A 576,716-nucleotide genomic window follows, 5' to 3' on the forward strand; every position below is an offset into this window, starting at 1 on the left:
TTCTCCCTCTGAAGACTCAAGATAGCTGCCAGCATGCTGTTGCTACTCTTGGAGCAGAATATTCTGCAAGCACCTGGGCTGTGAAGGCCATGCTCTGATAGCAAAGGACTATGGGAAAATGCCAATATTGCATGTTCCAGTTTTGTAATGGAACAGGTGATCTGCTTCACAGGGTGGTAGATTTCCCTAAAATAGCGAAGTGATTCAGAAGTTGATTGGCTAAGAACAATAACAAGGTTCAGTTTCTTCTGCAACTTCGAATGATGACATAGAAAGATGTTTTATTGAAGATGTAAGTTATCTTCTTCCAAAAGGATGTCAAAATTGGATATATATACATATATCCTTTCACATGTACATATAGAGGTATAATATATAATGGTGGATAAAATATATATTTTTTACTTAAATGATGCTAATGGTGGCTAACATGTACTGAACGATAGCTATTTATCTGTGTGTCAAATACCATTTTAAAACACACTTACATGAATTAATTCATTTAATGCCAACCACTATTTGAGACAGATACTAACATTATCATTGTCATTTCTTCCGAGGAAATAAAGTTACAAAGGTTAAGTAAATATTTAACTATCGAAGTTTTCAGAGTGGGTAAGTGATGGAACCAGGATGAGAGGATGGTGGTGGTAGTAGCGATTTATTGTGGCAGTGCTCTGAGCTACATCGCTAGTCTTTTTATTTTTTATTTTAAAATTTTTTAAATTTTGAGACAGATTCTTGCTAACTTGCTAAACTGTCTAGATAGGGCTTGAATTTGAGATCCTCCTGCCTCAGCATCTTAGAGTACTAAGAATACAGGCATGTGCCACCATGCCTGGCTTGGAACTGAGATTATTAAGTACAGCCTATGCTCCTTAAACACAGTGAGACAACCCTTACTGGATCATTTGAACATCCATAATGTCTATTGTTCCATTATTTTCTTCATTCATTTAATAGTGGTTGTTTAGATGAACATATCAGAGCTAATCTAAACATTCTCATATTGATCACTATTTAGCTTGTTAAATTTTCCTTACTCAAAATAATATATCCTCTTAGATAAATCTTTCTGCATATATGTATTTCCAAGAGTCCTCGTAGTGCAGTTGCTGGCTCAAATGGTAATGCTATAGGCAGCTGAGTTAGTTAGAAATATTGTAATATTGTAGGCAGTGAGACAGAGCTAGGTCCTTAAAGGAGCCGGGGCAGAAGCCCCGATACCTTGCAACTATGGGGAGACAAACACCTGCTGTGGGCCAGGCCTCAAGACAAAAGATTAAACAAATTCAACCATATCTTTTTTTTTCTTTTTTGTCTTTTACCAGTACCGGGGATCAAACTCACGACTGCCTGCTTGGAAAGCAGGCACTTTTGCTGCTGAGCTAAAACCCCAGCCCCTAATTGAACTATGTCTTAAGGACTGATATTCTAAATAGTTCTTTATCTCCTGAGAAGAAGTCAGGAGTCAGCATCCCAACCCCTACTGGAAGAATCACTGCTCCTTAAGAATGCTGCTTTCTACATGACTGGCTTCCTCATTTGTTCCTGACTTCATCAATTTTTCCTGAACTACTAATCTTATTGGCTAACTATAGTTATGTCCCACCTTATGGATCTGCCTTGTGAGTTTCCAGTTTTCCCCACTTTGAACCTGTCTCACCCCATGATTTTACTCTATAAAAGTCCCTAAAAGACAAAAGTCTCAGACAGCAGCTTTCTTTCTCTCAATAAGTATATTCTGCTTTTAACCTCCATTGTTCCTAAAATTCATTCTTTGATTTTAAAGAACACCAGCTTGTACCAGACATATAGTAGTAGGTCGGGAGTTTCATCCAGTATTCAGTAAAGTAACCTAAATTTTATGTATATTACTAAATTATCTCCTAAAAATTTCTGTATCAGTTTATATTCTACCTTTCTATAAGTACATATGTGCTAAAGTGTATGAGCATTTCCTTCTTTCATCAGTCTGTACATTTATAACAATTTAATGGGGGAAAACATTTCATTGTGATTGTAATTTATAGCTCCTTGATCTTCAGTCTACTAGTTCAGCTTTGTTTCATGTTTTCACTGGCAATTCATATTTTTCCTTCTATGAATTGCCCATTTGTATTTGTATTTTTTTATTTTAAAAGTAATAAAACTCAACAAAACAAAACAGAATAAAGCCAATCAAAACAAAGCAGTGAAATCAGTACAGAACTTCAAAGCAGGATAATAGGAAATCAACAGTGGCTACCATAGTGTATGTTGCTATCTTCACTATCGTTGTCCATTCCGTTAGACACAGCATAATCAAACCAAACACAACAGAATAAAACCAGTCAAAACAGAACACTGAATAAAGCAAACCAGTAGGAACAAATCAAAGCAGTGAGAATTATACTGGATTTCAAAATCAAGATAGAGAGAAGTTCCCCATATTTGCTATATTACATACTATCATCCTCCCAACAGATGCTCAGAACACCAGCCCCAGGCGGGCAAAGTCAACCAAACAATGCAAACATCCAGCTGTTTTTTGTACCTCAGTTGCTATCAACTCAGCCTGTGCTCCAACCCAGCCAGTTGCCTGCAATGGGGGTGGGGGGAGTGGGAGAGAGTTCTTGATTCTCAGTGAGTGTAGGTTCATGGAAGATGCTGGCTGCTGGCTTCTCTCTTCCTGGGCCCCACCCGCATGGTTTGTGAGGCTTACCAGAAGAACTAAATGGCCCTATTTGTATTTTTAAATCCATTTTCTCCACTGGTAATTTTTCTTTCTTTTTTCCTTTTATGATGCTGGAGATTGAACCCAGGGTCTTCACACTGAGATATGAAGATAAGGTCTTCAGGTATTGAGACAGGGACTCCCTAAATTGTTAAATTCCCCAAGCTAGGCTTGAACTTTCTTTATTCCTTTTTTTTTTTTTACGATCCAGTGCTTGTCAGGCAGGCACTTGTGCCGGCTAAGCTAAACCCCAGCCCCAAGGCTTGAACTTTCAGTCCTCCTGCCTCAGCCTCCCAGAGTGTTGGGACAACAGGTGTGTGCCATCATACCTAGCTTACTTAACAGTACAGGTTGGCTTTCCTTGGATTTATGATATATGACTTTTGTAATTAATTTTGAAATTAGAAATGAGAGGGAAAAGCATGGTTGTGGTATTCAATCACTTTGTGTTCATCTTTTCAGAAAGATCTTCAGTAGCAACATGAAGTGATGGTAAAGGAATAGCTTGAAACTGGAAACAAGATACAAACTATGTCTGTTTACCAAGGTTAGAGAGATAAGGAAGGACCTGAGCAGTGCAGGCTGGGAATCGTGCGGAGATGATGAAATACTAGAAAGGACCATTGTACAGCTCTGACGACTGATTGGGCCCAGTGGATTAAGAAAGATAGAATAATTTATACAAACTCTCAGGTTTCTTGCTTGGGAACCTGGGTCCTGGATAGTGCCTTTTAGTGAGGCAACAGGCTGGTCATTCTCCATTTGACCCTCCCTGCCCACTCTCTATTCTTTACTCTTTACCTCACTGCTCTCTGCCCCAGGCAGCTGATCTCTATGCAGTGACTCACTGGGTTCCTTTGGTCTTTAGCTTCAGGTTGGGCTTGGCTAATAGGTGCTATCAGCTATGGAGGAGGGCCAGTCTAGTCATGGCTGTGGTCACATGTTGATTTTTTTTTTTTTGGTACCAGGAATCGAACTCAGGACTTTGTGCTTGCCAGGCAGACTCTTGTGCCACTAAGCTACATCTCAGGCCCTGTGGTCATATCTTCTGTCACTAGCAAGTCCTTGACTCCTGTGGGCTTTCCCTCTGTTGTTTGTTTCTCTGTTGCTAGACAACCTTTATCGGATTATTTGGAATATTTCTGAAACTGAATGTTCATCAGTGACTCCTTGACTGTGTTCTCTGTTTCCTGCCAGGATCTCGATCCATGTGGGTGATGAATACAGGTCAAGAGAGGTTTGAGGAAAGAGGAGGATGACAAATATACTTTAAGAACTGATAAGTTCAGCAGGACATGTGTTCACATGCCTAAAATCCAAGCTATGGGGAAGGGTGAGACAGGAGAACATTAAATTTGAAGTTGGCAACTTAGTAATTTAGCCAGACTCTGTGTCAAAATAAAAAGAAAAGGTTTGAGGATTTGGCACAGTCGTTTTTAGGTCTAATCCTAAGTACAAGAGGAATGACTACGTCAACTTGAGAAGTTAAAGAGAAATTTAACTAAATTGGCTCAGCAAAGCCACACCTGAGGGGGGTGTAGAAGATTCACCCTAAGGGGCCCCTCACCTGGACGATAAAAAGGGGAAATGAGGAAGGACAGATCTGTTTGTTTCTTCAGAGGAGCTCCAAGCCTTTGCCTTCACGTTAGACGTCACCTCCTGGCTGCCAGTGCAAGCTCTTCAGCTTCTGGCACAGACCCACTGGCCTCCTGATGCAGACTTGCACATGACACTGCAGTGAGCTCCAGACCTTAGCCTGAATCCTTCCGTCTCAGTGCGCAGGCTGACCCTCTGCACCCTTCCTCACTCAACTCTGGCTGGCCAGGGTAAGCTGATCTTGTAAATTCTTATACATTTGTTTATCTTGTTTTATCTGTTTCTCTAGTAAAACACTAATATATGCTGATATCAGGAAGAAAGACTGGCTGGAGATACAGAACTGGTAGTTATTACAAGAAGAATATTCATTATTCAAAATGCTTGGGACCAGAAGTATCTCAGATTTTGGAAGATTTTAGATTTTGGGATATATACATACACACAATAGGATATCTTGGGGGTGGGATCTAGTTCTAAATATGAAATTAATTTATGTTCATATACACCTTAATCACATAGCCTAAGGGTAAAAATAACTTTTTTTTTTTTTTGAGACAGTGTCTCAGTACACAGTTCAAGCTGGCCTTGAACTCACTTTGTAGCCCAGGCGGGCCTCAAACTCAAAGCAATTCTCCTACCTCAGCCTCCCAAGTGCTAGGATTACAGGTGTGGGCCACCATGCCCAGCATCATAGAGGGTAATTTTATACAACTTTTTTTTGTGTGTGTGTTTTTTGAGACGGGGTCTCACTATGCAGTTCAGGCTGGCCTTGAGCTCACTTTGTAGCCCGGGCTGGTCTCAAATTCGCAATGATCCTCCCACCTCAGCCTCCCAAGTGCTGGGATTACAGGCATGAGCTACCACGCCTGGCTACACAGCATTTTTAATATACCTGTTTTTTTGGCTGAGATCAAGTGTGGAATTTTTCCATTTGTGGTGCCATATGATTACTCAAAGATTTTAGATTTTGGAACTTTGGATTAGGGATGCTATAATAAAATTATGTATTAGTATATGTGGCAGTTGAATATATATAATAATAATAATGATAGAGAATATTTTAAAGCTAAACGAACTATATGCTGGGCTCTGAGGAAGATTGATAAGTTTTTCTTTCTTTCTTTTTTTTTTTTTTTTTTTTGGCGATAGAGTCTCACTGTATAGTTCAGGGTGGCTTCAAACTCACAGGGATTTCTCTTTAACTTCTCAAGTTGACGTAGTCATTCCTCTTGTACTTAGGATTAGACCTAAAAACGACTGTGCCAAATCCTCAAACCTTTTCTTTTTATTTTGACACAGAGTCTGGCTAAGTTACTAAGTTGCCAGCTTCAAATTTAATGTTCTCCTGCCTCACCCTTCCCCATAGCTTGCATTTTAGGCATGTGAACACATGTCCTGCTGAACCTATCAGTTCTTAACGTAAATTTGTCATCCTCCCCTTCCCTCAAACCTCTCTTGACCTGCATTCATCACCCACATGGATCGAGATCCTGGCAGGAAACAGAGAACACAGTCAAAGAGTCACTGATGAACATTCAGTTTCAGTCCTGCCTCAGACTCCCGAGTTCTGGGATTACAGACGTACACCACCACACACCCCCAGAAGTTTAGAGAATAACTACGAAATGAGAAAACTGTAGCGGAAATTGAATACTGTTCAAGGAAATAAAAGAGGGAGCAGGATAGAACTGTGGCATGGAGGTCAGGTGGGAAATTTTTAAAAAGGAAGGAATAGATAATTGCATAAATAGTATCAACCTTTTGATCGAAGTTTGTGGGGTCAGTTTTAGGATCTGAAAACTAGGTTGGGAAATATGAAGCTTACGATGACTCTTTGAGGGTAACTATGAAGGACTGGTGGAGGTTGAGCACATTGCATACAGTCTGAAAAAGTGGGATGGCAAGGTAATGAATGTATACAGCAATACAATTCAAGTTGTCAGCTTGAGTTGACAGCTCAAGCCTGTGAAGAAATTTACATATTGTGTTTTACCATTTATAACTATTTTGAGAACCTCAGTTCTAGCTTTTTCGCAGGATTTTGGAACAATTTTCAGTAATGAAGATGGGGGTAGAGATATTTGGAGACCCAGGAAAGCTGGGCAGTGTGTGGTGCTATCCACATAGACATACTCTCCCACACTCTCCAGCCAAGATAAATTTATTTCTAGAGTTCTGGGGGGGTGAGGAGGATGTGGCATGTCTCCATCCATCTATTTACCTCTGCCTCTGGCTTCTGAAGCCATATTTTCTATAGTCTTCATCTTCTCATTTTAGAGCTGAGATCATGGCAATTAAAGCTAGATTTTCCTTCCATGTTCCTTCCCCAAGACAAGAAGACTGCTGGTGTATAGGAGCAAGAGTTGGGAGGACTGGGAAAGCAGCAAGGTTTAAAAGGAGAAAATAGCATGAGAAAAGTAGGTTAATATACCAAATACATTATCATGACACACAGGTTGGTCTTTGAAGTCCAGTTAGGAAAAGAGTAAGAATCGGATGCCTGTTGGAAGAGAATCAGGGGTAAAAGGAGTTCTCTTGCTACAACAATACCTGTCAAAGCATGTCAAAAGTTCTTTGCTTAAAGAAATCCTCCCACTGGCAATGGAACCCTGGCCTGACACACGCATTGCTTCATGATGGTCAACCTTGTTTCGAGATTCATCATACTTGAATTTGGTTCTTCAGAGCCAGAGATTACGGTGGAGAATCAGTTTCTTTTTTTCCCTGGATAGGATTGCCTGGTAGAATAGGGACTGTTAAATCTAGGAAAAGGTACCTGAAGGAAAAGGATGAGCATAAAGCATGAAAAGATTTAAGAAAGAAATTTTTGGGGTTTTTTTTTTATGGCTTGTTTTAGAACTTGCTATACCGTACTAAATAACCTCAAAAGTCAATTGTCACAATTAACAAAGTATGTTATAAATCACCTACAGATGCTCAGGGTAAGTACTTAGTAATAATTTTTTTCTCTCTCTCTCTTGGTATAGCTATAGTTTCTTCTGGGGCTAAAGGCATTTCTTTCATCTATTAAATCTTATTGGTAAATGCAATAAATCATCATTCACTGCCTTCTACAACTTAAACTTATGTTACTGAAGAAATTCTAGCTTCCATGCATCATAATTAACATCAAATAGCAGTACAACAAAGGGCTGTGTAACTCTAGCTTGTCTAAACTCAACTCACTGGCTTTAAGGAGAATAAAGGAAAATAAGACAGGTTCTACCTCTGTTGCTAAAGGAAGTATTTGTGTTACATTTGGGTTCAATCAGTATAGAAAATCTACACAGCAATTTTTTTTTTTTTTTTTTTGGTACCAGAAATTGAACTCAGGACCTTGCCCTTGCCAGGCCGGTGCTTGTGCTGCTGAGCTATATCCCTGCCCCCTACACAGGGATTTGAACAGAGAAGCTTTAATATAAAAAATTAACTATAACAGGCGGAGGCTACTAGGAGTAAAGGGAATTCTAAAAATATAAAAATGGCAGACATAAAGAACAAACACTATTCCAGAGATGAGTCAGAGTGCCCCTCAAGGGCACCTCCCAGAGCTGAGATGTAATGGTTGGAGAAAGCTTGGCTGAGATCAGGGTGGTGTCACTGAATGAAGAAGTATCACAGATAAATCCAACAGAAAACCCCTCATGTCATTCAACTGATGAGCTGGCCAGAAACTCACCATCTAGAATGGCCTGACATCCACCATCTGGATCTTGCTGGAAATCTGCCTGCTGCATCTTGCTGGAAATAGACCTCCTGGAACTTGCTGGAAATATGCCCTCCAGAGTTCTGGGGAAAATTGTTCACAGACAATGTCTCACTGGGCACATTCCACCATGTTAACTGCTCAGAACAGAATGTGGGTTGCTCTGTGATTTATTTTCCAGTAATTCTTTGAATAAGTCTGAAATCCCTTCTTTGCTAGTCCAAAAAAGCACTGAAATGCCAATGTTTTCTTAACATGTGGTGACTAAAACTTACCCTGATTTGGGTGCTTGGTAGCACTTGTGCATTATAGGAATTATTAACCAAAGATGTAGTGATGTAATAGATGGACACTAGAGAAGCCACATGTACTGTAGGAGTCTGTTGCATGAGTATACAGGAACCAGAAGCAGAATCCTTTCCTCTCAGATTGCTTCTTCAATGCGGTCCACTGACAGAAGCTTACCATTGTACCAGGTGGCAAGTGGGAAATATTGAAAGGGCTCAAGTTCATAGAGCAAGCAAAAAGGATGGACTTACACAATGGATACCCTACATTGATAATGGGCATGAAAAGTCTCTTCAAATTCTCTCCCCTCCTCCAATTTTTAGGACCCTCAAAAATGTTTTATGAACTAAGTTTATTAATTAGGTGACCAATCAAATTCCTCTTCAAGTGATTCCTTCAGTTTTACAACAATCATGAAATATGGTCAGATTCCAGGTTAGCATTCACAGAAGTACATGAATATTAAAGTGGACTTGTCTGCCTAGAGCATATTTTGACCTTAATGTAACCTGTTTGGGTTAGATGAAGGTAGCATACAGAATGAAGTGGGAAATTGATATAAGGGAAGAAATTCCCAGCCTATGAGATGTCCAGAATGAATTCGTGTTCTCTAAAAATTGAAGAATGAATTTTAGGAACAATGGTGGTAAAGAACAGAACATATTTGTTGAGATAAAGAAAGCTTCCGTCCAAGAGACAGAGAGAAGGGGACCTGAGTGGGTTGCTGAGGATCTTGCCTTTTCCAGGGATTTTTGTAGACCAAAATCTTGAGATCAGATGGGTCCATGGTGGGGAAATGAGGTGGGACAAAACTATGGTCAACCAATAAGATTACAAGTATAATTGCTCAGGTAAAATTGATTGAATCTAGATCAAATGGGGAGGTGAGTCATTGTAGCAAGTGTGCGTGAATACAGCATAGGGTCTTTGCTCTGAAGGGGTTGAGTTAATGACTCCTGGCTTCCTCAAGGTGATTGACACCTATTTAGACTATCAATCTCTGATGTTTACACTTGGATGTGGTTGCATTTGTTTTGCGTTTTGTCTTGAGATGTGGCCTTAGCAAGGTATCTGTCTCCTCCAAGGATGGGGGGGGGGGATGCAAGTTATCTGGTCTTCTGCACTGGCTCCTTCAAGGGTCTAACCCTTGTCTGACTGCCTCTCATATTTCCATCTAACTTGGCTGCTTATAATAAAATAATGGAGTACAATATAGACAATTTCTTTTTCTTTCTTTTTTTTTTTTTTTTCTCGAGACAGGGTCTCTATGCAGTTCAGGCTGGCCTTGAGCTCACTTTGTAGCCCACGCTAGTCTCGAACTTGCAACGACCCTCCTGCCTCAGCCTCCCGAGTGCTGGGATTACAAGTGTGAGCCACCACTCCTGGCTTGACAATCTATTTTTCTAGAAGTTTGTGACAGTGAAAACAAAGGCTACTGCTAGCTGAGGAAGTTTTAAAAGCTCAGTGAAAGAGACTTGAGCACTTTTAAAAGAAGATTCAGTGGAGATGGAGGGCTTGAAAAGAAAGAAAAAGAAGGAGCAGGAGGAGGCAGGAAAAAAACATTGTGAAACAGTTCTGAGGAGGTGGGAGGGGTTGGGATCCATGGAAAGAAAAAAGCTTTGATACAGATTTGATATTATTTTACTAACATTTTCTTAAAATAACTTACTAGTTTTAAATACCATTGATGTGCAAGTGATAAAGTGAAAGTATTCAGTAAGAAACAAGGAAAAGGAAGAAACTTGTTGACCTAAGTACTTTAAGAATGTCAGCAAGGTGAGCTGGGCCAGTGGCTCATGCCTGTAATCTCAGCACTTGGAGGCTTTGAGAACAGCCAGGGCCATCTAGTGAGTTCAGTGCCAGCCTGAATGAAGGTCAGACTTTGCCTCAACAGAACAAAACATGGCAGGGAAGTATCATAACTCCCAACCTGCCAGATGCCTGAAACAGCTGAGTTATGTTCTCTAAAACAGAGGAACGAATTCTAGGAATAATGGAGGTAAAACGTAGGAAGAATTTACTGAAAGAAATTTCGCAAGCTTCTGAATAAGAAACAGCAGGGGGACATGGAAAGTTGGTTGCCCACAGACCCCATTTCTCAAAGGTGTTTTATGAGGCAGGTTTAAAATAGGAGAGAACTACTAACAGGCATTAAGATTACAAGTATACTCAGATAATACTGATCCAGTGGGAAATCACAGGGTGGCTGTGAGGTAGGACAAAACTGTGGTGAATGAATAAGGTTACAAGTCTAGTCTTAGGTAATACAGATCAAATGGAGATCAAACTGGGAAGCAAGTCATGTAGCAAACTCACAAGGGATGGACAAGGACTTTTCCTGGAAGAGTGGGTTAAGGTGCTTTCCATGGCAACCCAAGGAGATTGATGTCTATTTAGAATATCAATCACAGCTGTTCATCTGTAGGGACGCATATGGGTGAGTAGTTTCTTGAATCCTAGCCTTCAGTGAATATTACCTTTTAAGGGCCCCACCCTATCTGAATGCCTACAATATTTCTAAATAATTTAGCTATGTATAATACAAGGAACAAGGAACACTGTTAGAGGTGAGTAGGGCAAAGGTCTGTTTATACTTAAATATATAAACTTTGGTAGGCTGTTTCTTTTTCTTTTCTTTTCTTTTTTTTTTAAGACGGGGTCTCGCTATACAGTTCAGCTGGCCTTGAGCTCACTTTGTAGCCCAGGCTGGTCTCAAACTCCCAACGATCCTCACACCTCAGCATCCCCAGTGCTGGGATTATAGGCATGGGCCACCATGCCCAGCTATCTTCTGTAGGCTGTTTCTTAATTGTAAATGAATTTCTGATAGTGTAAGAAACTTCCCAAGACATTCAATTTTTTTTTTTTTTTATACCAGTACCGGGGATCGAACTCACGACTACCTGCTCACAAGGCAGGTACTTAAGCCGCTGAGCTAAATCCCCCGCCCCTGACATTCAATTTTTTGGTCTTTTTTTTTGAGATAGTGTTTTGCTATGCTGGTTTTGTTCCCCTACATCACTAGCAACCTACTGTTCAGATTGTCTTGGGGTTAGGTGTTCTTCGGGTTGAAGCAGGTATTTACATGGCTTGCCCCAGGTGCTGTCTGTTCTTGGGATGGTCCTACATTTGTGGTCAATTTCTAGCTTCAAAGACTCCCAACAAAGAGCAGAATATATTTATTGAGAGAAAGAAAGTTTCTGTCTCACAAGGCGTCCCAAATGGGTTGCCCAAGACTATCTTTTTTAGGGACTTTATTTATAGAGTAAAACCATGAGGTGATGATACAGGGGAATGAAACTCCCGACCTACTGTATATCCAGAATGAATTTATGTTCTCTAAAATCGAAGAATGAATTTTAGGAACAATGGAGGTTAAAAGCAGAAATATTGATTGAAAGAAATCTTCTGTCTGAGATACAGACAAAAGGGGTCCCGAGTGGGTTGCCAAAGATTCTGTGTTTTCTAGGGTTTTTTATAGAGTAAAACCATGAGGTGAAGCTGGTCTTGTAGCCATTACATGGCTACGTTGACGGTGGAATACTCCGCCGGTTCGTAATGGCTACAGTCTAAAGTGGGGGAAAACTCAAAACTAGTGAGGTAGATGGGCATGAGGTGGGACAGAGATTTGGTCAACCAGTAAGTTTAATTGTTCAGGTAAAATTGATCAAATTAGGGACAAATAGGGAATCCAGTCACATAGCAAGCAAGCACGCTTTATGGATCAGTGACTCTTCCTATAGGGGGTTGAGATGGTGACTCTTGGTTTCCCAAGGTGATAATCCCTAAGGATTATACTTAGGGTGTGGTTGCATTTGTTTTGCCTTCCATTCTGAGATCCAGCCCACAGCAAGAGGTGTGTTCTACAAGATCACCACATATTTGGTTCTCTGTGCCAGTTTCTTTGAGGGCCTACTCCTGTCTGACTACCTATAATATTTCTAACTAGCTCAGCTATCTATAACACAAGGACAACAGGTGTCATATGACATTAAGTTGCTAAAAGGTATAAATATTTCCAACTAGCTCAGCTGCCTGTAACTGTAAGATGGGTCTTAGGTGGGGAAAAATGGGAACTCGTAAGATGGGCATAAGGTAGGACAGAACTGTGATCAACCAATAAGATTAATTACTCAGGTAAAGTTTGATAGAATTTTGGTGCGGCTGAAAAGATAAGTATGAAATATAAACGACCTTTATTTTAAGAATGTGAGGAGGGATCCCCCCGACCCCCTGGGGTCTGGCATTGTCTCCAGGGTCTGGCATTCTCTCTGTCAGACACGTGGAGTGGGGGCACACATGTAGCTTAGGTTTGGGGTGGTGCCTAATGGGCATTAGTGATGCACAGGTAGCCCATTGGTATTCATTTCATGCCACAGGTAAATTCCTAGGGGCGGGGAAGATAGAGCCCCTTGGTTCCACCTCCAAGGCTTTACCGGCGACAGTGTCCTCCTCTGGGCCCAAATCCTTTCAAAGTTGACTAAACCAGGCACAAAATGTGGAAGTGAGTCACATAGCAAGTGGGCATGCTTAAAGAACAGTGATTCTAAACTGGACGTGGTGGTGCACACTTATTGATTAATAAGATTATAGTGCGTCCAAAAGATGAGAAGTATAAAACAAAAGAGGCCTTTATTCTGAGAACACAGAGAGAGAACCCCCCCCCCCTCCAAGTCTGGCTTTCTCTCTGGCAAACACTTGGCGTGGGGGCATATATGTAGCTTAGGTTGGGGGTGGTGCCTGAGGGGCATTAGGGATGTGCAGGTAGCCCATTGGTATTCTTTTGGTGCCATAGGTAAATTCCTAGGGGTTGGGGAGATGGAGCTCCTTGGTTCTGCCTGAGGCTTTACTGGCTACAGTGTCCTGTCTGGGCCAAAACTCTTTTACACACCTGTAATCCTAGTACTCAGGAGGCCAAGGCAGAAGGATCATAGCGAGTTTGAGACCAGTCTGGGCTACAAAGTGAGTTCAAGGCCAGCCTGACCTGCATGGTAAGACTGTCTCAAAAGACAAAAAAAACCCCACCCCAACCCAAAACAGTGACTCTACAGTGTTGATTCCTGGCTTCCTCAAGGTGATCCATACCTACTTAGAATATCAGTCCCTGATATTTATAAGTATAAATACTTGGCGTGTGGTTGCATTTGTTTTGGCTTTTATCTTGAAATCTAGCCCACAGCAGGAGGTACCTGTCTCCTCCAAGGCTACAAGGTATCTGGTCTTCAGCAGGGTTCTTTTGAGGGCTCAGTTCCCTCTGACTGGCTATGCTATTTCTAACTAACTCAGCTGCCTTTAACAACTGTACTTGTAATCTTGTTAATTGATTAGCGTTTTTCTCAATTTAGACCTGTCTCATCTTGTGGTTTTGCAGTACAAAATTCCCTTAAGAAACAGGATCCTTGCAATCTACTCTGGATCTTTCTACCTCTCTTACTCGGAAGCTTTCTTCCCCTCAATAAACACATTGTTATTAATCTGTTTCTAGAATAATTGGATTTTAAAGAACACAAACTCTGTGTACGTTTCCCTTATATTGTTTGGCAGTCATTTATCACCTCTATACCTTATGTCCTATATCATTAGAATGTTTGATTTTGAGGTTATGAATAGGTCCAAGGTACAATCACATAAATAGGTAATTGAAGTGGAAGATTATTAGAGAAAAAAGATTCAAGAAATCAAAAAAGCCAGAATGGTGTTCTCTTAATTTTAATCCTATCCCAAGTAGAAAATGAAAGGGCTTAGAATGGAGAGGAAGACTATACTAGGTGTGCAGGAAGTCAGGACTTCTGCCTAGATATTAATTACAATTAATTACTTTAGAAAAATTGTGAGTTTCTTAGTGGTTTACTTTCCAGTAATTCTTTAAATAGTTTTGCAATCCCTTCTTTGCTGTTTTGAAATCCAAAAAGCACTGAAAGCAATGTTTTTTCTAAAATCTCAGTGTTGAGAAAGCAATGTTTTAATGTTTGGCGGCAAAAACCTGGCCTGATTTGGCTTATTGATCATTAAAACTCAATTTCACCTGAATCCTTGGTAGTAAAGAGGTAAAATCTGATCTGAAAGATGTTATGAACTGAAGTGAGGCCACTTACATACTTCAATGATCTCACTTAGGGTGCTATTCATAATTTTTCCTGAAAAAAAGTTGTTGAACTGATCACAGGGTTCCAGACCTTTTGGCATATCACCTAACAGGAAGCACAGGTCTCTAAGGTTTGAAAAAAAATTTTTTTTTGGTACCGGGGATGGAACTCATGATCTCACACAAGGCAGGTGCTTGCGCTGGTGGGCTAAACCCCTGCCTGGTTTGAAATATGTTGAATTCTGAAAGTCGTCCTGCAGAGAGTTTTCATATAGGGAATTATAAATTCACGTTTCACTGCCATAATAAAGTAAGCTAATACTCTAAAACACAGATCAGTTGGGCGTGGTGGAGCGTGCCTGTAATTGTAGCACTCGGTTAGGCTGAAGTAGGAAGACTAACGGGATTTTGAGGCTAGCCTGGGCTACTAGTAAATTCAAGGCCAGTCTTAACTACTTAGTGAGACCCTATCTCAAAAAGACAAAACTCAAAACCCAAAATCTCCAAAAACAAAACCAAAAGGCCTTTGAGGAAAACGATGTCTCAAAATTCAAGAAATTAAAGTCAAACGTGGTGTACATGTTTAATCCCAGTACTTGGGTACAGGAGAATACAGAGTCCAAAACCAGCCCAGGCTACATACATGGCAAGACTTTGTCTCAAAAAAGAAAAAAAAAAAAAAAAAAAAAAAAAAGAAAGAAAAGAAAAAGCTGAGTGTAGTGATATATGCTTGTGATTCCAGCACTAAGGAGGTCGAGGCAGGCCAGCTTGTGCTACAAAGGGAGTTCCAGGACAGCCTGACTAAAGTGAGGTCCTGTCAGGAGGCAAACCCAAGAAAAAACAAAGAAATCCATAAAAATTTCTTTCAGTTATGGCTTGTATTAGGCATATTTCTTTTCTGATTTTATACATACATATGATGGTAATTTATAGCAGTAAATACCCATATCAGGAAAACAGAAGCAAGCATATATAAACAACTTAATGGTGAACCTCAAACTTGAGCCAATGACCTCCTAGATCAAAACCCAAAACTCGAATGAGGGAGGAAATTTTAAAGATCAGAGCAGAAATTAACACTGGAGACACACTAAGCCACCCTGTCTTTGACAAAGGTGCCAAACATTCACTGGAAGACAGCTTCTTTAATAAGTGGTGCTGGAAAAACTGGCTTTACACATGCCGAAGATTAAAACTGCACCCATATCTTTCAGCATGTACTAAGCTAAAATCAGAATGGGTCAAAGATCTTAACCTGAAAGCAGAAACATTAAATCTACAGGAAGATAGAGTAGGTAAAACTCTTGAAGACAATGGTGTAGGCAAAGACTTTATGAACAAAACCCAGATGGCACAGGAAGTATCCCAAAGAATCAACAATTAGGATCTTATGCTATTGAAGAGCTTTTGTGTAGCAAGAGAAGCCACCAACAGAATAAAGAGACAACTCACAACGTGGGAGAATTTTGTTTGCCAGCTGTACCTCACATAAAGGATTACTATGGAGAACATATAAGGAACTCAAAAAAACCAGTCCTCCCAGATTTAAAGGTCCAATCCAAAAATGGGCACCTGAGATGAATACATACTTCTCAGATGAAGAAATACAAACAACAAATAAATATGTGAAAAAATGTTTATCACTGGTCATTGGAAAGATGCAATTAAAACAACACTACGATTCCACCTCACCCAGGAAAGAATGACCACTATCAAGAAATCAAGCAGTAACAAATCTGAAGAGGCTGTGGGGGGGGGGGGGAAGAAACCCTTCTGTATTATTGGTGACTTGTACAACCACTGTGGAGATAAGCGTGGAAATCCCTCAAAAAACTAGGACTAGAAGTCCCATTTGACCCAGCTATTCCCCTTCTGGGTATCTTCCCAAAAGAATTAAAAACATTATACCACAGTGATGTATGTGCACCCGTTTATAGCAGCATAACTTGTAATAGCCAGATCTTGAAAAAACCTAAATGCCCATTGACTGAGGAATGGATAAAAAAAGATGTGGTATTTTTGTACAATGGACTATTACTCAGCCATAAGACTTTTATAGGATGCAATTTGAGACCATACTCTTAAGTAAAATAAATCTGACATGCATCTGTAAACATGTAGTGTCTCATTAGTGTGAGATGAAAGAAACAACATATGGTTATATATGTATATAAAAAAGTTAAAATTGTTACACTACTCATTTTTCTGAGTTCATTAAAGAGGAAGATTTGTGTTGGTATTGTTTTGATAACTGAATAGATATTTTGTGCTCTGGGTGAATAATTTGGGGATGACAATGCGAAGATTTCAGTACATAGGAAGCAAAGCAGTAATTATTGAGAACTTATTTTATGGAAACTAATGTTTTGAAAATGTAGAAGATGAAAAGTACATTAAAGAGGATTTTGTGTTTTCTTAGGTGTTTCAAGGTTAATGTGATTTACTTGTCTTTTCTTCACTAGTGAGATTGTAAATTTTATAGGGGTTCTCATGGCACTAAAAGAATATGAATTCGAATAGAACACACTTGCTTTCTTGGAATTGTAACTGAATGCCTAATATTAAGTACATGTGTAACAGTCAAGTGATTTAGAAATAATTTAACAGAAGCACAGAACAAGACTCACGCTCACAAAATACAGATAAAATAATTAAAACTCACAGAAATGCAGGTTAGAGACGCCATTCATTCTTGGAGCGTGAGCATAGAATAACAAAGCATTAGAACTCAAAAGCTCCAACCAGAAACAGGTTTTTCACAGCCAAGACCTCCTAGATCAAAAAAGCAAAGAGCGGACCAGGGACTGGGAGAGCCCTGGAGTTGGGGGAGGGTCACTGCTCAACCGTGTGGTCGCTGCCCACATTCCTCTGGTTCTCTTTTTCCTTACCTATGAAACAATTCATTCAGAACACACACGTCCCAGGGACACACTTTTCACCTAGCTGCTAAGTTAGGGATCCTATTTTGTTACAATCGCGAAGCTGGGCGAAAACACCAAGACCACGCACAAGAGAGGAGCACCCAGGCAAAAGGAAAAGGCCGCCGCGACCGCGGCAGATCGCTCCTGTAGCTCCCGAGAGCGCAGTAGCGGACGCTGCCAACCGAGGCTGCGCGTCGGTAGCGGCGGCGGCGGCGGAAGGGACCGTCCCCTGGCCGGAAGTGACGTAGCTCCGGCTCTCACTTCGGGAGGGAGGTGTAGCCGGTTGGTGGAGGGAGGCGTAGGCCAAGCGGTGGCGGAAGAGGTTCGGCGGCTGATGGCGTCTCAGGCTTGGAGACTTGTCTAACGTTCCCCGAGGCCCGGGAGCCCTTCACTGGGTAAGGTCCCTTTCCGGCCCGCTCCACCGGCTCGCGCGCGGCGGACCCAGGTGGAGTGGGGCTCGCGCTCTGCCCCTGACCTCCTGGAATCCGGGGCCCAGGCTGATCTGGGGAATGGTCTCCTTGGTGACGCTGCTGCCAAATGACGTTGCTTGCTTTCCCAAGGGTGAACCTTTCGTTCTGCGCAGCTGTAGTGACGGTACGGAACGTGGGCGACTCCGGCCAGCAGAGGAGTTGGGAAAAAGACCGGGGGCTCCTCCACAGTGCGGGGAGGCCTGCGGGACCGGCCTTTTGCTTTAGAGGAGGCGTACGTGACGGGACTCCTTTGGCTGGGGGCGACCTTCGGGGTGTTCGAAATCTGCGGTGACCTTTTTTCCGAGACTAGAGATTGAATCCAGGGCCTCTGGAGACATTGAGGTACGTCCCCAAGCCTTTTAAAAATGTTTTTGAGACGGGGTTTCTCATACTAAGTCACTAAGTTGGCCAGGCTGGGCTCGAATTGTCTTTGGCTTTAAGTTCCCAGAGTGCTGGGATCCAGGCGTGGCTGTTTGGAGGTCAAAGTGTGTGTTTCTTGCGTTATTGGTAAGCTGGGAAAACAGGACGAGTCGGGGAAGGGCGCTCAGGCTGGTCTCCGAGGGCAAAGCTCGGCTGTTTTGGTTTGAGTTGCCTGCAGCGGAGGAGGAGGGGACTCCGCGCGCCGCCTACTTTTCAGGGGGCGGGGTAGTGGTGACTGAGCAGGTCCGATTTTCTACTTTTGGGCTATGGGATTAAAGTTAGTTCTTCACCTACTTGTAAAGTTCTCTCTCCCTGGCGCTGGAAGTCTTTAGAGAAATGTTCCGAGAACTGTCACGTCACTCTGCCTACTCAACTTTTCTGTATTGCAAAACTCTCCTTTTCCCCTGTTTCACCCCTTTCAAATAACAGCCGGTCCGCAGGTGGTGGACAAGTCCCGACGGGCGCTCATTGCTCTGGAAGTGTTAGCACTTGGTCTGTGTTTATTTTCGTATTAAGAAATACATATTACAGTTTATAAAAGTTTTGTTGAAAATGTGGCATTTGGCTTTATACATATATTAAATTTTGGGTTTTGTAGTTTGGGAAAAATCTTATCAATTCTACATTCTGCGTATGGTTGGATTTCTATGAATTGTGCGCGAATTCCTATTATAAATTTGGTACTTAATTCCAGAAGCATTTCAGACACTAAAATGGATTCATTGCCCTCAAAGTGGTTTTCTAATATAGTGGAGGCGCTCGGGCTGAGTTGTTTTGTGTTGTTGTCAAGGGTAAACACTCATAGCTTGATAGTGGTGAAAATCCTCAGATTTTATTTATTTTTTTTTGTTTGTATGCTTTTGTGTTTTTTGAGATAGCTTCTCACTATGCAGTTCAAGCAGGCCTTGAGTTCATTTTATAGCCCATGCTGATGTCAAATTTGCAGTGACTCTCCTGCCTCAGTCTCCCAAATGCTGGAACTACAGGCATGCGCCAACGTGCCTGTCTCTTCGGATTTTGTTCTTGACTCATTGTGTTCTTTGAGGGGTGGGTACCGGGGATGGAATTTACAACCTTGCACTTGGCGGGCAGGTGCTGATCTAAATCCCGGACCTTCTTGACTCTGTGATTTGGAAGATTTTGTTCGGGTACTTAGCAATGTTGATTTCATACCCTTTCCAGACAAAACAGTTTGTTACTTTTCATTTTTTTGATACTCATTGTGCCTCCTGGAACCAATTAATGACAGTACTGCTGAACTCGAGTTTTTAAATGATTACTCCAGAAATGATGTGTTATTAAGCCTATTAGTTATTTTTGCAGTCCGATAAATTTATTTATTTTTAATTTTTTAATTGTTTTTGGGTACAGGGAATCGAACTTAGGAACTTGAGCTTGCCGGGCAAGCGCTATACCACTAAGCTATATCCATGGCCAGTTTATTTATTTATTTTTTTGCCAATGTATTTTTAAATTTATATTTTATTTTTTATTTTTTGGTAATGGGAATTGAACCCAGGACCTTGTGCTTGCCAGGCAGGTGCTTGTGCTACTGAGCTATATCCCTGGCCCCGCTCTTTTAAATTTAAAAGAACATTTTACTGTAATTTTTTTCTAGATTTTATTATTATTATTATTTGCCTGTACTTGGTACTTGCGGTACCAGGATCTTTGTACTGAGCTACATCTCTACTACTTTGTCCCTCTGTCTGTCTTTCTCTTTCTTTTTTGACACAGTCTTGCTTTGCAGTTCAGGCTGGCCTTGAGCTCACTTTGTTGCCCAGGCTGGTCTCGAACTCACAATGATCCTCCTGCCTTATCCTCCTGCCTTAGCCTCCCGAGTGCTGGGATTACAGGCGTGAGCCACCACATCTGGCTTTATTGGAGTCTGTTCTTTTTTGTGTGTGCCAGTGTTCAAACTCACCACCTCGAGCTTGCTAAGCAGGTGCTTATGTGGCTAACCTAAATCCCTAGCCTTGGAGTTTATTCTTTTGGAATGGATATTACTATGTAAATTTGGGCTTTATGGATTTACAGCTTTTTTTTTTTTTTTTAAGACAGAGTCTCACAATGTAATTCAAGTTGGACTTGAGTTTACTGTGTAGCCCAGGCTGGCCTCAATTCAGTTATCCTCCTGCCTTGAGTTTCCTGAGTGCTGGGATTACAAGGTGTATACCACCACACCTGGCGGATGTATGGCTTTTTAAAGTTTATTTTGTTCCAAATCTTTAGATAAAGAGAAAGCATTTTTTTTTTCTCCCTCAGTATTTATCAGCCAGGATCATAGCATTTTAGAAGCCAACTTTTTTTTTTTTAAGTCGATAAAGTAAAAGTGCTGTGGGTGACTTCTGGGCAGAACATAGGGACTCTTAGCTCTGAGGAATTCCAGAGCTAGGAGTATCTGTAAGAGTACAGATTACCTGTTGGGGGCTGGGAGGTTTGCTTTTGTTGGAAGATTACTGATTTATAATAAGCCAGTTAAGTCTTTTGTTTAAGTACACTATGAGTAATTGGAAACTATTGAATCTTCAATTTTATTTTTTTCCTTCAGATGTTTGTGTGTTCTATAGAACTGAATTTTGGAGATAATTTTCAAAGATTGATTTTTTTTTTCCTCCGTGATGTTTAAAACTTTGCTTAACGCTTGTCATCCTTTACCAGAACTATGGCTCTTCATAGTAAAAGATGTGGTGCATTTCTTTTGCAGCAGTTGATGCATGAAGTTTTTTTTTTTTTTTACTAGAACACTTCTTTATTTGCTTTGGTTTCACTAACTTTAATTTCAAAAGGAGAATAAACAGTAAAATGAGCTAAGTTTTTGCCAGTCTGGTTTCATTGTCCTCCTAACTCATTTGTTCTTTCCCTTCGAGTTTAAAAGCCAGTTCTAGAAATTAAGGTATTTCACATATAATTAGCTTAGTCTGTGTGTGTGTGTGTGTGTGTGTGTGTGTGTGTGTGTTTGAGACAGGGTCTTGCTATGCAGTTCAGGCTGGCCTTGAACTTAATTTGTAGGCCAGGCTGGTCTCAAACTCCCAATGAACCTTCTTCCTCAGCTTCCCGAGTGCTGGGATTACAGATGTGTGCCCGCACACCCAGCTAGCTTAGTATTTCTAAGTCTCCCCACTGTATGTATGGATGTATGTATTTTATACCGGGAATTGAACTCAGGACCTTATGTTTACCAGGGAGGTGCTGGGCTGCTCAGCAACTCATGACTTAGGGCTTGCCAGGCAGGCGCTTAATGCCACTGAGCTAAATCCCTAGCCCTGAAATCTACTTTCTAATATGCTGACAAAAGCTTACATTTTTTAGTTAAGTAACAGCATCAGGAGCTGGTGGAAAGAGATACCACAACAGGCGGATCTGTTTTGGGTTTGTAAAAGTCCAACAGGAGAAAGTACAGATAACTTTCTTACCTTATTGACAACCCCCTCCCCCCATTTATTTTGGCAATGTAGTTGAGTATCCACTACATATTATTTATCTATAGATATTCCCAAATAACAAAATTGATCAAAGACTTTTGCATTGGTAGTATGGCACACATGAAAAATTTCTAGAGGAATTAGAATTTTGGGGAATGTGGGAAACTTGAAAGAGGAAAAGATAACCCAGCATGTAAATGCATTTCAGACGTTACTTCCCAGCGAAATGTGTCTGGCCCTTTAATTGTTCACTGCAAAATTTGACTTGTCCTTGATGTGCCATCTTACTATGTACCTGCTTCTGGGGATATACTTTAGAGTGGGAAGTACTTTGGCAGTGCCCTGTCTGTATAGGGGCTGTATTTCTCCTTTCTAACAGAGATAAGGTTTTCTCAGGATGTTAGTGAAGCTACACTTCCTATTATTTACCACAAGGTGATGCAGTGACTTTGTATATTCCTCATTAGGCGGTGGCAGGTGCAGCTTGCCTGCGTGCTTGCTTCCTTGGAAGAGAGTGTGTGTGTGTGTGTGTGTGTGTGTGTGTTTTGGCATAATTTGAATGTCAGCATTTTTATGAGCTATTTTATAACTTTACCTGTGGGAGGAGTGAACCCGAGGAACTGTGTGAGAATTATAATTTTTTGAGACTACTTTAAAAGGAGATTCATGATATGATTATTTTCAGAATACATTTGTCCATGCTAACTTTTTTTTTTTTTTTTTTTAACGGTACTTTTTTTAACAGTACTAGGGATTGAACTCATGACCTCATGCTTGCCAGGCAGGCACTTATGCCACTGAGCTAAATCCCCAGCCCTACTTTTTTTATAACTATAGGATGTATTGTAATTTAGAAGTTAAGAATAGTAAGGAATGGTGCAGTGACCCTTGTAAAATAGCTTTACAGTTATAGCATAGATACTTTTTTTTTTTTTTTTTTGTCTTTTTGAGATAGGGTTTCTCTATGCAGTTCAGGCTGGCCTTGAGCTCTCACTTTGTACCCCAGGCTGGTCTCGAACTTGCAGTGATCCTCCTGCCTCAGCCTCCCAAGCGCTGGGATTACAGGCATGAGCCACCATGCCCGGCTAGCATAGATACTTTTCAAATACAGTAGTTGAAGTGTTAGAGATTGATGTAGGCTTTTTAAGTAGAATGGTTGCAAGTTTTCTTACCCCTCATAAGCATCACAAATACTTAAAGTGTAGTGTTAGTGCCTTCTGTTAAACACTTTGAACTTGAGGGGGGAGGGCTCAAAAATAAGATTTTATGTTAGTATGTTTTTAAAAAACTATACATTTACAGAAATTAAAACAACAGAGTTTAAAGTTCTTGTTCATACAAGTCCTTCATCAATACAGACTATGATATGTATGCTATTTGAATCCTTTTTGATGCATGTAATAAGGTTTGCATGTTTGTATTCAAACGTGCATCTGTCCCTACTTATATTTTATACTTAAAAAATTTCAACAGAATAAAACTGTAAAATTGGATATTGGATTTTGAAAATAATTGGAATAACAGGTTAAATGAAGCTTGAACTTCTTTGCTTTGTTGTGTAAGAAAATAGGTATAACCATTTATTTATTGTATTTATTTATTTATTATTTAAAAATAAATTTTAAAATATTTGTTTTAGGAAACAGCATTAAATTTTAAAGTTTCATCACTAAACATTTAATTAAAAAGGGGAAACTATTCTAAGCCATTTCTTTTTTACTACCTTAAAGAAACCTAAATACAAACTTTTTTCATAGAAAAATATTGCAGATTCCCTTAACTCCATTTTGATATAAGAGGTTAGTTTAATTGATTTAGCTATAGTTTCTCTTATTGGTGTCTCATAACTTTATTTTTTGTATATGTTTTTGAAGTACTGGGATTGAACTCAGGGTCTCATACATGCTAGACAAGTGCTCTACCACTGTGTGTCCCCCACCAATTTATTTATTTGAGACAAAATCCGGCTGAATTGCCCACACTGGCTTTGAACTTGTGATCCTTCTGCCTCAGCCAGCACATCCAGGTATCAATATTTTTAAACAGAAACTGAATTTTTTTTTTTCCTTTTTGTGAAATTGCTGACTTAAAGAGACTGTTAGTGACTTTATTAGTATGGTGACCTCTCTGTGAACTTAGATTAGTTCAGACAACTCAAAGAAACAAAATAGAAGTCTGTACATGTTTTAGACAGATTTTCCTAGTGTTTTTAAGTGCTACCTTTTTGTTTTCATGAAAGCTTTAATGTTTATCAAGTGGAGAATATTCACAGCTACTTCCAGTGCTAACAGCCATTTTGCTAATGCTGAGGCAAAACATTGTTACACATCAGGATTATAGACAACTACCCGGTTTGTTCTAATAAATAGCTTCATGATTGTTAGTTACTTTGTGGGTTGGTTGTTCAGTGTGCTCTTCAGTAAAACAGTGAATTGACCATTACAGAAGCAGAGGTGATGCCAGAAGAGTTGATATATTCTAACGTGCTAATTATTTTAAACTTTAAAGATTTGCACCTGAGTATGATAGTGCATGCTTATCTTACTAGTTGGAAGGCTGAGGCAGGAAGATTGCAAGTTTAGAGTGTGGGGCAATTTAGAGACTAAAAACGAGAGTCCAAAAAAAGACTGGTGAAGTAGAGTGCTTGCCCAGCATGTACATGGCCCTGGGTCCAAATACCAGTATTGCAAAAAAGAAGCCTTAGTATTTCTTTTCTTTTTTGTACCAGGGATTGAACTCATGACCTCACGCTTGCCAGGCAGGCGCTTAAGCCACTGAGCTAAATCCCTGGCCTAAGTATTTCAAACAGGTCTACAAAAGAAAAGAAACAGTTGTCTAAGCAAACTACCTTACTCTTAGTGACAAGGCTTAATAATTGCTAAGACGTTGAGTACTCCTGTGCTTACTTTGTAGAATCTTGAGTTATGAAGTAAATTAATTTGATTAGCAGTATCTTGCTCTAGGTTTCCCCCTTATTACAGGAATTCCTGATAATGACTCAGAAGTAAGTGACATAAAGTCAGAGTCATAGGTTCACATAGTTATACACAGTGTACTATAGAATTGATTGTGTCAGGAGACTGAAGCAGGAGGATCACTGTGAATTGGAAGCCAGCTTGGGCTACATAGTGGGTTCAAGGCCAGCCTGAACTACATAGCAAGACTGAAAAAACAAACAAAAAAAGACATTGAACCTAAGAAGAGGAGCGATATGGGATGGGCTGGATTTGGGAGAAAAGTGGTAAAATTCAAGAGTTGTACATTGAAAGGAAAAGTTGCTTGACCAGTAGTCAGTAAAATAGTGACTTAAAACTGTACTTATTTCTGTTTGAGGCTGGTGGCTTATGTTGGCAGCATGTACAGTGGAACACATGCTTCATTTGCTTTTGTTTGGAATAGAATTAGAGGGTTGATCTGGGCTTGGTGATGAATACTTTGTAATCCCATCTATAAGGGAAGCTGAGGCAGGAGGACAAATTGGAGGACAGCCCACGCAATTTAGCAAGATCCAGCCTAGAGGGCTTGACTTTCCAGGAGAGTTAAGAGTTTTTGTTTTAATCCCTGAATAATTTTCTGAAGCCGTACTGACTGTAGTTGTTTCTCAATTTTTTTGAGTTTTGGAACCCAGGACCTTCAGACTGAGCTATATTCTCAACCCTTTTAAAAATTATTTTGAGACAGTATCTGAGTCACTTAAGTTTAGTTTGTATTTATATCTTTAACCATATTTTAAGGAAAAATTCCAATATTTAAAAGTATTTATTGTCTCAATATTTATGACATGTAAAGATCCATGAAATTTGCATTAAAATTTACATATTTTGAAAGTAAGAGTTTATTCTTAACTGCTATTATTTAACTTGTATGAATTACTTGTTTCAGATTCATAATGACATCCTTTCAAGAAGTCCCACTGCAGACTTCCAATTTTGCCCACGTCATCTTTCAGAATGTGGCCAAGAGTTACCTTCCTAATGCACACTTGGAATGTCATTATACTTTAACCCCGTATATTCATCCACATCCAAAAGACTGGGTTGGTATATTCAAGGTAAGAAAGCTTTCTGAATGTGTCTTTCATGTAGGTACTTTTTATTTTGTTGTTTAGTAGCTTATAAGTAGCTTATATTACTCATATACAATATGAACTCTGCATTATGGTTCAGTTTTGTAAACATCACTGTGAAATAATTTAGTAATGCATGATAGTAAAAAAATAAATGTTGGGAACTTCATTTCACTAGATTTCTTCTCTGTGATCAAGGGTTAAACTTAGCTAAGCTTTTGTGAGAAAGTTTTTCAGAATCCTTTTGTCCATGTTCTCCATTTCGTACTATAAAATTCTTTTCCTAGGCTGGGGATTTAGCTCAGTAGCGTAAGCGCTTGCCTGGTGGGCATTAGGTTGTGAACTTGAGTGTTTGATCCCCGGTACAAAAAAAAATTCTTGTCACTTAGTTGCATTAATCATTACTGTTTTGTCCCAGTCGTTTATGACTAATTTTCTATAGCTCAATAGCCATGTTATCTCTTCTGTTGTTTCTTTTTCTTTCTTTGTCGTTTTTAAGACAGAGCCTGGTGGGCATTAGGTTGTGAACTTGAGAGTTTGATCCCCGGTACAAAAAAAAATTCTTGTCACTTAGTTGCATTAATCATTACTGTTTTGTCCCAGTCCTTTATGACTAATTTTCTATAGCTCAATAGCCATATTATCTCTTCTGTTGTTTCTTTTTTTTTTTTTCTTTTTCTTTCTTTGTCGTTTTTAAGACAGAGTTTCATTATGAAATTCATGCTGGCCTTGAACTATGTATCCCAGGATGGCCTCAAACTCTCCTCAGCCTCATGCTCTCCTGAGTGCTGGGATTTCCAGAGTGTGCCACCGTGCCTGGCCTTCTTCTTTTGTTTTTAATTGCTGACATTGCTCGTATTGTATTATATTACTTTAGGAGCATATTCTGTTTTATGTGGCAAATAGTAAACCCTTTGATGGCAGGAGTCTCAGTCATATTTTATCAATCATTTTTTTATAATACTTACTTGAAAATTATGTTGAAATGGACATTGTAATGGTAGGTACCCCGCTGTACTGGTGGTTTTCTAGCAATTTTAGCCTATCAGAATATAGTAGGGAACCAAAACGTTACTGTCCTCTGAGTAGTAAGAATAAAGTCATGAATGTCCAAACACAGATACGATTTTTAATAGGCTTGAATTGTTCATTACCCAGTCTGCATGAGTTTAAGCAGAAAAGCAGAAGAAAAGTATACATCACATTTGTTTTTAGCCATTTATCCCTTGATTGATATCTAGATTGCCTCTGCTACCTGTCCATTGTGAATTATGCTGCAGTGAGCATGAATGTCCAGATCTTTCTTAAAGATCCTCTTTTAAATTCTTGCCTGTATACCCCGAAGTAGCATTGCTGGCTCATAGGTAATTGTCTTAAATTTTTTGTGGAATCTCCACACTTGTTTTCCGTAACAGCTGCACCACGTTACGTTCCTTTTAACAGCATAAGCCTCTCAGTCCCTCCCCATTCTCCCTAACTCTTGTTTTGTCATAATGACCAGCCTAACAGGTGTGAGATGATAATTCATTGTGAATTTAGTTTTGATTTGCACTTTTATTACGATTATTGAGGAAACATCACATGCTGTGGGTCACTTATATGCCTTTTTTTTTGTTTTCTTTTGGTGCTGGGGTTCAAATCAAGGGCTGCGTACAACCTATGTATATACTCTCAACCATTGGACTATATCCCTAGTCCTCTACTTGTATATTTTCTGTGAAAAAATATTTATTTAATTCCTTTACCCACTTGTAAGTTAGATTTTTTTTTGTTGTTGTTGAGTTGTGGGAATTTAGCTAGGTGACATAAGTGCCTGCCTGGCAAGCTCAAGGTCATGAATTTGATCCCCCCATATGTAAAAACAAACAAACAAACAAACACAGTAGGAAAGAAACTGGCTCTGCAGAATGAGTTTGGGCCTAGTAAAGATAAAAAGAGCGTAAAAGTAAAAATAAAAGTACCTAGTGCTGCTGGGGGACATAGTGTGAACTATTTGTGGAAAGCTGTAATAGCCTCCAGTAACATTTTTCTTTTTCTGGATTATTTTGGCTATTTGGAGTTCTTCAATTACTTATGGATTTTAGGATTTTTTTCTATTTCTGCAGAAAATGACATTGAGACTTTGATAAGGAATAATACTTTGGATAATACAGACATTTTAACATTATTATCATCTAAATCCATGAACTTACATTTCTGTTTTTTAGTATCCTTTATAATTTGTTTTAGGGGCTGGGGATTTAGCTCAGCGGCATACACGCCTGCCTTGCAAGTGCCTGGTCGTGAGTTCGATCCCTGGTACCGATTTAAAAAAAAAAAAAATTTTGTTTTAGCAGTGTTTTATAGTTGTTAGTATACAAGTCTTTTACCTCCTTAAGTCTGTACCTCAATATTTCTTTTTAATGATATTATAAATCAAATTATTTTCTTTCCTTTTAGATGGTTCATTGATACTATAGAAATGGAGCTGATTTTTATGTTAATTTTGTGTCCTGCAATTTTGCTGTCTTAATTTCTTTGTATGTGTGATCTAGAATTTTCTATATATGAGATCATGTTATCTGTGAACACATAATTTTATTTCATTTCCAGTTTGTGTGTACTTTATTTATTTTGTTTAAATTCTCTGGCAGTGACTGTCAGTACTATGCTAAATAGAAGTAGTGAAAAGGGCATCCTTGCCTTGTTTTTGATCTTAGCGGGAAAACTGATGTTAGCTGTGTGAATTTTGCTTTGGCTTTTCTTACATTGAGATTATTTTCTTCCAGTCCTAGGTTGATACTTTTAAATCATCATGAAAAGGTATTGAATTTTGTTGAGTGCCTCTTTTACATTGATATGATCATGTGTGTCCTTTCATTTTCTTCTGTTAAGATGTCATATTTATTGATTTTTATATGCGGAACCATCCTTTTGAGAATAAATGCCACTTTGTCATGATGTGTAATCATTTTAATGTGTTGTTAAGTTTAGTTTGTTAATATTTTTTGTTTACTTGAGAAAGAGTCACTATGTTGGCTAGACACAGTCCTGCTTCAGTTTTCCTACTGCGGGCATCACCTCACTCAGCTAATTTGCTAGTATTTTGCTGAGGATTTTTGAATATTCATCAGATTGTTTTCTGCAGTATTCTTGCATTTTTGTGTCATTTTGGTATGAGAGTAAAGGTCTCATAAAATGAATTTGGAAATGTTTTCACCTCTGTACTTTTTTTTTTTTTTTTTTTTTGGAAATCAAGTAGGATTTGTGTTAATACTTTAAATGTTCAGTAGAATTTTCCAGTGAAGCCATCTGTCTGGTTCTGTGCTTTTGTATTGAGAGGTTTTTGATTACCAGTTAGTTATCTTATTGGTTTTAGGTCTGTTAGCTTTTTTTCTTCATGGTTGATAGGCTTTATATAAGATTCTAAAAATTTACTCATTTCTTCTGTGTTACCCAGTTTGGTTGTGTGGAATTATTTATAGTAGCCTGTCACGATCTGTTTTTTTTTTTGAGACAGAGTCTTGGTATGTAGTTCAGAGTGCCCTAGAACTCACTGTATAGTCCAGGCTGGCCTTGATTTTTGCAGTAATCCTCTTGCCTCAGCCTCTTAAATGCTGGGATTACAGCTATACATCATTGCCACACTCAGCTGTTTTGATCCTTATTTTTTTGGCATCAATTGAATTCTCTTTCATACTTTCTTTATTTTTGTAGGTTTTCTCCTTAGTCATTTGGGTAAGGATTTGTCTATTTTGTTGATCTTTTCAAAAAGCTAACTCTTATTTCTGATTTTTTCTTTTAATTTTCTGTTCTATTTTATTCATCTCTGTTGTAATCTTTATTCTTTTGTTCCTTAGGCTAAGTTTGGTTTTAATTTTTATTTCTAGTTTCTTGTGATGTAGATGTAGGTGGTTGATTTGAGATCTTAAGGTAGGTGTTTACTGTTACAAACTCTTGTAGTACTGCTTTTGTTAGTGTGACCTATTTGGTTTTTTTGTTTGTTTTCTTTTTGACTTAGAGGCTCAATATGCAGTTGGCCTTGAACTCACTTTGTAACCAAGGCTGGCCTCAAACTTGCAAGGATCCTCCTAGTTTTAGATTTTGGTTTTGGTTTGGTTTGTAGTAATGGAGATTGAATCCAGGGCCTTTTCCCTGAATTACATCCTTAGCTCTTTTGTAATTTCTTGAGACAGAGTCTTGTTTCTCAATGCTGGGCTCAAACTTAAAATCCTCTGCCACAAGAGAGTGCTGGGGTTAAGTATATAGATGGGTACCACCATGCTCAGCTGTATGTTGTATTATTTTCATCTTTCTAGATATTTTGAAATTTTTCTTATAATTTGTTATGTGATCTGTGGTGATTAAAAAAAAAACTATTTGATTTTCTATATATTGATGAATTTTCTGTTTGTTTTTTCCCCTCAGCACTGCATAGTATACCCAGGGTCTTGTGCATGTTAGGCAAGCTGTGTACCACTGAGCTGCAGCCCAGCCCATATTGACTTGCTTTGTGGCCTTATGTAGTCTATCCTAATGAATGTTTCAGTAGTGTTATTCAGTAGTGTTGTATATATCGATGAAGTCCAATTAATTGGTCTGTAGGCTTCAAGTCCTCTGGTTTTTTTTTGTTTGGTTGAGCTCATGGTTATTAAAGCTAAGGTATTTATAGGCAAAGAGAAAATATAAAAAAAAATAAAGCTAAGGTATTAAAATCTATTACTGTGTTTTTATTGCTGTTTAAGTTTTGTCAATGTTTACTTCATAAATTTGAGTGATCTGCCATTAGGTGCATATATATTTACAGTTGTTATAGCTTCTTTTTTGTCATTGTATAATATCATTCCAGTTGACTCTTAACGACATTTTTTGAGTTAAAAGTATCAGGTGATTTCAAAATATGTGCTGAATGTTTAAATAAATGTGTTACTGTAAAAGGCACATTGTCATTAATTCTCCTTAAAATACCCCTTTTGTTTCAAGCACACGTACAGCATGATTGTTTCTTTTCTCTTTTTTTTTTTTGAGACAGTCTCACTGTGTAGTTCTGGGCTGCCCTTGAACTGACTGTAAAGCCAGGTGGCCTTGAACTTGCAGTGATCTTCCTTGCCTCAGTCTCCTGAGTGCTGGGATTATAGGCGTGTACCACCACACCTGGTTTTATCTCATCATTCTTGACACTTTCTGAAGCAGTATTGTGTCTATATGAGATATGATAAAAAATATGGTGAATGCTAGCCGTCAGAAAGGCAAGTTTATAAAACTATTTTTTCCTCACCTGCCATATTCAGTGAATCAAGCACCATGCAACATTTCACTTTTCTATTTTTTTCTTGGTACTGGGGATCAAACTCATGACAGTGCACTTACAGGTAGATGCTTAAGCTACTGAGCTAAATTCCCAGCCCCTAACATCTCACTTTTCCCTGAAGTCCAAAAAATGATTATGAAATGGAAGTGTTTGAATTTATTCAAGACATTGAGGCAGGAAAAGAAAAAAAGACTTTGAGGCAGAAATGACAATGCAACTAGATAGTCATGAGAAAAATGTCTAAAACTATTTTAGAAAGTGGCAAGACGAATGGAATAAGTGTGTTTAAAACATGGAAAGTATTTTGAAGGGAATGTGGCAGAGTGTGAATCTTTTACTATAAATTAAAAAACAGCAGTCCTTTACAGTCACTGTATTATTTTTTGTCTTTTTGAGACAGGGTCTTACTATGCAGTTCAGGCAGGCCATGAGCTCACTTTGTAGCTCAGGTTGGTTTCAAACTTGTAACAATCTTCCTGCCTCAGCCTCCGGAGTGCTGGGAGTCGCTGTATTTTTTAATCACACCTCACATATTTGTGAATATGATAACCACCCCATTCTTTTTGGTTGATCCTTACAATTAGTGTATTTTACCTCTTTCACTTTCAGGTTTTGTCTAAAGGCATCTCTTAAAGATAGAATATAGTTAGATTTTTAAAAAGAAAACCTCAGTTACTCTACCTTTGATTGAGTTTCACATTGAAAGTCATTACTAGTAGAAAACTTAACGCTGCTACTTTTATTGTTTTCTGTGTATCTATCTATTTTATTTATTTATTTTTGGTACCAGAGATGGAACTCATGACCTGGTGCTTGCCTGGCAAGTGCTTATGCACTGAGCTAAATCCCCAGCCTTTCTTTTTAGTTATTTTGTAACTGTTTTCCATACTTGGTGCTTTTTGTATTTTGATGATTTTTAAAATAGTGACATGCCTAGATTCTCTTGTTATTTGCATGTTCCCCATTCCCCGCTCCCCACTCCCCACTCCCCGCTCCCTTTCCATTTCCCTTTCCCTTTCCCTTTCCCTTTGTGTTGCCCTTTCCTTGCACCCTCCCTTTTTTCCCTTTTTTTCTTTATGGTATTGTGCTACTTCCCTCTGAGCTACATCTCCAGCCCCCCCCCCCCTTTTGGGAGCAGAGTTTCATTAAGTCGGTAAGTTACCCAAGCTGGGCTCAAAGTTGGCATTTTCTTGTCTCAGTCTTTAGAAGTCCTGGGATGATAGGCATGTACCACCATTCCTGGTTTCCTGTTCATTTTCTTTGGTGGTTCTTCTATAGGTTGTTTTTTATGTGGTTATGCAGGGATTATATAAAATATAATGGAACACTTTAACCACTTGCCTGTCCGGTTATTTAAGTATAGGATACCAAAAATTACATGCTTTTCATTAATTTTATAAGATAACAGGAAAAATAAAAATGACAATTTTATCAAATTTATTCTATGCTAGAATTAACTGGTTGAAATGACACCCGCCCAAGCAGTGCTTGGGACAGTACATAAGTAAACGTGCTGCCTGCTCAGGGTAAACTGTTGGTTACGCTGATAAGTTCAGTTGCATGCAAAAACTGTACTATTTGCATCTTTCCTCTTTTATGTTGTTAAAAATTGTACATAGTTTTATCATTATTTTTGTGCTTTCATTAAGCATTAAGTTCTGTAAGCACCACTGGTACAGTATTGCAGGATTTCCTTCTAGTATTCTGCTAGGAAATCTTCAGGTAATCTTATAGAAGCTCCTATGTGAGTTACTTTTCTCTTGTTTGTCTCAAATTTTCTTTGGCTTTGATAATTTAATAGTATATCTTAGTGTGACCCTCTGGATTTATCAAATTTCTTGAGTTTTGTTATCCATTTCTTTTTTCAGATTTCAGAAGGTTTCAGTTATTATTTTTACAAATAAATGCTTTGCTATTTTCTCTTTATTTTGGTAATACTCATAAATATATTGTCTGCTTGACAGTTTCCCATAAGTTTAAGCTTTGTTTTTTCTTCATTCATTATTTTGTGTTCATTGCACTAAGTGATTTCAAATGACTTGAGTTTACTGATTTTTTAATCTGTGTAAACCAACTGTTGGAATCCTCTTGGGAATTAATTCAGTTATCGTATATTTTAGCTCCAGTATTTCTATTCAGTTGTTTTTATTTTTTATTACTTTTAGTAGTCTCATTCATGTTTTTGTGAATTTTCTTTAGTTATTTATTTGTGATTAATGGTGCATTGAGCTTTTTAAAGATAGTTATTTTGACTTGTCAGATAATTCATTACTGTTTCTTCAGGGTTACTTTGTCCAGGTTTATTTTGTTTTTTTGGGTCGCCTGTTTCTTCATTTGCCTTGTTATTGTTTGATATTTGTGCATTTGATAAGACATTCATCTCTTTCAGCTTTTCCAGACTTGCACCAGCTTGTGTAGAGATATTCTGGGGTCCCTTAAGCTTTTTATTAGGAGATACCGTCTTTGACTTTTTTCATGTGATTTCTCAAGTAGGAAGATTTGTGATTCTTTTTTCAGGAGTTTGTACTCTCCCTCTGGTGTGTGTCTGTGGTATTGCAGTTTGTTGTGCTTCGAATGGCTGCATGGAACAGTCTTTTGTTCTCCACATTGCTTAGGAAACTGAAATGTGTTGGTTCTCTCATAGCCCCAGCTCAGCCAGGATAGAAACCTGCACACCCCACTGAAAAGTCAGATTTTAGATGCATGTTCCCACTCTTTCTTTCCCAAGGGAAATTGACTCTGCTCTTCCTGCTGATCTGTGCCAGTTAAGGCAGAGGGCTTTTGTGGTTATCACTGTGCTCTTCCACTTTTCAGTGCAGCTGCTCTTTGACTTTGCCTTTGCTTGAGATGCTGTCACCATTTAATTGGCTTTTGGAGTTCTCACAAAGGCTATTTTGGACTGTTAATTGGTGTCTCTGTGGGAGCAAGGTCTAGGCTACCCAGTCTGCCATCTTGGTAATGAGTTCCCTTTTGTGTCTCTTATTTGATTAAAGATCTCATTTCTCTCCTTTGTGTTTTTCTTCCCATGGAAGACAACAGCTAGAAAGAGAGCTTTCCATTATTTTTTAAAAATAATGGCTCACTTTGTTGCTTAACTAGACTCCTGGACTGAAGTAATATTCCCACCCCAACTTCCCAAGTAGCTGGGACTACAACCGTGCATTTCCTGCCTACGTTTCTGTCCTTTGTCAGTTGTACTTGTTTTAGGAATTGCATAGGCAGAGCATCAGCCAGGTGTGTGGAGACTCATGCTTGTAATCCCAGCACTCTGGAAGCCGAGTCAGGAAGATTGCTATGAGTTTGAGTTTGGACTAATATAATGAGACCCGGTCTCAAAAAACGAGAACAAACAAACATGTATAGTTAGAGCATCAGTGTTGGAAAAAAGAAAGTGGAATTTCATTTCAGAGAAGTATGAAAAGTATTTTCTCTCTAGCCAGGAGAGGAATTTTGATGGTTAAGACCTTGGTTGACTGCCATTTACTTATTTTTCAGTTTGTAACCTGAAGATAATAACAATAAGCCAAAACAAACATTTTGTAAACTGTATCTTTTACTGCTGTGTCTGGTGCTCTTGAATCAGGTATCACTCATTACTGAAGTTAACAGTTTTACACGTTCTCACAAAGAAATGGCGCACTCAGGTTCAATATTCGTGTTTTGTGTAATTTTTTTTTTTTTTTTTTCTTTTTGAGACAAGGTTTTGTTATGGCAGTTCAGGCTGGCCTTGGGCTCACTTTTTACCCTACGCTGGTCTTGAATTTGCAAACGATTCTCCTGCCTCAGCTTCCTAAGTGCTGGGATTACAGGAATGTGCCATTACACCCAGCTGTTTTTTGTAATCTTAATGCCAGTCAGAATCAGAATTTGTATATCTAACTCTGGTGGCTGATACTTCTTTGGGTAGTATTACCAGCAAAGGACTATCTAGTACCTGTTTTAATTTTTTTATTTTAAAGAGAATAAACCCAAACAGGATAAAGCCAATCTAAACAAAACAATGAAAGCAATAACAGAATTTCAAAACAAGACAATAGGAAATCAACAATGACTATCATAATATGTCTTGTTATCTTCAAAATAACTGCCATACCATCACACGTAATAAAAATCAAACAAAAACAGAGTAAGACTCAACAAAACAATGTGATACAGGACTTCAAATCAAGATAATAGGACATTAATAATGGCTACCATAATGCCTCTTGTTATCTTCAAAATAGCTGTCTAGACTTGATACCTGTTTTTAAACATCTCTGATAGTCACACAGTAGTCTATATGGACAATGCAGATTAAGTTTTTTTTTTTTTACTAAATTTATGAATTGCCTATAGGCAAGATTTGCCAGAGTTGAGGGATTAGCAAATTTAGTTAATAAGTTTAAGGAAGAAGAGGCTGCTAAGTACAGTAAAATAAAAACCTTAAATTTTAGATAAAATTTAAAAATCTGTTTAATGATATCAAATTTTAGACAAAACAGGTTTTAATTTCTTCATGTGCGTATGTAGATTATACCTGAAAATTTGGATGGTATACAGTAGAGCTTATTAAATTTATGTAGATTTTTATAGCATTATGTTATAGCTTAATAAAAATTACAATTGGACATGCTTGTTAATACTCATGACTTGTGCACATATTAAACATGTTTTAACTTTAGGATATAATAAGATATAGTAAAAAATATATGCTGTGAGATATATCTGGCTAATGTTAAACTATTTATTTGTGTTCTCGTTTTTGTTTTTCCTTAGGTTGGATGGAGTACTGCTCGTGATTATTATACCTTTTTATGGTCCCCTATGCCTGAAAATTATGTCGAAGGATCAACAGTCAATTGTGTATTAGCATTTCAAGGTATAAGACTATAAATTGCAGAACCTCACAATACTAGATATCTTACTGATGTTAATATATGTATGCCATTATAATTTCCCTTTGAGTCATATCCAAAGTTAAATTTATTAGTGTCTTTGTTGAACAAAAATCACAAGAATGTAAATATCAAGTGTAGGCCATGTGATATTTTAATGATATTTAAGTAACACTTAGTAGTGTTTTGGCTTTTTATCTTAGGTTTCATTGAGGAGAGTAGGTTTCTTTGCAGATCTTTACTTTTGGTGATTTTTATTTTCCTGGGAGAAAACAGTACAATTGGCTAAGATCAGGAAGGCATGGGAAAAGATTAAGGTTGATCAGTGTAACCACAAAATACAAAAAAGAGACTACTTCTTTGGAGAAGCATTTCAGGGTAAAGACTGTGAATTGCAGAACCTCACAATACTAGATGTCTTATTGATGTTAATATGTGTATGCCATTATAATTTCCCATTGAATCATATCCAAAGGTAAACTTATTAGTGTCTTTGTTGAGCAAAAATAGAACAAAATGTGCAGAGTTTCTTTACAAGTCTTTGCCCCACCCTTCTCTGGTTTTTCTGAATTTTAGCACTTGGAGTTTAGTTTAGTTTGTGTTTGGTATGGACACTAATTGTCAGTATGACTGAATAGAGTGTGTGGGTATGTTTCCTTATGTTCTATTTCAAAGAAAGAAACATTCAGAAGATAAAATTTGTAGTAATATATACAGATTTAGGTTCTTATGTTAAGGATTGGTGATACAGTTCAGCATGTGCTTCCCCTCTCCTTTCCTTTTTGGGACAGTGTCTTGCTATGCAGTTCAGGCTGGCCTTGAGCACACTTTGTATTCAGGAATGGTCTCACAATAATCCTCCTGCCTCAGCCTCCTGAGTGCTGGGATTACAGGCTATGCCACCGTACCTAGCAGCGAGTATTTATTATGTATAAGGCCTTGTGTTCAATACCTAGTATCTGCAAGAAACTACTGTCTTGTATGTAGTTTATTGTTAAACACATGGCCTTTTAAAAGATAATTGATATGAATATGTGCTTTAAAACAGATTTTATTGTGTTTAAAGTTTTTTTTTTTTTTTTTTTAAAGTATGGGTTTACTCCTAGCCTTTTTTGGTGTGGTTGGTTTTACTTTTAAAAATAAGGTTACCAGGGGCTGGGGATTTAGCTCAGTGGCATAAGCGTCTGCCTTGCAAGTGCATGGTTGTGAGTTCGATCCACAGTACCAAAAAAAAAAAAAAGGTTACTGAAATTGTTGTAGTGACTTAGTGAAAAGTCTAAAAGTGTAAGAAAAAGGAGAGAGAAGTGTTTAGCCTATTTCTGTTTATACCTTTAAAAATGTATTTATGAGCTGCAGGTCATAGTGCATGCTTATAATCCCAGCACTTTGTCTGGGAGGCTGAGGTAGGAGGATCGGAGTTCTAGTCCAGCCCAGGCAGTTTAGGGACTTAGAGAGATCCTGCCTCAAAATAAAAAATAAGAAAGTGCTGAAGGTATAGCTCTGTGGGAAGTCCCTGGACTCAGTCTCTAGTCACTAATAGCAACAGTGAAGAAGATAGCTAAGCATAAATGCAGTTTTTTTTTTTCTTTAAATTTCAGTAATGATTGGTTTTTATTTTAAGTTTTGAAGTTCTACTTAGAACTTTATTGTTATTTGTTTGTTACAGAGAGAAGTCAGGATAGACTCTTGGAAAAACTGTCATATGAAATGTTAGAAGGATGGGGCTGGGGATTTAGCTCAGCAGCATAAGCGCCTGCCTTGCAAGCAGGCAGTCATGAGTTCGATCCCTGGTACCGGTAAAACCGAAAAAGACAAAAAAAAAAAATGTTAGAAGGACTTATTTATTTATTGTCTTTTTGAGACAAGGCTTTGCAATTCAAGCTGGCTTGAGTTCACTTTGTAGCACAAATTGGTCTTGAATTTACAACAGTTCTCCTGCCTCAGCCTCCTGAGTGCTGGGATTACAGGCATGTGCCACCACCTCCGGCTCTAGAAAGATTTTTTTTTTAAAATTTATTCATTTATTTTTATTTATTTATTTTTATCAGTACCAGGGATCGAACTCTTAATTTTTTTTTTTTTTTTTGTCTTTTTGTTTTTTATCGGTACCGGGGATCGAACTCACGACTGCCTGCTTGTAAGGCAGGTACTTATGCCACTGAGCTAAATCCCCAGCCCCTGAGGGATCAAACTCTTGACTGCACCCTTGCAAGGCAGGCGCTTATGCTGCTGAGCTAAATCCCCAGCCCTAGAAGGGTTTTCAAAAGCACAATCCAAATCACTATTCTGATTTTGTGGGTAGGACTCACCTGAAAGGCAAAACTCCGAATAACTAACAAAAATATCAACATGTGATTTTTTGTTTTTGTTAAATGGATCCTTGTTCGTTTATTAAAATATTAACAGTGCTACAAAGTTTATAAAATTTGACTCAATATTTGGTTTGTGTGTTTTCTGGTTTTATTTTCAGTGTTACTTATCTGACAACAAATTTTTCAGACAAGTAGATATAAATTGCAGTTCTAAATAATTACCCCCCCCCATTCTGTTTTTGAAGGTATTAGGGATTGAATGTAGAGCATCTCTATTGCCCTCCCTTCTTTATTTCGAGACAGTGCCTCCCTAAATTGCCTAGGCTGGCCTTGAACTTGAGATTCTTTTACCTCAGTCCCTCAAGTAGTTGTAATTTCAGGCCTGTACTATGTGCTACATGGATATCAAATGGTATTGTACCGTAACTTTTTAGTTATCTTATTTTAGTGAGTTTTTTTTAACCCCTTGTTATTGGGGATTGAACCAAGGCCCTTTCCACTGAACTACATCCTAGCCCTTTTTAATTTTGAGACAAGGTCTGCCTAAGTTGTTAAATTGTCCAGGATAGGCTGAACTACATAAAATTCTCCTGTCTCAGCCTCTCAGATGGTGAAATTACAGGTGTTCACCACCAGGTTTGGCAGAGCCTTTTGTTTTTTTAAAGTCTTAGACCTTTGAATATTATTTGTAGAAGTTCTAAAAGTCATGATATCAGAGCTAATTAATCAGATTGTCTACCATGTAGGCTTTTAAAATAAGTAGTGGTTATTTGGAAATCTAGTTTGCTATGGATTAATGGATAGATTTAACAGTAGATTTTAGGAGAGGATAATTTTTTTTTGTCTTTTTGAGACAGGGTCTCGTTATACAGTTCAGGATGGCCTTGACCACACTTTGTAGCCCAGCCTGGTCTCATGATCCTCCTGCCTCAGCCTCCCAAGTGTTGGGATTACAGGCGTGAGCCACCATGCCCAGCTACAAGAGGATGAATTTTTAAGACATTTTGCTAGCTGAATATGATGGTACATACCTGTAATCGAGCATTTGGAGAGGCTGAGCCATGAATATCATCAGTTCCAGCTCAGTTTGGGGAACTGAGTGACTTAGCTGGACACTGTTTCAAAATAATAAATAAAAAGGACTGGTTACATAGCTCATTGTGAAGGTCTGATATTAATAATCTTCATTACACACACAAGTCAAAACAAAACAAAACATGCAATGCTAGATACTTTATATTCACAACTATTGGATAAATAAATATATATATTTTTGGTCTTTTTGAGGTGGAGTCTCATTATGCAGTTACGGCTGGCCTTGAACTCACTTTGTGGCCCAGGCTGGCCCAGAATTCTCTGTGATCCTCCTAGCTCAGCATCCAGAGTACTGGGATCACAGGTGTGTGATGCCATGCCCAGCTGGATATAATTTTAGATGCAGAAACTTTTGCAAAAATAATTAAAAGAATTTTTTCCTCTGTTCAGCTTCTTCTAGTTTTTTTTTGTCTTTTTCCTTTTTATCGGTACCGGGGATCGAACTCAAGACTGCCTGCTTGCAAGGCAGGTGCTTATGCTGCTGAGCTAAATCCCCAGCCCCTATTAAATATACGCCTTTCCTTTTTTTTCTTTTTCATTTTTATGGGTACCAGGGATCGAACTCACGACTGCCTGCTTGCAAGGCAGGTGCTTATGCCGCTGAGCTAAATCCCCAGCCCCGCTTCTTCTAGTGTTAACATCTGGCATGGCCATAATACATTTATTTTATTCCTATTTTCTTATTATTTTGAAGGTAGTAAAATACAACAGAACAAGACAGAACAAAGCCAAATGAAACAGTGCAGTTAAATTGGTACAGAATGTCACAGCAGGTTACTGGGATAACAGTAATACGTACCATAGTATATCTTGTTATCTTCACAGTAGTTGTCCTTTCAGTCAGGTAGAGCAAAATCAAACCAAATACAGAACATTATCAAAATAGAATATTGAATAGAGCAATACAGTTAATCAGAACAAAGCAAAACAGTTATAACAATATTTGCCTTGAAAGAGATGGTAGAAAGAAATCTCCCCTATTTGCTATATTGCATATGGTCAACCTCCCAAGAGATGCTCAGACCTTTGGCTCCCATTTGCTAATGGGGATGTGTGTGTGTGTGTGTGTGTGTGTGTGTGTGTGTGTGTCTGTGTGTATAGGATGGAATGTTTGATTCTCAGCCCGAGCTGGTAGGCTCATGGCTGCTTACCAGGGAGGCAAGCAGGTTGCTTTCTTTTCCAGTGCCCTAAGTGCCAACATGGTGGGATCTCTGGAGACACTGGCTGATTCTGTCCCTGGGGTGCCCACTTGAGCCACGGCTACTTAACCAGAGGCGAGTGGGTTGCTTCCTTTCCCAGCGCTCTTAAGTTCCAGCATCAATACATTTATTTTAAATATGAGTAGTTTAGCAGTGGCATAATATTCTTGGCTAAATTATAAAACATATTTGAAATATAATATTCTTTTTCTGTTCTTGAGTCTAAACCCTGATCCTGTGTTGCATGTAGTTGTTCTATCGCTTCCTTTGGGTTTGTTTGCCTTTTATTTTTTTTGGAGAGATGCTTTTGCTTTGTAGTTCAGGCTGGCCTTGAACTCACTATGTAGGTCAGAATGATTTTGAACTCACAGCAGTTCTGCCTCAGCCTGCCAGCTTGTTTGCTATTTTTGTACGGTTAGATTAGATTAAGGTTATGTACTGTTTTGGGAAGAGTGTCACAGAAGAAACAGACCTTTCTCAGTATTGGGGAGTACTTGATATTTACGTACATTATCTTGATTGGTTAAGGTAGTGTCATGTGAGTTTCTCAATTGGAATATTTTCTTTTTTGTAGTAATAAACATTATGGGTGGGCTAACATGAGACTATGAAGGTATCTTACATCTTTTTTAACCACTAGTTTTATTATCTGTCAGTTAATCTGGCCTACAACAGTTAATGCTGTGGTGTAGAATGTTCATTACCTCTGAATTTATTAGCTGGTATTGTTATGTGAGGAAGTATTGTCATTTTCTCTGAATTCATTTATATAAAGCTTAATATAAGAAAAGCCTAAAGGAAAGCAGAGGAAATAGGTATAATAGGCTAAAAATTTTAAGACATGAAAGAGTAGTAGGAATAATGATTAGATATTTAGGTAGATAATAATTAGGTAAATATATTCATCTCTTGTGTATTCACATTTAATTAGGTAAATATATTCATCTCTTGTGTATTCACATTTAATAAATGTTTCCTTTTTATAAGTCATTGTAGGTGATTCCAGAACTTACTTATGTAACATAATTATACACATACAAATAAATATGCATATGCTCTTAGATTGTGTGTGGGTCTATGTCTATATTTGCCTTTAGTGTTTTTGAGATGTGATGTATGCTGTAAAGTATGTACATAGTAGTAATGCTGATAATACTATTGTTTTTTTTTTTTTTTTTAGTTAAAAGTACTGTGAAATTTGGAGAGATGGTAAAAGGTTAGTTTAGAATTAGAACACATCTAGCAAAATTTAAAAGGTAGCTTAGCAGTTAAATAAAGAGGGGAACAAATATTCAATGTTTTTTGTCAGATAGTGGCTAAATATAAATACATTCTCTGCACATACTTTCAAGGTCAGAGATAGACACATGACTTTATCTTTTTTTCTTAAAACCCCTGTGCTCAAAGAGTTTAAGTAAATAGTGGTGGAGCTGGAAATCCTGAATAGATCTGTGTGGTTCCAAAGCTTATTTTTGTTGTAACATACTAGTAGACTACATCTTTGTTATGTGTAGTGTAGTCCTTAGTTAATGTCTCCTTTTACATGTAAATTAAATCAAAGGGAAACTTTCTTTAAATGATGTGCTCCCATCCCCACTTCTGTCTTGCTTAGATTTTTATTCTGGGTCTTCCCTTGTTCCTCCTGCAGCCCTTTTCCCTCATGAAGTATATACTTTCCTCTCCCACATAAATTAGTTTATATTGTATAAATTTAGACTGCAGAAATGAAGATTTTAAATGTGTTTGAGGGGAAAGGAAGAGACTAGTTTCCACAGATACATTTGCAGATGATAGGAGGAAAAACATATAATTAAGTGCCAGGAATAAGAGATGACAGGTGTTGTTAAATTTAAAAATAAAAAAGTTTTGTTTGTTAACTTATCTCTTAGGATATTACCTTCCAAATGATGATGGAGAATTTTATCAGTTCTGTTACGTCACCCATAAGGGTGAAATTCGTGGAGCAAGTACACCTTTCCAGTTTCGAGCTTCTTCTCCAGTTGAAGAGTTGCTTACTATGGAAGATGAAGGAAGTTCTGATATGTTGGTGGTGACCACAAAAGCTGGCCTTCTTGAGGTTGGTATTGGCAGTCAGAACAGAAGTCATGTTGCCTGACATTTTGAGAATTTTCAGGTTATAGAAGAGTGTCTACAAAAATCAAAAGCTTTAGCTAGGCACAGTGACACATACCTGTGACCTCAGATATTTCAGAGGCTGATAGGAGGATCACCTGTTCAAGATCTCCCTGAGCAGCTTAGTGAAACCCTGTCTCAAAATATTAAAAAACACAAAGGGCTAAGGATGTAAACTGGTAAGAGTTCCTCCATGTTCAGTCCCCAGTAATGCTAAGAAAAAATTAAAAAAAAAAAAAAAAAAAAACCCAAAAAAGTTTTTAAAAAGATTAATAATACACTTACAGTGTATTTTTAAAAATGCTTTTGAATCTTTAGTTATAATTCTTTCATTCATTTATTTTTACACTCATTATTTATATTTTGAGTCTTTCTCAGTGTAGTCTAGGCTGGCCTTGAACTCATTGTGTATCCCAGGCTGGCCTCAACTACAGCGATTCTCTACCTCAACCCTCCATGTGCTGGGATTACAGGCGTGTGTCACCATACCTGGCTTCTGTAACTCTTGTCTTGGTTCCATAGTGGTGGGGGCTGTTCTCCGGTCTGATGGTGTTTTGTATACAGTAGGCAATGCAGTAAATCTTTATTGAGAGAATTTAGACATAAAATTTTCCTTATGTTATCTTGCCCAAAGTTTCTTTCATGGTGACCCAATTCATTGATTGTTGAATAGTACCAGTTTGGGGGGTAAAGCTGATTGAAAGAATGGCATAAATTAGTAAATCTAACTAATGAATGTGAGCTTTGTTTTCCTGCACTGTGCACATGCTTTTTCTCAAGGATAGCAGTGAGTCAGGGAGGCAGGCCTTCCAGTCTCTTGATTTAGTTTAAGCATTTTTAAGTGATTCTTTTCCTTGTTCATCTGATCAAATGAATAAGCATAGATTATAAAAGTAAAGATGAAAAGTTTTTTTTTTTTTAACTCTTTTTAAAGTAGAATATTGTTAAGTTATGACACAGTACTGCTGGATGCCTAAATTTTTAGTAGTTTTGAAAGTGAAAATAAGATGACATTCTTATTTTATGGTCATATTTTTCAGCATCTTTATCTTATACCTAAAAATTAAGAGTGCTACATTTGAGTTGTTGTGATTAATTGTATTCAGTGCCTTTTATTGTAATAAAAATGAAATTCACTTTTTAGATTTTTTTGAAAATCATTTTTTAGATTGGTCACTATTTTTTTAAAATTTATTTTTGAATTTCATCTATTACAGGCCATTATTTTTTCTTTATAATTAGATGGATCCAATTAAACATGTAAATATTTGATGCCTTTGACTTATTTACCTCAAAGAATTGAAACTAGAAGAAAAAACCCAAGAGGTTATAATACTTTTATTAGACAGTCAAACTAGAAGTTTAGAAGGAATTAATCACTTTTATTGTGAATTCTTTCATATCTTGCTTTCCCTGTTCCAGAAATTCCTCTCTTATCTTAAATAAAGATATGTAATTTTTATAGGGTGACTAAAACATTTGTGGTGACAACTGCCTGGTGATCTAGGTTTTTAGCCTGGTATTTGAATGCTACTCAAAGATACTGAAATAAGCCTAGCTCCTGAGAAGAATGCAGTTAGCATTTATATTGCAATTTTTTGAATACTTGTTAGACCACCCTGATTTCAGATGCTCTTAACAGAAAATGGTAAGCATCTTGGTATCCACATCTTCCTTGTACTTTTTCTACAAGTAAATTGGGATATAGTATAAACTTATTTCTCTTCTTCCTTCTCTACAAAAGGTATTATGAACAATTTAGATTGCTGTCTCTTAAGTAAATATATCTGAGATAAAATGTTTTTGTTTTCTGATCCTTTTCTTTTGACAAATCTTAAATTTCCACATTTGTTAAAGTCTTCAATGATTTTATTTACTATTGTACAAAACTAATATACTCCTGAAACATTATCTGTGTTGCCCTTGATGTTAAAAATGATTAATGAGACAATTCTACACCTAGATTAGATAATGCACTAAAAAAGACATTTTAGGGATAGTAAGGATGTTTGACTATAGCTTACTTATTGGATGATACAAAATTATTTTTATTTATTTACTCTTCTGTGATACTGGGGATTGACCCAAGGAGTGCTGAGCTGCACGCTCAGCCCTTTCTTAATATTTTGAGGTAAGTCTTACCAAATTGACCAGGCTGGCCTAAAACTTTTTATCCTGTTGTCTTAGCCTTCTGAGTATCTAGGATTATAGGCATGCATCCCCTACACCCAGCTATACAAAATTATTTTTAGTTTTGTTGCTGTGATAATAACAGTGATTGAAAAACTGTCCTTATTAGGAGATACTTATTGCTGAAATATTTGTGAGTGGAGCATTTTCAATTTGTTTCACATGATTTAGCAACAGAAAAGGAAAGAAATTGTATAAATAAGCTTAAGTGAAGTATATAAAGGGAGAGAAAAGAAATATACAGCAAAGTATCAGGAGTGAAATAGAGAATTGAGGTAAATATATATTCTTCATAAAATCTTTACTATTTTGTGTTCTTGAAATATTTAAAAACATAAATTAGGGGCAGAAAAATATATATACACATACACATTTATCTGAATTTAAAAATATTTGTATTTAAGCTTTAGTAAGCTCTTTATAATGTATATATGAATATTTATTTATTTTTTTGTCTTTTTTGAGACGGGGTCTCGCTCTGCAGTTCAAACTGGCCTTAAGCTCACTTTGTAGCCCAGGCTGGCCTCGAACTCAACAATAATCCTCCCACCTCAGCTTCCCGAGTACTGGGATTTACAGTGAGCCACCATGCCCAGCAAAGAATATATGAATTAAATCACTGGGAAGAAGTGGTTTTCTAGTAATGTTTCTTTTTTTTTGGCATGTCAGTACATATTTTCATTTTTCGATCTGCCAACACATTTTGAACCAGGTTTAATAGCACTAAATTAGTAATACTATTGATCTTTATGATTAGTATATTTGGCCCTAATTTTCTGTTGATTTTATTGCACGTCATTTGTTGTAATCTACTGCAGATCATTTTTAAAAATAAAGTGTAAAAGAAATTTGATGATTAAATATACTTTTCCCTATTGACTTTCTCCTGGCTTTTTGATTTAGTTGGTAACAAGCTCATTCTAAAGTTTTTAGCTATTCAAACCAATTTAGAGTTTAAACACTTTGATTCTATGATCCTATGACCTTAAAAAAACTTAGAGTATATTAAAGAAAAGTACTTTATTTTACCCATGATATCTCCTTTGCAAAGTCTGTCCTCTGAGACTCCATTATTCCTTGGTTAGAAGCAAAGGCTTGTGATAAGAGGAATATTAACCATTTTATTTGCATTATTTTAGATACCTTTAATTTAGTAAAAATGGTTTTACAGTATTGGAATTCAGATTTTTCAGACCTGAAAAACTTAGTATTTCCATTAAGAATCACTTATACTTTCAATGTATGTTAAGTCTAAATTTTTGTGGTAAAACTTCTATTTTTAACATCATTTTAGTGTCACCTAACAGAAGCCATTATATACTTAGAAACTATGTGTTCTTCAGTACCTAGAATTTTTTCCTCCTTTTGTTGCCAGAGATCAAACTCGTGACCTTGCGCTTACCAGGTAAGTGCTTGAGCTGCTGAGCTAAATCCCTGGCCCCAGTACCTTCTTTAAAGAGCAAGGTAATAGTAATCCAATAGATGAAGGCCTTATGTGTCATACAGGGAAGTTCTTAATAGATTAAAAAGATTTCTTGCAGGAGCTGGGGATTTAGCTCAGTGGCATAAGCGCCTGCCTTGCAAGCAGGCAGTCGTGAGTTCGATCCCTGAGACCGATAAAAAAAAGGGGAAAAAAAAAAAAAGATTTTTTTGAAGATTTGCATTCAAGAAGTACACATTTTCTTCCTGTTGTTATTTGATTAGACTGACTAAAAAAGCCTAATAATGAATTCACTGACAAATTTTAATATGCTTTATTTTCAGTATGGGTTTGAAAGTAGATTAGCAAGCAGTCTCCTTATAAATTTCACACATTTTATTCCTTCTTTTACTATTTCTTTGCCCTATCAAAATAAAGTTCAAATTTATGATTCACATTAATTGGCTGATTGATATGAAGTAGGTTGAAAATAAACATTATTTCTGTGACTAGCTACATTATTTTTTTGATATTAAAAACTAAGTTTGTAGATGTGTTTTAGGATTAAGAAACAATTTACTGCCTGATTTGGTGGCCCACGCCTGTAATCCTATCACTCAGGAGGTGGAGGCAGAAGGATTGCTGTGAGTTCAAGGCCAGCCTGGGCGCATAGTGAGGCCTTATCTCAAAAAGACCAAAAAGGAAAGAAAGAAAGAAAGAAAGAAAACATTTACTTGGGATTTTTGTTTTACAGTTGAAAATTGAGAAAACTATGAAAGAAAAAGAAGAGTTGTTGAAGTTAATTTCTGTTCTGGAAAAAGAAACAGCACAACTTCGAGAACAAGTTGGGAGAATGGAAAGAGAACTTAACCAAGAGAAAGAAAGGTGTGAACACCTGCAAACAGAACAAAAGGTTAGTTGTGTCCTATGTAACTGATTGGAGTTCATGTCATGTTGCCTAAAACCCACACCTTCCAAGAACTGAACCGATTAAAGTGAGTGAAAAAGAGATAATGCATTTGAAGAAATGTTTATATAATAGTCAGTTCCTATTAACCTTTACCTTTGTCTTTTATTTTAAGAGGGTTAAAATACTTTTAGACTTTGGTAGTGAGAGTCTTGATAAGGTAGGCCTTGACAACTATTTCCAAATATTTTATATTCAATTCTGGAATACTTGATAGAATCATTTTTGGAGATGTGAAGAGATAGTGGAGGTATAATTAAAATCAATAAAGGAGCGATAGATAAATTTAAATTAGTTCCTAAAGAATTTAGTGAAATTTAAGATGTAGTAATAGAAAAAATTGTCAAAATCTTAATTTAAGAAATGCTGTAGTTTATCCTTATAAGTAGCACCTAGTTTGAATTGACTCTGTCCTGTTTTTTTTTTTTTTTTTTTTTGGGGGGGGGAGGGGGAGCAGAGTCTTGCTGTGTAGTTCATGCTGGCCTTGAACTCACTGTGTAGTCGAGACTGAGATTGCCCTTCAACTCACAGCAATTCTCCTGGCTCAGCCTTCCTAGTGCTGAGATTATAGCCGTGTGCCCCCCAAATCCCACCTGAATTGACACTTCCTTGAGCAAAGAAAAAGCATCTACAGAAAATAGTGTGACTTCATTAGATACACAGTTGAATTTGAGTAGAAGCAAAAATCAATGAAATAATAAAACAGTTGCTCGGTCATTGTTTAATACTTTCATAAGAAAAATAAGTTGTTTTGAAAAATCTTACATAGATTGTAGTTTTGTGGATGATAGTCTCACTTAAAGCTAATTGGATATCCTTTGTTCCTTTGACAGGATTAAACTTTTATTTCTGGAGAGATGGGTCTGTTCCATTATTCTTTTTTCAACAAATCCTAGAATAATTGCTTACTAATTGTTAATTGAACCACTGTAGTGATTCTTACTTTTATATTCTAGCGAAGTGGTTAAATTTTATTGCATACCTGAGCAGAGGTGATGTTCAAATAGGTAAATTCTGAAAAGATTTCTCTTAGTTTGTTCCATTTATTTGAGAATCACTTTTTGAATTAGATGGGAAGCATACTATCAAGTAATATGTGAACTTATAAATTTCTTCACGAATGTCTATAAAATCTTTCCCTCTGTCTCCATTACCATTATCCCTTTTAGTTCAAAAGGTATTCTCTCAGTTTTACTCTTGAAAATTCAAGAACACTTTATATCCTGCAGTAGAATTGGGATTTGTATTTGGTTAAGGAACATTTCTTTCATTTGAACTTTTAAAACAGGTATGGTAAATATTAAAATACAGTAAAATCACATAATATGTGCCCACCTTAATATTAGGACACAGTTAAATTTCTTAACTCATTTCTTGTAACTCCTTTGTCTCTTAGTCTATATACTTAGCACTTTTTTCTTATTCTTTATATACAGTATTTCCCTGGATAGTTGTACTTAGATTTGGCAGTTTTCCAAACTGGAATACTAATCTTTTTTCTTTCATACTGATACAAGCCTGAGAGATAGAGGTGAGATAGAAAATGAATCTTGCTGTGTCTTAAGTCCATGAGACTAAGAATACTGTGATACATACATAACCTTTGAAGTTTCAACTCTGATCAGGTTGAAATTTTAGGATGATTAAGAAAATAGGGAAGGCAGAATGATAGACTTTCATTTGTGTAAATTTACTTGCATATATCAGGCCATACCACTAGTTCAGCTGTGTACAGTATATATGAGATTTAAATGGTTCTGTTTATTCAGGTGATATCAGATCACAAGCATTACATGCAGGACTAAAGCTTATTCTAATAGACTGCGAAAATGGTAGACTGAAGTCAGAGGACTTGTGAAGCAAAACTTGCAGGAAATTGTGGCTTTGGTGCCCAAAGAAGGTCTTGAGCACAAGTTTTATAGGGCAACTTCTAGATCTTAATGACCATCATCTTGGAGATTTTTTTCCTTGCTGGTATTCTTGTATTGGAACATATACCCTGAGAAGTATTTGTTTTGTTTTGTTCTTTTGATGGATGTTTAGGTTGTTTCTAGGATCTGATTATTACGAACTGTGTTGCTACAAACATGGGTGCACACACAGTGCATACACTGTGGTTTGATGTTTTTAATTCTTTTGAGAGGATACCCAGAAGGGGAATAACTGGGTTGAATGGGACCTCTAATCTTAGTTTTTTAAAGGAATGTCCACACTGATCTCCACTGTGGCTGTATCAGTTTGCATTCCCACAAACAGTGGAAAAGGGTGTGTTTTTCCCCATACCCCCTCGGGCATTCACTATTGCTCGATTTCTTGATAGTAGCCATTCTTTCTGGGGTAAGGTGGCTTCTCAGTGCTGTTTTAATTTGCCTTTCCTGAATGACAGGTGATGCTGAACATTTTTTCACACATTTATTTGTTTTGCTCTTTGTATTTTTTCATATGAGAAGTATGTATTCATCTGAGCTGCCCAGTTTTGGATTGGGTCTTTAAATCTGGGAGGGCTTTTTTTTTGAGTTCTTTGAGGAACAGATGGCAAACATCTCCCATATTGTGGGTTGTCTCTTCATTCTGTTAGTGGTTTCTCTTGCTATGCAAAAGCTTTTCAGTAGAGTGAGATCCTAGTTGTTTGTTCTTTGTGATAGTTCTTGTGCAATCTGAATTTTGTTGATAAAGTCTTTGCTTATGCCAATGTCTTTAAGAGTTTTACCTATTCCATCTTCCTTCAGATTTAATGTTTCTGTTTTAATATTAAGATCTTTGATCCATTCTGACACCAGCTCAGTAACATGGTGAAAGATACAAATCCAGTTTTAATCTTTAGCATATAGAGCCAGTTTTTCCAGCATCATTTATGAAAGAGGCTGTCTTTCTTTCAGTGAATGTGTTTGGCACCATTGTCAAAGATAAGGTGGCTTAGTGTATCTGGGAGTTGTTTCTACATCTTCTAGTCTATTTCATTGATCCCTGAGTCTGTTTTTTGTGTCAATACCACACCGTTTCGTTTCGTTTCTTTTTTTTTTTTAATTTAAGGAGAAAAAGAAAAAAACAGAAAAAGGGTACAAGTTATGCAGAATTTAAAAAAAAAACAGTAGGAAATCACTAGTTAATAGATTACATATTGGCATCTTAGAAATAGTTGTTCAAGTTATAAAATAAAAGCATATAAAGTGGACATTCAAACAGTGAGACTGCAACAGTTCTGTTCAATGATCCAACAAAAACTTAAGTAATATGGTTATCTTATACACTTAAATATACATGCAGTTACATCCTTTAGAGCACTTTCTTTTCCTCTCTTTTTTACAATAACAGTTACACATTTTGGGTTTTATTACTCCCACAGTTCTTATTACTTTTTTTTTTTTTGAAGAGAATAAAACCAAATGTGACATAATAAAACAGTCAGTCAAATCAAAAATCAAAAGGATGGACATAGTACATAATGTAAAAACAGAATACAAGGTGATCAACAATGGTTACCATAATGCCTCTTGCTATCTTAAAGAGAATTGCCTATATCATCAATTACAATAAAATTGAACAAAACAGTAAGAACAAAATCAATAAAACCAAAACATTCGAGACATTACAGGACTTCAAAAGAAGATAATAGTCAAACCAGAATGGGCATCATAGTGAATCTTACTGTCTTCACAGTTGTTGCCTATACTCTCAAACTTGGTACTATCAAGCAAAACAGAAGAGAGTAAAATCAGTCAAAACAAGATGGTGAGAACAATACAGGGCTTCAAATCAAGTTAATAGGAAATCAAAGTGGGTTACTATAATATATCCTGCTATTTTTTATTTTTCCCTTAATTAAAAAGCTAAAAATAAAAAAATAAATAATAAAAAAAGGAGAATGAGATAAAGGAGGACATAACAACAAAACAGCACAGGTCAAAACGTAACCATTTAAGCAAAATGGTGTTTCACCACAAGATATCCTGACATAAAAGTAGTTACCATAGTGTCTCTTTCCTTGAAATCTTTGAGTATAACTTTGTATACTGTAGCATCAAACATATCAAGACAATGTAAAACCATTCAAGAGAATGACAGTATTTCAGGGTATTTAGAACCAACTAACAGAAAATGAACAATAGTTTCTGTATTGTCTCCTTGTCTATAAAAGTTTTTGTTTATATTATCACATATAATAAAATCCAATAAGATACAGCATGGTAAGACCGATGGAGACAGAAGCACAAAAGCTTGATGGGACTTCAAAACAAGATGATATTAAATCAGTACTATCTATTATGATGTCTTGTTTTCTCCAAAATAGCTGTTCCTACCATCCAACCTTCTCTGCCTCATTTCTGTTGAGCTCTTATTTTGTCATTAGTTGTCAGTTTGTCTTCTTCATTTCGCTTTCTGCTCCATTCATTGTGGCCTCTCTGCCACTGTTTCTGGAATCTTGGTATTTTTCTCTTGTAGAATGTCCTGCAGTATTCTCTGTAGAGTTGAACTGGTGGTTGTAAATTCCCCTAGTTCCTCTTTATCCTGGAAGCACCTTGTTTTTCCATTAATTTGTAGGGACAGTTGTGCAGGATATATCAATTTTGGCTGCAGGTTATTGTCTTTCAAAGCTTGAATTATTTAGCCCCCAGCTCTTTGTGATTTGATGGTTTGTGCCGAGAAGTCTGCTATAATCCTGATAGGTGTTCCCTTATAAGTGATCTGTTTCTTGTCTCTGATGGCTTTTAATATTCTGTTCTTATATTGGATTTCTGGAATTTTGATTATTATATGCCTGGATGTAGTTTTGTTTGGGTTTTAGGTGGCTGGGGTCCTGTATGTCTTATAGATCTGAGTATCTTTACCTTTTCCTATATTAGGGAAGTTCTCCTTGATTATTTCTGTGAATAGTCTTTTTAGTTCATTTGTTTGTATCCCGGCTTCTTCCTTTACATTCTTAATTCTTAAGTTATAGCTCCTCTTATCATCTTCTAGCCTTTGTATTGTTACTGCTTGTTTCCTTGTTATTTTTAAGAAGTTTTTTCTTTCATGCTCGCACATTACAAATCTGTCCTCCAGTTCAGATAATCTATCTTTAGTTTTTTTTAAGCTGTTATGCCAGCTTTCAATAGAGTTTTTAGTTTTCTGGTAATCTCTTTGAACCTGCTTCATGTATTCTACGTTTTCTCTGTTTTCTCCATCAAACATTTCTCCCCTTCTTTTCTGTTCTTCCATTCCACCATCTGTTTTTTCTTGGGGGTGCTTAGCATTTCTTTAACTATTCTACTTATATCTTGCTTTACTTGGTTAAATACTTCACTTTTGAACTCGTCTATGAGGTCCCAGAGATAATGCTTTATGTCTATTGGTGCCGTGCCTGATATTGCATGTTTTCTGTCCTCATTCTCCTTTGCATTTACCTTTCCTGGATCAGTGTTCTCAGGATTGGGGACTGAGGACCCTTTCTTGTTGCTCCCTCTTCCCATACTTTTTGTTCCTTCCATATAAGTGTATATAGGAGACCCAGTTTCTTTCTTTGTTGGTTACAGTTTGTTTGAATTGTGCCCACTAGGTGTTTCTGCCCACTGCAGTGTACTAGGGAGACACAGACCTGGGCAGCCTCTGGGGGGCCCACCCCCTCCAGGTCAGTCAACCTGCTGAAGGCTTCACTGCATTAGGATGCACTGCCAGGCGCAGGGACCTGGTTTGGGCTAGCCTGCTGGATCTTAGTCCGTGGCGTCACTCACGTCAAGCGCTCCCCACCAATCCCGCTTGAGAGGGCACTGTGTGATTGAAGTCGCTGTGGTGTCCTGTTCTGGCTAGTCTGCGTGGTCCCTGAATGTCCTCTGTTGGAGCCTCCTAGTCTATGGAAGGGTCCCCGTTCCTGTCACTCACTGCAGGTGGATGCGGGGCTCCCCGCCAGCTCTGCTCTCAATTCGGTTCGCTGATTCCCGCTCTCAGAGCTTTCGCGTCTCTATCCCTGCTCTGCTGATTCAGATGCAACAGCTGCAGCAGGAAATTCAAGCCACGGTTTCCAGAGGTGTGGGTTCCAGCTTCAGCACTGAGACTTTAGCTGTTCCAGTCATAGCACCGGGATTGCATTTCCAGTTGATTTCTCTCAGCTTAGTTCATTTCTGGGTTGACAAGGTATATCTTCCCCCTGCTTAGGACTCTCCACACCGCACCATTCTTGGAATCTAAGCTGGCTATTTCAGAGAGCCTCCATAGCTGCTGTTATCTATCCGCCATGTTCTCCTTTAGGCTCTGCTACTTACTTTTTTGCCCTCTGAGTTGGTTGTTTGAATATGCTAGGATGTTTACTCTAGCTTCTAAGTTTCTACTTTTTAAAACTTTATTCGTAGTTGCTGCATTTTCTGTTCATGAATCGATACTTGAAGTAATTTAAAATAGTAGTTGAATTCAGGTATAATCAGTGGCATATTTTGTACCTTACCTTATTAATTACATAGCGAATACTTTTTTTTTCTGAATGACAAAGTTTACTTAAATATTAGTCAGGATTAATAGTGAATTAAAGTGAAGAAAAAATCCCAGCAGTATAAAATAAAAGCCTTTTTTTTAAAAAAAAGAAAAAAAGTAATAATCCTGTGTGGTGAGAATGTCTGTGGCATATTTGCTGCTTTTCATGATTATTTACGGGCCCAGCCTCCTTTCATATCATTCTCCTGCCTCCACTTACACTTTTAGAGACTTTACATGTTTAGGATTGAAATTTGTTACTGTTATATCCGGTAGGTTGAAAGAGGAAGGGGGTCTTACACAAGGCAAGTTCAATAATCAGAGTTACAGATGTGGAAGTAATATGTATCATGTTGTTTATATTCTGCAGAGAATTTAGATGATTATATTATCAGAAACTAGTACTAGTTAGGCAGCTGTAGGTGTTGGTATGGTCAAAAGGTTGTAATTTGGCACAGCCCGCAATACAAATGGAATATTCTTTGAATTTACTAATTTTTGAATGATATATTGGAAATAACTGCTAGTATCTTAAAAACAAAATTTTATTTTTAATACCAGTATTTTATAAAGGTTATATCTAGATTAGGTAAAAATCAAATAACAACAATAAAAATGAATTTACAAAAATTTTAATACTTTGATTTTTTTATACTTAAATGTTCCTTTACTGTTGTAGAAAACTTTTTGTTTCAGGATGTTGTAAAGTCACAGTTGTTCTGAGTTCTAGCATCTATTAGTTGCATAACTTGGTAAACTTCTGTGGCTTAGTCTTCTTAAATGCACATAAACATTATAAATGTTCCTAAATTTTAGGGCATATGCAGATCAAATGAAAATTCACATAAACCATAGGGTAGCATTCGTTTGTCTCTCAAGAAAGGTATTGTTACTGCGCTTGTTATTCAGTTGGACAGTGGTAGTTTAGGGTATGTGATATTTATTATAGGCTGAGTATCCCTATTGCAAAATACCAAATTAGAAGTGCTTCAAAATTGGGTACATTTTGGGTACTAACATGATGCTATAGTGGATAATTTCCATACCTGACCTCATATAATGAGCTGTACTCAAAATGTACAAAAGTATTGAAAGTCATAAAGCTATCATCAGGCTGTATGTCTAAAGTCTATATGAAAGATGCAGATTTCATGTTTGGACTTGGGATGCACCCCCAGTATACCATATTACTTGTAGGCAGGTACTTCAGAGCTTGAAAGAAATTTGAAATTCAAAACACTTGGGTTCTTTGGCATTTTGGCTAAGTAATGTTCAACCTGTGTATTGCTGAAAATCAGTTTTGAATTTCTGTTTGTCCCTTACCAGTTGTCATTGAGAAAAGAAGACGCAAGGGTTTACGCATATGAATAACTATAATTTATATGTGTCCTAGTGATGAATTCTTTAAAGCCAATAGATAGTTTCTGCTTTACTATTAATAGTTTTAGAAGAATTCTAACATCGTTTTCTAAAATATATTTATTTTTGAACTGAGACATAATTTTTGTATGACTATTGAACTGTAAAGTTGAAGCCTTTTTGTTTGTAAGACTGTAACAAAGATATATTGCTCTACATTTTCCTACTTGTTCCTTGACTCCTTAAAAGTACATAGGAAGGGCAGGCTTGGTGGCACACACTTGTAATCCCAGTGCTCAGCAGGCTGAGGCAGAGTGATCACTGAGGATTCAAGGCCAGCCTGGGCTACAAAGTGAGTTCAAGGCCAGTCTCAACTGTATAGGAAAACTTTGTTACACACACAAAAACCCTCCACTCCAGAAAAAAAACCCATGTGAAACCCAGTGCTGAAAATTGCTTTTCTGTGAAATAGGTTAATGTTCAGGAAATAATTTAGAACTTAGATCTGTTTGGAGCCCATTTTTTCCTCTTTACTACTTCACCCAAAAAATTTTAATGCTTTGGTTGTATTATTTACTTCTAGAAGTAGATTTTAAATGTATTCATTCATAAAAGATTTTTTGGCAGTTAATGAGTGGAAAGTAGCCTTCATTACATTTTATAAACTTTGCTGTCCTGAAATATGGCTGAGAGTCATTCTTTGTGACTACTTTTCTTGATGAATTTTTTACTATTACCCCCTCCCTCCCATGTCCCACTCCCTGCTCCACACTGGTGATTGAACCAGGGCCTTCATTCTGAGGTACATTCCCAGCCCCTTTAACCTTTTTCCCCTTCGTTTTGAAACAGTGTCTTGCTAAATCAAATTGCCTAGAGTGCTGGAATTATAGGCACGCATCTCTATACTCAGCTGTTACTGTTTGATTGAATAAATGTATAAGATTTTCTAAAGATAAATTTGAAGCTTGTAAGTATAAAGAGATTGTAATATTTTATCTTTTAAAGATCTTTACATTCAGAGATTTTGGATAACAACTAAATTACAATTTTAGTCATGTTATTTTAAAGATACAAAGAGACAGTAGAAATAAGACAAAAACCTGAAAGCAATTTAAACATTTCATACTTGTGGGGGAAACGTTAAGAAAATTACTGGCTTACTGATTCTTAATTATTTAGCGTATTACTGTAATGCCATGAAGAATTTATTCTATACTGTCAGTTATATTTTTATCTGGTAGATTTCTGGAGCCAGAGAAGATACATTTGTATTTTATATAACTGTATATAGAGTGTGGTATTTTTGTTGGTTTAAGGAGCAAGATGTTTGAGAAAAGTTATTTTAAGTCAAGTGAGTAAAATATAATTTAAAATTTGACTAGCAATTTCTGTAGATGACAATTCTTTTGCCAACAATTTGTTATTTAAAGTATTCTGGTTATGATTTACTAATTCTTCCCATTTACATTATGAATCCAGAATACTGTAATTGTTTTTAAGATAATTGTAGTGATATATCTTGTTTACTTCATATGTATTATAGCTGTTTATAAACAAAATATTGTCATTTTTAAACATGAATTGTGCTCTTATTTTGAATACTTGTAGTTTGTGTTTGGCACATAAATAAGTGGTCCACAATCTTTTAATCTGATTACTCATGCCTGAGAGTAGAGGATTATGACTTGGAGGAATTCGTAATCATGGCTTCTGGGAACAATAATGTTTTAATTTAGGAGAACGCTAGAAATCCCTTTCAAGAGTTTAAAATGTCCAAATCTCTTTATCTCCCTTTGCCCTAATTTTTGTGACTTTTTTTAAAACCTCAGTGTACAGTGTAACAGACTTGATTATCTGTTGATAATTTTTGTCTTTTAATATTGAAATTGATATCCTTCGGCATGAGTTACAAGTTATAGCCAAATGAATATTTATCACAAGTTTCAGTTGTTATTTAGCAGCTATTACAGATTTTATTCTTTTATTTTTTCTTTTAAAATTTTATTTAAAGAAAGAAAATTAAAAATAGAAAAAAGAAAGGTTGAATAATACAGAAATAAAAAAATTAACAAAATCACTAATTAGTACATTGCATACTGTCATCTTAAAAATAGTTGTTAAAGTTACGAAATCAAAGCATAAAAGTGGCTAGACACTCAAACATTGACAGTGCAAAGTCTTCTGTTCAGTGATCTAACGGAAATTTAGTCATCTGGGCATCTGTCTCCCACAATATGTATACCGTTATGTCGTTTAGAGTATTTTCCTTCTCTTTCACTTTAACAGAATCTATTATAGTTTTTGAATCTTATTACTGTTAGTTTTTATTATTTTTTACATTAGAGAGACAATGTGATATTTACTAATGTGAGTGTTACTTATTTCACTAATGAGGATATTTTCAAATTGCCTCCATTTACCTATAACGGACTCAAGATCATCATCCTTTTTTATAGCCGAGTAGTATTCCATTGTATAAAAATACCACGTCTTTTGTTATCCACTCTGTGGTTGATGGGCATTTTGGTTGTTTCCAAGATTTAGTTATTACAAACTGTGCTGTGTGAACATGGGTGCACATATATCATTGTGACATGGCCTTTGCAAATTTTCTGGGCAAATACCCAGGAGGGGAGATTTTATTCTTTTAAAGCTTTTTTTCCTTAAAAACAAGCAAGTATGATTCTTAGTTGTTTGAAAATTTCATACTAAGAAAGACTTAACTACATTGGAGATACTTATGCTTTGCTCAGGAATGAAAACTACAAGCCCAAACAACACCATATCATTTTCATGCCTTTTGAGAATAAGCTGATATCTGCCAACAGGTGCCTTTGTTTATGAGGGCCAGAGAAAAAGTCTGAGACATTAAAGTGCAGTGAAACCTAGTTTGTGATTCACTATGAAGTTAACTGACTTCTAGCAAAGTCATTGGCTGGTTTTGTATGGAATTGCTCATGAATTTTTAAAAACATTCTTTCTCTACATTTTTTTTTTTGAATGCTGTTTACCCAGTATAAATCTTCATTATTTACTGAATCAGTTTACTCTTTGCTTTTGGGCAAACTAGCCTTTGTCCTAGGGAGAAGTACTTGGAATGTCAAAAGAACATTTAGTAACCCTAAAAAGAAAAAATGTGAGAAGCTTTTCAAAAACCTCTGGCTCTTCATAACTCAATAAATTAAATACTGAAAATGTGTCAAATATTTACAAGAATTGTTTATGTTGACTAACATATGGCAGAAGGAATAAATGTTATTTTGTTTCTTTAGATTGGAACCAGAAAAACATTTAATTTTGGTTGTTGTTACAAATTTAGTGAGGCCCTGAGAAAAAAATTTTTTGAGGCTCTGGAAAATTCAATTTGCTCTAAACAAAACCAAAACCAATAGCGTGTCATCTGGTCACAAATGTGTTTACAAAATTTGACTGGATCACTTTATGCAAAGTAAATGGGTTTGATTTTTCATATTGGTAGAGTAGTATATTTTAGATGTGTTTTAATTTATCTTGTTTTAGGTAGGTATTATATATTGTTTTGGAGGAAATATTAAAAATTTTTATTTTTGCAGAACTGGGTATTGTCTGATCCTCAAACAGCTGTGCGACATCCCCAGACTTTCAAATTTTTTTTAATAAAAATAATTTGACCTAATTTTCAGTTCTCTTCATGTATACTTTAAATAACAGTATGTCCATACATATTGTTATACTTGAAGCTTACAATTTAATAAGCCAGCTAGAAGAGACAGTGTAACAGAGGGTTAGCGAAGAGTTTAATGTAATTCTTATCACTGTGTTTTTTGAACTGATCTAATAAAACAGTTTGAAGTCTAAGCCTGGTGGTGCACACCCGTAATCCAAGCAGTGTGGCATGCCGAGGCAGAAAGATCTTGAGTTTAAGTACGGACTGGCAATCTCACAGAATAAAAAGGGCTTGACATGTGGCTCAGTGCAGAAGGCTTGGGTACAGTCCCCTATACTTGGGAAAAAAAAGTTCTTTTAAGCTTTTAAATTATCTGTTTGAAAGCAGAATATTTTATTTTAATTCTATTCTATTATTGTGTTTGAGTATTTGTTTAAGCTTCCAAGATACACTGGCAAGACATTACAACATCGCTTTATACATTTATTGTAATGCTTTGATAGCACTTAGTGATGTATACCAGCAGTAGGTGTTAACCTTACTAGTGTCAAATGCCAGGCAAAAGTGACTAAGTTTTTAAAATTTCTTGTCTCATTTTGTTGCCTGTCACTACTAGAGACATTAGTGAAATTGACAGACACGGTGCATGGAAAGTTTGTGGGGCAGGGAAATACATAAATATAGATAAAGGTACAGAAATAGATTTATAGATATGTAGTATAGCATAAAAAATATAAGTGTATGCAAACAGTTTTCAGTGTAGTTTATAGTCTTGGCTTATATATTTTGGAGGGACAAATGTTTAGATTAAGATTATAAGACTAGAAGCTGAGATATAGTCAGCAGTGCAGTGCCTGCCTGGCAAGCTCCAAATTCGATTTCTGGTAACCCAAAAAAATAAATAAAAAAGATGTTAAGACTGCAAAGCATTATGATGTGGTGGTGCAGGCCTGTAATTCCAGCTGCTCAGGAGGCAAAGGCAAGAGCCAGGCAGTGCAACTTACCTAGTTGATTGTTTGAACTGATGTGAGGAAAAGTGTAACAGCTTGTGTGAAAACACAAAAATAGGTTGAGATGGGACTCACTGCCCTCTAGCTTAGTACCACGAAAAACAAAGACGTTGAGGTTTGCTGAAAATAGACAAAGATGCTTTACTGATCTTTCCTCACATACCTTGTTTCTAAGGGTCTTATTGAAGTGTCACAAAATTTAAAAATGGAAAATGAAGAGTTTAAGAAGCGATACAGTGATGCTACGTCTAAAGCTCTCCAGCTTGAGGAAGATATTGTATCAGTGACACATAAAGCAATTGAAAAAGAAACTGAATTAGACAGGTATTTATGATGCTTTTGAAAAATAATTTAACCTTGTTTTAATAAGATTTTTTTGATTTATCTGTACATTGACTCAGTTTGATTTATCTATATCTTGACTCAGTTTAAAGGACAAACTCAGAAAGGCAGAGTATGAAAGAGAACAACTTGAATGTCAGTTGAAGACTGAAAAGGACGAGAAGGAACTTTATAAGGTAAGGAAGGTGTTCTTTTCCTTTCTCTTGGTTACCTTTGTTTTGTGTAGATCGCTCATTAGGGTGGTGAGCCAGGAGTTTGAGCTGTGGGTTCTAGTTCCTAGGGGTGCTTGACCTGGAGGCTTGCTTTCGTGATGACTCACCAACAGCGTTTATAGCTCTTGTACAAGGCCTCTCCGTGGGCTGCTTGCGTGTCTTCTTCACGTATAGTCAGCTTCCCTGAGCAGCCCCAGGAAGGTGGGAGCTCCGAGAAAGTCTCAAGTCACGGTGTATATTGCCTTAAAAGTTGGTTTTTAGGAAGTTAAATAGTTGGAAGTTTAGATACTTAGGTACTGTAAGTTACCGTAGTTTAGTAACAACAAGATATTTGTTTATTAGAATTTACATGACCAAACACTTTTACCTTTTTAAGAACATATTTTAAAGCATCAGCATGCCTGTAATCCCAGCCCTTGGGAGGCCGAGGCCAGGAGATTGCTGCAAATTAAAAGTCCAGCCTGAGCTACAAAGTGATTTTAAGGCCAGCCTAAACTGCAGTGAGACTCTGTCTCAAAAAGAAAAAAAAAGAAAAAAAAAAGAGGAGGAGAAGGAGACATTTTGCCTTAGGGAGAGGGTAATAGTTTATTTAATCGATGGGATCCTGTTTTAGAGAAATCCTCAGAGGTTGTCATTTTACAGAGGTGTCCTTGTTGCTAGTGAATCTTCGCCTTTTGAAGTTTTTCTTTTTTTAAGTATACCTACAGTAAAGTTGGCTTAAGAGTATCATGTTGTGGGTGCAAATTGAGACTTTCTGAAGTTGCTAATAAACATTTCCTGAAGAAAGTTCCATATGAGAACATTCTTAGTTGTCAGGTTCACTTTACATGTTGATGAGCTGATTGCATAAAACTTGGGGAGTTTAAAAAGTGGTGCTGGAAAGATGCTGATGCTGACATCTTCAGAGAACCACAAGTTACAGTCTATCATTGTGATGGAAGTTAGCCTTTCAAGTTTCCTGTACATATAAAGAATGAAGTATAAGCTGAGTATGGTGATGGAAGGCCAAGGCAAGATGATTACAAGTTCAAGCCCAGCTTGGGCAAATCATGGTCTTGGCGAGACCCTGTCATGAACTCAAAATAGGAAGAACTGGGATTGTAGCCTCATTAGGAAGATCCTGGGTTCAATACCTAACAAATCCCCCATCCTAACTGAAGTGCACCCTTAATGAGTAACAGTATCTCTCTAGTACTCTTAACAAAAACAAGATACCCTTGCTAGTGGATCCCGGGTATCTGTATTCTTTATGTTTCCAGTTGTTGAATTTGATTTGTGTATCTGTTACAAGCAAATCAGCAGCAGCCAGAATTCATGGGAAAATCAGTGGGGTTAGGGCAATTAAAAAAGTTTTTAGGCAGATGAGAGTAACTGAAAGTACTGATTGCATTGCTTCTTGTCTTACTTACTTTTTACTCATCACTGAGACAAAATACCTGATTACCAAAGTTGGGAAAAGAAAGGTTTATTTCTTACAGTTTTTGGAGGTTTCAGTCCACACTCAGTTGTCTCCAAGGCAGGATAGCATAGCAGGGCCGCAGTTCATGGTGGAGGAAACCAGCAAGAGAGCAAGACACACCTTTTTCCTGCCATTACATTACATCCTGGTTCCATCCCTAGGCCAGTGTAGCACTCACACCCCCAATATCCAAGCACTAGACAATGAACCAGTTACAAATGCACAGTGCAAATGCATGAGACCTGGGGACCACCAACATAAATCATGACACTTCTGATAATGTTTTTTAAGTTGTTTCTTCTAGTTTTCTAGAATTTGGTTATTATGCCTTTTGTTTGAATATTCTTTAACTTGTTTCCCCAAAGCAACAATTGGGTCACGTTTTTTTTTTGGTCTTTTTAGGACAGGGTCTTGCTATGCATCCAGGCTGGCCTTGAGCTCATTTTGTAACCCAGGCTGGTCTCAACTCTCTCAGTGATCTCCTGCCTCAGTCTCCCCTGGAATTACAGGAATGCACCACCACACCCAGCTTCTATTGACATTTTAAAAGAGAATCTAAAATCATTAAATCAAAGGAGCAATGTTTTGAGATCAGAAAAAATACATAGAAATTGTGAGGAGTGGGGAGGCTTAGAAAAGCTCTTTTCTCCTGTGTGCAGAATTTGGATCTGACTCCTAGGCCCTCCATTGATCATTTTTGAATTAGAGATAAATAATGGTATTTAAGATTTTGAGTAGTCTGACTTAGGTCATGGAACCAGAAGTAATATTCTTGATATTTTCTACTACTGTTACAGGTGCATTTGAAGAATACAGAAATAGAAAATACTAAACTTGTGTCAGAGGTCCAGACTTTAAAGAATTTAGATGGAAACAAAGAAAGCATGATTGTTCATTTCAAAGAAGAGATTGGTAGACTTCAGTTGTGCTTGGCTGAGAAGGAAAACATGCAAAGGGCTTTCCTGCTTACAACTTCAAATAAGGTAAGTACTTTTGCAATCATATTTGAAGATTTAAAAAATCTTTGTTAAATGTGTGCAGTGATTGTTTTTATTATTTTTAATTCTCCCACTATTTCTTTTGAAAAAATTTTGAGCCAAAAAAGTTGGAAGAACAGGAGAATGAATAACTACTCTGAAGTATTTTGCCATTCTTTCTTGTATCTTTATTTTTTGTGCTATTTGAAGGTTAGTTGCAGGATTTGTGGTAATTCTCCCTAAAAGATGTACTTATCACTCCTAAAACTTTAATAGCGATCAGGATAATATTAATTCATTGAGTCTCATGTATTAAGTTTTCTGTATTCCAGTTCTAAATGTAATCTTACATAACAATTTTTTTTGCTTCAGTGGTGGCCAGATTCAACATTAATTTAACTGATGAGTTTAAGTCTGTTTTAATGTAGGATATTATTCGTATACCTTTTATGGTACAGATACAGACTGATAAAAAATGTGTGCATGTGTAAATTTTAAATATTACATTAAAAGACGCATTGCCATTAATCCCCCCTCAGAACACTTCCTCTCGCATCAAATACAATTATCCCATCATTCTTGCCATTTCTGAAGTTGTTATGGAAGCACACATTCGTGAAGATCTTTACAAGTTACGATAAAAAAATAATGTCATTCGCTGCTGAATGCTATGCAACAGAAAGGCAGGCTTATGAAAACATAATTTGAATTCCTTCTTCCCTCCCTTCCTCCCTCCCTTTATCTTCCTCTACCTTTCTTTCTTTTCTTTCTTTCTTTCTTTTTTTTTTTTTTTTTTTGAGACAGAGTATCTGTGCAGTTCAGGCAGGCCTTGAGCTCGCTTTGTAGCCCAGGCTGGTCTCGAGCTCGCAATGATCCTCCTGCCTCAGCCTCCCTAGTGCTGGGATTACAGGCGTGAGCCACCATGCCCGGCTTCCCTCACTCCCTTCCTCCCTCCCTGGCTTCCTTCCTTTCTCTTTCTGTCTGTCTCTCTCTGTTTGTCTCTCTGTCTCTCTCTCATTCATTCTTTCTACCAGGGTTTGAACCCATGGCCTTACACTTGCTAGGCAGGCACTTGTGCCACTGAGCTAAACCTCCAGCCTGTCTCTTATTGCAGAATGGCTGGACATTTTTGGCAAGAACAGGTACAGTTGATTGCAGCCATATCAAAAGTCATATAATGTCGTTTCATTCTTGATGATGTTAACTTTGGTAATTTGTTTAAAGTTATATTTTCATGTTATAGAGATACCTTTTTTTCCCTCTTTTTGATTGTTAAGCAATCTGTAGGATAGTACTTTGAGATCTTTTGATTATACTGTTCTCAATATAGACTGATAACCTGGTGGTTTTAATATTATTCATGATCCTCACCTGCATTAACTATTATATTAATGGTTGCAAAGTAATGAATTGTCATTTTTATATTTATTAGGAATTTAAAATGAAGTTCCTATTGCTCCTCCCCTTTAAAAATACCAGTAGATATCTGTGTAGGCCTTTTTGTTCAGTGTATTCATTTTATATTATCATGACTATTCTTTTTCATTCCCCAGTTTAGCTCGAGGATCTTTTTAAATCTTGCTTTTGATATGTCTCTGTAGTGCTTTGAACATTTTCTTTATGGCACAGTTGTATGTTTTGGCTTTTGGGCCTTGAGCATGCTAGGCAAGCACTCTATTCCGGAGCTGTATCTCCAGTCCAGGAATGGAAGTCTGAACCAAAAAGAACTGGATTCTGTTGCCACTCTAATGGGGCATTCTTTGCATTTCCAGGGTTTTTTTTTTTTTTTCTAAGCCTTTATGATGTTATCATCATCTCTCTTCTAGTCAGTGTCTTAAGATTCTTCTTCACTTTTTTGCATTACGTATTTATGTTTTCCCACCATGAGAATGTTTTGTTTCCAAACATTGTTCATGAGTTCTGTTCAGTTAAACATACATACCAGCGATATCAGAATTACTATGTCAATATTACTTCCAACAATAAATCTATTAAAGAAAATTAAGGTCTTTTTTGAGCTTTTTTTTTCTTTCAATGTAGTTCTCTAAGGACATGGAACACCATGTTTATAAGTTACTTGAATTAATTTTTTTATGTATTTATAAATTTGTAATGCAGTGAGATTTGTTTTTCTCTTTTTTGATTTAATTGTATTTTTTGAATGTGGAAAGCAGTTGCATATTTTAGAAGTCAAAATGATTTTAAAAATTTACTCAAGACATCACAATCCCTTCTGTATTTTTCTTTTTTTTGGTACCTTGCATTTACATAAACATTTTCATTCCTTTTTGGTTTATTTTTGTGTGTGTCTTTTTTAAAAATAAGATTTTATGTGCACATGTGCATCATGCATTTCTTTTTTTTAAATCAGTACCGGGAATCAAACTCGTGATCGCGCACTTGCAAGGCAGGTGCTTATGCCGCTGAGCTAAAATCCGCAGCCCTCTTCATCTTTCTTTAAAAAAAGAAAAGCATCTTTCTTTAAAAAAAGAAAGCTGTCTGTACTCTTCTGCCTTTCTTTTTATTGGACGATATAAATTGTCATTCATGTCAGTTAATAGAAATACTTATTTTTTCTGTGTCTGTATAATACTCCATTGTGCAGATTTACTTTGATTTATCTAATTCTTTTTGTGGTCTTTTGTACTGGGAATTGAACTCACAACTTGCCAGGCAACGGGCACTTTGCCGTCGAGCTATATATCCAAGACCTTTTTTTTTTTTTTTTAGTCTTTTTGAGACGAGGTCTCACTATGCAGTTCAGGCTGGCCTTAGTTCATTTTGTAGCCCAGACAGGCCTTGAACTCCCAGGAATCTTCCTTCCTTCCTCAGCCTCCAGGGTCCTGGGCTTCCAGGCATGTGCCACCATGTCTGTATTGTTCTTTATCTTTTATGGATGAGTAGTAGGTTGTTCTCAGTGTTTTACTATGAAATATACTCAGAGGTAGGTGGTTTAACACTGAAGTTAGAAGTATAGGATATTGAGAAATACTCATTAAGACCCAGGATGTTTTTTTAATCTAGCAGGTTGCAAATGCAAATGTGAGAAGTGTATTTGATGATTTATTACTTAATAAGATGTTAAAATATCTCTAAGCATCGTTTTGCTGTTTAAATCTTGTATTGGGGATTGAACTCATGACCTCGTGCTTACCAAGCACGCGCTTATGCTGCTGAGCTAAATCCCCAGCCGCTATATCATATTTTTGTAAAAAAAAATGTAATTATGTACCTAGGGAAAATACTAATTGCTAAAACTTCTTTAGATTATTAAAACAATGTGAGTTCATTATTATAAAACAATTTAAACAGTACATGAAGATATAAAGTAAAAGGAAAGTTCTCCTTTCCTGAATATGACATTGTAGGACTTTTTATTTTTCTAGAAACCTTCAGTGAATATATATATATATTTAACTCAAATGAGAATATATGATATGTAGTATTCCAAAGCTATGTTTTAAAAAAAACTTAAGAGTGCCTAGATGTCTAGTATGAATACATACATACATCTTTCTCATTCATGATAACCACTACATATTATTTCTTATTTTTGTTGTAACAGCTGTGTAGTATGTAATTGTCTTTAGTTATTAGCTATCTTTAGCTCTGACATGCATTCTGCAGTAAACATCTTTGTACAGCTATCTAGACATATGTCTAAATCTGTAGAATAAATTCCTTCAAGTGGAATTCCTAGGTCAGTGGATATTTAACTTTTGACAGTTTTTAAATTGCCTTTCAAAAGATAATGTGTTGATTTTTATTCCTAATAATAGGGTATGAGATCCTACATTTGTAATGACTTTCATTATGTGGCAGTAGTGTGTTATAATTTTTGAATAATACATTTTAATCTTATTAGACATTTTAGACACTTATGAAGATAATTGCTAGATCAAAAGCCAAGAGAACTTTTAAGGTATTGAGTGTTCAAAAAAATTTGCTGAGAAAGATTATGCCAGTTATAGTTCGGATAAACCATATTGTGAGTGCCAGTTTCTGTAGGTCCACCTAAGTATTGATGTGACTTTTTAATCTTTGTCAGTTTGAAAGACGGTATGTGGTATTTATTTTAACCTTTTATTTGATTGTTGAAGAGTTGCATTTTTATGTGTAATAACCATTTCCTTTGTTTAATATTTTTTCATCTATTTTTGATGTGGAGATTTTTCCTTATTGATTGGAAAAGTTGCTTATATCAGATAGTACTATACTTTTTTGTATATATTGCAAATAATTTTGCCCTCATTTGACAAAAGTTGACAGTATTAAAACTACTAGTGTTATGCCTACAAAGATTTTTATCTACCTCAGCATCACACAAATAATCATTTACATTTTTTCTTTTTAAATTTTTAAAAGCCAACATTGGGTTGCATCATTTTCTGATTTTACAATTTTTTTTAGTACAGAGATAAAAACAGGAAACTTGGAATACATTACATTTATTGTGGCCATAATATCTAATTCATATTAAAGGAAATGGCTTTATCATGACAGTTTTTAATAATAATTTTAGGTTTGATAAGAGTTACTAATTTTTATTTTCCCAGTGCCTCATCTTTACAATCTAAGTAACAAAATTTTGGTTTCAAAACTAAGTTTTAAACTTATTCTGTGTTTTAATAATGATAGGTTAAATAGTTCATTACTATGTTTCTTAGATTAAAAAATAAGAAGCATCTTTTAATCAGCATTTGTGGTGTTACAAAACACTTTTTGGTGCTGTTTTTATTGTAATCATTAAGAACAAAGATCAGTAGTTTCAGCTGGAGAGATTCCAGGAATCATTTATCTGTGTCTCAGAGGCTTTCACTTGAATCTTAGCCAGGATTTCAAGTACTAGGTGTGTCACTTGACTTCCTTCTGTTTCATCATGTATGAAGTAGTAACGGTGTGGTACCTAGTAGAGGATTGTTATATGGGGAATCCACAACACAGTCACATCCTCAGTTTTTTATAGATACTACACGTACTTCATGTAAGTTATGAGTAGAGATGTAATACTGTATTTACTTTGAAAATTTGGATCTTTTGAAATATGTATAAAAATCTTTTTGCTTATTTAACTTGGTTTAATTTATGTAACTGTCTTTCTTCAGGAAGATATATTCTTGTATAAAGAGCAACTTCGTAAGGCAGAGGAACAAGTTCAGGCAACTCGTCAAGAAGTTGTCTTTCTGGCTAAAGAGCTTAGTGATGCTGTGAACGTTCGAGATAAAACAATGGCAGATTTACATACTGCGCGCTTGGAAAATGAGAAAGTGAAAAAGCAGTTAGCTGATGCACTGGCAGAACTTAAACTAAGTGCTGTGAAAAAAGATCAGGTAAGCAAGTTAATTTTGCATTTCTGCATTGATTCAAAACTATTGTAAGCTAATGAAAGAATAAGTTATATTAAAATTAAGTCAAGCCAGATTCCTGATGAAAGGATTTAAAAATCCCATTCAATTTTTGGTCATTGTAACTTTCCTGTTGAAATGAATGTAATCTTCAAGAAAAACTTCTGTAAGCATAATTCCTAATTGGTTAATGAAAAGCAGTTCTGTTACTAATTATTTTTGATGTCAGGTATATATTACTTGGTTTGGAATTTCTAGCTTATGAGTTACATAAAAATATTATGGTTGTTTAAGGGAGTAATAATTACTCCTCAGGAGGGGAATTATTTTTCTCTAGTTTTTAAAATGAACCTTACTCTCAGAATAGAAAACTGCATTTATTAGGGGAGTTACTATGGCTCTGTAGCCCAAACTCCCAAACTAATAAAAATTAAAAGCCAGAAAAAAGTGAAAATGAAATGGAGATTTTATTATTGCATTATGAGGTACCAAATTTTTATCTTAGAGCAAGTAATTTGTTTTTCTTAGGAAAAGACTGATACACTAGAACATGAACTTAGAAGAGAAGTCGAAGATCTGAAACTCCGCCTTCAGATGGCTGCAGATCACTATAAAGAAAAATTTAAAGAATGCCAGAGGCTCCAAAAACAGATAAACAAGCTTGCAGACCAATCAGTAAGTAGAGATGAGTTCAGATTTCCCTTGTTAACATTTTTGTTTATGAATGAGATTTATGATCTGCTGAATATCAACCTTTTGAATATAATCATTTCCTCTTGATTTCAAATGATTGATCTCATAGTGGTAAGTTTTTTTCTTTAAATCTGGAGTTTTATTTGAGAATCAACAAAGGAAGCAAGGGCAGCAGCAAGAAGAAACGAAGCCTTTTTAAAGACCATTTCTAAGTTCTTGGTGAATAGCTTTGTCAGTTATAATTGATACATATTACTTAATCTCATTGTGACAAAGATACCTTTTCTCATTGGTGTTCACCATAGATTTATCCCTACAGTTTCACATGTCCTTGCTTTCTCAGTTGCCATTGGTGGGTTCTTCCATCCCATGCATATCTACAAGATGAGGAAGAGTTAAAAAATGTTAGCAAATTCTTTGGTATTTTATTAGAGGGTGGAGGAGTGATAGGTAGTAAAGCAGAGGGGTGTGTGTTTGTGTGTTAATATGGGTCCTTAAATTATACTTAAATACAAGGCTTGGTATATGAAAGAATTTGAAATATAGAAGAAACATATTTGAAATCTGGAAGTACAAGTGGAACCACAGTTGGCTTTATACTATTTGATACAGGTATCATTTTCCTAGTCTTCCCTTTTTGAAATCTGAAAGGAGACAAAAGAGCAAGAAAGGTACGTGGTAGAGTAGGGAGACGTCCTTGAGAAAATATTACAACTTAAATGTGACTCACATGCACGGATTTTGTTTTGTGGTCTTTTAAGTATATTTGACTTCATGGTAGAAAATTTGTGAGTTTTTTTTTTTTTTGTTTGTTTGTTTGAGACTTCTGTGAAAGACAATAAAAAGTATTTTTCTTTCGCAGCATTTAGATCAATCAATTACGATGTATGTAACTTTCATTTTTGTTGGCTTTTAAAATAGTAGCTAGGACTTTGAGAATTTCTTTTTATGATTATTTTATGTATTTACTGAAGGAAGGAAATACAACTTGGATAGATTCATTTAACCATTTATTGTTAATATTTTGAACAGGCCAATAATAATAGTGTCTTCACAAAGAAGGTTGGGAATCAACAGAAAGTGAATGATGCTTCAATAAACACAGACTCATCTGCTTCCACCTCTGCTTTAGAGATAAAGCCACCAATACCTTCTGCAGGTAAAAATCTTTTAGATGTTAGGATGTCCTGCTTTGAAAATTTGCTTGCATAGATTTATACTGCCTTCTTCTGTGGAGTAAGAATTTTCAAGTGCTTGTAAAAATCCTGTTATGAGTGAGGGATTTAAGGTAAAGGTGAAAATAAGGGTGTAAATGTAAGGTGAAGTTAGCTGTGTAGTGAGTATATAAAATGTGAGTGTCAATTAGTATTTATCAAAATATTTGCAAATGTTAAAAATGACTTGGTGTTTGGGTAGTTATTTAGATTTCATGGGACAAAAAGTGGCCCATATCTTGAAACTGAAAAATTAATTTCTGTTGCCAAAAATTGAATTTTTATACTTTATATTCTTCTAAATGTATAGAGTTTTGAAAAAAGTGTTTATTGGGTCAATTTAAGTATATAAAATGATTATATTCATTCTAGGGAATTTGTACCTGCACATAATACACCTTGATTTGTCTTATTATCCCTCTCATTCTGCTTCTGTTTCCCCTGCTTATTGCAAAACTGTTTCAATTTTGTCCTTCTTTTCTCATTTTTTCTTTTCCCTTACTTCCTTTCCCGTGCCCTCCTCTATAGAATTTTGAAGCCCTTTATCTGTTGTCTTTTTTTTTCATCTTTTCTTTTTTTTTTTTTTTTCCGTACCGGGGATCGAACTCATGACCACCTGCTTGCAAGACAGGTGCTTATGCCACTGAGCTAAATCTCCAGCCCCTGTCTGTTGTCTTTCAACTTTATGATTCTAGAGGGGAAAAAATATTACCTGGTCTCATGTTTTGTCTCTTTTTTGTTCTTATATTTTGTTTTGGCAGCTTAGATTATTAGGTTGCTGCTCTCATTAGTATATCTGTTGGTTGATGAGTTAAATTTTTATTGATTCATTTATTATAGAATAGATTAATGACACATAATGAATATAAAAAATTTGAATTAACTGTTATTACCTGCTCTCTGACTTTTTTCCACTTTTATGTAGATCCAAGATTTAATAGTAATGAAATTCAGAATTAGAGAAAATTGTTTCATGTTTAGTGTAATTGACATGTTAAAATTTTAAAAAATTTAAATATCTTGGCCTGTTAAATATTTAACTAGGTTCATCCCCCATAGGACAGGATCCAGTCTCCCATTTCTGTGTGTCCTCTGTTTAGGTTGAGTATCTTAAGTGCTTGGGAATGTAAGTGTTTTGGGTTTTGGAATGTTTGCATAGATTTTATTGGTTTATTATGCCTTACTGTAAAATTCCAAAATCTGAAGTGCCTCAAAATCTGAGACTCTGCATGCTGCGTCAGTACTCAGAAGGTCTCAGATTTCATTCAGAGCATTTTGAATTTCAGATTTTAGGATTAGTGATACTCAGCCTGTACCTTGCATGGCATCAGAACTTTTACTCTAATAAACACTTATTAAATGTAATGAAGGACTGGAAGGATGATTTTAGATCTATTCTCAGGAGAATAGCTTTTTTTTAAAATCTTGTCCTGCTATATAAGACGAACAGATTTTAATGCTATTTTGAAACCGTCCTTAGCAAAATATATAACAAAATAAAAGACCTTTCAGTATTAAATGAATGTGGTTGTGGATAAAACTTACATTTAAAACTTTTCACATGGTTTGTATATTTTCCTTTGTTTATGTAGGATATAAAATATATATTTCTTTCCTCAGTATTCTGATTTTTATATTTCACAATATACTAACTGAAATTTTCCTGAACAGGAATATAAAGTAAGGGGCACAATACTTTTATTTGTTGGTCTTTTTGAGTCAGAGTCTCACTCAGGCTGGCCTTGAGCTCACTTTGTAGTCCAGGCTGGTCTTGAACTTATAACAATCCTCCTGCCTCAGCCTCCTGAGTGCTGGAAATACAGGTGTGTGCCACCATGCTCAGCTGGGACAAAATACTTTTTTAACAGTCTTGTTTTCTGCCTTGTTAAAGCAGAGACAGATATTGATATGCTGACAAAAGGTCAAGTCTATGAAATGACCAAAGAAATTGCTGACAAAACAGAAAAATACAATAAATATAAACAACTCTTACAGGTAAGTTAGCTCCTTTTTCAACGAAATATATATTTATCACATATAAGTGATATAAGTGTCTTTTATCTTTACTTTTATTGGTTTATATCTGGAAGTTTGTTTTCTCTCCTTAGTTACTGGTATTAACTTTCACTTTTGCCTTGGGATTGTGGAGTTTGATTTATGTACCTGTTCATAGAGATCTGTGTGTAAAATCATGATCCTAAAACCTGGTCATGAGCTAAATATCCTTGTTTGCATAATAAGCAATTAATTAGTTGAAGTTAGAAATTGACTTCTGTCTTATTATAAAGGTATATGGAAAGTATTTGAACTTTATAATAAAAGAGACGTCCTTTTACAATTTACTGTAATAAAAGCAGATAGTCTTAGTATAGCTTAATGTTATGTTTGCACAATAAAAAGAAGGAGCGTTGACTAATGAGTCCTTTGTATCTTACGATGTTATTTTTAACAGCCTCACTCAAACTTTCCACTTTGGCAACCTTCTTGGTAGTATTCACTGCTGGCATATTTTATGGATAAGGGAAAATGTTCATTTATGTGTTTTTTAAAGTACAAAGGAAATGTGCCTTGTGTTTATATATGTGATTTTTTTTCCTGTTTACATATTCTGAGCTACAGAACTAAATCAGAGTAAAGTTTACAGATGAGCTCAATAGTAAGATCTAATCAAATTATCCCCCTGTTGAAGGGCTGATTGTAACGTAATGAATGTAGCTTATTACTTAGGTTTGTGGTGAGGCTGGCGTAAGGAAACTTGTACTGCCAGTTGTATAAAAGTGTGGGCACATCCAGCTGTACACAGTACCTACTTAAAATAAATGACTTATTGGTACTTGTTATATTATCATTTTAGGGTTTAGTCCTTCCACTTAAAAACACCACAGTGTGAAAATATATTCCTTATGGCCTCCTATCGTGTGTTTTTTTTTTTTTTTTTTTTTTTTTGGTGCCAGGGATCAATCTCATGACCTCTCTCTTATTTGCCAAGCAGGCACTTATGCCGCTGAGCTAAACCCTGGCCCTTAGCCTCCTATCTTTTGTGTCACCACATCTCTTGATTGCATTATATTATCTCATGTTTGTTTTAATTTTATGTTTTTTTAAATCAAGGATCCTAAATGTACAGAATTCACTGCATATTACCAATTAGAGGCAATATGTTGAAACAAATAGAAGTAATTAAAAATGCCGAGTAAGTAAAAAAATCAGTAATCATTATTCACAGGCACAGTTATGATTGTGCCTCCTGGGAGGCACATCCCATCCCATCATAGCTGTGATCTTAGAAAAGAACAAGGTGACAGAAGCTACCAAAGGATGTGTTTCATTGAGAGCGATGAGACTAGCAAAATTCATTAAAAGTTGTATGTTAAGTTGGAGAAACACCTTGTTTTTCTTGTTCCTGCTTCTTTCTTTTCCTTTTCTTTGTCCTCTCCTTTCTTCTTTCCCCAGTCTTCTTACTTCTCTTTTCTTCCCTCTTCCTTTTTGTATAGTGCCAGGGATAAAACCCTGGGGCCTGCTGCGTGTAAAGCAGGAGCTTTACCACTGAGCATTACCTCAGCCTAAGAAACTTCTAATTCCTTGAAAACCAAACACAAAAACATTATGGCCAATGCAGTGTTTTAAGAAAAGGTTGAATGCAGCTGTAAAATTGAATTTACTGCTAACTAGGTGAATCGCTCATTGTATAATGTGAAAGGGGTGATTCTGCAAGTGCTTATGTGAAGACAGCTAAAGAAATTTTGGAAACTAGAGGTAAAGCTGATTGTGGAGGAAAATTATTTCCAGAACAAATATTCAGTGCAGATGAACTTTGTTCACACAGGCACAAAATCACCTGATGACACACTTCTCAGAACACAACTCTCTTAAGTAATATGTAACTGTAATTATTTATAAGGGATTAGATTATACTTCATTAAGGATAAAATGATTTTGAATGAATATTTTTAAAAATTTTATTATATACTATTAAAGCAAGATACAGTAGTGTTCTTCTGAGCAAAAGACTTCCTTATGGTTCATTTTTTTTTTGCAACTGTGTTGAAGTACAACTGGAATTTCATAAGTTGCACTTTTTTTTTTATCGGTACCCGGGGTTGAACGCACGACTGCCTGCTCGCGAGGCAGGTGCTTGTGCCGCTGAGCTAAATCCCCACCCCCAGGTGCACATATTTGAAGTGTGCCTTTTGATAATATGATATACAGTCTTGAAACGTCACTCTACGAATTTTTTGTTTTTTGATGCCCATTTGCAGCTTTCCTATTCTGTCCTCTCCAGGAAACCATTCATTAATCTGCTTTCTCCCACTATTACTTAGCCTGCTTTTTGTAGTTCTATAAAAAGTTATTTTGATGTGTACCCTTTTCCCCATCTTCTTTCAGCGTATTATTCATATTATTGGTTATGTTATTCACTGCCTTTTATTGCCGAGGTAGTAACCAGTGTATGGATAGATCTTAGTGTGTTTATCAGTGAGTAGAACTATTTGAGGTTGTTTTGGTTGGTGCAAATAAAGTTGCTGTGAATATCTGTATACAAGTCTTGTGTGAACATTCGGCCTTTTGTTTCTCCTGGGTAAATACCTAGGAGTAAAGTGACTAGGTAGGTGAATGTCTATGAGAAATTAGCAAGTTATTTGCATAGTACTCTATGTTTTGAGACAAAGTTTTATATGTGGTTAAGGCTGGCCTTTAACTCACTTTGTAGCCCAGTCTGCCTTGAACTCACCTCCTACCTCAGCCACCCCAGTGTTGGGATTACAGGTTTGTGCCACCATACCCAGCTAGTTTGCATAGTACTTTGTATGTTTTTACATAGCCAGTCTTTTTTTTTTTTTTTTTTTTTTGGTACTGGGGATCAAATTTGTGACTGTGTACTTAGCAGGTAAGTGCTTGAGGCACTGAGCCAAATCCTCGGCCCTCTGCATAGCCAGTCTAATGAGAACGTGTCTTGGTTACTTCTCGTTGTTGAGTCAAAATACCTGATGCCCAAAATGCAGGAAGGGAAAGATTCATTTGCTTATAATTTTTGGCAGTGTCAGTCAGTACTCAGCTGGCTCCAAGGCAGGGTGGCCTTCATGGTGGCCTTGAGCACCAAGAGTGACAGGGCTTCCTTCCTTCCTTGTATTGTATGTCAGATACCCACCCCTGGGTAGGTGTAGCACTCACACCACCAATCCCAGCACTAGACAACAAACAAATCATAAATGCTAGACTCAGCCACTTCTATGACTGCATGAGGCTTTGGCGGGGATACCCAGACACAAACCATAGTAGAATATAATGGTAATATCATCTTGATTTTAAAGTTTGTACATCTGTAATAATTCAGTGCTGAGCTGCCTTTCTTATGCTGTTGGCCATTTATCTTTTTTTGTGAATGTTCAGATTTTTTTCTGTTTTAAAAATTCATAGCTGGGTGCAGTGGAACATGCCAACAGTCTCAGCGGTTTGGGAGCTGAGGCAGGAGGGAAATTCAAGTTTTGCCTGGGCAGTTGAGCAAGACTTCTTTCAAAAAAGTGTGTGTTGGGGTGTGGAGGCTCATTAATAGTACTCATGGATTGCATGTCCAGTACTGATAAAAAAGAAATTTGGGTAGTGTTACTCATCTTGTGATTGTTCTTTGTTCTAGATACAACTCTTTTCTCTGATATACATGTGTTTCATATTCCCTAAACTATTTCCTTAAATTTTGATATAGTTATTTTGTTGTTTTATGTTTTGTACTTTTCTCTGTTTAAAAATATTATCTAATCCAAGGTGGTAAAGATTTTTCTCCTGTATTGGAAGTTTTTGCTTTGTTTTTACAGTAGCCTTGCACATTCTAGGGAAGACTTAAATGACCCAGTCATCTAAAAATTTTATAGTTATATCAGTAGCCCATTTTGAGTTCATTTTTATGACATGAAGTATAGAATGAATGACTCTAAAAAAAGTTTATCTTGATTATTTGTTTAAAGGCATTCCTCCATTAAATCGAAATACTTCAAAATTTCACTTTTAAACAAAAACATTTAAAATGAAATTGGGGGGCTGGGGATTTAGCTCAGCGGCATAAGCACCTGCCTTGCAAGCAGGCGGTCGTGAGTTCGATGCCCGGTACCGATAAAAATGAAAAAGACAAAAAAAAAAAAAAAAAAAAAAAAAAAAAAAATAAATAAATAAAATAAAATGAAATTGGCCTATTTATTTTTTGTTGTGATTTGTAATTCATTTAATTTGATGTGTGTGCTGTTTTCAATTAATGTAACTTGACATTTGTCTTTCTCAGGTTATTCATTTACTTTATTCTTTTAAGTGAGTGTATACTGTTACACAGTGAATATAATGTGATTTATAACCAGTAATGCTGCTCCTTTTGGGGGCTGATGCATGGGTGTAACATATCTTGATCGTTTTCAGTCTTTTTATCCTTCTCTCCCATTCCTCTGCTTTCTCAGATTTAAAATCTTTTGGTGATTATATTGTTTCATTTAGGATGAGAAAACTAAATGTAATAAATATGCTGATGAACTTGCAAAAATGGAGCTGAAATGGAAAGAACAAGTGAAAATTTCTGAAAATGTGAAACTCGAATTAGCTGAAATGGAGGACAATTACAAAGTAAGTTTAGACTCATTGAATGCAAACTTGAAGCATAGTATCTGCTATACCTAATGCTTTAAAGAATCTGTCATGTACATTTTATAATTATTTTCTCAGTATAAAACTATATATATTTAGATACATTGATCCCTATTTAACATACTATGAATTTTACTTTGTTTAGTGTCCATTTTCTTCTGTTTTTTTTTTTTTTTTGGAGGGGGTGGGGGCGGTCTTTTTGAGACAGGGTCTCACTATGCATTTCAGGCTGGCCTTGAACTCACTTTGTAGGCCAGATTGGTCTTGAATTTGTAATAATCCCTCCTGCCTCAGCCTCCTGAGTGCTGGGTTACAGGTGTGTGCCACCATACCCAGCTATCCTCTCTCTTGATTGATGAATTTTAAGTACCCTTAGGGTTGTTTTCTGTTAGTTTAAAAAAAAAAATCAGGAAAAGGAAAACTCATATAAATATTTTAATAGTAGATTTATTGATATCTCTGGTGAGATACAGAGGCTACTTTTGGCCTCTGCACTTCCAGGAGGTGCTCAAGATGGTGGACGTTAGCTTCAGAAGTTAGTACAGTGAACTACTGAAGTGTGCACACATATTTTTGGCTCACACATTATAGACGAGGAACACATTGTAGACGAACTAGACTTTTAGAGACCAAACTGGAGGACAGTAGAAATAGAGCTAGGCAAAGGAAGAAGTAACGTTCTAAGCAGGTGGGAAGTGTTAATGCATGTTTCAAGGTCAGAAGTAAAGAACAACACCAGTTCTGAGGAATAGCGCCTTGACGTCGGTGTTGGGGTAGATTAGACTTGAATGATAGTTTGGAGCCAGATTTTGGAAAACCTAAAATGGAATTTGGGTATTAGTTGCTGTTTAGAATTTAGAATGAGTCTTTTTGAAAAGAATTTTGTAGCACTGAAGAGGATTTAGAGGTGGGAAGGGTTTGGTGAAAAACCAAGTATACGTGTTACACTGAACTGATAAAAGCTACCTTCTTTTGGATACAAAAGGGCAATGTGTCTAGACTGGAAAGCTTTGAAATACATCTTTAGGGAAGAACCATAGAAGAATGGTTTTATTTCCATTTGTACCCATAATGCTTACACTGTAACAGGTGATTAGCAGATGGTTACTAAATGAATGATGATGTAGAGACTGAAAACCTTAAGGAGTAGAGGAAAAGAAGTAGTATTCTAACATACTTGGTAAGCTTCAGTCGCAGTGTGCTCTTGATTCTCATGATCTGTTAACAAGTGTAAAAGGTAAGTTTGGACCATTTTGCCCTTCACAGTACAGAAAAGACGGCAGTGAAATCATGTGTTGCTATCAGTTTAAAAGCCAGATTTGGAACCTGAGAAAGACAAAAAGTAGTATATAAGTTAGTGTTTGTGGTTTTATTGTCACGGCGCTGATAGTAGTGGAAGGTGTGGAAGAAACCAAGTTTTCAGAGAAAAGAAAAAAAGCCAGGAAGAAGTAGACACCCACATGACAAAACCCCAAAAAAGCAAACAGACAACATGGAGGCTAACTATCGATACAGTTTCACAAAAGTCAAAAGAATGCTTTTTAAGAATAAGGGAAATTGGTCGATAGTGACAAGTAGTAATTTGGAGAAGCCAAAGACTAAAAACTGATGAAAATATATGGATTGTGTAATAGGAATTATTTCAATAAAGTTGTTTAAAGATAATTAAATAATGATAATTTCTTTCTTCAGCTTCGATTGGCAGAGAAAGACAAAGAAATACATATTTTGACTTCACAGTTGGAAAACCTCTCCAGGGAGAAGGTATTCAGCAATGTATTTTAAAAAATATATAATGTGCTACTGAATGATATATAGCTTTTAAATATTTACAATATGAGTAAAATGTTTAATATTGACCATTATAGTCTTTGTTACATATTTAGTATTTAATAAATTTTAAAGCACTCAAATTTAGAAAATCTGCAGTCATCCCCCATATTATATACTTTTGTGTTTCTTTTGAAAAATAATCCAGCTGCATGTTTCTTTTCTCCTGAAAGTTTACCTATTACATATTTTTTACCTAGTATATTCTTCAAGCACTATAGTATATGAAGTTCATAAATTGTGAGTTTTCTAAATTTTTTGCAGCTGTGTAGTACTTTATTATTTGTACATACTATAATTTATTTAACCAAACCTCTGTATTTGGGCCTGTAGGTGGTTTATATTACATGTAATACTTTAATGAATAGTTTTATGCATCTGTAGTTTGCTATTGTTTGGAGGGGTTCTGACTCCAGGATAAATTCTTAAAAGTGTGATTGCAGGTCTGATGGTTAAATGCATGTGGCAGCTTTGTTAGATAAAGCCAGATTCCACTGAGCAATGTATGAGAAGCGGACCTATATTCCTGTAGAATGTGTAATTAGGATGGATTGTTTTTGCATATATGATAGATGAGGAATGGTATGTACCAAATTTGTATGTTCTAATACAGATGATCTTAACTTTGATCATTTGGTTAAAGTAGTGTCCACCAGATCTTACTAATAAAAATTTATTTTTTGGAGAGAAGTTCTTACTATGTACTCCAAGGTGGCCTTAAATTCACTTTGTAGTCCAGCCTGGCCTGTACTCACGGCAGTCCTCTCCCTCAGTGTCCTAAGTGCTGACATTACCGGCCAGCGCCACCAAGCCTAGCTTTTCCATTCAGCTTTCAATATTGACTAGTTAGGATTTTTTTTTTCTGTAGGAAGAGCTATCTTTTTCTTTTCCCACATTTATTTCTTTGCTCATTAATTCTTGTCTGTGTAGACTCATGTGTCTGTGTTTTATACAGCTTTCCTGCTGAGCCACATCCCAGACTGGTTTTTCCTTTTGATACCGGGGATCCATCTCACAACCTCATGTTTGCTAGGCAGGTGCTGTGCCATTTTATATCCCCAGCCCTTGGGTTTTCTTTTTAAAGGGACTTTTAAATTTTATTATGTGTAAGTAGTAAGAGATTCAATTTGCCCTATTCTTTCAATAATAAGAGTACTTTTTGGCACAAAGAAATTTGAAGGTACATTCATTGGGCCTTACCTTGCTTTCTGGCTTTGTTAAATGTGGGTAAGAGTATTATGAGAAGTTGAGGGCCAACCTTTCCAAATGCATACCTGAAGCACAATAGGGAAATATTTTATTGTTTTGCTTTAGCTAAATGTTTAATGCTCTTTTTATAAAGTACATGATTGCTTTGCTTATTCATCTTTATTTTTCTCCATTGTAGGAACTTAAAAGGGTAGAAAACCAAACAGAACGGAAAAGGGAAGGTCATAGTCTTCAGCATGTCTCCCAGGGTCTCAACGCATGCTCGGAGCAAAATGGGCGTACTTTGGTGCTGTCCGGTGCACAGCCAGCTCTACAGTATGGGAACCCTTATGCGATACAGGAAACAAGAGGTTATTATTTTTGGTTTGGTTAGCTGAATCTGAAGGGATTTTGCTTATATTTTCATAGTGGTAACGTAACTACTATTATAATCTCAGCTCTAATAGAAACATTTTATTTGTTGGTTTTTGATTTGCTGCTATATTAATTTTTTTAAAGAGAAAAATCAAAAGTGATTCAGAATTTTGTAACAGAATAATAGATTAACAATAGTTAATATGTTGCACATTGTTATCCTCAAAGTAGTTGCTAAAATTGCAAAATATATATATTTTTTTCTTCTCCCTTCCTTCTTTTCCTCTTTTCTCCATCCCAATTTTTCTTTCCTTTTGAACAATTTGAGACCATATTCATAAGTGAAGTAAATCAGACTCGCATGTGCGAACGTCACATTGTCTCCTTAGTACAAAGAACTGCTAAGTAAATAAGATGCAAGATCTATAGTAGATACTATGAAAGGGAAAAGAACATTTTATTTATGTAATTTGTAGTTTTAATGTTTTAACACTGTTACTGAGCTCATCACTATCAGTGACGCACCATGAATGAATAATCTGCTTAAAATAAAAAGTCTTTTCTGGTGTATCAGTCTCTCTATATTCTGATGTACTAATATCTTTATATCCTGTTCATCATATCTATGCATAGAGATGTTAATTTTAGTAACTGATTTTCCCCTACTCCTCTCTCCCAATATTTATCTTCCTAAATTTTTATTGCAGATGGAGCAGATGGTGCTTTTTACCCAGATGAAATCCAAAGGCCACCTATGAGAGTCCCCTCGTGGGAAGACAGTGTTGTCTGCAGCCAGCCTGCTCGAAACCTTAGCCGGCCTGATGGTTTAGAGGACCCTGAAGATAATAAAGTAAGTTGACTTTTCATTGTCTGAACCTGTCCCGTTTATTTTTAGAATTACATGGAGAGTTAAGGGCACGTGCTTTGTGGAAAGACTATGTGCTTGTTTTTGCACCATGTTTGTGGACTTGATTTTTAGAAAAAGTTACTTGTTAAATTTGAAAAATCAATAAATGTGCTTTGGATGTACACTCAGGATGTTATACTTAAGTACGAGATAAAGTTCAGCAAATGATTTCAGAATAGTATAGTTATCACATAGCTTAATTATCATTCAGTAAGTATCACTTTCTTTTGCTTATGGATATATTTAGGCTGGAAGAAATGAAATGTTAAGATGCATAGTGAAGCATAATTTTGTGAGTTTTAGTTTAGTGTTTATATTCTTCTATAAATTTTAAGGTGGGACTCTATGATTTTTAGCCACAAAACGAGAAGTATATATATCACGTAGTTTTTTTTTTTCAGAGAAATACTCAGTTTATGATGTTGAAGCATTTCTTAATTCTGTGGCAGCAACATGAGCATAATAATTGAATTCATTTATGTAGCATCTCATTTAAAAATTTTTTTAGTTAAAGGCTTTTTTTCAGTGTTTAATAGGTTTCTTAGAGTAACTCTTTTTGGAAATTAGGTTCATTTTTTCATAGCAGCTCATTTTAGATTTCCTGTGCATTTAGATAGACTTAAAAGAAACGCTCTTCTGTGCTCTTTGCAAGTACAGTGGTATCATGACCTGTTTCTCATTTAATCTAGTTTGCTGCATTTAATTGCTATTAACCTTTGCAGAAACTGATCAGTGTTCAGACAGGCATGATTTTAGCCCTGGTGCTCAACACTCATAATGGAGAAAAATGTATTTCTCCCTCCTGCCTTTTGGCCTGCTATGTCCATTAGTGGGAATAATTAGGAAAACTGTCAGAACTTTTGTAGCTTATTTAAGGTCTAGACTATCATCATACTGCTTTTGCACACCTTTACTTCACATTTTGCATATTTAATCTGACCATTCTTGGCATAGATGTTACATGTGACAAGCCCTTCTCCTCTATAGTCATCTGCTTTGGTTTAATTAGCAGAATGTTCTTTTTGATCTGTGTGCTTTGCCCTTCTGCAAACCCAAGAGAAGCAGTGTTAGACTCTTGTGCTCATTTGCTGACATGCTTAGATTTGGTAATGAGACAGAGGAACTCAGTATGCACACCTGAACTAAATTGTATTTTACCATCAGATTTTTTTCCCCCGTGAGTTAGAAAGCAATTTTTATGTATACTCAAAACTTTAAATTGCTACCATTACAATGAAAATAACTTCAAATGAAGGTTTTTTAGTAAATGATTTAAGTAAGAATATGGAAGACACATTTGAGTTACCCTGTTGTTATTCTCTATTTCTGTGCTCTGGGAGAGATTAACAGTCATAGCACCCGTGAACACCAATGAGTCATGGTTGGGCCTACGCTGTCACCTGCACTTGCCATAATCTCCCTTCTGTGCCAGAAGCTGTGATTATTTCTCAGATAGAAACCTTCTGTGACTTTCATTTACCCAGTAATTGCAATAGCTAATATCACAGTTATGGTGATGGTGATGGCTGTAAACATGTCTGTAGCTGTTTGCCAGGTAACTCATAGTAACTCATTTGTTCTTCATCATATTCCTGAGAGAGGTGGGAGCTATCACTATCACTATTTTACATAAAAAGGAACTGAGAGACAGATGAAATAGCTAGTCCCACACAGCTGATAGAGGCAGGGTTTGAACCGCGTCAGCTTTACTAAGAAGCTGTGTTCTTACCGACCTGTCAGATAGGACTATAATGTAGGTTCCCATGCTTTCAGCTTATGGTACGCCTAGCGTCTTGGTAATTTTCCCCCCATAGCAACTCCTGGGCCAAAAGAAATGTTAAGAAGTATTTGTCTCCTAACAAATTCAGTAAGCTATTTGAAAAATAGAATACCTCAATTAAAGGAAAATTAATTAATATTTTTATTATTTCTTTCTCAAATAGCCAGTTATTAATGGGATGTGCATGTGTGACTGCTGGCCTCTGTAAAGCTTTTCAAGCGTTGGAATCATATTGCACAAGTCACCCTCATTTCCTCTGTCACCTTGTGTTTCGCATGGCCCTCGCTTTCTATCACCACAGCTGCTGGGGGCCCAGCTTCTCAAAGCTATGATGCTGGTGAAAGGTAGCACTATGTGAGTTGAAACTAAGTGGTCTCAAACTGGTTGTTCACATGATGGAAATTAAAATGATGTCACAGAATCTGATGAATGTCTCTGAAGTTTCAGTGGTGCCCTAGGTACCTTCATACCCAGTTTTTAGAACCATGACTAAATTCCTTGCTACTCAAAAAAATGTGGTCTATACCAGCTATTATGGTATCTCCTAGAAGTTTGCTAATACACAGAATCTCATACCCTACTTTGAGGTATCGAGAATCATACTGCATTTAACAAAATCCTTTCATGATCATAAGCTTGGTAAAGTTTGGCATGCACCCATCTAAACTACCTAACCCCATTATTCAAAGCTAGAAAATCATGATGTGTGGTTTGTTTGCAGCTTTCTACATTAGTCCTTCACAGTGAAGGGCAGTTTTATTTACAGATGTGTTTTTCATGATGCATTTTTAGCATTCTCAGAAGTGTCTGTGGTTAGTAAATGTCTGTGGTTATTAAGGCTTAAGTGACTCCGTAATTGCAAATTGCAGCTTGAAACAATGAAGACCTGCTTGTTATTTGTTGTGTTGCGTTGTTCTGAGTTTTGTGCTTTTCCAGTTTTGCCATTTTTTATGTTGTCTTATTTTTAAAATTTTCATATTGTGTTTATAAACATGGTGTGTAGTTAGAGTCAGTTGAGAGTGTCATAACAGTTCAATGGGAGAAGAAGAATCTTTGCAACAAGTGGTGGTGGAAAATTGTCTTCCTTTCTCACGTCATGTACAAAGATTAACTCAAGACAGGAGGGCTAAAACTCAAAGATTACTGTATTTTCCTTTACCTTGGATTAGATAGTGGTTTCTTAGATAAAAAGTGTAAGTAAGGTAAGAAAAAAATAGGTAATTGGACATGATAAATAAACGAATTGTATGCTATTCCTTACAATTTAATCAATATGATAATTCCATTTTTAAGTTTTTAAAGAATTCCTATACAGTGTACCCTAAACCTTAAAAATTATATAAGCCTAAAAAATTATTCAAGAAGTCATTAACACTGTTTCCAAGTGTCCAAGCTACAAAAAAAAAAAAAAAAATGCAGAGTATAGAGTATGTTTTGGGGCAGGCATATAATGAGGAGTTTTTGAGTTTCAAACAGTGCTCCAATTTATCATAGTCTGTTTTCTCTGCTTAAAAGCCAGTTTGCAATAAAAACAAAACGACGATGGGGGCTAAAGGCAGATGAATACTACATAAGGGAGTTTAGATATTTGTAGGGATTAAATCACTAATAATTATTATTAATTTAATAACTTGTAATTATTCAAAAATAGTTTTCAGCATAGCATTCTTAATAAAATTTGGTTCTAAGACTATTTGAGCAGTTAAGCTAAAATACCACTGATACTTTAAATCTAGTATATCCTTCCAGGTTTATGATTATGTGCTGAAATTGATAGCCTTTGGTGGAAGTCTTTCTAAATTAGAATTATACATGGTTTTTTGCCCTCATAAAGACTGTCTAATAAAACCATGATGACTCATTACTGTAAAAATTAACAATAAATGTCACCTTCTTTTAAGCTACATATTAAAGCTTTGTGGTCTGATGCGGACACCACTGATATTTTGAGTTCTTGTCCGGCTCTGTTGCCCTCATGGAGCTGTTTTGTGTTGCTTACAGTAGACCTGCCTTCTCACTTCCCAGGCTCATTTGCTATTTTTAATCTACCTGGTTTTGGAGATGAATTGACCATGCTTGATAAGTAAAGTAGAGTAAAGGTATTCTCAAGGGAAGATTTGATTGATCATTCTATGTTATTGGTATCACAAGAGTATATGATGCGACTATTTTAAGAACTTATGTATTCATTCTGGTTTTGAGCTGTCCTTCACATAGACAATTTTTTTATTTTATGAGAAATTGATATTTCTCATAATATTTTTATGGACCTAATAAAAGTCCCACTAATTCCTTTTTATTAGGTTAATAGGTAGTAAAAGTTAACAAAATAATAGGGTTATCATTACCAAGTTATATATGGCTTAGAAAGTATAAATTGCTTTTATGTTTTACCAAGTATTTACCACGTTTGATAGTTTGCCTGAGTGCGGAAATGCGCTCTGCTGTTGGGTGACTCATGGCGGCACAGAAGTGATGTAAACTGTTGGATGTTTAGGGCAGTGAGGTGCTCTAAGAGTTTTGGCTTCATGCTTTGGCCCCTAGAAAGTTACATTCTATTTTAAATATTTGCTGTTAAAAATACTAATAGTTGTAATATCAAAATTCATGTATTTTATTTTCTCATTACTTTTAACTTTTCAAAATTTTGAGCAATTTTCTTTTTAAAAGATGAATGAGCAGCTTTTGTTCACTATCATTGTTATGTTAGTTATTTAAGCAGATGCAGAATTCAAATATTGGTGCAAGGCCTAAACTTGGGAGCTACAGTAATCTAGTGTAGAATCAAAATTTTACTGAAGCTGCCTGTATTTTATTAATCTGAACACTTAATTTTTGAAGTGTATAAAATAATTGTATTTTATCCCCTATTTTCTCAGTCCCTGTTAGACTATCTTCTTTTCCTTTTGTGCAGATATATCTGCTTGGAATCATTTATATAAACAAATCATTTTCTCATGTGATGAACATGAAGGGAGGGGAAAAGCTTCTCATGTACCTTTCAAAAAGGGAGCATGGTCAGAAGAAGGCCAGGTCCCCCCGAGATACTCAGATTTGTTCTTCGTTTATTCTCATTGCATTTTTGCACGGCCTGTGTTTCTCAGGTGCCTTTTCCCATGACCCACTTGACTGCAGCCATGGCCAGCAGCTCTGTGGTGAGTGTGACCGCCCAGGGTGTAGAGGACGTCCATCAGTCCTGCTCTAGCTGCTTATGTGTGTTAGGCACAACAAGGAGCAGCTACGCGCTGCAGGAGAAGGAAAGTCAACAGGCAGTTTCAGGGATGTGGCTGGTTTTGGTTATTAAATCAGATCCTGTGTTTGGCTAGCGATGTAGCATCTACAGATTCCTAAAACCCACTGGAATATAGGGGTGGGAATCCACATTAGTGCTTTTCTTATGACTAAAACTAAGATTTACTACTTTTAGAAGTTCAAATATTGAATTTGTTCAACAGTTTTAAAGGCTTTTGTTTTGTTGCATTGTTGCACGTGATTGCCAGTTTGATTTGCCATCACGTACATCCAGGAATATACACAAATGCACATGTATTTTATTAATTTTATTGTATTTACTATTTCTGTATATTGTGCAGTTGATGTATGTATGCATCCTGGTAAAAATATTTTCTTAACCAAATGTGGTGCGCACCTGTAACTCCTGCAATCAGCAGGTTGATGCAGGGAGATTGCGGTGAGCTCGAGGCCAGCCTGGCTACCTAGAAGATCCTGTCTTTAAAAAAGTTTTTTTTCTTTATAAGTTAACAGTTAGTAAGTAACTAGTTAAGAAGTAGTCGTTAAGTCCGTGGATTAGTATCAAGTTAGTAAAATTACCTGAGTAAAGAGATTTGAAAAGCTCTACTGGTGTCCGCTTCATTTATGTACATAGCTATGAAATGTTTCCATGTTATTCCTTCTTTTATAGTACTACCCACTTTACCACTGATTTTTGTTTTTGTGGTTACATTATATATAGTCAGTAGTGGTCTGAAAATATTAAGTGGAAATTTTTATAAATTACATTTTAAGTTACATGTCATTCTGTGCATTGAAATGTCATACAGGGACATGAATCAACCCCCTTGTCCATTTTGTCTGTCATATATATACATATATATGCACACACATATGTATGTACATACATATATGTGTGTGTGTATGTATGTATATATATGCATGCTACTCACTTAATAGCTCTATTTTAAGCTCTTAATTTTCAAATCACTGCCAAAATATGTTTAGCAGCAAGTTATTAATAGTGCTTCTATTAAGTAGCCCTATTTTACTTAATAGTGGGTCCAAAGCCTTGGAGAAGGGATTTGGGCAGTTTGGAAATGCCAAAGAGAAAGCTGTAAAGTTCTTCCTATAAGGGAAAAGGTGGAAATACATCAAGATACATTGAGAGGAACAGAGAAACTTCATTCATGTAACCTTTGTCCTAGTACATTGTTTTGTTTCACTGTATCATTCCTGTTAGCCTCTTAACATACCTGACTTCCGTTAAACTTTATTGTAGGTCTGTCGGTAGGGCAAGGAGCGTAGTGATGTGATACACAGGTGGGTGTTAGCATGCAGTGTGCAGCTTAAGATGTGTGTCCTGTGGACAGGGGCAGGACTGCATTTCAAGAAGGCCAGACTATTATGCCACAGTAACATTACTTAAATTTAAGTCTAATCTTATTTCCTGTATACTGTCAGTATAGGCTTCATTTATTTTACTTGTGAGGTGGCTGAGGATTTAGCTCAGTGCTATAAGCGCCTGCTTGGTTGTGAGTTCGATCCCTAGTACCCTTCCCCTTCTGCCCAAAAAAGAATTTATTGTTCGGTTTCACTTACTCAAAGTATTATCTTTTTTCTCCTCCTAGGAAGACGAGAATGTGCCCACTGCCCCTGATCCCCCAAGCCAGCACTTACGTGGCCATGGAGCAGGCTTTTGCTTTGACTCCAGGTAATTTTCTTTGTCTGGTAGAATTACATAGGGTTATGTAAAGCTAATGGTTCTCAAAGTATAGTCCCTGGGACTCGCCGGGAATATAGCTGCCCAGGGCCTGAACAGCTCCAGGCACAGGGCCCAGCAGTCCTGCTTCAAACTGCTCTTGGGATGGTTCCAAGGTGTGCAGTCCTTGAGAATGAGTGCTGAAGAAACTCCTAGCCCTTAAAGCAAATTAGCAATATTGGTTCGTATTCATCCTTTTAGTTTTACAAGGGTTTTTTTTCTTTTAGTTAAAGTTGAATTTTTGGCATTAGGCCTCATTATGCATAATGTGATTAGATTTTGGTAGATTTTAATGAAAAAGGTTTTCTTTGCTGGTTTAACTGTAAAACTAAATGTAAGAGGTTATTGGAAAAGCTATCTGTTATACACAATTCTCTACAGCAAGAAAGAAAAAGATTTTGGAGTAACTGAAGACTTTGAAAATAGGCTGGTATAAATATCAGCTAATTTGATAAATGTAACTTTGTATATACTGACAATTACTGCTGTTAAAAGTTTATTAGAAAATACGTAATTCTTTTATTTTCTTCTTTAAGCTTTGATGTTCACAAGAAGTGTCCTCTGTGTGAATTAATGTTCCCTCCCAACTACGATCAGAGCAAGTTTGAGGAGCACGTGGAGAGTCACTGGAAGGTGTGCCCGATGTGCAGTGAGCAGTTCCCGCCTGATTATGACCAGCAGGGCTTTGAAAGGCATGTTCAGACCCATTTTGATCAGAATGTTCTAAACTTTGACTAATTATTTTTATTAAGAGGTAATACGTATCAGTAGTTTAGAAGATACCACCTTGGACCACTAAAGAGACCATAAATTGTCATGTACCCACTATGGCACTTTTCAGACTAAGAGCTACTTTGATTTTGGTGTTTCTAGTGTCAGGATCAGTCTTTGGCTTATCAATAAATATAATTTTAGCCTCTGTTAATCTTACTTGCTTTAAGAAAAGTTCGTGTGTGTTTATATCTTTTATTTATTCCCTGGTTTGCAGAACTGTATGAATAAAGGATAAAGGAATTATTTCAATGTTACTACACTGAAAAAATGTGATAGTATGCTAGATTACTTAGCAGAGTATTTACAAGTTTCTGTTGACCTTGTTGATTGAGCATGACTACTAAATATTATGTAATAAAAAGCATTGATCATTAACAGTTTTGTGAATTAATTCTTTGAATCAGAAAGGTCCGTAGTTGAGTCCATGGTAGCTTTTAAATGTTCTTTAGAAATGGAACTGCATGTAGAATAATAATACATGCTTGAAAATATTTTTTTTATATAAGAAATGTTGGCTCTAGAAATAGAAGGTATATTTTGCTAATTTTGACAAAAATTTTTAGAGTAACTTGAATATTTTTAAACTACATTTAATTTGTATTTAAAATGAATGGGAAAATGGAAAGATAAGTTAGTACAATTTGTTTTATACAAAATGACCTCATAATGTGGCACAGAAATCACAGAATATGTATCAGGACCCTTTTCACGTTTCCCTAATGTGAGTATAAATTTGAAGTACTGTTCTCAGTAAGTACTTAACAATGTAATGTATAAGCCCAAATCAAAGTAATATGTATCTTTAGTTATGTCTTTGTTGTGCAGTATTCATCAACATTAAAGAGGATACGTTTTTGGAGGTCTGTAGTTTGATTGTCAAGTTTATTTGCAGTAGTTTTTCATTAACCTAGAATCCTCACTTTTTTTGTGTGTGTGCCTTGGGCCATTAAAGGCTTTTTGTATTTCTTTTTTATAATACTGTGAATGTCAAGAATTGTAGAAGACCATGTGGACAGCTCCCCTTAAATGCAGAACAGTCATCTCTGCATTAGTTAAACCAAACCCTGTCTCCAGGTACTGATGCGTTCAGAGCTGGTTAAGCAGTTGCCTTTTCCCTTCAGGTAGCTCTAAGCAATGCCGAAGCCAGCTGAGGTACTGACCTGTAACCCTTAAATCCAGACCGGCTTCCTGTTTCTTGGCATTGTGTTCTTTAAAAACGATTGAGCAGAGCAGATGGCAGAGCCATATAGCTCCAAATACGTCAACTGGGTTGAGTCTCAAGATAAGAGGCCATGACTTCCCAGGCACAAAAGTTTACATATCACAAACTAAAGGACTAGCCTCCTAAATCATTCAAATGCTACCCCAACTGAGATGAGCAGATTGGTCCTTCTACATGCCTTCTGCCTGCATATTGCAGAGGTGCTTTCTCACCAACTGGCCAGCTCAGCTCACGTTACTCATGTAATTCCCACCGCCACTCCCTGTATTATCTCTTCTTGGATAATAAATTGGGCAGGGCCTCGCATCAAGAGCTTTGTTCTGTGTATCCTCACTTGGAACGGACTGGGGTTCCTTGGCTGCCTGTAATTATAAGTGTTAAGTGTCTTTATTCTCACTGTGGGTTGCACCAGAGGTGCTAGATTGAAATTAACTTGCCAGAATTCCAATAGTGTTTCCATGTGGTTACAAATGTAACTGCAGACTGAGAGGAAAACAAATCACCATATTTGGATTACATTATTATTTAAGGGATTGCAATTGGGATTACAATAAAGAATTGTAAATACTAACATTTGATTTGCCATTTTGGTACCTGTCAAAAATTTTAAGGCTTGTTCTGACCAAACTAGTTAAGATGTTAATCTAATTATATTAATATAATCTAATATTTAGACTCTGGCACTCTGTGAAGGACATACATACCCAGTCACTTGTATTTATGGGAGCAGAAGTTGTGTTTTGTTGGACTCCTCTGAAAAAGGTTTTGCGTCTAGGGAAAACCAGTGTTAGATGGTTTCTAATGGTTAGGGAAAATCATTAGATGCCAGCTGTCAGGTTGCAGAAGCTGGGAGAGGCAGTGGCCATTGAAGTTACTTAGGAAATGTGTTTCAGTTTCTCGGTAAATTACTCGACAGGGAAAATATGTTCAACACTGAGCCCTTTTTGCAGTTAATAATTATGGACCATGTAATCTCCAAACACCTTTGCACACTGCAGTATTCCATTGGTCAAATGAGAATAGTCACCTTACTGGCTTTTAAATTTTAAGTTAGTATTTGGTTCCAAGTTGATGATTTGTTGCTGATAGACAACTAATGCAGTATCATAATTGTGTGATCTGAATTTGGCAAAATAACAGGCTGCCTAAAGTGAAACAAGCCCTGAGCCAGATATATTAGCTACCGTAGTTAACGCTTACCATTTTCCTGGAGTGGACACTCATGAAAATAAAGAGCCATATTTATTTTGGGTCAGAGACAGTTTATTTTAAGTGTGATTTCATTTACATTTATAAGCAGCTTTTTTTGACAGGAATTTTGATTAAATTGCCTTCAGTTCTAAAACCTCAGTCACTTTCAAACTTAATGTGCTCTGTCCCCAACAAAACATACGAAAATATAATTTAAAGCACAGTTTTCACAGACACGGTACAATACATTCACTATACACGGTATAACAAAATAACCCCATCCTTACCTGTGTAGTAATACTGTCACAATGAATAGTAAGTAAGTAGAAACTGGAATTTGTTTTATCATTGAAAGAAAGTTAACATGCACAATGACTATTTTATGACTGTTTAGCTATTGAACTACTGATCCAGCCTATATTTTCTTGCACTAGAAGGAGCAAAGCTAAACAATAATTGCTGGCCTAAAATTTTTTTGGTCAACTGTAGGTAGATATGAAATAGCCAAGTAGGGCCTTCTTATGCACCAACTAGTTGATTCTCATGTCTGGATCACCCTTTCAGATGTATAGGATAACACTGTATATTCAGGACCAAGACCACTCTTCAGAGAGCTGAGATTTTTAGTGGGCAGTGTCTTTATAGGTACTTTAAAATCTCTCATTATGAGGGATTCATAACTTACGAATATAGAAGCTTACCCCATCTGTTGAACAGAATTGTCATCTTTTCAAAATGTCTGAAAACTTGAGGAGGGACCCCTGTTTCCCAGCCATGTGTAAGACTTTTTTCATCAAATGGGGACATGGGAAGAAACGTGCAAGGAACTGGAGTTTTTTTAACCGGTGTGTACTGTGGGCAGTTAGCTGTCTCAAAGCAATTGTTATTGCATAATTAGGCAATTGGTAAACTTGTGTTAAGGAATAGCACTTGGGAGAAAACACTCAAGGCATGGTACTGTCGGTGAGAAAAACTTCAGGAATGGTCCACATGTAGGTCACACTAACGGGTCATCGCACTCTTCTTTGACCACCTGCTGCAAGAAGCACTTAATTGTCAATAAGGCTCATTTTCATATTTCAGCACTATGTTTTATAAAGCTAAACAGACATTGCCAATGATTATGCAGACATCTACAATGTGATGGGAAAAGTGCTTTTAAAGTAAGTCTCAGAACACAATGAACATGAAAAAGAGGCAACTAGGGCCTTTACAGAGATGTTCCTCTGAAACATGCTTAGAATTTTAATTCTGATTTGCAACCCACAGGTTTGTTAGGGCAGTGGCTGCAAGAATTGGCAACACATAAACATGAAATTGTTGGCAATAGAGAACTACAAAGTGCTCGAAAACTCCATCTGAAGACGGAAGCCACAACTAAGTTTCACACACACAAAATCTGCACTGGTTTCCAAAGAGATTTCAGGGAAAAAGTATTTCACTAAATTGTTATCTTGGTCCTCAAATAATATGTATAAATTGAATTCCTTACACCCAGCAGGCACTCAACACGTGTTAATGAGTGAACTGAATAGAATGCTTTGTACAAAATGCCACTTGTAACACTAAAATGATTGGTAAGTCAGATGGCAAGATTCTCAGCTTTTTAAAGGGCAGAAGGGTTCGCGAGATAATATAAAACACAGAAAGCACACCTTTTATGCATGTTATTTAAATATGAAAATATTTTTAGCATATTATGTTACACATTCTTTTTTATTTATAGTTCTATTACCTAATGTCTTTCTACTCACAAATACTAACTCCATTATGTAAGGCATGGTAACCAGTTCAATAATGAAGGTATTATTTTGGTTTTGAACATAGGCGAGTCGATGTGTTGAAACTTCAGTCACATTACAATCTTGAAGACAAATCTCAAGTGCCAGCCCCTCCTCCCCCCAATTAATATCACTGCAATACAACTAAACAATATGCAACATGCCCTCAATTTTATTTTGTTTTGGGGGAAATGTGCTGAAGAACCTAGAGCTTTTTTTTTTCTTTTTTTAATTTAGCACCTTATATCAAAGAATGAAAATGGGTATGATGATTACATGTGCAAATGTACAAAATCATTAACTCTACAAAGATACATCATTCCAAAATTACAGAAAAAATTTAAAGCATGCATTTAATTCTTTTTCTTTTAAGGGTTGCTGAATGCTTCCCCTGAAAAAAGGTGGCTGTTTTCAAAATCAGCAACTGCTGGTGAGGATTTCTTGGCACAGTTATGACCAGCATATTATTGCTGCATCTTCCTGATAATCTCAGCCGACACCGGGGGGTGGAAGTTGATTGTGTGGTGCCGCAGGCCCTGAGCTGTCTTGTAACTCTTCCCACACCGACATTTGAATGGCTTGCGGACACGGATCTGTGTTCTGTGACCATTCTTAGCATGGTACTTTATGCCGTTCACATTCTGTGGGGAAGACAAAAGTTTGCTTATTAGTTGGAGTCACATCTGTCAGGAAAACCTCAGTCTGGGTGCAGATTGTAAAATGAAGTGTGTTCTGGATGGCACCTGTTTATAGACAGAAAGCTTCAAGAACAGCCTGGTGGTGTTAGCCATAGGCCGTTAAGAACTGTCACACACAGACAGCAGTAACAAGATTTCAAACCTGCTTCAATTGCTCTGAAAAGTGCTGGTGTCTGGGAATTTTACATACAGTATAGATCTGGACTCATACGGTGTAAAGGAAATTAAGTTGGAGCAGTTTCCTCTGCCTGGAACTTTGTTTCTTTCTGAACCATGTTTTCATTCTGAAGAGAGTTAACAATAGACAGTCCTATAAAAATCCTCAGGACGACCAATAAAATACCTCCTAAAGAAAAACGAAAGAGGCTAGAGAAAGCCTTGGAGTTTAACACTTGTGTAACTTTTTGGGTGGGAAGCTCAGTTGTCTTGCTTCCAGACAACTAGTACAACAGCCCCACAGCACACCAAGTCACACCCTCGCTAAGCAAAGGACTCCCGCACAGTGTTCTGCTTTCCATTGGAGCCCCTGAGTGAGCTGCCAGAATTCGGGGACACTGCTGCTTTTCCTGGATAGCACAGTGCTGACGCGTGCTAGACACCCAGCAATTATTTGCGAGTAAATTTGTTAGAACAGCAGCTCCCAACACTTGACTCATGTTTGGGAAGAAATAGGGTTGCTACTAAAAACCATAAAGTACTGTGTGCTGGTCAGCTTTGCCATTGCTGGACACTGCCCAGTGCTCGCAACTTGAGAGGTTTCACTTGGCTCATGGTTTGGGGCCAGTGTGGCCCCTCGGCAGCTGCCCCAGGCGAGTGTGGTGGCTCCCAGCAGAGAGCAGAGCCGGGGAAGCTCGCCAGAGAGGAATGGGGAGGGACTCCATGGTACCGAGGCATGGATACCAGACCCCTGACACACAACCTGACACACAACCTGCGGCGCGCTGCTTCATCCGGTCAAGCTGATGTATCAGGCTGAGTGGTCATACAGTACTTTCCTCTTAGAGATTTGCAGTGCGTGCTAATGTTTCTTTTTGAAAGCCCTGTGGTAGAGAACCCTGCTTGACTTTGAAGAGGGAAGTGGTGGAAACCAAGCAGCCACCAGACGAGAGATGTTGACTGTCTCAGGGTTGCCCAGTAAACTGAAAGCAGGACCATCAGCCTCTTCCCAGGAGAGCTGGCTCTGGGCCTTCTGCACCTTCCCTTTCTCTTGTCCTGATGGCGTCACCCTCTCACAGTGAGGATGCGCTGTATCGGTCTTGCCAGGAAGTGCGCACAGGCTGCGTGTGTGCGGCGGGGGATCAGAGCTCGGGCTGGGAGAGGGGATGGCAGATCAGCCGGACCCACTAAGGCTGTAGGGTGGGTTCCTGGGCCTCACTGCTCAGCGGCCCCACAGAGGCACAGCTACATGAATGAAGAGGGCGCCTCATGTGTCTGGCTCGGTTTATAGCCTTCAGACGACTCCAGCCACAGCCGCAGTAACTGCACCTGGCAAGACCCGCTGAGCCGCACCAGTCGGTGCACAGGCTGTATTTTAAGCTGTGTGTTTTGGGAGGGAGAAAATAATAGTTTTATAACCATTAGAAAAAGACCTGTTATCCCAGCCCTAGGGAGGCTGAGGCATGAGGACTGCCATGAGTGGAAGGCCAGTGTGGGCTACACAGTGAGTTCAAGGCCAACCTGAATTACATAGTGAGACTCTATCTCAAAAAGCCAACAGGAACAGAGAGTTCCAAATTTTAACACACAGAAAGTCATCTTCACAAAGCTGGACATGGGCATCTGCTTGCTTTCTAACATCCTGTTTACTAGCTCAGTGCATACTCACCGAGCAGCCAATAGGATCCTTCTCCATGGCCGAGGCATTTCATGTCTTTAGTTCCAAGGGATTTGCTACAGGGTGGATCATAAAAATCCCACTACCTCTCTGCCCTCTACCACTCACATCCTGTCACAAAATTAGAGACCGAAAGGAAAAGCACAGCAACTGGGATGGCATCCGGGCTTGGGCACCTCCTCCCAGGCCTGCGTTTTATAACTAACTAGCTTAGGGATGGTACAAAAACTTACTGAAGCCAATCCAATGTTCCAGAGTTCACAAGGGGTAAGACAAGCCAGAGTCCAGGGGATTCTAGCAGGTTCTGTGGCCTTTCCGCCCTTGAATATAAATTCGTGTGTGCCTGGATGTGAGACCATGAGGAGGAAAACTCAGCCACCCAATCTATCAGCTTTACTAGTGTGAAAAATTAGGAGCCAGCTACACACTTGGAAACATGAGTGACGCCAGGGTTGGCCACAGAGTCTACCTTTCTCTCTGTTACTGTGCTTAACATGTTCACAACCGTCCACACTTCTACAAGGTCAAATCAGACTCCAGATATTTCCTTCATCCCACGTAGGCAGTGGGAAGAAAAGAGGATCTAAGGGTCATGCAAGACACTGCATCACTCCTGAAGTGAGTTTGAACTTTCAAAAATATTGACTGGCAGGCAACTTAAAACACTCAAAGCCCGTAGTCTTTCAAAAGAAAGAAAATTAAGCTTTGCTGGGGATGTAGCTCAGAGCTTAAGAGCCTGCCTGGCAAGCATGCGGTTGTGAGTTCAATCCCTGGTACAAAAAAAAAAAAAAAAAAAAAAAAAAAAAAAAAAAAAAAATCAAGCCTTAAGAGTAAGGGAGGTTGCTAATATTTATGCTGGGTATTAATGTCGACTGATTAAATCCTCCATTTTAGGTGAGGAAATCAGCACTAGGAAGGATCACACAACTTAGCGACAGGCCTGGAGGTCCCTGGGGTGGCCAACTCTGGAGCCCGCACTTCCTCACAGAGCTCCCCAAGAGCGAGGCGCTGAGCAGAACACACCGCTGTGATCCCCGAGAGGTCTCATGGGCTGACGGACAGCGCGGGCGCCGCACGGGGCAGGTGTGCGAGAGCCGAGGCGGTCGGCGGCTGAAGGAGCCAGCACACAGCGTCTGCGCTCAGGAGTGACCTGTCCCTGCTATGGAATTAAACCATCAGTGGGCAGCATCGCAGCAGTTTAGAGGCTTTTCCAAAAATTCCACTTCAAGTCATGGAACCTGAAGTCCAGAAGTCACAGGAGCTGAGTTGGGTTCGGTCTTGGTAGCCGGCACTCGGGCTCAAACCTGGGCAGTACAAGCTTTGTCCGAGATAAGACTCCCGAGGGCTGCGGTGTTCTGCAGGTAAAGGAGATGTTGGCGTCGCTCGGGGATTTGGTGAGGAAGGGAAGAGAGGGAGCAGCAGCTGGGAGGGTGACGGTACAGCTGAAGGCCCTCCCAGCCGCCGGCCCCGGACCCAGCCCTGCTGAGGCCTGCCCTGGCCGTGCTGCAGGGTGGCGGGAGAACCGGGCCCCTCCTCCGCAGGGTGCTCAGTGTGAAGTTACAGAAGCTTAGCAAACACTGACGACTGAACGCTTCTCGCATCTGAGATTTTCTGTGTTTTCAGGGTATGATATATATGTACAGATACATAGCAAATGTAAGACAACTGTTTTTCCTACTTAATTTTACTTTGCAAGCATTCCCTCCTTAAATGTTTCTTAAAAACAGAATTTTGGTGGCTGACTTCCATTCTCCTACTGTTAGAAGTTTAGAAATCCCAAATTTGTGCTGATTATAAGTTGTACATCAATCTTTGCTTGTGATATGCTTAAGATAATTTTCTTTTTCTTTTTTTTATTTCCCATGCTGGGGATACAACCTAGGGCCTCGTATATGTTAGGCAAGTGCATTACCACTGAGCTACACCCTCAGCCTGGAGTAAATTTCTACAGAATCAACGAGCTGATGAATACATTTTCAAAGCTCTAATTCTTAGTGTCAAATTGCTGTCTATCGAGGTCATGCCAGGGACACTCCAAGCAGAGCCGGTGCAGGCGGGAAGAGAGGCTGCGGCCCCTCCCTGGGAAAACCTGACTCCAGAGCTGCTTGGCGGCAAGAGCTGATCCGATCTGTCTGTCTGTCCTGCAAGGACAGCCTCTCCAGCCAGCAGAGGACTCACAGAGGAAACTTGCGCAGGGCTTGTTCTGTGTCACATTTCTTAAAGTTATGAAATATTTCATCTTTACCCACTAGAACAGAAAGAAGTGTCTGAAGGGCTCGGCCTGAGCAGGCTTTGCCGAGTGGCTGCAGCGGCTGGCGGCTTACTTGAGACACAGCCTCCCCCGTCTTCTCACGTCTCTAAAACATCACTGTTCTTTGTTGAAGATGGTCCCGGAGCTGGAATTCAAACCCATCTGTCTGAGGACTAGTTACTCAGTCCCTGAGTAGTTTCTGGAGTGATAAAAAATACACTGAAAGTTTAAATAAGAAAAAACCAGTAAGAGACACATTGCCAAGAATGATGGGAAAGCGTGTTCGGGCTGAGCGTGGGCACCGGGCGGGTGTAACGGCCGCGTGTCACTCACCGCAGTGAATTCTCTAACCTTCCCATTACTTTTTGCTCACAGTGTACACACGAAGCATACACGTTAATAAACTTCTGTTTGCTTTTCTCTTGTTAACCTGTTTTGTTACTAGGATTTGTATAACTAAGAGCTTATAAGGGTTGCAGAAAAAGTGTGTTTTCTCTTACAAGGGAAGGAAGGGGCCGTGGAGGCCAAGGCATTAACATGGGGAAATGTGATGTGCGGGCCTCCTGCTGCCTCTCCTGATTCTCACCCGATCTTCTTTCCGCTGTGTCAGTGCTAATGAAGTGGTGACAAAAGCTGACTCTGAGTCTGGCCAGAGACTCCTGGCCAACAGGAGTAGGGAAGAAAAAAATTATAGCTAAGTAGATGTTGCAGTTTGTAATCCCAGCTGCTCAGGAGGCTGAGGCAGGAGAATACCAAGTTTGAAATCAACCTAGATAACTCAACAGGAGACCATGTCTCAAAAAAGAACGGTTGCATATGTAGCTCAGTGACAGAGCACTTGTCTAGCATGGGCAAGGACCTGGGTTTGACCCCCAACACATGAAAAAAGTTCAACTTGCTATGGAAATAAACCAGATGGTGGCACTTTGGATTCTGCCTGCCTGTAGTACCCTATCTCATCACCACCGCCAAAGCCAACAATCACACAGCAAATCAGAGGAAATAATGAATACTTAGTTTATAGGCCAGCACTGCCTACAGCCAGTAGTGCCCAGTGAAGCCTCCGACTGAACCTCGAGGGCATAGGGTCACTGTGATGCTCATCTTGGGCACGTGGTCAGCAGGAGGGTCCCGTGTGTGCTCTTGTCCCTTGTACGGGATCATTACTTGCTATTCTGGTCCAGAAAGAAGCTTACACTTCCCCCGTGGGACTCAGGATCACGAATCGCCACCCAGGTCATCTTCAGATACCAAAGCCAGCAGCCTTCACAGCTGGAGGTTCCCCAAATCTCTTGGCCTTAAAGGGAGAGAGAACCCTCAAGCCTCGGTCAGCCCAGACAGACACCTGGCAGAGGGAATCGCTAGAAACTCAAGCAAAGTACCAGTGAAAGAATGACACGGTAAGAAATGGACGTGACGAGGGAGAGGGATGCAGAGCTGCAGAGCTGCAGAGCGTGCCTGGCCCTCTCAGCGGGCAGGCTGCAGCCTCTGTCCACTCCGCACAGACGGTCACTCTGCGCCCTCTTCTGAGACGTCGTCGCTTCAGGCAGCGAGATGAGGGGAGTGAGGGGGATGGGCTCGTGGGGAGAACGGGCACCAGAGCGCAGGTACAAGTAGCCCCGTCTCTCCACTGTGAGACAGAGAAGGGGAGACCTGCGGAGCAGCCTGCCCGCCGGAAGGAGCTGCCTTTGGCAGCTGGCATCTGGGGTAACTGTCCTCTCCTGCCACCACGCCTCTGACACGAGTGACCCGAGACTTGTGCTGCCCTGAACTCGGCAGCCTTCAGGATCCGACAGGATTTGCTCGTGTGCATCCTGGGGTTTGTGTTCGAGTTTAAGTAGCGCTCATCTGGACTTTGCCTGGTAAAATCTATCAGCACACAGCGTGAGAGCTCGAACCATTTACCTCTGCGGGGTGTGTGTGTGCATGTGCGTGTGAGTGTGTGCGTGGTGTGCCACTATCTGTGGCAGGTATAAAAAGTGCTAAAATCAAGTTTTTAATGGTTCAGAGACACATATTTAAGGACGAGTGTAAGCAGTCCTCATTTTTCAAACCTTTATAAAAATAGCAGAGCCACAGCTATGTTCACACGTCTTCAACTGTCCGGGGACGTTTCTGAGTTTTACACTTCTGTCTCACAAGTGGCTTTTAAAAAGCTAGTAGCACCTTTCAGGAAAGTCTGTAATTTTAAAAAATGCCTTCTGGACCCACACTTGAATACTGTGGGTGTTTCTTTCCTCACTGTTTGGTCTCTAGGATATTAGTTAGCAGAAAACCCTCACGGTGCACAGCACCGTGCGTCAGGCCTGTGGGAACACAAGGCAGAGTGCAGGCTGATGCTGGATGGTTTGATGATGGAAAAAACATCAGAGCACTTTTTTGTCCCCGCACTCCCCATGCCAGTAGGGAGAAGAAAGCAAGCCCGCCCCAGCTGGAGGGGAATGTCCTGGCACATTATCTAAAAGGGCTCTATGGAAAGCCGTCTGTGGTGTTTGTGACTTCAAAGTGGCCTTCTGTGAGCCACCTGGAGAGCCCAAGTTGTTCTGCCAGTCAAGAGCCAGCGTGTTGGAGAATCTGGCTCGGTGGTGCCTGGTGCCGGGGACAGAGCCCAGGGCCCCCTGCCTGCTGCTGCTGGGTTCGGCTCCACCTCAGGCCTTGTGTTTGATGGCTGCACGGGTCCCTGATAGGACACGAACTTGAAGAATATCAAAGACGGTCCCCTTACAAGGTCTCTGACCTCTGGCTCCTACGCAGGCCACACAGGGGCACCCAAACCCAGCAGCTGTCTCCCGGGTGGCCCGGGCCGATGCCGCAGCAGCGGCTGTGTCCGCCCTGCCTGAGACGCCTGTTGCTTGAGGAGGAGCAGCTGTCTCACAGGTTTGCCCAGCCAAGGGGCTTCTCTCTTACCTTGTATCTCTTTTTGCACCCAGGAACAGGGCAGGCAAAAGGCTTCTCGTCCCCTCCATTCATGCACATGGAGCTGAGGATGGCTTCGGAGCTGATGGCGCTCTCCGTGGTCCAGGACTCGTCGCTGTCGGACTCCTCGTAGTCCACCTCCTCCTCGTCATACTCGCTGCCTGTGGGGCAGAGGGAAAGTGCAGGGACTGTCAGCAGTGGTCACCTCCCCCCACGTCCGCGCCTTCGGCTGCCAGGACAGGACGACGGGGCAGCCACGACTGCCTGTGGCAGGGCATGGCAGCCCCAGGGGGACTGCACTCGGTCACCGGGCCACCCTGCTGACAGTGTCGCAGGGTTTCATGGCCAGGAACGGGCTGAGCAAGAACGTCAGCTTGATCCGCGATGGCCAGGCCCTGGCTACAAAGGCTCTGCTGCGAAGGCGCTGAGCCCCTGCAAAACAACCAACAACTTAGACAGACATGCAGCCCTGTCTCCAAAGAATAAGGAGGGGATGTAGCCCTGGGTTCCACCCCAAGTACTGCAGCAAAACAAAACACAGCACAAACAAAACCCCAGCATTGGCAGAGCCCTCTGGACAGAATGAGCTGCTGCCCGACATCCCATCGGGCGGGCCTCTGCCCGCAGCTTCAGGCTTTCCTAGCTGACCAAATGGGAAGAGGAAGTGATACTGTGTCCTTTCCAATATCACAACTCTGGTGTGTAGGTTTGCCCTAAGAGGACTATGGGGGTATTCTGGAGCTGAAAGGGGGTTACTTGAACTAGGGAGCAAAGGGGACAGAATTGCAGGAGCTGGGGGATCAGGAGGCAGCTGCAGAGTGGGGGGCTGGCTCCTGGATGACAAAGCCATTCCCTGCACCCTTTTCTCCCGTTCTTCTTTGAGCTACACAAGTTCCCGGCACACAGGAAGAGGGGGTTCTCTTAGCTCCGTAAAGGTGAGCGGCTCTGCCAGGAGTTAAGTCTCCTGACCTGGGTCCAGCACGGGTGGCCGGGGTGGGGGCCACTTCAACGAGCAGCCGCTTTCTGCTCGCTTTTCATGAGGCCCAAAGCCCCTTATTTTGTGCTTTTGCACAATACAACCCTGAAGGACATAATTCTACAGATCATAAAGAGTGTAAAATAATATGTTGACAAGTCTTAATGCATTTACAAGTCCCGTGGAATAAATAGGAATTATAGCACAACATTAATAAGAATTATATGGTAGCAATTACAGTTGTGAAATTCATCCCCCAGGTGTGAGGCTAAATTGCACCAGGGGCCTGCCTGGGCGCTTCACGGCTCACTCTGCTACATCAATTATTTCAACACCAAATATTGGCACTTTTATTGGGTTTCATTTTAATAGGCATTAATAAGATTGTTTGAAGAGCAGTTGAGCCAGGACATGGATGCCGGCATCCGAGATTAAAAGTTGAAAGGGTCCAGGAAGGAAGGAAGGGACCTCGTGTTTATTGAGTGCCTATTGCATTTCAGGCATGTTATATGCATTATCTCATTTAATCCTGCAGTGCCTCATGAGGCAGAGATTACTGGCATGCACACTGGGAAACCGAGCACCCCCAGGTTAAAGAGCTTTTCTGCTCTCGATTAGCCATTAAGGGTGTCACTTTTTCCCAGTTGCTCCCTGCCCCTTATGCTAGCAGCCCTTAAGGTAGCTTCAACTTCCTCCAAGTTGCTACCACTCATGATGGAAATAAGCCTTTTTCCAAGCCTGAAAGAAACTGTAGGTGAAGCCGTGGGGAAGTGCTGCAGAAAAAACATTTGGTAAAATCGCGCCTTTAGAACGCACCGCAGGTTTCAGTCTAACCCTGCATTCCAGACTACAGCCCCAAATGGGAGCCCGTCCTGGAACACACAGGCGCTGCAGGCACCGCCCTTGAGCAATCTCTGAGGCTAAGCAGGGCGTTGTTAAAGGCGCTTTCACCCAAACAAATGCCACATGCTGGTGTCCTTTAAACTGCTTGTTAGAAAACTATAAATGCTGTTTCTCAAAGCTCTTCCAGTGGGACTTCAGAAAGTCAGAATGACTAATTTGCCCCTGTGATCAGCTAATTTGTTAACCTGAACACCAAGAAGGTCCAGCATTTACAGCTGGGGGTGGGGGCGGGAACTGGTGCCTGACCAGTGCTTAATGAAGCCCAGTGCAGATAAAACTTCAAAACCTGGGATCAAACGGGACAGACCAGGAGGGCTAGAGCTGCAGACAAGTCGCCTGGGGACCACATGGCCTCCAGCTCCAAGCCGAGGGCCAAGCGGCAGGGCCAGGGCCGGCAGGCACGGAGAAGCAGGCGCACCCCTGGCCTCCCTGTGGGCTCAGGATGGCCCGCAGTGCTGCTCCCTCAGAGCAAGGTTCCAGGGTTGGCTCTCGAAGGCCCAGAATCAGGCTGCTTGGCTTTTATTTTCTCTTGCATGAGACGGTGTGCACCTCTCTGCAACCTAATTTAAAGATCAGGATTCAAGGGGCTGGGATTTAGCTTAAATGGCTTCAGCGCCTACCTGGCAAGTGTGAGGTCATGAGTGCAATCCCCGGTACCAACAAAAAATGAAAGATCAGGATTCAAGGCTATGGAACATCCAGCAGGAAGGCTGCCGCGTGGTAAGCGCTCCGATGTGAGGAAATCACTTCTGTGATAATAGTATACACTACTAAGAAAACAATTTTAGAAAAGCCTCTTTGAAACTAAATAGAAATAGTTCTGAAAGAGTTCGGAACCCTGCCACACAAAATGTAGGAGGCTTCCTGTGCAGTCGGTCCCATCTGCTGGGACTCAACACAAGTGGAGCAGAGAATGTGCCCCCATCTCCTCCCCTGTGGGCCTGGTGCTGCCACCCCACAGGCTGTGTGAGCCCAGGCAAGTGACACAACCTCTCTGAGCCTTAGACCCATCTGTGGAGTGGACTCACAGTAATTGCCCAGTGAGGCTGTTGCAGAGAATGACTGAGCTTCTGTTCTCCGAAGTGCTTACAACAGTGCCTGGCGGAGGCACTGACAGAATATTTGGTAAAGAAACACACAAACCACCCCCCTCCCCCGCCAGCAGTCCAAGGCATCCCCTGTCCCCTGGCTCTTGGGAGCACAGCTGCAGCTTTAAACCAGAAGAGCACAGGGGCTGTCCCCCCCTACTTGTCCTATTGTGCCCTGAATGCCACCTTTTATCAAACAGAACTGTCAGTGGCCTGACACTCTGTCCCCTCCTGGTGGCGGGAGGGCCACCGCAGGCAGCAAAGTCCAGTCCACACAGCTCCTAAGCTGCCGCACTAGGATGCTGGTGTCCACTCGGTGTCCCCATCTGGGTCCCCTGACACCACAGTACCCCTGCAGTGTACTGCAGACAAGCTCTGAGGCTACAGGTGGACCTGCTCTGTGTCCCTTCAAACATCTCCCGCCTAGAGAGAGCCAACCTCAGGCCAGCCACGCGCAGAGTCACGGGATGCCCGGCCAGCGCCTCTCCTTCGCTTTAACCTCCTTAGGTCTTTCCAAGGAGAACGCTAAGCCGCAGCCTGGCTCATCTTCAATTTCTGCTTCACCCTCCGCCTCCATGACAGCCCTGGAAGGAAGCTGCCCCAGCAGCCCCCAGGGGCCCCTCCAGTCCAGAGGGGTGTGGCCCCAGCTCCCATCCTACACCCCAAGCAATGCAACTCCTGAGACTCCAAAAATGAGCGTGGGAGAATATTTTTAGGACAAATGCCACACGTATGCACTTATCTACTGCCACAGACTACACATGCAAAATAAAGAGAATAAAATAAATACAAGATACTGTATCTTAATTTATGCATTAATCATTTAAATACATATTTAACAAGGGAGTATAAAGATTCAGTGTTTCTTTCCTTGACTTAGCTTTGAGCTCACAGCGCAGGCCGGCTCCAGGGCCAATGGGGCCACACTATGGTCAGTTTAACCCACCTGGGTTAAAATGAGGCTGGGTGGAAAGCGGCTATTTAGCGGAGCATTCACTTTTTAGGGGGATGCTGATGATTTCTGCTCCGATTACAAAGTTCCCTGTTTTTGAGGGTCTGGTCCAGCTACATTCTCCTAGTTTTTAGTATACAAATGGGCTGGATGTGTATACAGTGTGTCAGACAAAATGCCTACTTGTTGATTTGGATTCCTGTTGTTTTTAAGCCGTTTGCTCCTCAAATTCCTATAAATTTAACCCTACCTGTGCTACTTTTTTTTTTTAAATAAAAATTGTAGCTTCCCAAGAATGAGCAAATTTTGCTTTACTCAGGCATCTGTGGAAACAGAAGACCTTGAGAGATGCCTTTTCCCTTAGATCTGGGGCGTCCTGTGGAGCTGATAGAGGGGAGGATGCTTCTGGCCAGTGGCCTCTGTCTCCCCCATTTAACAGAGGGCAGGGTCAGGGATGTGCCAAAGGTCACTTGCTGGGCAAAGGCCCAACTGAGGCTGGAAGCTGGGGACAGGAAATGAGCACCGTGCAGGGGGACAGTCAAGCCCATCTTCGGCCTACTGCAGGAGCCTGTGGGAAGCAGCGGGCTACACCTCGTGACACGGGGACCTGGTGACACTGACACCCTGCCATCCAGGAGACGGCAGTCGGCCTCTCAAAGGAGCGCGTCGGGAGGTTTCGGGTTTGATCTGGGTTGTTTTCCTTCCATTCGGGGGACTGAGCTGGCTTCATTCACACTACACTACACCCTCCCTGTTCCTCTTTTTCTATTCTGGGTGCAGACTCACGATCCTCAGGCTTCAGCCTCCCACAGTGCTGGCACGACAGGTGTGTGCCACCAGGAGTTACTGTTTAAACACCTTCCTTTGTCTTGTAGGTGAGTAATCAGTTTTACAATGACATTCAGTAATGTTACGAGTTTCTGCAAGAAAACATGACATGACTCAACGTTTTGTAAAAGCTGGCTGTCACTCATCTTTCTTGGGCTGCATGTTCCACTTTCATACGACAGTTTCATAGTCCCGGCTACCCCGGCAGCTGACAGACAGACGGACGGACGGACATGAAGCCCCAGTACTTGTTTCGGTTTGGAAAATGAGTAAAACCAGCAGATGGAACTCTGGTAAGACAATTGTGTCTGCAGGACAACTGAGAAACATCTACTGGCCGCTGCAAAGGGGTGAAAAATCATCACTTTTGCTAATCACACGAAAGCACAAGGTGACTGCCCCCACGGGCACCCTGTGCGCGGCTGCACTGCAGACGGCCGTGCCCCCTCGGCCTGCGGTTCGGGTCTGCTGGGCAGGGCCCAGGTCCAGTCTCAGCCTTCTCCCCTCCCCTCGGCGAACGCGTCCCTCTTCGCAGCCCTACAGGTCGCCTTCGGTGTTCGCATTTTCCACAGTCCCAAACATGGCAGTGACTACAGATAAAAATACAACAACCTTTCCCAGGACTTAGTATGCCAGATTTTTCTTATAATGCAGTTCATTAATATTCATGCAAAAGCATTAACTGCAGTGATAGCAAATTAAAACTCTCGTGGGGTGTCAAATTCTGACAAATACATTAACAGAGTTACCTGTCTGCCTTACAGATTTATCTTATAAATTAGTTTTATTAGTACTGACCCACTTTATCTGAGCTGAAGCAACCACAGTGTAAATGAATCGGCAAAGCGTATTTGAAAGACACATTTATGGCTCTGGGGGCCACGCGCTATGCCTGGAAAACTCTTCCCTTCCTTGTATCTGGGTCTCAATTCATTCTTGGGTTCAAATGATCCTCCTGCTTCAGCTTCCTGAGTGGCTGGGACTACAGCCAGGTGTGTACCACTGCGTCTGGCTTTCAGGAGCTTTTTTTTTTTTGGCACTAGGTATCAAACTCACGACCTCGAGTTTGCCAGGCAGGAGCTTACATCACTGAGCTAAATCCCCAGCCTGCAGTTCATTCTTGGAATGTTACCCTCCTCCACTTCCTTAATTATGGGGTGGGCGCTAGTTCTGCAGAAGTAATGCTTCCACAGGACTTTATACTTTCTAATAACTGCAGGATCCTTGGTTGGTTTCCTTCTTAGTATTTGGAAACTTTTCATCATTATCTTTAATTCGGTCACAGTGCCCAATGGCCATGTGTCTGCTGAATGAATGAATGAGTGAATCTTTTTGAGTTGGAAGGGGACCCATGAGTACAGTGTCTACTCTTGACTCCCTACCCACAAACTTTGTAAAAAAATTTTAATTGGGCATAGTGGCACATGTCTAATCCCAGGCACTTGAGAAGCTGAGGTAGAAGGATCAAAAATTTAAGACCAGCCTGGCAACTTAGGGAGACCCTGTCTTAAAATTTAACTCAATGCATGAGAGGCTGAGGTAGGAGGATTGCTGTAAATTCTAGGCCAGCCTGGGATATGCAGTGAGTTCAAGTCCAGCCTGGATTATACAGTCAGAGGCTGCCTTAAAAGACCAAAAAGTTGGCCTATAAGCCCTGGGTGTAATCAGCTGGTGTAAGTGCCTGTTTGGCAAATGTGAGGTCATGAGTTCAATCCCTGACACCAAAAAAAAAAAAAAAAGCAAAGCAGACAAGCTCACCATGACTGTAAAACCCATACTTATTACAGATGTTGGTTCTAAATCTGAGGCTTGTGTTTCCACGACTCCTCACTTCACTTGGCATTGGCATTGGCATTCTTGGGACTCCAAGAGTTGGACGGGACCTGAAAGCGAGCTGAGGTGGCTGCAGGCCAGCAGGAGGCAGAGGCCTTGGTCAGAACCCAGGGGCAAGGGGAACTGCTTACTTCCTGAGCTGGGCTCGGGGGTTGTCGCTTTTGCTGCTCTCAGCTCCAGACTTTTATAGCCCATGTCTCTCCTGTCACTTTGATGCCTTCCAGAATTAAGGGGTCGCTGGAGAGGCCACTTCCCAGGCGAGGTAGCCTTCGGCACTGCCACAGCCCCTCAGCCCCTGAGATTTCTTTCTGCAGGGCTCAAAGTTGGCTGCTCCTTCCAGCCTCGTCCCCACTCCTACACTCTCTGGAACTCGGGGTTCACTCCGACACCTAGCCTGCTGGCTAAGGGAAAAGAATGCCTTTGCTTCATAAATAGAAACCTGCTTTGCAGAACGCAAGTCCTCTCGTGCCAGTACTCCCCCCCACACACCCCGCGCGGTTTCCTCCTTCTTACCCGCGGCTCTTTCCGCTCGCTTTTTTCTTTCCTTCCCATGTCAAGTGTCATTCTGGACTCACTGGTCTTCAGAGATCCCTGACCAGCAAGTTGCCGGTCATTACGGACTCTGCGGCCCACACTGTCCCAGGGTGGCTGGGGCAGCCCCTGCAGGCACCCTCCAGAGAACCTCTCAGTTGTATGCAGTAAGCATCATTTGATTAACGAAGCTTCTGAAGAGAGGAATCCCCGACCTTCCACCTCCTGTGCTGACCTCTCCTGTCTTCAGCCCTGTATTTACCTTCCATTTCTACATAATATGCCTGTTTTTATTGTTGTTGCCGTTTGCTTGTCTGGCTAGAGATTGAGCCGGGGTGCTCTCCCACTGAGCTACGTCCCCTGCCCTTAGTTTTCATTTTGAGATCAGGTCTTCTTAAGTTGCTCAGGCTGAACTCCAATTTGCAATCCTCCTGCCTCAACCTCTGAGGTAGCTGGGATTAGAGGCCTGTGCCATCTACTGCTGTTTTTTGAGGTTTGGTTCTGGATCTCTAATGATTTTGTATAATGTAAGAGAGACATTTTTTAACCTTTTAAATCCTCTCCTCCTACTAGAGTTCCATTACAGTATTTGGTGTCATTAGCACTCAGTGTTTACATTATTATCATTATTGTTATTATTGTGTTTTTGAGACAGGGTTTCACCATGCAGTTCAGGCTGGTGTTGAACTCACTTTGTAACCTAGGCTGGCCTCAAACTCGCAGCAAACCTCCTGCCTCAGTCTCCTGAGTGCTAGGATTACAGGCGTGCACCACCACAATCAGCTCTGTTTTTATTTTTCTTTAGTTATAAACACATGTGGCTGGTGGTGTTGCTTCTCATCTTTATCTTCCGCCTGCAGGGGAGCACTCACCTCCTCCCCAGGTGTCCAAACCCATCAGATGGCTGCCACCCTCCCCACCTTGCTTCTCTCCTCTTCCCTCACCGCGTCTTCCCCTTGAAGGTCATTCTTGGTCAGGTAGGCATCCTCCACGTGTGCTCCAGTCTCCTAAGGCTCCATGTCTTCCTCGTGCCCAGCACAAGACAGCGCAACTGCATGTTGGCTGTCACACCTCTCATGCTTGCCTGGGCAGCACCCCACTCTCTGGTTGAGTCCTGGCTGTCCGTCTGGCTTCCGGAGGCTGCTAAGAGTGGCAGGCCACATGCGGCTCCCTGTCCTTCCTATGGCTGTGCACGGGACTCACGCACCTGTGACTCCACCCCCCAGCTCTGGGAACTGACGGGCCCAGTGAAGACACAGGGAGGGAAGTCAGACTTGGGAGCTCCAGGTTCCGCCTCTGCATGGCGAGTGCGATGCAGGATCTCACTCCTTGCCCTCTGCCCCTCATCACTTCTTGGCGAAGAAGTAAATATCGTGAATTCCTGAGATGCCACTGTCCCTTCCTGCTTGTCCACAGACAGGGAAGCAGTAGCCGAAGGCTGAGGACACCAGCCCACTGGAACTGGCTCTGGAAGGAGCTCAGCCAGGAGAGCACAGCTCTAAGGTGCCTGGCTGCTGGGATGTGCCTGTCGTCATGTAGGGGCTAACGCTGCAGCGAAGAGGCTGGCACTTCTCTCTTTCATCCTTCATCAGGGAGGTGCAGTGATGTCGCCCTGTGTCCGTGGTCCAAGAGACTTAATCTGAGGTCAAGATCAAGACTATTCAACATCTTCTCAAAAGTAGAAATCCAGATTTTAAAGAAATTCCACAAAGAAATAGTAAGAAAATCTGTTTTAAATAGGCACGCTCTCAAAAAAGCTGAAAAGAAATCAGTATGTAAATAAAACTGGTGCCTTTCTCGCGGGGCCTTATTACTGAGCTTCTCCAGACTTCAGAGCAGCCCTCTGCTCCATCCTCTCACCTGCTCTGTGTACGCTGTGGCTGGAGCTGCCAGGGGACGAGTGTGGTTTCATTACTGTGCCCCTAGTAAAGGTCCTCGCACAGTGGGGCTCCAACCCAGCATACTTCTCTCGGAGTCTGATTTCCCAGCTCTCCATTCCATTTAGAGAAGTCATTTCCCAAGATGCACAGGTGCATACCATCACTTTTACTGTTTCCATATGGTTTCATGTTCCCTATGTATAACAAAACCTCATTTTTAGGAAAAAAAAAAAAAAGGAACATCAACAAATGACAATGTCTCTGCAGGACAGCAGAGATCACAGATACCCTCCCCACCCATCTCCCGGTTGTAAGTCCCACAATATCCCTGCTGGGAAGATCAGCATGATTTGGTTTTTCTAACTGCTGCTGGGGACTATCAGGCTTTCCTGCAACAGGTCACTCATAGGACCTACTTCCCAGCAGAGCCCAGGGCAGTGTCTTCAACGTGTGGCTCAAGACCCAGAAGTGGGTCACAAAATCCATTTAGTGGGTGTGCCTGGCATTTGAAAAGTAGAATGAGAGGGCAGGATGGAATAAAAAGTATCAGAGTATAAGAGGTGCTTGGGAAACTTTTTTTTCAAATGTGTGTGTGCGTGTGTGTGTGCATCCATGTTTGTGTGTACGCATACGTGTGATGTCTGCTGTGTCTCAATGTAAAATGCCATTCTTATAATGTGAAACATGGAAGTCTTTTTGATCATCAGCATCTCAACTCACATAACATCTTTTTAAAGGCATGAGGATTTCATCCAGAGAAATACTTCCGAACAGTTGTATGCATCCTTAAATACTGGCTATAAACAAGGTAAGAGAGAAGGGAGGTAGTCTTGGGTGACGAGGTACGGTGAGAGCCAGCAGGAGCGTGGTCAGTGCCACCCTCACCCCCTCCCCCACCAGAAAGCTGCAGCCTGCTGGGAAGATGAGGTACTGCCAGTCTGACTTTGGCAGCCTCCGGAGGGCACACATAGGAGGGAGCCAACGATGATGCTGACAGGTGCGTGTAACAGGTGGGAAAGATGGAGGAGGTTCTTGCTGATTTGGTATCCTTTTGGACCCAGGTTGCACTGTGTGTGAATGTTCTCAACTGTCTTTGTTTTCCAAGTGGCCAATCAGTTCTAGGGAATGGACACGGTCATCCAGAGCTGTTCTGCTGAATTAAGAGTGATCCTGCAGGGCACTGGCTCTATGCTCCGTCTGTCATCAGGTCGCTGAGCAGTTTTGAATATTGGGTGAGGGATGGCTGGTGCCCATTAGGGGAGAGAGGCCATCTTGGAGCCAGTGCCCAGGTCAGACCCATAGAGCTGCAGCTGCCTATGTGGCAAAGGAACTGGCGCCTCAGCAGGGGAAGGCTTGTGTGAGTTCAAAGGTGGCTGGCTGGTTCCTCTCTCAGCCTCCGATGTTCACAGGGAAGTTCCATGGCAAGATCATGTTCTTGTGTCCCAGTGCCCAGCACAGTGCCTGGCCTGAGCAGGTGCTGGGCTCAGCTTTGTGGAGGAAGGGAAGTCCTGGCACAGCCTGCAGTCCCAGGAAGATGGTGTGTGCTACTATATGGTGCATGCAGGTATTCATATGCAACATATACTACTCATGCTTATTTAGTAGGTACGGCAGTCCTACAAATTGTATATGATTAAATCAAAGGAACTACACTGATATTAGGAATTCCACTCTGCCAAGCTATACACACACACTAGCTTTTTCCTTTCATGAAACCTGGTCAGCATAACTGCAAAAGTGAAACCAAACTCTTCATCAACCACAAGGTAAGGAGCTGGTTAAGCGCTCAGGGGTGTCTAGCATGCATGAGGACCTGGGTTCCATACTCTATACACCCTCAAGGGCAGCAGGGTGGGGGAGAGAAAGAATGAACAGCAAAGAAATAATCTAGTTAGAAGTATTTGCCTAAAGTGAATGGAATAAAATAGTTTACAATTCTAATACACTAGATTAGGAATATGATGCTATTTTAGGGTTATATTGGCCAACATATCTTCATGAATTCATTCACAGTATTGGAGACCTGGGGATGAACAAGACAAACCATCTGTCCAGCCCGGTGGGGTGCAGTTCAGGAGCTGGGGCCCATGGAGTTCGTGACCGCACTGAAGAGGCGTGCAAGGTGGGAGCTGGCTGAGGCAGGAGGAGAGTGCTTACCTCAAATGCAAGGAGCCTGAGCTCACTGCAAGCAGAGCTCACACTACCTTTGTTAAGTTCTGTGTTTTCTCACCAGTGCTCCGCACAGGCTGCGGGGCTTGTTTTTGGTATGGTGTTTCCCTTCCTAATCACAGGACAAAACATGCTATGTTAGAGGGCACACCTACAGACAGCGTAGATATTCTTATGCCAAGCCAATGCTCAGCTGGAAAGGACGGGTGGGAAGGGCAGGGTGATGGATATCGAGAAAGAATTGCAGTGACCAAGATGAGAAATAATTAGACTCTGCCAGCAAAATCCAGCTTCTACACTGGAGTAATTGTCTCCTCCCAGACGCAGCACATGACATGAAAATGCGCACGACAGAAAATAAGCTGCTCCTCCAGGGAACCACGTCGTGAGAGTCACTGAAAGTTCACGCGGATCTCAGAGATCACCCAATAAAAGCCTAGTTTCACACTTTGTCCCATGTGGAAACTATAGGCTGTGCCACACGAAAAACGAGTTTTATGAGAGTGCTTCTGATTTTTAAGAAGGCTGTTTGGCTTTGTAACTGGCAGCTTCCTAAAAGCACCAGCAAAGTCGTTTTTACATACCGCACATAGCAGGCGGGCTTCGTAAGCATCAGGGCAGCCTTTAAATCTGGCCAAACGTTATGGAGGTGACAAACTGATAAAAAGTGATTGGGAGAAGTTGCAATGGCAAGAATTTCTCACTCAAAGATGCTGTCAGCCTGTTATAAAATGAGTCAGACTGCACTCCAGGCCTGACTGCACAGCCCGTGCGCGGCAGTCGTCACCTGGCACAGGCTTACTCACCACGGGTTGTGGCCGGCGTCTTCATGCTAGTGCCCAGGGCCCCTGGTAGTGCTTTGGCTTGCGTTTTTAGTTCTCTGTAGATCTCACAAGGCCATGAGGCCATAATGGAGCTGACAGCCTGGCTGTTCAGTGCTGGCTCCTTCGGCGATGGGCTTGGTGCCCTGGGACAACTCACTCCATTTCTCTGCCTCTTCCTTCTCTTGCTGTGGACTCCACAGCCCTTCGGAGCTCACATCTTGCCAGCTGCTCAGACTAGGGCCCGCCACAGTCAGCACTGCCTGTTAGTGTGTGCAATGGTGAGCAGACCAAGTGTTTTCTCAAGCTGAAGGTTCAACAGGATGATGGAAGTTACCTGAAGGCTTTTTCAAGATTGGGGCCAGTGTCAGTGCCCCTGTAGATTTGGGGGGTTGATACAGCTGACTAGCTCCCTGCTGTCAAGGGAATGGCCATTCTTGTTCCTGTGGCCATTGGTTACCTTGTCCTCACGCATCTCTGATGCCAAGAATCCCCGCCCCAAGTGGCCTGGGATCTGCAGGTTCCCCCACCCCAAGCCTGTGCTGCCTGTGCTTTGCCTAAGCCGGAACTTGATCCAGCCCTGCCACGTGATTCCACCTCCAGGCTCATCCATGCTGGCATGATGTTCTTGGTCCACAGTACAGGGGTTTCTCATCATCCAACCTGGACAACTCTGGAGCCGTCCCAGCCCCTTCTGGGGTACATTCAGTGACAAAGGCATAATGTCCCTTCTTTAGAGGACGAGATTCTTTTCTACACAAACCCAGTCACTTCAGAGACGGCTCTGAGATTTCCCTGTTGTTGTGACTTACAAGCATCAACTCTGTTTCCTCTGGATGACAGCACAGGCCCTGGTCTCACAGTACCAACATTTAAACGTTGGTCAGCACATTACTGACATCCTTGATGTGACCGTGCATGGAAGGTGAAAAGCACAGCAGCAGCCAGTTGCGGTGAGGACAGTGCTAACACACGGAAGAGTGCCTGGCAAAGAGGCGGAGCTCTGTGTAGACCTTAGACCTGAACTGACAGTCACGCACACATTTGTGAGAAATCTTTCTTCTTCAGAATAGAGGTGGCTGGCTTGTTCCTCCCCACCACCTCATCTCCATTCCATTTCAAGGTCACCTTGGACATCTGCATTGTTAGAATGCAAATCCTGTAGGTGCAGCCCAGAGAATTCTCAGTCTTTTTAGAAAACATCTCAACAAACACAGGGTGCTACATACATGCTATGTAGCGATAAGCAAGAAGTTCCTCATGTTTATAGCAAGACTAAGTGTTTACTGCTAGACATCTATTAAAGGCTGAAAACAGGAAGAGAGATGGCCTAATAAACCACAGCAATCAATGCCTAAGCAAGTGGAAATAAAAAAGAGGGAAAGCCCTTCACGCTGACCAAAGTCTGATATGGAAATGCAATGCTAACAGGCTTGTAAGAAGGACTCCAGAATCATCAGGTGCTTAAATTCTGTTCTGTCTCACCTGCCTTGAGAACAGTTTGGATGGAGTTTTTATTACAATGGACAAAGAGAGACTAGGAGAGTCTAGATCGCTGGTGTCAATGGCACCAACCCGAAGGTGCAAAGATCTGTGGCATCAGCTCTGCTTTCCACCCCCTCCTGGTGTGGGACCTTCTATTTGGATCACATCCCTCTGTGGTAATCCTGTGAGTGATCAAGCAGCTGCTTTTGGGCTTGTTTTTAGCATCACAATCAGGAATGAGCGTGCCAGGAAGACACCACACCCACCATCCCCAGTGGGTGGTGTGGTAGGAAGTAGGCTTTGTCAATGAAAAATAAAAATAGAAACAAAAGCAACATAGGACACCATCCTACCGTACTTTTGTCACCATCTTCCCTTCAAGTGGTGCTGTGTGTGATACTGAGAATTGAACCCAGCGGCTTGTGCATGCTAGGCAAACACTCTACCCCTCAACTACCTTCCCAGCCCTACTGACCGGCTGACTACCCGAGACAAGGTCTCACTAAATTACCCACGCCAGCCTTGAATTAGTTAGTCTCCTGCCTTAGGCCCTTGAACAGCTGGAAGTACAGGTGTGTGCCACCATGGCTGGCAAGGACTGATACTTCTATTGTAATCAGACTCCATGAGGAAAAAGAGTTTGTTTTGAATTTTGGTCTTATTCTCCTAGACACTCCATTATCTGGCTCCACTCTCCTAGCCACATTTTAAAAGCCCTTCCAGCAGTGACACCTCCCAGGTTGTGTCCTCAACAGCTTGGCCCCTACCTTTAGTCCAAGGCTGGTGCATCTAACCCCATGTCACACAGGATGCTTGTGAGCCGTTTAAATTCCTGATTGGCTCAGTGATGACATCCAGACCTCCAGGGCTGTGTCTGTGCAGATGACTACATATGGACCCTTCTGAATGTGAGGTTCAAATGTGCATCCTTTCAGAAATGGCAGAGTAGCTGGGCGCGGTGGCTCACGCCTGTGATCCCAGCACTTGGGAGGCTGAAGCAGGAGGATTGTTTTGAGTCGAGACCAGCCTAGGCTACAGAGTGAGCTCAAGGCCAGCCTGAACTGCAAAGAGACCCTGTCTCAAAAAAGACAGAAATTGCAGAGTAGTCAGCAATGCTTCCTAGGTGGCTCAAACTAAACCCTCAACCACAATTTGCGTACATAAATGCAGCTTTCTGAATGGATGAACATGAGGATGAAACACTTCTTGTGAACTGTCACTTTGATGTGTAAGTGCAAGCTGTGTCCTGAGGGATATGTAAAAAGGTGAAATTTTCCAATTCTAAGTGCTTATATTAGTAAGTAGTGAAGATTGCTCTATCTTCCTCCTTGATTAAGGTTTGGAGTTTAATTTGTGATCAGCACTAAATCCAAATGGTTCATTTTTCAAGCCAGTCTTGGCCCAGAGCCTTGGAGATGCAGAGGCAGCCCTGTGTTCTAGTGCATCTGTAATTCATGAGCAAAACCCTCAGCCAGCTGAGTCTATGGCTAGTTCTCTTGCATTGTTTTGCAAGAGGATATTGAATATTCTTTTCTGTTTTGAGAGAACCAGTGGTCCTCTGAGAGTACTATAGTTGCATGCTATCCACAGGTTTCCTAAGGAGATAATTCATGTGTCATGGACTCCAAAAGAAATAGTTCTCAGTTACTTAAGTGAGGATTAATGCACAGATACTCATGAGGTCTGTGGAACACAAGATGATCTCTGGACTGTGTCCTCCTGGTCCCAGGAGTCTGCAGAGTAGGCATTTGTAACTGGGCAACTTCACAGCATCTCAGAAGCCTCATTTTCAAATTTTAGCCTCCAAAAGAAATGTCTTGTATGAAGAAAGCTGAACCCCAAAAGTAAATTATATGATGGATCTAATCTTTTGGGGATAGGTTCTAGAATTAAAGTATATCGTTCTAGTGGGTAGCATTTCTTCTGCTTTAGCCAATCAACAAGCCGTCTGTCCATTTGTCCATCCATCTATCCATCTGTCCATCATACACAGTCAGTTCAGCAGGCCTTTCCTGGGCAAAAGCAGCTGAAATACTTCAAAGGCGCTAACACAAATGGTTACAAGGCCACTGCCATTGAGGCTTTATGGCCACAGAGTGCCCGTAGTCTCTGGAAGTCACTGGGCATTCTCATAAAAACTCTTTCCCCTGCAAAGCTCTGTTTTCTACAGAAAAAGGCCTTTCAATAATGAACAGCCATCTGTTCCACACGACACAGGAAAAACATGATAAACCAAGTCACACAGGCTCAGCTGTAAACATACTCTTACACATGATTTCTACAACTCCATATAAACAAAAAACAAGCTATTAACCACTCGCAGGATAAAAAAATGCATTGGGTTTCCTGCAATTAAACTGCAATGTTTTATAGTGCAATTTTATTTATAACTGAAAAAAGTAAATAAATAAATATATAAATGTTGAACAGACCCCTCCCGCCAAAGGCTTTCTCTGCAAATTAACTTTGCAGTCATAAAACCTGTGCCAGCTGGACTCTTTCCCTGTGCTCTGTGGCACGGGCAGCCAGAGCAGGTATACGGCCGAGAGCAAACAAAGTGGGGCATTTTCCACCTTCAGCCAGGGGATGTTAATTGAACTTTGGCAAATGTTTAAAGATTTCTCTCTGCATGTTTGAGAAAGAATTAAAAACAGTTGAGTTAGGGAAAATGAACATCTGTTACTCACTTACACTCACAGCCACAATGAAAAACATTCATAATTAAAGCAATTTTGCTTCCCTGCTAGTTGGTTCTGTAATCTTAGGTTAAAAATATAAGTGTAGAGGCTCCTTATTGTCTTTGGGGCTTTCTTCTTATGGCTGCTTGTAAAAAAAGGTCGTTTACACTGGGCTGCATTTTTCTCTTGTTGGAATAACAATATCAGGAAACAGATTTGTATAAAAAGATAGGAGATGACAACAAAAAGTACCTACGCAATTGAGCCTTGTTTTATGAAGCTATGAAACAGTAGTCAAGAAGTGCTTTATATTTGGGAGTTAAATACACTTTACAGCTGTGTAAAAAGCCAGAGCCATTTTGAGCCAAACATAAACATTCCAATGTCTACGAGGTTTACTTATATTGAGCGACGGCTGAGCAGGTTTCTACAACTGCGAGGGATTTGTGTGTCATGCATAATGGCACTGAAAAGTCTTCCACATCAAGTCATTTCCCGTCCAACATGCATAAACTTTATCAAGAAAGTCAAATCTGTTTCCTACAAGGTCTTCATCCTGGCTATGCAAATAACCTGCTAAGTGATATACCAGGCTTCAGGCTCTTTGTCCTCTGTCCCAGGCTCTTTCCGGCTGCTAACTGTTTCGGTCCCTAATGGGGCTCTTCTTTGATCGCGTTAAGTTACTTCTTGTATTAAAAATGGCTCCTCCTTCCAACTCTCCTAAACAGTCTGGCATGGAAGGGTCTTGTATCTGTGTGCATGCTTCATAGATCAAGGTGCTAATTCCCTGCTGTGTACACTGTGATTACACTCCAGCTATCTTTGCATTACCTGGCTGAGTTTTCTGGCTTGAAAACAGTGGTCACCTTTCCCTTTCACCTTCCTTGCACTCATCCTTGAAACTTTCAAATGCTACTTTCTTCAGATGGTGGAAGCAGCTGTGACTATGATAGTACTGCACTCAACGCTCGTAGGCACTGTCTTGCGGGGTTTTCTACATATGTTTTTCCTTTGTAACCACATTCCCCCCTGCCAGAGGGCAGTGATGCATTTTTTATCTCTGCACTATAATGCTGTGTCCGCAATCTTCTAGTGATAGTCACTGGACCTGGTGCTCCACTTTGCAGGGCCAGTGTAACAGTATCTGACTCTTGCCTGACATGCTGCTGCTGAGACAGATGGAGACGATTTGATGCAATTATTGTAAGAGCTAAAAACAATCATATTAATATCCTCTGACATACTGTATTTGGTCAAACAGATTTGCCAGGTGTGGCTTCTAACTGGAGTGGCCATCTTAATTAGTCCCCTCTCCTGGTCAAGCCAAGAGGGAATTAATTTGCAACTCATTAACATTGTTTTTGGGGAAATCTTAAGCTCCTGTGTAAATGAGCTCATCTATAGGCCAGCACAGGGCCTTGCTGCTAAAGGTCCAAGGCCACTGCCCTCGAGGTGGGTCTGCCTTGGAAGGCGCCCATGATTCCAGCCAGCACTGGCCATGTTCCCACACCACAGAATCCGTTGGGGTGAAGGAGCAGAGCCTGGGAAACTCTCCAGGGACCCATGGGCAGAGGACAGAAAACTGTTATACCCTTAGCAGAACATGAGGCTTTTCCTGAGGTTTGGAAAATAAGTCTGGCTGATTTTCTTTCAAAGTGTGTTGGTTCAGTGCACCACTCCCCTTCCTTGCCACCTCCATGGGAACAAAACTCAGAAGTGCCGGGGGAACTGCGATGTTTTTCCTGGCCTCAATATGAGCGGCAAGTGCCATAAATCTCTCAAGAAAGGCCATGCTCGTGGGACTTCCAGAACCAATCTACCAATTTGTGGAGATCTGATCATTCAGACAGACAGCTGAGCCTTAGGTCCTTATGAAAAACTTTAATTTATGAGACCAGCCCTGTCACTTCTGAAAACACTCTTCTTTCAAGGTTCCCCACTTACTGGGACCTGCCTGTCTGCTTGGGTCTGGCCCTTCCCCCCATCTTTCCCTTACTTTCAGACTGACTTATTTGGGAACATGGTTGGTGGTTCCTGGGTAATCATAAACAGGGAGGTTCACACAGGGAGACACTGGTTTTGTCCCTGGGCAGGAATATTGTCAACTAGTGTTCAGTTGTCAAGACTGGCCCCAGAAACCTGAAACAGAGCAGTGGGTGGCAGACACTGTGCCCCAGTGTCTTGGTTTGCTTTGCCTTTTTAAAAGATTATTCTGAATGAGGAATGAATACTGGGGCAGGGGTGATGGGCATGGCTGAAAGGGGCATCTACTGCCACAGTCCAGAGGAGAGAGGAAAGTGATGGGATGTTTAAAATTCTCCAATGGCTTTCCATCACTTAGAAGAAAGCACAAACTCTTGTCACCTAGGTATTTTCTTCCCACTAGCCAGCCTTGCACACCCTCTGCTTTCTCAGTGATGATATGCTCATTCATTCTTAAAACTCTGCTTAAAACATATTCTTAAAACTCACTGCCTCTAAGAAGCCTCCTCCCCCGAGTCTGGGCTAAGAGCCTCTTCCTTCTTCATGTCTACCGAGCTGGTCTCCACAAGAAAACTCACCGTCAGCATGGGTTTCCCTATCTGTTCCTCCTGCAAGTCTTGGGGCTGCCAGGGTTATCTCTTTGTCTCTGTTATACTGGGCACTCAAATGTCTACATGGTATATTATCAAGAAAGCTCTCCTATTAAAAACTGGAAGGTCAGTAAGCATCTTAGGAAGGCAGGAGAAGCTGAGTGTTGTGGAAGGACACACAAACAGATCACCTGCCTAGTTGTTGTTTTTAGGTCCTTCTAAGTTCTGAGACGCAAGGGGGAAGAGCGCCAGAAGTGTGCTTTGGAGCGGCGTGGGCTGGGGGAGGACCCGGCCACTGGCCTCACTGGCAGTGTGATATGGGTGAGCAAATACATCTTTTATCTTCCAGTCTGTTATGTGGAAAGCATACCCAGCTTGATCACCAGCTATGTCCAAACAAAGACAGGAAAGGAACAAGAACATTAGTGCTAATGGTTTTGATCGAGAGAAGCTAGATTTCCCAAAGAAACAGAGAAATGCAACCATTTCGCCGCTGAGCATTTTCTACATAAAGCATTTCAGTTTTCTCAGCAACTTCTGATCTTTGATGTGAGCAGGTAAAGACATCGTTGTCTGAATGTGCTTCGCTAAGTGACCAGCAATCTGCTGCCCACGTGGGTAACTACTGTTGTTATTGGTACTCCTGGGGGAGTGCAGGGGCCCAGCTCTCTAAAGAGCTTGCAGAAGTGGGGCAGAAGGGCCTGAGGGTTTGGCTTTAACTGTCCCGCAGAGACAGTTTTACTGAGTCCCAATTCCTGATTTGTTTTTCTCCTTGAGTCATCTTGGTTTTAAAAATCGGGTCTTCTTACTGGACTCTGCTAGGGTTTTAGCCATTGGATTCTGTCCCTGCTCTTAACAGAGCACCTGAACAGACCCCGAGGGCCACTGTCTCCTTTTTGTCTCTTCTTCCCAGGCAGCAACCGGTTCCATTTTTGAGTCCTTTAAACACTGCTTCCAGCACAACTGTCAGGATTGTGCTAAGTACTTATAGCAGAAAGAGCACAGATTAGAAGTCTGGATCCTTTTAGTCTCTTTCTAGCTAAGTTTTGCCAGCCTGGTTTCTGAAAATGTCAAGTATTACTACTTTTATCTCACTAATTAATAGTTAGCCTTGGCAAGCAAGAAAGTAACAGGCAGGGTTGGATCTCCTAAAAAATTAACTGTGGTAAGAAACCAGCAGTATAGATGAAGCACATTTACAATACTGTATCTTGAAATATTTTTGAAACAGCAGAATAGATAATTAGGGGAGTTATTTGAACTTCTCCCTACCTCCTTTTTATCCATCTTCTCCTTTGCACCCCCAAAGCGATATTTAAACTTGGGTGTCTGACTTCACCTACCATTATGCCCTCACGTTGCCTCCATCTGCCTATGAATACCTCAAGTTTCTCTTTATTTGTGGCGGAGAAGCACTTATTATATACATACTACATTTCTTTACCTACTCATCTGTCGATGGACATGCACACTTTCTAATACCTGGCTACTGTAAGCTATGCTGCTATAAACATGGGTATGTGTGTATCTTTGTAATATGACGACTTCTAACTCTATTGGGAAGATACCTAGAAGAGGAACTGCTGGGTCAAATGGAGTTGTTATGTTTAGTTTTGTGAAGACTCTCCACACCATTTCCATTGTGGTTGTACTACTTTACATTCCCAACAACTTTCTTTTGTCCTTTTGTTTATTTCTTCTTTGAAAGGAAGTTGGTTTTTTTTTTTTTGGTCTGTGACTTGTACTCTGAGTAACATTTTGACCATTTTTAAAAGAGCATGATAGACAGTATATTAACTGTTGTTTTCTCATTTTGCCATGAAATTTTATTTTTATCACAGAAGACAGGTGTTTGTAATTTTTTATTAATATCTACTTGTATTACATTAAAATGAAAAAATTTAATTCTAGAGAGAACATGGCTTCAAATGGAAGGAGATGGCAAGGCTGTTTGGATTTAAATAAAGTAGAAATCATGAGCCGGTGTCTGTCTTTGGGTGATGGGGTCCAGCAGGAGTTTCTATTCCTCTTCCGGGGGAGGTCTGTACACTACTACAGCACGGAGGTACCCACAATATGTGCTCTATGCTTAAAAGCCCTTAAAGGCAGGATAAAGTTGCTTCTATGCCGCTTTGTAGCCTGGAAATCCCAGCTAGTGATGACTTTATGGGTTTTTACGGTCTAGACTAGAGGGTTACTCTCTGGTGAAACTGTTCCTTGGGGAGGATGCTGTGAAAATTCCCTTATAGTTAACTACCTTACAGAAGGGCAAGCTGCTGCCCAGGGCGCTAGACTGGCAGAGCTGCAGTCACAGAGCAGGCATTCCAGGGTGATCACCAGCTGGGCTTACTTTCCTCTCTGTCCAAACAAAGACAGGAAAGGGAACAAGCGCCCAAGCGGGAAGATCTGTGTCCATGGCTCTGCTCGAGGACCTGACTTTCTCTGAGAAACGGGGAAATAGCAATCATTTCTCTCTTGTGTGTTTTCTATGTAATGCACTTCAGCTTTCTCTCAACTTCTAATCTTCAGAAGTGAGCACATAAAGATACCACAGTCTGAACTGGGCATGGTGTAAAAATGCCCTTTCAAATGTCAGCAAATCATGGCATGAAAACGCAGGGGGGCTACCACTACAGTATTTTCATCTCAGGTTTTATGGAGCCAACAGAGGTAGATGGCTGTGTTCCTTTAGTACTTGAAGAATAATTTCCACCTACCCCAGGCCTGAGCCAAGTGCAAACACTTGCCTAGAAAGCCAACTTAGCTGACAGCCTCCCTAAAGGGCAGAGGCTCAATCCCAATGGTGAAACAACTTCTTAGCAGTCCAAGAAGCCATGAGAGACCTGACAGCTCCGCACAGCAAATTCCTTGCCAGAGGTGCTCCAGCACTGCTTTGGGGTCCTCTCTACCCTGCCCCAACAGTGTCCCTGCCTTTACCACCAAGACCAGTGGGGTGTGGGATGTCTTATCACACCTGTTCTTCACTCTGATGGCTTCAGATCATCTTTCCTGCTAAGCGCCCAGTCACTGTCTACCATGGAGTAACTGCAGAAACTTCTACTCAAAAAGGCAATTAGAAAGCTCATTTCTGCCTCCTGGCTGTTGGAGCTCTAGTGAGGGCGTGCGTAGTGTTTGTTCTGGGGATGGTGGGTCTGGGAGTGTCCCAGGACCCACAGGCCCATTAGGAACTGTGCAGCTGTGGTGAGATGGTGTCTCATAAATAAAGAACTACAAATAGTATGACCGTGAAAACTGCTCTCAGTATTTTGCAGTGGCTGGAGTGTGACAGGGTTGAGCTCTAGAGTGAGAATCAGGAAGCTTAGAGATTTGACCCAATTTAACCTACACTTGTATGAGGAGTAAGCCTGGACCACTAGCTAGCTTTCACATTTTTTGACTGTGATCTAGGGAAAATACACATTTAGCATAATTCAAAAAATACATGTTTTACCACACTTCAGAAAACATCCACTCCTGAAACAAAATTCCCCAAGCCAATTCTTACTCCTACTAAGATTTTAAGCGCTGGATTTTCGGTTTCTTTTTCCTTTTAAAAATTGTGGTCACAAATCACAAATTAATTTCATAGCCTACCAGAGATATAACTTCAATTTGAAAACAGTAACCAAGATGCCCTCTATGTAGAATTTTGGTTGTATAATTCTTATCTGTAAAGAGCTGATGCTATCTTATTACATACTGTTTTTCCTTCTCCCCATCCCTTGGAAGGAATTTGGGGCAGCAACGGACTGTAAATTCAAGGACTTTAAGGGAACACCTGTACCCAAAGCCATGGCATCACCTGCCCTTGCCCTAAGATTCTCACTTCTAGGGGAGTCACTCTCTGGTCTCCCACAGCATCACTATAGAAAGCAGAGGAGAGTGGAGGTGGACTCCTCCATCCAAGCTACTAGAACCCTATCCTTTTTAGGCAGCAAGATCTAAAATGGTTTGAAGCTTCTCTAGTCTTAAGAAATTAATTTTTTTATTACCAGTCTTTGTTACTCTTCCATTCTTTTGAATGTTCTGAAAAAAATTTGAGCTGAATGCACAAAAGACCACGAAGCTGGACAGAATGTTGAGCAATACTGCTTCTTTGACACTGCATAAGCTGAAGCCACTCAGAGTACCTGTCAGACAAGCACTTCTAGAACACTGAAGTCAGTGATCCTTTAATGTCCATTGCATACTCAGTAAGATACGCACTTTGTTTTCTTTATAACCAGGATAATTGCACACTGACTTTGATCTCGTAAACCAAGTCAGTAGGTAAGTACATTCTAGAGTATCTGATTTGCCTCATGTATGGTAATCATTCTTCATCTGATCAGGCATCAGCTCTCCCTTGAGAGATTCCAATGGATCATGCTATCTGTTGTTATACATTTCATGAACATCAGGGCCTGGCTCAGGGAACAGGATAAAGTCAAGCAAACTGGCCCACATGAGAATTAAACTCATGACTTCATACTTATTAACACTGTACTCTGGTCACCTGAGCTAACTTTGAGTCATGGAGCTCCAGCTGGCGGGCACTGTGACTTATTACCAGACTGCAGAGAACTGGTATGCAGACCTGCCTCTGTTTAGTATCATCCTCTATAAATGAGAAGAATCATTAGCAAATATTAATTGGGCACTGTGGTTTATTAGGTTAATAAATTCAGAACACTTTCCAGACAAGAACTTGGCATCATTTGGAAGGAAAATGACGAGTCATCATTTTCTGAGAGTGGACAAAAGAGGCAAATGCACTGAGGAAACATCCATTCACTCGTTAGCCCTGTCACTGTTCCAGAGAATACCATTAAATAACAGAAAACACAGACAAAGTAAACAGACATTCTAGGAGGTCGTGCAGTGCTATTTTAAGAGGCTAAGCTACCTCAAAGATGAAGCTACTTTCAAGTTTATATATAGTATTACTCATTCTCCAGTTTACCCTTTTTGCTTGACAGAATTCAAATGAATTCAAGTGTTCATCAGTGTGCCACACTTATAGCTTTAGCTACCAATCTCTTCATGACAAAGGACAAATTTTCTAGACTTGGTAAACCTTTTATGATGATGCTAGGAAATAAATCTTTGTTGAGATACAAAACAGAGAGGAAAAAAAATCTTTTCAGAGTATTTGCTACTTATTCACTTTAGGAAACAAGGACTAGTGATTACTGTCATTCCTGTGTCCACAGAGAACTGATTCCAGACACTTCCTCCACAGACACCGAAACCTGCAGATGCTCAAGTTTCTTGTATAAAATGTCATAATATATGTGTCTAACCAATACCCATTCTCCTATATATTTTAAATCATCTCTAAGTTACTCCTAACACACAACAGTGTAAATACTCTAAATGGTTGCTGCTGGACTACAATGTTTAGGGAATGATGACAAGAAAAAGTCTGCCCATGTTCAGTACAGATGCAACATTTTTTTCACAAATATCTTTGATTTGTAGTTGGTTGATTGTATGGCTACAGAGCTCAAAGACATCGAGGGCTGCTTATATTTATGTATGTGTTAATATATTCTACTAAACTTTTTGTGTGTTCAGTATACAAGTCAGATATTATCATTACTCCAGGAAAGCTTTTCTTAAGTGACAGTTTCTAGTATTTTTGGTTTCCTTTCTTTGCTTTTGTTAGTGAATACTATTAGCATATATTTTATTATGTACATAATATGTACCCTAAGATACTCCACCAGAGCCTCTCTTCCCGTTACTCTTTCCCTCTCCTCCTGCACTGCCCACTCTCTCCTCTCTAGCAGTCTCCCTTTAACTTTCCTGTAGCTGCCCCCTGCACCCAGATTCCACACATGAGACAAAATATATGATTCTTGTCTTTTTGAGTTTGGCTTATTTCACTTAATATGATGATCTCCAATTCCATCCGTTTTCCTACACAGAACATGATTTCATTTTTCCTTTTTGTTAAATAATATTCCATTGCGTATGTATACCTCACATTTCCTTTATGTAGTTATCCCTGATGGGTATCTATACTGATTCCATAGCTTGGTTATTGTGAGTTGTGCTCTGAATTTACTATTTATTTGCCAAGTACGTTGTATTAGCAAACATATGTTATGTTTCTGATGAATAGTACATAGTTATTTCAGAAATATTATCACCTCTTCGATTAAAAAACTCTCAATTTTTATATTTTTATGATTTTCATTTCTGAGAATGGCTTATGCATGTCTCAGGAAGAAATCAATCCTCCTCCAGGTGTCGCTGTGCTGCCTACAGTGGGTGGTAGGGGCCTGTGTAGCCCAGCACAACCAAGATCCCCACCAGCCCACACACAGCTGAGCTGGGACGTTTTAATTTTATGCTTTTGAATGGAATTATTTGTCAAGTTCTGTTATTTTTAAGATGATAATTTTTGTTTATGCATAACATAGCATATTCTAAATTTACACACCAATGTTCTGGAAACCAAGTGGCTTTTAATTACACATTTTTCTTGAAGACTACTTATTCCCTTCACATGACAGTGAAATACAATTCATAGCATTTAAACACTCGACAAAAATTAACTTACATAAATTTTAGGGAGACTGTCTATACAATAATGATCTACAACTCCATGTAATATTAAAAAGTAACTATTTAAGATGATGAGATAAGATACAGGGTCATGATCATGTCTGAAAAATATTATCCTGAATTACCTGCCCACCATCAGTCCCTGTAACTATTAGCATAGCTACTAGCATAGTTTTCCACCCTGCATTCTAGATTGATGCCACCACTATGCTCAAGTCAAACCTTGCAAAGAGAATCTCTTGTCTTTCTCTGACAGGGTCTCACTATGTTGTCCATGCTGGCCTCTATCTCTTGGGCTCAAGTGAACCTCTGGCCTCAATCTCCCAAGTAGCTGGGCTGACAGACACACATCACCATGCCCAGACAGCTGATGAGAACTGCAACGACACAGATTATTCTAGAGACTCAAACTGTATCACACAGAAAGCACCATTTTCACTATTTGGTAGAACAGAAATCTGGTTTACTCTTAACTTTTCTTGTTATTTGAAAAATGAGGTAATGCTGAAAGATGCATCTATTCGCAAGGACACAGATCTAAGTTGACAGACAGTGACAGAGACTGACTGGCAACTTTATCCAAAATTATTCTGTTTCCCTGAGAATGATTTGTCCTGGGGCCCATAATCATTTAGCATAACTCAGCTGCCATTTTTTAAAAAAAAATTTAATAATTGGGGTATTAAGACAGAAAACGTATTTATTAATTGGGGTATTATGACAGAAAACCGCACACTGTGGCACCAAGAAATGTCAAATTCATAGAGTCGCCCCCCCCACTGACTTCAGTTTCTCACGGTTGATTTTACATATGTGCTTTTCTGTCAGAATTGGCTCAGTTTAAAAAAAATACTTATTTGGCTCAGTGGAATATTAAATACATATTTGATCTGATAAGATCAACCCGACTTATTAATGAACATAAGTCAATGGGACTACCCAGTTTTCTGAAGAGGAACCATGTACGTTTGCTAGCAAGGTGCTAAAAGAGCACAACCAGAAACCTTTTCCTTCCTGGCACCAGAAAGACTCCAGCAACCTAAGTCCCTCCTTTCCTTTTCAGTGCATTCCAAGAAGTCTGCACAAAGTCCTGGGATGGGAGCAGTGAGGTTTTCTGTACTTCAATTGTCTTTTTAGCAGAACTAAGTTAGCTTAGTGAAAGCGTTACCATTTTTCTGCAGATTCTTTCTTTAACACTGTGAAGCTGGGTGTGCGCGGAGATCATTTTATCGTTTAAACAGGTTCCACATGGAAAAGACATTAAAATTAAGTTTGCTGCCGTGATACCCACAAAGATTAAAGGGTGTCTCTGATTTTAATGTGCTGTGTTTTAGACAGTTGGGCTGAGGGTAGGGGAAAGGGTTGTTTAGAAACACACACAGTTGTCAGGTCTGAGTGTTCATCAGGTGTTAAATCTCCTCTACGTCACATCAGAGGTGTGTAGGAGCACTGAGCATGTGTTTGTTTGCTCATGTTTTCAGTAGAATTCACTTTATTTCCTAGACTTCCAATCCAGCCTCGTATTTCTGCTTTGGCACTTGGTTCCAAAGGAAAATTACTGGGAAGTGTGCAGTGATGGTTGCTGGCATACGAGTAGACTCTGGACTTTCGCTTAAAAAGATGGCATTAACCCTAAGCCTAATTTTGTCTTGTGATCTTTCTGGATATCTTTTTGGCTGGTACACAGATTTTTGGTGGAAAAAAGAAAGGCTGTCTCGGATCTAAGGTCAAAGGCTTGACTACATTTCCAGTACTGGGTGAAATATGGCTAGAAAGACCTTCAGGATTTCTAGTGAGAATTCTTAACAGTGTGAGGTACAGTAGAAGAAATAAAGAGAAACAAGAGAGACAAAGAAAAACTGTAATTTTAAAGTTGCACTTTTAAGAAAACTGCAACTTTAGGATGTAAGGTTGGTCAGGGATGTTCATATCAGTCCTCCATATTTTGACTCCCTAAGCCTGTTTCTACTTTCTAGATTTATGTATGGCTTCACTCTTTTCTTCTAGGCTATCACTCAAACCCCTTAAAGATATTATAAATCTATAAATTAACTCAGTTCATAAAGTAACGGGCAGGAACTTCAACTTAAGATGAAGAAACAGATAAAAGTGTTTAAAGATTGTTTTTAAGCAAAATCTCTTAGATCAAGTTTGGTGTGGTGGCACATGTCTGTAATTTCAGCGCGTGAGCGCTGAGGCAGGAGGATCACCTCGAGTTTGAGGTCAGTTTGGGGTACACAGCAAATCTCTGTCTCAAAAATGAAAACAAACAAACGAAAAACCCTCAACAACACCTTACATCACTAATGCTACAGAATACTTTCAAGAGCACATGTATATAACCACGCCCAGAATACAGGGTGCCACGCTCTGGAGGGTCTATATTCTATTTTCTCTGGGTGCATACTTCTTTAACTTTACGTATTAACATCCATCATATGTCTCACTGATGCATCCTGAAATTCTTTTTCTGTGAAGAAAGTCAATAATTGCTGGGGGTTTAGCTCAGCGGGGTAAGTGCCTGCTTGGCAAATGTGAGGTTGTGAGTTTGATCCCCAGCACCAAAAAACAAAAAACAAAAAACAAGAAAGAAAGACAGCCAAGAATCAACTCAGGTAAGCTGAGTTAAGATCCTTATCTCTTTTTGGGGGGAACTCCTCAGATCCTACCCAATGGCAAGTGGAAATACTTTTATTGGTTTTGTTTAAGCAATAATACAGTTAATAGCTGAGATAAAATTTAGGTAACAATGGTTAAGTATAGTAGCATTAATTTGCATGAACATTAATACAAAAACATTATTAAAATGGTAGACTGCAAAAATACCTTATTAAAGGTTAAGCTATCAACACCCTCTGTCACTGCAGAGATTCAGTCTGAGGATGATTTTCCCAGAGAGGCTGCCTGTCCTAGGTCTGGAGCTCTCTTAGTTTCAGAGGATATGCCTCACACAGCTTGAAACCTGGAAATTAGACGAGTTTTTTTCCTTCTAAAATTCTCAATATAACAAGGTGTTCTTTATCTCATATGAAGCAAAACATTTTGGGTACTGGAAGATTTAGGTGCTATAGTAGTCTACGAAACACTTTTAGTCACTAAACAATTCTTAATTGTGTCAAAAGACAGTTTGGCAACTAGCTCTTACCTTTTTAAAGATCCCTTTCCCCTATAATATATATTTGCTTTATTTGTCCATGATTCTATTTCCTTACTGCTCCTTGGCTAACAAAACTGGAGATAATGGATTCTGCTTACTGTCTTTCTTCAATGGAGAGGAAATTCCTGAGATTTTCATACTCAAACTACTGTATACATTTCTTTCCTTTGTTTCTACATGGATTGTTTATGGCAGAGGAAATGCTACTTGCTAGTTTAAGGAGTGGAAACTGCAGCCTCCTGTTGCTAATTTCTGCTTGGGGCATCATCTTTTATTTATTTATTTTTAATCTAAGGTAAAATTTATCTCTGGTGAAATGCACAGCTTGTAAGTGTATACTTGGGTGCATCTGACCAATGTATATATTTGTACAATCAACATGCAGTCAGTATGTAAGTTATATCCATCAGCTCAGAAGTTCCTCTTGTCTGTGGCTCTCCCCACTTCCAAGTTAACTACTGATCTGATTTCTATCACCCTAGATGGTGTGTTTCATATTCTGTATCACAATTGGTTTATCTACTTACCTGAGGATAGACTGCTTCCTGCTTTGGGACTGTTGTGAATAACACTGCTATGTACCTCTTCCACCTGTTTATTTTATGGACATACATTTTCACTTCAGTTGGGTAGATAGAGAGAAACTTCCAGATCAACACTGCTCAATTTGTAGCCCTGAAGAAGCTATGTGACCTCTGTCGGTCTTACTCCCTCAGTTGGGTGGAGGGACAATGACATTTGCTGTCTCTTTCTGGATACACTTTATGTGGCCATATGACTTTGACATAAATCTCATCACTGAGATGCTCCGGTCTTCCATATCTTTTTTTTTTTTTTTAATCAGTACTGGGGATCGAACTCACGACCGCCTGCTTGCAAGACAGGTGCTTATGCCGCTGAGCTAAATCCCCAGGCCTTGGTCTTCCACATCTTTAAGACTATCTGGATGTACTGGGATTGTAAAGTGGGTGGGGGCAAAAGTCCCCTCCTCTTTTTTAAAATTTATTTATTATTTTTGTTTTTAAGTGCCCTCCTCTTGACTGCAGTAGTGGCTGGGTCTAGTGGTCACATCCTTCAACAACAGGAGAAAGAGCTAGTGAGCGAGTGCACCTGCTAGAGACACCCAACGTTCCCTTTCTTAGTGCTTTGACTTTCCACAGTTCGGAGGCTACTGCTACCATTACCAAAGCAACAAAAGAGGATATAGAAATCATTAACCAGCTAAATTTGTACCTCTACCATCCCTGGTTATAAAATGGTTACATGAAATTCTCCTAAATTAAAAAGTGTCATTTTTCTCATTTTAAAATGAAGTAAAAAAAATGTTGAGTTGTAAGAATTCTTTCTATATTCTAGTTAGGAGACCTTTTGTGTACACTGTATATGCGTGTATGCAGTACTAGGGCTTGAACCCGGGGAGCACTAAGCTAATATCCCCAGTCTTTTCTATTTTATTTTGAGATAAGGTCTTGCTAAGTATCCCAGGCTGGTTTGATCTTGCATTTATCTTCCCTTACCCTCTGGAGAAGCTAGGACTGTGGGAGGGCGCCTACATACTCAGCTTATGGTAAAATCTGTATCAGATACATGCATGGTTTACAAGCTTTCTGTTGTTTATCTTCTTAGTTTTTTGACAGTGTACTTGAAAGCACAAATATTACAAATTTTGATTAAGTTCCAATTGTATTTTTCTTGGGTCACAGAGTTTAGATACAGCATCTGCATCTATTCTGACAAGAGTCTGGCCGTCTTTCCCTGGAAATCATACCCATGCCCAGAGTAGGTCATTAGCAGACACCACCTGCACTGTACATTCCAGGAATCAGCCTCTCTGAGGTTAGTACAGACCGAAAACAAACATGCATAAGCAGTCATGGCCGGGCGGCTGAAACACTGTCTGCCCTAGAGCGCAGGAGTCAGTTCAGAGAAAAAAAGTCTCCTTTGTTTTGAGGGTGCTGCAAAGCGGCTGTAAGAAGCCCTAAGCAACCTGCCGGCAGCCGCTATGTCCTCCTCCTTCAGGCAGTGGTCCTCAACACAGGGGCTCATTTACTGGTACAGGTGTCTGGAATCAGAGGGGCCTGAGAAGCGGGTGTCCTTTCCCAACTGGCCATTAAAGTACACGCGGTGTTTACACAGCGCTGGCTCAAGTCCAGTCCTCCTTTCATTAATCCTTATGATGAGGAAGCTATTTTCTTCATTGTAAAATAAGGAAACTGAGGCTTGGAAAGATTTAAGACCATCTATCTCTCAAGCAGAACTGAGATTTGAATACAGATTCCCCATATCTCAGGGATTCTCACTCACCACTTTGCCTTGGCTCACCCAGTTCTAGATCACTTAGAATGCTCAAGATTTACATATGACCTTTAGCCAGCATATCTAGGTTTGTTCACTTGTTCCCTATGCTGATAATCCTACAAAGATCATAGGCTGTCAAATTGCCCAAATCACTTCCTCGCTAATCTCACATTATTCCAACTCCTTTGGAATTTACATGTGCCGTACAATTATCCAAAACATTCCACCGAAGTGGCTTATGACTGCACTAAAGCAGGAGAGACAGAGCAACTCTCAGTGTACCTCCATCTGTCTTTACTAACCACATGTGTGCTGCACTGTTTCCTGTGTTTAGCCTGCTTCTACTAAGAGATGTAAGTTTTAACTCATGAGAGCTGTGCTTTATGTTTTTCTGTAACCCTGATACCTGGCGCGGTACCTTGTAACAAATTTTATGTTCAAAAAATTTTGTCCAGTGGAAAGAACCTGGTGCTGGGTTAAACAATGGCTGCTTCACTGGGGCACATCTGAAATCGGGTGAGGGCTTTATGTCAGCCTCAACTTTTTTCTTTTTTTACCTGTACCAGGGATCAAACTCATGACGGCCCACTTACAAGGCAGGCACTTACGCCACTGAGCTAAATTCCCAGCCACAACTTCTTTGTTTTAAAAGTGGGTTAATCATGCTTGCCCTGCCCCATTCAGTGTTAACAATGATAAAACGACATGATGAAGGAGAATGTTTTTATGTGCCATCAGAACATTGTTACAGATCACCATTTAGTTGATTATTCATGTAAGAAAAGCTTTGTTTGGGAAGGTTTCTTAGAAGTGGTATAAAGCAGTTGTATAGAATGACTGAAACACTATTTCATTGTTGTCATCTTCACTCCACTAATGCTTTGAGTAGCAAGTAGAGGTTAAAGATAAGTAGCCGAAGACTATGAGGAAGCAGAAATGGTCAAAAAAGTAAAGACCAGCATTTGAGAAATGCAAATTAAAACAGCACTGAGATTTCATCTTACTCCGGACAGAACGGCTGCCATCAAGAAATCAACTGATAAAACGAATGTTGGTGAGCTGCGGGGAAAAGGAACACTGCTCCACTGTTGGTGGGAGGGTAGACTGGTGCAACCACTGTGGAAATCAGCATGGAGATTCCTCAGAAGACTAGGATTAGAAGTTCCATTCAACCCAGCTATTCCCCTCCTGGGTATTTTCCCAGAAAAACTGAAAAGGTCATTTTATCACAGTGATATACGTGCACCCATGTTCATGGCAGCACAATTTGTAATAGCTAAATCTTGGAAACAACCAAGACGCCCATCAACCGCAGAGTAGATGAAAAAGATGTGGTATTTTAATACAATGGAATATTACTCAGCTATAAAAAGGATGATCTTGTGGCCTTCATAGACAAATGGAGACAACTTGAGGCTATCCTCATTAGTGAAATAAATAAGAGTCATACTTATTTACAAATATTACATTGTGTCTCTAGTGTAAAAAGTAATAAGAAATGAAGGAGTAATAAAATCCGAAATATGTAATTGCTATTATAAAAAAGAGAGAAAAGAAAGTGCTCTAGAGGATATAACTGCATGTATGTTTAAGTGTATAGGATTGATAACCATATTACTAAGTTTTTGTTGGAGGTTGAACAGAACTATTTGGAGTCTCGCTGTTTGAATGTCCACTTTGTATGCTTTACTTTTGTAACCTGAACCACTATTTCTAAAAGGACAATATGTAATTATCAACTAGTGATTTCTTACTATTTATTTTTTTGAAATTATGTATTATTTCTACCATTTTTTTAAATAAAAAAAAAATCAACCTCTAAAAAAAAAAAAGTAAAGACCAGGACAGTCAGGCAACAGGACAGTTTCAGTAGTCAGTCCAAACTGCAGGGGAGAGGATAGGGACTGTAACAAAGTAAAAAATCTTTTGCAGCAACTTAATATAATTTTGCTTAGATAATGGAGCATGAGATTTTGTTATTCACCAGTTACAAAACAGGGCATTTCTGTGAAAAAAGAAAGATTAAGCAGAGTGTTTTCTCAGTAGGAAGATTTCGGAATGTTTCCTAAGAACTACCTAGACATTCAGCTCTTTAGGGTAGAACCTGTTAGAAAAACCAAACTACAGCCTCAGGAATTTGTAAGTAGATTCCAAAATTCAGTCAGGCTGAATACTCTGCTTTTCTCTTCTTCTTTCCCACTATTAACCAGGAAAAGCTTCTTTTCTCTCCAGTTTTCCTTTTTTTTTGGAGTGGGTATGAGAAGGACCAGCTCAGTTAGACCTTATCTTGGTGATCTTTTTCCCATCAAGGTTTCCTGTCTTGAGTAAACCTATTTAATTTTAGTTTGCTGTCTACAAATAAAAGTTTGGGAGAAAAGTCCATTTCATCTCCATTTAGATAGAATTTTGCTTGGCATTTGGAAACTATCAGTTTTATAAGTCTGTGTTTCAGAAGAATTTTTACCTTCAAGAAAAAATTAATACTTTTATTTTTGAATTTTATATTTATTATTTATTTATTTATTTTATATTTATTTATATAAATTTTGAAATTTATATTTGCTATATGTAACTTCTGAAAAATTTAAAAATCTTTGTAATTTGAATAACTTATTATAAAATACAAAGAAATATTAAAGACACTATTGTAAGGAATATGAAGTAAAATAAAATAGTTTAGAAACTTAAATTTCACATTAATAGTCAAAACAAGAAAATAAGCATATGGCTTAATTTCCTTAGGTACATTTCTATGGTTTAATACTTGATTCTTTTCCCTGACATGGATGGATATATATATATATATATTTTTTTTTTTTCTTTTTCCAGGAGACACTATGCAGTGCTATTAAAATCAGCAACACAGCCAGCTTTTTCCATGGCTTCTCTATCAAGATACTCATGAACATCTATGTTCATTCCCATTAGATTTATCTCTGGAGTCCAAAAAACTAGACTGCAGTGGCTTTTGCCAAACAGTGTGGAAATATGTTAACCCAACATAGGAAGAAATTGCAACTATAGTGGTCACATTTTAAAATCATGGTTTCTCCATTCTGCTGTAGATTAGAATCACCTACCCCAGAGAATTCTGAAAAGCTCCCAATGTCCATGCCCTGCCTGCCAACCTAATCAGAGTCTCTGGGGCAGAGCTGAGACAGGCAGAAATTACAGAATTTTCCAGGTGATGTCAATGTTCAGTTTGATTGAAAGTCACTGGTTTTCAGTGGATAAACAGGCTCAGGAGTAAAGAAACTACTTTCTTAACTAAGCTCTTAGGCACTGATGATTCAGACAATCTGCTCCCTAATGATAGATGCAAAACTACTCTGGGTTCATATAGGATGAGCCCTACCTCATCCCAGGTTAAATAAATTTGATGGAAAGAAATCCATTGAACACTCTCTTTTTTGGGTCACTAACTCTATATCTTCTGATTATATATAATAAACTAGGTTATTTTAGTTAGAAAATGAGTACAGGCTTTCTTTAGAAAATATGAAAAAAATAAACCATTTCTACTCTCATATTAAGGAAATTATGGTTAACTTTTTGGAGTAAAAATGAACATCATACTGTATGTACAATTTTGTAACCTAGTGTTTTTACTTTATAATGTGAAAACCTTCTCATGTCATCACATAACGACCACCAAAGTTGTGGGTAGCTACAAAACACTGACGGTTTTTCTTTTATTTTTCATTTTTTAAAAATTTTAAAGTAATACAACTAGATATCAATAAAATATAAAGATCACTCCTCTTACTTCTATGGAACAACTGCAGAACAAAATTGCCTAACAAACTAGTAAGCAAAGGGCTGGGGATATAGCTCAGCACAGCTCCTGTCTAGCAAATGCAAGGTCTTGAGTTTGATTTCCAGTACAAACAACAACATTAACAACAAAACACTAAGGGAATAACAATAGTTAATAAATTGTGGATCATGATCTTAAAAGAATGGCCAAATGCAGACAAAAAGACTCTTACAAAGAAGAAACAAACAAAAGGACAGCACTTACTTTTCAATGAACAAAGAGAAAATATTAATATAAATAAAAAAGCATATACCTTGAAATATTTTTAAAACAATGGAATAGATAATTTGGGGAATTATTTGAATTTTTCCTCACTTTCTACTTAAATATCTCCTATTTTGCACTTTCTCTATTTTTTCTCTCTTATATATGTGTGTGTGTTTGCTTTTGAGTTTCTCATATAAAAGAAACCATGCAACATTTAAGCTTGTGTATCTGACTTATTTTCTTTACCACTGTGTTCTCAAGTTGCCCCCATTTGCCTACAATGCCTCAAGTTTATCTTTCTGTGTGGCACAACAGCACACCATTGTGTGTAGGCACCACACTTTTTAAAATCCATTCATCTGTTAACAGACATGTATGTGTTTATGAGATCCAGCTTTTATAAATTATGCGCTATAAGCATGGGTATCATGTATCCCTGTAATATGATGACTTTAACTCTTTTGGGAAGATGCCTAATAGGAAGATAACTGAGTCAAATAGAATTGCTATTTTTAGTTTTCAGAGGAATCACCACATTGATTTCTATAGTGGTTGTACTAGTTTACATCACCATTAACAACGGAGAGGAGGTCATTTCCTCCCACATCCTTCCCAGCATTTTGTTATTATTTGACTTTTTCATGACAGCCACTCTTTCTGGAGTAGAATGGTATCTCACTGTAGTTTTAATCTGTATTTCTGTAAAGACCAGCAATGTTGAACATTTTTTCATATACTGGCCGTTTGTACTTCTGAGAGGTGTCTATTCATTTAAAAGGTTCATTTTTAAAACTGAGTCTTATTTAGGGGGAGTCTGATTTTTTGAGGTCTTTATATATTCTAGATATTAGTCCTCTGTTCAAGGAATAGCTGGCAACTTTTTCCCACTTGTCTCTTCACTCTGTTGGCTGTTCCTTTGCTGTGCAGCTTTTAAATTTGGTATGATCCCATTTGTTGATTCTTAGTATTATTTATTGTTCCTTGGGGTTTTGTTCAGAAAGTCCTTGCTATGCTTATGTCTTCTAGAATTTTGCCTATTTTACCTTTCAGCAGATTGTTTCTGTTTTAACATTTAAATCTTTGATCCACTTTGATCTTAGTTTAGTATGTGGAAAAGACTAACCTATGTTTTAGCATGTGGTATGGCGTAGTCTAGGTATAGCTGGCACCTTTATTATTCCTCAGTGCATGTCTTTGGCCCCTTTGTCAAAGATCAAATGGTTGAGTGCGCCGAGGGTTGCTTGTGCTCCTCTGCTCTGTGACATTAACTGTGATGCTTGTTTTTGTGCCAGTATCATGCTACTTTTATAACAGTAGTTCTGTAGCATAACTTCAAGTCTGGTATTGTGATGCCTCCTGCTTTGCTTTTGTTACCCAGGCTTGCTTTTGGTATTCTGGGTTTCTTTTGGTTCCATATAAATTTTAGAATTATTTTCTCTAGATTTGTGAGAAATACTGTTGGTATTTTGACTGAGGTGTGTTAAATCTGTATGTCAATTTTAGAAGTAGTCATTTTGATTACATTGGTTCTACCTATCCAGGAACAGAGGATATCTTTCCACTTTTCTGATGTCCTCCTCAATTTCCTTTTTCAGAGTGATACAGTTTTCACTGTGGAAGCATTTCATTTCCTTGGTTAACTCTTTTTTTTTTCCTTTGGTCCTGGATTCAAGTCATGACTTCATGTTTGCCAGGCAGGCACTGTGCTGCTGAGTTACATCACTGGCCCTGGTTAATTCTTAATATTTAACTTTTCTTGGGGGTACTGTAAGTGGTATTGTTTTCCTAATTTCTTTCTCAGTGCATGCATTATTAGTGTATAGGAATGCCCATTAATTTTTCTGTGTTTATTTTGTAAACTGCTACAATGCTGAATTTGGTTGTTAAATTCACGAGTCTTTTGGTAAAATTTTCTGGGACCATAAATAGGATCACATCATGGGCAAATAATAATACATTACTTCATCCCTTCCTATCATACTCCTATTCTTTCCATTGCTTGAGTGCTGTGGTGGATCAACCTATGGTCAACTTGCAGCCCCTAGCTGACCTGAACCAGTGTGGTGCTGGGTGTGGCACACCTGAGGATTTTTGCCAACAGCAAAAAAGGAGACCTGGAGGGGAAGAAGGTGTGCTGTTGGTTCTCCTGGAGAAGACTGTTGCACAGTTTTCCTGATATAGCCTCAGCTGTTCTCATCACTGGAGAAGCTTGGGTCCTTGCCGTTGATTAGGATGGCTGTGGTTTTCTTCAAGGGAGCTCTAGTCCTTACCTTGAGCTCACTTCCTGGCTCCAGTGTGGATCCCCCAGCTTACTGGCGCAGATCCTTTACCCTGCTGGCATAGACTTTCTAGCTTTCATCACTGATGTTTTTGGGCCTTTCCAATGCAGATTCCTGATACAAACTTGCATGAGACATTGTCATAGGCTCTATGCCTCCAGGTGGACTTGTGGAGGACATTGCTGTGGGGTCCATGTCCTCAGCTACATTCTTTGGGTCTCTGGTGCATGCACAGATCTCCTGCACTGTTTTACATTTGACTCTTTGGATGAATATTATAAAATAACCCTAAAATTATGTATCATGTATTAAATCCATTCCTTATAAGCCCTGACTACAACAATTGTTCTAGCTAATGTTTTGAGGGCTATGTTAAATACAACAGTGGACATCCTTATCTTGTTCCTCATTTTAGAGGGAAAGCTTTCAGTTCAAGCTTTCAGTTATTCTCTGTTTAATATGATGGTGGCATTAGGTTAGCCATAAATGGCTTTTGTCAGACTGGGATAAGGTTTCTGCATACCTTTTTGTTTAGGGTTTTCATTAATGGATGCTGTATTTTGTCAAAAGCTTTTTCTGTGTCTACTGAGGTGATTATATGACTTTGTTTATGTGATGAGTTATTGATTTGTGTATGTTGAACCATACTTGTATCCCTGGAATGGTATATGATCTTTTTGATGATTTGTTGCATTGCTTATCAGTATGTTGTTGAGGACTTTTGCATCGGTATTCATTAAAGAAACTGGCCTGTAGTTCTCTTTTTTGTTTGGATCCTTGTCTGGTTTTGGAGTCAGGGTAATGCTAGCTTCCCAGACTGATTTCTGCAATATTCCTTCTTTCTTGATTTCATTAAATAGTTTGAGAAGTAGTTATTAGCTCCTCCAGAACCTCTTGTAGTTTGGTATTGAATTCATGAGGTCCTGGTTTTTTTTTGTTGGTAGAGCTTATTATTATTATTATTATTACTGTTTTAATTTCATTTCTATTATTGGCTTTTTCAACCTTTTTAAGTCTTCTTGGTTCAGTTTTGGTAATTCATATGTAGCTAGAAGACTCACCATTTCTCTGAGTCTGTGAAGTTGTGGTTAGTAAGTTTTCTGGATCATGGCAGTATTCACTGTCATTTCTCTTTTCTCATTTCTAATTGCATTGATTTGTGTCTTGTCTTTCCTTTTTTTTTTTTTTTTTTTTTTTGGTAGGACTGACTAAGGGTTTGTCCATTCTCTTTAGTCTTTCAAAGAATCAGCTTTTCAATTCACTGATTCTTTGTACTTTTATTTTTGGTCTCCATTTCCTTGTTTTGTGCTTTGATCATTATAACTTGCTTCCTTATACAAGCTCTGGGTTTGGATTGTTCTTGCTTTTCTAGAACCTTGAGATGCATCATTAGGTTATAGGGCTCATGTAAACATTCACAGGTATAAACTTCCTTTGTAGGATTGCTTTTACTGTGTCCTATAAGTTCTGATATGTTGTATTGGCATTATGATTTCATCCTAGAAGTGTCCTACTTTCGCAGTTTCTGTGAATTTTTTTACTATTGATTTCTAGTTTCACTGCACTGTGATCTGATAATATGCATGGTAAAACTGTGATGCTTTTGCATTTACATAAGCATGCTTTATTAGCCAGTATATGGTCTATTTTGTAGAAGTACCATGTGGTACCAAAAAGTGTATTTTGTTGTTATTGTGTGGAACATTCAATAGATTTCTATTAAGTTCATTTGTTCTACTATGGTGCTTCAACTCTGATTTTTTCTTTATTTTATGTTTAGTAGATCTGTTTATTTGTGATAACGGGAGATTAAGGCTCCCCAGTATAAATGTATTGATGCTTATTAGATCCTTTATGTCAGTGAGTGCTTGTTTTATGAAATAAGGTGCACTATGTTTTGGTGCATATTCCTGTTGAATATTTCCATTAACTCATATGCAACATCCTCCTTTATGGCTTTTGATCAGCTTTAATTTAAAGTCCATTTTGAAAACAGGATAGCTACTCCTGCTTGTTTTTGGGTTTCTGTGGCATGGAACGTGGTTCTCCAACCTTTGAATTTTAATTTTTTTTTTTTGGTACTGGCTATTGAACTCTCAACCTCGCACTTGCCAGGCAGGCACTTATGCTGCTGAGCTAAATCCCCAGCTGAATTTTAATTTTTCAATTTCTTTTTGTATTAGATGAGTTTTTTGTAAAAAATACATCATTGGACTTTGTTTCTTCATCCATTCTGCTAATCTATTTTGATCTGTGAATTGAGTCCATTCACACTGATAGTTATAATTGATAGGCAGTGATTTATTTCTATCATTGCATTGCTTTTTAACCCTTTACTTTTTTGCTAGTCTTAACTGATGTATTCATTCTATTGGACCTTTTGTAAATTAGCTTCACTAACTCTAGGATGTTCTTGATAATTTTTGGTGTATTGGTTTAGTGGTTAAGAATTTCTTCAGGTGTTCCTTATCATGGACATATCTTATTTTTCCATAAATTTTGAAAGATAATTTTGCAGGGAATATCACTCTAGGTTGGAAGTTTCTTTTAGGAGTTGAAATACTTTATTCCAAGCTCTCTTTGCCTTTAAGGTTTGTGTTTAGAAGTCTGCTGTAATTCTGCTGGGTTTTCCTATACAGGTGATTTATTTCTTTTCTTTAACAGGTTTAAGATCCTTTTCTTGTGTTGGATTTCTGGTATTCTCCCTCCTCAATTTCTGGTATTTTAATCATTATGTGGTGTGGAGTGGTGTTTTTCTGATCATGGATAGTTGAGGTTCTATACGCCTCACTTATCTGTATGTTAAACTCCTTTTCCATGCCTGAAAAGTTTTTTCCTATTATTGCTTTTAATAAGTTTTTTAAATGCCCTTTTGTGCTATCTTCTGGCTTTTCATTAATTTCAATTACTCTTATGTTAGTCTTTGAGTTATCCAGGAGCTGATGGATCCATTGCTCATGTTTTCTTGTTCTTTTTAAGGTAATTGATCACTAACAACAGCCCTGGCTTCTAGATCTGACCTTCTGTCCTCACACTGAGCATGTCTCTGTCAAGTGGTTTTCTCTGTGTTAGTATCTGGATTCATATTTTTAATCTTCTGGATTTCTGTTTGGAACTTTTTTTTTATGGATTCCCATTCTAGGCTATGCTGGATGTTTATGTTTGGTATTTCTTTCTTTAGTGTCACTAGATTTTTATTAGTGTCTTTTTTGTATTTGCTAATCATTCGTTTCATTTAGGTCGTTATCTGTTTAATTATATCTTTGAATTCACCAAGCACCTTAAGGAACTATTTTGCTATTCCCTTTTATCCCTTTCAGACATTTCTGCAGTGTGGCTTATGATTTTGTCACCCTCAGTGTTCCCTCCCCAGTTCCCTTGGGGAGCTGGGAATTTTTGGAGGCATTCTGTTTCCTTGTTTTCTCATGTTTCTATTTATTCTGTTTGTTTTCTATGGTGAAGGTTTCAGCTTCTTTGGTCTAGTGCCCAGCTCTTCAGGAATGAGCCACACTACTGTTCATGACTTCCAGGCAATCCAGATATTGACAAATAGAGAAAACTCGTTGACAGCCCCAACTATGTCATCTTGGCTATAGGAGTAAAGTCAGTGACAACAATGGCATCAAATATAAACAGGATACTGACAACCCAAAACACTCTTCACAAACCACCCTTAACCAGAGCAGAGATCTGTGTCTTTAGTGTAAACATCTCCTCCAGCTCCTCTCTCTCTAAAGGTTATACCCACCAAACCTGGCCTCCCACCACACAATACAGAACCTGTGATCTTGGTTTGAGCCTGAGCTTCTCAGGGCATCTCAGAGATCTGTCTAGCTCTCACCCTTTCCAAGCATGTCTCCCATAGTTGTCTCATCTAATTTCTGTGGTAGGTAATGCTTTAGTCTTGGAGGTAATGCTTCATGCTCCTCCTGGGTGTTGGTCTCATCCTCAATCAGATCAGTCTTTTGGTTGTCACCTCTACTCTTCCACGCTGAGGAGAACCAGGGCACAGAGCCAGCTAGTATTTGGTAGTTTGGCTGCACAGGGCGTGAAGGGCAGCCAGTCCTGGTGGTGGTGGTGGTAGGGGCTCTCTCCTCCTCACCCACAGGGGCTCATGAGGTGGTAGGAGCAGGTAGCACTGTAGTGTTTTAAATGGTCATTATTGGTGGATAATTTCTGCTTTTAGATTTATTCCTAGATTCAATTTACCCCATGACCTCTTGAACTACAAACTAAGACTAGTAAATACGGACAGGATAAAATTGTGGTATAATGGTAAAATGAAGAGTAGGAACATTTGTGATAGGAAGTACTTGTCAATTTCACTGGTGTAAATATGCCCACTGTGGCCAATTCCAAGATAACCATTTAATGACTTGCTTGCAAATTGAATATTTAATAACTGGTTTTCTGGAGTAAAGTGTGTACAAGTGGAGTATGAGTGGAAGTTACTGTGAATGAAGGTGAACCAACCACAGTCCCAGTCTGTTTGTGTATTTTTGTATTTAGAGTTTGGAGGTGTGAAGTTAACAGTAATTGAGGCAGTTAGATGAATGAATATCTAAAAAATTTCTGGGAAGATATTAATGGGGTAATAGTTAATATAGAGTGAATGTCCTGGAAAGACCATGTTCTTTGTTATATTTTTTTGAGATGCTCTATAGCCTAGGCTGGCCTTGAACTTGTGACTCTACTGTCTCAGCCTCTTGAGTACTGAAATTACAAGCATGCATCATCATGTTCACTCCTAGACTCCTATTCATGTTCTTTGAATAGACAAACATGAGGATATCTCAAGTTAAGCATATTCAGAGATACTTCTTCACCCATACATGGGACTAATAATGTCTTAGGACTGATTAAAAATCAACACTGTACATAAAGAACGTTAGTTAAGCATATACAGTAAATGCTTCACAAACATTTGTTGCCTCTCCCCCATGGAAACTATTGCTATTCCTAGTGTTAAAGGAGTTACTGTACTTTATTTTCAAATAATTTAACGTTTGTCTTAAATCCCACATCTCTATGATTTACACTGAGGATTGGAAAACCGTCACCTGTGGGCCAAGGCTGGCCTGGTTTTATAAATAATGTCTTAGCTAAATTCTGACTTTTAACAGAGCACATCATGCCCATTTGTTCACGGGGTGCTACAGTTATGCTTTTTCACCGTGGCAGTAAAGATGAGGGGCTGCGAGACAGAGCTGACAGCCTGCAAAACCTGAGACATTTATTCTCTGGTCCTGTACAGAAAAAATTCACTAGTGTATGCTTTAAACCATTTTAGGATTTTCTTAAGTGAATACCTTCTTTTCACTTCACTACACTGAAAAAAAAACAAAACAAATAAAGATAGGGACTGAAAAAGATGGAAAGATTCTCCTAGAAACTGCAAAACAAGTGTTGAATCCAAGGACCCCGAAGAAATATTAGGTTAAAGCTGAGCTCTGGTTCAGTCTGGCTAAGAAGGAAACCTTAAGGAATATTTTATAAATGAAGTTTTCTGCACGATGACTGTTTCTTCTGACCCAGGAATGCACCTTGAATATGGAACTTGGAAGAGTGGATTTAGGAGGTAGAAATGTGGCGTATTATTTATAACGTGGCAAAGAAAGTGACTGGAACCACATTAGTCAAGCAAAATAAACTGATCTCTCTAACTACAGGTAAAATAACATTCCTAACATTCAAAAATGTACACAATCAAAACTGTACAGGGTAAGGGTTTAAAAAACCATTTCCTCTGCTAATTTTTGATGTTTACATAGAATGTTCTCCAAGTAGCAAATAACTTACCAATGATCTTGACAGACTGAAAATGATACATCTTTACCACAACACAAATTAATTCTCTCAGTGGGAAACTGCTAAAATAGGCAAGGTGTCATAAAGATTTCTTTATGTCTGAAGGACAGGAAATGATTCCATTTCTTCCAAATGTGCTTACATGAAAAATTAACGAACTCTCAAACTGTCTTTATTTTCATGGAGTTTGGAGGTGCCTGTTACTAATTGGGGTAATTCTGGTTATCTTGCATTGGACATGAGGTATAAAACAGTTTGAGAGTGCCCCTAATAATTCATATTCCATATGGACAAATACAGAAACATCTAGAAAGGAGGACTGCAGCACTATACAACGTTCTCAAAATCATGTTCTCTTTCATTTTATGCATTTACATAGTAAATGCACAAAATAAAATATAAGGCACACATGGTGGCCTGTTTCAAGAAATGATCAGAGGACCGACACAAGTGAGCCAGTTCATCCTCCAGAAGAATGACCATGATCTGTTCTTGAAGTAACTGAGAATGGACTGAAAGCTTTAATAAGAACCATGCTGCCCTCGGAAGGTGATGGTGAACCTTCCAGTGTTCAGTTCACAAACAGTCTGCTGGGGCACGTGTGTTACAGGTTTGTCGCCACTGCCCGGGCCCTGCTGCCTGCCTTACCCTTGGTCTGCCCTGGGACTGCTAGGCCTCTCCTGCCATAGTGCTTTGGAAAAATGCTTCCTTATTTTCCTTTCTCTTTCTCAGGACATTGTTCCTTCTTTCCTGTCTTGACTCTTGCTCATCTTTTCAGGTAAGCCTTCCCTGGCCAGGTGCTTCTTTCTGGAACTCTCAGGTCACTGATTTTTTTTGTCTAGCATCAGGCATGATGACAACTGTACATTTACTTCTGTATTTATTTGATTAGTGACTGTCTATATTCTAGTGGTGGGAAGGGAAATTTATTGACTGTTTCTCAGACAAGACACAAAGGACAGCCAGGTATAGTGGCACACACCTGTAATGCCAGCACTAGGGAGGCTGAGGCAAGAGAATTACTGTGAGTTTGAAGCCAGTCTGGACTACAAAGTGAGTTCAAGGTCACCCTAAACTACATAATGAAACCCTGTCTCAAAAAGAAAATTAAAAAAAAGAAAAGAAAAAAAGATATAAAGGACCTCCCAGTCTCTCTCTCTCTCTCTCTCTCTCTCTCTCTCTCTCTCTCTCTCTTTTCGGAATGGGAATCAAACTCAGGACCTTGTGGTGCTAAGCAGGGGCTTGTGCTGCTGAGCTCTCTCTCTCCAGCCCCTCCCAGCCTCTTCCATAGCTTTATATTCCCCCTTCACAAAGCAGGAGCAATTCTATGGCAGAAGAAGAGGAGGAGCATCAGCTCATGCTCAACTCACAGCCCGTGGTGCCTTCGGGTATGTTTCTTTCCAGAGATGAGGCATGAGCTGAGGACAGTTTGGGGAATAAACTGAATCCAAGGAAGACATACTAAGAAATGCGTCTGTCACTGATCCAAGCTTCATCCTGCAGTTCAGCTTTATGCAGTGATTGAATTGATATTCTGATCCTCAACACTGATCTCCACCATTTTTTAAAATCACTTCCACATTAGGAGGATGCCAAAAATCTTGCATGAGCTGTGGGAGAGAAACCTTTCTGTTCACTATAGTGGCTCAGTATCTTGCACAAAGGAAGTTTCCTAAATGTGGCCTGGTGCTTAATTATGTTATTACGAAAAATTCAAAAATAAGCAAAAACAGAGAATGCTGTAATGAACCAACGTGTGTCCACTGCTCAACTTTAACAATATCTAACACATTGCAGTTTTGTTTCATCGACTCCTTTGCCTGACCTAAGCAAACCCAAGACATTGTACTACTTCATCCATACACGTGAAGACTCAAAATACCTTTAAAGTCACTGTCACATACATATTAATAATCTATAAATGTTTCTTCAATAACTAACAGAAGAATGAATCAGCATACTCTAGAGAGACCAATGAAGGCTCTCTTCTTTAGTCCTGGATCTGGTTATCCTGTCCCCAGCTCCTAGGAAGGCGCCCCAGTGCACCTCTTCCCGTCTCTCCGCCTCTCTCACAGTGCCAAGCCACTCACCTGTCGGAGTGCTGCTGCGGAATGAAGAGGAGGGGGTGATGGGTGGGGTCACGGGAGGAGTAAGGCTTCCGCTGCTGTGGCGTGGAGGAGTGGACACATTCCCTCGAGACACTGAGCTGGACAAGGTCAGGGAGAGCTTCGGCTGAATTTTCTTCTTCAGGGACTCCTGTTCTCTGCGGGCGGCATCTGTCATGAATCTGAAACAACAGTGGGGGACCAAGGGAGCGTAAGTGACCTGAGCCATTTATGTAGTGCCGGCAGCAAGCATGGCAGTCAGCATGACATACACAGGATGTGACAGATGCTTGGTCCCAGGGAAGGGGCTGGGAAGTAGGTGAGTCCCAGTGTCAAATGTCACAGTAGCTTCCCTTTTTCTAGGCAGCAATAAGATGACCTTCTGGTTTCTTTTTTCAGAGGGGGACTGGGGATTGAACTCATGATCTTGCGCTGCCAGACAAGCACTTATGCTGCTGAGCTAAATCTCCAGCCCGGCCTTCCAGTTTCTTACTGTGGAGACCCTTTGAAGTCTGTCTCATTTCTTCTACACACAGGATAGACCTGCATCCATGTAATACCTTCAGTTCCAAGATCACTTCTAATTTAGAAAACTCTCTCTTGCTTTCCACCCATGGAAAGTCCACGCATCCAAGCAGCTTCAGTGGGGGATACGGGGAGAGACATGAGCAATACAAGGAAGATCGCCACCAAAGATCTGTTAATAGTCTGATTTTTTTCTTATTTGGTTTCAGTTTGAAAATTTTAAAATTATTCTTCCAACACTTACGTTAGTAACATTCAAATTTTATTTTTTCTCCCTGTAGAATATCTCACACATTTATGTAATCTGAGACGCAACACAATCTATAAAATGGTTTCTCTTACCTAAAGAGCACGCGTGATTTTGTATTAGTGGTAAACTTGGTCAGCTGCATTTTTGGACTCTGGTGGACACTGTAATGAACAGCGGCTATGACAGTGTGGGGCAATAAAACAGACACCAGTGCTCATCTGGGCTGAGAAGCGGAACGTTACCAGGACCCTGGAGTCTTCCCTATACCTCTCTACAGTCAACTGCATTTTGTCCAGTTCAATCATAAACTACTCTTGCGGCTCTTAATCGTGGTATTTTACTCAACCCATTTCACATCCTGCCTACAAAATTCCTGTATTTTTCTTTACTACACTATGAAGTTTTGGAAGTCAAGAGATAGCTTTTATACCTGGTGAGAGCTTACAATCAATTAAACACCCAATGAAACAACAGTAATATTGTTACAGTCTCTTAAAATTCTGACTTTCATATTGGAACACGGATGGTGCACTTCTTGAATAGCTCCTGCAACACAATCCAGATATATAAACTGGATTTTATATGTTAAACTGAAGTGTAATAAAGACACATGTGATGCCATGAGGGCTTATTTTTTTTTCCTACAAGAGGGTGATAATTTAAAAGAAGAAAAGAACACTAATGTGAAAGAGAATTGCTTGCACCTGGGAGCGAGCTATTCATTTATTTTTAGATGCAAAATTGGTTCTACAGCTTTTAAACATTTTTTTCTCCTCTTCATCTACTTCTATGCAAAATACAGATTCTCAGAGAAGACTGCTGTCTGTCCTCATCCTAGGCAGAACTACTAACTAGCGTAGAGTTGAGCTTCTCCAAACAATGGGGTACGTGGTGTGCCAGGAGGGGGTGAATCCACAAAACAGGCAGTTTTTCCCAAGAAGACCAATTATCCTAAAATGGTGGATAATGCAACGTAGTTTTTTAAGCAGTAACATAAACACAGACATATTATGAGATAGAAAAAAATTTTACACCTTGCATTTTAGTTAAGAGCATGGTGTCGAAGTCAGGACGATAAACTTTTCTAAACTTCAGCTTCATTTTCTATAAAATGAAACACAGGTTGAATGCATCTTATCTGAAGTGCTGGGCACTAAGTGTTTCAGATTCTGGAGTTTCTCAGCTTCGGGAAGATTTGCACAGATTATGATTTAAGTATCTCTACTCTGAAAACCAAAAGTCTTAAATTGTAGAATTGGTATTTTGGATTAGGGACGCTCAACCTGCAATAATTATAGGTACAGTTAATCTCTTTCTGCACGAGAGTTTGATCTTTGGTTAACTTTGGCAGCTTGCTAAGATGGTATGTCAACTAGCCAATTCTTCTTATGTGATAACAGTGACCCCTTCATGGTCTGGGAGGAACTGGACATGATATGTATATATATATATATATACCTGGCAGGAAGTCAGAGATACTGATTTGGGCTTTCTGGGAAAGGTCATGTTGTAAATGGTATGTCCCTTGCAGGACACTGGGAGCTAGGCTTGAGGAGGGTTATAGTAACTCTTGGAGCCAGCCAGTGTGTGGACTGGGGACAACCAGGAAGGAAGCTAAGCCCCTGCCTATAAGCCAGCTGGAGCATAGACTGCAGAGAACCAGGAAGGAAGCTAAGCCCCTGCCTGCACGCCAGCTGGCACAGGCTGGAGAAAAAAGAACAGGCCCCCACCCTACCCTGTGAGCTGATTCAGAGGAACTGTATTGTTTGATTGACTTTACAAGCCTAAAGGCAGTAGCCTGAGCAACTATTTAGAGAACAACAATATGCAATATAGTACTATTGTAGATTTCCTACTCTCTTAACACTTTTGATTCATTTTATTGTTATTCCCTTTAAAATTAAGTAAGTACATAAAAAGAACTCTTAACTCTGGTAGGTGGAGTTTTTATGCCGAGGCAGCTCCTCCCCCATCTCTCTGCATCAGTACAGGCTGGCAAGCTATGGCTGTGTCCTTCATCCCTCTGCATGGACCCCAAACCCTCTGTGGCCTTGGTTACCTCATGAGTTTCAATGTTCATGGTCTAAGAAAAGAACTTGCTGGCAGAGAGGACAATATTGCCTACTTGCCTGTCATGTAGTAAATGCCTCAAAACTCAGATGTTGTTATATCTTATAAACCAGTATAATGTGATTGTCTCTCTTTATTTCATCTCTCTTACTCAACTCCAAATTTCTTGTGGAGTGGTGGTTCTGGTTCTGAAAGCACCTAAGGTTTGCCTCCTGTGTAGGAGAAATTTCCCTTGTGGATGGCTGTCTGGGAATGGGTCTAGAGAGCACAGATGTAATGTCAGAAACTTGCTAAAATAAGAGACTTCTTTCCCTTGTCACCTCATGGGTTAAAAAGTGTCAAAAACTCATGCTTCTTTAAAAACTCCCCTACAGCTCAGACATAAAACAGCTATAAACAACCACAGCACTCTTACTTCACCACCACCATCACCCCTCCGCGGCATGGTCAGCTACAGATGGTAGTCTTCCATGTTTGGCTTACATTTTCTAAGAGATTTCTAGAAGTGGGAACAAGGCACCCACGTTAAAAGCATTAAACATGAAACATACTCATCAAGTGTTGCTGTCAACCCTTCTCTCCTCCAGCCCGCCTGCTGTCCCTCTTGGACTGGTGGCTGTGAACTTGAACAAGCAACCATAAATCATGGCAACCTTGACACATGAAGACACAGCTACACAGTTTTTTGCTGGTCACACACACACACACACACACACACACACACACACAGACATGGGATGGTACACTAATGCTGCAGAAATGGGCTCATGTCCCCATTACAGTTGGCCATGCTTTTCTCTTCACTTTCTTATTAACCATGGCTTTGTCTATTTTTTGAGACTTAATAAACTCTATAATTGGGGCTGGGGATTTAGCTAGTGGCATAAGCACCTGCCTTGCAAGTGTGTGGTCGTGAGTTCGATTCCTGATACAAATAAAAACAAAAAAGACAAACAAAACAAAACAACTCTAAAATGTTTCAAGCAACCTTTCATCAGTATAATTATTTGTCAAAAGTAGGCAGATTTCCAATGGCAAGGAATTGTCTAGGAGATGAGTTTATAGAGAACCTGATACAGCAGAATAAAGGTCATGATTATAGCCAAGAAGTGAAGACACAGTGACTTGGCTCTGACCAGGAAACTAGACAAAACCACTTCCCATCCCCAAGACAGTCATATTAACACATCCACACGGGACCACAAACAGAAGAGTGTTTCCTCATTTTGGAGTTAAGAAGGCACTGGTTTAGGAAGCTGTGTTACTCCGGGCTGTTGACTTTTCCTCAGTGGGTCCTGAAATCATCAGTGATGTCTTCTGACGCCCCTGGCAATCAGAGCTGATGTGAGGTTTTACAGCAGAAAGAAACCTTGGTTAATTTGGACCACCCAGTGTAATTCCCTTATTTTTCACAGTAATGGCCAACTGAGGAGGGGTGATCTATGCTAGGTCCCTTGGCTGGAGAGTGGAAGTTTTGAGAAGCTGGGGCTTTGGAGCTTGGGAGGTGCAGGGGAGACCCCTCTCAGGGGTCACATGCTATAAGTGGGCATGTGCTAAGCGAAGATGCTTTGCTCTTGTGGAGCCTTGGATTTGCAATCCCAGCAGGCTAAGTTTTGCTCATTTCCCCAAATTTTCTCTGCCTTGCTAAGCTAATTGCTCTGATCTGGTGGCAGCAGTGTGTTGAAGGTGGCTCCTACTGGCTTGTGACAGCCAACCAATTGAGTTTCAGGGATTTTGTGAAATGGTTGTTAAACACAGTCATTATCAAAAATTAATTTATATAAACATAATTAAATCAAGTATATTAAAAACAAAGACATTTAACTCAAAGCAAACCACCTCTTGGTTACTTGACCACATCTTACTATGTCCCTGAGATTATTTACATGAATAATGAATCTGTTGGGCAGAATGATTAAAGTTATGCCACCATCCTGGGCTCAGTGACGTCTTATTGGTAGCTTGAAACTGGCCATGGTAAAAATGTTTATGCCATGGGAATTGGCAAATTTACAAATCAGGACATTTTTCTTTTCCATGAGTCAATTATTAAATATTGGCCAATATGCTTTCTAGCTATTGCTTTTTAATGTGACAAAAAGGATTTGATTCAGGCTTCTTGCCAGTTAACCACAACTAACCAGGAAAGGGATAAAGAATGAATGAAAAGGTTTCTTTTTTTTTTTTTTTAAATGATAAAGTGGCATATTTCATTAAAGAACACAAATTTGGGGCTGGGGATTTAGCTCAGCGGCATAAGCGCCTGCCTGGCTAGCGCCAAGTCATGAGTTCAATCCCAGTACCAAAAAAACAAAACAAAACAAAACAACACAAATTTTTTATGGATTTATGACTTGTGTTTCAATTTTTAAAAATTACATAAAATGTAGCAAATGATATATGTACTTACACAGGTTATTTAAAGAATAAAATGATAATTCATATATTCACCATTCTACTTGCAAAAAAATTATCAGAATTTTTAAAGTTTCTTGAATCAAAACTTTTCTTTTTTTCTAGGAAAATATTACTAGATGTAACTACAGTATGGTTGATTTTTCAGGGCTTTTCCTTCTAATATTGTTTTTCTGCACATTCAGAAAATTGAATATTTTTTTAAAGGGGAAAAAAAGCCACTGGAGACTTCTTTCACTGTTGACTAACAGCCTGGAAATCTGCGGTCAGGCAAAGCAATGTTTTCATTTTGAAACTGAAACTGCTGTAAGATTAATTTTAACTTTCCTACAAATCAGAAATGCCTAAGTGACTTTAATTTAATACGGTCATTTGTAGTAATATTTGTTATTGCTAGGGGAAGTACATATTCCTTAAGTAAATTTTCAAGACTCCCTTATAAATCTTTTAAATCCTTAGACCACAATGTTCATTCAGTGTGACATGTTAAACATGGAAACATGAATATAACACCACAGGGGGGAAATGTCAACTGCTGGTCCAGGGAGACCAGTTTCAACCACAAACTCAGGAAATTTACAGTATTTGTTGGAACCTGGGCAGAAACTCCACTGCCACTTCACTCGATGGCCAAGGCACCTGAGTCTATGGGTTCTATTGGGGAAACCTCACCTGGTTGTCAGAGGTACTAGAGGACCTAGAAATGGAAGTAGCTACTCACAACTTTAGTCTTTCTTGGGAAAAAAAAAAAAAAAAAAAAAACCTGAAAAGAATCCCAACTCTGAGATGCATGGTGTGGTTTGGTTGTTATATGACTCTAGAGAGGGTGTGTGGTCCAGAAGTCTAAACCATTGTGTTGTCAGGAGGCTTGTTCTCGGGCAAAGTCAACACTCTTGCTTCTGGAAGTCACAACACCTTCCTTTCTGGCTCTAGTTTCCCTCCTTGCTAAAACTGATGAGTTTTCATGCAGGTACAGTGGCGTATGCCTATAATCCCAGCTGAGGCAGGAGGATCATAAGTTCAAGGCCTGCCTGAGCAATTTGGCATTCCCTGTCTCACAATAAAACAAAGAAGTCCTGGGACTGCAGCTCAGCACTCCCTGGATGAAATCCATAGTACAGAAAGAAAGTAGTTTTGTATTTAGAGGTCTATGGACATATGGAATATGCAGCTGCCTTTGTCCTTCTCAGCTGTAGCTCTGCATTACTCCAGCAAGAGTACGGTGCAGTGCTCTTCAAACTTAGTTTTGACTTCAACTCATCATCAGACATGCATCTGTAATTCCAGAACTTGGGAGGCTAAAGTAGGGCAGCTGTTAGTTTGAGACTATCCTGGGCTGTGCAGTGAATTTGAGGCCAGACTGGAGTACACAGCAAGACCCGTCTGGAGTAAAGATTGGCGGGTTGGCTGGGGAGGGGTACAATAGGAAATGTTTCTCACTACACACATACAGAGAGAGGTTCACAATTTAAAATCTATAAAGCTCTAAAACCTGGAAAATTTTTAAAAATTTGGTACCAAAACTCATTGGAAGACAAACCTTGACTAGAATTGCTAAAAGGTTACTTATGTATTTTATCACACTTGGTGTAAATATGCATATATTTACTGTGTAAATATTAACGTGCTTGATTACATTAAACAGTCTTAGACCTTCTAGGATTATTAATATAATACAATATTTAGTATTTGCAGTGTGCTGGATTTATGAAGACTGAAAAGTTATCAGTTATGAGACATCTGGATCAAGGATGATAAATTTTATGTATATATCTGAAATTAAAACTTCATGAGAGTCAACTTTATGTGATATATTCTGATTTTTAAAATTCTATTTCATCTTAACAAAATATGCTGGCTATGACCATTACTTTGATTCATTGATTTCTTAATGCACTGATAGGCCATGACCTGGAGTTTGAAGACACTGTGGTGTAGCAGTTAAGAAGTGAGTTTTGGAGGTTCACTGTCTGGACTGTAGCCCTGCTCTATGCTTACAGCTGTGTGTGATGGTGAATCTTGAGGGTCAACTTAACTGGCTTGAGAGATAGCTAGGAGATTAGTAAAGTATCCTTTTGGGTGTGCCTGGGTGGGTCATAGGGGTGTGGGGACCATGTCTGGCCCCTTCTTGCGGGCTCTTCCTTGGTTGCTTTGCTTCTAGGATTCCATGAAGAGAGCAGTTCTTTCTGACATGTCCTTCCGCTATGATGATTCTGCCTTGGAGCCAGGACCATGGGCCTCTGAAACTGTGAGACAAAGCAAATCCTTCCTCCTTTAAATTGTGTATGTCAGGCACTTTCTCCCATTATTGGAAACCAGATTAATACACTGAGTGGTTCAAGGCAAATAGCCTAATCTCTCTGTGCCATACTTTTTTTCATTTGCAAATAGTGGCAGGACATATCTCATTGGGAGGTGTATGAATTGAAAAAGCTAACACATAGCATTTGAAACATAGCATGACCCTCTGTGCTTTACAAGTGTCATGTTCCTGGTTCCTTACAGGTGTGCACAATACTGGAGGTCTTAATTCACAAATCTTTCATGCCAGCAGTCTGGCTGCTTCTCAGCTGAGGTACTGAGTACTTGGGTAAGAAGTGCCTTTGTGAGTTCTGCAGATTTGGAAAGCAAAGAACCACATGATTGGTTCTACAGACATTTATTAAACTCCAGCTACACTCACAGGCAGATTCAAGAATCAGTAGGGCAGCTAGAATTCAATGAGTTTTTTTTTGTTGTTGTTGTTGTTGTTTATTAGAGACAATACACTAATGGCTACCTATAACCATATGATGACTCTTTACATTCCTGCCTTCATTTTATGGAGAAGCAAGTGAAGAGGGCCCTTCTAGCAAGAGAGGACACGGGAGAACCTCCCTGAAGGCAGCTGACAGTAAGACTTCTTCCAATCCCGGGAGGGGCTTTCTCCACTCAGTGTTGCACAAGACTCCGCTGTGGTTACCACCAGACCCTCTGCAGAAAGCAGCAGGCCAATATACTTCCTTTGAAGTTCCAAAGCTTTGTTCTGTCTTTTCAATGGCCCTGTGGGCATTGCTATTTTTCAGTAAAACTTTATGAAACTTAGAAAGTCTGTGAGACTTGCTGGCAGATGGACCATGAGGTTCCAAGCAATTCTAAATCTGGGTATTCATCTCTCTAGACAATAACATTTCTGACATGCCAGGGACAATCTTCTAACCTTCCGGAGGGGAGTTCAACCTGGAGTGATGGAGTTTTCTTTTCTCTGGCTAGTACTATGTGCAATTCAGAACAAGGGTGGACAGAGAGCCAGCAAGTCAGCAAAACAACCCATAGGATATTGCACTGGAGGCCATGGGAAATGGTATACATCTCAGCATGCAATCATGTGTGGTCCACATGTCAAGGATTTGGTTGCGCTGGTCTCTATGTAATGAAGGCTTGCAGAATGCACATCTGCTACTAAATTCACAGACAGGGCTTCTCGTTTTAGCAGCAACTTGAATCCACAGTGCAGCTGAGGAGTATTTGGTTAAAAGACATGGCCAATGAAACATGACCTTGAAAGCAACGAGTGGAATAAGCATTTGTCAGTGCTCTTCATTAACAGAATGGCGTTTTCTTGTGCCCTGGGATCTTAGTTAAGTATTCCTCTTTTCAAGTAGACAAAAGAAAATTTGTACTCCCAAATAAAACAAATTTCAGAAAGTTTCTAGTAATGTTTCAAATATTATGTTTCACTTCTCACCCCAGAGTTATTTTTAACTTCATGATCTGAGGCTGATGGGGTGGATTTTGAAGCTTCATAAAACTTTTTGCAGTATCATCAAAATTTGGAGCCCCTTTTAATATGCTGCTATTAAAACTTTAATGCAAAATAATAAAAGTAAAAACATCCTGGAAAATGCTACTCCATCAGATTAGTTTGGCCCTTGTGAGAGGGGCGTGTGTGTGTGTGTGTGTGTGTGTGTGTGTGATTTTCACCTAACATTCACATTGGTTGTGGGGATAGTCTGTGAAGGACATAGCCTACCTGCCCAATGGGCCAGGCTTTGCTTAGACACCAAACAAAAGCCCACAGATTTGCCACATTAAAAGATATATTAGTGTTTTCTTTTCACTTTTTTTTTTTTTTACTAAATGCATATCTGACATACATGGAAAGACATACTTCCTCTTCTTTGAGTAGTTCTAATCCAACTTGCACAAAACACATGAACACCAGGATAAGTCAACTTCCTATCAGAACTTTAACTAGTTTTGCTTATGAATGTTCACTTTAATTCTGGAGACAGAAACAGGAGAAAAAGAAAGAGGTAAGGAGGAAAAGTGATCTTCTCTTACATAATCCTCCCCCCATTCTCTGTCTCTGTCTTGGTCTGTTTGTCTGTTTCTCTCTGTCTCTGTTTGTCTCTTTGAGCTGGGGATCAAAATCAAAGCCTTATACACACTGGCAAAAATTCTACCGCTAAGCTATACATCAGTATTTTATTCTGTATTTTTCTCTATTTTAAAGATGGCTATAGTAAGTTTACATTCTGGATGGTACATTGTAAGCTTGGACATTTTATATTTGAAGCTAGAGTATATGAAGTTTTATCCAAATATTTCAAGGAAAAAGACACTATGGTAACTACTATTAAGTCAGGTTATAAGGTGGTGAAGTACTAGGTTGTTGAAACAGTCATGCTGTGACCTCTATTGTTATATTGTTATGTCCTGTTTTATCTCAATCTCCCCCTTATTGTTTCAAAAAAAATTATTTAGTCATTTCTTATGTTTGTCTTAATTAAAGAAAAAATTCAAAAAAATTAGGATATATAAATAGTAACTCTTTTCGATTTCCTATTAACTTGTTTTGAAGTCCTGTAGTACTCCCACGATCTTGTTTTGACTGATTAGACTCTGTTCCATTCTATATGATAGTATCAAGTTTGAAGACATAGGCAACTACTTTGAAGACAATAAGATTCACTAAGATACTCATTCTGGTTTGACTATTGTCTTCTTTGGAAGTCCTGTAATGTTTACAATGCCTAAGTTTTATTGGTCTTGTTCTCTACTGTTTTGTCCAACTTTATAATATCTAATAAGATAGACAATTCTTTTTAAGGAAACAAGGGACAACGTTGATAACCATTGTTGATAAACTTGTACTCTGTTCTACACCAAAAAAAAAAAAAAAAGCTTGGACATTTTAAAATGTTTTATAATTATTTAGTTAGTAACATCGATTAGATGATCTTTAAATTGTCAAGTGCACCTTTTCTAAGTACCATCTACCATCACCAGTCTACATTTTTTTATTTTAAAGAGAGTAAAATTAAACACAACAAAACAAGACATAATAAAGCAATGTAAGAGACATAAATTTCAAAGCAAGACAATCAGCCATCTTCACTTGTCTTCTTCCAAATAGTTGTCCATATCTTCACATATACAGAATTCACACAAACAGCACAGTATAGAATTCATCTGAACAAGATGAGAAAGGCATTTTAGGTCTTCAAGACCAGACAATAGGGAAGTCAACAATGGCTGTCATAGTGTGTCTCATTCTCTTCAAAGTAGCTGTCCATACCTTCATGTATGTTGAAATTAAACAAAACCAAATGGGCTAAAATCACTCTGAACAAAGAATAATAGTATTGCTGGGTTTCACATCATGATGCCATGGAATCAGCACTGGGTACTGTAGTGTCTCTTTTTCTTTAAAGTAGTTGTTCATTTTATCATGCGTTATATGATCAGTTCTCATAAATTGCTTATAGGTCCTATACATGCATGAGTCTCTACATACATTTCTATCCTTTCTGTATTAGAGGGAAAAACAAAACAAAGCAAGACAAAACAAAACAAATTCCTGTAATGAAAAAGTTATATAAAACCACAGTACCAGGTGCTCTACAATGGTTACTGTGTTGTTATCTTCAATAGAACTGTCTGTAATATCAGGCATGGTATAATTGAATATAGCAGTACATAATAATATTAATAAAAACAAAACAGTAGACAGTGTAAAACTTCAAAAGCAGGTAATAATCAAACGAGAGCAGGTATCCTAGTGAATCTTGTCATCTTCACTGTAGTTGCCTATACTCTCAGACTTGATACTATCAATCATAACAGATTCGAATAAAATCCATCAATACAAAACAGCAATCTAACAAACCAGATTCAACAAAGATCAGTCATGATAAAACAGTGTAATTTATACAGGGCTTTAGATTAAGTTAATAGGAAATTAAGGATGATTACCGTACTATACCCTGCTATTTTCGGGACAGCTGTCTGTGCCCTCAAACCTAGTGCAAGTAGACAAACTGGAACAGAACATAACCCATCTAAACAGAGTTGTGTGAGTAATGTGGGTTTTAAGTCCTGATACACTATTAACAATATCTTCTGCCTTCTTTTTTTAGACTACTCCTCCCCTTTCACCCCCACAGGGTACACTGTGCATTTTGGGTCCCACCAACTCCCTCAGTTTTTAGATTGGTGGGGGCAACCTGCTATTTACCTAAGTGGTTCTGAACCTTCTCACTCTTGGACTTGATCTCAAGTTGTATTCCTTCACCTACAAAAGCTTCAAGGTTTTCCTTCGTTATAACTAAGTAGTTCTCTGTTGTACATAAGTATCCTGTCTTTCCAACCCATCTGCAGGTGCTGGTCAAGCTGTCCCTATTTTTCTCTGGTTCCCTGTCACATAGAGCACTGTTTTTCTCATTTGATTTTTTGGTCCATAAACCCTTTTTCAGGTTAATTATATTTCCTATACAGAGCATCTCGGTGCAGCCTACCTCCTGATCTACTCTGCCTGTTTCTTTTTTTCTTTTTTCTTTTTTTTTTGTGTATCAAGGCCATCTATATTAGAGATTATAGCCAACCTTCGCTGCCTCATTTCTGCTATGCTATTTTTCTGCCATTGGTTGTCTACTTTTCTCCTTCATTCCACTGTCTGTTCTGTTCATTGAGGCCTCTCTGCCACTGTTCCTGATATTCTGGTATTTTTTTTTCTCTCTCTCTAAAATGTCCTTCAGTATTCTCTGTAGGGTTGGATTGGTGGCAGTCTATTTTTTAAAAAGCATTTTAATGTAAGACACATAGGAAGGGCATCATCTTGGAATAAAATAGTCCTTTAAAAATGTTTTTAATGATTTAGAGTATCAAACCCAGAACCTTGCACATGCTAACCACATGTTGTAACACTGAGGTACATCTCCACTCTCTAAAATAATCCTTAAAAAAAATCCTTCCTTATTCTTCTTTATTCTGAAATTATAATGACAACAGAGCATAGGAAAAACATGCTTAATTTTTTTTGATGTAGAGAAGCTATAATACAAAATTTCTTTTTGTCATAATTGCATATGGACATTATAATATATTATATATATTGTTTGTAATTATTCTCTAGATAGAAGGTATTCAAATATTCAACTTTGTTTACAAATATCCAACTTTGTGTTTTATATATATATATATATATATATATAAAATTTACTAATTTTTTTTGGCAAATAGAAAGGAAAATAAAAAGAATGCAAGCCCAGCAGCTTCTTTCTTTCAAATTCTGAGGGAAAGGTGAGCAAGCACCGAGTGATCTCTGGTGACTAGCACACGGGCTGTGGGTACAGGACACTTTGGCAACTCACAGGCTGCAGAGTGGTAGGAATGGCTTCATGAACAGCACCATTCAAAGACCAGCAGCTGCAGTGTAGACAGTTCTTGGAACCATTTTTTTAAAGTAATAATATCTTTTCCTGAATTTTAGCACTCAAATGAAATCCATGCACCAAAGCTGAGTAACTGAAATAACAAACAGAATTCCACCCATGAGTACACACTATTTCTTTGTATGTTTCCAGTAAAGTTTAGGTGTTTTCTCCACATCTACGGAATAATACAGTCAGCCTACCATAATGAAAATTCTGGCTCAGAGTCCAGCAACCACTCTTTTAAGTCACAGTCAGCATAAATTATCAGTGAAGCAATTAATTTTGATTTACTTTTGCTTTGCTTGAATAAAGTAAACCAGGGTCTTTTTCATTGTCAGTGTCAAGAATTAAAAACATTTCTAAAAACAGCACCACGGTTCCTTCCTTGGTTAGGAAGCTAGATCCTCCTTTGGAGGCTCTATCATCTTTTCTATTCCTTTCCTACCTTCACTGAATCACAGATAACTATATGGATGTTTCTTACACACGGTTTTCATTGCTAATCTGACATCGGTGTAAAAACCAATGAACAAAACAAAGAAATTGCACTTTATGAGGTTTGTGGTAACAAATTACAAATAGCTTTCATTTTCTTGTTTTGCCTCTTCTGAGAGTAAACTAAATGACTTACGGAGGTTTTGGTTTAAACTGCTAATGAGATGATGCATAATTCTCCCCATAAACTGGGAGAAGTTGAAAAAATAAAGAAAAAAAGGAGATTTATGGGCTCTTGGAGTTTGAGTTCTAGCATATGCCTGGGATCATAACCTGGTGGTTGAAAATCTAGGATCTGGAGGCAAACTCCTGATTTAATCGACTAGGTTGGTCAAGCTTAGCTAAACTGTTTTTACCCGCTCTACACTGGGGCCCTCGTTGTAAAAAAGAGGTGAGCTTAATGCGTCATAGGTGTTATGGTCAAGATTTCATGAGATAAATGCATGAAAATCACTGGACCCAACATAATACTCAATGTCTGTCAGGAGGATACTCAGACATTCAGCATTTCCATCATCTGTCTGGCCCTCATCAGAAATTACAAGAATCTGTTTTAAAATGTAACATCCATCTGCTTAGATCATTCCTACAGAACAGGTCATTTCTGGGGGATACTATGTCCTCCTCAGAAGGGCTTACTTACGTATCTAATTTGGGATGAAGCATCTTCATTTCTAAAGTAAAGCAATTCTCTGCATGATCTTGCACTTAGCAAGCTCTTTTCTGCTGGGCAGGAGGGAGGGGCACCACTCTCACTGTTCAGCTAGGAACAAGTGACTGCTGTGAATGTAGCACTGAAGGACGGGGTGCATGAGAGGCCTCTTTAGTGAAACACTGAATTAAAACAGGAGAGGGGACCTGATGAGATGGCAGAGGACTCTCCGTGTAAGTGGAGGCCTCAAATAGGTTTCGTTTATGCACACACACTGGCTCTAGGGCCTTTTGTTATGTACCCTGTCCATAAATGGCTATCACATCACAGCATTCTTGTCTGTGCTGTTTTGAATTTAGCCTTAAACTTCCTTAGTGCCATACTTTAGGTAGTCACTATAAACCAATGAAGATGACATACAAGCTGAAAGTTCATGCCATCTCTGATTTACCCATTTCTCTTCTCCATTATTCACTGATACCTCAGACTAGGCCCTTTGCCCATTCTCAAAGAAACAGGGAACAGCGATGGGCTTGACATTGACATACAACATGAGAGCGAGATAGAGAAAGAGAAAGAGAGAGAGAGAGAGAGAGAGAGAGAGAGAGCACTGAGAATGCTTAGGACCATAGCTGTCCCCCAAATAATGCAAGAATATTAAGTATATATTCAGATAACATCTAGTTATGGATGCAAATATAATGACTCATAACTGCTCAATCAAATGTATTTTTTAAAAAAATTTTTGGTGGGGCTGGGGATTTAGCTCAGCAGCATAAGTGCCTGCTTTGAAAGTGCATGGTGATGAATTTGATCCCCGGTACCAAAAAAAAAAAAAAAAAAAAAAAAAAAAAAAAAAATTGGCACTGAGGATCAAGCTCACAATCTTGCACTTCCCAGCCCCTCAAATTTATTTTTGGGCTACATGTGGTCACTCATATGCAGTAGCAGTCCATAGACTGACACTGTTCAAAAATAGAGTAAATAGTACATTTTTCTTAAATGGCTCAATCCTGGCTAGGTATATAGCCCAGTGGCACAAGCACCTGCCTGGCAAGTGCAAGGTCCTGAGTTATATTCCCAGTACCAAACAAACAAACAATTAAATGGGTCAATGTATTTATATGATGAAACCACTTTTCAGGCAAAATTAGGTCTTAACATAGCTCATCCATTGACAAAAATATATGCACATGGGCATTTCAAGCTTAAAGATTTCAAGGTACATGAATCTGTAGCCTGATTTTTTTCCCCCTTTTGCTGCAGAAGTTCACTGCTTCCTGACTACAGTGTTAATAAAATTCATGGGAGGTCACTGTATTGGACTGCCTTCCTGCGCTAGGCCCCAGCAGACCTGACCAGAATGGAGTCACTCCTGCTGGATACCACATAATCCAATTGAAAAAGGAGAGTCCAAGGGCAGGGGATTTAGCTCAGTAGCTCAAGCACTTGCCTGGTAAGTGCAAGGTCATGAGTTTGATGCTTGGTACCAAAAAAAGGAAAAAAAAAGGAGTCCAAAACACACACACACACACACACACACACACACACACACACACACACCAGTGATACCAACGGATCAGAAATGGTGTGCTTTACATAAGCTGGCATGAGAATGTCCCCTTTGCTTTTTATTCCTGGTGTTAATCTGTCCCGTGTCAGCCCTTCTCTATCTATAAAACCCATCTCCTGGGCTCCCTGCCTGGGAACATTATTCTGTTCTACATAGGGAGATGTTGCCCAATCCTAGAATTGCTAATAAAGCCAAATTTGCTTTACTTTTGCCTTAGGACAAGGGTTCACTTGTTTTCCAGGAAGCCTAGGCATTGGATGCAGTGGTGGCGCCTGGGACTTTCGTCCCAGAAGCCCTAGGAAAAAAAAAAAAAAAAAAAAGAAGAAGCCCTAGGCCTGGACAATTCCTGTACTCTCAATAAGCAACGGTGCTTTAAAGGGGGCTGTATGGTTTATATTCTTGACTGTAATCCATTAAAGCCATAATTACACTAATTAGGGATTTGGTATAATCAGGTTGGCCTGAAATGGGGGCCTGTACTCTGTGAAGAAAATCCTTGCTAAATAAACCAGCAGGATAAACAGGATTGTGGGAAATATGCGACTCTGGGAACCAGCTGATGCTAAGGATTAGTGCATGCCTTTGGCATGCAAATGAGGGCTCCTTGCTGAAAGCAGCAGAGGAGCTGCTGGCCCCCTCCAAGAAACACTTCATTAGGAGTTAAGAACAGAAGCAGGTCAATTTCAAACTATCCACAAACCTCCTTCAATAATGAGATCCTAGCAATTTGCTGTAGTAAGAGATGGGTTTCTGCTATGAAGGGAACTTTACTACGATTTTCACTTACACCTCCCATTTAGTCGCCTGGGGGATTCTTCACAAAGTCTCTGACCCTCTGTTTCTTATTGTGAAACCAAAGCCACCCAGAGGAAAAAAAATCTAATTCTTTCTCTTACTGGGAGTGGAAAGTCTGCTCGCAAATCTTTGGACCTAAGGAATTTTGCTCTGGTTAGACCTGCAACTAAACTTGTTTTCCATTCAAAAAGGGGAGAAAAATGTTAGGGCAGTTTCCCTCCATTCTCTGCATACCATGGAATGATAAGAGCCTCCAACCGTGACTGGTTTTAGAAGGAAATCTCTCACCCACTCCTATAAATGGAGTTGGGAAGAGGCAGTAGTGAGAAAGGCATCAGCAACATAGTCTGAGATCAGCGAAACAGTCGGAGGTAAAAGTGAAAGTTAAAATTTTTAAAAAATGAAATGTATAAAAACTAAAACATCAGTAGCTTCCCTACCCCGTCTTATTTACAGTGGGGCTCACAGCACATGTCGTCTTAAAGGTACAATGCAGGACTGGAGAAAGAGGAATTCTGCGGACTGCAATTGCAAACCGAATGCCAGCACTGCCCATTAAAACTGAGAAGAGACCAGGAATGCCACAATCAAGCTCCCTTGCCTCATCCTGATTTGTGATTGGTGCAGGTGGTGTTTAAAAATCACACTGCTTAATTGCACAGCTGGCTTTGGCTTCATTTACGCAATGAACCACACTTCTCTGTGTCTACATCACTCCCTGGGAGAACATGAGAAGTTTGTGAGGAGGCATTATATGTCTTTTAGGATTCCCAGAAGCCATTCAGAGGGTAATTCACTGAATGGAACCCCAGTGTCTTTGAAAGAGTTAATTCACCTCCAAAGGGCTTAGAGAATCTGCCATTAGGCCTAATGGAACCAAAGGGAAACCATGGAACAGGTTAGATGATTTCTTCTTTTCTTTTCTTTCCCTACCCCTCTTTCCCTTCTCTTCCCTGCCCTCCTCTTCTCCTCTCTTGGCCCTCTTTTGTACTTAACCTTTTCTAATGATGCAATGTGTTAAGGAAAAACTCCAAAACTAAAGGCTATACTTGTTGGACAAGTAGGAGTGAGGGGAGGGACTCCCCTAAGGCTTGACTTATTTCTGCTTTCTGCAGACAGAGCAAGGTGAGACCCAGGAGACCCCACCTGTGAATGGAGCGCTAGGTCTGGGTCAGAGCTCAGCTCAAATCCACTCAAATTCCCTTGTGTTCAAATAAAGACATCACCGTTGTCCTTTTTGTTTTGTTTTGGTTTCTTCAATACTGAGTACTGAAGCCAGAAGTGTTCTACCACCTAGCTACATTCTCAGACTCTTTATTTTTCAATTGTGAAAAGGACTTTCACCATATTGTCCTAGTTGGCTTTGAACTTTAAATTTTCCTGTCTTGCCTGCTGGGTAGATGGGATCACAGGTGTGTGCCACTGTGCCAAGCTACTTTGGTCATCTTATTTCAGACTTCCCCTTCTCTCCTTATGACTGAGCTTCATGCCCTTGATCATTTTCAGTGAGGCAGGACACAGGGGAACAAAGGTGGTACCTGCAGGCAAGACCCACTCCTGCCCTACCATGTGCTAGCTACAATGTGCCTGTAATCAAAGGTGTAGCCTCCCCAGGTTTCTATGTTTTATGTACTTTATCCTGTAAAAGCATCTTTTGTTCTTTTAGAACTGGTAATAAGTAAGCAAATAAATGAAAACCCCATTTACAGATAAAAGAGCCTGGTGGGCGAGTCTAAGGGAGGGCACAAAGAGTGCCAAAGCAGAAGGCGGAGGACTGCTAGAAACAGCTCAGCTCAAAAGAGAAGCCCACAGTGTGATTGGGTCAGGGCCCATGTGAGCACATCAGCCGTCTTCTGTCACACTGATGTCTGGGCAAATCCTGTGCACTACTGTTGCCAGCCTGCATTTCGACTTTCTCACATCTTAAGCATGACTGCCGGAAAAGCAGCACTCATATCTTTGTAAGAAAGAAAATGCTGCCCAACAGCAAAGGAGATGCGGGGATTGTAGCCACATCTACCCTTCTATTTGCCTTCAGGTGTATGACTTCTTTAAAAATACAGGATAAGAATTAACTTTTATTTTCATGGAGGGTCCTTTCAGAATCTTACACAGCTGTGCAAGGAAGGCGCCCCTGAAGTCATGCATGGAACCCCCCAGTCTTTCACAATACCTCCTCTAGCACACTAACAGAACCTTTTTTATTTGTGTCAGTAACCAGAGTGCCATTTACTTTTCATAAAGAATATTCACTGGTGAAGAAATGAGGCCTGGCCCTTATGCAAGCTTGGACTGGGCCATGGTAACCAATAAGATGGGGATGGTCAGCCACGTTAGCTACAAACTGCCATTAAGAGTTTACTATCAGGATGCTTTCTTCAAGCAGGTCCTATTAAAAAATAATCACCATCTGCTGGACTCCCTTTTTATTAAACTGGTCATTAATTACTGGTAACAACTAATTTCATCTGGATTTTATTGAGTAATTATAACATAAACAGAGGAGGATATCAAACTTCTTGCCTTGCTGAAGGGAGGAATTCTTTATAATGCTATGTTTCAAAAGGGGGCTGTAATAAACCACCCAATTCTATTTAATATAGTAATTATAATTCTCAAAATTCATCCTTCCTGTGGTTAACGAGTATCTTCTTTCAGCTTAGCTCAGCCTGACTTCAGCTTGGGTCATTAAATAGCAAACGAGTCTTTGCCAGTGGTAACAATAGATCTTTCATGGGTTATTGCCTAATTAATTGAGGAGCATAATTTGATCACTACTGTTTCCTTAAAAATTTCATATTCCTGGTATATAACAATATGATATTGTTGCATAGTGATTAAAAATGGAGCGAGTTTCAATGTTTTGATTAGAACAGGTTTATTATCCTCGATAAGGTGAAGTACAAAGTTTTACTATGATTTTCAACTACAACATTTAGGTTAAAACATTTGAAACAAGCTGTTAATTTAATAACATGCATGTCCAAAACAAATCATAACTCATTTCTTTTTATTGCAAAAGTAATTGAGTAATGAATAATGAAAATCATCCCACTGAAGAAGGGCAGTAAATATGTTGACTTTATTATTAATACTCAATTTTGGTTAATAAGGCAGCTATTAAATTCAAAACATGATGGGGCTGATTTATATACTTATTCAAGATATTATCTACTAAATACTAAGGTTCTTACAAGAGAAGGTTTGATTCTAAAATATTAACTAGAATTCAACTAAAATTTCAGGTTGCAATGAGAAATATTTGACCTTAAACCTCTTATCTCTGTACCTCACAGATTCCTTAAACAGTTTAAATTATATGTATGTACACTCCCACGTATGTGCATGTGTGGGAGGGCCCCTAAAAGAGTCTTACACCAAATCACTTTGCATTGCAGTGAAATAGAATTCTCTGAGACTCAGTATGAGTTTGCTCATTTTACACTCTATCCAAAAGGAGCTCAAAATAAATAAAATACCAAAAGGAAATTGCCAAATGGACAATACCAAAATGTCTGCAGCCCAAGTCTCTAGACACATTTTAGTGATGGGTCAGAGAAAGGAACAACTATAACAACAACAACAAAATTCAAGCCAGGTGTGATGGTGTACACCTGTAATCTCAGCACTCGGGAAATTAAGACAGGAGGGACATTGTGAGTTGGAGGCTAGCCTGGGCTACATAGTGAGTTCCTGCCCACCCGCTTACCACCAAATGAAGCCTTGAAATACATTAATAACAACAACTACGAAACTCTCTGAGTGTGAGCCTTTGGGTGCAAGATTTTCATTACCAGATCAACACAACTTTGTTAAATGTAAGTTTTTAAAAATCTCCGTATTTACTATATATTGCTGATTGATTGGATTTGTGACCAGCAGCACTATGACTCATGTCTAGAGGAAGGTGATCTAACAATCCTCGTATTTCTTCAGAAGGCACATCATGGACTTCTCTTGGTTAGGGACACTAGCCAGCACTTTAGGACAATGGTTGGGGCCTTTTAAAGCAATGAAAAGAAAGTATAAAGAGTGACACTAACTAGACTGCAGAAAGGATGCTTGGTAGTAGACAGCTGAGAGAAGAAGGCAAAACATCATCTTTGATTCTGGTTGGAGGCTCTTCATATTTTAGTGAATGATCCTGTAAACTGTGAGTACAGATTCTAGAGTTACAAATAAAATTTTGGCATGAAGTTACGTTTGCCAATAACTAATCCATAAATGAGAACTGATTGTGATTTATACTGTAGGTTCTTATTACTCATATGCCTATGTATCATTACAGTTGCTTGTCCAACTTTTTCTCGCCGAGAGACAATCTCATTCTATTATAGGTTGTTCATATAATGGTGAGGGCCAGAGCATACATTAGTTAATTAATTAATTAATTTCTGGACATCACTGACTTCAAGAAGAATTTTAAGAGTAGTAGAAGCTCCTAGGTATAGATATATTTTGGGGGGACATTTCAAGTTTTTGATAAATATTTTCTTATTTGCATATTTCAGAAAGGGTTTCATTTAATTAAAGGTCATTAAGCAATAACCTCAGTTTGCCTCATCCTCCCATAGCTCCAACTCTACAAGAAAATTTGTGATATAAAGTATTTTCTTGCCTGTTATCTTCCTGGTAAGGATATTTATAACCCAATCTTACAAATGATGTGTAAAACTTCTATTGGGGAAAGTTGTAATCCTACTGCAATTATTTAGTGGCTACATTAGGAGCTGGGTTAAAGATCGTAAACTGGTGACCTAGATTACTGATCCAAGAATGAAAAACCTGAATCTCATGTGAAAATCCAGACTTCCAGGTTCTCTGGGAAAATGAGCAGCTTCAGTATCACCAAACCCAAATTCTTACACAGCAACAAAGAACTTGAAAGCAGGGAAGGAACCTGTGTCCCATAAAAAGACCACAGTTCCTCAAGTTCACTCCTTATTTTCCAGTAGTCCCCAACCCTACTCATTTATGTCTTCTGCCCAATGCTAAGGCGAGAACTAGCAAGGGGCTGTTACGTGTCCTTTGCAGACGTATGATGTATTTTGAGACAACAGTGAGAGTATTTCCATGTGGGAAGCTCAAAGAGGGATCACAATTGTACACTCTCGGTTTGCCAAACATTACATAGAGCAACATGCCAACCACTGATGCTGTTCTGCAAGTATTTCTGGCTGTACATTTTGGGCACAAAATGCACCAGGAATATACCTCTTTGTTCCCCTTGAGGTTAGACACGATATATGACTTGATTTGGCCATATGCATAGCAATGCTGATTCAGAGTGGTACTTGTTACAATATAGTGATGATGCCACATGTACTAAAATCATGTATTGTAGTGCACATCCATATTCCCAGCACTCTGCAAGTTCGAGTTCTGCCTAGGCAATTTAGTGAGACCCCCATCTAGAAATAAAAAGGGTTGGGTATAGCTCAGTGTGAAGGTCCTGGGTTTCTAGTTATCTTCTTCGCCATTAGAATATATATCAAGACAAAGCTGACAGAGTTCTTGAGTAACAACAGTAAGGGTAATCTTAACCAGCCATAGTGGGCATCAAGAGAGAGCAAAACAAATTCTTGTTGCATTTACTTAGATTTGGAGATTATTGGTTACTACTATATAATCAAACCCACCCTAATATAAAGAATATACAATTTTTATATTGAAATTTAATTAATTTTTTCTATTTTTTTTCTCCTCTCCTTCCTTTTTAGCTCAGATGCCCTTAAAAATATCCTAACGATCTTTCAAACTCTGGATTGTTATATCTTCATCATCACTCTGACCAGTATTTATCTGTGTCTGAACACTAATTCCAAAATAAGAAAATCACAAGCTTCAGCATTGGTTATTTTACTGTTGCTCACATAAATTTATATCATTTCATCAGTTAGCTCAAAATACTTGTAGAGCAAAGATCATCTTGCAGGCATCTTTGTACCATCTTCAGCAAAGGAGAAAAAGTAGCAGTTTCCAGACAGCATCTACAGATGCTGTCTACAGACTTGGGACCGTTAGTCGATGTCAGTGTGATTGGCTTGACTGAGGCCGAGGAGATTCACAAAGTACAAGCCAGGTGTGCCAAGGAGAGGATGAGGTTGGGGACCATGTCAGGTCTCTAGCTCCTTTCTCTTTGCCTCTCCTCTGTTTCCTGGCTTCCAAGAAGTGCACAGCTTTGCTCTATCATGCTTTTCCACCATTTTTGCCTTGGTAATCATGGACTGAAAACATGAGCTTAACTAAATCTCTTCTCTTTAAGTTATATATGTTAGGTATTTTGTCCCAGAAACAGAAAGGTGACGGATACAAGAGCTGCTAATATTTTGTAGTATTTGAATTTCTCCATGTATGTACACAGCCAGGCAGCAATTGAGCACATATTGCCTGCAAAGAGCTATAGTAGAAACTGGAAAGCAGAGTTGAAACCAGTCATTTTCTGTAATTGTGGCAATTTTTACCACTAGGCAAATTTTCACAATTTTGAACAATTTGACAGGTCTGTTTACTGTAACTTTTCAAAATGAATCAAGGAGTGAAAGGAAAAATAGTGGCAATAACTTAGGGGGAAAAGTCAATGAATGAGATTTAAAGTGAAATTTGGTGTGCTTATATTAAACTGCTGCTAGATGTTAAAAAGAAATGCTTACGCCTGTTCTGAATTTTATTAACATCAATAATCTGAACATGGATTTTGTGAAGTCATTTGGCTCAGCCTTCTGTCTTTACACTTTTCTTCTCAATCACAGAAGTATTGTTCTTAAAAGTAGAAGAGGTGACTGAAGATTCCTGCTTAGCAAGCAACAGAGCAGCACTGAGACACGGTCCTAGTAAAGGGCAACTTTAAATGCTTAACCCATGTAGGTGGCCCATCTCAACAGCCCAGATTATACAATTATATTTTGTAAAATTAGGACTATTGAGTTCTCATGAGAGAAAAATTTTGGAGCTGGCCTCAAGTTGTAAATAGCAACTAAAATGGAAAAACTGGGGGAGGTAGTCCCAGTAAGGAATAAAGACCTTCAGTCACCCATGCTCGGAGCTGTGAAGCAAACTTTTTTTTTTAAAGCTATCATTTAAATTTTCAAAGACAAGTGGAATTGTAGCACATGAATGTTATAAAGAATTACAGCAGCATATTTTGCTGTGAAAATATAGTTATTAGCACTAGAGATAACAGAAAAGCACGAGGATGCATTCTGTGATGACAAGACAACTCCAGGAAACACAGCAATAAGTTAAGTATGCCAGATGTGCTGCAAAGCACACAACAGGCTTGAGTTACGGTTACAAAAGGAAAGAGGGGCTCAGCTGTGTGCTGGCGTGCTCTTGAGGACTATCTACAGCCAAGAGCAGTCCCATTTTATCTGGGATGCCTATTAAGTAATTAATTACCAATCATTTCAAGTACTATCAAGTGGGAAAAGAATGCTTCTCAAAGTACTGTTAAGTACATGATCTGTAGAAGAAAATTATTATAAATGACTGTAGTGGTTTTCCTGTGTGCATGTTGCAGAAACTTCTTCCTCGGACTCCTCTTTGACTGCTACACTTAAAACCCAAGCCAAGGGACTATCTCACAGGGGTGACTCCCTCGAGAGAAACACTTTTGGTACTGGAGGAACTACAAAAAGCCCCAGCCCCACCAGATTAGCCCATTATTGTAAATCATACCCAACAATAAAGAGGTGACAGTGATGTTTTAGTACACCAAGTCCTTAGTTGTTTTCCAAAACTTCAGCCTCGTTTGGCAACTGATGTCTCTTGGGGAGCAACATTGCCTTTGTCGTTAAAACTTCATCAAGTAATTATTTTATAATTGTTAACATAAATAACCACAGTAAATAAGTACAGAGTGATGGATTTGTTCTTGATATCTCGAGGGAGTCTTTATTTAGCTTTGATATCTAAAATCAGACCAATATTTGTATGGCTAACTGCAGATTCACTATTTCCTTAGGCATGTTTTAATTTGCTTTAGGTTTAGCACATTCCATAACAAAACTATATGAGAAGGTCAGCTTCAAACCTAAGGTCTCACATAAACAGCTAAGTCCAAATAAGGATGTGTCACATGGCATGTCAAAGATTTTTCTGCTTCTCTTTTTACTGATACCAGAAAAAACTCTTCTCATGAAACAGAAATTTAAATTCGGCTAAGGCAGGGAAAAAACGAGGGAACCTGTCAATAAATGTGAAGGCACCCCCTCCTGGTAGCACAGGCCAAATTTTTCACTGAATGTTTCCTCTTTTCCCTTCCACCAGCAACAGACTGAGATACTCCCTGCTAGAATAAATTACCAGAATGTAGCGATTGAAGGAAAAATATATGGTGTAATATAGTGAGGTCTAAATAACTGTAGGTGAAAAAAGGGGCATAAATGACCATTTTAATTAATTTCCTAATGTAAAACACAGCTGTAGTAATGTTGGCAAGTCTCACCTGTCCCATTTTAAATTTGTGACATGAAATCATGCCACTTAATTAAGTTGTAATGCACAAAAATATTTTATTTACTTTTTATAGAACATCAGTATTTAAAGCTTTCTATTTATGTGTGTAAACGGTTTGTAAATTACTTGAAATACTAAAAAAAAACCTGACTACTACTAATCGGCAGTTACAAGTACCAGTTTCAGTTTCAATAATGAAATGCCTTTTTTTTTTTTTTTTTTTTTTTTTAATTTTTATTTAAGGAGAAAAGAAAAGAAAAAAAAAAAAAACAGTGAAGGGTACAAGTTATACAGATTTACAGAAGAAAAAAATGCGCAGTAGGAAATCACTAGTTAATAGATTACATATTGCCATCTTAGAAATAATTGTTCAAGTCACAGAATTAAAGTTTGTAGAGTGGACATTCCAGCAATGATACTGCAAACAGTTCTGTTCAATGATCCATTAGAACTCTGTGATATCATTTTCTGTCTTATACATTTAAATATACATGCAGTTATATAGTTTAGAGCATTTTCTTTTCCTCTCTTTTGTACAGTGACTATTACACATTTTGGATTTCATTGCTCCCACTGTTCTTATTGCTTTTTTGGAAGAGAGTAAAACCAAATGTGACATAACAGAACAGAATCGGTCAAGTCAAAAGGGTGGATATAATAGATAATATAAAAACATAATACAAGGTGATCAACAATGGTTACCCTAATGCCTCCCGCTATTTCTAATAGAATTGCCTATATCATTAGTTGTAATACTATTGAACAAAACCATAAAGGATAAAACCGACAAAACCAAAACATTGGAGATATTGTAGGTCTTCAAAAGTAGATAGAAGTCAACGAGAATGGGCGTTATAATGAATCTCATCATCTTCTCAGCTGATGCCTAAACTTTCGAACCTGATACTATTCAGCAAAACAGAATAGAGGAACCTCAGTCAAAAACAAGATGGTGAGAGTAATACAGGGCTTCAAATCGAGAAAATAGAAAGTCAAAGTGGGTTACTATATTATATCCTGCTATATTTTTCCCTTTAATTAAATGGATAACAATAAAAAAGTATATAATGGAGTGGAGATTGAGAAAAAGAAAAAGAGGGCATAACAGCGAAACAGGGCAGATCAAGACATAACCTTTTAAGCAGAATAGTGTTTCACCACCAGATATTTCCGACTTAAAAATAGTTACCATATTGACTCCCTCCCTGAAGTCCTTGAGTACAACTTCATATACTGTAGCATTAAGTATATCAAAACAATGTAAAACCATTTAAGAGAATGACAGCATTATAGAGTATTTGGAATTGACTAACAGAAAATGAACAATGGTCTCTGTATAATCTCCTTGTCTTTAAAAGGTTTTTGCTTATACTAACATACATAACAAAATCCAATAAGATACAACCTGGTTAGACCATTGGAGACAGAAGAACAAAAGCTAGATGAGACTTCAAAACAAGATGGTACTGAATCAGCATTACCTATTAAGATGTCATTTTCTCAAAAATAGCTGTTCCTATCATCCAATCTTCTCTGTCTCATTTCTGTTGAGCTCTTTTTCTGTCAGTAGCTGTCAGTTTGTCTTCTTCATTTTGTTCTCTGCTCCATTCGTTGTGGCCTCCCTGCCACTATTTCTGGGTTCTTTGTATTTTTCTTTTTTTAGAATATCCTGCAATACTTTCTGTAGAGTTGAATTGGTGGTTGCAAATTCCCCCAGTTCCTCTTTATCCTGGAAGCACCTCGTTTTTCCATCAATTTCCAGGGACAGTTGTGCAGGATATCTCAATCTTGGCTGGAGATTATTATCTTTCAAAGCTTGAATTATTTCCCCCCATGCTCTTCGTGATTTGATGGTTTGTGAAGAGAAATCTGCTGTAATTCTGATGGGTGTTCCTTTGTAAGTGATCTGTTTCTTGTCTCTTACAGCTTTTAATATTCTGTTCTTGTATTGAATTTCTGGGATTTTTATTATTATATGCCTGGGTGTTTCTCTGTTAGGGTTGTAGGTAGCTGGGGTCCTGTATGCCTCATACAGCTGAGTATCTTTACCTTTTGCTAAATTAGGAAAATTCTCCTGGATTATTTCTGTGAGTAGCTTTTGTAATTCACTTGTTTGTGTCCCTACTTCTTCTTCTATGTTCTTAATCCTTAAGTGGTGGCTCCTCTTATCATCTTCTTGTCTTTGTATTATTGCTGTTTGTTTCTTTGTTATTTTTAAGAAGTTTTTCATTTCATTCTCCCATATTTCAAGTCTGCCCTCCAGTTCAGATAGTCTGTCCTTAGTTTCTTTCAAGCTGTTATGCCAGTCTTGTATAGACTTATTAATTTCTTGATAGTCCCTTTGAACCTGCTTCACATACTCAATGCTTTCTCTGTTTTCTCCATCAAGCAATTCTCCCCTCTTTTTCTGTTCTTCCATTCCACCATCTGTTTTTTCCTGGGTGGTGTTTAGCATTTCTCTAACTATTCTGCATACTTCTAGCTTCAGATCATTGATAACTTCATTCCTGAATTGGTCTATGAGGCTCTCAATATGGTGCTTAATGTATACTGGTGCGGCATCCATTATTGCCTGTTTCTCAGGGTTGGGGGCCGAGGAGCTTTTTTTGTTGCTTCCCTTCCCCATATTTTTTGTTCCTTATAAAATGCAATCTTACAAAGGAGGCCCGGCTTCCCTGCCTGTCAGCCACAGCCTGATCAAATTGCGCTGGCTAGTTGTTCCCGCCCACCGCTGCGCACCAGGGAGTCGGAGGAGGCAGCCTACGCGGAAGTCAGTCGCTCCTCCGGGCCATCGTCCGGCTCTGGGATCTGGGTTAGGCTAGTCTAGCCTAGAGAGTCCGCCAGCAGCGTCACTCAGGCCAGGCACTTTTCTCCAATCCCGTCCGAGAGGGGAATGGCGCCCAGAGAGATCTCCGCTAGAGTCAAACTGTGGTGGGGGGTCAGATTCTCACTCACCTCGCCACCAGTCAGTTTTCGTGTACACCTCTGTCCGTCCTTTTTTTTTCGACTCCGTTCTCCCGTTCCCAGAGCTCGGCGCTCCCAGAGCTCGGCGCGTCTCTCCTTGCTGAGCCGCTGTGGAGATAGCCGGCCGCCGCACGGCGGGAAATCCAAACCGGTTTCCGATGGCGCGGAGTCGAGCCTCCACACCGAGATTTTTCTGTTCCTATTTTAGCGCCAGGACTGTATTCCAAGTTGGATTCTCTCAGCCCAGTTCGTTCCTGAGTCAGCAGAGCATATCTCTACTGATTCGTGTCTCCCTAGTCCGCATTATTTCTGGCCTCTGAGCCGAACCTTTCAGAGAGCCTCTGGTAGTTGCTGTTGTCTGTCCGCCATGTTCTCTGGTCTCCTTCTGAAATGCCTTTTCAGTGGACTCCTGCTGCTGTGTGAACTAGCTCGAGGCTATGAAAGTAATGAGTCCGGACAGAGTCATCTGATCTCATGCTTGGTGCAAAACTCAAAGCGAAGGCCTTTGCCCACAATCCCTGGTCTGTTTACCAGACTGCAAGCAGACTGACTGCTGGAAGCATTATAAAGCTTACCTCCTGTTTCCCCTTCCCCCTCCAGCAAGTTTCCAGTTTTTTGGTTTTTCCAAGTGTTGTCTAGGAAAATACGGTGTTATAGAGCCCTCTACAGGCGAGAAGTTTGCAGTCGCTTGCTTGCCAGAACTACTTTTCATACAAATCATGATTACTGGAACTACACAGATCAGATCTCACTGGAAAGGTGTTTGTCCTAACAGCAGGCTGACACCGATTCACCCAAAGTCTCCGTAGAAGCGAGCATTTTTTGTTATCTTGTACAGGACACAGTCTTTGGGAACTCGCAATGTAAGGCAGAGTGTTAGGGGTTATATTACTTCATTACTGTCATCATAACTCTTGGGATTATCCATGAAGAATATGAGGCTTTAGAGGCCTAGATATGAGGAAGAAGAAAGAAGCTAACTACATGAACACACTTTATGATTTCCCCAGCAAACTTTGCATTCTAGTGAAGTATATGCCTCGAAAAATTCAGTGACTTTCTCAAGTGTTTTAGAGAACTTAGTATAAATTTTTATAGGGTTTTTTATATTATGTTTTAAACTTTTTTGGATTATATATATATAATTAATGAAATAAATTCATATATAAAGATAAAAATGAGGAAAAATGTAGGAGACAAAATAAAACAAGGTCTCATTTTCATTTAGACAATGCTGTTCAAACCACATTTGATATTGGCTATAAAACACTCTTAAAGTCAGCAAAATAATCATCAACTTTTAATAGGAACTTTTCATAATGTTTTCAAGTCAGCAAAAGTATTAAAAACTTAATAGTGGGTATTTTTTTTCCGTAATAGCTGAGAGTATTTAACAGAGGAAGCATTTGACTAAAATATTTCCTTTTACTAAAGTTAATCTGTGCTAGGTAATTCATAACCCTCTTGGAGCACCCAGAAACACATGCTTCTAACAAGTTAGAGAAGGAAGGAGACCTCTTCTCAAAGCTCCTCACCCTGGCAGCGAAACATTATGTCCAACACTTGCCTGGAATGAATGGGAAGTGATAGGATGACGAAAAACAGTCTGCTTTGTACATGTTAAAGTTCCCTTCCACCTATTGTAGCCCCTTACGGGATCTCTTTAAAGACCTAGGGGACTGTAAGAGGACACAGATGTGGGGGAACAACCAGCGCTGCTGTTGTTTACGGTCATCTCCACAGGATTCTCAGTGGTTCCCTGGGGAGCCTGGCACTATCCTCACTGCCTGTGTCCTGTGGGTGTAGCGTATCTGTCTACTGCTTTTCCCAAGGACAGTCATCTGGCACTGGATGACTTCTTTACTCCACGGTACAGGGAAGATCAGCATGTCCTGAGGGCAATGTTAGCAAGGGTTTGGGTTCCAGTAATATGACTCTTCCAAATGAAAATCCAGAATTACAATGTTGAGCTTCCAGATTTGTTGAATTCAGAAACAAGTGCTCTCAGCAGGAACTGTCAGCAGCCCAAGTTAAAACAGGGCAGCTGCTGGCTCCCGTGCACTCGACTCCATGCAACCCATCCCAACGCTCCCGAGCCGAATGTCAGACATTATTCTACTGGGCCTGGAATCCGGCTGCCAGACGTGGGCTCCTTGCTCAGCTTATCTCCCACTGGGAGGCTGTGGCTGCCTGGATGGAACTGCACGCTTCTCAGCAGATGTGGGGCTGCCAACAAGTGGGAGCGCGACCGACAGGCCTGGCGCCACCACCGTTTACAATCATTCTTCTCGTGCCTTCTCCTAGGCACCCCATCCCAGTGCCCCAGGGCCTGCCTGCAGTCTGGGCCCTCTGGGACAGGACAGGTGATGAGGATTAAGCCAAGCATATTTGCATATCCTCCAAATAGGGAAGGAAACTGACACCACAGGGACATGATTTAGTGGCTAAACTTAAACTTGAGAAAGTCCTAGGCCGATTTTGAGCACCAGGAGACCAAGGAAGAAGGAAAAAGCAACACATCTGGCAGGGATGGGCGAGTGTTGGAGTAATGCAAGAAACAGAAAGAAATGAATCTGAGTATAAAGCATCATTTAAAATTCACTCACGAATCATGAACAGGCCTTATTTTTGGCCCCAAAGATGCCACCTTCACCTCTTTCTTGCTGGATGGGGCTGGCAGCAGGGGGACTGTCTGGGTCTTCTCCACTTTCTCTCCATGGAGCCCTGGCACAGGTAACCAGGCCTTAGTCACACTCTTGCCCTTCACCTGATGCCCATTTCATAAACTGTCTGACAATTAGGTATTTCAGAAACTGGAGATTTCATATTTTTTCTCCCATTCTAGTAAGAGCACAAAGACAGTTTCAAATTTCTCGCAAAAGCTAAGTGAATGAGAAAACAATTAATTAGCATATATGAGGAATATTATTGCCTTTTAAAGTTGTTTTCTTTGGGACAGCCAAGAAGGGAAGTGGGTTTTTCTAGAGACAGGGTCTCTCTATGTAGTCCAGACTGAACTCACTGTGTAGCTCAGGCTGGCCTCAGACTTGGGGTGATTCTCCTGTCTCTTGATTACAGGCTTGCTTATGCCATTACGTACCACCCTGGAAGTGGCTTTTTAAATGATTAATTTAAACAACTGGGTCACACTATGATTTAAAGAAGATTTACTGTTATGCAGAGGTACCTAGAAAAATAAGATACCATAAAAAGTTTCTTCTCATTTTCAGGAATCCAGCCAGGTACTGGTACATTCTGTGGGCAAATCTGCAAAAGCTGCTTTAATTTTTCTCTGAACCCTGAGCCTAGGACCCAAACAATAACACCTATCAAAAACACAGAACTTCTCTAACACAGGATGTTCAATTGCCAGAACACGTATTTAAAACTAGGACTACCTTCTTTGATGCTGCCTGGTACGTGGTTGGATGTACTTCCTCTCTTAGGGTACCAATTTATTGCTCAAAAACAATTTTGTCTTTTTCTTGAAAATAACCTTGGAAAACATCTGCAATTCTTTAGAGTTATCACATGGGGTTTTAACTCTCATTACTCAGGAGCAAAGGGCCATTTGTAGTGGACTCTGGAAAGTAAAATGGGTAGTTCAGCCCTGGAACCCCCACATAACCCCACATCCCCTCACTGAAAACAAATCAGGAAAGATCAATGAATTTCAATCTTTCAAGAAGATGGAAATTCCCTAAAAAGGCCATTTAAAAAAATCTTTATGTTCCTTTATTGGAGCAAGATTCCTGATCAGTATACAGTGATGAATTCATTAAATAGAGACCTGTGCAGAAATTATACACTCTCTATCTAGAAAGGTCATTTTATTTTTTTTAAAGAGGAAAAAAACAAAATGGTAACAATGGTTAATGAATTGTGTATTGTTATTTTTAAATTAGTGACTGAGTACAGGATATTGGCATTTAATTGTCCAAACAGTATTAGCACAAAGCTTTCTTTTCAATGAACTAAGAGAAATTAGTAATTAGTAGTATAACTATCTTAACTGATATATATATATATATATATATATATATATATATATGTTGGGGGGGCTTAGAAAGGCCATTTTAAAAGAAATCACTGAAATACATCTTTGGACATTTCCCATTGAGGAACTTTTAAAGGATCACACTCATTTGGATGTATACATTCTGGCACGTGTCTTCCTTGTGTGCCTTTTGCAAAGTGCAAGCAGGATACCCAAAAGAGGAGTCTTTAAAAATGATGGTACACTCTCCTACATCTAGCAGTCTTCACTGAAGTCACCTGGATGAGGATCATCTTTCTGGGGGCAGACACTTGAGTGACACCACTTGCACCACAACCTTGGAAACCTCACCATGGCCAGCCAGGACAGTCCCTATTGGATGCCGTGCTAAATGCTCAGGAGGAGGTAAACCACTCTGCTTATGTGACAGGGATTTTCGGAGTTTCGGAAGCAAGACAGAGTCTAGACAGGTGAGCTATGCTCAAGGCGTAGAGGAAGGCTGGTTTAGAAACAGCCTGTGATGTGTTAGAAGCGCTTTTGTTCCTGGACACTACTCTTGGGTTTTGGGGAACCATGGTTGAGGATATGATTGTGAAACAGAATGGCGATCAGAATTTCACATGCTGTGGGTCCCAGTGGACCTACAAGCTCACCCTAACAGCTACTAACCCTCAAGGGACACACACCTTCAATGTAATTCCACACAAGAAAGATGATGAAAGAGAACCACTCAGGTCTGGCTTGTTCTCTTCCTTTGGCATCTATAAAAGGAGTCTAAGCTTTGTTGTTGTTTCCGTACTGGGAATTTAACCAATACACAGGCTCTCCTGTGTGCTAGACATGGGCACTGCTGTTAAGATACACTCCTGCTCAAGATTAAACTCTTTGGCTAAGCAACCATGGAGTTCTTGGATAATCTGCATTATGTCAAGAATACATCAGACTTTCTGTTAGGAATATGTAAGTGCCTCATTGATAGGAAAAATTCAGATGTCATCATGTCAGTATCCATTCTTACTACTTTATTTTCATCTCATTCATTACTGTGTATGAATCATGAAAATTATACAATCCATTTCACGGAGGGTTCACTTTGGGACAGGAGTTTAATATGCTCATGACAGCGCTGTAATATACCAGAGGTTATAAGCATGACCGTTGCACTGATGGCACAGACAGTCTCATCGGGTGGTTTTAAGTTGCCCAATGGGACAGTCACGCATGTACCACTGGTGATTCAAGCTGGTGGGAACATGTTAAGAAACTTTTCATCCGGGTTCTCTTCCCAGTCTAGTCCACACTGAGGACAGAGGTACAACTACATTCAAGCTGAGCGGCAGGAAGCGCTGAGGAGCAGGGCTTCTAGAGTGGGTGTTAGAGCACCGTATAGGAGCAGCAGTTTTGCCCTTTTCTTTGGGAAATTAGACGACATCATTACAGGTCCTGGGGGACAGTATATACCCTCATCTAGATGTTCATTTTGCAATGGGTAGACATACTCGTCCATTTCATCTTCATGGTGTTGGCAAAGGCAAAGCTTAGAGTGAATTTTTCTGCTGATACAGGAAATGTCTTCTAGAAGCTTGAGGAGACAGGAGGAAGGGAACATCTAGGAGTCTGGCCCCCGCCCTCACCCCAGGCCTCAAGGTGCAGGTGTCTCTGGTGAGTAGATGAGGATGCTATAGCTCTCCCTTCAGAGTTTTCCAGGGACAGTGGCTGTCCCTCTGTTCAATTCAGTTGAGAATCCCCGGTAGGGTTCTCTGTCCCAGTGTCTTCTTCCCTGAAATTCTACTTACGGTATTTACTACAAAAATGAGCAAAGAAATTGTGACTATTGGGAATGTCCTTCAGAGATACATTTAAGAGGATGGGCTTTGGAACCATTCTACTGTGTTTTGAATGCCAGTTTCACCATTTATCTCTCTGTGTGGCCATGAAAAAGTTTATTAACATTTCTATGCCTTACTATCTTCCAGATAGGACTGCTGTAAATCTTAAATGATATATTACATACAAAGACCTTATTATGGTTTTTAGTATACAGTACACAACAAATGTACTACATTATTATTATGATTATTATTACAATACCACATATTGCCTTCTACAAGTAATGAAATTTTAATGCATTTTTCTTTTCTAATTAAACTACAGGTACCCTTTAAGCAAAAACTTCACAATATCCATGCATACTTCTGTTTGAATAACATTCTCACGGGAATATTTCCATTTTAACAGGGAAGTTACAAAAAGGAATAATTAAAAATGGTGGATCTGGGAATGCCATTTGGGTATGGAGTTCTCAGTGCTCTTTAAATCATTGTGAATGCTAATTAGTATTCTGTAAGAAGATCAGATCCAATTTTGGAAGCCAGATTTTCTTCCACCAAATCAATTTTCAGGAACCCTACAATGAACACTCATGTTACATTTCTTGATAAAATGAAATAATACTTGAATCTACAAGGTCCATATGCAACCTGAGGTCATATAACTTTGCTTCAACATGCTCATGTAATATTTGAATAGTTCATTTGTATTTACTTAATTATATATTTACTGAAAACCAACACAGACTCATTCTTAATGCTAAATGGCACGTGATTGCTATACTTAAAATGTCTGGATTATTTTGAGTGGAGAGATTTATTTCATTCTCATGGCTTTTGGAAGTCTGGGCCTATCTGGTTTCAGTTAGGCAACTTCAGCCAGTATTTTCTGGTACATTTGCAACTGTTGAACAATGAGAAGTAAAAACTTTTCATTGCCAGCACAGCTTAAGTCTAATGCAGATATAAACACATTTAATGGAGCTTTATTTAGGTTCAGCTTTATTATTCTTAACTTTCATAGTAATTTTGAATCACATTGCATTAACAAATTTTTATTAGGTTTCCCCATGGAAAGCGTGTTGCAGGCAAGGCTCTTTATGACTTTCACTCAAGGACATCACAGCCAATCTGAAATTTACTTTCCAATCCAGAAGAAAATGGAATTGTTAAAAGCTTGCTTTTGTTATATAGTCTAGTTCAGCTTTCTCCAAAGGACACTAATTCTTTCCTTTGCTCTCAGCTAGGACCTGCCCTAAGTACTATGAAACTACTTTTTTAATCCATCTTTGCTCTTTAGTCTTTTAACTGAGTACATGCTAGGTGGCGACAGGAAGGGCAGGAACAGGGACTACTGAAGGTATACTGTGTATAAGAGTTGATTTATACTGGTGACTCAGTTTTCTTGCAACTAAAAGTATTCTAAGCAACCTATGCCTTTGGATTCCTCTTTAAAACTTACAAATAAAGCAGTGTTCCCAGAGCCAACTCCTTCAAAGAAGCTGCTACATTCAGGTTTTTGATTTAGTGGTTAAACTATTTCTCTGTGTGTAGAGTAGGAAGGTTCCTGTGGTCAGTCAGGCCTTGCCCAGCGGTCTGTGGCATGGTCAGCAAGTTGTGTACTGTGGGCAGCAGGAGAAGAGAGCAGAAGTGGCAGCCACCCTAGCATGCTGGTGACCGACAGGCCTTGGCCTGTGTTCAGCAACTCTATGGAGGAGATTCAGGCTCCCAGCAGGAAGTCAGAGTCAGTCGGGAATCTTTTTTTCTTTTTTTTTCTTTCTTTCTTTTTTGGTACCAGCAATCGAACTCACGTCCTTGCATTTGCCAGGCAGGTGTTGTGCTGCTGAGCTATATCCCTGGCCCCTGGAATCTTCAACAAAAGCACTGCAGCATGCACTGCAGAAGATCTACTTGTATTTAATTTGTACAATTACAAAGAAGTATTTTGTTGGCTTGGTCACTTTATAACTATAATAAACAAAACTTAGGTAGTAGATCACAGTGTGAGCTGTATGAGTATCTGTGCAGATGATCTGTCCTATTGTGAATTGAGTAGAGTCTCATGAGTAGACAGTTCTTTACAATTTTCTGCATTCTGTACAATTTTCATGAGTAAAATGAGGTTTATTATATTTGTGTATGAAGATTGCTATAAGAATTAAATGAGATGCATAGAAAGCTGTTGGCAAAGTGAATAGTCAAACCAAATATTCAATGAGAGGTAGTATTATTATTCCCAAGAAAGTTCAGTAGCAATTTCAGGAAATTTGAAATATTTAAGAAAAAATCCTGGGAAGATATACCCCAAACTACCAGCAGTGGTTAACTCTGGATGGCAAAATTACAGGAATTTTTCCCCTTTCAGTGCTATTTTCTTGTCTTTCTATATTTTCTCTAGTAAGGTATTACTTTTTGATCAGAAAAAAGTTATTACAATATAAATATGGATCATAAGGAAAGAGTTATGAAGCACACGATGAGGAAATGGTATTACAACCCTGACCACTACCCTCCTGAGCACTGTCTCTGGGATGGTCCAACATCATCTTCCTTTTTTAATCTCAAAACATACTGCCAGTGGTCACACTGATGTTAACGTAAAAAGGCACACTTATAAAAATACAAAATATCAATACAACATATATATGTCCAGTTTTATAATTCTGTGAGTTTTGAGGTATATATTAAGAAAAAAGGAAGATCAAACTTTTCTCTGTGAAAAAGAAATGGCTTAAGTATTTAATTTTGGATGCTTTCATAACTACTTGGAGCTTCATGTGTTTGTTCTACCATGAAGAAAATGTTCATAATCTGCATTCTGTATTTATTTTTTTGGAAAGTATTTTTCCATCACACCATTGCAGCACAAGTATTCTAACTAATTTTCACCTATAAACATATAGCAAAATTTAAAAAATGAAAAAATAAGCAATGAAAAAAGTATACACTAAATATGACTACAACTATAACTAGGGCAGTGTCCTTATGTCTCCCCTGAGCACTTAAGAATCTCCAAATAGTATAAGAAAAGCAACTGGAAGATTCTTCTCATCATTTTGCTCTCTGAAAAATAAGGCGGGTGTTAATAATTACATACTTATAGGATGTGAAATCAGATCTAAGGAGATTAAATGACTCGTCTAAGTCTCTTCCATAAATTTGTGGCAAAGGATATCTCAGTGCAAATACATCTGGGAGGTCATCTACAGTGGGATTATATGCAGTGCATGGATTGGCAAACGTTTTCTGGCTTGGACAGTAATTATTTTAGACTCTGTGGGCCCAATAGCCTCTACTGCAATTACTTTGCTGTGACAGTATAAAAGCAGTCATATATAATTTATAAATTAATGGGTGTGGCTGTGTTGCAAAACAACTTAATTTACAAATTAGGCAGAGGACCTGATTAGGATCACAAATTATAGTTTGCTGCTTCTTCTTATAGAGGAAACTATCTGCTAAATTATAAAGCCATTTAAAAAATGTGTCTTAATAAAGCAAAACACATGACACTGCAAGAAGAGAGTTACCACTGTGTGGGTATTGGATCCCTCATGCAGCATGTGCACTTTCCTGCACTTGACAGTGTACACTGAGTGACTTCCTGAAAGTGCTGGGGAAGAAGTCTTTGCAACCCATCATGGCTGAGCCCTGAGCAGAAACTCATTCGATGTATTTACAGCATGAACTACTATGATTTTTTTTTTCTTAGAAAAGGAGGTTTTGGGGGACCAATAGACCAATGAAATGGGGCAAGAATACCAAGTTTTATGTGTGTGAAGAATAAGGGAGGAAAAGAAAGTGATGCTCAAGGATGGCCATGGCAGTTGGAGGGGACTAGGGCAATTAGTTGCCAAAGGCATTTTCTCCAGTTGTTCTGTCCAATCGTGAGTGAACTGATGCATGGTCACATCAGTCTGCATATAATTAGAGTGCTGTTTGAAGTAGCAGAATCTTGGTGCTTTGGCCAGTTCAGCTGGGAAAAATACTGGTGATGATATTTGTGTCCACATAACAATTTATGAAAACTACTGCAACATAACATCAGATACTATTAACTACCATCCAGGTGCAGAGGGGAGAGAGGTTATAGTTTAGGTTTTCAATCAGTTGCCAATTCTAAATGAAAATACTGACTTTTAAAAGACAGACTTTAAATGAAGGCTCTGTTATTCATAGTTTGTCCCAAACCATTTTAATGTATATATATTTACCAAAATGCTTTATTTCTTTAAATAACTACAACTAGAATTAAATCAAAACCAAAGATAAAAACAGGTTTTTTAAGATGTAAAGATGAAATTAGTTATGATACAGTCAAAGATGCCTCACTTATTGTCCTGTGAACCTATAAACTGATGATTAGGAGCCATTCCCCTGCATGGGGATTGAATAGATTACTGAAGACAAATAATTTTTTGCTTCTTTCTTTCTTGACGTTTATACACTAACCTACATTTTTAAAAATTTATTCTTCTTTATGCTGATGATATTTTTGCTATTCTGCATATTGGTGGAGAAGCTGTCTGTCATGTGGTAATCTGATATACATACAAGGTCTCATACTGATGGTTATCATTCACCCAGCACACTTTAGGCAGTCAGGAGGCATTTTACAAGTGCTTCCAGAATGGATGCTATCAGTGGCTCTGGAAATAGATATTACAGTATTTCCATTTTCCAAAAGAGGAAGGTGGGCTCAGTGATGTTAAGATGTTCAGAGAGACCTGTGTCCTCTACAGTGATCTGGGATTTAAACCTGGGTCCACCAGATTCCAAAATCCACCAGGCCACACTTCCTCCTATTATAAATAGTATCAATTCTGAAGTGAATATCAGCCTTGAGAAACAGATGGTCCATAAAGATCCAATCTTTATGTGGAATTATTTTTCTAAGTTCACAATACTGTATTTTTTACATGTAGAAGTCTCAAAAACACACCCATTCTGTTACATGAATAAACTAGAAAAAAAAGGAGAACAAAAACACACAAACAAAAACAGGGTGGAACCTTTAAAATTTTAGGAAGTAGTCTCTTTACTTGCTCGTTACCAGAGTATGCTTCAAAAAATTTTCCCTATTTCTTATTTCTTGCATTTTAGATACCTTCTTCCAAAGTGTTTTATTCCTTCACCATGTTTAGATTTATGTCCTTGTTACTGGTTGCTTTTCGTCCTCATTTTCATCCTAGATTATTCAGACCATCTCATTTTTAGACTACATTTTAAAACTTCCACAAACATTTCCATTTACTTCCTTATCCTTTCTAATTAAAAAAATTTTTTTTGGTACCAGGGATCGAACTCATGACTGCGCACTTGCAAGGCAGGCGCTCATGCCACTAAGCTAACTCCCCAGCCCCTAAAATATTTTTAAGCATTCAATAACACTTGACCTAATAAGCAATGTACTATTGACATTCAAATTCGCATCATTCATTAATATGGCATTGTTCTCTTACGCTGTTTTTCATACATGTACAAGATTCCAGCTACAATCTAGTGAGGTGAGCATCTGAGAGCCTATCCAGACCCTGGTCACTATATATAATGTTGGTTCTGTGGGATGTGCACTGCTTTCCAACTCACAGATTTATAAACAGACTTTTGGAATTGAGCCCATCTATAAATTACAAGTGTGAAAAATAGGAGATGGTATTTTTGATTGGTTTAGCATTCTGTGGTACACCATTGAAAGACTTAGAGCAAAGCCATTTGCAGGATAGAACAGTCTGAGGGCTGTTCTGACACACTAATGAAGGGTGCTGCCTCCGACCCTTTTCCCAGTGTTGTGGGCAACAGAACCAATAAGTAAGTGGATTCCCAGGCACTGAGGAAAGTCTGATGTTTGTAAATGGGCCAAGAGAAATCCACATTTGTGTGTTAAGTTGGTTAAAAAGTAGTTTTACAGAACAAGAGCAGAGATCAAATAATCACCATTAAAAAAACACAGTCTCAATCCTTCAAACTCTACCTTCTTTTTTTTTGTATAACACCTGAATTTTGGCTAGGTGATAGCAGCTGTCTAAATGATTCTGCAGAATTTCAAAGAAGATTCTTAATGTGGAAAAAGAGATTCAGTGCAAAACCTTATTACATAAGCTACTAATTAATGTAGCAGATGAAAAAGTCTTCCTCGTCTTTTCTGATCTGTTTGTTCATGGCTATCACTTCTGTTCCAGGAGACATGAAAATAATTTAATCCCACAAACATGACTGAGTCCCTAGTTAGGGTTGGCTCTGGGAATCACAAGTTCTGAGATACTGTCACAAGCTGGAACTTCTCACTGCAAGGTGTTTACAATCTAGTGAAGAACAGAAAGGTATACATGACTGAATATAATTCAATACAAATAGAGCCACGCTTAGACATGCTCCCTTCAAACATGTCATTTTTGAAAACATTTTTTTTCAGGACAGACATTTAATTTCTTACTCTTAGATTTATCTTTGTAAGTGGCACTAAAATGTTCGTGGTAAAAGCAAGCCAAAGAGAGTAATTTTTTTCAAATAATGATCTAAGATCAATGGTTGAGGATTTGATAAAGATAATATTCAATTTATAGCTTAAACAGACATGTGGTATGGCTGTGTGTGGGGTAGTGAAGACTACCTCATGTGTGCTACACAAGCTGTGTACCACTGGGCTACTCTCCTACCACTAGCATAATAATTATAAATGCAAACAGTGAATGCAAAATTAGGAAACAATCAGTAGCTGGCCAAGAGCTACTGAACAGATAGTGCTGTAAAATAATACTCCAAGCATCAAGACGGTAAAAACGGACTGAAATGTAAACATTAGAAAAGGAGCACAGCCTCTTCCTTCAGCAGGAAATACTTAATAAAATCCTTCTCAGCCCCTCCTTTGGGATCTTCCAGTTTATAAAACTCGTATGTGTGTGTCACATACATGCACACTAATGCTATAATGTTCAATGTGTAGAAAAAAGTAAAAATAAAAACAAGTAGTAATCTAACTATGTATTTCCTTTCCTAGATTTAGAAGTTTTAATCACTGAATCACTTTTATAACATAGTCACTTTGCTAAGCTATATTTGGCTAAATATTCTTTATAGCCTCGGTGCTTGTGGATATACTGTATTTTTGCACACTTGCGGACAAGATGTTGGCTTCATTTTACAACCAACATCTTGTCCACATCAGGGGAGCTTTCTCACACAGACACGCATACCATGTGGGCTACCTGCTGAGTTCTGGCAAGCTTGGCAGACTGCAGAACATAATGGGAAGGCAGTTGGAGTGGAAAAAAACCTTCCTGGGAATTTTTTAAGTGGTTAAAAAAAAAAAAGGCATACCATTTCCTAATGTCCCACACTGTGAGTTGGCACAGAAAAGATAATCCAGGAAATGTGATGTAAAAACTGTACTCAGGTTCCCTCACAGAAGAGGCATTTTGCAAACAGCCAACATAAAGAATGCATTTCTCTTTAGGAAGTCAACCACTTGAAAGCTTTACTTTTTAATTAGCTGCATGAAAGTTGAAAGTGTATGAGCTGGAAATCATCATTAACTCCACATGGAGGTCTCACCAGTGGTGCAGCCTGATCTCCGAAGCAGGCACGCTCCACTGATAGGCACATATTCAAAACCATTGAACTGCAAGAAGTTTTCATTGGGTAATGGTTTTAAGAATGCCAGTTGGATAAGGCCTATCATGTAAATGTCATCTGATTGCAAGATTTTAGTTTTTCACTAAGGTATAATGCTTTCCTCTAGTAAATTATGTGACTTACCAAAGCAGGATGTAAAGCCTCTAATTTTTGAGGCCAAAAGAAAGAAAAACAGGAAATGTAATAGTGCCATCTAAAGGGCACTTAAATACTAAAAACCAAACAAATGTTAAAACAAGGATTCTTCATTTTGTTGTACACAAACCCCCTATTATACACACACAACGGTGTATCAGATTATACACAACAGTGTATCAGACTGCTATGAGAAATTCAGTTTTTTAGATGGCACACTGTGGGGTAAACTTTGGAGCAGTTATATTCTGGCTCCCATCAATCCTTCCTAGAAAAAGAATTAAAATCAACCCAGTCTACAGAATACCATTTGCAAGTTTCAAAATTTGGTTGAAGATACCCAAACATTATAGACTCAGATGTAAGAGTTGCAATGATATAAAATTCTAAGAAGAAACAGAGTAATAATTCTATTGACATTTGGGTAGGCAGTGGTTCTTCAGCTATAACACAAAAAGCACAATTTTAAAAAGGTAGTGCATTAAAACAAAAATCTGTGTACAGATGATACCTTTAAGGAAGACAACCAACAGAACAGGTCATATATCTGATAAAGGACTTGTGTCCAATATGAAGAACTTTTATAACTCCACTATAAAGAGGCAGTTAACCTAATTAAACAGTGACTTCTCCAAAGAAGATATACAAATGGCCAATATGCATTTTAAATGTTTAACATCATTAATCACTAGGAAAATATAATTAAAACCATAGATTCCACTTTGTGTGCATTAGGATGTCTGTAAACAAAGAAAATAAGTGTTGGTGAAGATGTGGAGAACCTGTAATCTTCAGATACTGCTGGTGGGAATGCAGAATGGAGCTGTACCTCAAGTGATGAACATATAAACAAAATACACTTGTGGTATATCCACATTCTGAACATTATTTGGCAATAAAAAAGTACCGACATATGCTATAGCATGAACTCAGGAATCACCACGCTAAGTGAATATAGCCAGAACATAAGCAAGTTTCATAGTGCATCATTCCATTCATATTAAGTGTCCAGGATGGGAAAATGTATACAGAAAGAAAATAGATTAGTTGTGGCCAGATACTGGGTTAGGGGGGAATGGCAGTGACAACTAATAGATATTCTAAAATTAGATTGTAATGATGGCCATGTAACTCTGGATACACTAAAACTACTGACCTGTATACTTAAATGGGTAAAAAGTACAAGATGCAAATTATATGCCAATAAGGCTGGTAAAGAATTCATGTGAATTATTTTCTTTTCGGCAGCACTGGGAATAGAGCCCCAGGGCCTTGTGCATGGTGCACAAAAGCTCTACTACTTAGCTACAGCCCAGCCCATTGTTAAAGAATTCATTTGATTAGTTTTCATTTGTTCCTTGCCTGGAGCATGATCACGTAATTTCCAATCCATCTACCATGTTCCAGAAGGGAAAACAGTTACCACCTGGTGAGGGAGCATAGCAGCAGAGGCAGAACCAATCAGATCCTGGGCCACTGCGTGCAGGATCAGGACAGAGGTGAGAGGCCCAAGCACACAGGAGGAGATGCTCCCTCTCAGGCTCCTGCTCACCTCCCCTGCTCCGACCCTTGCCTCCCTTACATCCCTGGTTAGAACTTCCCAGGTTAGAACATCAACAAATAGGAATATAACTGCTTGAGCTTCAACCAGCATTTTTCATTCATTTCTCCTAAGGATGTCATGAAAGAAACACCAACTCTCTCTTCCTTTTTTTTTCCTTTACGGAAAACAGAGATGAAAAAGGAAGGGAATCCAAGGGAGAAAAACTGCATTCTTGCCAAGAGGGTATGTTTTTGTTGGTGACCTGAAGTAATGGCATCGTTGTTTTAATTTTCACGTCTTTGGTACAGTTTCTGATTCAACCATTATTTGCTAACCTTGTAGTTCATGTGTGTCTACATCAACATGCCTCACTGCGATGAGTTTGTGATGTTGAGTGTAGCAGGTATAGTGCAATTTCTATAGTAAAAAATGTTGACAACGCTTCTCAACAATCATTCTTTATCTATACATCTCCATCTCTCTAAGGTAAGCTCAGTACACACACTTTGTACGTTGCTTGGTTTATGTCCAATGTACAATTCCAATGGACAAAGTGTTCCTGAAAGAATATGCAAGCCTTCAGCTTTATTTTGTTCATTTGTTTACTTCTACCATGATTTCAACAACAAATGGTGGTGATCAGGATTAAAATGCATCCCATGCCCATCTTGATTACCTCTACTGTCTGCAGATGGTATAAAATGGCTCATAAGTCCAAGCTTTCTGTTTACATGTTCTGATTTATTTTCTGTTGTCAAAGATCCCTGTTTATTATTCCCTCCAGAATGAGCTCCACATATTTTCATACTATTTCCTGCTTTAATCATAGACAAATATTTGAAATCATGGACATGCTTGCTAACTGCAAGTTGACATATCCCATTACCCAAAGTATTAAATAGATAGTTGGCTTTATAGCTCCGACATCTAGTTTTGCTCTATTTGTTCCCCAGACAAGCATTTTACTCATTCCCTCCTTTGTCAATGGCATTAGGTTGTTTTCAAGTACTAATATTGCATGGCGTCAACTACACTTGTTGAAGTCCAGCCAGCTTGATTTTCCAGATCTGCCTCCTGGAGACCAAACGGAGACCTACTTGTCCATTAGGAAGGAAGCTATGGTGTCCAAACCATTTACTCCCTAGGTAAGTAGATGAGCTCAGTAGTTAACAAGGAATCAAGATTAACCCTTGGTCTTTCAGTTAGCTCCACCAACGTCCTTACCTGAAAACCTGGGACCAATATAAACCCTATTCATAGGGTTGCAGTGCTTTATAAGAGGAAGCATCTAGCAGTTACTTAATAAAGCAGTGACTATTACTGTTGTTGAGTTTTCACATTTCCCATGGTATCCTTTTATTTTAGTTTTTGCAAAGGTAACCAAAATATGATCCCTCTCTAAAACCATATATACTGATTGGAGGGCAAAAATACACTGTTGACTCAAAAGCATTCAAAATTGTAGATTTATTACTTATATAGAACGAAAGCTAGGCAATCAGTATTCTCTCCTGTTTCTCTGATGTATAATAAGAGACGCAATAGGCTGTGAAAAAGTTTTAGATCCCATTAGAAAATCACATATACCTGACCAAATAGTACTATTAAAATGTGTTTTCTAACCTGTTTCTTTGGAATTTGAAAGCAAAAAGTCTTTCCATAAAAATCAAAATATCATAGAATTATTTCTAACAAAAGGGAAACACTGTGAGTTACTTGAAACAATCTGAATTGTATATTTCTGTGTATTTTCTTATAAATGTTTTCAAAATTTCTTTTTTCTTCTTAAACCAACCAATATATCACAGACATCTTTTAAGGTCAGTACACAGAGCTCTATCTCATAGTTTTGAACAGGATGCATTTATTCCATTTATTGATTCACTCTTGAAAAACATTTTGCATATTTCTAGATTTGTTTTCCCTTGAAATTTCAGGATAAATTCTTAGCAGTTTCACAGTTTGACTCAGTATCTACAAATATAAGCAAAGTTCCCACAAGTTACATGAAGGCAACATTCATCTTCAAGGGAGCTTCGCTATTTCACATCTTTTTCTCTTTATGAAGTTTAGATTACGTTGTATATAAAAACACGGCTTGTTTTGTTCTTAACTTTTTAACATTGACTCCTTCCTGAAAAGACCAAAAACAAAGCAACAACATCTGTGTTTATAAAAACAGCTGAAATCCTGATTCTCTGTTCTGACCCATTCATCTATTCACTAGTTCTTTGCTCTGCAGCAATTTCCACAGGAGTCCAGGCATATTAATCTCAGTTTCGCCACTCACTAGTGCCACTGTGTTAGTCAAGTTACTTCTCTCTAAGACTCAGTTACCTCATTTGTGAAATGGGAATAATGTAGCTTGCAGGTTAAATGAAGCAATACAATGTAAGTATTTCAAATTGTGCCTGACAGCAGTAAGTGTTCCATAAATAGTAGTCATTATTGTTAATCGTTATATGGTTGCTTTTAAACATTTTTTAAAAAAAGACCTGAAGTACTGGCCTCTATCTCCTATATGGAGAATGGTTCTTTCTCTTGCTTCCATCACAGCATTCTGCTTGTTTTGAGGCCATCATCATTTAGCTAAAAATCAAGGGCTCGGGCCATGTCTCTAAAACCCTGCGGTGTTGCAGAGCCAAGTAGCAGCTGGCCACCCAATATGATTTGGGGAACACAGAGAAGACTTTTCTGCTCCTAAATACACTAACAAAATGCTACAGCTGAAAGATTCATCACTGGGGCCTTGAGAACTATTTGGTTATCAGGAATTCACTGCTTAAAATATCAAGATTCCTCGGAGGAAGAAAACCTTTACTGCTCAGTGATAACTTAGTAAAGATGAGCTGACAAGCACTAGGCCGAAGGAGGTGGAAACAATGACTCGCGGTAGGAAAGGTCTGAGGGCCAGGGTGAGACTCGGTCTGTGCTGCAGGCAGGGGAGGGAGAGAAGCCCCTGCCCCTAACTTTCCAGGGTGCTCACAGGTCCTACCACAACCTCCAAGACTCTGAGGGGCACCAGGCAGGGAGAGACTTCTGGACCTAGAGAGAAAGGAAGGAACCGTATCCCTGGGGTTGAGACCCTCGTGCTGACTCTCCTAGCCAGCTGTGTCCTCAGGTAGATTTCTTCCTTCATTACCTCTTAAAGCAACTTCACCACTGAGTAGGTTTAAGTCTACAAGAAATAACTGAGGCCTCTTTGAGGTGGGGATGACCCTGGCCCTTTCGCTCTTATATTTGGCACTCAGCAAAACAAGACTAGTTCACAGTTTACTCACTGGTCTGTCTCCCAACTTCATGAGGATTCAGGTGGGTTTTCCTCCCTGTGCTCTCAGCTCAAGGCTTACACATCATGCTTGTATCAGTGAACACATTGGCACTGTTACCCCACTTGAGCAAGCCCAGCCACTTTCTGACCGCAGCTGTCACTGTGGCCAGTGAAGGTCTCAGGATGAAGGTGGGCAGTGGGGTGAGGCAGCAAGTGTGGACCAGAAGGCGACGGCATGGCGACGACAGCTCCCAGACCCCTGAGAATTAACAGTTGGTTCCTGTCACCTGTCCTTTCACTTGTTCCCTGCTGAATGCTTTGCCAGACCCTGGGTGCCACTCAAAGGAAACCTGGAACGCAAAAGCTTCTTTGTGTTTTTAGTAAACCTTTTGGAAAGGTTTACCAAACCTTTGAGCTATAGCTACAAAAGTGGGCTCTCACAGCTTCCAAAGAGATGTGTCCTCCTGATCAACTCCTTCTGGTTGGTTCCCCCCTCTTGCCACTTAGCACTTTCTTGGCTGGCCCTTCTGCTACCTAAAGCCACCTCCTGGCCCTCAGCCTCAGTGTCATTCATTTTTCTTCAGCCTGAATTTCCAATATTCTCTGACCCAGCCACACTCCTAGAAGCCTCTCTGTTCTGCAGAGGACCAAGCACAATTAGGCTTTTAACAAAAGCTCTCTGATGATAATGGCGATTTAGCTGAAATCTCTCAAGTCTGCCACATCACTGAGATGCCAAAAATAGTTCACAAGAGCTACTAACTCATGGACCTTGGGTGGTGGTGGGGGTACTGGGACAGAGGCAGATTTTTCAGAAGGTTTTACACCAATGCAGCAGCCCTTGAAATTAATTTTCTATTAAAATCTAAGCCTCTCAGTCTAATAAACAAACTGCACATTTACTGTGGATTCTGCATCTGACCTTTTACACTGGTTTTGTCAACAAAATTTACTGTATTCATAAATACTAATGTTCTCATTTGGTTTCCTATCTTTAGTGTACTGTAAATTATAAGCAAGTACATAAATGTCTTGGCCTGGTAATATAGTGGCCTGAAATGACTTCCTTTTTCCTTTAAAGATGTTGCATGTTTTAATGGTAGGTGTTTTTAATTAACTTGAAGTGCCATAAACTGCCCATGTATGAACCAAAGACAAGTGAGTTGCATTAAATTAAAAGTGCAATGTCTGACTAATGTTAACAAATTAGGCACGCCTTCAAGATGCATAATTTCTCTGTTTGCAGTTGTCATCTTATTAATGCAGAGATACTAGGGCTCCTAGAAAAGTGGCACTAAATGAGCCTTTCAAAATTAATATTTTCGGCAATCAATTAGGAATAAGGTTTTAGGTTTAAAAGATTTCCACTCAGGCATTTCAACATAGCATCCTCTCTCCTTTTCCTTCATAAATGAACTCCATTTGGGGTCTGATCTTTTTGCCAATATCAGTCCAAATTAGCAGTGTAAATATTGAAATCAAATGTTACTACTTGGCCTAATTTTCTTTCAGCCCGCAGTTAATCTTTATTCAGCCTTAATGAGTATTTATTGTGTGACCCTGACAGCTTGCTACTGCTGTGATAAATTATCTGACTCAAGTCCGATTAAAAATGCAACCCTGAGTGCTAATTATCTCAACAGACCTGCTTAATAATAGCATTTCTTGTCAATTATGGAATCTCAGCATGCATGTCAATAGCAACAAATGCACAGGCCTATCTTAGATGCTGACTTCCCATAATGCCCTTTTACTTGCCATATGTAAATCAGAGTGCTTCTGTACCTGTGGTGACCTTTTATTAGCAAACTGTCAAAATGATAAAACTAGCCATAGCAAAACCCCCACCACCATACAATTAGGGGATACAGTTTAGGATAACAGGAGGGCAATCAGACCCAGCTAATTATGATGCATCTTACTTATGGCCTGTCCAGCAGGAAGAATTAGCTGGTTTTGAAATTTATGCGTGCTTAAGTATGGTCCACAGGAGGGATGCTACTGAGAAAGGGTAGGGGCTGAGGGAGATAAAGGCAAGGAACTGCATGTATCTACAATTTTTCAGGGAATCTAGAATCAGATCTGAGTTCAAATATCAGCTTGATCACTTACTTGCTGTGTGATTTGAATGAATCATCTCAACTGAAAAATGAAGTCAACACAACCCTATCTCATCGTTTAGGGGCGAGGTGAGGATGGCGAGGTCAAAAATAGGAAGCATTTAGCATGTTGCTGTTACATAGAGGATGCCAAGTATCTGTCGCCATTTTTTCCCGTTGGCTTTTTCCCTTAAGTAATATTCAAGATAGTGGATAATAACAGCAGCCACAAGAACCATTTAGGAAGTTCTTGTACGTGCCCTGAACAATGTCTAACATATAGCCTATCATTTAACTTTCCTCCTTTACCATGGTCAGAATTGAAGTGCTGACCTGAGCTGAGAGCTTTTCATGAGGTTTCCTACTGAAAAGCAGAGAGATTGTCTTTCTATAGGGTGATCTGGATCAAACATCTTACAACAGGACCTTGGTATCAGCAAAAGGAGCAGCAAGTACTGACTTGAGCATTTACAATATGTCGACCAACATGCAAAAAGCTTTACTTTGTTTAAGCCACTGGGATGAGCAGCAGGTTAAGAGAGGCTAAAGCACTTGCCTTAACATCCACAACTAGGAAGTTTCAAAGTCTAGGCCTGAGCTGAGAGTTAGGGTCCAAATGTCTAGTTCCCCAAATTGGAGGGACATCCAAGGCTCTTCCTGTACTTACCTATATACTTTTAGTAGAAAGGAAGGGAGAGGGTGACCATAGCCTTTGAATTCATCATGATGGAGCATTTTAATTATAAGGACCAATAAATAATACATGCCTTATGGGCTCTTCGTGATAATAAGCCGCAAAGTAGCAGGGCAGGAAACAAGTCCAAAACATACACATAGACTTTTCATTCCCATGCTTGGAAGAGGTTCTGGAGTGTAAAGAGAGAGGGGGCGCTATTTGGCCACATGGCCTCAAACCTTTTCAGCCTCACTTGGTGATTTTGGAGGCACAAATCTCCTCTGGATTTTATGACTCCAGAAAGGCTTTTCCTTTTTTTTTTTTTTTTTAAATGCTGCTGCTGGTTGAACCCAGAACCTTGGGCATGCTTGGCAAGTGCTCTTCTAGGCAGCTACATTTCCAGCTCCTAGCAAAGAGCTTTGCTTTTCCTGAAACACTGTTGTTGAATTCCATCACATCCCCATCTTGCTTCCTCAGTTGCCCACCCTCCCCAGGCCAATCTGACAAAAGCCCCCGCAGAGCAGGGTTGCTCAGCATACTTGGAGGCATTTCCTCAGAGACATTCTGAGTTTTCCCAGAGTAGAAAGGCACCAGCTCAAGTGAACCCCTATTAACATACAGATGTTCCTGGCTTTACGTCTGGATAACCCAACCCATACAGACAGGACAGCAAATCACCCTGTTCCCTTGTTCAACCGAGGGGTCAAATGGTGTTTCCCTGGTGGCCACACCCCAGATGACTTGCAGGAAAGACTGAGACTGTGGGAAACAACGCAGAGAGAGTAGAGCGGTGTAGATACCCGGGCTGCTGGCTGGGGGCGGTGCGGATAACGGCTAATGAGGCCCAGATGCAGCTCTCTCAGTCACAGATCCGGGGAGATGTAAGAAAGGAATGTGATCATTTCCGTCTGAAATAATGTGCTCCCTCTTTCTGACACCTCGAGACCACTTCATTACTTCCTCCACATATGATCTCAAATTAGGGAGCCAATCTTTCTCCTCGATGTGATGCCAAGTTAGTGCCATGAGGGTGTAAATCATAAACACCGCGTGGGCTAATTTTCTTTCCAGCAGTTCTCAAGTCAGTCATCTCCCTTCAGGATCATTCATTGTTTCCCCATAAAGTAAGCCCGCCCGTGCTCTTTGATGAGTGCTACTAATTGTCTTTTGGGGTGACTACAAAGTGCTTTCTCTAGGGTATTCTCTGAGAGTTAATTGTGTTCCGCAGAGATATCTGGGAGACCAGCTTTCAGCGTCTTCAAGCTTCTCAAAATTTCCTTGTTCTGTCAATGTAAACCCAGACTTCAGCTGGGAATAAAACCTTGTGGGTTGAAGTCTGTCTCCTGATTTTCACACTTCCTTTGATTCCAATGACACAACGTGAAGCTGATGTGGAAATTACTTTGTACTGCTTCCCTCCTTGGCACGTCCTTCAATATCCATTCAAATTCCACATAAGGTTTCGCAGGAACTATGGAAACACATCCTCTACAGACAAGCTTTGCATGAAAGTTATTGCCCTACTGGGCAAAGCCCAATGGCCTGATGCTATTTAATTCCCTCTGCACACTACAAAGGGGACTAAATCTTTCCAAACACTTTAGCAAAAAGGAACGCAATACATGTGCCCAGTGTGCTGTTAAGAGTCTTGCTTGTATCCCCTCCTTTCCAAATTGTTCTAGGCATAAGTCTGGTTCTAAGCAAAAACTATGGCTCAAAGGCTGGGTCTATATAGCATAAGGTTTTTTTTTTTTTTTTTTTTTTTTGTCTTTTTCGTTTTTATCGGTACCGGCGATCGAACTCACGACTGCCTGCTTGCAAGGCAGGCGCTTATGCCGCTGAGCTAAATCCCCAGCCCCATAGCATAAGGTTTTAATGGGCCTTTACTTGCTGCAGACTGAGCCCTTAATTTTCTGGTTACTCAATCACTTGCTGATTGGCTTCGTATTCTGAAGAAGATGCCTGGTGACACATTTCTACTGAAAAATCAAGTAATCTGAAAACACTATGACTTACATGGTGGACTCTAAATTTGTTTTGTATGTGGTTGCCAGATTTGAGCAGCTATTATCTACTTTTCTTCATTTTATAATGGTGACCACATCTTAAAAAATTAATTATGCCTGCTATTTATTTCATAGTCCTGGTTACAGGCCAACACAATAGTTCCTTGAACTTAAGTGAAACATATGGATGACTTTTGGTAAAGTCACGTTCTTTCAAAAATCATGCAAGGGTCACATGAGAATCTTGGGTGCTGCCACTTGCCTGAAGCTGTTTCCATTAGCAACGATATTCCTAAAAACACATGTCAGCAGTTAGCGCTCCAGCAGTGTGAGTAAAGCCAGCCCTGGGGAGCTTCACTTCTATTTTGAGGCCTCACTGGTCTTCCAAGCGGCAAAGAATTTGGATCATTTGGCTCTGCAGGAAACCCCTTGCCTAATTTTTATTTCTCTAAACCACACCCTTTTGGGAACCCTATCATCAACTATGATGTGACTGTTACATTTTGGGCTTGGAAAAATAAATTTTGGTACCTCCTTCTCTGTGCATTATTATCTTAAAAATATCATAAAACCTATAGGAAAATAAGCCTCCCATCTGGAATCTTTGCAAGAGTGAGAGCCCACTTGTTATTCGCAGGGAATGCTGAATTGAAAAAAAATAACTTTCTAAAATTTTCTTTCAGGGCCAGAATGTAAAGACAGAACTGCTGGGTACATAGGAAACAAAGTAAAACCAGAGGACATGATTTCAAACAATGCCTGTGTAGGAATTGGCTTCCTAAAAAATTATGACAGTGCTAGTGTATAAAATGTCCAAGGAAGCCTGAGGCAGTGAGCCATGCCCAGGACAGATTTTCTGCACTGTCAAGAGCAATCCTAAGCATTCCTCTGAGCTCCGGGACACCACCTTTCAACTCCAGCCTTCGAGGTGGATCAGTAGACCACTGTCCCTATTCACCCAATTTCAGGCCTCCTAGTCCCTAGAAATCCCAATCTTGTCAGCCTTCCTCCCCCTCTTTTCTGGAAAGCACCATCACTTTTCTATTGAGATCTAGTTATATTGGTCAATTTTTTATGGTTATTTGATTCCTTGAAGACCAGTAAGCAACACACATAAAGGGCTCTAGTTTACTGCACACCCCTGCCAAAGGTCTCAGCATCAGCACTGCTGGATGGTTGTTAGGAATATAGACTCTTGGACTGTACTCCAGAGCTATGGAACTTGTGTGAGAAGCACTGTTTGAAGCTGATACAATTTTCTTGAAAGTAACTAAGTTCTGAGAGTTGATGAGTGATTTAGAAATCAGAGACAGTCCTCAGAACGCTGCCAACTAGAGTCACCTTTTAAATATTACAGGTCAACTGTTTTTGTACTGGCGATCGAACTTAGGACCTCACACGTACCAAGTAGGTGCTGTGCCATTGAGCTATATCCCTAGCCCAGGTGAATTGTTTATTCTACTTAATTATCTAGGAGACAGGTCTACATTTGTAGAGAATTTGTTTAGTCTAGAAGGGAAAACAGTCACACATACCATATAGAGACATGTAATACTGCGGGATTAGTTTAAAGAAGTTTTGTCTACCATGCCATTTTGAAGGCACTCTGGGATTTTGCCATACTCTCACAAATAGCACAGTTAACGGGTCTAGGATGAAGCAATCTGTTTTATCTTAGAATTTCAAGAAAAAGAGGCCAATAGTCTCCATGTTCCCTTCAAAGAGTAAACATCCTTGAATTTGAGAAGACTAAATACTTAAGTGTTGTGAGAGGCTTCCAAAAGTCAACCTGGAAGACTAGATATTGGTCATTGGACCACCAGCCATTTCTAATAAACCAGAATCTCTAGACATTGGGGTTAAGGATTTGTGGTTTTAAGATTTCCCAAGATGACTCTGTGGATGGGGTGTAAATGAGGGCCTACTGATTGGGACTGAATTCTGTAATTGCCTTAATGACCAACTTTACACACAAAGGATTTAAACTGTGAGTCCACAGAAGGGCTGTTGTCAATATGCCATCAGTCTTTGAGGCTGTGCTTAGATGCTTAGTAAGTTCTTGTTCTAGTCATTAACTCCATAAATTGAGGACAGACTATCACTTTAATTTGTAAGTATTTTCTACTAACAAATGCTCCTGCTCTGAGGAAGAAAAAACAATTCAGGATGTTCAGGGTAGCTATGCCATGACCACAGCATTCAATTAAAAATGGCTTCGGTTTTCAAGCAAACTTGGTTAAAGCCATAATTTTAGAGTAGAATAAAAAAGTGATTTGTTGTCCTCACCTGTGATGAAAAGTTTTAGCCTTATATCTGTTGCATACATCTGTTATTATATCAAATAACACGAGTAATGTCATGTGATATGGGTTTGGGTCTAAATGTGCCCCCCAAAGCCTCATGTGGTCATAGGTGAGGCTTTTTGGAGGTGACTGGATCTGGAGTGTGTGATGTTGGGATTAAGGGTAGGTGATTACCATCCCAGTCCACTGAGTGGTATGGTACTGATCTAATCCCAGTAGCCCAGGTACACTATAAAAGGGACAGAAAGATGCTTTTAAGGTCCCTTGATGCTTTTTGTTACCTTCCATCTGTCATAAACTATTGCCCCTCTGACATGTGTCATTCTGCTTTGGAGCCAGCTGATTATGGCCTGAAACTTCTATGAACTGTAAGTCAAATAAACTTTTCCTTTTAAAACTCTGGATGTTAAGAATTTTGTCTCAGCAAAGAGAAAAGTAACTAACACATCATGTGTGTTCATTTTCTTCAGAGTCTATATTTTTGTTGCTTCCTAGTAGAGTAGATTATTTAGGTATTTTGCCTAAGGATGCTCATAATGTTACATACTTGCCAAATAGTTTTAGGTGCTTTCAAATGCTTCCAAGATTAAAATAACTGTCATGAGTTATTTTGCTCTGTGTTGACAGTTCAATTTCATTTCATCTCTGGATATATTCTTTCTCTCATGGATTTATAACCACTGCATAAGGTTGCCACCCATAAACAACAATTAGGAATGATTAGTTTGCTAAGAACCTACCCCTCACCATCATTCTGCTTTTTGTTTCTGGTAATCTGTAGCTCATCAGAGCTGCTGCTATTTCTTTCAAATGAATCTACTTTCATACAGCATCTTGACATTTCACATAATTTAGTCAACACTCCCTTTCTCTTTCATCCATGATGATCTGTAAACCAAACAAACAAAAAAGCTATAAAATTCTAAATGTAGCCAGCTTACTCTCATCCTCCTATTTAGTTATTTATGTCGATAGTGACATATGGTAATAAATTGCCATCACCATCCAGTCACACTGTGGATCAAAGCCTTTGGATGCCTGATGAAAATTTATTAGTCTCTGCCCACTGACTCCCACTAGCCTCTCAATCCCCTTGGCCACTGGAGATGGACACTCTGATCACTAACAACCAGAAGACATCCAGGTGTACTCTGCCTGCAGCTTCCAGTGTAACCTACATTGGCCTTCTTATTTCTTTTTCATTAATTTTTGTAGGTCTTTGGCTGCCTTGTAGTAGACACTATCAAAGATGTCAAAAAGCTTGAAAGGATGTTGGGAAAGGGGCAGTTGTGCTCTGCAGAAGCCCGTATGCTACACAGGGACAAAGGATTGGGCCACGTGGCCACAGATCTTCAGGTCACTGATCAGGTAGCACTGAGGGGATCCAGGGAGGCTGAAAATCAGAGGCTTGGCATAGAGAAAGTCTCTGAGGACTTTTATTCTGAGATTTTACAGGGTCACGTGATGTTTACATCTGTGCTGAGTTCTAAGCATTTCCCTAACGATTCATGCCATGGTGCTCCAGCTTCACAAGATGGTCAAATAAACACTACATACTTGTATTGGGTAAAATTTATATAGAGAGGCAGCTGTTTTATTCCTTTCACCTAAATCTCACCTAATCAAATGAATCTGGCCAATAAATATTAGACTTTAGGGTCCAAATGAAGCATTTTTTCTACATTGTGTTTTCTCACTATATCACAAAGCTTATGGAAAAAGAAACCAAATCAAAACCTCATTAATTGTATCTAATTTCCATGACAGCAATGACTTAGCATGTGCACACCTGTGCAATTTTCCAGTGGCCGTGATGATCTCAGGAGGCCCAAGTCCTGACGTTTAACTTGAGGCATGTGGGAGCATCTACAGGCAAGATGTTGTAATAGAATTGCAGGGTAGGTCTCATGCTAATAATTCACAATGGCTGCAGATAGATTTCCACCCAACCTTTCTGGTGATTAAAAGAAGCGGGACTCCCGGATTTAAAATGCTATCCTTAAAGTTAATCATTGAGTTTTAGAGTTTTCTCAAAGTTCATACCACAGTTAGAATTTACCTTATGCTAGCATTAGGAAGCAATTAGCTTCATCAATTTCTATTTGTCTTTAGAAGACACTTATTCTCTGAATATCCAGGAAGTCCTGATGTAGGTGGAAAGGTATACTCACAAATTTACAAGCCTGCATAAGAAGCCGAGTTCAAGGTTCTATTATTAGCCACACACACATCTGCAGAATCTGATTCCTTCATGAGTCATGTCCTTTGTGTCACTATCTAGAAACTATTTTTTGGGAATCTCATAATTCAATAGGCATTCAAGTATGCAGACTGGTATCACTTCATATGTGAATTTTGGGAGGCCGTGAGACTGGGGAGAGAAAAAGGTAGAGTTGGGAAGGGAAGAGCTTGGTATATGAGGCAGTTCTGGACAGGAGCCTCTTGATTGATTTTGCTGCCTTGTGGGCTCCATTGACTCTCATGATCCTTGCCACAGAGGTGGCCACTTGAAGCACAGTTCTCTCACCTTATTTTTTTTGGTAGCTGAGACCCTTACAATGCCAGTCTTCATTGTACACATGTAATCCCAAGTTGCATGCATGGTGTCATGCCTACCTTTGCTGTTGACTCATTTTATGTGACTCATAAATTGGCTCTGTGTGCATTTAAAACTCTACCTTGTAGCCAATGCCAACTTTAGGAAGCTGCCTATCACAGTTCTGCCAGCTTTACAGACTATATCAGGAGTCCCAAATTCATCCCTTGGACTCCGGTCAAAATTCTCTCCTCACTGTCTCCTAAACTCTCATGTGAAACTTCCCGGGATTCCTGTCCACAGAATCTCCTCCCTTTTACCGCTTCCCAGCTTCAGATCCAATTTAGAAAGAATCCTCCTTGCTCTGCATAGTACTTTTGATACAAGTTCACTCAATACATCATTAGACAGAGGCATCTGTCAGCCTACGCTCTGGCATAAGACTTTCCTTTTTCTATGCAGAATTGTTGAGGTTCTGCTATACAGGCCACCCTGAGAAGTTGACAGTGAACCTTTTTTTTTTTTTTTTTTTTTTGAGACAAGGTCTCGCTATGTAGTCTAGGCTGACTTTGAATTCACTATGTAGCCTAGAGTGGCCTCAAATTCATGGCAATCCTGCCTCAGCCTCTTGAGAGCTGGGATTACAACTACACCAGTCAGAGAACTGAATATGCAATGATGCTTCATCCTCAAGATCGTCTGGTGCCCTGTGGCTGTCTGGCATCTCCTTGGAATGCCATCCTTCCCAACAGGGGCTAAAATGGCCAAATGCCCTATTTACTGTGAAGAAAATACATACATGGAAGACATTCATAAAGAACCACTATTGCACCCATGAGACCTCTGAATAAACCTAGGTAGGCATACATTGTACTAACAGCTTGTCTGTGTAGGACACTGCCTCCAACAATCTTAAACTTTTTTTGGTAAGCAAGAGTAGCCAAGCACGTGCTATGCCATTGAATTATATTTCCAGTCCAACAATCTTAAACTTATAGTAACTGAAAAGCTATAGCACATATATTTGGCTCATATTTATGAAACTATTCTAACCTTGAGTCAAACTGGCTGGTAAAACTTGAATTCTGTTTTGTCTCAGAGACTTTTGAGTACCCATCATACACTATGAGCTATTTAATTTAATCCAATACTATCACTGCACTGTGCTGCCTAAGATTATATCAAGCAGTTGGTCAGAGTATCCACTAATCGATTGTTGTCTAAAGGCCTAAGACAGGGCACAAAATTATTACAAATCAGTTAATAGGTTTCTACCAGAAATGTACTTCAAATTTCTGTGATAAAAAAAGATGAAGCTCTCACATACTTGATGATTTACCCTTCTTCTAATTTCCTGCAAGTATAAAATGAAGCAACTATATTTTCAGTTTTTAAGCAGTGTTTAAATAAATGCTGGTATGCTTTCTACAATCTTGCCCTTTATTTTATGACAGTAACAGCACCTGGACCAGATTTAATTATTTCTATACCTCCACCTTACTCAGGAGGCTTAAGCTCAGTGCCTGGCATACAGTAAGGGCTCAATAAAGTTATTGTTAAGTTTATCTCTCCATTTAAATACACTCTTTCATGGTCATCTGGGTGTGATAACTGCCCTGCAGGAAGGCCGTATGGGCTCACACTAGAACCCCTTTGATGAATAATGTTCCTTGCCCAGGCATTCCTTAAGGTGTTAGCTCTGCTAAACCAAGAGTAGTACTATTATCTTCATAAAATATATAGGTCTCTGACTATTTAATAATATAATTTCTTACTAGGTTCAAAAGCATTTGCTATCCTGGTGTATATAAATAAAAGGCAAAAGTATACAGCTTTGTTGTCACAGTGTAATCGTTATACTTAGTCTTCTGATTCTGTTCATCCTTCCTGGTCAATCATATTTGCGTGACAGCTCAATAACATACGTGAACCCATTCTTGCAAAATAAATCAGCATACTCAGCTAACATTAAGAACTTTGGATCCCTTTATAAGCTAATTATTAGAATATTCTGGTCTCAATGTTATTACCTACACTTAAGAATTCTTCTAAAAGGCAGAGAGCCAATCAAGAAAGAGAACAGAACATTAGCTCTATGCTGCTGGAAGAAGGAGAATAACACTGCCAGGTATTCCTAGTTTTAGGATCAATACATCAGGAAAGCTATGTGGAATAAAAGGGACAGGTGGCTGGTTTGTGATGTGTGCTATTGTTACTCCACAGCCTGCTGCCCACCCAGCTTCAGAGTTTTTTCTCAGACTGAGCTACTGAGCTGAATGCAGGTTCAGTCTCCTTGCGTGCTCACTCCTATAAAGACTACACACTCTATTCTTTGGGAGAGCAAATCTGATACAGAATGTTCCTTGCAGAAGATGCATGCTCAATAATTACTGGTCAGATGAAAAACTGGTAATGACTAGGAAGATGGAGCAAGTGCTCAGGGTAGCCATGTCATCAGCAACTCACTTTGATATAACCAGTTTGTCTTCAGTCCCTGGAAACAGAAACATACTGGCCCTCAAGAAGCCCAGAATTTCATAAGGAAGGTAATTCACAGAGAGTTCTTTGCACAAGATGGAGACAGCGCTTAACACAGAAGGCATAATGAACTGTAAGGACTGGGGAAGAGCCAGGGAAATCATTTTGGAAGAGGAAGGTTTTGAGAGATCAACTGGCATTTATCAGCCAAAAAGGGGATTAGAGGATTGATGCTGGCACCCAATAAAATGGTTCCTACCCTTTGCTTGTGCCATCCATCCCAAGAAGAGGTCTTTCCTTCCTTTCCACGAGAGGCTTTGCCAATGTGGACACGGCCAAAATTACATTCTATTTCACTAATTTGCTCTTGCATTCTTTCGTAGGTCTCATGAATGAGCCAAAAGCTGAAATACGATAGGCTAAAAGAAGGCAAATCTCCTAAGGCCTTCCCAAAGTGGCTACACTTTAGTTGCTAAAGTTGAGTACAGCTGTCTTTATAGACTATGGATCACTCAGGAAAAGACACCGAGGCAAACTAACCAGCCACAGAGCCAGCAGAGTTAAACAACAAGCATGTTCGTTTTCTATTAAAATCAGATGTTATCATCTGTAGTCTGTTTTCTTCCCTTTATAAGTAAAGACACAGAAATGCATTTAAAACATGTTTGAAACATGTTCAGGAAAAAACACATTAAGATATTTTTATTCTTTATGAATGTACAAGCATGGTAAGGATTTGAAGACACCTGCTATCAATATTCATTATACAAAGTCTTACCTATTTGATCTCTTAAATGTTACCAAATGGAACCACATCCTGATCAACAAAGAAATTTCATAATATTAAACAAAATCATCTTTAGACAGAGAGAAAAGCATACTCTCCTCTGGTTGTTCTAAAGGCAAGTAGTATTAGGATACTCAGCTAACAGGACTGACATACTGATTTTACCAAACTCAAGTTTTCCTAGCTGTCAGGCTGCAGGCTGAAAAATCAAGTCATTTAAGGCCACATAGCCCCCTGCCTAAAAATATGCCCAGCTAATGGATACATTTTTCTAGCTACTATAATCCTATCCATAGGTGGATAAATTTTAAGCCTGAACAAGATTTTAAGATGTAGACTTTTGTTAACTACAACCAAGGGGTAAGTGTCCAACCCAATTCTGGCATCCACTTGGAAGGTAGCAGTAATGATTAAAATTTATGTGTATAGAAAGGATTTTAAAACTTAATGCTGAACCCAGAATGTGCCACTTTAGTCACCATGAAAAATGACAAATCCAGCCATTAGACATCACACTTAGTTTGAGTGCCTGCAGTTTATTGTAAGCTCAGCTCTGACAGGGTGTGAAGAGAGCAGGCTTCAAAAGGTCCTGTGGTTTGGCTAGAGTGCCTGGCCTCAAAAATCAACCTACCCACGGAGGTACAGACCCTGAAAATCTCTAAAAAAGGCCCCTGTTGGGTGATCTGTACAAACTAGGGGCAGTTATGAAGAATAAGACTTAAACAAATGGAAAATAAATAGACTGAAATGAATGTTTAAAGTACTTGACAGATTAGACCAAAGGTCTGTGAAATAGCCACCCATCGTAACTCATGGGTTGAACTGGTGAGAAAGTGAGGAACATGGCACCTATGACCTGGGGAAAAGGCCACTATTTATGCTGGATAATTGCAACATATCCTGCCCTGGAGATTTCATCAGAGAAGCCACAGGGACAGGTTCTACCTATTGCTCCAACATGGCGACATACACCCTTGTGCTGCAGGCAGTGACCACTGACTTCCAGGCCCTCCAGCTCTCTCCTCCACCCTACTCTCCAGTCTGTCCAGGAAGCAGCAAGGCAAGGCTCTACATTGCTAACTGCAGTCATCCGGAGGCTTCTGACAACTCACTGTCCCTTCTGTGGTAGGGAATAACTTGGGCAGTGGGGTCACAGTGTTTCTCTTTTCTAATGTTCTTTGTTAGATTTCCTTCCCAAATGCTCTGCTCTTTTTGGCTAGGCTGGGTAAGGTTCCACTGATTCTACAGTGACAATAAAGATGGTCCTGGGGGAGCGCAGTGCCTGTCACCCTTGCTGTAGGATGCTGACTATGCAGCAATGGACAGTAACCATGACTGTCCGGTTTGGGAACACTAATTTAGGATGGTGGCTTTGCAGGAGGCTCTACTGCAACTGATACTTGCAGTATCAGTTCGGTCTGCCACCCTCCTGAAAACAAGTCCAGCCCATACATGAAGACCAAATTCGCAACCTCAAAAAGGTAGTTTAGGGCATTGCTTTGTAATTTGGCCAATACAAGGGTTACTCTGTGACCATGAAATATGTAAGCGTTGAAGCCTGTGGGTGAAGCAAGGCAGCTTCTCCCACCGGTCTGAAAAAGATCACTCTCTGAGCATCACACATGAGACTTTCAGCTGCACCCAGGACTACTAATTGACTTCTAACTTAATGACAATTAAAGAGTGGGGCTAATAAATTCCTGTGGTTTAGCCTAATACACTTCTTAAAATATATATTAGTCTTTTACATATTCAACATTGGTTTCTGCCAGATTTGTGAAGTAATAGAAAAAACTGGTAATAAATGAAACATATCCTTTGTAACTCATACGAAAATGATGCCAACACGCGTTTCCTGAATTCAGTGTCTGTAGAAAAAGAGGTGTAATTTATATAGTTTCATTTATAATGGTGCTAAGTTAATGCTCTTGGCTGCTTTTGACAGGGGCTTTTCCGATCAAACTGCAATGATTTGTTTCTTTGAAACACTTTCCATACTCAAGGACTTTTAATTAGCTTTCTAGAGTGTTTTCCTGATGGATATCACCTCCCCAAAGCCTTGTAAGTTTCCTGCCTTCTAAAAAGGAGCAAGAAGTTAACAGGAATTCTGAGTTCCAGACTTTCTATGGGTCAAAACCAAACTGCAGTTTCATGAATCTGGGTGCTGCTGCTTACTGGGTGTCATGGAGAACCATTGGCCTAGTCTTCAAACTGATCAATGATCTGACTGCATTTTTACTTTACCATTGTGAACATGTCACTAAAAGCCTTGCTTTTATACAAAGATGTCAGCTGGGAGTGGTGAGAATATACGAGATCACAATTAGTCATGACTTTAAGTCATCACTTCTGAAAGGGTTCTCTAGTCAAATAAATGGGAGCCTCCAAGGCTAAAAAGGTTAACCAGATTATCTCTGGTGAGAAAGTTCTTCAGAAATTTGCTTTTACATTGTGAGTGTTTTTAATTTGCATGACTTCACTACCGAATCCTTCTGGTGAACATCTCACAAGATGAAGGTTCCAAAGAAGTCACTTTGAGATTCAATGAGTTAATTCATCAAATTAACAGAGCACTTGGGAAAGGAGCAGATGGCCTTGTCACATTCTGATGGGGGGCTGAGGTAACACAGAAGGGGTCAAGGAAGTCCTTGAGTAGGGCACAGTATATATTAAAGGCATTTCACAAGGACAGACTGCTACCTGTTCTGAAAGTTACTGAAGAGAAGGAGAGAGCAGCACATGCCCTACGGCTGCACTTGTCACCTAGGAATCTGGATCTTCCCTTTACCCACCATGTCTCCATGAGAGCAAGTGTCCAGCTAATCAGACTCTGTATATGGCCCCCCATTCTATTACTTCCTTCAGTGATTCTGCCTTGTGACCGAAGAACTTGTCTGAGATTATGGTAAGCTGTGATCCAATGCATTCAAAAAATATTTCTTAGGGAAGCAGCACTGAGGATCTAATCCAGGGCTTTGGGCATACTAAGCAATTGCCCTAACATTGAGCTACATCTCTAGCCTCCTCCCAGAGATTTTAACATGGAAAGCTACCAGAGAGGGTAACATTATTGGCCTGTGATTAGGCAATGCCCTTGAATCTCACTCGTGGGTCAATTTTATTCTCTTTTACTCGTTACTCAGAATCTTCATTTATTGCTCCTGAAGTTTTTTTTTTCCTTCACAAAAATGCCAGACACTGTTTTTTCAGAAGGACGGCTATCCACAGAAGGGCCACAAAGTACAAATCCAGAAAATACCAAGGAAGTCACACCATAGCCATAAAGGGATAGAGTGAACAGGCAGTGATGCTATCCTTCCCAAATATCACCTTATCACTGAAGAGAAGGCTGCCATTAACACCTGTCCCCATGACACAGGGCCAGCACAAAGGCCTATTTAGATCAGACACCAGCACCTCCTTTGGTTCTTCTCTGGGTGAAACTCCTCCAAATAAGCCTTCCTCTGTAATATGAAAGGACAGTAGCTAGATCCTGCTGTCAGCTGGCCATATTTCTGAAATTTCTAGCCTGTGAGTCCTAGATTGTTAGGCTTTATCTGGCATTTAACAAGTAGTTTTCAGTGAATTATTTTATGTATGAAATAAAGTTATTTATGCCTTGCTTTTCCATAATAAGGCAACATAAAGGATGTTGTTTAAGGTGCTCTTAGGGGAAGTGACTGTTGCACTGTGCATCTTGCTGGCAATATTTCTATATTTCTATTTCTTTCTTTCTATATATCTGCCTGTCTGTCTATTTATCTATCTGTCTATCTATCTATCCATCCATTCATCTACCTGGGTAGGGACTGAACCAGGCTTTCATGCACAAGTGCCTACCATTAAGCTACATTCCCAGCCCTTCCCACAGGATTTCAAGGGATGCTGCTGTGCACTAAGTGTTGCATTTTTCTGGAACACCAGATATAGATGCATACAAAATTGGATGAACAAACATGGACCCAAATCTGAACCTATACAGGGTTCTCTGGAGTGCTGTCCTTTGCTATCCAACCAGCGTCAGTGTTGTAACATTTGATCATCTAGAAGGCCCTTGTATTTAAAAGACTACTTTACAAATGTCCCTGCTCTGCACCCAGACTGCTACAATTACCCAGGAAGATTAATGAATTCACAGGCTGCTTCTAAGGATTTAATGGCTTCTTAATAGAATAGGGTGCATATACTGCTAGCTACCCTGACAAATCATAAAAGCTTCTTAATAAGAAGCCTCAATTAGTTAATTAAAATTTGCTAATTGAAAATTCTAAGAATAGCATATAAAATATTCCAGACCTCCAGATACAGCAATAAAACACATATCTAATGTGCCCACCAGACAAGTTCTCCATATCTATGCAATAGGGAGACCTTGGTAAGTGAAATAAGAAATGAAGAAGTAGGTCATCCCATGGAAACCTTGAGAATAGTCTAATATATCAAGACTGAGAATTGGAAATTATTTATCACATGTATAACAGGTACAAAGAATGGGGGTCACCTTTATTAATTTACTCATATATTTATTACTCTCTTACTCCTTCACAGACTTATCTTCTGTAATGGCATAAAGGCATATTTAAGAAACAGTACAAAAGTGGTACTAATTTGTTTATTGTAACATCTTTTTCTGCCCTAAAAGATACCGTTAATATTCAAGATGCTCAAAATATGTATCATTAAGGTCACTAATTAAAGTTTCTATAAAAGAGCAGTTTAAATGTAAGGAAGGAATGCTTTTTGATGTAAGTAGAAAACATTCTTCAAATGTCACACCAGCAGTCAAGGGGAAAGAAGAATGATCACAGAGCTGTGGGCTGACTCAGTTCACGTGCTGTGGGGTGCTAGCTGCGGCCACACCAAACCAGCCTGATGGCTCCATCACAGTTGGTCTGAGGCATCGGCAGAGCACTGCATGATGGCTGTGCGGACACCCAAAGCTAGCCTGAGCTCTCTGACTCATTGCTGTTATAACCCACTGCCCAGTTCTGCATGACTCATCTTTACCCTCCATACCTTAGGAGGAAGTTGGAGGTCCAATGATTCAGCTTTGAATTCAACCTCTGAATTTGATTTTGCATTAGCCAGACTGTACCAGTTCTACCTTACCATGGCCAAACCAGGTCTCCATACAAAGAATTTTGGGGAAAACAAAAAGAAATGATGGGCCATGTGAAAGGGGACAATTAGAGAGCGAGCTGGAATGTGAAATTAGAGCAGTACTGTTAGTGACTGTGGCTCGAACAGTGGTAACAGTGAAAAGACAGGCACAAAGGGAGGTCTTCAACAGCCACCGTGGTGACGGCACAGTCACAGCAGTAGTCTAGTGCTAACGGACCAACAACCACTTGGGGAAAAGCCTACTGGGTACTAAACACCAAGGCATTTCTTATTAGTATTAGTACTTGGATTTTACAGATGAAAAATTTATAGCACTATGGGAAGATTACCTACCCACAAACACACAAAAGAGTGAAGAGTAGACCCAAGACTTGAAATTAGACATTTGTGGGGCTTCCTAGTCATACCCAGGGCTCTCATGCCAAATCTCACAGGACACCTCTCAGGCATTCATTTTGCTGTTCCTTTTACACGGAGTGTTATTCGTTTTCTCTCTGCCTAGCCGATTCCTATTTATATTGCCAAGCCCAACCCACTTCTGCCTTTATGAAGCTTCCTTGATTACTTCAAATCCTGTGAAGACGCAGCACTATTTGAGCTGCCAACTTGGCATAATGACGCACTGTGGTACCTGACATACTGTGCACTGTTACTGAAGTTCCCATGTATGTCATCTTACTTTAGTGTATGAAGCACCTTTTATAGCTTTGTCTATTTCAAATTACCTGGTACTGATGAGTACAGAGTAGAGTTTCTTAGTCTTGACTGACTCATACACCACATTAAACGAACCTAACAGGAAAACTGAGAAGACACAGTATAAAAACAAGACATTGGCTGGCTCTACCGCTTTCTGACTGTCTCTGATGGTATATTCTGCGGCAAACCAAGTTCTGTAGCCACTCTGCAGGGGCATGAAGTGGCACCGCAGTCTGGCTGTGGACACAGTTTGGCCAGCAGAGGGGGCTGAGGCTGCCCAGGTCCCTTGGCAATGGCAAGGCTGGCCATCAGTGGTGGGACGATTAGTGAAGCTAGGTAAAAGATACAGGTGTGGGAGGGGAGTCCGGCAGGAAGCTGGGTCTCCTGAGCCCTGGGAGGTGCAGCGCCCTTCCTTTCAGCACCTCCTACTGCCTCGATCCTGGCAGGAAGCCCTGCTTGGGCATCAAGGGTGAGAGGTAAGCAGCAAAGGACGAGGTTACAAGGGGGAGCCCCTGAAGGCAGGGACACCAGACAGCAGGCACCGCTGAGAACAGGTGGTTTCCCAAGCTGTGTGGTGAGTCAGAGACAGAAAGGAAAACCCTTGGGGGTGATGATGGGAGCACCTGAGAGATGGCAATGGGGCAGCAAGCAGTGTTGGCAGTTTGGCAGACCAAATCACCTCACCAGAACAGATTGGCTGAATTTTCTTCTGGGAGAAATTAGAAGATGGAGACAGCTATTGATTATGCTGTGCCACGCATTATGCTAAGAACTTCACAAAGATTATTTTATTTAGCACTTACAGCAGTCTATGGTGTGGCTATTATTATCCCCCATTTTACAGATGAAAACACTAAGGTACAGGGAGGTTCAGTAACTTGCCCAAGGCCACATAGCTTACCAGAGGGAGAGATGATTTGAACTAAGCAGTTTCCCCAGAGTCAGTGTTTTAATCCCAAGCTACGAGATCTCCAACAGACACGGCATGTAACATAATGATAATATATATATAACATGTGCTATGTTACTGCTCAAGGGAGAATTCTCAATTCAGATTCTGCCCGAGGCTCTGTGTATGGGTGAGTGGCACAGACAACACCTTGATTCCACTGACTGACCCAGATCACAGCCTGACCAGCAGGAGCTGGCTTCCTCTTGTTACCACACATGTGCCCACATACTTCTGCTGAAGACATTAAGGAGTTCATTTTTCAGGAAAATATTCTCCCCAGATAGAGCCAACCACAAGAGCCAATGATGGCAAGAAAGAAGGAAAAAATGTCAGATTGAGCCAGGCTATGGAAGAATTCATTTTTGGGGAGTAAATTAAATACCAGGATTCTGACTTTGCTGCTGGTCGAGCCCATCTATGTAACATGGCATATAAAACAGAAACACTGGCATCAAGACCATAAGGGACAATTTCCTCTGATTCTAATTTGAATTTTGCTTCAAATAATCCTACACATGCTTATCTGAAATAAACAGCAAATCTTTTTGTCTCCCTTTTAATCAACTGGCTAATGTTCTACAAAAGTTAACAGAATGAGTCTACATCACTATTCATTTCCAAACTTCATCATGTGGGTTGGGAATCACCTCTTTAATAAATCAACAAAATGAATACAAGGAGTTTTAGATTTAAAGAATTCAATTTCTAAATTACATTGTGCTGCCACGTGGGATTTGCTGGATTAACTTTCTGTGTAGAAAGGTGAACACAGGTAAGAAGAATTTCCCAGGGGCCATGTTTTCATATGTACTACAAATGTTTGGCATACATTTTGCCAACTAATTTCCTGCCTGTGTCAAGGACAAGTGTTACTGTCTGACAATCACCATCTTCCACATCACAGTTAACTCTAAATAGGAAATAATGCAGTGTGTGGGCTCTACTTCCAGTTGTAAAAAGCATTAGACTTAATTTTTTTTTTTTTTTTTTGTACTGGGGATTGAACTCACGACCTTGCACTTGTCAGGCAGGCGCTTGTGCTGCTGAGCTAAATCCTCAGCCCAAGAATTAGACTTAATATTAGGATGAGAAAAAAAAAATCTATTTTTCATGACCAATGTTTGTAAACTGAAGAATACTAAAGGTTAACTGTTCTTGAATTATTTTAATAAAATTTCTTATTTTGCTTTCACATAGTTTCTAGTGGGGGTGGTGCTAACATCTGAACAAGTTACTGATGTACTTGTAATACAGTGATGGCAGCTGTGAATTGCTGTAGTATTTTGTCCACACCGCCTTCCCTACCAGCACTTTTGAGATTTAGTAGAAAGCTGAGCTTTCCCTTGGGAATGTGTAGTAAATGTTATCATCTAAAACACACATTGTAGAAGTTGGAGACTCACTGGAAGCAGCATTAAAACATTTATATGCTCTCCCTCCAAAACACTTCGGAAAAAAAGAATATAAAAATAATCTATAAGGCAAAAACTATTAGCTTAAAGAAATGTATTTGCTTCAGAGTATTTGTAATAAGGAAAACTTGTAAGCCGGCATCAGGACAAAATAAAGGGTAGATTTCAGTGGTCTCTATCTTATGGAACATTACGTGGCCATTAAAGAAAGTAATCTTGAAGATGTAGCAACCAAAAATATGCTCATGAAACAAGTAATAAGTGTATGTCCACATTATAACTTTACAAAATGTTTATAAAATTAGAGTGACACTCAAATAATGAAGGAAACACACTGAAACTTGTGCAAGAACACTGCATACAAATTATATACCTCATTCCAGCATTTTCAAATTTTACTTTGCTACTTCTTTAATTGTTTGGAAAACAGTTTTTCTCAGCCAGGCATGGTGGTATATGCCTATAATTCCAGCATTCAGTGGAGTGAAGCAGAAAAGTCACTGCAAATTTGAGGCCAGCTTGGGCAACGTAGTGAGTTAAGGCCAGCCTCAACTACATAGTGAGCCCTGTCTCACTGGCCCTCTCAAAATAAAAGTAAAGAAAGTTTTTCTTTAATGACCTGCACAATATACTACTTTTAAAAAAAGATAACCAAGCAAGAGATGATGTAAAAAATTAAAAGATAAAGGAATGGCACTATTCTCATAGTCATGAATCTTAACGAAAGGTTGATTGAGTAGCTTGTGTATTTAGTCTTTAAAATATTGACTAAAATGAGTCAAAGCAATCTCAAAAACAGTTATTAAAAGCATAAAGACAGCAAGAAACCTCAGTATGCACTGTGGTCTGAAATTTATTGCAGTAGCTGCATGTGTGAGTGTGTGGCTATGTTTGCATGTGTTTCTTTTTTCTAACATTATCAGCATGAGAAGAAATAGAAAAGCACTGTAGATTTTTCAGAAGTTCAGACAGCTGCGACAGCTACAGGGTTTCATTTATAGACACTGACACTGCGTATTTCAGTACATATCAGACACAAAGGTTAAAATATGTACATATTGTTCTTCAGCATGAAATCTAAGCAAAGATCTAACTTTTGACAGTACTGAAAAGTTGCATTTCTTATTTTCTTAAGTTGTTGCATGCCCAACATAACTTTGATCCTTGATTTTTTTATAACCTAGATAAGCAAACAAGAAAACCATCTAATAAAAGAAAATCATCTAATAAAAATGCAATCATTTTACATGCAAAATCTAAGAGAAAGTATACAACTGGTAACAAGTACTAAAAGAAAGTCCAAATGTGTTTATTTTATAGTTGGACTGTCTCACAAAGCAGATAAACATATATATTTTTTCTTATAGCTAATCTTAATTACACATGAATGTCTATCATTCATGTCTACTGACTGACTGCACTGGCCTTTGCAATGAATAAGGATCATGGAACCCAATACCCTTGAACTCCTCAAATCTGACTACAAGAAATAAACTGGTGAACATCTCCTTTTTAAAAACCATCTCACACATATTTTTAGAATACACTTATTCTATGTGACACATCTTTTTGTAATGCATTTGAGTGTATTCAGTAAAGAGCTGATTAACCCTTCTTGATCTTTACTCCTAATAAGAAATGAAAGATACTTATATTTTATAAATCTTGAGCACACTGGATTTGGTAAATCTAAAGACTAACGAAAAATGAAATATAAAAACAAAACCCCAAACCATAAATCCTCCCTGAATAACAGGCATTCCTCCCTTATCCCTAAAAGAAATTCATTCCTGCACATCTTGTTTGCATTTAGCTTCTGAAGTTTGTCTTGTTCCTTCTCTAGAACAAGTCAAGAGTCAGGATATAGAGATATGACTGCATGAATAAAAACACATGAGCAATGCAGCCACTACATATATAAAAATAAGATGAGACAGAAAAATATTAAGTGTCAAGTGATATGTCACATGGATACACAAGTTTCTGTATTTTGTCATGAATGTTCAACCTGAAAGCTACTGGAAGTATTCGAATTTTCCTTTCCCTGCTATTGCAAAACATGGAAATACAATCAAGAAAAGCTAATGCTTTATGAGCAGCATATTGGTATCACTTTCAAGTTGTAGAAGATTTGCTAAAAGAAAAAGTATTTGACACATCAACACTCCACAATATGTTTAACCATCATATGACAAAGCCCAAGACTCTCCTGCTAACACACCAGGTTCTCCAGGGCAGCAGCCTGCTCACAGACTGGGATTACTCTAATTTAGGAAGATAGTGCTGTTTTTCTTTTATCCCCACCTACTTTTTGTGACACGAGCCATATGTGATTTATACTATTTTTATTACAAATGCTGAAACCTCACCGTGTGCAGGCTGAGGCAGTGATGAGGGTATTGGGTGGTTTGGCAATGGATGGAAGTAGAGAGTGAGATGCAAGTGAGAAAAACACAATTTAGGTTGATTCTGACACAGTCAATTTCACGGTGTCCTCCTGCACCGGAAGGCACTGCCTGTATGAGACCGTGCCTGGAACGAGATGAAGACTATAAGCTGGTTTCCCCTCTTCCGTGCGTTATAAATACAGAGGAGAAGCAGGATATCTGTGTGCAGTGACGGTAACTGGTGGCCAAGATTCATGATGAGAAAGCAGGTTTCATTACATGTTTTTTTTTGTTACTTGAAGCTTTTGAGTAAAATTCTTAGGAAACTCTCCAGAGCTGACCTGCTATTTGACTTTCCCATGGGGTCCTTTAGAGATCTGGGATTCTGATCTGATAATATGCGCTTAAGAAGTGTACGAAGCAAGATGAGGCAGGGGTTTGACTTTCCAGCTGCTCCAATTCAGACAAGAAAAGAAAGCTGATGCGGAATCCAGGTCACTAGGCAACATGGAGCAGATTTCAAAGGTCTAAGGAACTGGGCTAGTCAAGGTCAATGTCAATTGTAAACCAAGAAATTTTGAAAAGCCCAACAACCATTTCTTATTATGATTTTTCACCCTGTACTTCTGCTTGTTTAGTGTGTGTGTGTGTGTGTGTGTGTGTGTGTGTGTAGTGGGGGAGGATGGGGACATCCTAAAAGACAGAGGACCAGGAGTCAGCAGGTATACTCTTTCTTTTCTCTCTGTCCGCACTTTTATATCTGGCTCCCTATTCTTCTAGGGCCTTCATGTTTTCATAGGCTGATCACAAGCAGTGAAATGGAAGGAATAAATCTAAACACAAGATGATCTTTGTTTTGCAAGAATCATACAAAGCCAGGCATGGTAGCACATGGTTGTAATTGCAGCAATTGGGAAGCTGAGGCAGGAGGACTCAGTGGGTTCAAGGCCAGCCTGGGCTACACAGTAAGACACTGCCAAAAAAAGGGGGGGTGTATGGGGGATTTAGCTCAGTGGTGTAAGCACCTGCCTGGCAAGTGCAAGGTCATGAGTTCAATTCGTGGTTAAAAAAAGCTGTGCAAATATTCATCTAACCAATCAGTTTTAAACAAGAAACTTTATATGAATCATTTAACCATTATCCTATGAGGACTGGGACTACAAACCTTGGTTGGCTTCAACATGATGTTTAGACACCACCCAGAAAGTAGCTCAGAAATTGGACCCTTCCTTTGTGTGTGAAATACCTTGCATCTTTTTGATCATGTCATGGCCCTACATGCAAAATTGAAGTTCACACTAGTAATTTATAAACTAGTAATTTATAATCACTATGTACTAATGTTTTGCTTAGGATTAAATTGGCAAAAAATTTTACATGATAATCTTCAATGCCAGCAAGGAAATAATGAAACAGTAATCTAATTCACCATAGTAAGAAAAAAATAACTGTAACTTTTGTGAAAATAATTTGACAAACAGTATTGAAGTGTTCATACTTTTGAATTCTAGTTATAGAAACATCGTGTAGGGAATTATAACATTGTTTATAACAGTGAAAACTGGAAAACAATCCAACATACTAAGTATTAATGCTCCCAAAAGGTTGCTTAAAATATTTATAGGTTAACAGATGCTCATGATATACAACAAAATTTTATGTTAGACAGGATCCTGTATTATGGAAGAATATATATGGGGGAAAATACACAAGTAGGAAGCAACCAGAAATATTAAAAGTGGTTAACTCTGGGTAGAAATGATCATTTGTCATTACCTTCATTATTACATCAAATTTCCATAATGATTAGATGCCACTTTTATGAAGTGAAAAATATTATTTTAATAAGATATTGAATCAGACAAAGTTAAAACAACAATTGAAGTATTTCTTTTGGTTAAGTTTTTCAACATGTGGCCAAAACTCAAAAGCATGGAATTTCCACTGTGGCTAAGAAAGAGCAAGACAGAAACTCATACATCCTACATGAGAACCTGGTTCTGGAGGTGATTTAGGTGATATGCATCAAGATTGTGGTTGTGTACACTCAGTAATTCCCCAGATGGAAATGTACCCTGAGGCAAATATTGGACTAGGGTGAAAAAGATATAAATCTTAGTTGCTCATTGTAGTACTGTCTATATACTAGTAGTTAGAAAAATGAAAACTACCAGTAAAGAGAGAGAGTGGCTGTATCAGTTTTTAGTAAACCTATACTAAGCCTATAGGAGGCTAATATGTACCTACTATGGTGATAGGTATCTGTAATTACTAACATACAAATATTTTCACAATGAGAGGATTATAAATATGGAATAGTGTGGTCCATATATCTATCTGTCTATCTCTATAGATATATATTAAAAAGTATATATGAGTATGTAAAGTCCTAGAAGGGCAAAGTGATATTTCTTGTTCATGATGTTGTAAATACAAATGGTTTTCATTTTTCCTTTATAGGTTTCAGTGATACATGAATCATTAATAATAAGAACATATCTTTGTATCATTCAAGAATTTCAGAATGGTTTAAAAAATACTGCAACAGAAACTTGTGACCCCAGGATCATCATAAGGAACAAAATGTTACCCTAGCATAGGAAAAGACCATCTTGCCCCTTTCTCCTGCTATGTCTGCTCCTGTGGACAACTGTCCTAGATTTTACCCTTCTCTGTTATGTACACTTTTTAGTATTATTTATACACACAGGCATATTATTTTTATTTAAAAATTTATAAAGCTGTTCTCATTTTGGTGGGGAAGGAAATATCTGAGCTCTGCCCATCTCAAGATGGCTTTGGGAAACAGGTCAAAGCCAACAACAGACCAGGGTTTATATGAAGTTGTTTGGCAGCTGGGTAGTAAATATGGCAGGGCCACCTGCATCCCCACTCTGACCGGGGCACAAGTGGCTCAGTGAGACCTGGAGTGCCTCTGACTGGGTACAGGAGGAGAAAACAGAAGCATCATCCAGGTTTCTGACTGTAAATAGAGTAACAATTTGCCAGTCATATCTGTGAATCCAAATTGCTCATGGTTATTAGAAATCAGATACTACTGAACAGCAATGTAAAAGGACCTATGGCAAAATTTAAAGTTTATTGAAATTTTTTTCCACACACAGTACATATAGATAAACACTCAGGGAATTATAGAAATGACTTATTTGTTGATGAAATCTGGGTACTATTTATTTCAATTTTTATTCCTATTATTATTTTGTATTTTTATATAAAACATTTAAAGAAATATATTGCTCTACATACTACTACTCAACCACCAGAATGACTGCAATGGAAATGAATGATACTATAAACCTTTGCTGAGTATGCAAAGTAACTGGCACTCTCACATCCTGCTAGTAGAAAAGCAACATGGTCCAACCACTTCAAAAAACTGGCTGTTTCTAAATGTGGAATACATAAATACACCAAGACCACCAACTCTACTTCTAATAATATATTGGATATGAATGCTATGTGTTTTCAAAGCCTGGTACAAGAATACTCATGGTCTATTTTTAGCAGTAAAAGACAATCAACAGAGGGTTGATAATAAACTCTAATGCATATAATGAGATACCATGACAAAGAAATCAAAATATGATATAATACATGTGAATATTAGATGACTGACGATTTGAAAATAGACTAAATTGCTTTTCCATAACTCAAATTATTCTGTACATAACGGAATTAGTCTCATAATTTACAGTTCACATAATAAACAATAACAGATAGGAGAGGTGGTAGCCATTAGTGAAAAACATTTTAAAAAAAAAGAAAAGGGCCGGGGATATAGCTCTGGTATAGCGCTTGCCTGGCAAGTGCAAAGTCCTGAGTTTGATTCCAAAGAAGAAAAATATTTATTTTGAGATAGAAAAAAAAAAAAAAAGTTGGTACCAGTCAGAATTCCGGAGCTAGAACCTGATCTTTTTGTCTTGAGCATCACTTGTAGCTTAAGGGTGTTTTGTGTCTACAAATTAGCTATTTAAGGGCTTATAATTATTTTCAATTTGAATTAAAATTTAACTTTGATATTATACACATGCAAGGCTGCTTTAAAATTCTAAAATGCAAGAACCTTGTTGCTAAAGCTCTTCAGATAAATCTATGCCAAGGATCAGGAAGTGTTATTTTTCAAAGAAGGTAAATGAACTAATGGTATAATGTGCTTTTATTATTTAAATCAGTCTGGCTTTGGGGTTTCAAAAATATGTCTGCTGCCTAAAAAAGATTAATGCAATATAGAAACCGGTTTTTCATCATAGTTATTTAGCTCAGGAGAACTGTATATCAGTAAGTCTGGTTGGTGCCAAACACAGTGATAAAAAGGGCAATAAAAATAAGGCAGGAGCTTTGTAAGGGCAAAATGAGGAACAAGGCTAAATAACTTCTCAGCCAATAAGTTCCGCATGATTCCACCCCGGTGATGAAGATGGGAAAACAATCAAACAGGTTTGCACTGACAATGGATTCTACTTTTCCTGGTAGTTGACAGTAGTGAGGCATCTGTACATGACCCACACGAACCATAGCACTCTTTCCCTGAGAGGGAGGATGATGACACTGCTGAGTCTGGATAAAAGGCAAACTTGGACCATATCTGAAATAAAGAAGCAAGCACCCAATTTGCCCAAGTGACAGTGTGGTTTTTGAAACAACCACTCGCCTTTGTTAAGCTCTCCATCTGAAATAAAAGATTGAGTCTTTGCAGGCTGGCACAATCAAGAAAAATACATGTATACTGCCAAGAGGCAGGGACAGCTCCAAAAACCAGATCGAATTTCTGATCTTGGCACAACAAATAATATCTCACTGGGAGTGAGCAGGAGTTGGCAAGAACCCCTGTATACAGACCTCACCATCTGTAAGTTACACGGGCCCCTGTTGTCACCGAACTCTGCAGGGAAATTTCACAACAGGAAAGGTGGAAGCCGCTGGGAAGGCTTCTCTACGAATCCTGCTTGTCCAACATTACATTTATGGCCTACCAATGGTGCAGAGGGAATTGATTGTCAAGGAAAATGCACTAACCTGACTCAAACCAGGAAAAAGACCCCTAGGATAAGGCTGACCCTAGTGCAGTGACCAGGGTTAAATTACCACCTGCTTAGGGTGGAATGCAAAATCCCCCTCACTTGTCACTTGGCTTTATCAGCAACTGGAGACAATGCCATAAAATACAACCTAGCACTTAAATTATTCAAGTCTGGTAGTTTTACATGGTCTGCACATCAGAGTAAAGAACTGTGTGTCTAAATTCCGAGCTGTTTTTATAAGCACTGTGTATTAAGCAAGACAATAGAGCTGGAGGTCAGGAACTGTGAGGCTAACCTTGGTCGTATCTCCATTCTGTGTAGTATTGGGGGAGAAAATATTTAATTTCCTGTTACCTAAGAATCTGGGCAACCCAGAGTAATGATAAGAACGGGATATTCCACGAGAAATCTGGGAGTTCAAAGGTAAGTCAGTGAATTTTTCTGATCCTTGTTTAAAAAAAAAATGAGCTAAGAGCAACCGTTCAAGTAGAATCATGACTCTACTCCTGGTACAAGAAAACAAAAACAAAAAACAAAAAGCAACAACAACAACAACAAAAACCCTAAAATCCCAAAAAGTAGAATTATGACTCACTTAAGAAAACACACAATTTCACAAGAAATAAGATGCCTACAAGTATCTTTGAAGTCTTTTGTAAAGTAGAAAGTATAATATACATTTAGCTTTGAATATTGCGTCTGCTGTGAGCTGTTCTACAGTGCAATGTTGTGTAACATTTGTGGAACGCTATACATGAAGCAAGGCATTGTGTTAGTATGGAGAGGCACTGGGACATCCGGAAGAAATCAGGAACTTGGGCTCACACACGTTTGTCTTGGAATCTACTTCTAAAAGTTTGCCTATTTACTGTGACACCTGACTCATATGTTTTTAACTTCTAACTAAAATACAGTATTTTTAAAAATTGCTTATATGTTACTTATACTAATCACAGCATTTTTACAGTGTCTGTACTAATCATACCACTTTGCACCTGTAGAAGTCACAGATAGTTTGATATCACAATATGATAGTAGTAGACATCTCAAAGTATTTATACCTACTACTAAAGTGAAATTATAGAAACTTTTAACTCAGTATCTATACTTTCTCATTTGAGACTTTAATCAAGAAGCACACATTACTATATTAAAAATTTGTAATTTTATATTTTGACAACTGTATTTTAACAAATTGATTTCCTTTGCAAGCCTATATGTTGTAGCTCATAAATTTAAAAACATTATTTTGGGAAGTAATCCAAATATTTCACCAGCTTGCCAAAGGGGTCCAAGTCAAAAAAAAAAAAAGAAAAAGAAAAGATGAAGAGATGAAGAGTTCTCACAGTCTTCCTGGCGCTCCATTTCTTTAGGTATGAAAGGAAGATAACAAGCTGTGAGGCAGGGTCACTGTGAGAACTAATAAATGACATTAATTAGTACCTTGAACCTAGGAGGTGCTCAACTAAAAGATGCTCCTCTGTTGAAACAATGGAACAACATGAGCAATTCTCTGTATAATGTACTTCATCTTTTCCTTAATATGACAATTTCAATAAATCTTTGAATGACTTTAGGATAATGGTTTTTTTAAAATTAGTACATGTTTGAGATACATAATGCATGCATTCATCCTGGGAGTTGGTACAAACACACATTGCATCTTAGCTGTTTTCTTACGACTCAGCTATCAGTTGCTGCACAGACTTGTGTGTTGTTTGGGATGCACTATGTGGATGTCATGTCTTTCTATGTGCAGACTGCTCTTGCTGGAAAGCAGCCAGACGCAGGTCAGAGGTGAGGCAATCGGGCAGCGCTTGCACGGTGGCTGAAGATGGGGTGGTTTTTCAAGGGGCAAGTGGCTGACTTAGCTGCACTGCCCTGAGCCAGTGACCAAAGTCTTAGCCATGATGAAGGAAATGAGAACAAGTTATTTTAAGAAAGTGAGAACATGGAGGTATTTTAAAGCTTGCCAGTGAGAGGGCTTTCAAAGGCAGGACAGGTCTTTCGGCTCAGCATAATGAACCTCAATGTGAGAAAATTAAGTAATGTTTCAACTTGAGTCCTGAATCAACAGTCTCAGCAATATGAGAGTATTTTGCAAATGGGAATGCACTAGAGTTACAGAGGGAAGATTCATGGTCTTCTTAATTAACTCCAAGGTGCTGCACATAAGGGGAAGGCGATAAATCAAGTAGATTACTGCCAGCGATCTGAATTTCCAGATGAAATAAGAGAGGTGTAGTGTCTTGAGTCATTTTGTAAATGTGTATGGTGGGGGCGGAGGGAGGATCTCCAAGGTCATCTCTTATATTATAATTTGCCACTTTGTGATTTAATTTTATGCCATGTGCAAAGTGCTTGCCATAGTCAGGTGTGAAGAGGCAGGAAACAGAGAGATGAGTAAGACCCACAATGGGAGGGCAACAGGATACACACATATAAAATTGTGCCTTTTATTCACGCATTTATTCAAAATGCATTAGTTGTGACACTTGCTTTTTTGAAAATGGAATCCTGAAATTGGGCTTTATATAGAATGTATATTATATATGTGTGTATTTCTTTTTTTTCCCCTTTATTTTGCATCATTCTAAGTCAATAGAGATAGATATAATGCATTGTAAGATACGGATACATAATGATTTATTCTACCATTCCCTGTTGATAACTGACAGAGAAGATAATTATCTCTATACTTCTAGATGAATGAATAGGTGAGCATCCATTAAATAACATTATGACTCCAAAAACATGCCATTTTGGAGGGATGTGAAATAGAGGGCTGGCCCTGGAAGAGCTGAAGCTGTCCTGAATATTCCTGTATCCACAAGTAGTGAGTGGTTAAGATAAAGATGAGAAGAAATTTGGGATTAGAGAACTAGGGAATCCTCTCCAGGTGACGGTTAAGGTTGTGGGATGGAACAAATGCAGACAGAAAAGCAAATTACTAGGGACAAAATTTAGGGAGAAGTCACTAGTCATGTGACAAAGATGTAGGAGAAGAATCAGCATGGCACAAGCTCATGGGCCCAAGAGAGAAAAGACTTCAGAAACAGAAAGTGGTCAACAACTTGAATGCTGGTGGGCTGAGTAGAGCAAAGTCTTAAGGAAGATACTACAGGTATCCATGCCAAGAAAACAGAAATGGGAATTCTTAGGATAGGCAAGACTTTACGATATATGTAACATGACTACAGGAAGCCAAACAGAGAATTTGAAGCCACACAGATGAGATGGGTGTAGCATGCAGACCACGGCGACAGCTCTAAACACAGGAGAGGAGAATGAAAAAACATGTACAAAAAATCCAGATGCATTTTGTGGTGAAAAAGAGGGAAGCTTAGGTCAGACACAGAAATGGCCTCTGTATTTCTTAGCACAAGAACCGAGTGCTTCTGCTGCAATAGAGAATTCCTCTGGGAATTTCAGTACAGTGGGAAACATTTGAAACTGAACTGTGATAATAAGTTCAGTAAGGTTTCAACAGGAGAGGAAAGGATTACAGAGCAGTCTCGAGGGCCCAGCTGGGAATGGAAAGCTTGTGTTTGCAGTAGTGCAATGCTCTGTGCTTTTCTGGAGTGACTCTCAGCAGCTGCAGCATACAGAGGTGTAAGGTTTATCACAGGTGAAGGAACAGAGGTAATGAAGCCTCAAGGTCATGGGCACAAAGGAATTAATCTAATCAGTAAATGCAAAGTTGTTATCTAGCACTTGGATAGTGGAGGCAAGTTAAGGGAGCGAGGACTGAATCCCTACAGGTCTTAGCAAATGTGGTACCACCACAGGCTACAAGAAGAGGAAACACTGGTCCATGGAGAAATGTCACCGTTTGAGGTAAAAGTGTAGCAGCTCTTGCTTAGGAAAAGGTGCAGGAAATGGGTTTCTACGTAAGGATTCCAAGTCTATTTTTAGATGGTTTCAGCATCGCTGAATTGTGACTGGCCTGTAATAAGTTTGAAGGTTTTGAAAAAGGCACTGAATTTTTTGAACTGGGCTCAAAGATGCACAGGAACAATCATAAATATTGATGAGTAAACATGAAGACTAAAAAGAAAAAGTGGGTTTCTGTGATTTGGGTTGTTTATGCAAACCAGTTAAAGCATTGTCTAAGGAAAAAACTGTAGGCTGTAAAGACGTCCAGCAGCCTGGTGCTTAGAAAGTGAATCATTATCACCCAGTTTTGCCAAGACTCATCTCTTCTACTATGTATTTTGTGCCAGCAACACAACTTAATTCTATTGGAGCAAGCCAAAATGTCACACAAAGACTCTCTTTCTAGGTTCCCAATATCCCTCAAGAGTATATACGGTCTCTGTAGCACGCAATAAATATTGCAAATAAGGTAAGAGATATTATAAAGAAAATCTGGCAGGCAGCCATCTCAGCTTTGTTTCAACCGATGTCCATAAAACCATAGGCTAAGCATGGCAGCACGATGTCTGGTGTTTGAGACCTAAAAGCATGGAACATGTTTATGGCATGCATTAGGCCACAAACCTCAGTCCGGGGCTGGGGTATACAGCAGAACTTCAGATCTGTAGACAAAAGAGGGAAGTAGGAAAGCAGGTTTTGTACTGCAATAAATATGACTGCTCTTGGAAGACCATAAACAGGTGGTTTCATGAAAAAAAAATTCACTGCTTTTAGATTTAAAAAAAATCAAATGCTTCAGGCTTGTCTGAATAAAATAAATAGAAGGCCAGTACAAGCTCTGCTAATTACAGCATTTTTTATGAGGCTATGACTGACTATAATCTAGCAAAAATGACTCCAACTGAAACAGCACGAGTGAGAGTTTGGGAGGATTAGGTGGGGTTTTGGAGTGGGGAGAAAAGTATGAAAGAGGAAGAAAGCTTTCATTAAACAGTTACATTCTGGTAGAATGTGGAAAATAAAGCATCCAGACTGATTTTATTTTCATTTGAAACAAGCTCTTATTTAGCATATTTTTACCTTAAATCACTGAACATATTTCTAATAGTTGCTTTCAAGTCTTTGTTTCCTAAATCTAACACTTAGACCATCTCAGGAGAGGAGTCTATTGAACGCTTTGTTTTCCTTCTCTAAAAGACCATTTTCCTGTTTCTTTTATGTCTAGTAACCTTCTATTGTACAACAGACACTGTAACAGAATTCATTTCTATGAAGACTACTGTACTGAGGTTTGTTCTAGCAGGCAGTTCAACTTTAGACTTACCAAGCTGAAACTGTGTAAGCCTAGACTTACTTCACTAGACCAAATCGCTGGAAAACCAAAATGTTTCCTAGGACCTTCTAACTTGTCAGGTTCACCTCTGAACTCTTGTCTCCTCTGACAATCTTACAGAAATTTGTTTGTCTTCAGGCATTATTGGGGTAGCTAGATAGCAAGCCATATTTTAGAACAAAGATCTTTTTTTCTAATATGAGGTCTTTCTGGCACCTCAACTGGATGATTAGGACGCTGGGTGGGCTGCCCGAATTAGAATACAACAGGGTATCTCTGTTCCATTTCCACCCTGCTGCTGCTCCTCCTCCTCCGACAAGACTCACTGTATACTGTGAACATGTGCAGCCTACCATCGCCATGGACTCACAGAAGACCCTCACAGGAACTTCTGCAAAGCCTGCACAGCACTCGGCTTCATTCACCTTCTCCCTACCAAAACACAGTATGCACATACACACATACAGAGAGAGAGAGCAGACAGACAGATAGACAGACGGGGACAGAGAGACAGAGAGGAGACAGAGGCAGATAGACACAGAGAGGGATTAGAGCAACTTTAGTTGCCTCAACCCTGACTGTGTCTCCTGGGAGCACTGTGCTGTGTTTGGGCCTAGCTCATCACACAAAGTTCTTGATCACCTGACAGACAGGTGATCATGGGCCGTACTTCCTAAGCATCTTTTCTCTCAGGGATCATAATTTTGTGAAATGTAATGTCCAGAGTCTGAAAACCATTATTTCATATATTTGTGTATTTATGGTATGACACAGTGATAGTTATCAGTTAGTATAGTATTATGCAGTAAGCCAGATGACTGCTAAATAAAAGTACACAAATTTGATATTTACCCATAGGTCTTTCAATGCATGGTAGCAGCAGGGGCTCCTGATTCCTCACAGAAATGTCCCTACTGTTCTTAGGGATATTCATTTTCTGACTTTTATTCACTCATATACAAGTTTGTCCATTCCATCAATAAACATTGAGAGTCTACAGTGTTCCAGGCACCTTTCTAGGTGGGAGGGACGCAGTGCTGGGCCACAGAAAATGTTACTGCCTTTATAGAGATTATTTCCTGGTAGAAATTATTCTAGCCTGACTCCAAAGCATTGCTTCTGCAGGTGTTTCTCTAAGTAGTGACTTGATAGAGAAATACAGAAAAATTGATAGAGAATACAGAAAAATTATAAATTTATAATTAGAAACTTTTTGCTTGGTATATGTACTTTACATGCACTATGTGATTTAACACTATCAATAAGGAAGGCATTTTGTTAGAGATGAGGAAATAGGCAAATTCTTGCAACTCTGTCACACAGATCATGAACACCAGGTGGGACTCTAACTTAAATGATCTGACCTTGCTCCTATAGTCATCGCCACTGCACTGCCATATTTCTGAGAGAGAGAAAGAGAGATAAAGGAGAGAAATACATCAGAAGTGTGGGTATAAACTGTAATAGTTTCCAAGCAAAAAAATAACAGCTTTGCTGGGCGTGATGGCACACGCCTGTAATCCCAGCACTTGGGAGGCTGACAGGAGGCTCACTGCAAGTCTGAGGTCAGCCTAGGCTACATAGTGAGTTCAGGGCCAGCCTAAACTACATAGCAAGACCCTGTCTCAAAAAACCAAACTAAGACAAAACAAAACAACCCCCTCAAAAAACCCCAAAACAACAACAACAAGAAAATAGTTTTATTTTTAACAGAAGTCAGCTCAGTGTCTGAAGGTTGTAAGCAGATGGATTGCTTTAAGAGAGATATAAGAGGAGACAGTGAATGGGTTAGCGTATTTAGGCACAATTTTTTTTTCCTTTTTCCCAGATGACTGTGAGAAAAAAGACAGCACTCTGCGTTTTGAATTAGAAAAAGAACAGAAAGCCATTCTGAATTAAGGGTGTTAGGGTTCCTCGGAGAAGCTAAAAAAGGGAAGTGGAAGTGATATTACACTAGCCACTCCCAACTCATGTATGGAGAACACTAGTTTCACAGATGCTTCTAGAAAAAATAAACCAGTCTTAAAGTTGATATGGACACTCAAATTTACATTATTTTGTATAGAGAATAAAGTATAATTAAGAGAGTTAGCCATATATGTCATCATGGCTTTAAGTTATTTTAGTTATCTTTTTCTGGGGAGTCATAGTTATTAACAAGCCATCTTGACACTTCTAGACAGACAATACTTTGTAGACAGTATCCATGGAGCGTCTAGGGCTCTCAGCAATTTTCTTTTTATTTTATTTTAAAAAGGATAAAACAGAATAAGACCAATCAAAACAAACCAGTGTAAGTAACACAGGACTTCAAAACATTATGAAATCAACAATAATTACCATAATGCCTCTTGATGTCTTCAAAATAGTTGCAGATACCTTCAGACATAGTAAAAATCAAACAGAACAGAACAGTATAGAATAGAAACAATAAAAACAAAACAATGAATGCAATAAAGGCTTCAAAAGAAGCCAACAGGAAATCCAAAAGTGCTACCATTATATATCTTGCTATCTTCAAACTGCTGCTCCTGCCATCAGATCTGACATAATCAAACAAAACAAAAGACAATAAAACCCAACCCAACAAAACAATGGAAATGATACTTCCAAAACAAGACTATAGGGAATCAACTATGGCTACAACCCTCAGAAGGAGACCCCCTAGATGTCACACTGCATACCACTCTCCTCTGAACCTGTGATCAGATCACTACTGGCCTTAGACCTGCAAATGTTGGTGAAACACCAGCACCACAGGCATCAAATTGCATTTCATCCACAGCTATCATCACAGTCTGTGTTTTTCCAGATAAACTGGTCACTTACAGTGAGGAGTGGGGTGGGGTGGAGTGGGTGGCTGGGTTGGTACTTCTTGTTTGCCAGCCCACATGCTAGAAGGGACTGGGGTCTGGCTGTCCCAGTTCGGTGGCAGCCCGTGCATGGCATTGGTTCCCAGACTGGGCTTGCTTCCTGGTTCTTCTCTCTACCCCCAGTCCACGAATGTCCTCTAAGCAATTCTCTTATGGAGACTAACCTGACTTTAGCAGGTCTAGTCCCTGCCTGCCTTATTGGTGAATCACGGCAGAGGATGACCTCTTGTGTACTCACCGCCCTCTGCCCTTTGTTTTCTATTGGCTCCAGATGCTACGAAGTCCTTCCCCATTGTAGCTGAGGTCTGCAATGCTAGCATTCACTTTGTACGCTCAACGTAATTTCATGGTAGCAAAACATCATACAGAATTCCTGGTCATCCCTCTCACAGTGTTTGTAGCTTTTGTTGTTTCCTACAGTTCCTTGTTTTGGGTTTCTAATCTCTGATTATCTGGGGCATGATCGTTATTCTGTATTATTTTTGTCTTTCTCTCTTCTGCCCAGCTGTGCTATCCTATTTTCCAATATCAGTCTTTCAAATTCTCCTCTTACTTTCTTACTATGTACTTAACTCTGGTAGCCGAACAAGTTTGGCTGTACAGTTTAGAATCTAGCTGGTTATGTCTAAACGCAATACTTTCTGGGTACTGTTATTTACCTCCCCACCTCCATTTCTCTAATAGTGTGAAGTTTTCCAGAGGCGATATGACTCAAAGTAATGTAGCAGATTGAATGCAAAATCCAAAATCCACCTGAATTCTATAAAGCCATTCATTAGACAGGCTTGCTTTTAAGGGAAAAACGGCTTTTCTTTATCTGTCTATAAGTATCTATTATGCTCAACACATTATTAAAGACTATAAGCTTATGAGGTGTGGTGGCACACACCTATAATCCCAGAAGTTGGGAGGCTGAGATAGGAGCATCACCATCTGTTTTAGGCTAGCCTGGATTACACAGTGAGACCCTGTCTTAAAAAAAAAAAAAGTATACAATAGTTTAAAATAAGCTAAATAAATGCAATGATTTCTACTGACCTATTATTTTTTCTTTTTCAAAAAGGCAAGTTCCATGTTAAGGATCATACCTCTCTGCTGATTCGTTAGTCAATGTCATTGGCAAAGAAGGTTTTCTCTTGATTTTGCTATGCTCAAATAAATGTCTATCAGGGTATTAAAAGGTATTTGAACAGAGAAATATTAATTCATTTCTGGTTTTCTCTGCTCAGCAGAATTAGAGTATATTTCTTTTTGAAATTTAAGAAAAGAGAAGACTCATTTTTAAAAGTAGTACTCTTTTCTCCTGTAGTCAAGATATTGATGGCAAGCTTTTCATTTTTCCACTTAGCCCTTGACACTCTCTTCTTGAATTCATATTGACTGCATCTAAATTTTGCTTCTGAGTGTTTCTTTTCTTTTCTTCAAGGTATATCTTTTAATAGACTTTTAATAGTAAGACTTATTAAGTCTTACTAAACATAATCATTATGTATACCTATTTACCCTGTTCTCCAATATGAAAAGGCTAATATTAATATTAACTCATATAAGTTATGTGTAATTAAAGTTTTCAAAACCTAATTAATGTTAATTACTGGAAATGACTTAGGTTCTGTGAAAAACTCAATTAGCATGTACATCTTTCTTTGTATTTGATATGATTTTGAAGGTTTTCAATTTAGCATAGGTAAGAAGTTACAGGTAATAAAATACTATAGATATACTATCTCACTTCTTAGGAAGGCAAAATGCAAAAGAGATATACAAATAGATGCTTATATTAATGCACCCTTTTGAAAATATGTTTTATAGAACTTGAAACTGATTGAAAAACTTGAAATAGGTGACTAATTCACAGCTCTAATTGGGCAAGAATGAATAAGTTTCCTAAAACAGCACTAAAATGCAACAGTACAGATAATTTATTTCCTGGTTTCCACTTCAGATCATGAACATTAGACCCTGGTACCAAGAGACTGGAAACACTCTTCACCCTGTATGAAAGGGACAATCACTAGAAATTATGCCCTGAGTTATGAACAGAGTTTCTCATTTTCATTAGAAACTAGTTTTGGTTTTATTTTTTGCTTGGGAATGTGTGTTTTCTTAACCTATAGTGAATTCAATTTCTCTCCAAAAAAATTACTGTCTCCTTAATTATTTGAGTTGGCTGAAACCTAACTCTTCTTTCAGACCTGATATATCAAGTTCAAAATGGTTCTCCAAAGTTGGGCTCATGTGTTCAGTATAAATAAAAGCTATTTCACATGTTATCCTACACAGATGGGTTTAGTTGCTGAGAATGTTTTTACTAAAAGATGAGCTGCTACTAAATAACCTTCTGAAATTAAATTATTTCAATTTGTTATTTTTTGATATGCAACCGTGTTTTGAATTCATAAAGTTACTCTTCACCCCAGGATTTAAAAGGTTCACTCAAACATAAATCCATTAATCTCCTACACTGTCTTATGAAGTTGAAAGAGTACATTCTAACGATGCATACAAAATACTTCCAGAACGAGCTTATAAATCAGTCATGTTTTCAGCCATATGCACAGAAGACTACAATTCTCCATCTTCCTAACAGAGAAACTAGAATATTTCATACAGAGGCTACTTTTAAATAATCTCAAGGAAGCATTTTTGTATTCTTTTAAAAGATACATTTAAAAAGTAAATAGTGGCAGATGAGATTGCTATAAATTCTGAATGTGGCTTACCTATTAATGTAACTGAGAGCAACATAGGTTGGCTGCTGTAATTCTTGTTTTTCTAAAACACGTGGATCTGTATCTGCAATAAAAACACAATTATGATTTTTCAAGTTTTGCATCAGAATATATGAGGTTACCTAACTTAAAGTAACAGAGGATAAACAGAGAAAAAGATTAATTCAGAATACCTCTTTTTAAAGAAAACTCTGCAAGCACATTTGTTCATTCATTCATAAATAACAAGATATTGCATTACTTTTCAAGGGAATTCCAAACATCAACAGTGATAAAATGCCCATCTGTCACACAAACTCTTGCACAATCCCCCTCATAAATATTGGTTTTCACTGCTTACAGTTACAATGTTGGCATGGTTTTCAGTGGTTAATCGGCCTAAGAAAGAGAGTCTCTGTTAATTATGCTCACTTCAATGCTGGAACAAATTAGTTTCCATTGGAAAGCTCCATCAATTTGAAATTCTACTGAGTATTGTTCTTGTTCACTGAACACTTTTCTGAGTTTGGATTCACATTCTGGAGGGCACTTCTTCTCCTTTTAAAATGTATAATGAGTTTATTATAACTTTTCTAGACTCTGAATCAGAAATTCTCATACTGGTTCAGAGTCAACAAACAGCACATTCACCAGAGGGGTTTTCCCTTCAAAGAGGCAGAATTCAGCACCATAGCAACGCTTCATAATGGCGCTTCTCTAGCACAGCACCCAGGAATGTACTTCTCGCAACCAGAAACAATCTCAAGCTTATCCGATGAAGAAATTGCATAAATATATGCAAACACAATGTTTACATAATATCAGCATAAATGGAGGAAAGTGACTACACACTGTTGTTTTCTCAGAAAAAGGTTCAGACATTTCCCACAGATTCCTTTTCGGTGTAACCTTGTCTAAACCATCACATCATTAGATGCCTTCCAGCTGCACTAGGCAGTAACACCTCTTTTGATGTCATGACAGATGCTGTTTCAAGCACCTTTATGCAGGAAGTGTCTGCTGCATATAGTAGATGTGAGATACACGCACCAACTCCAAAGGGCAGTAACGGGCGACAGAAAAAGGAGCAGACAGAATGGCAGAGAACACAGTGGCAAAAATGATAGCGTAGAAATTCATTTACAATGCTTCTGACTCCCAGAGTAAAGACTAAAAGTGCACAGCAGGGCCAGTGTTATTCTTAGTGTTAAAATTAAGAATCTCATGTTCATTTTATTGTTTTTCCAATGCCAAGAATTTCAGGGACGCACTATTCAGAAATCCTGCTTTCTTGGTTCTTTGCCATTACAAGTCCTTGAAAGCCAAATTCTGAAACTAGAGACAAAGATTCTCTGCATGGCTCCATCAAGTCGGGTCTCAAAGTTTTGGCAGCACAAGTGAGAACAGATCAGTAACTCAGCATTTCCTCTCAGTTTTACCACAATTACTTATGCAATGGATGGGGCTCTTCCATCGCAGGTGTGGGGATAAAGCAAGCTACTCTGTAAGTGAAGGAAAGCACTCTTTGAGGGAAACTTAGTTTTGAAACACGTCCCTTATTACTCATGTAAGTTTGCTGTAACCTCAGTGTGCGTCTACCTTTCTCTGAGGCATGCACTCGCTGGAGAGGAGTTACTTGAACTATGCTCACTAGGGAAAGGCCTTTTGTCCAGAGAAATGGCCCACTGGTGTGCTGGGCAGGCCAGGGGTGCACACCGGGACTGGCATAGTAATCCTGCAGGGTCTTCCCAGGCGCTTAGTGAGGTAAGACACAAGGGACTGGAGATAAAACCCAAGAAAGTGAGGAAGAAAAAGATAAGAAAGAACAAGGCAGTGATTGCAAACGGTCCTGGTCCTCGTAGATAATTGCTCACAAAATGGCCTACTTCAAGTTTAACTATTAATGACTGAGGAGTTCTGCTTTTAAGACAAGAGCCATGCCTTCAGAAGGCATATTGTTTTGAAGGAAAAGCACCATCCCGAGCCTAAAATTTGTACATAAAGGGGTGAAAAGTTTAAAAAGCCAATAAATGTTTATAACTTCTGTCTTTGTTCTTGTAACTGACTTCCAGTCTGTTATCTCACAAACAACCTTCTAAAGCCTTTAAATCTCAAATTAATAATTTTTTTTCCTTTTCTTTTTTTTCTTCTCCTCCTCCTCTTCCTTTCCTCTACCTTTCCCCGTCTCATCCTTTTTCTTCTTTTTTGTGTTGAGGATAGAATACAGGGCCTCATACATACTAAGTGTGTACTAAGTAAGCACTCTACTACTGAGAAATATACTCAACTCTTCAAATTATATAATTTCTAAAGTATTTAATATCCATTACTTTTCTAAATTACACTAATTATTTTATCTTTCTCTTTTATTGGGTGTGTGTGTGTGTGTGTGTATATATATATATATATATATACACACACACACAGTGCCAAAAAGAAAAGAAAAACTGATATAAATACTTTAATAATAAACTTTTTGAAACATTATTAGATTAATACCAGTTACTTTGGGCTTCTATAATTAAAACAGGTGCCTAAAGTGGTGGCCATTAGCTTCCAGATATTTATTAGTATGGTGAACCGCTGCTTGGGTAACTTTGGTCACTGAAACTGCTGTTAATACATTCTCAATTTCTTCTCTAACGGTTGGCAGTGCAGTGGCTTTTTTGTGATATATGACATCCTCTAGAGTCCCCCATATGAGGTTAACTGTTGAAAAAACATCGTATTTTTCTTTTTCTGCAGTGTGTATACATGTTTCTGTATCTATCTATCTATGAATACATTTACTGCACTTTGTTTTTATACTTCGGATTATGAATGTTTCTCACAGGCCCCTATCTTAAAGGCTTGGTTCTGGGCCCGTGGTGGTACTGGGAAGAAACCTTTAGGAGGTGGGGCCCCTTGGAAGAAAGTTAGGTCACGGAGAGGTGTGTCCCTCCTCTCTCTGCTTCCAGGCTAGGTGAGGTAAACAGCATTCTTTGTCACGTGCCCCCTTCCATAATCTCCTGCCTCACCACAGACCCAAGGGCAACAGATCCAAATGACCATAGACTTAAACTTCTGAAACCGTGGGCCAAAACAAGCATTGTTTCCTTATAGATTATCTCAATTATTATGTCACAGTAAAGGAAAACTGAGTAATGCAAAAATCTCTAGTAAGTCTTCGTGAAAGGAAAAAGAAGTTCTTTATGTAAAATTCTGAACTTTATATTAAGTTCTCTTATGCTCAAATAAATGGTGACAGGCCCTAACATTCACAAAATTATATCATAATCTTATTTCAGGAATAATCAAGAATGTTCACGATTCTATTGCAAAGCAAGATTTTGAAATTTCATTTTATTTTCTTACTTTGCTTTATCATATTCCATAATATATGCTAGAAGATTTATGCTCCCAAATTCTCAAATCTTAAGTGAGAGACTTCTGGAAGTTTTCAAATGTTGCCTTCTCCATAACAAAAAAGATAACCTAAAAGCACTTTAGAATTTAGCTTTTTTTCTAATGCAAATGTTGGTAACCAGTAAAATGGAAGAACTTCCAGACAGACATCCATCAGGCCTACCTCTCCTTTTTGAGGTTAAATGTTTCCTTAGATGACCGTTAGAACATTCACTAAAGCTTTGACTTTTTAACATGAAATGTGGCATTTGGTGCCCACAGAGAAGAGAAGAGGCCAGCAAAGTGCTACCAAGACCAAGAGCATCAACTCAACTGCTGGTCTCAATAAACATCAATTCCGTCACTCACTTCCTGGCGGGCTGCTGTGCGGTAATCATGACTCACCATTTTATAGATTTAATTATACTCTTGAGCTCTTCATATTCAGTAAAAATATAACAGCTGCCTTTATTATTTCTCCCTCCCAACAGAACTGTAACTGCCTGATACTAAACATTCTCTACACGAGGGATCTGTTTGAGAGACAAGACTAGGATTTTCACAGTAGGACCGTTTCCCCAGGTACCACACAGTGACACTCTCCTTGTAAGGTTTAGAAAGATAGAAGGAACATTATCAGACTGAACTAGAGACAGTCTCACTGTCTCCTGGATACTACTGAATCAATGAAAAATGTCCTTATATTGTGTTGCCAATATCATTGAGGGAATTTTCTGCATATGGTAAGTTGCTACAACAAGGAATTTAACATGAAATAAAATGACCAAAGCATTTATGTCTCCAGGTATTTCTCTAGTCTGTTTGTTCCAATAAAATGTGGAACTGGAACACTGATTATGGTTGTCTGCAGAGAGAATCCACAGTGGTCTGTGGACAGAAACACTTGGATTTTTCATAGCCAGCTGATGCTCCTTAAGCTGGAAATTTGGCAATTTCTATAATGTGGCTATCCACAGCCACAAGAATACCACTCTACCACTTTTATATCACTCTGAAATGACAGGTAGAGGCACTCAAAATTTTCCAGCATGCAGAGAAAAGCTAAACAGCACTGCCAGAAATTCTGCCACTGTTTCTGCTTTAAGCCACCCCTACTCACTGTCTTCTTTGCCTGGGTATAATCTTCAAATTAACTGAAGGCTAAAGAATTCAAACATTAAAATGCATTTGAAAGTACACAAGTGATAAAAACCTATCAGCTTACTTCAAAGTTTGTAAAACAGCATCCACTAAGCAGACGGCAATATACTTTCTGTCACTATCACCCTGGAGGTAATATTCTGAACACACAGCTCTATTAGGACTCAGCTATTAACACCAAACTCAGGTACAAGTACAAACTTGCCACAGGTCACGTGATTTTAGGGGCTCATCGTTTTATAGACTCGAATTTCAAAAGGCTCTGCTGTCACAGCACTGGCTCCCACTGCTCCTCAGGCAGCAACAAAAAGTGAGAGTAGCAGAAACTAGGAAAGGAACATTCAGAACCCCTTTCATTAGGAACTGGAATTCTAGGTGATCAAGGAAAGCTAGACACCACAGACCACCCTGTTCAATCCACGAGGCTCATGTTCATCCAATGTGCTATATCTCTAGCATGGGAAATGAATGCAACCAAGGGTCTAGTTTGCAACATTTCTAATAAGCAGCCTTTTGTAGTGTACTCTTCGGTCCTCCACAAAAACTCCTATGTTATGTGATGATAGGTCAGCGAAGACTAATTAATGAGATCACTGACTTTGGCCAATGGCTTTAGCAAGTCTACCTTACTGGGATTTTATATACCTGGAACCACTTATAATTTATGAAAGTCAGAAACCAGCTGCACTGACCCTCAACAAAATGAACCAAGCCTCTTTGGGCAATGAGAATCTGCGAGCTGGGAGGCAAGAGTGATAGGAAAACATAGTATGTTTCTTGAGAGGCCTTCTAATTCTGTATTCCCCAAACACCAGTTCTTTTCTAATATGCATAGCAATTGTGGTGGGTCTGCGAGGATGTGGGTGGAAATGCATAGGGGATTTGCAGCGCTGCAAGACCCCGCGAAGCAAACGCCCACCCAGCCAGATGAGCAATTTTGAAGATCTGAGCTAGAGACACTGCTTTGTCTTTGGAACCCTTTAATGATTTCAATAATAACTAATGGGCGTGGTCTTCCCCCAGCTGTTGCACGACTTTCGAGTTTGTTCAGTACAGTTTTTCACAGCACCCTGGGTGGAGTTTGTCACATCTCTGCCTTCGTCAGCACCATTTCCTTCCTGTCACCGCTATTGTGCTTTCTCCACTGAATTTTTATCTCTCCAGCACTCAGGTCAGTGCTTTGGATTTAGGAGATGCAAAACAACATCAATTAATTTTATGTTGAGGCATTGAAAGGTTTGGGATAAGCATGATAGATTCATTAAGAGTATTTGTTTCTTTCACTATTCCTAGTCTCATTAAAGTGGAAAGAAAGAAAGAAAAATTCACCAAGGATAGAAAAAAAGAGAGAAGACGTAGGATATGTCATTTCAACTAGTACTTTGGAACATGGAAAACCCATACAGGAATAGAAAGAACCTTAGAGTGTAGATAGCTCAAATCTCAGGAACCCGCAGTAGAGAAGACCCAGTGGCAGAGCTGAACCCCCTGTAGAAGCCCTGACTTGACTCCCTGGGTTTAGAGATACCCGCTACAGCATAAAACAGGAAGAAGGCTGAAAACCTTTTAGAATGTTGATTATCGAGGGACACTGTGGCAGGGCACCAAGCACAGTAGGGAGGGAGGAAAAGGTAGAGTACAGAGATGAAATCAAAGGTTACAGTACAATGTGCCTATTCCATGGCTCCTAAGAACAGTGGCCGCCCATCAGGACGCCCATCCCTGATTAAAGTAGGCACAGAGAAAAGGCTGCCAGCTGCTAACATCTGGTGATTCCCTAATTAAATGATTTTCCTAAAGTTCACGATCAACAGAGTATCCACACACCAGGCGTAGTGGTGCACACCTGCAATTCTAACACTTGGAAGTTGAAGTAGGAGGATCACCGTGAGTATAAGGCCAGGCTGGACTATACAGTGAGACCCTGTCTCAAAAACAAACAAACAACCCCCAAAACAAAAACAAAACAAAACAAAAAACTATCCCCATCTCTATTCAAAGATTCCTTATCAGCTATTAATTGCCTTGGCCTTAAATATAAGCTAAGATCAGTCAAGGAATGATCACTAGACATTGGAGGAAAAGTCTTGAAGGTGAATGAGAGACACCAAAATAAACAAATGAAGGGGGCAGGAAAGAAGGAAGAGAAGAAACAAAAAAGGAAGGAGGAAGGTAGATATAAGAAAGAAACCAAACAAACAGAGCCCTGGGAGCCACGTGGCATGCCTCCTTAACCCAAATTCAGTAGCAGCAGGAACAGGACCTATGTCCAAAGAGGCAATGGGGCAGCATTACAACCACTGCAAAGGTGGCTCATCCTCTGAAGTCAGTTCCTTGCTACTATCAGTTGTAACACTGGATTCCATACAGATAATTTTTTATAGCTTTCTTAAAAGCCCAGCACAGTTTGTTGCAACTTTTACTCTACTTTTAATAATGAATTTGTTGAACCAACAATTTATAAAGAACAACTTTTAATTCATGGTTAGTTTACTTCAGCCACTGAACTAAATATTTCTTTTTGTGTTTGCCTTAGAAAAAAATTCCTACAATTGCATGTAATCAGTCTTTAAGTAGATCAATTTTTCCTTTGTTTATAGACAAGCCACTTGAAACTTTTCCCAAGCCATAATTTCCATTACAGGGAAGTCAGATTTCAGTGAGATTTTTGCCTCCCCAAATTCAATGTGAAAACCAGATGCAGTTAAGTGTTGCCATAAACTTTATGAGTTAAATATCTAAAAGTTGGGGATACTGTGCAACACAATAACATCATCTATTTAATAAGCATTCATCTTCACATTCACAGGCTGTCACAAGTGAATGAACAAACATGATTCAATCAGGAACTGTTGGATAATCCTCCAGGAGGTTAATGTATAAAGAAATAGCATATTGCAGCCTTCTCTATTTCTGGCATGGCTAAAGGGTTAAAGTTATCAGAAATAGACTCTTCAAACTAGTGTGCTTTCTGTTTACCAACTCATCAAATTCATTAATGAGTGCTTGCCTTTTTCTCTAATTATGTGGCCCTATATCTAAGAATATGATCAGCCTATACTCTTCGGTTTACTAATCTACCCAAGTTCTAACTTTGTTACTTTTAACAAAAGAACCTCCCAGAGAACATCGTGCTTTCTAGGTATGCTTGTGACATGTATAGCCTGTACACAGCACTACTGGAGACTGGGCTGGTCTTCAGTTCCTGGAACTAAACAATAAAGTTCTTTCAAAGTGGAGTGAGACCCTAAATTTGGTCTCATTTAGTCCTTCATGAATGTACACACACACAAACACACACACACACACACACACCACAATTCTCTGAGAACCAGGGAAAGTTCTTGAAAGAAAATTAACAAGAGTCTTGAATTAGATCTCAACCAGAAAAGGTAAGAAAAAGGTGCAAATAGAAAATGGTGTGAGCAGGTAAGCAGAAGTAGCCTAGAGCAGAGACTGGCAAGAAGTGAGGGTGTCTTCTCTGCAAAAGGCCTGAGATGCACAGGCCATAACATGGAAGTCCTGAAATGCTCCCAGAGAGCTCAGCCTTAATTCTGTAGGCAGCATAGTGCCAGTGAAGGCTCACAGTTGAGATGGTCCATGTCTTAGTAAATAACTGGAAGTGACATGGAGGATGGGAAAGAACTTGGGATTTAGAAAATATTTGGTGAAAGTAAAAAAGGTTTTTCCTATGTCATAAATCTGAGTATCTCATTATCAAGAATAAAGAACTAGAAAGTAAAAGGAGTTTGACAGCCAAGAAAATGAGGTCTGGTTCTGATGTGTTTATGACAGTTTGCAGAACTAAGACGTCAGGGCCTTAGAGTAAGGCGAGATAAAGGACCCATGCAAACAGGAACTGAAGTGCTGAAGAATCCCATCAGAACACCACACATTCCAACAGGCAACTGAAGCATATCATGAGCTGCAAAGCAAACAACAATCCCAATAAAAGCTCAATGGCCCTTTTAAAGGACTAGGTTATCATATAACTCAGTTATCTATCAGTTGAGAACTTCCTTGGCCCAGGGATTGCTCCTAGAATAGAGAAAAGCTTGAGGTTTAATTGCATTTTAAACTAAGTGAATGGTGAATTTATAAGGGAATTAATGCAAAAGGTGGGTATGAGGAGGCTGGATCAAAGTGGGCCCTGCCTCTAGTGTTTTAGTTGATCTGGTCCCTGAATCCCCAAAGCCCATTCTGGGAAGCCATCTCTCCATAGGTCCCTTATTCTTATTTCTTATCCTTGCTAAGGGTAATGGTGCCATTTCACAGAAGTCAAACTGCCTCAGTTCAATAGTAACCGTAATTTCTTTAAGTCTCAAGTTTTTCTCACCTGTAAAATGTTGATAAGTATAATATTTTTACTCTAGAATAAATATGAGGACTAAATTATGTTCAGTGTAGAAACTGCTCAGTCCTGCATTTAATAAAATGTTCTGAAACTGAGATCTGTATTACTATAGATTTTATAGTCAATTGCAAGATGATGTACTGAAAAATTGAAAAACTCACATAAATGTGACAGTGACATTTTCCTCTTTCTTTTCTCCCTCCCTATAATGCTTAGGAACTCTGCTGCCTAGCCTAAAAAACTACATTTCCCAGCATTCTTTAATCCAGGCATACCCATGTGACTAAATTTTGGCCAGCAGGATGTAGACAGGGCTCAAGGAAACCTCCTTAAAGACATGTACCTTTTTGTTTTTAATGGTAATTTTCCTTTAGGATGGCTGGAAGAGTCATTAGAGGTCTTACATCTACTTTGGATATAAGGTAATCTTGGGAATCGAAGTCCTACATGCCAAAGCAATGTAATAGGAAGTTGGACTGTTGTGTGAAGACATAGAGCTCTTGACCAGACCACCTTTAGATGTTTTGAAAATTAAGAGAAATAAATTCTTTCCTGCTTAAGCCATTGTTACTTGAGAGTTTCTCAGTAATTTTAAGTCAAACCAAATTTAATCAAAACATAAAACAACCAGAATGCTAGTTTACATTGTTGGACCAAACGTTCTAACAAGAAACATGATTTCATGTCTTGCTTTGTTTTTCTAGATGTAAAAAACTCTAAAAATTTATCATATTAAACTCTTGGAAAGAAAATGTAAAATATACCTACGTCAGCATACTGTCTATGGCTAATTCTACATTGGGATGGTTAGGACAAAACTATCATGTCAAATTATGGCTCCTTTGGTCGCTTTAAGACTTTTTCCAGAACTGGTTATTATTGGGCAATAATGAAGCAACTCACACATGCATATTACTTCTGAGTTCTGAACAATGCAACCAGCAGTAACCTTTGAAGCTGTCAGGATCTTTTCAGGCAAGCAATTAAAGTGAAAAATGAGAGTGTGCACAACTCCCATCACCCAATACTACATGTACTAACACCACCTACAAACACTGACATCGGAGTAGGTACAATCTGAATATTTATTAATGCAGATCTGTTTCCATTTGTTCTTCTTTTCTTGTAATCCATCCCACCTCCACTTGCCAAATTTTTTTTCCTTTAAAGGGCAGCTCTGACACTATGAATCACATTTACCCGAAACCCACACACACTGTGACATCTTTCCTCTCTGTATCAAGAGAACTTTCCCTTGACTGAAATATAAATTTAGGACAAGCTTGGATTCTAGAAGAGAAAAAGTTGATGAAGAAGTAAATTTCAATTAGAAAAACACAAAACAAAAAAAATAACCAATAGTAACTGATATTTATAGGTCAAAAGTCCTTGCTTCCAGGTAGACCAGACTCTAGAGGATGTGCTATATTAATCTGACAATATCTGCTTGTCTACTAACATGTAGCAACTGCTCACTGTTTGCATATTTGGTGACTCAGGCATGTGGCAGGGCTTTAGAGAAACTGCAGGGATCACCATGGAGGGAGCTGCCAGATGGGGCAGCTGGAATAGGCCTCCCCAGCTGAGAAGAAATGCCTGTGCTAGAGGCCTGAGACTTGATGCCCAGAGATCATTTCAACAAGCTCCTCTCCTCTGGTTTTAGCCATTTCTACGCCTCTGTTATGGTTTAGATTTAAATGCCTCCCAAAAGCCTCATATTTTGAGAAGCAGGACTCTGGATGGAAACTGAATCATGAGGGTGCTCCAACTGTAAGAAGGTAAGGCCTCCTTGGAGGTGGGTCATTGGGGGTGTGAGCTGGAAGAGTATAATCTTTAAATTTTTTTTTTTATTTTAAAGAAGGTAAAACAAAACATAACAAAACAGTACAAAACAGATCAGAAGAAAACAGTGTGACACAGGACTTCAAAGCAAGACGTCAGGAGATCAACAGTGGCTACCATAATGTCTCTTGTTTTCTTATAAATAGTTGTCTATATCTTCACACACAGTGAATTCATACAAAACAAAATAGTGTAAAATGATCAGAACAGAATAATGAAGGCATTACAGGCCTTTACCAGACAATGGGAAAATCAATAATGGATACCATAACGTCTCTTGTTCTCTACAAAATAGCTGTCCATTTCATGTATGTTGAAATTAAATAATACAAAACAGACTAGAACCACTCTAAATGAAGAATAAAAGCATTACTGATTTCCACAGCATGATGATAGGAAATCAGAAATGGATAACATAGTGCCTCTTTTTCTTTAAAGTAGCTGTTCATATCATTATACAATCACATAATACAATCGATTCTTGTAAACTGTTTATAAGTTCTAGGCATGTATAAGACTCTGCATGTACATCTATCCTTTCTGCATTAGAGGGAAAAACAAAACAAAACAAATTACTAGAAAAACAAGAAACAAAAAAGACAAATAAATAATAATAGCAAAGAGCCCTAAACAATGATGATATGGGCCTTCAAAACAGGATGGCAGGAACATAACTAAAGTTGTTATTTTACATAGTAATTTTCAAAAGAGTTCTTCAGATCATCAGATACAAACATGCAAAATTGATCCAATCCTATGATGTTTAACTGTTTTGTTCCAATATTAGAATTTGCAGCACAATCATCTTAGCTATCTTAAGTGTGTTTATACAAATTTAGGTATTTTTCTTTTCTCTCCCACCCTCTTTTCCCTGAGATATTTTTTCCCTCTGTGAGCAGATTATTAGGAAGGGTATCCTCTCATCCTGTTTTCTCACTCTCCCCCACCCTTTTTGTCTTCCTTCCTGGCTTCCATGGGTGACCGTATTTTCCTCTGACATCCTTGGGCCCTGTAGGCAGCTGTGACCATGGTTGAGAGAGTGAGCTAAAACATATCTCTTTATAGCCGGGTGTGGTATTGCATGCCTGTGATCCCAGCATCTGGGAGGAAGAGGCAGGAGGATCACTTTGAGTTCAAGGTCAGCCTGGGCTACATAGTGAGGCCCTGTCTCAAAAAAACCCATAGATAAATAAAACCTTTTTATGTTGTCATTATATTGTGTGTCAGAGAAAGGAAAGTGGCTAAGACACCCTCCAAAAGCCTAGAGACTGATGATTCTCAGCTAGAAATGCACATTAATACCACCTACATTATTAGAAAGTTTCTGATGCCTGGGTCCTACCTTCAAAGATTCTAATATGTGACTAGTGTTGGCAGTACCTACTATAGACTCTGAGTAGGCTTAGAAATCAGAAAAGAGAGAACTGGTTTGGAAAATTATTAGACCTAACAGTTTGCAATTTTTCCTAAATTAAAAAGGTAGCTGTGACACCAGAAACATGTTATGGAAAATGATTTAAAGGTTTTACAAATAAATCCAGTGTCTAGTGAAATCTTTTAAATTCAGGCTTCACTTGGAGTTCCTGGTATTTTTCTCCTCTTTCCTTTGCTATATAAAAAGTGCTAAGCTTAGTAATTATTTAGACAGATTAGTGTCTATGTCTTTACAAAAACAAGTCTTAAGCCTAGAATCAAGAGGAACCTTTTATCTATTCAGTAAGGGCATTCTAACAAGACTTTTGCCTGGAAAATATTTTTGTTCATTGGTTTCTTCATAGTGTTCTAAAATTAATAAGGCTGTATTACTTGAGCTCTGGGGCTCAGTTTTCTATAAGATTGGCCTGAACCAGTACGGCTGTCCAGTGCTTATTATTTAACTGAAATAATAACCAAGTAATAACCAAGCACCGTAGTTTTGCACTTTGGAATTAGTTTCATCTAGGGTTTTGCAAAGGTATTATCTTCATTACTTCTTATCTCCCAGGGAAACAAGATCACTGCTTTTTAAGAAGGGCACGGAGGGAAGAGCTGAACATCTAAACACAGGGTCACATGATGGGTCTGCCGAAGAGTTATAGGACACCAAGTGCATATTTGTCCTACTTCCCTGGGTCTAAATCTGATCTGAGAAGCTTTACCTGGCCCACTAAGGGGGGTTGTGCATGCGTCTCTGTGCCCAGATGGCATCCAGGAGCACAGTGTGTAGGACCATGGGGCCATAGAAGTTATGTGCTAGTTGGCGATTTATGGCTTCTGATTCTGTGAAGGCTGTGTGTTCACTCTTGCTAATGAGTATGAGCACATGCAGAGTTGGAACTCAGTTTGATCTCACTAATAGTATGAGTTTGAAAGCCCAGAAGTCTCTGGCCCCATTCAGTTATCTGGCACTGGCAGATGGCATTTGGCAATCTTGGCTACTATCAAAATTACTTCTGGGAAGCAACTCTGGTTTTTCAGATACTTTAAAAAAAATAAGTCTTTTATTTCTTTGGATAAGCAACAGTACATGATCTGCGACTTCCTAACTTCCTTGAGGGAGAGTGCTCTGATATGGAAGACAGTGACTCATGGCTCCAATAGGGTTATTAAGTGGCTTAAAAGAGATAAGCCACATACAGCACAGAGCATAGTGGCTAGTACATGATAAATCCTTAATAAATCTTAGTTATTACTATTATTATTTCAGGCAGTCAAGTCTGAAAGCATTTAGCGCTTACACTGTGGATTATGTTTGTGAGCCATAAACAGTTCTCACGTAGCAGTAACAAGAGGTAATACAGACATTACCATAACTAAGCACCAACTATGGTCAGAACAGAATGAGCTGCTTTCCATGTAAAGTTCTCATGACATTCGTGAGGGAGATATACTCAGCATCCCCTGTCTTTTTCCCAGAGGAAAATACAAGGTTTGGGAAAGACCCAAATCACACATCTGGGAGATAAGGCCTTAAAGCCAGGGTTATTTAACTTCAAAGTGTGTACTATTTGGCCATGCCCAGAGCCTTCTGAGTAGAAATAACTTGCTTGTTTCACAGCACTGAACCCTGTGACACTACTCAGTGTTAATGCTCTCAAGTTAAAATACCAAGAGCCTTTTCCTTTTAATTTTTAAAAGTGATATCTTTTCAATAAATTAACATGAATATTTTATAGAATAATTAAAGTAAGCATTGTGTTAACATAAAATGTTTGTTCTTATATGGTTCAACACTCTCTTACAGATCCCAGAAACATACTGTCTCATAGGTATTCCTGCTTCGTATACCCCCATTTCTTTTAGCGCTAGCTAACCATAATGTTGGGACTCAATAGGCTCACTGTTTCCAAAGCAGTTGAAGGTATAACATTCCTAATCTTTCCAACAATGTTTTATGCTATTGTTTGCAAATGTTTGCATAGACATAGAATTAATTCTGAGCCTGAGCTTGTTTGTGGGGCTGGTTAGTTTTGGCTGCATTTTCAAGCTGTCAGGTAGGTGGACCACATCACCAGCTGGATGGGGAAGTGTACCAATTTGCATTTTTTCTTTGACACGTTTAAAAAATTTAGAGCAGTCTTAGGTTCACAGTAACATTGAGAGAAAGATACATGGATACCTCCTAATCAATATTCTCCACCAGGGGTTTGTTTTCTAACTAAAAAACTTTCATAGGTAACACTGGAATGCTTTGCAAGAAATAAAACTAAGATAAAGCAAAATGAGGATGAAAATCAGAGCTCATTACATTGAGTTAAACATTGTTAACTACATCTGAGTCTCCCAACCCATTTCTACTTAGAATGAAAGATCTTAAACACTGGAGATTATAGTGCTGATTCTGTGTCTTATTACTTTTGGGAAGTCAGCTTCTTTACCTGTGAAAAGAAGATGATGACACCACATGCTTCTTTCTCACAAGTTAGAGGCAAGAATCACACATTTTAACTGAGCGATTCCAGCGTAAAATTCTACAGCAGACCTCTCGCTGCCAACATTAGTTCGTGTCAAAGTTACCATCTCTCCAACCAGAAAAAGCCATGAAGCTATGTGTTTACTCATTAATCTTCCTAGTAAATGCTGAGTGATAAAGACAAGGCCTACACCAAAACAAAGACCTTGACGATCTATGTAAAGAATTTAAGTTTCATCTTTCTTTGCATACTGGAGCTCAAGGAGAATGAGCACATACACCAGGGGGAAGATTTCACCCTGGAAGTATGGACATCTGTCAGAAAGTTCTCTAAAGATGCTTCCAAATAGCCATGTGTCTTCTCAGTGGAAACAGAAAACTTTCTGGCTAGCTTTCAGTGGAGTTTATTAAAAGTCATTCTAACTCACAAGGAATGGTGTCATTAACTAACTTCTTATGTAAATGGAAGTACTCTCAATTTAAAAAATAAGACAAATCTAAATGATTTTGTCACTCAGTGAAGCTTTTTATCATATATAAATAAAATTGACATTACCAAAGTAATTATAAGTCCTCAGATTTCTTCTAGGCATTCAGGAGACTTTGGGAATTTGATAAATGTTACTGTCACATGAGATTCAGAAAATGGGATGCAGAAATTCTGATGGATTTTCTTGGCTTATGTGAGATGAGGTTTAATATGCTAGCCATGGATATAATATCAGTAACATACTGAATTGTAATTCTGTGATGTAGCTTTGAGAAGGAATGCAAAGGCAACATATACTTTCAGAAAAAAGTATGCTGGTTGCTGAACATTTATAACTATTACTGTCTCCTAACTTGAGCCCGCCTTAATGATTTGTCAGTGATTTAGCTCAATGTGTTTTCAGCCTTTTTAGTAAAATCCACATTAAGATACTCATTTTAAATTGTAAGTTGTACACTATTCCCCACTGACACAAATATAAAATTCTCAAAACAAAACACAAACCAATTTTGTTCAACTTCAGTATATGCTATGTAACTTGATAATATCAGTTTTTTTTTAAATTGGAGAATCACTTAAATTAATTTTATGACCTAATACTAAGTCCCAAATGTTGATTTTTAAAAAGGTGAACTTGCTGAATTAAAACTTAGTGTCCTGTATTAGACCTACACATAACTCTTTATTATTTACATAAACAAAAATCAGATAAAATAAAGAGAATCATTTACAATTTGGTTCCATAAACTAAATTCTTCTTTGACTAGTTCTTCACTCAGCCCCTCTGCTCCATCAAGTCCTAGCTTCCTCTTATCCTCTGGGCATGTCTTCCTTGTTTCCCATACCTTCTGTTTGGATTACCACGTTTGCCCCTTTCTGCCTCCTTCTGAACCAAAGCTTATTTCAGCTGGAATCTCTTGCTGCTGGCTTGTGGCTGTGTTGCACCATGGAAAGCATCAGAGGCTGACACAGGGAGAGAGGAGCAGATGATCAGGTGTCTGTTCCACCGCCTCCCAGCCTGGCATGGTTTGGGTTCTCCTTGGGCCACAGTTCCGATTGCAACCACTCTTCCAAGCTTCTATTCTCCCCAGGGTCTGGTGACCCTGTTCCTTCGACATCCTGCTGTTGCCTCAAACTTCTGTGGCCTGCCACACCCCCATACTCTCGTCCGCTGCTTGAGTGGTTCACCTTTGGGGCATGCTGTTTCCACATTTTCTCCTCATCCATTTCTTTGTGGTCATCCTTAGATTCATCCCCCAAAGTTCACTGCATAGGTTATCTCTTTTCCAGAGCATCCCATGAACCTCATAATAGACTCTATTTTCATTTACTCATCTGGTTAAAAAGATGAATTACACTTAAAGTGCTTCCGTTTGTAACAGATTTGTCTTCTCTAAAGCCAGTACCCTAATTCTCTTCTGTCCTTAGTGTTTAGCTAAGAAGTAACTGTGATCACTGAAAGAAGCAATAAATGGTTGCCAGGAGTTTAGCTCAGTGGCATAAATGCCTGTCTAGCAAGTGCAAGGTTGTGAGTTTGATCCCTAATACCCCTTCCCCCAAAAAGCAATAAATGAGCAGAAAGTAATAGAACTCTTAACCATGAAATGGTTATATGTCAGTAAGTAGTATGTTCTACAAGAAGGTTCATAGACCTACTTCATCTAAATTCCTTTTTTGGGGTGACTTAGTCTATTTTCTCTAAATGTACCTGTTGGAATCCCACTGGAGACAACATGGTGAACCAGCCACCTCCAGCTAGTTCCCCACAATCTCACATCACCTGGCAGGGTATTTTATGCTTATATGCTAATTAGATTTTACTTGAAAGATGTAATTATTGCTGCAACCCAAGGAAATAATTAATGACCAATTTTAGTTGGCAAAATATTCATTAATCAAATGCAAAGACAAGGGACCTGCAGAGTTTAGGAAAAAATGTCCTTAGGAGGAAAAAAGAAAATCATTTAGAGATTTCTACTTTTCATAAATATAGGTTAAATGTATTCAATTACAGTGAATACAGTGTTTTGAAAGTTTACATTTCATATTTAGTCCAATGTCTCCTAACAAAATCTTGGATTAATTTTTGGGTTTTAAAATGCATTGCACAACAGGATACTTTAATCACGTTATTGCACAAAAAGGTAGTGATCATGAGGAGATAACACTGATCTCACACTTGGCTTCCTTAAGAAACTTCTTCAGTTAAATAATTCTGAATGCTCCAAATGTTAGCCTCTGCTTTCTTTTGTATTGAAGGCAGGGAAGGAAGAACAGGGTGATAATGAGTACATGATTTGGCTTGGTGGATCATCGTCTTTGTCCCTTATGAACTGTGTGTGCTTCAAACCTAAGGATGGGAGGACATTTTAAGTTGTTCTAGCACCTTGCTCAACAAAGCTCAGGGAAACAGTTGCAAAAAAATCAACACAGTTATCCAGAGATCAGACCAAACCTATACCCATTTAAAGATAATTCAATCCCAAAGTGCATTCACTGTGCTTCATAAAAACATGCTAAGTTTCTCTGGCCTGTTCCCCACAGTAACCTTCCACAATGTCCTTGTACAATGTCTATATCCTTAGTTTTAGGCCAACTGTTTTTTGCTAGATGTGTTTTTCTGTTACATTGTAAGGGCTTAAAGGACAGGAGAGGGTCACAGAAGCAACATACAATAACTAACAAATGTATTTTTAAACAAAAAAATTTCCATGTTTTCATTTAATTTTAAATGATAACAACTATATTCTAGCTTCTACCTGCCCATAAAGCTGTTTCACAGGCCAAAAAAACCAATAATTTTGTTTAAATACTGCTCACTATCTACAGTCTGGATGCTAAGGCATATTTCATTCAGTGTAATGATCTCCAGGAGTCAAAATAATATAATTATAACTACTTGGTCAGCTAAATCACAACCAGAAACGCACTGGTATGTATTTTACTCACTGTGTCAAAAAATCTTCATTCTGGACCATCAACACAGCACTAAATTTTGATCTGTCACTGAAAACAGGTCGCTTCTATTTCTGGCTTACAGCAGTAAGCAGGTATAGCAATTGGCAAAGACAGCTAATATTTCACATTAAATCTCCCCACCTGACCTTCTGAGTCAAAATTGGAGAGACTCATGAATAAGGAATGATTTTTTATGTAAGCAGTCTGTTTTCTTCTTAAAAAACAAAAACAAAACAAAACCCCTTTTAGGCAAAGGATGCTAAAAGACCCAGAATCTTTGGGAGGAAAACTGGTTTCCAACATGCCTACAGGAGGAGGTGGCCAGCCTCCCTGAGCTGCTACCTCTCACAAAGGAAGTTCCAGGCATCTGCAAAGTACTCAGGACAGAGCCAAAAGAGGCACTTCGCTGTGGGTACTCAAGAGCACGCCAGCCCCTTTATGTGTCCTGGGCTACCCGGTGCCATTGGGAATTGAAGCACACGTGGAGGGAGGGAGATGAATTACATTCACTGAAGGAAAAGTCACTTCGGAGGTTCTCCTCCACAAATTGCTTTGACAGAGTTTGTAAATCTGTATCAAACCATGTTTTTACCTTCCCTTTAATAAAACTTTGAGAAAAGCTTTTTAGGTACTTCTCCCTTTACTCCAACCTGAGGGACTTTACAATGCAGTTAGCCTCAGCATAGCCCCAGCCAACTCTGATGTGGGGTGAAAGTCCCACGAAATATTATAATGGGTAGCCAGGCCTAAGAACCACGCCTGTGTCAAGTTCCTTAGGGACAAGCCCATGGTTATTCATGTCTGAACCAGCACCTAGCTCAGAGCCTACTCACTAAATAGTACTTGAACAAATAAAGCATGTTCTGTAACTGAAGACGAAAGCAGGGTGTATAGAAGGCCCCACAGGAAGGGTTCTACACCAAGAAAGTATGTAATGGCTTTCAAACTGGAGTCTTCTAGGGGCCTTGCTACCACTCAGGCTGTAAGCCAGGCCCAGGGCTTCTGGTGCAGGAGGTCTGGTTGGGCCCAAATTGTATTTCTAACAAGATTCCTGATAATGCTGATCCGGCTCCTCTCAGGACCAGACGTCCAGAACCACCATGGTGAAACAACCAGAACAGCCTAGGAATCTCAGGTTAGGTGACACAGTTTGTGTGGGACCCAGGACTGCGGGCAGCTCCGACTAGGGTGGCCAAGGATGGTGATACTTACCAGTGACATCAAAGGAGGCACTGATCATAGTCTTGTTTCCACCAGTTACTGGACACTGAACCTAAGGAGCACTGAGCTACATCCCCAGCCCTTTTTTATTATTTTATTTTGAGCCAGGGTCTCCCTAAGTTGTCCAGAGTGGCCTTGAACTTGCAATTCCCCTCCTTCAGCCTACTAAGTTGCTGGGATAGTATTAAAGACCTTGCCAGGCATCTGATGCTTGCAATTCCAGCATGAAGAGAACCTAACATCGGTCATTTGTAAGTCAGAGCTCAGCCTGGGGAACTCCAGTGTCACCTAGAGAGACACTGTCTCGAAAATAACAATATAAGGGCTACAGACATAGCTCAGTGCAAAGCCCTAGATTCAATTTCCAGAACCTCCTCCCACTCACCTCTCCAAAAAAAACCAACTGATAACACAGGACCTATGTGATCATGCCGTTAGTCTCGTGTAATTGCCAACCACAGAAAAACTAGGGCTGAAGAAATTTCTCCTTTGTATGCTGAGACTTTGAGTCAATCAGCAACTTTTAGATCTCATAGCTTAAGTATCTGAATCATTCACCACCTGTCTATTATTGTTCTGAGTTAAGATGTGGCTAGCAAGAACAACAGACAACCACTGATATTTACATAAAAATGCCAGTACACTTGCCTAGAAGTAGGACCCAAACCAGTTTTTCCAAAAGTAACCAGTGGTAGGCCGAGGCCAGAAACCAAACTCATGGCTGCTTGTTAAATCACCTCAAGCACTAGATCCTACAGCTGTAAAAATACAATGGATTCAACTCCAAGCTTCTAACAGCCACCCAAATAGAGGCTATACTAACATTACTTGAGGGAAAAATATGCAGTTAAGACACTTTTTCTTAGAGACAAAGGAAAGGAATATGGAAAAGCCATCTGCCCCAAGAGAGCACTGGCTCCTGGCCCCCAGTAACCGTTCAGCCACACCTAGTGGGGCCAGGAAGAGTCAGGATGGTAACCTTCTCCCCCCCTCCACCCCCCAACTAGTGCTGTCCTGTGGACTCCAGCCAGCAGTCATAAATCTGGATGTCAGAAAACTGAGTACTTTTGAGTTGTAAGACAGTTCATCTTTGAGGAGTTTTGGGAGCAGAAATACAGTAACAGGACATTTTTGCCTCCAAGAAACTCTACCAGGAAGAGAATGAGATGAAGATGGCAGGCTGACTCAGAGGACAAGGACAGTCTCGCCTGTGTGAAGGCAGGGGTTCCCCACAGCAGCAACAGCATCTTCTGTGACTACATTAGGTACTCAGCCTCCCCCAGTCCTCTCAAAATCACAAACTCTGTGTGGGTGTGAGCGTGGGAGCACGTATGTGTGAGCATGTGAGCATGCATGTGTTGGGGTGGGAGCACTGCAGTCTACATTTTAATAAGCCCCACATCTACAATTCTGATTCAGCGAAGTTTGAGAACAAAGGGGTACACAGATTACTTCCTGTATTTTTAAGTATTTGAAAATTTTTGTAATTTTCAAATATTTTATAACTTGAAGGCATAAAACTTATACATACGCATGTATCTGTTTGCATTTTTTCCAGAAAAGGCGGTGTTTGTTTACCTTTCCTACAGCAGGCCTGAATACACACCCTGTAACCACAGCCTTTCAGCGGGGTCCCTGTGGTGCTGCTCTCCCTGAGGAGCTACTTGAAGACAAACCTGGCCGACTCCTCCCCAGAAGTCCAGCTGAGCCCTCCCCTCCCATCCACAGTGGGCCTCACCATTTATTGGCGCACTTTTCCCCCACATGCCTGCATCTCAGTGAGGACTCTCCCAATGGCGGCAGCATTTCAATGAGGACAGCAGAGCCCCTGAGTCCTGCGTGAGTGTTCGATGAAAGGCCACCTGTGCCTTCAGACCAAGCCACTTGGTCATCTCCCTATGTTCCACCTTTGTCAGAGGTAGAATCCTGCTCTAAGTCCAGCGGCCCTTGTCTGAGTGGTGCTTCTGAGGGCAGTTCTGGTTCCTGATGGTGTCGCCAGTCATTTACTTACTGCTTTCTTGTATTTCTCAAGCTCTATACGAGTTAAAAACAAGTGGTTAAACTGCCACTTAGGGAAGGAACACTAAGAGGCTTGGACAACCTATAAACTGAATTTAAATCCCTGGAACAGTGGGACAGTCATGGCTGTGACTGCCTTGCTGAGGCAGGCTATTTTTGTTCTGCTGTTTTAAGGCCAATACCCCAGACGTGTGCGGCAGGTAGCCTTCCCCCAACACCTCTGTCACAGCTCGCACTCAGAGCAAAGGTGAGAGGATGAGGGGGACGGAGGCTGAGGAGAAATCATCTTCAAGTTCCGGAAACAGAACTGAAAGCTAGCTTACCGGTCAATGCCACATGCCTGCTGTTGCCTCCTTGCTCTTGTCCAGGACATTTCCTCTTTTTCTCCTGTCTTCCCTCTCCCCTTCAGTAGACTGACCTACAGTCTTCTCCTAAAGGGCCCATTTCAGTCCTAAATGCAACCCAGGGGCTCTCTGCTTTTTTCTTTATACCACCCATGTTTTAATTAAAAAACTATTTATTGAGCACTTATTGTGTGCTAGACAGTATTCTAAGCACTAGAATTATAGAAATAAACAACTTTAACAAAAAAAGAAAATCTCTTCTACCATGGGATTTTGGAAAGGGTTAATAAGGTCACAAGCAAATATTTGCTATTAGGTGTACTATGTCAAATGGTAACTTCTAGAAAGAAAAACAGGGGAAGGAAGAGAGATGGTGACAGTTGTTTGATTCTTTCATTGTGACTTAATATATGACACTACCTGGCTTGGTTAATGCTTCCATATTGGCTCTTTAGCTAGATATTCTATTCTGGAAGGACAGGACTATTTTACGTTTCTTTTAGAATAAAACTATACACCAAGTAGATGTTCAACACATTCCTTTTGAGCAAAAGACTGGAAAATGCACCTGATTCATGTTCAGAATCTTGACCTCGGGGTAAAAGGAAAGTCAGGAGATGAATGAGTTTTTATGGAGCAAAGCAGAGTGAACCATTCATGTTACATCCGTTTATCAAACCGTGCCCCAGGCACTGAGTGCTGCGCTGATGAGATACTTGTAAATTTACCAGTGCTAAGATCTTGACATTGCTAGAGTGTACCTCCCAACACCTCATGTGTTGGGTGCTTGGAGCTTAGGACAGCAATTTGGGGAGACAGTGTAAGACTTTAAGAAGCAGAGCCTAAGGGCTAGGGATTTAACTCAGTGGCATAAGTGCTTGCCTGGCAAGCAGGAGGTTGTGAGTTCAATCCCTGGTATCAAAACAAAAAACAAACAAACAACAACAACAACAAAAGAAGCAGAGTCTGGTGGAAGGTGCTTAGGTTATTTTGGGTGCCATCTTTGGAAGAAGTAGATAATTCCTGTGGGATCTTCAGTTTGTCTCAAGAGAGTGAGTTGGTATGACAGCTAGCCAGAGCCCTGAACTGCTGTCTGGCTTCCCACACACTCTCCCAAAGAACTACTCAGCATGAGGTCTGTGGAGGGGCAAACTAATGCTAGGAGCCTGCCCTTTAATGGAAAAAGCAGGGTGTGGAAGGAGAGTAACAGGTAGGGCTGGGGAAGGCACTTCTGAGAGTGTTTCAGCTAAGAGCTAAAAAGGGAGAAGGAGCAAGGGGAAAGGGCAAGGAAGGCGTGGCAGGGACAGTGAGAGTGACGCTCCTCATAGAGGAGACAGCAAAGGCAAAGACCGGAGCTGGCAACATGCTGGGTGCGCTCAAGGGGCCATGCTGGAGAGAGGGCAAGAGCTGGCTCTCATGGGGCCCGGGGGTCACCATCTGGATCTAGGTTTGATTCTGAGTAGAAGAGGAAGTCACAAAAATGTATAAACCGTAGAGAAAGAGAACATGAAATTTGTATTTTGAGAAAAATTATTCTAGTAAGGGAGTCTCCAAATTGCTGTGACCACATGTCACAGTTTGATAAGGATAAGATCATCCCATTTATTCACCAAGATGCTGCCAATTAAAAAAAGTCACCCTATCCAGAATTCATTATTCTAACTTAATTCTTCATTTCATGAAAATCAATCGTCTCTGGACCAGTCATGTCTCACAAACTAAACCCAGCAGAAGCAGAATTCAACTGATAGAGTAGAATCCAGCCTGTCCTATAGCACCCTAATTACAAAAGGTTCTACTGTATTCTGTTTGTTTGCTTTTTTGTAAGACAGGAAGAAGAGAAAATTCTATAAACTTCATTCCATGATGTATTCCACATTTCACAACTGCTGTGGTGGATAAACTTTCCCACAGATCAAATCTAAGATCCGTCTTGAGTCTGTCCTCACTTGATATGAACAAAAGGAGTCAGTTGCTGCTGGGTGCAGATCCTGAGAGACTTATTCCGCAGAAGCTTGCCAGAGTCCTCTCTGAGCACTGTTTCCCTAATGCTGCTTTGGGGCTTGTTTTTCAACATGCTGCCATCCTGTGGCTCCTCAGCTGCTGCATGCTGAGCTCCTCACACCAGCACAGGGCTTCTAAAGTTACCCTCCAAAAGCCTCTGCCATGCTCCCTGCCAGGTCTTTCCAGAAGCTTCTCATCTGTTCTCTGAGCCACAGAGTAGGAAACTGGACACGATCTTACAAACCATGTCCGTCCTTTCTGCTTCCACCTGTCCTCCTCCACCTCGACCACCTAGAGAGCAGATCTGGCGTCATTTTACAGACTCGCAGAGGTGGTACCGTCTGTGGCTGAGGATTATGGCTCCTTCTCATGTTCTATCTTAGAATCCCAGGAGGTCAGAGCAGAAGTGACCTTAGCAGCACTCTCATTAGTAGATTTATTGAAGGTCAATCTACTGAATAGCCCCCCAAAGGCTGGGGCTTGACCTGTATTAGAGCCTTTCCCCTCTGCTTGCTGCCCTCCTTCCACGAGGAGGAAGTCCACCCCCACCCCATTTCTTATATGAACCTGTGTGTGCAAATCATTGCCCACCCTCATCTTGACTGTTTGGTTTCCTGAGGACAGAAAATACTGTATGTTTAATAGGTCACTTATTAGTTTCAACTACTTCTGTGTAGCCAGGACTCTGTAGATGTATTTGTTGAGTAAATGTCTGAATGGATTCTCAAGGCTACCCTTGGTTTGTTTTCTGAGGCAGACATCTGAACAAGAGAACACCACCAGGCTTTGGGTGGTCACAGGCTCTGGGGAAAAACAGACCCAAATCAAACCCTAGGCTCTGCCACTATTTATTAGCTAACTGACCATGGAAAGGTTTTCATCCTTCTTCACCAAAAAAATGTGTACGGTGCCTGTACCTCTCCATGAGAATGAAATGATCTTACAGGTGTATCGCACGGTCAAGTGCTTTTCCCTTAGTGCCTTCTTCTTTTCCTTGCTTTGCTTGGTCACTCTTTTAGCTTTTTCCCCTATAAATTAAGCTTTTTCTATTTAAGATAAAGGAAAACATTCCTAGTGCTTGGTTCTTAGCAGATACCATTTTCCTCCATTCTGAACTATTAAAATCTTCCTTAGGTAAGAAACAAGACTATTATAACTTATACCCTATGCAAACTGTTAACATAAAGTGCCGAGATAACAGGACCATGTATAATTCCTTAAGTCGGAGTTTAGAACATTTAGAGAGAAGAGCCTTTTGGTGAGCTGTGAGCCAAAGGAAAAGTGTACAGTGACAGCAACCTGGCGGGTGGGCACAGAGTGGGACTGGGCAACGCAGCGGCAGCCGGTAAAGGGCAGAGCTCCACCTGCCCACTGACTCCCTCCTAGGATTTACAAAGCCAGGCAGGCAGTTTCACGTCGACAAGAGACTGATACCACACTGACATCTTGTGGTTATAAGCAACATGACGCTTAGGCAGCCCCAAAGCAGACACTAACATGCACATTAGTATTTCTACCATCTCTTAACTTTGCAGTGTTTAAAAAATACTTCATTTTCTCAGCCACAAGCTCATTGCTTTCACACTCCGAAAGCATAAGTGAGAGGAAGTGGCTGCTACTTGAAGGTGACAATGCATTTATACACCAACTGCCTCAGTGCTGGTGCCTCTAATAAGTGCTCTTGTTTCCAAGCATTTGCAACTCTTGGCTGAACATTTATCTGGCACCTGAGACTTCAGGAGGAGAGTTACTAAAACTTACTAGTTGTTTTAAAAGTGAAATGAAAACTGCAGCTGGAGCATTCAAATACCAACCAAACCTCTCCCCTCATGAATTCTAAGAGACGAAGGGAGGAAATAGAAAAATAACATGAGTCTTTGGAATTTCAAAATTAAATTTCTCTTCACAACCATAGCCTGGAGCTGCTCAGCAATGGATGTAGGCCAGTCACCCTCTATCTTGCAGGATCCCATATGGTCCTGAGTGCCGACTACATTCCAAGCAGCTCAAGGAGACTAGTGTCAGAGGACTCATGCCAACAGGAGGGGACAGAGCTCCGATCACATACAACAGAGGAGTAGCGGGGGCTGACCTAGGCCAAGAGACTGCTGGTAGGGAGGGCCTAGCAAAGGCTCCGATGAGTACAGCACCTGATCCATTAGGGTAGGTAGTTTGAGGCAAATAAAGATGCACACGAAGGTATTTACAAAAAGATGGCTAAAGTCAGACCAAAAAAATTTAATTCGTAGGTTCCCACTTCTTGTGTATTCACCCAATATGTTCCGCAGCTCTCCAGGTCTCTCTCATTCCTGTCACTTGAAAATCAGAGATCATAGTCCCTCCCTTACTGTGGCTGTGAGGAAAGAATGAGACAGTAGGCACAAGGGATGACTCGGCATGTACTAGGAACACACAAATGATGGGAACATTTGTTAAAGCTTCAGGGAGCAGCAACAGTGGAGGCAGGAAAGGCCACTGTCACCTGCGGACATCAAGAACGGGTGACAATCGTGGACTTAGAGTGGAAAAGAACATGGTGGGTGGGTGGGTCGCAGAATGAGGCCACTCCACACCAGGTGGAAGTGTCTGACCAGCTCTTGCTTTCTCAGTGCTTCCAAAGCCTCATCTGATTCTTCATCACTGAGGCATTTTCACTTTTGCTTTTGTTTTGTCTTTTTTATTTTGGTCCTCCTCTATAGCCTCTTTCCCCAGTCTATTTAAGCTGTATGGAATCATTTTGGCAAATTAATTAACCTGTGTTAGTAGGTGAGTTAGTCTTCAGAAAAGTTCAAATAAATAACATGCAAAGTTTAAATGAGATAATGCCATGAAGTGACTAATACCTTGGGAAAGGCTGAATAAATGAGGTTGCTATTAGAACTGCACCTGCTAGCATCCTGTCAGCTTTATAAAAAATACTTGCTGAAATCTAGTCTTTATGGAACATTATTTATTCTAAAATAAGGGAAGACTGCACAGCACCGCCACAAAAATATTTTCTAAGGGACTTGTCAGGAAAATTGGATTATCATTTTAGTTTCTGAGCATTGCATAACTTTTCAGTTCTTGAGCATAGCTTCTAAAAAACACATCATAGCAGCACTCCCCTTAATTAGTTTTCCAGACAAAACCTTTTCACATGTCCACCCAGAGAATGCATTTGGCACCACTTCACTCTGATCATCTTAACAAGTGGATAAACTCTTTTGCAATGAGATGATTCCATTTATCATCTGCTCCTACCCATCCACAGGTGCAGCGTGGTTTCTGCTAGTAAAAAGAGAAAAAAGATTTTTAAAGAAACATTTATGTCATAAATGGTAACACATACATGTGCTCTCAACTATCTGGGAGGCTGAAATGAAAGGACTGTGAGCTTGAGGCCAGTCTGGGCAACTCAGTGGACCGTGTCTCAAAATAAAATTTAAAAAATAGCAGCATGTAGTTCAGCACTCCCTGGCTAGGTTCAGCCCCCAGTACCATAAAAAATTATGCTCTTTTGTTGATAAAAATAATAGGTGACTATGAAAGAAGTGAAAAAACATAAAAAATTATGGAAAAAGGCACTCGAAATCAATGATTCAAACATAGTTCAGCTTGTGTGTTTTTCTGTGTTTCTTTATAGCCTCTCCATATTCTTTAAGGGGGTCAGTCTTCTTTTTTGCTTATTATCATTCAAAGATTTTGCTTCTTATTTTACTATTCATAAAATATTACTGCAACACTCATTTAATACATAAGCTGTGCTTGATGCTAAGAGCATCTGAAGAACACATGAGATGAAGTTTCCTTTCTCTTAAAGCCTGCAATTTAGCTCAGGACATTACAGACAAAAAACAGATAATGTTATATAGAGTGATGATCAAAGAAAAGGGTAGCACAAATACAAGTGTTTTAAGGGGTTCAAACCTAGATGTGACCACAGGGCTAGGATGCTCTTGAGAGGATTTCACGAAATAAAGATACCAGTCCAACCATACAGACTACGATACTGCAGATGATTTCAAGTGGCTAAAGGCTCTGCTAATTTAGTCTGATTTTCCCAATATATGGAATGACAGACTTACTGAAGCTGCCCCCCCACCCCATTAAAACTGCCATTTTAATGGCCAGAGGCAAACTCCTGCCAAAGCAGATTCTTTTTCTTTCTTTTTTTTAATGTCACAAATGATCCCAAAAGCAATACAAAGCAATTTTTCCATTATGTTTTGATTCACAAGGAAAACTGGGACTTTGAGTGAAAAGAAAAAAGTCATTTGAAAAAATTAGAAGACAATTCTGAAATTCCAAATTCCTATGAAGATTAGCAAGACCACAAATGATGCTGAAGCTTTGAACCATTTCACAACTAAACTTAATTTCTCAGGAAAGAATTTCCTGATGAGCCCATGACAGGTTTGGATGTGGTTTGTCCCCAAAAGTTCCTTTTGCTGGAAGCCTGGTCCTGAGAGTGGTGATATGAGAGGCAATGGAATCTTTATGAGACAGGACCCAGTGAAAGGTAATTAAGTCACCACAACGTAGTGCTGAGAATTTCTGTCCCGGCTAGACTGCTTACTGAGACTTCTACGGCCTACAGGCCTCATGGAAGGACTCTTACAGACCGGAAAGACACACAGTGGTATTGTAAGAAGCAGGAGAAAGTCTCTCAGGGAGACGAGTGGGGATCTTCAGAGTTGAGTCACCAACAAATCTGGATGTAGTACCATTTTGCGTGGCAGAGATAACATCCGCACCCCCTCTCACAGTCACTGTGCTGACGCGATTCTAGGATCTTTTAATATATTATGGAGGATGTCAAAGATGTAAGATCTAGCCAATTGCTCAGTACACACAATTAAGTTGCCATTTGACTCTTCCGGGAGAACATGGCGGACAGATAACAGCAACTACCGGCGGCTCTCTGAAAGACTCGGCTCAGAAGCCAGGAATGGTGCGGACTAAGGAGACATAAGCAGGTGGAGATATGCTCTGCTGACTCAGGAACGAACTGGGCTGAGAGAAGCCAACTTGGAATGCAGTCCTGGTGCTAAAACAGGAACAGAAAAGACTCGGTGTGGAGGCTGGAACCGCGCCATTGTAAGCCGCGATTTGGGTTTCCCGCCGCGCAGTGGCTGGCTGCCTCTACAGCGGCTCGGCAAGGGGAGAGACGTGCAGAAGCTCTGAGAACGGCAATCTGCGAACGGCAGGGAGGCGTGCACTGACTTATGGTGAGGTGAGTGAGAGAAACTGACACTCTACCACAGTTTGACTCCAGCAGAGGACTTTCTGGGCCCGAGCAGTCCTGCGGGAGCAGGGCGCGGTGGCGACTCCAGCCACACATCCCCCTCTCGGGCGGGATTGGTGAAAAGTGCCTGGCCTGCGTGACGCTGCCGGCGGACCTGGTAGACTGTCCCAACCCAGATCCCAGAGCCTGACGGTGGCCGGGAGGGGAGACGCGTAGGCTGCCTGGTCCGTAACTCCCTGGTGCGCAGCGGTGAGCGGGAACAACTAACTGGCGCAATTCGATCAGGCTGTGGCTGACTGGGAGAGAAGCTGGGCCTCTTATATAAGCTTGCATATATAAGGAACAGAGAAGAAGAGGCAGCATGGGAAGAGGCAGCAACAAGAAAGTCTCCTCGGCCCCCAATTCTGAGAAACAGGCAATAGCAGACACCGCACCAATACACATAAGGCACCATATAGAGAGCCTCATAGACCAATTCAGGAATGAAGTTATCAACGACCTGAAGCTAGAAGTATGCAGAATAGTTAGAGAAATGCTAAGCACCACCCAAGAAAAAACAGGTGATGGAATGGAAGAACAGAAAAAAAGGGGAGAATTGTTTGATGGAGAAAACAGAGAAAGCATAGAATACGTGAAGCAGGTTCAAAGGGACTACCAAGATACTAAGAAGTCTATCGAAGACTGGCATAACAGCTTGAAAGAAACTAAGGACAGACTATCTGAACTGGAGGGCAGACTTGTAATATGGGAGAATGAAATGAAAAACTTCTTAAAAATAATAAAGAAACAAACAGCAATAATACAAAGACAAGAAGATGATAAGAGGATCCATAACTTAAGGATTAAGAACATAAAAGAAGAAGTAGGGATGCAAACAAGTGAACTACAAAAGCTACTCACAGAAATAATCCAGGAGAATTTTCCTAATTTAGCAAAAGGTAAAGATACTCAGATGTATGAGGCATACAGGACCCCAGCTACCTACAACCCAAACAGAGCAACACCCAGGCATATAATAATAAAAATTCCAGAAATTCAATACAAGAACAGAATATTAAAAGCTGTAAGAGACAAGAAACAGACCACTTACAAGGGAACACCCATCAGAATTACAGCAGATTTCTCTGCACAAACCATCAAATCACGAAGAGCGTGGGGGGAAATAATTCAAGCATTGAAAGATAATAATCTCCAGCCAAGATTGAGATATCCTGCACAACTGTCCCTGGAAATTGATGGAAAAACAAGGTGCTTCCAGGATAAAGAGGAACTGGGGGAATTTGCAACCACCAATTCAACTCTACAGAAAGTATTGCAGGATATTCTAAAAAAAGAAAAATACAAAGAACCCAGAAATAGTGGCGGGGAGGCCACAACAAATGGAGCAGAGAACAAAATGAAGAAGACAAACTGACAGCTACTGACAGAAAAAGAGCTTAACAGAAATGAGGCAGAGAAGATTGGATGATAGGAACAGCTATTTTGGAGAAAATAACATCTTAATAGGTAATACTGATTTAGTATCATCTTGTTTTGAAGTCTCATCTAGCTTTTGTCCTTCTGTCTCCAATGGTCTAAATAGGCTGTATCTTATTGGATTTTATTAGGTACTATAGTATAAGCAAAAACCTTTTAAAGACAAGGAGATTATACAGAAACCATTGTTCATTTTCTGTTAGTCGATTCTAAATACTCTGTAATGCTGTCATTCTCTTGAATGGTTTTACATTGTTTTGATATACTTAATGCTACAGTATACGAAGTTGTACTCAAGGATTTCAAAGAAAGAAACAATATGGTAACTACTTTTAGGTTAGGATTATCTGGTGGTGAAACACTATTCTGCTTAAATGGTTATGTTTTGATCTGCGCTGTTTCGTTGTTATGCCCTCTTTTATCTCAATCTCCACTCCATTATTTACTTTTTTATCTTTATCCTTTTAATTAAAGGAAAAAAATAGCAGGATATATTATAGTAACCCATTTTGACTTTTCATTACCTTGATTCAAAGCCCTGTATTACTCTCACCATCTGGTTTTTAACTGATGTTCCCCTATTCTGTTTTGCTGGATAGTATCAGGTTCGAAAGTTTAGACATCAGCTGTGAAGATAATGAGATTCATTATGACGCCCATTCTTGTTGACTTTTAGCTACTTTTGAAGACCTACAATGTCTCCAATGTTTTGGTTTTGTCGGTTTTATTCTTTACTGTTTTGTTCAATTGTATTATAACTAATGATATAGGCAATTCTATTAGAGATAGCGGGAGACATTATGGTAACCATTATTGATCACCTGTATTATGTTTTTACATTATCTATTATGTCCACCCTTTTGACTTGACCGATTCTGTTCTGTTATGTCACATTTGGTTTTACTCTCTTCCAAAAAAGTAATAAGAACCGTGGGAGCAATGAAACCCAAAATGTGTAATAGTCATGGTACAAAAGAGAGGAAAAGAAAGTACTCTAAACTATATAACTGCATGTATATTTAAGTGTATAAGATAGAAAATGATATCACAGAGTTTTATTGGATCAATGAACAGAACTGTTTGCAGTATCATTGATGGAATGTCCACTTTACAAGCTTTAATTTTGTGACTTGAACAATTATTTCTAAGATGACAATATGTAATCCATTAACTAGTGATTTCCTACTGTTCATTTTTTTTCTGTAAATCTGTATAACTTGTACCCTTTCCCTGCTTTTTTTTTCTTTTCTCCTTAAATAAAATTAAAAAAAAAAAAAAAAAGAAAGGTAATTAAGTCATGAAAGTTTATCTTTGGAGGCAACTAACGTTCTCACAGTACTCATTAATTTTGAAGACAGTTTTGAAGCCACCTCATGTGCTTCGTCTCTTTTATATGTTTCTTTTCCCATTTCTCCGCCATGTTATGATCATGTGGTTTACCAGATGTTGAACACATAGAGCTGACCAATCTTGAACTTTCAGTCTAAAACTAAGAACTAAACAAATTTCTTTCCTTTATAAAGCACCTTTTGTTATAGCAACAGAAAGTAAAGTGAGATAGCCTATATCCATCTGCTCATTCATTCAGGAAGTACTTATAAATATTTTTGAATGGGTGTTAATGGATTAGGGATACAAAAGTGAAATAAACTACATTAACAGTGTTTCAGTATCACAGAGTAGACAATTTAGTAGGAGACAGCTTAAGTGAGCGGACAACTGCAATGTAATGTGATAAATGTTCAGAATAAGTTAATTACACTAAGTAGTACAAACACTATAAATGCTATGTTAAATTATGAGCACCAAATATGCACACTATATTAACCTATGCTTGAAAAATTAGGACAGACTTCTCAGAAGAGATGACATTTTAGTTGAAGTGAGAACAGCAGGTAGTGGGGCAAGACAGTAGCAGAGATGTCTAAGAATAGGAAACAGCATGTTAGAAGTTCTAGAGAAAAGAAAAAACAGAGTAAAGGAGTGGAAAACAGACATGCATAATGGCTGCGTCAAAATTTTGATGACAGATGTATTTGTGCATATACATACATAGGAGCAGACATATTTGTCTACCAGTGATAAACAATAAGGAGCCAAAGAATCCTGAATATGAAGGGGGCATTATGCATTTTGCATTAGTGGAACAACACTGTTGATGAAGTGTAGAGATGCTTTGGAAAGGTCCAGAGTGAAAGTTGGGGAGGTCTCTTAGGAGGTACTAATCAAATCTTTATCCAGTGACCTGGAGAGATGAAGCCTGCAACTTGAGAGATCATGATATGCAAGGCAAAATCTCTGCCCTTAAGGAACTGATCATCTACCAGGGACAATATGCATATTAGACCATCAGAAACTTTCAGTTCACTTAGCAAAGATCCCATAGGCCAACTACCATACTTGCTAAAGTGCCAGGTCCAGCTGAGTAACACAAGAGGCTTCCTTCCTTGCACAATGGGCTTGCTTCTTCAAGAAAGAGAAAGCCTTGACCATACGGAAATGGAAATGGTGACGACAGCTTACTCCAGCACTTGTCAGGGTCAGACAAGTTCAGGAGAGTGGCAGTGCCACCCCAACACTCCTTCCTATCACCCACTGTCCTGATCTAACCTTCTAACTACACTGTCTACATGCAACTGCACCTATCAAGGGCTGGTCTTGGCTTGACCTCACTCTCTGCCTTTGCTTTGTTGAACTGTCACTTCACAGTGGTGGTTTTTAGAAGACATTACTTCTCATTCTCAACACTAATTCAGTCAAACTTTTAGTCTCTTTTCCTCAAAGCTCTGAGTAAGAAAACAAAAATCAAACCAAAATTTCTAACTATCTAATGTGCTCCATACAGCTACATTATATCTAAATCTTTACTAGAACGACCATGAGGAAGAGATACACTGTTCGAAAGACAGAGGAAACGCTGAAAATGGTAAACTGCTTTATCTTCTTTTATGTAGCTAAGCTTCAAACCCAGTTCTGACTTCAACTCCAGCCTCATGCTAATATGTCATTTAAGTACTCAGAAAGAAAAACAAGTCATGTGAAAATGTACTTTCTCAAGCTGGAAAGTCGTGTGTTGGCTGGGGAAGATTGGTTATGAGACTACATTAAGAGCAAGAGTTGCTGTGATTGGCTCCCACTTCAGCGTTAGGAGGGTGACGTGATAAGCATTCACAGCAGTCAGACTCCGAATCCTGAATGTGCCTCTTTTCCTGGCTAGTGGCACACAGTACGACCTCCAGATGCTGGGTTGCAGCAGCAAGTGCAGCGTCTCGTCAGGCATCACTCATGAGGGAGAAACAGCCACCACTCTGCATCATCAGGGAGGAGCATTCGTACTTGGAAATTAAACCTGACTGCTAGGTTTTCATTTCTGATTTGGCAGTACATTTAATCTTATCACTGTGGCCCTCACACCACCAGATGCTGGACTTCTGTGACATGGACAGATCCTCGCCAGATTTCTAAAACCACAAGTTCTAGCCCAGCCGTTTTAGTGGCCACAAGTTTGTGGCTGATGGGGTGGAGCTGGGTCCCTCTATCCAAATGTACAGTGTTATTATTCTGAGGCTTGGTGTAAAATGCTGCCATGGCTCTGAGTCATAAGCAGGGTGACCATATAATGCATTATCCAAACCACAAGGATATCTCTGAGAGCAGAAGGATGGCACTAATAATCACATCAAGACAACTAAATAGGTAAACCAGGCCACCCTAGGGCAAAAGGAACCTTATGATCCCTTTGGAGCCTTTTTACTCTGTAGTTTAAAGCCTATATTATATCACATCTAAGGCCTTCTTGGGTTTGGCCCCCGGGCTTACAACCTTATCCAGGTAAAAAACAGCAAAAAGTCGCTTCTGAAGATGAACCTAAGGAAAAATTAACCAAGGGAAGAAAACTACAAAAGTATTCTCTAAAATGTACTAATATTAGAGTGAAATGGGCTGCAGTGGAGACACTGCTTTCGTTACTCATCCTAGGCCTCGGGCTTGGAGTGTATTCTCACCCAAACAGGAAAAAAAGAGAGAGAGAGAGACAGAGAGAGAGAGAGAGAGACAGAGAGAGAGAGAGAAAGAGAATGTAGGGCAGACAGAAGAATCTTAACCATCTGGGCATCAACTGCCAGTCCCTGGCACAGGTGGCTCAGTGATCACCTTTCTTTTGAATCCATCCCTGCTCCTTTCCCTCCTGAGTCCCAGGTTCCTCTCAGAGCGTGGGGTGCTCCTAGTATCTGGCAGAGAGGTATGCTGAATAAGCTACTACTCTGACTGTGCTTGTCAGGAGCATTCTTTGGTGCGGGGAATCCAGCTGACAGGGCAGGTATCACTAAAATAACCACTTAGCATATTGTGCAAGTGCTGTTTTTCAAGTTTACAAACATAATGGCCTTTATAAATTTTAGATTTATAAAAAGAATAATTCTCATGGAGACAGGCTAGGGTTTGAAGACCTCATCTTTTGTCACTAGTCCAGGGCTTGCTGCTGAGTAGTCATGAAGTGCTCTCAACTCAATAGAACCAAATTAAGTATTCCTGAAACCACCAGTCCTGAAGATGGGAGCAGGCGGCTCCCCTGAGGCGAAGGGGCCAAAGCTCTCCGAGAGAAGCCACATAACTTATTCTGCTCTTTACTCTAGTTTTTTGCTGCATCAGGTTAGAAACTGATTTGATTTGCTGCCCCAAGTGGGCTTCACACCTTCCCTGCTATTCGCCAGTGTGTCTTTTTCCATTACCCATGTTTAAAAACAGACCCTTTAATTTATGGGCATTTAGAGCTGCAAGCTCTAGGCTCACCACAGACTCAGGCCCCTAAATGGTAACAGCTGAACCAGCTTGTCAGGAGGGGTGAGGCCCCCTCCCCGTTCCTGGAGAAACAGGCAGCAGGGACAGGCGCCCAGCGCAAGCTCCAGGCCTGTCTCAGGGGCTGCTCTGAAAAGGGCTCTCTTGGGAGTAGAGCAGCTGTTGCTTCCACCAGGAAGAAGGAAATCATTTTTATTTGTGTCTGAACATTAGGAAAAAGTGGCTCCTCAATGCTGGCGGCTGGCCTGCTTTTGATCTGGAACTGGAGATAAAATAATGATAAGGGGAGTTCTTTATTTGTAGGCTATGTTCTCTTTTAGTTATTAAAATGTATTTTCTTTTGTGAAATGATGGTTGACAGTAGGTGGTTTTTTTTTCACTCTTTAATTGGCAAATAAAGAGCATCAGTATATTAATCAAATTCTTGGTAAAATTTTACTGACTAATGAAATGCCGAAGTCTGGGAAACTCGTCTGTATACCAGGGGCTCTGAAGAGCAGAGACATGGGAACATGGGTAGAGAACAGGGAGAGAGCACGCTCATCTGAGACTCCAATCTGTCTGGTGCAACATAAACACTAAGTTAATAAGTAAGGGGAAGGCAACAAAAATGTCTTCAGCACTTGGTTTATGCCAAGCTCTGTTCCTATATTATCTCGGTCAAACATCGTAGCTACCCTGCACAAATAGCTAAGGAAACAGAGGCGCAGTGATAGTGAACTCATCCAAGGTAACACTAGTAGTGAGGAAGGCTGGGCTTGAGCCTCATGCACGAGTGAGAAGCCGGGAACCAGGCGTGTAGGCCTTTCAATGAACAACCCCAACAGAGCTTCTGAATCAATCAGCAAATTGCAGAGTGGACTTCTTGCCAAACTGAGCTTATGGAATTATAAAACCTAGGTTATCACAAAGGCATTACAATGGAATTTTGTTTATTCTCTGTATTTTATAAATGTTGAGTTAAAAATCTGGTCTCAGGAAATGAAAAGGTACTGGAAGTACCTTCATTAAGAATAGGTTCAAGTTTGAAGTAAAACAATTGCCCATCCCCTGCAAAGCAACATTATTCAATCTAAAACCAGCATCGCCCTTTTCTTTTTTTTTTTTTTTTTTTTGGTCTTTTTATCAGTACTGGGGATCGAACTCATGACTGCCTGCTTGCGAGGCAGGCGCTTATGCCGCTGAGCTAAATCTCCAGCCCCATCGCCTTTTCTATAAGATCGTTGGGAATTTTTGGCCTATCACCACCTCCCAAAAATGTTAGAGAAGGCTAAAACATTTATTTGTTAAAACTAAAAACCATATTGTTGCTCCTTTTCAAAATGGCACAAATCAAACCATGTGTATATTCTTAAGGGTCATATAACATTCAATTCAATCTAGCTTCCTGTCCATTTAGTTAATAAATGCAAGAGATGACTTCTTCTCTATCATCTTTTCATTCTGCCTATTCCAACTTCTGGACACAAGGCAAGCATTTATCCTAGATGTGTCTCAACAACTCATTAACATATGCAAATGAAGAACCAGGTAGGAGTGTATTTAACTGTAATGAATAATGGTTACATTTGGTATCTCATGTGGAATATCTCTGCCTTCACAACTCTATTAAGCCTAAATGAATACTGTTACACAACCATTTGCCCATTCAACGAATAGGTACTGAGTGTTGTTAAATGCCAGTCATTGTTCAGGGTGATGGGAAACAGATGTGAATTAAAAATACAGATAAAGATCAACACTATGGCAGACTTTCTTTTAGTTGGGAAGAAAATGATAACAGCCAATAAAAGCTTTACATGGAAAATTTAAACTTAAAAATAAAAAATTTCACATTTGGATAAAGAAACCCTATGAGTTTCTTAAATTGATCTATTTAAGAAAAAAACTTTGCAAAAAGAGTCAACACGATACATCCTATATCTAACAGAAAAGCATGATCATGTGGACATCTTTCATTAATATCTACATTCTGACATACTGTCCTTGCATTTTTTTCACTTCCAAGGGTTGCAGTGATTCTAGGGACTCTGCCAAGTCCCTGTTCAGGGATGGCCCAGGAGGAAAATGGTTTCCAGCATAGCATTATCTAGATATTTTGCCAAGTCAAAGTTACTTCTTGAAAAACTCAACAATTCACTTTTATGCTATACCATAAAATAATATGGCAATGTTTTACTCAGAACACTCTGGTAGAAGCTTATGAAATATCTTAAGAATGAAAGGGTGAGGATGAGACAATGGAATCAAGAGCATCTAACACATCACACTTCATTTGTTGTAAAGAATTGATAACAGATGAAAGTAAGTCCTTTAGAAATCCCCTCCTGAATAATCAGCTCTCAAACACATGCACAGAACATACTGGAATCACATGAGAAGTTACTACAAAGGCAACTGCTAACTTTCATTATCCTATACAGACGTATGCTAGATAAAAACAGCTGCAGGACCCACAAAGACTTAAGTAGTGAATAAAAGCTTACAGTAGGGAAGTCTATGGAATTCGTAGAAAATGAAGTATTACATAAAATGAGAATTTTAAATTTTTGAGGTAAATGACATGTATCAAAATCAAATTTCCACTTATGTTTAGACCTTTCTTATATTTTCCTTCCTTTTCTGGTGTTTTTGGACTCCGTATTCCAGGCTGGCCTTGAACTCACGCTTCCATTTCAGACTCCCACGTGCTAGGACTGTAGGCATGTGCCATCACATCGAGCTTTTTTTTTTTTTTTTTTTTCTTTACATTTTCTAAGCTAGTTATTTTTGAAAGTTTTTATAAAAGAAAGCAATGCTACTTTTGTTATTTTCATTTGAAATCATCAGAACCAAATTTACTGGCAAGCTGAAGAAGTATGTAGTCAGTACTCAGGTAATGATTCTTCTAGGCAGATAGAAAATAATGGGAATGAAACAGAAGGCTGAGACTAAGTTGGGTGCTTGTATTACTGGCAGAAGGACAGACCCATGGGTTTATTAAAGCATCCTTACTTTAGAAATTCAAAAACTGGCAATGGTTAGTAATACAGCTGGACTTCATTACAAGAGTGTAGAAGCATGTGAGCTGATAAGATTCAGAGTACAAGCACTAGGATGCTACAAGCAACATCCCTCTCACTGTAGATCTGAGCAGACATGAAGGAGTGCGAGCCCTTCGAAGGGCTGGTGTGGGGTGGGGCGTGTTTTTAAAGAACTAAAAGGAATATTCAGTTTAAATATACAGATACAAAAGGCAGCCTTAGCTCTGACTGTAGTGCAGAGAAATTTTATAGGCTTGTGGAAGGCGGGCATGGAATACAAACAAATCAATGTGGACAGGGGTAAGAGATAAACAGTTTTAAATGTCTTGTACAACTAAAATGTTTCTGCAGCCAGGTTCACTGCCAAATGGAGAGACTTGGAAAATTTCAGGATGGCTATTACAATTATAAAGCTTTCTGAAACCACACAAACTAGAGCAATGATTTCTTCAGAAAACCAACAGTCTTGTACAGGTAAACCTCCAAAGTAAGTGTGCCTTGTTAGGGATACCTCTGCAGAAGTAAGGCATGTTGATCCTTCTGAGTTTTGGCCTCATGCCTTTTGGAAGGAACTAAGGAAGATCTTGTAAACTTTGCTTTATCTATTTGGTTAGACTGAGACTTGTACAACTAAAAAAGTGCATGAGTTACTATGAACCTTTCTACTATTTATAATGTAAAGTACAGGTCACTGGTTACCATCTTGATTTTAAAATAGTTTTCATTTATCTTTGTGTTGGTTTAAAATTTAAACTTTAAATAATGTCTCTCTGTCTTTTGGTTTAGGGAAAGAGGATAATAAAAATTTTAATTTCTATTTTGGTCACCAACAAAAGTATTTCATAAACATTTACTAGGAAGATTGTTAAGGTTGACCTAACTGCCCCCAGGATGAAAAGGAACAAGCCTTCTCCTGATATATTCAGATGAATATATTCATCATTTCCATTCTTGTGTTATGACTCATACCAATAAGGGTACAGCTGTCATTAAAAATAACCACAGTTCACAGCATCTCCTGAATTAAGACTACCTATTCTTGGCAAAGCTTGGTGGCTATACATGAAGTGCATTTACATCGACTTAGTATAAACATCTCCTAGTCCTTTGAGTGGGTTAAGGCTTTTGGGTTATGGCTTTTAAGAGAACCACCCTAGGTCCTCCTCTCCTTTCAATCTTGTCTCTACTGACAGCATCTGTAGTTATTTGATCCCGTAAAAGAAGTCACTATTGGTTTTTTGTGGACCTTATCAAAGTGAAGACTCTTCAGAAACTGGTATGGGATAGCAGGGCGCTGGGCAGGATGTTCATGATGGCCATTTCTACCTAGGCATCTACACAGTGAATGTTCACAGACAGTAAACATGGCATGCAGGAGGCTGGACGCTGAGCAGATGATGGGGAGGAGAGAAGGCATTTTGTGGAAAGACCTGCCCCACCCCTGCCACTCACAGTTCTGCACCTCTCAGCCCCAAGTGCTTCTGAGACTATGAAGCAGAGGCCTAGATGAGTATGGATGTGGGGAGACATTACAAGGGTTACTGGCACTGTCCTGTGGAGCTTTTGGTATGGCCGTATTTTAGATTATTGTCCCATATAGAAAATGGGCGTCTGTACTTAAAGACTCTGGGATAGGTAGGAATCTAAGCTTTATCACAGGGAACTTGCAGTGGGGCAGAAGATTCCTGTTCTTTCTGTACATGGGAGGCTCTGCTTTTCCAAGAATACAACAAAAGGACTCAAACATTTAGAGTGAAGACCTTGGGCTGGTTCTCTTTCAAATTTAAAAGTCCTAGAATTAGTATGGCCCATGTGTGTAAGAGTTTATTTTAATATGTTAAAAAAGTAAACATAAGCCGGGTTTGGTGGTGCATGCCTGTAATCCCATTACTCAGGAGGTTGAGGCAGGAGAATTGTTGCAATTTCAAGACCAACCTGATCTACAAAGTGAGCTCAAGGCCATCCTGAACTGCATAGTGAGACCCTGTCCCAAAAAAAGACAAAAAAAGAGACATGAAGCATATAGGTGACAAGATCTCCTCCTGCCTTTCATGATCCTTTCTCTCTTTATGAACTGGCACTCATGCACTGTGAATTCTAAGAGTTAATTTAAATTCTATGCATTCTGATCTAATCTAATTACTAAATAAACAGGCCTGCAATTTAGAAATTAATAATTTTTAAAAGGTCACTAGGCATTCTTAGTAACAATCTCAGACAATAAACACATCTTATAGTTTGGAAATTATAGAAAGAAAAAAATGAACTTTTCCCAAGTTTGGCTGGAGGACCTTTTTGCTCTGGCATAAGGGTAAACAGCGTATTTCTTTCTGCCAGTGGGAGTGACAGCTTAAGAGGCAGACCCACTGTCATACTTGTAAATCAGGCTGCCACTTGTTTTTGTGACTGCTGAAACCTTATTTTCACTTTAATGAGAAGCTGTCCCACATGTTTAGAACGTAGCAGGACAATCTCTGAAGCAACATAACTGACTCTGTGCTTCCTATCTTTCAAGCTGGGTCTGAAGTTCAACCCAAGAAAACTAGAAGCTTCCCACACTGGAGTTTGGGTAAGATGGGCTAAGGACAGACAAGGGTCAGGGCAGGTAAGGAGGCAGTAATACCACAAGTGGGCCTGTTCTTTGCTCCAAACCTGTACCCCACACCTATCTGCACCCCACACATACCTGCTACTGTCTTCCTCTGTACCTCTCTGGCCTCCAACCTCATGTCAGTCGTTCTCTTCTGGGTTCCCCTCCATCTTGAAACAAAGGTGGGTTGCCCAACCATTGCAGATTGGTCCTTAATGCCTTCATCTCTATTTTCTTGTAAGTTGAATTTAACTAAGTATGAATTGTATCACTTAACCTAACTAGACAGTGGGCATTACTTTTTCATTTTTATCCTTAGGAATGTTGACTTTTATCCTAATGAAATGTCAACTAGTGAAAATGAAGAGATTGAACAGTCATTGCCATGAACCATTTATGATGATATAAAAAACATTTCCAAAGAATCCAAAAGAAGACCAGACACATGAAGCCTGGTGAGGACTAGCAACGTGTCAGAGGACCACGGCAGCAGGGCTTGGATGGCAGCAAACCGTTCTGATTACACATGAGATAAGGGTCAACCATTTTCCCAACATCTGTAAACCTCTCTAGGCTCCACAGCCATCTGAAGAATGGAACCCCTGAAAGATGACAAAAGGAGAGGATACCCCACTGATGAGCATTGACAACTAAGAATCTGAGATCTGAGGCTTACTGTTAAGGGACTACATGCCACCCCACACCCCAACTATGTGTCAGCACTGTCCTGAGGACTTGACAGAAACTCCTCTTTCTGTCAGATACCACACAGTAATAGTTTACCTCTTTCCTTCCTGATTTAGAAAAACCCTACTTTTTGAACTTAAGGCTATGACATTGTACATTTTTTCTCAAGTCAGCTAGTCTGCATGCATAAAGAATAGCAATGCCTCTCTGAATATGTTCCTTTACTTGACTTTCTGAAATAAAACATTTCAAAATACATTTTAAATTGTTTTATGTTCTCCTCCTCCAAGATAAAACACACACACACACACACACACACACACACACACACACACACAGAGAGAGAGAGAGAGAGAGAGAGAGAAAGAGTGAGTGTTTATACAGTAGCTTATTTAAATGACTTGATGCAGTGTACTAGAAAATTTGCAAGATTAAACTAGGTTTTTGTTTTCTGTGGCCCAACCTAGAAGACTTTGTCCATAGGGGGCCCCACTGCCTTTAATACAAACAACAGGGAGAAAAATATTTTGAAATACAAAGATATTCTTTCAGATTCTTTTGTGATCAAATAAGTATATCTATTACTTGTTATTTTAAGTGTTAGCAGACAGCCTTTCAGGTGGTCAGCTGCAAATGAAACCTAGAAAGTTTGAAAGAAGGTAACATATGTAAGCATCACAGTCACAATATCTTATATAGAAGACATTTGCATTATACCTAATCTTGTCTCCTTTCACGAAGGATTTACAGAAGAGATGGACTTGTCTTTAATTCACAGTTGAGAAAATAGAAGTCAAATCATGTACGTGACCTACATATAGGTATACAATTGTGGAATCTGAACCCAAGTCTTTTGAATTCAAATGTCACAGTCTTCCTAGAAAAGACACAAACACCACCATCATTTTCCTTAACAGAAACACAGAACAGGATGAAATATCAAAAGAGAAAACCTGTGTCTTTGCTCAGGAAGGAATTTGTTATTGAATGAAAGGTAAACATGCCATAGCCTCTGCAAACAAAGTGAGACTTTTTACTAGCCTGCGTATTAATGAATTATCACCTCAGCTGCTAAGGCAAGGGAGCTTTCAACATGAAACTCAGCACAGGGAGGCAGGCTAATTTCAACTGTGTGTGTGTGTGTGTGTGTGTGTGTGTGTGTGTGTGTGTGTGAACAGAGAGATAGGCCCAATTTGTCTGTGGAAGAGTTGAAAGAGATCAGCAGGCATTAATTTCAAGCAAGCAAGCAAAAAGAAAAGCATAAAAAATGAGAAATTTAAAAAAGATATCACCAAAAATAATTTCAGAAAATATTTTTGGAGAGAATAACAAACTCCTAAAGGCAAATGAGCACGCAGTTAAGGTGTAACTTTCCTCCTCCTAATTGCTGATTGCAGGAGAAAGGTTCTTGCTCCTTCATTTATTGTGAGGAGCGGTAGAACCAAGGCATCAGGATGAAAGATGAGGTACACAGAGACAAACTATTATTATTATTATGCACTAGTTAATGAGTACATAGAAAAACCAGAAAATATATAACTAATAGTTTCAAGTTTTCAGAACCCATCAAAACTTTCAACTTTCCTAAGCAATTCTCAGTTCATAAGACGATAGCAACTGAAACTCTTCTACTACACTATAGACATGCATGACAATAAACACAAGAAAATAAAGGAGAATACTTTAAATGTAGTGCAAAATATAATATCTATAACTGGTGCCTTTTTGATAATCCAAGAGGAAGGCCATTTTTTCTTCTTCCAATACAACACACTGAAAGTCAAATTGAACCACTCTATTAAATGATATGAGGTGATCACTCAGGTCCCTTACAACTTCACTCACTAAGCTGCACTGGTTTGTCTTTATGCACTTGTACGCACGCAGTAACTATGAGGGAAATTAAAACTAAATAATACCTACTACCCCCAAATGAGTCATTCTGGCATGCACCTCTTTGCAATAATTATGATTCCACTATAAACTAAAGTCTCCTGGGACAGCAGCCCTTCCTTCCTAGAATGAACCCTAGCTTAGAGTCAGCTTAATACATATTAACAAGCCACTTACATAGAAAGAAACAAATCTATCAGACTTCTATAGTAAATTTTTTATTGGGTCCCATAGGATTATCAGGGACATTCATATTACACAAGAATACCAGTAGCATAAAGTTCTGCTTTTGCTTATTCCTCACCCACTGTCATAGTCCCCATTCATTTTGCAGGAATGATCAGAATGCAAACACAAATGGTGAACAAACACAGCCCTACTCTACTCTGCAGGTAGCTTTGGACACAGACATTCTGACAAAGGTTCACACCATTCAGAGGAGCTAAGATCATCTCTAGAGGATGCTGAGGCTTCCTGTGGCACACAGTTTTCTGAGGTCTGCCCCAAATACCCCAACATCTGTGTCAAATGGAGGGAAGCTGCCTTGCTGATGTGGGCCAGAGTATTCCCCTGCCCTTACCAGACCCCCTGAAGACTTCTAACTATGCCTTGGCACCCCAGGGGTTGGCTGCTGAGGTGAGGCTAGGCTCTTGGAGAGGGTGGGGAAGTGTGGCTGGCAGTGCAGAGCAGCATCTGGAAAGAATATTCATAGTTAGGCAGATGACAGTGAGCATACCAGTAACCCTCACACAGACATCTGCATCTATAGAACAAGTGCCTTTCAGTGTCTGCTTTTCAACTCTCCAGCAAGCATGGGTCAGGGTACTGCAGGAAGACTGGATATATAGGACCAATATAGATGAGAGAGCAAATTGTTTCTGGGATGCAGAAAGAGCCAATCTGTTTGGAGTTTATTTGGGTACATGCAGACTCTATTTAACTTCTGTCAAAAAACATAATTATGACTAGGAGAAGAAGCAACAATAAGACTAGACGTACTCAGACACTAATATATTTTCTTGCAAGAGTCCTTGGCAAAGAACTACAGATACAGAAAAATCTAAAGAACACATCCAAGAGATCTGCACAGTCAGAATATCAGTTCCTTTGCTTTATTTTTTCAGTTTTCTATTCAGCCTATTTTAATATAATTGTTCAGCAGTCTTTTAATGAGTGGTCTGTACGATACTGTAAGAGTTTCTCAGACAGGCCTGCTTTAAACCTTGATTAAGTTTTACAGTTCATGTGAGATCCTCTGGAAATTCTGCAGGGAAAGAGAAGGGCCACGGTGAGGAAAAATGGTACAGTGCAGGAGTGAATGATGAAGTCCAAGTTCTGATTCAAGATCCCCTGACCAGGCTTGTCACTCTGGGTGGATCGCTACACTTCTCAGAGTCTTAGTTTCCTCATCTGAAAGAAGAGGAGGGAATTTTCCAGTTTTATTTGCATGTTTTCATGTTTTTATTCCTTTTATCTCAATTCCATGAAAAACTGGGCCCATGTAAAACCCATGAGGTCAAAGCAAAGCAAACCCTCTTTCTAAATTCAAATTCATCAAATCACACAGTAGCAAGTTGGGTGAAAGGGTGAGGGTAACGTTTTCATATCTGATACCTGAACTCTAAACCATCCAGGATAACTTCATCAATGTGAAACCTCCCACTGAAGAGTTTCACTCCAGTTTCACGGCACCAGAGCTTGTGGGAAAGACAAACTGCGGATAATCTGAAATTCTGTGTGACTGAATTTTGGCTTTCAATTAATCATGGGTTTATTGGAGTTATGGACTATATATATATATATAATATAATATATATATATTATATATATATATTTTTTTCTTTTGGTTTACCCCTTTTCTTCTCTGATCACATGTAAATATACACTGCTTTACTTGGAATGGATGAGGAGATTTTGGAATTTTCACTTCTACCATCTCAGTTTTAAAGAGAAAAAATAAGATACTTTTATTTTTCCTTTAGAAAAAGCATGTGAAATCTAGTTGACAGTTCTTTTTTTTTCCCCACCCCCCTACCTGACAGTTCTTACAAATGGTACTAAATAAAGAAGGACAAAAACCTAAACTAATACGCATAAAAAGAACAGGGGAGAATTTTGAGAAGATCATGTGCATAGATATGTGAAGGTCACAATCACTTCCCTTTCCATCTTAATATGTAGTATTTTCTTTCAACTGAATTACTCTAATATGGTTTGTGTCCATGTTTCATTTACCTAAGCAAAAACAGGTTTACCAAAGAATTTTGTAGCTGTTTTTAAACAGCAGATCTATAGGCCTAATGTTGTAAGAACCCTAGCTACACAATGTTGGCTTAGCAAATAGCTTCTCACTGTGCTTGCATTAGTACAACCAACAGATACAAGCTCATTTTTCAGGGTTTTATGATTCTGTTACTATAAATCTAAAGCAGACTTGAACTTGTTAAGTAAATGATTCATATAATTTTGTTTATAGAACAGGATTAGATAAAGCAAGGAAGAGAGGAAAAGATAAAAATTCTACAATTAAACTTGTTTTCTTTTGCTTTATAAGTAATGGAGATAATCTTTATTTAAAAAAACAAAATTATTTAACATCTGCTCTTTATAATATTGTTATTTCTTAGGAACACTCAGTATTTGAAACTCTAAATTTGAAACTTGTTCTCAAGAATTTACTTGCACATTTCATATAACTAAAATTCAAAAAAAAAAAAAACAAAACAGAAACAAAAACAAATAAAATAAACCAAAGAAAAAGAAACATACATATGCTCCATAACTCCAATAAATCTATGATTAATTGAAAGCCAAAACTTAATCACACAGAATTTCAGATTATCTGCAGTTTGTCTTTCCCACATGACTTTTATAAGAAAATAGGAAAATATAAAAAACATATATTTAAAGCAAGACTTGCTGAACACATCAGCAGGTCAGCACATATTCAGCCTAACTGTCTACACCTGATACCTTTAAAGTAGCACACACACACAAAAACCAAGCATTCATGATAAAAGTAAAGGATTATACATTTTATGTCTACCTAAAATTCTTTTGTCAAACAGTAGTCAGTGAAGGCTATCTTTACACTAATTAGCCCTTTTACTGAAATATTTATTGAACACCAAATTACTAAGTTATGGTAAGATGAAAGCAGAACATGGCAAAATTTAAAAGATTCGTGATTGTTTGGTAGACTCGCAAAGCGTGAAGGCATAAAGTGACAGTATAAATTTACCTAATCCTCTACAGTGCAGGAATCTCTCCATGATATCCTAATGCTTTTAAAAATGCTTTGGTCAGGTAACCCCTCTGAGAATATACACAGATATGCAACCATCTCATTACCTCATAATCATCCTCTGAGACAGACATATGAATCTTTCCAATGCAGAAACTAAGACTCAGAAAGTGATAGAAAGACGAGGAAGAAAAAGTCAAAAAGAAGTGTCTCCTGTTTTTGTGAATTCTTTTCTAGGGCTGAAGATTCAAGGAGAAAGCCATTAATCAGATAAGATGAAAATGTGCCTCCCTTCCTCCATTCCCATGCACACACCTTCTGTAACTGATTTACCAAGATACAAGCTTCACAAGCCAAAACTGGAGTAAACTATATGCATACATGTTAACTTTCTTTGTTTCTTTTTAGCATCTTCCAGACACACAAAGATACTTAAGGGTCAGTTTCCAACAATGAAAATTTAGGAATTATCACACAACTAAAAGAGATACAAGGAATGTTAAAAATTCTCCCCTAAAAATTATTAGTGCAATTATGCTTTTAATTTAAAATTCAATGTGTGTGCTTCTTCCCCTCAGCAAATGAAATAAATAACTGGAAAGACTGGATACAGCACAGAAAACAGACATTCGAGCACGGTGGCAGATTTAACTTTGAATTTTACCATCCTTGTCAGTTACAGTCAGACCTAAAGCATTAATTTATTCTGAAACATTAATTAACTGGAGCTTTTTTGCATTTAATTTTCTCTGGCATTTTGGAATCTATTCTAAGCCCTGTGGAAATGGCAGGTCTTATGTTATTAAAGTTAGCCTTTCAGAAAGTCCTCGAACTGAAGACTCCAACACATTAAAAAATGCTGAGAGTCCAGATAATGCAAATCTAAAGTATTATTAAAAGGGTACTCTTTACACATGAAAGGAAAATCTTAATTTCATTAAAAATTAATTCAACTGTTAGGAAGGCTTCAGTTTTACATGAAAATTGGGTCCTTCAAACTCCACCTAAATAACATTCTGCAAAGCCTGACTTCTCTCTCTCTCTCTCTCTCTCTCTCTCCCCCCCTCTCCCTCTCCCTCTCCCTCTCCCTCTCCCTGTCCCTCTCCCTCTCCCTGTCCCTCTCCCTCTCTCTTTGTGTCATTCAAATATCTACTGAGTGCCAACTATATGCCAGGGACTTCTCTGGGCAGGGTAAACAAGGTTCTGTTCAGTCTAGACAGGAAACTAACAAGTGACAAATACATGAGTAAATATCCAAGAGTGATGAACACGTAAAGAAAGTAAGAATGATATGATCAGGAGTGTTCAGAAAGACCTCTGTGAGGAGGAAAACCTCACAAATTGTCTGAAACGATAAGGAGATGGCTACAAAAGCTCTATAACCCCTCTAATAGATCAAGCCAGTAGGGTCCCAGTGCAGAGGCAAGAAGCAGCTCAGCAGGTTGGAGGAGCAAAGAGAGTCAGAAGCTGAGCCAGGTGGAGGGTGAAGGAGCTGGGTGGGGTGGCAGGGTGACAGAGGGTGTAGTGTGTGCTTGGGAGAATCCAGACTTTTATTTTGCATGTGGCGTTTTAGATGTTCACTTCAAAGAATGGTCTGAGAAAACTATAAATTATGGAGTCAAAGAAGAATTCAAGAGCAAATGCCACTGCTTGCTGCCACATTGTGTAGGAGACTCTAGTTCTCTAACAGGCTTGATTCCATGAGACACTCTGGACATGCAACTTAGATAATATTTAACATGCTTCAAATTCAACGCAGTAGATACGTAAGACAGTTAATTGAAAAAGAAAATGTTTCTAGAAGCCATGTGGATGATTTCTATTGTACAGCTAATGCACGACTTCTCAAAAGTATGAGTTCTTTTATACAATGCAAATAAATGGATGCCCTAGATGTGGTGGCAAGATTTTTTAAAAATTAAAAAGGTGTAATGTAAGGTGGTCTGGGGGAGTTAAAAGGAGAAGACTATTAGTTGTAGCTCACAACAGAAATAACTATTACATGGCTGAAGACTGTTAGTGTGTGTCTGAGCACGTGTATGTGTGTGTAAGCAAATGAATGTGAGAGTTGATGTTGGTTGAATATAGGGTTAGGGAATTTATTGTCTTCGCAAGTGAGACTGCCTCAAACTGATTACACATCTTCACTCTTTTTCTTTTCTTTTCTTTTCTTTTTGGTGGTACTGGAGATTGAACCCAGGGCCTTCACACTGAGCTACATCCCTTGTTGGATCTGTGTGTGTGCGTGTGTGTGTATGTTTTGTTTTTTGAGACAGGGTGGTAAGTTGCCAGGGCGGACTTTGAACTTGTGATCCTTCTTCCTCAACTTCCCAAAGTACTTGTGAGTCCTCAACTTTAGGCGGATTTGGTATACACTATTTTTTTTTTTTAAAGAAGGTGATGCTCATGTGTAAAAAATGAATTAGACATGTTACTGAACACAAAATTCTGTGACAGCAAAGAATTCCATCTGTGTTTTGTTCCTAAGATGCAGCCTTGAAGAAGCCCATCAAAAACATCAGAGGTCCTTGTGCTTTGCTTTTTAAGAATTTTTGTGTCTAAGCATCATCAGCTGGGGGGGTGGTGGTAAAACTTACATATATCAGATTATTTGAATTTACAGAAAATGACTGTAATATACACCAGGGTCAAGAGTTTTGATTTCAAGTCTCCTTGCCAACATTTAGGAAAGGGCTGCCTTATTCCTTTACTAACAAATCTGAGGAGAAAACTCCCCTGTAACACAGCCATCCAGCAAGAGACATGGCCTCAAAGCACATCCTGAGATTCCCAGAAACAATATTTCTTGTACACATAAATGCTACTAATGAGAAACTGGTAAAGAATCTTTTTCACCAATCTATAGTCATTTCTTTTGACTTCTAAGGAATGGCTCCTCTCTCATCCCATAGGAGGAATGAAGTATAAATGTACATCATCAGTCACGATGACCCTGTGAAACCCTGCCTTCAGATATGCTCTGTAACCCAGTCCAAGAAGTCAACGCAAGAGAACAGACCTGAATACTTTCGAGACAGTCCTCTTTGGGAAGCCAAAAAGTAGGCAAATATAATCAAAAGGAAGAATGGAAATATCCAAGATGGGCTTTGAAAGATACTCAGGAGTTGGGTCAAAAGGTGCACATGGTGGAGAAAAGGGGCCAATTGTGTGACAAAGCAAGGGTGTGTGTGACGTCTGGGTAACAAGTATTCCGATCCGCTCAGTGTGAGGCTAGAAGAAAGGGAGGGGAGACTGACACTACATTCAGGAAGCCTTGGGGTTCATGCCAAGGAATGAGGTAACTGTCCTGAAGGACATGGAGTAGCACAGAAGAGTTTTAAGTCTATGAAGGATGTGAGTGTAGTAGTGTTTTTGAAAGGATCCAATTTGCATTTTAGAAAAAGCACTTTAGGCCACTCTGGGACTGGGGGGAGAGAGAACAATGGCTGCACCTGCAAACAAACCCACTCTGGGATCCAGCACCATTCATGGGCTGCTGCTAGACTGGGGACGGCCAGACCCCAGCCCCTGCTGGGGCACGGGTGGGCAAACAAGAAGTACCCTCTCCACCGCCCACCCCTTAAGTGAGCAGCTTATCCCGAGAAACACATGCTGTGAAGATAGCTAGTGAGGTGAAGTGCAATTGGATGCCTGCGGTGCTTGGTGTTTCCCTAAGACTGCAGGTCTAGGGCCAGTGGTCTGATCACAGGTACACAATGAGGTATCTAGGGGGGATCTCCTTCTGAGGGTTGCAGCCACTGTTGACTCCATATAGTCTTGTTTTGAGGTCCTGTATCATTTTCATTGTTTTGCTGGGTTGGGTTTTATTCTCTTTTGTTTTGTTGGAATATGTTAAATCCGATGGCAGGAGCAGTTATTTCAAAGATAACAAGATATATTATGGTAGAAATTTTGGATTTACTTTTGTCTTGTTTTGAACTCCTTTATTGCATTCATTGTTTTGTTTTTATTGTTTCTATTCTATTCTGTTCTGCTTGTTTTTACTATGTCTGAAGTTTATGTGCAGCTATTTTGAAGACATCAAAGGCATGGTAACTATTGTTGATTTCATAATGTTTTGAAGTCCTGTATCTCTTACACTGGTTTGTTTTGATTGGTTTTATTCTGTTTTGTCCTCTTGAAAATAAAATACAATAAAATAAAAAAAGAAAGCATTTTAAATGGCAGCAGCTGTAACAAGGATCAGGGGAAGGGTGGGAAAGTGCCACGACCAGAACCAAAGTAATAACACAAAATAAATTTAATTAATTTATGTCAGGTGTACACTTACATTCCCAGCATTCTGGAAGGCTGAGGAAAGAGGATCACAAGTTTAAGCCCATGTTAGGCAACTTTGCAACTTAGAAAGAGTGTAATCTGAAATCAAATACAAAAAAAAAAAAAAAGGGTTGAGATATAGCGTAGTGCAAAGGCTCTGGGTTTAATTCTACTGCCAAGAAAGAGAGACAGAAACAGAGAGAAACACACAGAGAGAGAGAGAGAAAGAGAGAGAGACAGAGACAGAGACAGAAAGACAGAGAGAGAGACACAGAGAGAGAGAGGGACAGAGACAAAGGGACAGAGACAGAGAAAGAGACAGACAGAAGGAACAGTCATCTTGCAAACTGCTGCTGAGGGTGGGGTTGTTTTTTAAACACTGTTGCCTGGGTTGTCTTCCATGTACTGTAATGTAGTCTAATACGAGTGTGCATTTTGTCTACCTAACTGAATCTTCCAGGATACTATGATCTTTCAAAAATAGAAGATAGATGTGAACGAGCTACAAAAGATGCAAAAGATCTGAGTATCCCTAGGAGGTCTGGTGGACTATTACAGAAGGATTCACATTAAGACAATGAAGGGAACACTAGAAAATCAGCACCCTGACTAGCAGATGCCTTCTATAAAAGACAACTGCCTGTTCACGGCAGACTACTAGCACCTTCTAGCTCTTTGGATTTAAGAACCCCAAGTGCTGTATGGCTGCCTTTTTGCATGCGTCACCTGACACCATCTTTTGGCCAGAGTGCCATCTCTTCAGACAGCCAACATGTGTCCTCTTCCCCCATGCCTTGAACCTGCCACCTCTACTGCAATCCCCAACACTTCCTTGCCTGTCCATGAGAACCATGCTTTATTCACCTTTGTGTTTTCCTGGCCTAGCTGAGGGCCTCATATACATTTTGATTTTGTTCTAAGAAATACCGCAAGTTAAATGTTGCTTTAAGAACATTATGCAGCCATGTGGAAAGCAGTTTGGCAGAGTCTCAAAGAGTTAAACATACAATTACCACACAGGGACAATTCTACTTCTAGGTATAAATATATACCCCAGAGAAATGAAAGCAGTTGTTCAAACAAAGACTTATAAACAAATGTTTAAAGCAGCATTATCTGTAAAAGACAAAGAGTTGGAAAGAAGCCACATGTCCATCAAGCGAGGAATGAATAAACAAACTGGTGTGGTCATACAACAGAATATTATTCAGCTACACAAATAAGTGAAGTACTGACGCATGCTACATCATGGATGAACCTTGAAAACATAAAGTTCAGTGAAAGAAACAAGACACAAAAGGCCAGATTCAATATGATTCCACTTACGTGAACAATCCATAGTAAGCACATCTGCAGAGGTGGAGAGTAGATGAGGGGCAGGGGCAGGGCTTAGGGTTTAGGGTTTCTTTCTGGGATTTGGAAAATGTTCTGGAGTCAGATAGTGGGTGAAGCTAGTATTTACTGTGAACAAAGTAAAAGTCACTGGTTTGTATAGCCGAAAGTGGCTAAAATTGTGAATGTTCTATTATGTGAATTTTATCACGATAAAATACATTTTTAAAGTCTAACCTCACTGAAGATTCAAAAAAGTGAAGCTTCTCATCCTTTCTGAGGTCCAGGTGGCCTCCCTTTGCTCTTGTCCAGCATTCCTGTCTTCTGCACTCCTGTCCCCAGTCAGCCTGTTGAAAATCTCTGGCCAGTGAAGCAAACCCTTTGCCCTCGATTTCATCTGGGAAATGGAAGTTGCACCAAGATGACCACCTTCCAATTTTGTCTGCTTTTGCATGTGTTAACAGCATGTTAACATGCTGTGATGTTGTCAGTCCTGTGGAGAGGATACTCCAGGGCACAGGAGATGTGGAGGGGTGAACACTCTCCTTCCCCCCAAGTGTCTCTGCCAGCCTTGCAGATGAGGCGAGGTGCCAAAGAATTTTAAAAGTCTGTCCTTGTCCTCGAAAGTTCAGCAAGATACTAGGAGTTGGAAAGAAAGATAATAACCTATTCTTCTAAGAAAAAAACCCCACAAAATATATTCTTCTTTAATTTTTAATTAAAGTTGACCTTTCTGAATCTATGGCTAGAGGCAGCTATAGTAATGAAAAACGATGTCATTTACTAGTAATACTACTGTGACCAAACAGTGAAAAAGGTTATAATCCTCCTAAGATTTTTAGATCTCAACATAGCACCCAATTGCCAGGGTGGGAAATGACTTTAGATTAATAGATACTGACACTTGAGCAGAGGACTGACCCAGCCTTACTGATATCCAGTTGGAGTAGGGTACTTTCTGCAATTTAGTCTCAGGTTTTTTTCCTTTAATACTTCCAGCAACTGGACAAGCAGGTAGGAAGGAGTTTAAACCTAAAGGAAATGATATTTTGACAGGGGGTCACCAGCCTCTGAATGAGGTGAAACCAAGGCTTCACCCTTAGGGCAGGCAGGAAGGAGAAAGGGTGGGGAGGAAGAAGAAAATTAGGGAGACACAACTGAAAGTCATTTGCTTTGCTTCTTTAAAGAAGAGGAGCAGGCAGTGGACAGGGGGCAGGAGTGCAGCTACGCAATTGCTACTGAATGGTTAAATGCCTCCAGGCCTCTTTTTCCCCAGACCCCATGTATACCCACCCTACCCAACTCTACCTAATCTCCAGGCTGCTTCCTTTCTTCCTCATACAGGTCAGCCTTAACTTGCCTCACGAGTTAAGGGGAAGCTGCCAGAAAGGGAAAGGGTGTCTAAGGAACACTTGAGGAAAAGCTTGCTGAGCTGAAATTAAACTATTTCTCTGCCACTATTCCTGTATTCTGGATTATTTCAAACTCGGTGGGGCCAAGGAGAGTTGATATTCATGATAAGAAACACCTGTGAGTTTAGTGCCTCCCATGTAAATGGAACTGCTAAAAGCACGAGAGCAAGGATGGCATTGATGCTGTCAGAAACTTTACAGTAGTTTGTTTTTTAAAGAAACATTTTATTAGCTTTACAAATTGTAAATTTACAAATTAAAAAACAGGATTTACTGATTTTGAAAAAGTGGAAAACCAGCAAACAATTTAATAAAAGCATCCAGAAGCATAAAGTTGAAAAGCTAGCATTCTTAAGGTCCCTGCAACTCCCTTAGGTTAATGCTAGGCATTCTTTTTCAAAGTACAAGCAAATATGTAGCTACTAGCACAGCATTTTATAGCCCCTTCTTACTGAGTGCTTCATATGACCCAGTATGACCAGAATTATCCCCTAGGAGGCAGGCACTATGACAGTCCCATTTTTATATACTGTATAGGCTGAGACTTACAGAAGTCAAGCCACTTGCCCAAGATCACCCAGTTTATAGATGAGAAGCCTGATTCCAGCCTGTTAACCACTATGCTGACATATGCCATCGCCCCAGGTCATATTATAGTGAGATAAACTTCTCTTCTCATGGCTGCCAGGTTTTACATACAATGACTACTCCAAAGGTTATCAGACTTGTTGCCTTACTGAGGAACATTTAGCCTACCCACAATTCTTCTATGATAAATACTGCTATGATGAATATCCACAGTATATCAGTAAAACTGTTAGATCAAAAGCAGATGGTTTAAGTTTGGATAGGTGCCATCCTCCTATTTAGCCTACGTAAATCTAAATTTGCAACAAGTGGATCCAATGGTGCACTCTGACCACACGTTCTAAAGAACTGGACGTTATCAACCACTTATTTTTTATCAATCTGACAGACAAAAATTGAAACCAGTAGTTGTTTCCCCGGATCATAATTGAAGTTGAAGGTATTTTGATATGTTTACTAGCTGTTTGTATTTCTTTTGTGATTGTTCATATCCTCCCCACATTTTTCTATTGCATCATCTTTTTCTTACTGATTTGTGGACGCTCTCAATAGAGCTTAATTATTAACTCTTTACTTGTCACATACATTTCACATATTTTCTCCCAGTTGGCCTCCTTACTTTAATTTTGTTTATAGTTTCTTTCACCATACATTCATGAAACTGAATTTGTTAAAAACATTTTAAGGCTTCGGGGCTTCCCGTCATGATTTTAAAGCCCTACTCTATGACTATAAGATATATTGCTTTATTTTCTTCTAGCATTTTATATATTTGAAATATAGTGTGTGGTATGAATTAGGGAGCTAAATATATGTATTTTCCCAAAGAGATTGCCAGTTGACTCAACACTAAATATTACATAACTTATCCTTTCTTAGTGAGCTGAAAGTTACCTTTATCATGTATTAAATTCTCACATACATATGGATCTACTTATAGATTCTCCATAACACACTACAATCTGGTGAGGTAAATATTCTCGAATTATCTCTCTTCTTAAAAACATTTCTTTATCATTTTGATTATTTATTTTTCTATATGAGAACTTTAAAAACAACCTTTCAAGCTTTAAAATGTTCTATCAGGATTTCATTGGAATGGCACAGAGGTGTTACTTTGAATTGAAGAGAACTTACTTTACAATACTGAGTTCTTAGGCAGGAATGAAATGTTACCTCTGTTTATCATGATCTCATTTCATGTACTCAGTGCAAATCTATCACTTGTCTCATAAACATTTTTGTTACTGTATGCTTTCATAGGTTATGATTTAATTGTGAAAGATATTATCATATTATTGTATACGTAGCTAGAGTTTCCATATGAAAAAATATTCATTTTTGTTGATTCATATTCTAATGATGAATCAACCTTACTGAAGCTTCATTGTGTCTCACCCATTTATATACTGAGAATATGGTTTGAGTGTATCCACCAAGGACTCATGTGCTGGGAGCTCAGTTCCCAGTGTGGTACTGCTGAGGTGGTGAAACTTTAAAACAGGAAGGGCTCAGCGCAAGAAATTAGGTTATTGGGAGTGCTGTCTTAGGAAGGGATTAATATAATTCTCAAGGGGCCCCAGTTAGTTCTCACAAAAGCAAGTTATAAAAAGAGGACGTCTCCACCCTGAACCTCTCTGACTTCCTATTTTAGCATGAGATCTCTTTCAAATGTGCTCCTGGCACTGGCGTATTATCCACCATGATGCCCTCACCAGAGATCAAATAGGTAGGGCTCCTTGACTTTGGCCTTTTGGCCACAAAACCTATGAGCCTAAATAAACGTCTTTTCTTTCAGACTTGTTAAGGAACAGAAGACAGACTAATACACCATTGCTTCCAATAGTTATTGCATATTGAGATGAAAAGATGGGGTTTACCCTTCTATGATATTAACTTGGTGAATTACACTGATTTCCTTGTGTTAGGTTATCCCTGCCTTCTTAGCCTATATCACAGTATCACAGTATCACAGTGTACCATTCTTGGCATTTCCCATAATTGGTTAGCACCAATATTGATGAAAGAAATGGCTCTACATTTTCTTGGTCATATTCTTATCTGGCTGAGGTAAAAGGAATTGAGCTGGTTTATAGAGTAGACCTAGATGTTTATCTTTCTCTATGCTTTAGAGACATACAAACTTCCAGTAACAAAATTTGTGCCTTTAGGTGAGAAGAGAAGAATTGGATACTTTAATTCTAAAGTCATTACTAAAATGCTGGATGAATAGAAAACTTGTGTGAGCTTTGGTTTGTCTCTTCCTCACTCCTTCGGTCGAGCTTGCTGAGGTGTTCCTATTTTATCAGTGCTTTCAAAGCACTGATTGCTGTTTGTGCTGGGGATTGAGGCCATGGACTGTGGTACTAAGCACATGCTCTACCACTAAGCTGCACTCTCCACTCCAAAGATTCAGGTTCTAAATGTTAGTTATCAAATCTGTTAGATGTTTGTCTTTTATTTTCTATAATTTCAGGATTTATAAGTATTCCTCATGTTATTTGACATACAATTTTTGACAAGTACTTGACATTTTGGTTTATTTTGTTGCTGTTTCTTAAATATTAATTTGAGTACTTAGCATTTCTGGGAATAAATGAAGTAAGCGTCCTTTTTTCAGTTTATTAATGCATATGCGTACCTAACATTTATGTTGCTTGTGGGAATTTGTGTACAAAACACATCTGACTTCCTTTTTTCATCCCCTTTCCCTTCCTTCGCCACCTCCTGCCACCCTTCCCTTGATGCCCTCCCCCCCTTTTTTTGGTATGTGTTTGAAGTATGTAATATTTACATTTCTTCTATGGAATTTGCACATGTACATAACACATCCCAATTGCTTTTTCTCATCCTTTATCCCTTTCCTCGCCCTCTTAATCCCCTTTCCCTTTGTGAAATCCCCTTTCCCTGCTTCCTATTTTCTGTCTTTTATATTGCTCTTCATTTTTACAGAGTTGTTTATGTAAGAGAAATGATGTGGTGTTTAAGCTTGTATGCCACATTTATTTCACTTAATATTGTGCATCCATTTTCCAACAAATGATTAAAGCTTATCTTTCTTTAGGATGGAGAAGTACTGCATGGAGTGCATAAAAGAATTCAAAATTATAATTTGTTCCTGAGAACTTCCGGGGCTATAGCTTATGATTTTCTACATGGACTGCATTATTATTTACTTGTTAATAGTATATCATTTTCATTTTTTAATTCAAGTTATAAAAACAATGTTCACATAAAAACCTACAAATGAGTGTTTATAGTACATTATTTATAAAAACTCAAAGTTAGAATCAACCCAAATGTCCACTGATGAATGAAAGCATAACAAAATGTCATATAATAGAATATTATTGAGTCATAAGAAGGAAATACTACCAATATATACTACCACATAGTCGAGCCCTAAACATGCCAAATGAAAGCAGGTAGTCACTAACATATTTATGTTTTAGTTTATACAGAATTTTCAAATAGGAATGAGAAATACTGTTCTTCTCTATTCCAGTCTCAATATTTCACCTATGAGAGCAGATGGGTATCCTATCTTTAGCAGATGCCAGCTGGGTATCCTATAATTCAATTCATTCAGGGTTAGTATAGTTAGTATGATTTATACTAATCAGAATTAGCATCTCTCCCATAAGTTAAGGAGTTTAGACCCACAAAAAATGCCCCCATTCTGATGCCAAGTCTAGGTTGTCAGCTATGTTTCTGACTGACAGCTATATAATGGAGGTTTCCATGACCCTTCCTTGCGTTTATTTCATAATGGCTCACCAGAACTTAGGGAAACATTTTGCTTATATTTACCCAGTGACTATAAAAGATACCACTCAGTAATAGCAAAATGGAAGACACAGGCAAGGTGTGCGGTAGGAACACAGGCTTACACAGCGATGCTCTGCAGCAGCAATTCCATAGGTTCCCCAACACAGAAGCTCTCTGCTGACACAGCAGCTACGATCATGGAGGTCTCGTCACATAGGTATGACCACTTAGTAATCTCCAGACCTTCCTTCCTTCCAAGAGGACTGCAGGGTGACTGTGAGAGTTGCAAGGTCCTAATCATCATTTGGTCTTTCTGGCATCCAGCTTTCAATAAGGAGCCCACCAAGAGTTGCCTTACCAGAACAGAAGATGTTCCTGTCACCTAAGAAATGCCAGGGGATTAGAAGCTCTTTATCAGGGACCAAGGTTCGAAAACAAATATTAGAAACACAAGATGTACCAAGCACCCTTACTACTCAGGGAATATCAAGTATTTTAGGAGCTCAAGGCCAGACGCATGATTATATATGTACAGATCCATGGTTGGTAGGGGTTGTGAGAGGAGGGGACGAGAAGTGACCCCTGACAGTGTGGGGTTTCTTTCTGGAGTGATGAACAAGTCCTGAAATTAGATAGTACTGATGATTGCACAACTCTGTAAATATTCTAGAAACTATGGAATTGTACACTTCAAATGGGTGAATGTACATGAATCATATCTCAAACAATAACAGCAATAACAGGCACACAGAATATTTTTAGATTTCCAAGTTATTAGACTTGGGGAAGGCTAGCCCCGTTGCTAACATCCAGTATTGCTCAACCTTCTTTGGAGAACAAGAACTAAGCACTTTGAAACACAAAGAATTTGTATCCTGATCCATAATTGATTTTTAAAGAGTCAAATGAGAATTTGTGTTCTCTTATCTTTTGAGGGAGGAGGCATTTCAAATGTCTTATTAAGTCATGCTTGTATATTGGCTTACTGGTATTTTCTCTATGCTTTTGTTATTAATTACCTTGTCAGTTTCTTTGAAAGGCATATTAAAGTGTACCATGGCAACTGTTTTAAAACTATTGTTACATGTGAAGTGAACACAACATTCTTATTATAAATAATGTCTCTGAGTAAAGTTCTTCATTTTTCTCCTGTAGACTTGCCTCTCAAACCTATTTTTTCCAGCATTTTTTGACTATTTTTGTCTGTTTCATTTATAAACACTGTCTCTTCCTGAGATGCTCACCAGCCTCTCTCCCTAAAAATGTCCAAGGATTCACATGCAAACTCCTACCAAGGTCTTGAGTGCTACCAAAGGATGCTGTAAATGACACAATCAGTCCATTGATATTTAAGTCCTACAAGCAAGAACATTAAAATTGACTGGTAACTACAGGTAAAATAAAAATCATAAGGAATGAAATCTCTCCTTAAATTGCTTTAGATGGGAATTATAAACTTCATCATGTAATTTGCAGAAAAGAGCTAACTACTTTCATTTAAACCTAGAGGAAAAGAAAAAGCACTGTCACTTTTTTCCTGTTTAGAAACTGATGCATTGAATCCTTGACATCTGATATTCACTCTGTGGGCAAACCTCATGTGATATTTGAAGAGAATTACCTCTGCACACCTTCTCCATTCAAGATCATCAATGGAAAGTTAAAAAGTTTAATTTGCTCTGGTATTTCCACTTTCTGTCAATTTTGTATAGTTAACAGGATCACAATATGTAAGTCACATACTGTAAATAACCTAGCTATATTATTCTCTACTGTTGATATTAAATCACCTTTTGTTATAAACAATTCCATAAACCATTTAACCATGAGTGATTATAAACTGCATATTAAGCCTGGCCATGGTGGTACATGTCTATAATCCCAGCACTCAGGAGGCTGAGGCAGGCGAATTACTGAGAATTTGAAGCCAGTCTGGGGTGCATATTGAGTTCAATGTCAGCCTGAACCACAGTGAGTCCCTGTCTCAAAAAATAAAATAAAAACTGAATATTAAAAATTAATGCTGTTTATATTCTTTCATCTCTATCTCACCTGCATTTTGAGTTTCTGGAATAGATTTGATAATTTGATTAATTGATACAAAGGCATAAAAATCTACTATGAAAACTTTTAAAAAAACTTCTGAAAGAAAGCAATCCCTATTGACCTTGTCATCTTACATCAGTGCAATGGAGATGTGAATGTTGCATTGCAGTGGTTTGTCCAGCAACTTGTGCTAAGATGAAGCTCTTGGGAAAACCAGGAATTGTAAAAGTATTTAACAAATTAAGCAAAGAAACAAAAATCTTCAGTTGCTCCCCTTTCACAAGCAAAACAAGTTGAATCTTAATGTTATTTAAAATTCTAGGTATGATGCTTGACCAAGATACTAAAAGTTAAGCCAAACAAACAAACAAACAAAAAAAAAAACCATGCTAAAATCCTAGTTTTACAATGTGGGACACTACTCAAAGATAAGGAATCATTTTCGCCCAAACAGTGACAAGTTATGAAGACTGGCTATGTTTTTTATTTAACTGTAGCAAAATAAAGTATAACATCATTAATGTTAAATTTACTATCTCAACCATTTTAAATATATAATTTATCAGTCTATACATATACATGTATTCATATTATGGATTTTCTATCTTGCAAATTAAAACTTTGTATCCACTAAATATTATTCTTCTTCCTCCCACCCACTAACCACTTTTCTGTATCAGACTACTTTAAATTTTTTTTTTTTTTTTTTTTTTTTTTTTTTGGTACCAGGGACTGAACTCACGACTTCGCATTTGCCAAGCAGACACTTACACTGCTGAGCTAAACCCCCGGCCTTACTTTAAATATTTTATATGAGTATATCTTTCACAGTTTTGTGACTGTCTTATTTCACTTACATCATTTCCTTGAAGTTTAACAATGCTGTAGTTTTGTAACCTAACAAGGTGATAGGATCATCTTGTTTTTTGAGATTTCATTATATTCCATTGTATTTATATAGCACAATTTCTTTTATCTTACTCATCTGTTCGCAGATACTGAGTTTCTTCCAATCCTTGCCTATTGTGAATAATGCTGCAAATAATAAGGGTACAAATATTTCTTAGGGATCCTGTTTTGAATTCTTTTGGATACATGCCCAGAGATGGTATTGCTGTGTCATATGGTACTATAATTCCAATTTTAGTTCTTTAAGACACTTTACCATAGAGTTTTATTTATGTTTTGAAGAACTGCTTTCCATAATAGATAAACCGTTTTACATTCTCATCAATGGTGGACAACAGTTCCAATTTCTCTGCATCCTTGCTAATATTTGCTATTTCCTGTTCTTTGGACGGGGGCCATCCTAATCAGTGTGAGCTAATCTCTCAAAGAGGTTTTGATTTGCATTTTTTATTACAAGTGATGATAAGTCTCTTCTTGTGGATTTGTTGGTCATTTGTTTGTTTATCTTCTTTAGGTAACTGTCTATTCAAGTTCTTTGCCCTTCTTAAAAACTGAAAAACTATCTGGGGTTTGATGCTGTTGAACTATAGACACTTCTTGTATCTTCTGGATGTTAACTCCTTATCAGATATGTGGATTTCCAAGTATTTTCTCTCATCCCGTAGGATGTTTTCATTTTACTGATTGTTTCATTGATTGCACATAGTTTTTAAGTTTGGTATAGTCCCATTTGTGTACTTTTTCTTTTGTTTCTGTGCTTTGGGTATCTTATCCAAGGAGGCATTGCCAAATCTAATGGTCTGGTGCTTTTATTCTGTGTTCTATTAGTTTTTATAGCATTAAGTACTTAATTCATTTTAACTATTTTTAAATGTAGACAAAAGAATCTGAAAATAGGGTCCTCAAAAAAAAAAAAACCCAAAACCTGACATCAGAACACTTGCTAAAAGAATCAATTTTACTTTATCTGACATTTATTATACTTTAAACTCTAGTTTTACAAATTAAGTGAACTGATTTAGGTAAGATTGTGACAATTAGATATTTAGAAGGAAGAAATCTTTTTTCAGGGATGCATTCAGGAAATAATGGAAGAAATTAATGCTGCTATATAGCAAAAGAAAACAAAACATAAAACAGTATATTCATATCTATCAAAGGCAAAAATTATCCCAAGACCTAAAATATACTATGATCTCAAAGAAAAACTTCATCTGATAAGTATTTGAAATGAAACAGCATTCTTAATTCTCATAACCACCACTGACTGGCTTTTAAGCCAAGTCATGGGGTGGAGTGGAAAGAGCCATAGAAAGAAGAGAATTTGCGGGCTGGGGATTTAGCTCAGCGGCATAAGCACCTGCCTTGGAGGCAGGTGGTCGTGAGTTCGAACCCCGGTACCAATAAAAAAAAAAGTTAAAAAGAAAAAAAAAAAAAAAGAAGAAGAGAATTTGCTCATACCAGGAAGGTGGTAGAAGCCCCTGGTACCCCCCACCCTCAGCCTCCCACTTACCTGTCCACTACAGAAGCTTGACAAAGTTTTCATTCTTTTTTACTGTGTTGACTAAAACAAAATTATAAAGGAAAACTACCAATCTTTAAGCTCTTTCTAGGGTTAAACATCAAATTTTTAGTTTGAGAGAAACCAATTTAGTTCTTTTTTTTTTTTTTTGTCCTTTTCCTTTTTATCGGTACCGGGGATCAAACTCATGACTGCCTGCTTGCAAGGCAGGCGCTTATGCCGCTGAGCTAAATCCCCAGCTCCACCAATTTAGTTCTTCATCTCTTTTTTTTTTTTTAACTTTTTATTGGTACCGGGGATTGAACTCAGGACCGCCTGCTTGCAAGGCAGGTGCTTATGCCGCTGACCTAATCCCAAGCCCCATCTCTTTATTTCTGAAATAGACATCTGCCCACACACATGCCCCAACTACACTTCCAAAAGTTCATTTCCAAATGTAAATGTGCCACAAACCAATTAGTTAAGGAAAACAAAACATTTCAAATTCTGCTTTCCAGAGTATATGTTCTTCTATACACTTAAATATACAAAACACCATTGTAAAATTGTCTGTGTTACACAATCATTTCTCTAGAATGCCCTTCCTATTTGCTCTGTCATAAAACTGACTCCTCAGTAGTTACAGAAGTCGAGAAGACACAACTGAAAAAATTAAATGTGACTAATCCCAGATGTCTCTTAAAACAATGGAGACACAGATATTTAACAGTGTATGGCACGCACTTATCAGCAGTGGAACAGAAACTGCTTTCCTTCTGTATACAACGAGCACACTGTACCACTGTGACAGAGAGAGAGAGAGAGAGAGAGAGACAGACAGACAGACAGACAGACACCCTAGGCCCTGGCTTCCAGGTGGCCCCCTGAGGCCCAGGGAAACTGCCCTTTATACGGTCACTGATGGACCTCTGTTAGTGGTTGGTTTGGGTATATGCTGGCCACACTTGAGCTACTTGTAAATATTTCTACCATTTCCCTTTAGGAAACCCAGGGGTTAGGATAAAATGTGATTCTCTCATGCTTGAGGCCATTAGGGGAAATGTGCTTCGTATATCCCACTTAAACAGGGAACACAGGAAGAGGTGCAGACTCTAGACGCAGTCTGCCTTTCTTCCTGCCGTCTGGTTAATGTAGCAACTGGCTGCTTGGGAAAGAAGGGGAGGGAGATGGCTGAGAACCGGAAGCTGGCTGGCGCTGGTAGGATTTACCCCCTGAACAGGAACACCATCCTTCCCTGAACAGGCTCTAAGGAATGAAGCTCTCATTGCATTCGGAGTTAAAGACCCCAATATTGGCGCTGGCCCATGTAGTGTTTACACAAGAACACATGTAAAATACACAATTTTAAAAATCAATTGAATACAATTAGAATTTGTGTATTTTATGTCAGTAAAACTTGGGCAAAGCAAATTTAAATTTTAGAAGTTCTCGAAATGGACTTAATAAGTAACAGAGAATTGCTCTAAGTTCTCTCTTTGGGTTCTGTCTTCACTTATCCTTTGGCAATGACCTGACCACTATGTCTTTCATTCCATTTTTGCATCACAAACACTAAATTTCCTGAAGATCAGGTCTGGTCTAGTCACATCCCTGGTTCAAAACCCCTGGCAGCTCTTCATAGTTTGTCACTGTCTATAAACTTCCCAGCCCAGTCCTGTGACCTCTCTGGGTCAGCCGTGCCCACTGGTCCAACATAGCCGCATTGGCCACTGCTGAGCCCTTCCTATGAGGATCTCCTTCTCACTTGGGACACAGTATTTATTCCCTCTCAGCCTCACACATCCTTAAACCTTCACTTCATCTGGTAAATCTTTATCCAGTCCTTTCTGGGTTCCCCCAAATGGACTAATGGTAGCAGCAAAAAGTTCTTGTTTACTTTGAGTTTGTTAATTAGTGATTTTTTTTTTTTGTATTGTTTACTACACAGATTGTGAGCTCCACAGAGGCAAGACTCTATTTTATTTACTGGTGTATCAATGGGCTTTGAAGGACGCCTTGCACATAGTAGTTGTAGAACAATTATTTGCTGATTCAGTGGCAACATTCAGGAAGAAATCTGGTTTTCTATACCATATGTGTTGTACACATCGTTTCTACCCTGGAAAATATCACTAGCCCAACACACTAGATGGGATAACTGCAGGTTGAGGATGTTAAGTAACTAATATCTCTCAGTTCAGGATAGTCAGTACCCAACCTCTTCTTCCTTTGAATTCTCAGAAAAGTTACCAAGGAGCTACTGAGGAGATAATTTTCTGCCTGACTGCAGTTATATATATTTTGACCTCTTCCTCTGGTTTCCATTGTTTGGGAACAAAGAATGGTTTTACCCATCATGATAGCCTCTGAAGCACTTGGTCAGAGTTTCATAACGTATGAGCTTCATAAATATCCAGGAGTCACTGAAGGGTAAGTAATAAAGGGGTGGGGGTATGATTTAGAGAGTACCTCTTTAAAAAAAACCTGGAGTATGCAATAAAATAAAGCATTAATGAGCACTAATTAATATGTGAGGCAAGTTAATTAGTAAAAGGAAGCAGCTCACACCACATGTACATGACAGTAGTGAACTGCCCCATGTCAGATGGGGCTCCTGGGAGTGCAAGCATTTAACATACAAAATTAACTGCCAGAATCAAAGGGCAATGTTACACTGAAAAAAGCTTCATTTCTTGATCTCTTTTGAAGAAAAAAACCAGGCTGAATGTGAGCTTAAAATTCTACAGAAGGAAGTCATTCCAAACATTTTCCTCTGTAAGAGTCATGAGACCATATCACAAGTACTAAACTAGTGGATTAAACTCAAAGCAAACATAGCTCATGAAATCCAGAGTTCTCCAGCTTTATCTCTGGATGAGGCTGAGATTACTACTTGGCAGTAGCCAAAGTGGTTGACTCCGCCATACCCTTTATCTTCTTTAACTTAAGCATTCTTACTGTATAGTCCAGTCCCCGCTCTTAAAACCCTGTCCCAATTCCACAACAACAGACCTAGTGTATATTTCAAAAACTACTGTACATTTTGAAACACAGCATCTTTAATTTGGGGACCACTTCTACTATTCTTTATACATATACAAATGTGTTTTTAAAGGACAAGATTTTGGGGGGCTGTATTAGAGCTTGCAAGAATGTTAGTTCACTAGATTTGTTCTGGAAAACTTGAAAACGGACACTAATTTGGCTATTTTTCTCAATTTCTCAAAAACAGGAAGTAAGACTCAAGTGAGTTCCTAGCGAGCCACCATGCTATGTGACCTTCATCACTAAGTAGCTTCACGGTCCTGCAGTTATTGTACATTAATGAGTGCTTGCCACTGACAAGGGCGAGGTTCAATTGTACTTTTGACCCATGTCTTGGTAAACAATTTGCTAAATAAATGAATTGGCAGTACAAGGAAGATTTCAGTCTGATTATTGTAACAGTAAATCAAAGAAAAATGTTTTTATGACCTTAACCTATGTGTCCCCCTCTTGGGGTCTGCAGATACTTTTCTACTAAAAACCCTGCTTCAGAGAGTATCTCCCAAGATCCAGCCATGTTGGATCTTGGGGGGCCAACCAAGAAAGCAGTGAGCCCTTCCTCCTTTGTAGCGGTGCCAGTGAGCAGCAGGCACACCAGGAGAGAACAAGTCAGTGTCTCTTACAGGCCTGCTGCTGCACAGGCTGAGAATCAAAAGTCCCGTCTCCCTCGCCCCCACTGTTAGCAACTGGATGGTGTCAAGGACAACCAGAGTTGATAGCAACTAAGGCACATAAAACAAGTCAATGCTTCTGTTGTTGGGTTGATTACGCTGACCTGGGGCCAGAGGTCTGAGCATCTCTTGGGAGGATGACCCTATACAATATAGCAAATACGGGGGATTTCCTCCTATCTTCTCTTTGAAGGCAAATACTGTTTTCTCTGTTTTGCTTTGTTTTGATTAACTGTTTTGCTCTATTCAATATCCTGTTTTGATAGGTTTTATAGTGTTGTTTTTCGTTTGATCTTACTATACCTGATTGAATGGACAACTATTGTGAAGATAACCAGATATACTATAGTACCTATTACTGTTATCCCAGTACCCTGCTCTGAAGTTCTGTACCAATTCCACTGCATTGTCTCAATTGGCTTTGTTCTGTCTTATTTTGTTGTACTTTACTACCTTCAAAAGAAAAGAAAACAAAACAAAACAAAGAAAACTCTCTGCTTCAGAGTTCAATACAGGTAAAGAGAGACCCTGTGAATAAGCCCACTGATTGACAGTATTGCAATAGCTAAAATTTACTTATCATTTACTACAGTGTCAAGCACAAGCTAAGAATTTTTTATGTATTTTTATGTATAATACATAAAATACATATAATCTTACAAATAATACAAACATCCTGTGCAGTAAAAATATGTGGGCCTAGTGATTTCTCCATGAAAATACTTCTGACTCCTGTTTTTAATGGCTATAGATTATTCTAGGTTTTTAGAGTTTCTTATGTAAGTTTTGGTACATTAAAGATACAACCATTTTAACTAACATTTAAAATAGGTTAGTATCAAATTTGTCTGCAACATTCTCTAATTAGATATAAACCTCTGTTCTAACTGCAGATATGGAGGCTTTCCCTTACTAACACTATTCAAGGGCTGTCCCTTTTTGTTTTCCTTGATCTACTTTAGAATTGGTTTGTCAACTCTATTAATCTTCACAAAGAAGAAATTTTTGATTTTCTTGTTTAGTATAAAATTTTTAATTTCTCTTTAATATCAGTTCTTATTTCACTGTTTTTATCATTCTGTTTTCTGTGGACTTATGATATGGCTCCTTCTCAACTTACATTGGATGCTGGGAAGTAGAGTCACTGTGAATGTCAGAAAGAAAAGGTGCAGGAAGCAGGCCTCAGTACTGGAGGAGATGCAGGAGTAAAGGTGCTGGTGCTGCGGTGGTGGGGGCACTAATCAAGTCATCCAGAGCCTCAGCACTGGAGAACCAGCCAGGTTAGCATGCAGGGAACTCTGGGCTGACAAGCTCATACGGCACCTAATCAGACCTAGACAGGGGGTTGCAGAGGGGCGTACAGAAGCTGTAACTCTAGTGAGTCCACAGCAGGGCAGCCAGCCATGAGGAAGAGCTGGATGCAGATGTCAATAAAGTGATGGCCCCGTCCCTGTGTCTGTCCCTTGCTGTACTTTACCCTGAAGTTGCTTCATGAATAAAGGCCACTGTTTCACACTCACTCCACTTTCCAGTGTGTTACAGCTCTTCTTTTGGTCATTTTATCCTAGAACTACACGAGAAAGGACATCTGAGAAATGTACCTCCAGGTAGAACCAAGCTGACAGACAGAACAATCCAGCACAGACAGTTTCATGGCATGACCAGCCTTTCCTCGATTTTAAAATAAGCAGGTGAGACAACGCACATTCCTAAGTACTATTCAGCTACATCATATAAGTTTTGATGTATATTTTCATTATTATTTCTTTCTAAATATTTTATAATTTCTGTCTTGTCTTATAATTTATTTGAATATATGCTTCACAATTTCCAGATACTGCTTTTTTACTAGTTTCATTACTGAATTTGATTTGATTACAGAAAATTTGCTTTGTATGATGTTAATTCTTTCAAACTTGATGGAAATTAATTTATAACTAATTTCTCTAAGTATTTTCATTGCAATTATTTCATATTTTATGGTTCTTTAAAATGTATATATTCTTCAGATATCAGATTTATTATCTGTCTTTCACACTAAGCGTAATATTAACTGCCAACTGTGTTACTGATTTTTTGCTTGCTTCATCTATCAGTGTTCATGTGTGTCTATGTGTGTAAAATCTCCCCCATGGTAATGAATTATTTCCTAGAATTAAAAAACATTTATTTATATATTTTGAAGTCACAGTATTAATGTAATAACTATATAAAATTGTTTTATATTTCTGGTAAATGGAACCTGTTAGAACTTATTTTTTTATCACTTAAAATACTTTTTGCCTTAAATTCTTTTGTTATAGACCAGCTTGCTTTCTCCTCCTCTTCTCTTCTCTTCTTTTTCTCCCCTCCTCTTTCTCTTCCCCGACCCCTCCCCGCCCTTCCCCTCTCCTCTCCTCTCCTCTCTTCTCTCCTTTTCTTTCTTTCTTTTTTGTCTTTTTGAGATAGAGTTTCACTATGCCATTCAGGCTGGCCCTGAGCTCATTGTGTAGCCAAGGCTGCCCTCAAATTCACTGTGATTCTTCTGTCTCAGCGTCCCAGGTGCTGGGATTATGGGCATGCACCATTATGCCTAGCTATACCTGATTTCTTTTGTTATGTACCAGCTTTCTTTTGGTGGAACATATTTCATGTAATTTTAACTTTGACTTTTTTGTCTTTGTATAGATGATTTTTACACATGAAACATTAGAAATTTTTAAGTCTTTTCCTCTAATTTGGAAGTTTGTCCAGTTACATTTAATGTAAGTCACAGGCTATTCTAGGAATACTAAATTGTACATATAATCATCAAAGCCTAACATTTGTCAGTTTCCCAAGAAATTGTCCTGATGTGTTATTGGTGACGTGTTTGTCTTTGGGGTTTCTCAGCTAATAAGATAATAATATGTGTAAATATTGGCAATAGTTTGTTATTTCTTTGTTTAGCTCTGGTATTTTCACTTGCAGTTTCTTCCTCTTCTTCCAAAGCATACACTCTTTCTTGAGGATCTGTTGATCTTTTTTCTTGTCTGCAAATGATTCTATTTTTTATTTTTGAAAGACAGATTTATCAGAGCACACAATTGCAGTTTGACTGTGACTTTTCTCTCAAAATGTTGAGGACACTTTTTTACTTTTTTCTGCTTCTCTTGTTGTTGGTGTTGGCTGCACTGTCGTTTTGACAGCTACTGGTCCTTTTTCTCTAATGCTTATTTTTTGTTACAGTGCTCTGCAGTTTCACTATGTAATATGTATGGATCTCTTCTGTTTGTTTATTTATTTAGTTTTTTTTTTTGACAGGGTCTCTATGTAATTCAAGTTGACCGTGAACTCACTATGTAGCTGAGGCTGGCCTTGAGCTCACAGCATCCTCCTGCCTCAGTCTCCCAAATGCTGGGATTACAGGTGTGTGCCACCACATCCAGTTTGCTGAGTCACTTTTAAAAATTTAATCTTGTTTGGGACTTGCTGTGTCTCCCAAGTATGTGGACTGGTAGCTTTCATCATTTCTGGAAATTTTACTATCCTTTTTGTCTCTAACGTTCTCTTCAATATTTTTCATATTTTTTGTTCTGTGGCATTACATTCTGAATAGTTTATTCAATTTCACTTTCTCTTCCTGTAGTTTTGTCTAATCTGTCATTAACTACTAACAAGCTTTTAACGGCCATTTCTATATTTTTATTTGCTTCTTTTCTAATTCTTTGTCATTTTTAATACTTTTGCTGCTTAGACATATTTCCAATCACTTTTTCCATTTTCCAAACACAATAAATACATTATTTTATGTGGTATGTCTGATAAATTCAGTATGTGATGCCTTTGCAGGTTGATTCAGCTGACTCTCATGATGACTTGGCTTCTTATGTCTTGAGATTTTTGAATTCTAATATATTTTAGAAATTCTGTGAGGGTTCTTTATGGTCAAATTGAGGTGGATTCCTCCACAAAGAATCTTTTTTTGTTTCTGCTAGGTGCCAAGATTCTTGGCTGAATATTTTTCTCACCATTCAACTAGTGTGAATTCTAGCTGTAAATCCATGAGCTGCTCTGAGGTTACAAATTTTCTGAGGAGATTTATTTTTTGCTCCTCTACACAGCTCAAAGGTTCAAGAAAGAACATTTTCCTTGGAGGAGTCTTAGTATTTTCCCTAGCTTGCCATTACCAAGAGAATGTATCTGAGAGGTAGCAATTCCATGGTAGGAGACTTTGCTAAATTTTACAGCCCAACTTGGGTGGGCCTAACAGTTCTCACCTTCTGTGGCTCTGGAGGTTGTAAAAACCTATGAGCAAGTTCAAGGTGAAAGCCAGCCTCCCACCCCCAGCTTATCTCTCTGGTATTTATCATGTGAGCACTTCTTCCCTGCTTGTCTGAGGACAGTGCACTGAAAGAGGCCATTCCATCAGTCATCCAGGCAGAGGGGCTTAGAGTAATTCAAACTGGGCTCAAATCCCTGCATGCTATTTACTGTCCTGGGAACTTATTTGAACTTTGCTTCAGTATTTTTACTGAAACATGGAGAAAAAAAAATAGTTCTTGTCTCAACATGGGTTTTTCTAAGCATTAAGTGAGTTAATATATGTAAAGTACTTGGAACATGTCAGCACAAACAAAAAATAATGCTATTCTTCTTACTATTAAATGTGGCTCTAGGATGACCTTGCCATACTGACTTTTTGTCCCACAATACTGATCCCTGTATTACTCTATTGCAAACTGAAGTGCTGCAAAATTTAAACTTACACTACATTTGTGCCAATGCATTCATTTTTATTGTTTCTATTTAAGAAGGTACATAAAGCAAATTAATATAATGATGAACAGAACGTACATTCTACCAAACATTCTTATTTATCCACTCTCATCATTTAGGACCAAAATGGGCACAATTAAATTACAATATACAAATCAAAATAATCTAGAATAACTTCACTGTCTAATGAAGGAAGTTAGTTATTGCCTCACATGTAAAATGAGCAGCTATGTGGCATGTTAATGGAAAAGAACTGGAGTCTGCAGCAGGATGAGACTATTATTTGTTCTTACTAAGCCTTATGAGATTCAGATACACAAATAAGAGACCTAAGAGTTTTCAGGCTCAGTATGGCTATCTTTAGAGAGGTAAAAAATAAATACAACACAAATAATGTAAAAAAGACACGTATGGTACATAAATCAGACAGAGAGAGATGGCTTTAGTAAGACATGTAGGGTGATTCTTAATTTTAATATGTGCATGTTTGAAAAATCAAGTGTCACAATAAATCTCATTATCTGTTTCTTTCTTTTTGTACCGGGGACTGAACTCATGACCTTGCGCTTGCCAGCCAGGCCCTTATGCCACTGAGCATTATTATGAATACAATTTTTTACTAAGTGGTCAATTTATACTACAAATCTGAATGAATTCTTCTGTTTTAAGGTACAGACTAAGCCATGCAAGAGAAACGAGCTTCTGTTGATTTGTTTGTAAGTTTTATTAACAACAATACGGAACAACTCTGGCTAACTTAGGGCTTGGGGTTATGCCAGTTATCAGTTTATCACTGCTCAACTCCAAATGTGCTCTTCCACGCTGCTTTGTAATCCTAGAGTTGGATAGCTCTTTACAGTACATTCCACGGGTTAGGCTTTGTCATTAGAGGGCGCTGCAGGGACATGGCAGCGGTTCCCAGGCACTATGCTTCACATTTTCTTGCTTCTGCTTCGCGGTCTGTCAGTGGTACATGTGTATGAGCACATCTGGTGACCCTTCTCTAGCCATGCATCAGAGCACTCTGCTCTTAGTGGACACACAGCCTTGCCCAGGCTCCAGTGTCCACCTTTCCAGGGCGCCCACACAGACCCTGCAGGCGTCCACAGCGGTACCCCACCTGCCCATCCACCGCACCTGCCTGCACCCTAGAGAGCTGTTTCCTACAGGAACTGTGGCCAGGCAATGCAGCCAACTTTTCTGTCCTCCCCAGTGAGCTCTGCCCACACCCTTTGCAGCGGCAATATGAACCCCAGTTAACAAGTCCTTCACCTTTAGCCCCAGGATATCTTTCACAGTTAGTTCTCTGGGCACTTTTAGAGTTACTCTCCTATCTGACTTTAATACAGATTGAGCACTCCTCATCAAAACCTCCAAAATCTGAAACTATTAAACTTCCCAAATGATGTCATATCATGAAATCTGTTTCATGCACAAAATTACCAAACATATCATATAAAATTATCTTCAATTTCTATGCACAAGGTATAAACCACACATAAATGAATTTCTGATTTAGATTTGTGCTCCATCTCCAAATATCTCTTTATGTACATGTAAATATCTGAAAATCTGAAAAAATCTGAAACACTTCAAAATTCTTCATTCTAAGCATTTCAGATAAGGGATAATCAACTTACTTTTTTTAAATTAAACTTCCCTTATTTAAATTCTTTTGTGATTTTTGTCTCCTGGTTTAACCTAGACTGATATAGTACATGGTTGACTATACATTTCTGAATTCATAAATCATGTATATTTTCCTCACCATGTACTACTTAAATGCTATCAATTTAAAAATGGTTCCTTTTCATGTACATTTCAGCTGAAATGTTCCTTACATTCTTTGAAAAGCTTTGAATGATGTTAGGGTGTTTTGTCCAAGCTTATTTTATTTTATTTTTTGTGTATCAGTGAACAAATTCCAGGCTAGGCATTTTGGCTAAAGCAGATTTAAAGTCAACTTAGTAATTTCTCCTCTTTTCACATTGTTTTTTTTTTTTTCCCTATACGAAGAAGGGCCAGTCTTTAGCACGTAATTTCAAAATAACAAATAGAACATTTCACTTTATTTTCATTGGAATGAGTAGATTCTAATTACCTCCAGGTTAACAATTAAAATACTACTAAAAGTGTATTTAAAAATATAGATTACATGTCTATTTGTTCAATATCTCTTGAGAGCCTGGCATTATAAAGATATTCTAAACTTGGAACTGCAGCATAAAAAGAAATGAGGCACTCTTCCTTTTGCAGACTCAAACAGGACCAAAACACAGGAGGAAAAAAGGTAAAATTTATTTTTTCCATAGAAATAACCATTGTAATCACTGACCAACCATTATTAAACACCTCTTCAGTATGTAACCCATGTTTTCAGAGGAAATAAAGAACCATGTGTCTTCAAAAATAAAATAAAAAGTTTCATAACACTTCTATATGGATTTGGGTTCTTAAATATAGAAGCTGAATTAAAATGTAAAACAAAAGCACCAATAACATAACATTTACTACACAAAAATAGAAAGAGCAATATGAAGAATGCTTCATTTGAAGTACTTCCCCATTCCTTGGCAATGAAAACAACCAAATATCTGACATTACAAACTTTTTTTAGGACATTCAATTCATCAGTATGCAAATAATCTGACATTTTACAACTGCGTCTTCAGTAACATTTGAGATTTCCTGAGTAAATAGCTTCCAATTTATGTATATCTCTTTGACATGAGGAAGGCCTCAAGAAATGTCACTGTTTGAAAGTTTTCATAATGGAATTTTAAAATAACGAGTTGCATATCGCATCTAAGTATAGAGTTTTGAAAGGATTACAAGAAATACCTTACAGTTTGTCCCCAGAAATTATCCTAAAAGGTCATACCAGTCTCGTGATAAGTAACTGTCAAATTATTAGCTACTCATATATTATAGGTCTTTAAAAATATAAATGACTGAAATAGGCAAAAATCATGTGCAACAAAAGAAACTAAAGATAAGGAAGTAACACCCTCAATAACCAAAAAAAAAAAATGACCATATATTTACATATTTCTACCTTTTAATTTTAAGTAAGTTAATTTCCCATAAATATAGAAATACATTTCAAACCTCAGCATTTTCTGTGTTAACCAGCCAGCAGGAAACCAACATAAAATTTAAAAGAAGGAAACTATGTAAAAATCTTATATAAGCAAATGCTTTTTCAATTCTTATCCTACTGTGTGAGCAGAAAACAGTAATCCTGGAAATTGATTATGAACTAGAAAAAAAAGGAACCACCTAAGTAAAGAACAAATTTTTACACTGAGAAACTAAGCAATACATTCTAAAATATGGCTGCTAAAAATTCTATAAATGTTCAACCTAAAATAATGTTAAGAAAATAAACATTTGACAACGCTCAAGCAGTCAGACAGAGCTTACTCAGACCTCATGTCTGCCAAACAAAATGTTATGAATGTGGTATAAATCATGGATATTATTACAATCGAACTCAGACACATTTTACAGATTAGGAAATTGAGGGCCTGCCTTCTAGAAGTTTCTTTTTTCTTTTAAAAATGGTCCCATTACTGATCTTATCAGCAAGTGGAACAAACTGGGTACAATTTTAGAGGGATAGGAGATACCACTCTGCCTTTTAAATTTCTTGACCAGCCTAACAGGATACTTAAATTCCACCATTAGAGATTTATTTTACTAGATTATGCATTGCATGTAAGAATCTGAGAGTTGGAAGAGCAATTACATATCCAGTAGTCCAAACTTATTGACTTAGATAATCAAATCTAATAGTCCAAACTTATGTGACCTAGATAACCTAAGACACATGTAGGTTATATTCTTTTAGGCAGATTCCTGGACCTCCTTATCTCCACAGGCCCAGAGCCTGGAGGACAACGACTCACAAGTTAAATGTGGTGTTGGTAAAAATGGTCAGTCATCAGTCAGAGGGTTTTCTCCCTGAGTGTTGCTATACAATTTATGAACTCTCGGGAATGCTAAGTTTTGAAGAAGAGAGGCCAAGGGTGCTAGACTTCAGTCAGAGAGACATAAAGTGAAAATCTTAACAAATGGGAGAGTATAAATCTCAAAGGTAGAGGAGTGGGTAGGAGAAGGGGGAGGTCTGCCAGAGAACATTCTGGAAGGCTAAGTGAGAAAACAGAAGAAAAGCAGTATGTTTTTTCATAGCTCTTTCACTGTCAATGAGCAAATAATAAATGTCATCGTTTATTACCTGCCTGCATGTCAGGGCAGGATGAATTGGAAACTCTGCAACTATTCTGAAAAATTTCCTAACCTGTTTTAATTCTGTTTAAAAATCTTACTATCTGTGAACTGGGAACCCAACGTCTCCAGAGAAGCTCATAAGAGTTAATATGATAGTTAAAAGAAAAGAAAAATCACGAAACCACCTCATGTCTTTTTTTTTCTTTTCTAGGAAATTGCAAATTATACAAGTCTTATATTTGTCCCTCTTTTTAAATGAGAAAAAGCAGAAAAAAAATTTAAAAATTACAACATGTTTTATTTGTGTGTAGCTACATAATCTAAGGCTATTTTTCTTTTCTCTTCCTTTCCCAAACAAGTTCCCTTTAGATCTGACAGAAAAGGGGTTGGGGGTGGCAGGAAGAAAATTGAGCTCCACCAAACCAATTTTTACTTGTGGCAAAAACAGTGGACCACATGGATTGTAAAATTTGCTAAGATCCGGTAAATGGTCACAGGAGGATTCCTACCTTAATCACGGCACTTGCTAGTTCTGTCTCTGTTTTTATTTTATTCTGCCTAGAACTGAACATCACCCTCAGGCAGGTTTAGTCTTTGCTTAGCACATTACCCAAGCATTAACAGCTGAGATGTGCTGGATTCTAACAATTACAGAAACAAATCTCTAAGCTTTGTTTGAAATAGAATTTCACAAAAGGTATTTCAAAAGTTACTGGATGCTTTGTAAAGGAACACTGGAAAGACGGTGACATAAGCCAAGTTATGGCTGGAAGTCTGAAAACAAATGGTAGGACCACCAAACCAAATATGGTAATGACAGAGGTTGGGGGTCTAGCTCATTAGTGAAGTGCTTAACTAGCATGCACAAGGCCATAGGTTTGATCCCTAGCACTGGAAAAAAGTGCTTAACCAAAGTACTGCAAGATGTATGTTCATAAAAAAGTATCCCGCGTTTATTTCTGTGTTTTAACTACACAAATATATCTTTTGAAGATGGATACTGTTGTTGATTTTTTGTTGTTACAGTTGCTTTAGGACTCTAACTATGAAGAACTTTATTTTATGACCTTGAAGACAAAAATTGCCTTTAAAAGAAACTTTTTCAAAAAAAAAAAAAAAAAAAAAACAAAACCCCACACAAAATCATTCCAAAGCTCAGAGCTGGTCCCGACTCCAGCCTGATGCTGCTGCCAGGTCATTCTTTTGAACCAGCCTCATTGCTGAATGAGAGGGTCTCTGCCATGGTCCTGTCATCATCACACCTGGAAAACCAGCAGACAATAACTCACGGATATGCTGAGTCTGTGTCCACTCAAGCAAACCATGCAGAACTTTATTATTTACTAAGTCCAGGCAAATGGAGGTAGGAGCGGCTGGGCTTGAACAACATTGATTAGAATTTAATCTTCACTGAAAAATGTTTTCCTGACTTATCAGTGTTGTCTCGGGAGAAGTTAATCACTTCCTTCATCACAGTAATTACACCAGTTGTCTATTAAAATCTCTCCTAAACTGTTCAAAAACAAACTTCTCCGTACACATTGTCACTTATCACAGGGTCTCATTGTTGGAATGGCATGACAAAGATTTAACTCTATTAATAAACTTTTACCAAGCCACATGAAAATCTCATGCGCAGGATAAATATAGAGGTTAAATTTGGGATATATCTGTAAATAGGCAATGTAGAATAGAGAAAATACAAAATGTTAAAGCAAAGGAGGAGGAGAAGAGTTGGGACAGGAAGCAAGCATGAATCACTGATAAGCGATCTGTTGACAAGTTTTAAAACTACACAAGGTCTTCTTGCAAATTAACAATTGTGCATCTTTTTCATTGGAATTGCAGAAAAGTTGGCTCTGATAGTAATGACAGATAGCCCAGGCCATTGATTGAGTCATTCTTATGTACTGTTTCAAAACACAACCTGATATAATGCCAACTGCACTCTAACGAATGTTGCACAAAATACAATGAAGTCCTCCACCAAGAACATTCCATGGAATTTACTCCATCTTTAAGATGATCTCAGTGCTCTGGAGACATTGGGTTCCCAGTTCACAGATTCATAATAGATTTACACTACCACTAACAGATGACCAGCATGGAGGAAGCCAAAGTTCTGGAAATCCTCTAAATGCAAGGCTGTCAGTGGGGAACAAGGCTACACATCCTTACTGTTTATTTCTAGTTTAAATCCCATGGCCTTTCCCCAATCATTGTTTTTGCCTTTTGCACATCTCTCTTCCTCTCTCTTCCCCCAACAGAAGAAAAAGGAACTGATTTTCAAGTCCTCTGGTTTGGAGACAATCACGCAGAGATGTTGTTGGGCACGGGTTTTCTCTTGGGATGCTCCATCTCAGTTCCCAGCATTCACCATACTGAGTGCTGAGTGGTTTTCTCTAACCCTTATCCTTTCACATTTAAACAAACACATTAGTTCCCAGAGAAGTGCCTCTGTTCCAAGCTGTTTGGCTTTGAATGCCACACACCTGACCTAGCAAGTGGAACAAGGCCAGAGCCACGGCGGCTCGCTCAGGGTCACCCTGTGGCCCTTCTGGATGCCCTTTTCTCCCTGCTCACTGCAAAGTACGCTTCATAAAAGTCTCTTCAGAAGTGGAGAGCAGTGTCCTGGCAGCAATCCCAGGCAAGGAGAGATTTTCCTTGCTCTGCCCTTTATGGATCCTACTCTCAAAACAGCTGTGAACCTTTTTCTTTGTTTATTTTCGCCCAATTAAAACTACAGCTTGATATCATTAGTGCAATCTCCCCCTGTTGTGTTTTAGGGAATTTTTCTTTAAGACTTTGCCTATCTTTCTAAAAGAGAGAATCATCTAGAGACCCTACATATTTCATGAAAGTGACCTGATCAGTTTTTAATACCTAAAAAAACCAAATACTTGGAAGTAAAAAGTTGAAAACGTACATGTGGCCACACTTTCCTCTCCTTTCCTTCCATGTCGACATGGAAAAGAAGAAAAACTTCTAGATATTTGCAAAGGTTTTATGAAATATGAGCTTTGGCTAAGCAAATGTTTTTGAAAATATCTGGACCATCCAAATAGAACGGATGTTTTTGTGAAATTTTCCACTGTCCAGTCCCTGAAGCCCCCAGTGTGATTCTGCCCAATGCCCAGCTTCTGGGCGGGGCTGTCAGTGGTAAATGGTGCAAGACAATTTCCCAAATCATGGGAAATCATCACGTTTTAAAACAAGCCATCTCCACTATGTCCCAGAGTTTGTAGATGAAGATTGTTAAGAGGAGACATTGGTGCTGGAACAGCATAGAGGGCCAGAAGGAGCTCACAGGCAGTGGGAAGAGACCAAATTCTCTCCCCAACACTCACCCACAAGCCTTCAATTTCACAAGCACAAGGCTTAATTTTTACTATGTCATGAAGCATGAAGGTCGTCTAGAATACCCTCTTTAAGACATTGAGCTCCTTGAGGGCACAGACCGTGTTTTATTCATCTCTGTATCCCCAGCACTAGCATACTGCACATGCACAGCAGACACTCCATAAATTTGATTGACTGGAATGAAAGCTCTGAATACCTTCGTGGGAACAGGGCCATGGCCAGCAGGCATCTTAACCAGAACTGGTTGCCAGGTAAGAGCAAGATAAACAGAGAGCTCCTGCATGGCGAATGCAGCTGCCTAATATGGACTTGGCGCCCAGCACAACACTGCATGTGAGACCTGAATGTGGAAAGATGCAGACAGATCTACAAATGAGGCCTTCTGAGAGTTCACTGCACGGAAAGGGTGGCACTGCAATAGACAGATACTGCAGAGCATTAGAGCCATAGGCAAGCCCCCGCAGGCTGTGGAAAGAGTTCAGATATACTAACACTATTAGCAGATCCACCTCCATCCACTACTGCACTAGTGAGTCTTCAATTTAATGGCTAAATTAAAATCCTTCTGAAAATATTGCCTCAATCAACCCTGAAATCTTTAATCTTCTTATTAGTTTTACAATTAAACGCTAGCTTTTTTTTTCCCTCACAGAACCATTTGGAAAGGTTTTGAGTTTTTTAATAATTACATTAATACACAAATGTTAACACTCTCCATAAAAGATATTTTTAACCCAACTCTCAACTTGCCAAGATTTTGGTAAAACCTTTTACTTACCATATGCCACCCACACACAGACCCGTGGACTGGACAGACCCTTCCATCCAGGACGGTACTTATAGCTGATTAAAGGGCTTGAAGGTGATGACAAAAATATGCTTGGTTTACAAAAACAGGAAACATGGGATGGAGGGGCACATCTGTGAACAGAAAAAGCACAAATGTGCAGGGGAGAAAACTGCTTTCGATTTGCATTATTACCTCCCGAGTTCAGAGGAGTGTGGCCGTGGCACGGCATTATGAGGGACCATGTATTTACCATATTCTGGGTACATTTTACTGCAAAATATGGAATGAAACGACTAGCAGTAAAAAGGCGCTGATTTTTACCTTTTTTGTTATTGTTGTTGTTTTAAGACAAAAATGTTACATTATAGAGACATTCCTGATAGTGTAAATTTAATACCACGGCCTGAAATCTAGGAAGGAACAAATTCCTGAAGTAATCATGTGTTCCATTCTAAAGTCTATCAAAGCAAAGAACTTCTAAGAAGATGAATGATGGAAATACATCATTTGGGTCATGCTACAAATAATTACAGTGGAGAGGCTTCAAACATGGTCTGCACCTTCTCCTGCATCTGCTATAATCAACCCATAGGATCATTCAAGCTCTTTCATTTCAGTGAGAAGGTGTGATGATATTGTCAACCCGGGGTGTAAAACTGACTTGAAACAAACTGCTATAATCAGCTTCCCCCAAGCCCACTGAACTGTACCAAAGGGCAGTATGTAATAATTAATGCAATTAAAGAAATGGTATGAGCCTACTATAGAGTTTAATTTGTTCAAGCTGAAGAATAAAGTTCATTTCAAATAACTATTACCACATTTATTTATGGACATGACTATATGCAACTGTATGTTTAAATAGCATAAAATAACTTCCAAAGTCACGTCTTTAATGTAAATTTAGATAATTATCCCCAGACATTCTTGAACAAAACAACAAAAACTATAAATAATTGTAAAAATTAGAAAAAAACCACACATATTCAGCTTTCTTCCTTGTGACCATTTTAGAGGTAACGATATAAACACTTTATAGAAGTTTCAAAAATTTGGCTGGGATAGGGCTAGAAAATATGAGAGGATGTAAATTTAACTTCCTTTGTGCTGTTCAATTTTTTATCATGTGCCTGTATTGTATTTTTAATTTTACATTATATATATATATATATATATATATATATGCCTTCCAGACCTTACTCTGAGTAAATATTTTTTAAAAATTGAAATTGTGATTACACTGTATGCCTAACATCTAAAATGCTTGCATTTAGGGAGATACTAAGACAATCTCTCTCACCTCGTCCCCCTCCTCCCCACCCACTGATTTTCTTCAGAGTGAAAGATGATCAGCAGTATCTGCAAGTGAGAGCAGCAGGCTAAGTGTGGCCTGGGCTCTCCTTCTCACGCATGTTTGTGGGCAAAGATCTTACACCACCAGTAAGGTTTAAAGGAGCATCCACTATCGGGTTGTTCAATGCTGAGTTAGCACAGCAAGGAAAGCCCCAGCCTGGCTACAAACCTGGTATCAGACGTCCCGCTCCGCCTAGCCCACCCACCCAGCCACTGCTGTCTGTGGCTATCAGGCCTTTTTCCTGTCCTGGTCTGTTTTCTGAGAAGAGGGTTAGTTCTCGGCTTTGCCCAGGAGTGCGATGACTTTCCGCTGTTTCCCCACCCTTTTCTCTGAGAAGTACCAAAGGTTTGCAAATCAAAGTCAGGAACATATTACTCCCAACCTGACTCTGTACGTTAGTCCTTTGCATTTTGCTTTATTTTTCACTTTAAATCAGGCAGTTTGTTGGGCTGAGCCTCTTAATGATTTGGTCAAAGTGTTCTCTCCTCGGACAATTTAACAAGATGCACTTAGATGCTCTTAAAAGATGTTAAAAGCACCGAGGCATACTCCCTTTGGAGGAATAAGGAACTCTCACACCCATCATGTTGAATATGGCTGCTTATGCTCCTTCCCTTCCCGTCTGCATCATCCTTTCTGCCTGGGGAATGTGCTGGTTTCAAAGAAACCATGTGCTGTAGATACAGAAGCCCCTGGATTTGTGAATTCTTTGCAGCAAAGGAAGAGAAGATTCAACAATAGTTTTGTAACTATATGATCAAAGGAGTTTATAAAAAAAGGCAAAACATTTAAAATATTAAAAATCAAAACTAGAAAAAGAAGTATAAGAAAAAGTACCTAAATGCCAAGTAAAGTCAATCATTTAAATTGGTAAAATGCTCAAAAAGAATAATAGTTTAATTAAAAACATCAGAAATGAGGCTTCCTCTCTTTGATTGATCTATTCCATTGCTTTTAATGTTTTATTTAAAAACACAGTAAATTACAGTACTATGTAACAGCCACTGCAAAATTTTTGGAAAGCCTCATATTTATCTTTTCCAGGCCCCTGAGTAAGGATGTTTAAATTGTTTGGCGCAAATGTTATTTCATCCCCAGAAAGTACACAAGTCAGTGTCACATGCCAGAAGAAAGACCATGAGGTGTTAGCTCACCAGAGGAGGCTCGTTTGTGACTATAGTTAGTAATTATTTTTCACAGGAAATATTCCAAAATTTTATTTGTGAAACAAAGATGAAACTGAAAATGGGATTTTAATACTGTGCATAACATTTTAAATGTCAACAAGAAACCAACATACAGCAGAAACCCAAGCTCAAGATCTGGTGTTGGGGGACAGAAATACATGTATGCGTGGGACAGAGAGAGTCATATTTCAAGTTTATGGATAAGCTGCTTATTTTATGGAATAAGAAATATTTGTGGCTTAATAAATAATAAACACACTAAAAAGCAAACCATTCGAGTAAGCTACTGTTCATTTGAGTTTATAAAATAATAATTTTATAATGATGCTGCTCTTTAATTTTGCGTACTATATCTTATTACTGACAATAACTACATTGCCTGCAAGATAAAATTATTTGTTTTTCAACTGCACTTCAAAGGAAATTAATTTGAAAACATTACACACAGCCTCCTTTGGGACAAAGGCCACCACTCACTGGAGAATCAGCTGAGAGTTCCTTGGGTGTGGGGTGAAGCTTTTTAGCGACCAGTCCAAGCATTTGTAAGAAATGTCTGTAACAATAACAATTCCTCAAGTAAGTCTTCACTTTCTGGACATGCAAGAGGATATATGGCCCTGGAAATCAAATCTGCTTTTAAAGAACACTCCTCAGAAACCACGTGAGGGGAAGAGAAGGGGTTAAAGGCACAGCCTTTAAGGTGGTGCTGATCTGGGCTCACATCTGACACCTCACTGCAAACCCAGCAACCTGGAAAATTACCAAACCTTTCCAAACCTGTGTGTCCTCAGGTGTACAGGGAATACAATAATACCCATTCTGTTAGACTGTTAGGAGGATTTTCTGAAATAAAGAATATAAAGTTGCTATTCAGTAATAATTCATTATTACCGTGCCCGCCCAGCATCTCTGGAAGCAACAAAAGCTCCTCCTTCACTCCTCCTGGGCCACAAAAGCTTATTAATCGACTTAAGAGTAAGTCATTTATCTGATAGAAAGTTCACTCACCCTGGGAATACATAAATTATTTGTTAAATATTAGAAAATACTTTTTAAAATACTTTATAGAGAAAATCAAAATGTAACTTCTGCCATCCTCACTCTTCCCTATTTCTGCCACTCACAATGTAGTCGGCTTCCTTTGAAATCTTTTCTCTGTACTTATAAATGTATATTGTAGTTGGTCATTTTTCCCTCCACAATACACTATGCTACATACTGCTCTGTAAATGATCTGCTTTACTCACAATATACAATAGACAATATTACTCTTTTTAACGCATGCCTAGTGTTTCCTATGGGGAAGACACTTTATTCAAGCACTCACTGTATTAATGGATATTTAGGTGAATCCAATTTTTTCACTATTAAAAAAAGAGGTTGTTCTAGTAATTCTGTAAGGTGGCTTTTTAGAAATGAACTTGTGATGCTCTTGACTATTTGAAATTTACTTTGACACTGGTTATCTTGATCAGAATGACATCAGATCATAAATAGGCACATGATACCAAGCAGGACAGATGACAGACAGCCTCCCCTGGCATTTAAAGCATTTTTTTCCTTCTTGAATTAAAAAATGGATCCATTGTATAGGAATGCTTTCCCCCATTTTCGGTGCAGAGACAAAGCTGACATGCCTAAAGTACATGTTTAGGATTCTAGACTTGGTTTAAGTCAAATGCCTGATTGGATGGGGTCCCTCTGCAGTATTAAAACTGCCCTAATTGCATTCTTCAAGCCAGCTGAAGGCTGACAGCTTCCGTCCCGGCTCATTATCAGAGCACTTCAAGGGGCTCCATTATGAGCAGAGCACCTGGTCCAAATTTATTTCAACGGCCCAGAGCAAAATGGGAAGGTGCTTAATGTTCAACCACAATGGTGACATTTTTATGAGATATCCAAGGTTCAGAAACAAATAAATGAAAGGTTTGAAAGGAGCACGAACAGAAAGTGTGACAATAAAAATTCAACATTAATATATCAATTTAAAAACATATACCACCCATACTCTTGGGGTAAGGCCAAAGGTTCACTGCAGGCTAACAGAAAGCAAAAGGAGAAAGAAGACCAATACGCAGTTCCTCCCATGACAGGGCACTCTAAAAAGACTGGTGAAATTCCAAAAATGTTTAAGAAAATCAGAATGAGGTTCCTGGATTCCTGAATTCTGGTTAGGATAATCGTGTTGTCTAAATGCTTCAACGTAGAACAAAACAAAATTCAATCAGAATTCAGAGTATTCTAAATGCGCTATGTTCACTTTTTCTCTGATTTGCTTACAAACTGCTCTCTCTCATTTAAATATTTCCCTGTGGAAAGGAATAAATTAAGGATTCTTACACAGATGTTTCCATAAGCAAACATTGTATAAATGTGTATATATAACTTTTTAATAAATGTATGTTAGGAAAATTTTCCCAGGTAGACCACAGGAGGTCCAAAGTAAACATTATATCCTATTGTAGAGATCCCTATCTAGTGATTTCTTGTTAAGTGGGATTTTGCCCTCCGTGGCTAAGTGCTTGCAGGGGGCTTAGTATGCAGAGGACAACCAATTTCAAAACTCTGCAACCCAGCTGCAGAGCGTTACAGAGTTCTACCCTCCACTAAGAATCTGTTTAAAGAAACATTTAAAATAAATATTTGTATTCTTTCACTAAACATAACAATGACACACTGGAACCTAAGAAAATGATGAATGAAAAATTGTAACACTCGCACTTTACAATGGGGACAGGGACTAAACTGGACCTACACAGACTGAGAAGATTTACTAAAAGTTTAGTCTCTTAAGAGAAAAAGAGGACAATTAATCAACTGCACGGAATTTTTTTTCAGTGATTAGTTGTTTTTGGTCTTTGAATTTTGTATTTCTGAAACATTTTCCTTATTAAGCCAACCATACAACTGTGCAACACATTAATTGGCCTGACTATAAAGGCTTTAATTATTTTACTGATTTAAAAAATAATTAGGCAGCATCTATTTATTGCATATCGATTTTACCTATTCTGGTTTCAGATCTAAATTCACGAGTCACTGGGCGGTTGGAATAACCACAGGCCACTACTTGCTTGAACTTTTTTCTTCAATAAATGAACAAAAGTTCTCAAAATTAGTACCTGAGAGAACCACCTAAATTACAACCAAAATGCTCAAATTCTGTTAGAGCGAATTCTGTAGGCCCTCAGCAATGTGACCATTTGTCTGACTGCCCACTGGCCACCTAGTATTATAGTTCTTGGATTCAGGCACTTAGAAAGATTATTACTTAGGTGTTTGATAACAGTATTTCATTTAGTTCTGATTTAGCCATATTTATGCCTTTACCAGATTCCGCTGCCTCCTTTAAATGACAGAACTGGCATTCCAGAAGTCTACAGGGAACTTTCAAGTTCACCGTGGAAACCGCAGGAGCAGTCCTTTGAATTATGTGTACCTGGCTCCTGCTTTCTCCCTCAGATTGACCCTTCTCATTATCCTCCTCATCTCTGAACTACTGAAAGCAACTATACAACCTAGCTCAAAAGGGGGATTTCAATGAAGGTGGTTATTAATGATAAGAAATTCTCAGTTTTCCTCTTCTTTCTAGAATGGAATAAAACAGGGGTCTCAAAAGCTAACGTAAGATGCTGTGTCCAATGAAAAGAAAACAGAAACTGCTGACAAAGAACAGATGGTTTCTAGATTTGTACAGTCTCCCAGATGTACTTTAGGAGGTTACTGGGATGATAATTATGCACTATTTATGAGCACAGTGGTATAGTGGAAAGAGACCTGGATTCAAGCACTGGATGTCATTTATTAGCTGTACAACAGTAGGCAAGTAATACTTTAAGCCTTTCTAGCGTTAGTTTATCCATCCATAAAATGGGAATAATTATGCCTGCTTTATCTCTTATGGAGAACCACTTCAATCACCACACGCATATGTTACAAGACTTTGTAGCTGCAAAGCAGTGTCACAAATGTAAAGTGTCATTGCGGCAGGAGCAATTTCTATGCAATCACCTGTGCTGCCCTCTTGTGGTGAGATAGCTGCAATGCTTCTCAAAAGGCAACAAAAATGTGAATCAAAGATTGTACAGCTAATCAGATTATGTTTATGTAACCAGCTTTTAATTAATAGGCTATTAGACAGAGGGCTACCTATATGGAATATACAGTGCAAAGGATCTAGTATGGTTTTTCCTTAGTGCAATACCACAGCCTGCATTTCAAGGACAGAAGATAAAGTTTAAGGAAAAAAACTATAAATTTGTGAACAGTGAATTTAGACATTATAATCCTTTCCATTTTCTCACATAACTAGGCAATGAAACAAAAATTTGGTTGAAATGGAAAGGAGTTGACAAGAAGAGCAGTATATCTGTCCTACTTCCTCCTCAATAAATACAGTGAAAGGGTAAGGCTCTGCTCAAAAGGGAAAAAATAGTATCTCCGGATATTAGGAAAAGGAGGAAAAAGAAAAAGGAGGGGAAAAGAAAAAATATCTAAATTTGTATAAACACACAGGACAGCTAAGACGATTGTGCTACGAATTCTACAAGTTGGTAGAACAAAGCAGTTCATAGGATTAGAACAATTTTGCATGTTTGTGTCTGGTGACCTGAGGAACTCTTGAAGATCACTATGTAAAATAACAACCTTGTTCTGTTCCTACCACCTTGTTTTGAAGGCCTATATCATCATTGTTTTGGGCTCTTTGCTACTGTTATTTGTCTTTTTTATTTTTTGTTTTTCTAGTAATCTGTTTCATTTTGTTTTGTTTTTCCCTCCAATTCAGAAAGGATAGGTATACATGTAGAGGCTTATACATGCCTAGAACTTCTCCTAAACAGTTTATGAGAATTGGTTATATTATGTGTGATGAAATGAACAGCTACTTTGAAGAAAAACAGACATTATAATTTCCATTGCTGATTCTGTATTGTCATGCTGTGAAATCCAGTAAAGCTTCTATTCTTTGTTCAAAGTAGTTTTAGTCTGTTTTGCATTGTTTAATTTCAACATACATGAAGATATGGACAGCTATTTTGAAGAGAACCAGAGACATTATGGAAGCCTGTTGATTTTCCTATTGCCTTCATTACTCTGTTTTGATTAGTTTTATACTATTTTGTATGAATTCATTGTGTGTGGAGGTGGAGACAACCATCTAGAAGCAAACAGGAGACATTATGATAGCCACTGTAGATCTCCGGTTGTCTTGTTTTGAAAACTGTGTCATTTACATTGTTTTCTTCTGATCTGCTTTGTTCTGTTTAGTTTTACCCTTTTTAAGATAAAAAAATAATAAAAGAAAGTTCCACTTCCTTCCCTACTTTGAATATATTCAAATCAGTGAAATTGTTTATGATCTGTAGGAATAGAACGCCATCTACTAATTTGCCTGTATTTACAACTAGAATATGCTTTGACAACTGATAGAGACCTGAGATACTCCAGTGGTTCAGCTAAGAAATCTCTGGGATCCTGATAATTTAAAACACTTGCCTAACCTTGACTTGGACCACTGAACCCCAGTGCCGCACTCCCCATCAGGCCAAGGGCCCTTCAGCTCCCACTTTTCTCACATCTTAACTCTCTGTTCAAAATATATGTCATGATAAAAAATGAAAAGGGTTGGGGTGTGGCTCAATGGTATGTGCCTCATTTCTCCCAGTATTGGTATAAAACCACAGGACGTACTGGAAAACTAAGCCATGAGGAGCAATATAAAATATCAATAGTACCACTCTGAATAATTCATTATGATAAATCATGACAGTAACAAGTCCTTAAAAATGATTTGAGAAATTACATGCAGGCTAGTAAGAATTTAAATAACAGAAAAAATGATGGACTATAAGCAATGAGTAGGAACTCAAGAACTTGATTCCTCTCTGAAAGTTTAAATTAAGACATATTTTATGATACTCACTGTATAGTAGGTCCTGTTGTAAATGCACTGCTCCTTAGAGTTCTATTGTTAACACCCAACATGCTATTAACTTTCTTCAGTGATTGCAGCATAGGTTTGCAACAAGCCATGTTAACTGTTCAGCTGGCAATATCGATCACAGAAGTGATCTATTATGATAGTAAAAATTTCTAGAAGAAATAGAGTAAGGTGGTGGTTTTGCCAAAAGTCAAGAAAACCGTGTGGGGATAAGCAATGGGCAGAGCTGTAGGTGCTTTGCATCTCTTTCACCTCGGGGCAGCAGGGGACAGGTAGGGAATGTGACCCAGATGAGTTAGCTTTGGGGACAGATTAGGCAGACTGTCCTCAGAAAGCCTGGCAGGGAGCCCCATTGTGATGCCCACACCAAGAAGGGGAAAATCACGTGTCAACGGGCAGTGAGTGGAAGGCAGTGCAATAGCTTGGAGGATGGTGCTTTGGCTTAGAGGATGCCCTGGACAGGATGAGCAGGGTGGGAAGAAACAATCAGTCCTGGGGACCAGAAGCTTTTTTCAAGGTCAGGAGCAGCACCAATGAGGCAAAAACCAGTATACTACGAGCTACTCAGCTCACCCATGCTGCTTAGTCACAATTTTAGGGATTCAGAAGTGACCTGGGGCTCTAAAAGACAGTGTGTATGCCCTTGGGTCAGCTGGAACTGCTTGGAAAACGTTGGTGACCTCTGCTCCACCCCTTAGGCTTGGCCAGGAGCCTGATGCCACGAGAGAGGACGTGTGGCAAGACCTGGGCAACACTGACATGCTAGAAGTGAGTAAAATGTGAGAGGGAGGCATTGGAGATACTCAAACTGTTGTTTCCATCTTCACAGAGGAAAAAAATTAACGCAGACTAAACTTTCTCTATTCCTATAATTCACATATTATGATATTCTCATAACACACAATGCTGTACTCTCATGCTTTCTTAACAAGATTAACATAGTAAAGCTTTTGTAATCTACATATCCTAGCAAGTAATAGGTAGTAAATGATTACTAAGTAAATCAACACTGAAGTAATTATAAAGGTCTAGAATGAGTCCATCTCAAATATTCTTCCAACCTAAATGTACTACATTTTGAGCTAGACATGCATATTACTGAGAAGTCCCTGGGCTATTTTTAGAATATAGTATGTTGAACGATTATAAGAAAGCAGAGGGAGACTGGAAACTTTACTGCTTAATTGTTTTTTAGGTCACCTTGGATAAAATGTTAAGGTTTAGTAGAATTTTTGAAATCATGTGAGAGGATCACCTCCTTCAAGACAAAGCACATGCGAATATATGCACATTGTGCCTTTGTGTGTGTGTGTGCAATGTGTGGAGAGCAGGAGGAGGAGGGTCAGGGTAAGAAGAAGGCGGGCTCGGGGCCACTCGCTGCAGCAGTCCTTGCGGATGTGGCTCCTCTGCAACGTGCGAGTGGCCTGACCACTGAAACCCCTTCCTTGGCTTCCCACGGTCCTGCCACCTCGGGCCATTCATTTTGCTCTTGTGCACTCTCTTTCTCTGTCTAACCTTGTGTCCCTGTCCAAGGGCTCTTCCAGTGTGTTCTCACCTGCTGTGTCTTTCCCCCTCCTCCGACTTTACTGAGCGCTCTCAAGTCTCCACCTCAGGCTGCCTGTCTTGTGGAATGGGCAGACTCCCAGTATGTTCCAAACTCCCCCACACCAGCCCCTTCTCTGATCCCCTCCTGTGTTAGAGGCCACCTTCCTTACCAGGACCCTATACACCACATCCCACAAAAAGCCAAGGACCGCTGAGTCCACCTGAGAAACTCGCCATAGAAATGCACCTGCGCCTTTGCCCCCAGGACCCCTATTACCAGCTCATGCTCCACAAGGCAGCCCAGGTCATGACTAATACTAATCTGATCACATCAGTACCAGCTCAAAGCCTCTCATAGTCTCCACATCCCTGAGGAGTCTGAACTCTTCAGACTGGATTCCTCGGCCCTCCCAGTGTTGCTGCCTGTGCAGGGCTCCAGCCTCTCCCTGACTGAAAACTCTCTCACCTCCTTTGCATCTGCTGTCCTCCTGGATTAGCCACCCCATTCCAGTCCCTTCCCTTCCATCAACCTGTTTCAGGTTGCTCCCCCAAGTTTTGCCTGAATCAAGATCAATGCCCCCAGCCCGCCCCAGCTCACATCCGTCATGTGGCTCTCACACCTAGGCAGGCCTTTCCAGTTACTTCCTAGCAGCCTGTCCTACTCACAAACCCTTGAAGGCTCTCTTATTCGTACTGCAGGCCTAAATTCTGCACAAGGCCTATTGCATGATGGGCACTCAATAAGTACCCAATCAGTGGATGAATGAATATTTTACTAATAAGCACTTAAGCTCTGAGTTGCTGATGCAAAATGGGAACACTGTGGATTTATGAATAAGACAGGCCTAGGTTCCCATGCCAGCTCACAGTCTATGATATCCTTGGAAACAGGGAAACTTTCTAAGGCTCTATTTCCAATTCTGTAAGAGCATAATATACCTTTTATTTCACAGGGTTGTTGTGAACACTAAACTACACATTACATATAAAGTGCCAGGCACTATATTATTTTTTGTTTTTCAAAATTTATGGCTACAAACTTGGACACTACTTGGTCAGTAAATGCTATCACTCCCTTAATCTTCTGGTCATCCATTTCTGAAGCTCTTTATGTGAGCAGTTACATAAATAAGGCCAGTTCACTTGGGGCCTTGCATTAGTACTCACACTGGCTAGCAAGTTGATGATGATGCCGGTAATCCAAAGGTTATAGCTATTACTTCTACAATTTGCATGCAATTGATTAAACCAGGCCGAACAACCTAAAGAAAACACCCTGTTCCATTCCAGGACTTTTGAATGATGAGAGAAAACCATTATGGACGTTCTATGATAAATATCCCAGGCATGACAGTCTGGAATATGTGCAGTCTGTACCAGCCACAATGTAAGGCTTGCGCTACCTCCTGAAGATTCAGAAGAGCCCTGCTGTCTCCCTTTTACACTTTGTTACCCATTTCCTAAGAAGAAAGGAGAGACAGAGGAGGAAGAGAAAGTTAGGGGAAAAGGAAACCTAAAACTTGCCCAGTTTCACTGTGAATTTAACAGATCCTTGCTTTACTGATTTTATGCCATAACCCAATCTCCCTATCTCCCCAAAAGACAAAAGCAAATTAACACAAAAACCTCCACGCAATTAGGCCAACCAATGGCTATGGAAACACTACAAAATACAGAGATGACTTTTAAAATTAAAAATTTTTTAGCTAACCAGGAAGAAAATTGTGGTAGCTGGACACCCATTTCAAAAGTCTGGATTATGACCACAGCTTTTCATCCACCTTACCATAGCTAACCTTGGTCTCCTGAGTCTTTGCTTTTTGAGTACTACCTATTAAAAATTGTAAGGGTTCCTTCACTCCTTCTATAACCCAGTCAGGAAATCCCGAGCTTTTGAGGGTGATGGGCCCTGTGTTGGACAGCATTCTCATGCAATGATGACATGATGGTGTCACACAAGATTGGCAAGAATCTTTGTTGATAGGCAGGATCCCATCTTTGCCGACTTTATTTTGTTAGGACAATACATGCTCCGACTCAGAAAGGATGTTTTTCATCTTACCCAAAGTGGTCAACTTCCTACTATTCTTTTCTCCTGGAATTTTTAACAAAAAAATTCAATTTTTTTAGTTTAGCGGATAAGATCTTGCTATCTGTGTCACCCAGGTTGGATTCAAACTCTCGAGTTCAAGTGATGCTCCTGCTTTGGCCTTCTGGGTAGCTGAGACTATAGAGATGTGCCACTGTGCCCTGCTTGTCCTGAAATTGTTATTGATTAGGACCTAAAACATATGACTTAAGTTTACTCACAGGAAGTCCCAGAGAATTAATAGACAATTATTTTTAAGTGTTTTCTGTTATGTACCATAGTCATGTTTAAAAATGTTCCCTTCCAGTTTAAAATGAATGCTCTAATATCTAAACACAGAGTATTTCCCTAAAAAAAACTAAACAAAATAGGTGATAAGAGACCATATTTATGACTTTAAAAATTTCTCTTTAAGGTATATAAAGTTGGAATTCTTTATATACAGCTTAGGTCTTCATAAACCTACAAATAGGTAAATGGACCGCTTAAATCAATTCCTTAAAATATCTTTGTTCCTGCAAACTAAGACCTCATATTCAAAGTATAATCCCAAGTGATTTTTTATGACCACGTTATAAACCCCTCTGAAAAGGGAGTTTACAATGGAAGTGTTGACATCATGTTAACTATTGCTCTGCAAACTGAGCCCAGTAATCAAAGCCCATTATATTTATGAGGCAGGTAAACGTCTGTACCCATTAATCACACAGCCATATTGACAGATTCTAAGCTTGAGGTCCAGTAAAATTAATGTATCCCATTTCTTGCATCATTGATACCAAGAAAAAAACTTGCAGGAATTTTTATAATTTTAAGGTTTCAACATTTTTACAGATCAGGAAAGCAGTCTTGCTGAAACATTTCATTTATTTACATTTGCTGTTCTCACTCTTAGCACATCTGCAAACTGCTAGAGAAGATTTTTCTGTCTCATAGATAATTCATGAGAATTGCATGCATTTGCACAAATACAGTCTTTAATAGAGAAGTATTACGATAATAAATTTTATGTATTCATATGCCTAGCTATACTGAAGTTGTACCAAATTGTGATTAATTAGCAAAAGGATATTCCACTCCTAAATTACAATTCAACATCCCTATATAAAACAATCTAAAATGTCAGCACTCTGCCTTTATGACATCATGCCATCCCAATAATTCTGTTTTACAAGTAAATTCCTATTATACATTAATAAGGGCTGTTGGTAACCAAACATCTTGCCTTCTCAGTAATGACTCAGTTGAAGGCAATTAGGGCAGCCAGGTGCAGCTGAGCTGGGTACCCATAAAAGTTTTAAAATTTTATTATTTCCGTTTGATTTTGGGAGGTGCATTCCAATCTGCTCAAATTAAAGAGGAAGCAATGCCAATGTTTTCAGCTGCTGTGTGTTCTGACCATTACTGATAAAACCCTTTAATATTTCTTTGCCCCTTAGAAGTTGATGATCTGAGGAGTTCAGGTTTCACCATGAGCATCTATATTTCACAACCTGTCACAGTGGCTGCTTCACACACACACACACATATACACTCACCCACTCACATGGTCCCAGGGTAACAGAGCTGCACCTTCATTTAAGACTTTCTGGGGGAGCCCTAAGTAGTAAAATTGATGCATGAAAGAAAGAACTTTACTCACTTTGTTAACATGTTTTTGTTGTAATTAGTTTGGGTCAGTAGAGGAGACATCAAATTAAAGTTTTATGTCATAATAGGAGCGATGATTTTCCCATTACAAGAAAATCAATTTCCTTCTACAAACTACAAACACTACATAAAAGAATTAATAAGTGCAAAGACTTAACACATCTGAAGCAAGAGAAAAGGTTACCTCTGATGATGACAAATATCCTTAGAAGAATTTTAAAAAGAGTTAACAACTTTCTTGCAGTAGTATTGTAAGGGTGATGTGCCCTGGGAAATTTCCTACCATTCAGCAAACACAGATTCCATTATGGGTTTGCTCTTTAGTTTATAATTTATCCTAATCAATTTGATTTAATTAAGTTTTAAAAAACAATCAAATGTTATAAACAATTAGTTTTATGATACCAAGTGATAGATTTAACTAGGTTTTTATTTTTTCAACAAGTCACATGGTTACCTTATAAACAGACAAAAGTATGCAGCAGCTTCCAATTAAATGGTGAACATCATCCTTAAAAGCTGGATAAGATATGCTTTTGTTGATTTAAAAAAAAAAAAAAGATCTGATTTTGGTTCCAAGAATACCCTAGCCAGAAATATCCTAGGAAGTGAATTTTGACAAGTGACTTGATTCAAAGGCCCTTTAAAAATGAAAAGCCACATTCCCTTTCACTTCAGAAGGCAAAATGTATATGTATCATATCTGGGAATAATCCTCAAAAGTGATTCCTGATTTTCTTTATTGGCTTTTGGGTATTTTCCTTTTTTTTTTTGAGGAAAACTTACATTTACCAGAATGGAATAAACAGAACAGTGGAGCAGTATTACTTCCACAAACAGCATGGTTCAGAAGTACATTGTTAGTTCACATTAATAACCAACCTCCCCAGTTTTGGGGTGTGTGGTGGGTACATAAAATGGAGACTCCTCATATATTTAATCTTTTAAGCAGAGAGGAATTTGTTTAAAAGCTTGTTTATATAGGACAGTAAGCTTCAGAATAGTCATGTGACATCTTTTCTCATTTTTCTCACAATTACGAATCAGGAATAATGCAGGAAGAGGCCAACTGTCCATAATAGGAACAAAGGGTAGGAAAATCTAGCCTTTTTATTACCTTTGCGATGTTTCCTTTCTTTTGTTTTCCTTGATCAATGACTATTTTCAAGACTTTTTAAGTGTCAGTTTTAAAAGGGGAAAAATAGTCAGCATTATTCATATTCTTTTTCTTCTCTGTTTTCTCCTTTTGTAAATTTGTGAAGAGAGAGGTTTGACAAAGGGTTTTTATTTCTTTCAACCAATTACCCAGAATGGTACCTGCTTCCCGGTAGATACTTCCCTGCCAGCTTTAGAAGACACCTGTCGCACCCACATACACACCGGGTCTGCAGTAGGTCTGGGAGAGCTTAAGGCCACTCAGGATTAACATCTATATGACTACAGCTCACTGTGCAAGGGGTCATGTAAGGACCTGGTAGCTGAGAGCAGTTCTGTCCGATACCCAGTTCCACATCTTTTATCACTTTTTAAACTCCAAATTTTACCTTTTTCTAGAAATCTCTCCAATATTTTCTTTTGATTATGAGGTATTCTGTTATTAGGAGCTAGCTTTCCTACTGTCTTTCCAAATCCTGTAGGAACATTTATCAATACACCAATAAATGCTACTGGTGAGTCTCTTCTTGCCATTGTATGACCAGGTTTCAGGTAATTAAGCCAAGAGATTCCACTGTCAAACACATCTTTCCTTTCACTAATTACACAAGAAAACCTCAGTAAGTTCCAACTTTAATGGTAGTGCTGCCTGTCACAGTGATCAAAGTCAAAGGTGCCTGTGAGGAAGTCTAGCCAGGCTTGTTTAAGGACTGTCTCCTTTTCCTTCTGCTTCCAAAGTGTATCCTACCGTTCCCTAGGAGGGGTAAGGTCTGGTCCTCCTCTTCTGGCACACTATAATCTCTACCTGTCACACATTTGCTACTTGTATTTTGTTGTCTCATGTATTTCTTTAAAAAAAAAAAAAAAGGAATGGATGTTTACATGAGCTTATCTAGCTTCTCTCAGAATAAATTCAGTATTAAACTAAGTTGGTTAATTTCTTTTTCTTAGGTAATGATTTCACCAACATCTTTAAGCTAGGGCATTGGTCAAATTGTTAGAACTGTACATATACAGCATATTTTTCAACCACTATCAACTTTCAACAAGAATGAAAAAGCTACCCAATTTGGATATACTTCGTTATCACAATTAGATTACTTTCCAGTGAGCAATGCAGAAAACAGATTTTAAAAGAGTAATTAAAGCAAAACTAGTACTAGATACCTAATGAAACCTGAAATAAATGTAAGCAGCCATAGCTTCTTCTGTGCATATATATTACCCATATACATTCCACACATATATATCAAAGTCATGCACATAAAAAGAAGGAAAAGGTGAGGTCCCGTAAGAGGTATCTCTTCAAAATACAGGTGTTGAAACCCTAATCTTTAATGCGATAGTGTTCAGAAATGAGATCTGGGAAGGTTACTGAGTCAGGAGCCCCTCTCATGATGCGATTAGTGCTCTAAGAAGCTTGCTTTCTCCCTTTCTTCTTTCTAAGTCAGGACACAGCAAAAACAGTCATCTACAAATCAACGGATCTCAACTGTGGGATCCTCAACAGAAGCCAACTGTTTTGGAAACTTTACCGCAAACTTTTCCGTCTCCAGAAGTGAAATTAATAAATAAACAAGACCAGTCTTTGAGGCTTTATTATAGCCACTTTACTAAGACAAAGAGTGACACTGAGAGGTGGGGATACGAGTGTGGGCGTGGCTTTGGAACCTGCCAATGAGAAAGGGCAATCCTTGTTACAGAGAGGCAAAACAATTGGCTAAAAGTGTTCCCACTCCAATACTTTGTGGAAGGCAGAACTGGCAAGCAATGATTGGGTGATCAGGCTGAGAAACTTCGCTGAACTGCTGAAGGAGCAGCTTTTTGGTTCTTCTGACTTCAAGGAGTAAAATTTGAGACCAGAAAAACTGACTGAGATATGGAGGAGGAAATTCAGTGGTATGATCGTGGCATTCAGACCCTGGAATGTTACAACTGTATCACTGAATTTCTTTTTAACTAAGTTTCTTGAAGTCCATGTAGGATTCTGGTCCCCAAGAAGCAAACCACAAGCACCTGAATCCATCCCAATGCTGATGTCAGTCCAGAGCCAAATCTCAGAGCCAACCTGTCAAAGCTTCCATCCCAGTACTCACTGTGGATACTGGTAGTGTCTCAACTTTTCTAAAAACCAATGTCTCCAACTTTAAAATCAGTTTAACGACTGAATCTCCTGCATCAGGCTGCAGAGAAGATGAAATAAGACACAGCCTGGACAGAGCTCCCAGTCCCTAGCACACTCTATAAACCAGTAAACCTTACAGACAATATTAACTGCCATCATCATCATCTTCATCAGCAAACTTCTCTGCTTATCAAAGATGCTGATGTCCACAGTGAAATTTTAGTGTTGTTTCCCAGCTTCCTCAATAACTGCTTAACTTGTTCATTATTTCATTTCTCATAACCTTAAATATTGCCAAATAAAGTCATACAAATCTATAGTTAATTTTAAAGGTAAGTTCCAGATCGTTTACATGCCAAAGGGACATTATTTTAGGGTTATAATGCATTGATACCAGTTAATGTCTTCCTAGTCCATTTAGTTGAATAAGAACTCACTGTGTGTTGGAATTATCTCATCCAAGCTGGAAAATTTTCTCAGTAATTCCCATTTCACTGAAGGAAAGAACGAGGCTCAGCTGCTTAACTTAGCCAAGGCTGTAAGACTGGCGATAGATAGGACCCGGAATGAAACCACGTTACCTGCCTTTTAGCCACACCTCCTCATCCCCACTTGTCTTCCTCTTTTCATAGTCACTTTTTTTCCCGATTATATACACTTTTTTTGTTTTAGTTAAGTTAATTATAATTATTACTTGCTTTCTATCAGAGTAAGTCTTATTTTTACACACTTACGAGAATAGTGTTTTATTACACTAAACCTCAATTTTTCATTATGTCTCAAACAGAAGTCTGTATTTTCATGAACATTTAATATTTTCCTCTAAAAGTCATGTTATTTTTCACCAGTATTAAAAGCCACAGTTGTTAAATGAGGTATTTATGAGGCATTTTCCTTTGCTCACAATGTGCTACCATAACAATTTTCACCACTGAGAACATTCTTAAAATAGTTTAGATTTTTATTTAAGCATTACTCCCATTAAATCCAGTTTTAGAGAAGTGAAATAAAGCTTTATTTTCTTATGTGGTCTTAAAATGAACAATACTTATCTGGAAAAAAGAATACTGAATGAAGATCTCAGTGTAAGTTTAAATACATATAAATGAAATCAAAGGAAAACATGTTTAATGTAAAATTTTATTACTTTTGGGTTTTAACCTTCAGGTCTCTGTCAGAATAGTCATTGTGCATGTAGCCCAACCAGATAAACTATTCTCTTCTTTTAAGTTACAGTGTGTCCTTTAATTGTATTGATGAGACTTAAAGGACTCACACCTTTTTTCTTAGTATGTCAGTAGGTCAAATACTGGTAAAATCAACTTGGCATTACAGTTTATGAGTCCAAATGTGTTACTGCGGGTAAAAAAATTTTTTTTTGCTACAATAGATTATTACACAAGTACCTGCAGTAACATTCAACTCCCAGTTCAAAGAAGTTAAGATTCTTGGAATCTTTATGATATATTCTTTTTCCTCTCATTGATGATATTTCTGAAGTATTAGATATAACCTCAAATACAGTCATATACATCCAAGCATTGTATTGTAATATATAAAGAGAACTCAATGAATAAGAGTTAATATTTAAACTACCAGCTTTAATTAGCTTCAAGTTACTTTTTAAAAACATGGCAGGACTAATTTAAGTTCTAACACCAGTGTTAGGTGACAGAAGGTAAAGAATCACACTAACCAGTGCCAAAGGAGAAAATGGAGACTCACAGACTTTGCTTTAAGGAATGACATCACTTATTTTGGTTTCCACTTAGTTAAAACTCATAGTTGAAATTGATCTTTGATGTTATACTGTCTGTTCAGAAACCAGCAAACAATTTTAAGTGCAAAAAGACAATCTAAGAAGGGAAGAGACTGCTTACACTACTTCATAAAGCTGCTTTTGCAAATTTCCATTTAGAAGCAAATCATCAATTATTAGCTGCAATTTCTTTATTAAAAGCATGCTCCTTGAAAGATTTCTATCAGGTGCTGTTCTAGTAATCATGTGGATTTGAAGAAGGCAAAAGGGTGCATCTTTGTTTTAAAAGTGTTTAATTTAAATTGAAGCATTTTTATTTGGGGCATTTCAGTGCTTCAATCTGCTTTATCACCCCACCCCCCCAACATTCGTCAGAACTGGTGAATTTGGAGTTGAAAAACCAAAAAAGTACTGATGGAATAATTTCAAATGATTGTCTAAAAAACTTGACTCTTTTACAGTTGTCACTTAAACACCTTTTTAATTTGCTACCAGTTCCTCCTGATAGCTGACAATTTCATGTTAACAGCATCTAGTCAGGTCTACAGGCAGTGAGGTCAGTGGGCTTTTCTGCTGATATATAATAAGGTTAGCAAGAACATGTCCTTTAGAGGAAAACAAGAGGACTTCGAGGGCGGTGCAGTATTTGCACATAATTTCACCTGAGCCCAGAACAGCCCCAGCAGACAGATGTGGGCCTGCTTTGGAAACGCTGTAGCGCCTCACTGTGGCAACACCACAGGCAAGCTGATTACATAGCTGGATCATGTAATGATTCTATGATTCCGTGATTCATGATTACACGAAGGAACACTGACAAACATAGTAATGGCATGGTAGCAGAAGCCAAAGAGGAATGAAAGAATTCAGTGCTCTGTAAAACCCACACTTTCCCCTTCAGTCGCCTGGACACGTATTCAGAAATGCTTCTCACAAGCACATCATCAATGTGGAGACACATCCCCGTGCCCGGTCCTAACGGACTTCTGCAGTGCTGCAAAAGAACTTTACAGACAATAATTGTATAAACACATAAATGAGATCATTTCAACCAGTGACAAATGTCCCCTGGTCTTAAAAGTGGGAAGAAGTACAAACGTTCAACACAAAGTAAGGCCATAATGCCTGGCAATATATAGAAATCAGCAATGGAATCCTGTGAGAAGAAGTCCAAGTTCTGTCTGCGCTACGGCAACAGACGTTACAAATTTTGTTCTAATCAAGAAAATACAAAAACAAATAGCTGCCTGGCTACCTGATATCTGTACTTCCCTTTCTGCTAATGTTCCCTCAGAATGGAGGCTGATTTACCCACGGCTGTGTGGTGTGAAAGGCTGGCTTCCGTGCTGAAATACCGGCTAACTTACCTGCCTCACCCCCTCACACACACATATTACATGTTTCCAGATTACATTCTGGTAAAAAGTAGTGGCTTATCTTATAAAAATGCCCCAAGGGAAGAATGAACCATTAGGAACGTGGCATTTGGAAATCTGTAGAAAAAGGAAATTTGGGCAAGCTGCTCCAAAGCCTGCCCTGTGCGCAGACACCAGCTTTGCCTACACTTTCTTCAAGCTTCTGCTCCTGGTCTTTTAACAAACCCCTCTTTCCTCCACTGCCTTGACTTCCTGCCAATATGCCTTGGTAAGATAGAGGTGAGAAAAGTCATGGGCATACATCTGAAGTCCTATCCAGACTGAAGCCCATCCAGAAAATATAGCACCCCAAAGAGGTGCCCAATGTCTAGTACGTGCTTGGGTTTACCTTTGCTGTCCATGTGCTTGCAAGGTGGGACATTTCCAGTTAGAGAAACTCCCTACCTCTCTTTCCCCAGATTCCTCCCTGGCACGGTTCCTTCCCTTCTAGCCTTCAGCTTGGTCCTCCAGAACAGACTCTGCTACCTCAAATGTACAGCCAAGGTCTCCTTTGGAATCCTTAAAAGATAAAAGTGAACCACTCAGCTTGGGTTGCCATAACCAGAACCACAGAGCAGCTGGTCTCAGCAGCACAGCAATGCTGGTGGCCAGAAGATCGAGGTCACAGTGACAAGAAGGCCAACTGCTGGTCAGGCCTCTCTTCCTGGCTTAAAGTCAGCAGCCTTTGTGCTGTGTCATGTGGCTGAAAGCATTCTAGTGTCTGTACCTCCTTTTTTTCTTCCCCACGTGGTACTGGGGGTTGAAACTAGGGCCTCTGCACTAAGCTACAGTCCCAGCCCCTTTTTAACTTTTTATTTTTGAGACAGGGTCTCATTATATAACTAAATGGCTCAGGTTGGGTTCAAACTTGGAACCCTCATGCCTCAGCCTCCCACAGTGCTGGGATTATAGGCCCTCTCACATTTCCCTCTTGTTTTAGGAGTACCAGCCCTGTGGAATCAGGGTCTTACCCTTGTGACCTCACTTAAACTTTATCACTGCTTCCCAGGCTCCACTGCTAAGCACCTAGAGGGTGAGGGCTTCAACACATGGATTTTGAGGAAAAACAACTGTTCGTTCCCTAACAAGAGAGACATGTGAGACAAGACGCTAAAAGAGAGAAAGTGAGCAGGACTTACTGGAGATTGTGCCAAAGACAGAAAGGGGAGGCAAGGCCTAGAGAAGAGAAACTAAGGAGATAAATGGGCCACAGGTAGGGTGGGCCCACAGGATTTGTAGTGAGAAAAATTCTGCGTAAACCACAACATTGCTGGCAGTAGAGCACAGTACACTGTAACAGAAGGCAGTCTTTTGCGGCTGTTCTCTAAAGTTGTGGACACTCGACTGGACCATATAACTCAGAAATAACTTTTACCTTTTGGCAGAAAAATACGTAACTGAAATCTTTATACACATAATAAAAAATTACTGTCTGCTAGTGAGCTAAGGAAAAATCATAAAATTAAATATATGTCTTTAAGTGCATTAATAAAGTGACTTATAAAGACATTTGTTGATAAGATAAATAAATCAATAAAAATAGAACTGCAGCTATAATCTGTTCTGGACAATGTTTTCTCACTAGAGAATGTTCCGTGGCTCCGTTTAAGGATTGTTTTTTTAGAGTTTTGTCATACCCAATTAATTTTTTTTTAAGAATTCTCAAATTGCATCTTAAACTGATGAACATTCTGGCTCTTGCAGAACTACAGCAGCGTGAATGAAAAAAGCACTGACTTACACTGCCCTCTGCTGGCACACTAAGCACATTTCACTTTCCTTAGTTTACAAAGTTGCCAACAGTCCAGTATTTTGAACCAGCAAATTCAAGACTAATTACTAAAAACAGGTTGTGGAAAATATTACCGAGCAGCTTAAATACCATCTGCACCATATCAGGCACACGTTCCTAATGAAAAGGGTCCATGCATGGGAGGAGGGGGTGCCAAACACATCTGCTAACCTAATATAGGGGCTTTAACTAATTTTAAAATATGGATTAAATTCACAATAACGCCTTGAAATTACCCTCTTTCCCACCCAACTCTTGCCATGCCAACCAACTTTTTGGAAAACAAACAAATATAGCAAAAAAAGTTAAATTTTGGCTTCCATCATTGCATTTCAGCCTTTTCTTAAATCAGCTCAGTAATAAATCACTGCACATTGCCACAGTTTAAAAACTTTATTTTCTAAGCTGAGAATTTTTTTTAATTTAGAAGCTGCTAATTTGCCAGAATGTTGCTGGAAAACATGCCATTTGTTTAAACACACACAACATCAGCCTTCATTAAAATGATTACAGCATCATTCAAAAGTCCAAAGCATTTATTAGGTGCCTCTAATTCCTCAGAGCATTTTACTAAGCCCTGTATAAATGAGTTATGCCAAATGCCTGCCTCGGAGCTTGTTTCCTAAAATAGATGAAGTAACAAACATTGACACAATGGAACAAACCGCAGAGGTACATTAACTTAATCGAGTATACCTACATTTTGTCTGGAGGCAAAATAAATGGGTGAGATCTATGAACTGGATGCTTATAAAGTGTGGGGTAAGTGTCTAATAGCCACATAGGAATACCTCTGCGAGGCTGGATTTGGGTAGCAGAATGAGGGGCAGGAGGAGCAGAGCTGGACCCACTGCCATAGGCTTGTTCAGATCTGAGGGGTCATGACTAAGCAGAAACAGGACAATGACATGAAAATAGACCTTAGAGACACCATGAGTCCCAGTGCACACTCAGCAACTTTCCTTTACCATGCCAGGTTACGTGCCCGGCTCCACGTCTGCCCAGCTGAGCAGCACTGGGAGTGTTTCAGGTATAGGTGGGCTGTGGGCTCCAAGTCACCAACCAGCTGCAGCATGACTTGCCACAGTTGAGAGCTCACCCTCCTTGCCTGTAGAAAGGCGAGGCCTCAAGTTTGCACACAGCTCTTTTGTACATTTATTTACTTTACTTAACAAACACTTAACTATAGGTCAAATCTCTTTGCAAATATTAATTCATTAAATTCTCAAAGCCATTCTGTAATACAGGTTAAATCCTCAATTTTACACACGAGGAACTCCAGGTCACAAAATTGGTACATGACAGAGCTAGTAACCAAAGCTGGACATTTGTTTTCTGAGTTTGGGCTCTTGACCACTATGCTGCCTTATATAACAAAAGGCATGTTATAACTTTCAGGGAGAAAATAGAATGCTATATAGTCAGGAAAGGCTAAATTCTGAGGAAAGGACCAACCTCCAAACCCCAGAGGCTTAAATCACACTTTTCTGTTTCTTATTCACACTACTTGTCCCCAGGGTTGGTGGGATCCAATGGCTGTATTTATTGTCAACATTTAGAGAGCCACTGCTTGTTATAAGTTATACACAGATGCTTCCACAAAGCCTCATGTGCTTCATAACTGGGGCTTCAGGAACTGTGTGATACTGGATCGGCCCACTGACTGGCATAGTTCTGTGTGTGAAGGATAAACTTACTTAGAAGAGAAAATGCACCCTGGGTGTGGGTGGCACCAACTAATATGCTTGTAGTCTGGTTAGCTTAGAAAGGGAAAGAAGGAAGTGACGCTCTACCTTCCTGCCTTGCCATGGACTGTTTCTCTGTGCTATGCCCCTCTGTCCTGTGCTGTCCTTGGAACCAGCTGACTATGTACTGAAACCTCTACAATCTGTGAGCTAAAATAAACCTTTTGTATTTTAACTTGTGGGAGTCTGCAATTTTGTCTGAGCAAGAAGAAAGTAACTGACAGATCAGCCACCAGAGTTGTAAATGATCATGCTAACAGGACAAGATCACTCCAGACACTTTCAGATCAGCAATTACACATTCTGGCTAAGAAGTGGTGCACATCATTTCCTACTTGGAATTCTAGCCAGAACTCATTTACACAAACCCAGACTTTCTGATATGGTCAGTCATCTGAACCAACCGAATGACCAACACCAGTCAAAGGGTAGGAAAGGGTAATCCTACTAAGCACTCAGGAGGGAGAAACAGAAATGCTGGACAAGCCACCACGAAAGATTACCACACAAACACACGCAGTAACAACTAAATATTCTTGGAACACCTTGGGCCTCACTCGAGGATACCCATGTGAAGTTGGCCCTCTGCTTCCAGCAAGGGGTCAGCATGTAGCCGGGCAGCCCATCTGCCAGCACCTGCTCCTCCACGCACTCAGCGCCCGCCCATTCCCCAAGCACTCACTGAACTGTACCTTTTAGTCCTGTTGAGAAGCCCAGGAATACACACATGGAAAACTTCATAACATGTCAGGTATAGCGCATGATAATATGAACATGAAGGCGGAGGCAGAAGGATCACAAGTTTGAGGCCAGCTTGGCCAATTTAGGGAGAAGCTGTTTCAAAGTAAAAAAACAAAACAAAACAACAACAACAACAAAAGGGAATTCTGGGGATACCACTCAGCATTCTCTTCTGGGTTCAATCCCCAGCACCACAAAACAAAAATAGAATATTGATAATAATGACAAATATGCAAAGTTACAAACTGAACACTGCTGAGGCACTTGAGTGGAAAAATCAGTAAAACAATTAATATATGTGTATTTAAAGAAATAAACCTTTACATAGCTTAAATGAAAGGACAGCCTGATACAAGCCCTGATCCACACGCAAAATGAGCTAAGCAGGAAGATGGAGGCTTGTGTCCACAGCAGGGGAATTTTCTGGAAAAAGTGGCACATAATAGATGCCCCATGACTGGACCAATGGCAGAAGATGGTCCTGTGACCATGTCTCACCATCTTGCTATAAAACACTGAATTAATAGGTCTATTAAGATTTCTATTAAGAAATAGTTGATCTAAATTCCAACACATTTTACTGTCATTAGAGTGACAGTGAAATGTGACAGTGTGCCTCCTGAAAACAGAACCTTCATGGTATAATTGTGCTGACTTACAAAAAAGGGTAGGAGCTTGAGTATAAAATAAAATAGCTTTATTAGAGAACAATCCTTTGCTTACCCTGAAAGTTGAATGTGAAGTTTAAATTTTTACCTAGAAAAATATACTGGGAAAGAACACACTTTAGAAGGCTTATATTTGAGAAGCCGTTTATACTTGAGAAGTACTATGTTCCTAGACATTTTGTATAGGTCCCTGTACTGTTTTATACATTATATACTCTTTTACTAAAAAAATAGAAACCAAAAATCTAGACCAGGCAGTACTTCTTATGGAAGAGTCTGAGGTGTTACTTGTTCAAGGCTACCTTTGAACCAGATGGGCCCTTGCACCCAGCCCCCTGGCCTCTGTCTCCATGCTTCTCCGTTTCACACCTATGTCTTTTGTTTTGTTTTGGTTTGTTTTCTTTGGTACCAGGGATTGAACTCATGACCGCATGCTTGCAAGGCAGGTGCTTATGCTGCTGAGTAAATCCCCGGCCCCAACACGTATTTCAGAATAAAAATGTGGACAGCAGTGCGATGACAGGAACATGAACATTAACAAATGGACAACATGACTAATGCAAAGTGGTGACAAATCTGGGTTTTACATTTGAGTGGGAATTGGGGCTGCTCGGTTTGTTTTATTTTAAATCCACTTTTATCTAAAAGCAGGCAAAATTTTTCACTCATTTAACAATTAAGAACCAAGGCTAAGGCAGAGTCTTTCTGCTTTTTATTATTATCATTATTATTAATTTTTTTTTTCCTGGTACCAGGGATTGAACTCACAACCATCTGCTTGCAAGGCAGGTGCTTATGCCACTGAGCTAAATCCCCAGCCCCTATTATTAATTTTTTAAAAAAAATTTGTACCATGAAATCAAGTCAGCAGGCACACCAGTGTTTTCTTTTCTTTTTTTCATTCTTTCTTTATTTTTGGTACCGGGGATTGAACTCTCCACGTTGAACTTGTCAGGTAGGCGCTTGTGCCACTGAGCTAAATCCCCAGCCTTTTCTTTTCTTTTTAAATGAAACAGTACACATTTGCTTGGGCTGTATTTCCACTCTGAAATAACAAAGACTAATTTTTCTTCTTTACTGCCTTTACTTGAGACTCAAGGGCTAAGGAGTACTTGCAACCAGGGCTGCTTGTAACCTCTCTCCTCAGTGACACTCAGAGGCTGCAGAGAGGTGGGGTTATTAGACCCACAGACCTCTGAGACTTGGATCTTAGAACTCTACCCTGAAGGTGACAGGACGTCATTTATAGTGTTTTTTTGGTACTAGGTTTGTTTTTGGTTCTAGGGATTAAACCCAGGACCTTCACGCTGAACTATATTCCTAGCTCTTTTTCACTTTTTATTTTGAGACAGGGTCTCACAAGCTGGTCATGGACTTGCAATCCTCTTGCCTCAGCCTCCCAGAATTCTAGGATAATAGGCACCCAGCTGGGGTAGTACTCCAGAGTAATCTCCAAGGTTGACACAAGCTAAGAAGCCCAAGCTTCTGTCCAGAGGAACCTGGACAGAGAGAGGGGAAACACAGGAGGGAAGGCTCAGATGAGAACCACAGAGAAAGGGTGATTCTGAGCTGGAGACAAGTCACACTGGAGACAGGAAGTCTTTTTCAAGCCTGTCCTATATTAGACATAAAGTACCAGCTGCAGAATGAGGATGAAGAAGCAGCCTTATACAGGTAAAAATTTAGGGGCACACATGCAGATAACTCTAACCCTAACCCACTTCTTCTCCAGTGGGCCCCACGCCCCTGCCTAAGGAGCTCCTCTGTGCTGACACTCAGTCTCTCAGATTCCCGATAGAGGATGGCAGCTGAGGTTTCTTACCAGGCTGTTTAAAGATCTCCAGAGCAGGACAGTAGTTTTAAAGGTCATTTTGAATAAATCTAAACTTCTCAGATTGTTACACTTTTAATGATATCAGCAATAGAAAAACAAAGCTCAACAAGATTTTACTGGCTGATGACAACCTTGAGGCTTCAAAGGGTCAACAAACCAATTAATTGTATGCTAGAATAAGCCAGTTCCTAGAGTTTGCCTTCCTCCTGACATCTACTGCGATCCCCTTGTCCCCTGCCAGAGGGATTTTTTTATCCCTCTAGGCACAGAAATTTGGCCTTGCTACCTTTCAATTTCAGTGGCCCTCATCTCCTGCCAGCTCATCGCCCAGCGAGAGGCCAAGGCCTCAGCTCTGCAGGGATCTCCAGCCCCCTGGCCCCACCAGCTCTGGCGCCTCACCTTGCCAGCCTCCTCTGGGGCCGGTCTGCCCATCAGAATCTAAGCCCACCTGCTGCCTTGCTTGAAATAACCCCCTGGCTGCCCCCTAGGCTTGCCTCCCGGTCTGCCTGTACCCCATGCACTTTCAGCTTCACACGCATTAGGTCAAGGAACCAGCTCTGTGGAGTCACCAGGTGACCTACTTCCACTGAATTCGATGGTCGCCCCTCAATCTTTCCAACGGCAGTACACAGACAGCCTGCGCCCCTTCCTCCGAATGTGGTCTTCCTCAGCTCCTGGCACACGCCCTCCTACGCCGCGTCCAGCCCCAGCTCTCTGCGGCCTGTCTCCTTTGCACTGCACTTCCTCTTGTTTCTTCTCTTCCAGCCCCTCTTGTTTTCTCCCTCTGAGCAACCTTACTGGCTCCTGTAATTTTCATTACCACCTACACAAGGCTGCTGTCTAAATCTATAGTCCACTTTGGATCTCTCTCTTGAGCCTCGTCCTATATATTTCCACTGGAAAGTCACTTGTCAGGAATACCCAGATGGATCTCTCACCTAACCCAACCACAAGTCTATTCCCACCAAGTATTCCCCACTTCAGTGACAGCCACCAACATTTAGCTGGATGCCCCAACCAAAAACTAGTTTTTCCTTGGGTCATCACCAATCTTTAAACTCACCACCAGTCCTGTCCATTCTACGTCCTAAAAAGGTCTTGAATTAGGTCACTATATACTGTGGTCAAGAGCCAATCTATCTGGGTTCCAATCCTGGTCCTACCATTTACAATTACATGACTAAACATATTCCTAGTCCTTACCTGTCCAGCTGAAGTAAGAGTAGTACATATCCCTAAAGACAGTTTGGGGGGTTAAATGAGTATACACCGGAGAGGCCTTCAGAGCAGTGTCTGGCATCATAAGTATTCTTATGTGCAGGACATGAATGATATCCGATGGTCATCATGTACAGCATCTCCGAGCTGGCCCAGGGCCTCATCATCTCTCCCCTGGACTATTCAAAGCCCTTTCCACTTGGGCCCCGTCTGGCTCTCTCCAATTGTGCTTCCACAATGTGGCTAGGATGATCTTTCCAAAAGATCAATGTCAACATGTCCTTCCCCTGTTTCTTTCCCTTCTCCTTTCCAAGGCTTGCAAGCTCCTGCCTCCTCCTCTCCCACTTCCACATCCTGACCTCACACTCCAGAAGCATGCACCACCGAGCTCCTCCAATGTGCCGTGCTCGCCCTGCCCCAGCCTAGTGCGCACACTGCTCCTCTGTTCTCCTGGCCTCTCTACTGCTCCTCATGAAGTCCCAGCTTCAATGACTCTCCAGGTGTCCATGGCTCTCCAAGTCTGTGCTGAGGCCCGCGCTGTATTTTATAACTATTTAGCATAGCAGCTGCCTCTTTACTTGTCTCAAGCTCAAAGAAAGTTTAAACGCCCTGTGATGGTCCAAATCTCTTCAGTCTCCACTGAAGTCATAATCCGCAACATTTGGGATATCTGCAGGTGATGTTACAATGGGATTGGTGCCCTTTAGAGAGATGCATGAGGGATTATTTTTCCTCCCTCTCTTGGCCAACGAGGACGCAACATGAAGGAAGCTATCTGCCAGCCGGGAACTGAATCTGAAGGCTCCTCGGTCTTGGACTTCCAGCCTGCAGAGGTGTGAGTGTCTGCTGTGAAAGCTGCGCAGGCGATGGTTCAGTGCTTTGCTCCAGCTGCCTGAATGAAGCGTAGGAAGCAGGGTTGCTTTCTCATCTTCACATCTTCGGCACCTAACAAAGTGCCTCGCTCAACACAGGTGCTCAGCAACATCACAGGACATGAATAAATACATATGACTTCCCTAATAGAAAGTAAAACAAGTTTTAAAGTGGGACGGTGTTTCCTTTTTATTTAAGAGTATCTTTTCACTAGATGCCTTTCTGAGATACAACACAATGCATCCCCCTGGGGATGAGAAAATGCTAGATTCACAGTTAAGCATCTGACGGTAATAGGGATTAATGATGATGACAATGGCAACAGTGACACTTCTGGTCCAGTGACAGTGTGTCAGGCACTATGCTGAGCATACCCTACACAGCATGTCACCCTGTCACCAGGAAAAGACTCCAAGGAGGGTACTCTTATCCTCGAGTACATCAGAAAAGTCCATAAGGGGAAGCACACTCATGCCTAAACTCCTCTTCTGGAACTATTCACAAAACAAAACAGAATGTTCTTAACTAATTGTCCTTTCTCTCAAGGGCCGTGGCAGGCAACCATGAGCTTCTCCCTTTCTCTAATAAGCAACAGTCAGGATAAGGACTGAAGGCTGTTACTGCTGACTTCTTGACCAATAACTGCCCAAATGTTCCATGTCTGGTCTCTTTTCTGTAGTCTTATTCCCAAATTTCAGCATTGAAGGGTTTGAGGCCTTAATAAAAACAAACAAACAAACAAAACAAATTCAAAAAACGACTGTGTTCAAGCTATCTGGAAAAAATTCTATGAAATTTTCAGTGTCTATTCACAACTTACACTAAGATTAAAACACTTTTTTTAAGCTAATAAATTCTACTTTAGAAAGGTTAACTCTTCTAAGCTTTGGAACGTCACCAAAAAAGAGGAGGACTATGTCAGATGGACAAGTTTTTTAACGTATTTTTAAAAGCTATCTAGGGACAAGATTTGTCCTGGGAGCTGTATTTGGCCTCCGGGGACACTGGGAACAGCCACGGGAAGGTTCTGCTTGCTGGGAGGAGACACACACTAAACATCATGTTCTTTTTAATGGCTCTGATGATATATATCCAAGTACTAAAAGTCAAGTTTTTGAAAGATGCTTGCTTTATTCTGTTAATTAGTCTGAAATCTAACATTGGAAGGAAGAGAAATGGACAGTATGTTCCATACTCCCCACTTATTAAAAGAAAAAAGAGACAAGTTCTGAGGAAAGATGAGGGGAGAAATCGTTCAGCTTTAATAAAGGAAATTAATACTTCTGTTCATAAATCAAGCTCAAAATAAACTATAAACCATATTTCTAAAACAGTATATAGAGTAGTTTTATAAACCACAATCCTTACATGAACTCTAGGTTTTATGATTTTAATGTGTGTGTGTGTGTGTGTGTGTGTATCTGAGATGGAACCCAGGGCCTCAAATACATTAGGCAAGCACTTGACTGCTGAGTTACACTCCCAGCTCTGAACTCTGGGTTCAGATCATTATCTCCGAACTTGCCCAGAACTTCTATAATTAACTGAAATAATGTTTCATTTTTGAAACTATTATTTGTTCACGCAGAATTTATGTACATATAACTAAGAAGATATAATTCATATGGAATGACTTTTCCCCTTATGGATAGGAATGAATGCTTTCACACACATAAAGTGAGGTCTCAATACAGTAATATGAATGATAAGGATAATTCTACAAGTTTAATTTATTGCCCTAAATAGTAAGGTTCCATAATCCACACAATTAGTGTCTAAGGAAAAGGCTCAGATTAACTAGTTACTACAGCAGTGCTTGCATACTGTCCTCACTCTAGATACAAAATTAAAGAATAAGTTCAGAATAGAAAAAGAAACAGAATCACAAGATCACCACTAAAATGCACAGTTCCAAAGTCTACCATATTCTGAGAAGCAAAAGTCTGATTAGAAGAAAAGAATCAGAGAAATAGTTGAACCAGTTTTGTAGTCAGTGGTCACAGGTCCACTAAGAAACATGTTTAAGGTAGCAGTATTTAAGCATTATTTTTATGCTGAATTAAAAACTGGAAGGTTCAATAACAGCATTCATCCACTTTTTCAATAAAGACAAAACTCTCATTTAATCTAACAATCAGTACTAGTAGTTATTTGCACTTCATATGATTGAGTGCCTGAAAAGATAATAATACCATCATTTGCATGGAAATTTTCACTTACAGTATTGCTTTGAAGCTCATCTAGTTTCTTACTGAGGTAATCAATCATGTTTCTCTACTTACATATAACAGAAGCATTAGAAATATAGGAGTTCCTTCTTATGCTCACTGTAACGCTCACTGTAACATACTGATTTTGTAAATACCAGAGCAGTGATTTCAAAAACAATGACTTCAGCTCGGTGTGGTGTCATACTCTGGAGGCTGAGGCAGGAGAATCACCGTGAGCTTAGGCCAGTCCAAACTACACAGTAAGACCTTGTTTCAAAAAAAAAAAAAAAAACAGCACAAATCCAACACAAAGAATCTGGTATTTCTGTCACTCACTCAGCTTTTCACCTTTTTAACTACTGCTAGATGTTACATGTTAAACACAGCTCTATCACAGGCACAAAGTTATGCCATGTATTATATGTTACTTACTTACATGTTATATGCTATGTATTATGTTTATCCTAATGTAAGAATATCTAAAAAGATTAAGGTATACAGCAGTTTTAAAAGGAAATCACAAAAAGCACTGACATGTTTAAATATTAAGCCTACATAAAGTGTGTACCTAATGCATTCAACAATCTGTAAAGAAACAAACACATAGGTTAACTACTTAGGGAAAATTACTTGTTTTTTTGTTTTTGTTTTTGTTTTTTTTAGCTCAAAGAGGATCAGTATGGCCAGGCACCTTTTAGACAGAGAACTTTTTATTTGTAACAAAGCAAACCTAGAGGGACAAAACTCTAGTTTTCTATATGCTGTCTTATGAACCACAGATAAATAAAAAGCAACAACCCAGTTCCTAGCACTTGCCACCACTATGGCCGCCTGCTGGCCCTATGAAGACTGTGGAAAGGAAGGCAACTGATGGGAAAGTTTAGCTTGGGATCAAACATAAAAATACAGTACGAAGAAAGAAATGGACAGCGAGGGATGCTATGGGCTGTGGAGCCCTATTCAGTCCGTATCTGTCTAACACCTACCTACAGTATCATAACCAAGAAAAAGGGTCTTAATCTCCCAGGGTCCCACCTACAGAAATAGAGATAATAATGCTATCTTCCTCCCAGGGTTGCTGTGAGAATTAAATGACATTATATAACTAAAACCCTAGGCAACAGTGCCTCTTATGTGCCGAGACTCAGTGAATATAGTAGTGTTAATATAACAATATTTCTGGACTAATTGTTCTAGTTAGGGATTAATTCTCATGGGAATAGACTGTTATTTATTGCCCTGTCCTTGGTAAACTATACTGTATTATAAATACACAGGCATGATTTTCATAAAATAAATATATAAATATGTACATAATGATAAATCTTCATAATATTTATTGTTGGCTAAAAGGGTTCTAAAATATTCAAAATCATATTTTGAAAAAAATAGTGAATTTACATACACGGCTGAAAAAAGTTTAGGCTATATGTCAATTTGTGAGCATAGTCACTTCTGAGTGACGGGATTATTGTTAATAGTTTTAACCTTTTTTTTCTTTTGTTCTATCACATCTACATAATGTTCTATAACATCTACATAGAAGATAAGAAATGAACATTTTTCAGACAAACGAAATCACGGAAATATGGGATGTTGCTGCTACTATACTGAACAAGGGAAAATACTCACAGATCCATCACCAGTGCAAAGAGCACACCATGACAAGCAACACAGAGCACAGAGGCAGGCATGGCCACAGGACTCTGCTGGTGGAACGACAGGGAACCTAACTGCGCACTGCCTAGCTACTTCCCAGGCACAGGCCTGGGAGTCACTTCCGGGTTTGAACTCCTGACCAGTTGATACAACTGTTTTTCACCTACACAACACTGCACAGAGACGTTGCTCCCTGCTCACTGGAACACTCTGGCTTAGCTTCCAGCACCATCTGCTACCTTTTCACTTACTGCACACCTTCTCAGTTTCCTTTACTGGTTCTCAGACATGAGTCCATTGCTTTGATGCCACCCACACCCTGAACATTCCCAAGTGCCTGTCTTCAGTCCTGACCTCTCCCTTGAATTCCAGACTTGAAAACTAACAACTGTCTGCTGCAGACAACTATTCTGAAGTCTAACAGCACCTCAAATTCTCATAGCCAAAACCAAGATCCTTGATTTCCACCACCCTCCAGAATCTACTCTCGCTTCTCAGCCTCTTTTCTGTGAATGATAACCAAATTCTCCCAGTTGCTGAGATCTACTTCTAGAGTCATCCTTGACTTCTTTTTCTCATGCCTCAAACTCAAACCTGTTGACCTTACCTCTATTATATACCCAGAATTCTACCATTCCTCACCACCTTCACAGTTACTGCCAGGGCAGGACCACTGTCTTGTCACTAGATTATTATAATATCCTTCCAATCAGTTTCCCTGCTTCTAGCCTTGTTCATGTTAGTGTATTCTGAACACAGCACCCAGAGAGATGCGATTAAAGTATCCACCCATCATGTCACTCTTCTGCCTAATCTGGAGTGACTCTGCATCTCCCTTGAGGAAATGCCCAGTCATGGTGCTAGCACTGTCTCCCCTCACCCTCTTCCTCCTCCTACAGCCAGCAGCCTCATTCCAATTACACCATATGAAGCAGGCTATCACCTCAGTGTCCCCTGTCCTAGAGGTCACTCTCCCAGGAGTGCTGTTCTCCGAGATGGTCACCCTCTCACCTCCTTCAGGTTATTTCATGAATACTTTTTCACTTAGGCAACTACTCTGATCCTAATATTAGTACCATAAAAACCTCCCCCACCTTCCTTCTTCTCCCTCGTCTGACATTTCTCTACAGTAGTTTCACTTTTTAACCTCATTTGTATCTCATTCACTTCATTTACTTACAGTGTCTTCACAGCTAACACATCAACTCTGCAAAAGTAGAAAATGTTGATTTTGTTCTTTCCAACTAGTACCTAGAAAATGGCACAGCAGACACATAAACATACTGGTAAATAGAATTTAATGGTTTGCCCTTACCTCTAACATGAAATAAAGAACTGCAAAATAACCTGGCATTTGCATGTGGATAATCCTGTTGTTACCACTGTTGTTATATTGAAGATGTGTCCCAGGCCTGCCAGTCATGCTCGGAATTAGTCATGCTTTGAACTGTGGTCCCCCACCACCCTCTTTATCTACCTCAGCACAAAGGTTGGTGACTGAGAATTCCTGCAACACTAAGATTCTGGAAAGGATTAGATTCATAGACCATCTTCAGTTTCTAACTCTATAAATAATTATCTTAATCAAAATTAGGGCTTCTTGTTTGTCTTCTGATGGAGAGGGACAAAAGGGAGGAGAAAGAGAGATTAAGAGATTAGCTGTGATCACTGAAGATTCCAAAGGGTTCTTGATCTTGCTTCACTGTGTATCAGAAATACTGCTTCATGCTAAGGCTGTTAAAGGGTGAGGACTCTGTCCTGGACGTCTGGTCAGCCATGATGATACAACCATATCCCACCCAGGTTACGTTTCAATGCAAATTACCAAAAGATAATCACTGAATAACCTCTATCTAGAAATCAAGAGAAGAGAAAGTAAGCCATAACTCCAAGAGATACAGAAAATAATATGTTCTGTTATGGAACCTCCCAAATTGCTTATGGAGACACCAAGCCAAGATGGTATAGATACAGAAGACAAATGACAATTCTCTTTAAAGTACAGAAGTCTCACAAAACTCAATTTGATATCCCATATTTCATCTGTAATAGTGATGGTTAGGGCCGGGAATATAGTTCAGTGGCACAGCACCTGTGTGGCAAGTGTGAGGCCGTGAGTTCAATACCTGGTAGAAAAAGAAAGAAAGAAAGAAAGAAAGAAAGAAAGAAAGAAAGAAAGAAAGAAAGAAAGAAAGAAAGAAAGAAAGAAAGAAAGAAAGAAAGGGTTAAGGTTCTCCATTCATTCAAAAGAACCCATGGCCTTTAGTGACCAATAATAGTACCTTTGCTTGCATAACCAACAGGTGGTTACTGCAGATAAACTGCAAAACACTGTGAATCCCAATGAGGACGGTAAATTAATCTAATTGAGCTGAACACAGAGAGTCTTCAAGTGGGTAAAACTGCATCTCAGGTCCCTGAACCCAGAAGCAAGCTGCTTTACTGAGAAAACATACAGATTTGAGAGTGAAGCAATTTTGTGGAGCTCACTTTTTGATTCCGTAAGAGAAATTCTTTTCTTATACCCTCAGGTCCCTTAAGAAAGGAGTAACTTGTTGAATCATATTTTATCAAAGACCCAAATACCAAAGTTGGAAAATTTAGATTTCACTTACTGGCCACATATCAAGCCTGGCTTGCTTGTCTTATATCACTACAATGAGATTAAATCAGAGAGAAAGAAACACACAAGTGTATAGAGAACAAGGTTGTATTTTTCACTTTATATGAGTGATGACACGAGAATTTGATCTCTCATCCTTATCAACCCAGGCTTTTATCTTCTTCATTTAATACAAAACAAACAAACAAGCAAGACAGTTACTGTATTCGGCATTAAAACTCTCTCCCAGCCCCAACATGTTTCCAAGGAGGATCAGGTGGGAAGGAAAATTGTTTTAAAGATGGCACACGGGCAAGCCCACATGCAGGTTGCCCTAGTTACCAAGAACCCTCACTGTGGATGCAGTCTCCCAGTTGACTTCAGAATAGGGAACTACTGAAAAATGAGTGCATTTACATCAGGGCAAAGGATAGCAAATAAAGAAATTCCCTAGTATTGCACACATGATTTTTCTTCCAAAAATTGTATTTTTTCACTTGCTTTTGATACTGGTTTAACTTCACAAAGTATTTTCATCACACAACAAGTCAGGGAATCTGGAGTTAATGTTCCAACAGCCACTCTTCCAATAACCTCTCGCACACCTGGCATGGTCAGCGTCAATGCACCAACTGCAGGATGTCATCACTGCAATATATAGAACTCTAGAGCAACAAGACAACACGGGGTTCTGGGGAGACACAGGGTCTCACATGCATTAGTAACTCATTACATGTCGAGGCCTTTTTCCACGCAGAAGGAACACAGCCACACACAAATATGATATGCTTTTCTTGATGAGGATCAACTCCAGTGTATTTATTTCATTCACCACATGCTCACCCCCCAATATACAAGAGAGTCAGTAAAAAAGGCTATGTTAATATAGCAATATGCTTGAGAATTTTAAACAAACCAGTGAGGCAAATCACTTATGGTTTTCATACCAAGCATACCTCTGACAGGCTGCATATAAATACTTCTTTCAGCTCTGCACATTATGCACTCCACTATGAAACACTGTACTATATAGGAACAAGAGACATGCAATTCCACGGGCTTCAGAAACACCGGTTTGTATGTTTACACTTTCACCTACCATACAGGCCCCATGGTCTAGTGGACGAACACAAGGCTGGGCCTGAAAGAATCTGAGAGCTTACAGAACTTCCTTAGTTCCTGCCAGATCCTGAGCTTCAGAAAGTTATTTCAATTATATCTCAGTTGCTTTACTCCTGGAAGACAGAACAAAGCTGACTTCAAATTTATAACTGCAGCAGAAGCAGCTAAAGTTTGAGCAGTTCCAAATGGTTCACACTGCAAACATAAAATTAATCTGTCATTTAAACCTTAAAATTAATCTGTCATCTAAATCAGTCGTACAGGTAAACTTTTTAATCTGTGCCTCAAACATCAACCAATTCACAAACTTCCCAAACCTCCCACTAGAGTAAGTTTCCAGTGATTATTGAGTGAAGCACCTTAAGGCACTCGGCACCATGTACAGAGTTTTACAACCAGTCTCCTGAAGCAATTCTGAGTACTTTTAAAACCAGGTACATCCTATTCAAATATTAATCCATGTGGTGGTGTTGGTGTTACAGGAAGTAGAGCAAAGAGCTATGGAGGGCTGAGAATGTCTTACTACCTGCAGTCACTGTCCACACCGACAGAACCTAAACTGGACATGTGTGTCATGATATGCACCATGAAATGGCCAAGAAATGAGTCTATCTCAGTTTGCTGCTTAAATCAAAAATTACACTCTACACTCTAAGCCAGAGATCAACATGGAAGACCAACAGGTTAAGTTAAAATGTAGTCAATCAAAGGTCCAAGAAATAAAGACATGATGACCTAAGTCACAACCTTATTAAAACCGAATGTCATTCTGTAGTGGTTCAGGAGAAAGAACAGGTAAAGTAATCATTACTCTTATTGGATACATACATCTAACTTAGTTTACTGTCAAAGAATTCAGACAGAGTTCTACTCTTAGATTCTAAGATGAAACTAAACATTTTTATGATTTATTAAACAGTGGCCTACAATGAAACCAAAGTGACATAAGAATAAAGGTGTTTATGTAACATCTTATCTGAGCCACTCTCAATTTCCTGAGCCAGGGAAACATACTCTGTAGAACAAATGGGCCGAGTGAAGACTATTCTTTTCCAGAGGGCAGGCTTTTCCAGGAGTGATTGTTAACCTGAAATACAGCCTCAGTGCTACAAGTTCTCTGTATTGCATCCATTTATTCATTCAACAAACACTCACCATTGATTTTGTACCAGGCACTACGCTCACCATTGCTTTTTTCTAGTTCCCAGTCATTCTCAGCCTCAGTTAATTTCTTAATTAGATAAACTCTGTGGTCTCTTTTCAAATTTACCTTTTCCAGAAATCCTAAATATATTCAACCTCCAAGTTACCAGCTAAGAACCACCAAGCGATTACATTTTGGTGGCATGACAGTTCATATCTTTGGTGTCCAAATAAATTTAACCAGAGGCGAAAGATCTCTGTAATATACATTATAAAACATTGATGAAAGAAATTGAAGAGGAGAGAGAGATATCCATGACCTATATCTTTTGTGAGTTGAAGGTTGATAAATGCCCATATAATCCAAAACAATCTATAGATGTAATACAATCTATTAAAATACCAATGCTACTGATCACAGAACTAGAAAAAAGCAATCCTAAGATTTATGGAAGCACAAGAAACACAAAATAGCCAAAATTATTCTGAGCAAAAAGAACAATACAAGAGGCATCACAATACCTGACTTTAAAATATATTACTGAACCACAGTAACCAAAACAACATAGCATGGGCATAAAAACAACATATAAGCCAGTGGAACAAACAGAAAGCCTAGAAATAAACCCAGTCATCGATAGCCAAGTTATCTTTGACAAAATATCAGAAACACTGGATGCTAAGTCTCTTCAACAAAAAGTGATGGGAAAGTTAGACATATACATCCAGAAGAATGAAACCAGACCACTCTCTCTTACCACATACAAAAAAAGCCTCAAAATGGAATACAGATTTAAATGTAAGACTTGAAACATGAAAAAAAATTTTTTAAGAAAAGGGAAATATTTCAGGACAATGGAGTGGGCAAAGACCTTTGGGTAAGACTTGAAGGTAAAAGTGGGGCAAAATAAAATGAAAAATTCAAATAACTTTAACAAAGAATGGTCTAGTCCTTCCCTTGTTCAGGAACTCTGGTATCTAATATTTTTCTGATAACGATCTAAGCACTACCTCCATGTACATCCCTCAGCTTCCCATGAAAAAGCATCTGTAACAATAACAGCATTAAGCACTTCCAATGACACCATCTCAGTCAGTTATCGACAATGTGAAACAGCTAGTATTTAACTCATTTTGTACAAATAAACTAATTTGTCCTAACTAATGCACTAGTGAGTGACGAACTAGGACTCAAATTCTGTCAACAGGTGGTTGAATCAGGGGTTTTTCTCACTCCCTCGCCCTGCCTAACTGTTCAAGAATTAACAAAAAACAGTAGAACGCGGTGACCTCATCTTGCCTGTGTGAGGAAGGCCAAGTAGGCATAAAAGTCAAGACAAACTCAACCTACCCAGGAGACACGAATCTAAGGCCTGTAATCTAAATGACCTAAGTCAATTTAAATAGTACCTAATGAGACATCATCAGGAAAAAACCTAGAAAGCTGCAAATTTTAAATTACATATTACTCAAGAAATCAAGAGACTCTTGTACGTCATACTCATTAATGAGTAAAAAAGAAACATCACTTCCTTAAAAATCAGAATTTGAAAAGAAGCATGGTTAAGAGACAAAGTCAACTAAAAAGGTAGATTCTCTGATGAATAACAGAACTTAGCAAATTAGGTGAGAAAGGACTGTGCTTTCTGCTCCCTGGTCCTAAGATGAAGCCATGGCGAGGGACTCACATGGCTGGCCTCAGAGTGAAACGGTAGCTCAGTTACCTGCAATTATCCCATCTGAAAGCCTTGCCCACAAAGTATTTTAGATTTCATCAAAAAGTTTTCTGTTTTCCCCTTAGCCTTGTGCAGCGAGCAGTAGAAAACAAAACTGGCATTTTTTTAAGTGGGAAAAATGCTTACAATCTGGTTCACAATTTCCTGAGACCTTGTTGCAGTGGATGTCTAGTTATGATTGAAGAAAGGTAAGGCACTGATTAATAGACAAATCTTAGTCTGTTTCATGTTGATACAATCTGAGTATCAAAGTATTTACAGATAAAAGGATATTCCCTTGTTTTGTATTTAACAAAGTAACACTAATCTAATTAAATGCAGTAAGTATTTCTTGCAAATCTACAGGCCTCCCTGCACCCTTATTATGGCTAAAGGAACAGAAATAAGAAACAGAGAATACTGACTGGTTAATTGGGTGTGGTGGCACACACTATAATCCCAGAACTCTAGAAGGATGAGCAGAAGGATTAAAATCTAAGCCTACTCTGGGCAACTGAGCAATTCAGCAATTTGGTAAGACCTTGTCTCAAAATAAAAATTTGAAAAATGCTAGAGCTATATGTCAGTGAAAATGTCCTGGGTTCAACCTCCAGTATGGTAATAGGGGAGGGGAAGAGAGGGGAAGGGAGGGGAGAAAGAAGCAGGGATGGGTGGACAGACAGACAGAAGGAAGAAGGGATCTTATTTGCTTCTATATTTTACTTTTTCATTGGAGACTCATTTTTAGGGTTTTATTTGTTAGTGTTTTGTTTCACATCATTATTGGTTTATCTGTTGACTCATTCATCCAGTAAGCTTTTTACTGAGGTAGAACATGTAATACAGGATTTCCCTTTGATTTTAAAATAAAAAACAGTGGAGTAGGGTTCTCTAGAGAAGCACAATCAACATGAAATACATGCAAATTATACAAAAAGATTTAGGTAAACTTACTGGATTAGAGTAAAAGCGTCACAGTGATCATCTGCAAGATCAGAGGCACCAGAATCACGGGACGTCACTAACATGACAGTGGAGGGCAGTTCTTTAGCTTCATTCACTGAAGCAAAACTTGTAGGGGAGACCTCGTTATTCAAATCAGATGTTGATTTTCACTTCAATGAGGTGATGAACTGTTTCAATTTTCTTTCATTTTGAAGATGCAATATTATAATGCAGACAAATTACCACACTAATAAAGGCACACTTGAAGTTTGTAAAGCTGGTTTGAAAAAGAACTGAATGTAGGATCTGTCTTCAAAGTTTATTATCAAAAATATTTTATTTTCATTTTTAATCAAATGACAAAATAAATATCATAGTAGCATTTTAAGACAAGATCAATTATGGCAACAATGAAATTACAATGATAATTAACCCCAAGTCTTGATTATTGCTAGCTCAAATGATGTGGTCCTGAAGCACACAATATGCTGTGTTCATCCATCTCCAGCAAAAGTGATAGCAGGGCCCCCTCCAGGTTGACAGTCAGATAAGCCAGAAGCAGGCCAAGAGGCACAGAAGAAGGGCCGCCGCACAGACCCGGCGCGCTGAGGAGAAAGCACTACGTCCAGAAAAATTTGTATCAAGCACAAAACTCACTTTTTAAAAAAGGCCCACTGATAATCTCCCTCTTAAAAATGATTACTCTCCCTTGTCAGAAGAATGATGAGGAGCAGATCCCAACCCCTGGAGAAAATGAAACGTTGCTGGTGAGGAACAGAGCCAGGTCGTTTTCTGGAGGATGAGAGTGAACACAGGAGTGGTGCTCAAGGAAACGATCTGGGCCTCTGGACACAATCCCAAAGGAAAAAGGGATGGGTGCTGGGCTGTGGGGAGGTGACAGAAGCATGAGGCACAGTTTCCAGATGCTCCAAGTCTATGCCAGTGAGCTGTCTGTTACCCTATAAGCCAGTGGCGATGAGCCTACGGCCGCATGCCGCAGCGGGATGTTTCTACCGTTGAAAGCTCTAAAAGGTTTGCCATCACTGCTATAAGCAATGTTGTAGAACCAAAGCTGTTTCTGTTGCTTTACGCAGACAGGGCTTAGAGATGGAGATGAGTACCACCTTCATTTTACACAGAGGATTAAAGAGGCAGAGTGAGTCCTTATGGAACTGACTAATGGCAAAGTCATTCCAGCCCATGTACCTGACGATTCCCTCCTGTCTTCCCTCCTGGGGATAGCTGTGAGGCTCTGAACAATGGCTACTGAAAAATTATGGCAGGTCATCTCCATTATGAGACGACACACTTCTCTCTGGCCTTCAACATTCGACAACTGCAAAAGAAAACCTATACTCACATTGCAACTACAAATCTTACCAACTAAAACCTAATGTTGGCCAGGCACTGTTCTAGGAGCCTGAGTTCACTCACTCTTATAATGTTTATGACTTTGAATGCACTTGTAACCTAATTTTACTGATAATGAAGCTTACAGAGGTGCTAACGCTCATACCAATAGATCAGTGGCAGTCCTAGACTCAGACCCATTTTCTAGCACTTTCTACTTCACTACTGGCCCTTAATATTTTGCAAAAGAAAAAGTTATTTAATCAGTCGACTAGGAGAGTTACACATGAACTAACTCTTTGCCTGGTGAAAATAACTGAATCGCTATATAAGAAATAAACAGATTCTGAAAAATGGTAATAATGCTTCTAAATTTTGGATATAAGCACCGACCCTCGGGGAAGTTTTTGCAAAGTTCCTAGTTTTCATTTTGAAAATCTTTGTTTCACGGATCATAAAATATTTTGTTTTTTTCATTTTTCTTTTGAGCAAAAACAACTCTGTACAAGCAGAAGAGAAGGCTGTGAGCTTCTCACAGGGAAAGGTTAACAAGCAAGAAGAATTTTCCACGCAGAATAGGCACTGACATGCAAGCCCCTCAACCGGACCATGGAGAACTTCATTATTCCGGGTCACAGAATCCTGCAGCCGGACAGCTTCCCCTGACGCTTTCACCTTCTGGTAACCACCTGCCACCTTTACCTTCTAGAAACACAGGAACCTAGCCAGCCTGGAGAATTCTGCTCTCTGAACTGAACACAAATACCTCATCTTTCAGTCTGCACATGGCCCTGAAAACCAGATCTCACGCAGTATAGTGCTACTCACATCTCTACAAATTGCTACCTTATGCCTGTGGGAAGCTGGCCTCTGTAAAGCTAGAACATTCGAAAAAAGTCTGTTCTTAACCAAGGAAGACCTACAGCTTTGAGCTGGCTTTCGTTAATATATAGACCAGACAAATACCAGCCAGGCAACCTGGGCAGAGAATGACCAACTTCATTTTCCTAGGATCTGGAAATATGAAAAATGAATATAATATGTGTTCTTCCCTTGAACAGGACAAGCTTGGTACATATAGACTACTATACTACTATTCACTTCAAAAGGTAACTATGATATTAAGACAATAAGTGCATGAACGCAGAGGGTTAGCAGATGATACAAGAAAATGGGACAAGGGTCTAGGGTGTAGCTTAGTGGCCGAGTATTTGCATAGCATGCATGAGGCCCTGGATTTGATTTTCAGCACTGGAACAAAACAAAAAACGGGGAGGACTGGGTACAGGACAAGAGAATTAAAGAACTAACAAAAGGTCCTCATGGACTGGGCTTATAAGATGGGTAGTTTTCCAGGCAATGAAGTGGGAGCTGAAGGGACATTCCCAAGAGAAGAGACAGTGTGTTCAAAGATTCATTTTATGAAGTGGCCTGCAGCCCAGTGAGTAAAGACAAACAATGTCTGTGTAAGAGGAATGGCAGAGATGAGGAAAGGAAGGGTCTCAGATTATTACAAAGGTCTTGAAGGCATCAAGGAGCCAAGGGAGGATTTAAGGCAGGAAAGTAACATGCTAAGGTTGTATTTTTAAAGTGATTCTGGCAGACACGCCCAGTATGGGCAGGAGTCTATCAGTGCTGTGCAAAAGGAATAAAATACAAGCCACAGAGCTGAGCCACATATATAATTTAAAAATTTTCTACTAACCACATTTAGGATAGGAAATATCAAGAGAAATTAATTTAAAAATATATTTTAAATCCTGAAATCTAAACTATTATCACTTAACATGTAATTAATATCTTTAAAACTATGAATGTGGTACCTTACATTTTTTTTCATACTAAGTCTTTCTAATCAGGCACACTAGCAGCAGATCTCAGTGGGACTGGTGTGTTTTAAGTTCTCCGTTGATGTGGCCAGTGTCTACCACACCAGACAGCACAGGTCTTGAAAAACCGCGACACCCTGAGGAAGTTGTAGTCAACAGTTCCAACATAAGGTGAACAAGTTTTAGGGAAATCTTTCTGGCTGTTGTATATGTTAAACTATGACTGAAATGCAAATTTTAAAATATTAACTAAAAACTTGTAGATACTAATTTCCATGGCTTAAAAATAAAAACAATCCAGCAGAATACAATGCACAGTGTTGCTCCCATCCTGCATCTGTCTACTCTTTCCCTACCCATATCACTCCCCACCCACCTGCTACATGAACCCCCTTTACTGACATCCTCCTTCTGTTTGTGTTTATTTGGTATTACTCCACGCAGATACAGCAGAGGTAAACTCAAATTTTGACTCTTTTTATATTAAGGGTAGAATACTATTTTTTATTTCTTGCTTACTTCATTTAATAACACATCTTGCAGATATTTCCAGATAGATATATATAGTTTCCACGTTCTCTTTAAAAATGCTGCACAACATTCCATTGTATGGATGAGTTGTGTATTTAGTCAGTCTTCCACTAATGGATATTTGAATTGTTTCCAATGTTTTCTATTACAAACAATGGTTTAATGGAAAACCTCCTGTGTATGTCACTTTATATGTATTCAGATGTATCTGCAGGAAAAACTGTCAGCACCAGATTGCTGGGTCAAAGGGTAACTGCATTTGTAATCAGGATAGATACTGCCAACCTGGCTTCACAAGGGTTGCGCCGTTTTGTGCTGCCTTAAGAAGTACAACACTAATTTTCCCACATCTAGTCAACAATATTGTCACTCTTTAGAATTTTTGACAACCTGATAAAACAAAAAGTACTACTTCAGCATTGTTTAAATTTGCATTTCTCATATTCTACGTAAGGGTGAAAATTTTTTCTTAAGTTAAAAGACAATGCATTTCTTATTTTATGAATAATTGGTTCCTGTTCTTTGCCTTTTTTTCTATTATCCTGTAAAGTCTGTCTTATTAATATGTAGCAGTTCTTTATACAAAGAGATTAATCTTTTGTCCACTGAAAATAGTTTTTTCTGCTTATCATTTGTCCTTTGAACTTGCTTATGGTTTTTTAAAAAATCAGGTAAAAATGTTTTATTTGAATTTAATCAACTTTATCATTTTCTTCTTTTATTGTTTCTGGATTTTGAGTCACTTTTAACAACCCTTCTTTTCAAGGTTGTAAAGAAATTAATGTATATTTTCTTCTTTGATAATTTTAAGTGGAACCAAATATACATTCACATTTTGAAATTCTTTTAAAAACTATCCATTTTCAGCTTAGTGGTAGAGTACTTGCACAAGTATGTGCAAGGGTCTGGGTTTGATCCCAGCACCACATACATGTACACACAAGATCAATTGTCATTATAAAATGGGAATAAACCAGACATTTTCTAAATTCCTTTCTGATTTCTCCTTCCATTTGTTTTCTTTCTCACAATACTTTGTGAATATTTCATTCACATCTAAAGTGAACTGATCAAGCTGGAGTTCATTTGAATGACATGAGATACAGGACCAACTTCCCATTTATCTGGATATCTTGGCCAAGTGCCATACCAAAAATTTCATTGTTGGCCTCCTGGAAACACATTTTTTAAATACTATTTTATTTGTGTAAATATATCTTATAAACTCATGGTTCTAATTCTCTAGTCTAGACACTACGGAGGTAAACAAAATTTATGCTATTCAATTACTTGTGGGAGCTGCCAAGTTTTGTGAAACTGAATTCATCACCATGAATATCTTTTAAGCAAATGCCTAACTTGAAGAAATACACAGGCACAAATTGCCATTCAGAATTGTACAATTTGAGGTCACTAAATTATCTTTTGCAATTAATTTGTTTAAAACGAAAGCAATACAAGACAATGAAGGTCTGGCAAAACTCTCATTGATGACAGAATTCTGGTTTACTCAAGCTCATTTTATATGATCACCAGTGTGGTATTCCAAAGAATTATGACAAAGAAAGAAAGGAAGGGGAAAACAGGAAATTGAATCTGAAAATGATCCATCTCAGCTGGAAAAGCTAAAAAAAAGTTTTTTGTTTCTGAGTTTTTCATGAAAATAAATAAAAATACAGAACATTTCATGAACTTCTGTGTCTTTTCTTACATGGGAGCCATGCCAATCTTGTCTGTATAGTTCTGATTTTAGTGTATATGCTGCTGAAGCGAACACAAATAGATTTGATACTCTCAATTTTTTCAACTAAAACTTTCAGATGGACTGAAGTTTTAAAAGTAAAAATGTGAAAGCTATAGTGTTCTATTGCAAATGCTTTTGTACCTCCTTTCTTAATCCTTCAAGTTTTATTTGATATGTATTACACACATTTCCTTGTTACTTGAAGCTTTGAATTTAATTATTACAGATCAGTTTCTGAGAGGAGAAAAGATGGGAGGGGAGAAGAAGGGAAGGGAGGAGAGAGAGAAAAACTGAGGGAGAGGGAGAGAGATTGAAGTCAGGGACAGGACAGGGAGAGAGAGACTCTGGAAGAGGAGGAGGAGAAGGGGGAGTAAGAAGAGAGAGACAGACAGACAGACAGAGATAGAGAAGAGACAGAGAGAAATGAGTAGCATACTTCAAACACAACAAAGGATCAGTCCCTATAGGGTATGCTGAGGGATTAGACACATGCTAGAAACTTCCCAGGGGAGACACGGTGGTAGATTATATAAATAAAAATAAAGCGATTGTAAGTAAGAAGTAAAATGAGGAAGAGGGCAGAGAGAATGCCCTGGAGTAAAAGGGCCCAGCCATGAACAAGGCGCATAGAGCCCAAGATCTCTGTGACGTTTCTCCAAGAAAGAGTTAAAGTGGAAGCCAAGAGCCCTGCAAACCAAGAGACCACCCCATCTCCCTGATCACTCCCACCCTCAAGAAGCTGCCTCTTCTCAAGGGTGCCCACAGACAACTGTTCAGAAACCTGCTCTCCAGCCCTGGGACAACTCTCCCGAATTCATCTTTTCTCAGCTTGCAAGTTCCTAATGGAGGTAATTTGCCTTTATAACACCCAAATTGTTATGGCTTATGTCTAGATGTGCTCCCAAAGCCTCATGTAGTGATAGGTGGAGCTTTTTCAGAGATGGCTGAGTTTACAGTGTGTGATGCTGGGATTAAGAGTGTGAGATTAGGGGCTGGGGATTTAACTCAGCGGCATAAGCACCTGCCTTGCAAGCAGGCGGTCGTGAGTTCAATCCCTGGTACCGATAAAAATGAAAAAGACAAAAAAAAGAGTGTGAGATTACTAAATCCGTCCAGTGAATGGTTTGGAGACCAATTAGAGAGAGCAAAAACAACAAAGGATCAGTTCCCAGTAGCCTAGATACAGCATAAAAGTAACGGAAAGGTAAGTTTAAGGCCCCTTGCTTGCTTGTTTTGCTATCTTTGCTCACCATGAACTGTATCTCCTCAGTGATGCCTACTGCTATGCCAAACTGCTGTGGAGCCAGCTGACTATGCCCTGAAACTTCTAAAAGCTGTGAGCTCAATAAACCTTTCCTTCCTTAATTTGTGGGTGCTGGGTTATTTGTCCTAGAACAAGAAAAGTAAATAAAACACATGCCTCTGAGACCAACTACTACAGCTATTAACTATTAATACTACTGTTTTCCCTCCCCTCCAACCATACCCTATCTCACTGCTTGTGTCAATATGTTATTTTCCAACTTGCCTGGACTCCTAACACCTTAGATTTTGGGCATTTTTGACTCAACCCTCCCTGATATACTAAGGTACCCATTCACCAAGTCTCTCTGTAACACTACCTCAACTCTCCTTCCCTGTTTCCTGTACTCACCTACTTCAGACCCTCCTGAACTACTTCATAATTGCTTATGTTTTCTTGTTTCTCATTCCTCCTTTTGCAATCTTCTGTACATGCACCTGCCATGAAATTTTCAAAAATGATCAAAAATGTATGATAGTTTCCCCATTACTTATACAACAGTGTGAAATTATGCCATTAATCACTTTATTCATTCAAAAATCTTCCTTGATTAGCCATTATGTGCCAGACACTGTTTTAGACATTTGGGACATAGTAATAAGGAGACAGTGTTTAATCTTATCTCTTAATCTGATTTTTTCTGCCTCTCATACCACTAGCCCCTGACACAATTTTGAGCATTATCTCTACTTATACATTATCTCTTTACCAGTATCAGTAGTTACATTTGAATTTTCAGCAATTTGCATTTGTATTGTCAACAATGTCTACAAAATGCCTATTATGTGTTGGATCCAGTAGCAAGTGAGCAACACAGGGTGTGATCTTTTCTGTCCATCTACCCATGATGTCTTCTTACCTGTGACCATCATGCCTCCCTTTGTGTTCACTGAAATGGAAATTGGTACTCAAAGTGACTCCTGAATCTCATAAAAGGGCCAACTTATCCTTTGCTTATGTTGAAGAAGTCAAATGTAACAAGAGCACAGTTGTATAAATGTGGCCAATGAAGGTAAGAATGCGTCATATTTGTATGTTACTTTATGGGGTCTAGAGCTTACTGGAGCAAAGGTTGTGAACTCATATTCACCAGATTAAACACACTTCAGGTGTTATTTTAGGCAGCGCTTCCATTGTTCATAAGTAAATATGGACCCTTAATTTAAAATCCTGTTAATGTTGTGCTCTTTGCTGTCAGTGAGTCCTATAACCTTGCAGTCTGTCAAAAATCCTTTTTCAAGCTACCTTCAGACCTAGAGTGTGGTTTGGTGCCAATATTCACAAGGAAAGAAAAGTTTTCAAGATCAAGAGTATTCTTCACATTTATGAAAACTTTTGAAATACAGATGCTTTCTACTCAATGGCAGTCAGCAAGTAGCACTATTTCTGTTCAATTAACTGAACTGTTAAAAGCAGGGAGAAACTAAATCACTCTGAGCTCCAGTTTTAAATCCTCTAACTGTAGCTTTGTTGAGAAAAGAAACAAAGCATGCCTGGGCCCAAACCAAATGACATGTGAACACTTCCATCAGGCATACAGCTTCCAGAGTAGTCCCTGGTATGCTCCCAACAACCAGTTCCAGCTTTCACTCCCCTTCCTCCCCTAGAGACAGGACATCTTCCACCCATGCTGGACAGCCCGCCATGTCTGGAACATGCTCTGCAGCACAGCTCATGTGATTATCACAACTGTATATACTAGAACTCGGCCACCATGACCCAGGTCAACCTGACAGTAACTGCTGACCTAGACCCAGAGCTAGAGCACTTTTGGGTCTCTCCTGTTGCAAGCTCAGATTGGTTGAGGCAACCAGAGTAGGGCTAGTCAGTGGGCTTAAGGGTTTAAGGAAACTTCTCCAAATGAGCAACAGAGAAGGAAACAGGGGTTCAGCCAAGATGATGATGCAGTCTGCCCTTCAACACACCACAGATCCAAACTGACAAAACACTAATTGTCACTGCCTCTAAGAGCAGGTCAGTCCTACAGCATCAATCTGCACTAGTGCCCATGCAATAACAGCATTCATTTGTGCCTTCAGCCATGCTTTCACTTAAGTGTAGGCAGGTCATTCTCAACAGGGCAAATCCAGTAAACTCTAGTTAGCTAGAAGCCAATAAAGTATTAATTTCCTTTAACCAGAACGACGGGTTGGCTCATATAAGTGAGCCACAAGGAACTTACTATTTCCTTGACACACCAAGTTATTGATATTATCTCTGTTTAAAAATCTCTGCCTCCTCTATCAGAAGATATTAGTTACATTTGTCCTTAAGGACATACATGTTCCTTCCCTGGAAAGCCTTTTCCAATTGCCCCAGCCTTTCCAGAAGACTTTCCAGCTACATGACTGTTAATGGTTTATATCTAGGTGTTCCTCACGAGCCTCAAGTACTTGTAGCCAGGGCTTTTGGAAGAAGATTGGATCATGCAGCTCTATACTTGAATTGCTGTTACGAGGCAGAAGAATCAAGTCACTCAGGTACACTTCCTTCTAGGCTCCTGCCTTCTTTCTCTGCTTCTTGGACACCATGATATGAGCAGCTTTTCTCCATCCTGGCCCTTCTACCATGTTGCTTCTTCCTGAAGTCGGCTGACCATGCAAGGACTGAAACATCTAAAATGTGAGCCAAATAAACCTCCCCTCCTCTAGTCTTCAGGTGTCACGTATTTTTGTCCTAGCAATGAGTAAAGTGACTAAGACAATCCCCCGCCACACTTACCATCACTCTGTCCTTTTCTCAGTCTTCCTTGTTAAGCTCCATTCTGTCTCAGGATCTTTGTACATGCATTCAACACTTGTGAAATGTTTCTGCCCATATTCTAACTCTTCCCCATCCCAGAACTGCAGCTGTAACTGTTCACCTGTTCATGGAAGTAAGTCTCATCTCCCTCTGAATCTCAGCTCAACTCTCTCTGGTCTCCACTACTACTCACTCTCAGGGCATCATAAGCCTCTCTTTCCCTGCACTTAGGAGAGCTGTCCTGGTAGAACTATATTATTTAATCAAAGTTTATTTCCTTGCTACATTTTAAATTCCCCAAAGTGATTAGCACTGTGGAATATAACAATTCCTCAATAAGTGTTAACTGAATGACCTTTTTTTTTTTTTTTACATTATTCTGTGTCACTATATGCCTGCCACCCATTTGTGTACTATTCCTAAAGCTTAGCCCCTGCCAGCCACATCTGACCGTTTTCCAAAATTCATTTAAAAAGTGAAATGGGCATTTATTTCTATTACTTACACCTTGTATATTCATCCATATGTAGCATGATATGAGAGTAAAGATTTTAATATGCTACAAATGATGACCTTCATGTATTACTGAGGTCACGAAACAAAAATATCCTTAGATTATGTCCAGAAAGGCTGAAATAGTAGCCAAAAAAGTGGGAAGATGTAGCAGTATTGAGTATTTATGATTGACTCTGACCTAACTAGAAAAGCCATAACTGAGGAACCCATTTCCTACTTTCTTTCCAGTTGGTGTTTTGGCACTGTCACCACTAAGAAAGAGTCAGACTGAGTGAACAGGAGTCTGCAATTGTCATGTGCCTGTTATAGGCTGATTGCATCCTCCCAAAACTCTACATTGAAGTTCCAACCCCAAGACCTCAAAATGTGACTCTATTTGGAAAGAGAGTCTTTAATGAGGCAATTAGATAAAAAAATGAGGCTATCGGGGTGGGCCCTGGTTCAATATGATCTATTCCAAGAGCAGATCAAGACCCTGGAAGACACTAGGGACTTGCATGCATAGTCATCAGACCCTGTGAGGTCACAGTGGGAATGTGGCCATTGCAAACTGAGAGGAGAGGCCTCTGTGGAAATCAACCCTGCCAGCACTTTGATATTAAATGTCTTTTCTGTAAGAAAATCAATTTCTATTGTCTAAGCCAACCAGCCTGAGATACTGTATTAGGATAGCGCTAGTCAACTAATACAGTACCCACGCTATTTTTGAAGGAAAAGGGAAAGAAACCCCCAGACTTTACAATCCCAGAGGTCATCTTCTACTCCCAATACTGTCCTTCCTTTTTTATATATATATATATATATATATTTTTTTTTATCGGTACCAGGGATCGAACTCACGACTGCCTGCTTGCAAGGCAGGCGCTTTAAGCCGCTGAGCTAAATCCCCAGTCCCTGTCCTTCCTTTTTTGATAAATAAGAACACTGAGGCACAGACCTACAGAGGTACTGGGCCATAATTTCACTCAAGGGCTATCGGCTTCTAAATTCTATATCCTTTGCATGTTATCTCCAGGGCCAAAAGATCAAAGAAATGAACCACACATATAAAAGCAGATTGCATTTTGTTTCTCTTACCCCTTAGAATGGGCAAAATCACCATTTTAACAAAGTTAAAGAACCAGATGCATTTGTATGCATCACTCACATAAAGTGATTGAAATGCTGTGAAACAGATGTGAATAGAAGCTAATTTTGCTTTTTAATGAGCATTTTGACCAGATCAATACTACCAAATATTAAACTGCACAATGCCATGGCTGTTTTAATGAAACTGCCCTGTTGATTGGCTCAACGATGTACTGAGTAGCTAAAAATGTATTTTTTCTTCAAAAGAAGCAGGAGCCTATTATGTAAAATAAAGTCTTAAAAATTAATCACACTGCATAAAGGACAGAACCTGGTCTAGCCTACAAACCACAGAAAGGCAGAAAGAAACAAAATGCAGCTGAATGCTTAATCAGCTGTCTGTCACTTTCTGAATAGTGCCTAATATTCTAATTATTACTCACTACACTGAGAAGAGGCAATTATGGAACAGGGAAGATTGCTTTAATTTTTTTTTTAATTAACCTGCAATTTGGAAGGCCCTTACAAAAAATAATTTCAGTCCCCATACACTGTAAAAGAAAAAAAAAAAAAAGATTAACAGCTAAAATTTAGTTTTCTCCTGTAACACATAAAGAAGCTTTGAAGTTGTATTGACAGATATGACTAACAATTGTAATCACAGAAATAAATTAAGTAAAATGATAATTTGTCTGTCACAATTTACTGAGGGAGAAAAAGTTCAGCACAAGCAGCTGAATTGTGAAGTTCAGAAAAGCGAAAATAGAATCTAGTTTTTAATGAAACGTGGAGCATTATTAATTGGTTTCCTAGCAACAGCCAGGCTAAAATTACTTAACATGTCTGCTCAATCAGATGCAAATTTGAGTGTTATCCCTTAAATGTTGATTATAGTTGGCCTTTTCAGATGCAAATCCAATGTGTAAAGTGAATGTAAATGTTGACAATGCTGATACCAAAAAATCTCCTGATTAACATCATTCTGGTGTTCAGAACCTTAGAGACTCTTCCTTGAAAGGACCTCAAGCTGCCTGGTGGCTAGTCTTGTCTGCCATCTTCTTTTTCCACTTTAGCACTGCCCTCACTCCAGGTAATTATAAGAGATGGCCAGCCAAACAATACCACTGGCCCTCACTGACTGCTCAAGCACTGATTTCTCATCGGTGCTATGGGACAGATGGATGATGCTTTCCAGTTAGAGTTCAAGCAGATGATGCAAGGGCTTGCCAGAGACCAGAGTTGATCTCAGTGTGGTTTTGTAGATAGAACCAGACCTTTGAGAGCAGAGCCATGCAGCTAAAGTCCCTTCAAGACTTCAGCTACACTCTAGGAGTAGTATATACATCCTCAATGGTGTTACCAAGAAGGGTTGAGGGGAGAAGGAGGCAGCCCACTCATAATCACCTCAAGCCACCAAAGCTACTGTGCTAACAATCCCACTCGCATTACAGTGATATGCTCTTCACACTTCTCACTTGTGCAACAAATCTTTATTACAGTTTCTGCTCTTATCAGGCAATAGTGTATGTGCTGGAGACACAGTAGTAAGAAAAAAAAAAACCCTATGCTACTCCTTCTGCATAAATAAATACATAAACAATCACATTTTAGGTGGTGATAAGTATTAGGAAGAAAAAGTAGTAAAGGAAGAAGGGGATGGGTAGGACTCAGGAGTCCTATTTGATAGGTCTAATTAAAACTTTTATACAGACCTAAATGAAAAGGAGCAAGCCAGGCATAGGAGGGGATTGGAGGGAGCAAGCGTGCATCTCCAGGCAGGAGTAAGGGCAGCACAGAGCCCACAGAAGTGATATATGAAGAACAGGAAGGGAAAGGGCTGATAACAGGAAAAGAGTGACTCCAAGCTAAGTTCCTGCAAGTGGGCCAACGACAGTGCGTCCCTAAGCTCCTAGAGACCTTAAGGTACTTCAGGGATGCCACTTTAGGGCAGAGGTTCCCAGCCCAGGCTGCACAGCAGATGAGCTTTTTCTAATTTATAGCTGCTCAGCCTCAGCATTGCCTACATTATGCCCTGAGCTCAGCCTCCTGTAAGGCCAGAATCTAAACTCAAACCCAGTCTCGCCTGCCACTGTCCTGGCTCCACCCTCTCTCCTCTTAAAAAAAATTTTTTTTTCTTCCAGGAAACCAGTTCCTGTGCTAAAATGGTTGAGTATCAATGCTGCAGAGCCACCTAGATACTATTGCAGACCTACAAAAAATGGAGTAAAAGCTTGTCATAAGAAGGAGGAATGAGGAAAGGGCAAGTGCACTGAACTCCAAAAGTCTCACCTTTTCAGGTCAAGGCTAGTGTCTTCTGATGTCCCTATTCAGGGGCAATAGGCCCTGGAAGCCAATAGAAAACTACATTCTCCAAATGATCTTTCCTAGAGGAAGTAGGATGGCTTTTTGGCCAAAGCCTTCCACTGGCGAGTCTCTAAAGAATGAAGAATCAATGAACAATTCATTTAAGATACTCAATCACGAAGGCTCTGGTCTGTCCCACCTAGCAGCTCAGGACATATATTCCAGCTGCTTTTGCCAATTCAAAAGAGCTGCAAACAAGGCCAGGGATTCCCAGACTAATCTTACCAGTGCTGGGTCAAGGGCAAAGGCACATATCCATCTTTCACTGTAGTCCTATTAGCCCTATTAGCCTTTGAAGGCTTTAAGCTTTACTATTAAGTATAAATATCTTTTAGAGTGTAGTTATAAGTATCCAGTGGTGGCCAATCTATGGCACATGTGCTGAAGCCAGCTGTTTGTTATCACTGAAAGCTCTACAAGGTTTACCATCATTGGTAAAGACCATCTCAGGGTAGAATGTGGCTGAGGGCTGAGTTTGGGGCACAAAGATGTGAAAAAAAACCTGTTCAGGTAGGAAGGGACATAATGTATGCGGGAAAGAACCTGTTTTGGGGATGGTGACAATGGCAAGATTTGCAAGGAAAATTGTAGTGCCCAACTGGTAGACAGAAACGTTTTATCAGGCTTGCTTTAATCTATGTTAACCTTTAAAGAGAAACAGCACTGGCACTTAATTTAGCCTAAAAAAAAAGGAAACAAATAGTGCCAGAATTTGGTTTCATCAAACAGAAACACATGTCCAAAAGAAAACACTGCTGATTACCCAATCAGAAAAGGGATACCCTCTAGAAAGTTTCTGATCAGAATTCCAGGAGAAAAGTCAAACAGATGATACATGTGATGAGTCTTGATCCTTGGGACATACCTGCGATGCTAGTGGTTCCCAAAGTGTGTACTAATTCTGGCCACATCTGGAAACTCAGAACTTGGTGGAAATGCATATCCACAGGCCACTCAGCAGACTTAAGAGTATTAGAAATCCGATGAGGGACTCAGTTAGCTATGGTTTAACAAGCCCTCCAGATACTTCTGATGCACACTAAATTTGAAAATTAGCATTTTAGACCAATTCAGAAAGATGATATGTCTCCAAGTTTATATTTAGCACTAACTTGCTGCAAACTGTTTCAATCAACAGGAAACTAAGGATAGCTGGACTGTACCTTCTATAGGATGGCACACATTCAAAGTAAACACACTAATTGTGTGAATTCCCTGACACAATGACTTTTTCAAAAGAATGGAACCACTCAGAACACAAGATGCAGATTTACTGTTTTCTTATGAAAACCAATTGTTCCAGCAAAGAAATACAGTTTCTTAAAGTTATTCTTTAACAAACTGAAGTCTTGGATTTCCTTGTGCAAGACACTTTGAGAATCACTGAGTTCTCCACTACTAGGCTCTCTGGCTTTTCTCAGCCAACCTTGCTAGGGCTCCATCCTCAAGAGCATGAGAGAGAGAGGGTCAGACTCATACAGCAAGACTTTCTGTAAATAAGCCCAAAATGCTTGCTAAATGGATGACTCCCACAATGTCTCATACTTCAGAGAAAATAAGAAAACTTCTCAATCTTTTAGTGAACATGACAATAAAATGAAGATCATACAGATGTATAGTGATTACAAATTTCCAAGATGAAAAAGACATAAGAAGTACTTTAACCATGTATAGATTACTATACACAAAGAGATCTATGAGCAGAAGGAAGACTCTATTATTTAATTACATGCAGGAAACACTTGCAATGCATAATAAAAATGCACATTTCTGGTTACTATCACCAAACATTTTGATTCACTCAGTGTGAGATGGAAATCCAAGAATCTATTGTCTGAGTAAGCATGCACAGGAGATTCTGGTTCAGAGATTTGTTTTTAATTTACCAACACAGTAACTTCTCCAGTTTTTAAGGGATTTTAATAAGGTGTAATAAAAGAAGATTTTTTAACTTAATAAGCAAAGGAAAATAGTATAGCAAAAGAACTGTAAGTTCATTTTTGTCTAAATGTATGCTAAAGTAGTTAAGAAAAAGTTTCTGTCTTTCATCAAGATAATTCTTAAGTAACTTTTTATTACAAAAACTATTCATAATAATTGTAAAAAATTAGAAAAAAATTAAGAGTATAAAGTAACTGTAATTCTTCCATCCAGTGATGACTTGATGTAACTATCCAGATAAGTGCAGGCTCCCATACACACACACACACACACATAATTTTTAAAATAACAGGATCAGAGTATATGCAGTTATCATATGTGTTTCTACATTTGACTATTATCAATGTCTTTACATAACTCCTTGCTTCTTTTATAGATAAAATGATAGAATTCCTAAACACTAGCCCTCTTGGTAAGAATTAAAATGAATATAAAAATGGTTTTATATGATCAAATATCTGCATCATTTGTTCAAGTATACTAAAAAATCTTGCTTTTATTAAGTAATGTAGCATTAATAAGAGTTTATTAGTAACTTTTCCTAGTTTGTTAGCTCATTTTCAGTGGATGCATACATATTTCTTAAGGACTCCAGTATAAATGTGATGCACTGATACATTAATTAAATTTATTAGACCATGGTTTTCCTCATTAAATCCAAAGGGAACCAAGATACTCTATTGGAATGAGACTAAGACTTATCTCTCTTCCTCCAAAAAAAATTTTTAACATGCTCTGAGTCTACAAACTAATTCTCTTCAACCAGGAAGTGCCAGAAATTAAATGCATTTCACAGAATGCACTCATCAGAATCTGAGAGTTGAATTCTTGAATGTTTAGAAATGAGGCACAGGGGCAGGGGGGATTCAGCTCAGTGGCATAAGCACCTGCCTGGCAAGTTCAAGGTTGTGAGTTCAATCCCTAGTAAAAAAAAAAAGGGAATGAGGCACAAAGAATGTGAGTTTCTGTGACTACCCACATCCACACTACCAAGGTCTGGTTTCAGAACACTTACTGAGGTTTCAACACTTTGCTGTCACATGAACACTTAGAAAATCACTAAATTTGTTTCCTCATGTAGGAAATAAGAATACTAAAAATAAAATCACAGCTTATTTATCAAGGGCTTCCTAAGGGCCAGTGGCTTAGGACATGAAGTCCTACGAATTCTCTGCAGCAATCCTGTACTTCAGTGTTCTCAGGAATCTAGCCAGTGTCCTTCTCCCCTCTCCTCCAGCCCTGAAGATTGATCATGCATGTGGGCAAAAGCAAGGCCAGCCCAAGAACACAGAGCGCCCAAGGCAAGACAAACAAGTTGTTAGGCAGTCCTTCCTCCCATCAGAAGAGGGGTTTCACCTGTTATCAACCTCTTGCTGATTGTATAAATACTCTGTAGTTGTTGGGCAGGTCCTTTTCTCCCATCAGGAGAGAGGGGTCCGGCTTTCTGTATTTTGACTCACTTTCATTTCTTCATCCTCCACCATATTCCCCTGAATTCCAAGAGCTGTGCTGGACCCAGCAGGATTGGATGGAATGCCAAACATACGTGTGTTAGCCAAAGAAGAAGACTGATTTAAACTTTCAATATTTGGCCTGGGAACTGCTTAACAATAGAATCTGAAGTGAAGGATCTCTCAATGTCATCTAATAAAGTCAAATTCCTATTCTGGAAAATTCTGCGTGAATGACAGTTGTGAGGGTGATTAGGCATAGTCTCAAATTGGCCTCGCATTACCCTTACCCGGTGAGATTTTTAGAAACACAGCATAAAAGCTTCATGTAAGAGATTCTGATTAAGTCAGTGTTTTTTTGTGGGTTGGTTTATCTGTGTGTTTGTAGTGCTGTGGATTAAGCACAAGCCTCACAAATGATAGGTCTGGTTAAATTTTTAACATAAACTATACAAAGTTTTAAGATGCCCAAAGCCTAGCAGTTTCTAAGCCAGATTACTTGTAATATTAAAAACTTTAATTTTAGTAAGACTGGGAAGAAATCTGCAGTGCAATATGATTGAATCATATGTCAGTGATCTATATATTCACAAAAAGTTTCTTAAAACATGTTATTCATTGCTTTTGCAAAAACCCTTAAAGTGAGTCTATCTGAATATGTACAAAGACTCTCCTTTTACCAAGGTTAGGGAAATAAAAGATGCCAAATCTTTTTCCAAAACCTCCCCTTATATATGTACAACCAAATATTTAAAATCATACTTATGGCTTTTTCCTTCTTTTTTCCCCCCACAAGCAACAAGCAAAACAGACTTTTGGTCCATACAGCCTGGTCTTTGAACATTACCAAGTTCTGTATGCAACATTCTTTTACTCATTCAACAAATGACCAAAATCGGCATTTTTCAATACAAACACAAATCTTCAGGGTTTCTCCCAGAGCAGTATCCTAGAATTTGCATAGGCTTCTGTTATCACTCTCTTAGAGATTCAAATATTGCCTGATTTTTCTAAGTTAACAGAATAGTTCTTTCAAAGTACTGTTAGACATGATTCTTGAAATTCAATGGTATGAAAAATGCCAAGGCACAAGCCTCTAAATTTTTTGTACTAAACTATCAAATCTGGAACATATGGGACAGAGGCTGAGCACATAAAGTACTGGTTCAAAACACACACTCACCCCACTTTGATCATACTGCTCCTATGATCAGATGTTTCTTGGCTCAACATTTCTTATTCGGAATCCCATTGTGAGTATCACTGTATGTAATTTTCCTACTATAGTTGATGAAATGGAATGTAATAAGTGCTCATTTTGAAAACATGTGAGTTACAGGTCACTTGATTACCATTAGAGAATACTAATTAGGGTAAGCAGTATGTGGCGGTCTTGGCCCAAAAGACAGTTAGCAATGAATTCATCAGGGAGAATGAGGCAAGGCTCAGCTAATTTATATTGACCGCAAAAAGAAATCAAGTCCCGTTCCAGAACCAGAACTCATTAAAAGTGCAGCGGGAGAAAAGGGAGCAAAGACTGTTTTGCTTAGAAGCTTAAAGGCTTGTAGGAACAAAGTATTAGGATACTCATAGCTTAGGGGAAACCAGGACTGCTCATAAAGATTTCAAAGGAGTCAACTTCAAGGACAAGGAAGAATTCTTAAGGGTGGTAAGGAGAGGATTAACCAGAAGTTATAAACTAAAGTTACTGCAAAGGCAATTTGAGCTACACATAAGGAAACAATTTTCAGCTGTAATTTTAATTAGGAGCACAGAATGCTCTTCTGTGTAATGATGACCCTTCGTCATTACCATTATTCAGAATTACCCTGTATCCACAGGCACAGCCACATCCAGCATGGAAATTAAACATCGACATGGACAAACAGGCAAACCACAATCTCCTCCTTTTTTTAGTCCTCCAACATCAGGTGAAATTTTCCAAATAAAATACCCAAATGTAGTGAGTTCTCATAGTTTACAGATGATATTCAATATATAAACAACTGATAGATTCTCATCCCCTCCCAGTCTCTGACTTTTCCTGCAGTTCCTGACTATGGACCTCCCTGCTCCTGTGGCAGAAGCAGCCAAAGAATCTCTATGGATATACTCAGGAATTTTGAGAGAATCTATGAGCAGATGAAAGGAAGCAGCCCTAGAGTAGACACTGGTGTAACCATCAAGGCCCAGCAAACAAGGCTGGCTCTCTCATTTCCAAAAACGTTATCCTCCAAACTCCTCAAATGCTTTTCTCATTTACATTTTACTACCTTATTCATTAAAACAAGATTCATTAGGCTTAACACTAAAAAAACACAAATAATATTTTAGTGGGCCAGATCCTATCAGTTATTTACATGATGAGTCAAATTCAGCTTCCTACCAGCAGCTATGATTGCCTTGAAAAAAATTAAGAGTTTTGATTAAAAAGGGAAGGAAGAAAAAGTTAAACCTAGAAAACAGAGTATTAGAAGGAAATGGCACAGAAGGGTACCACAATAGAGGGTTAAAAAAAAAAAACCCAGTGGCTCTTAAGTATATTTATCTGTGCCCTAGGTAACTGTGCAAATTTTGTTTACTTTTTAAAATCTACCAGGAGGCTCCAGACAACAAAATAGAGGGGTTTTTTTCCTTTCTTTTTTCTGTACTCAGCAGCCACATTCTTTCAGAATCAGAGTTCAACTTAACATTAACACTAGAATTGAGCTTCAACTTGATGGAACTGGTCTTTGGAACCCGTTGGCTGTAGGGACTTTACTGTGGCATACCAGGACCCCAGCTCCTTCTAATCGCACCATGATGTTATTCACAAGTATTACAGCCACTAGAGTCTTCTTTCTCTTTCTTGAGCAGGGCAACTTGTTCTTACCTGAGGGCCTCTGTACTTGCTGCTTCCTCTGCCAAGAACAGTCTTGTTTCAGAGCATTCTCATCACTCTTAGCTCAGAATAGACTTTACCTCTTGCAGTGAGCCTTCCCTACCACTCACTGAACCACTACTGTCCCATCTGCCACTCTGAAAACATATATATGCCTTTCTCTATAGGTCCTGTTACATATTTTATTTCCTTTTTAGCACTTAAAGGCAAATCAGAAACACTGTCATTTATTTATTTACTTGTGTATCATCTGTCTTCCTCGCTAAATCTCAAAAGTCGTGAAGGCATGTGGTGGCAGTGCCTGGCAGGTCCTCAGTGTGCCATGAGCAGATTGTTTAAAAAAGCTTTTGAACAACCATACTAGACACCAACTCTGTTTTGTTCATTTGTTTGTTTTTAACTTGGAGAGTTCTCCATTATAAACCAATTCAAAGGTATAGCTAATAAAAATCTCTAACTAGATATTCCCAGTTCTATAGCTGAGTCTCTAGTGATGGTTTAAATTTACCAGTATTTTGTCTTTTACTAAAGAAATACAGCAGGACTCTGAATCCAGTAAGACCTAAGTCTAAGTGAATTATTTACTTTTTATGCCCAAATGGCTTACTTTAATTAGTTTAAAAATAGGAGCCTACAGTAATACAAGCTTCATGGTACAGAAATTCCCAAGATATAAGAAGAAATGGCTGAAAATTGTGTGTGTATAGATTGGTAACACTTACAGCATCTGGTTCAGTCATTTTTTTATACTACCATTGTGTTATGGTTTGTGGCTGGATGTTCCCCCAAAGCCTCAGGTGGTAATGGGCAGGGGTGGGCTTTTCAGAGGCAGCTGAATCTAGATTCTGTGATTGGTTCTTTGTTTAGTGCTGGGACTGGTGGTGTGCGTGCTGCATCTGTTCTTGCAGGGGTAGTCTGCATATGATACAAGGGAGGAAAGGAGGCTCTCTTCCACCATTTTGCTCTTGTTGCTTTTACTGTCTTCTGCCACCATGAACTGCTGCCCCTCTGCCATGCCACCCTTGCCTTGGAGCCAGCTGATATGGACTTAAATCTCTACAAACTGTGAGTCATATAAACCTTTCCTTTCTTAACTTTGGGTACTGAGTATTTTGTCTCAGCAATCAGAGAAAAGTAGCTAAGACACGTTGATTATCTTCTACCTTTTAGTTATTTATATTTATATTATTTCTTGAAGTCTAAGTTTCTTGAGGGGTAGGACTCAAGTCTGATTCCACTTACCTTCCAGATACCCAGCATTATGCTTTACATACACAGGTGCTAAATAAATCTCAAGTGAATACTTTTACTATTATTTGACATTTCTAAACTATGAAATAGCCTATGAGTAGCAGTTTTCCTAAGTGGTAACTGGGTAATTGTGATGGCTAATTTTGATTGTCAACTTGTTTGAACTGTGAAATACCTAGGAAACTAGTAAAGCACATTTCTGGGTGTGTCTGTGAGGGTGTTTCCAGGTATGACTGGCATGTGGCAGCTCGGCACACTGAATGGGGAGACCTGCCTGAATGTGGGAAGCGCCATCCTATAGGGTGAGCGCCTAGATGGAACAAAAGTGGAAGGAGGAGGAAGTTCACCAGCACATACTCTCTCACTCTCTCCCTGCTTCTTCACTACCATGAAGTAAGCAGCTTTCCTTGCTACACCCTTCCTCTGTGATGTTTCTGCCTTGCCACGAGCCTAAACGTAATGCAGCCAGTAGACCATGGATTCAACCTCTGGAACAGTGAGCCAAAATAAACCTTTATTCTTTTAAATTATGTTTCTTGAGTATTTTGTCACAGCAACAGAAAGTTACGTAAGTTACCACAGTAATTCAGTGGAAGCATATTTCCCTTATAGTATAGTAACATTTTAAATTACTATTACTATTAAAATGGAGACTATTTTAAAACTAAACATGCATGTATTACACTTCATACACACAAAACCACAGACAATCAAAAATTAAACATGGAAATTTAAATATGCAAAGTTTGAGTATCAAAGTTTGTGTTTCTCAAACTAAAGAGCACTTTCTCCTCAGCAGGCTACATACCTAACATCAGAGCCGTATTACTACTACAAACACTGACACGGCAGATGTGACACACAGCTTTCACTCTGCAGCACAAAATATATTGTTTCATATGCCCTATATGTTTTTACAAATTTTACAACTGTTTCTATGTTAGTTAATTGCTAATAAGAGCAAACAACATCTTGCCATGTGTTCAACCACATGTTCTTTTGCTATTTTAATAAGAACTGGCCTGGGTTTATAGCAAAATAACTTTATTTAGGACTTTCTGCCAAAATCTTATCTGATAGCACCCCCCACACATGGACATCTGGGGATGACATTTTGAGGCACTGTTTTTGAGATGTTTTCAAAGGCAAATGACAGCTTCAAGACAAGCAATTACTTTTAAAGTCTGATCAATAATGAAGAGCATGACTGTAAAATGCCTCAAAAACTTATTTCAGGCTAAGGCAAAGTGACATTTATAGCAACACTAAAAAGAAAATACTTACAAACAAGTTGATGGTGTTCTGGCTAAGGAGGTGGCACTAATACAAAGTACTCTGTATCTATATATCTAAGTAGAAGAAGTTATCAACCAATTCATCTCTAATCCTTTTCCTGTATTAACAGTTTGTGCTAATGTACTAGCTCTCCTATTTTAAGCAACTCCTTGTGATGAAGTATCTGCAAGCTGCTGAGATTGGCAACTATACAATACCTTTCTCTGTTCTTTCTGTTTCACCTCTAGGGGTTAAAAAAATGTCCTGTTTTCAAAATATATGGATACCCACTGCCAATCTATAGTGCTGCTATGGAAGCCAAAAACATAATAACAGTGAGCATAATCATAGCAAGAACTAATTACTAAACATTCTTGGTGTCAGGTATGGTGCTGAATGTTTTGTATTTATGATCTCATCAAACCTTTCAACTAAATGAAGAATGTCCATTTTCCCTGTTTTGCAGATGAAGAACTGGGACACAGAGTTTAAGTCACTAGTTTAAGATATTAAAAGCTAACAATAAGTGGTAGATCTGGGATTCACACTCACTTTCTCTAACTCTAACCCAAAACCTTATGTACCACACAACATGATTTTTGTACTCCTTTGATCTCTTTGATAAAACATCAACCTCTCTTGAGAAAGACAAGATAGAACCATGGAAGGATCTGGCCTGTGTCTCTCCAGCAAGGCTAAGTCTAGAAACTGTGTTCATAATCAGTAGAAACCATTACCTTAGTTGAGACAGAGCTAAGCTGGGCTGCTTAGGCAAGAGACTGAGTGCATAGCATGACTGGCCAGCATAAATCTACCAATGTACAGTGAGTATCTACTGTATACTTGCCATTGCAAAACACGCCTGAACTTTAGAGATAAACCTCAGAATCCTTATCCTCATGGTGTCTGTAGTCTGGGGAGCGACAAAAATCAGTAGAAATAACAATAGAAACACTGTATGACAGACAAGACCCAATTCTAACCCAAGTACAAATGTTCTGCCACGATAGCATGTGTGGACCCTGGCTACACTGAGGAGAGCAGAGGGGCTGCAGGAAGGCTTCCCCAAGAGCCCCCAAGGGAGCTGGCAGAGGGAGGGAAGCAACTGAGGTGGAACTGAAAGTAGGTGGTTCTTCTCACTCCGCGTCTGAAAGGATGAGGATTCAGGGCCAGAAAGGGCAACAGCTAACACTATGTGCTCACTCATTGCCAGGACCTGTACAAAAGCACTTGCTGCCCCAGAAGCCATAAGCCAGGTGCCCTGATGCCATCTTACAGGTGGTAGCGGAGGTGTGGGAATGGCAGTGACCTGTCTAAAGCTGCTCAGTAGTGAAGGAGGCAGGGCTGGGCGTGGGGTTCAGGACATACCACTCCCAGCACAGTGTGGCCTCGTGGACTTAGCAGGCTCCTGAGGTGAGGAAGGAACAACTCAAAAAGGAACTGATACAGAGACTCAGCATGACCCAATTTGTGTCTTAGAATGCCACACTCACAGCAGCATGATAATAAGGAGTGGTGGGCCAGAGGTACAGAGGCCAACTAACTGCTGAGACAGATCATTTTCTTTGTGCTCAGACTTCTTCAGCTTGTTGATAGCTTTTCTTTCCTATTACCAGTTGCCCTTCACAAGCCTGCAATATTCTAAAACAAGAAAGGTAAAGTCTACTTGGGACAAGTGATCCTTGGCAGACCAGAATGATTTCCCCACTGCTTCCTCCATCTCCCCAATAGTACTTGTTGCAGGCCTCGTAAGTACTTCTTTGCAAGTGCTTCGCCCCTCTGATGAACTGTGCATAACTCGTCCGTTTCGATTCCCAGAATACAGGTGGTCATACCTCCCCAGTAGTGTCTCTACTTTCCACCAATGCTGTTTCTCAATGGCCATTACTTGGGTGGTGTTGTCACATAGCCAGGAACTCAGGATGGCCAATGGATCCTTTGAGATCATCTGGCAGACAGGACTGACTTGGTAACACGAAAGAGTATATTGTAGCCATATGTTGAGAATCAAGAGGAACTGAGAGCCCAAAGGGATACTATTATTAATACTAAATAATATTTACTTGGTACTTATAACATCTTTAACACTTTTCCAAGAACTTTTCATGTTTATTATAGATTGTCCTCCAAAGGACCGTGTGTTAAGACTTGGTCCCTAGGTGCTCTTGACAAGTGGAACCTTTAGGAGGCAGGGCCTTGTGAAAGGAAGACAGGTCCTGGGGGTGAGTGTGCTTTTAAGAGACATTAAGATCCAGTCCCTTTCTCTTTCTGCTTCTGGCTGCCATGAGATAAACAGACCTTTGTCTCATACTCCAATTATGCACTCCTGTGCCACCCACCACAGCCTTGAAGCATTGGAACCAAATAACCATCAACTGAATCTCTGAAACTATAAACCAAAATAAAGTTTTCTTCCTTTAAATTGACTGTCTCAAGTGTTTTATCATAGGTGACTAACAATTATTATGACAACCTCATGAACAGATACAATTTTACCCATTTTCCCATCAGGAAGACTGAGAGATTGGCAGGCTACATAGTAAGCAGGAGAGCCAGAACTCATATCAAGAAAATAAAATTCAGATACCACAATGTTAACTATTATCTTCTGCTGTGTATCAAGAGAAAAAGGAGACAGATCTATGTTCCAGAACCAGACCTATAACTTCTACAAAGCAAGGAGATATAACCTCTCCACGGGGGATATTTATTATAAGAAGGAAATATAATAAGATAAAACAGTGTGCTTTCAAAATGTGAAAAGTGATAGAAGTCATAATGGCGATGGGAGTTATAAAATACCCTCATTTCTACGGCTCAATGCACAAATGCACCCAAGTAAAAAAAGGCACAGAGAACAAGTTAATAATGGCCTAAATATACAGACATAGCTTCAAATTCAACCTACTATTAATTAATTTATGTATTGCCACTAGGGAGGAGGCAGTTGGTATTAAGTTAGATTAAATTATGGAGACGCTTCAGTATTGCTGTGACTGTTTCAACAGTAATTATTAAGTTGCTCTGCCTTCCTTCCCATTTAAAAAGCTCTTTATTCTCATTCTCATAATACTTTGCCGTTCACCTGTCACCAGCTTCTTTTGACAGGCATGACAAGCTTTTCAGATTAGACTAAAGATCTTTTTAAACAGAAAAAAGGAAATCATATTTGTAAATCCTAGTAGGCTTCTGATCCAAACCTGATCTTTGAAAAAATTTTTGCCTCTCATTGAGCACACACCTAGAATCCCTGAAGCAAACTGTGGACAGTGACTATAACATACTGAATTATGAGTTTTAAGACACTGGGCCCAGGGCCAGACTTACCAAACTAAGGGAGTTTGTCCTCAGTTTCTAGATCTATAAAACAGAGGCATCTGCACTAAACACCTCCCAGGGATGGCTAGTGGCTCAAATTAAATGACATACAGAATGTAAGGCTGTTTGGGAACTGCATCACACCATGGTGAATAAATAAGTTAACTGTTAGTTAGGTCAGAGTAAACCTGAAGTGGAAGGACTGATCTGATGCCTGACCCTGAGCATCTCTAAGAGGCCTGGTCCTAATCTTGCTTCACTGAGACAAATTTCACCACTCCCTTTAGTGACAACTAACTCTGGTTATACTCTGCCAGAACATGGATTTGTAGGCTCTTGTCAGTTGTTGATGACCTGGAGGACCATCGACTGTCTGGTCCATAAAGTGACTAACATCTTTCTAAGAAAAGACCCAACCAGGCTCTCTGCAAGGGTTGCTTCTTCTCTGTCTCATTAAGCACTGTCATGAGTTGAACTGTGTGCCATACAGACCCTCAAAGTCTGTATGGCAAAGTCCTAATGCCTATTACCTCAAACAACTTGATTTGGAAACAGGATCCACATGGAATTAGTTAAGATGAGATCATTAGAGTGGTCCTCTACTCCGATATACCTGGTGTCCTTATGAAAAGGAGATATTTAGACACAGAGACAGGTGCTCAAGAAGAACATGACACAAAGATCAGAGGTAAGCTTCACCACGGGAGAATCTAGCAGAAGTTTGGAGAGGACCTGAAATAGATCCCTTACCCTTCAGGAGAGCACAGCCTGCCTACACCTGGATGCCTACTTACTCTAGTCTCTAGAACTGTGAAACAATACATTTCTGTGTTAAGCTACTTGATTTATAGTACTTTGTTATAGTGGCCTTAGGAAACTATATTCAATATTTGTTCTCTGGTCACCCCGCACTTGGTGGTTCATTTGTTTAACTATATTTATTGGAGAAAAGGATGAAGAAAACAACCTCAAGGATCCTGGAGTCAATTAAGAGACCATATGGATAAACACAAATAATGGTCCCCTAGATATGCTGAGGTATAGTGTGAGGAAAAGTGGCGGAGGGAATAACGCTACATGAGGGTAGCTTTATTTCTGAAAATGGAAGCAAGTAGGGGACGGTGGCAGAAAGAATTAGTTATTCTGACAAGATGAGTCTTTGAGGACCTCCAGTTCCAGTAATGGCTGAACGAAGTCAGAAGTTTTAGTTGCCCAGAACCCAGGCAGAGAAAGGCGACTGGGGTATCAATATAACAACAGCTCATAGAGACAAAAATATTCGTTATAGTATTTTTATGTAGTCTAGGAAACATACACTTACCAGGTCCAAACTCTGACCCCACTGAGATTCTAACTCAGTAGATCTAAGAGAGCCTATGCATGCCCCTAAACATCCCACCAGGGATTTAATGTGCAGCTCCCCAGTGGTCTCTAGTGGAGCTTCCCAAAACTTCTCCAGTGTTGGCACATGTGGTAAATAATAACTTGTGTGCAACACAATGAATTAAAGTGGAGGTAATGAGGCAGTATCTATGTGGAGGTTGATGAAAAACATCAATTACTATTTTATGTAACATTATTTAAGAAAAATAAAATACTAGGAAAGTAACCAATATATTTTTTATAAATACTCCAAATACAATCTTTTGAAATCATTTAACTGCAAAGGGAGCCATGCAAATGATGTTCAAGTACAATTTAAACTGCTGTATCTTTTTGTATGGCTATAAAAAGTGCCCCATGCTTTAACACAGAGAGAAATTGACAGCTATGAATATCTGATGGCGCATGTGAAACTCATTCATGGTTAGGAAGTTCTTGGTTATGTTATGCTATCCCAGCTTTTAATTTGGGGTAGAACAAAAATTCAAAGGCTCAAATATGCAACCACAGCCTGTATCCTGTTACAGTGAAATACCAAGCCAAATGTTAAATAAAAAGTTGATCTTGACACAACTCATAGACATGTGACTTCTAGAAAGTTTAAATTAACAAACAAAGTGAACAGGCAGCTCCTATATGGGAAGTCTGGCAGCCACGAAAAGTTTACAAAAAGATTTTTAAAAGGCTCAGCTTTCTGAGCTATAGAGGTGAAGTCTAAGAATTTTCTCAGGTTCTGTAGGTACACAGTGATGGAATGCCAGAATATTCCTGTAAGGTGTTGGTAAGAAGCCAACACAATTCAAACCAGGCCAGTTTCCTCAGCGGAGTAGACAGAGGGAAACTATCATGAGTAAGGTCAAGTCAATTTGAATGAGATGGTTAATTCAACTTTTATATTTATATTTTATAGTCACAAGATCAAACTAGACTTTTTCAATAAAGCATGCTTTAAGAACTAGAAGTCTTCCATACTATCAGGCACAGAAAAAAAAATAAAAATATAATAACATTCCTGGATTTTGGTACAAATGTTCATACAAAATAAATTTAGCAGTTACTGCAACTTGACCCTCAAAAAAATAACATTGACAGATACTTTAAATATTTTCAGTTATCTTAATCTGTAACTTTCATATTTTTGACATGTAGTAAGAAATAATTTTACTGTTTCAAACAGCATACTTGCATGCATAAAACTGAAAAATATTTCACGTGACATTCTTTTCTAATTTTTCTTTATCATCCCTTGCATGCTAAGCACGTACTCTACCACTGAGCTATACATCTAGTGCATACTTTTCTTTAAAAATATTTTAAATATAATGTGATCACATTGACTTACAACCTACTTTTGGGTATACATGAAGAGACTACAGTCAGAACAATAAAAGTTAATTAAATTATAGTACATCTACAGAGTGAAATACTACGTTAGGCATGTGCTAGCTATCCCATCATGATGACAAAATACCTGGAAGAATTAACTTACTAGTAGGAAGGACTTATTTTGGTTCACAGTTTCAGAGGCTTCAGCTCATAGTTATTTGGCCCTGTAGGCTTGGGCCTGCGGCAGCACAGTATACCACAGTAGGAAGCCTGTTCACCTTAAAGCAGCCAGGAAGCAAACAGAAGAGGAGTTGAGTCCCAGTATCCTCTTCGAGCACAGGCTCCAGGAGACCTAATATTTTTCCACTGCACACTGCCCCTGAAAAGTTCCACCTGCTCAATATAGCACCACAGATTAGAGAACAAGCCTTCAACACATGGGCCTCTGCGGGACATTCAAGTTCCACAAATTCTAGCAAGTTGAGAGGAATGAGGTTGCTTGTGATGAATGATTTTCAAGAAAGATTAAACAAAAATAATTTTAAAATATGAAGGCTCACTTTCTAATATATTAAACATCTTCCCTCCTTTGTTAATGGGACACAAACAATCACAAAAGCAGAATTTCTTAAATGTTACTGCAATAATAGGTCCGGGTAGAATTCCTGGGCTTCTGACGTGGTAGGTTTAGAGAGATGCTCAGAAAGCAGTATTTTTCACCAGTAACCTCCCCCCGCCCCGCCACACACACAGATGCATGCACACATGCTGTAACTCTAACACAAGAGGTCTGTCTGAGCAGCACACTATGGGAGCTACTTACTCAGCCTCGGCAGCAGGGGCCAGATTGTAAACTACACATGATGGCCATTCCCCCATGCCTGAAACTTCAGTCTTTAGAGCCCAATGATAGGGGAATTGTCCCTGAGACTCACTGAGGTGCCTCCACTTAAAATGAAGCTCTAGTCTCTCACAGCAGGAGTAAGTTCTTGGGGCTGCAGTGGTGGTAACTCCGTAAGTGCAGAAACTCAAAGCCTTCTTACGGTGGGCACCCTTCCTCCTGTCTCCCCATTTTTACCCCCTAGCAGAAGACACTTCAATAAGAAGCCAAGTATGGCAAAAGGCCCTAGTACTGAGTGAGGTTTCTCACTGTATTTGCCCCTCAGAGCCAGGACATTTCCCAGGACTCTGACAGCCCATATAGCCGTTTGTGGATCTTGAAAGAGTTATCTCTTCTTCAGGGTAGAAGTGAAACCCAGTTGGGATGCAGGACATGGTTAGCAGAAAGTAGGCTGGATTTCTGCATCCCTAGCCCCTTTTGCACATGTATGCACAGAAAACAACATCCAGAGGGGTGCCAGAGGCAGTGTCATCTTTGCACTGTTAACCTTGGCCTATGACTTAACCTGTTCCAGGTATATAAATTACAGGCATTGTGGCTGGAATAGAAAGAGCACTGTATTAGAAATAAGCGGAGATTTCCGTACAACCTTACCTCCAACCAGCTGCTGGGCACACTATGCTGGTCCAGTTTGTAGTCTGAGAGACAGAATGAAGAGTTTTGTCTAACCCTCTGGGTCCGGCCTCATCTTCTATCACTGCACACCGCCTCCTGCACATCTACACTGACTGAACCATTTCTGCCTCCAGAAGCCACCAAACAATCTTTGATGACTCTGGCCTTCCTTGCAGTGCTGCTCCCTGCTTGGAGAGCCTCTTCTGATACATGTCATCTTGCTGGAACATCCTAGTTCAAGGTTACGTCTTTCTGTTTAAGCCCTCCCTGACTTGTTCAGGTACTGCCTCTTTTCCCCACACCCTGAACACAGACACCCTCTCCTTACATCAAGTGTATACTGTCTGGTAGTTCTGTCTTCCCGTGATGTGTACGTACCACACCTTTTGGAAAAGAAGTTCTGCTGGCAGCACAGTACTGGGTACACAACATGCTCAGCATTCAACAGAGGAATCAGTATGTAGAGGATGTTGCTCCATCTGCCAGCAGTGGTTGAAATGTCATACTGTACCAAGGAGAATGAACATTACCTATGCCCATTTTTTAGAATTACAGATGGACCCTTTAAGTATAAGAGAAAATGATGTCATCCATAAAAGAAACTTACGGCATATTCTCAATACAGGCAGACTGGCATTTAAAAAACGTAAGCGAGTTAATGTTTATATTTTATGATGTCTCTCCTACTGACACGTAAGCTTCAGGAAGCCAAATTCATTCACTGCTGAATGCCAATACCTAAAGCAGTACATAAAGTCCACAAGGTGATCTGTGAAAAGTTGCTGAACGAAAGAATGTATAAACTAACAAATAAGCTTATGGAGATTGAAGTTCCTGGATGAGGAAAGGGAAAGAACTTGGAACAAGTTCTGCATTGGCAAACAGTCTACATTGCTTTTATGATCATTCATCAGTATTCCCTGGATACAGACAGTACTATCCTCCCATTTTTAAGATAAGGGAGCTCACACTTAAGGTTACTCGGCAAGTCTACTTCAGACTCAATACTTAGCCCCTAGCTAGTACTAAGAATAAGATTAAAGATACAGCCGATTTCCAAAGGTTGAAATACTAGAAGAAATAAAAGAGTTGGAAGCATGGGACCAAAAAAGCTCCGCAGATATTCTTAGCATCAAAAGAGAAACAGACTGTTCTGTCTGGAATGGTAAGTTCTCTGTGTGTACACTGCATTATTCAGTCATCAATTTCCCCAGCTCTGAGAGGCAGACATCTGCGGGAAACAATGGAGCTGCAGTCTCACTCCAGAGTCTCAGGCTCTGCCTGCCAATCAGCAGGGACACCACTCTGTCCCCGAGAGGCTGGGGTTCTTCCCTGCCAGGGTCCCCACAGTCTGTTTACAAAGAGTTGGAAGAGGAAAGAGAATAAAACACTAATTTAATAAAAAATCAAATCAAATAAGCAATGGACTGACATTGAAAATAAATATATATAATCCCGGTATAATCATTTAGTAGAAAATGTGCTCATTCATTTTATAAATGAGACTAAATTTTTAAAAACAAACACGGACAGATGGATAAAGATTCCTAATTCTTCTAATTCAGGCTTTTTAAATCAAGATTAAATTTTCTGGAAAATGGCACTTGATTTCCCAGCATTATTACTCATATTCCAAGAAGAAAAGAGTAAAACGCAAATGTTGATGAAATTTAGAAATTAATTTTGGTTGGTCTTTTTCAATTTACTTTTCACTTAGTTTGGGAAATGAGATCACTTTCTATTCTTCATTAAAATTAAAATCAAACATATTCAATACTCCTAGGAGGTCAGAAGTCATTGAAAGTTCGCACTGCTAAACGAGGAACTAAGGAACCAAGATAGCCCTATCCTTGCTATCTTCTAAACCTGATCTCTATTTCAGCAAATGAAAAGACCAAGGGAAATGTAGCTAAGATGTTCTGGGCACCAAAAGGTCTCTAAGACGAGGTTCACATCTTTAACTTTTGTTTTTCTGAGTATGGTGGCCATGATATTAGGAGGGCATGCCTCCCAAAATAATGAAGGTAAATATAAAAGCATACCTAAGCACACACTGAAATGGAGACAGGGAAGTTAAAAGCTGATATGCCTTGACCCTGAAGCTTAATCATCAATAATCTTAACTCTAAGTAATGTCAGATGATGTCATTTTTAACGTTTAGTACAGTAATTTCTTGGAGGCATCCAACAAATAATACCATTCTGATAATGGTTTGGTAATAATTTATCTTCAAAAGTAGAAGTTGACTCCTTAAGTTTTACTGATAAGAATTTACATACAATGTATCCATTTCTAAGTGTAAACTTTGATGGGTGATGGCAAATTTATACAGTGCGGTAATCATTACCATAATTTACAAAAAAACCAGCATGTGCGAGACTCCATAAAAGCTCCTTTGTAGTCCTATGGTGGTGCATGCCTCCTGCAATCTCCGCACTCTGGGAGCTGAGATGGGATTGTAAGTGTAAGCCTAGCCTGGGCATTTTAGCAACAATCTGTCTCAAAATTTAAAAATTAAGGTGGATGGGAGGCAGGGATGCATATCAGTGCAAAACCCCAATGCCTGGTACTAGAAGAAAAAAATTTCCCTTGTGTCTCTTTGTAGGCAATGTCCCTCTCCCATGCTAGGACCCTGACAATCTCTGATCTTTTTTTATCCCTATAGTTTTGCCTTTTCTAGAATTTCATATACAATAAAATTACACTGCATATTAATCTCTGTGTCTGGCTTCTTTCACTCAGTATCATGGTTTTGAGTTTCATGCATGGCACAATGTGGATGAAGAGTTTGTTTCTTTTTATTGCAAAGCAGTTTTCCTGTTGTCTACATCAATTTTATATTCTTCTGAGAAGCCCTAAAATAAGATCTGTGCTAATAACCTAAATGCTATTTCCTGAATTCCTTGATTTTGTCTTTTGTAGAAATGTCAACATAGCTTTAGTCATTTATCCAGGTACAAAAATGACACCTATCAGTAGGATCAATCCAGGCAAGACAACATGAATTTACACAAAGAATTGAAAATGACTAGACATACTAAAGAGAGAAAGCCAGCAAAAAGAGGCCAACACCTTAAAGAAATTTCTTTTTTGTAAAAGATAGAATCAACACTGAGTTCAAGGCGGCCATTTCTCCCTTGATCAATTGATCATAAGTATTTCTGTTATAAAGAGCTGTGATGTATCTGAGGATCTGTCACTTGTCCAATGTAAGGGGTACCTGAGCAACCTCACGGCACTTGGGGATCTTCAGGTGTTTCACATGAGTGAATTTTCATATAACTTAAATTTATTTTATTAAGCGCCTAATTAAAGTACTAAAAGGTGCTAATTCTATGCCTTATTAAATGGAATCTACTGAACATTTACTTGACAATGTAGAATCATTCTAAATATGATTACCATGATAGATTCTTACTGTTATTTTTTTTATTTTGCAGTTGTTCTTGTTGTTTTGGTATGAGCTTATGCTGCTGAGCTAAATCTCCAGCCATGCTAGCTTCTTAAACAGAGATGTCCTTCGGGGTTACCATATTTGGCAGACTAGCATCTCCCTACTCTAGACTGTCATTTTAAAATAGAAATTTCCATTTTCTTTCAATAATGTTAATTTGTACTTCATACTATTGATATGTACTTTAAGTGCTTTACTATTTTCCTTGAAATTTTTTTTTGTAATTAAAAAATGTTTCCATCATGTAGAAGTGCCCAAAGAACAAGTATCTAAGTACTTATTTTTTTTATTTAGTGGTTGTTGACATTTGACATATTTGTTTCCAGTCATTGTTTTCCTCAATTATTATAAACTCTTTTTTTTTAACATTATGGAAGTTATTTAGCTGTCTTTCAAGACATTTGAGTAATAGAGAAATTAATCACATAGTCCACTAAAACTCAACCACTGTTACATCTTGGTTAATTTTTTTCCTCTTCCTCCTCCTCCTCCTCTTCCTCCTCCTTCTCCTCCTCTTCCTCCTCTTCTTCTTCCTCTTCTTCTTCTCCTATTCCTTCCTTTTTTCCTCTTCCTCCTCCTCCTTTTTTTTTTTTCTATGCAAGTAGACTTCCCAAGAAGAGTGGCAGCTTGTTAGCAGAGTGAAATCCAGGAAAAAGTTTCATCCATTCCATCAAATCCATTCACCCACTCAAAACACATTTACCAAATTCTTACTTGAAATTAGGGATATTTTATTAGTAAAACAAATTTTAAAAACCAAGGCCTGGTTTCTGCTCTCAATAACTAACTGGGAAGACAAACTCTTGCTGCACTTGAAACACTTAGCAACAAAGGAAGGAGACACTGACATGCGCTAAGTCACCGTGCACTGATGATGTGTACAACTCCGTCTACAGGAGGAGAATCTCCTCAGTCTACAGTCAGAGATGGGCAAGTGAGACGTCTTTATGGGGAAGCAAACTGTCCCAACCCACATCCACTGACTTCATTCACCTGCTACTTTCTCTGACACAAAGAGATGGTACCCAAATCTTTTCTCCTAACCCAAAATTAACTAGAACAAAAACAGTAACTTTTTCTTCCCTTGCATTAAGTACTGCCACTGTCATTTTTGGCAAGTAATCCTTCCTCAGACGCAGGGTGCAGTCATACAAGAGCTGGGCTGCACAGCCTGCAACCAGCTTCCTTTTCTCATTTGACCTACACTATCACAAGTGAGCAACTGAACTAGACAACTCCTTCTTAGCCTGTCAACAAATACATGGAAAGTCTCTTTTTTTCTTAAACTGGAAAAAATGGCAAACAAGTATGATGCCAGGGTTAGGAAAAAAATGTGCTCAGAGAAAGAAAGGATGGCAAAGTCATCTGTTTTCTGTTTGTTTTTCTCCTGAAGATCAAAACATAAAACAGTCAGGCAAAGACAGGCAAGCAAAAAGTCTGGATCACACCAACATTCCAGGTTGTTTTGTTACAATGTGATCAAAATATACAGTGAATGCTTAGATTTTTAAAAATTTATTATAGTAAAAACTACATTGCTATATGCCCCCCTCAAAATACTTCCCTTAGTTTTGACCATATCCTATCATTCTTGCCACTTTCTGAAACAGTTCTGAAAGAACTTTTATATGGTTTTATGAGTTATGATAAAAAAATACAGCGAATATTGTTGCTAAGTGCTATCCAACAGAAAGGTAGGTTCGTAAAAAAAAAAAAAAAAAATGATGGTGTATTCCCTTCCACCTTATTCACCAGATTTGGCATCATACAACTTTAAACTTTTATCCAAAGCCACAATGACCACTGTTATGGCTTACATCTACATGTTCCCCCAAAGCCTCATGTACTTATACGTGGGGCTGATTTGTGCTGTTGGGACCATGGACGTACTGCTGGGATTGATCCACAATATGATGCTAGGATTAGAGATGTGTGATTGGTAAAACAGTCCACTGATGAGGCTGAACAGGTAGTCTAGTTATTATATAAAAGTGTCAGGAAAAAGATGCTATGGTTGTTTGCAGCTTGTTGCTTTGCTTGCTTGCTTTTGCTGCCATGAACTTTTTCTCCTGGGAAATTCCCTCTGCCATGCCACTCTACCTTGAAATCAGCCAACTATGAATTGAAACCTCTACAGACTGCAAACTAAATAAACCTTTCCTCCCTTAATTTGTGGATGTTTGGTATTCTGTCTCAGCAACAAGAGAAAGTAATTAAGACAAAGATGAATGGCAAACATTTTTAATCAATTCATGACAACAAGGCAGCCACAACAGTACAACTAAAGACATTCAGGAAAGAAGACCTCCAGAATTGCTTCAGAAAATGGCAAAAACAATGGAAGCACAGTGTTCAGAGCAATAGGAAGTATTTTGAGGGGGATTAATGGCAATATGTCTTTTACTGTAATAGATATATTTTTAAATTTTTAAACACTCATCATATTTTTGTTCACATTACATATATGGGGCTTTTCTTCTAGGGTCACTGCACATCTTCCTTGTCATGCCTCCCTCTCAGGTGAATTTCTCAGGGTAAGAAACAGGGAGAAGAATGTAGTTGTTAAGAGAGCCAGAATAAAAAAGCAATGGGAAAGCTTGGGTTCAAAATGTGGGTTCCCCACACTAGTACACATTTTTCTTCAATATGAATCAGTGAAGTGGGGCTCACATATATTTTAATCCAAGGTTTGTCCAAAATAAATGGACTTGCCAAACATGGAAATGGGCAAAATAATTACTAGAAAATTCACTTGTTCTTAACAGGTAAGTCATTTTCTTCTTCCACTGTCTTTCCCAGATTTTCTTGCCCTGATGAGATAAATGTACTATTTTTAAAAGTCTTACAACATTGATTGGAAAAGTCCCGTCTGGCAACAACCATGAAACCATGAAAAGCAAACAAATCACCCACATGATCTGCAAGAAGAGGTAGCTTGCACTAGAAGGCTGAAGGTATTACTTTCACTGTGCTGACACCAGGAGTACCCTGAGAAGCATTCCCTGGTTCCTCCGGGGAGAAGTCCACTAACAAGGGCTCCACTTTTCAGGTATACTTCCAGGGTTTTTAGAGTAGACAGCTGGGTAAATCAGTAAGTACCCCAAATGGAAAAATATTCTACCTAGTGGAAAAGCAGGTCTGGAAAGCTTAGGGGGGCGTTTCTTAAGAAATGTTGGAAGAACCAGCCATCCTGTCAAAGTGTGGAAATGAGCACCCCAGTACAGCAAACAAGGTGAGCAAAGTATGGTAACTACCAGTAATTTGGCACAACTGGCCTGCAAAAGAGCTACTCCCAGACTTTTGGATTTCACAAAGCAATACACGAGAGAGAAAAAAATAATGCCTTAAGGAAGAGTATAGAAAAAAGATGTCTGCTATGACCATATTTTCATTTCACAAAAGAAACAATGTTTTAACACATACCCTCAAACAAGGTGCCAACTTGGAATAAGATGATACATCTAACTTGAAGAAACATTCACAATGGTGCGTCTATTCTTTTTCTCATTTTTTCTGCAGACCAGGTAAACACTGCCATGGTTTGCTACTGGTTGGCCCTTTGGGAACTGATTACTACAGAGCACAAGAAGGAGGGTCCTTCTTCTAAGATGCCAAGCAATGTGCCGTAAGAGCCTGGGAGAGACTGGGAAGTGTTCAATAGGATTAGAAAGTGGGCTTATATGATTGCAAGTCTATATGCCTTTGGGGTCACAGGATACCTGGCCTCCAGATGAATCCGATGGCCCATTGGCCAAAAGAAACCTGCTTTAGAGATCCCAAATTCCAGTCAATTAGGTGTCTGAAGGCTGAATGTGAAATTCATTCAAGTTATTTTAAATTAAAGTTTGTGGGTTCATTGGAATTGAGCCATTAAAAATATAATGTAGGAAGAATACATAAAGTAAGCATAAATGTTCTGTTATGAGCTGTATAGAAAAGCATACTATGACATATATATATATATATATATATATATATATAATCTAGTGAATAATATAAATTAAGTAAGTCTGAAAAGAAATGTGTCCAAGCATTAAAGGCAGTAGCTCTTGGTAAGATGGATTATGAATGTACTTTCTTTTTTTTTTTTTACTCTTTTTTTTTTTTTTGTCTTTTTTTTTGTTTTTATCGGTACCAGGGATCGAACTCACGACTGCCTGCTTACAAGGCAGGCACTTATGCCGCTGAGCTAAATCCCCAGCCCCGAATGTACTTTCTTTATGACTTTCTGTCTCTTCTAAGTTTTCATATTTTTCTGTATCTTTTATATGTTCTACAGTACTTTCAAAATGAGAATATAAAATAAAGTTTGAGGGTCAAACTAAATTTTTAAAAATTCTGAAATTGTTATAAATTACCATCATTCAATAGAGTTACAATAATATTTACAAGTTTTAAAAAAAAGATTGAGGCTCATGTTGACAAAAACCTACTAATTTCTTTTTTTCTGCTTTTTTCACATTATCATTTTGTTTATACATCATTCAAAACAAACCAGCAGGCTCATATCTTTATGCAGCTTTGATCTGACATGATAAAGTAGGAGTTTCAATCTCATTTACTATTTCATCATGTAGAAGTGAAATTCATCCAGATTGCTTGATGAATCATATATTCTTTTATATTAAAATATGAAAAATCTACAGGCCAGTTAAAAGGAAATGAATCAGGCCACTGGATCTGAAGGCTTTGTGACAGGGTTTCTAAACCTCTGTATATATGACTTCTGATATACGTAATCCCTCCCCCTGATTTCATAAAGGTATTTCTGAATACGTAAAAGTTCTAAAAGTATGAACCCAAATACATGACTTGTTTCATCATTTATGAAGCCTGAATCCAGTTCCTGGAATAAGTAAATTGGCCCTCATAAAGCCAGCCCAACCTTTTATCTCCCAAGCCTCACTACATTCTTCTAATATTTATTAAATGCCTCCTCTGTGCAACCCTGTATTAGCTTTTTCTTTCCCACTTGCTCAGAAAGAGGAGGAAAATGAAAGGTCACATGGGTAATAAATAAATCTTGATTTATTGCTGCTTTGTAAAAGAGAAAGATAAAAACTTTAAAGCCCTTCTCAGGAAATGCATGAATAAGAGTAAACGTGGCAAGTTAACAAAGACCAACAGATGAGGGAGTAGTGATTGGAGATGAGATTGTAGACACAGGGAAAGGCAGAAGGCTTGAAAAGGGGGAAGAGAAAAATGACAGTAAAAAAGCTCAGAAAAGATACACCGAGACATATTTGAACGTTTAAAGTTTGTCATAATTACTGACTAAATTTTTTTAAAAATCTGCATTACATTTTCATAACAACAGGCTCAGTACAATACTATTATGTAGTTTCTTAGTTTCTCAGAATTCTAAAAGTTTATAAATCATATGAAAGGTTTGTTGAGCAGTCCAGATAATATCCAACTTCCAGAGACTAATTTCCAGGTCATTACATTTTCACCTTTGATGCAGAAGCAAAGATGGGAAAAAATTCTTGAGCACAGAACACTCTTCAATCAACCTGTATACAGTATAGCCTGGGGTTGCCAGGACACTCCCCATGGTCCCACATAACAAAAGAGAAAGAAATTCACCTTGTGGTACAAACCCCAGCTCCCCTTTCTATCCACGCTCCTACCTGTAGGGCCCTCTTCTCCCTGTCTCCAGGCCCCTACTTCCACATGGTGCCATTCTTTGGAAGCCAAATGTAATTTTTTCTTTCTGGAAGCCTGAGCCTTTGCTCCAGTCACCACAGCAGCAAACATCTGCCTTCTCTACCTTCTGACTTTCCCTCTTCCTTTCTAGGCCCTGCTCAAGAGCAGCCCTGAAGTGTGGCCTACTTCATTACTTCTTGCCACATCCCCAGCCCTTACACACACCTCCTTATACACACCTCCACTGCTGCTCTACAAGCAGCAAGGGGCCACCAGGGCTAACCCTCGCAGGACATCTGGCACGCTCATCTTCAAGCACACTGCTCTCAACACTGTCAACCAGGAAGTACACTCCAAAGAAATGTTTGCTGGAATAAAATTAATGAAATAGAAGCACCTGGTTCTTTTGCAAGCAATGAAAAATATCACTTTTAAACTAAAAAATGGTAACTTCTTTTTTTAATTAATGTCTTTTCCCTGAAGTCTGTATTCAGATCATGATTTAAAAAACAACTTTTCTATTGGGGAACTTTTCATTGTAATGATCAGTTTGTAGCTTCTTTTTTTTCCAATTATAATTAAAGGCAAGAACAACTAAAAAGGAACTGGTGAGCTCTAGATGAAGACACCAGGAAATTCCATCTGAAACAACCTTGGCCTTCTGTACTCTCCATTCTTACCATATTCACTCTTTGCAGCTCACTAATCACATCTATTCCCTCCGATGAACCTCTGCATATCTGGATCTGTATTCCCTTTTTCAACTTGAGCACTGTCAGTCTCTCTGTCCTCATGTTCAGACTTCTCCCTCATTGCCTTACAGCCCTTCTTCAGAGATTTGTTTCATTACATGCGACAACACTGACATAGTTTAGTGTTGGCCATCGCGGGACTACCTCTCCCCATAGATGGGGTCTTATTCCTTTTAAGGAAACTTCTGAGGGACTACAATAACGTGAATTTATATTGCAAACCACATAAACCTCTCCTGCCCTCCACCTATTTCCTCCACCCCCACCTCTACCCCAGAACAATTATCATGAGAATCTGGAAGTTCCCATTGAAATCTCACTATGTAAAAGTTGGAACACTGGGAAATGCCAAGAATTCTCTGTTCCTGAGTCCTTTCATAATGGGATGAAGGAAGTGTAGGAATGAGAGACCTTAATACTGGCTCCTCAAGGTTTTTAAGACTGTCGCCCTCTTTGACACTTAGCCCCAACTATGAGAATAGCTGATCTATATACACAGGAGAAGCTGCAAAACACAGATAAGCTTTTACTACCAAACCACAAACTGATCCTATAATCAGAGTTGTTCAACCAACAGAATGGACCAGAATGAATTTGAAAAGTTTATGGGTCCTTGGTCATTACAAGTTGAAACATGGCACAGGGTCATTGGACAGAGTCACTATAGAAACAGGAAGAGGAGAGAGTGGGTAGGTGGATTTCAGTCTACCAATAGCCCTTAAAAAGGTTTGATCATTATATAACCTCTTCGAGATTCTCTGGGTTGACTTAATCTCGCATTTCTAATTTTCTAGTACCCTAGAGTATTAGAATTCAAATACTCAACACAGTGAACCAAACCAATTTATCAACTGCCTCTAAAACTTTATTGTGCTGCACAGGTAAAAACAAACCCATTCACATTTCCTATGCAATTTAGTCCTCAATTATTCTGCTTGTACTTCATTAATCTATCAATCAGCTTTAGGATGTTGAAGACAGTTACTATTAAACCATTATTTATTATAATTCCTCATCCCTATGTATCATTTATCAATTATGGTACTTAAATTCTCACCTTCAAAATTTCTGTAACACCAATGACTAAATATAGCACTTAATTTCTTACTAAAGTAAAGCCTATGTAATTAAAAAATGGAATTCCTATGGTTGAAAATAATGGCCTCTTTTCCTCAAACAATTAGTTTCAAAATAGACAAAACATACTAGAGAGATCAAGAGGGAAAATATTTTAAAAAGAAAAAGCTTAGAAGCAAATACAATAATCCATTTGCAACTGTTACCTACCCTTCCTCACTAAAACTAAAACAAAATTGGCCTGTGGTTTACTAAATTTGGTTGCAAGTGCTTTTCCCACCAAATCACTCTGCAATCACATTGGTCACTAAAAAAGTGATTAGGAAGGGTGGGTGGAAAGAAGGCTGTAATAAAAATATGCAGTACATATATTTCACTTCTTGTTTCAACTACTTTAGCACCTTCTCATTTTACTCAATTTCAGGCTATTAAAGAGACTGAGTAGTTGGGCAGAATACAAGGAGAATTCATTTGTGAGAATATTAAAACCTGGCCCAGTAATAAGCTGTCTATAGTTACTGTATACATCAGTCAAATTAATTCACTCTCCGTTTAGCTCATTCTGCAGAGTCCTGGGAGAAGCCATCATTCTCCCCACTGAGGCACAAGCCCATTAGCTACCAAAGCATGCTGCCTTGTAACAGCTGCCATGTAACAGAGTTACATGCCTTCCTTCTTCCCCCGAAAAGCATGTTCAATTTTTGAGGCAAGAGGAGAAATTCAGAAGAGAAATGAATAATACAGGAACTTCTTAGGGCTCTCTGGTTTACACTAAGTAATGCTTTCTCCTCTTTTCAGAGTCAACCAGCAAAGGTGCCAAACAGAGAGGAGAGCCTGGTCACTCATAGCAGGCAACAGGTAAATAGGGCCTCCTCCAAAATTGAATAATCACACCTAGAAATGATCCATGCAGAGGACATGAAAAGAAACATCATTTCTAGATTGTGAGAGTGCAGACTGAATGTGTGAGTATGAGAGTATGACGTTATATGTGTGTGTACGTGTGCACGGCCACAAGCACAAAAAATACCAAAAAAAAAAAAAAAAAAAAAGTTTACTTGCATTCAAAGTCTAAAATCCCTCTCCCCGGGAAGAAGACCTTGTGCAAATTCACCTCATAATGCCTCAGAATTTTGATCTATAAAATGATATTAAGAGTATCTACCTCACAAGGTGGCTGTAAGGTTATACAGGCAAATACAAGTAATGTCCAAAGCTCAAGAGCTGCTATGCACAAGATACTCCTGAAAGATAATGGTACCCATGCAACTCAAATTGCTCCTGACTGGTGTTTAACGGCTGCCAAGAATCATACAGCGATATACTTAAATACCAAAACACCTAAATCATTTTACTGGAGTCACCGGTCTTTAACCAAGTCCTTGCTTGTTAAAGGTTCACTGGGATGTTTACTTTGGATGAGCACGAGTGTCTGTTTTCCTCAGAATGTGTAAGTCACTGGATCAAGGCAGCCAAGGCCTATTTTCACACAGAGGAATCAGTCAAGGGCCAAGGCACACTCTGTATTATCAGTGGTGGTTTCCTGGTCAGTTTCATGGGGAGTCACTTTGTGACTTTGGCAGAGCCTGCCACTGTCTGCTAGAATAAATCTGTAGTAAATAAAATATGATTTGTCTATTTTTGACTTGTGTACATTTCTGAGTACAACAGACTATTGATAAGGAGTTGAGATAAGAAGGAAAATTGTTTATTGATTTTTCCCGAAAGCACAAAATGCTCATTCAGTCAAGGGAAGGGACCATTCATTCATGGTAGTTACAAATTAATGCTACATGTTCTAGAGTAGTGGTTCCCAAGTGTGCGTCCGAATTGCTCAGGAGTTTGATGAAACATAAATTGACCTTCTGTGGGTAGCAGTGAACCAGGAAAGAGGACATAAAGGCCTTAGGCATGCTTCAAGAGTACAAGGTGCTGAGCACTACCAAATGTCACATGCTGCCTCTCCACTGCATGCAGACCTTAGCATCTAATCACACTGTCACCAAGTCCCACTTCTGATACTCTGTGTCTCAGTTTAAGAAAATGAAGGCGAGAACCAGCGTTCCTGAGATCTGGCCATGGTGGGACTTAGGCAGCTTATTCTTCTGCCCTCTTGGTAAGCGCCCCTAGTGTGGGCCAGGAGAAGAACCAGCAGCTCCTGTGAACCTACTGGTGTGCGCACCAAGCTGAGAATCAAACACCCCTCACCCAGTAGCTACTGGGGATAGAGATCTCAGCATCTCTTGGAAGGATGACCATAAGCAATATAGCAAATATTGGGGATTTCCTTCTATTTTCTTTGAAGACAAAAGGTTTTTTTCACTGTTTTGTTTCATTATGTTTCTTTTGCTCTATTCCATAGTCTCAATTGGTTTTATAATGTTCTGTTTTTGGTTTGATTTTACTATACCTCATTGACTGGACAACTGTTGTGAAGATAATGAGATATACCATAGTACCTATTACTACATCCCAGTATCCTACTGTGAAATTCTATACCAATTTCACTGCATTGTCTCGATTGGTTTTGTTCTGTCTTGTTCTGTTGTATTTTTACTACTTTCAAAATAAACTTTTAAAAAAATGAAGGAGAAATCATCTTCTGTCAGCAGGTATCTGCGTAGAACTCCTTGGGATTGAAGAACTTTGGTATCTGGCTGCCCTAAGACTCCCACAGTAGCACCTACAACCTGTACTAGAGGTTCCTAACCTGAGCACAGCAACTTGACCACATTGGGTACTGTCATCCACTACTATTGAGACATGGGAGCCCAGTACTGTACTTGTACTAAGTCCATCCTGATCGTGAAGGTGGAAGAGAACACGACCTGAAGGTGTCACTGGCCACCCTTCTATCTTCCTAAATATAACTTAATTAGAAATAAAGTATTTTAGTGTTTTAATGTCCTTTTAGGTTAGGTTGTGGAAACATCTACTTTATGAGTTTCGTTTCGTCTGCAGTGGCAAAAAAGCAGAACCTAACAGAATGATGGAGTGGTATTACCTCCAAAGTGGTGAAACGTGGCCCTAGGGCAGGGAGGGGGAGGCACTTCTTTACACATACAGCATAGATATCCATGACATTGAAATTTCAAGAGGAACAGTGGGAATAGGAAAAAAGATGTTTGCAGGAGACACATGATGAAAAAAAGGGATCGAAATGCTGATTTGCATAAACATCTTACAAATAACATAACATAGTGCTCCTCTTTCACTTCACTCTGCCTCCCTTTCTTCCCAGCAACATTTACACTACATAACATGATACCTGTTATTCTGGGATTTTCCCTCCTCTTGGTACTGGGGATTGAACTCAGGGCCTTTGCACTGAGCTACATCTCCAGCCTTTTCTCACTTTTTATTTTGATGCAGGTTCTCACTAAGTCACTGAGTTCCCAAGCTGGGCTTGAATTTTCAAGCCAGCATATCTACTTTTTGCTCTGTTTATTCTCTGCCTCATCTAGAAGAAAGGCTCCATGAGAGCTTTGCCTATGCCTTATAGAAGTGCCTGGCACATGCTGGGTGAGGCTTGTGGACTGAAGGAGATGTTGTCAAAGGTTCCTTCTGCTGTAAAATTCTTTGATTCTGAGCTGTCTTTATATCACTGTTAGCTACAAAGCATAATTTGAGATACATCACAGGCGGCCATTCCTTGCATACCAAAAGCAGCTCATCAGGAGGTGGCTCCCATCCCCAGAACCAGCTGTGTTTTGGGAAGACTTCAATGTATTTATCAAAGCAGCACCATGGTCAGAAACTTTGTGACCAAACTTCATGCTGCTTCGGGTGATAATGAAAAGATTATGAAGGCTTTTAAAAACCATCAGCAAAACATGGACCTACTAGTACTCAGCAGTGTCTAATTAAATAGAAGGAGGTAGTGAATTATTTCAGAGTTTTGTTTTTATTTTTATTTTTCATAAGAAAAGGTCTGAGTTATCTATACACAGCAAGAAATACAGACCCACTTTTAGATCTGAGAGAAACCACAAATCTTTCATTCCAGAGGCAGTGTAGCACTGGATCTCGAAGTCTGAATTTTGGTTACCCCTCCCTCTAGTGAGTGAAAATGAGTGAGTTATTTCACCACTCTGGATCAGCTTCCTCAGACGTAAACTGGGAACAGTACCAACAGCCCTGTAAGAGACTAATGCACATAAAGTCACTAGAATTATATCTTTTATATTGTAAGCATTCAACAAATAGCCATTGTCATTATAATCAGCCATTTAGTTTTTATATTCTTTTTAATTTAAAAATTCTTTAAGAAAAGTTTACTGAAACTTCCTGTATGAAAATTGTTAGAGTTCTATAGAAATTCTACCACTTGAAGAACACTCCTGGAAAACTAGTGATTAAGGCTGATGTATGCATGTTATTTCCAGTCCAGGTCACTGAGAACTCCAATCTCAACTACTGGCTCTCTTGTGCCTTCTCATCAACAAGGAAATACAAAGTGGGTGTGCCAATGGACTCCTCTACGGTCACAGGAATGAGGAATCGTGAGTGACAATCAGAAACTTCAGTGTACAAACCAGTGCATGGGACCTTCACACAGAAGCACAGAGGTTACCACAGCCCACAGTACAAAGCAGGAAGACATTACATGGATCCCTGAGAGACAGTTACACAGCCTCTGTGTGACTCTTTCCAGAGAATACACATTTGTGGACAGCCCATGCTGCTGACCAGTTACAAAAGCCAAAGAGAAGCAGCAAGTGGTTACTGTTTACTTCTTGAGCATCTTATCAGACCCAGGGCATCATGGGGAGGTGGGGACTTTGGAGTCAAGCAGGCCTGGCTTGTGACCTTAAGAATGTGTTTTGGCTTAAAATGCAGATATTAAAAGTATCTCCTTGGTAGCCTTTCTATGAGGGTCAAATGAGATAACACTTTCATCTATATTTAATAGCTCCTAGCACAGAGTTGGAGTTCAGTAAATTGTAACTGCTGCTAAATATTATTATAACCATTCACTCTCTCCATGAAACCACTAGGCTCTGTATTAGTTGTTTAAAAAAGGTGAGGTTCTCAAAAGCAGAATCTTGGAGCAGGGCAAGAACATATACTGCTGTCCACCCAGATCAGGCGCTCTCTTCTACAGAAACAGAACTGTAGTGAGGCCCCGCTGGGGACTACACATTCCAGGGCCTTGGCAGCTGTAGTAGCCATGCAATTAATTTCCCACTAATGGAACAAGAGTGAAAGTGACAAGTTACCAATGAAGGTCTAGGTCATCACACACTGTACATTCCTCCACACTCTTCTGTTCCTCCAAGGGTCATCCTCAGCAGAGGACTAAAGAAATCTCGCTGCTACCATAAGAAGGAAGAGTACAGTCTGGGAGAGTAGAGGTCTAGGGTGGGAGGAAGGTGAAACCCTGAATAAGCACCTGCAGCTGAGGGCCTACATACCATCCTGGAATCCTATATGTCAGAGGAATAAACTTCCTGACCTTTTGATCACACAAGCTTGGGCCTATTTGTTACAACAGGTTTGTGGAGCGACCATTCCTTGGGAGCCATGACTTAGCTCAAAATTTACAATACCTGTGAGCAATGGTAAGATCACAGCCACAATGTGAGAGACAACTCAAAGAACAGGAGCCAGAATATTCAAGTAAAATATTCTTTAAGTCTTGTAGACACAGTATGAAAACTCTTCAGATGTAACATAAGAAGCCTATAGCTTCAAAAGACTTTCAGGTAAAACACAGAAGTGGAAAAAAAAAAAAAAGACTTTTTAGGAGCCATTTAAATCCCAACACTCTAGGAGGCTAAGGTAGTAGGATTCTAAGTTTGAGCCCAGCCTGTGTACCTCAGTAACTTAGAAGACTTTATCCCCAAATTGAAAAAGGGCTGGAGATGTAGTTCAGTGCAAAGGCACTGTGTTCAATCCTCAACACAGTACCAAAACAAAACAGTAACAACAACAAAAAAAACAATCCAATTTGAGCCTGTGAGGTGAACTTTTTGTGACACTTGTGAATACAATTATTCAAATCAGGGGATATTATTTTTAGTTTCTACATCATAAATTTAGTGCTACTGCAGAGTGGGGACATAATGATGAGACATGAACTATGTCTTTTGGGAACTCACGATTCAGTGGAGAAGTAAGAAAATACTAAAGTACCAATAATAGAATTCTGCCTGCTATGCTTGCTGAAAAAGATAACAGAAAGGCATTAGCAGTTCTTATTAACTCATGCCAGACACTGTTAGGCTTTGTCGCACACTAGCTCACTTAACTCTCCCATCAGTTCTACATAGTAGTTAATATGAGAAAATCGTATTAATGCATGAGAAAATCATGCATTAGTAAGTTGCCCAAAATCACACAGTGGTCTAGACTTGGGGTGTCTGACACCAGTGACAGCTTTTTCAATCACACAAAAGTTGAAGTACAGTAAGAGAATGGGGAAAGGAGGCTCCCGACTGCCTGGCTGTCCATTACCATCTACCAACAGTGGCTTATACCAAGGGAAGAAATAGGGTTCAGGCCCCAGTGGCCAAATAGTCCCGAAACTTTTGTGACTCTCTCTATTCTGGGAGAGGGCACTACAGGAAGTGTTCCCAGCATCTCAGCCTTGCCAAACAGCTCAGGAATTTGGAATATAAGCACAAAATACTGGGAAACCCAAATTAAAGCCTTTGGACTCTTAAGTAACCTACGAATGGAAAAGAGGTCATCTCTAACCACAGAAGCAAGTAGATTCCCTGTTTCTATGACCTAGTAGAAATCAATACGGTTTTTTTCCCTTTAAGTCTCAATTTCTGTCTGAAAAGGTTGTTCATGCTTCCCTGGGGAGTCACAATATCTGCCTTCCAAGCTCACTGTGTTGTTGTAGGCAGCAACCTCTGGCTTATAGAGCACTACGACCATTTTAGGAGAAAATTTGTACTTCTATACTAAAAATCAATAGCCATTTGGACTTTTTCTGTTCTGATAAAAGGTTTCTATAATAGATGGAATTATTATTCACTCTGTCCCCCCTTGGGCAGAAATATACTTCCTTGCCCTGTCACTTCTGAGTTTAGCCACATAATGTGATCTCCAAAGAAATGTTACAGGCCTGACATGCATAGAGGTTTTAAGTAAGCTTCTGTGGTTTGATTTGGCACTTGCGGTGTGGTGGTCCCTGATGAGAAAAGCATGCCTTTAATAGCTGCTGCCCTTCAACCTGGTCCAGAATGAACATATGAGCAGACCTGAGCCCAACTTGCAGCTGACCAGCAGCCTAAAACAAATCCACCCAGCTGAACCAGCCTCACTGATTTGTCAAACTACAGTCTCCCTGCAGACCAGACAATAGCTGTGCTTGCCACTGCTATAGTTTAAATGTCCCCCAAAGGCCCACATGTTAGGATACCACCTGTAGTGCTACAGAAAATAATAGAAGCTATGGGATACAGAGCCTAGTAGGAAGAAGTTAGGTCATTGGAGGATGTGCTTAAAGAGATTTTGGGACTCTAGCACCCCTTCCTGTCTCTTTGCTTCCCAGCTACCATAAGGTCATCAGATTTTCTATGTCACACACTCTTGCTATGACATGGTGTGCCACCTCGGTCCCAAAGCAATAAAGTCAAACTATGGACTGAATCTCTGAGCCAAAATAAACCTTTCCCCCTTTTAAATTGATTTATTTCGGGTATTTGTCACAGCAACAAAAAGCTGACTAGCAAAAGTACTGAGTTTTGGGACAGTCTGTGACATAGTATCACAGAAGTAGCGATAATATAAAATGCACCATCATTTTATATTAATGGGAAAGATTAAGTTACAGGTACAAACACATGCATCTCAGCACATCTCATACTCTTAATTTTTCCCTTGAATTTCACTGAGTGCACAGTCATTTGGCCACTCAAACACACCACTTCCCAATGATGTGAACAAAGATGCTGACAGGTAAAAATGCAGAGAACAGACTCAATGCCCTCTGTAAAACAATGACCAATGTTTACACTAGCATCTCCCTATAAGATGCAAATGCAGAACTATTTTTCATAAGAGAGATACATTAAATACTACCTTTCTGAATGAAAAAACTACTCTAAAAATGAGACCATATTTTCAGGTTTAGGGTCTACATAATCCCCCCCAATAATTTTTGTGTCCTCTATCAGTACGTTACTTTTAAAATCACTCTCTTCTCTACCCTTCCACAAGTTGTCACATTAGCGCCAACAATCAGTGAAATCTACTCAAGTTTTCACAAAGCTACTGAAGAAAAATTTTAAAGAATTCTATTGGTCCCAAGAGATTAGAAACTGTACCAAAATTATCTTACATACATCATGATTATAGGTAATGCTTATTTTTCACTGCTGTTTCAAAAGAAAATAGCAAACACTAAATGAACTATACTAGTCAAATGAATTATTAGTCAAAATGTTTATTTCAATAGATTTTTAAAAATAAGTAGTATTTTGGGGCTTAAGTAGCAAGCAAAGCAAATCTAAAGAAAACTAGAGGGTCAATTATGGTTTTCTCAGATACCTCCAGGCCTTTCAAAGTGGTAACAGATCTTTGAGCTATTTGAATGTTACAGACACCAGAACTCTCTCTGTCAGCACACAAGCCAAGTCACCTTACTTTGCCTGGATCATTTTGTGCTTGTGAGCAGCTGTTTTCAGCTTTGAATTATATCAAATCTGATACAAAACACAGACAAACAGATGACCTGAATGCTGCATATGTTTCTCTCAAACTAACAAAGTATGAGCAAGGTTTGACAAACTATCAGCATGCATACAACAATAAAGATCACATTAACTGTACAAATCTAAGCCAAAAGCTTTTTCAATGAAAAGCGGTATCACTGAATGCTCTGTTATTATGTTTTTCCTTTAAGAAAAAAGATGGTAATGCATGCACTGCCTTTTTCTAAAGTAAAACCAGTGTATTCAGGCTTAATTGGAATGCTGGAACTTTGTGAAAAATAAGTAGTTTTAGGTAGTGCGTTGGGCACTCATCTCCAAAAGGTCTGCCATCATTGGCACAGGGAAAATTACCATAAACCACACAGTGTTCCACATCCTTGGTTGGGTCTGGAATTACTGTCACTTGGAGTAACACTGATGACACTGCCTGACCACAGGTCCACACATGACTCTGCTTTTTTTCTTCTCTGCCTTACTCCCTACGCTGCTGCTATGAGGACAGTCCTGCCTCAGGCTCTGCTGGTCCCTGTGCCTGGAGTACATCCTCCCCACAGCTCCCATGCCCACTCCATTCAGGCCTTTCAGAGCGGCCTTCTAAAGAAGCCATCCCGCACCATCTCATCTCAAACAGGCCTCCCAACTCCCATCTGTCTCCTTATTGCTATTTTCCTCACAACACTATTTATGACTGGTGGAAATTATCTTACACATTGTGTATTGTCTGTTTCTCCCTTGAGCATGGAGATTTTAATTGTGTAATTTATTACTGTATCCCTAGCTCCTGGATAGGCCTGCATAGTTAGCATTCAATAAATATTTACTAAATATATAAATTAGGAGTTTCAGATGCTGCTGCATGGAAACAGAAAGTATTTAATTACTTATTAAATCAGCTTGTTTGTCAAACAAAATCTTCCAAAATATAGAACCCACAGAGAGAAAGAAGAGAAATAACAAAATAAGCCTTCAGGAACCTTAAAAAGATTGGAAACCATTTTATTATTCAACTACTACAAAGACATAATCCTGAACCAGTTAACTAATAGATTCCAACTTATTTAATAAAGTAGAAAACAAGTTCCATATAAAGTGACTTCATGTAATAGTGGTAAATATTATTTAGGAATAAAGTATCTTAAATGTTCTCCACAGTAAGTAAACAATTCAACTATTGCTTCTTGGGTTTCTCAAACAAGGGGTTTTCCTGAGAAGCTTCCAGGATTTGAGTATGTGACATTTCAAGACTATTATTAAATAGATGTAGAATACTTAAGAAGGAGGGCGTGGCATTTTCTTAGTTCTACAGTCTGTTCTTGGATTTCCTTATTAATGCCCTACAAATCTTTTCACAATAAACCTTTCCAAATAACACAGATAAAAGTGTCTCCTGTTTTTCCATTGCTTAGTTCTTACAATGTGAAAAAAATTATGTTTTCAGTTCATATAGCTCAATAAACCTCTTTTAAAATTTTCAATGCCTTTTCTCTTAAATGGGAAATTACATTTATCAAATATGGTAGTCATTTTTCTAATCACATGATCTAACATCTCAAAAACTTAAAATCTATATAATCATTCAAGGCTGGTATATTTTGAAGAATTTGTGTGTGCAATTTTTTAAAAGCCATGGATTTCTAGGACTACTCAGTATGACTTATACAAACACAAACCAAAATTTTACCAAGGAAATCAAAGGCTATCAAGGCTATATCCAAGTACAAATGTGTAACCCAAAACAGAAATGTCTACAGCGTTTTGATTATTTCTTTCACTGTATTATGGAAATGTGAAGAGGTCAGGGGAGTCTAAGGACTGTGTGGCAAAGGGAGCATCATCATGGACCATGAACAAAAGATGGCAAAATCATTTCAGTATTAACACTTATAGAGTACTTTTTAGATGCCAGGCCCTTCAGACACATGACTTTACATAATCCACATAACAACATTCTGAGATAAGTACTATTCTCATTCCCATTTGACAGAAGTTAAGCCCTAGAGGAATAAACAGTTTGGCTAAGGTCCCATGCCTAGCAAGATTCCAAAGGCAGCACCCATAACTGTCCAGAGCAGAGCTCCTGCAGAGGACAGCCAAGAGAACAGATCAGGGAGTTTTCTTTTCTTTAGAACTCATCAGATAACATACTAAATATGCACAGTGTCCCACGAAACCCTGAGGGCCATACTTACTATTACCTCATTTAGAGATGAAGAAATCAAGGCACAAAGAATGTATATAATTTAGCAAAAGAAGCAAAGTGAGGATTCTCGGTGAGGCAAGTAGCTGCAGGACACATCAGCTGGGCCAGTGTCCTTTCCCCTCCTTCACTCCTACCTTTCAGTCTTCTTCTTTCTTTGTCTATAGAATTAGGCTAGCTAGTCAGGCTACATTGTTTCCAAATCTTTGTATCAGTTAGAATTCACCAGAAAAACAAATTCAATATACTGTACAAAGGATTTAGAAGGTAGACTTAAAATGGCATCTGCAGAGCCAGGTATGTAAGAATGCAAAAGGGTCATCCACATGCTTCAGATCCAAAGGATCCAGGCAAAAGTCAAAGGCCTGGAGCTCACTGTAGAGTCCCATGTGAGTGTATCAGGAAGCTGAAAAGACGGCAGTAAAGGCCTAGAGACGGCCATCCCAAGGTGATGGCAAACACTGGTGCTCCTTCAAAGAAGCAGAAGCAAGGCTTCCTTCTTATTTCCCTTTTTCTTTCTTCCTAGTTACAAGCCTACTGGTTTACGCCACTCACATCCAGGGTGAGTCTTCAGTTTTCAGTAAGTCAATCATCCAGACACACCCAGAACTATACTAAACCAACCTGCTAAGTGTTTCTTACTCAAATTGACACCAAAATTAACTATCACAGACTCCTTCCACTTTTCAAGGGATAGGATGCTCCACTAGTCTGTGAAAGGTTGTCTGCCATGATGAAAACGCTTAGTTTAGGAGACACTTTCTAAGTAGTCCTGTTTTTTTTTAACCCAGAGGAAAGAAATGCTACTGATAATGATACACACACTGCTTAACACAAATGCTCTTCAAATAATAATGGGGTTACTTCTAATAAACTCATCATCAGCTGAAATTATCCTATTTGCAAAATGCATTTAAGGGATCTACTTTACCAAACATCCTAACTGTATGTGGCTAAGTGTCAGCTGTTCCCTTCATGGCTGTGTGGCTGAGTAGGAGCTATGGATGACCATCCAATATTATATGGTTTATCCCTAGTCAGGGGGAGGATACCAATTCAAAATTTGAAATATGGGCCCTCCTGAATGTATGCCACCATCAAAAAATTGCAGGTTGAACCACAGTAAACTGGGGACTGACAGTACACTTTCAGGATTAAGGTTCATCTTCTTAGAATTTACTATATAAGACATTTTAATCACAATGATTTCATATTAAAATAGTTTATAATTTCATAAAGAATAATGAATATTTTAAAAACCACTGTAAACTACTATTCTTTCCAGTGTATCTTCTAGTGTTCACATAGCTTCTTTGCTCGGAGCAATGATCTTCAGGACTGACTGCACCCCACCAGTCACATGTGCTCAATTAAAGCACATGACCTATCAAAATATCTCTTATTAAGTACAGTGATTGGGTGGAGTAGCAGAGTTGTCTTGCACAATGTTTAAAACTCATCAGTATCAGATGCCAACATTTAAAGACAGTTTTCACACAAAAATATTAATTCTGAGCTTGTCTCTCTCAAACAATAGTGACAAGATAGTATCTGTCAACAGAAGGCCTACTCCCCAACACTGCAAGACTGGGCTGAAGCTGAGTCACAGCTGGCTTTTCAAGGGGAGCAAGTGCTCTCCAGTCTTCCAGGGTCCATTAAGATAAACTGGGTCCATTCAGGGACATATCATGTCCTGAAGGAGTTTGAGTTTGATACTAGTAGGCCACAGGTTCCCGTTTGAGCACTTCTACTCTAACTGCATATATGAAACAGTAGCACATTTCTATATATTAAACACTAAAATCTATGGAACCTAAACCCCAAATCCAGACACTTTTAAAGGTTTGATTCCTTTTGATATGTTGTAATTCTCACAATGTTAGTTATTTTGGTAGAGTAAACCAACAAGTTCCAATCTTACCAACATGTATTATCATCAGCTTTACAGTGTTAAAAATAGATGTTCCATCCAGGCCAATTACATGGACAGTTTTGGGATGGAGCCCTGGCATCCTCATTTTTCATCCAGGTTCTGATGCCAACCTATTTTGAAAATTAGCCTTAACCCTACTGATAGGTAAGTGTGATTTTTAAATCAGTAACACTGATTTCCATAAGGCACAGACAAGAATCACTCACACTACTTTAAAATATGTATCAGATAGACACTTAAGACACCATCATCTTTCCAGGGACTAAAAAGACATGATGCCTTTATTCTACTACCATCCAAAGGGAAGGGCATATGTAATTTAATGTCTCTTGACCAAAATTCTTGGCTGATGTTTGCATATTTTGACAGCAAATGTTTTGCTGAGGGCCCCTGAAAGTGCTGAAGTGAAGCCAACCTATAAAAGGGAGTTTCCAATCTGGGCAGAATATTGAGACACATTAGTTTAAATCTCACTTTGTCAACCATTTGGTTGAGCTGGTGCCAAATGCCAGATGTCTAGTGTCAGAAAGATCCTATTAAAGATGTACTCAGCGTGTCTCTAAAATCAAAACTACCTATAGATTATATATGGGCTGACACCTACGTGACACTCACTGTATCCTGATGACAAGTCTTTGTCCCCAGTTCCCCCACCCATCAGACTCCTTAACACACTGAGATTAGCTCAAGGAGCGAAGTAGAGGCCTAGAAACTTACCTGCAATTACTGAAGAAAGGGCCCCTGTAGTATGTGCTCGGCCTGGGTTTACACAGAAACATCAGGAGCCCCATTTTCTTCATTTGAAATTTGATATTTGAGGAAACAGGGGCATAATTTATGTTTATTCATGCTTACTGCCATGTGTTCAGCTTAAAGTCTCTCTACATGATTCCTCTGTGTCTGCCATTCTGCCATACAAGGAGAATCATGCAGCTAAAATGGTATCCAAGATGTTTTCACTGAAAAAGTTAGATTGGAACAAGGTGCTTCTGTTGTAAGCCTAGGTGTGCTCTTGCACCAGCTGTGTAGGTCTGGTGATGGGTGATATGACCCAAAGTGTGCTCTCTCTGTGGATGTCACTGGAGAAGTGTCCAGCAGAAAGACTCTAAACATATGGCCAGAGCCCTGGAGTTTTTTGTTCTTAACTCACAATGTTTCCATCTAGGTCCCAAACTAATTTCTAAAATAAAGAATGTGAACATTCTTTGATTTAGAAGATCTAAAGGAAAAGTTTGTACTTGTGGATAGGGTCATATAACATGTCAGGAGACCCCCACTTCCAAATAAACATCAGAAAGAGCGAGACAACTAATTGGCACACTTAGAAAATCAGTAATTATAACCATTTTAGAATTGACATTACTGCTTTTATTGTTGTGATAATAGCATATGCGGTGGGTTAACTAATGGTCAGTTTAAGTGAGACTGTCCTGCTGAACTAAATCAGCATGGTGCTGGGCATGAAAGACCCACCTGAGGCTTGTAGCCAGAACTGTACAAAAGAAGGTGTGTGTAGGTGAAGGGGGTGCTGCTGATTTCCCAGGAGAGCTTTGTTGTGGCTGGTTTTCCTGATACTAACTTTGGCTTTTCTCCTCCTAATCATCATCATCATCAGCAGCAGCAGCAGCAGCAACATCAGTGGCACATCTCAGTCCTTGCTGCCCTCAGCTGCTGTTCTCTAGTGGGAGCTCTGATCTTTGCCTTTGTCTTGAGCATCACTTCCTGTCTCCAATGTAGATCCCTTGGCATTCTGGCACAGATTCTTCATCCCACTGGTGCAGACTGTCTAGCTTCCACCACTGACCCTTTGCCTCTCCAGTATAGAATCCTGATATGGACTTGCATGAGACATTGGCCTGGAATCTTCATCCTTCCCTGGATTCTCTAGTGCGTGCATAGATCTCTTGCACTCTTCTGCATTTGACCTTCTCGATATTATAAGATAATCCTATAAATTTATGTTTCCTGTATTAATTCTATTTCTTCACAAGCCACTGACTACCACACGGTGCTCCTGGGTTAGTTTTTCTTTAGAACCCTTGAAACATTCTAACACATTTCTATTCCTACTAGACTGCAACTTCAAAATATTTCCCTAGCTACTCACATTGTTCCTATTGGAAATCCAGGTTCTCTGTACCTGTCAGGTGTGAAAGAACTTTCTATTAAAATGCAAACAGCCAGGCATGGTGGTATTCATCTGTAATCCCAGTCATTTGTGAGGATTGCTTGAGCCTAGAAGTCTGAGGCTTACTGTCCTGAAGGAAACACAGACACAAATATCTTATAAAACAACATAACTTAGGCTATAAAGAGCAAGTAACTGGTAGGGTCACTTGACCCTCACTCCTATGAGCATAAGATATTACTTATTTGGTCTATGTCCTGATGTCCTCCTGTGTCAAATAGAACTAAAATACTGAGTAGTGAATGTTAGAGCAACATGTTAGTAGGTACTTAATAATAGTTATTGTCATATTTTATGCAAAGACTGTCACAGATGCCCAAATTTGAAAAGCCAAAAGGTGGTGGGTGGTGGGATCAGTATTCAAAATTCAGTCCTATTTTCAGTCCAAGCTTCTCCTACTCACCTCCTTGCCTCCTTTATAGCAGACACCCTGGCAAGGAAGATGTGGGAAAATGAAAACACTTATATACTAAGAATGTTGAAATTGTTTAGGCCCAGTATATTATAGGACTAACTGACCAAACTATCTCTCATCTATGCACACCCTTGGAGATTGACTGCAAAAAATGTCTTCCACAAAGTTACATTCATGCCTTGTTCTGTTTACAACCGAGGTATGACTCAATTTTTTTCATTCTATCTCTGAAAACACTTCTCAAGGAAGATTCCAAGAAGATGACAAAACTCTGGCCTCTAAGACGGAACTGAATTTCTGGGGAGGGCACAGAATACACAGGTGGTGACCATTCAGTATGGGTCGTTCCAATCTGGTGCAGCCATGGGTGACATTGCAGGACAAAAGAAGGGCCAATTTAATAATGAAAGTTACTGAGGTGGAAAAGGCTTACTGTCCTGAAGGAAAGTTTCTGTTTTATAATATTATCAAGATAAACATTTTAGCTCATATATCACTAGAACAGTATTCAACTAGTACAGTAGCAACTAGTATGAGAAGTTATGGCTCTTACATAAAATAAAATGTGACAACAATCCTAAAATTATATGTAATTACCAAACCTAGAGTCATAACTTCTAAGATGAGGATAATGTCTACTTCATAGGTATGTTATAAGTGAGGGCTAATTAAAAGTGGTGTGAAAACTGTTGATAATGACTCCCTAACTAGGGGAGTAGGGAATGGACCCATTTTGTTGGAATGTATTTTTAGACCTTCTTCATGGAAAAAAGGTACTATGGCAGAAATTTTGAAAATGATTATTTATTGAGGTTAAGAAGTTATAACAAAACACAAACTTTTATAACTTGGTAATACTAAAATATCACAAAGTCAAAATCCAGAGAAAAATTCATGTGTATATTAATTAACTGCTTGACCTATACCTATAAATACCTTCTTTGAACTACATGCTCTGATAAATTTTCATGTGACGAGGATTTATATGAATATCACTTTCTACAGGGTGAAAAGATATGTTAGTTTTCACATAAGCATGAGTGATTAAATTTTATTTTTAATTATTGATAATTCAGAAAGTGACTGTCAGTCATACTTCTTTGCTGGTAATTATATATAGTTTTAGGATTGTTGTCAAATTTTATTTTCTGTAGGAGTCATAAAATTTCAGGGCATTTCACGTTTTCATTCATTTATTTACTGTGGTATATGGATTAAACCCAGGGTCTTCACACTGAAATCCATTTTTACATTTTTTATTTTAAAACAGGGTCTCATTAAGTTGCTGATTTGCCCGGGCTGGTTTAGAACTTGTCATTCTCTTGCTTCAGTCTGCCAGAACTACAGGTGTGTACCACACTTGGCCTCAAGTTTTCTTATACGTTAACTTTAAAAAATGTTTGTCATGATGAAAATCACTAACCAGACTCTTGTCACTACTTTTTGTTGCTATTGATACATGTTCATGTCAAATGAACAAGAAACTTAAATATAATTTCCACTAAAAAAATGGTGCATTTAAGACTGGAGATTTAACTCAATGGTAGAGTATTTGCCCAGCATACATACACAATATTGGGTTCAAAAATACTGAAAAGAAAAAAGTGTGTTTGTAGCTACATATTTTCATTACTGAGTATATTTCTAACTGAAAAGAACTCCTGTACTGATTATATTTAGGTAAGAATTGAATGTTCCACTTAGAATTTTAGATATTCACTGACTAGCTTCTAGTGCCATACACTTGAAACCAGAGTCCCAACGGCAGATATCCCAGTATATGTGAAATGCTATCTCCGACCTGCACCTTTGTATATGGACCCTATGTAAGCTGCCAATGTAGGTAATGTTCCTAGGGAGCAATTCCTACACCACATAGCCAAGGAAAATGTAAACAGACACAGAGATGACCAATATCAATATAGCCCACAAAATGTAAACTTGCTCTCAAAATCCAAAAATACTCTCAAAACCAAAGTTAGCAAACTCACAGAGAAATATGACAAAAGGAAAGTCAGAGTGGAGAAGGAAAATGTTACATGATTGCTGTTAAAAATCTTACTTTTTCAAATTTTACAAGTTAGGACCTAGTGAATACATTGCAAAATACACTGTGAGGGGTCCTCCAGGGCCTTGGCAAGTACTGGGTGAGCCCTAGCAATATATTCAAAACTGTGTTGTACAAGAGAGTGGCCCTGGGGTTTGAGCTTCATTAGCTTCATAGTGGTCCCTATTATTATTCATCATTTCTCTTGTCTGTGTATGTCTGGTCTCTGCAAATACATTTCAACTTCTTGGAGACAGTACTGTTTTAAGTACCAGCATGTAAGAAATACTCAAAAATACATGTGTAGTTCTCACTATCCATGGTGACGAGAACACGAAATCTGTGCCTCTACATACACATAAATACACACTTATACAGATATATATATATATATATATGCATATGTAGTGTGTGAGTGTATGTATCACTTATATTTTATATGCAGTACCCCTTCTGCCTTACCTGGAGTTCTGTTTTCCACAATTAATCACCATCAGTAAACTGCAGTCTGAAAATACTAATTGAGAATTTCTAAAAAATAAACAATGTTTAAGTTTTAAATTGTGCAGCATCTGACTGATGTAATGAAATCTTGCACCATCCTCCTCAAGACATCAATTATCTCTTTGTCCAGCACATACATACTGTATACTCAACCTGCCCATTAGTCATTAGTAGCCCACCCAACTGTCTGAGTATCATGGTGCTTATTTTACTTTATAATGGCCCTAGAGTGGTGCTGGGAATTCAGATATGCCAAAAAGAAGCCACACAGTATTTCCTTTAAAAGGTGAAAATTCTCAGGTTAATAAGAAAAACAAAATCATGTTGAGATTGCTAAGAAACTATGAGGAATCAAAAAAAAATTCATCATAGCTTTCATGATTATAACTGCAAACTGCAAAATTCATAGCCATGATGCACAATAATGTTTAAGATAAAAAATTCATTAAATTTTTAGGTAAAACATATGAACAGAAACCATGTTTCCATTGATTAATCTGTATACAAAATATTTGATATATATAAACAGACTGTACAGATATATATATGTATATACACACACACTCTTAAATACCTATATAAACATATATGTGTACATATAGAGAAAGGAAGAGTTTTTGGTATTGTTCAGTTTCAAGCATTCACTGAGGTCTTGGAATGTATTCAGCATAGAAAGAGGGACCACTATAGACACTTCTGTATATCTATTATACATATATAGTATACACTATAAACAATAATGACCTGTTCATTCCTTTTGATAAATTATATAACTTATATGTAAATATAATATAATATACATAGCCGAAGAAACTGAGTAGTTCAATATTAATAACATGGTGCCAGACAGTGCCCTGTCAAGGAGGTTCATCTCAGGAAAAAGTCACCATTGTAGTCTGGAAGACAATGAACAGTGCTTCCTTAGGAGGCCAGTGGGTGAGCTAGGCAAGGAAAACTGGCCATCAGGATACTGTCAGTGTTCATTGTATCGGGCAGAAGGTCTACACTTAGTGACCCAGGAAGAGTCGCTGTGACTCTTGTGCCAAAGTAGAAAAAGAGTTATTTGAAAGACTTCCTCCTTAAAGTGAATATCCATTAATCTGGTTCGTGCTTGTAGCCTACCTTTTAAAAACTAGTGAAACATTCTACTACAACATTCCAGTGCACTGTAAGGAGACATGTAATGTTATTTAAACTGATTCAGCATATGACATTAAATGCATTTTTAAAAAACAAATTTATAATAAATTTCTGACAGTTACAGCTTCTGATTTTTCAGAAAACAAATAAACATTTGTGATTCAACACTTTAGCCAAGTCAATGTGAAAGAAATCTATTACCTATTAAACTATCAGGAACGAAATACATATAACTCAACAAGTATTTTTTCAGTACCCAGTATTCCTGACATGACTTCACTGTCAGGAATAAAGGTAGGGACTAAGAGATGAGGTGGCTGAGAAATACAAAGAAATGGGGGAACCCATGGAACAAAAGGCGAAAAAGGACATTTAGCTCAGCAGCATAAGCACCTGCCTTGCAAGCAGGCAGTCGTGGGTTTGATCCCCAGTACCGATAAAAAGGAAAAAGACAAAAAAAAAAAGATTCAGCAGCATTGTTTCCGTCCCTCAGACCTCAGCCTACAACACAGGCCTTTGGCGCCAGTTGCCCCCAGGGAAGCTCCTCTCATTGCATGTCACCAGCCTGCTCCATCCTTGAGGGCTTGGTCACTGTCATCAATGGAAAGAATCAGGTCCTCTGAAACCAGCTGTCAGTTTGCATGTCTAGAACTGCAGAGGTAGGAGATGTTTCCAAAATACATGCGTCTTTAAAGGAAACCATTTTCTAATGAATATGGAGGCTTCTGCACCCCACTGCAAGCAGAGTATTGGTAGCTATACCTTTCAGTAACATGTCAGAAAACATGTATACTATAGGAAGATAATCAGAAGTTCATGAAACTTAATGAGTCACAATGTTCAAGTCATGTCTCTTAAAGGATGATCTGGCCATTTACAGATGAGAAATGAGCCAATAAGAAACTACTGAAGACGACGCTTTGGGGCTGCAGTGACGCTTGAGACTCAGGGTTTCCTTTTGCGAGCCTAGTGTCTGTCTGCGTGGATGCACACACATTTAAAACCTCCACTGGCTCTGCACCTGGGGCCTTCTGGGGAACAGTGGGAGGGAGTAATGGAGATTCTTCCGCCAAACCACAGAGTGCAGGCAGAGAGCAGGGCAGTCAACAACAAGCCTTTCATTCATTCATTTATTCCTTCAGTCATTCCTTCTTCCCACAGGAAAGATCCTGAGAAATGTGCCCACAGACCCCAGACACAGAGCCTCTTTCTAGTCCTGGGCTTTTTCAAATAAATGCAGGCCACAAGGAAAGGCCATATTGGAAGCCCTGGCCTTGATACCACTTTCCCGTAGTGGTGAAGGCCTTTGCCAGTGTCTAAAGTGCTTTTGGCCACACAAAAAAGAAAGGAGATTACAGAGGGATTGCCTATTCCTATGCCTAACATTTCCCAAGACAGACACAATGAAAAACATAGTTGTAATGCTCCCAAAACAGTACCAAAAGTAGAGAGACATGACCTGTTAACCTCTAATGGAGGCTTTCACAGTAGGATTATAAATGTATTTATTAAATTTGCAAGTGGCAAGAAATTGAATGATGTAGATAATTTAATATTGTAGATGAGTACTTTATTAAATATAATCTGATCTAATCCTCATTAACCACTCCTTGAGGTAGATGGTGTTATTATCTTCATTTTATAGAGGAGGAACAATATAGTTATCTGTCTACAAATAAGTAAGTAGGAGCAGGTAGCCTAAATTCGCCACACTGGTTTCTCAGATATTCCTCATCTAGAGAGTTCAGGGCTACATTCTAAAGGGAAAATCATATCAAGTGTATATGGAAGAAACGTAGAGAGGGTACTATCAGGTTCTCTACCTCTTTGGTAATTTGGTTGGAATCAAATTCAAAAAGTTACATTTATATAACCTTTCTGTGACTCAGCTTGTGCACCTGTATAAGTGGGAATAAAAAGGGGCTCTGAATCTATCTAGCATACTATGCCATTTTAATGCAAATATTTACTAAACCATCTTTGGAGCTAAACTTGACATTATTGATAGTAGCTGCCCTCATTTTTCCTTCCAGAAACTTTGACTTCCATTAATTAGATGGTTTATAGACCCACTATATAAAATGAAATTAATGGATCACCTGGGTTTGGACTATGAAGAAACTAACAAATAGAGACAATAAGAAACCTGTAGATACTCAGAGTCAAATACCATCAACCCTACCTACTCAGTGAGACCAAATCATTTGCAAATCCCTACAAAGGTGAGGTTCACAACATATGAGAAAAGTTCTAAATGACCCCAGACTTCAGTGCCATCACAAGAACAACCAAAATAGGTCAGATTCCTGTATTTCTAGCCAAGAGGTATAGTCCTACCTTGGAGTTTTTACACTGTCTACCTCCCTTGCTTAGACCTCCCTACCTCGCAGACATCTTCATGGCTAACTCTCTCATCTCTTTCATGGTCAAGACTCATATCAGCTTCTGAGGTCTACCCTGGTTAACCTGTTTACAATCCCAATACTTTTTTTTTTAATCAGTACCGGGGATCAAACTCACAACCGCCTGCTTGCAAGGCAGGTGCTTATGTCGCTGAGCTAAATCCCCAGCCCCTGCCAATACTTTTTTCTCCCAATCCATCTTACTTTGGTTAGTTTTTCTCTTCTCTGTATCACTAAGCACCATCCAACACACTACATCATTTATTTCAATTGTTTATTATCTATCTACACCCATTAGACTGTAAAATTTCAGAGACTGGAATTTCTATTTCCTTCACTGAAATATATCATGTGGCTAGAACTGTGCCTGACATAGCACCCAATATATGCTATTACATAAATAAATTCAGAAGACAAAGGTACTTAACAAAGATACTAAAAGATCAAATAAATAAGAATAATCCCACAGTTGCCAAGTGATTTCATAGCACTGGGATGCAGGCATTTTATGAGGCTAGGGCATGACCTTTGGTGTTAAATTTAGTGCTCTTGGGTGTTTCCAAGATTCCTGGTCACCAGTTTAACTTCACCTACCTAGGATATTCATGCCAAGAGTATTTCTACAAACTCCAGTATCTACTTACAATGAGAAGCAAACAAATGAGCTTTTCCAGTATCCCAGAAATAGTACCAGGTCTCTAAATGAACTGGAAGCAAAGTTGTGCAGAAATATTACAGTTGTAAGGATATGGAGTTTCCAGGCAATTTAAATAGAGGGTGGGGAGGGTTTCAGCTGAGAGCCTTAGGTTATACTCTGAGCCAGGTTCTCTTATACTGAAACAGCAGTGAGATGCAAAGAAAAAAAAGAGGAACACATGTACAACATTCTACCAGAGGAGGAAAAACAGCTAAGACAGAGGCTGGTGGAAAGCATACTCCCCTTGTCTCTAAAACCAAATCCTTGGTCCTTATGGGAAAATAAAAGTGGCTTAAAACACAACTAAAGAACTGGGGATGATTATAGCTCAGTAATAGAGTTCATGCTTTGCATGTGGGAGGCCTTGGGTTTAATCTTTAGAATTACTAAAAAACAAAAAACCAAAAGCTAAGTATGCATACATAAAATGACAAAAACCACTACCCACAATTTAATGCACTTAATTTGAATTAAACACAATGCAGTTATAATAAAAACTTGAAAAAATCTGTCAAGTAAAATGTATGTCATATTCCCTAGAAACCTTAATTTCATCCCTGCTTAAGGATTTTGATTAGTGGTTAAATGGTAATAACCCAGAAGGGTCCCCAAGATGGAACCATCATCTAAACATTATCTGTAACAGAAAATCAATTGTTAAAAATAACCAAATCATTGTCTCCAAAAATTTATAGACTGAATCATAAATTAGTATCCTAATAATAGAGGTTTCATTAAATGTCTCATAGTTTCACTCTAGTCTCTTCATCAAAAGTTTATTTTTATGATACTGGCTCTGATCATGTTTGTTTTTGTTTTTCTTAGATCAATTCTTATTTCTTTTCACATATATGGATGCCTTTCAATGTTAAAAAGCCTCTCCTCAGTCAAGGTATACAATAGTTTAAGTGAGATTATTAACCTGGGACTTTCAAAAGTTTTCACTTTAATACTTACTTTTCATAAAGTTTGCTGTTTCAAGCTGTTTCCAAAGTATAGTAAATGGTTAGGTCCACCACACTGCTTGCATAAGTTATAAGTTGTTATTCATTTAGTTTTTCAATATTTCACTATTAAAAGAAAAGCACTAGCTCTTTGGGAGTAAGCTACTATTATAATCTGTGTGAGAAAACTTATGAATCCTAAACCTTGAAATATCTTTGCACAACATTGAGATAATTTCTGCAAATGTAAAAAAAAATTTGTAATTTAGTAACAATCAATCTTAAATCATCTGATTACAAGGTAAATCCTCAAGAATTATAATTGTCCTTATCAGATTTAAGTAAATATAATTTTCTTTTAACCAGCAAGGACATCCTTGGCAATCTGGTAAAATTATTACTCAATTTACATAAATTACAGTTTATTCTGATATAACTTAATGAGAATGGATGGGGTAGGCAATGACAGCTTCCATAGGTCAGGAGATATTAACACATTTAGACAATACATAGGTTAGTATTACTCACATTTATTATTTTCCATTTACCATTAAGAGTAAAGAGAGACATGTAAACTAGCAAAATTTCTACTGGAATTTTGTGTTACTGGAGTTTTAGCTTTATTTTAAACCAGCCATCATTAAAAACCTAATTTACATTATCGACCGCTTTCAAATATGCCACTCCGGTCATGATATGAATCAGCAAATTTGTTCCTCCATTAAACTGCTTTTAAGACTACCATAACTCTAAAACCTCGCTCCTCCATCATACTTTTATCAGTGGAGATAGAAGAAGGTATTACACATTTTAAAACTTTGAAATTTCAAAATCTGAACAATTACTCATCAGAACTATCTTTTCAGGGACATTTTGTGGACATGTTTCATGATTATTTTCCATTCTGGATGACCCAACCAGATCCCATTCTGAACAGGCATTCGATGCTTACTAAGCACCCACTGGTTGCAGAGACAGCGATATGCAAGGCCAAGGAGCATGAAAGGCTCTGCCTCATTAGTGCATAAATAGTCGTGATTTATCCCCTCAACTTTGCAGAAACATGAGCTGCATCCACATGGCTGAATCCATGGCATTTATTCGGACTTCCTGGGACAGTCTGCAGGTTCTCTGGATGAGACAACCCCCCCACCCCGTTCCTGAAAGTATCACGCGGCCCCTTCACTCCAGTCCACACTAGAAAACTTGCGGGTGCGGGCCACACCTTCCGCAGGTGGCTGCATAGCCTAAGCCAGAGAACCTGACCCATCTCCTTTCGCAGAGAGAAAGTGTGCAAACCAGTGTAAGGACTTGTGCGAATCAGAGGACTTGTTGAAAGGTCGCGGGGTGCGGCGCTCCGGGGAAGCCGGCCGCTCCGGGGCGCCCCTCCCCCGCGGCCCCGCGCTCGGGCGCCGCGCAGGCCCCGCCGATCCCCCGCCGCAGCCGGCGCACCTCGGGCCTAGCACTATTTGATAGGCAAATCGCTGAGCCGGGGCACATTTAAATACCCGGCCGCGGGCCCGTGGGACCGAGCTCCAGCGGGCGCAGCCGCAAGGGCCTCAGGGGCACCCGGGGCCCGGGTGTGGGGCGCGGCCCGCGGGCGCACCCGGAACCTCAGCCCGCAACGCCCCGGCGTCCGCGCCAGGCCGGGACAGCAGCGGGCGCCGGGCGTCCCCGGCCAGCACGGTGGTCACTCGGGGGAAGGATGAGCACCCGTCCTCCGCGCGGCCGCTGGCCCCGGCCCCCTCCCAGCGCACCACACCTAGCAACCGGCGCTGACAGGACGCGGTGGCGGCGGCGGTGGGAGGAGGAAGCGGAATGGCTGCCGCGGTGGAGCCACCCCCGCCCCCCTCCCACCTCCCAGCCGCTGCAGCCGCCGCCGAGAGCCCTGACAGCTCGAGCCCGGGCGGAAGCGGCAGGCGGAGCGCAGCGCCCGCCCCCCGCCGCCCCGGGCCGCCCGGACCACCCGGGCCAACTAACTCCGCGCCCCTGCCCGGCGCCTCCGCCGCCGCCGCCCACCGCGCCCTGCGCCCGCGCCCTCTCCCCGGCGCCCGGCCGGCCGCCGCATCCCGGTGCCCCGCTGCGGCGCACCCCCGCGCCACCACTTTGCAGCCCGCGTGCACGCCCCTCCAGCCGCCCGCCCGCCGCCGCCGCCGCCGCCGCAGCGCACCTCGGGGCGCCTGCCCCCCTTCACGCCCCTCCCCCACCTCCAGCACCTCGCGCCTCTGCATCCCGCCACCCCCAGCCCCGGCTCCCACACACCCTCCCGCCCGCCCGCCCGCCGCCTCCCTTCCTCCCCCAGGCCACTCCTGGCCATTCTGGGGCTTGTCGCCTGGGCTGGAGTTTCCGCGCGCCCGGCACCCCCGCCCACCCCCGGGCCATTTACCGATGTGGTTGTCCTCGATGTGTTCGATGAGGTCGGCCAGGGTGGGGAAGTGGAGTCCGCAGCCCCCGAATCGGCAGGTATTGGAGAAGAAGGAGGCGGCGGCGATGCCTGTCATGGTGCTACATGGAGAGCCCCCCTGGTGTCGGCTCTGCGAGCGCCGGGCGGGCGGGCAGGCGGGCGGGCGGGCGAGGGAGGGAGGCCGGGTGGGGTGAGGAGAGGAGGGGCAGGGGAGGGGGAGAGAGGCGGGGTGAGGGGAGCGGAGAGGACGGGACGGAGGGAGAGGGGCGCGAGAGATGGAAGGAGAGCGAGGAGCCACCGGGAGGCAGAGGGGAGGCGCGGCAGCGGCGGCAACGGCGTCGGGAGCGGCGGGGGAGGGTGGGGGTGGGGGAGGCGGCCGGGCCGGGAGGAGGGACTAGGGCGCGCGGCTACAGTGGAGCGGCCCCAACCTCACCCGGGCCGGGCCGAGGCCTCACCTGGCAGCGCCTGCACCAACTTTACCTCCTTTGGCCTGTCTTCACACTTTGTCATACATGCAGCCTGTTTGGAGCCTCCTCAGTTGGTTATGTACATTCCGCTCTTAATGGAGACACATCTATTAATTACACGTACTTCCCTGCGATGAGCACTCAGGGAGTTAACCAGGCCTCTCCCTTGGGGACATTTGTTTGCACTTGGCCACCTGTCTTGGTGTGACACTGACATTCATAAGGGACCCAGGAAAGGTAATTGTGTGCACCTTATTCTTTATAACATCTCTTTTTTAAAAAGTCCATATTCTCTGGAGGTTTGTACTAATTGATTTTAATGAAGCTTCCCTCTAGGCCAGAAGAAAATCTTAGCTTTATTTAAATTTCAAAATAGAGTGCTTGGTTGTCAAGTGCCTTTGCCTGTGTTTTACACATGTACTGCGTTTATTCTACTTTGCTCCTTTTGGGAAAACAAAAGCTAAAATAATTTCATTATCCAAATTATGGCATGCCATTGCACCCACTACCTTGACTCAGGTCTGGTAATTAAGCCATATATGTGTTTCTGCTACAGTAGAAAGGACAGTGCTTGGTTTGGGCTGCAAGGAGCGGAAACACAGTCAAGGGACATATTTACTCTTCATTTAAATGTGAAGTCAGTCAATCAAGACTGCACCATCTCATGAGCATTTAAACCATAATGTTGACTAGTTAAGCACTTACATTGAATTTTATAGCATTTTGCTAAAATTTGATTTCCTTCTTGTCCCCCAGTTGCAGTCCTGTGTCCTGCAGTAGCATTTTTCCAGAGGCCTAAAAAACACTGTACATTATCAGCAGTTTATGATCTAAGAGTGCATTTTTTTTTTTTTTTTTTTTTTACTAATAGTTATGTCCTGGATTTGGTAATTTGGGTAAGGACAACTTTCACTTACTCTCTGGTGCAGATACATAGACAAGTAGTACTTTGCTATAAGCTATATGCATCTCAAGTGTTATTTCTAATAATTGCTAAGACTTTTCATGCATAGTAAAGGAATGTAGCATCTGTGTCACTGCAAAAAAAAATTTACAATGTCACAGAAATTGGTGCCAAATTCCCTCGCCTGTGGTATTTTCTGTCCTTTCTGTCTTTCCACTCAGGAGGTAACAAACTTACAAAGTTGAGAATTGGGTTGGGTACGGCTAGGGCCTAGTGATGTTACAGTTCACTCTGGTGCCAGAAATGATTTCCTGGGCTTAAATGTGAATGGGTGCAGTACTTAGATGGGCCTGATAATGAGCCAGGGACAAAGTGGGCTGGAACCTGGGGCCAAGGCCAGACCAGGGTCTAAAGACCAGGAGTTAGAATTCTTGATCTTGAATTAGAATTTTGGCAGCAGTGCAGGGCCTTCCACTGCCTAGACTGAGAGCAGGCAGACTATCTGGCAGAGGCATACCATACAAAAATGCAGTGCAAAAACTTCTGCCAAAAATGGTGCCCAAACAGCTTCCCATAGAGTTGACTGCTGTATACCCCCACTCTGTAGCATCTGGGGAGCACCCAGAACTTTGAAGAAATGGCATCTCTGTCTCTGGAGGAAAAACTGTCTACGTGGAATTAATAATTCCAGAAAGAGAGTGGAGAGGCACCGAGGTGCTCAGGCAAGAGAGGTCAGAGTTGGAAAATGTCAGAAATGTGCAGGTGAATGGTGAAGGAAGGGAACTGGGTTCCCCTGCTTCATAGCTCTCCACTGCCTCTGATTTCCACTAACTCCTGTCTCGAGATTTGACTCCTAAAGTAAAACCTTGGTAAACAAATTGGACAAATACATTTAACTGAAATGAGTCAAAATAACCTACAACATAAATCCACATTTGGAATTATAAGATTTCAAATTGTTTTCTCTTTCTTGGGCAAATAATGTTTTGTAAGAAATCAGTTTTAAGAAATAACTGAGCCTGCTACTTCATATGACTGAAGCTTTGTTTATGTGCCATTCTGCTCGTTACTATTTTGTAATCTATATACACTAAGCACTTTGGGCCTTTTTATAAAATACATAATTAGAATTATAATTTTATTTTATTTTTGGTATCAGCGATTGGACTCATGACCTTGCACTTGCCAGGCAGGCACTTTGCTGCTGAGCTATATCTGTAGCCTAGAATCTTTAAATTCTGAAAGATTCTCTAACTGTTAGGCCCAGGGATTTTTTAGATGTAGTAAATAGGCCAAGGGTAAGATAGGTTCTTCCCAGGTGCACACAACCAGTTTTCTTTCTGTATTTTATAGTGCATTCAGTAAGGTATTAGTAGACAATAAAAAGACAAATATAGTAACCACAGGCAAACCCTAAAATAATTACAAAGACATGCATACTTTTGTGTACTTACATTTAAAAATGTTTGCTTCAAGGATGTTCCTGTAGATAGAAAGTCAACATCTAGGCTATAAAAATAGGTAAAACAAGTACTTTGACCTATTAGGTCCAAGAGAAAGCAATGACTGTTGTGCATTTGCACTTGCTAAACAATGATCTGTGGGAGAAAAAATATTTTAATGGAAAAGGCCAGTAAGGAAATAAGTCAGCAAGATACCATAAAGACTGTGGAAGTGTTCCTTGGCTTTAAGACCCTTTTCTCAGAAACCAGCAGCCCCTTTCTGAAGTAGTGAAGGCCCAGACAGAGTACAAGTGCATAGCAACCAGAGTAGTGCATAGTGTTTTAAATGATTTGGGATCATTAACAGTCTCTCAAGGCCTATGCCCTGGGAATAGAGCAGCTGCCACAGATTTATGATTCTAACTATCTATTAGAGCCAAATGAAGCCACCAAAGGAACCTGCCTCATGCAGTGACCTGTCCAATACATTTAGGATTCTGGGTCATTCCCCTCCTGTCATCTTTCACCCTGCCCCAGATTATAGTTTAGATCCCACTTTTATGGGAATCACTTGTTCTCAGTTAATCCCAACTTAAGTTTTAAAATAAAGTTTGTAAAAGCAGCCACACAATCACTATTCATTTGTTCCATTAATATATCTTGATTGACCCCCTAGAAAAGCTCCTTTCATAACTCTAACAGGCTTTATTAGTATGAGCACCTGCATGATCTGTTATCCCAGGATTTTTGTAATATTGTTGGCTTCATCTCTGTGCAAGACACAAGGGCAATAGTTTGGATAAACATCTCCTGACATGAGGGAGCTCCAAGTGCTTTGCAAAGTCCAAGGAACTTGCTGAGGTGGCTCTACCTACTGTCCTCTTACCTGCTATAGTGCCTGCTATTTCCCTTCTTTCTAGCTTTGACTCACTGAGGCAGTAACTTCTGTTGCTGTTGACTGTAATGGAGCCAGTAAGGCACCAACACTCATGAAAGGCACCAACACTCATGAAAGGTATCACATCCTTTTGCCCTAAGAAGTGTCCATAGCTGTTACCGATGCTTATCAAGCATTGCAGAGTGGTGAAGATTTTTATTTTTTCAAAGGCCATTGGTCCCTTTCTGTCTGGATTTTTTGAGGTTTCACAGCTCCCACTATTGCAGTCTGTTTCCTCCAGTACTCAAATAGGTGTTGGTGAAGACTGGGCCGGAAGGTAAGTTGGGCACACTGTTCCATCATCTCCCCTACTTGAACCCTCTAGCAGTAACCTACATTACCAGAATAAGCTTCCTGCTCTTCAGTGGCGTTCATAATCTGATCCCTGCAGAAGCTTCCCAGCCTGCATTTTCTCCATGTACCACATGTACGGACAGCTCAAGATTGACCGGATTATTTTAGTTTGCCAGGTGCTCTCGCTTGTTCATGCACAGGCCAACCTGCCCTAGCAGTGTTACATCGTCTCCCTGGAACACTTTCCTTCCTTTTTCTTCTCTCCCTCCACTAAATTCATCTCAGCCTGTCACCACATCGAAGAAACCTTCCCTTTGTCCTGTCTCCCCTTCCTTCCCTGCTTGCTGGGTGCTACTTCTTTGTGTCCTAGCGAAGTTCCTTCTCCCTTACATTTTTAACCATTGGCTTGCTGGTATCCCTTCTCCTCCAGAACAATAGTTTCCAAAACTTTTTGATCCCATCCATAAGATAATTTGATCCTTCATCTCATATTTATATTTTTATTTATAGATTATACATACTATATTTCAAATAATATCTGTACACACACACACACACACACATATATATATATATACACATATATAGATATTTATACAAACAATTGAGACATTTTTGTTAACAAAGATCACTTATCTTCATCCATACCCACATCCTGGGGCAAATTCCCCCTTCCCACCCCCTAGAAAGGCCCAAACCATGCTTCTTTATGGGAGGAGATTATCTCTCATTTGCTTGCACATGGTACACCATGCAAGTTGTATGGGGGTATAGCTCAGCCCTGTGATAAGGCAGTGTGCTAAGATTTCATTTTTCAATGCTTAAGCGATTTCTAACAATTTATTACTGTGCTCTCTTATGTAGCATCAATGAAAGATTATATTCAGTCATCTCTTAGTTTGGATAGATTAGAACAGTTATTCCTTCTCCTAATCACAGCCTAATCTTTGACAGGACTCTTTTAATGTCTAGAACTGTGTCACTGTTGCAGTAACAGCTGTTTATGAAACATTCTTCTCATTTGTTTTGGTAGTGCTGATTTCCTAGTCTCTGCTGATGTAGGTGAAGCCATTCAGCTGAACAGATAAGCAGGAAGGCATTCAATCATGACATGAGATCTGACACTTTCTCCCCTTTTGTAGACTGACTAGGATACCTTTCCATTCACAGATATTCAAGTTATTGAGAATGATTATTTTAAATGATAATCCACTGAGTTCCTACTGCTGTGTCAGGTATTGGATTAGATACCTTAACATACAGCAGCTCTTAAACCCTGTGATATACATAAACACTATTATGCCCAAACTACGGATGAAAAGAAACAAGACCCTTGGAAATAAGGCAAGTTATTGAGGTCATTAAAGCTAGTAAAGGCTGGAACTAGTCTGAATTAAGAACTGTCTGACTTCAGGGCCTAGCTCTTAATATCCATACTTGAATTTGTAGGTTGTAAAGCACATTCTTCTGCCGCTTGAATCTGGAGGAATTGGTTAGTCCCTTTGCTTGGGCAGGAGTATTTCCATATCACAGACACTAAAATAGAGAAGCAAAAGCATTTTATTTTGCAAATCTCCTTCAGTGAGGATACAGAGGATCAGGGTGGGATACTAATGATGAAGAGATTGTGAGGAATTAGGAATTGAGGCTTTTGGTGTGGCTGTTTTCCTTTCCTTCTGCCTTTGGAGGGCCTTTCATTGCTATTGCCAAATTTGTTTGCTGGTTCTAAATACTGCTATAGTTTGGATCTTGAAGCTTCTCCAAAGTCCTGTGTGTTAAGGCTTGATTTCTACCTGTAGCACTACTGGGAGGTAGAACTTGTAAGAAATGGAACTAGAGAAAGGAAGTTAGGTTGCTGCGAGTGACCCTTGAAGGCGAGATTGGGACCGTGGCCCATCCTCTTCCTCTGCTTCTTGGCACCATGAAGTGAGCAGCTCCCTCTGCTATGTGCCATGATTATTCTCAGACCCACCATAATGTTCTGCCTTACCACAGGGCCAAATGCAGCAGGCCAACTGACCATGATCTGCAGTGTCTAAAGATGTGAGCAAAATAAACTTTTTTTCTAAATTGATTATCTTAGATATTTTTATAGAATAGAAAGCTAATACAAATACTTTATTTTACAGCTAGACTTTATAGAGAAGTAAGACTTTTAAAAGATTTCTTCATTTTGTTCTCCAACAAATTCTTGACCTAACCTTCACTCTATGCCTTCCTACTGTTGGCTTTAGAGTAGAGGAGGGAATAAAGGTATCATCTACCATGGGGAAAGGTGACCCTTTTTGTTTTGTTATCTCTGTCGTTGCTTCTATACCGTGATGACTTAATCATGGTGCTTTTCAGTCGAGGTGTTTAAGATATAGTACTCACATTTTCTGGTGTAGTTTTATTTCCCAGAGTCATAAAATAAGCAGTCCTACTGAATGCCATCTCCATGTGTTCAGCAACTGTATCCCTTCTTTCCAGAGGAAGATCTCCATGAAAGCTACATTTGTCCTCCAAGAAACAGACCAAAGGGGGCTGGAGGTTTAGCTCAGTGGCATAAGCGCCTGCCTTACAAGCAGGCAGTCATGAGTTTGATCCCCGGTACTGATAAAAAGGAAAAAGACAAAAAAAAACCAAGATTCCAGTAATTCTTCTAGAAAGGACTTTCACCCTTGGTTTTTAAGGAGTTGCTTTTCTATTATTTTCATCTCATTATATCTTTGTCAAGACAAATTATTTCTTTCTTTCTCTACTAATGGTTTATCTTATCTCAGAGACCTCAAACTCAGAAGCCTTACGGGCCAGGCAGGGGAGTGGTGAGAGATGAGATGCAAGTGGCCATGTATGTAACATGTGAATGGTAGAGCCCAGTGATGAGCTCCTCGGAAGACACTGAAAGGTGAACATGTTTCACTTGCAGCCTGCATTTGGCTCACACGCCTGCAGTTTGTAACCTGTTTTTTCTTCTATGCCACAGTGCAATGATTAGGCCATTCTTACTGCCACAACAACCCGAGAGTGTTCAGATTAATTATTTCCCAATTTCTCATCACCGTGAGATGCAGTCTAATCTTGGTGCAAACAATTCCGATAGGACCCTTTGGCCCTTAAACAGATATCCAAGATACTATCAAAGCTGCTCAGGTAATGGTCATATCAGAGGAAAGAAATAGTCAATAAGGACTATCTTTCAGGTTCTAACACTTCTCATTATCTTTCCTTATTTCCCAATGCAGATTGTAGTCACGAGAAAATTAGTTTTTGCCAAACTGAGTATATTAGCACTCCAAATTTATCTAAAATGAGTACGATAAAAGATAATGTTTCATAGTGCCTGAAAATTCTCCAACTAAACTTAAAATAATTAACAAAACCCTTCAGGTGGTAGGTTTAAGTTTTCTAATCTTTGAGTACAACCAGTCCTGAGTCTGAAATTAAAAATCATATGACCTTGAAAGTAATATTTGTGTTAACAATGTACGTAGTTATCTAACATTTTATATTACAGTTAATATAACTGTAGTTATTCCCAAATTCTATGCCATCTCCTTTATCCTTTCTTGCCTTTATCCCCCACCTTCCTAGGATGCCTTTTCAGGGTTGAAATCTTGAACAGGGCCTGGGCATAGAAAGAAAGTGTTTGGCACTGTGTTTGAAAAGTTGCACCAGAGATGAGAATTTGAGAAAGAAACAGTTAAGAAAAAGGAAATTTGGAAAGGAAAAAAAAGAGCAGACGAGAAGACTGAGATGATCTTTACCGTCTTCTTTCTCTTGTGCACTGAAGTCTCATAGCAGTGGAATTCTCATTTCACACATAGCTCGGTCTTTTGTTCCTTGGAACCACAGTCAAACTTGAATCTTATTTTTTCTTTTTTATGCCATGATTGAAAAAAAAAACTGTCAAAGGAAACCACCCATAAAATTGCAGCATCTAAAACTCCTAGATTGTAATTCCAGCTCTGTCACTTATGCTGTTGGCCTTCGATAAATCAGTCAGTCTCTGAGATTTCTTTATCTGCACGATGGGTGTAACAGTACAACTCCCTCCCCGCTCTTAGGGATGAAAAGGGGTACTACGTGTGAAAACACCGGGCACTATTAAATGCTAGTCAAACATGAGACATTGTTATTTTATTTCTAAATGCAGTGCCATGTTCTGGCTAAAATCATGTCTTCTAAGCAAGTTTTCTTACATTTCTTGGGAAAGGGAATGAGTGCAGGGGTCTGGTACAAGAATGAGGCAGAACTTTAAGGCAGAACCTGAAGGGGGAGTGTAGCATCTAAAGTAGCCAACCATTGCTATTTATGTCATCGCAAAAATGTGAAATCACTTGGGAGTATTGCTTCTTTGTTCTGAGATAAGCCATTTGAGTGGATCCTGTTTAGTTATGCAGTCACAGTAAAGCACCCATTAGTCTAGAAAGTATACAGGAGTTGTGTTTATTGGTATTTTGTTTTACTTGACTCAGGCTTAGGGCTCCAGCACCACAGGCACATGGGGTCTTGCTGCCAAAATGATTGGTTCAGGAGGTGGGCACGTGGCCAGAGGTTCCATCAGAGTTAAACTCAGAGCTTTTGTTCAGTGGTTATCTAGATAAGGACCTGCTTTCTTCTGCTCACTTGAACAAGCACACAGCCCAGTTGACGCTGACATCCTCAAACTGTGAGAACTTTACCCAAGGACAAAGCTGATTTGGCAAAATAAAAGAGTTAAGAGATCTCAGAAAAACTGAACTACAGCTCTGATAGAACTCTAAAACTTACGATTGGTCTTTGCAGTTATGTGAGCTAATATTTCTAACCCAGTTTGTGCTGGGCTTTACAATAGATACAGTGAAGTCATCTGAAATGATACAGAATTTGCAGGCTTCTGCAGGAGGGGTGGGGATTTTACATGGGGTTTAGGGAGCTTGTTGAAAGGCAGCTGCTTAAGTCTCCTAATCTTTTCCATTGAGGTTCACAGCTGATAGAGAGGATTTTGTAGGAAGGCGTCAACAAGGCCTACACTGTCATGGGAGAAGGAATGCTGGATAGGACTCTCGCATGGGAGAAAGCTATGTCACTGAGTTGTATGTGAGTGTGGTTTTTGAATTTGCCTGTGATCAGTTTTAGTAGATGCTGCCAAACTATTCTCCAGAGTGGGTTTACTATGTTACATGCCCACTATGGGAGCTTGCAAGTTTCCAGAGCCTTTGCCCACAGGCTAATTAATGAAGGCTTCTGGCTCTGACAGTATATAACTGTTTACAAACAATAAAATGAAAAGATTACTGCTACAAAAAGACACCAGATCTCTCTCTCCTTCTCTCTCTCTCTCTCTCTCTCTCTGTCTCTCTCTTTCTCTCTCTCTCTGTCTCCCCTACCCATTCAACTTGCAGTGGTGCAATTTGGACTGATAATTTAAAAGAAGTAAATACATTCAAATTATGTTATGTAAATTCTTTTAAAAATGCAAATGTAACCCAAGTGACTGAGTACCTGCTGCTTGTAAGTTGTCCTTCAAGACACAGGACTACCACAGCACCCCATGGAATATGCCTTCCTTGTAAACATTAGGTACGAGATGAGCAGGAAGAGGAAATGCAGGTAGGGAACAAGTAGGGGATGGTACAAATGGTTATGTTCTGTACAAGTAGCTGCTAGTCAAGAACACCCCAATACATGAAATTATTCAATATGTGCTGGTCAAACAAGTGGTAAGATTTACAGTAGTTTTCACTATTACTGGTTAATTTTTTGCTCATCACTGCTTAAACTAATGTTTCCATTTCTAAAACATTCCTTACATTGGATTTATTTGACTGGTAGCACTAGCTTGAAGGATTTACTTGAATATGGCAGAGAGTTAAGATAAACTTAATTGACCTGATGTACTCATTTAAATATGTATTTACTGAAGACCAAAACATTCAACCTGACAAACTATGCATGCTATTTCAAGCAGTACCTAATGCTTTATTTCTTAAGTTACTTTTCATGGGTTTTGTCCTTGGAATAGGGGTGACAACCTCATGAATTGGTAGTTGCTCCAATAGCAACTTCATTACATATTGTCTAGACCTCACATATATGCTAGATTTGTGGTGTTATTGTCAGTCAGTTGTATCTGCAAGCCTTTGAGAACTCATGATAAGACTTCAGGCTTCTGAAAATCTTCTATGGTCTTGTTCCTGCCATGTTACATTTGATCACTTTTTGCCTACTCACAGACCAGCAGCAGAAATTTCTAGGTGCCTATTCAATAACTATTCTCACTTGCTTATTATCAAAAGATTTTGTCAGGAGAAACAATGTGTACAAATTAAAAGTAATTCTCCCCAGACTTTCTTGCAGATAGGGGTAGAAATTATGACTAAGTTCTCATTGAAATGTAAGTACAAGTTGTCCCATGTAGCTCCTGGGAAAATCTTGAAAGACATACTGACTCAATTGCTGAGATCCATTTTGGCTTGGCCCTTTTCCTTTCTAATTGAGCCCTATGTGATAGCTGGAGCTATGGTAGCTATTTCTTGAATATGAGGATGAAAGCCATATTTTCATTGATGCCCAGGAACAGTCATATCAAACCTGGATCACTTGCTTCTGGAATTCTCATTTTATGAGAGAGAAATAAACTGTTGATTTAAATCATTGCCTCTCAGGTTTCTATTACTCATAGTTGAATGCAGTTCTGGTATTCTAAATATTCATTCAGAGTAATCCTCCATTCAATTTGTCCAGGATTTTACCATTGTCTTTGCAACAGAGATGTACAACAGTCATTCAAAGTTCCCTGACCTAGAGCATGAAGGATTCTACTGTAAAGTCTCTCCAGCTGAATTAACCACTGTGGGACTGGGAATGGGTGGCAGGTCAAGCCCTTCAACCCTAGCATAGTGTTGGGGAGTGGACAGGTGGGACTGAAAGCAGAGGCCTGGGATCGTCACAATAGTGCTCCCCCCTGTTGCCACAATAGGAAGGACAGACCCACTGTAATATGGTGGAACTACAAGTATTGGTGGAACTTTCTGTTGCCTTTGACACTAGAGCCTCACAGACCTCCCTACTGAGTTCATTAAATGCTCACATCTGCATGTCAGGATCCCCTAGCAGATTTTAAACATTCTGGAGATGCACAGATACTTCCCACTGCCTTTTCCATCAGCCCATGGACTTCGGATGGTTCAGCACCCAACACCACCACTGCAAACACAGCTGCTGCTGTCCAGGGAACAGGATAGAGGCTCATCGTGGCAGACATCATTCCCACTCCATCGCTATCCCCCACTCCCTTTCCCATTTTTATTATGTTTCTCCAAATCGTTTTATTAATAAAGTGTTTATCAATAGATTATGATTATGGAATCCAAAACAGATCAACTGTGTCCTGAAATGTATTCATAAAGTACAACCTCCCCAAAGCATCTTACAGATGCATAAAACTAAAGCAAACCCAAGAATAAAACAAGGAAAATAAAAAAGGAAGTAAACAACCTCCTCCCACAAAAAAAAAAAAAGAAAAAAAAGAAAGAAATGTGTTCAAACTTAAGTAGGTTTGACCTACCTGAACAGCATATAAATGAGTGCATTTCCAGTGCAAGAATATTTTACGTCCTTGCCTATTATTATTATCTGGACCATGTCACTTAATGTTATGATCTACGTAATGGTGTAGCTTAGAAACTTTCATTTTCCTGTGGTTTCTCGAGCTGAGATACAACCAGCTTGAGTCGCCTGAGTGGCTCTTTGACTTCAATGAATGTTAGCGCAGGTGACTCAGACCACCATGCTAGGTGCGTGCTCTAGGTGCTAATGAGGAAGGAAGCTTGTATTTTGTGTCCTTTCTGATTCAGACAAGACAGAGAATTGCACAGGATATTATAAAATTTACATTCCTGCCAGTGTCTGGCAGCCCCCACAGAGAAGCAGGGTCTCTGTGCTATCACAGTGCTACTCTATCCCAGTCCGTGGCCTAGAGCCACACACCAGGTCTCCTCTACCTGGAAACACAAAACAGGGAAGGGAAGTGGAGGGGGGTCCCAAAAACACAGGACAACTCAGGCTCTCTGGACCTCTCATCTCTCTAGGTGATCCCTTTTCTCTGTATCCCACCAACCATGCAGAAGCTGGGTGTAGAGAAAACCTAGTGGCATTTATCTAGATCCCTCTGAGCCCGATAAATTAGGTCCCCAAAGTAGTTACTTGACACTTAAATCCCTTGATTCTTCTCAACCTCAGTCTATTATCTATAAGATGGGAATGAATAGTGGTGTCATTATACTGTAGTTATTATCATCACCACAACCATAACTAACATTTCCCTCTACTTACTACATGAATTAGTGGAGATACATGAATTAGTGGTTAAGCACACAGCTTGTCATGCCAAATTACTTGGAGTTCAGTCTTGCCTTTGTTACCAAATCCCTTAATAGCCATGGCAATCAGTTGAAATGCTCTGTTCCTCTGTTTTTCTATCTGTAAATACAGAACAATAATAAACCTACTATACAGGGCTATTGTGGACATTAAGGAAACCAATTAGTACCACAACTCTTAAAGAAGCCCATAACAAGTAAAACAGTGAATGCCAAGAAGGATAACAAGCTGTATTAATCCTCCCCACAGAAGCAAGATCTGCTATCTGTTTTCATCTTACAGAAATGTAACCTGAATCTTACAAGGATAAAATAACTTAGATGATAATTGTGCTTTTACATATTTTCAATGATCTGGCGGTTTCTATCCTTTTCTCTTTTGCTTCAAGAAACCCTATATTCCATGGATCAGGAGCTGTCATCTCTTGTGATGTGGATTTTCAAATTTTTTGTCTTTTTCCTTTTTATCGGTACCGGGGATCGAACTCACAACTGCCTACTTCCAAGGCAGGTGCTTATCCGTTGAGCTAAATCCCCAGCCCCTTGTGATTTGGGTTTTAAATGTCCCCAAAGACTATGTGTTGAGGGCTTGGCCACCAGTCTGTGGTGCTATTAGTAAGTGGTGGAACTTTTAGGAGGTGAAGCCAGTAGGAAAGAAGTGAGGTCACTGGCAGTGTGCATTGGAAGAACTTGGGACCCCGATCCCTACCTCTCTCTCTCCCTGATTCCCAGCTGGCATGACATGAATATCTCTGTTGCACCACTCGCTGCCACCATGATGCCACAGATCCAAAGACAATAGTTGAGTAAGCCTTTCAAACCATGAGCCAAAATGAACTTTTCCTCCTTTTAAATTGATTTTCTAAGGTATTTAGAAATTAAATTGATTTCTAAGGTATTGCAGCAACAGAAAGCTGATGAAAATATCAGGTCCCAAATTGATGTTGGGCTTTACCAGTTGTTTCTTGTAGTGATTGATATGTTATGTCAACGTAAGTTTAGGGGCCCGGGGTTTAGCTCAGTGAGGTTGTGAATTCAATCCCCGGTACCAAAAAAAAAAAAAAAAAGGAAGTTTAGAAGCTTAACTAGGTAACTCAGCAGTTCTACATTCTAGGGTTTAGAAGACTTGTCCTGTGTGGCTATTTATGCTCCAAGATGTTGTAATAGTTGATTTATTTGTGTCAATTTGAGATGTTTAGAAGTTTAACTAAGTGACTCAGCAGTGGATCAGGGTCCTCACTTTGTAAACACCCTGCTCCTGGCAAGGGGATGACACGGAGAGGATGTGAGTGCTACACCTGCCCCAGGGCAGGAGCCTGCTTACCCTATAAGAGAGGAAAAGAGGCTTGATCTTTCCCCCTTTTGCTCTTCTTGTCTTTGCTATCTTCTGTTGCCTGGAGCTGTAGCCCCTGTACCAAGCCACCCTGCCTTGCTGCCTTGCAGACAACTGATTACAGACTGAAACCTCCACAAATTGTCAGCTAAATAAACCTCTCCTTCCTTAATTTTGAGCCTCAGGTATTTTTTCCCAACAATGGGAGAAAGTTAACCAAGACGCTTCTCACCTGTAAGCTAAAACTACCTTCCTTCACTTCTCCCAGTGCTAACTCCCAACAACACCCTACAGTTAGGCTCCTCCTCCATCCTGGGGCCACATTGGGGTCTCCTACATGTCCCCTTGGCTTCACTCAAAGATAGTGCAGTCCCTGTGGAGAGGGAGGCCTCCAGGCCTGCGAGGATAGCTGGCTGCTGTGAGTGATGAGTCTGCAGGAGTCACTGTGGGCTGCTTCAGTTCTGCAGTTCACACTTAAGCTCTAGCGTCACCTCTTTCTTAGGTTTCCTGTTCTAGGTTTCTGCCACACAAAAGTAGAACCCCCATCTGACATGTCTTATTATCATACTTCTAGAAAAGAGTATGATCTCTTCTGAAAGATCTAGTCTAAACACGGAGTTAGTGTTCAGTGTTTCCTGAAATGACCTTGGGCTTTTTCTCTCTGCTTCTATCTGACCTTCAAGTCTGCTTGCTCTGGGGCACACATTAGCAGTTCTCACATCCAGCAGCTAACTGTTTATGTCAGAAAATATTATTTATCTGCTCTCCCCAGAAACAGCCTGCAAATAATAATAAAAAAAAAAGCCAATCAGGCCTGGTATGATATCTTTATCTTGTCCTCCAAAGAATATGTGTGGAAACTCATGTTTTATCAAATTACAATTCTCAAAAGATATTACAGTTTTGAGAACTATCTTGTGAAAAGTAGTCTCCCTTGCAATACAGACCACCTCCCTCCCCAGGGTATCCTTTTCCAGAGGCAGTCACTATTGTCTGGTAAATACCTCTTATCTTTAATGCTTATGACCAGAGTGTTTCAGATTTCAGATTTTTAAAATTTTTGGAATGTTTGCACATTTACAATGAGATGTCATGGGGATGGAATTTAAGTCTGAACACAAAATGAATTATGTTTCATAAATACCTTATACATATAGCTGAAGAATAATTTTATACAACATTTTTAATGCACTTGCATTTTGACTTGGATCTGTCATGTCAGCTTTAAAAAGTAGTTTCAGATTTTGGGACATTTCAGATTTTCTGATTAGGAATCTTCAACCTATACTATTTTTTGGTTGGTTTGTTTGCCTTCCAAAATAATTTGGTCTGTGTATATATCCCCAGTGATTTTGGAATATGTCTTGAATCTAGACATTGTCTAGAATATAGATTTTTTTTTATTGTCTTGAATCTAGATTTTTTTTCCCAAACAATAATGTATCTTGGATTTCTTTCCATATGCAAACATAGATTGTTCTTTATTCTTATAAATAGTTGTGAAGTAGTGTAGAAAAATAAAGATAGGTAGAAAGGAGAAAACTGTGTTTTTAAAATTGCACTTTTGAAAAAAAATGCAGCTTCAAAACACAAATTTACTTAAGATTGTAAAATGCCTCCCTCGCCTGCCGCTACCAAACCTGTTTTTCTCTTCATGCCTAAATTCCTAAGTCTTAAATGATACCATAAGTCTGTATACTGGGCCTGTGCTTTTCTTCCCATATGATACATTCACAAATTCCACCCTGAAGGCAACAGCACTATTTATTAGGCAACTTATCTCTAAACTTCAAACTCATGCAAATGGTTTGCATTCTAGCCTAGTCCAATGAGTAATCTGAAAGATAATACAAACACACATTCCAGATTATGTCTTGAAAACCCTTCCAAGACCACATAAGTACTGCCAACCCCAATGATAATGTGCCTCACCTTCAAGGGCCTACCATCCTCTGTGAGTGTGCACTTTTTTGATTCTGCCTAATAAATTTCCCTATGCCTCTCACTGATGGGTCTTGCAATTCTTTTCTGTGACAAATTGAGAATGTACTGATACTCCCAGCGTGCTATGTCCAGTATGAGTTCCTGTTCTCTAAAATGGAAGAATGAATTTTAGGACCAACAGAGGCCAAGAACAGAATATATTTATTAAGAGAAAGAAAGCTTCTGTCTCAGAGAGAGACAGAAGGGGTCCTGAGTGGGTTGCCAAGGATTCTGTCTTTTCCAGGGACTTTCACAGAGTAAAATCATGAGAATAAATAGGTCTAAGGTGGGGAAAAATGGGAATTTGCAAGGTGGACATAAGGTGGGACAGAACTGTGGTCAACCAATATGATTAACTGCTCAGATAAAATTAATTAAATTAGGATCAAATCAGGGAGCGAGTCACAAGTAGAAAGAGGGTATGCTTAACAGCAGTGACTCTTCCTTTTGGGGGCATAGGATGCTGACTACTGACTTCCTCAGGACAGCAGAGAACTCTTTGGACTGTGGATCCCTAGGATGTGGTTGTATTTGCTTTGCCTTTTGTCTTGAGATCTGGCCCACAGCAGGAGGTAGCTGTCTCTTCCAAGGCTGCAAGGTATCTGACTTCTGCTCTGGCTCCTTTGAGGGCCCAGCCCTGTGTGACTGCCTGTAATATTTCTCCCTAACTCAGCTGCCTATAACAATACTTCTTAGGAGAGGGTGAGCTGAGGTCCCCAACTCCTCTTTGCAGGACCTCAGATCCAGTCACATGGCGGTTCCATAATATTTTGTTAGATGAAAGTATGTACATTAATTTCCCATCATTGCTATAGTAAATTTAATGGCTTAAAACAACTCAAATTTGTTTTCTGGTAATTCTAGAGGTCAGAAGTCCAAAACTGGTTTGAGCTAAAATCAAGATTTTTGTTAGGGTTGTGTATGTTCTGGAGGCCTTGGGGCAAAATCCATTTTCTTGCTTTTTCCAGTTTCTGAAGGTCACTCCCATTCCTTGGTTTGGCTTCCTCAGGCAGAAATCGTTATCACTTTGACTTTCTTATCTCTCATTCTCTCTCGTTCTCTCTCACTCTTACACTTTGCCTTGGGGTTGCATGAGTCCACTTGGGTAATCCAGGATAATTCCCTATCTCAAGATTATTAACTTTGTAACTATGAAAAAGTCCTTTTCCAGGTAAGGTAACACAGAATCCAAGGATTAGGATGTGGACATCTTGAAGGGGGAACATTCTGCCTCACACAGTACCACTCTCTATTTAGTTTGCTTCCTACCTGTGGACTTTTAGATTGTCTTTTATTCAATGACTTTCCTAGTAAATTGCCTTATGGTGTGTGTCAGAAAAAAAGACATTTCTAGAAAACGAATTGCAAGTTCAAAAGGCACATACATTTTATAGTTTGATAGATCTCAGTCATGATAATTTTAAAACTTCATTTCACTAGAGGAACTCTGCAGGTACACTATCATAGGACCACTTAGAAGGTAATAATTTTACTCTGTATCAGCTCTTATCTATGACTGCCACAAGTGAATCTTTGACTTTAACAAAAACTCTGAGTCTAAAGCAGTGGTTTTAGAAACATGGATTTGGGCTAGGTAAGGTGGAACATGCCTGTGATCCTAAGCATTCTAGGAGGCACAGGCAGGAGCATCACAAGTGTCAGCCCAACCTACGTAATTTTGCAACTTAGTGAGTCCTTGTCTCAAAATAAAAAAGTGGGCTGGGGATGTAGTTCAGTGTAAAGACCCTATGTCCAACCCCGGTATTGGGAAAATATTTAAATAATAAATAATAAAAATAGAAGAATTATGGGCAACCTATTCAGGACCCCACCTCTCTCTCTCAGGAACTATTCTATTTCCCAGTAATTTTTCCTATTCCTAACCTCCAAAAAAAAGAATTCCTCAATCACACTAACTATATGTCAGTGTCAAGTGCCCGACAGCCACATGTGATTGGTGGTTCAGTTATGAAACACTTTCTTATTGCAGAAAGTTCCATTGGATGCTGTCTATAGAGAGTGAACTTTTGACCCTCTCCCTAAGTGCCTGGAATGTATTTAACTCAGTTCCATTTGCTACAGACTAAATGTGTAGCATTTCTTTCCAAACTCACATCTTGAAATCTAACCCCAGTATGACCAGGTTTGGAGGTGAACCTTTATGTGATGATCAGCTCCTGAGGGCAAACCTTCATGAATGGGATTAATGACTTCATTAAAGAGACCTGAACCTTCCTTTCTCTTCTGCCTGGTGAAGACACAGCAAGAGGTACAGAACTCCAAAGCAGGCCCTTAGTTAATCTCAGACTTCCAGCCTTCAGAACTGTGAGAGACAAATTTCCATTGTTGATAAGCTGCCTAATCTTTGGTATTTTGTGCTAGCAGCCTGAACAACCTAAGAAACCATCAATTCAATGAACATTTATTAAATGCCTATCTTGTCCAGGGCATCCTGATAGATATTAACAAAGACAATTTTCATTTTAAAGTCCCTGTCTCAGGTAGGCCACACATCAACGGAATAAAAGAGATGTGTTGCTTGGCCTCGTCCCAGGAATGTCAACCAACTATAATAAAAAATAACAAGTACAAGGCCTTCCAAAGCAATTTGAGGACACAAAATAAATATGTATAGTCTATGGGTAATCCGGGGGACGAGAATAGAAACCTTATTCTCTTATTTTTTTTCTTCTTATTCTCTTATCTTTAAAAATAGCTTGTTAATTATCCATTTTTCTAATGCAATTGTAATGCGGAAATTTTAACTTATATTTCATATGTAAATAATTCAATGAGAAAGCATTTTAAAAGCTCTGAAGACATTATGACAACCAATTAAAGCACACACTCTCGAGCCACATTGCATAGGGCACAAATCCAAAATTACGTACTAGCTGTGTGACCTTGAGTGTGTTACTTAACGTTCATATGTGCTCAGGTTGAGTCTTCAGTACTAAGAAGTGGTCATTATTATTTTCTAGATATGAATAATTTTTATATAATTATTATGTCATCATTTCAGCCACCTTGAGAGATTCACAATGTTTCAATTGGTTCTGGACTGACCATTGAGGAGTTCAGTGGGTTGTAAGAACCTACTCAGGCCAGACCCTGTTTGGTAAAGCAGATGTGACACATGCCTGGCTGTCCTACCTCAGGTCCTTGACTAGTGTCCCTGAAATCCTCATACAATAATGACACTGAGGGAATTTGCAAGCCGGTGGCCTTTCTGACATGAACCTAGGGAATTCTGTACCCTAGTTAAATACGGCCCATCGTTTATAAGCTTGGTCATGTTCCATGAGCTTATTCCCAAGTGAGACAAGTAACATGCCCTTTGCTGCTTCTGACACTCTTGCTCCTAAGGAAACCTCCTCACTACACCAGGAAAATTACGTTTTCCGTGAGAGTCCCAGCTTGCAGTCATTTTAATCACATCTTTCTTTGGATTTCTTCAATATTTCTGCTGCTTGGAGTCTGTCCTTTGGAATGCTTTGATAGCTTCTGCCTCTTTTTGCTACCTTTGTGATGATGTGGCACTCACCAAGACCTGGCCTTCCAGAGCCTTAACAGAAATAATTAAGGGTTAGAAAACACTCAGCAGAAAATACCAAGTAGGGGCTGGGGATTTAGCTCAGCGGCATAAGCACCTGCCTTGCAAGCAGGCAGTTGTGAGTTCAATCCCTGGTACCGATAAAAATGAAAAAGACAAAAAAAAAAAAAAATACCAAGTGCTACTGAGTGAATTAATGTCTCTAATCATAAAAATGTACATTTCACTGCTTCTGTTTTGTAGTGTGAATTACCTAACTTATTTGTAGCTGCAAAGCCTGCTTCTTAGATGCTAAATTCAGCTTGCACCATTTGGAAATACACATGACAAAAGGCATTTGTTGTGCTGACTAAACACTTGCACCTGCTTTTTACTGTCTAGGACTGTGTTTATCTGTCTACAGCTATAGCAACTTTCAATTGTTTTCACACACATGCAAAAAAAAAGTTAAGAAAAAGAAGAAAATAAACTGCACCTTACTATTATGTTTTCCTTAATGCAAATCAGCCAAAATGTTTTTCAGAAAAGCAGGAAGATAAAGCAATGTAGAGGTGGTCCCACTGCTCTGTATAGCTAGTGCTGCTGCCATTTCAGACCCCTCACTTTCATGAGTCTCTACCAAGGCTAGGTATCTACTGTATTTTTTTTTCTTAAAGAGCTCACACTGCCAGACACAGAAGCATCAAGCTTCACAAAACCTAATATCCTCTGTGGGTGCGATAGTAATTATCACACATGGCCACTGGCACCAGGGACAGCTGCAGGGGGGAACATATGTTCTGTGCCAAGTGTTGATCTCTATTGCACAAATTATGCACCACTTGGTCCAACTGTTCATTTAGTTGGTGACCCAGGGCCTTGGACATGTCTCTGCCTTCATCAGGGAGTCCCTATGGGCTGGAAATCATTCCCTTCCCTTCATTCCACAATTCAAAATCCTTTAGGAAAGAAAAGTTCAGGAGCTAGGCCCTGATACAACAGGACATTTTTGGAAATTGTTCCTTTAAGTCAGTCTTCACTATAACACATTGACGCTTTGAGCCAGAAAACTGGGGCAGGAATGTACCATGTGTATTATGGGATACTTAACAGAATCCCTGAGTTCTGTGTACTAGATGCTAGTATTCCCCTCTTTCTTCCCCCCATACTGACTTTTGGCTGACAAATCCAGTACTCAAAGACCAATTGTTCATTAGCAGATAACGTGATCTTATATAGAGAAACTGCTAAGGAATATGCACACATACACATGCACACATACAGACTATTACACCTGATAGGAATTCAGCAAGATTTCAGGATACACAATCAATATACAAAAATCAGTTTTACTTCTATATACTACCAATGAATAACTGAAAATAAAATTAAGAAGATACATCCATTCATAATAGTACCAAAGAGAACAAAATGCTTAGGAATAAATTTAATGAAATAAGTACTAATCTTGAACAGGGAAAACATTGAGAAAAATTTTTAAAAACCAAGTAAATGGAAAAACATTCAGTTAGAAAACTCAATATTATTAAAATGGCATTTTCCCCCAAATTGATTCATAGAAATATTCACCAAATTTTCAATTCAATCTGTCACATTTTTAAAATTAAAACCATTGAATTGTAGACTCAAGAAAATAAACTAGAAAAATGATAGAGTAGATAAAAATTTTTTTTTAAAAAGAAGCTAATCATTGGGACAAAGAATTAGTACAGGTCACCAGAGAGGACCAAAGCTGTGGAAAACAGAAGCCATAGAAGTTGTGACCTAGCTTGTCCCTGCACAGGTTGATCACCGGCAGTGGCACCGTGGTGGGCCCATCCCTTCCAACTGTCTCCATACTGCCTGGGTGATGAGTTAGTCTGATGACACTAAGATAGCACAGAAGGGAGACACTGATAAGACCTGTAGGGAGAGACACAAAAGAAGGCCTGCCTGCAACTGATGATGCATCTAGTGCCAGAAGCACTGGTACAAAGGTCTCCAGCCTCTCATTCCCACAGTGAAGAAGGAGTTTCCATGGAGGAACCGAGTGCAGATCTTGGCCCTGCTTCTCAATGACTTCTCACCTGCTGGCTCTACTTCCTTTGAGGATTGCTCCCTATCAGTTGCATTAGACTTAAGACTTCCTTACCTGTGATTTATTTAAAAGCAAGAAAAGAAAATGTGCAAGAATGGTGCCAGCCACTGTCATAGGCAGTGGGATAAAACCATAATACAAAGACTCAAGTCCCAGCCCAATGGAGCTTATGCTTTAATGATCCAGTGCCACTTTTCCCCAAGAGCTTTATATATATTCATTACATTCTTGCCATATATCTTTATGAGAGGACTACTCTGTTAAGTACTTTCTATCTCTGTGAAAAAAAATTGCAGCAGTTAGTTTTTAAAGAGTAAAAGTTTACTTTAATTCACAGTTTTGGGGATTTCAGTCCATGGTCTATAGCTAAGCAACCCATCAAGGTGGGACCATGTGGCAAAAAAAAAAAAAAAAAAAGCCATTTGCTTTCTGATAGCCCAAAAGAAAGAGAGAAAGGGACCAGGGCCCTAGTAGCTACAAGGACACCCCCCATGATGACCTAACTTCCTCCCACTAGGTTCCATCTCTTGAAAGTTCCATCACCTTTCAAAAATTCCAGATGCTGGCGGTGAAACCTTCAATATATGGCCATTTGGGAAACGTATCCAAGTCATGGCAGCTACTATTATAATTTCCTTCATAGGCAATGAAGCTAAAACTCTGCAAAGCCTCATTACATACCTAATCTCACTTTGTAAGAGAAGGGGCCAAGACTTGAACCCAAACAAATGAATCTAGGAGCCCAGAGCTTAGTCATTCTGCCCAAAGGGCCCAAAATGAGGTTCCCCAGAGAGTGGCAGGGGATAAATGCACTATAGGATCTTTTAAATTTTCAGGGAAACATGAGACATATTTCAGATACCACACTGACTACTACTATTAAGGGAACTAAATAAATTTTAGGATACAGAGTCTAACTAAATTAATAAAAACTGTTAGGTTTTTCTTTGGACTTAGGCTTGCCATAAGATATTATTGAGATACTAGCCACCATAAATTTTTTTTAAAATGGGCACTTCTGCTCTGGTAGTTTCTGTTTATGTAACTATTTATACCTCTGGTAAACTGCAAGATCCTAAGGATGGCTAGGTGCATTGCATAGTAGACAAACTAAAAAGTGTTTGTTGAGTGAATAAACAGAAACAAAAGATATTCTTATAAGTGAATCTGAATACCTCTAGAAATGATGACAGAGAAAAATAGAAGAAAATATAACAGAGAATAAAAATTATGTGGGGACTATGAAGTAACAAAATATACAATATGGTTATTAAATATGTTTTCTTTGACACTAGACTACCTAGCTTTGAATCCCAGTTCTACCAAATACTAGCTCTGTGATCTGAAGGCTTAGTTTTCTCATTCATGAAATAGAGTTGAAATTAAGTTGTTATGACAGATTAAGTAAATCTCCATGGATAAACTATTTAATATACATTTTAGAATAGTGGCTAGCACAAGATAACTGATATATATATATATATATCAGCACCATTCTTGCACTGATATATAATTGATATATATATATATATATATATAGAGAGAGAGAGAGAGAGACAGAGAGAGACAGAGAGAGACAGAGAGAGACAGAGGCAGAGAGAGACAGAGACAGAGAGACGGAGACAGAGACAGAGAGATACAGTTATATATATATATGAAAGAGATCAAACTATACATGATATATGTACACTATTTACATATCTTTATTCTTATTATTTAAATTCTATTTAATCATGTTTGTTCATTTCATGAATTTGAAGTCATTTGGATTCTCAGAGACTATAAAGGGACCAAAATACTAAAAATAAACAACAAAACAACCGGACAACCACACTGGTGGCCATTGTGGCCCCAGTTTGCCTGGAACTGAGAGGCTTCCTTGGAGAGAGACTTCCAGTGCTAACACTGAGGAAAGTTCTGGGAAAACTAGCAGCTCATTTCTGCTTTCTGCTGCTATAATTTGACTGTAGGTTTATTCCTAGCTCAGGAGAGATCATTTCTGGGAGGCCCAGAGGAGGCCACAGGGAGGAACTCAGATTGTAATGTTGATGAATTCCAGTCAACTTTCTGTTACTGTGACCAATATCTGTGGTAAACAGCTTGAAGGAGAAAAGGTTTCAGAGGTTTCAGTTCACAGCCAGCTGGCTCTGTGGATTTTAAGCCTCTGGGGAGGCAGAAGCATCATGGCGAAAAGGTGTGTCATAGAGAAGTACAAATTTAAACAATGCTGAGAGTCCATCTTACTCTAGGAAGAATGACTATTATCAAGAAATCAAATAATAGCAAACTGCTTGTGAGGGAGAAAAGAAACCCTTCTATACTGTTGGTGGGAATATAAACTAGTACAACCATTATGGAACTTAAAAAGCTAAAAGTAGACATTCCGTACAACCCAACTATTTCCCTTCTAGGTGTCTTCCCAAAACAGTTAAAGACATCGTATTATAGTGATACATGCATACCCATGTTTACAGCAGCAAAATTTAGAGCTAAATCTTGGAAGCAGCTTATTTGGCCATAAACAGATGAATGGACAGATAAAATGAGATATTTATACACAATGAAGTACTACTCTGCCATAAAGAAGAATAAACTTTCATCATTTGTAGGAAAATGGATGCACTTAAGATCATAAATCAGACATACTAATAAAATAAGTCAGACATCCAAGCTTAAATATTGCATAGTTTCTATCAGATGAGGAATCTGAAATATAAATGAAGAACAAAATGAAAGCTAGGTAATAGGAAGTAGGGAGACACAGTGGATGCTTGACTTATGAACTCCATTTGTTCTCAAGGGCAGCTTATAACTCAAGTTGGTTGTATGTCAAAGATTTTTTTCATAATAAATACTGGAAATACCTGTAATGCATTCTGAAACTCCCAATGCACCCTTCAAATTAATCTTTTCACAGTATAAAAGGGTTGTGTAATATGCATAATTTACCAGGAGCATCAATAATTTTCCTAGTGCATGCACCAAAAAGTTATAAAGTTGGCCTAGTTTATCAGAAACAACAAATTCATACTCTGCTCATCATTGAAGTTGACATTTTTGGCTTTCAGGAAAAGATTTTGAAACAGAAGGTGGTTATTGTCCCTTCCACAAGAGCATCAGGAATCTGGCTCTCTGGTGTCCATTCTCTCCTGGGGAGAGTCTATAGCTCACTAAGACTTTCTTCTGGTTCACCAGGTCTCAACTGGTTCAGAACTAAAAACTGGTCTATGGTTTTCAGTTTCTGTCTTTAGCACTGTTCTTTGCAGTTATGATTGCTTTGTTTACCTTCTCTTCTTTCCTTAGTTTCTTTTCTAGTTTATTTGGGACCATTTCTATAGCAATAAATCACATCCACAACTATGCATCTGGGCTCAGACTGACACTTATATACACTTACGTATGGTTTTCTGGCATCACAAGTCTTTGTTTACAACCACACAAAGGGCAGGCATTTGGGTCATACCTCAAGAGTTTGGTCATAAATTAAACCTAAAATTATGGTCTTAGCCCAAATTGTTCATGAGACTGGCAGTAACTTAAGGGTCCACTGTAGATCTCTTGCAAATAGGAAAGGGATCAAGTGATGAAAGGAGGAGAGGGAGGAGAAGGGAAGGGAACGAAAAAAGAATTAAAATATGACGTGTACAAGTTCCAAAAGGAATGCAATTCTTATGTACTGTAATCATGAACTAATTTAAAAAGGGAGCATCAGAGGATAGCTGCTCATCTCATAGCAGCCAGAAAGTAAAGAGGGAAAGAGCTAGAAAGGAAGGGGCCAGGGACCAGAGCTAGTCCCCAGGGCATGCTTCCATGATCCACTTCCTTCAACTAGGTCCTAACTTCTGTGTCTTTCACTTCCCCAGTAGTGCCATCAGATTATGAATTTAGAGCTCACGATGCAATAACTTCCCAAAAGCCTTCCAGCAACCCAACACAATGAGTCTTTTGGGGGGCATATTGTATCCAAGTTTTAAGCTCAGAAACAATATGTCCACTGTCTTAGTTACTTTTTACTCCTTGCTGAGACAAAATACCTGAAGCCCAAAGTTGGGGAAGGAAAGGTTTATTTCTTACAGTTTTTGGAGATTTCAGTCCATACTCAGTTGGCTCCAAGGCAGGGTGGCATGGCAGAGTCGCAGTTCTTGGCAGCTGCAAACAGCAAGGCCGAAACTGGCAAAAGAGCAAGACATACCTTCTTCCTGCCATTACATCACATCCTGGCTCCACCCCTTTGTGGGTGGAGCACTGACACTATCAATCCAAGCACTATACAATGAACCAATCACAAATGTACAATGCAAACTCACGAGGCCTGGGGGACACAGACATAAACCATGACATCAAGCCATAAGAGGCAGCAAGACAGATAGAAAGCCTATTTATGGCTTCAAATGAGAGGATTCTTCCCTACCCATCTCTCTGAGGCATCACATTGCTTGAAGAGCCTATGTCTTTGCGAGTTTTCAGAGAAGGGGTAACAAGTGCTTTAATTAGATAATTTGCTCTGACTCAAAAAGAATTGGGCTTGAGAGCATATATACCAAAACACCTTTCTCTCTTCCTGTTCTCTAGACGACTAACTCAACACACAGAAGTCATCTGCCGAGAGTTTCCTAAGCCACATATGAGATAATATCAATATTTTTGTTGATTTCTCCTTGACTCCGACATCAGAGACCTTAAAGCTGGAAGCAAGGATGCTGGGCACTGGAGAGGCTGTGCTGTTATGAGTGGGCAGCCAAAAGTCAGACTCTGAAAGTGTCTCTGCTTTGGGGACCACTGAAAAAATGATGATTAGGACTTGTGGAATTGAGGAGGAGACTTGAAGAGGAGGTGACTACATCAAGACCCAACCACTTCTTCAGTCCAGTTCCTTGCTGATCAGCCTTTATAAATAGATGTTGCTTTCATCTGTTTACTGTTTTATTTACAGATACGAACTACAACTTTTCACTTACATATTATCTAAATTCAATCACATTTTTATATAGAATATTTGGTAGCTTTTCCATTTTTTATTTCCCCTTGCTATATTATCACTTCAGGATGCTTGATAGCCCTCACCACTCATGCCTACAAATGAGCATCATTGACCTTTCTAATTTAGCTGGTGGGTTTAGTTTTGTAAGGATGGGTTCTACATTTAGACAACTGTCAGTCTATCTCTGGAAGCTGTGTAGGACTGCTGTGGGGGTGGGCTGGGATCACCCAAGAATGTTGTCTAGCCCTCTGTCTTATTTCCCATTGTTATTTTAAAATAGTACTAGGGATTAAAACTGGAGCCTCCTATGTACCAGGCAAGCATCCCTTGTCCTCTATTTGCAGTTCTTACACTCTTTCTTTCTTTTTATACATGTAACTCTTTCTTATATCTCTAATCTTACATCCAAGTTCTTCTGATTACATCACCTCTTGTAGAATTTCTTTGAATCATAGTTGCCTAATAATAAATTGTTTTGCCTATATCAAGATCTTTATTGTGGTTTCTGAAAGCTATTTTCACTGAGAAATATACAGAATTCTGCATTGACAACTACTTTCTTCCAATCCATTGAAAATATCACTTTTATTAAACATAATATAGATTTTGTTATCCATAGTCCCTGCTTTAACAATTTTTTTTCAGCACTAGGGATTGAACCCAGAGTATTAACACTGAACAGTATCTCCAATTCTTTTTTTAAAATTTTTTGGAGGATATTGTTAAATGACTAAATTGCCCAGGCTGGCTCAAATTTGAAATCCTGCTGCTTCAGCCTTTCAGAATGCCGGGATTATAGGCACACAGCATCCCACCTTACTGTATGGCTTATGCTTCTTAATCTGCTATGTTTAATGCTATTAAACTCATGCACTGAGTTTTGAATTGAGTTACTGCTTTCATTTCTAGACATTCAATTTAGTTCTTTTTAAAAAAATGCTACATCACTTTTTATGTTTTTGTTATTGACACACTTTTCAAGTTTGTGTCTAATAATTCCAATGTTTCTGTTATTTGTGGATCTGTTTATAGTTCTGTTGTTTCTGCTATTTTTGCTCCTCATGATTAATTTCTTTGGGTATTTTCTCCTCATTACCTTTGAAAAAGGTTATTGGGATGTGTTAATCCAGTATGACGCTGTGCTTCTGAGAAGATGTTAGAATACAGACAAACACAGAAGCAAGATAATGTGAAGGCAAAGGGAGAAGACGGCCATCTGCAAACCAGAAATGAGGTCACAGAAGTCAGTCCTGACAGTACCTTGATCATGGACTTCTAGGCTTCAGAACTGTGAGAAAATAAACCTGCTGTCTGAACCAGCCAATCCACGGTACTTTGTCATGGCAGCCCTTGCAACTAATGCAGCTAGAGATGGTCAAGGAATTGTTTATAATGCCTGATTTTAACCTGCCCAGAATTTTAAGATAAAGAAAATATAGCAAATGGAAACTTAATTTACAACTTATTTGACTATCTCTGCTGTTTTAAAAATAATATTTATTTATTTATTTTTGCTGTTGTTTAGGAGTAAAACTTGTTTTTCTTTCCTCACAGTTTGTATTAGTGCATATTGGTTATACAGATGACTGGATTTCATTTTGGCAAATTTGTATAGGTGTAAGTCATACTTTAATAATCCTCCCAGTTGCCTCTTGCCTCACTTTCCCTCTCATTTCTCAGGGGTTCAATGTGTATAATATATTTAAAGAACCCACAAAATCATTCAATTTCAAGATAAGTAAAAAAAGTTTTATGAAATATTTAGAACCTTTAATATTTCTTTTTTTCTTTCTATGAAAGTTTATGATTTAGATGACAGATGGGTATATTGATGACTTGAGTTTTTTCAGTATGATTACAAGTTAGAGCAGCTCAGAAATTCCTTTCCTCCACCTATTATATTCCTTTATGAGGGAGAGTAGAGTCCAGATTGGTCTTTAATCTCTGGTACAAGTAGACACTCAGTATGAATATTTCATATCAATTAGAAGTGGAACTCATTTACTTCAGTATTAGGCAAGAAAAATAAAAGTGATATGTATAGGAAAGGAAAAAATGAAATTATAATTATTGGCAGATGACATGACCCTCTACATAGAAGATTCAAAAAATCCCCTCACCAAAACCTCTAAAATTAATAACAAATTCAGTGATGTAGCAGGATGGAAAATCAACACACAGAAATCAATAGTGTTCCTATACACTAATAATAAACTCGCTAAGACAGAAATTTTTTAAAAATGTCATTCACAGTAGCATTTTCCTGGAAAATCAAATACTTAGGAATTCACCTGGCAAAAGTAATAAAGGAGCTGTATAAGAAAAATTGCAAACTGTATAAGAAAAAGAAAATTAAAAAGAACATCAAAAAATGGAAAGATATCCCTTGTTCCTGGGTAGTCAAAACCAATATAGTCAAAATGGCCATATTTCCAAAACTGACATACAGATTTAATATAATCTCAAACTACCAATAGTATTCTTTACAAAACTAAGAAAAAAAATTTCAAAGTTCATGCAGAATCAAAAGAGATCCAGAATAACAAAAGCAATCCTGGGTAATGACAGCAAATCAGGAGGCATCACAATTTTGGAAATGAAATTATATTACAGAGCTATAGTGATAAAAAATAGCATGGTACTAACACAAAACCAGACACAAGGATCAATGCAACAGAACACAACTGTCAGTCGAGTAGAACAGAATAGCAGAATCAACTTAAATACATTCTACCATTTCATCTTTGACAAAGGTGTCAGAAATATACACTGGAGTAGAGATAGCCTCTTTAATAAATTATTGGGATAATTTGTTATCCACATGCAGAAGATTAACTCTAGACCTATATCTCTTACCATGTACTAAATTAAAATAAAAATGGATTAACGAACCATAGCACTTTGCTTGCTGGAAGATAAAATAGGTAAAAATTCTTGAAGTCATAGGTGTAGGTGAGGACTTTCTGAATAGATTCCTGGTTGCACAAGAAATAGTACCAAGAATCAACAAATGAGACCATATCAAATTTAAAAGCTTCAGCAGAGCAAAGTCAGCAAGCAAATAACAAATCTAAAAAAAAAAAAAGACTAAGTAAAAGGGAAACATACAGAATGGGAAATTTTTTTTCCAACTGTTCTTCAGCCAGAGGACTAATATCTAGAATATATAAAGAACTCAAAAAGATTAGACTCCCCAAAATAAAAGACCCAATCAAAAACCGGGCAAGTGAAATGAATAGATACTTCACAGAAGAATTACAAGTGGGTCAATAAATACATGAAAAAATGCTCAACCTCACCAGCCGTTAAGGAAACACATATCGAGGCAGGGTGGCAGACTGCAGCCCTTCCAGGAGGAGAACTAGCAGTGAAAGTGTCTCCTGAGATCGACGCCATGTTGGAACTTAGGACTCTGGGAAGCCAAGCCAGCACCTCCCCTCCCTGGTAAGCGGCGGTAGTTTAGCCCACTGCAGCCCTTCCAGGGGGAGAACTAGCAGTGTCTCCAGAGATCCACGCCATGTTGGAGCTTAGGACTCTGGGAAGCCAAGCCAGCACCTCCAAAAAAGAAAAAAAAATCAATGTATATTATATGCAAGTTGCAGTACACCAAAATGTAATCCACTATTCTGTGCAATTTACATGAACTTATAAAATAATTTTCAGATTCTATAAAATAAAAAAAGATTAAAAAAAAAGGAAACACATATCGAAACAAAACTGAGAATCCATCTTACTCCAGAAAGAATGGCTATCATTGAGAAATCAAACAATAACAAACCCTGGCGAGCCTGCAGGGCAGCATTGAGGTTACATTGTTGGTGGGAATGCAAACTAGTACAACCAGTATGGAAATCAGATTCATCAACAAACTAAAACCAGAAATTCCATTTGACCAGCTATTCCCCTTCTAGGTGTCTTCCCCAAAACAGTTAAAGACATTATATTACAGTGATACCCATGTTTATAGAAGCAAAATTCATAAAGCTGAATATTGGAAGCAGCCTATATGTCCATCAGCAACTGAATGGATAAAGACAATGTGGTATTGGCACATAATGGAATACTACTCTACCATAAAGAAGAATAAACCTGAACCGTTTGTAGGAAAATTCATGCATTTTGGCATCAAAATGTTAAGTGAAATAAATCAGGCACACAAACCTAACTATCACATGGTTTGTCTTACACAAGAAACAAAATTATAAGTAATCAGCAAAATAAAGATAATTGCAAAGGAAATAGATCTTCCTCAAATGGAAAGGGAACCAAAAGATAGAGAGAAGAGAGAGAGAGGGAATGGATAGAGGATGAAAGCATAAATTGAAATGTATTATGAACATGTATCAACTCCACCCAAGTGGTGTAAACATTATTTAAAAAAACATTTAAAACAAATGTCCACCATAAGTAGGTTAAATAACATTGGTTACATAATTTTCTATTGTTTACACAGACTACATAAGGTAAGAAAAGTATATGTAACCCCTTTCAAGGATGATTCAAAAAACTTTTGATATTTTTCCAGCTAAAGGAATTTATCTGTGATAAGAATGCGGCAAAAGCTCAAGTCTTAGGCTCTTTTTCCCTTTTCAATTTTGCACATCATGGCTTTCTGAGGCATAGTCTGTTGGCATATATTCTGGATATCCATTTAAATGACTAAACAGCTAAGTGAAAACAATTCTTTGATAAGTCATTTGTAGTGTACACACACCTAGGCATCACACAAGAATCCCTTTCAAGTTCCGCTGCTGGTCCCAAGAATGTCCTTCCTAGCAAAATGTTCCTACATAGCGATATGTACTGCCTTTGACTGCCACTCATCTTCAATTTCTTTCAATTCAGAACAATTTCATAATCCTCCCTTTATTTTCATAACTGTAATTTATTAAGATAATAGGTAAGTTATTTCTTAGAATATTCCTTTGTTATGCTATTTCCTCATAGAGTCAGGGTCTCCGTGGATATGGAAAATAAAGCTAAATTATAGCATGCTATCAGGGGCCACAATATTTTAATTTGATGGTAAACCTCAAAAAGGTTGTTTTGGTCAGGTTATGTCATTGGAGTTATTCTTTTCTCTTTATAATGAATACATCTTATATGACATGATACTTTGAGACTATATAAGCGTTCCATTTCTTTTCTAACTTTTGCCAACAAATTTTAGCATTCATCATTACTTTCCTGAATTAATTATTCTATGATTTTTCTCACATGGTAATTTTTGGTTTCTATTATTTCTTCTACATTCAATAGCTATCATATTACTATAAAAAAGAACTTTTGGTTTTTCCTCTGTTTTCTTCAATCTACATCATTTAGTACCTCTTTAGGGATTGAACTCACGACCTCGCGTTTGCCAAGCAGGCACTCATGCCGCTGAGCTAAATCCCCAGCCCCAACTCAATAGTATTTTCTTCAGTGATTTTAATCAGTTCTTATCATTATTTATTTTAATTTTCAAGTAGTCCCAGATTTGTCTTGATTCAAGCTGGCTTCTGATCCTGACATGCCCACTTTAATTTTTGAATACTTCATATCCTTCCATTAAATTATTTCTGACTTTAAAGTAAAAGCAAACTGTGCTTTTGTCATCACAGCCCTAAAATCAGTTTTTTCTTCTGAAACTTCTTCAGTTAGTGAACCACAGTGCTTTGAAGTCTGTATGCTTGGCGTGCTCTTGGTCTACTGCTGCTGTCAGGGTCTCTCAGGGAACGAAACTCCAATAGGACATAGAAGCACCAATGCTCATTCTTTGTCTATTATGTATGAGTTCCTAGCAGTGCCTCGGGTTTGGTTCAAACACAATCATCCCTCCTTTTCATTTTTTAATACTCTCTTACTGGAAAGTAGAGACATAGTCATATAATCCTCCATGAAGTTACTTAGTTACTCACTCCACCTGTGGACAGCAAATCCTCTAGCCACTGGGCCACCATCTATTCATTTACATTCCGGCTGTTTTTCTGATTTGTGCATCCTTAATGACTTTTTAATAAAGATCATAACATCTTAAAGATTTAAAATGGCAAATATTCTGAGTGACTCTGAAAGCTAAATGCTTTTTGTGTGATGGTTCAGTGCTCCAGGTTGCTTTGATCTCATTGTTCGCTCTATTTTAGGTGGTACCATCTCAAGATGAGTCTTTAGGGATCACTGAGGTGGAGGAAGAGAACACAAAATGAGCAGCTCTTATTATTTTCTCCTGGAAGGGACACATTGCTGTGCATTTGTAAAAGAGTCACCGTCACTGACGAAGAAAAATAATTTTCCTAAAACAGAAATACCACATAAATATTTTTCTCCCAGATGCAAAGAAAAGCTAGCGATTCTCAGACTCTTCAGATATTTCTATTTGCCCACACATTAGACTCAACTGGGAAGTTATAAAAATAACTGGATGGGTCTTAGCTACAGAGATTCAGATGGACTGGTTTGGATGGCAGCTAGGAGCAGCAGTTTAAAAAGCTCTCCGGGTGACCGAAACACGCTGAAGCCAGAATTAAGATCCCTGCCTCTGGTTCTGAGGTCTCTGTCTGCCCACTGCCTTCCAATCTGCATGTCACCTCCCCCAGAAAATCTCTCCAAGTCCAGGTCATGCTCCTTTGCCCTTCTGTTCTTTCTTTTCCTTATTATTTATCTCACTGTGCTATGTTAAATATAGCAATGCTATATTTAACCATTGGCTCTACAAAGGTAGATACAAGTCTTCATTTATTGAATGCTTATCCCTTGGCGTTGTTCTGTAACACACAGTAGGTGCTCACAATAGGTAATGATTACAGTACTAAATTCATACATAATATGGGACTCAAAATTGTCTTTCACATTGCTTCCTATTCCAGTGTTAAGCTTAGAAATACAGATTTGGGGTTAGGCAGTACAGACATGGGGTTAGGAAATATGTTTAGTGATATTGTTTGTAAATAACTTCTATGGACCTCTTTCTAAAGGACCCTGGCCTAACTGCAAGATAAATATTTGCAGGACTGAAAAAACCCAAGTAAAACATTTGATGCATACATGATTATTTTAACACCTGGGGATCTTTTCCTTTGAGAATCTGAAGTGACTAATATATTTGCTTAATCATATTGTACCTGTGTACCTTTCGGTAAGACAAAAATAATGATATTGTTGAGCATAAGGTCAAAAATAAGCTTTCTGTCCTTCAAGAATGTCTTACAAGAGTTAGGTAGAAGTGGAAAAAGAACAGGTTTTGAATTCAGAAGCCTTGGAGTCAAATCGGTATTCCATAGTGTTCTGAGAATCTCTGACTTGGTTCAGTTTTGGTGTCTATAGAATGCAGGGAAAGGAAGCACCTCTCACTGCTGTTAGAAGAGGTGAGATACTGCATGTGACAGTGCTTTGTAAACTGGAAAGCTCCAGGCAGTGTCTCTGGTCATTAGCTACCAAGTGGAGCTACCAGTTGGACTCATACTGAGTAGAGTATCTAACATGGTTCTTTGCCTCCTCACCTAGAATTTCTTCAGATTCTATCTATCCAGTTATTCTGCTCAGTAATTATTGGTTTCATCCTTCTCCTTTTCCCTCTCTCTTCTATTTTCCAGGCTGGTCTTGGAATCCTGGGCTCAAGTATTCCTCCTTTCTCAGGCTCCCAAGAGGCTGGGATTACCGGCACTTACTGTCATGCCCAGCTCTTCCTTTCCATCTTGCATTTCTGTTTCGAAATGAGTCTGGCAATGGAACTCAAGCCATGAGGTAGTGACAGGAGAGAGACGCCAGCCAGGCTTGCTAACTCTCTGTTCTGCTGCAATTGGGGAACAGGGAAGCAAGGAAGAGGAATGCCCCAAGCATTTGCTCACTAATTTCAAACGCGCCATTTAATTTAAATGATTATTATAATACTTGAAAGCATATTTTATAAATTTAATGAAGTCTGAGCAACTTGAAAGCTTTCCAGTTTGGCCCTCCAAAACATCTTTGCTGAGAAAGGCCGAAAGTGGAATTTCAAGAGAATGCTTTGACGCAAGGGCCAAGGATGAAAGGATTACTGGGGATTTTTATATGTTCTTTGAGTGACTTTCTATTTCAGGAGAAAATTCATATAAAGTCTACTTCACAGAAGCAGGCAGAGTTATACTAGAGAAATTCTTATGACTTAGAACACAGGAGAATTTTTATTCTGTGTCATACTGTTGTTAACTATTAAATACAGAATGACAAGCATTTAGAAAGCAGAAATGATGGTTGTCATTGAACTTTGAAAAACAGATGCAGACCTGTAAATGAAAACATTAGTTTTGTGCTTAATTTTGTGTGATGACCTTTGTTCCCAGGGCTCCTGTTGAGACTGGAGACAGACACCAGGCTTATCTGTTCATGTCATGGGAGGCTGATTCTGCGCTGTGCTCTATGATTAAAGGCTTCCAGATTAAACCGGTTGGTAAAGCACGCATGCTCTCCTCTCCTCTTGACGATTCACAGTGCATATCTGCCTATTAAAGCTCTGACCATTCCAGCAGCAAAGATTTAAATTTGTTAACTGACATTTCCAAATTTCCCCGATTGTGAGACTGTCTTAATAGAGACTTGTCATCACATCTATTAACTCTAAAGACGTGCTATCCTCTGGAGTACTGATTGGAAAACTCTGACTTATGTCAATTAAATATATTCACCCACCCAGCCCATCCACAGACAGTTTCCTTTTAGAATAGTCACAATAAAAAATTATGTAAATTTTTATGTAAAGCATAATGTCATTTAAATGAAGCATAAAGTTATTATAAGGGCTTTATTGAGATATAATTCACATATCATAAGCTGGAATGTATAAATTCAGTGGTTTGGCATCTTTGGAGTTGTGCAAACATCACCACAGTCATTTTTTTAAAAAACTTTTTATAGGTACCAGGGATCAAACTCACGACCGCCTGCTTGCAAAGCAGGTGCTTATTCCACTGAGCTAAATCCCCAGCCCCCAATTCTAAAGCATTTGTATCACCTCAGGAAAGAAGCCCTAATGCCTTTGGTTGTCACTCTCCATCCCCCAGCCTCCTCATCCAGCCCTCAGCAACATCTTCTCCATTTTGTGCCCCTCTAGGTTTGTCTATTCTAGAAATTTCACATAAATGGGACCATATAATATGTGGCTTGCTTTTTTCAGCTAGTATGATGTTTGTCCATGTTGTAACATATATGTCTTTCATTGATTTACCTGTAGAGTTCTGAAGACCAACAGAAGATCAGGAAGATAGAGCAAAGATGGGAGAAAAAACGCATCATTCCACAGGGGAACTTATTCGTTCTCAGGGCAGGGGGGACTCAGCCCTGATGAAAACTGCCCTACCAGGGAAGGGTTGCCAGATGCTTTCCTTTATCTTACATCATTTTATGGTTTGTGCTCCAGATCTTTTTACTCATACTAGATTTATGTGCTCTGCAAAGCCTGCTTTCTGAAAATTGTTGATGGGCCAACATGGACACCTTCCTTTGCCATGTGGGACATGGGGCTTGCACCTGTTTCTCAAAATGAGTACGAAGTCTGAGATGCGCATATGTGTTTCCTGCTTATTATATAGATTTCAAGAGGGAATTTCCAGGGGGACTGCTTGGTGCTTCAGTTAATCTTTTAAAACATAAAAATAGTCAGGAGAGGAAATGTTGCTTCTCTCCTGGGGCATCTGCTGGAATCACTTGAGGGACATTCGATTTTTTAAAGTGTATCAATTTTCAAAAAAAGTATAGCAATTTTCAATAATTGGCTCCCATGAACTCTGGAGCAGGGAGAAGAGAGTTCTTAACAGAGCAGATAAATCAGGGTCCAGCCAAAATTCACACCATCTAATCACTCTCCCCAAGAACAGAAAATAAAAGTTTTTATTATTATAAACAAATATCGACTGTCTGCAGTTGGTTCTATTTTTCCAGGTTGGGACTTTCTCTTGTATTCCATTTCCTGCTGCTTATTAATTAATCATGGGGCATGATGTCACTTCTTTTAGGTTTCAGAGTTCAAGAATTCTTGAAACAACTGTAGGGGTTTTAGAGAGGGGCCTTTATTGCCTTAGGAGATGCTCACGCAGTCTGATTGGTCACCACCAGTGACATGGGTCTGTGTTTGGTCCGGGTACCATTCATAATAAAATTGATTCTGAGCACTGAGGCCAGCGACTTAAGATGTTTTATGCACTTATCTCTGAGCTCCCACTTTTTCCAGACAATAGGGACATGGCATTAAATAAGACAGTCCCTGCCCTCCTGGAATTTGTACTGTGGCTCAGATGCTTCTACATCAAGATGTCTCGTGTTTTCTGTGGATGTCATGAGATAATCAGGGGCATGACAAGCTAATTCATTTATGACCTGAGCTCCCATGAGAGACTAAATGAGCAGGAAGAAGCATTTACATGCCTTGTGTCAGTAGCTTCTCTGTATGTATCTCATCTCCTTTCGGCTCCCTAACAGGCCTGCAAGTAGGATTTCTCATGACTCCTGATGGAAGAAGCCAGGCGCAACAAGGTTTATGGAGAGACAGAGCTGGGATTGCCTCTAAGACTCTCTGACTACAGACTGCATTCTCTTTCAATGAATCAGTGCTGCTATCAGAGACTGTGAAACTTTGGTGTTGACTCCAAGTTTAAAGGATGCCAAAAGGAACACGAACAGGTGACAATCCAACAATAAGGACAGAGGCTTTTTTATGCCTTGAATGCTGTATGGTGATAGAAAGAGTATAGACTCTTATAAATTAGAGATTAGTTTCCAGGTAATTCAGATTACAAAAGTAGAGCCTTACACGTTAGTAGCATGTTCATCTTTCCTGTAAAGGGTGGTGTAAAATTCTTATTGGTCTTTGGGAAGAGACTCATCCAGCTTTCTACTTTTTTCCCTGTTGTCCAGTATGTTTGTGACAGCTCAGAGATATCATATGCTTGTACCAGGTAGCAGGAAGGAAAAAAGAATGAAAGCCTTCCCTCTATTTTGGAACGGTTTCTCAGGTGTTCTGCGTGATAATTCTACTTCCATTACACGGTCAGAACTTAATTACACTGCCAACATAGTTTCAAGGGACAGTGAGAGATGTGGTCTTTTATCTGGAGGGAAATGTGCCAAAATGTAAATTGAGGTTCTGCTACTAAAAAATCTGGATATTAGAACATAATTAGCAGTTTTTGCTCTAATCTATTTCTTTGTTTTATGGTAGACTCAGCGATAGCTTATTAACTGAACTGGTTGCGTTTTTGCATTAATCCAGCAGACACTAGTTAATGTTTGCTGTGTGCCAGGTATTGAATTTAGTCCTAGGAATACAGAGAATAATAAGACTTAATGTGAACTGGACATCTGCTTTGGTCTGAGTATATTCTGAGCATCCCACAAAAGTTCATAGATAAACATTTGGTCGGCAGTATTAGGAGTATTGGGAATCTAGGGGAAGTCCTGAGGTCCCTAGGAGGAGGAATGCCCTCATATAGAATTACGGGATCCGAGTCTCTGCTTTCTCTGTCTGCTCTAATTTGAAATATGACTGCCTGCTCTGACACACACACTCCTACCATTTCTATCTGTCACCCTTTCAAGAGACCAGATTGGTGGAGCTACCAATTTGGGGCTTGAACTTCTGAATCTCTGAGCTAAATAAAGCTATTCTCTTTGCAAAATTAATTGCCTCAAGAATTTCACTGTAGTAATGTAAAGCTGGTTAATACAACATCATCAAAATTTTTAATGGATGAAGGATGACAGCTAACGAATATAGGGATTCTCTCACAATCCCGAAACTGACTTTGGTATTATATACATAATTTTGTAACTACTCTAAAAGTCATTGAGTCAAATACTAAAAAGGTGATTTGTATAGTGTGTATATTATATAACAATATAATTGCTTAAGAAAAGACTATGAAGGGTCTTATATGCCAGTGCTTACAAGTTTGGTGTCAATATGAAGAATGCTGAGAGCAGTGGTTCTGGACCAAGAGCATCACTTCACCCAAGACCTTGCTAGAGATGCAGCTGTTACTCCACATCTGCTGAATAGAAGCACTGGAATTGATTCTGATGCATGTTTACATTTGAAATTCACTGGATAGGAATGTGGAAGGCCTGGGAGAAAACACTGAGAATGTTACTCCAATGACCCGAGTCAGAAATGATGGGGAACTGAGGTAGGCTGAGGTATGGTAACAATAATTAGGATGAAGAGATAAAAAGGAAATCATTGGGTATCCCTGGCTTGGTCAGCTTTTTGTCATTGTGACAGACACCTGAAATAAAGCAGCGTAAAAGGAGGACAGATTTATTTTGGCTCATGGTTTCAAATATTTTGGCTATGGTCAATTGACCCTATTTCTTTGGGGCCATGATGGCAGAAAAAGCCTGTTTGCTTATGGCAGCTGGGAAACACAGAGACAGATTAGAAGAAGTGGGTTCCAACAAGGAAATCTCAGTCACCTAACTTCCTTCCTATATGTTCCACCTCCTAGAGGTCTTCTAGTTTCCAATAGCACCATATGTGGTTAAAAAACAAACAAACAAACCCCAAACCTTTGGCATATGTGCTTTTGGGAGACACTTAAGATCCAAATAATACAAAGTTCAAATATGTTTATCCATTAAAGTCAAGTCGAGAAGGAATGCCCAAATTTAATGAAAAAGTATATAAAAAACCAAAAAACCCCCCAAAAGTAATAGTCATACACATTTTGAAGGAAGGCAGAAAAAGCAATAAACTCAATTAAATTTTGATCCTTTTTGGCAATCTCTTGATTGGTCTTGGATATTTTGAAGGAGAAAGTCTTACTCTGATAAATATTTGAAGAAATACGTAAGCTTATTATGTAAGGAAGAATTAAAATCATAACTGGTTAGAAGAGATTACCTCTGATGAAGTGGTAAGGATAGGCTCTCAATTATACATTCTTCTATAAAATGTTTATTAAAAGAAAACCCAACAACATTCTCTATTAGTCTAATTAATCTGAATCCTTTTTTACGACATCAACTATAACTTAGGAATAAATTTGAAAATTCAAGAGTTTTAATGCCACAGAATGAAAGTTAATATGAGATTGACTTAAAATTAGCATGAATAATTTTGATGTTATCACAAAGTTATAACTTTTTAAGCATGAGTTTGTACCTTGAGATTCATGATTCACTAGTTATATCTCTTGTCTGGTTTTCAGTTGTTCTTATCCCATCTTCCAAGAGTACATTTCTTTCAATAGATTTATTTCACTTGGTCCACTCAAGTCAATAACAGCATGCTAAATCCTTTGCATTCTTATTCTTCATAGAGAAAAGCAGACACATTCCACTTAGAGTTTCAGTCCATAATTCTCCAAAATCCATCTTTTTAGGCCCTGATGACCTTTGTGCTTACAAACTCAAAGATAAAATTGTGATGCCATCTTATCTCCCTATCAAACTGAGTTTATTATTTATTCATTCACAATCTTCACTTGGACCCCATGATCTTGGTTAATAAGCTTTTCTGATTGCTTCTCTTCAGTCTTCTAGACTGACTCCACCTCTAAATATTGGCATGTCTTAGTGATCAGTCTGAAGAGCACCTCTTCTTTCTAGCTTCAATCACTCACTCACTCAATCCCTAAACAATTTCATCCAAGTCTCTTGGCCAATGCTATATACTGGTCATATACAATTTTACATATCTCCAGTCCTGCTTTCCAAACTTGTACTGCAGAAGTTGTGCATTTGAAGTCATTACTTGGGTGACAAAGCACTAATCCCAAGTTTGGCAAGTTCTAAAATACTCCTGCCAACCCCGAAATGCTCTTCTTCCAGTTGCTTAGGCCAAAGCACATGGACTTTTCCTTTGTTCTACTCTCCCTCTCATGTGCTAGCTGAAGTCCATCAGCAGTACTCCAGCCTCTCTCATCTGGTCAGAAGATGAGTACTTCTCAACTACTCTACTATCATAACTTTGGGCCAAGCAGTGGCCATCATTTCTGCCTGGATTAGGGCAATAAATGGTTGCCCCATGTCAACCTTGTACCATTACAATTAATTTTTCACTTAGCAATCAGAGTCTCTTAAAGAACATATCAGATCATGTCCCTTCCCTGTTTAAAGCCACCAGTGATTCCCTTCTCACTCAGCAAAAAATCCAAAGTCTTTACATTTTCCCTGAGATACAAATTTATCTAACAAATGATATCATGGTTCTCTTTATGCAGTCAGTGTTAGTCTCATTCTATTTAACTGATGAGTCCATTTCTAGCAGTGAGATATCTGGAAAATGTAGGCCACTGAACCAGAGAAAATTAAATGAAAGCCACTGACTAAGAATATTTCTAGGCAGGGAACTGGGAGGTGTAGCTGAGTGGAAAGAACATTTTCAATTTTTTTGCAGTACTGGAGGTTTATCCTAGGGCCTTCTCGCTTCATTATATCCCCACCCCATTTTTATTTTGAGACAGGCTCTAAGTTATTAAGTTCCTCAAACTAGGCTCAAACTCACAATCCTCCTGCCTCAGCCTCTCAGATAGCTTTAATCACATGCATGTGCCACTGCATCTAGCTAAAGAGAACAAAACAGACCAATGAATGAACAAACAGGAGTCACTTAACTCTAGTACTTTGGGAGTGGGGGGTAGCTGGGGTTGGAGTATGAGTTCAAGCCCAGCTTGGATAACTCAGTAATATGTCTCAAAAAATAAATGAAGCGGTAGTAGACCTTGTAACTCAGTGTGAGAGCTTTGAGTTAAATCCCCAGTTCTGTTGAGAAAAAAAAAAAAAGTAAAAATAAATTTGTTGATGCTCCAGTAATGGTGACTATAGCAAAGAGGAACATCAGTCCGTAAATTGAAGTATTCCAGTGACATTTATTTTCTATGACCCAGTTTATATGCAGCACAGTACACTGTCCTACAGAACTTTCTGAAATGAGAAAAACATTCTGCTTATATCTAGGATGTCAGATAAACCATCCACCATTTCAGACAGCACAGACCCAGAGTCCCCCTTCTTCCCAGCAGTGCAGGATGCACTCAGTCAAAGCAAGGATTTCTTAGCCAGTTCAAAGGATCCCCCTTCTCTCATTCCCCAGGGTGCCTCTTAGCTTTACAACCCCCATCAAGGGGCTCTGGATTTCAGTCTTCCAACTGTTGCTTGCTGAGAACTCTCAGTTCTCTGAGGTGAATGTGTTTTCTTGTTTCTTGCCTGCTCCATTATTTGTGACCTTGTGTTGTGTATTGTTCTAGAAGAAGGCCTACTGAGTGAGTGTATATGTGCTCTAATGTCTAAGAATTCTCAATTCTGCTATAAAAAAGTAGAAATACTCATAAGATGTGTTAAATGTAGATAAGGAAGTTAGCTGTAAGACACGTTAAGGCATTGATAAAATAAGAAGGGCTTATGAGTGCTGGACACAGATAGGGAGAGACAGAAGAACTAAGAGACACCAAATTTACATAAAGCACTAAACATGTATGGGCAGCAAAGGCCTCTGGCCCTCATCACACCCACTCAAAGCACACATGAGGAGGTGAGATAATCAATTTTCATATCTGGAATCAGCCTCCCATTGATAACTCTTTCTGGCCTTGAATATCCCTATTCCTCAAAATCCATAGCTGCCCCTGAGTCTACTTGGTGAGCCATATATAAGACACCACCCCAGGATTTCTCCTACAGAACAAGGGTCCATCTTGGTCCCATAGACATCTGTCTCTTTGCCTCTTTACTCACCTTTGGCTCTTATAGTCACAATATCAGCAAGGAAGGCTGATGGAACACTGATGTATGCTGACTTCATTATCTGCATTTCAGGTCATGTGTGCCTTCTGGCTTGCTCGTGCCCTTTCCTAAGTATATTATCTTACTCCACCTCTTTCTCCCTCTTTCTTGATGCATGTCTTAAATTAATTAGGTAAAGCGTGTGATTTAATATCTTAATTTCATCTCTGAGTCTTTTTGATCCAGCACCTCCTGGGTCAATTCCTTGTCAGTGTACTGGGAGAATAAGGAATATTGTGGCATTGGGCTAATTTCTTTCATGACATTGAGGGTAGATTAAAAGCTTTCCAGTATTCCCACCTAAGGATCTGCATGGACAGGCTGCTCTGTAATCACTCTGCTGCTGCTGTTCTATCAGTGTAGAATGGCAGGCCACCACAAGATACGCCACTTCTGTGAGCAATGTAAGGAGTAAGACAGCCTTCAATTGCTCTCAGACTCCCGAGCTTATCACGGGGTTTCACCTGGCCAGACTTGCTCAGGGACCAGTGCAATTCCTTCCTCAGAACTTTTATTTGGGTCTAAATAATTTTGCATCATCTCCCTCAGTATGTCTTTCTTTTGGGAAGCATTTTTTCCAAATCTGTGGATAATTGTCTAAATTTCATGCTTCTGGTCTTTAGGAACCTTGGTTTGGTTCCGATTATACAGGCCTTTGAAATGCAAATCTCTTTGTCTCAAAATATTGTCTCTAGTTTCCAAAATCTTCATGTAGTTTGATCTAGAATGTCCCTTAAAAGTCTTGCACGGGATTGTGTTCTCATGAATGAATTAGTCCCTCCTCTTTTACAAACTCCCACTACTAAGATATTCTACATCATCTCAGGTTCAAAGCAATGAAACACCTGATCATGGACTGACACCTTTGAAACTGAGCTAAAATAAAACTTTCCTCCTTTACATTGTTTCCTCCCCCTCATGAATTTTGTCACAGTGACAGGAAGCTAACAACTGTAGATTCATTAAAGCAATCAAGAGACAATTTAAAGTTAGTCACTAGTGTAGTATAAAAACAAAAGTAGTAAAATCACATTATCAGTCCAAAAGATAACCTTTTGATTTCATTTTAATGTTTAGACATTTAATGCAAAATATTGAGATGAGAGAGGAGATACAAACACATAAGGAGGCTGGCTTGAGATTTACAATTGATATGCTGACCATAAGTTAGCAATTAGAAGGCATACATGACAATGGTTTAGTCATACAGTGGAATACTCCTCAATGAGAAGGAAGGACTTAATAATCTATGCAATAATGTGGATGAATCTTGAAAACTTAATGGGACCAAGACACAGATATAAAAGAATACATATTGTATGATTTCTTTTGTGTTTTCAAACAGATAAACTCATCTAAGAAGAAAATGAAAAGGATCTGACAAGTGATTTGCCGCGATGAGGATGAGGGATGAGGACTGAGGCATGAAATTCCACTCTAGGGCAATGGAAATACTGTCTGCCTTGATGTGGATGTTGATTTTATGGACCTGTCCAGTGGACCTCTGTCACAGCTCTTCAAATTGCATACTTCAGGTACACACATTTTACCATATGTAAGTTATCCCAAGTGAAAAAATATTTGAAAACATTTCCTGTTTTTCCATTGAGCTATCTTTCTTTAGAACTGGCCAACTATATCTTGGTGTGCTATCTAGGACAATGAATAGCAGAAGTATATCTAGCATAGAGGCATAAAGGGAAATTGCATAACATGCAAATGACTATAAGCAGAGATGCTATACTTTTCAGTTTGCCAGCAAGCCATCTTATTTGTGACTTTATTATGTAACAATTGCTGTAAGATATAAACAGTGTAAGCACATTCCATCAATACTTTTTGGTTTCATATTTATCCAGAATGGTTTTTAATAGGAAACATATTTCATATATTAATTCTTGCTTCATGTAAATCTATTCTTCAAATGGCTTACTTTATTTAATTTCCATGAATTCTTTTCATTTTGGAAAAAATTTTTAATAAAATAGTTCAACTCTCTTCTCATAGTGCACTAAACACTCTAACTTACATATACCTATAGGTTCTTTCCAATACACAATTGCACTGTAGTTTTGTATGAGTGGATTGTGCACAGTAAGTGGAAGCTTATGTTTTCCCTCATCCTTTTTATGCATTTAGTGGTACAGAAAAATCTAAGGTTGCCTGGAACATTAAAGTTTTTGAACAGTGAAATAATTCTAAAAGATCTATAACATATACACTCATTGCAATATGATTTCCATTCTAATTGATAAGAATCATGAATATTTTCATTATTCATCTGCTCCTGTTGTTTATTTCTTTTAAAAAAATCTTAATCCTCTCTTTAAAATATCTTGATTGGTTGCTATGGATATTATTATTTTGCTAAAAGCATAGAATTATGACTTGCAATAAAGAGTAAGCAGCAGAATCAAATGAACTCTGGAAAATTAGTTACTTCTGCTACAGCCAAGATAAGACCAATAGTGTTAAAACTGTAAATAAAGTTGTCCAGAATTTTTCATGAGGAAAAAGTTACTTTGGAATTTTCTCAAATAATAATTAGGTCCAATCCCTGATACCAAAAAGAAAAAAAAATTAGGTTCAATGGCATTTTGGGGGCAGTTACACCATTGTAAGTTAAAGTGTATCAAAAATTTTGAATCTAAGGATTCAAACTAATAATTTGATATTAGCAATGATCATTTAATTTTTTTCCTACTTATCATATTAAATAGTAAAATAATACTCTACTTCAAACTTAGCTATTTAAATTCTTGTACACTCATTTCTGATGCTCTATATACTTTAATAAAATTATATATATTAGCCAAATTAATATTAGTAATATATAATTATACTTATTTAATAAAATACTTGTATTTAACAAATAAAATATTCTTGCTATTACATATATTCATTTCCATATTTTTATATCACCTTAATATTTTAAATTTTCAAATTACATTTAAGAAACAACCTATCCTGTTTTCAAATAACTGAATATTTATGTTGTATCAAATACTTTTCTTGCTATTATAAGTGAAATGGCTGGAAATATCTTAGTAACAGTCTTGAAAGAAATTATCTAGAATTAATTTTGAGAAGCTCAGTTCTAAGGTAAGGAGTACGAAGATTATTTTAATGTAACATGTTAAGGCCCTACCAAGATAAGGCTCTCACTAAAAGTTAAAACCTCATTAAAAGCGGGCTGCAGCTCATGTATTTATTTTATGATAGGTACTATTATCACTCCTGTAAGATAGGGAAACCAAGGCAAGAAGTTCTAAGAATTTTAGGGAAGAAAGCAAATCTGCTGTGTGCTGAGGTCCAGGGAACAGAAGTGAGTTGACTTCAGTCTATCTTGTACAAAGGGCAGGGTTGGAAATCCAGTCTTCCCCTTCCCACCTAATTATTCTTTACACTGTAGTAAGTTGTTTCTCAGGGAAGGACCTGAGGAGACTCAGTGTGTTCCTCACTGTACTTAATCTTTGTATCATTTTTCTTCCAAAAATAATTTCAAGCAGACTACATAAATGCATGAAATACAATACTACAATGCACAAATGAAGAAAAAAAAAAAACAGGGAGACTATGAGTCAGAAAATACTGTAAAATTATCCCTCCAAAACATGTTTAAGGTCATTAGAAATTGGAAAACATGTGACACAATTTGATATGCAACTGCTTTTTAGGGTGAGAAGACAGAGGGAGTAAATACCAGCACCCGAGGCACAGCGTAGGTGTGGACAAGGTAAAAAGCCCACCAGCTGCCCAGGGGCAGAACGGCACTTTCTGTTTCTGAGGTCTCTGAGCCTAGTCTTAGAGCAACCCCCCTTTCATCTCCAGATAGTGCTAAGTCACACTTTCATTTTAGCAGATGGTTGTTGAGTTGCCCTGTTAGAACAAGAACTACCTCAGAGACAGATAGCCTTGTGCCAGGAGCACCTCCCATTAGATGACTGAGTTTTGATGACTGCCACCAGGTCAGTATAATGTAGCAATAATCCTGATGGTAGGACTTAGGCATAAATACCTGAGAATCCAAGATCATACTCTATTTGAACTCAATTTAAAAAACATTTTAAAATTGTAATTAAGAATCAAATAAAATCAGCTTGATTTAAAATATTTATTTCTGACTACAAAATAAGCAGTACAGTTTTGTTGAAAATAAAAATATTACAGAACAAATTTCATGTACGTAGACTTTTTGAAGCTGAGTGTATCTTTCCATAGTTACAGTTTTATATAGATGTGTACATATGTGTATGTAGTCTTGTACCACATAATAATGTTTTGGTCAGTGATGAACCACATATAAAACACTGGTCTCATGAGATTATATCACCTAGTGATGTAGTTGTCTTAATTTGTATGAATGCACTCCAAATGTATGATGGTTACACAATGACGGTGTCACCCAATGACACTCACAGCTTTCTTAGACTGTGTCCTATCATTTAACGACTCATGATTGTATATATATGTGTGCTTTATATCTACCTACAACTACATTTATACTCATACACACATATATAATTGAGAGAGAGAGTTTCAGAGAGAGGAAGATAGGCAGAATTCAGACCAAGCAAAAAAGAAAGAGAAAGGCAGACAGTCTCTCTGACACCTTTCAGTATAATCATAGGGGATTTAATAGGGTCTTATCCATGTTGAAATACGTAAAGGACTCCAAGGCTCTTCATTTGAAAATCTTCCCATTTTTTTAACATTCATATCTTTCAGTAAAATTTTGTAACTTTTTTATACATTGCTTATTGGACTTAATACTATTATATGTGTTTGTCTTTAATATTATGAACATTAACATTTGTTTTATTACATTTTCCTGGAACACTTCTAATTCTTATGGCATTTTAAACTTTTCATCTCTGTGCTTAAAATTCTCTTCTGCTTGTAAGATTTTTGTTCTCTACAGAGATTTTCTCAAACTGAAACATTTGCTGAAAATATGTAACAAGAATGTCATTGCCTTTGTTAACTGAGAAGTTTTGAAAATTCAGTTTATTTCTAAATGTGAATAGTGTGCCAAAATTCTTTTTCTGTTCATTAAACTTTGTGAGTCAGCTCTTGCATCTATGGTTATTATTTCTGTTATTCTTTAATGGATACATATATGTGAGCCTTGGAAGGATTGAAGAAAGACTAAACCAACCCAAAACAAAAACAAACAAAAAATAACAGAGGGAAAGGTGGGGGCTGATTCTTCCTGATTCCATTTTTCTTTCTTTATCCATCAGTCCTATGTCTGCAAAATGACAGGTAAGGAACCAGCGGGTAAGGAAAACAACAAATGTGTGCTTGAGTGTCAGCTATCTCTTGCTAAACTGTATAATGTTTTCCATTTTGCATGCGCTGTGATTCTTACCCCACAATTTTATTTCATTATATTTTGTAAGAGATAGGGTCTTTCTGGTTTGCTCAGCCTTACCTCAGACTCTTAAACTCAAATGATATCTCTGCCTCAACTAGCAAATAGCTGGGACTAGAGTTGTGTGCCACTTTGCCTAACTCAGCCACAATTTTAATAACACTCATTTTCCTCTAAGTTGTGCAAGTGACATGTCTGACACAAGAAACTGAGAACATTTAAAAGCTCAAAATTATAAAAATCCTATTACCCAGAACAGTCATGTCCCCATATAACCTCTATCATCTGTGGGTTTCCCCCAAGGACCTAAGCTCATGGGAAGGATTTTTGCTTTTGGGAAGTGCTCCTGGGAAATGAGAAAGAGGGGTTGGGTAGAAAAAGAGAAGAAGACAAGGAGGGAAAAGCAGCTTTCAAAAGTGCTTTATCAAATGGTTTTCCACTCAATGATGAGGACTCAGTCTCCCCATGTCCTCTCTGACGAGACCTGGAGAGTGTGCTTCTAAATTGCTCACTCCAGAGATGGGAGAGGTGAGTGCAGTCCAGTGGCATGCAGGAACCTGCTTGGCTCTGCTTGGCACAGCCTCCTGTGCGCGGCTCTCACTGACTTTATATTCAGTGACATCAGTTGCAGCTTTCAGTTGACCTAGTGGGGGTACCTGGTGCACACACATGTAGGGGCTGTTTGTCAGAAAGTGCACTACTGATATTTATTCACACTCTCCCATCCTTCTTTGGTCAAGGGTCACCCCATGTGGCACCAACTGCCCTGTTTCTCCAAGGCTGCGCAGCCAACAGAAGATAAAGGCGTTTCCGCAGACAGCCAAGGGGGCTGAGAGAACCTCCTCCTGGCAGAGGTGAAGTGTGGCGGGGTGACAGCTGCTCTGTTGGTTTCTATGGCAGTAATTGGAGTGAAAATCCTGGCGGAGGAGACGCGAGGCATCAGAGCTGTATGATCTGAGCACTACTAATGGTTTGATAGTTTTTTTTTTCATGTGCATGGGTGCATGCACACATGCATATGTGCACATGCACACACACATAGTTTTGAATTTAAGAGATGTTATTACACCAACCATACGTGTCTTCTCAGCTTTTCTGTGTTTACTTGACAAGAAATGGTGAGCACTTTCCATGTCAGCCAATATGACTTGAGTGTTTTATTAATCTCGCACTGTCAAACATCTAGGCTATTGCTAGTTTCATGCTATTATTATGTTATGATGTAAACTTTGTATCTATATTTTTATAGACACATCATACTCATTCCTTGAAGTAGAATTACTGGGTTAGAGGGCTACAGACTTTAAAAAATCAGATTGCCTAACCTTTAGTGTGTATATTGACAAAATCCCATATCTTAAGATCCTTTCTAATTATATTATTCTATAATTTTCTCATTCTATTACAAATATCCATAATTTTTTCAGGATTAGTGCAAGCTGAAATAAAAAGTTAGGTTGCTTATAACCTATCTTATATAACTTATGTCCAATAACCCTGACTAGCATGTACTTTTGAAAACCAAAGGTATTCTACTCTAATAACTTTATACAAAGAAATAACATTTTTCTGAATAAACTCATATTAAAAATTACAAGTCAATATATTTTTAGACCTTAAAAGTTAAGTAAGATATTCCTATGAGGGCTATTAATCATTAGTCATAAATATATTATCCTCATGTCTTTAAATATGAGAAGTCTTTTGTCTGTAAATCTATCCTCATAGCTATTTTATTTGGAAGAGAGCATAGGACAAATGATTCATTGATCCTGAAGTAAAGCAATATCATTCTAGAATAAAAGGAAAGAGCCAAATAGTAACAAACAGTGATATTTCTGAATTTGAGTTTAATTCTTCAAGACTGTTGCAATCTATTGTACTTGGCTGTATTTCGTTCTTCTAGTCATATATTTTTTTAAAAAGTTTGAAATGTTGCATGTGTGCTCGAACATGACATTGCTACTCCATTTAATTCTATTGTTCTGTAAGAAATTAGAAAATACAAAATTACTGTAATGAAGCCAGAATAGGATTTCTGAAGACTTCAGGTTTAACATTCATCAAATGTATCTTCTCTGTTCTAGCTGTGCTAGCTCCAGAGATAACGCAGTGAAGCAGACAGATACCATCTCTCTCCTCTCAGGACTTGCAATTATAAACCACATTCCAGTGGAAATAAGGAAAGAAGCAGATGCCCAAACTTAGATGTGATCTTCGGTCTTCCATTGCCCTCTCAGATGTTAAACAATCTCTATGTGTCATTTCCTTACTGAACAAGCAAAGCTACACTGGTCTAACTTTTGAGGAAAGTCTCATAAAGTTGATTTACCAAATTAAATCATAATCTAAAAACACTTTAGTTTTTTAATAGCAGAAAATATAAAACAGTAGTGTGAATAACAAACATACCTATTTTAATTGATAGCAACTCTTGCCATGGTTGTGTTGAATGTTCTTCCAAAAGCCTATCCATTAAACACTTGGTTCCTGGGGTGATGCTATTGGAAGGCAGTATAAACTTTAGAGGTTTAAGGCTCTCCTTACTGGGAGGTCCTTGGGTTATTGGGGTGCCTTCAAAGGGGATCATGGAATGCTGGTTCCTTCCTCATTTTCTTTTTTGACTCCTGACCATGAAGTGAGCAGTCTGCTCTACAACAAACTGCCTGCCATTGCTTTCTGGCTTACCTACCAAAGGTGCAAAATATTGGGTCTGCTTGGTCTTGGACTGGAAACTCCCAAACTACAAACCAAAACAATTTTTTCTTTCTTAGTTTTCTCAGGTATTTCATTATAGTTTCTGAAGGCTGATTAATGCATCTGTATTTTTAGGGTTGCTCCAAGTGGTTAACATTTCTTCCCAGTTTGTATGGAAAAATCCTCTCTTAAAAGTTCATCTTTTGGCATAACAGTGCTATTGTGGATCCTAACAGGTCAGCATAGGCCTGCATGGCAGGCTGGTCCTGGCTAAAACCATGAATGGAGAGCCACAAGCCGCTCTCCCTGGACTGGGAAGGGGCTTCTTTTCAACTCCGTTTATTCAGCATCTCATACCTGCGCTGCTCTTTCCTTATTAAAAGTTTTCAGAAACTAATGTAGTATTAATACACATAGAATATAAAATATAAATTTTAGGAGAAACCAAAAGGGTGAATTTAGGAGAAAAAAAGCTTTAAGGGAAAGAAATTAACTTAAATAGGTACTTTATGCTTAGGTACTGGTGAGCACACAGAATATACTGAGGTATAAAAAAAGTCTAAGTGTAAAATAATTGAAGAATAAAAAAGAGAAAACTATTGTTTAACACTACTAGGTCATGTGATCAGTGTCAGGTGCAGAGGAAGAGCCCAGGCTTTGGGTGACAGACACAGTGCGCCTGGTGTGTTAGCATTTTGTCACTCTAATATTCAAGATAATCAACTCCTAAGCAGGAAGAGTTTATTTTGGCTCGTAATTTTGGAGGTTTCAGTCTACAATTAGTTGGCCCTTTTGCTGTGGGTCTTTGGCAAGGTAGTGCATCATGGCTGGAACACATGGTAGAACGAAGATCCTTTTATCAGTCAGAAATCAAAAGGGAAGAATTGAACGGGTCAGGATCCCTAAATCCCATAATGGGGGAGTTAAGGACTTGAAGACCTTTCTCAAAGCCCTACCCCCCAAAGATGTCAAGTTTCCCAAGAGCTATGCCCTTAGGGTCCAAGCTGTTGGCAAATGGCTTTTAGGGTTATTTAAAATTTAGCTATAACATGTAAGTTTGAGATCTTACAGGGCCTCTGTTTCTTCTGCCACAAAACTGAGATAATATCTAGTTTATAAGATGATATCTATTATAATATTTTATCATTTATCACGAGGTTTAAATATGGTAATATGTGAAAAGCAGTGGACCTTATTAAATGGCCAATTGATATGGGGTGTGGCTGGATTACAAAGGTGTTTATGAGGTCTATATATGAGCACTTCTTGAATCCCTTTGCTATCTGTCAGTTAGGTACAACAGGCTTTTTGATCATTTCTGAACCCCAGTACTTTTGAATACTAATGGACACATATGGAGGACAGAATGGGAAGAGCAGACTAATTTGAAAAACAAATCAACTTCTGCTATTTTTATGAAGTAAAATATTGATTCCTTAGTTTGTATTCTAATAAATCAGGACCTCATGTTCTGTGTTCATTTACTCTTCACTTATAAGCTGCAAAGATATTGTAAGTCAAATATTTTTCCTTAGAAAATGTATTTTAAAAGTTAATTGTCTCAATTCTTTTTATTAGGTTAAAAAACTGATAAAAACAACATAACTTTTGAGGAAAGCACAGCAAATATGGAACATGTCATAAATTTTCATGTCATCCTTGCGCTCAGGCCACGCCAATATTCTCTATAGCATTCCAATTTTAGTATTTAGGCTGCTAAAATGAGAACAGCAAGCTTGTTTTGAGTGTAAAATCTGGGAAATATTCCTAAGAAATTCTGATGCAGATCTTCAGTAGATCCTCAAGTACCTACATTTTTCTAAGACTGTAGGTCATTTCAGGCAAAGTGGCTGGAGTAATCTTAGAGAAATATGTCTTGAGAGAGGTTGCTTTGATATTCACTTTGAGAAACCCTTGTTTGGTCATCTGGTAATGCAAAGGAAAAGCAGCGCATCTTTCAGAGGTGGAAAGGTTAAAGACAATGAACAACTAATTTGATTGGCAAAGTAAAGTCAAAGATCATTTTCATTGTGAAGTGAAATTTTGGCAGTGTGTCTTTATGGGAATGTTCCTTTGTTATTAATACATATTTAGATTACTATGAATCTGGGGATGATTTGCTTTCTAACAAGTTACTAAATACTGAGTTCTGCTGGAGAGCTGGAGCAAGATGGCCAGGTTCTCTTTGCAGATATGAAAACAGCACATGGTGGGCCTGGAAGTACCATAGTCCAGTACATGTAGTTCTGTGGTGTTATTTCTTTTTTTTAAAATTTTATTTAAAGAAAGACTAAACAAAACAGAAAATAGGTAGAAATAATACATATGTTCAGAGAAAAAAATAAACAGTAAGAAATCACTAGTTGATGTTTACATATTATGTTTTACAAATAGTTGTTCAAAACACAAAAATGGAACATGTAAAGTGGAAATTCAAATAGTGACACTGCAAACAGTTCTGTTCAACTGTCCAACAAAAACTTAGTAACATGGTGGTCAATCCTATATGCTTAAACATACATGCAGTTATCCATATCTTCATTTATGTTTAGATTAAACAAACTAAAGCAGGTTAAAATCATTCTGAACAAAGAATAATAGTATTGCTGGATTTCACATCATGACACTCCGTGATCAGCACTGGGTACTGTAGTGTCTTTTTTGTTTTAATTTAATTTAAAGAAAGACTAAACAAAACAGAAAATGGGTAGAAATAATACATGATTTCAAAGAAAAAACTAAACAGTAAGAAATCACCAGCTGATGATTACAGATTGTCTCCTTACAAATAGTTATTCAAGCTACTAAAGTGGAGCATATAAAGTGGGGATTCAAACAGTGAGATTGCAACCAGTTCTGTTCAACTATCCAAAAAAAAAAAACCTTAGAAATATGGTTATCAATCCTATACACTTAAACATACATGCAATTATCCATATCTTCAATTATGTTGAGATTGAACAAACCCAAGCAGGTTAGTATCACTCTGAACAAAGGATAGTATTATTGCTAGGCTTCACATTATGACACTCCAGGACCAGCACTGGGTATTTTAGTGTTTCTTTTTCTTCAAAGTATTTGTTCATTTCATCATATGTCATAAGATTAGTTCTCATACACTGTTTATAGATTTTACACATGCATGAGTCTTAACATATATTTCTATCCTTTCTATATTAGAGGGAGAAACAAAACAAAGCAAGGCAAAACAAAACACATTCCTATTAAACACAAGAAATGAAATAAACATATAAGACCATTGTACAAAGAGTTCTACCATGGTTCCTGTGTTGTCTCTTGTTATCTCCAATAGAATTGGCTATATCATCAGACATAGTATAATTGAATATATCAGTATTAATAACAGTATTAATAAATATACAACTTTGTATATAGTATAGAACTTCAAAAACAGGCAGTTATCAAACCAGAATGTGTACTGTAGAGTCTTGTCATCTTCAGTGTAGTTGCCTCTACTCTTAGACTTGATACTATCAATCATATCAGTTTTGAATAAAATCTTCTCTGCCTCATTTCTGTTATGCTCTTTTTTTGCCATTAGTTGTCCGCTTATCTTCTTCATTCTGTTGTCTGCTCCATTCATTGAGGCCTCTCTGCCACTGTTCCTGGAATCCTAGTACTTTTCTCTCTCTCTAGAATGCCCTGCAGTATTCTCTGTAGAGTTGGATTGGTGGTTGCGAATTTCCCAAGTTCCTGTTTCTCTTGGAAGCATCTTGTTTTTCCATTAATTTCTAGAGACAGTTTAGTAGGGTATATCAATTGGGGCTGGAGGTTATTTTCTTTCAGGGCTTGGAATATTTTGCTCCAGGCTCTTCTTGACTTGATGGTTTGTGTCAAGAAGTCTGCCGTTATTCTGATGGGCCTTCCTTTATAGGTGATGGCTCTTGTCTCTAACAGCTTTTAATATTCTGTTCTTATATTGAATTTCTGGGATTTTGATTATTATATGCCTGGGTGTAGCTCTATTTTGGTTGTAGGTGGCTGGAGTTCTGTATGCCTCATATATCAGAATATCATTTCCTTTTCCTATGTTTGGGAAGTTTTCCTTAATTATTTCTGTGAATAACCTTTGTAGTTCCTTTATTTGTACCCCTGTTTCTTCATTCACATTATTCTCAAGTTATAGATCTTTTGTCATCTTCTAGCCTTTGTATTGTTACTGCTTATTTCCTTGTTATTTTTTAAAAGTTTTCCCTTTCACAATCCCACATTGCAAAATTGTCCTCCAGTTTGGATAATCTATCCTTAGTTTCTTTCAAGCTGCTTTGCCATCTTTCCATAGAGTTTTTAATTTCCTGGTGATCTCTTTGAATCTGCTTCATGTATTCTATATTTTTTTTATATTCTTCATCAAATGGTTCTCTCCTTTGTTTGTGTTCCTCCCTTCTGTCTATGTCTGCTTGAGGGGTGCTTAGTATCTCTTTCATTAATCTTCTTATATCTTGCTTTACTTGGTTAAATATTTCCCTTTTGAACTCATCTATGAGGTCCCGAATATATTTCTTAATGTCTACTGGCGCCGTGTCTGATATTGCATGTTTGCTGTTCTCATTCTCCTTTTTATTTTCTTGTCCTGGGTCAATGTTCTCAGGGTTGGGACCTGGTGATTTTTTGTTGTGCTTCCTCTTCCCATCTTTTTTGCTTCTTACAGAAGGCCCCAATTTCTTTCTTTGTTGGTTGCAATTCTTCCGAAGCACGCTGGCTAGATGACCCTTCCCACTGCCATGTGCTAGTGAGTTGCAGACAGGGACACCATATACTGGCCCCTCCCCTCTGGATCAGTCAAGCTACTGTGGCCTGCACTGTATTACTTTGTGGCACCTCCCCTCCGGATGAGTCAAACTTCTGAGGCTTCACTGGGTTAGTGTGGTTAGTGTGTTCCACCGCTGTAGGGACTTGATTTTGGATAACCTATTGGATCTCAGCCAGGTTGTGTGACCCAGGCCTAGCTCACTCCACCAATCCCGTTCGGGAAGGGAACAATTGACTGAAGACACTGCTGCTCCTTGTACTTGCCAGTCCTGCCCAGTCCCAGAATGTGGTCTGCCAGAGCCCCCCCTATTTATGGAATGGCTCCACTCCCGCCACTCACCACTGGTCAATGTAGGCACCCTGCCAACTCAGCTCTCTGGCTCACCAACCCCCAAACTCAATGTAACTGCGCCCCCAGTGAGTTGAAGCGGTGGGACCTCGGATGGTCAGCAAGTTGCCTTAATTTCTTCTTGGGATGAGAGAATCCATCTCCCTCTGTTTGGGGCTCCCCACCTCTGTGTTAAGTTGAATTCTAAGTTGACCATCTCAGGGGCCTTTGTAGCCAGTTGTTATCTACCCACCATCTTCCTTGGTGTTATTTCAATCCAAATGTTTCCACATGTGGAGAAGGTGCAGTGTCTACTGTATTCTGATGAACTGTCATTTTGGTGATGGCTGATGGGCCTTCCTGAAGGTAAGGGCTTCGTAGATGGTCAGTCATCTGGAAGTAAATCTTGTATTACAAAGTCTTTGTTGAAGCACTGGATGGAGCTTGGGTTCTGGGAGAAGTGGTCCTAACAGGGGTGTTGTTAGAGAAATAGTGGCTACTTCAAAGTGGTGGTCACAGCCCAGAGACTAAGGAGATGGAGCTGGTAGTCCATGCCTCTTGGAGTGGTTCTTTTTATGACTGTGTGCAGTTAGGTCCACTTGGAATTGATCTTTGCCACTAGTTGGACTTTTACTTGTTTCTTTTTCTTATCCAGTCCCTTAGTAAATATAGCATGTTGAGTAGATTTTTATTCCATAAATATTGAGCACCTGCCACCTTCAAGGGGGATCAGCAAACCTAGTAGACAAGTGTCCTGCTTTCAAGGGCTCTTTTCTAATGTTAGCTTCTGATATATGTAGGGAATTAAGAAGTGAGTTAGTATCCAAAACTTAATCTGGTTCCATGAAGAAGGCTGCACAAATGTCTGCTTTCTTTGTGAGCACCTGGTGGGATGGGCCTGGGGTCTGGAAAGGTCTGAGTACTTAATTCATTTTGATACCAAGACCAATATTCTGCTATCCTCCACTATAGAGAAGCCTTTTTAAATTTGGGCCCACTAAGTACACATTTTCATTAATGCTCTGTAGAACTTACATGGGCAGCTTGAACTCCAAACTATGAGGAAAGAAAGTCAGCTCTTTGCAGCTTCTACTGGAAGCATAAGTAAAAACCACTTAGTTTTTTGTTTGTTTGTTTTTGTTGTCAGGGTTTTGCTATGCAGTTCAGGCTGGCTTTGAACTCACTTGGTAGCCCAGGCTGGCCTCGAACTTGCAGCAATCCTCTTGCCTCAGCTTCCTAGAGCTGGGATTATAGGGGTAGGCCACCATATCCAGCCTTCCTAGTCAGTTCTGATGCAAATGAGAATTGTTTATAATTAACAGTTACTTTTTTGACATCCAAAAATAGCACTCTCTGTGCTTTTTCTAACCAAGCTCATGTCACTTAACATCGTATTTTAATTTGAGAAAAATTTCCTCCCATCACAGAAATAATATACATAAACCTATTAAAATCTAAAAAATAAAGAGTAGGGGAAAATTTAATAGCCTGTCTTGTGATATATTTTTTCTTTTAATGTATTCGGTTTTACATAGTTGCAGTTACATGTTATGCATAAAATTGCATATGCTGGCTTCTTTTAAAATCTGTTTTAAAAATATCTGTTAACCATATGAAACAGGAAAAATATCTCTTAGAAATTCATTTCCCAGAGCAACTATTCTTTCCTTTAATACTCTGGTACATTTCTTTGTCATTCCCTCTCCTCCACCCTCTTCTCTCCACTCTCCTCCACTTCAAATACGCTGGATGACAATTTTGTTAACAGAGGAGCCTAGGTATACCCTGTTAGAAAGACCATAAGAAGCAGCTCAGTGAAAGATCATAGGCATCAGAAGTCTTTCTCAATTAAACCTCTGTGACCCGTGACTCTGTGTGACTTTCAAAGGTTAAGCAAACCATCGTTTGTGTACCAGGGCAGAAAAAAAAGTAGTGCATTATGCTGCACTATTGTCATCTGCTTTTGTGTAGGGAGAATATCTTTGAAAAATAATTCTTCTGGTTAAATTTCTTAACAGAGTGACTGGTGTAGCTATTAATAGCAAGTGCTGGAAGAGAACACTGTTCATTACTGTTTTAAGTGGCCATTAAGCATGAAAAAGATTTCCTCTGAACAGAGAGTTGAAGGATATGGCTCAACAAGCTCACTTCCTGGCACTGGGAAGTAGAGAGAGCTGCTGAGAAGAGACTGAGATGAGGGGGACACAGTAGGGCTGTGCTTTGCACACACACAAGTAGCCTCCATTGGGAGAACTTGATTTCAGGCCCCAACTTGAGTAGCTGAGGACTCCTCTGGCCATTCTGTGACAATATCCTCTTTTTGGAATTCTTAATTTTCATTAATATCTTGGTCATCTGAACATATTTTTTAGAGATTTCCTGAATAGAATACAGGAATGATTTATTCTCCAAGACATCACAATTTTGAGAGTAAATACTATTGCCTTCATGAGTTGAGAATCCCAGTTCGAAAATTCAAACTTGGAAACATTTTAAACAACTGACATGATGTCACAAGTAGAAAATTCCACCTTAACCTCATGTAACAGGTGGCAGTCAAAATGCAGGTGTACAAAGAAGTTTATAAAAATTACATGTACACAGCTGAATTTATATATTTTTACATATATACATATATCTGAATTTCATGTTTATACCTTTTTTTTTTGTTTGTTATTGAGTACTGGGAATCAAACTCACAAGGTCATACTTGCCAGGCAGGCACAGTGTTACTGAGCTATATTCCCAGTCCTTATGTTTATACTTGAGTTCAATCTTTATTACAAGGTAATGAGATATCTTATTACTTAGATGTAAACATATAAACTGAAAAAAATGTAAAAAAAAAAAAACTACTGGAAATATCTATCTAGTCAGAGTCCAATAAAAATTGTATATATACTTTAGGAAAAGAAAAATATTAAATATCTAGAAGCTAATGACCAGCATTTTGAGCACCTTTTGTGATTGTAACGGCCAAAGGTAGTTTGTATTAATCTCATGATGTCTCAATAAACTTGGTACTAAAGTATTTATTCAGGTTTTTCTTTTCCTGAATGTATATACATTTTTGGCTCTCTCGCTCTCTCTGTCTCTCTCCCCATATGTGTATATGTATAATATATATTATATATATATATCTTTGCTGTGTTTATGCATGTACGTATATATGTAATAATTTTTTAAAAGCTTGTAGAGACGTCATGCTTTCACTATCTTCTGGAAATTACTATTGTAGAGGCCATGTCTGAGGTATCCTTTTATTTTCTCTGCCTGTGTGAGGTTTCTTTTAGGATTTTATAGAATATGCATTATGTGACTTTCTAGAATATGCTCTTCTGCAGACCTCTAAATATATTTTCCCACTGTGCAATCCAGTTTCTTTCACTTTCTCTTGCAGTCCTTCCATGATAAAGTCTTGGACAGGAAGTCTTGCACTGGGATAAGGAGGTCAATGTTAAAGAAGGTTTTAGGGTGCAGAAGGAAGTAACCTCCTGCGGAGGCCTTCCCTGCCCACCTGTCCCTAATCCCAGTCCTACTCCTGCATTTCTTCTCTCTGCCTACTTTGCTATTCTCTAGAACACTTCCCTGCCTGACATAGATCAGGTTTGCTCCTCTATGGCCTCATAGACTTTTCCTAGTCATGCTTTGCTGGATTGTATTGAGATTACATTTTGGTCTTAGTCATTCTTCGTGAAAAATGCACAAACAACATGGGATTTTCCCTGTTCCCATGACACCATTTTCTTGTGAGGGGTACAATGTGCTATTATTGCAAATCAGTCCAAAGGTTTTTTTTTGTTTTGTTTCGTTTGGATGGAAATTACAAATTGGCAAAGCGCAGTTCCAGGCATTGAGTTCCAGGGGTTCTCACCCCTTAGGTGCTAGAAGTAGTGTTACAGCCTATGGCAGTTTTTGTTAGCTCCTCAGCAGTCAAGGCTCAAACCCCATTCCCATCCCGAGCCCATGATAGCTTCTGTTGCTTCCCAAAGCTCTCTACAAATCTGTGTTGTTCTCTTTCCAAAGCTACCATTTGCTGCTGGTAGATACCACAGATTAAAATTTGTTGTTGCCATTAGTCAATGCTGATGGCTGGTATTGATTGATATCACTGGTGGTCACTGTTAATTGTCCCCAGTTAATTCTGCCAATTTCTGGTGCTCTTTAAGGGTAGCAGCCCCTACTATTCACTGCTCTTTTTAACATGACTTCTCTGTCCAACTACCCAAGAGTCTTAAGTGGATTTATAGGCCTTCCTAGGCCCTGCTACCCAAAAATTAATCAGAAGCAGATTTACAGGATCACTGGAGCAAGGCTTTACTTGGACTTGTGCTGCAGTACAGGTCTAGAGGGAGCCTTGCCATTCTAACCCAAGAAGTATGAGAATGTGTTGCTTATGTGGAGGACAGAGAGGGAAGAATCACCTGGGATTGGTCCAAGTTTCAAGTCTTGGCAGATGGAGCCTTCAGGGATTGGCTACAGGGTGAAGTCAGCTGGTATTGGTCAAAGTCTCAAGTTTACTGTGACAGAGGTGATGGCACAAGATGGAGTCTTTAGAAGTGGCCATACCCAGCAGCAGAGCCTTTTGGGACTGGTTCATTCTTCAAGCCTCCTGTGTTCAATGCAGACATCCCCTGGAGCTCCTGGGCATCTGCAGCAGCTGCAGCTGTAGCTGTTAGTGATAGCATAAACCATTCTAGTCAGGAAAAGAAAAGGTCATCTGTTTCTTGTTTATGTCACTAGTGCATTCTCATCCTTCCTGCTCCTAACTGTTTCCTCCGAGTGTCAGGAACGTTAGTCAGCTTTGCATTGTTGTGACAAATACCTGAGAAATTTACCTTAAGTGAGGAAAGGTTTATTTTGGCTTTTATGATTATAGGTTTTAATCCTTGGTCAGCTGGCTCTTTTGCTTTAGGCCTGTCACTGGTGAGGCAGAGGAAAGCTTCTCACTTCATGCCAGTCAGGAAGGAGATGAGAGAGAGAGAGAGAGAGAGAGAGAGAGAGACAGAGGCAGAAAGAGAGACAGAAAGAGACAGACAGTCAGAGACATAGAGAGACAGAGATAGAGAGAAACAGAGAGAGAGACAGAGACAGAGAGAGGAGATAGACAGAAAGAGACAGAGAGACAGAGACACAGAGAGACAGAGATAGAGAGAAACAGAGAGAAAAAGAGAGAGACAGAGAGACAGAGAGAGAGAGAGGGAGAGAGAGAGACAGAGAGAGAGAGAGCGAGAGAGAGAGAGAGAGAAAGAGAGACAGAAAGAGACAGACAGACAAAAACATAGAGAGACAGAGATAGAAACAGGGAGAGAGACAGAGACAGAGAGAGGAGAAAGACAGAAGAGACAGAGAGACAGAGACACAGAGAGACAGAGATAGAGAGAAACAGAGAGAGAAAGAGAGAGAGAGACAGACAGACAGACAGAGAGAGAGAGAGAGAGAGAGAGAGAGAGAGAGAGAGACTGAGACCAGAGAGAAAGATTGTGAGGATCAGATTTAATCTCCAAGGTCACAGTCCCATGATTCAATTCCTATGACTAGGCCCCATCTTCTAATAAACCATTCAGCATAGATTAATTCATGGATAAAGTTAATGCCTTCACGATCCAATCACTTCCCAAAAGTTCATCACTTTTGGGACTTTGGGAACATTTTACATCTAAAGTGTAACAAACAATTTCTTTCATTTTTTTCAAACTTGTTTTATTTTATTTATTTAGTTTTTTCTTTGAAAACTACTGTGTCTACTATATTTTTAATTTTAAAATGAAGAAAGAATAAAAAATGGTGCAGAATTTCAAAACAAAAAGTCGATTAACACTAATTAATATATTGTATATTGCTATCTTCAACATAGTTGTTCCGATTACAAGAAATAGGCATGAAAAAGTGATCGAACAATTGAATAATAAAAGCACAAACTGTTTTGATAAACTAACAGATCAGTAGTATTGTTATCTATCTTGTATAAATATATATATATGAATACATGCATATACAAATATTTTTCCCTTCTCTCTTTTCTCTTTTCCCCATCTTAGTTGTTCTTAACTTTGGAGCAATTTCTTTCCCTCTCACTTTCACAATACCTATTGTACATTGTGGATTTCATTTACTTTTTCAGTTTTTTCCACTAGGGAGACAATGTAATACTTATACATGCAAGTCTGATTTATTTCCCTTTTACGTATGGTCTCAAGTTGCATTCATTTACCTAGAAAAGCCTCGAGTTTATCTTTATAGATATAATGGAGTAATATTCCATTATAAAAAATACCTCATATTTTTTAATCCATTTTGTGGTTGAGGGCATTTGGATTATTTCCAAGATTTAGCTATTACAAATTGTGCTGCTATAAACATGGGTGCACATATATCACTGTGGGATGATGTTTTCAATTCTGGGAAAATACTCAGAAGGGCAATACTTGGATTGAATGGGACCTCCAATCCTTGTATTTTGAGGAGTCTCCACATTGATTTCCACAGTAGTTGTACCAGTCTGCACTGTCACCAACAGTAGAGAAGGGCTCCTTTTTCCTCACAGCCCCTCTAGCATTTGTTATTGGTTGATTTCTTGATGATAGCCACTTTTTCTGGAGTGAAGTGGAATCTCGGTGTTGTTTTAATTTGAATTTCTCAAATGACCAGTGATGCTGAACATTTTTTCATATGTTTATTTGCCATTTGTAATTCTCCATCTGAGAAGCGTGTATTCATTTTAGATCCCCAGTTTTGGACTGTGTCTTTGAATCTGGGGCCCAGATTTTTTTCAGTCTTTCTTTGTATTTTCTAGATATAAGTCCTTTGAAGGACAGTTGGCTAAAATTTTTTCCCATTCTTGGGGATTTATTTTCACTTCGTTAGTGATTTCTTTTGATGTGCAAAAACTTTTTAATAAGATGCGATCCCAGTTGTTGATTCTTTGAAGTATTTTCCATGCATTTTTCATTTTGCTCATGAACTCTTTACTTACTCTTCTATCTTCAAGGTTTCTACCTAACTTGTATTCCAGTGGATTTAGGGTTTATGTTTTAATATTTAGATCTTTGACCCATTTTGACTTTGGTTTAGTGCATGGTGGTAGACTGTGTTTAGTTTTAGTCTTTAGCATGTAGAAAACCAATTTTTCCAATACTATTTATTAAAGAGGCTGTCTTCCAGTGAATGCTCCTTTGTCAAAGTTAAGGTGGCTGAATATCTTTGTTGTGTCTGCATCTTCTAACCCGTTCCACTGATCCTCAGGCCTGTTTTGTTTTGTTTTTTTTTTTTTTTTTGGCCAGTATCATGCTGATTTTATAACAGTAACTTTGTAGTATAATTTCAAGTCTGGGATTATGATGCCTAACAATTAATTTGTAAACGGATGTAATACTAACTGATGTTCTACTTGAAAGACTGCTATACAACAGCAGTGTGACTGTGTTCATTCCTCTACAGAGCCATGGTTGCCTCAAAAAGCAGCAGTCATGTAGTAGGTCAGAGTTTATGTATTTCTGATTGACCTAAGACTCATATTTTTATGTGGACTTTGTTTTTGAGGCTAAAAGGGAGTGAAAAGATGACTGATTTTCTGCCTAGATGACAGTTCCTTTTATTGGAGGTAAAAGTTGAGAAGATCATTCAGATTCTGGGTTCTTAGTTATAGGTTGTGGTTCTTGTTTTCTCTATTGTGATTTTTTCCCATTTTGTACCTTCATATGAATTTTAATACTATACTATTGTTTCAGGCTTTCTACCAGATTTGCTTTTTCAAATTGGGCTTGATTTATTAATTTATTTGATACACACGCTTCACAGGGAATGGAAAGGTGAAGTTTGAGGAACTCAATCTGTCCCCCAAAAGACAAGTAAGAGACTGCAAGTTTAAGTTACTATAGAATATTTAAGCGTGCCTTGTTATTGTTTCTAAATGCACACAAATGCATCTTTTAGCAATTTTTCACCACATTCACTCTTACTATTTTATATGATTAGAAAGTTTTAAATAAATCTACCTGGTTAACTAAGGTTGGAATGTGGATTATACATTTACTTTATCCATTTATAAATGTGAAGAACTGAAGACTACGAGGGAAAAAAATGAAACCCAGAGAAACTGATAGAATGTATTTAAATAATTCCTTTGTAATTTGCTGATGCTAAGACATTTTCTTCCCTTGAAAACCTGAAATTTCTCTTTTAACTTCCCTGAAGTTTGTCAGAATAAATTAATGAATTAATTAATATTCGGGCGTTTTGTGGTATTTTGACAATAGTCTTCAACCTTTTCTCATGTTACTTTATATTTGAGACAACATATTCACAGTTTGTTGATAATGCATTTCGTTGCAGCCTGAGATATCTTCAGGTCTAAAGCCAGGTTCACATTTTTGCTTTGAAGAGACAGAAATTCCAAACAAATACAAACAGTCAGGCCATAAACTTAATCAAAATTTCTGTTTTACTAGATGTTACATTAAATATGGCCATAATGCCAAGAGAAATACGTGAAAAATCCATTTGCATCCACATCTTGCTGCTTCCACATAGTATAAAATAACAAAATGCTAAGAGGTATGTGTTTATGTGGAAGAACATGTGTACGTGAATCCACTTTTCTTTTTGGGTTTGGCTGCTGTACATGTTTTGACCAATAAAAGATGGATTTCAATTAAAATCTGGGACTGGCCAGCTGCGTATCTGTTAACTTTTCTTTTGTATAATATTGGAGCACGAATTTATATACTTTCCAAAGTACTGTGTGGTTTGTTCCTTTACTTTTTCTGCAAATCTTGAACATCTTTTTCCTATCCAATTTTCCCAGAATATTTGCTTACTTAGAATTCCACTCGTCTCCAGCACAATTAAAATGATCATGCACAGGAAAACAAAGCATGGCTTTCTTATAAAATTTGAAGAGGAGGGAAGGATCATCTTTGTCACTTGCAGACGAAGACCCTGTGTCATGTGCAGGCAAAGGAGAGAGTTGTGGTGCACACAAGCCCAGTGAAGCCTGGAAGTGAGGACTAAAAGCACAACTGGGCCACGTTTGGCACATCTGGTTGATGCTGCAGTAAAACTTCATTTGTAGGAAGAAGGGCCTCAGACAGAAATGCGTGTAAAGACTTGATTAAGTATGATTACAAAGAGGGACAGAGATATAAACCAGGGGAAAAAGGGTAAACTTGTCACTAAGGTCAACTGAGTGTCAGTCCTACATTATATAGAGCCTGATGAAATGCTTCTGATTGGAATTCTGTCCCCTTTAAGCTGCACTTGTTGAAGATACTAATCCTTAGTATCTCAGGATACAACTATGATTGGTGGTAGAGTCTAGAGAGACTGATAAAATTAAAATGATCCTGTTAGGCTGAGCCTTAATCTAACCCTACTAGTGCTATTGTAAGAAGAAATTTGGATCCACAAAGAGACACCAGGGATGGCTGTGCTCAGAGGAAAGGCCAGGTGAGGACACAGCAAGAAGACTGCTATCTGCCAGTGAAAGAAAGAGGCCTCAAGAGAAGCAAAATCTGTTCATACCTTGATCTTGGACTTCTAGCCTCCAGACCTGTGCAAAAACGAATTTCCTGTTTGGGGTATTTAGTCTGTGTTTGCTTTCCTATGATAGGCCTAGAAAATTAATTTACCCCTTGAAAGGTAAGTTAACAAACAAGTTTTGACTTGGGAGGATTTCCTGCCCAGCACTTCTGAGTCATATATCCTTGGGCATCAACCAAGTGTCCCTGAAGTCTTATGCATTGGGGTCAACAGATGTCCCAGCACAGGAGGTGACAGGAGCACATCCGAATCAACGATGAGGCCCTGGTAGGTGGCAATGTTGAGCAGCAGGCAGGAACCTGTGTGGCAGTGGGCTCCAGGGGTGGGGAGAGAGGGTGGCTGAAACAGGAGACAGATAAGCCGAGAGGAGCTAAGGTAGAGCTGAAATGACACCTGATACATGGTGTGATGCTGGTTTTAATAATAATAATGGATGATATTTATTGAGAATATCCTACATGACACACACAAAGCTCAGTATTCTGCATAAGCCATCTCCCTGAACTCCAGCAAACACACTGAGATTTAGGTGATGTTCGTATCTCTGTCTTACAGATGGAGAAACTGAGGCTCAGGGAGGCTCAGCAATTTGCCTAAAAGTGTAAAAACTGAACTCCAGTTGTGTGGCTCCAAACCTACTTCTTCACTTTACTTTCTATCTATGTTATGAGTGAGCCGACATTCTAGAAAGAGAATTTAGAATAGGGATTTTAAATTAATGCTCAAGTTTTTCTTAGACAAAATATAAGGTACAGTCTTCTATGTCTGAGACGAATAGAAGGTTAGTAAGACAGAGTAGTTAAGCAGTCAGACACCAAGCCAAGTTTTGTATTCCCAAATACCAGCTCAACTGCTTACCTTCTGTGAGGCTTTAGGGAAGTTCCTCAACATCTCTGGGCCTCTCTTCAAATCCGTGGATGACACAAATGGCATTGCCACATAGTATTGCTGTGATGAATATTATTTATATTTGGAAATGGTTTTTTATATCTAGTGAGTACTAGGTATTTTTTCTTATTATAATTTTTGTATTATGGACCAGATATGACTTTTTCCAAGAACTCTTTTCTATACAAAATTCTTGAAATTACATGTGCATTTCTGAATTTTTGCAACACTTCTTTTGCTGTGCAAGCTAAGGGATGTATTTTTTTTTTAAGTGTCAGATGCCAGCTGTTAAAACTCACATTGCCGGCATCATAAATGAAGTCACCATTTGGCGAGCAATTTCTTGGCAGAAGTGGTTCTCACCAACAGAAGAAATGAAAAAAAATTAAATAAAATCTCCATTGTGATCCATTAAGCATTTCATGGCTCAGCAAGTTTTTCCAGCTGCAAAGTTCTTTTCCTTCTCTCTTAGAACTTACAGGGGCAGGCTGTGTGCAGGAAGTAGGATGATGGCTCTGTCTTTCTTCCTTGTTTCCATTTTTCTGCAGGTGGGGCTCAAGCATGATCACTGGATTAAAAGGCCTCAGCTGATTATCTGATTGCTTTAATTTAATGTGGGAAACCTAGTCTCTGGTTGCAATTGTAGTTCTTATCTTGTTTCTCCCTTTGGAGGGTAGATAGAGCATACTTCCTAACTGTAAAACTTGGGGGTTGGATTAGATATTGACTAAGACCTCTTTGGTTCTGACATTCTGTGGCTCCAGATTCTCTTCTTCTTGGGTAATGTTTTTTGTTTTCAAGGGCATTGGGTAGGTCCCCATATTCATATGTGATCATTTGAGTTTGGGCTGCCACAAAGGTGAAAAAGCAAGACCCTGCATTTCAGTAAGGCTTTACAATTTATGCAATGCCTTCACATATTCATCGTCCTTTCTATACTTCTCTGAACCTTCCAAGTGATTTTGCAAGAGAAGAACGAGGAACAGGAAGACTGGGGAAGTTAAGTGATTTCTCCAAGGTCACACAGCTTATTGGAAGCGAGGTCAAGTTTAAAATAAATTCTATTGGCAAGTGCAGTGTTATTTCAGTGTGACAAAGTGTCTTCTAACCCAGGGAATAGTCATGATGATTTATAAGGATTCTGTCAATTCTATTAATTGCTTCTGTGGGACAGCATTGATCTGTTAGTTCTGATTGGGTCATGTGCATAACTCTGAACCAATCATTGTGGCCAGAGGAGTATAAAGTTTTTGAGTGACCAGGCCTACGCATAGTTTCCTTTTGAAACTTGGAATGCAGTTCGCTTCCTAAATCACATAGCTAAAAAACAGGTGGAGGAAAATCAGGGGCAGCCTTCAGTTGAGGAGAGAATAAATAATACATTAAAATGATAAGAAAATTACCGTTATGCACAGAGGAAGCAGTTCCCCCCAATACACCTCAGAGATAAGGTTTTTTTTTTTTTTTAAAAAAAACATGTTTTATTTTGTCTTAATTTAATTTTTTTCAAGAGTAGATTTTCTTTGAAGCCTGTCAACCCAAAACTAACTCAAGTGTGATTGAAAAAGCATGGAAATCAAAACTCGATCATTTCAAGTATGAGATTTCTGGAAACCTATAACCATTTTGTGCATTTGGGTCCTAGCTCAAAGGACACAGGCATTCTCCTTTGGGACATGAACTAATGTTTTGGAATTCTCCCTATAAGATCAAATCTCCAAACACTTCCTGGACACCTTATCTGTAAAATGGCTCACGGTAAACAGAAGTGTTTGGCCTTTTCATGTTGCCTATTTTGTCAATTTGATTCTGCCATCAGTCTTCTTGTCCTGTTAACCCTAGGTTTTACAACTGTTAGACATTTTTTTTGGTGGTGGTGGGGTAACATTCAAATCCCCTTTGGCTTAGAAAAGCTGCTCAAAGGGTTTTTTGAAAATTTGTTTTTGGATTATAGTCTGTTGACCCAAACTTTCCCCTCAGTTGTCATGGTAACTTTTATATTGCAAGAGCTCAAAGTTAACTTAGAACTTTAACAAGCAGACTTCTTCCAGATAGAAGGTCTGGTTTGGGACATTTGGCCTGGGGAACTGTTTTTACTCCAAAAAAATAACTAGAAAATAACTAGCAAATCATTCTGGTTCAACTAAACTAATCTCAGACCCAACCATGGAATGTAAGGTTATAGCCCAGTCCTTCAAAGGGACTACTCAACTCTTGCATGAGCACTTTGAAAATTAGTAGTTTGAAAAGATTCCGTAGCCTGCTGGTTACCCTATAGGTGGAGAAGAGGCAGTGAAAGTGATCTGCAGGGTGTGGTTATTGCTAGAAGGTGTGGTGCAGGTGTGCCTCCATGCCCTGTTTCTTCACCCATCCTCAAACTGTTGGGTCAGGTTTCTAGAGGCACTGACTTATCCCACTGCTAACCTGCAGCCTCAAAGTCTGACTCTCGCATATGTCTGGGATCATTGTTTGGGAGAACTGATTTGTGAGCTTGGCAGATTTTCTCGTTGAAAGACAGCGTCTCTGTTAATTTAGGGATCGAAGCTTCTTTATTTCCCTCAAAGACTTTGCTTCATTCAGGTTTGCCTCTTAATGACTCTACCCTTTCAACAGCCATGGAAGGACACAATGGGAGTCTGTGTACTTATCTTTTTGTTTTATTAGTTATTATTTGTGTATTTATTGGGAGGAAGAGTTATCTGTGGTTTAGTTTCTGTAACTAAAGCTTATTTCTTTAGGCCACCATTTAGAGGAAGATTTTTTTTTTTGTACCAGGGAGGGAACTCATGACCTTGTGCTTGCCAGGCAGGCACTGTGTCACTGAGCTACATCCCCTGCCAAAGGAAGACTTTTAAAAATAATTATTGAGGCACAATTTACACAAAACAAAATCTACTCATTTTAAATATATAACTCAATGACTTAGTAAATTACACAGTTGTACAAGCAGAATCACTTTCCAACCCTAGAACGTTTTTAATACCTCAAAGAGATACTGTCCATTTGTCATTTCTATTTCTAGTTTCTAGTTTATTATTAGTCTACTTGGCTTTACTACTAAATCCTGAAGTTTCTTTTGGGGATCTTTTTGGATTTTCTCAGAGAGAGAAAGAGAGAGAGAGAGAGAGAGAGATTCCCTCTGTTCCAAATGTAAAATGTGCTTATTTTGAAACAAGTACAAAATTTAAAGAAAAGCATTTTTAAAATTATGCCATTTATAACAATAAGAAAACTGTGAATGTCTGAGTAGAAAATATTCTAGATTATTATTCTTGATCATTTTATAATCAGTAAATATTTACTGTAAAAATTTTGCAATATACTTAGAATGAATAAGGGGGAAGCATTCCTAATCTCACTGTCCAGAGATACCTCTATATCAGTTGACTTCTACAACATAAAAAGTACCCTGAAAAATTTCATTGGCGTGCCCTAATAATCAATTATTTCTTGCTCATAGTTGTATAGGTAGGTGTGGCAGCTTTGTTTCAGAATACAGGCCAATTTTAGGTCTGTTCCAGAGGTGTCACTTTATGTCTTGGGCTCAGTGATGACATGGAACATGTTCGCTCAGAGAATGAGTAGAAGCGTGTGACATCTCTTAAGACCTCAGGTCACACCTGCCACAGTCTGCCGGCCAAAACAAGGATGTAGAGAAGTCCAATTTCAATGGGCAGGAAGTATCCTCCTCCTATCAGGACATTGGGGAAGGGAGTCAATAGTTACTGAATGGTGCTTCAACATACTACAAGTATTTTAATACTTGTGCCTTTATTTTCCTTCTTGTGAAATAGATTTTTATATTAAAATTTATTTCTTTTACAAAATGGTTTCTTTCTAGTAAATACCTGGGAGAATGCTCAATATCACTAATCATTAGGAACATGCAAATCAAAAGCAAATTGAGATACCATTTCACATCCATTAAGATGGCTATTATTTAAAATAATATTTAGAAAACAGAAAATAACAAACACTGAAGAGGATATAGATAAACAGGAACCTTGTACATTGTTTGTGGAATTGAAAAATGGGGTAGCTTCTGTGATGAACCTCCTATGAATCTGCATAAAAAGCATTTATGAATAAACATCTCTTTTCTGAATCAAATACAAGCGTAATATAACACTGCTTAGTACCTTACATTTTTTCACTGAGTATTAGATGTTACAGGTGTTCCCATATCACTACCTTTAAACTTTTTGTTTTCTTCTCTGTATAGAACTTTATTGTATGCATAGGCCATAATTTATCTTAGCATTTCCTCACTGATGGACATGAATATTTTGTATATATACAGAATAAACTCTCAGTTGTAGAATTTTTGTATTACAAGGTTAGTGGATTTGCACATTTGACATTGTTAAAATTTTTTGCAGTATAGGTCATATCAATTTATACTCCCAATAGTTATAAAAGAATATCTGTTTCTTAAACATGATCAAAACCATAATGTGAATGTTTTCCAGTCAGTTAAGGAATATATTTTGTTGGAGTATTTGCAAGGAAGTTGTTCACCTCATAACATGTTATTCTTTTATTTTTTTCAGCATTCACAGTGCTCCAAGTTTTATTACTCAGCACTAAAAAAATAAAAGCAAAAGAAATTATTAATAGAAATGTATATGTATTTTTTTATTTAAAAAAGATTAAAATAAAAGAGGACATAACACAGGTCAGAACAGAAGAATTTAAGCAACATAGTGTTTCACCACAGGATAACCTGACATAATAGTAGCTACCATAATGTCTCTTTCCTTGAAATATTTGAGTGTATGCTTCATATACTTTAGTATGAAACATAACAAGACAGTGTAAAACCATTCAAGAGAATGAAAGTATTACAGGGTATTCAGAACCAACTAACAGAAAATGAACAATGGTTACTATATTATCTCCTTGTCTATAAAAAATTTTGTTTACACTATCACACATAATACAATCCAATAAGATACAAATAACGTGTTATTCTTAAAGAGCTCATCATATTCTTCCCCCAAAATAGAACATTGTTCTTTATAATCACAATACCATTATTAAAACTATAAATTCTAATAATTCTTTTATAATTTAATAACCAGTCTTTATGCAAATCTTTCTAATCATCCCAAGTCTTTTATCCTTTTTGGAACTAAACATGAATTGAACTTTATCTGATGTGTTTGGTTAATATGTGTCCTTAATTTCTTAATCTAGAACCTTCAGACTTCTCCACTAGATATTAAACTTCTAAGAGACCAAATTTCCTATCTTGTAGAAAGTCCACAATCTGGATTCACTGACTTCTTTCCTCCTTACATCTCCAGGGAAATGCTTCTCTATATCTGTGCCCTTAGAATCCCTCATTCAGATTTGTGCACTTTGGATCTGGCTTCTTCTACTTTGTAAGATGTGTTTGTAATTCACCCATGTTGTGTAAGTCAGCAGTTTGTTCTTTCATTTCATTGTTGAATTGTATTCCACTGTATAGCTGCAAAATACTTCACTTATCCCTTTTCTACTGAAGGACAGTTGGGTTGCTTTTAGGTTTTTGGTGATCCTTATAAAAACATAGAAGATTTGAAGCACTCTTGCACTCTCACCATTACTTGTTTTTATCAATTATTGTTTTTCTTAAAAAAAAACTATTCAAATATAGTGGTATCTCATTTTGGTTTTGACTTATATTTTCTTTGGTGTTAATATTGAACATGTTTTCATGCATTTATTTGCCATTTGCATATCAACTTTGATGAAGTTTTTAAAAGTAGGTTGCTTGTGCTATTATTGGCATGTGAAGGGCTCCTTGTGTATTCTTAACAAAAATCCTTTTTGAGATAGTGGTTGGCAAATATTTTGTCCAGGTATGTGGCTTGCCTCTTCTTTCTTTCTTTTTTTAATTTTTAAAATTTATTTTTATTGTTTTATTTTATTTTTTTTCAGTGCCAAGGATTGAGCTCAGGGTCTTCCCTATCCATTTTTATGTATCTATTTTTATTCTGAGACAGGGTATTGCTAAGTTGTTCAGGTTGGGCTCAAACTTGTGATCCTCCAGCATTTTGCCCAGAGTACTAGAATTACAGGAATATTTTAATTCTCTAAATCCTATTATTTAAAGTGTAGATGTTTCTAAATCAATGAAATCTAGTTCATTAACTTTTAAAAGGATCATTCTTAGTGTGTCCTACTTAAGAATTCTTTGCCTAACTAACATTTATAAAGCTTTCCTTCCAGAGCTTATAGCTCTAGCCCTTCTTTTACGTTCATGATTCATTACAGTTTAACTCTTTTATATGGTAAGAGGTCAAGAAAAGTGTCTTTATACAATAAAATATACAATTCTGAAATATTGTATTGACAGTTACTCAGGACATATTTCAGCTGCTTAATTTAAACTTTTTATTTCTGGTTTCAGTTTTATAAAGTTTATTCTTCTTAATTTTATTTGACAGTAATTATAAATTTATAGGGTACAGTGTGATGTTTTGATATAAGTGTACATGCTAACAAGATTCAATCAAACTAAACATTTCCACTACCTCATCTACTCATTTTTTTGGTGGTGAGAACACCTGAAATCTATTCTTAGTAGGCATGGGCATGCTGCTTAGTAATAAATCACATTTGTTTATCATGCATGAGGCCCTGGATTAAAAAAATTAATGACTCTAGCAGTTTTGAAATAAACAAAGCATTATCATAATCCATGGTTACCACGGTGTGCAACAGGACTCTAGAACCTATTCTTCCAGTTCAACTATTATTCTGTCCCTGGGACCAATATTTTCCCTTTCTCTACTTTCCCTATCACTCCAGCCTCAGATAACTACTATTCTACTCTACCTCTGTAGGTTCTGCTTTTTTAAGTTTTGCATATAAATGCAGTCAAGAAGCATTTGCCATCTTAAATGAGAGAAAGTGAGTACTTTTCCTCACTTTTAAAAAAAATTTTATTTTTTAACCAGGACATATGCCACAGTTCAAATCAAGCAATATACCTATTAGCCAATTTTCTTGGCAGCATTCCACCTATCAGATAAGATATTTCCAAGTGTAGAGAAAACTCTTGGCTCTAACTATAAAAATATTTCAAGACACTGAGTTGAAAATATGGATTTCAAAAATATCTTTCAAAATAGGCTGGCTTTTAAAAAAATTCAGTGGAAATGCTGTTTTAGTAATTTCTTTTTCCTTGATATTTATGTTTACTTAATGAATACATTTTAAAAATAAGCCTTAAATGAAGTATGTGATTTATTCTGCTAGAAGCTTTGAAAGCAGTTTTTCCTTTGGTCCTGTCCATTTGCAGTTTGCCCTGGCAAGACCAGGTGACAGGTGAACTTTGAAGATGGTTTGTTTCACAGATGTCAGAGATGCCTGCAACAGCCCACATGTGTCTGGAGAGACCAAATGGAAATGAAAGGCTACTCCACTCTCTGCCCAAGGAGGGGAGCCTGTGGTTGGTTAGCGATTGCCGCTGAAGAGGCTGTTATCTCAGGGCTTCTCCCTGTTCTGAATCATTTCCCAGCCTCAAGTCTTTATCCACAAACAGCAGCTCCATTCAGCACCGCCATACCTGTCCCTCTGGTCAGGTTTTACTTGAAAGTTTCTTTAAAGTATGGTGTAGCTTCCAGTTTGAAACAATCAGCCTTGCAGGTGACAAGACATGCTCAATGCACTCTCTGTAGAACCCCATAAATAAACATTTCCATGGAAAAGTGGTATTTCCTACCCTCTCCATACTGGATTTAATATAGGGTTCGCATCAAAGGCACACACAAAGCAGAGGGAAGGATGTTATTTAATGCTCAGCTTGGTATCCATGAAAACTGCCTGCTCAGTTCAGCAAATTGTCAGTCTTTTCAGATCTGATAAAGTCAAAGTGAGCTGGAATGCTGATGTGAACAGGAACTCAATATAATCACATCTTGGCTTTGGGCCTGGCTATCTTTAAACCATGACTTCTTTTTAAAGTCACAGAGGACAGGGGCTATACACGGGTTACCGGCAACTCTTCCATCTGCCAGTGTGGACTTAAAACTGTGAGTGACTGGGAAGTCAGGAAATGGATAAAAAGACTTTGAAACTTGATCATATTGTTACCATGCCAAGAAAGGCTAGGGTCTTAATGCCCCTAAAATCTAAATAGGAGAAGAATCTTCATGTTCAGCTCCATGGATTACTAAAATTTAGTTAATGTATTAAAACTAAACAATATGCTTAGTAAAACTAAATGAGATTGAATAAAGGCCCTTCCCTTGTGAATTTGTTTGGTTGGTTTGGTTGGATGTATCTAGGTGAGAATCTTTATTTCCTGTTTTCCCAATTAGATTTTGCATCTCTCAGAAATTATTGTAATGGGAAATTTTAAAAACTAAATTGTAGAAATATATGTTCATATATAATAAAATATTTCACTTAAGTTCATTTGTGCGTGTTAACCCTTTCAAAACTGAGATTTCTAAACACAAGAGTTTAACAGGCACCAATGGTCTTATATTGTACAAAAAGGCTTCAGATACATTTTAAGCTTTTAGCTATCTACAATCTTTCAGGAAGCAGCAAGAAAATATAGAGTAAATATGAGTTCTCAATTGTTAAAAATTCAATGAGCTATTTATACTGTTGCTTAAGTGCTTATTATTTCTATATGAGTACATAAAAATGTGACTTTTTATTGATTAAAAAACCAGTTATATGTATGTAGTATGAAGCTACCTAAAGGTATATTTGTACATTATTAAAAACGAAACTGTGAAGTGGGCATGGTGGCACATAACTTTAATCCCAGCCCTCAGGAGGCTAAACCACGAGGAGGGTCCAGGCCTGTGGGGGCTACATAGTAGTTTCAAGAGAAAGCATAAAACAAACAAACAAACAAACAGAAATACAAAAAGTATGTGTAGTGGTGATCAGATTGTAGACTTTCATGTATTTCAGTTTTCTTTTTAATGATGAAACTTGTTAGATATATAAATTAAGGACATCTTTAAATTACTAAACTACAAAAATTATGTCAAATTGAAATCATTCTCATCTTTTCCTTTATATTTTTCATATTTACAGAAAGCATCCTATCCTCTTGCAAAAGATTATGAATCATTAAAACATCAATATATAAATTAAGGACATCTTTAAATTACTAAACTACAAAAATTATGTCAAATTGAAATCATTCTCATCTTTTCCTTTATATTTTTCATATTTACAGAAAGCATCCTATCCTCTTGCAAAAGATTATGAATCATTAAAACATCAATTACATTAGTAAGTACAGTTTGGTTCAACTGTTTTGCCTTTTCTTATTGGTAGACTTTCTTGCTGAAGGATTAGGCTGTGATTGATATGCTGGACAAATCCCTTCCCTCTTGTAGAAGAACACACTCTGCAGACCTCTTTTAGCCACAGTCACCTTCTTTCTGATTCCCAAATATGCCACCCTGTCTCTGTCTTGGGGCTTGGCACTTGCTGTTTCTTTTCTTCACATTCCTCATGCTCCGGACTGTCTCATCACAAGTGCTTTTCAACATTTAGATTTATTTCAATTCTAATGCTCTCATTTAGTTGTGCATGGTGGTGCATGCCCCTAATCAGCACTTGGGAATCAGAGGCAGGAGGATAGCAGCTTCAATACCAGTTAGAGCTACAAAGAGATACCCAGTCTCAAAAAAACCCCACCAAAACCCAAAAATCCCATCACACACACATATATTTATAAACATCCCTCTCTTTTGAGAAACCTTTATTAACCTACCCTAGCCAAGTCTGTACTATGAAATCCTTTTTTTCTTCATTCCTAGGACAGTTCAGCAATATCTTCGCCATTTATTTGTTATTTGGGAGGTAGATTTGTGGGTAGTTTGGGGCATAACAATGATATCGTTGGAGTGAATTCTAAGTGGGATCAGGGCAAGTCATTGACGGAAACCTACATCTTTTCATTTGCCATGGAAGACTCCCACAATCTCTTCAAGGATCTGGGAAAGTTAGGTACTTAGGTAGGATGCAGGATTGAGGACTTGATGAAGCAAAGGGCTTCAGAGGTGTCTGTTTTATAATCTCCATGAATGATGTGCACTGTCATCACTCTGCTTCTCTCATGGTCTTATATCCTTTGTTACACACATCTTAAGAAATCTCCTGTGGAGCCAGGTGTGCTGGTGCATGCCTGTGATCCCTGGACTCAGGATGCTGAGTCAGGAGGTCTGGGGTGAGTTCAAGGGCAGCCTGCCTACACAGTGAGACCTTGTTTCAACAAACCAATGAACAAACAAACTCACTTAAACAGTAATGGTGGTGTTGGAGACTTGGCAAAGTCAACACTCTTGTCATGTATGAAGCCAAGATGATATTACAAGTTTATTCTTGGTATGCTCTCCATTCAGCAATGAAAAAATTTTCTAACATTATTTTTGATGTGGAGATACTGCTACTCCAGAATTGCCCTGATGCCATCCTACCTGGCATCTGCCTCTCATCCCAACCTTTCCTCGCCTCAGTCACAAGCAAATCCATCTCTTTCAGAAAACATCAGCAATGAAAACTTTTCTAGTTTAGAGGATATAAGATATCCAGCTTTGACCCTCCAGCTAAGCAGAGCTCCAGAAACTGCATGAATAAGTCAAGGAACAGTGAACAGTTTTTCATATTTTTTGAGTTCACAACCTGCACACTTCATGTTTTTGGTTAATGAAACATATGCTAATAAGCAAAAAGAAATAATGGTATGGAGCCAGTAAGTCAAATACATAAAAAGAGTCTGAAAACACCAATAATGAAGTATTGATTAGAGATTTGGTAGAGCTTGTAGTAAAGTTTTTTCTCTAATTGTTATGTTCCTTTTCTAGGCCAAAATATGACCAACGGAGTGAACAGTTAATCTGTCAATTTGCTTTCGGATGAGGCTCTTCAGTATACTTGGGGATAAACGTACAGAATGAAGCTGATAGGATAATTTTTTGGGGGAAAAAGAACAGAAATAAATTGTGTCACGAATGCTTAAAATCAGTAGATGCACAAAATCACCTAAGCTGACCATATCTTCCAAATGTCTCAAATAAGTAAACTAAGTTTCCAAGGACTCTTTAAGTGTCAGGAAAATGTATGTTGAAGAACCCTTATCATGGTCTCTAATATACTGACTGTTGGAAGGTAGGATTAAAATCTTCAGAATGCAATTTTCTTTTTTTCCTTTTTCATTAGCGTGTGTTTACAGTACAGAATGTTTACATTCCTTGTGGGGAGTTGGCCCATGTACAAAACACATCTTAATTCCTTTCCTCATCCCCTTTCCCTTTCAATCTCCCCTTCCCCATCTCTTGATCCCCTTCTTTTATTTAGTATAAGCTTGCAATATATAATGTTTACATTCTTTGTGTGGAGTTGGTACATGTGCATGACACATCTTATAGAATTCAAATTTCTTGAGTATGTTTCCCTCTTTTTAATGCTTAGAAATCTCCTTTAAATATATTTTTAAAACTTTGTGACCCTAAGTTAGTATAGCAATTAGGAAGCCCTGACTCTGCACTCATCCGACCTTGGTTCAAACCCCAACATTATCTACTCCTGTCACCTGGGCAGGTTACTTAACTTCTCTCAGGCTTAGAACCTTCTTTCTTTAAAAAGGACAAAGATAATAAACATTTCATAGGTTGTTATAACTAAAAGAGTTAATCAGTATAAAACAGTTAGTGGCCTCTGGTATATTATAACTTTGAAAAGTGCTTGGTATTATTTGGAAACTAGGAAATCAAAGCATTAGGTTAGGTACTGATGGTAGCACTCTTAGCTGGACTGGATTAATATTCTGAAATTTCATCTCACTATGAAGGTCCAAGATTTAAATATGCAAACATGGTTTTGTACTGATAAGCCTTCCTAGTAGTTCACAAAATAAATGTTAAAGCAGTAGGTATCAAATCTAACTTGTGTGCCAGAATCTTCTGGAAGGCTTGTTAAGGCATAGATTGCTGGACCTCATTCAGGAGATTTTAATTCAATAGCTCTGGAGGGACTTAGATTTTTTCTTTTTTTGAGACAGAGGCTTGCTATATAGTTCAAGGTGGTCTTGAATTCACTATGTAGCCCTGGCTGGCCTCGAACTCAGGACAATCCTCCTGCCTCAACTTTCCAAGTGCTGAAATTATAGGAATGTGCCACTCTGTCAGGGAGGTCTTAGATTTTTATATGCAGCAAGCTCTTGTGTATGGCCCCATAGTAGTCCCATGGTAGACCAGGTTGAGAACCACTGGTCTAATGACCTGGAGCATTCATGGAAATTACACAGATAGAAAATCTTTCCCACCTCTTTTCTTTGCTATGAGGAACACAGCCTTCCTATAATTTTGTGGAAACTGTAGTGTTCTTAAAACAATTTGATTTCTTTAGCTGAATTAAAGTTTCCACTTACTACTTTCCTTCATGTCTAGAAGTACTGTTAATCCACCTCTAGCCATATTGGGATTGTGTGTTTGTTTTGAGCTTTGTTTCTTAATTTTCTTAAGAACGGTAACTTTACATAAGACAGATCACTTTTTGCTTCCTGGCAGTGGTTACGCCAATTACCACAATGATCTTGGGCAAATGTCCTACTGTATCTTTAGTTCCCTCCTGTGAAAAGACTGTTGCCTCCCATTTTGCTGGGTGTTGTGAGAGTTGAATGAACTGTCAGCAATTTTAGTACCTGACCCAGAGTAAGAGGTCAATAAATGGGAGCAGTTAGCATTTGATACAAAAAACAGAAAAGTGAGAGCTGAATTTGAAGAACAGAGCAACAGATGAAAAAATATCATCTTTAAAGAAAAAGAAATGGGAATGAGGCAGATACTAATTTTGATCAGATTAAGAATGACAAGTTACCAATTACTTCACTTCAGCACCTAATAATATCACACATGAGTTATGCCAGCCTGGTAGAGAAATCTGACTTGTTTCAACTTGAGGGAGTAGAAACATTTTGCTAGAGTTTACTAACATGTTGTTGGAGGAATTCTGCTTTCTCTTTTCTCAGTTCTCCTTACATAGAGCCTCTAGGGAAAGGAAACTTTCTGATATGTATTTCTTCTTTTTGTGAATATAATGCTTTCTCTTTTAATTAATTTTCTTGAAGCTTACGTTTTCTAAACCACATTTCAGAAAATCACAGCTTCACATAATTTGGCAAAAGTGCCCCAACAAAAGAACTCAGTTCTGCAAAAATTTAGGGTTCCTTGCAAGCAATTGTCAGACTCTCTTTTGCCTGGAACAATTAAGTTGATTCTTTCCCTATTCACGTATTTTGAATGTACAGTAGCATTGGATATCATTGGAAGATTATATGTCTACAAAAGTAGATCTTTGCAGTAGATATATTACAAACTCAACAAGTCTCCCAAACCTATTTTTTAGTATAAAACAACTGTTAACATTACCATCAGTATAATCTTTTCACCGCATGTTGAATATTGAACCCTGGCTTCATGCATGCCTGGCCATTGTAGTACTTCTGAAACACGTCCTAAGCCCTTGTAAAATTTTTTTAAAAAGTTCTTTGGGCAGGAGACTTCATATAAGGTAGAGAACTTTGGGAAATGTAAACTTGCAGTGGAAATTTTATATGAGAACTCCTACACAGTGAAGCAATCCAAACATGTATCTTTAATCAAATGAGTGAAATTATAACTTTTGGACTTGCAGCAAAAATAAGAACACAAAACCTTTCTTACCTTTTAAAGTATATACTCATAGTGTATAGTTCAAAATTTATAAACACAGGGCTTACAAGTGACTCAGTCGTGTTCTAGATCTTGTTCTTATTAACAGAGTCTTGCTCATGGGAGTTTTTTTGTTGCTGTTGTATTGTGATTTTGTTTGTTTGTAGGGAAAAAATGTTATACAAGAAATAAGCAAAAAGATCTAGCTGGACCTTTATAGCAGAGGCCCTCAAACTGTAGCCTGCATCAGAATCATGTGCAAGAGTTGTCTCTATGCCCAGCTGAGATTCTGACCTGTTGAGTCTGAAATGGACACAAAAGTTAGCATTCCTGACAAGTTCCCAGTTGATGTTGATGCTGCTCTCCTAGGTAGCCCATGCAAAGTCTGTGAGGTCAAAAGAAGAAAGAAGAAACTAAAGAACTACTACAGATTCATTCTCTGCTTACCTGTGGAAACCTTGGGGATCATGACAGAAACTAGTGGGTACAGTCATAAGGAGTAAATAGAAAACCATATGTAAAGAAATTAGAATATATGTGATGAATGGTAGCTGCTATTACTTATAATGTGTCTGCTTTTCATATATAATTAATGATTATTGACAGGTAACTAGACACTTAGGATATAATAGTAAGTGAAAAACAGACTAGTTTCCTACTTTCTTGGTACTGAAATATTAAGTTGTTAAAAGAAAAGCCTTTGTGGAGGTAGAGCTCTGTGCTAGATAGTGAGGTTAACATACCCAAGGCCCTACTGGCTAGCATGTGTGCACGCACATGCATACACAAAACAAGGAAAATAGAAAGAACTTTCCAACAAATTAAATTTAGTAGAGTTTATTTGAACTAAGAATAAATTGCAAAGCAGATGGATCAGGCAGCTCTCAGAACCAGATGTTCAGAAAATTCTGCTTCATAAGGTGGACAGGTGGACAGGCACTGTCTCTAGACAAAAAATGGAAGTGAGATACAAGAAACAGCTTGACCAGGTGGCAGCCCATGATTGGAGAAAAATTGGCTACTGTGATTGGCTGACACCAACCATTTGTTACAGAACATACCCTTAAGATAGTCTTTTATTTATGTTCTTTGTGACATAGGTACTTAACGTGCAGAGCCAACCTCAAGCCAAGTTTAACATAGTTGAAGCAAATAAAATGAGAGCCCAGGCAAGTGGTAAGAAAACAGGGTGCAAGATGACACAAAGTCTGCAATACTTTCTGACTCCAATTGAATTGTTTCATTGTATGCTTGACTGTATGAAATCTTATCAACTAGAAGTTCATTTCAGTTGATCATCCTCTGTTCTCAGGGGACAAATAACCTTAAGGCATTTCACAAGGTCAGGGATATGGAAAAAACAGACAGAGTTGTTTTCCCCAGTTTTTATTTTTAAATTGTGGTACAATATAAATCACATAACTTTACCATCTTAATGATTTTTAAATGCACAGTTTAGCAGTGCTGTGAATCAGTTGAGAGTTCTTTTGTTCAATTCAGATAGCAACTGTGAGGCAGCAAAGTGAAGCTCTGCTAGCGACCTGGATGCCCCTGGAAGATGCTAGATGATGCTGGAGTCTGTCATTTGATACGGTCAGCTGACGGTTACTGCTGCTGCACACCATCATTTGATGCTGGCTTGTGTCAGATGTATAGGTCAACCCTATTGGTTGCAGATCTCAGCCACAGCCACCTGCTGCCACCTGCTTGTGTGAGCTGCTGCTGCTTGTAGTCTGACGCGGGTGGGTAGTGCTCCCTGTCATTGATATTCATGGGCTGCTGGTCTCTGGAGCTCTTCATGATTAACAGACCGTAGTGCTTTTGTTCTTTCTTTTAATCAACCTGTCTGTCCATACTACTCAGATTAATGATTCTCAGCAGATTTACAGGGCTTTCACAGTGTGACAGGACTGCTGCTTACATAGCTGCAGGCCCAGTATTGATCCAAGTACAAGTATATGACTGGTAGGTAAGGAACTTGTCCGTCCAGAAATGCCAAACTCTCCCCTTTCCTCTGCTGGCCAGAAAAGAGGGTGTGGGTAGGCCAAGGCTACCATGCCCCCTCCCCCAAGTCACTTTCCTTAGCTCCCACTTCCAGACTCCAATGAACTGGGAAAACCTTGCTTTGGTGTACTTTGTGATTGTTGAGAAGCCACTGTCCTCCAGGCCTCTCTGACAGGAGAATAGTGGCCATTGTATTCTTTCCCCGACTTTTAGTCAGATGCTGCTGTCACTGTTTTGAAGAAGAGTAGGTAAGAGAACAACCCTGACTTGGGCGAGATTGTGGAGGGAGGAATCCAAGTCCCCAAACCCCAAATCCCAATTAGCTATAGTGATCATAGTTAGCTCTCCCAAAGATTCTCTAGTTTTAAACCCTCTATTTTTCCTAGAAGTAGTTATCCATCAAAGAGCTCATATTGTCCTGTACTATCACTGAATTGCTACTCTGATGGCTGCAGCTGTCGTGGAATCTGTACCCATTCAAATTATCAAGGCCTGTACTTGGATCAATCAGTAGGCTTTACTTGGGCCCGTACTTGGGCCCATAACAGATCTGTAGCTATTATATAAACAGCACACCCTTCACATTTCTCAGGTTAGTCTCACAGTCAGTTCCCTCTGGTGAACTGACTCTCCTGTGTTGCTACATAGGTCCTGCTAAAGACTCACCAGTGGTCTTGTAAGTATATTTACGATTTTATTTTATTTTATTTGTCTTTTTCCTTTTTATCGGTACCAGGGATCGAACTCATGACTGCCTGCTTGCAAGTCAGGTGCTTATGCCACTGAGCTAAATCCCCAGCCCCTATGATTTTATTTTTGAGTAATATGGGATCATAAGGTCCTATAAATCTCAGGATTCTTGTCCTGAGAAATGAGGACAAAGCAGTCACTTTCGAATAAAGAGTAATAATCACTAGGAATTGATAGCCCTGAAAAGCTCTAGAGGGCAGGTACCAAAGAAGATTAGTGACAGCAGCAACAGGCAGAGTCAACCTACAGTGTCATTGTCAAATGGCAGTGACTGGCAGCAGTAGAGACCAGTCCCCAGCAGAGGCCCCCAATGGTGTTCAGCCCACGCTGGCATCAGATGGCGGCACACAGCAACAGCTGTGTCAGCTGTTGGCATCTAGCGTTATCCAGTGTTGTCTCGTGACATCGGGGCTACTAACAGAGCTGCACATTGTCAATTTATTTATTTATTTATTTATTTATTTATTTATTTATTTTGTCTTTTTCATTTTTATCGGTACCGGGGATTGAACTCACGACCACCTGCTTGCAAGGCAACATTGTCAATTTATGATTTCCACGTGAATTGAGCAAAGGAACCCTAGACTGCCAGTGTTCGGTTTATTCACACTGTTATGGAACCATCTTGGAATGTTTTCCATTTTGCAATACTGAAACTCTTATACCCATTAAACAGCTCTGACTGTTTCCCTCCTTTTGGTCCCTTGCAACCACCCTTTTACTTTGTCTCTATGAATTTTACTCTTGATATCTCATATAATTGGAATTGTATCATACTTTCATAACTGGAATAATTCGTTCAGTTAAATAACCTTAAAATTGACCTATATTGTAGCATAGGTCAAAATTTCTTCTATTTTCAAGGTGGTATACTATTTTATTTTATGCATACATTACATTTTGCTTATCTGTTCCATCACTGGACACAAAAGATGATTTGGTTATTGAGAATAATGCACCTATAAACACTGGGTAATAATACTTCACTGAAACCCTGCTTTTAAATTTTGTAATGTGGCCCTGGGGAATGAATATAGGGCCTTAGCACATGCTAGGCAAGTAATTTCTCTGCCACTAAAATACACCCTTATTCTTTACTTTTAATTGTAATTTATATACATTCCATGCAAATAGTATTTTTAATATTTTGAGAACTTGTCACATTGGGTTACATAGTGGCTGTATCATCTTGCATTCCCTCTAGCAGTGCACAAATGTTCTAATTTCTCCACATTTTTGCTAACACTTCTTTTTAAATGTTTGATAGAAGCTATTCTGATGAGCATGAAGTGGTGTATCATTACAGTTTTGATTTGCATTTCTGTAATGATTAGTGCTGAGTATCTTTTCACAGGCTTTTTGGTCCTTTATAGATCTTCTCTGGAGTAATGTCAACTCAAATTCTTTGCCCAATTTTGTAATCAGTGTCTGTTTTTTATTCAAAAACTTGTAGGAGTTCTTTCTTTACATGTCCTGGATATTGTTGGTCTTTTATCTGTAATATGATCTATAATACTCCCTCCCTTTTCATTTTGTGAACAGAAAATTTTAAATTTTCATGTAGTTCAATTTATCTTTCATTTTTTGTTTCCAGTGCTTTGGTATCATATACAAGAAATCCTTGCCAAATCCGAAATCATGAAAATTTCCCATATGTTTTCTCCTAAATTTCCTTTTTAGTTTTAGCACTAGTGTCTAGATCTTTGACATATTTTGACTTAACATTTGTATACGGTATAGTTAAGTCACTAATACTCTTTGGCTATGTCTAAGTTCTATTCAACTCATCCAAAGAGTTTTGGAATTTCAACAATTATATTTTTATTATTAAATTTTTAATTTGATTCTTTTGTAAGTCTTCCCATCTACTTTGATAGTTTATTTTATTTTTTTACTGGATTACATATTGTCATCTTAGAAATATTTGTTCAAGTTACAAAATTAAAACTTATATAGTGGACATTCAAACAGTGAGACCAAACAGTTCTGTTCAATGATCCAACAAAACTCAGTAATATCATTGTCTATCTTATACACTTCAGTATACATGCAGTTATACCATTTAGAGCACTTTCTTTTCCTCTCTTTTGTACAATGACTATTACACATTTTGGGTTTTATTGCTCCCACAGTTCTTATTACTTTTTTTGGAAGAGAGTAAAACCAAATGTGACATAACAGAACAGAGTCGGTCAAATCAAAAGGGTGGACATAATAGATAATGTAAAAAATTATACAAGGTGATCAACAATGGTTACCATAATGTCTCCCGCTATCTCTAATAGAATTGCCTATATCATCAGTTATAACAAAATTGAACAAAACAGTAAAGAACGAAACCAACAAAACCAAAACATTGGAGACATTACAGGTCTTCAAAAGTAGATAATATTCAACCAGATGGGTGTCATAATGAAGATAGTTTATTTTAAATAATTATATTTTTTAATTTGAAAAACTTTTCTATATAATTATATTTTGTTTCTAGTAACAATATCTGAAAGAGCTCTTTTGGGGGAAAGAGTTTTAAATGAATTCATGTTTCATTCAGCCAATCAGTTATTCTTTTGACATATATAAACTGAGTGTATACAACCTCTGGGCTTTGTTTAGATGTTGGGTATATTACAGACAACACAGTAGAGAAAATCTCCTTAATAGGTTAAGAGAGAGAGAGAGAGAGAGAGAGAGAGAGAGAGAGAGAGAGAGAGAGAATATAAGATAAATATATAAACTGGATGTAGTGGCACACATTTGTAATCTCAGCAGTCTGCGAGACTGAGGCAGGAGGATTGCCAAATTAAAGGTTAGCTTGAGTAAATTAGCAACTTAGCAAGATCTTGTCTTTTCAAAATTTTGAAAAATGGAGGCAGAGCACAGGGTTGTGGATGCCAAAAAAAAAAAGTTAAATATGTGATCCGTGTAATATGTTAGCCACAAACTCTACACATGAAGCAAGAAAATGAAGCATGAAGTATGGGCTGGGACAGGGTTTGTTTGTTGAAATGTGGGATGGGATAATCAGGGAAGGCTTCATTTACAAGTTGAATTTTACCTAAATGTCTAAAGTGTAGGATCTAGGCAGGCAGATACTTGGAAGAATGCTCCATAGGTTGAAAATAATAAGAGAAAAGACCTGCACTGTGTTCCTGACTTACAGAAGGAGAAGTGAGAGGGCTGCTGTGGTTGTCAGGGTAAATATTGGGGATCAGTTAGAAAATGAGGTCAGAAAATATTGAGGACCAGATCCTTGTAGGTCTTGGGAGAACTTTTACTTTTATTCTGGGTGAGCTGGGAAGCCCCTGGAGGATTTTTTCCAGCTGGATCACCCCCTCTTACGTAGATTTTCTCCGAATGACTGACTGCTGTGTGGAGCACTCGGCGTAGAGAAACGCACGTGGAATCAGAAGCCATTTCAGTAACACGGGCAGGGCAGAAGTTGGCGTGGGTTGTGATGGTGGCTTTAACTTGATGGGAAGAGATCAAATTTATTTATGCTCATGTTTCTTAAATGTAAGGAAGAATCAATAGATGTTGCAGAATTAGAAGGGGAGAATCAGTGTGGGAAAGAGAAGAAAAACTCCAATTTGTTTGGTATGAGTAGGTGGAAGTGTGGATTTGCTATGAACTAAAATATGGAGGCTCTTGGGCAGGGAGTCTTGTGAAAAGAAAACATGACCTCAGTTTGGATATGTTACTTCTTAAATGATATTAATCATCCATTTGGGGATGCCAGGAGGTGGTGCCTGTATGGGAGTGAAGTTCTTCAGAGATCTCAGGTAGAGATAGAAGTTTAGCAATGTCAGCATAACAAAGGAATTTAGAGCCTTAACGCTGAACAGAATCCTTTAGAGATAAATTACAAAACAGAAGAGTTCTAATGACTAAGCCCAGACACGGAAACCAAGAAAATGAGATGGACCAGAAACAGAACCAGGAGTAAACGACCAGGAAAGTAGGAGAAAACCCACATACCTGTGATATATTACAAGTAAGACAAATGATTAAAAAAATCAAATATTAAATACAGGTCAAGAAATATGAAGAGACTGGGACATATTCAATGGTTTTAGTAACATGAAGGACATTTGGGTCCTCAGTGAGAGTAGGCTCAGGGGGTGGATGAAAACCTGACTAGGGAGAGCTTGAGAGAGAATGGAGTGTACCCATGTTCACAGCAGCAATACTTAGCATAGCCCAAATGTGGAAACAACCTAAATTTCTACCAATGGATGAGCGGATAAGCAGAATGTGGTAGAAGCTTGCAATGGAATATTATTCAGACTTGAAATTCAGATTCACACTACAACTTAGATAAAACTTGAAGATATTATACTACAACAAATAAACCACTCACACAATTAAAAGTGTAATATGATTCCACCTGTATGAGGAACCTGTAGTAATCAGATTCAGAGCCATAGAAAGGAGAATATTGGTTGTTGGAAATTAGGGACAGCAAGAATGGGTTGTAACTTAAGGTGTGAGCACTCAGTTTGGAAAAAGGAAAAAGTGTGGGGATTGTCTGCATAGGAGGATACTCAGCACTACTGAACAATACACTTAAAAAGATTAGGATGATAAATTTTATACATATTCATCAAAATTTAAAAGTTATTAGGAAAAAGAATGAGAGGAAAAAGTTGAAGACAGAAATTATGAAACTATTCAAATCTTTTTCTGCAGAGGAAAGGAGACAGATGGAGATGAAAGGAAGGTCAAGGGCGTCTTGTTCTTGTGATCTGTGCTGTTGGTTCATATTTATGAAGAAGACCTATGTTTATTAATATCAGAAACCATGTGTAGATTCCCTCCCTTTCAGGAGGGATCTTGCAAGAGGGAAGGGTGTGACCCAGGAAACCTCAGGTAGAAATATCTAGGGGAGAAACAGACAAATGAGTTTTTTCACTTATAAAAATGGAGTAATAACCTCATGTATGCCTATGTAAATAATGATCACTTAAAGATACTTGAGAAGTATTTTTGGTATTAAAAAGTGCTGAATAAATATTAGGTACAGGTATTAGGTATATTTACTATTTGCTACTTGGAAAAGTCAAGAGTTAAATTTTTATATTATTTTCAAATTTGTAAATTACTTAGGGCACAACATTAGGCTACTCTGTGAACTACTTACATGGTTAAATAGATTAAGTGATGGTTCCTTTGTCAATAGCCTTCATACTTTTCCATTTGATTCCTGGATTTTTTATGAAGGGGACTGTAAAACACAGGCATTTTCCGTCTCAAATCTGATGTGTGTGATGTATTTTGTTATATATATATACAAAAATGAAAGCAATAGTTGCTTGTGAAGTAGGAAAAAGTCTCCTTGTTTGAGAAGAAAAATGTGTAAAATTTCCAGAAACTTTACCTTGGACCATGTAAAAAGAATATTTGCTTGGGCCTTTTGAAAGAACCTAGTTATCTAGGCTCCAAGAAAAAGACATGCTCAATTTTGTGAATTGCCACTTCATGTGAACAAAATGAAGTCTTTATAATAATCTTAATTTGGTTTCTGAAAGGGATTTAGATAGTTGGACAATTTACAAAATAGTATGTTCTCTCTGGGGCCTAACTGCTTTTTCGCTGGATTGCAGATTCTCTGCCCCCTTGTGGCCTTCTAGGGGGTGCTTTTTGGATTTGTTTTTAATACTGTTAGGCATTTTGAGGCTGGTTTGGGAGCAGAGAGACAGGCTGCAAGTCGGCCTGAACACTAGGCGGGACTGCTAGTTGCATTTACCTAGATGGGAAGAGGGGTATCCCCCAGCCTACGGGACTTACTTTTGGAAATTTGCGTTCATACTGAAGTATGAAAGGAGATTGCTTTCCAAATTGAAGGGAATTATGTTACAGACATTTGATCATATAAAGAGACAGAATCACAGAACAGGAAGGAAATCCTCAGAAGTTCTTTAATCCGATCTGGCCGGCAGAAGGCACTCAGGACAGATGGGCAGGAGCCTCATCTCTGTGTTGTATCTTCCTGTTTCTCCTTTCAAGGATATTGAAATGATCCATAAAAATGCATATATAGTATAAATATATACACACATATATATTGAAAAATATTTAGAAAATGTCAAAATACAATGAAGAAAATGAAAATCACTCTAAGAATATCACTGTTTTAATTTTAGGTTAATTCTACCTAGTAGTTTTTGAAAGAGAGAAGTTACATAGGCACTTTTGTGTTGTATACACGATAAAATAAGTGTTTGAGATACTCTAGAGCAGGGATTGGCAAACAAGGTCTAAGGCTTTTGGACAGCTTGTAGGCTAGGAAAGGGCTTAATATCTTTAAATGGTGGAAAAAATATTTAGCGATATGTAGAAATTATATGAAATTCAAATTTCAGTGTCCATAGACAAAGTTTTCTGGAACACAGCCATAAGTCATTATTTAGGCATTGTCTGTGGGTGGTTTTGCACCATAATGATAGAGTTAAGTAATTATGGCAGAGATATTTACTAACTGTCTCTTTACATCTAAAGGTTCTCACCCTTTGTTATAGAATAAGCAATTCCCAGCATCTGTAAATATTCTTTAAAAATATGACAGCAAAGATATTGTTGTATAATAGATTCTACTACCTTCTTCCTCCCTCATTCTCCTATACTAAAAAAAAAAAAAAATTATTTTTCCAGTGGTCTTCTAAAACATTTGATAGGTTTTGGGATGTAGTTCAGTGGTAGAGCTCTTGCCTGGCATGCATGACTTCTATTCCCAACACCACAAACACAATTCCTTTAATCATTAAAAATTCAGATATACACAAATGAGGGCCAGGGATTTAGCTCAGTGGTGTAAGCACCTGCCTGGCAAGCATGAGGGTTCAATTTCCAGTATCAAAAACAAACAAACAAAAACCCCAAACTAAAACAAAGCAAAAAATATACACAAATGTGAAGCATACAAAACTGCCATATGTCTATCACTTAAATTCAATAATCATCAAGATTTTCCACATTTACTTAACTCTCCTCTATTTTACTTACTACTTAACTCCCCTCTATTTTTTGCTAAATTATTTTATGTATTCATTTATTTAAATTTTTTTTATTTTTTGAGACAGAGTCTCCTTATGCAGTTCAGGGTGGCCTTGAATTCATTTTGTAATCCAGGCTGGTCTCAGATTTACCACAATCCTCCTGCCTCAGCCCCCTAAGTGCTGAGATTATAAGTGTATGCCACCAAGCCTGGCTTTGCTAAGTTATTTTAAAGCAAATTAGAGAATATGAAATTTCAACTCATCTGAGCAATATTTTTTCAATTACAGTATCACATGCTCCTGAAGAATATGTAAATGAATCAAACACTGAATACATGAAGAAATATAAATCTCTTTTTCACCTTTTCGTCCCCTACTAAGTATCCTTTTAGCTATTTGCCTGTGTGTGTAGAAATAAGTTTTTGTAACTTAGATTAATCAATTTAAAAATACTTTTGGAATGAAGGAACAGGAGAAGAAATTGAAATGCAAACACATATGACAGAGTCCCAAAGTAACACCTTCATAGCCAAGAAGGAGGACAGTGACACTCTTAAATTATTAAGGAAGTATATGTGCTCCTCAAATGCCACTCATCACCAAGAAACGTAACCAGAAACCAAGAACCAGTGGTGTGGTGAGGACACTCCATTTTCTACCTTTTGCTAGTTAACTTCTCAGGTAACAGATGAACACACATGGAAAGTTACAGGGATTCTGCATTAAGCCCCCATGTATCCCTGTCTTGGTTACTTTTCTCTCCTTGCTGGGACAAAACATCCAGCACCCAAAATTAAAGGAAAGGTTTATTTAGATTATAGTTTTTGGAGGTTTCAGTCCATAGTCAGCTGGATACAAGGCAGGGTGGCCTGGCACTGGGGAAACACTTCAAGGCAGCAGCCAGAGCAAAAGGGGCAGAACAAGCCTCTTCTCCCCTACAATGTACACAGGCCATCCCCCCCACCCCCACCCCAGGGTGAGTGTAGCACTCATAAAATATCCTCTAGCACAGGATGAGGGTATGTAAGGATCCTGGCTTCCTGCTGAATCTCGCAGTTATAGCAAACTTCTCAAGTTGACACAATGTATTAACCATAACATTCCCCAAAAGACAATCATTGCCATTTTTTTTCCAGTTTTTGTGATTTTATTTAAGGACAAATAAAATGTGCATGAGTCGTCTATTCATCTTGTTCACTGAGCAGGCTGGTATGGGGCTTGGCCACTCTGATGGCCTACTGGGGCTCTCTTTCTGCTGTTGGAGGGAACTCTGTGAACGTGGCCAGGGGTACAGTTCAGCAGCGTGGCACCTGCCTAGCAAGTGCAAGGTCCTGAGTTCTATTTTAGGTTCTGAAAAACAAACAAACACAACAAAACAGAAAAGAAACACCGTGAACAAGCTCTGCACAGTGAAAGCTATTGTGCTTCCAGCTTTCAGGAAGTCACTGGGGGTGTGTACTTTGTTTTCTTGTTGCTCCCATAATATATCCTGCATTCTGGCTCTTGAATTCTCTCTACACTCTGTTTCAGTGCCTCTGCATTCAGTCACTTATTCTTGATTTTGATATCCTGTCTGACTGGCTGAATTTCTTGGTACTCCTTGACAGTCTTGGGCTTTAAGAGGTCTGAGGGCAGCACAATCCCCAGTAGGAGACGGGCGCCTGCTTCTCATCACCATCAAGGAAAGAGATAATCCATCTTCTTATTGTTTAGCTTTTTATTTTGTAAGAACTGTAGACCAAAGGTGCATGCACAGTATATGAATTACCGTATATCTTTAACCTGGATCTACCAATTAGCATTGCCATGTTTATTTTACCTCTTTCCACTTACATTTAAGACTGTGATTACTATTACTGAAGAATTTGGTGTTAAAATTTAGGTATTTTGCCTCCTCCTAAATATCTCAGTGCGCAAGCACTTTTAGGAGGTTCATTTTAAAATGTATACTGAAGCCTCATGTAAGAACCTTCAGACTTTATTCCACATAATATTATTTCCAAGTAGAAATCATCTGAGCAAGTTAATTGTGGAGTTACTTTATCTGTTTTGCTTGTTTGTTTTTGCTTTTGCTTGTTTTTTGAAACAAGATCTCACTATTGAGATCAGGTTGGCCTTTAACTAACTATGTAGACCAGGCTGGCCTCGAACTTGCAGTGATCCTCCTGCTTCAGCCTCTCTAGTGTCAGGATTATAGGCATCATTATACCCAGATCTACTTGGTCATTTTTGAACCGTTAAATACTTGCACATTTCGTTCAGAATTTTTCATATTTCCGAATAAAAACTTAAAGTGGGATTTTTAAAAGTTTGGAATTGAGATGAATTTGTCCCATTCTGTCTTTTCTTTTTTCTGAAATTAACATAAACGTTTATATTTATGTATTTATTTATTTATTTTTGGTACCAGGGATTGAACTCACAACCTCACGCTTAGACATAAACATTTAAAAACAGATTTATTGAGATGTCACTCATATCCTATAATATTTATCCTCTTAAAGTATACAATTTAATGGGTTTAGTATATTCATATGTTGTGCCATTGTCACCACTACCAAATTAAAGAACATTTGATCATGTTTAACCTTTTGAGGAAATTTTTGAGAAACACTTGGAAGTTTTCCCATATGCCTGCAGTATTTCACAATCCATGCAGCACTGTATAAATTCCAATTTTTTCACATTGTTACCAGAACTTGTTATTGGTCGCCTTTTTTACTATAGCTGCCCCGAGGCATGGGATGTTTCATCATTACAGCTTGGATTTGCATTTCTATAACGACCACAGATGCTGAGTATCTTTTCATCTGCCTGTTGGGAATGTGTATATTTTCTTTGGAGAAATGTCTACTTGAATTCTTTGCTCAGTTTTCTTTGACTCAATTACTTGTCTTTGTATTATTCAGTTGTAAGTTCTTTGTTCTGGAGAGAGGTCTCTTCTATCAGGTATATAATTTGAAAAAAATTTTTATTTTCTTGTGTGTTGCCTTTTATTTTCTTCTTTGAAGCATGAACATTTTAAATTTTGATGAAGTTGGACTAATTTATTTTTTCTTTTGTCATCTGGGCTTTGGGGATTGTTATCTATGAAATTATTACTTAATCCAGTCTTTTAAATATTTGTGCTTATATTTACTTTTAGGAAAATTTTTTAGTTTTAGCTCTTACACTGAAGTCTAGGGCCATGTTGCATTTTTTCTTTTTGTGTATTTAGCATAAGGATATATGGTATTTTTAAAAATAAAAAGTATTTAAAATAAGTTATAATTATAATGAAGTAACAAATTTCAAACTCTTAAAATCTGTGACCTCAAAATTTATTTGCCTGTAGGTTAGAAATTTAAATTGATCATGACTAGATTGAATTGGAAAAAGACAAAGGTGGTTTTTCCCCTTTTGGAAGATCTTGTGGTAGAATTGTGAGATGGCTACTGCTCTGCAGCATTTTGTACGACAAAGTAATTCACTCTTGATTATTTTTGTCTTTAAAAAAGAGAAGGAAAGAAAGAAAGGAGGGAATGGAGAAAGTTCAAAATAATCATAGAGACTTCGATGATAAATTTTGAAAAAAAGACAATTGAAAAATAACAAAATTTTGAAATGTTCAGTAGAAAACACATTCAGAATGACCTAGGAGACTCCAAAATAACTTTTATGCATATTACAGTGGACTGTGGACCTACAAACTCAATGATTTCTCGAGGCTGGTTACAACTCAAACTGTAAGGCAATTGTAAATCAAGACTATTTCTCCCATAAGAAATAATGGAAATACTCATAATGCATTCTGAACCTCCCAAAGTACTCCTTACCTACCTTTTCATAATACAAAAGGGTTGTATAATGTACATAATTTTCCAGAAACACCAATAATTTTCTTAGTGTATATGCCAAAAAGTTATAAAAGTTATACGTGCCTAGTTTATCAGAAACAATAATTTCATACTGTACGTACATTGAATTTGACATCTTTGGCTTGCAGGAAGGGCAAATGAAATGAAAGGTGGTTATTGTTTGAAAGGAGAGTCCCCTTCCATAAGAACACCAGCAATCTGGCTCTCTGGGGTCCTTTCTTTCCTTGGGAGAGGCTCTAGCCCATGAAGAACTACTTCTGGCTCAAGATCGTAACTTTTTCACAAGTAAAAACTGGTCCAAGATTGTTTCTGTCTTTTCTTTAACACTGTTCTGTAGTATGACATGACATTGTCATTAAACAAGTGATTGCAAAGATTGGCTTTTCTCTGTCTCTGTGAGTGTTCTCTACAAATATCTATAGCTCTGTCCAATTTCTCAGGATTCTTTTATTTCAGAAAAGAATTTAGCTGCACTGATTTCTGATATTCCACTTCCTTTTCCTAAAGCTGCTATTCTCTGTTGCTGAGCTAGAAGCTGTTGAAGTTCCTCTGTAAACAGTTCTTCTGAGTGTTCCTCCACCAGCTCCTAAACATCGCTACTGTCTACCTATAAGATTATGGACCCTGCTATAGTCCACTAACCACAAGGCCACTAACCACAGCGTCAGTCGAAGGCTCAGGTTCCTCTACATAGCCTTAAAAGTTTCTTTTCTGTAAGTTTAAGTCACATTTTCCAGAGAGATCTCAGTGTCTTTGGAGAGACCTTGGCCCAGGATTTCTCAGTTAACCCCACACAGGAAAAAGGTTGTCATATTCCTCCCCGAACTCTTTGAGGATTAAATCTGTATCTGAGACCATCTGGAAGCCCTTCAGAAACATTATTTTGGTGTATAGCTTCTTAAAGTTAGCTATGACCTGCTGGCCTATACGATGTAGGAGAGGGGTTGTATTAGGTGGGCAGAACTCAACTGAGCGCTATAGAAATTCTTCTCTCCCTCACCCCCCAAAAAAGAAATTCTTCTCCCAAATATTGTGGGTGAGCAGGAGCATTGTTCATGATGAGGAGAGTCTTGGGGGGGGGTAAATCTTTGTTCTCTAGATATTTTTATATTTTTAATGCTAATTTTATTAGGAAAACATCTGCTAGTCACACAAAGTCATATAGCCAATCATCTAATTTTAAAGGTTTATGGTTTAGGGACAGCAATTAAAATTTTTAATTTACTTTTTTTCATTAGTCAACAAATGCTGCACATCTATAAAGGGCAGGCATTCGAAACAGTGTAAAGTTCTAGAGATGGATGGTAGTGACAGTTACACAATAATACGTGGGTATTTAATGACGCTGAGCTTAAAAATGGTCAAACTGAGCACTCTTCAGGACTAAGAAGGATAACTTTGAGTCATTGTAGGAAAATGGATGCACCTTGTGACCATCATGCTAAGTGAAATAAATCAGACATAGAAGTTTAAATATGCTTGAATTCTTTATGTAAGAAACCCAAAGTGTAAATAAATTTAAACAGCAAAACAAAAGATACAAAACAGAAAGAGTATGTGGAGATGGGAAGGAATCGAGGAATAGGAGGACTTGAGGGAGGGAAGGGGAGGGAGAGGGAGTTAAATGCTTAAGATGTGATTCGCACATGCTCCAGTACCTCATCGTCAATACATTTAGTAAGTATTACAAATATATACCAATAAGAAGGAAAAAAGTAAAAATAAACGATTGAAATAAACTTGTATGTACCTGACCACAATTTAAAAAAAATAGATATTTTCATGTTATTTGTGTCATTTATTTTATTGTTTTATTTTAAAAGGAATAAAGCAGAACAGTAAAATGAAACAAAATAAAACAGTGATAGGGCAGCAGGAAATCCGTAATCATTACTATATTACATATTGTTATCCTCTAAATAGTTGCTCAGTTTACTGGCCCAGGCTTGCAAAGTAAATCAAACACACAGATATCAGGTTGCTTCCCTATTTCAGTTATTATTATTTCAGCCTGTGTCATGTCTGGTTGCTTTTGGGTGTGTGCGGAGGGGTAGGGGGCAGAGCTGGCTTCCTCCTGGTTGCCCCCTGCTGGCAGGGCCTCTGTCAGCACCCCAGCTGCACGGCTTCCCTGCTGCTTTTCGCCCTGGCCAACAGGGCCTCTGCTGGCACATGGAGGGTGGAGACTGCTGGCCTCCTTGATGCTTCTCCCCGGCTGGCAGAGCCCCTGCTGGTGCACAGACGGTGGGGACTACATGGCGTTCTTGCTGCTTCTCCCAGGCCAGCAGGGATGCCATCCCTAATTTTCTTATTTTTTCTAGATTCCTGGATTATCTTTCTCCATAGGCTTCAAGTCTTAGTTTAGATCCTTCCTGTGTCCATAGGACCCACGTCCTTCATCCTCCTCTTCCCCATGTTGCTATGTTCCAGGGTCTGGACGCCAAAACTTAGAGAGGATATTTCTCTGCTGTTTACTCTCTGCCATTTCCCCAGAAGTCATGTTGTGTCTTTTAGAATAAGGACATGCTCAGGGTTACCAGTGAAAATCAAGATAGAGACCGATCATAGTGCCACTGGGTTCTCTCCACTAAGGTCATGGACAGCTGCATCAATAATGCCATCATCCCACAGCATCCCATTCTTGTACTTGAATGGCAAGCGTTTCCTTCCTCTTTGAACCTCTTAATGATTGGTTCTTCCAAAGCTGCTCCATCAACACTAGAGAACTGTTTCTTGTCCCGTGCTGTTTGGTCCTTGGCTACAGTGGCTGACACACTGGCTGCCTGTTCTCCTCCCATCACTGAGATGTGCGTGCTTGACCACATGGAGCTACAAGCTGTGCCACACAGCCCGTGGTTTCCAGCCCAATGAAGGTTGTCTCAGGTACTTTGGCACAGGCTACCACAGCCACCATCTTTCCTTCAGTCTCATAGTCTGTAACAAACATTAGTGCAGTAATGTTCTGAACAAACACCAGAGTAGTATTTCTTTATCAGCACAGCTGAATGAAGTGAGCACCTCTTTTTGCAGATTCAGAAAACAGAACTGCCTACCATGCATCCAATTATTGAGGGAAATTCTGTGACTAATATATCTCCACAAAAGGCTTTGAACTCATTAAATTCCATTCACAATTCTAGTAATGACTCCTAAGACATTGAAGCGCCTCTTAAGGTTGGCACTAACTATTTCATATAATTCATCAGCAGGAAACAAAGGTTCTTTAGAAGGCTCATTGGTAACATCCAATGTCTTCTGATAATTCAGACTCTTTACAATCTTCCTAGCTAAGTGAATGGCATGATGGTCATCCAAAGCATACCAGTGACTCCAGAATTTCTGCAGTGAAGGTCTGTACCTTCACACTCCTCCTTGGTACTTCCTTGCCAGTGACTAGCAGGGATTTCCTGCCAAGAAAATGGGCTCCTGCTTGCATACAATGATGTTCTTATGGGCCAAGATGGGCACATAGGCACTGCACCACGCCACACAGGAGCCCATGACCACTATGATCAGTGTAATATTTTTAGAAGATATGCTTGCTTGGGCAGAGGGCAAGCACCTCTGCAATATGCAGGGAGAAAGATACTTAGAAAGACCCGTCTGCATAACATGATTGGCATAGCATATGAATGAATTTTGGAGGCTGTTGCTTTAGTGTCTTATATGTAACCTTTTGTGCCCTGGGAAGTCATAGCCTCTTATTTTGAAGCTCATATCTAGCTGACATTCCTGGAGCTATTTGGCTCTGCCGTCTTGCTGTGTTCAATCATTTTATAAGGGAACACGCTACAAGGAAACAGGAAGCTGTTGGCCGGTCTTAAGGATTACCTATCGGTATCTTAGCTAGCCTTACTTGCAATTGAAGAGAGAAGGAAAATAGCATAGCCAGCTCTGTATGTATCAGTATATGGAGACAGAGTTTGGTTTAAGTAATGCTGAAGCAACCATTCTGCATTCAAGGGCTGTCCCTCAAGTCGTCTCCTACACTGTGTCATGGGCCGTTTCAAAGGGCGCCTGCCGTCGAACAGCCCTCATCTGCCTGAATGTGCATGGTAGCCCTGTCAGCGCAGTGAACTACAGGCAGCAAGCCTTAATATGTATTTGCCAAATTGAAATGAGTTCTCCTAAATTTCCTCTAATGTCAGGGACAGATTTTTTTCCAGGAAGATGGAATGCATATGAGGCAGGCAGAAAATACCTGCTCAGTTTAATATTTGCATCCAGTACCATATGTCATGGTTTTTCAGCATACAACAAGATGGGCTCTAGTCCTCGTTCTACTAAAACCTACAGTGAGTAACCCAGCAGCAGTTGTGCATAGTGCAGTGTTTCCTAAGGAACATTGTACACCTGGAGGCTGTGGGGTCTGTTCCCGCCATCTCTGCACAACCAAGGCAGACCTTGTTTGTAGTTTTTTTTGTTTTTTTTTTTTTTGTTTTTTGTGTGTGTGTGTGTGTGTGTGTGTTTAACCACACAGAACTGAAACTTGGCTTAGAAGTAAACAAGACTAGTTTTTGAGTGACCCAACAGCTGGTATATTTTAGTGACTGTTCTCTTCACCCTCAATTCTTGCTTCTCATTTCTTGATCCACCTCTTTCTTTTCTTTTCCACCTCCTCCATTTTACCTAATTACCACACCAGAAATTGTTCCCATCTCCTTTCCCAGAGATACTTCCTTCACTCAACTGCTTACACAAATAAACCAAAGTTTCCCTTTGCCCTAACCACCTGCTCAGTAGGCACGCAGGAGATCAGTTATAGCGGAGGAGACAAATCCCTTTGGAACAGCTGATCCCAGCATGGATTTGGAGGCTTATCTTCAGTCTGAATCACAGGGTCACGCCAGGGTCACCCTAGGAGCACATGTCCCCTTGTTTCCACTCTGATTGCTCTGAAATGTGCAAACGGGTCTCTTTCCCCGTGGATTATGAAGCAATGTGGTGAAGGCTGCTCAACTGATGTATTAATTAACAACTTGACATAACACAGGGGAAGACTTTAAAAGCTTGCCTTGCATCGCAAAGCTCCTAGGGTAGTTTCTAACACTGTCTTTTCAATCATGGGCAGAAGAAGCTGCTGCCTGTAAACCTAGAAAAGGATTCCAAAGACTAGGGAATGCTCACTGGAGTCTCATGTGTACACAAATCATCCAGGGATGGTGTAGAGATGCAGATTTTGATATAGCAGGGTCTGAGATTCTGTATTTTTAACAAAATCTCAAGTGACACTGGTGTGGTCCATGGACTTCACTCTGATTACCTTGCTTTATGCATTGCCAGCTTGGAAACTTCCTGTTGGAGGTATAATTAGTGAAGCTTGTTATTCCTTAAGTACTGCCCGAAGCCCTCTGTACAACTTCCTATCTTAGCAGAGCAGTCATTTCTGCCGCCCACTGGTAGCTGAATTCTGTCATTGCAGTCATCTTACCTAATGATCCTTGTTTACTTATCTGCCTCACACATTCTGAGCACGTAGGGATGAGACACCCAACTCTGGTTCATCTGTGGATTAAGGGAGTTGGAACAGTGTCTGCAAAAAACAGTAGATATCTGACACATATTGAGTATAAGAAAAATTGATAGAGATTAAATTCATAAAATTAAAGCTGCCTTGTCCCAAACATTATAAATAAGATAACAAGACAAATGACAAGTTGACAGGAATATCTGTAGCATATTAAGAGCTCTTATGAGTTGTGGGCAGTTGAACTGTGTTCCCAAATAGATATATTGCTGTCTTGACCCTCAAAACCTCCGAATGGGACCTTCTTTAGAAATAGGCACTGCAAATTGAATTAGTCAGGATGAGGTCATACTGGAGTAGGGAGGACTTTGATCCGGTATGATGAGTGTCCTTGTAAGAGGAGGAGACAGATACAGGGAGTCTCATAAATAGAAGGAACAGAGACTGAGTGATACAGCTGCAGGCCAAAGAGTTACTGAGGTACCAGGAGCTGGAAGAGGCAAGGAAGCTCCTCCCCAGAGATTTCAGAGGGTGTACACCCCTTCCAGCACCTGGATTCTAGTCCCAGAACTGTGAGGGGTATATTTCTGTGGTTTAAACCACCTAGTTTGTGGTATTTTGTTATATCAACCCTAGGCAAAGAATACTCAAACATCAGGAAAACGTATGATTTAGTCACACAAGGACCAGAGGTTTCCAGTGCAATGCAAAAAGAACGAATACAAATTGTTCATAAATAAGAAATCTTTAAGGATTGATAAAGTGCTACAAATGGAAGCAACATTGCAGTGCTATTTTAATTGTTTTTTTATATATATGTTATTTTAGTTATTCTTAGCTAGAAGAAACCACAGAGCAAGAGTTCAGGAAAACTGGTCCTCTGCTTTACCTGAGCCACTGTCAGCTGTTGATTTGGTGGTAAGCACAGCTTTCGTGCTTGCCCCCTCTCCATATCTTTTGCCATTGCTTTCTTCCAAGATATCCCTGCGGACCTTCTGAGTAACTGCATTAATCTTCTACATGGTCTCGCTACTTACCATGTTTAGGGCAGTTAGAGGGGATCTTTTAAAACATGTAAATCAGGCCACGACTCCTCTGCAAAAACTCTTCAGTGACAGCTTTCACTGAAATATGTACAACTGCTCAGTCACTGAGCCCAGGTCCTTTTCTGGGAGCCCTTTTCCTATCTGCTGCCTATTCTGCTGGCCCTTCTCTCTGAATATCCCTGCACTCTTCACTTTCAGGTCTTGGCTTTAATATCATATTGTAACTTTCTTACTGTGCCATGGCGGACCTGCCTAAGTTAAGTCCCTGCATTATATTTTCTCATGGTACTCTGGTTTATTTTAGGTGAGTGTTTATTTATTTACTCCCTCTGATTTATTACAGATAAGCCTTTGTTTAATGTCCTTTTACTGTTCAGATTTCAAGCTATATAAAGGCAACAACTATACTTACTTTGCTGCTTTCTGTCACCCAGATTTACATATGGAACCAAGCACCCAGCAGACTGACTGAATATTACCTGTTTGGATTTTTTTTTGATACTGGGAATCAGACTCAGGACCTTGAGCTTGTCAGGCAAGCACTTATGACACGGAGCTATAGCCCCAGCTTAGCTGAATAAGTAGAAACTAATTTGGCAAAATGGGCCGAAGACCTTAGAAATGTATGTATCTTTTCAATCAAGATCTCATTTCCAGCAATATACTTATAAAAATAATTGCAGATGTATGTCAAGACTTGTCACATCATTAACTTAGTAACAGGAAAATAGCAATATAGAGAGGACAAAAATGTCTAAAACTGACTAGTATAATAAATTATAGTTTGTTCACTCAACATAATGTTTGTATGTACTCACAGTGGTGATCATATGTGTGTTGTGTGTTGATTTATATGTAATATAGTTTACATTGTTCTGTAATGCATGCAAGAATATTTGGAAAACTACATATTGAAATACTAATTGTGATCTTCTTTTAAACTTTTATTTATCTTAGTTATTTTATCACAGTGCTGACAAGCTGACCAACACAAAGTTTATAAGTATGCTTTGTTGGATGTAGTCTTTTTTTTTAATATAAGAGTTTTTTTCCCATATATTTGCTTCTGAGTTAAGAATTGAAAGCAGGAATCTATGATTTCTCCTGTTGAAGGAATTTTAATACTATACTTTGGTAGAGATTCAAACAACATATCATATTACACAGGAATGTTGTGGAGAAATATGGGCTCTGGGCCAAGTTGTGCAAATAGATGAATGAATTTTATCCTTTGAAAAATTTCAGAGAGGAAGTTCTCTCTAATCATAGATACTTGTTTCTTGACATTTCCTTCCATCAGGACCTCAATGGCCCTTGGCTTCCCTAACATATCTTGTTCTTATTGGGCAGAGGTGAGCATTGATGGTGCTTTGTGACTTGCTCCTTTGGGCTGGCCCCTAGATTTCGTGCATATGAACCCTTGTTAAAAGCCACGTGCGGGGCAATATTGGTTTGTATCCAATCATCATGCTTCACTGTGTAATGCTGTTTTTCACCAGAAATTACAAGTGAAAGCCATTTTTTAAAGTTTGTGTGTTTATTTATGAATGCGCATAGAAATGCATGTATTAAACATATGTAAATTTACAAAATTTACAAATTTACAAATAAGCAGTCAGTGACAATATAACATTGGGTAGTTTTTAATCAGTGTCCTATAAATAACAAAATAGTAAAAAAAAAAATCAATAAAAAAGTTTGTTTAGAAACCCAAACTAAATTCAGTCTGTACCTGGGTACACGATTTCTTTCTCCATCTGCTGGTGGAATGAAGAAAGAAGGATTGGCTTAGGGGAAAGGAGGAAATGTATGGAGTGAGCAGATAAAAAGAAAATTCTTACAGAGCCCTCTAAGTCCAAACTAATCCCCTGAATGAGGAAAGTGCTTACTGCTCTCCTCCCTGTCGTGGTCACCAGCTCAGCATCTGCACAACACGTATGCCATGTGGGTAGTTACCTACTCATCTTCTTGCTGTGATGGACTCCACTCCTAACACTTACTACTGCATGACTTTGACCTCCGAAGTCCTCAACGTCTGTGACAGTTAAATGAGCTATGGAATGATGTGCTTGGCATGGTGGTGCAGAGGTATCAACAACTGCTGCTGTTTTTAAGTCTATGTCTGCCGTCCTCAGGGTTGTATCTGCTCCTGTGCTTCCTCCTAGGTATGAAGCAAAGGAACCAGAACATTATAAATGCATTATAAATGTAAGTGACTTTACTGCTTAAAAGAAAGCTCTCTTTTCATTAAAATGTGCTATAATTCAGACTAACTCTATAGGAATTGCAACCATTAACTCCCAATTAACATTTTTAGGAATGTCAGCGGATGCAAAACAAGAAAAGATTAATACCTCCCACCCCCTTTTTGGAAACGGTCTCATTATGCTGCCTAGGTCGGCCTTTGGAATTCCTGAGTCCAAGCGATTCTCCTGCCTCAGTCTCCTAAATAGCTAGGATGACAGGCACGTGCCAGACCTCTGCCTTTTGTGATGTGGTTCATTTCATCATTTTGTTTCCAGTGAAATAAAATAAAACATTTAAATTCTGTGCATTTTGAGGTCAGACTTTTGTTAATTATGTATCTTCTTAGTTTCAGCCCCAGTCTTTTGATAATATCATGTTTCAGATTTTTCTGATTTAAATGTTTATTTTATTTTAATCTCCTTCTTTTAAAAAGATTAAAGACACAACTCATCCTAAATATCCCTAGGAGGAGTCCTCACAGACAGATATCTAGGGCTACACTCAGAAAAGAGACCCATCTTAGGGCAAAGATTGAGTGGGAGGGAGACATACCTTCTTAGGACACCACTTTTTCTTTTAGAGTTTTCCCCTTTAATCACTTATGTAATTTTTTCCATCCATCGTGAGACATCACCTAAGCCCCTCACATGTACACATATACCATGCTCAAGAACTTTGGGTAATAAAACATTGCTTGGCATGATGGTCTCCTAGTGAATGTGATAGTGTGGACAAGCTGACCTAAGGAGTCCATTCTGTTCTGCTTTAGTCTGTATCAACATTAATTTGAACCTGGAGAGATGGTCTTGTTTCTCTCTTCTGGACTATTATGTGCCCTTGCTTATGGCTGGATAGAAGCTGAAGTCTAGGGTAGGGAAGCCATTACTAAATTAGTTAATTAGAATTCAATTTGTGGGGAACAAATCATGATAAACTTAAATTCTTCTAAGATACTTGTCCAAATTCAGTCACATTCAAAGGCTACCAATGACAGACACAAAAGCAGAAGCATTCAATGAAAAGAAATTTTAATAATCAACAAAGATAATCTAAAATTAAATAACATCATTAAGGAATGACTTTGATCATCAGTATTTCCTATCCAAGACTTGCTACCTACATTTCTGGGCACAGTGCAAAATGTTACAGGATCTTTTGTCCTAATTATTATGAATTTCCAGACAGTAATAACAGAGCACTGTATGGTTTGGCTCTGAAATGTCCCCCCAGGGCCATATCCTAAAGGCGTCACTGTCAGCCTGTGGCACTGCTAGGAGGAGCTGGAACTGTCAGAGAAGGGCTTAACAAAAGTGAAGTCACTGAGGGTGTGCTCATCAAAGGAGTATGGGAGCCCTGCTGTCTCCTCTCTGCATCCTGGATGTCATAAGGAGGGCATCGTGGTTCCACTGCTCATTTTGCCATGATGTGTTGCCTCATTGTGGCTAAAAGTAACTTGGCCAAATAATCATGGACTAAAACCTTTAGAAGAGTGAGCTTAAATAAACCTCTTCTCTTTAAGTTGCATCTCTCAAGCATTTTGTCACAGTGGCAGAAAACTGACGAGCACAAGCACTGACACAGTGCAAGTCCTCCTAGGCTCAGGTCCTACGCAACTGCCCAGGTTGTATCCATGAAGCACGATTATGCATGGAGTTCCCCCTTAGCAGGTAGGCTATCTTTGCACATTATGGATCTTAAAAGTGTAGTTTTCAGAGCTAGAAAATCTGTATTTAAATTCTGTATTTTAAAAAATTTATTATATTTTTGGGGAATTAACACTAATTAATATATTGTGTATTGTTATCTTCAAGTAATTGTTCAGATTACAAGATACAGGCATGAAAAATGATGAAACAATTGAACAATTAAAACACAAGCTTTTTTTAGATGAACTAACAGATTAGAGGTACTGTTATATATCTTGTATATATATATATATATAAATGAATATATACATATACAAATGTAATCTTTTCCCTTCTTTCTTTTCTCTATTCCTTTATCTTAATTTTTCTTGCCTTTTGAGCAGTTTCTTTCCCTTTCACAATACCTATTGTACACTGTGGATTATTTACTTATTTACTTTTATTTACTTATTTACTTTTTCAGTTTTTTATACTAGGGAGACAATGCAATATTTACACATGCAAGTCTGATTTATTTCACTTATGAGTATTGTCTCAAGTTATTTCCATTTACCTATAAAAGCCTCAAGTTTATTCTTCTGTATTGTTGCATAATACTCCATTGTATAAAAATACCAACCACATCTTTTCAATCCATTCCATGGCTAATGGGCATTTGGGTTATCTCCAAGATCAGCTATTACAAATTGTGCTACTATAAACATGGTACACATATATCACTGTGGGATGATGTTTTCAGTTCTTCTAGGAAAATACCCAGAAGGGAAAGAGCTAGATTGAATGAGACCTCCAATCCTAGTATTTTGAGGAATTGCCACACTGATTTCCACATTGGTGGTACTGGCCTACACTCCCATCAAGGATGGAGAAAGCGTTCCTTTTCCCCCATAGCCTCTCCAGCATTTGTTATTGGTTGATTTCTTGATAATAACCATTCTTTCTTCAGTGAAATGGAATCTCAGTGCTACTTTAATTTGCATTTCTAGAATGACCAATATTGTTGAACGTTTCTTCATATACTTATTTGCCCTTTATATATCTTCTTCTGAGAAGTGAGTGTTCATCTCAGATGCCCAGTTTTGATGTATCTTTGAATTTGAGGGACCTGATTTTTTTCAATCTTTCTTTATATGTTCTAGATATAAGTCTTTTGTCTGAGGGATAGTAGACTAATTTTTTTCCATTCTGGGTTTTCTTTTCACTTTGATGGTAATTTCTTTTGATGTGCAAAAACATCTTAATAGGATTATATCCCAGTTGTTGATTCTTTGAAGTACTTCCTGTGAAGATTGTGTTTTATTCATAAACTCTTTGCCTATCCCTATTGGATTTAAATTCTTGCTTTGCTACTTACTAGCTGAGAGATCATGCATGGGCATTATTTTTTTATGGGCGTTAATTATTTCACCTGTGTTATATGGAAAATACTACCAAACTCATAGAATATGATGAGCATTAAATGAGCGAATGTTTTGAACAATTCCTGGCACAGTGTATCTCAATAAACATTAGTTCTCTCTCTCTCTCTCTCTCTCTCTCTCTCTCTCTCTCTCTCTGTGTGTGTGTGTGTGTGTGTGTGTGTACATGTGTGTGAAGTGTCCTACATTGCTTCATTGCATGTAGGAGTAGTATTCACATCTTTCAGGTGTCAATACCAACATTTCCTAATAGCTTCTGTGTATGCATCACTTTTGTTAAGAGTTACATCACTCATTCTCAATTGCAAGCATTTAACCCTCAGTAATATGCAAAGTCTTTGTAAACTTCAAATAGAAGTCAATGCCCTAATTTTTCTGCATCTTGTAGCTGGAACACTTAGTGTCTGGGGCAGCTGGGCAAAAAGCAACAGAACATACTGGCCTGTTCTCTATTTCTTGCTCCATTACCTGCCCTGCATGGCCTCAGACAAAGTGCTTCTTTACACTTTCTTTCTATTGCACAATTTATGCCATTAGTGGAGAGCAAAGCCAAAAGCAAATATTTTTACACCCTGTTCTAGCTTGAGATGATATTTGTTTAGTTTGGGGTGCCATAGAAACAAACATATCAAAGTAGTAACACATCTGCAAATCCAGGTAAAGTGGTAAAGTAGGGGTCAAATCCATCTTTGAAAGTGTTCCTGGTGGGGCAGTGTCCCTGGCTAATGGAAGGTGGGCACAAGTGTATCTGAAATATGACCAGGAAGTACCAGTCAGTTGTACTGAGAGAACAAAGGTGGGGGACAGAGGCCAGACATTGGTGGATCCTGCACTACTTACTAGCTGACTGATCCAGTCCTTTGCTTGGGTCTTTCTCATCCTCTAGCCTATAAAAATCAACTTACAAAATATTTTATTTATCAAATAAGATAAATATCAAAAAGGATTGGGGTGAGAAGTACCTCTGCTAATTTTCTTGAGCAAGAATAGCAACTGGATTGCAAAAGAAAGATTGTGAAACTGAAGCCTTCTTCCAGAGTATTCTATAGACAGAAAAGTTCAGTTTTTATGAGCATGGCCTTGCAGCAGATGAAGCTCTTTTCTTCTGATAGTGAGGACTGCCTATATACAGGGAGTTTCTCTTGGCGAATGGCTGCTCATAGAAAAACCAGCTTAAAGAGATCAGGCCCTGTCCAATGACTAGGAGGTGGGAGGGTTTAGCACTTTGTTTGCACTTAGGACAACCTTAGGGACTACCAAGTACCCCAAGGGGTCTGTTGATACCTTCATTGCAACTGCATGCCTGCTCACCCTCTCCCTCCCTCTACCCAGCTCCTCCCTCACTCCCTGTTGGCACTGTTTGAGTTCCTCCCACATAAATTAACTGATCAACTTTCTTCTCTAGAGCTACCTGCTGAGAGCTCAGGAACCTGAGAGCAGTGGCCTAGGCCAGGGGTAATTATGTCCCTCAGAGGATGTTTGGTAATGTTTGGTTGTGACAACTAGAGTGGTAGTGGGTAGATGATATTAGCATTTGGTTTTTTTTTTTTAAAGGCCAGGGTTACTACTAACACTGTACAACGTACAAGATAGTCCCCAATAACAGAGAATTTTCAGACCCAAAATGTAACAATGCCAAGGTTGAAAAATCCCAGATTAGAAATATTTGTCGTATGGTTATTTACAAGTGTTATGGTTTACGTCTAGATGTTCCACGAAAGCCTATGCAGTCATGGGAACAGGCTTCTAGAGTTTGTGAATGACTTATGATCAACTCCTGGCATTATGGGTGTGAGTGTGACTCTCAAGCGGGTGTGGACTACATACAATACAGGGACAGAAAGAGGCTTCTTTCCGTGCTCCTTCCCTTTTGCCCTTTTGCTCTTGTTGCTTCTGTTATTTGCCGCAGCTGCTATGTTGCCCTCAGCAGTGCCACTCTGACTTGGAGCCAGTTGATTATGGACTGAAACCTCTATGAACTGTCAGCTAAATAACCTTTCCTTCCTTAATTTTGAGGGCCAGGTATTTTGTCCCAGCAATGAGAGAAAAGTAACCAAGACACCACACATAAGAATGATGATGGAAAATAAGTTGTAATTCAGATCATTAAATAATTCTTAGGGTAAGAAGAAAACCCAGTGCCATGCCCCAACTTGCTTGCCACAATCTCGTTTTCTTTTTTTTTTCCTATGCACCTGCTGATACTTCCTGCAGTTGGCTTTGTGTTAGGGATCAGTGGTTCTAATCATGGGTCTATCATCAATTACAGCCACAAACCCAGAAGACATGAAAGAGCACTTCTCATTGATAGCATTGGTTCAGTAGTGCTGTTCCCCTCCTGATTCCACGGCAATGCTAACTCTACTCTCCTCTTGTTTGAGGGAAAGAATCTTTCATTAACTAAGAAACAGAGTAGGGAGTGGTGGCACATGCCTACAAGCCTAGTACTCTGGGAAGCTTAGACAGGAAGATCACAAGTTCAAGTCCAGCCTGAGGAACTTAGTGATTCAGTGAGACCCTATCTCAAATAAAAAGCGAAAAAAGGGCAGGGAAGTAGCTTAGTGTGAAGAACGCGAGTTCAACTCCCACTACAGAAAACAAAACCAACCAAACAAATAAGAATGAGCTTCTTTACCTCTTTTCATTAAGCTGGATACACTTATGTTCTCATGGTCAGGAGCTATTTTGTGACCCTTTCACGCCTGGCTGAGTTTATATTACACATGGGCCACACTTAGCAAATAGTTGACTTGCAGAATGTGCTGTCTCTTTGAAGGTCAATGGTGACTTCTACAGGAATCAAAGCCTTCACTCCACTGAGGGGTCCAGCAGTTGGAGGCTTTTGCGTACCCCCTCGCACCGGTTCAGGAACAAGATACACTTGGGGGCTTTGACCTTGACACCTTGACATGTTTTCATTCAAGGGTAAAGTGGAACAAGAGAAACATGAGTTCTTAGATATTAGCCATTAATTGGAGAAAGCAGGTGAGAGGAAAGAAAAAGTCAAGGAGAAATAAAAAAAAAATCAAATTGCAAACAAGCAGTCTGCGAGACAGAAAGTAAACTAGTAGACCATAGCATAGGGTCAATGAAATAGAGAAGGAAAAGTATTTTAAGAAGCAGGGAATGGTCAGCTATGTCCGATGCCCAAGAAAGGTTTTAGTAAACTGAGGGCAGTGATGGAGGTTGATTCCTAAACTCAAAAAATTTAAATCTGAAAGGAACTGGAGACAGGTGCTCTAGCTCAGCATGCCGAGGGTTTGAACCTTGGCTGCAGCATATGGATTAACAGCAGCGTGTTCAAATGGGCCCTAAAGGTAACTGAACACCCTCTGCTAGTGCCACTTTCCTCCACTTCCCTCATCTCGCCCTGAGTTGCAAAGCCCTGAGCTTTCATTGAAGGAGCATTGAAGATTCTCATCTAACTAGTCAAGGGGATGTCCCTAGGTGAAGTAGAAAGGGCAAGTGGGCAGGAGTAGCCTTGCCCTATCTGTACTCATGGTTCCTTGGGTGGTCTCCTTTCTCCACTGTGGCCTTGCCACATGGGCATGAGTGGAGCTGGTAGCCATGGCAGAAGGATGGAACTCTACCATGAAGTCACTTCTCCTCTAACCCTCCTCGGTGGATGTTAAGTGAGAGGTTGGGACCAGAAAAGGCCCCTTCAGTTTCTAATATTGTGTACATATGGAGTGGTTTCACTTCACTTACCAGCAGTAAGAAGCAGCACACAAACCAGTTGTTCAATCAATGTGGTCAAAGCAGCACATTTTCCCTTCTTGAATTTGCCTTTGGCAAAGGAGAAAATGTGGGTTGTGTTATTCCCAGCATGAGGAAGCTCAATCTGAGATTTCTAATATAGTGGGGCACTTTTATTTTTTGCTAATGATCCCTGAAGCTGATTTTGCTTTTAATTGAGTGAGCCCAGCAAAGCCCAGACACTCAGATTTGTTATACAGACCCTGTGAAATCAATATAGAAAAACCTTGGGTTATATGAGCCTGCTACCACTCAGTGAATCATACTATGCAATATTTCCTAAAAGATAATGGGTTTCAAAACCAAGAATAAATCTTCTTTGACATGTTGGATATTTGTCATGTTTTCTGGTGGTGGAATTACAGCAACTTCAATAAAATCCATTTGGTGGTTGGGTCATAGATTAATATCCGATACAGTCATGGTTTTAGGATATCAAGAAGTGAAGTGCAGGGGGAGGGAAGCAAGTTTGCAATTTTTCTAGGGTTCTAGTACACCGAGTGCTAAATGTTGGCCCAGACATTGCTAGAAAACCTACAAAAATAAAAAAGAAGTAATAGAAAGTGGGACTTTGAACATTACACACTGTAACATGATACTGTATTTTTGAAATAGTAAACATGACTTCCATATGTGGCTAAGTGTGCCCAAGGCCGTGGACTGTAATGCAAAGCAAATTGATTTGCATCTGTTTTGTTCACACCATTTTAACTCCTGGCTTTCCATTTGAAACATTGACACAACATAATTACCTCTACATTTTTCACGACTTAGCAGAAATACTTTCCCCATGACAAGGAAAATGAAATTGATTTTCTGATTAAATGACTTGGGCTAGTCCTTCTGAGTTAATATGCTTTTCTGTGACAGATGAGTCAGCAACATTTATTGAGCCCTTGCTGGGCAAGAAGTTATTTACAATGTGTTATATGAATCTATAAGAACAATATCTTCATGGCCTTCTTAGCCCATCCATGTTTGGAATTCGGCAGCTATTTCTGTCTAGGTGCCAGGTCGACACCTAATTCTCTCAGTGTTGTGGAGAAAGGGAAGGTTGTCTTGACAACAGTTTGGAAAAAGTCAACTAGCAGAATTTATTTCATCTAAAGCCCCAGTCTTAGAAATTGAGTGTGGATGCAAGTTCTCTTTATAATTTAAGTTTGAGGCTGGGTAGACACTTCACTTTAAAATTGTTTGTGAATAATTTAAGAATGTGAAGTATAGTCATATTTTGCAAAAACCAGAAAGGTAAAAAAGGAATGCAGTAAACTATCTTCCTTTCTTTCTACTCTGCACAGTCGTCCACACTTCCCAGGTTCCTGTTAAAGCTATATAAAAATACATATTATTTCTTGTTTTCTCTCCCTTTTTTTTAAGGAACATAAATGGTAGCACATATTGTTTTGAATGGTTCTAAATAATACTATTTCTTGGAAATTCTTGAGTATCAGCACTAAAAGAAATGCCCTCCATTATTTTTAGTGGCCTCTAGTAGCCCATTGTGTGTGTGTACCACAATTTATTCAACTAGCTTCCTGTTGGTGGATTTGTTTTGTGACTTAGTTTTTTTTTTTTTTTTTTTTTTTTTAATTTAAGGAGAAAGAGAAAAAAACAGAAAAAGGGTACAAGTAATACAAAATTTAAAAAATAAACAGTAAGAAATCACTAGTTAATAGATTACATATTCTCATCTTAGAAATAGTTGTTCAAGTTTAAAAAATTAAAGCATATAAAGTGGACTTTCAAACTGAGAATGCAAACAGTTTTGTTCAATGATCCAAAAAACCTTAGTAATATGGTTATCTATCTTTTTTTTTTTATTTAAGGAGAAAAGAAAAAAAAGTGAAAGGGTACAAGTTATACAGATTTACAGAAGAAAAAATGAACAGTAGGAAATCACTAGTTAATGGATTACATATTGCCATCTTAGAAATAATTGTTCAGGTTATCTATCTTATACACTTAAACATATATGCAGTTATAACCTTTAGAGCACTTTCTTTTCTTTTCTTTTGTACAATGAAAATTACACATTTGGGGTTTTATTACTCCCACAGTTCTTATTACTTTTTTTGAAGAGAGTATAACCAAATGCGACATATCAGAACAGTCAGTCAAATCAAAAGGATGGACATAATAGATAATGTAAAAACAAAATACAAGGTGATCAACAATGGTTATCATACTACCTCTTGCTATTTTAAGAAGAATTGCCAGTTATAATAAAATTGAACAAAATAGTAAAGAATAAAACCAAAGCATTGGAGACATTACAGGACTTTAAAAGAAGATAATAGTCAACCAGAATGGGCTCTGACTTAGTTTTTATAAACAATGTCCAACGGATAACTGTGTGTAAATGTCACTATTCTTATGTACAGGTATATTGATAGGGATAATTACTACATTTGGGATCAATGAGTCCAAAGGGAAACACATCTTAACATTTCCATAAATTCAGACAAGTTACTCTCCACAGGGCCTGTACAAATTTATTTTTTCACCGACAATAAGCGTGCCTGTTAACCCATATCCATCCTAACATGGCATGCCATTATAACAGTCTTTTGGATTTATGCCAGTCTTAGAGGAAAAAATATATCTCAATGATTTCTGGGAAATGGGAGGCAGATGGATCAAGAAGAGGATATAATAGTATCCAGCTATCCTGTTTTCCAGTCCTGAGTTTCTTTCCTCCAAGCACCACACAAGGTGCACAAACAGCACATAACAGGCATGCAGCCTACATTCACTGAGTAAATTGGGGGATCATTACATGGGTGTGAGGAGGATAACTTGATGTACATGAAATGGTTAGTTTTGTCTTAATTTATATCTTTATTATAATAAGCATACTTGAATATTGTTTCAGGTTTCATTTTTTTCTTTCTTTTTGTGTCTTTGGGATTTGATTTCTTTTACTAACTAAAGGCTTTTTGTATGTTAAAGCTATGGACAACAGAACCGGTTATCTTATCACATTCTCTTTTTGTTTGTGACATTTCTTTAGTTGATTCTCTGGGTTTTCTAAACTTGCAAACTATAGAAAACAAATAATGATAATTTGATTTCCTTTTTCCAAATATACTTATTTCTTTTCATACGTTCTTTTCCCTTTCCTTTCTTATTGGAAAATATTTCCAAAATAATATTACAATGGCAGCGGTGATTGTGAATATTGTCATCTTGGTTCTGATCCTTAATATAAATAATTTTACTTTTCTCTGTAAGCCTAATGCTGACTTCTGGGTTGAGATAGAATATTTTGCCATATTAAAGAAATGTTCATCTGTTCTATTTTCTTTTGATTAAGAGGGTTTCTAAAAATAAAATCAAGAGTAGACATCCATTCTTGGAAAAATTAAACATAAAATTACTATATAACTTGGTAATCCCACTTCTGGATGTATATTCACAGGAGCCAAAAGTTGGGACTTAAACAGACACAGCAGCATTATTTGAATAGTTAAAAGGTGGAAGTGGCCCAGCTGTCTATGAGTAGTCAAATAAAATGTGGTATGCACATCTGATGAAATATTAGGAAGGATATATTTTGATATTAGGAAGGATTATATTTTTATATCATATAGATGAACTCCAAAGACATTGTATGTACATGAAGTACTGTACTGAGCATAGTCAAATTAATAGAGACAGAAAATACAATGGTGGCTGTCAGGTTTGGGAGCAGAATGGGGGATTAATGTTTAATGGGTTCTGACTTTCACTTTGGGAAGGTGGAGATGTACAGTAATGATGGTTATACAACAATATCAATGTACCAGTTATCACTGATACGTATATTTTTAAATGCCTAAGGTAGTAAATATTTTGTGTATTTTACCATACTAAAAGAGGAATGGATATTGAGTTTTACAAATGTTTTTCAGCATTATAAAAAAGAACATATAATCTTTTTTCCCTTTGTTCTGAAAATGGTGAATTAAATTAGTTAGAACATCTAACATTGGATCACTCTTACATTTCTCAGAGTAACACAGACTAGGCTATGGTTTAATTCTTTAAAAATGCTGTTGATGATGTTTGTCCATATTCAGGATTTTTTTAAACATTGGAGTTCATAAATTAAATTGTTCTTTTTTTTGCTCCTTTTTTCTCTCTTCCTCTTTCCTTTCTTTTTGTGCTTGGTCTTGTAAGTTCATCTCATGTTTTTTCTTAATAGCTGTATTATTTTTCATTTTCAGCTACACTAACTTCTTCAAAATATTCTAGCTGCATTTCTACTAAGCCACAAAGTTTGAATGTATTATGTGTCAATAACTTACTCCTAACCTATTCAGAATAAAGAATAAAATTTAAGACAGAATAGTGGACTTTGTAATAAATGCTCCCATTTAGAAATCCAGATGATAAGGCTTCATCTCATGTTAGTGAATTTCAAGACATTGTTGATTACCTTCTTTGTGCAAGGGATTGTCTCAGGGATGAGAAATAAAAACATGACTGAGATAAGTCTTTTATTGGAGGAGGAAGAGGAGTAAATAGGTAACCACTAGATTATAAGGTAAGTGCCTTGGAAGAAGCACGCTCAAGATCCACAGTGAGGAGACCCTGGGGTCTCCAGGAAAACTTCACTATGGAATCCTCCTCTTCATTTCTTATTTCTTACAATATAGTCATCCTTTGGAGTCACAGGAGATTGATTCCAGAATCCCCAAGGATACTAAAACCTATGGATACTTGAGTTCCTTGTATAATGTAGTATATATTTGTATAATCTATACTTATTCATGTAATTTGTATTTACTGTCTCTATAATATTCATAATATATAATATAATAAAGATGCTATCTAAATAGTTGTTAAATTGCACCATTTAGCAAATTATGATAAAAAAGCATGTAATGTTTAGTACAGATGCCATATTTTTTCAAATACTGTATCTTTATCCTAAGATTTGTTGAATCTGTGAAAGCAGTACCCGTAGGTATGCAAGGCTGTGTTGTGTATGTTTCTTCGCCTAAACTCCAAATTGGCATATGGCATCACATGAGCCAACAGCTCTTGCCTGCTTTTCCCAGTGTTGTTATGGATCGAAGAAATTCATGTGATGGTTTCATCTTATCAGGACCCTGGAAAACTAGTGCACAGCACTTCTGAGGAGGACCTAGAAATCCTCAGGAGGTAACCAGTAGTTTGCCTTAGTTCAGACCTTCTTTAGTTCAGATCTTGGTACACGAAACAGCTCTTAAAGTCTTCTTTAAGACTTATTCTGTTCTTCAGTTTTTGTCTTTCTGCTAAAAGTGCCAACTCATGCCAACTAGGCCAATGTTAGTCATGCTATTTTCTTATGTTTATACTTCTATTCCACATTTGTTCCAGGGAAGATGTGGATCTCTGTCACTTTAAAATGCCCCCTGGAGTTATATTTTGTAAGATCTTGAGACCCAGGAAGCTTCTCTGCCAAACCTAGTACAAGCTGGAGCCCTCTTGAGTCATGGCAGATAGAGGTATGCCATCTGCTTACATAAATGACAATGACTGCTGAAAGGACCAATTATTTTCTACTTCAGCCTTTTCCTCTTAGACATTTGTTTTTAAGAATCTATATGTATAATGATTTTTACCTGTGTTTCACATGGAGCATAGAAATGCGAAATTGGAAAATAAATACTACACACAATTCTGTAACACTGTGTTCTTGTGAAAATGCCATGCAGTTGGCCCTCAGTATCGCTGGATTTCACATCTGCAGATAAACTAATTACAAATGAAAAATGTTGGGGAAAATAATTGCACGTGTACTGAATATGTGGACTTTTTCTCCCTGTTATTATTCCATGAACAATATGCTATGACAACCTTTGCACAAGTTTGCATTGTGTTAGACATCATAAATCACCTAGAGATGATAAAAGTATACAGAAGGACATTCGTAAGTTATAGGCAAATATTAAACCATTTGGTATAAGTGACTTGAACATCCACTAATCCCCCATGGATGCTTAGACTAGACTGCTGATAGAATTCTTTACCAGAGGACTCACTACAATAGAAAGAGATGACTGTGGCCTTTAGAATACCTAGCTTTGGTGTAATGACAAATGTATACAAACTGATGATTCATGAACTCTAAACTTATACATCTACACTCAATTTTATGTTGAAGTACTTTTAAATCCTCAGAAAATGGTGTTACCAAATGCTTCTGGCTTACTAAATCTTAATTTTTAAAATTAATCAGAGACTCATCTAACACCTTTTTATAAAATTTGATGAATGGAAGGTAAATTTCTTGTAATGTAGATAGATCTGGCTGATGGAATTCAGGTCAATTTTCTTGAGTCTTAAATACAATTAATAACCCACCAAATGATCATTGCTTTTTGTATTTCTTCTGTGAAAAGCTAGAAGACAACACATGGATTCACTTAAGATGAAAATAATTGTGACAAATCCATAAGGGGACAGGCCAAGTCACTTGATCTGTCATTATCTCTGCCTCACTGCTTAGCATCCTGACCATGCAGTTATTCCCGGGGCGTAAGAATCCTGTTCCAGTCAGAAATTCAACGAAGCACATTGCCACTGGGTGGCAGAATTGGCAGTCTGTAAAGAAGTCTGGCCTTAGCCTTTTCCCTGTATCCCAAGCACTCGAATTTATAAACATGAAAGCTGCCGCGCGTTGTGATTGCTTTTTCTCTGGGACTGTTTATAAAAGTGAGGAAGTCTGTGGCTTTTCAAAGAGTATGGATTTCACATTGGAAGTCTTTGTGTTGTTATTCTATATGAAATGAACTGGAGCAGCTTTTTCTTTTTTTTGGGTCTTCGTTTTGATCTGATGAATGTAAGTATTGGAGTGAGAGATTTTGGTTATGCGTTTGTGGACAGAAAAAATAGCTAAAACATTTATACACTGGCATTATTTTCTATTGCTGAGAGTCCAGTGTGATAGGCACCCAGCCACGTGTGATGACTTACCTTAAAATTTAAGGGAATTAAGATTGAATAAAGTTTCAGAACCAGGTACAGAAACGTGCACTTAAAGGTCTAGACCCTTGGGTGACTGAAGCAAGTGGATCATTTGAGCCCAAGAGTTCAAGGCCACTCTGGAATGCATAGTAAGATTCCATCTCAATAAACAGGCAAACCAATAAATGAAAATTCATACCCTCAGTCACCCTACCCATATTTTGATTGTTCAATAGCCAAAGGTGACTAGTAGTTAGTATACTGTGTGATATAGATATAGAACATCTCTATCCTAACAGAAATTTCTATCAGAGAGGACTACTGGTATTGTTTCTTTTTTGTCATCCAAAGGATAAATACTGGCTGTTTCTGCTCATGCTATGACCTCTGGAAGTTTTATTCATAGTATTGATTGTGCAATTCAGATAAATACACATCTGCTTAATATGTACCCCATGTTAAGTCGATATATTTTGCAACCCTCTATTCCCAAAACTTAGGAGATCTGTATAAATTTGTACATACACAGTAGACAATATGTTTCATTGACATCAAAATTATCTTAAAGTTGAATTTTTCACATTGTATATTATAAAAATCAGTCCAAGAATCTATATCACTAGGAATTTGATAGTAAAATTATTCAGTCATTCCGAATATCTGTAGATCCATCTTGAAGTAATGTGCTTGTTGTCTTTTTAATCTTGGCATATCTGCTATGCATTTTGTGCTCTACACTCATTTTTCTTTATTTGTTTGTTTTTAACCTTAGGTGTTTCATTTCAGTCATGCAGGGAGGTGGCTCACCTTCCTCGACCTCTGACTCTCCCCTGCCTCTTCTGGGAGTGTTTGACCAGGACTCCCCACCTGTCCCACACCGTGCCAGTTGGTTCTCAGGCTTTGGCTCCCCTGGAGGATATCGCATTTCCATACTGACTAAATGGGCTGTGAGAAGATAATTTGCTTGTTCAATATTTGTGGCAACACTCTGACATTTTTATTACATTTATATGTTATCAAGGCAGCTTTGTGAAAAATAAAAGCTCCAGTCAAGCAGTCCCTTTTCTCAAGAGAGTGTAAACCCAAATCCAGGTGGCTGGTGTTGTTCGGACAGTAGATAGACTCAATCCTACACTTAGCGAGCATGTCTTAGAAGCCTGCCCTTACCTTGTATGCAGGGGTACAAAAGTGTGTTAAAGACACAGCTCCCCAAAGAAATCAAAACAAAAGATCAATGGCAAGAAGACATAGCTCCTGCTTTTGAGGAGTTTGCTTATTAAACATGAAAAAGAACACATAGAAACAAAAACCCTATTGAATATTTAGTTTTGCCAAGAAGTTTTGGAACCACGAATAGCCTAGGTTGGGCTAGGCTAGGTTGAGCATTACAGTGTGTGATTTGCATATTCATAACATATTTCGTAAGTTATATGGTTACCAATCTTTTTATCTTATAAACTTGTCTTTCTCTAGGGTAGTGCTCTGAAGATTCTGGTTTGATTAGTCTGAAGTAAGGTCTAACGTTTGCTTGTTTAAAAAGGCCCTCTAGGTGATTCTAATGTGTAGACAGATTTGAGAACCACTGATTTGGGTAGAAAGTTGCTCCAATTTTGTCTTTGATTGGGAATTGTTCAGGTTTGTATAACATATGAATAAGTGTTCTTTCAGCTGTCCTTGGATTATAGTCAAATGGTCTGGAAGAGATTTTTCATGCTTTCACGTACATGAGCGGAAGAATCCACTCACTAGACTAACGTGTGGGAGCAAAACTTAGAATTGACCAAAACCCATTTGGATAGAATTCTTACACTGAGGTAGACTAGTGTTACTCAAGCACTAAGTCTGTACACATCGTCTGGGGATCTTGTTAAACGCAGCTTTTGCAGTCATTAAGTTTGGAGTGAGACTGAAATTTTGTGTTTCCAACCAGACCTCAACGACGCTCCCATTGTTGGCCCTGGGACTTTGAGTAGTGAGTTAGAAATTAAGAGTCAGCTTTAACCCTGGATCTACTGAATTGGGATCTATGTTATTATAAGATGCCTATTATCTAATTTTTTTCTCTAGAAAAGGAAAACATTCTAATCTTTTGAAGATGCAGCCTTGACATAAATTTCAGTTGCGCACAGGTTGATTTTATATATACAGCAGAGAAGGTTGCATAAGGCATAATGATGTGGCAGAGTTTCAGGTTCAGTGTGTAGTATCAAAGCATTTGGCCTTGAGACTGACAAAAATCCTTAGAGGTTTGCTACACACAAAAAGTGACCAAGTGAAGTTTGATAATTTGCTGAGGAGTTTTAAATTGAAGCTGCTTCAGAAAATAGTAAGTGAATGGATTGATGTTTTAAAAAATAAACTCAAAGAATATCTAAATGACCTATACATCATTAGAAAATTTAATTTCTTTTATAATAAATGTGGTATATTATTTAAGCTGAAAATAATGAAGTATGAAATTTCACTGTCCCCAGAAATCACATTAAAATGTTAATCGTCTAGTTTTTAAGCAGCAAATAAAAAAAACTAGTTATTTCACATCACATTAAATATTTCATTAACAACTTGAGGGTTTTGAGGGAATTTTAGTTTCTACCAAGAAGAAATACCATTTTGGATTATTTTAAAAACAAACATTGATACAATTCTCTTTAGTGAATATTAGACACTAAAAATCTACTTTAGTTTGAGTGATTCATACATATTAAAGTAAAATCTTCAGTGAATTTCAAACTTTAATGGATTTTATTGTGTTTCTTTTTACATTATCAAAACTACATGAAACACAATTACCTAAATTGTAGGAGTTTAATAGAATGAATTCATGGAACTGAGAGCTGGAAGAAATTGCAGATTTCGAATGCAATTCCTTCATTACAGATGAAGAAACTGATAGCCAGCACATTTTCATGCCTTTGGCAAAGTCCCAGAGAACAGGGCTTATCATGAAAGGACTGGCCTGAGAGGCCAGCAGGGTCTTGATGGTCCTGCTTGGGACCCTTGGGCTCCATCTCTTGGGCTCCACCTCTGACTTTCTGTGGCAAGCCAGCCCTTTCTCCAGCACAGCAAAAAAAAGCTCCATCTTTAAAGACCAATGTGGAAAATCACTTTAGGAGAACTGAAAACCACATCTGTTTGGCTTTGGACCCGCAAGAATTATAGAAATCACCTCTTCTTTACCCACCAATTGTGGTGATTAAATTACTGTAAAAATCAAACTTGAAAGGAATGCTATTTTACCAGATGATGGCAGAATACAGAGCTGCTCTCCCACCTGCCCCCACCAATCTTATTTTCTTTTTTTAAAATTCAGAGCACAGGCCTAAATTACTAGTCTCAATCCTAGAATTAATTGCAGCTTGTCTAATTCCAAATATTTGTACAATATATGTTTGGTAAGAAGATATTTTATGAACTTTATTTATTTAGATTAGTGCTCTTGGATCTTGAAAATATCCTTGTTGACCAGCCTAATCCATAAGCCTAATTTTTGAGACCAGGTAAAAATTTAGGCCTTCGCTTACATTTTGGCACAGTTAACTAAAACCCAATAAAAAAAAACCAAAGTAATATGTGATTAGAGTTTCATTTTACTATAAGAAAGAAGCAATAAAGCCTTCTTTTAAAATGCTGTAACAATAAATCATGAGGGAGGAATTAGGCAGCCTTTATCTAGTTAGTGCTCAAGCATTTTAATATAAAGAGATGGTGTTTTCTAACTTTGCCAAATGTAAAAATATATCAACCTCTAATATATGCACACATGCCTTCTGATTAGTTTGTTTGATACAAATATTTTCATGATTGCTGAAGATGAATAGGAATTATATTTTGTGTTGGAAATTCTATAGGTCAGTAAAAAAGAATAGGATTGATACATATCTCTCTCATTTTGCCTCCTGATGGCCAGTTTTTCACTTTCTAAAGCTTTATGGACAAGATCCAAAATACACATACATATTTAACTAAATGTTGTTGCAAATGAGAATTTGAGAAATGTGGATCTGAATAATGTTAACTGAACTTTATAATACCTCTGCACAAGTGTTCAAAAATAAAATTTAAATATATGCAAAGAAAATACCTGCTTAATTTACATTGGCAATGAAAGTGAAGTGAAATAAATATAGGTTTAGAATAGAAATCAGGCAATCTTGTTAATAAGAGAATAAATGACTCAAAACAACAGCTGGGTTTGGTGATTCCTATATTGGCATTCAGAATGCTATAATGTAGCTCAAATGTATAAACTGAGCTGTGTTATTACAGTAATTAATAAAAGCAAGAACAGACATAAGGCTTCACCCTGTTTCCTTTATCTTGAGCAAAAATCTTTTAGTAAAGATGTAAGTACAGTCTTAGAGGAAAAAAAAAACAAATGAAAGTCCTGGTAATAATTTCATGTAAGTAGACATTTTGATTTAATTATGCACCAACATATTATTCAAACAGATATTTATGAGAAAAGAAAAAGATTGGACTCTGTCCAAATCACATATTCACTGCACAAGAAGTTATTTAAAATATCCAACAAGTAGTATTTGAAAAATATTCAACTTCACAAATAATCAAAGAAATTATCATTTAAACAACGTATATTTTCTTCCTGTTAAATTGCTTCTCTGCGTCTCCCCCTCTCACATGCTTATACCCAATTTGGAGGAGTGCGGAAGAATTGAAGGGAAAATATTTGCTAGCCCGTTGGTGGGAGTGTTTGTGGACTCTTTGGAAACATGTGGTCAATAGTAATGACAACTGCACACTTGTTCCTGTCTCTTGCACCCAGGAAATCTCTAAGAAAACAATGAGAAGCATGTACAAAGGTTAATGGTATTGTGTTAAAAAGGGAAACGACAACTATAACACAGTTTAATTTTTTTGTTATAGAAAAAGAGGAAACAACACTAATATCCACTAATTGGGAACTAGCCGAGAAGTCATAGTGCCCTCATACCGTCTACACCACAGAGTACTGCGTAGTTATTAAAACCTGCAGTGTGGAGGAGACAATGGAACGGGAGCATTTTCCTAGTGTCCTGTTAATTGGAAAAAGCAGGGTTCAGGGCAGTAAATACCATATGTGTCTGATTTTGATAAAAATATTTAAACATGCCAGGAATGAAAAGCCTGGTAGGATTCACACTGAAGTGGGCCCAGTGATGATCTCTGGGTCCTATTATAAAGATGTCTTTCCTCACCGAGATTTTTCATGAACTCCAAATTTGCAACATGTTTACAGTCAAATTTTGTAACTAGGAAACAACCTTTAATGATCTTTTAAGTTATCTTCTCCAGCCCTCTGGTACAATTTACAAAGCTACGAGGTGCCAGTCTTGTCTTAAACATAGTCTAGGAATATTTGGCATTCTTCTTTCGGTGGTTTTTCAGTTCTCCCTTTTCTTACAGTTCACATCTGCAGCCTCTCCGGCTCTTCTTGGGAAGAACCACCTCTACAGTAATCTTTAGTGAGCACCCAGTTTGGAACCCACTCACTGGCTTTCTCATCTCCGTGTTTGTGTTCCTCTTTCTCAGCTTCCTTCCTTCCTTCCTTCCTTCCTTCCTTCCTTCCTTCCTTCCTTCCTTCCTTCCTTCCTTCCCTCCTGTGCCCGTCCGTTCACCCTTCAATCCTTTATCTTTAGCCTTTCTTTCCCACCCTCTTTCTTTCAAGTGTCCTCAGAGAACATTTCAGGAGCATCCGCTGTCACCTCTGATCTGGTGGACAACCTTTCGTTTCCTCAGTATCAGGACGGATGTCCGAGTCACGCAGCCCCAGACGGGGGCTGTAGCTGTTCTGTCACACAGCAGAGCCAAGAGAGCGCTTTGGAGAAGGGGCTGTGGCCTTCGCTTTGGGATTCTGGGGTTGACACAGTGATGAGTGGAACTGCAGAGAGGAGCGTCCTGACACTTGGTGGCCCTTGAAGTGACTTCATTCAATTGATGCGACTCAGTATTCATATCTCTCAGCCATCATGGTCTCCCTTCTCTCCGGGACAGCTCAAGGCCAGCCCTAACAGTGCCTGTCATCAGTCCATTTGACTGATTTTAAAAAGTTTATTTTAGTTGTTTTATTCATTCATTCCTTATTAATTCAAGCAATGAATTCTTCTCATCAACTAATTCAAATAATGTAAAAGTGTATAGTTTTCCCACAGGTCACTATTAGCAGATCATGATGAGTCCGTCCTGACATTTGTCAATAAATCTAAATCTCTGTGTGTGTGTGTGTGTGTGTGTGTGTGTGTGTATGTACATATATGGACACCTCCATAGAGTTTTATTTAAAAATATTTATTTCTTCTGATGGGTGCAGTGGCACACACCTAATGACCCCAACTACTCAGGAGGCTGACAGTTACAAGTTTGGAATCATGGTAGGTAAGTTCGTAAGATCCTTCTTAAAATAAAAAGGGCCAGGGATGTACTTCCACACAACCTGGGTTCAATCTCCAGTACTATAAATAAATAAACAAATTTATTTAAAAATTCCCACAATGGGATTATTGTTTTCTACAGCTTGTTTTTAGTTAATTTGTACCTGATAACTATTTAAATTAATTCATATTTCATTTTTACTGCCAATGTTGCAGAGAAATCTCCGTGTGACTATCTTTGTGCTACCTGTCTAAAAGCAGCAGATTCTGTCCTAGGCTCTATGTGGCTCTCGCTACAGCCAGCCGGCGTGTCACTAAGCACACACTTGCTATGCATGCCTGCAGGGACCCACAAACTGGCAGCCTGGAGACTGGTACAAACTGCAGCTTACTGAGCGCTCTTACTGAGCCTGCTGGGCTCCTGCTTCCTACAGTCATGTCACAGAGGAGGACACTGATGCTGAGAAGCTGTCACAACTAACGGCCATCACAGGAACCTGAGGACTCTGGCTCAGCTCCTACCAGTTTCTTCATCTACCAGCCCTGCTGCTTTTGAAGCTCAGTCTTATGTGGGGTTGGTGTCCTACACAGCAGGTTTCCAAGTCAAAAGTTCTACTGCTCATGGTGGAACAAGATTCTAAAAGGAAGATGAAAAAGTAATCAGGGCCTCATGTAGATATGATTTTATAGGCATTAAAATACATTTATGGCTGACATGTTGGTGCATATCTGTAATCCCAGATACTCAACAGGCTGAGACAGGAGGATCTCTAACTTTGAGGCTTGGCTGGGTACTTAGAGAGACCTTGTCTCTAAAATAAAAGGGGCTGAGGATGTATCTCAGTACTCCTTGAGATTAATGCCCAGTAACACACACACACCTGCATGCACATATGTGTGCACACGGACACACATTCATCGGTTCATATGAGACGTAAAGATGAGGATTAAAATATACATCCAGTCAATGTTGAAATTTGCTTTCCTTGCTTTTGCAGTATGAATGCAACTGTAGCAGCTTTGCCTACAAGGTAAGAGTTATCCTTGTAGTTATTTCTCTCCATTGTATCGCTCCCCATTAAACCTAGCACAGTGTCACATGAAAAGCCACTCTTAGCACACACAGAGATGACCCCCCAGGTGCCCTTGCTCCTCCTCCAGTACTTGGCAGCCACTGCACACCATGTGACACATTCACACTCCACAATGCCATGGAAGGACTGTCTCCTCCAATGTTTATGATAAATTTCATTCCCACCACGGTGGTAGTAAGATGCAGGGACATCAGGGCATGATTGGTCCATGAAGGCTCTGTCCTTACAAAGAAATGATGCCTTAAAAGGAGAAGGCACATTTATCCTTTCTGTCACCTCCACCACGTGAGGACTCAGTATTTATTTCCTCTAGAAGATCTAGCTTCATGGTGTCATCTTGGAAAGAGTAACTAAATCCCTCAGCAAATATCAAACCTCCCTTCATCTTGGACTTTCAGCCTCCAAAACTGTGAGAAATAAACTGTTCTTTGTAAATTACTGAGTCAAAAATACTTTATCGAAGTAGCATAAATACACTAAGACAGTTACCCACGACAGAACTCCAGAACTCATCATGGCCCGGCATTTCAGGTGGCCACTATGAATTGCTGGACTTGGATGAGAGCTGAAAGCTGTCAGCTCTAGATTAATTTCTTTCAACACATAGTTGTTGAGCTTATGTGCCTGGCATGGTGTTGGATTCCAAAGGCTCAGCTGTGACCAGTATTATGTTGGCCCTGCTCTTACGGCCTTCATGAGACAGAAGGAAGGCAGACAGTGGTTGAAGTGTAAGTCCAGTTCATCAGCTTGTACACAGACAAGAGAAGGGGGCTACAGGCCTGTGTGTTGGGGAGACTTTTGTTTTGTGGGGCTGAGGATCAAACACAGGGCCTTGTATATGCTAGGCAGGTGCTCTATCACTGAATTATAACCCAACGGAGACTTTCCTTAAATGAAGCCCTACGTGGTAAGCAAGGTTGGTAGGTAGACAGGACAGAGCCCAAGGTGGATACTTTGAGGTGTGGATAACAACCCTGCTGAGGCCCTACAAAGCAATTGAGGAATGTAGAGACACCTGGTTTGCCTGGGGCCTGCGGATCTTAGAGGACAGGGGTAAGAGGGTGAGAGGTAATTCTATGCCAAGACACATCCAGAACAAATTAAGCAGCTTGGAGACCATGGTAGGGACAGGTAGTGTGTTTCTAAGGTAGAAGGAAACCTTGGGCAGGTTTTAATTAGGCAGTCTAAATAGATTTGCCTTTCTAAACACATGAGACTAAAGTGTAAGACAGGGTCTTTGTGTGGTTGGGTCTCTTTTCATTTTGGACTATTTAGAGAAAAATTTCAGGTTGAACTTTCCCGAGTGCCTGAAACACAATATAGAAGGAACTCTAGTGCTTATAGCTAACGCCAGCGAATAATTATTCAACTATAGCACTGACACTGCTGGTCTTTCCATATCTGCTTTGTACTTTATAAACATTTTACTTGTGGACCTCAGATGCCTCATTTTACAGAGGAGAAAGCTGATGTGCAGGGAGGGGAAGCAGCTCATTTTAGCTCATCAGTTGTGAGCCTGGATGGAAACCAAGAAGGCCTGGCCTGAGTCTGGGTTCTGACCCAGTGGTGGGCGTGGGCATGGATGTCCATGCCTCCCTCTCTGATGGCTGACAAAGCTGTCCATCCCTTACCAGGCCGCAGAACAGCCCCTCTAGTCCACCCACTCTTTGGCCAATGACCCACCCACTGCAGGAATCAGAACATATTCCTCACTTGGGTACAAGGCCTGGCATTACTCTAGTTTCTGCAGTTAGTTGACACCTTTTCTGTTTGTCCTTTATGCTTAATGTTACCTATCAACTTGGCTGGACTGTGCAGTGCCCAATTATTTGTCAAACATTATTCTAGGTGTTTCAGTGAGCATGTTGTTGGATTGAGTGAATATTAAAAGTTGGTGGACTTTGTGTAAAATAAATTGCCCTCGATAATGTAAGTTGACTTCATTCAATCAGTTGAAGACCTGTGCAAAAGAAAACTCTACAGCCTGTAGGACTCAAATTAGAATAATACTAGTTTTCCTGGGTCTCCAGTATTCAGGCCTCTCTGTAAATTTTGAATTTGCCATTTTCCATAACTGTGTTAGCCAATTCCTTAAAATAATCTCTCTCCCCTTCCCTCCTCTTCCCTTTCTCTCCCCTTCACTTTCCCTTCTCTCTGTCTCCATACTCAAACATCCCATTGATTTTCTTCCTTTGGGTCTTTTGCCTTCTGAACCTGATTTGTGCTGGGATAGCAGCTGGCCCTTACGGCCAAGATCCTGCTTAACCCTTATCAGCTTCTCAGTTTAAGCTCCTGGCTGGTGCCTGACTTGATTTTACCAATGGGAGGAGAGTCCACCCACCAGCTTTCCCTTCCCAGGCAGTTTCCCAGTTAGAAAAAGCTCAGGCTTCTTTTGCACCCTTTCTAAAGCATGTTTGAATTTTAGCCCAAAGCTGTACTCCTGTCCATCATCATTTCTAGAGCCAACTGTACTCCTATGTGAGAGCTCCTGGCTTTGCGTGGGCCTCTGGTTCTGGCTTTTTTCTCCTCTAATTCCCTGTGTCTTAGTATTCATGGCATGAGACCATCAAAAGGACAGCGTGTTTGGGTGTCTAGTTGTAAAGAAAGAAGGAAGGGGATTCTAGTGAGGCTTCAGATCGAAAGTAGGGGTATCCAGAGTATGTATGTATGTAACTGAAACGGGAAAGAGAAGTTGTATTGGGATGTAGTGCCAAGTGACATTTGATCAGGAGGCACTGGACATGGTAGAGTGACACAGATCCCTAAGTGTGGCATGGGCTTTGGCGAGGTGGAGGATTCCAGGAGGATGACGTGTGCTTAGGGACTGAGAAATCACTGTGGAAACCAGCGTGGAGATTCCTCAGAATGCTAGGATTAGAGGTCCCATTCGACCCGCTATTCTCTTCCTGGGTATTTTCCCAGAAGAATTAAAAGCATCATATCACAGTGATATATGTGCACCTATGTTTATAGCAGCACAATTTATAATAACTAAATTTTGGAAACAACCCAAATGCCCACCAACTGAAGAATGAATATAAAACATGTGGTATTTTTATGCAATGGAATACTACTCAGCTATAAGGAAGGAGAAACTCAAGGATTTTATAGGTAAATGACACTAGAGACCATAATCATAAGTGAAATAAATCAGACTCTCATGTATAAACATCGTATTGCCTTCCTTCTATAAGAAACTGAACAATTAAATAAGGTCCAAAGGGTAGCATAGACATTGTGAAAGGGAATGAAACTGCTCAAAAGGAAAGAACAACTGGGATGGGGAAAAAGAGAAAAGAAGAAAGAGAAAAATACATACATGCCTATAAATATGCATATAATATACATACACAAGATAGTTAAGACAATTGTACTATTTATTCTACTGTGGGAAATAAACTGTGATTGCTTGTATTGCTTGATCTATTTTGCAAGCCTGCATCTTGTAATCTAAGCACGATTTTGGAGACAACAATGTGCAGTACAATGACTATTGTCAGTTTCCTATCAGCTTGCTTTGAAAGCCTATATTGATTCTACTGTTTTATTTTGTTTTGTTTAAAATCTTTAAAATTAAAAAAAAAAAAGAATTCAGAAAGGAACAGGAGCCCGGAGTAGAGAGGGGAGAATGGGAGAATCATTTAACACAAATAGAACGAGCAAAGGATGTGTTCGTTCTCCCTGGCCCAGATTCACTTCTGTAAAATAATCACAGAGACGAGCTTTGCCTAAGAGTCTACAACACAAGGAAAACAGCATTGTTATACTGTTCTGATGGCTGTTAGGTGTAGGAATCATATTCTAGTCCTGGATCAGCTTGGGGGTGTCAAGGCCCTCATCTGGGACACAGCAGTGGGTGAGCATACTGGACAAGGGCTCACATTCTATCCAGCTATAAAACTAAGAGTTTGCCATGAATGTTGCTCTCAGGAACTATTATAAGAACAGAGTTATATATTTACAGATATGTTTGCATAAGTTTTAATTATAAAGTTTCAAACATATACAAAACTATGTTTATCCAGTTATTTAGAACTTCCCACATTTGTCTATTCATTTCCCCTCCCGCTTTTTAATTAAATTATTTTAAAAAACTGATATCATGTCATCTGACTTAATATCCTACAGTATTCAAAACTATGAAGACATGTAAATAATTGTGAATTCATTATTACACTTGATAGAAAGAACTTTATATAATCTACTATACAGATCATAGGTGTTTTCAATTTTAAGAATGCCTGTTTGCAGACATTTTATTTGTTTTAGGGTCCAGATAGAGGACACATGGGACATTTAGTTGTTATATCACCTTAATCTCTTTTAAAGAACAGATATATTAAGTAAAATATGTTTTTTTTGTGAAGCCAACAAGAATGAGCCTAAGCAGCATTTAAGGAGACTATGGAAATGGTATTGTTACCACGTGACGTGAGCTGGCTTCTCTTCTAAGGGCAGCAGGTTCTGTTCCTATCAATTTCTTTTTCATGGTCCCCTAGGATCTGTTTTCAAAGAATCACAGAACTTTAGCTGTGGTTGTTTTAAACCAAAGGCAACTGAGCAGTTGAAACCCTGTGCAGTACCTTCAAAACATCTCTCCACAGTTCCCTGTCACCTTCTTGTGGAAGGTGATTAGAAACAGATCTTTGGAGTCATCCTCCTTTTACAAACTTAAAAAAGTTTCTTGGTCCTATAGAAAGTACTTTATATTCTACCCCAGCAAATTAGTGTGGCCACTGAGGTGCTTAATCTCTTTTCTTCAATTTTCACCAGTTTCCTGCTGATTTTGATTGAATTCCAAGTTAAGGCACATTCCCTTAGAAAACAGGAAGACGCCAGCCCTGGGACCTGGCCCTCTCCCCGCCAATGCCTGGCCAAGCTACGTCAGCTCTCTGGATTTCTGCTGCTTGTAATTGAAGAACTTGAATAAAACATCCAGAACACAGAGTGATCGACCAGAATGTTTCCCAGAAAGATTGTGGCATGGCTGGCCCTGTCTCTGCTATCCACATCTCTTTTTTTCAGTGATTGTCTTGCACTTGGGTGGCCCCTTATGTTTGTACTTCCCATGACACTCTTCAGGTTGGTGTGGCTATCTCTTCTTCCTCCTTTGAAGCCTCTCCTCCTTAGAGGGCTCTGGACTCTCCACTCCATTATTCCTCTATCTCACCTAAAGATCCTCTTTCAGATTGAAAAAGATTAGTGCATTCTAATTAGTGCCCTTGATTGAGATATAGGCTGCTTCCAATTCAATATACTGTCCTTTGGGGACATGTTCATTTCACTGGAAGAAAACATTTAACTAATTGATGGTAAAATTTTAGCTACTGGTGTGCAGTTAGCTTATAAGAGCCTTCCTGGGTGCATTTATAACCCAAGCCTAAGGTAGGCTTTTGTTCTGCTCATGAATGGAAAACATCTTTATGAGAGAATAAACCACACATTGCATCTAGTAGTACTTCAGGGAGGGGAAAGCAGAGTGGTGGAACCACAAATGGTGAGCAAGAGCTGGAGGACAGTAGTGACTCACACAGCCAGCACACTGGTGTAGGGACTATATGCATCTTAGAGAGAAGGAGGGGACAGAATGTGGGTGTTAAGTCTGTTTAGATTTATATGGAAATCCTGGCTTAGAAACTCACTGACTCTGTGAATTTGAGCCTTTTATACCTGTAAAAAGGGAATGATAATAATATTTATCTCATGGGATTACTACAGAGATTAAATGAGATATTTATTGTGAAAGTATCTGGTATAGATCCTATATAGATCCAGGCTCTGTCTCCAGATATTTTAGGTGGATTCCAGTAATCAACATTTAGCTTTCAAAAAATTCCTCAAGCCATTGCAATTTTAAGGTTTATAACAGTTGTATTAATATATTTTAGTTTGTTTTATCTAGGACTCAGGCCTAAATGTTGGTAGAACATTGGTTCCTTATGCCCAAAAAAGGAAATAATGCAAGACATAGTCTTAGACTTGTTTTGTGGCCATCCAGTCCAATCACTTACCTGTTGATTGAATCCTTTTGCCATCTAGTTCAGGCCAGTGTGTCTTAAATTTTAGCCTCTATCAGACTTACCTGGAGAGCTTGTTAAAATCCAGACTGTTAAACTTAAGCCTTAGAGATAAGAAATCAGAAATCTGGGTAGTTTCTGAGAATTTTCATTTCTAACATACCCCTTGTTAACATTGCTTTCCTTGAGGGCCATTGATCACAACATTGGAGAGAAACAGAGAGGAGCAGAGAGAGAGAGGGAAAAGGAGAGGGAGTGGGCGAGGAAGAGGGAGAGGGAGAGAGAGAGGAAGAGGGAGAGGGAGAGGGAAGGAGAGAGGGAGAGGGAGGGAGAGAGGAGAGGGAGGAGAGAGGAGAAGGAGAGAGGCCTAACTTCCCAAGACTGTTTTGCACATCTTCTGATAGGTAATAGCTTGAAGCATTAACATATTTACTCTTTTAGAAAGTTCTTTTTTCAAATTAATCTGAACCCCACTTCCCTTCCCTTTTCGCTCATAGGTTCTTTGTTTTGCCCTTTTGACAAAAGAGTTAAAAAAAATTATTCCATCATAGTCTGGACAGAGAGTATTTTTATTAGTTTTGGTTTGTGATTCACTATTCTAAGGGTAAAAGATAAGCTGGCTATAGTGACAGTCTGAAAATAAGGCAAAAACATCACATCATTCTAAGGAGAAAAAAAAATCTGATCTTTTCCTGGGATAACAATTTCAGTCCAACAAGTATGTTTTACTGTTCACTGTGTTTGGGGGTGGGAGACACACAGGTGAACTACCACCTGAGGAAGTCCCGTGGAAAAGTGGCAATAGCCACTCTTAGCTCAGTGAACATAGATTCCTAGCAATGGACAACTCACTGCTCCTCCATGGTTTCAACATAGCTTTGTGGACTTGTGACCATTCCAGCAATGAATTGCATATTTTGGCACACAAGTCATTTGCTGAAGAAATAAAAATTTAATGACCATATATCTGAAAGTTTCTAACACTTCAGGGAGATTTCAAGATTTATTCTAGCATACCATACAATGAGTTTTATTGGGAACTGCAAAAATATATAATTTTAATAGGAATAGGTAAGCACCAAAAAGTTGACACCACTGAAAAAATATTGGCCATGCCAAAGCAACCCCCATAAAAGCTTGCAGAATGTTTCAGAAAAGAATCAGAGAATTATTTGGGACTGATTTTTCAGTGGGGCTTCAGACAGGGTCTCATTTTTAAGGAAACAAATCTATGTTCCCAAGAGAAATCTAGGCATTTGCTGCCTTTGAAGGGCAGCTATCCTGCTGATTCTTGTAGCCATGTGAATGTTGTCTCATATATTTGGTGAAAGACCCCAATTAATAATTAGAGGTACTAAAGCCATATTAAGACAGACAGGGCTCAAGAAGACACCTCAAGTTGAAATGAACTACTCTTCAGCACCTAAAATTTGGAAACTTAGTACAGTTAATATATCACTTAACAACAGGGAAAAGACTAAAAAATTTATGTATATTCCCTGATTCTGTCCTTTTGGAGGGTGCTTCCACATACTAAAATAGTTACTTTACTAAAAAAAATATGATCTTATGGGACCTCCATTTGCTACATGGTCTGCCACTGGATGAAACGGCATTAAGATGGTGCATAATTGCATGAGGCAAATTGGTGTTTTTACTCTTGGCCATAGTCCCATCTTCATTACCCATTTTTAACCCTTGCTTTAAGCTGATTAATTTATTGCTGTTGATTGCAGGGTGCAACTCTTAGTCCTGCAGAGCTTTAAAGGATCACTTCTTTGTGACATTTATGTTCCTGAACTTCATTTTTATCGTTGAATCAAAATGGAATATACTAGCCCCACAGATGGTTGTGAGATAACATGGGGTATTACATGCAACACTGTCCATGCAGGGTCTGGTGAACAAAATATTTCTACAGTTTTTACACTTTGGGATAAAGGTCAGTAAGTAGCAACATGTCCATTATAGGGAAAAGAAAACCAGATGGGCACTCCTGAAGGTGAACTTTGCCCTCCGTCTCATTGCTCTTCACCAAGGGCTTATTGTAGTTTTTTCCAACTTTGTGCACTGAATCACTGATGTTCAATTTGATCTTAAGAAGAAGCATTGTGGGAAAGGGTTTTATGGTCAATACATCTGGGAGATGTGCTAGCAGGCGCATTGGTGTGTTAAGGGCTACAGACTGCCCATCTTTTAGACAAACCTTTTCAACTTGGTTTAAGGTAGCATAGAAAAACCTACATTTATTTGTTAAACTATTACAAAGACAAAACAATTATAATCAGGTGTACTTTAAGGACTTCATCCCAGTTCACTTGTTCTTGTTAGAAAACTAACATCAGTGGAAATTAAAGGATATAACCACAGAGGCTGTAAGAAAGCAGCCTAGAAAAAGACAGTGGAACAAGCAAAAGCTACCAGACCCTACAATTGATACAGGGTGGCATTTTCTAGCTGTAGTCCAGTGAGAAGAATTTATTTTCCAGACAAACTATTAACACCCCGTGGGACACCAATATGCCTCAGAACCCAGTAAGTCCTTAAATCATGGGAGAATCTGTGTCCTTGGCGCTTAATGTAGTCCCAGCCTACAGTAGCACAAAACAGACTCAATGTATGTGGTAACTTCTGGATGACCGTCATCAAAACAACGATTTCCTAAGGGCACAATTCATTTACATTGTCACCACCGGTAAGAACTGCCCCACAAATCCTTACCCCATAAGCCTTCTATTTTTCTAGTTTAACCACATTACTGAGCAGACTTCAGACCAGCAGATCATTTTCTCTGATCAATCTTTTTGAAGAAATCATGGTGAGTTTGTAGAAGTTGTCCAAAGCTGAGGTGGCCACCTCCCTCGCTTCTCCCATCAACCAGAGCTGTGCACCCAGCAGGTGCCAGAGGACCCAGGGGAAGAAGGTGCTGCCAGCTGGGCTCTGCACAAGACTTGATCTGCAGAGGCAGGCAGGAGACACTGAATAAAGGACTCTGTTCTCCAACAGCAGATTTCATCGTTGCCAGGTTCACGTGGGTGTGTTTTCAGTTTGCTTTTCCTTGCACTTGCAACTCTCTTTGCTTTCAGAAAGGGATCTTTTGTGTTTGGTCTCTTCCTGATGCTTTGGTAAACTTCCTGCCCCACCAGCTCCCGATCTAGCTCCCTGTGCTGACTTGCCTGGGCAGCAAGGCCATGCTCACCGTTCACTGGCAAGTTTTCCCTCCCCAGCACTGCACATCTCTGGCTACACAGCTCCAAACGTTTTCCCTTCTGGGGGGAAATGAGCTTTTGCCAGAACTGGGCTCTGGGACACAGAGGACTGACTCGTTGGCTGGCTGCCCTGGTGATAATCTGGAAGCAATCAAGGGAAGAAAAAGATAACACAGCTGTGATTTTCAAGGAGACAGGTCCTGGGTTTTCTACCTGCCAGCCATGTTTCCTCTGAGGAGTTTTTCACCAAGTGCTGTAAAAGAGAACTTTTAATCTCATTTCAAAAACCTGGAGCCCCAAATGGTTCCAGATCTTGGGTAGAAAATAGGCCAGGGAGAGGAGCATTTCTGAAAAGCCAGGGGTTTGTAAGGAAAGGCAGCTGGGGAAGGGAGGAGGGGGAGGTGGGCAGGATGCCACTGCAATTCTGTGTCTCGGCTTCACGTGTGCTTGAGAGGACTTGGTGAACTTGGCGTCCAAGTACTTTCACCCACAAGAATGATATGGTTTGGGTGGAGGCGGAGGGTGCTGCAGAGGTTGATGAACATAAATCTGTCAGTGAGTGATTTGCAGACATCTGCCTGGAGCACTTGCAGACAAACATTGAAGCCCTTGAAGCAAAGGAAATGCCTGCCCAGGCCTGGGAAAAGCTGAACCGAAGAGATCATTCTGGAGACTGCTGAGCCAGGAAAAAGACGTGTCAGTAATAAATGCTTATCATTTAAATTGGGAGCTAAAAGGAGAGAAAATAAAGAAAGTGACAAATCAATCAGGATCCAGACAGCTTGGGAACTCAGTATTGTTTTTGTTAGGAATAAATGAAAGCCACAGAAATGCACCACCAGATCCTGGCAGCTCCTGCAGTCTGTCAGGCACCTTGTATCACTCCTGCCACCAGCCTGCCTGGCTGTAGCGGAGTGACAAGACCTGGGAAGTCCCCAGCATGTGGCTTCAGAGACTTACTCACCAGGGTGTTTCATCTTTTTTTTTTGTACGTAATTGGCAGAATCACTTCTAGTTTACAGCAGTCATTCTGGTAAACAGCTGTTACTGTGGTTATTTTTAAAAACACTTTCAACGTTTACCAGTTGATGACCACATAGAAGACCTGTGGTAAAGGGCAACTGGGTGTGTGGGGTTGCAAGATCAGACCTCCATAGACCGACCTTTTAAATGGGCTACTACCACTTATCTTGCCAAGATGTTGAAAGAAGATGTGTGGAGTTGAGCTAACTGTTAAGTATGATTTTACACCTTCCCACCCTGCTCCAAATGTCAACTCTTCTAACTCTGAATATGTCTTGATTTAAGAATTGTCTTTTCTGGCTGGTAAACTGATGGAATTGACACCTGGTTAGGTATCTGGCAGGTATACACGAGGAGACCCAGTGCTTAATAAAATCCATCTTATTTCCTCCCCTGACTGTATTTGATGATGATCGCTTCCTGCTGTCTGCTCCAGCTTCTCCCTGTGACACAGTGGAAGCTGGCATCTTCTGCAGAAAAGGTTGAGAGATTCTGTCCAGAGTTCACCTGACCCTGTGGTGGTGTAATGCAGTGAAATCCCCATTAGCATGAAACCAGGGTGAATGCAAACAGTGGCAGTTTTTGGTGCAGAACTGGGCTTTGTGGTTTCCCATAACACAAACAGTAAATAGGTGCTTTCTCCCTTCTGCTTGGGGCATTCCATAAACTTCATATTTTAAGACACAAAACTTCAGACTTCAAAAGACACTTTCAGTGGGGAAGGGAAAGCTGCATCTTTTAAAAATCTTGAATCACTCTTCTTGTGAATTTTAAAGCAGCAATAGCTGATGCTACGCTTCCTGTATAAGGAAATACACAGGACCTGAAAGCCTTGCATTTGCTCAGAGAGACATGGCGCGAAGCTTAGCCTCCCAATGCACAATCATGGGATTTGAGGATTTTTTTTTTTGAGCTGAGCATTGCACCCAAGCCTTAGCACATCTATTGAGTGTTTACTTTTCTCACTCCTAATTTTCTTATCTTCTTCCTTCATTGAAGTGCTGTGAAAATTAAAGCAGGTGATTCATCTAGTTTTTTACCTATGGGTATTGCATGTTAGTAAATACCAATAAATGTTTATCAGGACTAACATATAGTGGTTTATATTATTCTTCTGTCACATCAGGTCAGCCTTCCCTCTTCAGTTCTAGGCTTCATGGGACTGGAATTGGGTCTCTGTTTTGTCAGTTCTACATGGGATCACTGCAGCCTTGAGTGAGTACACACAGCTGATGGTCATTCAGCATTGGAAATATTGGTCATTCATGACAAGGGAAAGTCAACCATGAACAGAGAATAGATGGAGAATCACTTCAGGCTCTTTAAATAGTTATTTTTAAAGTTCCAAATACATGTCTGGGATTTTCCAGGAATACAATAAAATAACAGTATTCCAAAATTTCTTATAAATTCTTATACATCTAGTCAATTGTTTTCCAAACATGAAATTATTTAGTTTAGAAACTTTCCAGACATTCTTACTTTGCAACTCTAGGATTTTTTTTTTTTTAAATTTGGAGTGATTCTGGCATTCCAATCTATCTGAACCTATGTTTGTTTTCTATAAATCCTCTGACATTCCCTTAATTCTGGTTACCATAATGTTTGATTTGATAGCATAAATGTTGTATTATTTATGTGCCCAATATGCAACATATTGGTCCAAGAACAGGAGGCAATACTGATGCCTCTGTAAATAAGATGCAGATGTTCTAGAAATGTCTGTGTCAGACAAAAGAGGGCTGCAAAATAAATAGGTGCTATTTGTAAGAGTATGAGAATTTCCTTTCTTACTCACAAAGTATCCTTACAGTCTTCAAGGTATTAGTAGTTTAAAATAAGACTGTTAGTATTGTTTGGTTTTTAAAGAGCATACAGTGTGCATGTTTTCAACTTCACTGACTTTCTCAGAGCTGCCTGCAGGAATCCAAGCTGGACTGCTCAGCCTGATTGAGCACGTCCAGGCCAGGAAAGACTGAGAGGCAGAGCCAGTGCCTGATCCAGGACTGGGATGACAATGTCCTGCGGGTCACACAGAGTTACATACCAGACTCTTAGACACAGAATATCATCTTAAAGTCTAAGCTGCTATGTTGAAGTGACAGAAATTTCAAGATTCAACAAAGTCCAGTAGTAATAGTTTGGCAAATCAGTAAGTAACACTTTGAGTATGAGGGGAAGAAAAATTTAAAAAGGACCAGATAGTTTCTTCTATACATCATTCATTCAAAACATTCCAATGCTGGGCTGACCTGATATATGCATTTCCATCAATGCGTCTAAAGGAAGCCATGGCATCTGCAAGTTAAAGTGCTGACTCACTTTGTGGACAAGGATCATCCAATCCTCTTTTGAGGTGAGGGGCTAGAACCTACTTTAAGACCTATCCCTAGCTTGAGAAGGACAGGATCCCTAGGGGAAAACCTCAGGAGAGGGAAAGGAAGAAAATGTTATTCCCTCTGGGTCTGTCATATTGCATGGCCTGTATGGAAGGTCTGTGGGTCAAACTGAACCGAACAGCTCACTAATAAGGGCAAAAGGGTTTGTTTTATAGATTAATGCCTACAGGCCTTATTTATTTTTCCAATACAGATGACTCTTCTACCCATACGTTGGAGTATTTTCACCTTTCCACTTTGGTGAGTGGCAAAGCAGCTTAGGGTGCAGGAGAGCAGATAGGTGTGTGTTGTCCTGTGATCCCCAGATTGCCACTGGAAACATTTCCATAATTATTCTCTGAAAGAAAAATAAGAAGAGGCAGAACTTTCACACATTCATGAGACGGCTATTTCTGGCTTTCGGTTTACCTGCAGCCTCCAGGGTGTCTGTTTGGAGTTAATGAAAGCAGAGTTAGGGACCTCTCTGCTCCACACATCCTGCAGCCCTATCCCCTTTTCTCAGGGGTTCCCCACAATTTGCCCACACAGTCCAAAATGTAACTATTGTACTTCTTCATTATTTCCACTGTCTCTCACAAGTATTATCCCAATTTTTTGGAGACAGTGTTAATTTCTGAAAGCCTTTGCATTGCAGGGATCTGGGGAGGTATAGCTGGACTTCTTATTACTATTCATTCTCATGGCACAATTTCCCTTTATAAATCTTTGCACTACAAAGTTCTTTCTTTCTATGTAGTTTTAGAAATACAACCTTAGTACAGACTATAAGTGTATAGATGGCTGGTGAAAAAATTATTTCCTTGACAAAGAGGTGGAAATTCCATAACAGGGAAGCCAGGGGCCCCTCAATGTCAGAGATCCTTTCCAGGGAAGCTGGCAGGGAAAAAGCTGGCAGTGTAGACAGAGTCCCTTGCCGGTGTGAATTTTGCTATGGGATCCTCCTTGCCAGGCTTCCCCACCCCCTGCTGTGTTATAACTGCTGCCTGCATCCTTACACCCTGACATACATAAAGAATTCGCTCCGGATTATGGGAACTACGGGGAAGAATGTTCTATATTAAGGTTTCAGGCCAAGTATGGGCCCCTATTCTCAGCCAAGATAATTATTGGTGGGTGAATGAATCATGCTTGCCTACACTTGTTGACTACTTAAGCAGAGACAACATTCTAAATTTCAGAACTCTCACTTCCCCCCACAGTGTCAAGGTTATTCAGAACTTCCCTTAGTTGTGGTTTACTAAAGCAGAAAAGTAATGTTAAATCAGAGAAAACAAGCTTATGAATGGAAAGACAACCATAAGTAGAGCATGTACTCTGAAGGTTCTACATAAAGATACACACGCAGGTACAAGTGCATAGAGGGGTTTATAACACTGAAGGACAGAATGGGAACGCTGAAGGCGGAGCCATGGACTCTACAATGAGATTAACCTTGGCCTTGCCACTTATGGCCCAGACAAGTCACCCTGCCTCTCTGGGCCTTGCTGTGTAAAGGGACAACAGTCGTATTGATCTGAAAGGATTGGCAAGAGGATTAAAGAAAATAAGGCTTGTGTGGCATTGGGAACATTGGGAAAAATCTCTCTCTCTCTCTTTTTTTTTTTGGTTTCTCTCTCTTACCCCAGCTCTCATGATCTTCCTTATCTGCTGTTGAATGACACTTCTCAGGTACAAGGCTATTCCTGGGGCAAGTATAGACCCTCCCAAATGCATGAGTTCTCTCTGCAGCTTAACTATGTGAGTCTCCCTGGGACTCTCTCACTGTGTCTGTGTCCAGCCTACAAGCAGGAAAATGGGTAGCTGGGACAAGGGAGAGGGCAGAGAACTCATTCCCTAGAGGAGAGACAGCATGTGTGTAGAGACCACAAGTCCTCATTTTGCTTTATTGTCCCATTAGACTTCACATACAAAAAGATACAAATTAAAGATAAAATTATTAGCAAGTTTCAAGATGGTGTTCACAGAGCATGAAGGCCTAAGGCAGGGAGGGTCTCCTTCTGAGTGTGGACTTGGGTTATATGTTCCTGAAGCTGATACAACAATAGCTAAATAGATATGAAGTGAATTAGCAGTCAGTTAAAATCTTACTTTGGCTCTCAAATGATTCTTTGGTTTAAGATATCAAAATCAAGTCAGGTATGGTACTACTCACTTGTATTTCTAGTACCTTGGAAGCCTGAGACAGGAGGATTGCAAGTTTGAGGCCAGCATGGACAAATTAGTGACTTAGCAAGATTTTCTGTCTCAAAATAAAAGAATAAAGAAAGGATTGGGGATGTAACAGTGCCAAAGCCCTGGGTCCAATCCTCAGTTTTTTTTTTTTTTAAGTGGAAATCAGATTTCATGCTCAGTTTTCATAAAATACATCCAAACTGGGTAAATTATTGTATGAAACTCAGGGTGGATTGGAATGGGAGAAAGTGTTTTAACTAACAGTCAACCTTAGAGATGTAGATACAAAGAATATTTCACAAATACTTTTGTGCTCCTCTTCCCAGAACCATTAGTTGAGTATTTCCCCAACTATGTTACTTGAGAAATGTGTTACACTGTGGATAATTGGGCAATAGGATAGAACAAAATAAAAATTTTTTGAAACTCAAGTCTACTTAGTGGGACTATCTTTTTTCTGATTATCCCTTATTCTTTTCAAATTAATCTTAGACTTTGGAAAGAGTGAGAAATGTGGATGAGGAGAGACCATTTAACAAACTGAGATGTTACCAAGTTTACAAGTGAATTTATAACCTGACAACTAAAGCTGGCCTCTCCATTACAATCTTGGATTTCAAGTTATATCACTAAGTGACAGTGATGAGAACAGAATGGTGCTTGCACAAAAACAGATAGGTGGATCAATGGAACAGAATTGAGGATACACATTCAGTCATCTAATCTTTGACAAAGGAGTCAAAAGGAGAAGACAATGTAGCATTTTTAGCAAATGGTGCTAGGAAGACTAGTTATCCACATACAGAAGAATGAATCAAGATTCGAATCTTTCATCTTAAACTAAAATCAAGTAAAAATGGATCAAATACTTACAGATAAAAACCAAAACATGGAATCTGCTGGAACATTAAAATATATCAAATTCTTGAAAACATGGCATACAGAATGGAGTTCTGAATAGAACTCCAATTCTGTAATAAATTACACCAAAAATCAATGAGTAGGATCATATTAAATTAAAAGCTTCTGCAGAATAAAGGGAACAACTAACATAGAGAAGAGACAACATATAGAACAAGAAAAAAAATTTTATCAGCTGCTCCTCAAAGTACTAATATGTCTAGAATGTATGAAGAACTAAAAAAATTAGACTCCAAAGATAAAAAAAATCCAATAAAAATTAGATAACTCAATTAATAGTCACTTTTCAAAAGAAGAAGTACAAATTGTCAATAAGTATATGAAAAGATGTTCAGCATCTTTGGCCTTTGAAGAAATGCAAATCAAAACAAAACTGAGGTTCTATCTTACTCCAGGAAGAATGACTATCAACAAGAATGAAAAAAAAAACACAATAAGGTAGGAAGAAAAACTTGTATAACTACTGTGGAAATCAGCATGGAGATTTCTCAAAAATCTAACACTAGAAATTTCATCCAATCCAGCTATTCCTCTACTATGTATCTTCACAAAAGTTAAAGACTGAATATTACAATAATACATGAATAAATATTGTTTATAACAGCAAAGTTTATAATAGCTAAATGTTGGAAGTGACTCATATATCCATCACCACAGATGAATAGAAAAAATGTGATATTTTTACACAATGGAATGCTACTTTGCTATAAAGTTGGATAAATTTGAGTCATTTGTTAAAAAAAGATATACCTTGAATCCATGCTAGGTGGAATAAATTAGATAGACAAGATTAAATATAGTATGATTTTTTAACATGAGAAGCCTGAAGTATGAATAAATTAAGGAGAAAAATAAAAGATAGATAATAGGAAAAAGGGAGATAGTTCTTTTGTAAATGAGAAGGGAACCAAAAGATAGAGGGTGGGTTAGGGGAAAGGGGATAAAAAGAATTAAGGTATGTCATGTACGTGTGTTAACTACCTACACTGTGTTCATTATGCATCCTAAATGCATACTAATAAAATAAGAAAAAGGAAGCTAAACGTTTGATCCAGCTATGCCTCTTCAGAATATCTTCCCCAAAGAGTTAGTCTTCATATTACAGTGACATATTCATACCCATGTTTACAGCAGTACAATCTGTAATAGCTAAATCTTGAAAGTGGCCTATAGACACATCAAGAGATGGATATATTAGAAAACGTAGTGTATATACACAGTGGAGTAGTACTCAGTTATAAAAGGATATATTTGAGCCATTTGTAGAAAAATGAATGCACCTAGAAACCATAAGAACAAGTGAAACAAATCAGACATAAAAGCTTAGCTAGCACATGGTATAAGAGAAACACAAAATATAAATAATTTAAAGAGTAAAATAAAAGACAGATGATAGGAATCAGGGAGGTAAGTGGAGATGTGAATGGGTTCTGGGGAGGGAGGGGCTGAGAAGACAGGGAAGGAAAGGAGAAGTAAAAGGCATTAAGATGTGATGTGTACCATAATCGGTATATGTACGTGTACCAATTCCCCAAGTTGAATGTAATCATCATGTTTCACAAACATATAATAATAAAACAAATAAAATTAGCCTCTCAGTTCTTCAACTGCATCATCTCCAATGGTGCATTCTTTTGACTTCTATGGCTAAACAGTCCCAAGACCATAATCCTGACCTTCTTCCTCTGTATTTTGACTCACCTACACCACTACACACCAGCAAATCCTCTAGTTGATGAGCTAAGCATCCACAGAACATTGACTGCCACTGTCAGTCAACACCCTTAGTGCTCATTTCCCTGTGTGCCACCTTAAACATTAAGGTCCATTGTTACAGACATCAACACCCTTAATTCTTTCACACTTTTTTTCCCCATCAAATTTGGCTGGCTCCAATGGATATTCAACATGGTGGCAATAATATTTATTCATGCTTTTTTTTAATTTTAAAGAGATTAAGACAAAAGAGGACAGAACAAAGCAGATCAGGACAAAACAATGTAAGCAACACAGCACTTCACAACAAGACAACCAGATATTAACAGTAACTAACATAGTGTCTCTTTCTTTGAAATAATAGAGCATACCTTCACATACAATAGTATCAAACATAACAAAATAGTATAAAACCATTCAACAGAATGAAAGTATTATAGGGCATTCAGAACCAAATATCAAAATGAACAATGGCTACTATATTATCTCATTTTCCATAGAAAATTTGTTTATACTATCACATTTTAATATCCAATAAGATATAACGTGATAGAACCAATGGAGCCAGGAGAACCAAAGCATAGGGAGGCTTCAAAGCAAGATGTTATTAAATCAGCAGTGGCTGCCATAATGTCTCGTTTTCTTCAAAATAGCTGTTCATACCATCACACATATTAAAATCAAACAAAAAAGAATAAAATGATTCCAACTAATGAATGAAAACATTATAAGGCTTCAAAGCAATGTAGTAGGGAATCACGATTACCATAAAATCTTGTGTACTCTTACCATTTCTTACACTAGGGAGCCTATACGGTATTTATACATGTGAGTTTGATTTATTTCACTCATGAGTATGGTCTCAAGTTGCATCCATTTATTTACATATATCTCAATGAGATCATTCTTTATAGCTGAGTAGTGCTCCATTGTATAAAAATACCACAACTTTTTATACATTCCTCAGCTGATGGACACTTAGGTTGTTTCCAAGATCTGGCTATTACAAATTGTGCACATATACCACTGTGGTATGATGTTTTCAGCTCTTCTGGGAATATGCCTAGAAGTGGAATAGCTGGGACTATTGGAAGTCAAATGGGACTTCCAATCCCAGCTTTTTGAGGAATCTCCAGACTGACCTCCACAGTGGTTGCATCAGTCTACACTCCCACCAACAGTGCAGAAGAGTTCCTTTTCCCCCACAGCCTCTCCAGCATTTGTTGTTGGTAGTTTTCTTGATCCTGGCCATTCTTTCAGGAGTGAGATGGAATCTCAGTGTGGTTTTAATTTGCATTTCTCTAATGACTAATGATGCTGAACATTTTTTCATGTATTTATTTTCCATTTGTATTTCTTCATCTGAGAACTGTGTATTCATCTCAGATGCCCATTTTTGGATTGGGTCTTTGAATTTCAGGGGTCTGATTTTTTTTAATTCTTTATGTGTTTTAGACAGAAGTCCTTTGTCTGAGGTGCAGTTCACTAAGGTTTTTTCCCACTTTGTTGGTTTTCTTTTCACTATGCTGGAGATTTCTTTTGACATTCAGAAACTATTTAATAAGACACGATCCCAGTTATTGATTCTGGGAAGTATTTCCTGTGTGATTTGATTCCTGTTCATGAGTTCTCTATCTACCCCTATGTCTTCAAGATTTTTACCTAATTTGTCTTCCAATAGATTTAGTGTTTCTGCTTTAGTATTTAGATCTTCGATCCATTTAGATTTTAGTTTAGTACATGGTGGTAGGCATGGGTCTAGTTTTAGTTTTCAGCATATAGTCAGTCAGTTTTTCCAGTACCATTTATTAAAGAGACTGTCATTCTTCTGGCGGACATGCTTAGCTCCTTTACCAAAGACAAGGTGGTTGAGTGTGCTCGTAGTTGTGATTGTATCTTCTAATCTATTCCATTGATCTTCAGATCTGTTTTTATTCCTGTACCATGTTGATTTTATTACAGTAGCTTTGTAGTATAACTTCAGGTCAAGGATTATGATGCCTTTATCATATTGAGGTAAAGACCATCTATTTTAATTTTCTGTAAGGTTCTTATCATGAATGAGTGTTAGATATTATCAAAAGATTTTTCTGCATCTATAGAAATGATCATGTGATTCTTACTTTTGGCTCTATTGATATGGTGGATTACATTTATTGATTTATGTATGTTGAACCATCCCTGCATGCCTGGGATGAATCTCATGTGGTTGTGGTGTATAATCTTCTTGATGATTTGCTGCATCCTGTTTGTCAATGTTTTATGGAGAACTTTTGCATCTATGTTCATTAGGGAGTTTGGCCTGTAGTTCCCTTTTTTAGTTGGGTCTTTCTCAGGTTTTGGTACTAGAGTAATATTTGCTTCCAGGAATGACTTAGGAAGAATTGCTTCCCTTTCAATTTCACTGAAGAGCTTGAGGAGTGTCAGCATTAAGTCTTCTTTGTATTTCTTGTAGAATTCCGCAGTGAATTCGTCTGGGCCTGGGCTCTTCTTTGTAGGTAAGGACTTCACTACATTTTCAATTTCATTAATAGAAATTGGGTTATTCAGCAGTTTTACATCTTCTTGACCCAGCTTTGGTAGTTTATATGTTTCTAGGAATCTGTCCATTTCTTCTGTGTTATTGTACCTATGAAAGTAGAGGTTTTGAAACAGGTGTTGATGATCTTCTGTATTTCCACAGAGTCTATAGTGATTTCACCTTTCTCATTCCTTATTGCATGAATTTGAGTTTTTTCTTTCCTTTTTAAAATAAGGTTGGCTAGGGGCTTATCAATTTTATTCTATCAAAGAACCAACTCTTTGATTCATTGATCCTTTGGATTGTTTTCTTAGTTTCTATTGCATTAATTTCTGCTCTGATTTTTATAATTTGCTTCCTTCTTTTGGCTTTGGGCTTGACTTGCTCTTCTTTTTCTAGATGTTTGAGATGCAGTATCAGATTGTTTATTTGTGTTCATTCTGTTTTCCTGGTGTGGGAACTCAGTGTAATAAATTTTCCTCTGAGGACTGCTTTCATTGCCTCCCACAGATTCCTGTAAGTTGTATTCGTATTTTTGTTTGCTTGTAGGTATTGTTTAATTTCTTCTTTAATTTCCTCTGTGACTCACTGATTGCTCAAGACTGTATTATTTAATTTCCATGTGTTTGTGGTTTTTTTGCAGTTTCTTTTATCATTAATTTCTAGTTTTATAGCACTATGATCCGATAACATGCTTGGGATTATTTCAGTTCTTTTGCATTTTAGAGACTGTCCCATGTACTGCTGAGAAGAATGTATGTTCTGATGTTGTTGGATGGAACATTCTGCATACATCTATAAATCCATTTGTTCACAGGTGTGATTCATTTCTGTTACTTCTTTGCTGATTTTCTTCTGGTTGATCTGTCACTTGGTGTCAATGGTATATTAAGGTCTCCTGTTATAAATTTTTACTGCTTATTTGATTTTTCATTTCTGTTAATACTTGCTTTGTAATCTGGGTGCTCTGAAATTTGGTGCATATATATTTAAGATTGTTATCTCTTCCTCTTGAAGTTTTCCCCTAATTAGTATGTAGTGACCTTCTTTATCTCTTCGGATCATTCTTGGTTTGAACTACACATTGTCTGCAAAGAGAATAGCTGCCCTCAATTTTTGGGGGTTCCTGTTGCATGAAGTATTTTTTTGCATCCTTTGACTTTCAGTCTATGAGTTTCCTTTTGGGTTAGATGGGTTTCTTATACACAGTATATGGTTGAATGTTGTTTCTTGATCCATTCTGTCAGTCTATTTCTTTTAATTGGTGAATTGAGACCGTTTATATTAATGGTAATAACTGTTATACATTGGTTTATTGTTGACATATTATCTTTCTGCTGTTGTATCTTTACCTTTTCATTCTGTTTAATTATTTGCCTTGCTTAGTGGTTTTTTCCCATGTGTATCTAGAATGTCTTTCAGTATTGTTTGCAGAGTTGGTTTGGTGATCATGAAATTCTTCAGCTGTTCTTTGTCATGGCAGGACCTTATTTCTCCATCTATTTTGAAGGACAGTTTTGCAGGGTACGTCAGTCTAGGTTGGAAGTTGGAAGTTGCTTTCCTATAGGATCTGAAATACTTCACTCCATGTTCTTCTTGACTTCATTGCTTGTGTTGAGAAATCTGCTGTGATTCTGATAGGTTTTCCTTTATAGGTGATTTGTCTTTTCTCTCTTACAGCTTTTAATGTTCTATTCTTATGTTGGATTTCTGGGATGGTGATTATTATATGTCTGGGTGTAGTTTTATTTTGGTTATGGCTAGTTGGAGTTCTACATGCTTCACCGATCCATATGTCAATTTCCATTCTCATGTTTGGGAAATTTTCAGCTATTACTTCTGTAAATAGCCTCTTGAAAACATTTGTGTCATCCCCTTCTTTTTCATTTATCCCTATCAATCTTATGCTGTCTTTCTTTGCATCATCTTGCAGCTGTTGAATTGTTATTTTCTGATTCCTTGTTATTTTTAAAAGATCTTTCTTTTCCTGTTCACTAGCTGCAATCTTGTCTTCGATGTCTGAAATTCTATCTTCACTTTTGACAACTTTCAATGGAATTTTTTATTTCCTGTATTTCTCTTTGAATCTGCTTCATGTGTTCTGTTTGTTTCTTATATTGTTCATCCAGGGATTCTATCTTTTTGCATTGTTCCTCTAATTTTTTAACTGTGTCTTCTTTAGATGTCTCTATTTTCAGCACTTCTTTCATTACTTTTATCATTTCTTCTTTTACCTGGGAGATTATTTCTAATTCCTTTATAGCTTCCTGGAGTTACTTCTTTATTTCAGGTCTATGGCTTATATTTTCTTCTATGTATATGGCTCCTAGGCTTTGCTGAAATGAGCTGGAGGTTTGAGATTGCATTTTGGTCTTTCATCTTGTCATTTTCCTATATTTCCATGTTTCAAGTGATGTGGATTTGTTGGAAATTGCCTCCTATGCCCTTGTATCCTGGGACTGAATGAAGGTTGCTGAACGTGGTCCAGTCAGGCCCACAGGACCTCCCGTGCCACCTCAGTGTTCCAGGAACCTGGGCAGGCCCCTAACCACTGTGGGTGATGGCTCAAAGCTCTCCCTGGGCTAGCGCCAATGTGCTGGAACTCACCTTGCATGTCCTCAGCAACTCTGATTGAATGAAGGTTGCTGGGCATAGTCTAGTCAGCCGGGAAACCTCCTGAGCCTAGTCCAGTGTATCTGGAAGCTGGGCAGGCACTTAACTGCTGGGAATAATGGTCTTAAACTTTCTCTGGGCCACACTGGTGTGCTGGAGCTCAGCTCACATGGCCTCAGTTCCCCAGGTTGAAAGAAGGTCACTGAGGGTGGTCCAGTTAGGCTGAGAAACCTGTGGAGCCTAGTCAGTGTGGAAGCTGGGGAGGCATTTAACCGCTGGAAGTGATGATCTTAAACTCTCCCTGGACCCATGCCAGTGCACTGTCACTCACCTCGTGTGGCCTCACCTCCTCGGATTAGGGGAGAAGGCCCTATTTTTTTACTCCTTAAAATTATCATTTAATTCCTTGTCCTCTTCAATCTTTCCTACTCTTATCTTGTGGTCTTTCTTCATTCCTTATTAGAAACAACTACATAGTATTCTTTTTTCACTAGTTAATCTACTTAAACTTCCTTATATTATAGTGTCTTATTTTGATCTGTCAAGGGGATATTTGCACTCTGCATCTATTTCCTCATTTTTCAACTCAGAAACTCTTTACCCTTATCCCATGAGTACATCTCCAATATCCCCAAAGGGGAAAAAAAAAGTGCTCTGATATAATTTGTCTAAAAACTTAAAAAAACCAAACGACTCCATTTATCCTTCTAGCTTCTAATCCTTTGTTTTTGGTTCCCTCTGCAGCTTATTTATTTCTCATGAGGTACACTGATTGAACTCAGAGACTTCACACTGAGCTATAGACCCAGCCATTATTTATTTATTTTATTTTGATACTCACTAAGGATCTCACTAAGTTGCTAAGTTGCTTAGGCTGGGTTCAGATTTGCAATTCTCCTGCCTCAGCTTCCCCAAGTGCTGGAATCACAGGTGTGTACCACCACAGCCAGCTAGCAAACTTTCTTAAAGAGTTGTCAGCAACTCTTGTCTCTATTTTCTCATCTTAGTTATGCATATTTGCTCATTGCAGTGGGATTTCTGTCCCCCACAGCTCATACTGAGACTGCTTATGTTAAGGACATCATTATATCCGTGCACCAAACCCAGAAGTCTTATTTGATATAGAACACTTCTCCTTTTTGATATGCCTTAAAAGTTCTATAAAACTCAACTTCCATGGTGCCACATGTCTATGTGTCTTCCTACCCTACTGGCTACTCCTTTGCTGGCTCTTCCTCTCTGCTAGATCTGTAAATGCTGGAGGTTCCTGAAGCACATTTCTGAGTCCTCCTCTAATCTGTGGGTGATTTAATCAAGCCTTAAGGTTTTCAATAAGATTGCACACCAATGACTCTGAAATCTGTCTCTCCTCACCTCTGCTGACCTTTCCATGAAACTTCAGATTTTCTATATACAATTTTCAACCTGCATATATGTACATGGATTTTTCATAGGGAGTTCAGATTTTCCATGGCCAAAACAGAAATGTTGATACCCATCCCCCAACCTTGTCTCCTAATCCTTCCATCTCAATAAGCAGCCCTGTTATTCACTTAGCAGCTGCAACCAAAAGACCAAGATCTTGATTTTCTATTTTCTTTACCCTTCCACATCAAATCTACCAGCTAGACTTGTGAACACTCCCTCAGAAGACACCACTAAATTGGTATGTCTCCAACATCTGGTACCATCATTCTGCCACATGCTGCCTTTTCTAGTTACAACAATGCAATGCCTTTTCCAATTTCTTTGTTTCTGCTCTTGCATGCTGGTAATCCATTCTCTACACAGCAGCCAGAAAAAAGTTTACAAAAGGTAAGTCAAACCATGTTTATATCCTACCAAAGGCTTCTCAAGACACTGGGAATAAAATCCAATCTTCTTGTGCTTGTTGTGAGCTCTACCTGGTCAACCCTGTCAACCTCTCCATCTATCTCATCTTTCTACATAACCTGGACCTACTCCAGCCATACTGGCCATCTCTTTGTCCCACAATCACAGTGAGCTCTTTGTAACCCAGAGTCCCATGTGCAAGTCTTTCTACAACCTCAAGCAATCATGCTTCTCTACCTCGCAGAGGTACTGTTCTCATTCAGGTGGAGGCTAAAAAGTCACTTATTATTTATATTATGGAATCACGAATTCTTGCTTTTTCCAATGGATTATAATCAATAAATAGCATTCTTTTTGGTGTTCAAATTTGGCCAGTAGGAATCACTTCAAGATGATTCTTGACATGCTTCTATCATTCTTTGAGTACCTCATTATGTTCTGACACAAAAAGATGGTTCAGATTCGTTTTATGCTTTCTATGGAAAACAGTCATTTCTTCAAGGATCTTTATTCCTTTTAGTGAAGAATAATTGTAGCCTGAATTTTTTTCCCTCACTGAAAATCCTGACTCTCATTATCCTGGCTGTATTTAAACCCAGCCCTCAAACCTGTAGCCCAAGTCCTGGTCACATAGATTGTCTCCTTGGCTGACTGTTGTTCAGTATTAACCACTAATAACTCTCTAGTTCACAGCCATTCATTTGTTCATATATTAAATATTTACTGAGCACCTGTGTCAGGCACAATACTAAATGCTATGAACATTCTAATAAACAAGGCCCAGGAATATCTGTCCTCATTGTTATTCTACCATGTGTCACTGCTCTAGACAATGTTTCTTTATCAAACTTTAAAATCAGTCATACAAAGTTATGTTTAATTCTTGTTGTAGAATTAGGTTTAATTACTGTTCATATACCTTTTGCTGTTTCCACGCAGTCTCAAGTTAAAGAACATCTTACATAGATATAGGTTGATAAATATGTCATTATCTTTAGTGAAATTTACCTGACTCTGATTCCAAAACACAGAATAGATGAAACAATTAAAGCAATGGTTATTTTTCTCTGTTATATTATGTGCTAACCTTGCCATGAGTTATAAATTTTGGCTTCAAGAAGTACTTCAAATCAATGAATCTGCATTTTGTCACGTATCTCAGAGTGACTTGATGACCTGATTTATATGTTGTGGTAAAATGCAATGGGCCACTAAAAAGGAATGCAAATTTAACCGTACAGACCTGATTACTCATTTTTGCAAGGCAGCAGAATTCCATGTTCAAGTAGATAGATGTGTGATAAAAACTGGTTACTTGTATTAAGTTTATTAGTATTCAGTTTAGGTACTGCTGCTGGTATGTGTTGATTGGCATTTATTAACAGCATTTCTTATTTGTCTCTTCCCACTTCCCCACAATTTGGACTTTCTATTGTCTTTACAATCAGATCCCCTGAGAGTTTTAAATCCTCTCTTTATTTTTCTACTTACCATGGCTGCACATCCTGCTAAATACTCTTGGCAAAAGCATCTTCCAACTTTCAACATCTGTAAACACAGGTTCTCAGAATTTCACTGATAATTTTTACACCACCCTCTGGGAGAGAAAACACTAACACATTAAAAATTGTTTATGAAGCCTGATTTGTGGCAGATAAGATGGCTTCTTTGAGACTCAATTTGGGCATAAATGAGTTACTTTATATTCCATTTCCTTTAAAAAAAAAAAAAACAAGTCTGGTTTTGCTCAGACTCCTTATTACATTTAGCTCCTGTTCTCATAATCCATCAAAATTACCAGCTGAGAGATCAAAAAATAAAAACAAGCATTCCCATTTGGAAGCATACTGTTTAAATAACTGCAGCGCCCTTCCACCACGTGGGTCTACCTCTTATGTGCTTCTAGGATTTCTTGCAAACCAGGCTCAGTTGTCTGTTGGGTCAAATGAACCCTGAAGAATGGATGAGAACAAGTACTTTATGGTAGATGACAGCCTTCTGTTACTGTATTTAATCTGAACTCAAAGCCTTCATTTGCTTTTAGCTTCTCTTTTTACTAAAATCCAATTTATAAATTTCATTTTCATTATATATCATGCCTACGTTTGGCCACAAGAAAGGATTGAGAAACTCAGAGCAACCAAGGCACCCCCCAGCACAAAAGGGATGTGATTGTGACTCAACTGTCAATTTTAGTAAGGGACAAAGCTCACTTTCAAATAGTTTCAAATATCCTTGGCAAGAAAAAACCTTCAGAACAAGGTATGTGAGTGAATGAATAAGGGCTGTGTGTTTTTAAAGTGGGGGCCAAGTTTCCATTTGGCTTTTCTTCTTTTCCATTAGAATTTCCTAACTGTCAAAAGGCTTTTAAGTGCTCATTCTAAATAATAATAACAATAAAAATAGTATTTCTGAGAACTGCTTATCTGTACAGACTTTCTACGTTTAGGTGGAAGCTACCTAATGCACAGCCACATGCCAGGCAGTGCTCTGCTTTTGGGAAGCAGTTCTCAAACATCACCAAAGTTAATTACTCTGGGTTGGGAGATACAGTCCAGTTTTAGAGCTCCTGCCTAGCATGTTCAAGGCCCTGGACTGGATCCTCAGTACCAAAACAAAACAAGATTTATAAAAGCTGGGCTGGGGGTGTGGTACAGCTGTTGAGTGCACACTTAGCAAGTGTGAAGGATTGAGTTTGATCCCTTGTACCAGAAAAAAAAATTAATCACGTTGGAGTAGTATTTAGAATATAATCAACACCAGAGACCTGGTTTGTATGTTTAAGAATGTGCTCAGAATTTTGGAATTTTCAGAATTTCCTGGTATGATTCAGTTATGATGTGCCATCCCTTGAAAAACAGCACTTGGAGTATTGAGGGAATGCTTGGCCATCGCCATATACATCTTCATGGTATAGTTACTATTGAGAAAAAGCTATACGCAGATACACTTGTGGAGAAGCCTTCTAATGCTGGTTGTGACATCTGCTCTCCTTTCTGAGAACCATGTCCTGTTTGTTTTTCTGCTGTAGCAAGTACTACAAGCTCTGTAAATAGTACCTGACCCAAAACTGGGAAATTCTCCTTTCAAACGAGCAGCTTAGTGGTTCCAACCACAGTCTGATAGATTAGTATGGATCAGTATAGATGGAAATCCTTTGCAGAGAGGGGCAGACATTTCATCTCACAGAATAATGCCACTTGTCAAGTCTACTAGCTGAACTCAGCACTGTCCTTTGCTGCATTATTTTCTCTTCTTCACTGTAGGTGTGGTTGTGGTTGTGCTGTTAGTGGGTCTCGGGTTGGGCAGGGGCTGTGCGTGTGATTGTACTTCCAGAAGTTTCCAGAGTTCATGCTGGTGCTGGCCTTTCAGTCACAGAGTGGGGTGACATTGGGGAGAAAAGGCTTTGAACTGGGGCCGTGCTTCTCAGTTTGGCTCCGAGGACGCCACTCAAAACACAAACTCAGATTCAAATTTTAAACATTCATGAAAACCAGAATGGTGGGCTATTTTTGACCTGCTGCCAACTCATCTAATACCCGCCCTCCCAAATAGAATAGCTGGAACATGGCATGTAAGATTTTGGAGTCAGTATCCCACCCTCCAATTGGAAAAAATTTCCCCAGAGTGAGAAATCTCGCATCCAGTTTTAGCCACTAAGGGTGCCGCTCTTTGTCAATGATAAACTGCAATCCTCCCCACATAGCATGACGATTTATGCCTTTGGCACCTTATGGTGTTAATAGGACAGAAGAGCATAAATTCTCCTGATGTTAGTGCAGGAGTAGGTCTCACAACTTTGGCTGTGCCCTCCCTTGTGGCTCTGGTCAGAGAAACAAAATCAAGCCAAATACATTCAATATGAACAGATGCTTAAGTGCTTTTTAAATGGATGACTTTGTGGAACTGTTTTCTCTTAGAGAAAAAATAATGTGAAACACCTTTTGCACCAGTTCGTCTATGTTGGCAGCAGCTGAGCAGCCCAGGAGGCCTCCCCATGGTGTCTGCAAGGCCAGGGCTAGGGAAGGGTGAGCATGGCCCAAGCTGCCCTCTCTGGCCACAGGTTTCCTAAGACATCTGCAAATCATTGTGCAAAATCAAAAAGTACAAATTCACCACAGCTCAACTCTCAAGTTGAGTCTGATATTTCCTGTTTTGAAGGTTTCCTTGGTATCACACATTGGCTCTGAAACACCAGCTGCTCTAAGTGACTCAAATTTATAGACCCTTTAATCAATTATCTCATCATTTTACCCAATTTCTAGATAATTGAGGAGGATAAATGATCTCCTATGTAAACACAATATTTAATTTTCTAAAAATTCAGTGTTTTAGCATGTGCTGCAGAAGGAGTCTTGCATACGGATTCTCTTTTATCAGTGAGCTCATTTCTCTCTCTGATGAGATTAGATCTCATAGTGCTTTGCAGCTATACCACACTGGAAATATTGTCAATGCAATGTTGAAAGTAAAAAAGTGAGTTATCTAAGAGTCACACTTATTGATAACTTGCTTAATTTTTAGTATGTTTAGAATCTTTGCGAAACAGAATAATGAAAGTAAAAGTCAAAAAGAAACCACCACAGACTATGACACAGGCTTCTAAGGTGGAAGGCAGGTTGAGAGCAGCGGTGTTAATTTTCATTAGGGAGCTATTTTTTCTTTTGGTAGAAATTCTAAAGTGATGACTAAGGTTTATGAATGATGAGAGGAACACTCAGACTTGCAAATAATTGGACTTGGTTTGTCTAAAAGTGTAAACAGCTGGACAAATAACTGAGGGTGTTCATGGTGTGGTGACATTTGCGTGTTATATCTTGATGAAGCATGACAAATATTTTTATACTAGTCCTGGTATGTTTCATGTGAAGATTTCTCATTTGGGTTCCACTAGCATAGTTTGGAGGAAACAGTGTTTGCCACCTCACAGAGAGGCCAGGTCACGGCTAGTCCTCTCCTCGAGCTCGGATGCTGCTCTTAAGCAGGAAGTCCTACTCTGTCGTCCTGAAGCTTCATCCATTTACAGAGTTAGTGCATAAACAGTAACTGAGCACTTTTCCTACTTTTGAGGACGATGACATATTCCTTAGTTTTGTGGTTTTGGCCTAGTTCGGTATCCCTTACCCATTTTTTATTCTTGCTTCCTAAAGAAGCTTTTTGGGCCTCCCCCAAGTCGCACATCTATTCCATAAAAGTCTTAATTTTGTAGACACACTGTGTGTCGGTTTGGGTCCTGCCTGTATATCTGTGCTTTTTACATAAAAGAAGTTTGTTTTGTCTTTTATGAAGCAATTTCCAATTCTTCTACTTGGGGAGTGGATGATAGCTCCCCACTATGAAGGCTTGGGAGCCAGAAATGAGCAGACAGCTAACTGTTGATCCAGATACAACTGTTGATCTCTCCTCCACCCCGATTAACTTACTCCCACACTTTACCCTTACTTCTAGAGTCATGTTATCATGTCTCATTTTAATGATTTGTTTAGTCATGTGTAGTGGTTATAATGATGTTCTTTCAAAAGATATGTCACCCAGAGCCTGAGTAGGTAACTTTATTTGAAAAAAGGGTCATTGCAGATGTGATTATGGATTTTGAGTGACATGGTCTGAGATTATTTGAATAGGTCCTAAATCTAGTGACAATTGTCTCCATGAGAGAAAGGCCATGGGATGTTTGAAACAGACAGAGAAGTACATGTAAAGATGAGGCAGAGATCGGCATAGTGGTCAAGGAATGCCTAGAAATGCCAGCACCCATCAGACCTGGAAGAGATTCTCCCTAGGGCCTCCATAAGGATCACGGTCTGATACCACCACTGAATGTGGACTTCTTGCCTCCAGAACAATGTACAGAAATTTGTTTTTAAAATTACTAAGTGGTAATTTATTATGGCAGACTCAGAAAATAAATATATTGCCTTTCTCCTCGGCTCTCAGCTGGCCTTCTAAGGGTATAGCATTTTATTTATGCTTTCCCAATGCATAGACCGAGGGCCGGCATACAGTCATCAGTGAATGTTTCTAAGGTAGCTGCAGTGAGAAGGAAACAAGCTTGCTGCCTCCTTCACTTGATGGAGCCAGATTTGGAAGTGTTTGAGGACCCAGGCTACATACACCTTCTCTTCCCCCCGCACTTCCCAATAATCTTTCAACCAACTCGACTGTTAGGTACACGTGGATAAATAAGTATTACAAAATGCTAAAATAGATAGGCAGAGTATCTACAAACTATTTAGAATTTTATAGACTCCTCTTAGCCTGCTTTCTCCCCTCACTAAATAACTTATCATAGGCATCTCTCCATGTCAATAAATGTAGCTACACATCATCATTTTAATAGCTACCTGGTTTCCATTGTAAGGATTACTATAATTTATTTAACCAATCTCCTATTGATGGATGCTAATGTCCCTCTTAAAGTGAAATAGCCATTTTGACATACGATACCATAAACCTGGTCTCACCAATACAGTGAGACTATTTCTTCTTTTGACTTGAACAATACACTTATTTTAATTTGGCTGATGATTTTGTTAGCTTTGTGAGGTAGTTGCTACTTTCTGGATACAGATTGCTATTTTATTTTGACTTTGTCATTAACTAAAACTCATCCTCACTGAACACATATAAAGCAGGAGTGCTCCTAACTGGTATTGAATAGTATATCATATATATTCTTTAAACAATTCATTTTTTTGTATAACTATCATTTTTTGTATAACTATCATCAGAACTTATGGAAGGCTTTGTTTTTCTTTTTAAATATGACTCTACATCATAAGAATTTCTTCCTATATTTGTGTTTTTCCTTTAAACCTTTAAGATTTTATAGTTATCCTTGTTTTTTTCCATTATTTCTACTAGTAAAATAATTCTGTAACTAATTTCTGCATTTCAAGGTGTCCCTCACGCTCAGTGGGGAGGCTTGGATGTTTGCTTCTATGTTAGAGATTACAGTGTTGAGTAGGAGAACGTAAGAGATACACTCTAATTCTTACTCAAGATATTACCTTTGAGATACCAAGCTCCTACTGGATATCTTGTCTCATAGCCTACACAATCTTTATCTCATAATGTTACTTTCATTTTGCTCATTCAGGAAAGGCCTTACACCTAACTTTGACTCTCACTCTCTGTCGCACTTAACATAGTGCCTGAATGTGCAAAATAAAAGGTGCCCAATAACCATTTGCTGCTCTACCTTGAACTGTTCCCAAGAATATGATACATACATGGTAGATAACAGCCCGCTGGCAATCAGCACCTTCTCTTGCCTGTCCTCATTAATAATCTGTTGAGGGCTCACTCTGGGAGACCCAGGGATAAACGTCAAGCTCACTAGATTTTATTCACGTTTTTCTCTTTCCTGGAAGTCAGAAGTGAGCCTGGGAAAGTTTTGTGCAGTTAGTGGGGCTGAGAGTGGACACTGATGATGAGCTATGATGTGAAGAGGGAAGTGGAGGCCATTTGGGAGTCAGAATCTTGTCTTAGTAAATGTTTGGGAGACAGAATTATTCACAGATACAGAGCATAGGTTTACGTTGGTTAAAATCTCACCTAATAAAGCATGGGGCAGCCACGAGAAAGAACGTAGTAACAATAGTAAAAGTAGTAAGCAGAGTGTGTCCTGCTTTCCTCTGACCTCCTCCACCAATGACACTGCAATCTTTAAGTTTAAAAGACGTAAATATATTCATCACCGCCATTCTTGTTTCTCATTTTCTGCCTTGATGTATACTGTATACTGAGTATACTGCCTTAATGTGGCAGTATACTCGAGCACAGTATAAGGGATAGGCAGATGATGAGGAAGAACCAGGCCACAGGAGTCCCTGTTTATCATGAGCTGTGCATGCTTAAGAAAGTAACCGCAACCCGTTCATTCAGAGGACTCTCAACATAGCAGAAGTGGAAAGTTTAAACTACTCATCAGAAGAAAACAAAGGGGACTTACAGGTTGTACTAATTAACTGATTGTGTCAACTTGCGTAAGAAACACCAAACTAAATTGGCTCAGCATAGTTCTGGGTGTGGAAGAGCCACCCTACAGAGGACTGTCACCAAAAGGTAAATGAAGAAGGAAGACTCATTTCTGTTTCTTTGGAGGAGCTCCAGCCTTCCCCTTTCCTTTGGACATCATCTCTGGGCTTCCAGCAGAGTTTTCAGGCTTCCATTGTAGACTCTTTGATCACTTGATACAGACTTGTGCAGGACACCTCAGTGAGGTCCAGGCTTTCGACTGGATCCTTGGGATCTCCAGGACACAGACAGCCCTTTTGTACTCTTCCATATCTGACTGTGGGAAGTCGTAACTCAACCTTGTAAGTCCTTATATACTTTATTTATATGTCTTTCATTAAATCTGTTTCTCTGGTGAACACAGACTGATACACAGGCATTCAGTAAATAAAACTAAATCAACAAATGCTTGCATCTGCAATGTTCAGTGTAAGGGCAACATTGTGATTGTAGGTTGAAGTACAAAAGCATAAGATATCTGCAGCTTTAAACTTATAAAGTTATAAGGTTTGAGAAGGGGCTTTTAGTTTTTGTAAATGCCACTCCGTCTGTACCTATGACCCCACCTCCTGCTGGGCCCATGAGGCCTTGACAGTCACAGGTTATAGGAGAAACAAAACAGGAACTGAGTTTCAGTGACTACTTTTGAGACTACATTGAGCTACTGACGTCACTTGTAGTATCACAAATTAGTTGTGTCTGTGGAAGCCACGTAGTCTGAGAGGAGCCAGCTTAATCTCCATTCACCCTTCAGGGAGTATAGGTGAGGTGCTGCGGGGAGGATGGTTCCGTTCATTGCAGAGGTTCAGCCTAGGTGTGAACCAGATGCAGTGTTCCAAGGCAGGAATCAACAGCATGCTGCCAGAGTTCTGGCAGATGGTAGCATAGTACAGTAGCAGAGGGTTGCCTGAGAGAAGTAGATCGATCCAAACTTCACAATGAAGCTCATAGAGTGCCTGATGAAGAGGGCAGGCAAAAGGAGCTAGTCTTTGCAGAAGACAGTCCAGACTAGCAGGGTAGCCCAAAGGGAAGCCAATTCTATAGTGTTTACTCAAACTCAGGTTAGATCCAGACCCCAGGTCACCAGAAGGGGGCACCAGAGGGCTGGGTGAATGGCTCTAGTCCAGGTCCAATAGGTAGATTTTGAGATAGAAATGTTGGGATCAATGCTTGTGGAAAGGAATAAAGAATAAAGGACCCTAACTGAGCAGAGGGAGATGCTTGCTGAGATGCCATCTTATTTTGGTTTGCTATAACAAATGGGTAGCTCACAGACAATAGTCATTTATTTCTCATAATTTAGAGACTGGCAAGTCCAAGATCAAGGTGCCAGCAGATTTGGTGTCTGGTGAGATCCTGATTTCTGGATCATAAATATTCCCTTACCTATCATTGTGTCCTCACATGGGGGAAAGGATCAGCCAGGTTTCTGGGGCTTCTTCAATAAAGGTACTAATGCCAGTTATGAGGACTCCATTCTCTCTTGAATTATGGATTACGATTTCAATATTTGAATTGGAGAGAACACAAATATTTAGCTCTTAGACCCTCACAAAGCCCTTAGCTGTCCTCTTGGTGAAGCAAACAAACAAACAAACACACACAAAAAATAAACTTCTCTGAATTGTTCTGAGTTTGGGGAATGAAATATGAAGGCTTTGATCCCCTCACACTGATCAGTCTTTGGACCCAAGCTACAGCTGGAAGGCAGCATGTTTTGAGCCAGGCACTTTTTTCTAAAAGAAGCAACTCTCAAAGATGGCCAACAGCTGAGGGCCATCTTCTAGCTATGCTCTCAGAAGGACTGATTCATTCCCTCCTGAAGAGGAATCTGGGTAGTCCAGGCCAACATCCACCATAAGTTACAACCTGGAGGATATGAGTGCTTGGTGGTCATGAATGACAGGACAGAGACATTAGAATAAGAAGACAGATATAAGAGGGCAGAAATAATATATTAAGTCCCATGGGATTGGCCTTGATGGGAGGGAAGAATGAGAAGAACTGGCAAAGACTATTTGCACTCTTCCCCTCTTATAAACCAGTTGCTCTGAACCCTGGGGTAGGGTGGGGGTGGGTGAAAGGCAAAGGTGGCTAAGTCCACATACTTTAGGAGGATCAGCAAATCCAGCTGCAAGAGAGAAGCTGCAAGAAGGTGATCATGGGGCAAGAAAGAACATTGTAGGTACCTGGAGTACTTCCCTGCTCATGGTAGTAAATTTTGTACATTATGTTCCTGGGGCTTATAACACCATAAACATGGTCAAACAGCCAAATCTACTCTTATGTGCAAACACACAGTTTTAATTTTAAGAAATATTTCTGAAGACGTTGATGCAATTTCATCCCTTAGACTTAGAGAGCATTTCTAGTGTGTTGTTCTAGCCATTTTATGTTGCATGACTGGAACAGAAAATTTTTATTATTTTTAGAGAGACCCCATACCTTGTTCCTGCACAACTCAAAGTGATCGTTGATTTAGTGCCACTTAGAAGGCAGGAAGGAGGGAAATATTTAGATTGAAGCCAAGAATAGAAAATTCTTATATTAAAAAAAACCCTAAAACCTGTTCCGTTAAAAAATGAAGTGAGTAAGCACTAGGGAACTCACATTAGAGCATGTTTCGATGTCAGCATTTAATATGTCACAACATTTGGGTCATTTTGGCAAATTATGAGATTTTTCTAATTCCTAGAGTATCATTAAACAGCTGTTGTTCCTTTTCTAAATAATGTAACTCTGCCTTTCTCCTCATCCAGGATTGCCTTGATTTCAATAGCTTGAAATTTCAATGCAACAGCTTCACTTTACTTTGGAATCCTTTCCCAGATTATGTACGTCCACTTTGCATGTGGGGTGTGACTCTGCATGAAATGGCCAGGCGTCTGTTGTTTGTGAAGAGACTCAGCTGTAGTGGCATATGGACAACACACTTTTAAAGTGGGGTTATTTCATAATTGCATCAACTCTGTCCAAGAAACAGGAACACATTCAAATTCCCTATAATTCAAACCATTTGTTAGCAGATCCCTCCATCCTGAGCTGGGAAGAACTGGGAACTGTGACATTGTTGTTTCTAGCCATCCACATGGTTTGAAAGTGCACCATGGATCCAATGCTCTAGCCAGGGATGCTGTGGGAAGAGGGTGCTTCCATGTAGGACAAGGAAATGCTGCTCTAGGTTAGGGATGGGTTATCTGGTGTGCTGAGACTCTGCTGTTATGCAAAGTCTCTCACTGATTATTCCAGAAGTCTGGTGTGTGAAACATCACCAGTTATCCATGCAGCTTCTTATGCCATGGGGGTAGAGTAGGGCACAGCTGCAGACAGTGTGATTCAGGCAAAAAACCAAACCAAAACAAAACAAAAACAACAACAACAACAAAAACCTTAGGCTTAGGAACTGAAGAACACTGAGTCTGCAACTCCTTGCTGCACACTGCTCATCCCAAATGAGCCTCGTCATTTTTTTTGGCCATGGGCTTCCTTGTTTATAAAATGATTATAAGTACACAGACCCTCCTTAAAGGGTGGTAGTGTAAATTAAGGTCAATAAAGTTGGCCCTCCATCTTCACAGGTTCTGAATCTCCATATTCAACCAACTATAGACCAAAAATATTTGGGAAAAAATTGCCTCTATCCTGAACATGTACAGATTTCTTGTTGATCTTATTCTCCAAACAATTCAATATAACTACTATTTTTGTAACACTTGCATTGCATTGGGTATTATAAGTAACAAGGAAGAGACAAACTATAGAATAGGATGTAATAGGTTACATGCAAACACTGCATCATTTTATAACAGAGATCTTAGCATACTAGGATTTTGGTATTCAAGGGGCTCCTGGAACCAATCTCCCTTGGATATCAAGGGATGATTGTATATCTAAAATGCCAGCATTTTACTTGGTCCATAATGAGCATTCAGTACTGTAAACTATCATTATTGTTAGTTATTACTAAATGAAGTCTATGAAAAGGGTCTTTCTGTATAATCTAAATTCCCGCTATGGTCGTCTTTTCCATGATCTGCCAGCAAAACAGCTTGCTGACAGCATCCATCTTTCTATTCACAAGTCACATGAAAATTATGGCTTTTTTTTCTTAAAGAGTTCCCAAAGGTCTGCTGCATTTCCTGGCAATGAGACAGTGATTCAGGCTGGTCCAGGTAGAGAACAAGGTTATGCCAATAGTCACATTCCTTGCGTAGAATGCTCCCCACTGGGCCATGTGCTCAACAATGTTGTGTGCCAGCCTCTTGGGCCTGGCTTGCCAGGCAACTACATAAATTGTCTCAGACATGAGGTTGTTTATGGCATAACCAACATGACTTTGGCCTAGCTCTTCTCATTTCTTAGGTGATAGTATTGGTGCTGGGGAGAGACATTCAGTGTAGAAAAATGAGTTCCCCTGATAAATTCTGCCAAGTGCAGATGGGACCTTGTCAGTTAACTGTCTACTCCACAATCTCAAGCTCCAGAGTGGCACTAACAACCCTAAGGGAAGACTGTCTACCAGCATCAGTTGGGCAAAGATGAATGCTTTTTTTTTTTTTTTTTTTGTAATTTTGATGTTT

The 576,716-nt window shown here is 39.0% G+C and overlaps 2 protein-coding genes, 2 long non-coding RNA genes, 2 other non-coding genes and 1 pseudogene across 13 annotated transcripts; 2 read left to right on the plus strand and 5 right to left on the minus strand.

Annotated features, from left to right (window-relative positions):
- Positions 1-4,347: 4,347 nt before the first annotated feature.
- On the plus strand, positions 4,348-89,210 carry Tax1bp1 (Tax1 binding protein 1). 6 transcript variants are annotated; one of them, XM_063239910.1, is made up of 19 exons: positions 4,348-4,542; positions 25,513-25,681; positions 35,742-35,844; positions 42,356-42,543; positions 46,964-47,122; positions 59,811-59,959; positions 60,063-60,153; positions 62,446-62,631; positions 67,731-67,955; positions 68,499-68,645; positions 69,696-69,822; positions 71,769-71,872; positions 76,358-76,483; positions 78,197-78,268; positions 79,722-79,893; positions 80,605-80,747; positions 85,689-85,739; positions 87,447-87,529; positions 88,114-89,210. In XM_063239910.1, exons 2-19 carry the CDS (start codon positions 25,520-25,522, stop codon positions 88,313-88,315), a joined length of 2,490 nt encoding a protein of 829 aa, XP_063095980.1. In that variant the 5' UTR covers positions 4,348-4,542; positions 25,513-25,519; the 3' UTR covers positions 88,316-89,210. The 6 variants fall into 6 exon arrangements, with proteins under 6 accessions (XP_063095980.1, XP_063095975.1, XP_063095981.1 ...); XM_063239905.1 differs by lacking the exon at positions 4,348-4,542 and adding an exon at positions 17,541-17,710; XM_063239911.1 differs by lacking the exon at positions 4,348-4,542 and adding an exon at positions 17,541-17,710 and having other exon boundaries at positions 71,772-71,872.
- Positions 89,211-90,814: 1,604 nt separating this feature from the next.
- Positions 90,815-417,124, minus strand: Jazf1 (JAZF zinc finger 1). 3 transcript variants are annotated; one of them, XM_063239936.1, is made up of 5 exons: positions 416,777-417,124; positions 230,791-230,863; positions 145,170-145,366; positions 100,236-100,405; positions 90,815-93,186 (listed from the first exon to the last, which is right to left on the minus strand). In XM_063239936.1, exons 1-5 carry the CDS (start codon positions 416,889-416,891, stop codon positions 93,010-93,012), a joined length of 732 nt encoding a protein of 243 aa, XP_063096006.1. In that variant the 5' UTR covers positions 416,892-417,124; the 3' UTR covers positions 90,815-93,009. The 3 variants fall into 3 exon arrangements, with proteins under 3 accessions (XP_063096006.1, XP_063096010.1, XP_063096000.1); XM_063239940.1 differs by lacking the exon at positions 230,791-230,863; XM_063239930.1 differs by lacking the exons at positions 90,815-93,186; positions 100,236-100,405; positions 145,170-145,366 and adding an exon at positions 166,113-175,801 and having other exon boundaries at positions 416,777-416,839.
- Positions 320,015-416,519, minus strand: LOC134473970 (uncharacterized). Its single transcript, XR_010044481.1, has 2 exons — positions 360,017-416,519; positions 320,015-357,732 (listed from the first exon to the last, which is right to left on the minus strand). It is a non-coding gene; the product is annotated as an uncharacterized LOC134473970 (long non-coding RNA).
- On the minus strand, positions 355,918-356,025 carry LOC111756245 (U6 spliceosomal RNA). The gene has a single exon (XR_002790723.1). It is a non-coding gene; the product is annotated as a U6 spliceosomal RNA (small nuclear RNA).
- LOC106027268 (uncharacterized) lies at positions 416,676-480,494 on the plus strand. Its single transcript, XR_010044480.1, has 8 exons — positions 416,676-416,853; positions 451,414-451,516; positions 452,301-452,473; positions 453,545-453,745; positions 460,188-460,377; positions 464,086-464,107; positions 464,957-465,070; positions 466,304-480,494. It is a non-coding gene; the product is annotated as an uncharacterized LOC106027268 (long non-coding RNA).
- Positions 468,536-468,645, minus strand: LOC111756246 (U6 spliceosomal RNA). Its single transcript, XR_002790724.1, has one exon. It is a non-coding gene; the product is annotated as a U6 spliceosomal RNA (small nuclear RNA).
- Positions 480,495-512,277: 31,783 nt separating the features above from the next.
- On the minus strand, positions 512,278-533,159 carry LOC100718765 (methylcrotonoyl-CoA carboxylase beta chain, mitochondrial-like; annotated as a pseudogene).
- Between the last annotated feature and the right edge of the window lie 43,557 nt (positions 533,160-576,716).

Source organism: Cavia porcellus, unplaced genomic scaffold (genome assembly GCF_034190915.1).
Source record: "Cavia porcellus strain 051 isolate PalLab524CR breed Dunkin Hartley unplaced genomic scaffold, mCavPor4.1 scaffold_2, whole genome shotgun sequence".
NCBI classification, from domain to species: Eukaryota; Metazoa; Chordata; class Mammalia; order Rodentia; family Caviidae; genus Cavia; species Cavia porcellus.

Coding starts and splice junctions, on each gene's coding strand:
- Jazf1 (XM_063239930.1), bottom strand. CDS start 172,739: ATGGGGAAGGGAAGCAACAAAAAAAGCTCCTCGGCCCCCAACCCTGAG.
- Tax1bp1 (XM_063239910.1), top strand. CDS start 25,520: ATGACATCCTTTCAAGAAGTCCCACTGCAGACTTCCAATTTTGCCCAC. Junction 35,845..42,355: donor TTGTGTATTAGCATTTCAAG/GTATAAGACTAT, acceptor CTTATCTCTTAG/GATATTACCTTCCAAATGAT. Junction 79,894..80,604: donor TGCGATACAGGAAACAAGAG/GTTATTATTTTT, acceptor TTTTTATTGCAG/ATGGAGCAGATGGTGCTTTT.